General features: G+C 37.0%; 1 non-coding gene across 1 annotated transcript; it reads right to left on the bottom strand.

Annotated features, from left to right (window-relative positions):
• Window positions 1-159,480: 159,480 nt before the first annotated feature.
• TRNAC-ACA (transfer RNA cysteine (anticodon ACA)) lies at window positions 159,481-159,553 on the bottom strand. The gene has a single exon. It is a non-coding gene; the product is annotated as a tRNA-Cys (tRNA).
• Between the last annotated feature and the right edge of the window lie 417,163 nt (window positions 159,554-576,716).

Raw genomic sequence — 576,716 nt, 5'->3', positions numbered from 1 at the left:
CAACTTTTCATGTCCCCATGGACTATACAGTCATGGAGTTCTCCAGACCAGAATACTGGAGTGGGTAGCCTTTTCCCTCTCCAGGGGATCTTCCCCACCCAGGGATCAAACCCAGGCCTCCCGCATTGCAGGTGAATTTTTTATCAGCCACAAGGGAAGCCCAAGAATACTGGAGTGGATAGCCTAACCCTTCTCCAGCAGATCTTCCTGACCCAAGAATTAAACTGGGGTTTCCAGCATTGCAGGCAGATTCTTTACTGACTGAGCTATCAGAGAAGACATTAAAGGTAAATCAGTACCAATAAACTAATATGAAAAAAAGAGAGAAAAAAAGTTGACAGAAATTATTCAAACCTAAGAAACTCCAGGGAATAAAACACAAATTATACCATTCTAATGAGGAATAGTGGAAGGCAGAGAAACAAAATAGGTAGAAATATATTTTAGAGTATAAAAATGTAAAAGTTGCAATTTTTCCAAAGATTAAAAAAATGTGTTGGTTCAAGAACCTTCTTCTAAACAGGATGCATATGAATAAATTTGTGGTTTATACAAAATAAAGTGATTCAGTTCAGTTGCTCAGTCGTGTCCGACTCTTTGCGACCCCATAAATCACAGCAAGCCAGGCCTCCCTGTCCATCACCAACTCCCAGAGTTCACTCAGACTCACGAACATCGAGTCCGTGATGCCATCCAGCCATCTCATCCTCGGTCGTCCCCTTCTCCTCCTGCCCCCAATCCCTTGCAGCATCAGACTCTTTTCCAAGGAGTCAACTCTTCGCATGAGGTGGCCAAAGTACTGGAGTTTCAGCTTTAGCATCATTCCATCCAAAGAAATCCCAGAATTGATCTCCTTCAGAATGGACTGGTTGGATCTCCTTGCAGTCCAAGGGACCCTCAAGAGTCTTCTCCAACACCACAGTTCAAAAGCATCAATTCTTCGGTGCTCAGGCTTCTTCACAGTCTAACTCTCACATCCATACATGACCACAGGAAAAACCATAGCCTTGACTAGACAGACCTTAGTCGGCAAAGTAATGTCTCTGCCTTTGAATATACTATCTAGGTTGGTCATAACTTGTCTTTCAAGGAGTAAGCATCTTTTAATTTCATGGCTGCAGTCAACATCTGCAGTAATTTTGGAGCCCCCAAAAATAAAGTCTGACAGTTTCCACTGTTTCCCATCTATTTCCCATGAAGTGATGGGACCAGATGCCATGATCTTCGTTTCCTGAATGTTGAGCTTTAAGCCAACTTTTTCACTCTCCTCTGTCACTTTCATCAAGAGGATTTTTAGCTCCTCTTCACTTTCTGCCATAAGGGTGGTGTCATCTGCATATCTGAGGTTATTGATACTTCTCCCAGAAATCTTGATTCCAGCTTGTGTTTCTTCCAGTCCAGCGTTTCTCATGATGTACTCTGCATATAAGTTAAATAAGCAGGGTGACAATATACAGACTTGACGTACTCCTTTTCCTATTTGGAACCAGTCTGTTGTTCTATGTCCAGTTCTAACTGTTACTTCCTGACCTGCATACAGATTTTTCAAGAGGCAGTTTAGGTGGTCTGGTATTCACATCTCTTTCAGAACGTTCCACAGTTTATTGTGATCCACACAGTCAAAGGCTTTGGCATGGTCAATAAAGCAGAAATAGACGTTTTTCTGGAACTGTCTTGCTTTTTCCATGATCCAGCAGATGTTGGCAATTTGCTCTCTGGTTCCTCTGCCTTTTCTAAAACCAGCTTGAACATCAGGGAGTTCACGGTTCACATACTGCTGAAGCCTGGCTTGGAGAATTTTGAGCATTCCTTTACTAGCATGTGAGATGAGTGCAATTGTGCGGTAGTTTGAGCATTCTTTGGCATTGCCTTTCTTTGGAATTGGAATGAAAACTGACCTTTTCCAGACCTGTGGCCACTGCTGAGTTTTCCAAATGTGCTGGCATATTGAGTGCAACACTTTCACAGCATCATCTTTCAGGATTTGAAATAGCTCTATTGGATTTCCATCACCTCCACTAGCTTTGTTCGTAGTGATACTTTCTAAGGCCCACTTGATTTCACATTCCAAGATGACTGGCTCTAGATTAGTGATCACACCATCATGATTATCTGGGTCGTGAAGATCTTTTTGTACAGTTCTTCTGTGTATTCTTGCCAGCTCTTCTTAATATTTTCTGCTTCTGTTAGGTCCAGACCATTTCTGTCCTTTATCGAGCCCATCTTTGCATGAAATGTTCCCTTGGTATCTCTAATTTTCTTGAAGAGATCTCCAGTCTTTCCCATTCTGTTCTTTTCCTCTATTTCTTTGCACTGATGGCTGAAGAAGGCTTTCTTATCTTTTCTTGCTATTATTTGGAACTCTACATTTAGATGCCTATATCTTTCCTTTTCTCCTTTGCTATTCACCTCTTCTTTTCACAGCTATTTGTAAGGCCTCCCCAGACAGCCATTTTGCTTTTTTGCATTTCTTTTCCATGGGGATGGTCTTGATCCCTGTTCCTGTACAATGTCACGAAACTCATTCCATAGTTTATCAGGCACTCTATCTATCAGATCTAGGCCCTGAAATCTATTTCTCACTTCCCCTGTATAATCATAAGGAATTTGATTTAGGTCATACCTGAATGGTCTAGTGGTGTTCCCTATTTTCTTCAATTTGAGTCTGAATTTAGTAATAAGGAGTTCATGATCTGAGCCACAGCCAGCTCCAGGTCTTGTTTTTGTTGACTGTATAGAGCTTCTTCATCTTTGGCTGCAAATAATATAATCAATCTGATTTTGATGTTGACCATCTGGTGATGTCCATGTGTAGAGTCTTCTCTTGTGTTGCTGGAAGAGGGTGTTTGCTATGACCAGTGCATTTTCTTGGAAAAACTCTATTAGTCTTTGCCCTGCTTCATTCTGCATTCCAAAGCCCAATTTGCCTGTTACTCCAGGTGTTTCTTGACTTCCTACTCTTGCATTCCACTCCCCTATAATGAAAAGGACATCTTTTGGGGGTGTTAGTTCTAAAAGGTCTTGTAGGTCTTCATAAAACCATTCAAATTCAGTTTCTTCAGTGTTACTGGTTGGGGCATAGACTTGGATAACTGTGATATTGAATGGTTTGCCTTGGAGACGAACAGAGATCATTCTGTCGTTTTGAGATTGCATCCAAGTACTGCATTCCGGACTCTTCTGTTGACCATGATGACTACTCCATTTCTTCTGAGGGATTCCTGCCCACAATAGTAGATATAATGGTCATCTGAGTTAAATTCACCCATTCCAGTCCATTTTAGTTCACTGATTCCTAGAATGTCGAAGTTCACCATTGCCGTCTCTTGTTTGACCACTTCTAATTTGCCTTGATTCATGGACCTGACATTCCAGGTTCCTATGCAATATTGCTTTTTACAGCATCGGATCTTGCTTCTGTCACCAGTCAAATCCACAACTGGGTATTGTTTTTGCTTTGGCAATGGCCTAGAGTGCCAGGCTGGGATGGCGCAGGAACAGCCGAGAGAAACTGCCCTGCGTCTGAGGTCAGGGGCGGTGGCTGAGAGGAGCTACCCTGAGTCCAAGCTCAGTGGCAGCTGGGAAGAGCTACCCAGCGTCCGAGGTCAGGGGTGGCAGCCGGGAGGAGACACCCCATGTCAGAGGTCAGGGGCAACAGGGAGAAGCCACCTAGCGCTCGAGGTCAGGGGCGGCAGCTGGGAGGAGCTACCCACGCCCGAGGCTAGGGCCGGTGGCCAGGAGGAGCAACCTGAGGAGTGGTGGCTGAGCAGCCACAGGAGGATCTAGAGGAGCTATCCCATGTTGAAGGTCAGGAACAGTGGCGGTAAGGAGATGCTCCTCGTCCAAGGTAAGGAACAGTGGCTGTGCCTTGCTGGAGTAGCCATGAAGAGATACCTCATACCCAAGGTAAGAGAAACCCAAGTAAGATGGTAGGTGTTGCAAGAGGGCATCAGAGGGCAGACACACTGAAACCATAGTCACAGAAAACTAGTAAATCTAATCACACTAGGACCACAGCAACCCAAGGGGCAACCCAAGATGGGCGGGTCATGGTGGAGAGGTCTGACAGAATGTGGTCCACTGGAGAAGGGAATGGCAAGCCACTTCAGTATTCTTGCCTTGAGAGCCCCATGAACAGTATTAAAAGGCAAAATGAGAGTATACCAAAAGAGGAACTCCCCAGGTCATTAGGTGCCCAATATGCTACTGGAGATCAGTGGAGAAATAACTCCAGAAAGAATGAAGGGATGGAGCGAAAGCAAATAAAGTGGTGAAAACTAAATATTTATTTATTTTTATTTTTTTTTATTTTTAGTTTTTTATTTTTTAAATCTTAAAATCTTTAATTCTTACATGCATTCCCAAACATGAACCCCCCTCCCACCTCCCTCCCCATAACATCTTTCTGGGTCATCCCCATGCACCAGCCCCAAGCATGCTGCATCCTGCGTCAGACACAGACTGGCGATTCAATTCACATGATAGTATACATGTTAGAATGTCATTCTCCCAAATCATCCCACCCTCTCCCTCTCCCTCTGAGTCCAAAAGTCCGTTATACACATCTGTGTCTCTTTCCCTGTCTTGCATACAGGGTCGTCACTGCCATCTTCCTAAATTCCATATATATGTGTTAGTATACTGTATTGGTGTTTTTCTTTCTGGCTTACTTCACTCTGTATAATCGGCTCCAGTTTCATCCATCTCATCAGAACTGATTCAAATGAATTCTTTTTAATGGCTGAGTAATACTCCATTGTGTATATGTACCACTGCTTTCTTATCCATTCATCTGCTGATGGACATCTAGGTTGTTTCCATGTCCTGGCTATTATAAACAGTGCTGCGATGAACATTGGGGTACATGTGTCTCTTTCAATTCTGGTTTCCTCGGTGTGTATGCCCAGCAGTGGGATGGCTGGGTCATAAGGTAGTTCTATTTGCAATTTTTTAAGGAATCTCCACACTGTTCTCCATAGTGGCTGTACTAGTTTGCATTCCCACCAACAGTGTAGGAGGGTTCCCTTTTCTCCACACCCTCTCCAGCATTTATTGCTTGCAGATTTTTGGATCGCAGCCATTCTGACTGGTGTGAAGTGGTACCTCATTGTGGTTTTGATTTGCATTTCTCTAATAATGAGTGATGTTGAGCATCTTTTCATGTGTTTGTTAGCCATCCGTATGTCTTCTTTGGAGAATCAATATAGTGAAAATGAGTATACTACCCAAAGCAATTTACAAATTCAATGCAATCCCTATCAAGCTACCAGCCACATTTTTCACAGAACTAGAACAAATAATTTCAAGATTTGTATGGAAATACAAAAAACCTCGAATAGCCAAAGCAATCTTGAGAAAGAAGAATGGAACTGGAGGAATCAACTTGCCTGACTTCAGGCTCTACTACAAAGCCACAGTCATCAAGACAGTATGGTACTGGCACAAAGACAGACATATAGATCAATGGAACAAAATAGAAAGCCCAGAGATAAATCCACACACATATGGACACCTTATCTTTGACAAAGGAGGCAAGAATATACAATGGAGTAAAGACAATCTCTTTAACAAGTGGTGCTGGGAAAACTGGTCAACCACTTGTAAAAGAATGAAACTAGATCACTTTCTAACACCGCACACAAAAATAAACTCAAAATGGATTAAAGATCTAAATGTAAGATCAGAAACTATAAAACTCCTAGAGGAGAACATAGGCAAAACACTCTCAGACATAAATCACAGCAGGATCCTCTATGATCCACCTCCCAGAATTCTGGAAATAAAAGCAAAAATAAACAAATGGGATCTAATTAAAATTAAAAGCTTCTGCACAACAAAGGAAAATATAAGCAAGGTGAAAAGACAGCCTTCTGAATGGGAGAAAATAATAGCAAATGAAGCAACTGACAAACAACTAATCTCAAAAATATACAAGCAACTTCTGCAGCTCAACTCCAGAAAAATAAATATTTAATATAAAGGGAAAATCTTTAAAACAACCAGACAGAAAAAAGTGAAAGAAAACATATAGGGGAACAATAACTTGTTTGACTATTGACATCTAATCAGGAAATATGAAGACCAGAATTTTCTAAAATGCTAGAGGGAAAGTCAGCTAATTATTCTATATCCTGTGAAAGTACATGCTAAGTCGCTTCAGTCATGTCTAACTCTATGTGACCACATGGACTGTAGCCCACCAGGCTCCTCTATTCATGGAATTTTCCAGGAAAGAACGTTGGAGTGAGTTGCCATCTCCTTCTCCACCTGTAAAAATTGTCCTCGATAATAAAGACAAACTTAAGCCATTTTCACATAAAATAATGATGAAAGAAGGGGTCATCAGCAAACCCATACACAAGAGATATGAAAGGAGATTCCCACGGCTGAAGAGAGATGATAACATGAGTAACTTTGATTACCAGGAAAGAGAGAAATGAAGAAAGAGAAGATAGGAAGGAAGGATGAAAATAAAGAAAGAGAGAGAAAAAGGTAATGATTAAAGCCAATCTTTCCTGGATCAGGAAGATCCCCTGGAGAAAGAAATGGCAACCCATTCCAGTATTCTTGCCTGGAGAATCCCATGGACTGAGGAGCCTGCTAGGCTACAATCCACGGGGCCTCAAAGAGTTGAACACGACTGAGTGACTTCACTTCACTTCAAAGACAATACATCAGGAAGACATAACAATTGTAAATGTGTGTGTATACTCATGCATGAAGCACAACTTGATTAAATTAATGAAAAATCAATTTTAAGATCATAGTTTTAGGCATTTAAATCTATCTTTGAAAATATAATAGGACAAACATATTTAAAAATTGGTATCACTATCAACATACTGACCCAATTGATATTTATAGAACACTAATTACTACATCTGCAACATTAAAATTTGCAAATCCCACATAGTGCCTTAGCCAATATAGACCATACACTTATTCATAAAATGAGTCTCAACACATTTCAAAGGACTGCACTAACTTCTAGATAATATAAGAGTAAAAAAAAAATCTCTGGCAAACATAGAAGATATGTCAAATTTCATAATGATGAAAAAATTGTTTCCAAATATATGACTATATAGAAATTCCCCAAACATTTATAGCCTAAATAAGACAATTATAAATAATCTACAGATCAAGAGAAGAAACCAAAAGTGACCTTATAAAATACTTTGAACTGAAGGAAAGCAAAAATACACGTCAAAAGCTGTTCATATAGCTGTTAGATTAGTTAGACAAGGAGGTCATTAGATTGAGGGCTCTGAGCCTATATAAGTGAACCAAAACTTGAGCCAAAGTAAAGTCTTATAAATATGCTCAATTAAATTCAGGGACAGACAGTCATGAACAGACAATCAGACTTTCCCAAATAACTCAACTATTTAAGTTGTATGGAATAAAATGATGTCTTTGCATTACTTCTGCATCTGCTCTATAAAAGCCTTCCCCAGCTCCTGTAGAAGAAAAGCTCCTAACCACTTTCAGCTGGATGCGTTCCCGTGAGAACTGATGTTTGCTCAAATTTTGAAAATTTTAATGTGCCTCAGTTTATCAGTAAGAGCTAAAGCAGTCCTTGGTATTTTTATGGCACTAAATACCTGAATAAGAAAAGAAGGAAGATCTCAAAACAAATGACTTCAGGTTCCATCTTAAGAAACAAGGGAAATATTAGAGTCATAGTGTTAATAATTAGAATATTTTAAAAATAAAGCCCAGGCTGAAAGCCAATGAAAATATGAAATGAAAGCAATAGAGAAAATCTGTGAAATCCAAAGGTGGCTCTTTGAGAAGACCAATAAAGTTAATAAAATTCTTGACAAGGAATTAAAAGAAAATGGCACAGATTAACTACCTCTGGTGTGAGAAGGGTTATATCAGTCTTGATTCTACAAATATTAAAAGGATGTAAAGGGGATATTGGGCTTCCCTGGTAGCTCAGCTAGTAAAGATCTACCTGCAATGCAGGAGACCCTGGTTCAATTCCTGGGTCAAGAAGATCCCCTGGAGAATGGATAGGTTACCCGCTCCAGTATCCTTAGGCTTCCCCTGATGGCTCAGCTAGTAAAGAATTTGTCTGCAATGTGAGAGACCTGGGTTTGACCCCTGGGTTTGGAAGATCCCCTGGAGAAGGGAAGGGCTATCCACTCCATTATTTTTGCCTGGAGAATTCCATGGACAGAAGAGCCTGGCAGGTTACAGTCCATGCAGTTGCAAAGAGTCAGACACAATTGAGCAATTTTCACTTTCCACAAAGGAGATGTTAATGTTTTGACCAATACATGTGACAGCTTGAATTAAACAAACAAGTTTATTTAAAGACACAACTACCACGGCTCACTGAAGAAGTAATAGAAAATCTGAATAGCCCTGTATCTATTAATAAAATTGACTATGTATTGAAAATATTAACCCTTAAAGAAACGCCCAACCTAGTAATTTCTATCAAATATTTACAGAAGAATTAATAACAATTCTAAAGAAACTGAGAGATAATTTGAGAGAAGGTAACAAGTTTCCATTTATATTATGGGACCAGAATTATAATGACATCAAAACCAGTCAAATATATTTCAGTTAAACTACAGACCAAATACCATAAGAATATAAATGCAAAAATAACAAGCAAAATTTTAGCAAATCAATCCCCACAAATAAAGACAATGTGTTAAAATCAAGTAAGTTTTACCCCAGGAATGTGAGGTTGATTTAACACTTAAAAGTCAACTGATGTAATTTAATACATTAACAAATGAAAATAACTATGAGTATCTTCATAAACAAAAATCTTCTGATAATATCAAAGATACATCCTAATAAAAACCCTCTCTAACTAGGAATAGAAGAATACTTCCTCAACCTAATAAAGAGCATTTTTATTAGTTTTTCTCATCAATATTTTGCCATTTTAAATGTACTGATATTTCATATATATATTTAATTATCACCATCATTTCATATGTTTGATGTTCCAACAAACTTGGAAACTTTCTGGCACCCAGAACCTTTCTGGGAATTTTAATAATCCTTTAAATTGTTCTGGGGTTCTAGAAACTTTCTGGGAATAAGATATGTATATTCTTTAAAGGTTATTTGGGTTGGAGCACTATACACAAGGGGGTGGAGCTTAAACCCGAGAGTGACTTATCCAAGGCGCTCAGTGGTGATGAGAGGAGAAGTGAATTCAAAGTGTTCAGTGGGTATCTCACCTGGGCATTTCATTGTTCCGTACGACATCAGCAGTCAACTTAGGAGCCCATTCCTCATAACAAAACCTGTTATAAAGTGCTTGTGTTCTTAGTTGCTCAGTCATGTCCAACTCTTTGCGACCCCATGGACTGTAGTCTGCCAAGCTCCTCTGTCCATGGGATTTTCCAGGCAAGATACTGGAGTGGGTTGCCATGTCCTCCTCCAGGGGAGCTTCCCAACCCAGGGATTGAACTAGGGTCTCCCACTTTGCAGGTGGATTCTTTAATGTCTAAGCTACCAGGGGTTAAATAAGACAATTTGAGTGATACAAAGAAAAATGTTTAATACCTCCTGAACAATCTCCATTCAGAAACCTGCAAATTAGGTAGCTTTTATGGGATGAAGTATCTAGAAGAGAAAAACAGAAAAATATCTGACTGGCTGGAGCTGTATAATCCACCTTATTTAGGGGAAGAAGGGACAAAGAAATTAGTATAGAGCCCAAAGGTGGCTTGGTGATTGCAGACTGGCTGAAGGATACCCTGAGTTTCATGTCTAGCAGAGCATCTATAAGGACATGAGAGTTATCTAAGTTTCCGTCAGCTAACATGGTACCCTGGGCAGGAGTGACTCCATCTTGAGCTTAGAAATTTCTGTTAACACTTCCAAGGATAATGTGTACTTGCAGCCATCCAACTGGAAAGAAGAGAAGTTTGCTGATTTTCCTGGAATATAGGTGGTTCAGTGTCAACAGGTAAGCAGGAAGCAACTCTTCAGGGTGCACGTGAACTGCAAGGGTGTGAGTATGCACCTGAATGGAAAGTGGGAAATCGCGTGATACAGCACTGTCAGGAGGTCCTGACAGGCATTACTCAATGAACAGTCGCCAAAGGAATTAGCTGTAATACAAATTTACACTCCTCAATTTAGTCCATAAATATCTATGGGGAATACAGTATGTCACAAACACTAATTTAGGTCTTGGGCTGCTACAACAGTGAACAAAATAGAAAAATACCTGTTTTTTGTTTGTTTGTTTGTTTTTGTGGAGCTTAGATTCTTGTTGTGGAAATAGCACAAATAAGTAAGCAAAATAAGTATGTCAGACAGTGGCAATATTATGTGAGAAGGAGGGTCAAGAAAGGTGGTATTGTTATTTCAAATAGGTTGCTTTGGGAGACATCATTAAAAGGTAGACATTTTAATAAAAGCCTGAAGATAGAAAGCAACCATTCACATATCTGAAGAAAAATAGCTCCAAGCTGAATAAACAGTAACTATGTATGTGGAAGGGTTTCCCTGGTAGCTCAGCTGGTAAAGAATCAGCCTGCAGTGTGGGAGACCTCAATCCCTGGGTTGGGAAGATCTCCTGGAGGAGGACATGGCAACCCACTCTAGTATTCTTGCCTGGAGAATCCCCATCGATAGAGGTGGCTGGCAGGCTACAGTCCACTGGGTTGCAAAGAGTCAGACATGACTGAGCAACTAAGCATAGGACAGCACAGAATGTATGTAGAAGCATAGTTAACATGTTCAAGGATTAGAAGGGAGGCCAGTGTGGACACAGCAGAGTCAGCAAAGAAACAGGCAAGAGATCAGGCCAGAGACACATCGGAAGGAAGTCTCTATAGAACACTGCGGACCATTGTAAATAAATTGTATAATACTCTAAATAAAATAGAAGTCCATTGGAAAATTTTTGGCAGAGAAGTAAAAAGATATATATTATGTTTTAAAAGGATCAATTTAGTGGCTATATTAACATTGGACCTTTGTGGTATAAAAGCAAGAACAAAGGCTGGGAACCATTTGGGTGGTCAATAGACATAGTCAACGAAGAAATAAAAGACAAGGAGGGTAACAGGAAACAGTGGAATGTGGCCAGATTCTGGGTACCTTTTCAAAGTAAAAATGATAAATTTACAGATATACTGGGTGTGGAGTGTGAGAAAGTGAGGAATCAAAAGTAAAGGGTTTTTTCTTGAGCAACTGAAATAATAATGATGTAATTTATTTTATTTTTTTAATTATGCATTTTTTTGTCCATACAAGGTGGCTTGCAGGATCTTTGTTCCCCATCCAGCAGTTGAACCCGAGCCATCACAGTGAAAGCACCAAGGCCTAACAACTAGACCACCAGGAATTTCCCTGTAATTTCTTAAGATAGAGAAGGTCAGGAGAGGTACATTAAGATAGGATGATGGATTTTATCTTTCTCTTCAATTACAGTTTAATAATTCATAGATAACTATATAGCATTCAATGAAAGACTTGCTTTGTATTTTCTACTAGATTCTTAAAATTAATATGCCATCACCCTTGAAATAAAATTTTTATTTCTAACTCTTGGCTTTTATGTGTTTGATTTTTATACTATCTGTCTATCTGTCTATATCCTGGAGAAGGAAATGGCAATGCACTCCAGTATTCTTGCCTGGAGAAATCCATGGACAGAAGAGCCTGATGGGCTACAGTCCATGGGGGTCACAAAGAGTCAGACATGACTGAATGACTCCTAAACCATGTTTTGTTTGAAAATTTGGACTTTCATTCTTTGACCATGCTGTCAGTGAGCAAAATTTCAGTTTTTGCCATGTCATCTTTCTTTATAAAGTAGTGTTTGTGCAATTAATATGATTTTTTTGAATTTTCTCTTAATTTATATAAATTACTAGCAAATGAAAAATTAAAGTGCTAATACCAGTCATACAAAGATGTCTCATGAACATAATGCAATTGTGACAAAGATGAAATCCATTAAGAATGTGGAGTGAAGCAACTCTTTACTTTCAGTTCAATATCATCAGTCTTATCTGACAGTCTCTGTGTGAACTGTAATGGGCAAAAGTATAAAATTCAAGGACACATGTAGGATGCTAGTATATACTGTTGTACTTTAAGAGCTCTGCAGGAGAGCACAATTGATGCAATGCCACCCTTTTGTTCAACTTGAAAATATATTTAGGTTTCACAGTTAGAATTAGGCATGTAATGACTAATTCAAATGTCATGCTTTACATTTTATAGACTTCTGTTCATTAATTTAAACATTAGGCTTTCTGTAAGAAATAAATCTCAAGTGGTTGTACCAACATATTCCTAGATCATGTCTGAACAACAACAACAAAAAATTGTTAGCTTAATCATTCAGTCAAATGATAGATGAATCAACAGAAAATATATTAGCTAGGTTATTGGGAGAACTGATAGAATTAATATGGTCAAGTTGCTTATATACATACCAAAGATATACTTGCAAAATTAAAAAATTGTTCTATCAATTAGCACAAAAATGTTATCTAAATTAGCATACCATCAATTAATTGACAAATACCAAGTTATTAACATCATAGTATAGAAACATTATATGTCCTAGAAAATTTTCTCTCTGAATTTTAGACATCCTGTAATTAACATGCTTCTATCATTAAATACTTTATATTTCACTGTTGATATCTAAATATTCCTAAGTTTATTCTAACTTTATTTTATAAAAAACTTGAAATTTGGAATAATTTTAGTTTTGCTTATATGGTTTTCCCACCTTATAGCATGCATAAAGGCAAATTCCCAGAGGCCTTAATGTTTGAATATAAAAATAAGTACAATTAAATTCCCAGTAGTAAATACAAGAGAAAGGCACAGTACCCAGCAAGAGAAGAATGAGGCTATGGTGTGAAACAACACTGACTCCATGGACTACATGGGGAAAACAAAGTTTTTAAAGTGAAAGGTCAACCATTCAAGAGTTCTACAAGACGGATAGAGGATCTTTACAGCAAATTAAATAGATAAGGACTTTTTTAAATAAATAAGATAAAGATGAAATGCTTAATAGAAAAGTAAGCTAAGCAAGAAAACAAATTTAACAATATAGAATATGTGAAAATCAAGCTTCAATGTGGAATATGTGAAAATCAAGCTTCAATGTGATAAATAGATAAAGAAAATGTGGTATATGTATATATATGTGTGCATATATAAAATAAAATTTTATTGAGCCTTTAGGTAAAAAGAAGGAAAATCTATAATATGTGACAGATGGATAAAATTTGAGAGCACTATGCTTAGTGAAATGAGCCAGGCCCAGAGAAACTGCAGAAATACTGCATGATTCCACTTATATGTGGTATCTACTATAGCCAAACTCAGAGTAATAATGTGGTTGCCAGCTACTGAGCAAAGAGGAAATGAGGAGATACTAATAAACAGGCGTTAAGTTTCAGTCAAGTCTGAATAAACTCTAGATATCTGCGATACCACATTGTATCTCTAGTCAACAAAAAATATACAGTGCACATAAAAATTTGGTACAAGGGGAGACCTCACGTTAAGTGTTTTTCCATGATAACTGTTTTTGAAAAACATCACGCCTTACCCTGATAATCAGATAACAGGAACATATTTAGGACTGCCTTCCCAAGTGGCTCAGTAGTAAAGAATCCAGCTGCCAATTTAGGAGACACAAGAGAGACCCTTTCAATCCTTTGGTCGGGAAGATCCCCTGGAGTAGGAACAGGCAACCCACTCCAGTATTTTTGCCTGGAAAATTACATGGACAAAGGAGCCTGGTAGGTACAGTTCATAGGGTCACAAAGAGTTGAACACACTGAGCACACACACACACATAGTTTAGGCCATCAGACAACCAAAATTTGACATGAATCATAATGTTATATGATGATAAAGTTTCAGAATATGTCTCAGCAACCCATGGCACATATTTGGTTTTAAAACTTAATTGTAAAATTTTCTTTAAGTTTTTTAGCAATGGGACTATATTAAATATATATTTTAAAAAGACTGAAAGGTGTGTGAAAATTTTTAAGATTAAAAATATTTATGAAAAATTTAAAGATTATGAGCAGTTGGAAAACTGCGGAAAACAGAATATAGCATAAAGTATAAACTGGCACATTTCGAGAGAAACAATTTATCAGTGCATAGGTCTTTTTCACATTATTCAGGCCAACAATCACATGAGCAGTTCAGTTCAGTTCAGTCGCTCAGTCGTGTCCGACTCTCTGCAACCCCATGAATCACAGCACGCCAGGCCTCCCTGTCCACCACCAACTCCCGGAGTTCACTCAGACTCACATCCATCGAGTCAGTGATGCCATCCAGCCATCTCATCCTCTGTCGTCCCCTTCTCCTCCTGCCCCCAATCCCTCCCAGCATCAGAGTCTTTTCCAATGAGTCAACTCTTCGCATGAGGTGGCCAAAGTACTGGAGTTTCAGCTTTAGCATCCTTCCTTCCAAAGTAATCCCAGGGCTGATCTCCTTCAGAATGGACTGATTGGATCTCCTTGCAGTCCAGGGGACTCTCAAGAGTCTTCTCCAACACCACAGTTCAAAAGCATCAATTCTTCGATATGTGTGTGTATGTATATATGTGTGTGTGTGTGTGTGTGTGTGTGTGTGTGTCTGTGTGTGTGCGCATGCTAAGTCACTTTAGCCGTGTCCAACTCTTTGTGACCCTATGGACTATAGCCTGCCAGGCTCTTCTATCTACGGGATTCTCCCAGCAAGAATACTGGAGTGAGTTGCTGTGTCCTCCTCCAGGAGATCTTCCTGACCCAGGGACTGAACCCTTGTCTCTTACATCTCCTGCACTGACAGGAGGATTCTTTACCACTAGTGCAACCAGGGAAGCCCATACATATACATATATTTAACTATTTTTCAAATTTTAGCTACAGTAAATATAGCATGGTTTATAATGTTAAAAATGAATGTCTAAAAGAAATAAATGAATATAATTTAAGATAACTGTTGCAGCTTAAAATATTGCTACATGTATTTTAAATATCTTTTAGCTACATATTTATTAATGTAAAAGGTATTTAATACAATGTTTAAGTAAAAACCATGGTGGTGGTCCTTTAGTCACTAAGTTGTGTCTGACTCTTGCATACCCGTGAACTGTAGCCTGCCAGTCTCCCCTGTCCATGGGACTTCCCAGGCAAGAGTGTTGGAGTGGATTGCCATTTTCTTTACCAAGAGATCTTCCCGACCTTCATCAAGGATCAAACCTGCATCTCCTGCATTGCAGGCAATTATTTACCACTGAGCCACCAGGGAAGCCCCAATAAAAACCATGCTACACATTAAATGTAAAACTCTATTTTATAATAGTATAGATTTTCATATATTTATATTAGATATAAGTATCTCTTTATAATGCTATATATATAGCTATCTTAAGTATGATTTTTATAGATTTATAGAAATTCTATAGCTTGAAAGCCCAGCAATCCTTCCATTTGCCATATCTCAATCACATCCTTCAAAATTCCCCCCACAATCCTGCCTTTTGTGCAGTTATTTTCTTGTGTATTTTTACTTTTTCATTATCTAAATATGTATTTCTATACACTGTAATTTAGTATTACCCATTTTCCTAAAATTTAATGTGTCTCTTAAGCTTTTTAACTTACAGGTGCAAATTCTTTTTTTTTTTTTTTCCCTTATACCATATCAAATTGAAAATCACCATCCATTTAAATTGCAAATTTTCCTTGTCTGGATTTGCTGATTACATGCCAATTTTGCAATTCATATTTTTCACTGCCCTCTGGAATTTTCTGCAACTTGGAAGAAAATAGACTTAGCTTAGTTTTATTTATTTATTTATTTATTTATTTTAGCGAGATTATACATGATTTGGGTTTTCTAGTTTGTCTTTCTCTTTTGGGTTAATTCCTCTGTTCATTAATCCATTGAGAGCTGAATTATCATTTCTTTTTAAGTTATTACCTAGGGTAGTTCTACAAAGTTTCACTTTCCCTCATCTGTAAATTATTATTTTTTGATACTTGTTATATTAATAAAGTATTAGTTCTCTTTTTCTACTTATTACTTAATATTAAAATATTTTAAAAGTAACACTCAAAATAGAAACAAGATAAATCCCTGATTTTTCCCCTTATTTTATAGACTTACACCTAATTTGTTTCTTCTCACCCTCTAGAGTAACTATTAGATTGAGTATCATTAGGAACTCATGTATTTAAACATACTTGATGGATTTCACTTCTTTCATATGGATTCAACTCATTTTGAAGCTCAAATTATCTAATTTTTAGTTATAGCTCCTCTTCACATTGAATCCTGTCTCCTTTTAATGTGATCTACTACGAGATATTCTGGACTTATTTCATGTCATTTTCAGCCTCAGAACTGGAATCAGTCACTCCTCCAAGAGGTCCTCCTTGTCTTTAGTGGAAAAGGTATTTTAAATCTACAATCTGGATGTTCAGTTCAGTTCAGTCGCTCAGTCGTGTCCGACTGTTTGCGACCCCATGAATCTCAGCACGCCAGGCCTCCCTGTCCATCACCAACTCCCGGAGTTCACTCACACTCACGTCCATCAAGTCGGTGATGCCATCCAGCCATCTCATCCTCTGTTGTCCCCTTCTTCTCCTGCCCCCAATCCCTCCCAGCGTCAGTCTTTTCCAATGAGTCAACTCTTCGCATGAGGTGGCCGAAGTACTGGAGTTTCAACTTTAGCATCATTCCTTCCAAAGAAATCCCAGGGTTGATCTCCTTCAGAATGGACTGGTTGGATCTCCTTGCAGTTCAAGGGACTCTCAAGAGTCTTCTCCAACACCACAGTTCAAAAGCATCAATTCTTCGGCGCTCAGCCTTCTTCACAGTCCAACTCTCACATCCATACATGACCACTGGAAAAACCATAGCCTTGACTAGACGGACCTTAGTTGGCAAAGTAATATCTCTGCTTTTGTTAGGGATGGTCATTTTTACCTGATTTCTTTCTATTTGGTTTTGTGGGTGAATTTATAGGAAATAAACATTGTTAGAACAACGACCTGGCAATGGATGAATAAAATTCCTAATGAGTTTACACTAATTTTCTAGCTTAAGAGTGTAGGACCACTCAGCCTCCTCTACTTTACACCTACTCCTCTTTCACCTTTAGAATTCAATTCTAAAGAAGGAATGATAAAGTTACAGTTTTCAATAACTATCCATTTGCCTTATTCCACATCATAGTCACATCGGCTTCCACGTAACAATATAAATATTTCCAAAAATAATATGATTGTTGAACACATGTAAAAGATTTGCAAATACATTCTTTATGCCCTCAGTTATTTTTAATAGTACTGAATCTACTTTGTCTAGACAAAAAGTAATTATATTCTATCTCCCCTCCTCATTTAATCTTAGTTCCTTATAATTAGCTATAATCCAAGGCTTATTTTCATATGAAAATTTGAAATTTTAAAAGGCAGCTTTTTTCAAAATATCTTCTGTAACTTCACAGAGCTCTCACAACTTTTTTTAAATTGCTATTAGTATTTAAAAATACAGGTTTCTTCCAGTTTAGTTTCACTCTCCCACTTTTATCTGACCTTTTCTTTTGTATTGGACTTGTCCTGATGAGTTTGAGGTCAGTAGTTCAATTCTCAGGTTTTTATTTGTTTCATTGTTTTCCTTTAGTGTGGAACTTAGTTCTGGGTTTTGCTGCTGCTGCTGCTGCTGCTGCTGCTAAGTCGCTTCAGTCATGTCCAACTCTGTGCGACCCCATAGATGGCAGCCCACCAGGCTCCCCCATCCCTGGGATTCTCCAGGCAAGAACACTGGAGTGGGTTGCCATTGCCTTCTCCAATGCATGAAAGTGAAAAGTGAAAGTGAAGTTGCTCAGTCGTGCCTGACTCTCAGCAACCCCATGGACTGCAGCCTTCCAGGCTCTTCCATCTATGGGATTTTCCAGGCAAGAGTACTGGAGTGGGGTGCCACTGCCTTCTGGGTGTTGGTCATGCTTAATCAATTTAAAAATTCAAAGGAGCTAAATGGTTCCAGCCCTGTCAGACCTTCCTACAAACAGTTACACTGACCAACTGTGGATTAAGCAAAATCCCTCCTGATTTTAGTTGCTGTTTCCAAAATGGTTCCTGGTGAATATCCTGTTTTCAGTTCTTAAAATGTCTGATGGTCTCTCCACGCTTCTGTCAACTAGGAGCTGGCTAGTTGCCATGGGTGCATGCCGTCTGCCTCCACGAGGATTAAGTCATGTGTTGCTGCTGCTGCTGACCCTCAACACCCCGGAAGGGGATCAGGGTGGCGAGTTGAAATGAGGCACTCTGTGCTTCCAGAACACTGGCAGGACAGGTCTTCAGAAAGGTATTCTAAGGAGATCGTTTTATGAGCTCATTTCTTGTATCTCCTCATATCTAGGAAAGTACTAAAACCCTTCATGGTGATGACTGCTTCTTGTGACTAGCAATAGCTTCACAAGGCAAGCAGAAACTTTCTACGAAAAAAGAAAAATATATGTGCTTGATTTTATGTTCTCCCCCTTTACCAAAATCACATGTATACTCTCCTTTCCTGCTACCTTTTTGGAGTAGTTTTTTAGAACTATCTGAGGTATACTGTCACCTTGCTTATTTAACTTATATGCAGAGTACATCATGAGAAACGCTGGGCTGGAAGAAGCACAAGCTGGAATTAAGATTACTGGGAGAAATATCAATAACCTCAGATATGCAGATGACATCACCCTTATGGCAGAAAATGAAGAGGAACTAAAAAGCCTCTTGATGAAAGTGAAAGAGGAGAATGAAAAAGTTGGCGTAAAGCTTAACATTCAGAAAATGAAGATCATGGCATCTGGTCCCATCACTTCATGGGAAATAAATGGGGAAACAGCGTCAGACTTTATTTTTTTGGGCTCCAAAATTACTGCAGATGGTGATTTTAGCCATGGGTTAAAAGACGCTTACTCCTTGTAAGAAAAGTTATGATCAACCTAGATAGCATATTGAAAAGCAGAGACATTACTTTGCCAACAAAGGTCTGTCTAGTCAAGGCTATGGTTTTTCCAGTGGTCATGTATGGATGTGAGAGTTGGACTGCGAAGAAAGCTGAGCATCGAAGAATTGATGTTTTTGAACTGTGGTGTTGGAGAAGACTCTTGAGAGTCCCTTGGACTGCAAGGAGATCCAACCAGTCCATTCTAAAGGAGATCAGCCCTGGGTGTTCTTTGGAAGGAATGATGCTACAGCTGAAACTCCAGTACTTTGGCCACCTCATACGAAGAGTTGACTCATTGGAAAAGACTCTGATGCTGGGAGGGATTGAGGGCAGGAGGAAAAGGGCACAACAGAGGATGAGATGGCTGGATGGCATCACCGACTTGATGTTCATGAGTTTGAGTGAACTCTGGGAGCTGGTAATGGACAGGGACGCCTGGCATGCTGTGATTCATGGGGTCACAAAGAGTTAGACATGACTGAGCAACTGAACTGACTGACTGACTGACTGAGGTGCTATCTCCCAGGCTGCAGTTTTCATTTTACCCCCAATAAAACTTAGCCCCCATCTCTCACACTGTGTGCTTTTTTAAAGTTGACCCTTCTATCTGTAGAAAGGCTGAGACAGCACAGGGCTTGTAGCCATCAAGTTTTCTCCTAATCCCTTGTCTTTGGGATTGGTGGAGATACCTTGTAATTTAATTTTGTTTTAAATGGGGTTCATTGGTTTTAGCTTACTATTTAATTGTTCTGTCTGCTTTTATAAAGGTATTTGAGGAGATTAAATATTATGCTCCTGTCATTTTCCCGGAGCCCCTTGTTCTTACACTGAAACTTGTTTTTCATAATGGAGGAATGTGTCCTTAAATACAAATAACTTTCTCTCCTTTTAATGTTCATATTTCAAGGTATTAGAAATATACTATAACTGTATTTTATGTATAAAATGCAACACTATTTAGCAGAACCTATGCCAACCAATTAAATTAAAGTAAAATCATAAACCAGAGCTAAACACAGTGCACCAAAAATTGTGTTAATTCCAGGCAAGTATCTTTTGACTCTTTCCACAAAAGTCTGCCCTGTAGGCAAATGGCTACAAACAAGATTGACAGTTATTCAGTGTCGGTCTGTTTAGCTTCATTTGGAGAGCCAAAGCCTGTTATTTCTTTTCAGCAACAAAAGTAGTTGTGATAGTCAAATCCTTTTTGTCTAATGCAGTTTTGTATCATTTTTTAAAAATTACTAAATATTAGCTGAGAAATCAGTCTGCAATTATTCCTGACACCCATGTCCTTTGGCTTCACTGCTTCTATCAAAGAGTTTGTCTTTGGGGATATAAACATATGGAGTATTTTGCACAAATTTATTCCATTGCTTATAAAATCATATTGTATTAACCATGGTTACATTTATTTTGTGCTCATGCTCAGTCACTCAGTTGTGTCTGACCTTTTGTGATCCCATGGACTGTAGCCCACCAGGCTCGTCTGTTCATGGGGTTCTCCAAGCAAGTATTCTGGAGTGGGTTGCCATTTCCTCCTCCAGGGGATCTTCTTGACCCAGGGATCAAACCTGTGTCTCCTGCATTGGTGGGCAGATTCTTTACCACTGAGCCATTTAGGAAGCCCCCTATATTTACTTAACTCTAGGCTATTGCATAAGAGGAAACTGTATATAACAATCCTCTAGTTTGAAAATTTCAACTCTTAAGCAATTTTTAAAAAATTTAGCATAGAATGCAAAACTGTTCCTATTTGGATTTGATAAACTTTCTAGGAAATCCTAGTTAGAATAAGATTTTCATCAGTTTTTACACATACCTAAAAATGTATTATTGTCTACTGGATTTTATTATTTGAACATAATGTAGTTTAGAAAGATTGTACTGCACAGGAGAACACATGTGTTTTGAGGCCTACAGACCTAAGTCTTCAATTTCCTTTTGCTGTGTACTAGATAGCTGACCTTGAAGAATCGCTTATCCTATATATGCCTCAGCTTCCTTTCCCAAGCGTGAGAATAATAATAATAATCCTAAATTTATGAGGTTGCTATGATAATTGAATGATACAATAAATACAAACCAACTTTTACTCTGCTTGGTATGTAGTCATAAAAGTTTAAACATTAAAAGCATTACAAATTTCACTTGTCCAAAATAAATCATTTTTTCTCCAATATCCAACATCTTTCCCATAGCTCTTCACATGATTCATTCCCTTTTCTCCCTTACATCTTTGTTTGAAAATGATGTGAATATACGTGTGGGATGAAGTTCCTTTATCAATGGTGCCATAGCAGAATAAGCTCATTCTTTAGTACTCTACAGTGGCTTTAAACAAATGTATGTACAAAAAAGAATACTAAGTGTCTAATTACTTAATCTAATTATTTTTAAATGCTAGCAATCTTAAAAATGGACTTCTGAATTTATATTGCAGCTTCATTTTATAATAACAAACTATATTATTTTCAAATGTTCTATTTTCTTTTATATAAGCATGTACTCACTTGTAGATTAATATTTTATTAACATTTGAAAATAGCCCTTTTACCAAACTCCCTATTATCTTTGGAACAAAAATATCAACTTGTTCAGCTTTTTCTAATGAATAAAACATAAGTGCAGGAAAGAATTCTTTGTGTTTGATGTATTCCATTACTTGTTGAAAATAATTGCAATTTATACTGAATCTATTTACTTTAATAATAATAATGGTTGTTTAGATATATATTTCCAAATAGAAGTTTGGAAGCACTGACTTGATGAGAACATTTCAATATTCAGAACAGGTAGAAGAGTCAAAATTCCACCTACTGTAACCACTTTGGTGTGATTTAAGAGGCCAAAGTCCTTGAAATATAGAAAGTCAGAGGAGAATAATGGGCAATGAAGAAATGTTTGCAATCCACAAAGAGTCTTATGTACTGTTTGCACATAAATTTCTTGATATGCTAAAGTTTACATGTGTGAGTTTTAATTGTTGCAATATAATCAGAAAAGATACAAGTTATTTTTTACATTGACATTTCCTCACTGCTTTTAGTTTTAGGTTTGCTGCTGCTGCTGCTAAGTCGCTTCAGTCGTGTCTGACTCTGTGCGACCCCATAGATGGCAGCCCACCAGGCTCCCCGGTCCCTGGGATTCTCCAGGCAAGAACACTGGAGTGGGTTGCCATTTCCTTCTCCAAGGCACTACTACAAAATCTAAAAAGATGGTTAGGTTGTGGTCTTCTTTGTTTCAGTTAATGTTTATATTTTAAGGCCTAAAGGAATCTTTGCCTTCACAAAACGTCTTCGGAGAAGGCATTGGCACCCCACTCCAGGACTCCTGCCTGGAGAATCTTATGGACGGAGGAGCCTGGTGGGCTGCAGTCCCTGGGTCGCTAAGAGTCGGTCATGACTGAGCGACTTCACTTTTCACTTTCATGAGTTGGAGAAAGAAATGACAACCCACTCCAGTGTTCTTGCCTGGAGAATCCCAGGGATGGGGGAGCCTGGTGGGCTGCCATTTCTGGGGTCGCACAGAGTTGGACATGACTGACGCGACTTAGCAGCAGCAGCAGCATTTTCCTTACAAAGGTCAGAGTGTACTAAGAGAAGAGAAAAAGTGTGCATTTAGTGTTGTGTCAATGATTTGATTTATTTTTATTTTGTTTATGTAAATATTAGGACATCATTTAAGGACTAAGCCTCAGTGTCGTCTTCATTTTCTGTTTACACACTCTGGTGGGCTTGCTAACAGATCTTAGAGCTTTGCCATTCTTCATCTACCTAACAATGGTTGTCGATATCTTTGAAACTGGAGCAAATATCGATGTAGCCATTTTTGGCAAGTGTTCTGTGATTTAGTTCTCCTTTGAACTGTCTCCATGAAGAAAGTCCCAGTGATGAAAATATGCCTCCTTTTGGCCCCAGACATTCTCTTACTTCATATCAATACTTTGTCCAGAGCTTTAAAGGTATTGACTAAGTGATACAATGTAAAGACATTTTTATATAAAGTGATTCTAAATAATAACATCAAGATATCCAGATGATATTGTTAATTCTAAATTTAAGACATGTTTATGAAATATGGTTAAGTAGAAATTATTTGGACAAATATAATGTTATTCTTTGAGTAGTTTGTCAGATTGGGTTCAGTGAAAGAGCCAGAGATTATTAAGAATTTCTGTAAATTTTGTGTCTGTATTTGTAAGTTATACAACAGAAATTTAGATATGAGGTTTTTATATTTATCGATTAAGCATGCCTGGTGGCTCAGTGGTAAAGAATCTGCCTGCAATTTAGGAGACCACCTGAAAAACAGTAGATGAGGGTTTGATCCCTGGGTCAGGAAGATTCCCTGGAGAAGGAAATGGCAACCTCTCCTATATTCTTGCCTGGGAAATCCCATGGACAGAGGAGCCTAGCAGGCAACAGTCCATTGGTTTGCAAGAGTCGGACATGATTAAACCACCACCACCAGTATAATAATATTCATATGTCAAGATAACTGTTACAACATTCATTTAAAATGCAGTGAAAAATTATGGAGTTTATTCAGGTGAGTTATGGAATATGATACTATTGTTGAAAGATAATTTAAGAATACTTTAAGTCATGGAAAGAATTAGAAGGGGATAATTAAGGAGGTTCATTAAGAGGCTGTTATAGTAACAACAATAAAAGATAAATGTAACATTTGACCATGGAAGTGATATATCATTCTATTTAAAATGTATTTTTGACCTATGAAAGATGTAGGGAAGTGTCAAAAAATGACTTCCACCTGTATACCCAGAGCAGCTGCATGGAGATGGTGACACTCCCCAAGATGGAATGACTATCAAGGAGTATTGGTGGGAAATTTCTTGTGACACTTGTTACATGAAAAGCTATTAAATAGGCATTTGTACCTAGATGTTCAGAGCTCAGAAATATATCTTAGTATGAGAAATATATTTATGAATGATTATTTTTTAAGGGTGAGAGTGTGCAAAGTAAAAGGCAGTCATTATGTTGGTTGTTATATAATGGATAAAATGATTAATTAGTTATGCATTTTCACTAAAATATATGTTAAGGACTAGATATCATTAGCTTTTCTATGGTGCTCTTGTCATAGGTGATATCAACAGAAAAGATGTTTTCAGTTACTGAAGTGTTTTGGGAAGAAAAAAAAAAAATCCATGATCCCTCACTGAAAACGTAATCAAGGTATAATCTAAGTGATCAGGAGGGAGGTTGCAGTAAATCCAGATTTGGAAGCTGTGGTGTTAGAGAACTGATGGTGAAAAATGAAGCCAGTAAAACATGAAGTTAAGACAAAGCATGCATAGAAATGATTAAAATAAAATAAACCAAGTAGTAAATGTCCCCTGAGAAATGATGTACAAATAAGTTCAATTTGTAATATGGTATTGAAAATTCTTTTCATAGCAAAAGATCAGGGATACTTGAGGAGGGAGTGACTATATTTTTATTTTTATTTTTTTTTAAATTTTTTAAATTTTAAAATCTTTAATTCTTACATGCATTCCCAAACATGAACCCCCCTCCCACCTCCCTCCCCATAACATCTTTCTGGGTCATCCCCATGCACTAGCCCCAAGCATGCTGCATCCTGCGTCAGACATAGACTGGCGATTCAATTCACATGATAGTATACATGTTAGAATGTCATTCTCCCAAATCATTCCACCCTCTCCCTCTCCCTCTGAGTCCAAAAGTCCGTTATACACATCTGTGTCTCTTTCCCTGTCTTGCATACAGGGTCGTCATTGCCATCTTCCTAAATTCCATATATATGTGTTAGTATACTGTATTGGTGTTTTTCTTTCTGGCTTACTTCACTCTGTATAATCGGCTCCAGTTTCATCCATCTCAACAGAACTGATTCAAATGAATTCTTTTTAACTGCTGAGTAATACTCCATTGTGTATATGTACCACAGCTTTCTTATCCATTCATCTGCTGATGGACATCTAGGTTGTTTCCATGTCCTGGCTATTATAAACAGTGCTGCGATGAACATTGGGGTACATGTGTCTCTTTCAATTCTGGTTTCCTCGGTGTGTATGCCCAGAAGTGGGATTGCTGGGTCATAAGGTAGAATTCAGGCTTATATGGTTGCTGGGATTTGAACAGGGAAACATGGGAGAGAAATGATTAGGTGATTCACGACGACCAGCAAGACAGGTACACTAACTGGAGTAAGTAAGGCATTTGCATCTTGTACCTGAGAGGACCGGGTGTATCAAGTGGAGCATGGGTGACTCAGCAGGACCCCTACATCACACCAAACTGGATGGGCCTTCAAATTTATATATCATCTCACTGCCACTAATGGGTAATCATTCTTTACAAGTATAACCCAATAGGTTCATATTATTCAAATGGAAGTTCGTGGTTCATATACTGTTGAAGCCTGGTTTGGAGAATTTTGAGCCTTACTTTACTAGCATGTGAGATGAGTGCAGTTGTGTGGGAGTTTGAGCATTCTTTGGCATTGCCTTTCTTTGGGATTGGAATGAAAACTGCCCGTTTCTAGTCATGTGGCCACTGGTGGTTTTCAAATTTGCTGGCATTTGAGTGTAGCACTTCCACGTAGTCATCTTTTAGGATTTGAAATAGCTCAACTGAAATTCCATCACCTCCACTAGCTTTAACACATAGATTAACTTAAAATATTTTCTTCGGAGAGAGGGAAAGATGGCGGAGGAATAGGACGGGAAGATCACGTTCTCCCTCACAAATTCCTCAAAAGAACATTTCAACGCCGAGCAAACTCCGCAAAACAACTTCTGTAGGCTGGCAGAGGACATCAGGCAACCAGAAAAGCAGACCATTGTCTTCAAAATCAGATTTTTAATCTTTGTTGTCAATTTTGTACATTTAAAAACCCAAACTTCACTACCCAAGTTTACCTGAGAGCAAGATTACTGGCTTGTCCACTCTCTCCTCCTCTGGCCTCTCCTTTTTCTCCACCAGGTGGCCTCTGTCTCCTTTCTCCCCCATCTCTTCTCTATCCAACTCTGTGAATCTCTGTGTGTTCCAGACGGTAGAGAACACCTAAGGAACTGGTTACTGGCAGGATTTGTCTCTCTCCTACTCATTCCTCTCTCTTATCCTCCTGGTCACCTCTGTCTACTTCCTCCCTCTCCTCTTCCCCGTATAACTCTGTAAATACCTCTGAGTGGTCCAGACTATAGAGCGCACATAAGGAAGTGACTACTGGCTAGCTTGCTCTCTCCTCTCTTGATCTCACCACATCTCATTCCAGTTACCTCTAACTACCCCTCCATCTTCTCTTCTCCTTGTAACTCAGTGAACCTCTCTGAGTGTCCCTCAAGGTGGAGAAACTTTTCATCTTTAACCTAGATGTTTTATCATCGGTGCTGTATAGATGGAGAAGTCTAGAGGCTACTGTGAAAATAAAACTGAAAACCAGAAGCAGGAAGCTTAAACCCAAAGCCTGAAAACATTAGAGAACTCTTGAATTCAGGGAACATTAAGCAATAGGAGCTCATCAAAAGCCTTCATACCTACACTGAAACCAAGCTCCACCCAAGGGCCAACAAGTTCCAAAACAAGACATACCACGCAAATTCTCCAGCAACACAGGAACACTCCCCTGAGCCTCAATATACAGGCAGCTCAAAATTATCCCAATACCTTTGATGTCTCATAACCCATTACGGGTCACTCCACTGCACTCCAGAGAGAAGAAACCCAGCTCCACCCACCAAAACTCCAACACAAGCCTCCCTAACCAGGAAACCTTGACAAGCCACTGATAGAACCCCACCCAAAGTGAGGAAGCTCCATAATAAAGAGAACTCCACAAATTATCAGTATATAAAAGGCCACCCCAAACGCAGCAATATAACCAAGATGAAGAGACAGAGGAATACTCAGCAGGTAAAGGAACAGGAGAGTTGCCCACCAAATCAAACAAAAGAGGAAGAAGTAGGGAATCTACCGGAGAAGGAATTCCGAATATTGATAGTGAAAATGATCCAAAATCTTGAAATCAAAATGGAAACACAGATAAATAGCCTAGAGACAAGGATTGAGAAGATGCAAGAAAGGTTTAACAAGGACCTAGAAGAAATAAAAAAGAGTCAAAATATAATGAATAACACAATAAATGAGATCAGAAACACTCTGGAGGCAACAAATAGCAGAATAACAGAGGCAGAAGATAGGATTAGTGAAATAGAAGATAGAATGGTAGAAATAAATGAATCAGAGAGGAAACAAGAAAAACGAATTAAAAGAAACGAGGACAATCTCAGAGACCTCCAGGATAATATGAAACGCTCCAACATTCGAATTATAGGAGTCCCAGAAGAAGAAGACAGAAAGAAAGATCATGAGAAAATCCTTGAGGAGATAATAGTTGAAAACTTCCCTAAAATGGGGAAGGAAATAATCACCCAAGTCCAAGAAACACAGAGAGTCCCAAATAGGATAAACCCAAGGCGAAACACCCCAAGACACATATTAATCAAATTAACAAAGATCAAACACAAAGAACAAATATTAAAAGCAGCAAGGGAAAAACAACAAATAACACACAAGGGGATTCCCATAAGGATAACAGCTGATCTGTCAATAGAAACTCTTCAGGCCAGGAGGGAATGGCAAGACATACTTAAAGTGATGAAAAACAATAACCTACAGCCCAGATTACTGTACCCAGCAAGGATCTCATTCAAATACGAAGGAGAAATCAAAAGCTTTACAGACAAGCAAAAGCTGAGAGAATTCAGCACCACCAAACCAGCTCTCCAACAAATTCTAAAGGATATCCTCTAGACAGGAAACACGAAAGGGTGTATAAACCCGAACCCAAAACAATAAAGTAAATGGCAACGGGATCATACTTATCAATAATTACCTTAAACGTAAATGGGTTGAACGCCCCAACCAAAAGACAAAGACTGGCCGAATGGATACAAAAACAAGACCCCTCTATATGCTGCTTACAAGAGACCCACCTCAAAACAAGGGACACATACAGACTGAAAGTGAAGGGCTGGAAAAGATATTCCACGCAAATAGAGACCAAAAGAAAGCAGGAATGGCAATACTCATATCCGATAAAATAGACTTTAAAACAAAGGCTGTGAAAAGAGACAAAGAAGGCCACTACATAATGATCAAAGGAACAATCCAAGAAGAAGATATAACAATTATAAATATATATGCACCCAATATAGGAGCACCGCAATATGTAAGACAAATGCTAACAAGTATGAAAGGGGAAATCAACAATAACACAATAATAGTGGGAGACTTTAATACCCCACTCACACCTATGGACAGATCAACTAAACAGAAAATTAACAAAGAAACGCAAACTTTAAATGATACATTAGATCAGTTAGACCTAATTGATATCTATAGGACATTTCACCCCAAAACAACGAATTTCACCTTTTTTCAAGTGCTCATGGAACCTTCTCCAGGATAGATCACATCCTGGGCCATAAATCTAAACTTGATAAATTCAAAAAATCGAAATCATTCCAAGCATCTTTTCTGACCATAATGCATTAAGATTAGATCTCAATTACAGGAGAAAAACTATTAAAAATTCCAACATATGGAGGTTGAACAACACACTTCTGAATAACCAACAAATCACAGAAGAAATCAAAAAGAAATCAAAATATGCATAGAAACTAATGAAAATGAAAACACAACAACCCAAAACCTGTGGGACACTATAAAAGCAGTGCTAAGAGGAAAGTTCATAGCAATACAGGCATACCTCAAGAAACAAGAAAAAGTCAAATAAATAACCTAACTCTACAACTAAAGCAACTAGAAAAGGAAGAGTTGGAGAACCCCAGAGTTAGTAGAAGGAAAGAAATCTTAAAAATTAGGGCAGAAATAAATGCAAAAGAAACAAAAGAGACCATAGCAAAAATCAACAAAGCCAAAAGCTGGTTCTTTGAAAGGATAAATAAAATTGACAAACCATTAGCCAGACTCATCAAGAAGCAAAGAGAGAAAAATCAAATCAATAAAATTAGAAATGAAAATGGAGAGATCACAACAGACAACACAGAAATACAAAGGATCATAAGAGACTACTATCAGCAGTTGTATGCCAATAAAATGGACAACGTGGAAGAAATGGACAAATTCTTAGAAAAGTACAATTTTCCAAAACTGAACCAGGAAGAAATCGAAAATCTTAACAGACCCATCACAAGCACGGAAATTGATACTGTAATCAGAAATCTTCCAGCAAACAAAAGCCCAGGTCCAGATGGCTTCACAGCTGAATTCTACCAAAAATTTCGAGAAGAGCTAACACCTATCCTCCTCAAACTCTTCCAGAAAATTGCAGAGGAAGGTAAACTTCCAAACTCATTCTATGAGGCCACCATCACCCTAATACCAAAACCTGACAAAGATGTCACAAAAAAAGAAAACTACAGGCCAATATCTCTGATGAACATAGATGCAAAAATCCTCAACAAAATTCTAGCAATCAGAATCCAACAACACATTAAAAAGATCATACACCATGACCAAGTGGGCTTTATCCCAGGGATGCAAGGATTCTTCAACATCCGCAAATCAATCAATGTAATTCACCACATTAACAAATTGAAAAATAAAAACCATATGATTATCTCAATAGATGCAGAGAAGGCCTTTGACAAAATTCAACATCCATTTATGATAAAAACTCTCCAGAAAGCAGGAATAGAAGGAACATACCTCAACATAATAAAAGCTATCTATGACAAACCCACAGCAAACATTATCCTCAATGGTGAAAAATTGAAAGCATTTCCCTAAAGTCAGGAACAAGACAAGGGTGTCCACTTTCACCGCTACTATTCAACATAGTTCTGGAAGTTTTGGCCACAGCAATCAGAGCAGAAAAACAAATAAAAGGAATCCAAATTGGAAAAGAAGAAGTAAAACTCTCACTGTTTGCAGATGACATGATCCTCTACATGGAAAACCCTAAAGACTCCACCAGAAAATTACTAGAGATCATCAATGAATATAGTAAAGTTGCAGGATATAAAATCAACACACAGAAATCCCTTGCATTCCTATACACGAATAATGAGAAAGTAGAAAAAGAAATTAAGGAAACAATTCCATTCACCATTGCAACGAAAAGAATAAAATACTTAGGAATGTATCTACCTAAAGAAACTAAAGACCTATATATAGAAAACTATAAAACACTGATGAAAGAAATCAAAGAGGACACTAATAGATGGAGAAATATACCATGTTCATGGATTGGAAGAATCAATATAGTGAAAATGAGTATACTACCCAAAGCAATTTACAAATTCAATGCAATCCCTATCAAGCTACCAGCCACATTTTTCACAGAACTAGAACAAATAATTTCAAGATTTGTATGGAAATACAAAAAACCTCGAATAGCCAAAGCAATCTTGAGAAAGAAGAATGGAACTGGAGGAATCAACTTGCCTGACTTCAGGCTCTACTACAAAGCCACAGTCATCAAGACAGTATGGTACTGGCACAAAGACAGACATATAGATCAATGGAACAAAATAGAAAGCCCAGAGATAAATCCACACACATATGGACACCTTATCTTTGACAAAGGAGGCAAGAATATACAATGGAGTAAAGACAATCTCTTTAACAAGTGGTGCTGGGAAAACTGGTCAACCACTTGTAAAAGAATGAAACTAGATCACTTTCTAACACCGCACACAAAAATAAACTCAAAATGGATTAAAGATCTAAATGTAAGATCAGAAACTATAAAACTCCTAGAGGAGAACATAGGCAAAACACTCTCAGACATAAATCACAGCAGGATCCTCTATGATCCACCTCCCAGAATGCTGGAAATAAAAGCAAAAATAAACAAATGGGATCTAATTAAAATTAAAAGCTTCTGCACAACAAAGGAAAATATAAGCAAGGTGAAAAGACAGCCTTCGGAATGGGAGAAAATAATAGCAAATGAAGCAACTGACAAACAACTAATTTCAAAAATATACAAGCAACTTCTGCAGCTCAACTCCAGAAAAATAAACGACCCAATCAAAAAATGGGCCAAAGAACTAAATAGACATTTCTCCAAAGAAGACATACGGATGGCTAACAAACACATGAAAAGATGCTCAACATCACTCATTATTAGAGAAATGCAAATCAAAACCACAATGAGGTACCACTTCACACCAGTCAGAATGGCTGCGATCCAAAAATCTGCAAGCAATAAATGCTGGCGAGGGTGTGGAGAAAAGGGAACCCTCCTACACTGTTGGTGGGAATGCAAACTAGTACAGCCACTATGGAGAACAGTGTGGAGATTCCTTAAAAATTGCAAATAGAACTACCTTATGACCCAGCAATCCCACTGCTGGGCATACACACCGAGGAAACCAGAATTGAAAGAGACACATGTACCCCAATGTTCATCGCAGCACTGTTTATAATAGCCAGGACATGGAAACAACCTAGATGTCCATCAGCAGATGAATGGATAAGAAAGCTGTGGTACATATACACAATGGAGTATTACTCAGCCGTTAAAAAGAATTCATTTGAATCAGTTCTGATGAGATGGATGAAACTGGAGCCGATTATACAGAGTGAAGTAAGCCAGAAAGAAAAACACCAATACAGTATACTAACACATATATATGGACTTTAGGAAGATGGCAATGACGACCCTGTATGCAAGACAGGGAAAGAGACACAGATGTGTATAACGGACTTTTGGACTCAGAGGGAGAGGGAGAGGGTGGAATGATTTGGGAGAATGACATTCTAACATGTATACTATCATGTGAATTGAATCGCCAGTCTATGTCTGACGCAGGATGCAGCATGCTTGGGGCTGGTGCATGGGGATGACCCAGAAAGATGTTATGGGGAGGGAGGTGGGAGGGAGGTTCATGTTTGGGAATGCATGTAAGATTTAAAGATTTTAAAATTTAAAAAATAAAAACTAAAAAAAAAAAAAAAAAAAATATTTTCTTCGAAAAGGTTTGGTTAGCAAATTATTTGGAATAGGAAATGGCAACCCACTCCAGTATTCTTGCCTGGAACATTCCATGGAGAAAGCAGTCTGTGGGACTACAGTCCATGGGGTCATAAAGAGACAGACAAGCCTGAGCATGCTTGCACTCACACTCAATAAATTAATAGACACAAAGGATTTTGACACATTTACAGTGTGATGTATGCTGCACATGAATATGGAATCTGAGAATAAGTATGATTTTAGAGATCTTTTACTTATTTTGGTCTCATGCTTGCAACTAGTGTTAATATTAGATTCCTAAACACACAAGTAAAATAATTCAATAACTGAGTTAAAATTATTTGTTTCTAAGTCGTCATAATTTTTAAAAAAGTAGCTGTATGTTTAGCGGATTTTCCACAGTTCTTTTATTTCTCAGTCTAATCAAGTACTTCCTCTTTGGCATTTTGCTCTTTTCTTACATGTCATACAATGGCAGCACAGGCTGTATAAATTATTATAAGCACATAGTCACAAATCATCTATAGGAAATTTAACAAAGCTAATGGATGTGAGTCTGAATGAACTCTGGGAGTTGGTGATGGACAGGGAGGCCTGGCGTGCTGTGATTCATGGGGTCGCAAAGAGTCAGACATGACTGAGCGACTGAACTGAACTGAACTGAATGAAAAGCAGGCAGAAAAGACAGTACAGATAGCAAGCAAGACGATGATTATAAAGAGCTGCTTGCATTGGTCTTTCCATATTCTCACTATCTACAGTTAATATATTCTACTTTTTGTTCTTTAAAATTGAACTCAGATATCTGTCTGATGTTCAAGCTGGTTTTAGAAAAGGCAGAGGAACCAGGGATCAAATTGCCAACATCTGCTGGATCATGGAAAAAGCAAGAGAGTTCCAGAAAAACATCTGTTTCTGCTTTATTGACTATGCCAAACCTTTGACTGTGTGGATCACAATAAACTGTGGAAAATTCTGAAAGAGATGGGAATACCAGACCACCTAACCTGTCTCTTGAGAAATCTGTATGCAGGTCACGAAGCAACAGTTAGAACTGGACATGGAACAACAGACTGAGTCCAAGTAGGAAAAGGACTATGTCAAGGCTGTATATTGTCACCCTGCTTACTTAATTTATATGCAGAGTACATCATGAGAAACGTTGGACTGGAAGAAACATAAGCTGGAATCAAGATTACCAGGAGAAATATCAACAACCTCATATATGCAGATGACACCACCTTTATGGCAGAAAGTGAAGAGGAGCTAAAAAGCCTCTTGATGAGAGTGAAAGAGGAGAGTGAAAAAGTTGGCTTAAAGCTCAACATTCAGAAAACGAAGATCATGGCATCTGGTCCCATCACTTCATGGGAAATAGATGGGGAAACAGTGGAAACGTGTCAGACTTTATTTTTTTTGGGCTCCAAAATCACTGCAGATGGTGACTGCAGCCATGAAATTAAAAGATGCTTACTCCTTGGAAGAAAAATAATGACCAACCTAGATAGTATATTCAAAAGCAGAGACATTACTTTGCCTACTAAGGTCTGTCTAGTCAAGGCTATGGTTTTTCCTGTGGTCATGTATGGATGTGAGAGTTAGACTGTGAAGAAGGCTGAGAGCCGAAGAATTGATGCTTTTGAACTGTGGTGTTGGAGAAGACTCTTGAGAGTCCCTTGGACTGCAAGGAGATCCAACCAGTCCATTCTGAAGGAGATCAACCCTGGGATTTCTTTGGAAGGGAATGATGCTAAAGCTGAAGCTCCAGTACTTTGGCCACCTCATGCAAAGAATTGACTCATTGGAAAAGACTCTGATTCTGGGAGGGATTGGGGGCAGGAGGAGGAGGGGACGACCGAGGATGAGATGGCTGGATGGCATCACTGACTCGATGTTTGTGAGTCTGAGTGAACTCTGGGAGATGGTGATGGACCGGGAGGCCTGGCGTGCCGCGATTCATGGGGTCGCAGAGTCGGACATGACTGAGCGACTGAATTGAACTGATTTGTCTCTTTTCTTTTCTTCCAGAATGTGAGATAGAGTGAAGTTGTTATTTTTGCTCAGTTGCTAAATTGTGTCTGACTCTTTGCAAACCCATGGACTGTAGCATGCCAGGTTCCCCTGTCCTCTATTATCTCCTAGAGTTTCCTCACATTTATGTCCATTGAGTCAGTGATGCTTACCTAACCATCTCATCTTCTGTCCTCATCTTCTCCTTCTTCCTTCAATCTTTCCCAGCATCGGAATCTTTTCCAATGAGTCAGAGCTTCCCATCAGGGAACCAAATATTGGAGTTTTTGCTTCAGCATCAGTTTTTCCAGTGAATACTGAGGGTTGATTTCTTTTAGGACTAACTGGCTTGATCTCCTTGCAGTCCAAGGGACTTTTCAAGGGTCTTTTCCAGCATCACAATTCAAAATCTTCAATTCTTAGGCCCTCAGCCTTCTTTATGTTCCAGCTCTCAAATCTGTAATTGACAACTGGAAAAATCAAAGCTTTGACTATACAGACCTTTGTTGGCAAAGTGATGTCTGTGAATTTTAATATGCTGTCTCAGTTTGTCATAGTTTTCCTTTCAAGCAGCAAGCGTCTTTTAATTCCATGGATGCAGTCATCATCCTCATTGATTTTGGAGCCCAAGAAAATAAAACCTGTCACTGCTTCTAGTTTTCCCCTTCTACTTGCCATGAAATTATGGGGCTGTATGCTATGATCTTAGTTTTTTGAATGTTGAATTTTAAGCCAGATTTATCATTCTTCTCTTTCACCCTCATCAATAGGCTCTTTAGTTCCTCTTCATATTCTGAACATCTAAGGTTGTTAATATTTATCCCAGCAACATTGATTCCAGCTTGCAATTCATCAGCCTCACCTTTCACATGATGTACTCTGCATATTAGTTAATAAGCAGGATGACAATATTCAGCCTTCTTATACTCCTTTCTAATGTTAAACCAGACTATTGTTCCATGTCCAGTTCTAACTGTTGCTTCTTGACTCACATATAGGAGATCATCCATGTTCAATAGTGCTGCAATTTTTTAAGAATTGAGAAATATTGGGTTTAATCCCATGGTGGTCATTGGTGGCCTTGACAAGGAGAGTTTCTGTGTTTTGGATGTAGAATAATGTCATTGAAGTTGCTTTAAGGAAAAAAAAAAAGTCAGAGGACAAAGATTGAAGAGTAGCAGCATTTATACTACAATGTGAAAATAGTATAATAATAATTCTAAACTGTTTACATATCTCACCACATTAGATCTTCATAGAAATTCCTGAGGCAGGGCATATCCCTCTCCACTAAGGACAGAGCAGTATACATGTAAGAATTAAAGTTTTTAAAATTTAAAAAATAAAAAACTAAAAAAAAAATAAAAATAAATTTACAACGTAAAGAGTGCATGACTTAGACACAAATGAGATTTATGTGACATTAGATTTCAAGTGTGTAAAGTGTGCAAGATGGCAAAGTGTTTGTCAGAGGAGGCATTACAAATAGCAGAGGAAAGAAGAGAAGTGAAAAGCAAGGGAGAAAGGGAAAGATATATCCAACTGAATGCAGAGTTCCAGAGAATAGCAAGGAGAGATAAAAAAAAAAAAAGGCCTTTTTAAATGAACAATGGCAAGAAATAGAGGAAAAGAATAGAATGGGAAAGACTAGAGATCTCTTCAAGAAAATTGGAGATATCAAGGGAACATTTCCTGCAGGGATGGGGATGATAAAGGACACAAACAGTAAGGACCTAACAGAAGCAGAAGAGATTAAGAAGAGGTGGCGATTCACAGTGTTGCAGTGGATTCTGGGGTTAAGAATTTTATATTCTCACTTATAAAATGGGGATTATATGCCCACATGTACCATGTACACTTAAAAGTGGTGTTTCTCAATCAATAAAGTGAAATAAGATAGAAAAAAAAAACACACATAAATGGTGTAATTAACCAAAAAAATGAAAGACTCAAGCTACCGAAGTATAGTAGAATAAAAGCTTAGCACCCAAAAAGTGATGACTTAGCCAGCTTCCATAGAAAATAATCCAAAGATATATATTTCAACTTTTGTTCTAAATTAGAGGATTCTCAAAGCAAAACTTCCAAAACACCCATATTATTTGGGAGACATGTTAAGAGATAAAGTTTTTAAGATCTTTTGATAAAAATTCTATGTACATCTAATTTAGTTTAATTTTGTCAGCAAATATTTCTTCAAGTCATGGATCAGAAAGAGATATCCCCCCCGACTCAGGCATAAATAATTAATCACCATGTTTGCATGTTTATCTTAAAGACAGCAAAAAGCTCTATCTAGGAAAACCATTTTAACTCATCTAGTTTAACAAATATCTTTAGTCTATTTATTGTTTTCCAAGAATATTTAATTTAAACAATTTATTCAATAGTAGTAACCAATGTAAAGTTTTCTGTTCGGAAGTCTCTTCCCTTCACTCCTGTAGTTTAGCTCAATAAACACTAAAAATAAAATTTCAAGTAATAGTAGATATACACTGAGTTACTCCTAAATAATAATTCAGAACTCAACAGACCTCGCAGTAAATCTGAATGTAGGAATGATCCCCTACAGATGGCAGAGACCTACCATGGCCTCTGTGTTATTAGTTACACCAGGAAGCCTTGTCAAAACGCATGACTGCTGAACCTGGAAACACTCCGAAATGTCAGACAGAATCTTCATTGTTATACAGACTCTACAAAGACCTGTAAAAATATTTTAAGTTGGACTGACATTTATGTTTCTTGAAAAACTTTAACTTTCAAGAAGCTCATATTCTCTGGCTCTATAGTTTATTTTTTCTTGTGTTGTATGTTATTATCTCTGGGTTCAGTTCAGTTCAGTTCAGTTCATTCACTCAGTCGTGTCCGACTCTTTGCGACCCCATGAATCTCAGCACACCAGGCCTCCCTGTCCATCACCAACTCCCGAAGTTCACCCAGACTCACATCCATCGAGTCAGTGATGCCATGCAGCCATCTCATCCTCAGTCGTCCCCTTCTCCTCTTGCCCCCAATCCCTCCCAGCATCAAAGTCTTTTCCAATGAGTCAACTCTTCTCATGAGGTGGCCAAAGTACTGGAGCTTCAGCTTTAGCATGATTCCTTCCAAAGAAATCCCAGGGCCGATCTCCTTCAGAATGGACTGGTTGGATCTCCTTGCAGTCCAAGGGACTTTCAAGAGTCTTCTCCAACACCATAGTTCAAAAGCATCAATTCTTCAGTGCTCAGCCTTATTCACAGTCCAACTCTCACATCCATACATGACCACAGGAAAAACCATAGCCTTGACTTAGTCAGCAAAGTAATGTCTCTCTTTTGAATATGCTATCTAACATACGCTCTCTAGGTTGGTCATAACTTTTCTTTCAAGGAGTAAGCATCTTTTAATTTCATGGCTGCAGTCACCATCTGCACTGATTTTAGAGCCCCCCAAAAATAAAGTCTGACAGTTTCCACTGTTTCCCATCTATTTCCCATGAAGTGATGGGACCAGATGCCATGATCTTCGTTTCCTGAATGTTGAGCTTTAAGCCAACTTTTTCACTCTCCACTTTCACTTTCATCAAGAGGCTTTTTAGTTCCTCTTCACTTTCTGCCATAAGGGTGATGCCATCTGCATATCTGAGGTCATTGATATTTCTCCCAGCAATCCTGATTCCAGATTTTGATTCTTCCAGCCCAGCATTTCTCATGATGTACTCTGCATATAAGTTAAATAAACACGGTGACGGTATACAGCCTTGATGTACTCCTTTTCCTATTTGGAACCAGTCTGTTGTTCCATGTCCAGTTCTAACTGTTGCTTCCTGACCTGCATACAGATTTCTCAAGAGACAGATCAGATGATCTGGTATTCCCATCTCTTGAAGAATGTTCCACAGTTTATTGTGATCCACACAGTCAAAGGCTTTGGCATGGTCAATAAAGCAGAAATAGATGTTTTTCTGGAACTCTCTTGCTTTTTCCATGATCCAGCAGATGTTGGCAATTTGATCTCTGGTTCCTCTGCCTTTTCTAAAACCAGCTTGAACATCAGGAAGTTCACAGTTCACGTATTGCTGAAGCCTGGCTTGGAGAATTTTGAGCATTCCTTTACTAGCATGTGAGATGAGTGGAATTGTGTGGTAGTTATCTCTGAGAAACCAACCTAGATAGCATATTCAAAAGTAGAGACGTTACTTTGCCAACTAAGGTCTGTCTAGTCAAGGCTATGGTCATGTATGGATGTGAGAGTTGGACTGTGAAGAAGGCTGAGCACCGAAGAATTGATGCTTTTGAACTGTGGTGTTGGAGAAGACTCTTGAGAGTCCCTTGGACTGCACTGAGTGACTGAACTGAACTGAACACTCTTAAATAGCAACTATAAATTGTGTTTAGTTCAAGGAGTTTATGTAGTACATATGAATATATGGTTTTTAGTATATACATAAATTATGTAGATATTGAACAACTTAAAAGTCTTTCTATTTTTTAAGATGCTTAAAACATGCTCAGATCCTAAGTACTACCTAAAAGAAATAGTTTAATTTTTAAATAGGTATTTAATGAAAATTTCACTAAAATGCAAAACTACAAAAATATTTTAAAGGCTAAAAATCTTTATTCTCTAGGGCTCCAAAATCGCTGTGGACAGTGACTGCTGCTGTGAAATTAAAAGATGCTTGCTCCTTGGAAAGAAAGCTATGACAAACCTGGACAGCATATTAAAAAGCAGACACATCATTTGGCTGGCAAAGGTCCATCTAGTCAAAGCTATGGTTTTGCAGTAGTCATGTATGGATGTAACAGCTGAACCATAAAGAAGATAGAACACCAAAGAACTAATGCTTTCAAACTGTGGTGCTGGAGAAGACTCTTGAGAGTCTCTCGGACTGCAAGGAGATCAAACCAGTCAATCCTAAAGGAAATCAGCCCTGAATATTCATTAGAAGGACTGATGCTAAACCTGAAGCTCTAGCGCTTTGGCCACTTGATGCAAAGAGATGACTCACTGAAAAAGATCTTGATGCTGGGAGAGATTGAAGGCAGGAAGAAAAGGGGGCCATAGAGGATTAACTAGTTGGATGGCATCATTGGTTCAGTGGACAGGAGTTTGAGCAAGCTCTGGGAGATAGTGAAGGACAGAGAACCCTGGCATGATGCAGTTCATGGGATCTCAAAGAGTCAGCCATGACTAAATGACTAAACAACAACAACAACGAACTTTAAAGTTAGATTTTTGAAAATGTTTGGATTGTCATGGTTTTCTTGCTACTTTATTGTGTTTTAGAAATTACACTGTACTGTAAAACAATTTCATGGGAGGCACGGCTACTCAGATCAGATCCTTTTGGTGCAGGATAAAGGAAAATGTTAATATTTGTCCATTAGCATTCTATTTTAACTGGCATTATAATGTAAGTTTTTTCATGGGGTATGTGGGGAACCTCTTTTTGAAACTGCTGTCCTCAAGATATACGTGTTGACAATCCATATCCTGACTTGATAGAGCCGCTTAATACAGTATCTGTTTAACCTGCGGAATGTATGCACCCAGGCCACTTCTCCATTTTCCTCCCTCCTTACCATGCTGGTTATGGCCCATCCCTTAAACCACCAGTCTTCAAAGTTCGTGAGAAATAAAATGGCCCCGAAGTCTGAGAGTATCTGTAAATATATTCCCCGCTGAGGAGAAACATTGATTTTGCAAGAACTGAACACCCTCCAGTGGCTGTTCTGGGATGAGTCTAAGGGTCTCTGCAGCTTTTGAAATAGTCAATCAGAGATGATCGATGCCAACTCCCCCTTTGGTAAATACCTCAAGCTCTCTGAGACTGAGCTCCCCTCAGTTAGCCTAGTGAGACACATGAAGCACTAACAAACTCATTTGCTCCCTCCAAAGCTCTCCTTTTCTGCTTATATGGCATGGCTAGTGTGAGTAATGGTGAAATGCTAGTTTGCCTGCCTTTAGCTTTTAACAGGAATTCCCCAGTGGTTCAGTGGTAAAGAATCTGCCTGCCAATTCAAGAGACCCAGGAGACACGAGTTCAGTACTGGAGTTCGGAAGATCCCCTGGAAAAGAGCATGGCAACCGACTTTAGTATTCTTGCCTGGAGAATCCCATGGACAGAGGAGCCTAGTGGGTACAGTCCATGGGATTGCAAAGAGTTGGACATGGCTAAGCACACACCGTTTAACAAATATGTGAAGTCCAACGCAGGAGAGGGGTGGAGTGGAACTCTAGCAGCTTTAAAATTGTTCTATAATGTAGATAGCCTTGTCTATAGTTCTCAAAATTTAAAAAAAAAAGAGAAGAAAAAGAAATAAGGGCCATTTTATGTACTCTAATGGATCTCACCTAGTCTACTCACAAAATTAGAACTTTCCTATAATACAAGAGTGAAAAAGGGTGGGAGCTGCAAAGAAAAAACACTACAGAAATTACAAGAGAACAAAACCATTCCTCTAGGGAATTCCCTGGGGATCCAGTGGTTAGGATTCTGTGCTTCCACTGCCAGGAGCCTGGGAATTAAAATCCTGCAAGCCGTGTAATGCAGTCAAAAACAAACAAACAAAAAATTTCCTCAAAGGTGTGTGCAAGTTTCTATCCTATGAATATACAGCCACAAAGTGGTGTGCTAATATAAATATAAAATTGAGGATCAATTTTGTGTGACTGTGTGGATAAACTCTAAGCTTTGATAGTCATCATATATTAGCTATGAATAAAAACTCACTGCTCCTAGGCTTTTATGAACACATCACTTTATTATGTGGTACCCATGTGAATGTCTACAAATATATGTTTCACTGAACAGTACACAATTTCCCCTTCATTTTCCCTGTCCTTCACCAAAGAAGCACCTTTGTGGTTTCAGTGTAGAGTTAAAACAAAAATTATATAAGGTGGAAGAGTAATTTTTTAAGAATTTATTACGTACAGAATAACCTATTAAGAAATTAACTGTCTAGATTTCTTCTTCCATGGCAAAACAAAATGGTTAAAATGTTATTCTGTTTGTATTCCCTTTGTAGTAGGAAACTTTGCCTTTGTGTCTTTAATTCCAGATTTTTAAAAATTTTCTGGGTAAGGGGGCAAAGGAAAGTCTTTTGGGTGTTTGTGGGTGATGGAGTAGTTGACAGGCAGGATATAAAAACAATATGCTTTAAAAAGTGTCAACCTGTTTATTTAACTTATATACAGAGTACATCATGAGAAATGCCAGGTTGCTTGAGTCACAAGCTGGAATCAAGATTGCCAAGAGAAACACTGACAACCTCAGATATGAAGATGATACCACTCTAATAGCAGAAAGTGAAGAGGTTATAAAGAGTCTCTTGATGAGGGTGAAAAAGGAGAGTGAAAAAGCTGGTTTAAAACTCAGCATTCAGAAAACTAAGATCATGGCATCCAGTCCCATCACTTCATGGGAAAAAGCAGCAGAAAAACTAGAAGCAGTGACAGATTTTATTAGCATTGTGGACAGTGACTGCAGTCATGAAATTAAAAGATCCTTACTCCTTGGAGAGAAAGCTATGACAAACTTAGACAGCATATTAAAAAGCAGAAACATTGCCAACAAAGGTCCATATAGTCAAAGCTATGGGTTTTCCAGTAGTCATATATGGATGTGAGAGCTGGGCCATAAAAAGGCTGAGTGCCAAAGAATTGATGCTTTCAAATTGTGGTTCTGGAGAAGACTCTTGAGTCCCTTGGGCAGCAGGAAGATCAAACCAGTTAATTCTAATGGAAATCAACACTTAATATTCATTGTAAGGACTGATGCTGAAACTGAAGCTCTAGTACTTTGGCCACCTGATGTGAAAGAGCTGACTGATTGGAAAAGGCCCTGATGCCGGGAAAGATCAAAGGCGAAAAGAAAAGAGGGCAGCAGAGGGTGAGATGGTTGGATGGCATCACCAACTCAATGGACATGAATCGTAGTGAACTCCAGAAGATAGTGAAGGACAGAGAAGCCTGGAGAGCGGCAGTCCATAGGGTTGCAAACTTTCAGATAGGACTTAGTGACTGAATAACAACAAATGTTATAAAAAGTAAAATCTCCTATGTTTCTCTTCAGCCATTCCATTTTTGGACTATACTTAGCTTCCATGGATGACACAGACTGAAGCATCTAGTGCTCTGATGCTCAGAAGTCTGCAGTTTTTGAAGAACCTTTTGATTCTTTAATCTCTCTATTGGTGACTTTTGTTGATTTTGATAATTTCAAGCTTTCTAGGCTTTCCCTCATTTAATTCCCTTAGGAAAAAAGACATACACATTGCCTTTTCAAGCACATTTTCAAGGCAGTTAAGGAGATGTGGAAAATTCTGCTTTGTTTTATTGGTCATAAGAACAAATTAAAAATGAGAACATGGCAGCAGTGGTTAAAACTAAAAACATGTATTGATTACTTAGAAAATTAGAAACAGTGAGCCACAAAATTTCCTGATGCAAAGAGGCTAAAAGAAGGTAATAAATTTCATAACATGTAAATGATTAATGCTTTTACATTGTCAGTAGTTTTAGGGATGTTATAAAACATTATGAATGGGCTTATATTTGGAATCTGAAAATTCACAAGATGCAAATATGTAAAGTGTGAAAATTCGAATTACTTACAAAACACAAGGCAATGTATTCTCTCTTGGGGTTGTCTATTAACCTTGCTTTTTATAAAAAGTCAGATTGAAAGTGCAGGTCATGGAAAGGGTAATGCTGTTTCTCAGTTAGTACATAAATCTGAGGCTAATAGAGTTGAGTACTTTTGTTGAGATGACAATTTTGTTTACTTTCAACATCATTAATTTAGCAAATGATTTATAGCAATAAAACTATATCTATCAAATTGCTTTGCTTTCTTGAGGAATTCCTGGAAAATTAAGTTGATATAAATGCATATAATTTTTAAATATTCTAAAATGTGTATAGAAAACAACTTAGAAGGTTTTTAATCTAACTAGTGGGAAATTTAAACTTCTTTAACAGTAAGTTAAATTTATCATTTAGCTTGTTTTAGGATCTCTTAAAAAAAACAGCTTGTTTTATATTTAGATTTAAGACATAAATATCTGAGATGAATATAGCTAATAGTGAAATCTAAAGACTTTCTCATCTTCTAGATGAAAATGTTAAAAATTTATATTATAATGTTGTACAATATAAATGTTGTACATTTATATGAATTATAAGCCAATAAAATCTCTATTCATGAGACTTGAAAGTTTGCTAAAAGATAGTGAAGATGAAGAGCTAAATATTCGCTCATATTTGTTTATGTAACCATTCAATGTAATGTTGGGTGTTTCACTATATACCATATTTCTCTCCATAACCACTAGCAAGTTTATGGAGTAAACACACTATGATGTAATGTATCAAATACTTTTTCCTTACACACCAGTGTCTGCTTTTGTCCTGTGTTAGGACAGTGCTGCCATTTATGAATGTGTGGGTGTCTTTGTGCCTGAATGACAAAACAGTCCACTTGAAGTCTAGGGAAGGGACTATTAGTTGTATTGCATGTTATGTCAATTCAATGAACATTTCAAAACTAAAAACTCATGGAAAAAGTGAGTAAGATGTTATGAGTGCTCAGTGGCTTCAGTCCTGTCTGAATATCTGTGAAGCTATGGACTGTAGACCCTCAGGCTCCACTGTCCAAGGGATTCTGCAGGCAAGAATACTGGATAGGGTTGCCTTGCTCTCCTCTAGGAGATCTTCCCAACCAAGGGATTGAAACCACGTCTCCTGTGTCTCCACTATTGCTGGCGGATTCTTTAGCACTGAGCTATTGGGGTTATAGGCAAAGCCTTTATTAGCATTAGGTATGGTAATAAAATCATCAAAAAAGCAAGGGAGTTCCAGAAAAATATGTATTTATGTTTTATTGACTATGCCAAAGCCTTTGACTGTGTGGATCATAACAAACTGTGGAACATTCTGAAAGACATGGGAATACCAGACCACCTGACCTGCCTCTTGAGAAATCTGTATGCAGGTCAGGAAGCTACAGTTTGAACTGGACATGGAACAACTGATTGGTTCCAAATAGGAAAAGGAGTACATCAAGGCTGTATATTGTCACCCTGCTTATTTAACTTATATGCAGAGTACACCATGAGAAATGCTGGGCTGGATGAAGCACAAGCTGAAATCAAGATTGCCAGGAGAAATATCAGTAATCTCAGATATACAATAACCCTTATGGCAGAAAGTGAAGAACTAAAGAGCCTCTTGATGAGCTGCAGTCCATGGTGTCACAAAGAGTCAGACCCAGCAGAGCAACTGAACTGAACTGATGGTAAGAAGAAAATCTAAATTCTGTGTTAAATAATATGCTTTCTCCAGAATTTGTTAGTCATGGTATTTTTCAATAAGTTCATAAATAAGCCTGACTAAAGTAACTTTCTGGAAAGAATAATGCTTATCTCATTTGCTCTCTAAAAGCCCAGAGTTTTAAATACAAATTCCAGAAAGACCCAACTGGTATACATAACATATACCCTTCAGTTCAGTTCGGTTCAGCTGGACTCTTTGCAACCCCATGCACTGCAGCACGCCAGGCTTCCCTGTCCATCACCAACTCCTGGAGCTTGCTCAAACTCATGTCCATCGAGTCAGTGATGACATCCAACTATCTCATCCTCTATTGTACCCTTCTCCTCCCACCTTCAAACTTCCCCAGCATCAGGGTCTTTTCCAATGAGTCAGTTCTTTGCATCAGGTAGCCAAAATATTGGAGTTTCAGTTTCAGCATCAGTCCTTCCAATGAACATTCAGGACTGATTTCCTTTAGGATGGACTGGTTGGATCTCCTCACAGTCCAAGGGATTCTCAAGAGTCTTTTCCAAGACCACAGCTCAAAAGCATCACTTCTTCAATGCTCAGCTTTCTTTATAGTCCAACTCTCACATCTATACATGACTACTGGAAAAACCATAGCTTTGACTAGATGGAGCTTTGTTGGCAAAGTAATTTCTCTGCTTTTTAATATGCTGTCTAGGTTGGTCTTCCTTGGTGGCTCAGACGATAAAGCGTCTGTCTACCATGTGGGAGACCTGGGTTCGATCCCTGGATCAGGAAGATTCCCTGGAGAAGGCAATGGCAACCCACTCCATTACTCTTGCCTGGAAAATCCCATGGATGGAGGAGCTTGGTGCAGGCTACTGTCCATGGGGTCGCAAAGAGTTGGGCACGACTGAGCGACTTCACTTTCACTTTCATTTTCTAGGTTGGTCATAGCTTTTCTTCCAAGGAGTAAGCCTCTTTTATTTCATGGCTACAGTCATTCTCTGCAGTGATTTTGGAGCCCCCCAAAATAAATTCTCTCATTGTTTCCATTGTTTCATTTGCCATGAAGTGATGAGACCCGATGCCATGATGCCATGATGTTAGTTTTTTGAATGTTGAGTTTTAACCCAACTTTTTCACTCTCCTCTTTCACTTTCACTAAGATGCTCTTTAGTTCTTTGCTTTCTGCCGTAAGGGTGGTGTCATCTGCATATCTGAGGTTATTGATATTTCTCTTGACAATCTTGATTCCAGCTTGTGCTCCAAACAGCCTGGCATTTCGCATGATGTACTATGTATATAAGTTAAATAAGCAGGGTGACAATATATATCCTTGACGTACTCCTTTCCTGATTTGAAACCAGTCTGCTTTTCTATTTCCAGTTCTTACTGTTGCTTCTTGACCTGCATATAGATTTCTCAAGAGGCAGGTAAGATGGTATGCTATTCCCGTCTCTTTACGAATATCCCTTATAGAGTCGGACATGACTGAGTGACTTCACTCACTTATATTAGCTAAATGGACTTCCTAAATTAAGAAAATTTTGAGATTGTTTTATTATTTCTTATTTGTACACATTCTCTCTTTCTATATATATGTATTTAATAGATGTCACATATTGGTAATAGACAGAAAAAACACTCATGAATCTACCACCCAACTTCAAAAGCCAACACTGCAAATTACTACTCTCTATGTGCTTCCTTCCAACTATTGGAAACCACTGTTGTGAATTATGAGATTATTCTCTTGTTTTTTAAAAATATAATTTTACCACATATTATGAAAAAATAAAATGTTTTAAAAAGTGTTAAATACCTGTTTTTGTTGTTGTTTAGTCACTAAGTCATATCCAACTCCTCTGCAACTCCGTGGACTGTAGCCCCCAGGCTCCTCTCTCCATGGGATTTTCTAGGCAAGAATACTGAAGCCCCCAGGCTCCTCTGTCCATGGGATTCTCCAGTCAAGAATACTGCAATGGGTTGCCATTTCCTTCTCCAGGCGATTTTCCTGACCCAGGAATCGAACCTGTAACTCCTGCATTGGCAGGTGATTTTTTACCACTGAGTCACCTGGGAAGCCCTCGCTAAATACGTATAGCAACAGTAAAATTCGATAGAGTTGGATTCATATTGTTTTTATTTGTTTTCACTTTAGTTTGTGTTATGGTTATTTGGCTTCATATCATCTCTTTATCTTTCACATTTTATTCTTAAAAACAACTAAATAAAAAGGTGTGGAAGATATTGTTAATACCTTCCTTATAAAGTTTCATGAAGATTAAATGAAGCTGAGAAAGTTAAAATGAAGCTGCAGTGCTCAAGGGCTTCCCTGGTGGCTCAGAGAGTAAACAATCCGCCTGCAATGCAGGAGACCCAGGTTCCATCCCTAGGTCAGGAAGATGCCCTGGAGAAGGAAATGGCAACCCACTGCAGTATTCTTGACTGGAGAATCCCATGGACAGAGGAGCCTCGGGGCTACAGTCCATGGGGTCGCAGAGTCAAACACAACTGAGCAAATAACACTTTCACTTTTAAAGTGCTGAAAGCAATGTTTGGCGCATTCTAAATGTACTTATCACTATCATTATTATTATTACTATTATTATCATTATTTTCTGTTGCTGTATATATGTGATTCTTGTTTTTAATTTAATAGTTGTTTAGTAAACCAACATGTTTCAATCCAAAGCCTTGACTGAGTTCTCAGATAATATTTTTGCTGTTATACATGTTACTCTTTTAATTAAATTGTTTCTTCAATGCTTATTAAGCAGATAATTATGCAAAACATAATTCTACATTAACTCATAGTCTGTACCCTCATGCTCCTATAGACAGTCAAAGTAAACAGAATGCCAAGGAAAACTGCCTCAGAGCACACTCTGTTCCTGTCCAAACCAACCACATCCTACTCCAGTGTCTATATTAAGTGAAACATGCTTGTACTCAACCTTTCAACACTTTTTAAAAGTTTCAATAACTTACATTTCATCACTTCATTTTTGTGAGGAAGGGAAAAAAATCTCTTATTATTATAAGTGTGATTCTACAGATAATATTTGTATATTGTAAATATTAGATATTTTATATTAAAAAACACAATGTAGCTTTCAAATGCATAATTAATAGGTATGTAATAATGCTAAATATATAGATGTATAGATTTCGTTTGACTTTGTATGTCCTAGTAATGCTTTACTATATGTGTTATGTGGAAAAGAAAAATTATATCATTTTGATAATTTCTTATTCTCCTCAAGTACTTGCTTAGTAGAGCAGATGCCATCTTTTTTTCTGTTCTTTTTGTCAAGTGTAATGTTAAAAGATACAGTGCTTGTAATGGCTTTGAAGAAATTATTGCCCTGAAGAATTCTACTGTATTATTAACATGTTACTCAAAAGGTACTTTTAAAACAAGCTTACTAAAATAGGCACTATCATTTCCTCTATAATTTTTCTCCATTATGTGATAAAAAGAAAAATATATAAAGGAACAAGTAAATTGTTTTATTTATTTAATATCCACTCTCCAGTTAAGATAGAAGCAAACACAAATGAGCAAATTTAAGATGATGCCCTAATAACATCATACTTCAGTTCAGTCACTCAGTCGTGTCCCACTCCTTGCAATCCCATGGACTGCAGCATGCCAGGCCTCCCTGTCCATTATCAACTCCTGGAGGTTACTCAAACTTATGTCCATTGAGTCAGTGATATCATCTAAACATCTCATCCTCTGTCATTCCATTCTCCTCCCACCTTCAATCACTCCCAGCATCAGAGTCTTTTCAAATGAATCAGTTCTTTGCTTCAGGTGGCCAAAGTATTGGCATTTCAGCTTCAGCATCAGTCCTTCCAATGAACATTCAGGACTGATTTCCTTTAGGATGGACTGGTTGGATCTCCTCACAGTCCAAGGGACTCTCAAGAGTCTTCTCCAACATCACAGTTCAAAAGCATCAATTCCTCAGTGCTCAGGTTTCTTCATAATCCAACTCTCACATCCATACATGACTACTGGAAAAACCATAGCCTTGCTAGACAGAACTTTGCTGGCAAAGTAATGGCTCTCCTTTTTAATATGTTGTCTAGTTTGGCCATAACTTTTCTTCCAAGAAGCAATGTCTTAATTTCATGGCTGCAGTCATCATCTGCAGTGATTTTGGCTCCCAAAATAAAGTCTCTCACTGTTTCCACTGTTTCTCCATCCATTTGCCATGAAGTGATGGGACCAGATACCATGATCTTAGTTTTCTGAATGCCAACTTTTTCACTCTCCTCTTTTACTTTCATCAAGAGGCTCTATAGTTATTCTTTGCCTTCTGCCATAACAGTGGTGTCATCTGCATATCTGAGGTTATTGATATTTCTTCCAGCAATCTTGATTCCATCATAATTAGCTTCTGTATAATACTAACCATATTATATACTGTAAAGGTATAAATAAAATACTTAAAATAGAGGAATTTTCTGAACTTGAAAGCAATAGAAGGTGTTCCAAAAGAGACTGTTTCATAGATTTACAACATAAAATATCACAACTTCAAGTGTATGAAAGCCACAATTAAAAACAAAATAGCTATGATTCAGAATATTTAAGATAAACATTATTTATATCATTAAAGTTTAGATGCCTCAGAGGAATCAGTAAGAAAATACTAATATTATAGGTAAATGAACACACTGTGAATTGACAATTTACAAAAGAAGAGAGCAATTATAATAGTATCAGCCACCAATTTTCAGAGCCCATTTGAACATGAAACAGTTGATGAAATTAAAATATTATTTTAAAAAAACCACTTTTGTTCCCAATTCACTAATATAATCCTTTGGGAAAGATGTAAACTCTGAGGTTCACAATTTTGTGGTCATATCCTAGTAGCCCTTTAAAAATTTAGACTCTGCACTATAACAAAATCTGATTTTTTCTCCACTCTGTTTGCCTGTTGCCCTTTATGATCTTTTTATGCTCTGTCTTTCAATGGTGTCCTTAGAATATCTTTTTCTTGGATTTCAGTGTGACCTTACCATCTCTGCTATTAATTAACCTTTCTTCCTCTGAACTGGTTACACATTCAGTGTGCATGTTTGGCTTTCTTTATTCAATCTGAACTGTCTATGAATGTAGCAGAGGAACCAAGGCTCTCTCAGCAAAAGGGCACCACCTCTTTTCATAGTCTACTCCTGGTTCATGGATTCTCAGCAGTCAGTTTGAGACCATAATTGTGTTCATATGTCACAACAGACTACTCACAGGGGCCTGCCCTCAATTCTTTATTCCCTTACAGAATCCTAAATACCATTCTTAGTTCCTTGACTGTTTACGCTTTTAACGAAACAACTTCAAGACAATTCTCAGGGGGAACACGGGGGGAAACAGTGTGGTTGAAAACTACCTTCTGTTGTGTGTATATTCAGATAAGCAGCAACGAAACTGCAGAGAGTGAGTTCCCTGATCCTCCAGTAACACTTTTCTGAAAGAATGTTGGGACACATGACTGTCATAAGCCCAGCAAGTCACGGGGTTTATTATTTTTCACTCAAAGCAGATGCAATGTGGCACTTGGTCAATTAGTGCATACGAAGACTCTTTAGAATCCCTTGGACTGCAAGGAGATCCAACCAGTCCATTCTGAAGGAGATCGGCCCTGGGATTTCTTTGGAAGGAATGATGCTAAAGCTGAAACTCCAGTACTTTGGCCACCTCATGTGAAGAGCTGACTCATTGGAAAAGACTCTGATGCTGGGAGGGATTGAGGGCAGGAGGAGAAGGGGACGACCAAGGATGAGATGGCTGATGGCATCACTGACTTGATGGACGCGAGTCTGAGTGAACTCCGGGAGATGGTGATGGACAGGGAGGCCTGGTGTGCTGTGATTCATGGGGTCGCAAAGAGTCGGACATGACTGAGCGACTGAACTGAACTGAAAACATTTAACATTCTACAGAAAAACATCACTGTTACCTTTTGTCTAAAAACTACTTCTGTGTTCTGGGTAATTTTTTGAAAACCAACAACTATGTTATTTAAATACAGGCAGTTCTTAAAGTTAATTCTATCATTCTATCTGTATAGGCTGAACTTTCATTTAAAAATAATTTGAGTAGTAAAGATAAGAGACCAACTGTATTCTCATTTCACATGACCCTGGGTCAGGATACTATGCCTTTGAATTTCAAACTTCTAACTGAGAGGAAGGATTAACTGGACTTGACCAGGCAAATATGACTGAGAACAATTGAAGAAAATGTGTTGGAAGCAACTTCTCTGTCAGTTAAAAGCTGAGAGTCATGGAAATATGTTCGTGCTGCAGGGTGAAGCAGAACACTGGGTGGGAATTAGACTCTAAAAGACTCGTCAGAGATGAAAGATCCTTCACCACTCATTAAGTAAAATAGCGTGGCAGGAGCTGTAACACTAACCTTAAGAATGGATTCCTTCCAGTCATGGATCATTCTGATATGGAATTTCAAAGGCAGCATCCACATTTCTTGGAGGCAGAGTGGCATTCTACCTCACAGAGTTTGTGGAAACTTTTTGAACATCCCAGAATAGTCTGTCACCATAAGCTAAATCACTAAAGAAATAGGAAAATTTCAGCTCACACTGAAAAAGGCATAATCAAACAAATAGTCCTAGCCTGAGTCAATTTGAGAGATCTTTTAATGAGACCTAGAGGCTGAAATTTTCAAAACAATTACAGTAAGCAACCCAAATCTGCTATCTTTTTCTCCTAAAAAGATTTATAACAGTTCATCAAAAATATACTTTGTAGAGAAGTGTTTTTGTTTTGTTTTGTTTTGTTTTGTTTACCTACTTGTAAAGGTAAGTTTCTAGCTGCTGAGAGGTTGACCAAATGGACCTCCCAGTCTGTTCCTGTTTCAGACATCTCTGATCTCTGACCTCTGAATTATAATGCCAGGATTGACTTTGAGCCTCTTCAGTGCAACCAAGAAAGGACATGAGAGGATGATGGAATAAACTGACATAGAGGTTTTTCCTTACCACAAATTTTATTATGAGTCTTGTTGTGTAGATTTTTCAGAAATAGAAAGCTGATATTCAAAATGCTTCCTGATCATACAGCCCTTAGATAATCTTAATTTATGATACAAATATACCTCAAAGGTTGGAAAGTCAGGGTAGAGGTGTCCATAAAGTTGAACAAATCAGGAAAGAAGGATAGTCAGAATCAGGGACTGGTGTCTAGAGTCTTGGAGGTTGCCTTAATGATGCCTACGAGGGACTGAGGGTTTGAGTTTATGTAATATGATTAGGGACTTTCCCCATGGCCCAGTGGTAAAGAATCTGCCCACAATGCAGGAGACTGAGAAACACAGGTTCAATCCCTGGGTTGGGGAGTTCCCTGGAGTAGGAAATAGCAGCCCATTTCAGTAAATTTGCCTGAGCAATCCCGTGGACAGTGGAGCCTGGTGGCTATAGTCTATAGGGCCACAAAAGAGTCAGACACAACTTGGTGACTAAACAACAACAAATATGATTAAACAAGAAATTTTAAAAAATTATCCTGTCATCAGACATAAAGATTGTATTTCAATGTTGATGTACAGGGCCACTTTGGTTACAACTGAATACTTGCTAAAAAAGAGAAACAGTAAAATGGGCCTACTTTTTATACTGCACTTAAAAGAAAAATGCAGCTGCCTGCATGTATACATCTGAAGAAGGTCTGCAATGCTACGGATTATACACCAGGATCAATGCACCTCTTTCTGAAAACAGACATCCTATGTGAATGAAGAGAGAGCACATAACATCTGTAAAGATAGACACTTTTCTTTGTTTAGAGATCGTGTTAGATTGCTTTTATTTTTCTATGTAAGGAATTGAGAAAAACCTTTTTCTTCTTTTCCAATGAGATCTGAAATTTATGACTTGAGGACACACTTCTGCTCTGAAAAATTAATGAGTGTCAAAACACTTCCCTCCACTGTTGGTAAGTTTGACTGGTTAAATTCACAGATATTTGGCTTTAGCAGTGGATTTCTGTTGGACTCCTTCTCTAAGTGAGCCATGCTTCTTTCTCTCAGTCACAAGGCTGGTGCAACACTTACAAAAGCTGAGAGCAGTGAGGTAGTACTTATACTCTGCTTGTCTGTATATTTAGTAGATAAGAAGGAAATCATGTCTTTCAGTGTCCTGCCATTAATTTTTAATGTAGATTCAAGGGATAAAAGTAGCATCTAGCCATCTAGAGTGACAAGAGTCCCAGTTTTAGTGGGAGGAACCTATAGATAACTGTTCATTTTAAATTTTATAAATAGAACAAATATCCATAAGAAAGCCAAATATACAATGTTTGTCTTCAGAATATATTTTGCCCTTTTAATGCTTTTTGGAAGGGAATAATCAGCACTTGGTTATCTCACCCAAACCATGCTTTCCCAAAGTATGATACTCAGAACCCTGATTTGAGAAGCTGCTTAAAAGGAATCAAATGCTAGAAAGACTTCTGTAATCAAACACATTTAAGTATCATATAGCTAACCAAATTTAAATGAGTTTCTTCTCTTCATGTCTTAGAACACTGGATATGCAAATATGTCTTAGAATCTGTTATAATATGCAGATTTTCCACATATATTTGAACATAGCACTTTTTTTTTTAATTGTGGCAAGATAAAGGTATTTAATAGAATTAATGTCACATGAAACATGGCTTGCAAAGTACTTCCATAAATGAACCATACTTATTTTTCCATTTCTTCCAAATGCTTTCCTTTTTTTCTTTAAATAAAAATGTTCTGCTTCCATTCTTTTGTTCTTGTTTGTTCAGTTTTCTGACCTTACTAAGCACCCACTGAGCATAGCATAGCAGGAGGTAGAAACTATATATTGCTTTGACAGACTGTGTAACCTGAGAGGGTAAGGGCATAAGAAGGGATAAAAAGATGTTATTCTTTTAAAAAATCAATTTTTTTCTGATCTACTACATGCCTTGTAGACCCACTTCATTATAATATAAATGATTACATAGAATGTCAACCTAAAGTACATCTTGGCCCCAAAGCACTTTTGGGCAGCCACATAAACTATTCAGGGATTTCATAAGCCTCTACACTGTCATTATCCACATACTTGAGATTAAGTAAAATATAATATCTTCTTAAAAAAATCACAAAAGAGGCTAAAAGTGCCATGAAACATCACTATAGTTAATGGCAAATGGACTTTCTTTCATCAATATCCTCCTGCTCACTTATTGAATAACCATTATGTTAGATTAATAATTCAGTGATTATGTCTTCAGTTAGCTTCAGTTCATAATAAGAAAGTTCACCGGTAAGTCATAATGGATAATTATCCTGAAATGATTTGTTTAAATATTCAGCCTGGTATTCCATATGACTCATTTATATCATAGAATTAATAAGTGACATTTCCACAATTCAGTATTTATAATAAATGAGATTGTTCTGATATGAAACAACTTCCCGTAAGTAGGTTAATTATTTAAGCTAAACCACAGTATCCTACAATGACCTTTTCCTCTCTAAACTTCTATTACTGTAAATCAAGCTAAATCACAGTATGTGATATATTTTATATATCTTCTGAGATCTATAAGGATTCTGAATCCTTAACTAGTTTTCCCTCCTAGCCAAATCTCTACGGTAAGATACGCAGAAGGTACAGGGCAGACAATTATGCAAGGCTTTGACCTCAGGCTCACATGTGGAGCATATAGTTATGGTGACTTGGGTGGGATAACTTTTGAGTCATCATTATTCCTTTGGTGCTATGGCCCAAAGTCTTAACATTTTAACTACTCCTTTCTTTCTTTCTTTATTTATGCCTATCTATGTTTGCATCTTTTCACATTTTTTCTGTTGCTTCCAAAACCTTTAGCATATTGGTTTTTGTTTTACTTTACTCAGTTTTTTTCTTTCTTTTTTTTTTTTTTTTTGTAGGGGAGAGACTTACCTTATTTGTTTATTGATAATTGTTATCAGGTAATTATATACTTTTCTTATAAAAACATATTAATTTTTAAAATATCCAATTATATTGACATAATATAATTGAATATCTTATATTGAAAATTATAATATAAAACTCACTTCAGTATTTTTCCCTGGAAAATTTCATGGACAGAGGAGCCAGGTGCATCACAGTCCATGGTGTCACAAAGAGTTGGACACAGCTGAGCGACTGAACACGAGCACGCACATCTAATTTTATGTCAATAAAGTTTCACAAAATTACTTTAAAATTTTTCTTTCTTCTTCATTTCCAAATAAGTGATTAATTTTTCCAAAATAAATTTCTTATGACAGATTAGAATGAGATCTCTAGTCCACTTTATATAGACAAAAAATCACTATTATTTTACAGATTAGATAACTGAAATTTTAAAAAGTTGTTTTCCAATGACATTTACCTAGTTAATGGTAAAGACAAAACTATCTTAAAACTAAGCTACATGTTAGCCATAACATTGAATGAAGACATATTAAAAGCAAGTGTATTTCCTTGGTCTTTAGGGGGATGCCAAATCCTAGTGTACCAAAAGAACTGTATTATTTTTTCTGGTTTTATTTATGGTTTAAATCTCTGCTTGATTGGGTCTTCATTTGTGAAAACTGGATTTATTAACATGCATCTGAACATTTTCATAGCTTAGTAATTTACCAAATAAATTATCTGCTCAGAACCAATCACATATTAACTATCCCGCAACTGTGACTTAAGCTGGCCTTAGAGTTAGCATCTGATTTCCCCAGTACTCATGCTTTCCAGATGGTTATTTGGCAAACTGGAACATATCTGGGTCCCTAGGAGATAAAGAATATTTCTAACTCTTATCAAATCTATTTTGGAAATGTGAGCTCTTGATAAAATTTCATTTTGGCTCTTTGTTCTATTACTTTACATGTCAATTGCATAGTCCTGCAGAGTTACAGAATAAATTCCTTGCTGAATAGAGTAAGTGATGCTTTTTCTCTTAATTCTCTGCTCAATTATTAGTCAGTGTTCTCACAGGACTCTGATCTAGTGAAAAAAATTATTAGTTTCAAGAGCCAAAGAAAGCATGTGACTGAATTGTAATCAAATGCTTGATAATGCAAACTAGAAATGCACAGGAAGAACTGGAGGATCTAAGTGCAATATTTTTCTGCAATATTTCAAAAAATCACATTGTCTGAATCAACATTGCTGTATAAAGATAACGAAAATGATCCTTTTTACTAACAGTTCTAACAAACACTCCCCTGCCCTTCCATGTGCTAGTCCAATTTACTCTAAGAAATGGCATTGTTCAATAAACCTGGAGCCAATGGTTGTCTATAACACTGTGCTTATTTACAAATCTAAATCCCAAGCAATAGTCTCCTTCTCCTCTGTCACATTTCTCAAAGAGGCCATATCTATATGGCCCTCTACTTCACATGAATCATAGAGGCTTGATAAATTCTCGAATTTCTATTGTCCAGATAACAGTCCACAAAATGCACCTGTCATCTTAGACATAAGCATGCTGCACAGAGAGAGAGGAGATAAAGCACAGTAAAGATTTAATTTTAACGCCAATTTTTTAAGGAAATATTTTATGATAGTCATTAAACTGAATAAATATAATATATTTTATATGATTCTTCATAAATTTTAAACTCTTCATTTTTCACTGTGCTATTTTTGAGTTTAACAAGAACCAAAGATGTACACAGTGCATAAGTAATGATATTCTCATTTTACATATAATATTAACACATTTATACAGCATCTCATACATTCCTGTTTAGTATGTGTTTAGTATTTGCCTGTTTGGAGTGTGCTATAATGATGAATTCATTTAGTCCCTAAAACTTCAACTCTGAGAAAGTTCTATTATTACCCCCTTTACATTTAATGAGGAAACCAAGCCACGGAAAGTAGATAACTTCTCAACACCCCACAGCTAGAATGCTGGAATTGAGGAACAACCTAAGTAAACTGACTCCACAGATGTTCATTTTAACCCTTACATTATACTGAATTTCACATAACAAGTAAATAAACTAGGGCCTCATGAAAGTGTGATTTTTTTTTTTTTTTGCATTGCTATGTAAGCAGTAATATCACGTGTTTAGTCTAGAGTTTTTGTCCTTTGATTCTTATTAGGAGAGATTACAAAATTTAAAAAGCATAATGCAGAGGGAGGTTCAGGATGGGGAATACGTGTATACTGGTGGTGGATTCATGTTGATGTATGGCAGAACCAATACAGTATTGTGAAGTAATTAATCTCCAATTAAAATAAATAAATTTATATTTTAAAAAAGCATATTGCAAAGTTCTTAATAAAAAATCTGTCTGTTTTTCTCAAGTCAAAACAAGTGTTTTAATTTTTATATGGATGTCATTCTTTTGATCAAGGAAATGACATTTAGGAAACTGGGACCCAAACAGCAAAATTTTTGCGATTATAGAGTATGCATTTGTGCATGATATGTTCTAAAGTAAACTACAAAGGCTAACTGAGTAAAACTACACAGGCTAAATCCTAGTTAAGAGGACTAAATTGATTCACTTTTTAACAAAGATTTACCGAAGTCCTACTTATACTAAGCATACTTCTTTGAGGTTGCACTATGTTAGTGAACTGCCTTTGTGTAAGTCTATAGACAAGAAAATGGAGGGATATAATAAAGCAAAATAAAACAAAACTACAGTAAATAATATAATTGTAAGGCAGTAGGGATTATAGAAAAAAGAAAAATGCCAAGTATCATAATAAGGAATCTGAAATTCAACATGGTTGATGATAATGGAATAGCTGTAGTTTTTACCAGGGTATTAAGATTAGGTTTATCAGCTGTGGTGATAAAGGCAGTCATACAGTTTTCTAGGGGAGCAATGCTTGAGAAAATGGGAACAATTTATCAAAAGCAGTGGTAATGACTGGCATATTCAAGAAATACCAAAATGACCAGCAAGGCCAGTTATATAATCTATGTAAAATTAAAGTGCTAAGAATTTGAAGGTGGTTACAAGGGAGAATTACAGTGTGGGGTCCCTTTGAGCAAACAGTCCTATGTAATGACATAAACTGTATGTCCATGAAGCTGGCATTGGTGGCCACATGAGTGACTGGGAGACGAGATTAGAAGGATAAAGAAAGGCCAGATCTTATAGTAATCATACTATTAGGATCATAAAGACAGTGTTTGCTTTTACTCTGAGTGAAGTGTGGAGCTACTGGATGGTTTGAGTTAAAGAGAAATATGGTTTGATTTAAAGTTTTAGAAAGACTTCTGCCACTGCTGTTTTGAGAGTAGAATGTAGATCAGTCAGAGTAGAGGCAGAAAAAAGTTGCATTAACAACTAATAGTTGTTTGGGTTGGAAGAAACTAGATATTTCTTTGTGATAAACTTAATAGCTCCAACATATATATATGTGTGAATGTATATATAGTGGTATTAATGTATATTAATAGGTCTGGTTCAGATTAAAAGAGAAATGTTTGGTTTTATGTACATTGATTGCAAGAGATAAAAATAAAGTTAGTTATGGAAGAAGGTTAAATATCTGATGGGATGGCATTATATTTAGTGTAAACTTTCAGATATGGAAATGTCAGATTTTAGTTTTGTCTGTAATATGAATACACATTTTTTGTTGTTGAGTTGCTAAGCTGTGTCTGGCTCTCTGTGACCTCAGAAACTGTAGCACACCAGGCTCCCCATCTTTCACCATCTCCCAGAGTTTGCTCAAGCTCATGTCCATTGAGTCGGTGATGCCATCCAACCACCTCATTCTCTGTTGTCTCCTTCTCTTGCCCTCAATCTTTCCCAGCATCAGAGTCTTTTCCAATTTAAAAATATATAATAAATGAGAGCATATGCATTGTCACTGAAAGTAATTGTAAACAAGATACTTATAGTTGAAAAGATTTTTGGAGATTGCATCCTATGAAAGTGTGTGTGTGTGTGTGTGTGTGTGTGTGTGTGTGTGACTCTTAAAGGTATTGCTGAGCATTAACACTTGCCTTAGTCCCTGTTTCATGCATTATGAATGATACATCTGTAATAACAATTTGATTATGCTAGCTTCACAGTTAAACTAAGAACTTTTGTGTATATGCATAAATTCTGGATACATATACAAAGTTTAGATTTACAGAAGGTCAAATGGTAAAATGCCAAAAACATAAATAATTTATCCTTTAAATTTTTTGGAAATTTAATATGCATTGGATGTTGAAATTCTATTATTGTAAAGTGATAAAAATGTTCAGAGTTAATTACAGTAAGTGCTTCTTCAAATAAAACTGGAAGAATTTATTACTTTCAAAAGCAATAAACAGGTGGCTGTATACAAACAGCCCACCATCTCTGAGAACTTCTTACCAAAAATAGGGCAAGTTGGGATCCTGGAAACATTGATGCAATAATTGAACATTTGGTGACTCTCCTCCAATCTCCTAATTTAAAAGAAATTAACTGACCAATCAAACAACCAAAAGAAAAACAAACAAACAAACCCCACCAATGTTGTAAAGTAATTAACCTCCAATTAAAATAAATAAATTTATGTTAAAAAAATAAAACCAACGAGGACCTACTTTAAAAAAAAATTAAAAATAAAGAAAAAAAGACTTTTGTGTCTGGTTAACAACAACAACAAATCCCCACCCCACTCCTACCAAACATTAATACAGAAAAACTGGAAACCCCAAAGAAAATACCTATCTAAAAATCTAGTGATGGTATGGTTTCAGGAACTCAAAAATATATGTGTGGAGTCAAATCTATAAGACTCACATGAAATCAGAAACTGCAGGAAAGAACCTAAAGAGAAAACTCTTACAGCTCTGGGGAATCCACAAACCACATACCACAAACCACAAAAGATATTCATTCACTTCCAAGTGTCCCAGTTCAAACTGAGAAGAGCATCCAAAACTGAGAGGGAGTTTTCAGGCCTAAGTTTATGAGTGATTGAAAGGAGGCTGTTGGAAGAAAGGACTGAAGCTGTCTGAGGCCTGTGAAATTTAAGAAGCAAACAAAAGCAAAAAAATTGTAAAAAACCAAAGCTTACATCAGGATAAGACCCTATACTGAGGAAAAAGTGTTGAAGTGTGATCAAAATGAAGACAAAGAAGGTGCAGACAAAAAGTGGAAGATACCTCCAAAATGCATGTGAACATGTTTGAGTATTTTGTGAAAATAACAGAAGAAAAAAAAATCTCTAGAGTGATAGAGGTAATATCCACATGAATATTCACAAATAGTGTCTAAAAAACACAGGAACACTAATCTCACTTAAAAATGAGCAACTGATAAATACTTTTGGTTGATTTCCATAGAGATTGCTGTTGCTTACTTGCTAAGTTGTGTCCAACTCTTTTGCAAACCGGAGGACTATAGACCCCCAGGCTCCTCTGTCCACAGGATTTCCCAGGCAAGAATACCAGTGTGGGTTGCCATTTCTGTCTCCCGGGGATCTTTCCGACCCAGACATCAAATCTGTGTCTGCTGTATCGGCAGACAGATTCTTTACCACTGAGCCACCAGGGAAGCCCCCTATTAGTACAGAGAAATAAAAGAATAATAAAAATCAGAATAATATCCCTAAAAAAATTGAAGGTCTAACAGAAAGTCCTGCTCAATAAACAGTTTTTACATTTCTTAATATTTCAAGTGGTGTTAAAATTAATACAAAAATAATATAAACTCTGAAAGAACAATGTAAGTCATAAATAAAATAAAATAAAAAATATACTTGAACAAATATATGAAAGGTATATAACAGGAAATACATAGAAAAAATTTAGAAAGTCATCTCAGAAATGAAGCCTGAATTGAAACAGAAATAATCATGAATAATGCCATAAGAAATACAAAATGCTGAAAATGGACATTTAACATTTTTAAATAATATAAAAATAAATAAAATGGATTTGAGAAAAATCATTCGATTTAGAGGATAATCTCCTTGAGTTTGTTCAAACTCATGCTCATTGAGTCAATGATGTCATCCAACCATCTCATCCTCGGTCACCCCCTTCTCCTCCTGTCCTTAATCTTTCCCAGCATCAGGGTCTTTTCCAATGAGTCAGCTCTTGGCATCAGGTGGCCAAAATATTGGAGCTTCAGCTTCAGCATCAACTTTTACAATGAATATTCAGGACTGATTTCCTTTAAGGTTGACTGATCGGATATCCTTGCAGTCCAAGCGACTCTCAAGAGTCTTCCACAGCACCACAGTACAAAAGCATCAGTTCTTTGGTGCTCAGCCTCCTTTATGGTTTAGCTCTCACATCCATACATGGCTACTGGGGAAAACATAGCTGTGACTATATGGACTTTTGTTGGCAAAGTATATGTTTCTTTTTTTAATATGCTGTCTAGGCTTGTCATACATTTTCTTCCAAGAAGCAAGCAAAATTGTTACAGTATTTGGATTTCTTGATACATTTAAATAGTGCTTTAAGACAGAACTCCACAATGAAATAAACATGTTATTTGCAACTATTTAAAGTTTATAAAAATATTATCTGTCTTCCTAAAATGTACGAGAGTAGATATTTATTTAATAAATATTTAATTATGTGAATTTTTTCTTGAAAATCATTGTTCATAAGAGCTTGGGGCAGTAGATTAAATAATTCAACATAGTTAATATAGAAGGAAGTTGAAATTTACTCTGTTACAATTATTTATGTAGAAGATAATGGTGTCAGTGTTCCTGGAAACTCTGATAGACATGGAGAAAGATCAAATTATTTTAAAGAAATTATTAGTAGGATTCAGGGCCATACAGAACATAAACATATTTTTAAAAAGAAGAATATGTCAAATATGGCCAAGTTTTCTAGATATGGAATCCAGAAAGTCATATGAAAAAAGCTCATTGACAGAATTGGGTTAGCTGGAAAGCAAATGTATCTTGGTGAACAAAATGGAGGCGTTAAATTTTGCACATAGTGAATTTGAGGTGACAATCAACAAAGCTTGGTGCATATACAAGTAAGAACTTCAGACTATACATATAAATATGAGGTTATTTTTAGAGACATAAATAATGATAACATAAAATTAGGTAAGGCTCCTGAAAGGATAGATGAAAAAAAAATAGAGCAATTTCTAAAATGAAGTAATATCCTTATTTTTAGCCAATTGCAGCTTTTAGGAGTAAAGATTTGCTGAATGATGGGGTGATGTACAGGACATAGATTTGAAATGTGTCTTAGATTACTAAGTGTCTAAGTGAATCATTCTTACCAAATAAAATTTTCATCAAGATTGCTGCAGGCAAATCATATGAATGCCCAGGTCTCAATTATATTTAAACTTCATAGATTATAATAAAGTTATCATAAGATTGTAGGAATGGGAGGAAGAAAATACACCCAAATATGTAACAAGTTCTTTATCTTTGTATATAAAACTAAAATACTAGCTATTTTTTTTTATTGCAGTGTTGTCTATTTTATAAGAAAACAGCCTAAGGCTGTATGAACTCAATGTCAAAACAAATTGAAAAATCCAGTATGAAAACAGTGAAATTGTACACTTATTTTAAGTAACTGCACTAGAATTTTAATATTTTCTCATTCTTGGATGGAATTCTAGTAAGCTAAAATATCTAGTTATTGTATATGTTTTTTAGTATTGTATAAAATTGTGTTATTAATTTCTCTGCACATGTTAAACTTTGCAGTATTTAAACATACTGTGCTGGGTGAGTCCCATACTCAATTTTTTAATTTGAAATTTGAAATATTCATTCATATTATATGATAGCCTATTTTCTATCATAGGCTATGAACAACTCATTTTCAGTTATGAAAATATTATAATCAGTTGGAATGTTTCTATTTTTAAATATTTTTATATTTAAATATTTTAAATATTTTTTATATTTAAATATGTGAGTCATATTACTTGAGAATGTAATCAAAAGGTAGATTGCAAAGTTCCATTCTACAGGGAGGAAGTTCATAAAGCTTTAGTTAGACAGGCCACAGTGTATGTTGGGGATTTCGAGTGAAATGACGCAAAGACAAGACACATACACAAGAGACAGACACCCATCACCCTGGCCGGAGGAAAAATAACTGTGCAAGCAAGCAAGCTTGCAGTTTTATTTTTATATAGCCCCCCTGGGCAGAATTCCAGACTGTATGACTAAGCCTTCTCAGTATAGCGCATGTGCATAAATGTTATTGTACAGCAAAGGGAGTGAAATTCCGGCTTACTGCAGAGTCTGTCCAAAGCCCTTTCTTTCTTCTTATCACAAGAAGGGAATGTTCCCTCGTTTGCAAGGGACCATTAAACACAAAGCTGTGTCCAGACTCCTTGGCAGAACACCTCGTTAGCAAGCATGTTCGGCCGGAGCAGAGAGCCCCGTTTGCAGGCACATCTCCACTTTCCCTCTTGTGGCTGCATTAACCCTTCATCTCCCCTTTTTTAATTTGCTTTAATAAATTGTAGCATGGTCTGGATCTTCTCTGCTTCGCGCTTTAGTTGTTTCCCTTTCTTCCATTGCTGGAAGACTAGAAAAGCAACACAGCATAAAAGTAATATAAGCACAGTGTTCCCAAAGGTAGTCCCAATTAGTGGGGATACATGCCCTAATGGACTTAAGTTATTCAATCCTTCTTGAAGATTTTGCAACAAATCAGACCTCACAATGTCAGGTAAAGTCCTGCTAAAAGTAGACAAAATTTGTCGTTCCAGGTCCACAATCTCCGTAGTGAGATTTTGATGTCCTGTTCAAGATCATTTTACTTTTTCCCATCCCTCACTCATGTTAAATGGTACAGGTGTTATACAAAACTGAGAAGAATTCCAATAGCATTTCAATACACTTTGTGTAGATAAAACAGCTAATTGATCTCCAAGCCAGGAAACGGTGTGTTGAAGATTGAGCACGTTGGCAGCAAGTTGTGCATCCAAATCTCGCTTCGTTGTTGCCATAACAAATGAGAGTCTTTATGCCAGTCCCAAACAAAATCAGCTGCTTGAATTCCTTGGTGTAACGTGAGGCCTGCCACCGCCGCTGTTGCAGTTACTGACGCAACTGCTAGAATCGAAGCAATGACCACACCAAGCATACGTCGAGATCGATGCAGCAAAGTCTGTACAGCGGTTACTAGATGAGAAACAGCAAAAGAATCTGACCATGGCCGAGTCAGATTTATAGGCAACCATACTTCTGTCCGAGCTTTAACAATTACTAACAAAAAATTGGAGTTACAGGCTCATCTTTCAAATTCTTTCCACCAAGACTGATTTACACTTTGAGTTAGATTACAATAATCATATGACACAGACCCCACAGTATCATTCCAGGTCCAATTCCCATATAACAAGCAAAAGGACATTTTACACATGTCATTGTGGAATAAGATTTATTAACGTGTAAATTAACATGAAATGGACCCGAAGAGTCGCCACTATCCAAAGTAGTTTCCTGACCACATAGTGAGATTACCAGAAACTGCCCATAGTTTCCAAATATCTCCTTGAATGTGTGGATATCCTTGCAATTGTAATTGAGGAGGGAAAAGTGCAAATTGCTGCCATGTAACTGTTTCATTACCATTGCCCATCAAAGTGCTATTTGCACGATGCTACCTAAGAGATTTATTTGACCATTTTTCTAAGAATTGCCCATGATCTGGACTCCAATCTACAATGATAGACCCAGAATAATTCATGACTTTAAAGGGTCGATGACCTCGGCAACGTTCCCATTCCAAAGATTCTAGAGAAGGAGCAAAAAAGTTAACATTTTTGAACAAAGGGATCAGCCATTGTTGATTTTGATCAGTCTCGCTGGGGTCCAAAACCTGTGATTATTAACAGAAATGAAAGTATACCCTAGTCCCAGATATATTAATGATGCTGGGATCCAACCTTTCTCTTTATCTTTATACCAAATAGGTGTATTCAAGATCTTCTTGTCTTCTTTTTTACCTTGAAAATGCAACTCTGCTGCTGATAGATTTCCCTTGCTCCAAATATTCAAAAAATTTAGGGTAAGTAAGGTTTTATTCAAAATGTCTTTAGGTTTCATAAATCTCTCCTGTTCCCCCCTTTTGTTTTATTTTTTCAAGATATTCATGCAAGGTACGATTAGCTCTTTCAATGATAGCTTGCCCTTGACTATTATAAGGAATACCAAAAGTATGAGTTATATGATATTGGGATAAAAAGTGAGCTAATTTTGCGGATTGGCAGGCAGGTGCATTATCAGTTTTCAATTCAATTGGTAATTCCATAACTGCAAAACAAGATAACAAATGAGTAATAACAGCATCAGCCTTTTCAGAATGTAATGCAGTGGCCCATTGAACATGTGTGCACGTATCTATAGTATGATGCACATATTTTTGTTGTCCGAAAGAAGAAATGTAAATTACATCCATTTGCCATATCTGATTTGCTTGTAGTCCTCTTACCTTGACACCTGGTGGGGTAAACGGTAAAGCAAAGGGTGCACATATGGAACAAGAATGAACAATATTTTGAGCTTGTTTTTGAGTAATAACATGAGATTTTTGTAACCCTTTGAAATTGGTATGCTGTAAGAGATGTTCTTGTTTTGCTGCTTCTATAGGATAAAGCAAAGCATCAATTGTAGCATTTCCGAATGATAAGGGTCCAGGAAGGGCAGAATGTGTGCGAATGTGAGTAAAGAAAATTAATTCTGAACGCTGCAAGAGCAATTGTTGTACTTGGTAAAACAATTTATCAATAGCTGTTTTAAGGGTCAGTGGAAGGGAGACATGAGGAAGCTGTAGGCAAGAGAGAACAGCATATCGAGAATCTGAAACAATGTTAATAGGAAGTTTGGGAAAATCTTGCGAAACTAAATAGATAGCCCACAATTCAGCGGGCTGTACAGAAGAAAATGAGTGGGGAGAACCTTGGAACTTTCTGGGGTCCAATATCCAGCAGTATTTTTATTTGCATCTGTAAAAATAGTGGGTCCCTTAACTGGAACATCTGAAATTGGGGATTGAGATATCATAGAGTTAGTCCGAAGAAAATCAATCAATTTAGATGATGGATAGTGATTAGAAAACGAACCAGGAAATGAGGCAAGAGAAATTTGCCAGTTTTCATTAAATTGTAAACATCGAGATATTTGAGCAGTTGTTAATTGAGTAACAATCTGGTGTGGTTCATATCCTGACAATTGTAAAATACGATGGCGACCTTTCTGTATAAGGAAGGCTAATTTATCCATATATGTAGTCAATTTTTTGGAAAAGCTGTTAGGTAAGAAAACCCATTCTATTAATCCTTTTTCTTGAGCAATTACACCAGATGGAGAATAAGGGGTATGAAATATTATAAACGAAATAGGTTGAGACGCATGTAAGTAAGTCAAAAAACCGTCATTTAGTCGTTGCTCAACAAATTAAAGTTCCTGTAAAGCCAATGGGGTTAAAGTTCAGGGGCTATCCAGAGCTGTATCTCCTTCTAAAGTAGAAAACAAATGTTGTAATTGATAAGTAGGAATCCCAAGTACTGGGCGTAGCCAATTGATATCTCTCAATAACTTTTGAAAACCATTTAAGGTTTTGAGGTGGTCTCTTCTGATTTGCAACTTTTGTGGCGTTATTCTATGTTGTTCCAATATTGTCCCTAAATATGAAATAGGAAAGTCCTTTGAATTTTTTTTTCCGGGGCTATTTGCAAATTGTATAGTCTTAAAGCCTCCTGTACTTTAAGAAAGAATTCATCACATTCAACAACACTAGGAGCTGCCAATAGGAGATCATCCATATAATGATATAGAATATAATTGGGGTATCCTTGACGGAGGGATTGTAAAGAGCAAGCTACGAATTCTTGGCATAAGGTAGGACAATTTGTCATTCCCTGTGGTAAGACTGTCCGTTGATAACGCTTAACAGGCTGAGCATGATTAAGAACAGGAACTGTAAAAGCAAATTTATCTCTATCTTGCAATTGTAGGGGAATGGTAAAAAAAACAGTCCTTAAGATCTAGCACCATTAAGGACCAGTTCTGAGGAATAAGAGCTGGAGAGAGGAGTCCCAATTGTAATGCTCCCATAGGTTCAATACATTTATTAACTTCTCGTAAATCGGTTAACATTCTCCATTTTCTAGATTTCTTTTTTATAACAAAAACGGGAGAATTCCAGGGGGAGGTAGAGGGCTCTATATGACCAAGTTGGAGTTGTTCTTGTACTAATTGTTCTAACGCCTCGAGCTTCGTTTATGGCAATGGCCACTGCTCAACCCATTTTGGAGTATTAGTTAACCATTTTAATGGGAGTGCTCGAGGAATTTGAGCAGTGGCTACTAGTTTTCCGGTGGAATGGTTACAAAAGCCCCCAAAAGAGAGAGAAGATCTCTTCCCCAAATAGTAATAGGTATGTTTACAATATAAAAGGCAACAGATACTGATCCTCCATTATGGAATTGGCGTCGCAAGGGATGGGTACTCTTCCAGACATCTGCAATGGAGCCCAGTCCTGTCAGCATTAGAGGGCTTTTTTTTCTTTTTTCCAATCTTGGGGCGATTGTTGAGAAGAAATGACTGAAAACATCTGCCCCTGTGTCTATTAGTCCCTCAAAGTTTTTTCCTTGCATAATCAAGGAGAGAACAGGGCAAGAATCCTTGATAAGCATTTCCCAAAATATATGTCGCCCAGTACTTCCAAATCCTCCTGTTCTTTCATTAGGAAGAGCCAAAAAGGGATGATAAGTAGGAGAAGTATTTGAGCAATATGTTCCCCAGCTAACAATGAAAGCGTGGTAGAAGTAGAAACCATAATCAAAATTTCCCCAACATAGGCGGGGTCTATTACCCCAGGGATTATGGTTGGACCTCTCAAAGCTGCACTGCTACGGCCTAATATCAAGCCAAAGGTGCCTTTAGGCAGTGGTCCAAATACATTTGTTTTTAATTTGTAAATGCCTCCTCCTGGCGACAAAAGAACATTCTCAGCTAGTGGCAAATCAGCAGCAGCACTTCCTGAAGTAGCAGACTGTAAGTCTGAAATCATCATTTGAGGTCCTTCTAATGAGGCATTGACTGGTAACTGTTGCCGGAAGGGAACAGGGTTGGGGTAGTTGGGACGGCAGGAGGACAGGGAGGAAAAGTCCCCAGTATTGTTCCTGGGCCCCAAGGACTTAGGCCCGCAAGATAGTTTCCTGGTATCGGGTTGCCCATTTTGTTTGTTTTAGATTTGCATTCATTAGTCCAATGAAGCCCCTTCCTGCATCGACGGCAAGGTCCAGGAGGAGTTTTAGTCCTCCCAGCAAGAGATCTGTCTTTAGGAATTGCACCTTGATCAGCTTTTAATTTCTGACATTCTCTTCTCATATGACCAGGTTTTCCACAATGGAAGCAGTTACCTCCCTTTGTGGTCTCATAGATTTGGCTAAGGCTGTAGAAAAGACATTAGCCTGATGCTCTGTTCTTCCTACTCCCAAGCAGACTCTGATATATTCAGCTATAGATGCACCCTGTCCCTTTAATGGTCCCAGTATATGTTTGCATTCAGTATTTGCATTTTCAAATGATAAAGTTTGTAATAATATCTCTGAAATTTCATCCCTCCCTACAGCTCATTCCATAGCTACCCTCAATCTTGCTAGAAAATCAGTATATGGATCATTGGGGCCTTGCATTGTTTTAACAAAGGAGGGCTGGGCGTGGCCAGTAGGCACCACACGGCACCATGCTCGTAAAAAGACCTGAAGGACTTGTTGTAAGTCCTGATCAGAGTACTAAGCCTGTTCTCTTAAAGTCCGTTAATGGTCCTCTCCCATTAACTTATCCTTGAGAGGACCAGGGGGATTCTGTCCTTCGTTAATCAGAGCCTGCTTTCTAGCTTCTTCTTCCCACCAGCTACAAAGTTGCAACCATTGAGAACCCTCCAAGACAGCTTGGGCAATAGATTCCCAATCTAATGGAATGATTAATTTGCCTTTTCCCAATGATTGCAGCATAGCCAAAACAAAGGGAGATCGAGGACCGTACTGTGCTACTGCAGCCTTAAGATCTTTAAAAAATTTATATTCCAAAGGAGTGTATTGAATATTTATCACGTTGTCATCTTGCTGTCTCTGGATGGGAAATAATTGTGTAGGATCAATAAAACCACTAGGGGGAGCAGGCAAGTCATCATCATGAAGCATAGACAAAGGAAAGGAGAACCGACAATGTTCCCTGCCCACATCCGGCCGATCAACTGCAGTGGGGAAAAGAGAAGCATAAGGAGGAGCAGAAGGCACAGATTTCCTCTCCTCCCTACAGGATCTCTACCATTCCTGGAATAGATGGGTCATTTATTTAATCTCCTTACCCTCCTCTGACGAAACCGAAGAAGCCTCTGAATCTGATTCTGAACTATCAGATGTTTCACCATTTACAGGAGGAGGCTCACCTGTATCCTTGCCTTCAGGCAATGCAGAAGCCCCACCAACGTTTGGCACACCCTCATAAATTGCCTCTTCCTTCATTGAAGCATTAGATTTAGTCTCATTATCAGTAGATAGCAAAGTCAAAGCCTGTGTTATAGCATTACATAAAGTCCATAACTTCAAAGGGATCACATCACCCTTCTGATGTTGCTTTCTCAATTCTTTTTGAATTTTTTTCCATTCCTTCCAATTTAACTGCAACTTAGTTTGATATTGAAACCAATGACAAAATTTCTCCACCAAGCGAAAGAGCTCACTCAATCGACGAGTCAAAGCCTTAATGCCTATGGAGTGGAGAAGTCCTTTGACTAACTCCATGTACTGTGTCCATAATGATGATGAGGAATTCCCCATGATTTTCCGATAGTTCCCCTGCTAGGGTGAGGAATTCCCCATGATTTTCCGAAAGTTCCCCTGCTATGGATTTAACCCCGCCCCCCCCCCCGGGGTTACTCACCCTTTCGGTTTCACTCAAGCCCCATGTTGGGCACCAGATGTTGGAGATTGTGAGTGAAATGACGCAAAGACAAAACACACGAGACACACAAGAGACAGACACCCACCACTCTGGCCAGAGGAAAAAGAACTGCGCAAGCAAGCAAGCTTGTGGTTTTATTTTTATATAGCCCCCCTGGGCAGAATTCCAGACTGTATGACTAAGCCTTCTCAGTATAGCGCATGTGCATAAATGTTATTGTACAGCAAAGGGAGTGAAATTCCGGCTTACTGCAGAGTCTGTCCAAAGCCCTTTCTTTCTTCTCATCACAAATCACAGCAGGATCCTCTATGATCCACCTCCCAGAATGCTGGAAATAAAAGCAAAAATAAACCAATGGGATCTAATTAAAATTAAAAGCTTCTGCACAACAAAGGAAAATATAAGCAAGGTGAAAAGACAGTCATCTGAATGGGAGAAAATAATAGCAAATGAAGCAACTGACAAACAACTAATCTCAAAAATATACAAGCAACTTCTGCAGCTCAATTCCAGAAAATAAACGACCCAATCAAAAATGGGCCAAAGAACTAAATAGACATTTCTCCAAAGAAGACATATGGATGGCTAACAAACACATGAAAAGATGCTCAACATCACTCATTATTAGAGAAATGAAAATCAAAACCACAATGAGGTACCACTTCACACCAGTCAGAATGGCTGCGATCCAAAAATCTGCAAGCAATAAATGCTGGAGAGGATGTGGAGAAAAGGGAACCCTCCTACACTGTTGGTGGGAATGCAAACTAGTACAGCCACTATGGAAAACAGTGTGGAGATTCCTTAAAAATTGCAAATAGAACTACCTTATGACCCAGCAATCCCACTTCTGGCGAAACCAGAATTGAAAGAGACACATGTACCCCAATGTTCATCGCAGCACTGTTTATAATAGCCAGGACATGGAAACAACCTAGATGTCCATCAGCAGATGAATGGATAAGAAAGCTGTGGTACATATACACAATGGAGTATTACTCAGCCGTTAAAAGAATTCATTTGAATCAGTTCTGATGAGATGGATGAAACTGGAGCCGATTATACAGAGTGAAGTAAGCCAGAAAGAAAAACACCAATACAGTATACTAACACATATATATGGAATTTAGGAAGATGGCAATGACGACCCTGTATGCAAGACAGGAAAGAGACACAGATGTGTATAACGGACTTTTGGACTCAGAGGGAGAGGAGAGGGTGGGATGATTTGGGAGAATGACATTCTAACATGTATACTATCATGTGAATTGGGGCTGGTGCATGGGGATGACCCAGAAAGATGTTATGGGGAGGGGAGGTGGGAGGGGGTTCATGTTTGGGAATGCATGTAAGAATTAAAGATTGTAAAATTTAAAAAATAAAAACTAAAAAAAAAAAAAAAAAAGAAGGGAATGTTTCCTCATTTGCAAGGGACCATTAAACACAAGGCTGTGTCCAGACTCCTTGGCAGAACGCCTTGTTTGCAAGCACGTTCGGCCTGAGCAGAGAGCCCCATTTGCAGGCACATCTCCACTTTCCCTATTGTGGCTGCATTAACCCTTCAGTGTAGACCCTAAAATCTTCTTTTCCATTATCAACGTGAAACATAATTTACCAAAATATCAGAAAAAACATGAGCTATCATTTGGTCTAATAACAGGAAATATAAGGAAAATTAACTGTTAACTTCCTCCTAGATGAAGGAACATGATTTGGGTAAATCAAGTCTATGTATCTATCCATCCATCCATCTATCATTTATCTAAAAGTCTATCTGTGTCTCAGTTCAGTTCAGTTCAGTCGCTCAGATGTGTCCATGAATCGCAGCATGCCAGGCCTCCCTGTCTATCACCAACTCCTGGAGTTCACTCAGACTCGCGTCCATAGAGTCCATGATGCCATCCAGCCATCTCATCCTCTGTTGTCCCTTTCTTATCCTGTCCTCAATCCCTCCCAGCATCAAAGTCTTTTCCAATGAGTCAACTCTTGGCGTGAGGTGGCCAAAGTACTGGAGTTTCAGCTTTAGCATCATTCCTTCCAAAGAAATCCCAGGGTTGATCGTCTTCAGAATGGACTGGTTGGATCTCCAGTTTTTTTTTTTTTGCTAAATTGTTTGCTAAACAATTTTCTATCATTTTTGTTACTTTTTCTATTCTTCCACATACCTCAGGATTTTTGTGTTCAGAATTTCCCATTTTGGGAATAGTTTCAGAGACATGTTAACTTATAAGACCCAGTTTCGCTGATAGATGAGATAGACTGTTGTCAAGAACTGGATTTTTCAAGATCAAACTAACTGTTAAGATTATATATAAGGATCTGATGTGGTAAGCTGGAGAAGGGAATGGCAATCCATTCCAGTACTCTTGCCTAGAGAATCCCACGGACAGACGAGCCTGGTGGGCTGCTGTCCATAGGGTTGCACAGAGTCAGACAAAACTGAAGCAACTTAGCATGCATGCATGCATTGGAGAAGGAAATGGCAACCCACGCCAGTATTCTTGCCTGGAGGATCCCAGGGACAGAGGAGCCTGGTGGGCTGCCATTTATGGGGTTGCACAGAGTCAGACACGACTGAAGCGACTTAGCAGCAGCAGCAATGTTGTAAAATTTTCAGATTTCTCAGCAGAAATAGGAAGGCTGAATTTTTTTTTTTTTTAATATGCACTTAGAAACATTTTGTTAAAATTAAATTAAAAAAACAATTGATGTTTTAAAACATAATTGTTAAAATCAAAGAAAATATTTTTAAAAGCATAATTCGCTCCCTTCAGTTGCTCAGTCATGTCTGACTCTTTAAACCCCATGGACCATAGCCCACTAGGCCCCTTTGTTCATGTGGTTTTCCAGGCAAGAACATTGGAGTCGGTTGCCCTTTCCTCCCCCAGGAAATCATTCAGACCCAGGAATCAAGCCTGAGTCTCCTGCATCTCCTGCATTGGCAGGTGGATACTTTACCACTAAGCCACTTGGTATGTATGTATATTTTGCATCTGTATTACAATTTCCACCTACCATCTTAATAGATTTCTCTCTTACTTTGAATGAGGATCTTTAGAGCCAGGAGTTTTTATTGCTATATACAAAAGGAAAAGCAAATATAGCTAAAGAGTCATTTTCCTGCTTTTGGCCATAATGGTATAAATAGTACTGAAATATTAGTCCTCTCAAGGTTAATACCTACAATTTTTGTATATCTTTGCATGGAATTCATATTTGAAGAATGTTGTCACTGAATATACAATTGTGGTTTGACATTTGTTTCCTTTCCATGCTGTAGAAAATGCTATGACAGCATCATAAACAAATACACATTATATAAGATATTAAAGAAAGTTGTTTAGATTGAAGAAATTGAATTTCAGGAAGGAATAAAAAGCACAGGAAATGATCATTATATGGTAAACATAGAATGCTTTATACCTTACACTTTCTTCTCAATGTTTTTCTAATTTAGTCTTTCAAACAATCATTATAACAATGCACTGTGGGTTTCACAATGCATAGAGGAGGTATATATAATAAAAATAACACAATGGAATGGGGGTAAAAGGAACTATATGGTTCATTTGCAGTCTTTCTCACTTATGTGAAGTGGTAAAATATAAACTCTGCTTGTCAATGATAAGTTTAAAACTCATATTATAATCCCTAGATAAGCTAGGAAAAAATCCAAGAGAAAGAAGGAAAGGTGGGGAAAAGATGAGGAAAATCTGGAAAAAAAGGAAATTGTAAAAATAATAAAAGAATTAAATATATTGATAATTTTAACCAAAATAAAAGTAAAGTAAACATCTGCAAATTTCTTTTACTTAAGGATTCTGTATTTGTAATTAAAAGTTCTCCAACCAAGATAACAGCAGCTCAAGTAAATTAACTCTAAACATTTTGAAACAACATTATAAAAGAAATAAAATCATATAAGAATTCCTTCAGAAAACAGAAGAGGAAACATTTTCCAGCTCCTTTTCTGAGGCCAATATAATGGTGTTAAAATTAATCAAGATAGTAAAAGAAATAAAAATTATGATGAGCAAAGGAACTTCATAAATATAAATACAAAAATCCTAAGGAGAATATTAGCATATCAAATCAGTAGCATATAAAATATACCTCATGACTAAGTGGGTTTTCCCCAGAAAAAGTTTATGTATATATAAAACAAATCAAGCAAAGTAATTCACCAGAATAAAGGAAAAGAGAAAATGAAAATTTGAAGAGATACAGAAAAGCATTTGACATATTCAACATTAATTTATAATATAAATTGTCAATAGAGGGAAAAATGTTCTTGGTCTGATAAAGAGCATCTGTAACAAACTTACAGCTAACATCATACTCACAGTGGTTTAGTTGCTAATCATATCCAACTCATGTGACGCCATGGACTGTAGCCCACCAGGCTCCTCTGTCCATAAGAATTTCCAGGCAAGAATACTGGAGGGGGTTGCCATTTGCTTCGCCAGGGGGTCATCCCCAAGGAATCAAACCCTGGTCTCCTGCACTGCAGGTGGATTCCCTACAGACTGAGCTACCAGGGAAGCCCCTCCTACTTATTGGTGACATCAGATATTTCCCCTTAAATTTGAAACAAGGTAAAAATGTCTTTATTACATTGTAATATATGTCCTCGTCTGCATTGAAGAAAGAAAAAAAAGATAAAAGATAACTCTGGAACAGAAGTAACAAAATTGTCCTTAATTTCAGAAATAAAAATTTGTAGGAAGTTCTACAAAATTCATAAAACTACTACTAACACTTAATGCAAATTAGCATGGTTGAATGATAGAAAAAAAAAAAAACCCATCAATTCCAATTCTATACACTAGCTTCAAACAAAGAGAAAATTAGAACTATAAAAGGGGCCACTTAAAAAGCATCTAAAAAGGAGCTATTTAGGAAGATACAACAGATTGCATGTCCTCTACACCAAACACAAGGAAACTATTGAAATAAATGAATGAACACTAAATAAAGTGATACACATGTTCAAGGATGGAAAGATAAGATACTATAAAGATGTCAATTTTCTATAAAACAGTTTATAGACAGTTTAATCTTTTCCCATAGTGACTTTAAATTCAGTTCAGTTGCTCAGTCGTGTCCGACTGTGAACCCATGGACTACAGCACGTCAGGCTTTCCGGTCCATCACCAACTCCTGGAGTTTTCTCAAACTCATGTTCATCAAGTCAGTGACCCCATCCAACCATTTCATCCTCTGTCATCTCCTTCTCCGACCTTCAATCTTTCCCAGCATCAGGGTCTTTTCCAGTGAGTCAGTACTTCACATCAGATGGCCAAAGTATTGGAGTTTCAGCTTCAGCATCAGTCCTTACAATGAATATTCAGGACTGATTTCCTTTAGGATGGACTGGTTGGATCTTCTTGCAGTCTAAGGGACTCTCAAGAGTCTTCTCCAAAACCACAGTTTCAAAGTATCAGTTCTTCAGCTCCCAACTATCTTTATAGTCCAACTCTCACATCTTTACATGACTACTGGAAAAACCATAGCTTCAAATAGATGGACCTTTGTCTTCAAAGTAATGTCTCTGCTTTTTAATATGCTCTCTAGTTTGGTCATAGCTTTTCTTCCAAGAAGCAAGCGTCTTTTAATTTTATGGGTGCAGTCGTCATCCACAGTGATTTTGGAGCGCCCCCCCCCCAAATAAATTTAGTCACTGCTTCCATTGTTTCGCCATCTATTTGCTATGAAGTGATGGGACCAGATGTCATGACCTTAGTTTTCTGAATGCTAAGTTTTTTGAAATATGAGTTTCAATCCAGCTTTTTCACTCTCCTCTTTCACTTTCATCAAGAGGCTCTTTAGTTACTCTTTGCTTTCTGCCACCTCATCTGCATATCTGAGGTTATTGATATTCCTTCCAACAATCTTGATTGCAGCTTGTACTTCATCCAGCCTGGCATTTCACATGATGTACTCTGCGTAGAAATTAAATAAAGCAGGGTGACAATATACAGCCTTGACATGCTCCTTTCCTGATTTGGAACCAGTCTGTTGTTCCATGTCCAGTTCTAACTGATGCTTCTTGACCTGCATACAGATTTCTCAGGAAACAGGTCAGGTGGTGTGGTATTCTCATTTCTTTAAGAATTTTCAAGTTTGTTGTGATCCACACAGTTAAAGGGTTTGGCATAATCAATAAAGCAGAAGTAGACATTTTTCTGGAACTTTTTTTTTTTTTTTTTGATGATCCAACAGATGTTGGCAATTTGATTTCTGGTCCCTCTGCCTTTTCTAAATCCAGCTTGAACATCTGGAAGTTCACGGTTCAAGTACTGCTGAAGCCTGGCTTGGAGAATTTTGAGCATCACTTTGCTAGCATGTGAGATGAGTAGAATTGTGTGGTAGTTTGAACATTCTTTGGCATTGCCAAAGAATTGTGACTTTACTGAGATATAATTGACATACAGTTAAATCCATAGTTCAAAGTGTAGAAATTTGAGGTTCTTACTCTATCCACAGAGTTGGGAACCATACAGAAAATGTAATTTTAGAACATCATTTTCACCTCAGAAGGAAGTCCTATCCCAATAGCAGCCATACCCTCCCACTCACATGCCCCTGACAATTCATAATCTACTTTCTGTCCCTATGTATTTGCTTATTCTGGACATTTCCTGTAAGTGCAGTCAACAATAGGTGGTTATTTGTAAATGCATTCTTTCACTTTGCAAATGTTTCAAAGTACATATTGTACTATGTATAAGTGCTTCATGCTTTCTCACTATCCAGCTTTTTGTTGTGAAGATGAAAATGGCCACAGGGAAAATGACCAGATTTGAGCTCTAGAAGTCCAGATCTCAGCTTCTAAATAGCAATCTCTACTAAAAGGAATTACATTTTAGAGGATGCCTAATTTCTACAGTAAGACAGAGGAATAAAAGAAGTTGAGACAGGGTCCTCACGTTGTGTCGAAAAGAAATGAAATTTCAAGTATCACGGAGACTTTTCAGAAATTAGTGTGATGAGGTTTGCATTGGATAAATCTGGAACAACTCACACATCAAAATAAATATTTATTGAATTTCATCTTACTAAATGCAAGAACAATCCGTCACACTGACTTTAAAATATATGTATACACAAATGAATAGATGCAGAGAAGCAGCATTTCCTCCCAAAATAATGACAGAAAGTTCATAGAGAAAGAATAAAGGAGTTAGAAAATTATCAGTAAGTATTAAAAATAAAAAAAATAAAAAGGATGCTTCTAGTTTTACCATTGACTAGAAAGTTCAGAAGTTTTCATTTTCATCTTTGTCACAGAAAGAGTTGGATAAACTGAAAATCAGCCTTTCTTAGACCTAGAGAAAAGTGACATGACTTGGACATGCTACTACTCCCAAATCTGGAGAAACCGTCAAGTTCAAAGAGATACAGCTAAGATTTGCTTAATTGTATCAGAAGCCATAAATTTGTAGAAATCAACTTGAGAGTTAAAAATTCCTGGAGGCTAGAATTTTAAGAGAGACCCATCACATTAGTTTGATTTACGTACAGGAGCCATGGCTTCCATAACTCAATGAAGTTATGAGCCAGGCTGTGCAGGACCAGCCACCCAAACAGATAGGTCACAGTGGAGAGTTCTGACAAAGTGCAGTCCACTAGAGGAGAGAAGGACACATCACTCCAGTATTCTTGCTGCAAGAACCCCCACAAAGAGTTAGACATGACTTAGTGACTGAAGAAAGACAGGAACCACCCTACATTCTCGCGGTATCCAAGAAAAACCCTCTCCTGACTGTGGGAAGGAGGGGGAGAGTTATTACTGAAATAAATTCAGAATCTTCTCCACAGGAAGGTCTACTGTCTAAAAGGTGGAAATTTGCTTAAAAACTATAGATTTCCCTCTTTCCCATCCTTACTACTAGCTCAGCAGTGGATTACAGGTAGAAATGCAGCAAGGTGTTAATTCAGTCTGAGAGTACTTAGGGAAGTCCTAAATCAAGAGAAGAGACATAATATGGACAAAAATATAATTTGAAACCTCTGGCATCTATTAGTAGAACAAATATTAATGGAGCCCACTACTAATGAAATTCACATAAATCCTCACATAACAGACCAATTTACCTTCAGTTCAATTCAGTTCAGTCACTCAGTCATGTTCGACTCTTTGCAACCCCATGAAGTGCAGCACGCCATGCCTCCCTGTCCATCACCAACTCCTGGAGTTCACCCAAGCTCATGTCCATCGAGTCGGTGATGTCATCCAGCCATCTCAGCCTCTGTCATCCCCTTCTCCTCCTGCCCTCAATCCCTCCCAGCATCAGAGTCTTTCCCAATGAGTCAGCTATTTGCATCAGGTGGCCAAAGTACTGGAGTTTCAGCTTCAGCATCAGTCCTTCTAAAGAACACCCAGGACTGGTCTCCTTTAGAATGGACTGGTTGGATTTCCTTGCAATCCAAGGGACTCTCAAGAGTCCTCTCCAATATCATAGTTTAAAAGCATCAATTCTTCTGTGCTTAGATATCATCACAGTCCAACTCTCACATCCATACATGACCACTGGAAAACCATAGCCTTGACTAGACGGACCTTTGTTGGCAAAGCAATGTCTCTGCTTTTTAATATGCTATCTAGGTTGGTCATAACTTTCCTTCCGAGGAATAAGCATCTTTTAATTTCATGGCTGCAATCACATTAATTGATACATATTTGCCTATCAGGAGAAATTACGAGTTATGCCAAAACACAAAAACAAAACTAATCTGAGACGACAAAGAAATTATCAGAATCAAAATAAAATGTGACACAGACTCATGGAACAACAGACTGGTTCCAATTAGGAAAAGGAGTACTTCAAGGCTGTATATTGTCACCCTTCTTATTTAACTTATATGTAAAGTATATCATAAGAAAACCTGGGTTGGAAGAAGCACAGGCTGGAATAAAGACTGCCGGGAGAAATATCAATAACCTGAGATATGCAGATGACACCACCCTTATGAAGAGGTACTAAAAAGCCTCTTGATGAAAGTGAAAGAGGAGAGTGAAAAAGTTGGCTTAAACCTCAACATTCAGAAAATGAAGATCATGGCATCTGGTCCCATCACTTCATGGGAAATAGATGGGGAAACAGTGGAAACAGTGTCAGACTTTATTTTGGGGGGGCTCCAAAATCACTGCAGATGGTGACTGCAGCCATGAAATTAAAAGACATTTACTCCTTGGAAGGAAAGTTACGACCAACCTAGAGAGCATATTGAAAAGAAGAGACATTACTTTTCTAACAAAGGTCTATCTAGTCAAGGCTATGGTTTTTCCAGTGGTCATGTATGGATGTGAGAGTTGGACTGTGAAGAAAGCTGAGCACCAAAGAATTGATGCTTTTGAACTGTGGTGTTGGAGAAGACTCCTGAGAGTCCCTTGGACTGCAAGGAGATCCAACCAGTCCATTCTAAAGGAGATCAGCCCTGGGTGTTCATTGGAAGGAATGATGCGAAAGGTGAAACTCCAGTACCTTGGCCACCTCATGTGAAGAGTTGACTCATTGGAAAAGACTCTGATGCTGGGAGGGATTGTGGGCAGAAGGAGAAGGGGACGACAGAGGATGAGATGGCTGGGTGGTATCACTGACTCAATGGACGTGAGTCTGAGTGAACTCTGGGAGTTGGTGATGGACAGGGAGGCCTAGTGTGCTGCGATTCATGGGATCGCAAAGAATTGGGCATGACTGAGTGACTGAACTGAACTGAGATAGGTAATTTATTAAGAATTCTAATGGAAAAAGTAGACATGTAAGAGCAAATGAGTAAAGTAGGCAGAGCAAGGAAAAAACAAAAAAGGAATTCACCTAAAATACTACATGTCAAAAATTTTTCTAAAAAATAAATAAATAAAATAAAAAATGCTTATAGCATTATGATGTACTCTACTTAAGCTGATTTGGCAGATTGAGTAAGCATGAGTATAGGTCAGTGAAAACTCTCCAAACAAAAATGCAAGGAGAGAACTTAACAGAGAAAAAAAAAATTAAAATCTAAGATGAGGGGTTAGTTTCACACTTTGTAACATATTTGGAATAGGACTACCAAGAAGGAAAGAAAAATAAAATGGACAAGAACAGATACAAAGCTACATCCAGGAGGTTTGGAGAACACCAAAGAGGAAAATATTAGCCCCCAAGTACCTCCCCAGAATAATTTTAAAAAAATTTAGGCTTATCTTGTTCACATGGAAGAAAAATGAAGACACAGAAAACATTAAATGAAGTGAGAAATGGGAGAAATTTACATACAGAGGAAGACAGATAAAAATGATAGTAGACAAGCAAGAAGAGAATAGAGTGAAATATTTTGTGTTGATAAAAAACAAATACAAATAAAAATATTTTATATACTATTAAATACACCTACAAACAAATTGAAATATATTTAAAAAACTGGAGAGTCTGAATAAAATGTATGTGGGAAGTCCTCCTTATTTGCGTTACTTTCGTAAGTTTAAAATTATATCAAAGATTTTAAAACTAAATCAGTGTAAAAAGCAACCCCCCCCCCAAATCCATCTTTCCAACTCATGACCCCATAGGATTAGACAAAAACAAATGTAGAGAACTCAATTTGGGGGGGAAGATTTCCCCAAAGAAAGGAATATGACCATGTATGTTAAATAATGGTGCACGGGTAAGTCACTGCAGAGGCGAGAAGTACTTCAGCTAGAACTATGGCCAGGTGGAAGAGAGGCTTAAGTTGGGTGTTTGCTTGACAATTATACCTATATTTTTCTTGCCACCAATATATCTGATATTCTGGATATACCCCAGAAGACTCTAAGAACAAAAGAAAAGTAATGCTCCTTTTAAATTCAGATATAGGCACATCTCACTTCATTGTGGTTCAAAGATACCGTGCTTTTAACAAATTGAAGGTTTGTGGCAGTCCTCATTCTTCCAACAGCATTTTTCCAGTTTGTGTCTTTGTGTCATTTTAGTAATTTGTGCAGTATTTCAAAGTTTTTCATTATTATAACATGGTGATCTCTGGTTAGTGGTCTTTGATGTTACTACTACAACTAGCTGAAGGTTAACATTTTCTGGCAATAAAATATTTTAAAATTAAGGTATTTACATTGTAGACAATAGAATGGGAAAGACTAGTGATTGCTTGAGGAAAATTAGAGATACCAAGGGACCATTTCATGCAAACATGGGCTCAATAAAGGACAGACACGGTATGTACTTAACAGAAGAAGAACATACTAAGAGGAGGTGGCAAGAATGCATAGAACTGAACAAAAAAGATCTTCATGACCCAGATAACACGATGGTGTGCTCACTCACCTAGAGCCAGACGTCCTGGAATACGAACTCAAGTGGGCCTTAGGAAGCATCACTACAAACAAAGTTAGTAGAGATGATGGAATTCCAGATGAGCTATCTCAAATCCTGAAAGATGATAATGGTAAAGTGCCACAGTCAATATGCCTACAAATTTGGAAAATTCAGCAGTGGCCACAGGACTGGAAAAGGTAGGTTTTCATTCCAATCCCAAAGAAAGGCAACACCAAAGAATGCTCAAACTACCGTTCAACAGCACTCATCTCACACACTACCGAAGTAAAGCTTATAATTCTCCAAGCCAGGCTTAAACAGTATGTGAATAGTGAAGTTCCAGATGTTCAAGCTGGATTTAGACAAGGCAGAGGAACCAGAAATCAAACTGTTAACATCCATTAGATCATTGAAAAAGCAAGAAAGTTCCAGAAAAACATCTGCTTCTGCTTTATTGACTACATCAAAGTCTTTGAGTGTGTGAATCACAACAAACTGTGGAAAATTCTAAAAGAGATGGGGACACCAGACAACCTGACCTGTTTCCTAAGAAATCTGTATGCGGGTCAGGAAGCAACAGTTAGAACTGGATGAAACAATAGACTGGTTCCAAACAGGGAAAGGACTACATCAAGGCTGTATATTGTCACCTTGCTTATTTAACTTATGTGCAGAGTACATCATGCGAAATGCCGGGCTGGGTAAGCACAAGCTGGAATCAAGATTGCCAGAAAAAATATCAATAATCTCAAATATGCAGACGACACCACTCTTAAGGCAGAAAGTGAAGCAGTATTAAGAGCCTCTTGATGAAAGTGAAAGAGAAGAGTGAAAAAGTTGGCTTAAAATTCATCATTCAGAAAACTAAGACCATGGCATCTGGTATCATCACTTCATGGGAAATAGATGGGGAGACAGTGGAAACAGTGACAGACTTTATTTTCTTGGGCTCCAAATTCACTGCAGATGATGACTGAAGCCATGAAATGAAAAGATGCTTTCTTCTTGGAAGAAAAACTATGACCAACCTAGACAGCATATCAAAAAAGCAGAGACATTACTTTGAAGACACAGGTCTGTCTAGTCAAAGCTATGGTTTTTCCAGTAGTCATGTAAGGATGTGAGAGTTGGACTATAAAGAAAGCTGGAAGCTGAAGAATTGATGCTTTAGAACCGAAGTGTTGGAGAAGGCTCTTGAGAGTCTCTTGGACTGCAAGGAGACCGAACCAGTCCATCTTAATGGAAATCAGTCCTGAATATTCATTGGAAGGACTGATGCTGAAGCTGAAACTCCAATACTTTGGCCACCTGATGCAAAGAACTGACTCATTGGAAAAGACCCTGATGCTGGGAAAGATTGCAGGCAGGAGGAAAAGGGGATGACAGAGGATGAGATGGTTTGATGGCATCATCAACTCAATGGATGAGTTTGAGTAATCCCCGGGAGTTGGTGATGGACAGGGAAGTCTGGTGTGCAGCAGTCCATGGGATTGCAAAGAGTCAGACATGACTGAGGGACTGAATTGACTGACTGATTTATATTTTTCTTTTAGACATAATGTTCTTCCACTCTTAATAGGCTACAGAATAGTTCAAACATACAATTTATATGCACAGAAAGACCAAAATCTTGTGTGACTCACTTTATTATTATGTTCACTTTATTGTCATGGTCTGGAACTGAGCCAACAATGTCCCAGGTAAGCTTGATTCTATTCTGACAAAAGGAAAAAGGGAGAAAAATACGAGGTGTTAGCATGGAAGCTGGAAAGCTTCCCTGAGAATTAGATCACTCAGTGGGCTTTCCAGGTGGTACTAGGGGTAAGGAATCCACCTGCCAATGCAGGCAATGCAAGAGACTTGGGTTTGATCCATTAATTGGGAAGATCCCCTGAAGTAGGAAGTGGCAACCCACTCCAGTATTCTTACCTGGAAAATTCCATGGACAGAGGAGCCTGGTGGTCCATAGGGTCTCAAAGAGCTGGATGTGCAACTGAGCACAGGTCACTCTGTGTAACAAGAGGCACTATCGAAGGGTAAACCTTCATATTTGAGCAAAATATGTTCTTATGTCTACATTCAGCAAGAATGAGATTAATTTACCTAGTCCATAAGCACACAATGAGTAAAAGCTTAAAGGTAAACTTTAAATTATATTGCCACGTTTACTTTATATAACTGGAGCTTTATATACTGTCAAAAGCCAAGTAATAAGAGTGATTTTTAGTCAAAAATAAGTTTCAAACTTCCGAAAATTTAAAGAAAGTTTGCACAAAAGGAAGTTTCTATAAGTGACAATTTCTATTTTCATCTCATTTTGTAAGTGATTATATAATAATAAAACCTGGTGATGTGAGCCAAAGGAACACTTTATTCATGCAACATAATTTATTTCTGAGCCACTCCATGCTTCTTCCTCTGCCATTCCTATTAGAGATAATTGGTATAATTCATGTATTCCCTGGAATCTTGTGAGCCTACAAATAACATTGTAATTATGACTTCAAATTTTCATAAAATGCTATCAAACCTGAAAACCTCCCACAATTCTATACTTGATTCTAACCACAGGTTGATTGTCTTTATCATGATCTCAAAGGAGGAAAATACACTTTGTTGAAAGAATATGATTAATCAGTTAATAAATGATATTTTCCCATTTAATTATTTGTGCATTTATAATTAATTATGAGTATCAATTGAAAATATCAAAATCTCTCAGATCAGATACCATCTCTATGAAGAAATTTGGGTTGCCATTTGTTTATGAAGTGGTAGTGCACTAATGCATATAAATATATTTATACCTTTTCCCTCAAGAAATCCCTTATACTGGACTGTGAACTTTACCCTTAAAGGAGTGATACTTTTACTCATCTTTGTATTTACAGCCTTAAGCACAGCGTCTGACATGGTACCTTTTGCGGACAAAATAACTGAAGGAAAGTAAGAAGGAAAGAAGTGAGAGAAGCAGGTGGGGGGGGGGAAGTGGTTGAGTGGGAGAGTGGGTCTTCTGAAGACGACTAAGCTAAATTTAATTTTTGAAGCAGTATTTTCAATATGAATAGCATAAATATTCTCAGGAACACTTGGTTAGTAGAATCTTTAATTAGGGCAAAACCAAGAACCAAGTGATCTTGAGGTTTATTCATACGTAAGGTAAGTTGAAGAGCAAAATTTTTTGTTTTTGCAGTTAAAGACAACTCTGTGGTAAAAAAGATTTAGGAGCTTCAGGAAGCATGAAGGAGAGGGGCTCCCTCTGCATCACTAGCGAAGTCCCTCCACTTCTGAAGGGTAGAAAATTTTAAGTTGGTGGTCATTTTCTCTCAACAGTCAAATATTTCTCTCCACTTGCTTCATGCTTGCATGGTTTCTGAGGAAAGGGCAGATGTAATTATCCTCTTTGCTTTTCTGTAGGTAAGAGTGTACCGTGTTTTCTTTCTTTAGCTGCTTTCAAACATTTTTTATCTTTTTCTGTAAGTTAAATACAATGTGCCTAATTTCCATATAAAATAGCTATTTTGATATTTATTTTGGTAGTTGTTTTCTGAGCTTTCTGAAACTGTCATTTCAATTTGGGGAAATGTTTAATCATTGTTGCTTCAATTATTTCTTATATTCCTATCTTTCTTCCCCTTCCTTATTCCCATTATATAGACGCTACACTTTTTGTAACTGTCCCAGTATTCTTGGATATTCTGCACCATTTTCTTTTATTTCTTTCTTTCTTTTTTTCTTTTTTTTGCTTTTTTTGTTTTGAACATTTGAAATAACACATCCTCAAACTCAGAGATGTTTTTCTTAGCCAGGTCCAATCTACTATTGAGCCCATTTAAAAGCATTCTTCATTTATGTAATAGTTTTTTTTTTTTTTAAATCCTCAGCATTTCTTTAAATTTTTTTTTAAATTCTATCTCTCCTTGCATTGCCCATCTGTTCTTACACAGTATTTCTTTTACTCATTACAGCCTTCAGCAGTGAATCATAGCTGTTTTAAACTCCCAGTCTGATGATTCCAAAATCCTTGCTATATCTGGTTCTGAGGCTTGCTGTGACTCTTCAAATTGTGTTTTTGCCTTTTGCTATGTCTTGAAACTTTGTTCTAGATAGTTAGACATTAAGTACTGATAAAAGGAACTATCATAAATTGGACTTTAGTGACGGTGGTAAGATGTGGTGGAACTTCATAGAACTCTCCTCACCTGGCCCAACTTGGGTGGGATGGGATGGCTGGAAGAGTGTGGAGCTAGGTATTTACCTTCTCTGCATGGATGCTAGAATTGGTTGGAACTGGCTATTTCCCTGCCTCTAGGTCAGTTAGACTATCTAAAACAAATAAAACCACTGGGATAATCTCTGGTGGCTCAGACAGCAAAGTATCTGCCTGCAATGCAGGAGACCCAGGGTTCAATCCCTGGGTTGGGAAGATCCCTTGGAGAAGGAAATAACAATCCACTCCAGTATTCTTACCTAGAGAATTCCATGGACCCAGGAGCCTGGTGGGCTATAGTCCATAGGGCTGCAGAGTCAGACATGAATGAGTGACTAACACAATCTCTAGTAAAACATTTCAAAATAGTTACTTTTCCCTCCCCTTGCTGGAATCATGAAGGGATTTTTGTCTGATGTTTACATTGAGAACCAGGTCTAGCTCTTAGAGACAAAATGCAAAACCATGGGGGCCTCTCTGAGCAGCTTCCTCTGGAGAGGTTCACCTCACACTTGTCCACAAAGAGCCTCCGGCCGCTTGTCAGTTACAGTGTAGGTTTTCCTACACCAGCCCTGGTTCCCTCAGAGGTTTCTGCTCATGAGTTTGTGCTCCAGCACATGGTGATTCCCTGTATTAATGGCACCCACTCCAGTATTCTTGCCTGGAGAATCCCATGGACAGAGGAGCCTGGTAGGTTACAGTCCTCAGGGTCGCAAAGAGTTGGACACAACAGAGCAACTTCACTTTCACTTTCTCCAATTTTGGGGGCAGTGATTTCAATTGTCTATCAGATCTAACAGTTATGTTCTTTTAATGTATAAAAATATAGTTATTATTTTAATGTGTTATATGTAAATGCATATAATGTATACACACATTACCACTGTGTAGATTTTATTATGTATGTTATGCATATATGTACTTCTAATAAATACACATGTACACTTCTAATTAAGTTTTATGTAATTTTAATGAATATCAGAAAATATAACTCATATATTTTGATCTAGCAATGTTCTAATCTGTTATGTTAGTCATATCACAGTACACAAATCTCTTGGCACCCATAAAAAATTCAACTATTCACCTCATATCTTTGATACTCCTTTGCCTTTGATAGATTCAAATTTTAGAATTCCTCATGGAATACAGATTTCTTTGAAAATTGGAGAGAAAATTTTAAAAAATGAGGGAATAAATTTTGGTATTTTCAAGCCCCAGGGATTACTGAAGCAATATTTGTTAAGATATTATATATTATATTCACTGTTAATCTGTGTTATCCAATAATAGATAACTTTAAGTCCTCCTATGACTGTTTCTACATGTATAAAAAGATGTTCAATTAGAATTCTAATTCAATTAGAATTTATTTTGTATGTTACAGCCACTGCTTCAAAATATAGTGTAATTAAGAAACATTTCTCCTTGTTTTTTTTTAATAGGATCTTTTTCCATTTCTAATCCATAACCACCTAGCTTTTACTTGCCATTTTATACCTATTACAGAGATACAGCAAAAGTTTTTGTGTTTCTGTTTTCAAAGTCTCTGCCCAAATAAATGTACATCCCCAAAGAATGATAAGATAGAGACTTGTGTCTCTCATCTCAACGTTTGCCATATCATTTATTTTCACCCTCTCATGATGAAGTGGTCATCTTAGACCTTGATACATTTTTCTCTTTGAAGGTAAACTGTCTCTTCATGAATTATTCTTTCAGTAGAATACATGTATATACACTTAATTATTCCTGTTTTCAGACTTTGATCATAATCTATGAAAGAGGAATATTTTAGACTATCTGAAAGTAGAGTTGTATTGCAAGTGAATTTTCTAAAATAGAATAGTCTCCCCAAAGACACACCACATTCCTCTTCTTCTGCTCTAGATTATCTTGGGAAATGAATGGCTGATTTCTTTTATCACTATAGTTTTTTCTATTCTTTCCTATAAATTTAATGTATGGCAGGTAAGATTGGAAAAATGAAAATACCAGTCTGAGGAATGGCTATACACCTTAGAAAGACAAAACCATCATAAAAATTTTAAGTGACACAGAAATGAGTTGGGGCTAATAAAAAAATACAGATTAGAAAATTTGACATAACAGTTATTTTTAAGTGTGGTGATTGTTGGCTATCAGTATTAATGGGAGGTAAACATAGCACTAGAAGGGAAAATAAATGCATTTTGTAAACTAACATGGAATAAACTGCAAAGCTCAAGTCAATTGCCATCAATTTAAATGTATTTTTAGCAGTTCTATTTTGTATGCCTTCCCATGTAGCACAGTGATAAAGAGTTCACCTGCCAATGCAGGAGACATAAAAGACTCAGGTTCAATCCCCGGGTCAGGAAGATCCCCTGGAGGAGGGCATGGCAACTCACGTCAAAATTCTTGCCTGGAAAATCTCATCGACAGAGGAACCTGGAGGGCTGCAGTTCATGGGTTGCAAAGAATCGGATAAGAGTGAGCACATAGTACATATGCATTCAGTTAAAAGAACTCAAGATCATCTTTCAGCTCATAGCAAGTACTTTGTTGCAAGGCACAGATAACACTAGTGAACTGGACTACATTGCATATAATAAAATATATATGATGTATCCAAGATTTCAGGCTTCCCAGAAGGTGCTATTTGTAAAGAACCTGCCTGCCAAGGCAGGAGACACGGGAGACAACTGATTGATCCCTGGATCATAAGGAGGGCATGGCAAACTACTCCAGCATCCTTGCCTGGAGAGGTCCATGAAGAGAGAAGCCTGGTGGGCCTACAGTCCATAGGGTCCCACAGAGTTGGACATGACTGAAGTGACTTTGCACGCATGCACACATCCAAGATTTCTATAAGGGTATGGTTTTATTTCAATTTAATTCTTGTCTCTTATTGATGAAAGTAAATAAAAAAAACTTCAAGATACATCAATGAAGTCAATAAACTACATTATCTTAGTTGGTTTTTGTTTTTAATTAAAAAGATCCATCTTTAATTCCTTCCAGTTTAACAGTGGACAGCAAACTTTGAAAATCCAATGTTAAATGTAGGTGATCCAGATTTAAACAAATTCAACACAATTCACTTTGAGCATAGTTTCAAAAGATTACTTATCTCATGATTGAAGCAATAAGCAGTATGAGTTAACAACTCTCTACTCCTAATCCCTGAATAGTGTTCTGCTTTCTAAAGCTTCAAAAGGAAAGAAATATTTATGGGAGATGATCTATATTTTTCCAAAGACATCATCGAGACAGTTTTCAAATAACTTTTAAAATTCCTTCAATGAAATTTTATTGACTGCCTGATTTATACAAAATACAACCTCAATTCTGAGGTTGTATTTGTCCATAAGAAACAGACAAATTTTGTCCATAGTCTCAAGAAACTGAAAGACTAGCAGAAAATGAGTAATCACAATGTGATTTAGTAAATGCTGAAAGACTGTGAATGTAAGATAAGGGTAGGGCAAAAAGTTACCAAGTTGACCTGGGTAGAGTTGCCATTAGTGAAAATGTTACCGGAGATAATTACAGAGCCTGGGATATAGAATAGTATCATGAAGTACAATTGTTTTTGGATTACATATGTAATGGCTAAAAGAGATTTAAGGTGATCTCTTCGCACTTCTTTTCTCTTGAGCCCATGTGTTCTGTTCCTAACACCTTACACGTTACATGTCTGCTCAGGCTTGTTCTACTCTTGCAACCCTATGAACTGTAGCTTCAGGCTCCTCTGCCTATGGGATTCTCCAGGCAGCAATACTGCAGTAGGTGGCCATTTCTTCCTCCAGGGGATCTTTCTGACCCAGGGATTTGAACCCTAGCCTCCTGTGTCTCCCGCATTGGCAGGCAGTTTCTTTTCCACTGCACCTCCTGGCAAGCACTCCCTAGTGCCAGTGGTTATACAAAACACAAAAGCAGTGTATAAAAATCACCCCTATCCTTTCTTTTCCACAGTGAAACTGTTCAGTATATGACATACTGATATTTGTAAAGCCAGATATCAATAAAATGCCCCTCAAAAAACAAAGGGGTATTACTAATTGATTGGCTACACTTCATTTCCCTCTTCATGGATACAGAAAGTTCATAAAAAACATGGCAACACTTATTTCAGGGTGTAAACTCTTCCTTTGGGAGTGTATATAACAGAGGCGGGAGTACACTCACCAAGAATGTTTGATTAATGAGGCAACAGACATCTGAACATTTTAAAGGTAGATTCTAATCATGTATCCTATTTTTTGTTCTAGCTAGGTTAATTAAATTTCAAAGACTGTTTTTTAAACTGATTAGACTATAAATTTATGCCTGGTTTTGCTGAAAAAATTTGTTTTCAGTGAACTAATTTTCTAAGAACTAATTAAAGGGATGAAGATATTTTGGATAATATCATTATTTCCTTGATTACATATTTTTATATAAGTAAATTGCTTGTGAAAACCATGAATTTCTATTTCCAAGACCATAATAAAAACAAAAGTAATTTTTACTGTTAGATAAAGTAAGATATTAATCTATATTGGACTTTTTCAAACTAAGTCTATAAAGGCCTATTAATTAGTGTATGTCTATACATTGTGTAGAATTCAGCCTTTGAAGATTAACTAGTGTCCTTTATCTAATAAATGTCCCTAAACTAAAAGAAAATTGTTTTTCATGAGATTATTTATTCAGTGTGGTTACCTGTAATTTGGAGATTAGAAAAAAGGAGAGCCTTGTTGACATAGATTCTGAGGCACCATCAGAATCTGATTTGGGAGTGGGATTGCTGTAATTAAAGAGCAATTCCACTGACTAAGGAGCCTCTTGATGAAAGTGAAAGAGGAGAGTGAAAAAGTTAACTTAAAGCTCAACATTCAGAAAACTAAGATCATGGGATCTGGTCCCATCACTTCATAGCAAATAGATGGGGAAACAACAAAAACAGTGACAGAATTTATTTTGGGTGGCTTCAAAATCACTGCAGATGGAGACTGCAGCCATGAAATTAAAAGATGCTTGCTCCTTGGGAGAAAATACTTTTGCCACCTGATGCAAAGAACAGACTCATTTGGAAAGACTCTAGTGCTGGTTGTGATCAAAGGCGGGAGGAGAAGGAGATGACAGAGGATGAGATGGTTAGATGGCATCACCAACTTAATGGACATGAGTTTGAGTAAACTCCAGGAGTTGGTGATGGACAGGGAAGCCTGGCATGCTCCAGTTCATGGGGTTGCAAAGAGTCGGACACAACTGAGCAACTGACCTGAACTGAACCACTGACTCAATAAAGAACAGAAGCACCTATTGTGCCATATATTTGCATTTGTTTGTTGAAGTTATATACAACTAAAATTCTGTGATAGGTTGGATTATCATGATTTCAGCAAGTCCTCTGAGCCTTCTTTTACAGTAGAGTTGTTTGCTCTCTAGTTCTAATAGCAATTACTAAAAGTCTTCAAATGCTTAACTCAGTTGTCCCATCTGTATGAAAAGAAACATGAATTCTGCTATCCAAATGATAACTACTTACTCTTTATCCATATAGCATTCATTTTCTTTTTTCTCACACTTGGGATTATTTAACTGCTACTAGTTTAAAAATGACACCATTTAAATTGAAAGTGCCTTTGGATTCTTTTTTCATAATTATGTTTTTGTGTCATTTATCAAGGTCAGTATATGCTGGTAGTTCTTAAGCTTTATTATACATATTAATTACCTGGGAAGTTGTTATAAATGACTAATTCTTGTGCCTCATCCATACTTACTGATTAGACTCACATGGTATGGTCTAGGAATCTGCTTTATAATAAGTTTCATAAGAAATTCCAGTTCAAATTATTGGGAGATTACATGAGGCTGGTTACTAAGATAACCCATTTTGTGCTTTCAGTTGAAAAACACCCATTTAGAAATTTCATAGGTCGCACAAAGAAACATATTTTCAGCATGAATCATCTTGTGCCTTAGTTTAAGGATTTTAAATTTAAATCTTTGTCCTCTCCGGTTGTGAACCCAGTAAGCCACCACCACTTCCATCCGTCTATTTGCTAGCTAGCATCTGTGTGAAAGCTTCTTCCCACACTAGCAGCCTGTATGCCAGGCAGTCACAGGACGACCAAGTTTGGAATGCTATTCTTATATAATTGCTGCCTGTGGAACATGGTACCGCTGTGCAGGATGCTAGTTCATTAGTTATGAGTTAGAATGGAACTTGAGCATTAAAACCAGAAACTCTTCATTTCCTTCAGCTCAACTTGAGCCTCCTCCACTCTCTGTGTAGAAGAGGCTGATTCCAATCACAGAATCAGGTGAGCACACCCACCCAGAGTGCATTTACTCACTAGCAGCAGGCCGTGTTTCTTTCCTCCAACTTAGCACCATGGGACTGCCAGCTGCAGAGCAAATGTAGTGCAGTCCCCTTGAGTGGAAGAACTGATTTGCACTGAGTGGGAAATTGATGAAGAATGTGTGATTCTAGTCAATTTCACTCACAATGGGGAAGAAGTGCCTGTGCACAGGCTGGTACAGCACTTCCAGAGCAGCTGCTGCCTTTCTCCTGAGCTCAGTGAAGATGCAGAAAGGAAGATGGAGCAGATAAGAAACAGGGAGGCAAATGTGCAAACCTGACTTATTTTCTGTCTTTTCTATTTATTTTCTATCTTAGAATTTACTGTATGTCTCATTAAAAGATGAGCATGTGGTCATAGTTTTACCTAAGATAATGCAATTCCCAAATGGTTTCTAAAACTCCGAATGATACAGGCTTTATTTTTAGTATGCTGCACAAGAGGACACAGGTTTGTTTATATTTGGGGATGTTATTTTTTTTAATATATGTGGTTGTTTTCAGAATATTAGACCACTGGCAAACCTGAAGTCTTCATGATGATTGTAGAAAAACATTTACTCAATGCATGCACTTTAAGAAACTGGCCAAACTAAATGTCTAATGTGGCAGTGTCACTTAGAACAAGAAGAATAGTAAAATCATGCAGTATGGTTTCAGTCTCATCACTTCATGGCAAATAGATGGGGAAATAGTGGAAACAGTGGCAGAATTTATGCTTTGGGGGGGGCTCCAAAATCACTGCAGATGGTGACTGCAGCCATGAAGTTAAAAGATGCTTGCTCCTTGAAAGAAAAGTTATGACCAACCTAGATAGCATATTAAAGAGCAGAGACATTGCTTTACCAACAAAGGTCCTTCTAGTCAAAGCTATAGTTTTTCCAGTAGTCATGTATGGATGGTGAGAGTTGGACTATAAAGAAAGCTGAGTGCCAAAGAATTGATGCTTTTGAACTGTGGTGTTAGAGAAGACTCTTGAGAGTCCCTTGGACAGCAATGAGATCCAACCAGTTCATCCTAAAGGAAATCAGTCCTAAATATTGATTGGAAGGACTGATGCTCAAGCTGAAACTCCAAAACTTTGGCCACCTGATGGGAAGAAGTGACTCATTTGGAAAGACTCTGATGCTGGGAATGATCGAAGGCAGGAGGAGAAGGGTATGACAGAGGATGAGATGGTTGGATGTCCTCACTGACTCAATGGACATGGGTTTTAGTAAGCTCCAGGAGTTGGTGATGGACGGGGAAGCCTGGCATGTTGCAGTCCATGGGGTCAAAAAGGGACACAGCTGAGCAACTGAACTGAACTGATGGTTTCTGCAATTCTCTCACAGTTATCTGCCCACAGAACTAACTAATTATCTGAAATCACAGGAATGAAAGTGCCCTTCTAGCCCATTTTTACACCTAGGATTCTGCTATCCCTTCTGCATCTGCATTCTTACTTAGGATAGTAACTCTTCACCCCTAGACTGCAAACGTGCCCAAGTCTTTCTCATGACAACACACACACTCTCACTCACATTTCCCTTTTCAGGTTCAGATATCTTTCCCTAGCTCTTTTAATTTTGCAACTAAATTTCTTCAGTCTATTGGTATGGTATTTTCATGATTTTCCATTCATTTCTTGTTGCACTAACATCTATATGTGCCTACTAAAATTACTCTGAAAAAAACAATTCAACCAACAAATTCTGTTTGTCTAAGAACAACAGACATTCTGTACTTTGTTACTGAATCACTGATTTTTAATATTTTTAGTGTCATTGACCATATATTTCTCCTTAAAATAATTTGCCTGTTGAATTCTGTGATGTCATTTACCTGCTTCATCTTCCATTTAGACACTAGTATTCCCTGGTGGCTCAGACAGTAAAGAATCTGCCTGCAATGCAGGGTTCATCCCTGCAGAAGGGATCCCCTGGAGAAGGGAATAGCAACCTACTCCAGTATTCTTGCCTGGAAAATTCTGTGGACAGAGGAGCCTGGAGGGCTACAGTCCATGGGGCTGCAAAGAGTCAGACAGGACTGAGCTACTAACACTTTCACTTTCATTCCTTCATTTATCTTGTTTCCTCTTTTTCTATTAGTTAAATTCTCATATTTTCTGGAGTGCCTATCTTAGCTCTTTCCTCTCAAGAATCACTCACATAAGTTTATAGACTGTAAATATGCTACAAGTAACACATTCCCAATTCATATTATAGAATATCAACTTGAGCCTATTCCTTCTTTCCCATTTTCACCCCATTTCAAGTGTGGCTTTCTTCTAAATTTTTTTCCCTCTCTCTGGAAATATTAGTGCCAACCATTCAATCACCACACCTAGAAATCCAAGCAGGAATCTTGATTTCTACCTTTCCCTCAACTTTCACATTGAAACAGAAGATCATTTCAATTTTGTCTCAGTATTTTCTTGACTCTCTTGTTCTTTCTTTCTTTTCCTGTTTCCACTATGACCCTTTCAACCCTCATCATCTGTTATATCACCTTGGCACAAGCTCCTTATTGCCAATAGAATTGAATCCAGATTCCTTAACATTGCTTTTTAGAACTTTCATGACAGATCTCCAAATATATCCTTTCGTGCTTATCTCTTGCATGCTTTAGCAAAAGCTCTCCTGTTGTTTTTAGGAAACATCAAGCCTTTCTAACTCCCTTACTATAGTAATTTTTTTCTTCTCTGTTTCCAAACCATCCTTTCTACACAGAAGTCTGTTATTCTTTCTTATTTAGCTAATTCCCAATTTTGCTCAGCTATTCACCTCCAAGAAAATTTCCTGAACCTTAAGGTAAATTGAATTCTGATTCATGACTAAACAAAATACAATGGATAACATTATGGATTTTTTTGCCCCAAGAAACCCAAAATACAAAAATGTTTATATTTATCACTAAATATGCCTGTAGGAGAGAAGTACATATCATCATTAACATTAAAAAATAGTGCTTTTATAGTTATGAAATCTGCCTTCCTTTCTCTAGCTTCTAAGTAGAATTTTATTAATGTAAGATTTTATAAGATTTATCTGAAGCAGAAAAGGAAAATACCTGAGTCTCTATTACTTTTAGCAATCTGGCAAAAGTCACAACACAATAATCTGTATCAATCTTCTGTGGCCAGGATTTGGGCTGTGGATCTGGAAATAAAAATAAACTACAGAAGCCTAAATGCTTTTCAACAATTAGATCTACTTGTTGAAGATATGCAACATATGTCAATTTCGCTTACAACTACAATTAGAGAATCAGTATTCACTGACTGATAAACAACAGTTAAATTAGGAAAATAGTTTTGCAAAATGCTTTTCTTTCAAAAAGAAGATATTTAACTCTTCGTACATCAAAATATTTTCAGTGAAGAGTATTTGGTCACCACTGAATGAGTTCAGTTTGATTTACAACCACATTCTGACCCCCAAAATGGGAACAATTGAAACTCTTTAAAGAGAACTTCCAGTATCAGAGCTGATCTGTAAAGAGCTTGGCAGTCATCACTTCTGTCTTTACAACAAGAAAAAGAAAAAAAACAAAACTAAACTAAAAATCAAGGATTCCACTTGAACCAATCAGAGGGCAAACCACCACACCAAAATCTGTAGAAATGTGCTCATTCAAAGAGACACAGCCAAGATTTGGTTACCTGGAGCAGAAGCTGTTTTGACAAAGAAAGTAAAGAACTCTTAGATGCAAAGCCAAGGTTAAGTTTTCGTGTGTGTCTAACCTTCAGGAAATCACACCAGCTTCTCATAATAAACATGTAAGAAAGATACCCTGTAACTATGTCAGGGTATGCATGTGTGCATGTGTGCTAAGTCACATCTGAGTCTTTGCTCCTCTGTCCATGGGATTTTCTAGGCAAGAACACTGAAGTGGGTACCATTCCCTCCTCCAGGGATCTTCCAAATCCTGGAATCAAACCCACATTTCCTATGTCTCCTGCACTGGCAGGTGGGTTCTTTACCAACAGCACCACTTAGGAAGGCTTCCCTGGTGACTTAGTAAAGAATCTGCCTGCACTGCAGGAGACCTGGGTTCAATCTCTGGGTCAGGAAGATCCCCTGGAGATGGGAATGGTTACCCCTTCCAGTATTCTTGCTTGATGAAGTCCATGGACAGAGGAACCTGGCAGGCTACAGTCAATGGGATTGCAAAGAATTGGACAGGACTGAGGGCCTAACACACACATGCCAGGGGAGGGGAAGAGTAAATCTCTAAAATTAATAACAAACACCAAACCACAGTGCTACAATGCTTGGAAAGCAAGTAGGGTAAAGTTAAACAAAGACAAGGGAAAGAATTCCCTGAGCCATCTCCATAACAAAGTCTTACTCTCCAGGGGAAAAGATTGCTACAGCATTATCCCAGTCAGGGGAAGGGCATTCCTTCCACTTCAGCCTTCTGTAGCCTTTCTGTGTCAGCTAAGGTGGGAAATAATCAATAGGAGTCAGAACATCACTGAAATGGATTGAGAAGAATCATGTCCATGAAAGGTTGAGGTATAGGAGAGAAGGGGAAAAAAATAATAATGTTGGGGAAAAATGTTGGGAAAGTCACAATCCTCTGACAAATGCTATTAAAAAATGAGATTTCATTAGATTTTAGAAATATCTTTATCCATACGTATCTAGCATGACTCCAGTATAATACCAAAGATTATTGCTGAAGGAGACACAAGGAGGAGTTCTTAGAGAAGCCCCAAATGAAGGTGAGACAAAAACAAAGACACCAGAGTAATTTGAAACATTTGGCACTTATAGCTACAGAAAACTTTAAGAAGCACATGATTCCTAGCTAAACTAATGTAGCATTAGCATTAGTCATCCAGTCGTGTATGACTCTTTGTAACCCCATGGACTGTATCCCACCAGGCTCTTTTGTCCATGGGATTCTTCAGGCAAGAATACTGGAGTGGGTTGCCATTCCCTTTTCCACGGTATCTTCCCAACCCACGGCCTGAACCCCGGGTTTCCTGCATTACGGGCAGATTCTTTACCATCTGAGCCACGAGGGAAGCCCTAATGTAGAATCTCTCACTGAAGACCCATTTCCTTTATTGCTATGAGCCACCACTGTTGCCTTTCAACAACAACAACAACAACAACAAAAGTTACAAAAAGTCCTGTAGGCAAGGAAGACTCATTCTGAAAAGTTGAAACAACCATTGCAGCCAAACAAATATGTGACACATATGTTGAAATCATCAAGCAAATAATTTAAAATAACTATGGTTGATTTGTTAAGGACTTTAATGGGAAAAAAGTAGATAGCATGAAAGAACAAACATGAGAAGAGAGATGAAAAATCTAAGAAAGAATAAAGAAAGTGATGTGGGGAAAAACCCAGTATGACATAAGTATAGAATATCTTCTATAAATCTACCAGTAGACTTGACATGGCAGAAGAAGAATCAGTGTTGTGGAAGATAGGTCAGAAGAAACTTCAGAAATTAAAATTCAAAAGAAAAAGAATGAAAACAACACATATATGAAGAACTATGAGGCCATTTCAGAGTATAATATACATATAAATTTAAAACCAGAGCAAAAAAATACGAGAAAACAAAATAGAATAAATATTTGAAAATATAAAACTGAGAAATCTCTAAAATTAATAACAAACACCAAACCACAGTTCTACAGTGCTTGGAAAGCAAGTAGGGTAAAGTTAAACAAAAACAAGCAAACAAAGCAAAAACAAACAGACAAAAATGAATGAAAAAACAATGTGGAATGGAATTGTTTCCCTAATTTCTCTTTCTGTTTTCTCATTGTTAGTGTATAGGAATGCAAGGGGTTTCTGTGTGTTAATTTTATATACTGCAGCTTTACTATATTCATTGATTAGCTCTAGTAATTTTCTGGTGGTGTCTTTAGGGTTTTCTAGGTAAAGGATCATGTCATCTGCAGTGAGAATTTTACTTCTTTTCCAATCTGGATTCCTTTTATTTCCTTTCTTTCTCTGATTGCTGTGGCTAAAACTTCCAGAACTATGTTGAATAGTAGTGGTAAGAGTGGGCACCCTTGTCTTGTTCCTGACTTCAGGGGAAATGCTTTCAATTTTTCACCATTGAGGATAATGTTTGCTGTGGGTTTATTATATATGGTTTTTGTTATGTTGAGGTATGTTCCTTCTATGCCTGCTTTCAGAATGGTGTTTATTATAAATGCATGTTGAATTTTGTCAAAGGCTTTCTCTGTATCTATTGAGATAATCATATGGTTTTTATCTTTTAATTTGTTAATTTGGTGTATCACTCTGATTGATTTGTGGATATTGAAGAATCCTTGCAACCCTGGGATAAAGCCCACTTGGTCATGATGTATGGTCTTTTTAATATGTTGTTGGATTCTGTTTGCTAGAATTTCGTTGAGGATTTTTGCATCTATGTTCATCAGTTATATTGACCTGTAGTTTTCTTTTTTTGTGGCATCTTTGTCTGGTTGTGGTATTAGGGTGATGGTGGCCTCATAGAACGAGTTTGGAAGTTTACCTTCCTCTGCAATTTTCTGGAAGGATTAGGATAGGTGTTAGCTCTTCTCTAAATTTTTGGTAAAATTCACCTGCGAAATCATCTGGCCTTGGGCTTTTGTTTGTTGGAAGATTTTTTATTACAGTTTTGATTTCCATGCTTGTGATGGGTCTGCTAAGATTTTCTATTTCTTCCTGGTTCAGTTTTGAACGGTTATACTTTTCGAAGAATTCTTCCGTTTCTTCTAAGTTGTCCATTTTATTGTCATATAGTTGCTTATAGTAGTCTCTTATGGATTAAATCTCTAAATGTGAGACCAGAAGCTATAAACCTCCTAGAGGAGAACATAGGCAAAACACTCTGTGACATAAATCACAGCAGGGTCCTCTATGGCCCACCTCCCAGAGTAAGGGATATAAAAGCAAAAATAAACAAATGGGACCTAATTAAACTTAAAAGCTTTTGCACAAAGAAGGAAACTACAAGCAAGGTGAAAAGACAGCCTTTAGAATGGCAGGAAATAATAGCAAATGAAGCAACTGACAAAGAATTAATCTCAAGAAGAATTAATCTCAATATACAAGCAGCTCATACAGTTCAATACCTGAAAAGTAAACAGACTCAATAAAAAAATGGACCAATCTCTTTTCTTGAACCTCTATAATGTAAATGTTAATACACTATTGTTCTAGAAATTTCTTAAGTCATCCTTATTTAAAATTTTTTTTCTCTGTTTAGCCTAAGTGATTTCCACTGCTCTGTCTTCAGTTTTGCTGATCCACTTTCTGTGTCATCGAATCTACTCTTGATTTTGTGTTTTTATTTCAGTTATTGAATTCTTCAGCTCTGATTTGTTCTTTTTTATGTTTTCTAACTCTTTGAAGAGGTTCTGACTGAGTTCATCTATTATTCTTGCAAGATTGGGAAGCATCTTTATCAGTACCTTGACTTCATTGGGTAGATTGCTTGTCTCTATTTAACTTAGTCATTTTTCTTATATTTTGTCTTTTCCTTCATTTGAAACGTATTCTTCTGTCTCCTCATTTCGCCTGATCTCTGTGTTTGTTTTATAAATATTAGGCTACTTACATCTCCTGACCTTGGAGCAGTGACTTTATGTAAGAGATGCCCTTCGGATCCCAGCAGCATACTCCCCTCTGCCACCAGAGTTAAGTGCTCCAAGAGTGGCCCCTGTGTGGGCTGTATCTTTCTGTTTGATGGGGTCAGCTACTACTGGTGTGAGGGTAGACAGGGCTGACCCTGGCTCAGCTGGCTGTGCAAGCTGCTTCTTACAGTTGTTGTGGGACCTTTGGTGGGTGGGGCTGGCCCCAGGCACTAATAGGGTAAGAAGGAGGATTCCAAAATGGCATTTGCCAGTGCCATGTCAGCGTGAAAGAATGAGATTTCCAAAATGTTTGCCTCTAGCATCTTAGTTCCCAAGGAGAATTCCAGCTGCCTCTGGCCTTTGTGGGAGAGGCTCCAAGATCAGTAAGTGGGTCTGACACAGACGTCTTTCAAACAACTTCCTTTGTGCCAGGACTCAGAGCATGTGAGACTTTGCATGCAATTTTTTTTTCTTTTTTCTTTTTTTCTTTTTTTAGTTTTTTATTTTTTTAATTTTAAAATCTTTAATTCTTACATGTGTTCCCAAACATGAACCCCCCTCCCACCTCCCTCCCCATAACATCTCTCTGGGTCATCCGCATGCACCAGCCCCAAGCATGCTGTATCCTGCGTCAGACATAGACTGGCGATTCAATTCTTACATGATAGTATACATGTTAGAATGCCATTCTCCCAAATCATCCCACCCTCTCCCTCTCCCTCTGAGTCCAAAAGTCCATTATACACAGCTGTGTCTTTTTTCCTGTCTTGCATACAGGGTCGTCATTGCCATCTTTCTAAATTCCCTATATATGTGTTAGTATACTGTATTGGTGTTTTTCTTTCTGGCTGGAGAGGGTGTGGAAAAAAGGGAACCCTCCTACACTGTTGGTGGGAATGCAAACTAGTATAGCCACTATGGAGAACAGTGTGGAGATTCCTTAAAAATTGCAAATAGAACTACCTTATGACCCAGCAATCCCACTGCTGGGCATACACACCGAGGAAACCAGAATTGAAAGAGACACATGTATCCTAATGTTCATTGCAGCACTGTTTATAATAGCCAGGACATGGAAACAACCTAGATGTCCATCAGCAGATGAATGGATAAGAAAGCAGTGGTACATATACACAATGGAGTATTACTCAGCCGTTAAAAAGAATACATTTGAATCAGTTCTGATGAGATGGATGAAACTGGAGCCGATTATGCATGCAATTTTTAAGCACAAAGTCTCTATTTCCTATAGTTCTCTATTTCTTCCAAATATAAGCCCCAATGGCTTTCAAAGTCTGACTTTCTGGACGCTCTTCTTCCTGTTGCAAGATATTGAGGCTGGTGTGGGACTCTCTCCTTGCTCCTGGGGAAGGACCTCTGTGGCGGTGGCATCCTTCCCACTTATAAGTCACCAATCTGAGGCAGGCCTCTTAACAAGAACATCTTTGTCACTCTTACCCACCTTATTATGGTTCCTTTTATATATTTTTAATCGTGGAAAATGTTTTATGCTTATCTTCAGGTCATTCTCATAGGGAGTTGCTCTGTAAGTAGCTTTAACTTTGATATGCCCATAAGGAGAAGGAGTTCAGGGTTTTTCTACTCTATAAATTCTATCAACTTGTTCCCTTCCTCATTAAGCCAATTCTTTAAGTAAAATAAGAATTATAATTTATATTTCCCAAAGTTGATGATTAAATGTATATGCAGCCTATGGTATTTAATAAAAGTGTTTTAAGAAAACAAAATTATAGGCAGAAAGAATATGGTGGCTATAAGAAAAAGCTAGAAACAAAATGAAATGTTTCTCCTTTTAGTAGTTTCTTTAGGAGCAGGCTCTCTGTTTTCACAAGTATTGGTCTAGTCAAACACAATTTGAAAATCTTTTTCTCTAACAAATTGTGTTTCAACCATAGAAATTTCAGTCATGGAGTACTTGTGAGAACATCAATTTTTGTTGTTTTATTAAGAAAAATATCACAGAAACCCACTGGATCTTGTTTTGTATCAACATTCTTATTGGTAGAAAGTAGTTAGTTCAAGACAATTATACTACAATATAAATTCAAATATCTTTTAACTAAATTTCTTACATAGGAAAGGAGGAAATGGAAAAACAATATAGAAAAATAATGCTGATATTAGTGACTAGTTTTGAATATAAATCCCTTGGGAAAGTATTTTCTATTCTAGTTAATCTTTCCTCAAAAGTACTCATGATCTTCTTTTGCAGAAGACTATATGATTTACCTTGTGAGTAAAAACAAGTTTCTTAAATGAAAATGAAAATACCATATAAAATTTTTATAACTTTTTTTCATTAAAATGTGTGGAAAGAATTGAGAAATGCTGGACTTCTCACGTCAAATATGAAAAATAAGGGAAGTTAGGGATGTAATTATTATAAACCTAAACTAATTTCAGGGCTTCTCCACTGATTTAGCAGCAAAGAATCCGCCTGCCAATGCAGGAGCTGCGTGGTCAATTGCTGGGTTGGGAAGATCCCCTGGATAAAGAAATGGCAGCCAACTGCAGTATTCTTGCTTAGAAAATCCAATGGCCAGAGCAGCATGGTTCAGTTCAGTTCAGTCACTCAGTCAGGTTCAACTCTTTGTGACCCCATGGACTGCAGCACACCAGGTCTCACTGTCCATTACCAACTCCCGGAGTTTACTCAGACTCATGTCCATCAGGTCAGTGATGCCATCTAACCATCTATCCTCTGTTGTCTCCTTCTCCTCCTGCCTTCAATCTTTCCCGGCATCAGGGTCTTTTCAAATAAGTCAGTTCTTCCCATCAGGTGGACAGAGTATTAGAGTTTCAGCTTTAGCATCAGTCCTTCCAATGAACACTCAGGACTGATTTCCTTTAGGATGGACTGCTTGGATCACCTTGCAGTCCAAGGGACTTCCAAGAGTCTTCTCCAACATCACATTTCAAAAGCATCAATTCTTTGGTGTTCAGCTTTCTTTATAGTCCAACTCTCACATCTATACATGACTACTGGAAAAACCATAGGTTTGACTGGACAGACCTTTGCTGGCAAAGTGATGTCTCTCCTTTTTAATATGCTGTCTAGGTTGGTCATAACTTTTTTTCCCAAGGAGTAAATCTTTTAATTTCATGGCTGCAGTCAACATCTGTAGTGACTTTGGAGCCCCAAAAATAAAGTCTGTCACGGTTTCCATTGTTTCCCCATCTATTTGCCATGGAGTGATGGAACCAGTTTGCCATGATCTTAGTTTTTTGAATGTTAAGTTTTAAGCCAGCTTTTCTCTCTCCTCTTTCCATTTTAACAAGAGGCTCTTTAGTTCCTCTTCACTTTGTGCCTTGTGTGGTATCACATGCATATTTGAGGTTACTGATATTTCTCCTGGCAATCTTGATCCCAACTTGTGCTTCATCTAGCCTGGCATTTTGCATGATGTACTCTGCATATAAGTTAAATAATCAGGATGATGATACACAGCCTTGATGTACTCCTTTCCTGATTTGGAACCAGTCTGTTGTTCCCTGTCCAGCTCTAACTCTTGCCTCTTGATCTGCATATAAATTTCTTGCAAGGCAGTTAAGGTGGTCTGGTATTCACATCTTTTAAAGAATTTTCCACAGTTTGTCGTTATCTATGCAGTCAAAGGCTTGGCGTAATCAATAAAGCAGAAGTAGATGTTTTCCTGGAATTCTGTTGCTTTTTTTATGATCCAACAGTTGTTGGCAATTTGATCTCTGGTTCCTCTGCCTTTTCTAAATCCAGCTTGAACATCTGAAAGTTCATGGTTCATGTACTGTGAAGCCTGACTTGGAGAATTTTGTGCGTTACTTTGCTAGCGTGTGAGATCAGTGCAATTGTGTGGGAGTTTGAGCATTCTTTAGCATTGCTTTTCTTTGGGATTGGAATGAAAACCGACCTTTTCTAGTACTGTGGCAACTGCTGAGTTTCTAAATTTGCTGACATATTTTGCAGCACTTTCACAGCATCATTCTTTTAGGTTTTGAAATAGCTCAACTGGAATTCCATCACCTCCTCTAGCTTTGCTCGTAGTGATGCTTTCTAAGGCCCACTTGACTTCACATTCCAGAATGTCTGGCTCTAAGTCAGTGATTACACCATAGTGGTTATCTGGGTCATTAGATCTTTTTTTGTATAGATCTTTGTGTATTCTTGCCACCTCTTCTTAATATCTCCTGCTTCTGTTAGATCCATACCATTTCTGTCCTTTATTGTGCCCATCTTTGCATGAAATGTTCCCTTGATATCAGTAAATGAGGTCATAAAAGAGTCTGGCATGACTTAGCAACTATATAACAACAACAAACTGATTTCAGCAGTATTTCCCTTAGACAGATCTTCTTCTGGATCTTGGAATACACTTATTTTTTTCAGTACTAAGGAAAATGTCTGAAGAATAACTGTTTTGAGCTAAGAAATCATACAATAGTTATTTTGACTGAGGTATTGTAAAGTGAGAATAAAATAGAAGGTTTACTTATTCAATTATATCGTCATAAATAAAAATATTGAATAATACTGTATTATATCTTATTGAATGATAAGATATGAGCTGTAAGCACCTCATGTTATTTCAAATCAGTCAATAATTATTTTGTTCATGACAATGCATTCCACAATTATGAGTATTTTGCCTTACGTATTTAAGAGAAAATGTCTTTTTATATTGAAGTTATAAATAAAAATCACAGTATTCTTGAAGATCTCATGCTTTATTTATAAGTTGTTATTGTTGTTTTAATATATTACACTTTAAAGCTTTCCTGGTGGCTCAGACAGCAAAGAATGAGCCTGCAGTGCAGGCTCAATCCCTGGGTCAGGAAAATACACTGGAGAAGGAAATGGCAACCCATTCCAGTATTCTTGCCTGAAAAATCCCATAGATGGAGGAGCCTGATAGGCTACAGTCCATAGGGCCACAAAGAGTCAGACATGACTGAGCGACTTCACTTCACTTTACTTCACTTCACTTTACTTCACTTCAAACACAGTTGAGGAAGTTAATGAAATTTCCTATAATATCCCCTGCCCTTACTCATGAGGAACTAAAGAGCCTCTTGATGAGGGTAAAAGAGGAGGGTGAAAATGCTGCTTAAAACTCAAAATTCAAAACAGGAAGATCATGGAATCTGGTCCATCACTTCATGGCAAATAAAACGGGGAAAAGTAGAGGCAGTGACAAATTTTATCTTTTGGGCTCAAAATTCATTGTGGATTGTGACTTTAGCCATAAAATTGAAACACACTTGCTCCTTGGAAGGAAAGCTATGCCAAACCTAGACAGCATATTAAAAAGTAGACATCACTTTGCCAACAAAGGTCTATAATCCAAAGCTCTGGTTTTTCCTAGTATCATGCATGGGTATGAGAGTTGGGCCATAAAGAGGGCTGAGCACCAAAGAATTGATGCTTTCCAGCTATAATGTTTGAAAAGACTCTTGAGAGTCTTTTGGACGGCAAGGAGATCAAACCAGTCAATCCTAAAGGAAATCAACACTGAATATTCATTGAAAAGACTGATGCTAAAGCTGAAGTGCCAATACTTTGGCCACCTGATGCTAAGAGCTGACCCATTGTCAAAAAGACCCTGATGCTGAGAAAAACTGAAGGTAAAACGAGAAGAATATGGCGTAGGATGAGATGGTTTGATACAATCACCAGCTCAGTGAACATGAGTTTGAGCAAACTCAGGAAGATAGTGAAGGACAGGGGAGCTGGTGTACTGCAGTCAGTGGGGTCACAAAGAGGAGTCAGACGTGACTTAGTGAGTGAACAACAGCAGCGACAACTTACACATGCATAGCCTACTTCATTATCAGCTTCACAAATAGCTGGTACAACAGAACATCAAAAACAAACAAAAAGCAAACCACAAAAGTATCTGATTAAAAAAATGGGCGGAGGATCTGATTAGGAATTTTTCCAAAGAAGACGTTCAGATGGCCTATAGGTACATGAAAAGATGCTTAACTCTACTAATCATCAGAGAAAAGCAAATCAAAACCACTGCGCACCATCTCCTCACACCTGGTGGAATGGCTAGCATCAAAAAGAACATAAATGACAAATACAGGGGACAATGCAGAGAAAAGGGAACCCTCCTCCACTGCTGGTGGAAATGCAAATTTGCGCAGCCACTATGAAAAACAGTATTGAGATTTCTCAAAAAATAAAAATAGAACTACCATATGGTCCAAGAATTCCACTCCCAGATATAATCTGAAAAAGAAAAAGAACTAAGACTCTAATTTGAAAAGATACCCTTGTCAACGTTTATAGCAGAACTATTTGCAATAGCCGAGATATATCAATCAACAGATGAATAATAAAGAATATACAATATGTAAACAAAATGGGTTTCTTTCTGATGATACGCTGAGTGCCTATGCAACAATGTGTCCATTCATGAACACTTGTATTGATTCCAATTTTTCACTTTTATGAATAAAGTTGCTGTGAACATCCTAATACATATCTTTATGGTATATCAGTACCTCATAGTAAAGAAGAAATCTCACGTGCCTTGTGTGAAACTCTACTATGCCTAGCTCATATTTTGTGCATGAACACACACACATGCACACCCTTACGTGGTACTGCATGCACTCCTGGATTAAGGAATTGGTAAAAAATGCAGAAGAGCACAGCACAGTATAAAGCAGCTCATGCCTATGTATTTGCAAAACAGGTGTTTGCTTACAGGTTAGCATTTGCTCTTCTCACCCCAAGTCGCTTCAACCAGGTTTGTCTTACTTGACGCCACGCATTCTTACTCAGGATTCGTGTATAATGTTCCCACCTGGGGCTTGGACACCCATTTGTTCAAGTTCACATGGCAGCAATGAGCTCACAGAGTCTGCTACCTGTCTGCAACTTAGAAAGATTAAATTAGCATATTGCAGGTAGTGGATGCAATTGGAAGAGTCCTAGTCCTTCCTTTTCAATTAATACATGAAATTAAAGAATTTGCAGTGAAAGTGAAAAGTATCCTCTCAGTACTTAAAGTAATTCATTCGTACAAATTAATGAGATGCCAACATCCTTTTTTTAGTATTTAAAGATTTGCTAAAAAATCTTTCTTAGAATATAAGGAAGATTAAAGAAAATCAAGGTAATTATACTTTACTGCCTTAAAAAAAAATACCTTCCCTATAAAGGTGAATTTACTGGTTTAGAACTTTTACTCTAAATCTATATTTGTATATTGGAAAACTATAATATTTAATTTCATTTATTATCGAATAATATATGGTAATATTTTAAAGGCTAACAATTGATTCAAGTTTCATTATTCTAAGATTTCTATCATTCTAAGAGGGTCATTTTTTTTAAGATCCAAGAATATTTACTGCAATAACTAGTCAAAACAATAGATACAATTTTTATATACTGACTGTATTAGAAACCAACAGAAACATAGCTTTTTAGAGAAAATTTCCCTCACTTTAAACATGGAAAACAGATTATATGATGTGCCCAACATCTCACTGCTAGAAAGCAGTTGGAGATTTTTCATTTCCTCTTAAAACATGATTAGCAAAATCTTTTTGTATAATCCTTGAAATTTATAATGTGTTGTTTACATGTTGAGGCATTTGGGCCTTTTTAAAAAATATATAGTGAAAAGACAACTGTATAGAAGAAATATTCAGAATCCAGTTTGGATCAGCTGTATGTATTCATATAAAAAGCTGACACACACACACACACACACACACACACACACACACACACACACACACATATATATTGTCTTTTCCATTTCCCAATGTCAGATAAGGAAAAAATAATTATAGAGCAAGCTAGAACAAGTTTATTATCTTTCTAGGCTACAAATAAACCATTGAATATCTAATGAACTGTTTGTAAAAAAATGAAAATATATCCATATTTGTGCATAAGGTTCTTTTAAATAGAATATTTTAGTTATTAAGAATCTTGATATAAATTACACTAGTTATACCAAATCTGTTGCTCTAAAAGGACAGAACATTTATTTCTTTCCCAGTCCAAGTTGATATGTCGTTTAAGGGGACAGAAGGATTCATTCTTGAGATGACTCAGGTTTTCTTGCTTAGATTTTTTACTTGCCTCCTGAGTTCAACTTTGTACAAAACACCCACCTTCACGTTACTGCCCACATGAAGTCAGAGAGACATTCAGTAGGGACCATCAGGTTGCTTCTAAGGGTATTACTCAAATATTGCATAAATTGTTTAATTATTAGGTAGAACTTTATCCTGGTCATAACTAGCTGAAAAAGGGCTGGGACATGTTCTCTCTACTCTGCTTTGTACTAAAAAAGGAGGGAATCTATTGCTCAAATGATGAAAATAAAATTTGCAGGCAATTAACAACCCATGTCATATGTGAACTTCATTGTGATGCTAAATATATTATGAAATTTGTGTTATTGTTGCTGTTGGTTTACTTTATAAATCATGAAGATGTTGGTTTTTTTATGTTCATTAGTTTTCAATGTATATTACTTTAAAAATCTTTTTCTTTGAATGTTTAGTTCCTAGGGAATTTCACATTTGTTTACAGGTTTTGGCAACAGGGTAATAAAATATTATTTCAAATATGCTATTATTTCTCATAAATTTTCAGTCCTTATAAAATAGACTTTTAAGGCCATAGACCAGTTTCAATAAAAAATAAATTAGTGAAATTCACATTGATGCATCTTAGTGTTAGCCATCATTGTAAAAGCATAGGGTGGTGAGAGTAAACTTTACTAAAAGACTTTTCATGGTTGCAATGCTAATGCAAGGATGAGGGAAAAAGCAGATGAGGCTGAAAATGTGGGTAAGGCCTTGTGGTTAAAGACTCTAAACGCAATCATGTACCTTCAAACTGCCATCACATAGTTGGGAAATGAGAAGTCTCCAAAACATTTCATTGCATGGATTGACATCTCAATAACAATTATTGAACATATAACCCAAATATATGTACTTAGTATAGACTATGTAGGCATAATATGTGCATTATAAAATATATATGAAATAGATTGTAAAAAACTAAGGAGAAAGAAAACACTTTAAATGTAAAAAAGATTTTTGCTCTCCAATGATAAAGTTTATATTCATATTCTATATATTTATATTCATATTCTCTATATTTATATTCATATTCTGTATATTTATATTCATATTCTGTTATCTTACTGATAATTGAAAGTCATAATAAAAGAAGTTATACATTTCAATTTGAATGTTGTTCAGGGTAAAGTTCAACATTCACAGTAGTTTCACAAAGTTGCAAGCGTGCGTGAGTGTGAAGTCACTGTCATGTCTGACTCTTTGTAGCCCTATGGACTGTTGTTCCCCAGGCTCCTCTGTCCATGGGATTCTCCAGGCAAGGATGCTGGAGTGGGTTGCCATGCCCTCAGTCAGGGGATCTTCCTGACTCAGGGATTGAGCCTGCATCTCTTAAATCTCCTGCATTGGCAAACTGATTCTTTACCATTAGTGCCACCTGGGAAGTCCCACAGTCGCATATGAAATCTCTACTTCATGTAGTTTTCTTGTTAATGATGAAAAAAAGAATTTCTCCCTAGTAAGGGGGAATATTGGAGAAGGCAATGGCACCCCACTCCAGTACTCTTGCCTGGCAAATCCCATGGACAGAGGAGCCTGGTCAGAGTCGGACACAACTGAGCGACTTCCCTTTCACTTTTCACTTTCATGCATTGGAGAAGGAAATGGCAACCCATTCCAGTGTTCCTGCCTGGGGAATCCCAGGGACAGGGGAGCCTGGTGGGCTGCCGTCTATGGGGTCACACAGAGTCGGACATGACTCAAGTGACTTAGCAGCAGCATGAGGGGGAATATAAACCAGAGGGCTGACAGCCATGTATGTTTATTCTCTGCAAAGCCAGTTCCATGAAGAGCAAGAAGAAGAACCCCAACTTTCTGGCAGTTATCCCTTGCTCTCCCAGTCACCAATGTACTTCATTAATGTAAAGACTCCACAGAAAGTCCCACTTTTTCTCAGCTTGTATCATAAATATTAAACAAACCTAAAAACTCACAGCTTTCTTAAAATTTCTTAGCTCTTGTCCCAATGTAGTTCTCTCTGGACAAGAAACACCCTTCACCTTTATCTCCAATATTGAAGTGAAGGTTGCCATTCAAATTCAAATTTAAAAAAGCATTTTGAGTTACTCGTTGTAAGCTCTGATTTGAATTTTCCTTTTTTTTTTTTTTTTAAGCCATGTGATACAGCTGTAAATTACCTCAGGTAAGAAATACGAGACTTACTTGGTATCTTTAAATTATATACCATATACTCTGTTTGTGCTAGTACTAGTGGTATGATTTTTATCTGTCAATCATTAGAATTAATATAGTTTAAAATTAAATCAACTTAACCATATATGAATAAACTTTGAGGGCAGAACTGTCAGTCTTGCCTGTTGTGAAATTCTCACTTTTCTCTTAGGATAACTGAATTGCTTAAATACAGAATGTTTAAAATAAGTAAAGGAACCTTGTAATTTGTATAATATTATCACATCCTGGTATTTTTCTTATTATCTTACAGTTTTTAGTTATAAAAATTAATATGAATAAAAGTGCTAATATTTTCATTCTGGTTGCATGCAAGCTTCTTTGGAAACCACTGCTCTAAGCAAAAGTTGGTGCCTGTTTTTTAAGCATTCAGATTTGCATGAGACTCTGTGATTGAATATTCTAAGTATTAAGAACCTCAACATAAGATATAATAGTTATACCAAACATCTGACTTTTAAAAGATAGAATGTGTAATCTACATCTAACTCTCTTCTAGTTTAACCTAATTTAGCTTTCACCATTTTTGGGAATATAAAATCAAAATGTTAGCGGAAATAAATCCCAAGACACTTAAAGCATGTTATTAACACTAATATCACTCAGGCAAATCAGGAACAAATGGCATCTCATTAAGTAATACCAACTTATATTATTTGACAGGTTTAATGTATACCACCTCATGAACTATCAATAATACATGAGAAAGTGCCTTCCATAGTTTTAACAGAGACATTTAGCATTCCCAAGTACTGATAAAATTCTCAAGCTATGCATTTGCTGGCCCTGGTGAAGGGCATTGCTACCCACTCTAGTATTTTTGCCTGGAGAATTCCATGGACAGAGGAGCCTGGCAGGCTACATCCCTTAGAGTCCCAAGGAGTCAGACACAGCCAAGTGATGAACACTTTCCCTTTCTCCCTTCATACATTTGCAGGGAATGGTTCCGTCATGGACTATTGATGCAGTCGGTAATTCTCATATGAGCCCCTCTTCTCTGTTTCTTGGCTACATCAGCCTCTGATCAACCATCAGAACAGTGCATTTTAGTCACTTCTGTCCACTTGCATCTGTTCCAGGGGATGTCATGCAGAGTAAATTAGTGATCTCAAATACCAATCCGGCACAGGTGTTTGGGTCACAAGCTTTCATTTTGAACAAGTAATTGAAAAACAATCTCTACCTGGCCAGAAGAGAAATGAACTAGAACGTCTGTGCCATCTTTCTTTATTTCAGAGGGAATTCTATCGCCATTTAAGTTATTTTTCTTAAGCCTTTGCTTATAGAATAATTATATAGTTTATTTTGCCCCTAACCTTCTTACTTAGGGGAAAGATAAGAGAAATAAGACAGATTTTATCAAGATGCTTACCACAGTTTAAAAGAAATAAATTCTGTATTCCTGGTTTAGAGAATACGAATACAAGTTGGCATGCAAATTCCTGCTAGAAATTCTATTCAACACTAAATTCAAAATAATTATTTCAAATTAGAAAGTTTCAAACCTCAGTCTTCCTTGCAGATGCCTTATTTTCAATGATTGCACACAAATTTGAAAAATATATCAGTGAAAAATGTCACAACATTTTTTTCTTTGTGAGATGAGCTTCTCAGGATTCATTTCTATACCAAGCATCACTTTAATATCATATCTTCTAGTCTTTCAAAAAGGTTATTGATTTTTCATGGTTTCATCTCTCAATCAAAGCCTAACATGAAAACTTGTTTGTTGACTTGAGCCTTGATGTAAAATTTAGTTTAACTTTTTCTAGTAATATGTTTGTCAGTGGCATAGCAATTTTCTTGTCACTGAAACTAGTGGAGCCTCTAAGTGCCTTGCTCACTAGAGTATAAAATTATCATTTTTTTCATCTTGATTGTTCGTTGACAAATGCTAATTTTAAAAGAAATTTTAAAAAATGTTTCAAAAATACATCACATTCTATATGATTAAAATTGATTCTTCATCTTCTGCCATGCTATTCTTTTCCAATTTTTGAAGCTAAGAGTCTAAAGCAGCTACCAAAAAGAAGCATCGCAAGACTGCTTTACATCTTGGTCCTGGCTTTGCATATTCCACGGGAAACACTAAACTCTGAGCTATTGCCCTGGGAGGTTATGTTTCTCTGCTATTTTTTATGCACCTAATGGAGGAAGTAAAGTGGTGCCATTATCAGGAATAGAACCATTTTTATCCATGAGTTTTTTAAATATGCGATTCCCATCACATTAATTAAAGCTTGGATCCCAGACTTCATGTGACACTGTTAATTAAGGGAAAGACTAACTCTCAGTGAAACAAATCACTTTCTGAAATAAGATTGATGGATACAGATTTTATTAATTTACCAAACTCAGGAACTTCTCTATAAGCAGAATTATCTAATGAAATGACACTTCATAAAACATATACATTTTGTTAATGTTTTCTAAGGATTTAAATGAATGCTTTATGGATTTTAAAACAATATTTGGGGAAGTCATAAATGCAAATTTTATTTGACATATTTTTATTCTTTTACTCTTATATGTACTTCTAAATTTTCCAATGTACCAGTGCAGGAACATGGAAAATAGAGGTTAATTACTAAAAAAGGACCTCTGCTTTCTCATTAGAGAAAAGGACCTCTGCTTTCTCATTCAGTTTTAATTTTATTAGTTTTATATAATATAAGGAACTGAAGCTTTTGTTATAGCACACCTGTTACCTTCTTTTGCCAAAATACCTTTTGATGCTGTATATTGTCCCGTAGAGAGAGTCAGGTGTTCTTCCCCTTCTCTTTCCTCTCAGAATCTTAGTTATAAGAAAGGATTTTTCTTCATACTTGGAATTCTATATAGTTTTGATGTTCAAATGGCTTCTGACACATTTTTTACTGGGCTACCAAAATTTAACAGTTGGTAACCCCAATCATTTCTAGCCAGAGGGAGCCATTAGCTTTAATGAGGCAGCCATCCTCACACAGTTGAATCAGATTGGCAATCAGCTTCCTGGTAATTGGATTAGTAGAATACTAAGTTTCAAGATCCTATGCAATTTGCATATTCATTCACATCCTGCTTCCCTCTGATTTATAACACTTTTATATATATTTACATGACAATCTTTCAATTTGCAAGTGAATGGTCATCCAAAAATGAATGAATGACTCAAGCTAGCTCAAGTTTACATTAAATGCTTAAAATTTATAAAGTTTAGAGAGATTAATAAATTTGCTTTTTTTAAATTTTCATGTATTTATGAAAATAAAGTGTATTCTGTATGCAGACAGAACTCATTATACACCTTTAATTCTATAGTAAATCAGAATATTCTGTTGCAACTTGATATTTTTGATGTTCATATTCCATAAAATTAAATTCCCGTATATCATATAAGAATTTTAAAAGCAAATTCTAGGATTTTCTGTAATAAATTATCAATGTAGCAAATAAAAAAGGCTGTAATCCATTACTTGAAAAGGGTGGTATCTTCCATGTTCAGGGACATACCTCTGAACTCTTCCCTTCTTCAATTGCCAGAGCTCTTCTAATGCAATAGTTTCTTTTAATAACTGACAGAAGCAACTATAATAAAGTGAAAACATTCTAGGATGGGCATACTTAACCTCTGCCATAAGCTTCAGACTCTTCCACAAAAGCATAGCATGACAATTTCCCAGAGGTTACTGAAAGTATTAAAGAGTTGATATGTTGTAAATGTTAGTTATGCTTTTTTATGACTAATACATTTGCTATCTATTGCTACGTAATTAATTATCCCCAACTTAGTTATTTAAACCAACAACAAACACATTTACTATCTCACATAATTTCATGGGGTCAATAATCTGACCTCAGCATCTTAACTGGTGAGCTCTGATGTATTATTTTTCCTGAGGTGGCAGTCAAGATGGCAATGGACTTGTCAGTCCATTTATAAGTCCATTTGACTGAGGTTGCAGTCAGATGTCAAGATGGACTCTTGCCATTTGCAAGCTTTACTGGATTGGAGACTCCACATCCAAGTTCACACACATGGCTTCAGTTCATCAAATGGGTTTCTCCAGAGAGTTGATCATAACCTGGAGCTAGCTTATATTATGGAGCCAGAGAAAGTGATGTGAAAGGCAGTACAACATCAAACTGCCCTTTGTGACTTAGTTTCCAAGTCACACATTAATCAGTTCTGTTTCATTCTTTTCTTTAGAAACTGGCCACTTAGTCCAGCCTACATTTAATGGGACAGGGTCAAACAAGGAAGTGAATATCTGGAGGAAATATCACTGGGAGTCATCTTGGAGACCTTGGAGACTGGCTCCTACAAATAAGGTCTCATTATCTTCTCTGTTTAATACACAGTCACAAGTTGAAACCAATTTAAAATTTTACTTCTGTCTTGTACTTAAGGAATGCACTAAAAGAAAGGAGAAAGGGAGAAAATGAATCAAATTAATTATATATAATGTAATATATAATTTATAATATTAAACATAAATCACATGGTTCATAATAGAAGCTGTATAAAATATTATCAACAATATTGAATATTATTGAATTAAATATAAAATTATATATAAAAAATAAATATACTTAGCATTTAAAATATCTAGTGTAAACCTATTGGTTGTTAACTGGCACCGATGATGAAAATGTTGTCAGTGATGGAAATACATACAGAAAGTGAAAATTAATTTGAGTATAAAAATGAGCAAAGTTAAATAATGGAGGGTGGAAGGCAAAGGAAACTCTAGGCTAAGGTGGCAGTATGAACAAAGTTAGGATGAAAGATTGTGGCTTCTTTAAGTAACTGAAAATTGTTGATCCTAGTGGAATGTACGACAAAACGATGTTCTGAATGGAGTAAGCAAGTAGAGACATGGACAAGGAACCAATCATGGAATATATTTCACAATGTTATTTTAGTTGAAAAAAATTTGGAAAGATTTAAAGCTAATGAGTATGAATGATAAGATAAAACGTTATAAAATGAGAAAGTCATGAGTCATTGGACTGTATTAAGTGTCTACATAACTGATGATAAAGGTTTGGCCAAAAGTATAGCATTAGGATTAAAATTAGAAGATGACAGCAACAAATGTTAAAAAAAAGAGAGACAGAGACATACTTGTGGTTGTGATGGCATAGTTTTAAATGAGACAAATCTCTCTGGGAAGAGATATGACAGCTAGATAAAATTAGCATTTGGAAAGAATCAAAGAACACTGACTAGAAGGTCCAATATCATAAAGAGATGGGAAGGGCATACACAAGAGATCACTATTCTTCATGCCATTTCTTTCTAAGGTATTGGACTATTCTTATGCTGCTGCTAAGTTACTTCAGTCATGTCTGACTCTGTGACCCCATAGATGGCAACCCACCAGGCTCCCCCATCCCTGGGATTCTCCAGGCAAGAACATTGGAGTGGGCTGCCACTTCCTTCTCCAATGCATGAAAGTGAAAAGTGAAAGTGAGGTCACTCAGTCGTGTCCAACCCTCAGCGACCCTGTGGACTGCAGCCTACCAGGCTCCTCGGTCCATGGGAGTTTCTAGGCAGGAGTACTGGAGTGGGGTGCCGTTGCCTTCTCCAATTCTTATGTTACAAGAGCTAAATGTTGAGAGGAGAAGAAAAAGAGGCAGAAAACAGATCAAATAGCTGAACTTTGAGCATGCTGGGGGGATTGGAGAAACAGAACTTGGCTATTTATGGATCTGTAAAGAAGAACCCTGGTGAACACCTTGGGTTTCAGTTAAAAATCATGGCAGGATATAATCTAAGAGTAAGCACTAATAAAAAGTAGGCCAGAAAGGTCTAACTTTGAAGTCACTCATTCACTCATTTCTTGATTAGACCAGCTTGAGCTGCCTCTACATCTAGTACCTTCCAAAAATAAAGTATAGCTTGTCTGCAAAAGGAGTTAAAATCATCACTCTCAGCTGTTACAACATTTATACACAATCCCAGACACTTAATAAAAAAATCACAAAAATAAAAAATCACACCACATCTGACTGTAATGGAAACAACGCTGGATTTAACCTTCTACTTAATACATCTGAGACAAAATAAGAAATAGTTTTCAAGATAATGGACATCAGGCAGTTACAGATGATGATTGCTGAGGATGGAAAACCAACGAGGCAACCCTGAAAATGTCACCAGTTTTTTGTTCTGAGAAAATTTTCAGGCTGCTGCAAAGAGAACAGAGAATGCAGCTGAAGATTGATATACATCTGAAACAGAGATGAGACCAGCTTGGAGTCTCTTTGAGTAGTCATCAAAGAATTGATCCAAGTGCACATGAGAAGAAACTATCTGAACCTAAGAAAAGAACACATAAAAATATTAAAAGGTATAGGACCTGGTAAAGATCTGTATAGTCAAGGCTATAATCTTTCCAGTAGTTATGTAAGGATGTTAGAGTTAGACCATAAAGAAGGTTGAGCCCTGTAGAATTGATGCTTTTGAACCGTGGTGTTGGAGAAGACTCTTGAGAGTCTCTTGGACTGCAAGGAGATGAAACCAGTCCATCCTAAAGGAAATTAACTCTAACGTTCGTTGGAAGGACGGATGCTGAAGCTGAAGTTACAATACTTTGGCTACCTGATGTGAAGAGCTGACTCATTGGAAAAGACCCTGATGCTGGGAAAGGTTGAGGGCAGGAGAAGGGGACAACAGAGGATGAGATGGATGGATGGCATGCATCATCGACTGAATGGACATGAGTTTGAGCAAGATTTGGGAGATAATGAAGTACAGGGAAGCCTGTTGTGCTGCACTCCAAGGGGTTGCAGAGAGTCAGACAAGACTTGGCAACTGAACAGCAACAATTTATACAGAGCTAGGAATAGTGCCATACTCAAAGAAAACTAGTCAGTCTAATCACACTAGGACCATAGCCTTGTCTAACTCAATGAACCAAGCCATGCCTGCAGGGCAACCCAAGATGGGAGGGTCATGGTTGAAAGGTCTGACAGAATGTGGTCCACTGGAGAAGGGAATGGCAAGCCACTTCAGTATTCTTGCCTTGAGAACCCCATGAACAGTATGAAAAGGCAAAATGATAGGATACCGAAAGGGGAACTCCCCAGGTGATTAGGTGCCCAATATGCTACTGGAGATCTGTGGAGAAATAACTCCAGAAAGAATGAAGGGATGGAGCCAAAGCAAAAACAATACCCAGTTGTGGATGTGACTGGTGATAGAAGCAAGATCCGATGCTGTAAAGAGCAATATTGCATAGGAACCTGGAATGTCAGGTCCATGAATCAAGGCAAATTGGAAGTGGTCAAACAAGAGATGGCAAGGGTGAACATCGACATTCTAGGAATCAGCGAACTAAAATGGACTGGAATGGGTGAATTTAACTCAGATGACCATTATATCTACTACTGTGGGCAGGATCCCTCATAAGATGTGGAGTAGCCATCATAGTCAATAGAAGAGTCCGAAATGCAGTCCTTGGATGCAATCTCAAAAATGACAGAATGATCTCTGTTTGTCTCCAAGGCAAACCATTCAATATCGCAGTAATCCAAGTCTATGCCCCAACCAGTAATGCTGAAGAAACTGAAGTTGAATAGTTCTATGAAGCCCTACAAGACCTTCTAGAACTAACACCCCAAAAAGATATCCTTTTCATTACAGGGGACTGGAATGCAAAAGTAGGAAGTCCAGAAACACCTGGAGTAACAGGCAAATTTGGCCTCGGAATGCAAAATGAAGCACGGCAATGACTAATAGAGTTTTGCCAAGAAAATGCACTAGTCATAACAAACATCCTCCTCCAACAACATAAGAGAAGACTCTACACATGGACATTACCAGATGGTCAACACCGAAATCAGACTGATTATATTCTATGCAGTCAAAGTTGGAGAAGCTCTATACAGTCGACAACAACAACAAAAAGACCAGGAGATGACTGTGGCTCAGATCATGAACTCCTTATTACTAAATTCAGACTTAAATTGAAGAAAGTAGGGAAAACTGCTAGACCATTCAGGTATGACCTAAATCAAATCCCTTACGATTATACAGTGGAAGTGAGAAATAGATTTCAGGGCCTAGATCTGATAGATAGAGTGCCTGATGAACTATGGAATGAGGTTCGTGACATTGTACAGGAGACAGGGATCAAGACCATCCCCATGGAAAAGAAATGCAAAAAAGCAAAAGGGCTCTCTAGGGAGGCCTTACAAATAGCTGTGAAAAGAAGAGAGGCAAAAAGGCAAGGAGAAAAGGAAAGATATAAGCATCTGAATGCAGAGTTCCAAAGAATAGCAAGAAGAGATAAGAAAGCTTTCTTCAGCAATCAACACAAAGAAATAGAGGAAAACAAGAGAATGGGAAAGACTAGAGATCTCTTCAAGAAAATTAGAGATACCAAGGGAACATTTCATGCAAAGATGGGCTCAATAAAGGACAGAAATGGTATGGACCTAACAGAAGCAGAAGATATTAAGAAGAGGTGGCAAGAATACACGGAAGAACTGTACAAAAAAGATCTTCACGACCCAGATAATCATGATGATCTGATCACTAATTTTGAGCCAGACATCTTGGAAAGTGAAGTCAAGTGGGCCTTAGAAAGCATCACTACGAACAAAGCTAGTGGAGGTGATGGAATTCCAGTGGAGCTCTTTCAAATCCTTAAAGATGATGCTGTGAAAGTGCTGCACTCAATATGCCAGCAAATTTGGAAAACTCAGCAGTGGCCACAGGACTGGAAAATGTCAGTTTTCATTCCAATCCCAAAGAAAGGCAGTGCTAAAGAATGCTCAAACTACCGCACAATTGCACTCATCTCACATGCTAGTAAAGTAATGCTCAAAATTCTCCAAGCCAGGTTTCAGCAGTGTGTGAACCGTGAACCCCCTGATGTTCAAGCTGGTTTTAGAAAAGACAGAGGAACCAGAGATCAAATTGCCGACATCTGCTGGATCATGGAAAAGCAAGAGAGTTCCAGAAAACATCTATTTCTGCTTACTTGACTATGCCAAAGACTTTAACTGTTTCTTGATCACAAGAAACCGTGGAAAATTCTGAGAGAGATGAGAATACCAGACCACCTAACCTGCCTCTTGAGAAATCTGTATGCAGGTCAGGAAGCAACAGTTAGAACTGGACATGGAACAACAGACTGATTCCAAATAGGAAAAGGAGTACATCAAGGCTGTATATTGTCATCCTGCTTATTTAACTTCTATGCAGAGTACATCATGAGAAACACTGGACTGGAAGAAACACAGCTGGAATCAAGATTGCTGGGAGAAATATCAATAACCTCAGATATGAAGATGACACCACCCTTATGGCAGAAAGTGAAGAGGAGCTAAAAAGCCTCTTGATGAAAGTGAAAGAGGAGAGTGAAAAAGTTGGCTTAAACCTCAACATTCAGAGAACGAAGATCATGGCATCTGGTCCCATCACTTCATCGGAAATAGATGAGGAAACAGTGGAAACAGTGTCCGACTTTACTTTTTTGGGCTCCAAAATCACTGCAGATGGTGACTGCAGCCATGAAATTAAAAGATGCCTACTCCTTGGAAGAAAAGTTATGATCAACCTAGGTAGCATATTCAAAAGCAGAGACATTACTTTGCTGACTAAGGTCCGTCTAGTCAAGGCTATGGTTTTCCCAGTGGTCATGTATGGATGTGAGAGTTGGACTGTAAAGAAGGCTGAGCGCTGAGGAATTGATGCTTTTGAACTGTGTTGTTGGAGAAGACTCTTGAGAGTCCCTTCGACTGCAGGGAGATCCAACCAGTCCATTCTGAAGGAGATCAACCCTACGATTTCTTTGGAGGGAATGATGCTGAAGCTGAAACTCCAGTACTTTGGCCACCTCATGCGAAGAGTTAACTCATTGGAAAAGACTCTGATGCTGGGAGGGATTGGGGGCAGGAGGAGAAGGGAACGACTGAGGATGAGATGGCTGAATGGCATCACTGACTTGATGCACGTGCGTCTGAGTGAACTCCGGGAGATGGTGATGAACAGGGAGGCCTGGCGTGCTGCGATTCCTGGGGTCGCAAAGAGTCAGACACAACTGAGCGGCTGAACGGAACTGAACTGAGGAATGTGCCATTGAAGGCAATAGCACCCCACTCCAGTACTCTTGCCTGGCAAAACCCATGGATGGACGAGCCCAGTAGGCTGCAGTCCATGGGGTCGCAAAAATTAGGACACGACTGAGTGACTTCACTTTCACTTTTCACTTTCATGCATTGGAGAAGGAAGTGGCACCTCACTCCAGTGTTCTTCCCTGGCGAATCCCAGGGACAGGGTAGCCTGGTGGGCTGCCGTCTATGGGGTCACACAAAGTTGGACACGACTGAAGCGACTTAGCAGCAGCAGCAGCAGCAGCAGCAGGAATAGTGCTGTTACCACTAGCCAGATTGGACTATCAGATAATTCATAGGTTATTGAATAAACTATTCAGTAATGTCTTGCCTTGGGGCTTCCCAGACGGCTCAGTGGTAAAGAATCTGCCTGCCAATGCAGGAGTTGAAAGAGAAGTGGCTTTGATCCCTGGGTCCGGAATATCCCCTAGAGGGGGAAATGGCAACCCACTACAGTATTCTTGCCCGGAGAATTCCATGGACAGAGGAGTCTTGTGGGTTATAGGCCATGGGGTCACAGGACTGAGTGACTGAGCATGCATCCAAATTTTCACCCTAATAGTAAGGAATATTTAGCCATAGAAAAAATGCTGCTCTGGCTTGCTTGCTTAGTTGCTCAGTTGTATCTGACTCTTTCAGACTCTGTGGACTGTAGCCCCCTAGGCTCCTCTGTCCATGGGATTCTTCAGGCAGGAATACTGGAGTGGGTAGCCATTTTCTCCTCGAGGGGATCTTCCCGACCCAGGGATTGAAACTGAGCCTCCTGCATCCAGGTGGATTCTTTCCCTGCTGAGCCTTAGTGGAAGCCCAAGTGCTCAGTCACACTAATAAATCTTAAGACTCAAACAGATTAAATGGATTCCATTTAACTTACTTGCAAAATAAATCTCCAGAATATCTATGGAAAAACAAGATTTTTTAACATGTTTAACAAATGAGCTAATTCATTAGTATATAATCTTTGATTAGTATGAATTATTTTAGAATAATTTTAGATAAAAAAATTTGAGCAGATATTAGAGAATGTCCTTAAACTTAAACTTTCTTTGTGCCTCCATAGTTTCCCCCACTATTAATATTTTTCTATTAGGGTGCAACTTTTCATTGCATTTAATAGAAATAGATGCATTATTAGTAGCTAAATTTCATAGTCCACGTTATAGTTCATTCTTTGTGTTAATACACTCCTATGTGCCTTGACATATAGAGACCTAGCAAATATTAGGAGGCCAATAAAATAAGTTGATTTGTATTTTAAAGTCTTTCTACAAAGGAAACATCAGGATCTACATGTAAAACATCTCCTACATTGTAACCAACTTTTTGCGGAAATAATTTACACACAAAAATTCCATGAATGATATGTATAAAATTCAACAAGCTTGACAAATAATAATATAACAACCATCACAATTATGATACAGAACAGTAATTAAAAAAACTTTTGTAACAGATAAGCTGGTACATTATTTAGCTATGCAGGCCATGATTTTGTAAGTACGTATGTAAGACACAAAATAATTTTTCAAAATTTTTAATAAATTCAAATTATAATGATAGTAGAGTACAATGTTTCTGTACTTTGAGCCTTTTAAGGAGAAGAATGAAAAATTTTTGAGGGAAAACATTTCATTAAATTGGCTTTTAAAATTATTGTTCTCACTTATCAAAAATAATTGCAAATATCTATGTGTTAGTACCAGACTTTAATGGGACTTTATGTATTTCACCTTTGACAATGTCTTTCACATAGAAGAGCATTGCCATATACTGATATGAATCTAATATAATTGTAATTATAATCTATTTTAGCATATATTTTAATTAAGCATATTCATGTCAAAACACTCATATACCTTCATTAGATTCTTTGTTTTTGCTTTCCTTTTATCATGTCATTACACTGCAGATGACTCACTTCCAAATGAAGAACAAGGAGAAGATCTTCAGTTGCACAGTTAAATGGATTTTGAATCATGGAAATTTCCTTTGTACTTGCATCATAATGTGAAGAAAGTATTAAAATTACAGCTTGAACACAGAAAATATATCTCCTGCAAATTGGTGGGGCAATAGATATGTCATTTCTTATTTTCATACTTGATACATGAGAAGCAAATAAAATAATTTGATATTATTTGAGATATAGAAGAAAATGAGTTGTCATTGAAATTACTTTTCTGATTATAATTTCTGCATGTAGCCATTATTTTATTTTGTAATTTTAGGTTGACTTAATATGAAGCATGAGATAAAAGCTGGTTTCCAGTTTTTTGTTTTTTGTTTTTTAATCTATTTTCTGGTTGGGTCTCCTTGCTGTCCAAGGGACCTGTGACATCTGGTCCCATCACTTCATGGCAAGTAGATGTGGAAACAATGGGAACAGTAAGATACTTTATTTTGGGGAGCTCCAAAATCACTGCAGATGGTGACTGCAGCCAAAATTAAAAGATACTTGCTCCTTGGAAGAAAAGCTATGACCAACCTAGACAATATATCAAAAAGCAGAGATGTTACTTTGCCCACAAAGGTCAGTCTAGTCGAAGCTATGGTTTTTCCAGTAGTCATGTATGGATGTGAGAGTTGGACTATGAAGAAACCTGAGCACAGAAGAACTGATGCTTTTGATGTTGGAGAAGACTCTTGAGAGTCCCTTGGACAACAAGGAGATCCAAGGAGTCCATCCTAAAGGAAATCAGTCCTGAATATTCATTGGAAGAACTGATTTTGAAGCTGAAACTCCAATACTTTGGCCACCTGATGCAAAGAACTGACTCATTTGAAAAGATCCTTATGCTGGGAAATATTGAGGGCAGGAGAAGAAGGGGACGACAGAGGATGAGATGGTTGGATGGTACCACCGACTCAATGGACATGGGTTTGAGTAAACTCTGGGAGTTGGTGATGGACAGGGAGGGCTGGCGTGCTGCAGTTCATGGGGTCCCAAAGAGTCAGACATGACTGAGCAACTGAACTGAACTGAATTTATTTTCTAAAAATTGTAACTTTCTTCTTAGCTCAAGGATTTTTAGCCAGTTCGTAGGATTTCTGTGTAGTAAGGCATGTTAGCATACCATTCAAAAAATTCAGATAATGCTTAATTCTGAAAGCAAATGAAATTCACTTTTACATTACTGCTTCCACAGTAATATAATAGATTTAAATATTATCATCAAAGTCTCTGTGATGAAAAAATATAATTAATAACTATTTATTTGCAAAAGCTTTACAATTTTTTGTGGTTATTTTTGGTAGGATTACTCTTTATTGCTCAGATTATTCTTTTTTAGTTAATTTTTCTTAGAGTATAATTGCTTAAAAATGTGTTAGTTTTTGCTGGATAACAAAGTGAAAGATGGGCTTGATAAAGGACAGAAATGGCATGGACCTAACAGAAGCAGAAGAAATTAAGAAGAGGTGGCAAGAATACACGGAAGAACTGTACAAAAAAAGATTTTCACGACCCAGATAGTTATGATGATGTGATCACTAATCTAGAGCCAGACATCTTGGAATGTGAAGTCAAGTAGGCCTTAGAAAGCATCACTACGAACAAAGCTAGTGGAGGTGCTGGAATTCCAATTAAGCTATTTCAAATCCTGAACGATGATGCTGTGAAAGTGCTGCACTCAATATGCCAGCAAATTTGGAAAACTCAGCAGTGGCCACAGGACTGGAAAAGGTCAGTTTTCATTCCAATTTCAAGAAAGGCAATGCAAAAGAATGCTCAAACTACCGCACAATTGCACTCACCTCACATGCTAGTAAAGTAATGCTCAAAATTCTCTAAGCCAGGCTTCAGCAATACGTGAACTGTGAACTCCCTGACGTTCAAGCTCGTTTTAGAAAAGGCAGAGAAACCAGAGATCAAATTGCCAGCATTCGCTGGATCATGGAAAAAGCAAGAGAGTTCCAGAAAAACATCTATTTCTGCTTGATTGACAATGCCAAAGACTTTAACAGTATGGATCACAGGAAACTGTGGAAAATTTTGAAAGAGATGGGAATACCAGCCCACCTAACCCGTCTCTTGAGAAATCTGTATGCAGGTCAGGAAGCAACAGTTAGAACTGGACATGGAACAACAGACTGGTTCCAAATAGGAAAAGGAGTACATTAAGGCTGTATATTGTCACCCTGCTTATTTAACTTCTATGCAGAGTACATCATGAGAAGCGCTGGATTGGAAGAAACACAAGCTGGAATCAGGACTGCCGGGAGAAATATCAATAACCTCAGACATGCAGATGATACCACCCTTATGGCAGAAAGTGAAGAGGAGCTAAAAAGCCTCTTGATGAAAGTGAAAGAGGAGAGCAAAAAAGTTGGCCTAAAGCTCAACATTCAGAAAACGAAGATCATGGCATCTGGTCCCATCACTTCATGGGAAATAGATGGGGAAACAGTGGAAACAATGTCAGACTTTTTTTGGGGGGGCTGTAGAATCACTGCAGATGGTGACTGCAGCCATGAAATTAAAAGACGCTTATTCCTTGGAAGAAAAGTTATGACCAACCTAGATAGCATATTCAAAAGCAGAGACATTACTTTGCCAACTAAGGTCTGTCTAGTCAAGGCTATGGTTTTTCCTGTGGTCATGTATGGATGTGAGATTTGGACTGTGAAGAAGGCTGAGCGCCGAAGAATTGATGCTTTTGTACTGTGGTGTTGGAGAAGACTCTTGAGAGTCCCTTGGACTGCATGGAGATCCAACCAGTCCATTCTGAAGGAGATCAGCCCTGGGATTTCTTTGAAAGGAATGATGCTAAAGCTGAAACTCCAGTACTTTGGCCACCTCATGCTCAGAGTTGACTCATTGGAAAAGACTGATGCTGGGAGGGATTGGGGGCAGGAGGAGAAGGGGACGATGGCATCACTGACTCGATGAACCTGAATCTGAGTGAACTCCGGGAGGTGGTGATGGACAGGGAGGCCTGGCGTGCTGCAATTCATGGGGTTGCAAAGAGTCGGACATGACTGAGCGACTGAACTGAACTGAAATGAACTGAACTGAAAGTGAAACAGCTATATGTTTACATATATCCCTTCTTTTTTGAATTTCCTTCCCATTTAGGTCACCATAGAGCATTCAGTAGGTGCTATGCAGCAGGATCTCAGTAGTCGCCTACTTTACATAGTGTCAACAGTGTGTATGTATGTATATATATCTCAATTGTATATATATATATCCCAATCTCTCAATTCATGCCCCCTTCCCCCTGGGTATCCATATATTTGTTGTCTACAAGTGAGTCTCTACTTCTGCTTTTCAAGTAAGATTATACCATTTTTCTAGATTCCACATGTCTGTTAATATGTGATACTTATTTTCCTCTTTCTGACTTACTTCACTCTCTATGACAGTTTCTAGATCCACCTACGTCTCTGCAAATGGCGCAATTTCATTCATTTTATGGCTGAGCAATATTCCATTGTATTAATGTACTAGACATCTTCTTTATTCATTCCTCTGTCAAAGAACATTTATATTGCTTCCATGTCCTTCTGTTGTAAATAGTGTTGCAGTGAACGCTGGGGTACATGTGTTTTTTGAATTGTAGTTTTCCCTGGGTATAAGCCCAGGTACTCACGGATTGCTGAGAAATGTGACAGCTCTATTTTCAGTTTTATAAGGAACCTCCATACTGCTTTCCATAGAAGCTGTATCGATTTACAATCCCACCAACAGTGTAAAAAGGGTTCCCTTTTCTCCACATCTTCTCTAGCATTTACTGTTTGTAGATTTTTTGATAATAGCCTTTCTGATAAGTGCGAGGTGATACTTCACTGTATTTTTTATTTCATTTCTTTAATAATTAGTGACATTGAGCATCTTTTCATTTGTTTGTTGCCTATCTATGTGTCTTCCTTGGGGAAATGTCTATTTAGGCCCTCCACCCATTTGCTGATTGGGTTGTTTTTTTGTTTTTTGTTTTTTGTTTTTTATATTGAGCTGCATGAGCTGTTACAAAAGCTTTGTAATTTTGTCCAAATAAACTTTTTTTCTGCTCTACACATATTTTTTTGAAGTATACTTGATTTACAGTGTTTTGTTTATTTGTACTGTAAAGCAAAGTGATTTAGTTACACACACACACACACACACACACACATATATATATATACACACACACACACACACATATATTTCAGTGCTTCCCAAGTGGCACTAGTGGTAAAGAATCTGCCTGTCAATGCAGGAGATGTAAGAGACACCAGTTCGATCCCTGGGTCTGGATGATCCCCTGAAGGAAGGCAAGGCAACCAGCTCCAGTATTCTTGCCTAGAGAATCCCATGGGCAGACGAGCCTACAATCCGTAGGGTTGCAGAATCAGATGCAACTAAAGCGGCTCAGCATGCATGCATGCATATATATGCACATTCATTTTTCACATTGTTTTCCATTATAGTTTATCACAGGATATTGAATATAGTTCCCTATGCTACAGAGCAGGAACTTGCTGTTTGCTCTACACATACTGTTGCCATGATCCATTGTAACATACCTTAGTAGTTTATACCTCAAGTTGTACTAAATTGTGTCTTCTCAACTTTGAAACTTATCTCCACTCTAGTTGTTCAGGGCAGGCTGTTGACGGAGGTTAATTCTTCAGTCATTTCAAACTTAGCATCATTTCCTTGAATCAACAACTAAGAAAGATTGATATAAATTGTTAACTCATCAAGAGCTAAGAAAAGCCATCTCAAATAACTTCTTTGTTTTTTGACTATACATGTATCTCTCAATGATCTCAAATCTTTAACTGTTTTCCTCAAAAGTTGTCTTAAACAGTTGATTTTTTTCTGAACATGTTTTTTTAGTTGCTGATCAAAGTGATTCAATCAACTCATTATTGATAAATGACTTTTCTTTTGTTTTTTTGATAAATGACTTTTCTTAGTTGACTAATAATTAGAAGTGATGTTAGTTACAGTCTCTCATTTTTGGGGAGGGGGATGAGAAAATTGCTGTGATTTCTACTTTTTCATTGCTTTTTTATTGTGATGGGTGCTGAGTTTAGTAATGTAGATGTGTATTGTATACTTTTGACATAGCTACAGTGACACTGAATAATGAACTCAATACTTTGCCATCTAATTCACTAACAGAATAATACAAAGTCGACTGTGCTTCAAGAAGTCACCAAATTACTCACTATAACATTGCCCTTTCACAATTTTGCAATTTTTAGTGTCAGTTTGGATCAAGCAGCTTTTTTTCCAGAATATTTTCTTTGTAAATTAAGTCAAGTTCTAATGATTCATTGAATGTAGGTCAACCGTGTAAAAAAATTACAGTAAAGGCTCAATTGTTGAAACAAAACAAGATATTCAGGGTAGCAGGAGATAGTTCTTTCCACTGTGTTATAAATCTTTGTTTTCAAGGCCAAAAAGGTTATTTTTCAAGCTGCAGGAAATTTTTTCATTTTATAAATTACTTACATACAGCTATTTTCTCTAATGTAATATAAAAATTGGTGATTAATCCCAATATTCACCAAAGGACTTCAATCTATTAACTATACAATTGAGCAAATATTGAGTGTTTCTAAGTAGTCAATTTATGGCATAGTACATATTCATAAATTTTTGCTTTTTTTTTTTTTTGGCTTTGCATGCTCAGTGTGTCTAACTTGCTGTGACCCCAAGGGCTGTAGTCCACCTGGTATAAATATCAAGATGTAAAAGTACCTTCTTGGCCTGTGTTAATATAATGTCAGTAAGGAAAGAAGAACATAGACAAATACTTACTTATATCTTTGCTGTGTTCATTGGAAATAACTCAATTAACAATTCACATAAACAGATCTTACAAGATTTAGCACTATTTTAAAAATGAAGTCCATATTTCATTTAATTAAAAGTACACATCCAAACAATTAATATGCTTTTGTGGTGTGAGCATGGTGGCTGAGGCCCCACCTATCAGCAGAAAATTGAATTAGAGATTTACTGAGAAAGGCTCCAACCGCCAGAGCAGGGCCTAGCTTATCCCACAGCCAGTCACTCCCCCCAGGAAGCTTCCACAAGCTTCTTATCCTCATCCATCAGAGGGAAGACAGAATGAAAACCATAATCACAGAAAACTAACCAAATAGAACACATGGATCACAAGCTTGTCTAACTCAGTGAAAATATGAGCCATCCTGGGTAGGCCCACACAAGATGGATGGGTCATGATGAGGAGTTACAAAAACGTGGTCCACTGGAGAAGGGGACTTCAGCAAATGACTTCAGTATTCTTGCCTTGAGAACCCCATGAACAGTAGGAAAAGAAAAAAAAAAAGATACGGCACTGGAAGATGAGATCCGCAGGTTGGTAGATGCCCAATATGCCACTCGAGAAGAGCAGAGAAATAGTACCAGAAAAAATGAAGAGGCTGAGCCAAATGGAAATCCCCCAGGTGTGTGGATGTGTCTGGTGGTGCAAGTAAAGTTCAATGCTTCAAAGAACCATATTACATAGAAACCTGTAAAGTTAGGCCCATGAATCAAGGCAAATTGGAAGTGGTCAAACAGGAGATGGCAAGAGTGAGCATTGACATCTAGGAACCAGTGAACTAAAATGGACCAGAATGGGTGAATTTAATTCAGATGACCATAATATCTACTACTGTGAATAAGAATCCCTTAGAAGATATGGAGACGCCATCAGGTCAACAAAAGAGCCTGAAATGCAGTACTTGGATGCAATCTTTAAAGCAATAGAATGATCTCTGTTTGTTTCCAAGGCAAACCATTCAATATCACAGTAATCCAAGTCTATGCCCCAACCTGTAATGCTGAAGAAACTGAAGTTGAATAGTTCTATGAAGCCCTACAAGACCTTCTAGAACTAACACCCCAAAACGATGTCCTTTTCATTATAGGGGACTGGAATGCAAAAGTAGGAAGTCAAGAAATACCTGGAGTAACAGTCAAATTTGGCCTTGGAGTACAGAATGAGGCAGAGCAAAGCTAACAGAGTTTTGCCAAGAGAATGAACTGGTCATAGCAAACACCCTCTTCCAACAATATAAGAGAAAACTCTACACATGGACATCACCAGATGGTCAACACTGAAATCAGACTGATTATATTCTTTGCAGCCAAAGAGGGAGAAGTTCTATAAAGTCAGCAAAAACAAGACCAGGAGCTGACTGTGGCTCAGATCATGAACTCCTTATTGCCAAATTCAGACTTAAATTGAAGAAAGTAGGGAAAAACACTATATCATTCAGGTATGACCTAAATCAAAACCCTTACAATTATACAGTGGAAGTGATGAATAGATTCAAATAATTAGATCTGATAGAGTTCCTGAAGAACTATGGATGGATGTTTGTGACATTGTACAGGAGACAGGGTTCAAGACCATCTCCAAGGAAAAGAAATGCAAAAAGGAAAAAATGGTTGTCTGAGGAGGCCTTACAAATACCTGTGAAGAGAAGAGAAGCAAAAGGAAAAGGAAAAAGGAAAGTACTCATTTGAATGCAGAGTTCCAAAGAATAGCAAGGATAGATAAAAACTCCTTCTTCAGTAATCAATGCAAAGAAATAGAGGAAAACAGTAGAATGTGAAGGACTAGCGATCTCTTCAAGAAAATTAGAGATACCAAGGGAACATTTCATCCAAAGATGGGCACAATAAAGGACAGAAATGGTATGGACCTAACAGAAGCAGAAGATATTAAGAAGAGGCAGCAAGAATACACAGAAGAACTATACAAAAGGGATCTTAATGTCCCAGATAATCACAATGGTGTCATCACTCATCTAGAGCCAGACACCTAGAATGTGAAGTCAAGTGGGCCTTAGAAAGCATCACTATGAACAAAGCTAATAGAGGTGATGGAACTCCACCTGAACTATTTCAAATCTTAAAAGATGTTATGAAAGTGCTGCACTCAATATGTCACAAATTTAGAAAATTCAGCAGTGGCCACAGGACTGGAAAAGGTCCGTTTTCATTCCAATACCAAAGAAAGGCAATGCTAAAGAATGTTCAAACTACCACACAATTGAACTCATTTCACACACTAGTAAAGTAATGCTCATAATTCTTCAAGCCAGGCTTCAATAGTACATGAACCATGAACTTCCAGTTGTTCAAGCTGGATTTAGAAAAAGCAAAGGATCCACAGATCAAATTGCCAACATCCGCTGGATCATCAAAAAAGCAAGAGTTTCAGAAAACATCTATTTCTGCTTTATTGAATTTGCCACAGCCTTTGACTGTGTAGACCACAACAGACTCTGGAAAATTCTTAAAGAGATGGGAATACCAGATCACCTGAACTGTCTCATGAGAAATCTGTACACAGATCAGGAAGCAACAGTTAGAACTGGACATGGAATAACAGACTGGTTCAAAATAGGGAAAAGCTGTATATTTTCACCCTGCTTATTTAACTTATAAGCAGAGTGCATCATGAGAAACACTGGGCTGGATGAAGCACAAGCTGGAATTAAGATTGCTGGGAGAAATATCAATGACCTCAGATATGCAGATGACACCACTCTTATGGTAGAAATTGAAAGAAGAACTACAGAGCCTCTTGATAAAAGTGTAAGAGGAGAGTGAAAAAATTGACTTAAAGTTCAACATTCAGAAAACTAAGATCCTGGCATCCTGTTGCAGCACAAATAGATGGGGAAACAGGGGAACCAGTGACAGACTTTATTCTTTTGGGATCCAAAATCACTGCAGATGGTGACTGCAGCCATGAAATTAAAAGACACTTGCTCCTTTGAAGAAAAGTTATGACCAACTTAGACAGCATATTAAAAACCAGAGACATTACTTTGCCAACAAAGGTCCATCTAGTCAAAGCTCTGGTTTTTCCAGTAGTCATGTATGGATGTGAGAGTTGGACTATAAAGAAAGCTGAGCACTGAAGAACTGATGCTTTCAAACAGTGGTGTTGGAGAAGACTCTTGAGAGTCCCTTGGACAACAAGGAAATCTAACCAGTCCGTACTAAAGGAAATCAGTCATGAATATTCATTGGAATATTTCAGCTAAAGCTAAACTCCAATACTTTGTCCATGTGATGCAAAGAACTGATAAGTTGGAAAACAATCTGAACCTGGGAAAGATTGAAAGTGGGAGGAGAAGGGGATGACAGAGGATGAGATGGTTGGATGGCATCACTGACTCAATGGACATGAGTTTGAGTAAACTCCAGGAGTTGGTGATGGACAGGGAGGCCTGGCATGCTATGCAGTCCGTGGGGTTGCAGAGTCGGACACAACTGAGTGACCGAACTGAACTGAACTGCTCCTTGGAAGTAAAGCTATACCACACCTATACAGCGTATTAAAAAGCTGAGGCCTTACTTTGTCAACAAAGGTTCATATAGTTGAAGCTATGATTTTTCCAGTGGTCATGTATGGACCTGAGAGTTAGACCATAAAGAAAGCTGAGCACTGAAGAATTGATGCTTTTGATCTGTCGTGTTGGAGAAGACTCTTGAGAGTCCCTTGGACTGCAAGAAGATCCAACCAGTCCATTGTCAAGGAGATCAGTCCTGGGTGTTCATTGGAAGGACTGATGCTGGAAGGGAAACTACAATACTTTGGCCACCTCATGCAAAGAGTTGACTCATTGGAAAGGACCCTGATGCTAGGAGGGATTGAAGGCAGGAGGAGAAGGGGACGACACAGGATGAGATGGTTGGATAGTTGGAGGACTCAATGGGCATGAGTTTGAGCAAGCTCCAGGAGATGGTGAAGGACAGGGAAGCCTAACATGCTGCAGTCCATGGGGTCACAAAGAGCTGGACAGGACTGAATGACTGAGCAACAACAGCGTTTATATGCCCATTTCTGCATCCTAACAAGGCATTTACTGTTTTAAAGATTTAATCATATCATGAACACTGCATAGCCCTTCAAGCAAAACAGTTATTGTGCTCATGTACACAGAAATACACATACTTTTTCAATTTCTTCACTGAATAGAAAGAACACCAAGAGAAGTAAAATGGACAAACACCTTTAAATGAACAAAAATATATTTATTTTAGAATTTCAGGTTTCTCTCATTATCTACTTATTTATATCAATTTTCTGAGCCTTAAAATTCTTTCTAATATATGAAAATATATTATTTTCTAAATTTTCTACCTTCTGACAATTTAACTATTTCTTCTCAAGTGAGTAAGGCAACTATCAGAGAACTTAAAAGATGAGAATTATGGAAAAAATGGGAGTTGAAACCACATTATTTTGACACAAAAGTAGCTGATGATGTTATGAATAGAAGGAATGGTCCATTTCTTGATTTTTTTCACCACCAGCATGTACTCTTTCCTCTCCCACTTACAGTGCTCTCAGTTTTTAAAATCTATAACACAAAGTGAGTCTAAAGATTCTTTACCAACTGTAGTTTAACTTAAAAACACCCATGAAAGTCAAATCCTTTTTCATTTTGCAGATAATGAAAGTGGTCAGAGAAATTAAATTCTTTCTCTAAATAAACTGCACGAGTATTGATATTCACAGACATAACATTTGATATACTTTATTAAAAGATGCAGTTTTGGAAAGTAATTTTCAATTGTCATTTTTCTACCTACTAAATAGACTCTAACATATCAATTTCTTAAGCACAAATTTATAATACAAGTGTATTAAAGAGCTCTTCGAGTATCTTCAAAATTTAATTCATATATGCATATGTTTATTCATAGATGAATAACAGCTCATATGTTATGTGGAGATTAGAAAAGAGACAAGTTGCATAATATGCCATGCTATTAAAATATATTAAAACCAAAACAACTGAAAAGTAGTTATGCAAACTGAGCTTTTGATGGGATTATACCACTTAGAATACAGGAAGACTTACACAAACTTTTGAGAGTCAAGTTTTTACCCATAATACAAAGTAGGGAAAAAAATAAAAACAATCTGAGAAATGGAAGCTTTTTTTGTGACACTAAAACCTTATTTGGCTCTCCTTATTTTAGTTCTGAAAATCATCCTTTGTTGCCCCTAGAGAAGCTTTGATTTGGAAAATGGTGATGTTATTATAGAATAACTTTTGTTATGATTCTATAAATCAAGCAATATTTAATTCATTGGATTTACTATATGAGCCATGCAGTGCTCAAAAATAGAAAGAGAGAAATACTAATTATATGGAAGAGATGATTTTAAGTGAATATAGGAGATTTTTATCTCTATGTGTAATTTTGCTTATTCCTTGACTATTGAGCAGGAATGTTGACTTTAGAAAAAGACAGTATTTGTTATAGAAAATAGAGCTATATATTTCCTCATCTGAATAGCACACTAAATATTGAGCACCAACTAGAATAAAAATTTTAAAAATCCTGGAAAGAATAGTATAGACAATGGATTTGATGCAAGAAGAAATTCTAGAATTCTTCTAGAAACCTGTTTCTGTATCACACATAATGCACTTAAAGAGGTTTCAAGGTTGGGCGGTTAATGAAAGATAAAAGACTTGTCAGTTGCATGATGTGGCATGAGAGAAAAAACTTTGTGAAGTAACTGGCAGAAGGTTGAGAAGACCAGATTCTGAGCTCATAGGTAAATGAAGGATGTTCTGATCACAGTTTCTAGGCAAGGTGATATTAGCAGGAAGAGGCTCAAATGGTAAAGATCTGCCTGCAATGCGGGAGACCTGGGCTCCATCCCTGGGTTGGGAAAATCCCCTGGAGAAGGGAATGACAACCCACTCCAGTATTCTTTCCTGGAGAATCTCCATGGACAGGGCAGCCTGGCGGGCTGCAGCCCATGGAGGTGCAGAAAGTTAGACACTACTGAGCAACTAACCACAGCACATGGTATTCGTTAGTGACATTTCACATCGAAAGGATTTACTTTTCTTCTACCAGCTTTGACATTTTATTTCTTTGTTGTTAAACTTACCTTCAATTGCTCTGACATCTTCTAAAAGATAAGCCTTTGACTTCCTGTCTCATATCGGAGGGAGGGTGCACTCATTTAGGAAGCTTTCTTAAAAATTGCTTTTAATTCTCTAACTTGTTTCTGCTAAAGAATTTAAATAATTGATTTGTATTATTTCTTGTTCTTCTGCCCACATACATTTTTATTGAAATATTTAAAATTGTTTGTTAGGATTTGATCATTTACCGAGAGCATTCCTGAAATGGTTTATTTGTTTATGAACTTAAAATGAACTTTTAAGAATGGAACAGACTTTTGTTATCAATGCTGTAAGATGTTATAGCATATCTATAAATGCTATAGATATGTTGTAGAAAGATATATTGATCTGTAGATATATTGTACAAATGTTGTTGAAAGTATATATTTAGTTTGGTGTTGTTCAGTCACTCAGTCATGTGCGATTTTGGGGGATCCCATGGGCTGCAGCATGCCAGGCTTCCCTGTCCTTCACTATCTGCCTGAGTTTGCTCAGACTCATGTTCGTTGAGTCGGTGATGCCATCCAATCATCTTATCCTCTGTCGCCCCCTTCTCTACCCTCAATCTTTCCAAGCATCAGGTTTTTGTTGTTTGTTTTTTTTTTTTTTTTCCAGTGAGTCTACCCTATGCATCAGATGGCCAAAGTATTAGAGCTTCAGCAACAGTCCTTCCAAAGAATATTGAGTTGGTTTCCTTTAAGATTGACTGATATGATCTCCTTACTGTACAAGGGACTCTCAAGATTCTTTTCCAGCACCACAATTTTAAAAGCATCAATGTTCTTCAGCGTTCAGCCTTGTTTATGGTACAACTCTCACATCTGTCCATGACTATTGGAAAAACCATAGCCTTGACTATACAGACCTTTGTTGGCAAAGTGATGTCTCTGCTTCTTAATATGCTGTCTAGGTTTGTCATAGCTTTTCTTCCGAGGTGCAAGTGTCTTTTAAGCTCTTGGCTGCAGTCACCATCAATATTGATTTTGGAGCCCAAATAAATATATGTGTTAGCAAGTTATTTTACTGAAAATTAAAATTTCAAATGCAAACAATATCAAATCAGGCTTGACAGTCTACAATTAAATCATTGGCAATGAAACAAAGTGGTTGAAATATATGTATATAAATCAAGAAGACTAGTATTTGAATTCTGGTTCTGTCAACAGTAACTTTAATTTTTTTTTCTTTTTTTTTTTTAGTTTTTTATTTTTTAAATTTTAAAATCTTTAATTCTTACATGCGTTCCCAAACATGAACCCCCCTCCCACCTCCCTCCCCATAACATCTCTCTGGGTCATCCCCATGCACCAACCCCAAGCATGCTGCATCCTGCGTCAGACATAGACTGGCGATTCGATTCTTACATGATAGTATACATGTTAGACTGTCATTCTCCCAAATCATCCCACCCTCTCCCTCTCCCTCTGAGTCCAAAAGTCCATTATACACATCTGTGTCTCTTTCCCTGTCTTGCATACAGGGTCGTCATTGCCATCTTCCTAAATTCCATATATATGTGTTAGTATACTGTATTGGTGTTTTTCTTTCTGGCTTACTTCACTCTGTATAATCGGCTCCAGTTTCATCCATCTCATCAGAACTGATTCAAATGAATTCTTTTTAATGGCTGAGTAATACTCCATTGTGTATATGTACCACTGCTTTCTTATCCATTCATCTGCTGATGGACATCTAGGCTGTTTCCATGTCCTGGCTATTATAAACAGTGCTGCGATGAACACTGGGGTACATGTGTCTCTTTCCATTCTGGTTTCCTCGGTGTGTATGCCCAGCTGTGGGATTGCTGGGTCATAAGGTAGTTCTATTTGCAATTTTTAAGGAATCTCCACACTGTTCTCCATAGTGGCTGTACTATTTTGCATTCCCACCAACAGTGTAGGAGGGTTCCCTTTTCTCCACACCCTCTCCAGCATTTATTGCTTGCAGATTTTTGGATTGCAGCCATTCTGACTGGTGTGAAGTGGTACCTCATTGTGGTTTTGATTTGCATTTCTCTAATAATGAGTGATGTTGAGCATCTTTTCATGTGTTTGTTAGCCATCCGTAGAGGAGAACATAGGCAAAACACTCTCAGACATAAATCACAGCAGGATCCTCTATGATCCACCTCCCAGAATTCTGGAAATAAAAGCAAAAATAAACAAGTGGGATCTAATTAAAATTAAAAGCTTCTGCACAACAAAGGAAACTATAAGCAAGGTGAAAAGACAGCCTTCTGAATGGGAGAAAATAATAGCAAATGAAGCAACTGACAAACAACTAATCTCAAAAATATACAAGCAACTTATGCAGCTCAATTCCAGAAAAATAAATGACCCAATCAAAAAATGGGCCAAAGAACTAAATAGTAACTTAAATTTTAAGCAATTTTTAAACTTCCCTAGTATTTAGCTTTTTCCATCTGTAGGGTAAGATCATTAATGCTTTTGCTTTAGATTGTGGACAAGTTTAACAATTTCCTAAATGAGTTACAAATCATATGAAAAATATCTTAATAGCTACATTGTTTGGTATTCTAGAGTATTCTATAACATAAAAGATTTTTCATGAATATCCTCGAAGACTTAGGAAATGTGTCGATAATATAGTTTCTCTGGTATAAAAACTTGCAGCTGAGGGAAAGGGCAGAATTGTTGCTTAAATAACCACATTAACATCATGTAATTAATTTTCCCTTTAAATCATAATGTCTTTTTAGAGATCAGAGTGGAGCAAGAATGAAAAGAAAAAATAATTGCAAAAGAGAGGTCGTTTTGTAACATTTTACTTTTCAAACTTCAGACATTTTTCCCAAAGCCAGTCAGACAATAAGAAGCTGGAGAGAGAATAAATTACTTTGGTGATGGCATGGTAAGACACAAGGCAAGTCCAAGAGTTCTAGAGCTAGAGAAATCTGTGTTTATCTACATTCCCAGTTGTAGAACTTTAGGTCATCTCTTTCCTTTTCTAAGCCTCAGTTTCTGTATCTGAAAAATGGGAAGTAAGTGTACCTGTGCTGGATACAATATTTCTAGTATCTACAGAGTACTCAGCTCATGAAAATTTAGCATCACACGGACATGAAGGATCTATCAATGCTAAAATTAATTGAAAGAATTTTGAAAGTATGGGTGCTGGGATTTCCTGTAAGCCACATGCTTAGGTGCCAATATGGGTGAAATATGCATTCAGATGTTCACTTATTAGACAAATTCTAAAATGTTCTCACTTATACACACTAACACACTAGGTATAACTCATTTTTCTGAGATGACTTTTAAGAAAATATTGAGTAACAAAATATATTTATATGCACTAATGTTAAAAAGTTGTTCAGAGTTTTATGTTAGTTACATAGATAATGTTATTTCATGATATATTCATTAAAGCCATGTAGTTATGTAGTTGGGTTTCCCTGGTGGTTCAGTGGCAGAGAATCTGCCTGCAATGCAGGAGACTCAGGAGACATGGATTTGATCCCTGGATTGGGAAGGTTCCTGGGAGAAGGAAATGGCAACCCACTCCAGTATTCTTGCCTGTAGGATCCCATGGACAGAGGAACCTGCTGGGCTACAGTCCAGTTGCAAAGAGTCGGACATGACTGAATACATACACACAGACACAGTCACGTAGTTATATTTGTTTATTTGTTTGTTTGTTTGATTTTACCTTTGTCTTCTTAGATCCTTCTCTAGCGAGGAATTTGAAAATGATTAGTACTAAAATTCATTCCTTTGCTCTTGTTTTTTTTAAAAAATTTAAATTTATTTATTTTTATTGGAGGCTAATTACTTTACAATATTGTATTGGTTTTGCCATACATCAACATGAATCCACCAAGGGTGTGCTTGTTTTTTGTGTTTATCATATTTGGTGGCTTCCCAGATGGTGCCAGTGTGGTTAAGAACTCACCTGCCGATGCATTAGATGAAAGAGACTAGGGATTGATCCCTAGGATGGGAAGATTCCTTGGAGAAGGAAATGACAACCCACTGGAAAATCCTATAGGCAGAGGAGACTGGTGGGCTAAAAAGTGTTGTAGTCCATGGAGTTGAAAAGACTTAGACATGACTGAACTGCACACATACATTTACATTTTTACACATATATTCAGCGGCAGTAGGTTGTATAGGTATGCCTAACTGGGCTTGCATACATATGCCTATTGTAAGAGTATGCATGTAAAAGCTATTAATCATATGAGTAACATGAAAGGTTACCAATACAAATTTTAAACATTGCTTAATTTTAAATGATGAGGGCTACCTCAAAGACTGTGACAATTTAATGAAATTATTTTGTGATGATCACCCAAAGCAAAAGTAAAAAAAAAAAACAAAAACTGTATTTTATGAAAGGAAGAGAGCTAAGTGGAAAACTTGAATTAGTTTGAAATTTTGACTGTCATATTTACCAGCTATTCAGCTTAGAAGAAAAACATTAATTCCACCCTATGAGCCTCATGTACTATTAAAATCAAACTAGTAATACTTGTCCTTCCTTCCATATAACAAGTGTGAAAGCAAATTAAAATAATGTCTTCAAAACTATATTTTATCATGAAGAGTGCATTACAAACATGAATTTTGAAATTACCATAAAAGAGGATAAAGTCATTTCACGATATTCTGGCTCTTTCTGAGTCTTTCATGCATATAAAATAGGGAAGAAATTAACTGTAGAGAAATTAACTCAGAAAGTAAAAAATGGGAAGAGCAAGATTTGGAGTCTTAAAGAATAAGAAACAGTACATTGCATGACTCTCCAGAATTACAGGTAATGCTACTCTGCAACCTAATGATGGATCCATGAGTTTTGAAATGTAATGCCTGTCAGTGTCAAAATAGATTGAAAGTCTGTAAAATAGAACTCTTGCCCTCTGCTATTATTTCTAGTTAAATTTGTAATGAATATAATACTCATCTCAGAATAAAGAAGAGACTAAGAGTCCTGGTTCTTTATGAATTATGGTGATTATCTTGTTTTATCCCCCTGAAGAAGGCACGACACTTGCTACTTTATTAATGTATGCTAGGTGCAAAATAACAAGGAATGCAGAGTTAGCATAGATTTTACTTACAGAATATATAACTAATCCAAAACAGAAGACTGACTCATGAAAGTGGTTAATAAGTAAATTCTATAGTGAAAATCGTACAGGGTTTATTCTTTCCCAATATAATTAAAAACTGAATTCCATAGACATTCACATTGACAGGCGCAGATAATAGTGTCTTTATGTCTGCAATTAATGAGATAGACTCTTACTCCTGAAAAGGTTCCTTATAGTATTAACCTTAATCATTTTTGTCAAAACAGTGATTTCTGTCTGGTGTGGCAGACTTACATAGGATATGATATGCATGAAGTGTATAAGTTTGTTCTATGTCATTAGCCGAGCATCGATAGTCATAGCTAACTCTCGTTGTCAGCTTCTTGTTTTATCTAGTTTGCCCCGTTTACCTTTTCACAATGAGACATACACATGGAAGGATCAAGGTAGAAAATTAAGCTGCATGAGTCTGAAGAAAACACATTATAAGCATTATCTAGTTACTAATTAGACTCTAGCACAGCCTCACTGCAATGATTAATGCACTCTTCACAAAAGAAAAAGTGATTTATCCTGGATATGAAAGCGATTTGGTTAACACTGCAATTAATCTTTCCATTTATGGGAGAAAATTGTTTACTGCAAATTTTACTTGCCTGACAAATTTAGATGAATTATCTTAGATGTCAGTCAAAACCATTTCATGCTATGGTCTCCCTGTGTTCCAGTATTGATTAATTTGATCTAATGTTTTCTTGATATATTGGCTTATTTATGCTCAATTACTGCAGATAGCTAAATCCTTACCACAAATCACTAACATTAGCAGAAAAATCACACAAATACTGTTTCATTTAACAAGTAATACACACTTAAGAGCACAGCTAAGTCATTTTTACAACAAAAAATAGCAAAATAAAAACATGTATTTAAAAAGACATAATTTGTCTTTGTGAACTTAGAAAGAGTGAATTATGGTGATGCTGAATGTGAATACAATCATGATAAATAAGATTAGTTATTATTTACAGTAGCATTTCATCTACTCTAATTAGTTTCCAACTCAATTAATTCTAGATATTGCAACATGAATAATATTCTAGAGATACAAAGAGCTATTGAAACTTTTTATGAAAAGGAAATTTTGTATAAGCTTTAATCAATGAGTAGTTTGTAAGAAATTATTTTAACTGAGCAATAGTACCTGCCATTATTAATGATAAATATCCCCTCAAATGATTTCTGGCACTTAGTACCATTCTCTGAATCATACTCTTCAGAAAAAAAAAAAAAGTTCTTTTAAAGCAAAGATGGCATATTGCATTGAATTGTGAGTATAAACTGTGTTTAAAATACAATGCTTCAATAGAAGACAGTGATACAAATTAACCATTTAAAGAAGAGTGCATTTGAAAAGCTAGTCTCTGATTATGTTATGGCTTTAAGACTGTTGATATAACTTAAGAGCAATTATTTTCCTTTGTAACATGGCAAAAATGTTTTTCTCTAAAATGCATGTTGATGTGTGGCAGAACCAACACAATATTGTAAAGTAATTAGCCTCCAATTAAAATAAATAAATTTAAATTTTAAAAAATCATAATACTGGTAAGCCCACTTTTTGCTAGTAATATAATATTAGAAAGGTATAAATTTAGTTTATATTTTTTTCTCCCCAAATTATTTTTTCTGTACCTATATATGCGGGATACCATTATATAAGTGTATTTAATATAAAGAGCCTAAGTTACTATAGAAAGACAAATTTAAACTTAAATAGTAAGTTGAGGCATGTCCGCCTGATGCATTTAGAATTACATGCTTCCTATTTTGTAAAAGATTTGGGCAAATTTATTGCTCTATTTATTCAATTATTCATTTAACCCTTCTGTTATTGATTCAGCCTTTATTATACAATTACTTTATCCCAAGTGCATAATTACTGGGTTCACAGCCTATCTGGGAACTTGAGAGAATCAAGACTGTAATATTGATACCAAGGAAGTTTGGCCGAAGTTGGGAAAAGCCTGTATGTGGATGAAGAATTTTTCATTGTAGTGGTGGTGGTGGTTTAAGTCATGTCTGACCCTTGTGACTCTGTGAACTGCAGCCTGCCCCAGGGATGGAACTTGAATCTCCTGCATTGAAAGCAGACTCTTTACTGCTGAGCCACCAGGGAAGCCCTTTCCTTGCAGACCCAAATTGAAAATATGCTTGTTTCAAGTGAATGCTCATCAAATAATACCAACTGCAAAAATTTCCCAATAATCAAATGACAGAATTATCTGTTCTGTAGATGTTAGCAAGACTTTTCTTCAACTACCAGCTTAATGGACAAACTGGATGTAGCAAGAATGGAAGCAATACGTGGGTTCACTAATATGTTCCTTTTTCCTTAACCAAGGCTGAATGGGCTACCACTGTGACTCAATATTTGCTTAGAGTTAGGCATCAGAAATCCAGAGCCTTTCACATGTTATCATACCCTGGAGATAACAGCCTGCTTGCCAATGGCAGGTTAATAATATTGAATATATTCCACCATGGAAGGAGTCCTGTTTCCCTCACTGGTATAGGGTTTGATTATGGAGGTGGGTTTTCCTTCCTTGTCCACAGTTCTGGTGCCATTTGCATCCTTGCTGCTGCTGCCAAGTCGCTTCAGTCGTGTCCGACTCTGTGCGACCCCATAGACGGCAGCCCACCAGGCTCCCCTGTCCCTGGGATTCTCCAGGCAAGAACACTGGAGTGGGTTGCCATTTCCTTCTCCAATGCATGAAAGGGAAAAGTGAAAGGAAAGTCTCCCAGTCGTGTCTGACTCTTAGCGACCCCATGGACTACAGCCTACCAGGCTCCTCCATCCATGGGATTTTCCAGGCAAGAGTACTGGAGTGGGGTGCCATTGCCTTCTCCGATTTGCATCCTTACTAATCCTCATTTGCTCATATATCCCACAGAATTTTTCTTTGATAAATAAACTGTCCTTATAGAAAAAGAAGGGAGAAAACAAGCTCATGCTTATCAAGTTATTAGCTTTACCATGTTTATTATCATTCAAAAATGGCTAGCCTGGAAGAATAGTGGAAGGTTCTATAGAATACTCAGTAAAGACGTTAAAAAGGAGATAATACTCTGGGTTTGGAATATGATGTATTAGCTTAGTACATAAGATCATTATGTACTGCTATTTCTCCCAGAGTTTGGAAATATGAACCCAAGGGAACAAGGATTACAAGCTAGAGTAGCAACTTCTAATCAGGATTCCTTTCAAAGTATTGATTTTGTAACATATTACATTAAAGTTCCACTCTTATAGAGGTCTTATACTAGTAGGGAAAGATTGAAAACATTCCAAAAGAGTCCAGATATATTTCTATTGAATTTATAAGCTATGATTGCTAAATGGTTGTACTAGCCAGCTTTTTTTTTTTTTCAGGTAAACAGAATCCATCAAATCTATGTACATATATATATATATATATATATATATATATATATAGTCAATCTACCTGTATCTTTATCCGGGCTTCTTTGGTGAAAGAAGCCAGAGATCGTATGCAATGCAGAAGACCCAGTTTTGATCTCAGGGGCAGGAAGATCACCTGGAGAAGGAAATGGCAACCCATTTCACATTCTATTTTGGGAAGTTCCATGGACAGAGGATCCTGGCCGTCTACAGTCCTTGGGGTCACAGAGTCAGACACAACTTAGAGACTAAGCCACTGCCATATCTTTATCTATTTATCTGCGCACACATGCACACACACACACAGAGAAATTTATTACAGGAATTAGCGCATGTGATATGGAAACCGAGAAATCCTACAGTGTAACAATCTGCTATCTACAATCTCTTCCAGAAATACTTTCATAGACAGACCCAGAAATAAAGTGTCACCTGATACCTGGGCATCTCTTAACTCAATCAAGTGGACACATACAATTAACCATCAAAATTACCATTTGGGACTGCTCAGGTCATTGAGAAAATAGGAACAGAGAGATTAATCTTAAATAATTGTTCCTGATTAACAAAGAACAATACTTTTGGTATAATAAGGTGTAAGCGTAGAAGATCTAAGGCACCAACACAAAATTCTATGTGTTTTGATTAAAGTTAATGCAATATGCATATAGTAGTATTGAAAGTTTCTTAATCTTAAGGGAAGTTTAGCTATCCAACTGATTAGGTAGTCCTGCTCAGGTGAAGTGCTCATTGAATGCAAAGGAAATGTTAAACCAGAAAAAAAGAAAAGCTAGTAAAAATAGTAATTTTGACCTTGTGAAAAGTTGAAGAAACAAAAGTCATAGAAATAAATTAGTTATATTAGTTAATTTTTTTGAAATACTCTTTTACTTTTCATTTAATATACTGTGGTGTTAATTTTATTATGTACACAGTTAAGAGATTATTGAGATATGTCTGTGAGGAAATTACAGAGGAAAGGCCATTAATTAGAAACTCTAGACTCAAAGCTGTGTTCGGTGATGGATAAAACTGGGCTCTTGCCCTTTCAGAAAGGGATAAATCTAATTTGTTTATATGTAGGATGTTGCAATATCTTATGTTGAAAGGTATGTTACTGCTGTTTTGATACTGAACAGTCCAAGGTGGGAATTCTGGTGGATATCTGATCACGAACAGTAATTGTCTCCATAATTTGGTCTCTTGCTTTACCTTTTACTTGGCCTTATTTTACTTGCCCTCCCAATACAGAATCTCCCCAAACCACTCCCTTTTACTTAAAAAGTCATTTTCTTTTCTTTCTACTAAGGCTTAGACATGAAATTTAGATTCCACCGATTTTATGCACCCAAGGGAAATTTTGATTGGATGAATGGAGAACTAAAGTACCACATACGCCTTGTGCTGACACTGATGCCAAGTTCTACAAAGACCTGAAACTGCAGGAATGAATGGTTTGCAGCTTTATGTTCATGGCAGAGGAAATAGCTTTTCTAAGAAGCCACTTCTATGCTCTGGGGTAGAAAGTCAATTCTAGAATCTCTGTCTAAAATTTATTTTCTCAGACAAAATTTCTGTGAAATATCTGTAATTTTAACAACTTCTTTCTACCACAGTTTATATTTTGATAAGAATTCTGACCAATAAGAGTCATATATGTCCGTTTCAAGTTGTCAATTTTTCATTTTTTCCCTACTTTTGAGAAGGTCCAGAGAATAATTTTATGTAAAACCGATAACTTGCAAAGTATGATAAAGTAGGCCTAAAATATAGGACCACAAAGAAAATAATTCAGCTAAAAACCTAACTTTCAAAATTTGTTTTATTGTATCTTTTAATAAAGATTCATGAATATGCTAGGCTTCTCACCTATACTAGTTATATCAGAAGACTTTCTAGAGCAATCAGGACTTAATGAAAGGTTAGAATCCTTAGGAGTATAACAAAGAAAGTGTCTGGAAGGACCATACAGAATTCTTACTCTAGAACATAGTACTAATAGCAGCAAGTTCCAGGAGCCTGAATGATAGGGAAATATGCCTATTCCCTTAGCCTGCTTTTCTGCTCTTGCTCTTTGTAGCCTTTTCTGTGCAGCAATAGTAGAAGGTACTGGGTGTTTTTTACTGTGCCTCTTGGTCTTATGTTTCGAACTCCATTACCACTAAATGGCTGCCTGTATTCACAGCAGACATGGCACTGGCTGCCAACAGTCTAGAGGGTTTTATTGATGACATTAGAATATCAAGGGGAAACGATTACACTAGATTACTAGAGTGCTTTTCCAGATGATCCTTCATAATTAAATGTTTTTGGAGTTGGTAATAAGAGAAATCCCTACCCAGCACATCACCAGTGGAGTATGCCAGATGGTACCTATAGTACAAAGAGGACCCTTAACAGTCCTATGGTTAAACTTGTCAACTTTGATTAAAACTATGAGAGTGAATAAATCATTAATAGAAACAGAACAGGGAATAATTATAATGGATGTGCAACTGATAAGGTAAACTGGAATTGGAAGCCAGAATTAACACATAAAGGCAGTGTCACTTAGGTTGATAACAGAATTGCAGAGGCCCCAGGGACCCTGTGGGCTCCCGAGAACTGTCAGACAGCAACTTTCCAGGCAGAAACTTTGTAACAGCTAATTCACTCTTCCTGTGGACCAAGAAATTCTTTCTCAAATGGGTGTCTCTTTCTTTAGCAATGGTAAGAGAAACAGTATCTGCAAATTTTAGATGTGGTATGGAGCAAAGCAAACAGCAACAGACTAAAAACATTAATTTTTACTTACTCCATTTGAAAAATGATCTTAGGTTGAAGGATTTAACAGTCAGCAATTCTTATCCAAAATGTGTACATTAAAATTTTCTTTTAGGTAATCATAATCGTTCAGAAATTATTGTCTACTTAGGCTAGGAGATTCTGAGCTGAAAACTAAAAGTACAAAATTGAAGCACAAAATTTTCAGTAGTTAAAGTGTACAATAAGCAATTTATTGCTTAGGAAACTATTTCTAGCATGAGAAAATATGTGTAATAATATAATTTGCATTTGTGCATCTATTGCCAAGTTTAAGAAATAAAATAGAATCAAAGTTGCAATTTATTCCTCCCAGAACTCATCTCCAATGTTCCTGCTTACAGATAACCTCTACTCCACATTTGGCATTTAAACTCTTATGCAAATTTTTATATTTTATTTGTATGGAGTTGTATCCAAACAGCATGTAATTTATTCTGCATGCATTAAAATTATATTAAAGGTATTACACTTTATGATCATCTGGAACTTGCTCGTTCAGTCAATATTTTAAAATAAATTATCCATATTATTACAAGAGGCTCTTGTTCTTTCATTTTAGTGAGTATTTACTTCAGTGTTGTGTGACTAAAGCAACTCCTTGATTTATTCTGCTGAATAAATATTCATATTATTTTCAATTTTTCAAAATTACAAAGAAAGCTATCAGGAACATTTTTGTATACGTCTCCTTAGGTACATGTGGGCATCTCTTGGGGAAATGTACTTGCTGAGTATAATACATGCGCATCTTCTACTTCACTAGAGAGTGTGAAATTGTTCTCCAGAGGGGCTGTGCCAATTTACAAATCTCGCAGCAGCGAATGAGAGTTTCCTTTGCCCCACACCTTACCATTAGTTCTTGCTATTTTTTAAATTGTTGCCAATTTAATAGGTGTGAAATTGTAGGTAATTATTATTGTAATTTACATTTTCCTAATTGCTAATGAGTTTCAGCATTTTTTTGTATATTATTGACTTTGTGGGTCCCTTTTTCAGGGATTTGCCTTAATATATCGTCAGCTCATCAAAACCTTTTAAAACTTATTTCACTTTATTGAGAATTTTCAACACTTTTGAGGCAGAAAGGTTTTCAGTATTTTGTTTGAAATATTGCTCTAAAATACTGATGCCTGGTTCTTTCCTTCAGGTATTCTCATTTAGCTATTATGTGGTGCAACCTGGGTGTCAGGGTGTTTATAAAATCCCCAGGTCGTTCTAAGTGCATCAACATGTATTAAGCTAATTCTGTACAGCTAATGTCCCGGAATAAATAAATCAATTGCTGTCTTATTTTCCCACCTGAACAGGTGGTGATTGGCTGGAGGAAAAAGGAAGAGAAATCATTCAAATAGTAAATAAAAGTAAATTACTTTGACTTTATTTCATAAAGTATCCTGTCAACTTTGTCATATACTCAACAAAATAAAACAACTTTTAAAAGATCTTGTTTTCTGCTACGGTAGAAAGAATATTTAGGAAAAGAAAGAAGGATAAAGTGGCCACACTGTTATTGTGAGAATATGAAATATTAACATTGTGTGACCACATGAATATACTTAAATTTGGTATGAAGTATAATCTTTCAATGGGGAAGATAATTCTGAGAAATAGATTTTTCTTTACATAATCCATCATCTAGAGTAATATAAACTGGAACTATTACTGGTAACTAGCACTGCTAGGCAGACATGCCCAGTGCCCAAGTCTCCAGAAAAGTTCCTGTTCAATGTGCAATGCTCAGTGTAGAGTTTGGTGTGTAGTAAATTTATCTATTATGTATTTTAAAGAAACTTGTATCTTTGCAGGTGTCAACTTCAGATGCCAATCACATAGTTTTAGAGAGAACAGTGCTCACTATTAAAACAGTATACAATACTATCAGAAACAGAAATTAAGGAAATGATTCCATTTATAATCACATCAAAATGAATACTTAGGCATAAGCCTACCTAAGGAAGTAAAAGACCTGTACTCAGAAAACTGTAAGGCATTAATGAAATAAATTTAAGATGACACAATTAGATGGAAAGATATACCATGTTCACAGATCAGAAGAATTACTATTGTTGAAATAACCATACTACATAAGGCAATATACAGATTCAGTGCAATTCCCATAAACATACCAAGGGAATTTTTCTCAGAACTAAAACAAATAATTTTAAAATTTATATGAAAACACAAAAGACTGAATAGTCTTAACAATTTTGAGAAAGAACAGAACTGGATGAATGCTCCCTGTTATTAGACCATAATACAAAGCTACAACAATAAAAACAGTATGATATTGCACAAAAAACAGACACATAGATCAATGAAAGAGAATAGGGAGCCCAAAAAGAAATCCATGCACTTACAGTCAATTAATATATGACTGAGGAAAAAGAATCTGCAATGGAGGAAAATCATAGTCTTTTCAACAAGTGGTGCTGGAAAATCTGGAGAGCTACATGTCAAATAATAAAATTAGAATATTTCTCGTACCATAAAATACACTCAAAATGGATTAAAGATCTAAATGTAACACCAGAAACCATGAAATTCCTAGAAAAAATCATAGGTGGAACACTCTGACATAAATCATAGCAATATGTTTTTGCATCTGTCTCCTAAAGCAAAAGAAATAAAATCAAAAATAAAGAAATAGGAACTAATTAAAGTTAAAAGTTTTTTTTAGCAAAGGAGACCATCAATAGAGCAAAATGATAACTTGCTCAATTTTTGTAAATGATATGACCCATAGAAGTTAATATCCAAAATATATAAAAATATTTATATATCCAAAATGTTTATATATCCAAAATATACAAACATCTCATCCAATTCAACATAATAATAATAAACCACAAGATTAAAAAATGGACAGAAGACCTGAATAGTCATTTTCCCAAAGAAGACACATAGATGACCATAAAGCACATGAAAAGATGCTCTACATCATTAATCACGAGAGAAATGTAAATTAAAATTACAATAAGAAACCATCTCATACATGTTATAATGACTATCATCAAAAATTTCACATATAACACATTTTGGTAAAGGTGTGGAAAAAAGGGAATTTTTGTACACTGTGAGTGGGGTTGTGAATTGGTGCAGTCAATCCAAAAAACAATATGGAGGTTTTCCAAAAAGATAAAAATAGAACTACCATATGACCCAGAAATTTCACATCTGAGTGTTTGGCCAATAGAAATAAATAACACTTATTTGAAAAGATACATACACCCCATTGTTCACAGAAGCATTAGTTATAATAACCAAGACATAAAAGAAACCTGTGTCCATCAACAGATGAAAGGATAAAGAAGATGTGGTATCTATAAAAATTTGCCATTGTAGCAACATGGATGGACTTGGAGAGTATTATGTTCAGTGAAATAAGTTTGACAGAGAAAGACAAATATTATATGATGTCGTTTATATGTGAAATCTAAAAAAAATTAAACAAATTAATGAATACAACTGCACAGATACTCAAATCCATAGAGAGTAAATTAGTGGTTACCAGTGTGGAAGGAGAGGAAAGTGGGGAGGGGCAACATGGTTTAGGAGATTAAGAGGTACAAGCTACTATGTATAAAATTTAAAAAGCTACCAGTATATATAGTACAAACAGGGAATATAGCCATGTTTTACAATAACTATAAGTGAAACATAGCCTGTAATAATTATGAACCATTATGTTGTACATCTGAAATTTGTATACCGTTACACATTAACTATAACTCAAAAAATCCTGTATATATAGCCATAACTGCCCAAATAGGTAATGCTATTCTGGCAAAGGGGAAGAAGTGGGCAGGTGAAAGCTTTGCCACTCCCCTTTATTGATTCTCAGAGCTGAGTTTAACTTCTTGCTTTAATTTGCTCATTTCTTTTTTGTCTGTTACTTTAAAATTGTAAATACACTTCACCTTCTTGTCTCACAGTACTAAGTGCCTCATGAGAACTAAAAAAATTAAAATTTTGGTCTGTGTGATTTTATATCATTCGTTGTTGAATACTTTAAAGTAGTACATATTAAACAGTATATTATTTTTCAATATGAGGCTAATAGCAAGCCTACAGAAAAATTGAAAGAACAATACCAAGAGTTCCCTTACATTTGCCATCATGTTTTCCTAAATATTAACAATTTACATGCTCATAGCACAATTATTAAGAACAATTATCATTGCAACTTTATTATGATATTATTAAATAACATGGATCACAATAAACTGTGGAAAATTCTTGAGTAGATGGGAATACCAGACCACCTGATCTGTCTCTTGAGAAACCTGTATGCAGGTCAGGAAGCAACAGTTAGAACTGGACATGGAACAACAGACTGGTTCCAGATAGGAAAAGGAGTACGTCAAGGCTGTATATTGTCACCCTGCTTATTTAACTTATATGCAGAGTACATCATGAGAAGCGCTGGGCTGGAGGAAGCACAAGCTGGAATCAAGCTTTCTGGGAGAAATATCAATAACCTCAGATATGCAGATGACACCACCCTTATGGCAGAAACTGAAGAAACTAAAACACCTCTTGATGAAAGTGAGAGAGGAGAGTGAAAACATTGGCTTAAAGCTCAACATTCAGAAAACGAAGATCATGGCATCCAGTCCCATCACTTCATGGCAAATAGATGGGGAAACAGTGGTTGACTTTATTTTGGGGGGCTCCAAAATCACTGCAGATGGTGACTGCAGCCATGAAATTAAAAGACACTTACTCCTTCGAAGGAAAGTTATGGCCAACCTAGAGAGCATATTAAAAAGCAGAGACATTACTTTGCCAGCAAGGCTTCATCTAGTCAAGGCTATGGTTTTTCCAGTGGTCATGTGTGGATGTGAGAGTTGGGCTATAAAGAAAGCTGAGTATCAAAAAATTGATGCTTTTGAACTGTGGCTTTGGAGAAGACTCTTGAGAGTCCCTTGGACTGCAAGGAGATCCAACCTGTCACATCCTAAAGGAGATCAGTCCTGGGTGTTCATTGGAAGGACTGATGTTGAAGCTAAAACTCCAATACTTTGGCCACCTGATGTGAAGAGTTGACTCATTTGAAGAGACTCTGATTCTGGGAAAGATTGAGGGCAGGAGGAGAAGGGGACGACAGAGGATGAGATGGTTGGATGGCATCACCCACTCAATGGACATGAGTTTGGGTGAACTCCAGGAGTGGGTGAACTCCAGCGAGGCCTGGCGTGCTGCGATTCATGGGGTCAAAAAGAATCAGACATGACTGAGTGAATAACTGACAACAATTCCATCCATAATCAATGCACTAATCCACATCAGTGTCACTCAACATAGAACAAAGGAATGTAAGCAAATTCTTAAAATATTTGTGTCTCAGTTGTTGTGGAAATACGAATCAGACTAAAACTAGTATTTTTTATGCAAGAAATTTCTAGCACCAACTACATGAAACTGTCAGTCTTGAAGCAACACATGAAAACCAGTCATGTAAACTGTGAGGGAAATGACCAGCATGTTTTTGTAACTTAAATGGAAGACTTGACTGAGAATAATATAATGAAAAGTACAATCAAACAAACAAGCAGATTGCTTAAAGCTAAAATTCATATCTATTTCAGAGTTGTATTGGTAGTGGACGCTCATATAATTGAAGAAATTTAGTGATAGTCTGTAATGTAGTTAAAAGTGAACATATTTTAAGTCAAAACCTCAATAGACAAATTAACAAAAAATACTTTCAAATGATATATTTTGCTATATACTTAAATGAATCCTTAATTATTTTAGAAACAGAAATAAAGTTGTTTCCTTTGTTTCATTTTCTTGTTCTCTTATCTGTCTATTCTTTTTCTGTCTTCTTAGCCATTAAATTATATAACTGAATAATTTTGTAATTTTACTGCGCTTTTAAACCTATATATTAACTCTAATTCTTCCTCCATCCATGGAATTCTCCAGGCAAGAGTACTGGAGTGGGTTGCCATTTCCTTCTCCAGACGATCTTCCCGACCCAGGGATCAAATCTGGGTCTCCTGCATTGCAGGCGGATTCTTTACCATCTGAGCTACTAAGGAAGCCACTTTACTGCCCTTTTAAAACTATATATTAACTCTAATTCTATCTTTGTAATCAGTGCCAAATTTTTCCAAATAGGTAAAAAAATTTATGATTCTATTGATTTTCCATACAATTAACATAAAATGATACCCTTTCTATCTTTGAAGAAAAATAACATCAAGCATTGCTTGCAATACAAATAATATGTATTTGTAACTTTACTTGGAGAATAATCATAAGTTGTAAAAATATCTTGTTATTGGCATCCTTTTAGCAGCTGAAAAGTTATCATTTATCATTTTGCTTACCCTTCATAGGCTGTAACATTAGCATGAACTGGTATAATAAAAAACACTTTTGGAAAACATATTTACAAAAGTGAATAAATGTATGACTGTTTTAGTGATAAAAATAACAAATTAAAAGTTCACTAGAAAAGTCAGTTATAAAAATAAAACACATTCAGAGAAAAATAATTTTCTTTGATTTCAGGTAGACCATGAATATTTTGATCATATAAAATATAAAAGTGGCATAGTATTATATATAAAAGTAATTTGTAATATTAGGATTATAGTGTTTCTCCAGCTTTATTGAGATAAAATTGATAAATAAAATTGAAAAAATATTAAAATGTACTATGTAATGGTTTAATATATTTATACATTGTCCAAGTATTTCTCCTATTGAGTTAATACATCTATCACTTCACATATTTAACACTCCTTCCTGTTTTGGTGAGAATACTTAAGTTCTATTTTCCTTAACAAATTTCAGTTATGTAGTTCAGTGTTACCAAATATAGCAAACATGTGATGCATTAGCCTCAGATCTTAGTCAACTATGTCTGAAAGTTTCTATCTTATTACCAGCCTCTCCCTATTTTCCCCATCCTAGCACCTGGCACAGAGAAAGCAATGGTACCCCACTCCAGTACTTTTGCCTGGAAAATCCCATGGACAGAGGAGCCTGGAAGGCTGCAGTCCATGGGGTTGCTGAGGGTCGGACACGACTGAGCGACTTCACTTTCATTTTTCACTTTCATGCATTGGAGAACGAAATGGCAACCCACTCCAGTGTTCTTGCCTGGAGAATCCCAGGGATGGGGGAGCCTGATAGGCTTCCATCTATGGGGTCGCACAGAGTCGGACACGACTGAAGCAATTTACCAGCAGCAGTAGCACCTGGCAACCACTTTTTGCTCTCTGTTTCTGTAAGGGGAACTCTCTTTCTTAAGGATTCTAAATAAAAGTGATATCATGTAGCATTTGTCTTTCCCTGTCTTTTATGTCACTTGGCATGATATTCTCGAGGTTCGTCCTGTCATTGCAAATGAAAAATGTTTCCTTCTTTCTAAAGGCTACATAATATTCCACTGTATATATGTATATCACATTTTCTTTATTCCTCAACAGACACATACGTTGTTTCTATACTTTGGATATTGTGAATGATATTGCAATGAACATGAAAGAAAAGACATCTCTCCCAAATATTGATTTCACTTTCTTTGGATACACATACCCAGTGGTGGTATTTTAGATCATGTGGCAATTTTCTTTTTAATTTTTTGTAGAATCTTCATTCTGTTTTTCATCATGCCTATACTAATTTATATTCCCACCAACAATGCACAAGAGTTCCCTTTTATAAACCTCCTTCTTAGCACTTTTTTTACTCTTTTATCATTTTAATAATAAATATCCCAAACAGGGTGAGAGGATACCTCATTGTGGTTTCTATTTGTATTGCCTCAATGATTAGTGATGTTAAACAACTATGTATTATGTGTGTACCTGTGTACTATTTGAATATCTTCTCTAGAAAAATGTCTCTTAAAGTTCTTTGTCCACTTTCTGATTGGGTTATTTTTTATTTCTCGAGTTATATGAATTCCTTATATGTTTTGAATATAACTCCTTATTGAACGTGTGGTTTGAAAATATTTTCTCCCATTTCAAACATAGCTTTCCTTTCCATCTTATTGAGGATTTTTGCATCTATGTTCATCAGGGCTATTGGCTTATAACTTTCTTTTCTTTTGATATTTTTGTTTGGTTTTTCTATTGGGGTGATGCTGGCCTGGTAAAATAAGTTAGGAAACTTTCTTCCTCTTCAAATTTTGTGATAAGTTTGATAAGGGTGGGCATTTATTCTTCTTTACATGTTTGGTAGAATTCACCAGAAAGCTGGCTTCCCTATGGGCTCAGTTGGTCATGAATTCACCTGCAATGCAGGAAACACAGGTTCGATCCTTGGGTCAGGAAGATCCCCTGGAGAAGGGCATGGCAACCCACTCCAGTATTTTTGCCTAGAGAATCCCATGGACTGAGAAGCCTGGCAAGCTTCTTTGTCCATGGGGTCACTGAGTCGGACACGACTAAAGCAACTGAGCATGTATGCATCAGTAAGCCTATTTAGTTTGAGACTTCTCTTTGTTACGAGGTTTTTGAATACTGATTCAATCTTCTTGCTATTAACTAATCTGTGCAGATATTCTATTTTTTCATGATTCAGTTTCCTATGCTATATGTTTCTAAGAATATATACATTGCTTCTGGGCTTTCCAATTTGTTAGCATATGATTGTTCATTGTAGCTTCCCAGGTGGCTCAGTTGTAAAGAATTCACCTTCCATTGCAGGAGACACAGGAGATGTGAGTTGGATGCCTGGGTCAGAAAGATCCCCTAGAATAGGAAATAGCAACACACTCCTGTATTCTTGCCTGGAAAGTTCTGTGGATAGAGCAGCCTGGCAGGCTACAGTCCATGGGATCACAGAGTCAGACAAGACTGACCACATACCCACAATTGTTCATTGCAGTCTTTTATGATCGTTGCTGGATTCTTAGCATTAGATAAAACCACCATGTCTCCCAGTATTGACAAAGAGGTCTCCTGTAGGAAGTGATTCTCTTCAAGCAGCTCCAAATTGTAAATAAAAACTGACAATTTCATACACAAAGTGCAGATGTCAAGGCCAACCCATTTACAAAATACTAGTAAAGTTTTGTTTGTTTCTAAATTTAAATATAAACATGAATTACAACATTTTCTTAGGCAGATGAGACTCTGATATTACCCACTGGGTGTAAACTCCTGCTGTTTAATTTGGAGGAAGGACAAGTTAAATCCAAACTAAAGTAGAATTAAATTAAAACAAAAATTCTGAGTTGGGAGATCTCATGATGGAGAAATGTTGTCAACTGTTTGGGATGTTTAGACAGAAAAGGAAAGTTTTAGTGACAGTCATTTTCAGTTTGCTCTGCGAAGCAAAGCCGACAGAACGCTGCTCGATAACCTGCCAGAAGCTGAGAAGAGCAAAGAGCAATTTCACACCTCTCTCTGATAAGGCAGTAGGTTAATTAAAGGTAATCAATCTAGCAGCAAATTTAAAAAAATTGCAAAGATTGTTTTAACACAAGAGCTTTTCAGTAATGAATAGATCTTTTCAACTGAAGAAAAGCCTGGAAGCAGAGGAGTCTGTATGCGGGATCTTATGAGGTGGGAGGAATGACTGATGAACCTGCTGTCGTCTTGAGTATGATGTCTCAGTTTCTTGTGCTGTTTTGCATGGTTTTGACCTTAGTGTCTTAATCTCTAAACTGACGGCCTCCTACATGTAATTATCCCTTAGGGTCTATTTCTTTTGTGTACATAGACTCAAAGAAAGTTTTTGAATAAGCTCAGCATTGGAAATACTGACATGATATTTTATTTTACCCAGGTAATTACCTTGGCCAATAAATCCTTTAAAATGGTTATGAGGTTGAATCAGAACTGCCTGAATTTTAATAATAATAGCATGGAATGTTATATTTATATAGTCTCTTTCATTTCTGAAACTCAGATGATTTAAATATACCTCATTAATCACCCAAGCATTCTTGGAGGTATGTAGATGGGTGTTTTTAGCATTATTATCAACAATTAAGCAATACCAAAGAGATCAATCTTATCTTTTACAACATAAAGAAAGTGGAATTTTTTACCTCCAAAAGGCTCATAATGAATAAAGAGAAAGACATTTAAATATAAATATGCCTCTAAACACGGTGTCAAATATCAGTGGGATAATTGTACAAAATGAATTTGAGATTTACAGCAAAGAAACTACTCTCCTTAGAATATATTAGATTTTTGTGAAAACAGCATCAATACTTTTAGGCCTCTAGGATATGATTAGAGGCGTTAGAACAGTAATTTAATTTATTATTGATTCAGGTATAGTCTCTATCTTCTAATGGCTCTCTATATAAAAAGTTTGTAAGAATTAAGTTTTTATTAAAAACAAAAAAATAAAAATGGAAAGATGTCATTAGCTGAATAATCCTTTTTAAGGATAGGCACAATTAGTCATTTATCTGTTGTGTCTAACTGCATAAAGTATTATGAATAAATTCAGGAGATTTTTACCTATTTGGAATTCTTAAAAATAGAGCCACACCTATACTGTAATAGCACAGGAGAAAAACTTAATTTTCTGAAATAACCTAAAATATTCTTAGGGAGAATTTTTCATACAGGAAAAATCTTCATTAGCAACACACTGACACTAGTAAAACTGGTAAGGACATCTGCTTTTGCAATAAAGTTAAAAATAACTAGAAATTTCTCAGGACATTAAGTAATAACACGTGTTTTGTTTTGATCTGAAGATTATCATTCTTAAATTTAAATGTTATCTATTTGGCTACCATCACTCTCCTTTCTGTGCTTTGTAAAATTTAGTTAAATATACTTTTAAAATGTTGTAATAGGGAAAATTTCAATTTCACTACAGAAGTTTTATAAAACTGGTTGACTTAAATAAATAGTGAATCTAACTATCTCAGTATATTTATTTAACCAATCACTTCTGAGATCTGAATATGATTCATCTATAATGTTCAGGGAAATGAATTATTGATAAGTAGTATTTTGTAAGCTTAATTTTAAAATGTTAAAATTCAAAAACTAACTTTTTGACTGTAGTTAAAAATCTTTAAAACACTGACATGCAGTATTAAATGTATTTGAGAAGTATAAAAACTAAAAGTAAAACCACAAATGTGCGGCATAATATCTACCATATATAATTCTAAAGAGTCATTTGTTACTCAACTGTTCCAAAAAGTAAGCTATATTAAATATGACTGTATGACACAATTTTTCACTACAACCTATAGTGGAATTTTCTCTGCAATTTCTATTTCACAACCTTTAGCTTATAAAATATATTTTATATAAAATTGGACTTGCCAGTGTACAGCAGAGATATTTACTAAGAATTTGTCTATAGCCATTGCGTTCTGTGAAACAATCTTTCATTTGTGTGTGTATGTGTGTGTGTGCACATCAACATAAATTTTGCATGAAGAAAACAAGAATCACATTTTAAGACAGAATACTAAATGGAGCCATCTATAGAAATACATGTGCACTTTCACTGGGTATAGGAAGTCACTCATGCTCTTTCCTTTCCCTCCTACAAAGTGGACAATCTATTGTTCATGTCAAGTTGACAGACACATTAAGAATAATTTTGGAGTTTTGGAGGTGGTTGAAGACTTCCATTTATGCTTTGCATTGCACAACACCGTTCAACCAGTAACTAATTTTTTTCTCTTACATCCTACTTAATATGATAATAATAATAATAACTTTAAGCACATTTCCCTAATACATGCATGTTCTTTGCTTATCAACACTATGTCCACACAACTGTAATAAAACTTCATAAACAGAAGTAGATCTAAACTTGTGAGACTAAATAAAGAATAATACAAGTTCTAGTTTTGTGCGTGTGTGTGTGTGTGTGTGTGTGTGTGTGTGTGTGTGTGTGTACTTTTGGAAGTAGACACTGCACTTCAAATATCACTTCTCCAAGACACTAAAATATTCCTATGTTCAATCCAAGAAGTCTCAAATTATATTAGCTCAGCAGCTATCTGCTAATTTTTCATCTAACTGGTTTAATTTTTAAAGACTCCATGCTAGTATATATTAGCAAGCATAGAGAGTAAGTACACTTTCTGTCAAAAGTAATTTCAGAAAAGGAAGGTTAGGAACTGTTACCACATGAAGTTTTTAATATCACTATTTAACACATTTTTTACCTCTGGTTCCCCAAAACATATGAATTTTGTGGCTGCTGAAGGTACGACCTTTGCTGTGTGTTTTCACGCATATATGCACAGTGCGCACTCATTTGCAAAGGTGCTTACAAACACACAAAGATTTTATAAAAGGACTTCAACTGCCTTCAACCTACACTTTTGGTATTTTTCAGGTGATTTGCAGAATTTTTAATCATACCTGCCATTCAAGGATGTGGTTCCAAATATACATTTATTCCATTGAGTCAATTACTATGTTCAATATGCAATTATGAAGATTGGCACCAAGCAGGGTCTCTCCCTCTCTTTCTTTTTCCATTGAATAGAAAATGTAAAAAAAAAAAAAGAAAAGAAAAGAAAATGAACAAGACTCAAGCAATCTGAGAATGAGGGAACAAGGAAGGAGTAGGAAGGCAAGTAGGGCCAGGGGACACGGCCCTAGGCTTAGAATCAGGAGCTTACTTTCACTCTAAGTGGGCGTTTCAAGAGACAAGGGGACTCTACCTCACACTGAAATGAGGATTTCAAATAATTAATGATGATTGAGGTAGATATAGTTAAAATGTAAGACTGCTAACATTTTCTTCTTTAGGAAACTTGAGCAGTCACAAAGGATGCATCAAAGTTGGATGGGTTTCCAATATCATTCCCATCCATAGGAGCGAGTATGGATAATTGACTCAGAGGATTTGATATCTGGCCATGACTCTTTCCATATAAGTATTCTCCCCATTTATTGTAACTGTTAAGATTCTGCATAAATTAAAAGACTAGTCATCATTTGTCTGATTACATTTTGGTTTATTCCAGAGCCTCATCTAAAGACCTCAACTGTTCAAAAACAGGTTCTTACATCTTAGAAGAAAAAATATGAAAACTTAAAGGAATAACTCATAGATTACCTCCTCTCAAATTATATAATACAATATCAAGGATGTCAGTCAATTTAGATCAGGTCTTGGAATTTCATGAATTTTCCAGTGATTTCAGGAGTTCATACCCAATTTTTCTAGTCACTTAATATTTGATTTTGCTTTATTGATAATCCACCAGTTGTATTCCTGGAAAGGATCACAACTGATGCCTTTATGGATGCTATCCCTAACTTCTTATAGTATAACTAATCTTATAGTATAAAATAACACATAAATACCATAGAGGAGAATTATCCAACAAAAATAATTAGAAAGCTTAGATGACTTCTATTCTCATATAATTTGGGACTAAGCTGTTAGCAGTGCAAACCAGATACCTTAAAAAAATTAAAAATAAAGATAATCTCTAAGTGTTATACACATAAATCCTAGATAGCACCACACTTTGTGCCCAGTGCAAAAGCAATATATTGTTGGGGAAAAGAAACAGGGCCATAGATTGTTGGATAGTAATTTGAAATCTTCTAATAATTGTATAAATTTTAGAACAAGTTTAGGAAGTTAAGATAATGATGGCTAAGAATAAAGCAAAAAAAAAAAAAAAGAGAGAGAGAGAGAGAGAGAGAACCATAGAAGTCAGCAGTACCAAACTAGGCAGATGTTCTGTAAACTATATCAAGTTCAATTATGGCCTTAAAAAGCAGATAACACATAACAGAGAGGGAAGAATTCAGGTCAGAGGATCATGAAGATCTCTTAAACAAAGTCAAATACTCATTCTAGAACTTTGACTTTTGCTGTTCTGTAGGTTTGAAGAGTCATGGGGTGGTTGCAGATGAAGAATTTGATGGCTGCTTCACAAGGGCTTCCCATTTATAAGTCAGAGACAGAGGCAATTGCCTTACATTTAATGTCAAGTAAAATCCCAGTTCCTTGCAGAAACCCTGGCTGACCAGTCTCCTTGAGAGATTGTCCTCCACATCTATGTGGTCCTAGCAACTGCTCTCTCTGCCCTTCATGGATGCTTGGTTCTACAACTTGCCATTAACCATCTCACCCTAGTTTTCTTAGAAGCTTCAGGAACACATTCCGTGTTATATTTTCTTACGGTCTGCCTGCTGATAAGCTTTGGATGAGGTGCTCAACAAATACTTATGAAAGGAATATATCAAATTATAGAGCATGTGCAATTGCAAATGTGATTGCCTTAATTGTCATGTCAGTGTGACTCATTGAGCTAAAGGACAAAACTGCACAAGTAAAACAAAATTAGAGAACAGACACATCTTTTGGAGGCTATTCTTCACCCTCACTTGTATTATTCACTTGCCTCTTCTTGGCATAGCTGTCAAAGAGCAGAATCACATTTGGCAGCTGCCGCCTGGAGCCCGACCTCCTAGATGAAAATCCGAAGTCTTCCATTGTCAGACTAGGTGATCTTGAGCCCATCACTTATTACAATCTTGTTTCTCAGAGGTGATAACACTTTCTAGCCTCAAATAGCTGATATGTGAATGAAGAGATGACTATAACGAAAGACTTTGTAAGTACAAAGCAAGCAATCAATAAATAGTAGCTCCTATTATCTGAACCATGGTTAATCATGCATTTCTCTGCCTGTGGGTGTTCAGAGTCTTGGCTTCTCAGGCATTTCATCATTCAGAGCCCTGTCTCTTCATTTCCCACCCGTATTGTGGAGGAGTTATAGATTCCTGAGGACAGCACTTTTTTTAGGCCAATGAGTCTGCAATGAAAGACTCTGTGGGTCCCCAGTGGAGCCATATGTATGTTTCTTGTTCTTTAAAGGCCTTTTGCTGAGAAACCACAAAATCTTACTCGGAGACATGACATTTTTTGTTACTAGATCTTATGCAATCTGAATCATGAAAAACTACCTTCTGGAAACTCCTGTTCTTCATCAAATTCATAAGAGAAAAGAACTTATATTTCTGAAATAGTGTCCTTTAGATATTGCTTCATACTGGCCTCATATATGCATTGCTTCAATATTTCTACAATTTATATATATATATATATATATATATATATATATATCATAGTTTCACATCTTTCCTCATTAGTTATAGTCCCATGTATTTTCTTACAAAGATGGGGAACTAGAAATGAACTAGTGAAAATGATGTCGCTTGGTCATGTCTGACTCTTGGCGACCCCATGGACTGTAGCCTACCACGCCCCTCCGTCCATGGGATTCTCCAGGCAAGAGTACTGGAGTGGGTTGCCATTTCCTTCTCCAGAGGATCTTCCTGACCCAGGGATCGAACCTGGGCCTCCTGCATTGTAAGCAGATGCTTTACCATCTGAGCCACCAGGGAAGTCCTATCATTTAATTCCTATAACCAATATTTTAAAGTAATGAAACTATTAGTTTTAATTCTACTTTTATTTTGATGGTAAATTATTTTAGTTGGGAAGCTTTGGGGTGCCAGGGAGAGAAACTAAGTCTAATTAGCTCCAGTAAAAAGGCAATAATAATAATAATACAGTGGTGTCTTACAGAATCCTACATAGCATCTATACAGGTATCAGGGATTACTGAAATCACAAAGAAGACCCTAGGAATGTGATCTTTTATTTCCTTCTATATATGTGCTTTGTGCTGTTTCTAGATGGAAGGGCATTATCTGATACAGATTCCACACAGACATAAGGATCTTACAGTCTTAAAATCTAATATGCATCATTATTTATAGTATTTTAAACCTCTTTTTTAATTTTTTTTGCTAATGTGCAGTGGTTTGAATATATCAGCTACCTTGCATTCATGGCATAGACAAGTTGAGAAGGGATGTTGATATATCAAATATTTACTTTCTGATTGCAAATAGCCAAATCTTAATTTTATTAAAAACTGACAAGGATTACTAAATTGAAAAACTTGCAATGATGGATCTATGTATGTGTACATCAGTTCAGTTCTGTCGCTCAGTCATGTCTGACTCTTTGTGACTCCATGGACTGCAGCACACCAGGCCTCCCTGTCCATCATCAACTCCTGGAGTTTACCTAAACTCATGTCCATTGAGTCAGTGATGCCATCGAACCAGCTCATCCTCTGTTGTCCCCTTCTCCTCCTGCCTTCAATCTTTTCCAGCATCAGGGTCTTTCCATTACATGTGCTTACCTAAACATGAAAATATCAATATACACTTGGAGCATAACAAGTGAGGAAATTATTCTAAGTACAATACCTCCAAATTTCAAAATGAAAAAAAAAATTAGATGGTGTGAGAATAATGGTTAGCCAATTTCATCTCATAAGTAATACTATTAAAATAATGGTTGGATTATTAATGAGGGAAGAGTTTATGTTTTATTTCTTTTCAGGGCTGAGTACAAAATCTATCACATGTAATGCTAATTTCTCTAACAAATTCTAGCTTTGTTAAATATGTTATAGGCAAAGGAAAAAATGACAGAAGCAATAATTTTAGGCAACCACAACCTAGTCAACCATAAGGACATGCAATTTTGAGCACAAGACATTACGGAGTTTAAATCCTAAAGGAATGACAAATACAAAAGTCCTAGAGAGTACTTCAGAGAAGGCAATGGCACCCCACTCCAGCAGGTGGGCTGCCGTCTATGGGGTCGCACAGAGTCGGACACGACTGAAGCGGCTTAGCAGCAGCAGAAGTAGCAGCAGAGAGTACTGATATGATCTATACTTAAAGGTTGAAATAGTAAATTCAAGATTAAGAGAGATGTGATTGCCTCTAAGCAGTACTTAAACTTCATAAATTCCATATTTGCGTTAGTGTCCATTTTCTAAACAGAGCTTACAGTTTAGAGTTTTAAAACAAATGCTAGACTGTCACTCAAAAACCTCCTATTGTTACCTGTTTATTGTTCAGTGCGAGTTTTAATATAAAGCTGTTTCAATCACTGTTAAACAAAAGAAGATGGTGTATAAGAAATAAGGATAACATTTTGTATCAATTAAATCTTAGATCACAAATTTTCTGTAATTAGTCACTGTAATCACAAAGGATTACCATTATAAACATCGATGTGACTGTAAGTAGAGGCATGCGTAAAACATATAAGTGGAAGAATCAAGAGAAAAATATAGATAATTTAATGCCAATGAATAGTTTTCTTAAAAAATAGAATTTAATGGAATTGTCACACATGTATAAAAATGAAATTACTAAGTAGATTAGTAAAGCAACCCTTTACACCTTTTCCTAACAAATAGAAATCAGGACCACATGCTTTTTATCAAATCTTAAAGAAAGAGATAATGTATATTTTTCCAACAAACTTAATGAGGCTAGTATACACTTATTTCTAAAGTGGTCAAAGGGAGTACAATAAAATAAAATAAATTATTTTTACTTGTCAGCATATATGCAAAAATCTTCAAATAACCACATTTAGATCATTAATATGTAGTGCTTATCCCTGGACTATCCCTGGACTATCCCTGGCAAAGGAGGAAGAGAAAAATATAAAACTGAGCAGAGGTACAGAGAATAGCACGGAGAGATAAGAAAGCCTTCATAAGTGAACAATGCAAAGAAATTGAGGAAAGCAATAGGAGGAGAAAGAATAGAGATCTCTTCAAGAAAATTGGAGATGTCAAGGGAACATTACATGTAAAGATGGGTTCAATAAAGGACAGGAGTGGCATGGACCTAACAGAAGCGGAAGAGATTAAGAAGAGGTGGCAAGAATACACAGAACTATACAAAAAGATCTTAATGACTGGGATAGCCACAATGATGTGGTTATTCAACTAGAGCCAGACATCCTGGGCTTTAGGAAGCATTACTACAAACAAAGTTAGTGGAGGTGATGGAATTCCACCTGAGCTACTTCAAATCCTAAAAGATGATGATTTTAAAGTGCTGCACCCAATATGTCAGCAAATTTGGAAAATTCAGCAATGGCCACAAGACTGAAAAAGGTAAGTTTTCATTCCAATCCCAAAGAAGGGTAATGCCAAAGAATGTTCTAACTACAACACAATTGCACTCATTTCACATGCTAGCAAGGTTATGCTCAAAATCCTACAAGCTAAGCTTCAACAGTACATGAACCAAGTATTCCAGATGTACAAGTTGGATTTAGAAAAGGCAGAGGAACCAGAAATCAAATTGCCAACATCCACTGTATCATAGAAAAAGCAAGGGAATTACAGGAAAAATAATCTATTTTCCTTCATTGATTATGCTAAAACCTTGGACTATGTGGATCAGAACAAACTGTGGCAAATTCTTAAAGAGATGGGAATACCAGACCATCTTACCTGCCTCCTGAGATACCTATAGGCAGGACAAGAAGCAACGGATAGAACTGGACATGGAACAAAGGACTGGTTTCAAATTGGAAAAGGAGTACGACAAGGCTATATATTGTTACTCTGTTTATTATCTTTCATGAAGAGTACATCATGAGAAATGCCAGACTGGATGAAACATACTCTGGAATCAAGATTGCTAGGAGAAATAGCAACAACCTCAGATATGTAGATGACACTACCCTAATGCCAAGATCTGATAGATAGACTGCCTGAAGAACTATGGAATGAGGTTCATGACATTGTACAGGAGACAGGGATCAAGACCATCCCCATGGAAAAGAAATGCGAAAAAGCAAAATGGCTGTCTGGGGAGGCCTTACAAATAGCTGTGAAAGAAGAGAGGCAAAAAGCAAAGGAGAAAAGGAAAGATATAAGCATCTGAATGCAGAGTTCCAGAGAATAGGAAGAAGAGATAAGAATGCCTTCTTGAGTGATCAATGCAAAGAAAGAGAGGAAAAGAACAGAATGGGAAAGACTAGAGATCTCTTCAAGAAAATTAGAGATACCAAGGGAACATTTCATGCAAAGATGGGCTAAATAAAGGACAGAAATGGTATGGACCTAACAGAAGCAGAAGATATTATGAAGAGGTGGCAAGAATACACAGAAGAACTGTTCAAAATAGATCTTCACGACCAAGATAATCATGATGGTGTGATCACTAATCTAGAGCCAGACATTTTGGAATGTGAGGTCAAGCGGGCCTTAGAAACCATCACTATGAACAAAGCTAGTGGAGGTGATGGAATTCCAGTTGAGTTATTTCAAATCCTTAAAGATGATGCTGTGAAAGTGGTGCACTCAATATGCCAGCACATTTGGAAAACTCAGCAGTGGCCACAGGACTGGAAAAGGTCAGTTTTCATTCCAATTCCAAAGAAAGGCAATGCCAAAGAATGCTCAAACTACTGCACAATTGCACTCATCTCACATGCTAGTAAAGTAATGCTCAAAATTCTCCAAGCCAGGCTTCAGCAATACGGGAACCATGAACTCCCTAATGTTCAAGCTCGTTTTAGACAAGGCAGAGGAACCGGAGATCAAATTGCCAACATTCGCTGAATGATGGAAAAATCAAGAGAGTTCCAGAAAAACATCTATTTCTGCTTGATTGACTATGTCAAAGCCTTTGACTGTGTGGATCACAATAAACTGTGGAAAATTCTGAAAGAGTTGGTAATACCAGACCACCTGACCTGTCTCTTGAGAAATCTGTATGCAGGTCAGGAAGCAACAGTTAGAACTGGACATGGAACAACAGACTGGTTCCAAATAGGAAAAGGAGTATGTCAAGGCTGTATATTGTCACCCTGCTTATTTAACTTCTATGCAGAATACATCATGAGAAATGCTGGACTGGAAGAAACACAAGCTGGAATCAAGATTCCTGGGAGAAATATCAATAACCTCAGATATGCAGATGAAACCACCCTTATGGCAGAAAGTGAAGAGGAGCTAAAAAGCCTCCTGATGAAAGTGGAAGTGGAGAGTGAAAATGTTGGCCTAAAGTTCACATTCAGAAAACGAAGATCATGGCATCCGGTTCCATCACTTCATGGGAAATAGATGGGGAAACAGGGGAAATAGTGTCACATTTTATTTTATTTTTTTTTTTGGGGGGGGGCTTCAGAATCACTAAGGATGGTGACTGCAGCCATGAAATTATTTTTTTTTAATTTATTTTTTTTTAATTTTAAAATCTTTAATTCTTACATGCGTTCCCAAACATGAACCCCCTCCCACCTCCCTCCCCACAACATCTCTCTGGGTCATCCCCATGCACCAGCCCCAAGCATGCTGCACCCTATGTCAGACATGGACTGGTGATTCAATTCTTACATGATAGTATACATGTTAGAATTCCCATTCTCCCAAATCATCCCACCCTCTCCCTCTCCCTCTGAGTCCAAAAGTCCGTTATACACATCTGTGTCTTTTTTCCTGACTTGCATACAGGGTCGTCATTGCCATCTTCCTAAATTCCATATATATGTGTTAGTATACTGTATTGGTGTTTTTCTTTCTGGCTTACTTCACTCTGTATAATTGGCTCCAGTTTCATCCATCTCATCAGAACTGATTCAAATGAATTCTTTTTAACAGCTGAGTAATACTCCATTGTGTATATGTACCACAGCTTTCTTATCCATTCATCTGCTGATGGACATCTAGGTTGTTTCCATGTCCTGGCTATTATAAACAGTGCTGCGATGAACATTGGGGTACATGTGTCTCTTTCAATTCTGGTTTCCTCGGTGTGTATGCCCAGAAGTGGGATTGCTGGGTCATAAGGGAGTTCTATTTGCAATTTTTAAGGAATCTCCACACTGTTCTCCATAGTGGCTGTACTAGTTTGCATTCCCACGAACAGTGTAGGAGGGTTCCCTTTTCTCCACACCCTCTCCAGCATTTATTGCTTGCAGATTTTTGGATCGCAGCCATTCTGACTGGTGTGAAGTGGTACCTCATTGTGGTTTTGATTTGCATTTCTCTAATAATGAGTGATGTTGAGCATCTTTTCATGTGTTTGTTAGCCATCCATATGGACACCTTATCTTTGACAAAGGAGGCAAGAATATACAATGGAGTAAAGACAATCTCTTTAACAAGTGGTGCTGGGAAAACTGGTCAACCCCTTGTAAAAGAATGAAACTAGATCACTTTCTAACACCGTACACAAAAATAAACTCAAAATGGATTAAAGATCTAAATGTAAGATCAGAAACTATAAAACTCCTAGAGGAGAATATAGGCAAAACACTCTCAGAAATAAACCACAGCAGGATCCTCTATGATCCACCTCCCAGAATTCTGGAAATAAAAGCAAAAATAAACAAATGGGATCTAATTAAAATTAAAAGCTTCTGCACAACAAAGGAAACTATAAGCAAGGTGAAAAGACAGCCTTCTGAATGGGAGAAAATAATAACGAATGAAGCCACTGACAAACAACTAATCTCAAAAATATACAAGCAACTTATGCAGCTCAACTCCAGAAAAATAAATGATCCAATCAAAAATGGGCCAAAGAACTAAATAGACATTTCTCCAAAGAAGACATATGGATAGCCATGAAATTAAAAGACGCTTACTCCTTGGAAGAAAAGTTATGACCAACCTAGATAGTATATTCAAAAGCAGAGACATTACTTTGCCGACTAAGAAGACTCTTGAGCATCCCTTGAACTGCAAGGAGATCCAACCAGTCCATTCTGAAGATCAGCCCCAGGATTTCTTTGGAAGGAATGATGCTGAAGCTCTAACTCCAGTACTTTGGCCACCTCGTGTGAAGAGTTGACTCATTGGAAAAGACTTTGATGCTGGGAGGGATTGGGGGCAGGAGGAGAAGGGGACGACAGAGGATGAGATGGCTGGATGGCATCACTGACTCGGTGGATGCGAGTCTGAGTGAACTCCGGGACTTGATGATGGACAGGGAGGCCTGGCGTGCTGTGATTCATGGGGTCACAAAGAGTCGGACACGACTGAGCGACTGAACTGAACTGAACTGAATGGCAGAAAATGAAGAGGTACTAAAGAGCTTCTTGATGAAAGTCAAAAAGGAGAGTGAACAAGCTGGCTTAACATTCAACATTCAAAATAATAAGTATTGGGCTTTCTGGTCCCAACACTTCATGGCAAATAAATTGAAAATGGAAACAGTGGCAGATTTTATTTTCTTGGCCTCCAAAATCATTATGGATGGTGACTGAAACCACGAAATTAAAAGACACTTACTCCTTAGAATAAAAGCTATGATAAACCTAAACAATGTATTAAAAAGCAAAAACATCACTTAGTCAACAAGATCCTTACTGTCAAAGTTATGGTTTTCCCAGTAGTGATGTACACATGTGAGAATTGGACCATGATGAAGGCTGAGCACTAAAGAACTGGTGCTTTGGAATTATAGTGTTGGAAAGACTCTTGACAGTCCCTTGGGCAGCAAGGACATCAAACCAGTCAATCCTAAATGAAATCAACCTTGATAGTCATTGGAAGGACTTATGCTGAAGCTGAAACTCCAATACTTTTGCCACCTGATGTGAAGAGCTGACTCATTGGAAATGACCCTGATGCTGGGAAAGATTGAGGGCAGCAGGAGACGGGTCAACAGAGGATGAGATGGTTAGATGGCATCACCGACTCAATGGACATGAGTTTGAGCAAGCTCCGGGAGATAGTGAAGGACAGAGAAGCCTGGCATGTTGCAGTCCATGGGGTCCCAAAGAGTCAGACACGACTGTGTGAGAGAACAAAAATAATAATCCCTACCTAGAATCCAAGGCTGCTTTACTTTGGAAATTTATCTAAATTTACTGACACATTAACATAAAGCAAAGAAGAATTTATATGATTATCTCAATAGATCCAGTAAGTTCTTTAATATTATTGGGAAAAATATTAGTAGGAACTTTTACCACTTGAATTTTCCTCTGGAGCCCCAAAGTTGAAGACAATATTTTTAAGGTAGTCTCATTTTCTAAAGAAAGACAAGGTATCAGAGAATTTTGTCTCATCACATAAATGGAGTTTGAGTCCTCTATACCAAACCAGAACTCCACGACTTTCCTTTCTATTGTGGAAGCTACCATAAATATGACAAATTTAATTTTAATTATTTTGAATAAAAGACAATTTACAATTCTGTGTGCAGTAACTTGTGCATTTCGATTTCAAGTGCTATGGAGCTATGTGTGGAGCTAAGCATTGTGCTTGGACAGCACAATGATCATTTATGTGAGGCAGAAAATGTTACTGGTCACTGGTTAGAAAATGTTACAGAAAAGGTTGCTTCTCTGAGCATGAGGAGGAAGACATGATTGGGGAAGATATTTGATAGAGAATATTTCTTTGAAGGGATTTGTGGAGTGCTGTTTAATCCTTCTCCCATTTTCCATTATCCATTTAACTTGGAATATTGGGACTCTTAGTCATCATCACAAGCCAAGTAAGTGGTTATTTAAAATAAATACAGACAACCTGCAGGATGGTTTTCAGGCAGAAAGACTGACCCCACACCTGGCTTTAGCCACCAAGAAGGCTGTTCCAGAGTGTTATAATAGAAACGCACGGTGCTTTCACACCCCTGAGGGGGAATCAAATGTCCCTCTATTATGAGTTTGAAAAACAAACTGCACCTCAATAAGGGAACAGTGCAGCATCTGACCACGTGTTAGTCCAGGGGAAGCCAGTACTAAGTGTCATGTACATTAGGCAAGTAGGAATTTTTCCATGCCAGACATCTTCTCTTTCTCTGCTTGTCCACAGCAAGCTTCAGATAGCCAGAGGGAGCATGATGAACTGGAGAGTCGATATGGAAGAGCATGGAACAAAACCTCTAAGAAGATTGTGCACCAAGCCTTTGCAACATGTCACACAGCTGTCTCACATCAGAGGACAAAGTAGATTTTTAAAATTTGTCTTTCAGGAGTGAAAAAGAGGATGGGAGGTAGACTTCTGTAGTTAATATGAAAACAGGCTTCCCTGATAGTTCAGTTGGTAAAGAAACTGCCTGCAGTGCAGGAGACCTGGGTTTGATCCCTGATTTGGGAAGATCCCCTGAAGTAGGAAATGGCAACCCACTTTTGTATTCTTGCCTGGAGAATTACAGGGACAGAGGAGCCTGGCGGGCTCCAGTCCATGGAGTCACAAGAGTCAGACACGACTTGGTGACTAAACTTGAATTTGGAGATGTATTTATATAATTGCATTTATATTTATATTTATATATAACTTTTATTTATGATAGCCAGAGCCTCAGCAAAAGACAAAAATAGTAAATTAACTATTCATTTTTTTGATAGTAAAAAGTCAGTCAATGTCCTTCCCTTTCCCATGTCTTTATACCTACTTTAGTCTAGATTTGGTGCCTAAAATGATAAAATATTTCCTTTAAAGTAGCAATACTATTAAAATGATAGAAATTAAGACATTATTAAGGCTGTAAAAATTAACAATTAGCAGCAATGGAACAAAATAGAAAGACTAGATACAAGATAAACAGTCTAAAGAAACTTAGTAGACATTATGGGAAATAGTACAAATAAATGAAGAGATATCTAACTTACTGAACAGAATTTGAATCAATAAAAATTATCCATTAAGCAGCACTTATTACCTCCATGGGAGGAGTCCCATAACATGGAACACAGCAAATAGCATAATAATGCCTACACCAGGCAGAGTAGTTTCAGATGTCAACCACTCCATGGTGTGTAGGAATCAGGTCTCCAAGAAAGATATAACACACAGGCACTGGTTGGAACAATGCTTTACTCACATCAGTTTAGTTCAGTTCATTCACTCAGGCGTGTCCGACTCTGCGATTCCATGAACAGCAGCACGCCAGGCCTCCCTGTCCATCACCAACTCCTGGGGTTCACTCAAACTCATGTCCATTGAGTCGGTGATACCATCCAACCATCTCATCCTCTGTCATCCCCTTCTCCTCCTGCCTTCAATCTTTACCAACATCAGGGTCTTTTCAAATGAGTCAGCTCTTCTCATCAGGTGGCCAAAATATTGGAGTTTCAACTTCAACATCAGTCCTTCCAATGAACACTCAGGACTGATTTCCTTTAGGATGGACTTGTTGGATCTCCTTGCAGTCCAAGGGACTCTAAAGAGTCTTCTCCAACACCACAGTTCAAAAGCATCAATTCTTCGGTGCTCAGCTTTCTTCACAGTCCAACTCTCACATCCACACATGACTACTGGAAAAACCATAGCCTTAACTAGACAGATCTTTGTTGACAAAGTAATGTTTCTGCTTTTTAATATGCTGTCTAGGTTGGTGATAACTTTCCTTCCTAGGAGCAGGCATCTTTTAATTTTATGGCTGCAGTCACCATCTGCAGTGATTTTGGAGTCCCTCAAAATAAAGTCTATAACTATTTCCACTATTTCCCATCTATATGCCATGAAGTGATGGGACCGGATGCCATGATCTTAGTTTTCTGAATGTTGAGCTTTAATCCAACTTTTTCACTTTCTTCTTTCACTTTCATTAAGCAGCTCTTTAGCTCTTCTTCACTTTGTGCCATAAGGATGGTGTCGTCTGTATATCTGAGGTTATTGATATTTGTCCCAGCAATCTTGATTCCAGTTTGTGCTTCCTCCAGTCCAGCATTTCTCATGATGTACTCCGCGAAAAAGTTAAATAAGCATGGTGACAACATGTACCCTTGATGTACTCGTTTTCCTATTTGGAACCAGTCTGTTGTTCCATGTCCAGTTCTAACTGTTGCTTCCTGACCTGCACACAGGTTTCTCAAGAGGCAGGTCAGATGGTATGGTATTCCCTTCTTTTTTCCATCTTTACTCACATAGAGCTAGGAGATCAGCAACAGCTGAGTGTTTATCTCCCTTGAGCAGAGGGTCTCTTCCCACCGCCTAGCAAACAGGTTTGCATGCACCCCTCTGCTTTGGAAACAGTTATAGCTGTGGGGCTGACTGAGTGCCATATGATACACACATAAAGAGAACAAAAAAGCACACTTCAAATCCATAAGAGAGAAGTATATTCCCAAAGACATGCCCAGCACAGGCTATGAGGTTCTTTATTTCTTTGTAAGGAAATGTTCCTGTCCCAAACTACATTATTATGTGACCAAGCAGGGGTCCAGGCACTGTGCTTACTTGACTGCCTCTCCCACCAAATATCCATTGGAAAAAAGCATAAGTAAGGATTCCTACTTTGCAAAAAGAAAATAACTTACTATCAGCTAGTAAAACAGGAAAAATTTATAATGTTTAAACTTTCATGAAGAAAATATGGAATATACAAAATAAGATGTAGAAAGTACAACATATAATGAATTAAAATATTCATTACTTTATAACTGCATGTTTTACTCAGAAAAAGGGAAGATAAGCCAAAAGAAAATGAGCCAGACTTGAAAATATATTTTAAACACACATGATATAGAATTAGCATTAGCATACAACATCTTGAAAACCTAACTAAAAAACAAATATGTTCTTTAAAAAGTAAAATAATTTGTCAAAAACCCTCAGGACCATCTTAAAATAGAAATATTCTTTAACACTAATTAATCAATTTGGAAAAACTATTTAAGCCAGAAACAATGTCAAGTTGATTGTATATATATATATATGTATATTTGTATATATATGTGTATATATTATATTTAGATCAATGGAACAAAATAGAAAGCCCAGAGATAAATCCACACACATATGGACACCTTATCTTTGACAAAGGAGGCAAGAATATACAATGGAGTAAAGACAATCTCTTTAACAAGTGGTGCTGGGAAAACTGGTCAACCACTTGTAAAAGAATGAAACTAGATCACTTTCTAACACCACACACAAAAATAAACTCAAAATGGATTAAAGATCTAAACGTAAGACCAGAAACTATAAAACTCCTAGAGGAGAACATAGGCAAAACACTCTCAGACATACATCACAGCAGGATCCTCTATGATCCACTTCCCAGAATACTGGAAATAAAAACCAAAATAAACAAATGGGATCTAATTAAACCTAAAAGCTTCTGCACAACAAAGGAAAATATAAGCAAGGTGAAAAGACAGCCTTCTGAATGGGAGAAAATAATAGGAAATGAAGCAACTGACAAACAACTAATCTCAAAAATATACAAGCAACTTCTGCAGCTCAATTCCAGAAAAATAAATGACCCAATCAAAAAATGGGCCAAAGAGCTAAATAGACATTTCTCCAAAGAAGGCATACAGATGGCTGACAAACACATGGAAAGATGCTCAACATCACTCATTATTAGAGAAATGCAAATCAAGACCACAATGAGGTACCACATCACACCAATCAGAATGGCTGTGATCCAAAAGTCTACAAGAAATAAATGCTGGAGAGGGTGTGGAGAAAAGGGAACCCTCCTACACTGTTGGTGGGAATGCAAACTAGTACAACCACTATGGAGAACAGTGTGGAGATTCCTTAAAAAATTGCAAATAGAACTGCCTTATGACCCAGACATACACACCGAGGAAACCAGAATAGAAAGAGACACGTACCCCAGTGTTCATCGCAGCACTGTTTATAATCGCCAGGACATTGAAACAACATAGATGTCCATCAGCAGATGAATGGATAAGAAAGCAGTGGTACATATACACAATGGAGTATTACTCAGCCATTAAAAAGAATACATTTGAATCAGTTCTAATGAGATGGATGAAACTGGAGCCAATTATACAGAGTGAAGTAAGCCAGAAAGAAAAACACCAATTCAGTATACTAACACATATATATGGAATATAGAAAGATGGTAATGATGACCCTGTATGTGAGACAGCAAAAGAGACACAGATGTGTAGAGCGGACTTTTGGACTCTGAGGGAGAGGGAGAGGGAGAGGGAGAGGGTGGGATGATTTGGGAGACTGGCATTGAAACATGTATGCTATCGTGTAACAAATGAATCACCAGTCTATGTTTGATGTAGGATACAGGATGCTTGGGGCTGGTGCACGGGAATGATCCAGAGAGATGATATAGGGTGGGAGGTGGGAGGGGGGTTCATGTTTGGGAACTCATGTACACCTGTGGTGGAATCATATCAATGTATGGCAAAACCAATGCAGTATTGTAAAGTAAAATAAAGTAAAAATAAAAATAAAAAAAAGCATGATTAAAACAAAATGAAAATCTTTATATATAACTAAGAATGTAACAGGCATGCATTATTATTCCTTACTGTGACAGAATAAACAAACATTATTTTGAAAAGCACTTGGAGAATTAGTATGTTTATTGTCAAAATTTCATAGATTTTCACATAGTAATTCTACTTTGAGTATTCTAAAATGTAATTAATAGCAAGTGGTGAAGAAATATTATAATCATTAAGGCCTCTTTCAAGGTAAAAAAATTTTTGAAGAAATATATTGACTGATAAAAGACTACTACTTAAGTAATGTCCTAACCACTTGTGGAAACATATTCTTTAAAAGTTGAATATATATATAATAAGTTAAATTCAAATATTGATTTTTTGTTTAACATCAAACCTAGATGTGAAATGCTTAATTTTCAAAAACCTTGTAGAATTAGTTATAAAAGTTTCAGTAAAAACAAACAAAACAACAACAACAAAAACCCAGTTTTTCTCAGTGTACTTTATTGAATTAACATCAGTTGTTCATAGAAAGAGTCAAACTGGTTCTGTGTATGTATCCTGATGAAACATATTTAATACACCTTCAATTCACAATTACTGTGTCATTGATCTTAATTGTCTATCTCTAAAAGTGATATAATTTACACTTTAATAGATATTTTGATGTAATTATTTTTCTCTAGTAGCATTTTGAGAAACAAATGTATTTAGAACAAAGTTAGAGAAAAAAATGAAATGAAATAGGCCAAAAATATGTTTATTATCTTTCTTTTAATCCTTCCACTGATTGTTGTAAAATTTTTCTATTTCAGTTGTTTCTTTTCAATAATCATAAATTAGTCAATTTTAAACTAATACCTAAAATGCTATTTTTCTCATGAATATATTTTAAAAGTAAGAAAATGTTTCATTTGTTAATATTGCTTCTCTAAATAGGTAATATAGTGGTATTACAATGAAAAGGAAATAAAACTGTAGTTAAAAATCCTTCCATAAAGAATATGTGTAGTTTTCTTTTATTGATTGACTAGTATAGAGAGACAGAGCAAATATCTGATATTTATTTTATTGTTGTATGACATAGCCTAATCATTTGCTTTTCATTTTATTTTACTCAATATATTTCAGCAGCATTTGAAAAAAGAAATTCTAAAATTTAGCAATTATGCCCTTTATATAATGGAATGAGTATTGCTGACTAGTTTCAAAATGTAAATTGGACATTTACAAATTCGAGTCTTATTTGCCTTGGTTCCATTACCAGAGGGAAAATATAAACAGGAAGTTTGCCTTAGCATTCATATCTATGAGGAACTGCTGACCTTCAGATAGTGCTATTAAAATTTTTAAAAATAATTATTTTATTCAAGTGAATGGTTCTGGAAAGAATTTGTTTTAAAAGGATGATACTGTCTTAATTAAAAGTGCATTCATGTGTAAAAACATAAGGTCAAAGGCATTTCTGCCTTACATAGTATCCAGAAGCATGAACAAAAGTTGTAAATTATTATATCATACTTATTATATTTTTTAAATTGCAATTTTATTTTATATCTATGAGGCTTCAGCTCCTCTTTTCAAATTAATAAAGAAAATAAACCTCAGTATTTTTAACTGATCTAAGTGAATATAAAGAAGGAAATGGCAACCCACTCCAGTATTCTTGCCTGAAGAATCCCATGGACAGAGGAGCCTGGTAGACTACAATCCATTGGATTGCAAAGAGTTGGAAACAACTGAAGTGACTAAGTAAGTGAATATAACTCATTTTAAAGAAAATTGCTTCTGTATTAACAAAAATGAAATTAATTTACAAAACATTTTAGAACTTATGAAAAGAATCTATTCAATTGTATACTGAGTTTATAATGAAGATGGTTGTATAAGTGATTTAGAAGATATTCTTACTGCTCACTCATTTCCAACCAAATTCTCATTAATAATTAAACAATAATAACATCCTCAAATCCCCAAAATGTATTTTAGTTTGATTAATTCTGAAATGAGAGCTCAATTAACCAATTACACAATATTTTACATATTGAGTTTCTTGCATTGCAGAATATATAAATACAAGACCTATATCAGTATGAAAATATTTTTAAACACAAAGTTTATATATGAATTTAATTAAGAATCACATTTGATTTGCTAAGGAATTTTATCACATAATTATCAAATTTATCTTCTATAATCCACATAGCAAAGTGAGCTTTTTTAAATTCATAAACATTGTCTTCTCATCTCTGTGTAAAATTTGATTCCTTGATGATTATGCCATGTCTTCTCCTAAACAAACATTATAGGAGTAAGACTTGGAGGAAAAAAGGCATTTAAGAGTGCTGGAGCAATGAGACCTTTCATCTGCCATATATGTGCTTGTCATGTTTTGCAGATAATAAACTGTTCATGTCTTCAAAGTGTTATAAGCAGTAACAGCTGATAGGAAGGTGACCCCAGGAAAAATTTTACTTCATTTATTTATTCTCTGTCTAAACATTATTCATGATGTTCATGGGGTTCCTGAGGCAAGAATACTGAAGTAGTTTGCCATTCTCTTTTACAGTGGACCACATTTTGTCAGAACTCCCCACCATGTCCCATCTGCTCAAGTGGCCCTGCACAGCATAGCTCATAGCTTCATTGAGTTATACAAGGCTGTGATCATGTGATTATACTGGTTAGCTTTCTTTGAAGTCTGTGGGATATAGTTCTTGCTTCTTCTGTCTGCCCTCTGATGGATAAGGATAAGAGGCAAGCTTCCTGATGCGAGGGACTGGTGTTGGGGAAAACTGGGTTTTGCTCTGGTGGGCAGGACCATGCTCAGTATACCTTTAATACAATTTTCTGCTGATGGGTGGTGCAGTGCTCCCTCTCTGTTAGTTGTTTGGCCTGAGGCAACCCAGTCCTCGAGTCTAAAGGCTCTATGGTAAGGCTACTGCAGACCTCTACAAGGACTTATGCCAACCAGCCGTTTCCAGCGCTGTTGCTTCCAGCGCCTCTGTCCTTGAAGCAGGCCACTGCCATCCCGCACATCTGCAGGAGACCCTCAAACACTCACAAACATAAAAGTTATGGCAAACTTAGACAGCATGTTAAAAGGCAGGGATCACTTTGCCAACAAAGATCCGTATAGTCAAAGCTATGGTTTTTCAGTAATCACATACGGATGTGAGAGCTGGAACACCAACTTTCTTTGGTTGAGCACCAAAGAACTGATGCTTTTGAACTGTGGCACTGGAGAACACTCTTAAAAGTCCCTTGGACAGCAAGGAGATAAACCAGTCAATCCTAAAGGAAACCAATGCGTAATATTCATTGGAAGGACTGATCTTGAAGCTGAAGCTCCAATACTTTGGCCACCTGATGAGAAGAGCCAACTCATTGGAAAAAAGCCTGATGCTGGGAAAGATTGAGGGTGGGAGGAGAAGGGGCAATAGAGGATGAAATGATTGGATGGCATCACCAGCTCAATGGACATGAGTTTGAGCAAACTTCAGGAGATAGTGAAGGACAGGGAAACCTGGTGTGCTGCAGTCCATGGGATCACAAAGAGTCAGACATGTTCAGTTAGCAGCTGAACAACAGCAATCTAACCATTTAATTCATCCATAGATTCAGCAAATCAGTGAACATCACATAATTATATATTTAATATATACAGCTGGTCAGTATATGTGTATTCTGATATGTATGTCGTAGAACACAAATCAGGGAAAAAAATCAAGCATAACTAATTATAATGATCATGTGCTCAGTCACTTAGTCATGTCTAACTCTTTGCAACCCCATGGACTGTAGCCCACTAGGCTTCTCTGTCCATAGGATTCTCCAGGCAAGAGTACTGGAGTGGGTTGTCATTCCCTTCTCCATTAACGATCATAATAAGTCCTAGAAGGAAATTTGTACTGTATTAAGAACAAAGAGAAAATTATTATTTGACAAAAGGCTGTAAGTCTTTTGGCAGTTAATAAAGCTCTAGCTCTATCCCCAAATCCTCTGGGAGTGCAGACTAATGGCAAAAGTCCCAGTTTGAGGGCAGGGGAAAGCCTAATGGGCAGTTCATTGGTGAAACAGAGAGAAAAAAATGATAATTCCCTCTTCCCTTGCATTTTTGTTCTACTCAGCTCCTCAACAGAGTACACTGTGGATGGCACTTTGTTCTACTCAGTCTACTGACTCAAAGGATAGTAACCTGACTGAATGGCTAAATCAGTGAGGCTAATCCAAGAGTCTCTGTTCAAAAGATACATAAGTTCAGTTAAGTTCAGTTCAGTCGCTCAGTCGTGTCTGACTCTTTGCGACCCCATGAATCGCAGCACGCCAGGCCTCCCTGTCCATCACCAACTCCCGGAGTTCACTCAGACTCATGTCCATCGATTCCATGATGCCATCCAGCCATCTCATCCTTGGCCGTCCCCTTCTCCTCCTGCCCCCAATCCCTCCTAGCATCAGACTCTTTTCCAGGGAGTCAATTCTTCGCATGAGGTGGCCAAAGTACTGGAGCTTCAGCTTTAGCATCATTCCTTCCAAAGAAATCCCAGGGCTGATCTCCCTCAGAATGGACTGGTTGGATCTCCTTGCAGTCCAAGGGACTCTCAAGAGTCTTCTCCAACACCACAGTTCAAAAGCATCAATTCCTCGGTGCTCAGCCTTCTTCACATTCCAAATCTCACATCCATACATGACCACTGGGAAAACCATAGCCTTGACTAGACGGACGGACTTTAGTCGGCAAAGTAATGTCTCTGCTTTTGAATATACTATCTAGGTTGGTCATTACTTTTCTTCCAAGGAATAAGCGTCTTTTAATTTCATGGCTGCAGTCACCATCTGCAGTGATTTTTGAGCCCCCCAAAATAAAGTCTGACACTGTTTCCACTGTTTCCCTATCTATTTCCCATGAAGTGATGGGACTGGATGCCATGATCTTCATTTTCTGAATGTTGAGCTTTAAGCCAAATTTTTCACTCTCCTCTTTCACTTTCATCAAGACGCTTTTTAGCTCCTCTTCACTTTCTGCCATAAGGGTGGTTGTCATCTGCATATCTGAGGGTATTGGTATTTCTCCCGGCAGTCTTGATTCCAGCTTGTGTTTCTTCAGGTCCAGCGTTTCTCATGATGTACTCTGCATATAAGTCAAATAAGCAGGGTGACAATATACAGCCTTGACGTACTCCTTTTCTTATTTGGAACCAGTCTGTTGTTCCATGTCCAGTTCTAACTGTTGCTTCCTGACCCGCATACAGATTTCTCAAGAGACAGGTTAGGTGGTCTGTTATTCCCATCTCTTTCAGAATTTTCCACAGTTTATTGTGATTCACATAGTCAAAGGCTTTGGCACAGTCATAAAGCAGAAATAGATGTTTTTCTGGAACTCTGTTGCTTTTTCAATGATCCAGCGGATGTCGGCAATTTGATCTCTGGTTCCTCTGCCTTGTCTAAAACCAACTTGAACTTCAGTGAGTTCACGGTTCACGTATTGCTGAAGCCTGGCTTGGAGAATTTTGAGCATTACTTTACTAGCATGTGAGATGAGTGCAATTGTGCAGTAGTTTGAGCATTCTTTGGCATTGCCTTTCTTTGGAATTGGAATGAAAACTGACCTTTTCCAGTCCTGTGGCCACTGCTGAGTTTTCCAAATGTGCTGGCATATTGAGTGCAGCACTTTCACAGCATCATCTTTAAGGATTTGAAAAAGCTCCACTGGAATTCCATCACCTCCACTAGCTTTGTTCATAGTGATGCTTTCCAAGGCCCACTTGACTTCAAATTCCAAGATGTCTGGCTCTAGATTAGTGATCACATTATCATGATTATCTGGGTCATGAAGATCTTTTTGGTACAGTTCTTCCATGTATTCTTGCCACCTCTTCTTAATATCTTCTGCTTCTGTTAGGTCCATACCATTTCTGTCCTTTATCGAGCCCATCTTTGCATGAAATGTTCCCTTGGTATCTCTAATTTTCTTGAAGAGATCTCTAGTCTTTCCTTTTCTGTTCTTTTCCTCTCTTTCTTTGCATTGATCGCTCAAGAAGGCTTTCTTATCTCTTCTTGCTATTCTTTGGAACTCTGCATTCAGATGCTTATATCTCCTTTTCTCCTTGCCTTTTTGCCTCTCTTCTTTTCACAGCTATTTGTAAGGCCTCCCCAGACAGCCATTTTGCTTTTTTGCATTTCTTTTCTATGGGGATGGTCTTGATCCCTGCCTCCTGCACAATGTCACGAACTTCATTCCATAGTTCATCAGGCACTCTATCTATCAGATCTAGGCCCTTAAATCTATTTCTCACTTCCACTGTATAATCATAAGGGATTTGATTTAGGTCATACCTGAAAAGCGGTTTTCCCTATTTTCTTCAAGTTGAGTCTGAATTTGGTAGTAAGTGGTTCATGATCTGAGCCACAGTCAGCTCCTGGTCTTGTTTTTGTTGAATATAACGAGCTTCTCCATCTTTGGCTGGAAAGAATATAATCAGTCTGATTTCGGTGTTGACCATCTGGTGATGTCCATGTGTAGAGTCTTCTCTTGTGTTGTTTGAAGAGGGTGTTTGCTATGACTAGTGCATTTTCTTGGCAAAACTCTATTAGTCTTTGCCCGGCTTCATTCCGCATTCCGAGGCCAAATTTACCTGTTACTCCAGGTGTTTCTTGACTTCCTACTTTTGCATTCCAGTCCCCTATAATGAAAAGCACACCTTTTTTGGGTGTTAGTTCTAAAAGGTCTACAAACTTTCAGTTTCCCAAAGTGGCAAAATAATTTTTGTATTTGTTAAATGTGGGAAGGATAAAAACTGTGGGAGAATAATAGTGTTTTCAACCAAAAACTAAGCAAATTAAAAAGAATAGAGAAATGTAAATATCCAAGACCAGAGGAAGACACATCAATCACATATACTTGTTTGTCCTTTAATAAAAGTTGATCTTAATCAATGAAGTATTAGCAGAATTTTCAAAAAATGTACTTACATACTTTCAAATGGACATGCACATAGCAATATTAAATGCAGTTCACTATAAATGATGGAGAAATATATAATATTCCTGAAATTTTTCTATGAGATAATTGGGGATTGACAATAAAATGTTTCATAGTATATTTTTCTTTTAGACTTCCAAAGTTAGGTTATTTTTATTTTTATTTTTTTATCTTTTTTTAAATTATTTTTTTAAATTTTAAAATCTTTAATTCTTACATGTGTTCCCAAACATGAACCCCCCTCCCACCTCCCTCCCCATAACATCTCTGTGGGTCATCCCCATGCACCAGCCCCAAACATAGGTTATTTTTAGAGGTGTTTGATCATGTACATTCTTAAAAGCCATTCATAAAATCTACACATATTATTTTTGAAAATAAAGTCATAGAATTTTATTATAAGACAATTCATTATTAGTAGGATTGACTATTCTAGAATTCTAATACAAAATTACCATTTGCAAATGTTTTGTCTTTTACGTTTCATTTAACAAAAATTATAGATAAATATACTTATTATATATCTCTCCTTAAAAATGGTGTCTATGAGCAACTCACTGTAAAGTGAAGTTGCTCAGTCGTGCCTGACTCTTTGCGACCCCATGGATAGTAGCCTGCACCATGCTCCTCCATCCATGGGATTTTCAAGGCAATAGTACTGGAGTGGGTTGCCACTTCCTTCCCCAGGGAATCTTCCCAACCCAGTGATCGAACCCAGGTCTCTCATATTGTAGACAGACGCTTTACCGTCTGAGCCACCAAAGCCTACTACAAAATTATACTAATTCTTTTATAGTTTCAAACATGTTTCCACAATTTATTTCATGTTATAATGCGATAACAGGTGCTAGAGATCATGCATTTCACCCCTCTCAAGGCCATCTGTTTCTGCTAGCAGATGTACAACATTTGGTAGATATTAGTAAAAAATCCATGCATCATAAAGGGATGAATATCATCCGAATTTAGTACAGCTCATGGAAGATGTTGGTGGGAGAAACAGTTCTATACTTATATTTTTGTTAGTGAGCTAAATATTAAATGAGGAGAAATGAATGAAAATGACTGAATATTATGTTTGCAGAAAAATTGCCCTGAAAACATGTATTTATAGAGTGATGAAACTTAAATGCATCACTTATTTTACTCCTCAGTCTAACATATTCTGATAATAAATACTCCAAATGACAAAAATACAGTCAGCCCTCTTTATATACAGGTTCCACATCTGTGGATTCAACAAATGGCAGATCAAAAATATTAAAAAAAATACTTCAGAAATTTATGAAAAGCAAAACTTGAATTTGCCGCATACACAACTATTTGCATAAGCATTTGCATTGTACCAGGCATTATAAGAAATCTATAGATAGTTGTGGTCTTCCCAGGTGGAACAGTTGTGAAGAACCTGCTTGCCAAAGCAGGAGGTGCAGGAGACACAGTTTTGATCCCTGGGCCAGGAAGATCTCCTGGAATAGGAAATGGCAACCCACTTCAGTATTCTTGCCTGGAGAATCCTATGGATCCTATTGATCTCCAGAGGGGCCTGGTCCATGGGGTCACAAAGAGTCAGATGTCACTTAGCAACTGAGTACACACGTAGAGATGATTTCAAGTAGATGAGAGATTGTATGTAGGTTCTAGGCAAATGTTGTGCCATTTTACATACGGGACTTGAGCATCCAGTGGATTTTAGTATTTGTGGGAGTGTCCTGGAACTGGGTCCCTGTGGCCATGAAGAGATGACACTATCCTTGGCTCATGAGTATTTCTAAAGTTGGAAAGGTTCCATGTTTGGTGATTTTTTTTTAAATTGCATGATTATAACAGACATTGCTCCAAAAAGGCATTTTCTTTTTTTCTGTTGCAAGTATTTCCCACTACAAATCTTGAACAAATCTGTTAGTCCCTCAGTTGTGTCTGCCTATTTGTGACCCCAGGAATTGTAGCCCTCCAGTCTCATCTGTCCATAGAATTCTTCAAGCAAGAAGACTGAAGTGGGGAATCATCCCCTCTTCCAGGGATTTTCCCAATTCAGGGATTGAACCCAGGTCTCCTGCACTGCAGGCAATTCTTTACTGTCTGAGCCACCAGGGAAGCCCTTCAGTTCAGTTCAGTTCAGTCACTCAGTTGTGTCCAACTCTTTGCGACCCCATGAATCACAGCACGCCAGGCCTCTCTGTCCATCACCAACTCCTGGAGTTCATTCAAACTTAAGTCTATCGAGTTGGTGATGCAATCCAGCCATCTCATCCTCTGTCATCCCCTTTTCTTCCTTCCCTCAATCCCTCCCAGCATCAGAATCTTTTCCAATGAGTCAACTCTTCCCATGAGGTGGCCAAAGTACTGGAGTTTCAGCTTTAGCATCACTCCTTCCAAAGAAATCCCAGGGCTGATCTCCTTTATAATGGACTTGTTTGGTCTCCTTGCAGTCCAAGGGACTCTCAAGAGTCTTCTCCAACACCACAGTTCAAAAGCATCAATTCTTCGGCATTCAGCTTTCTTCACAGTCCAACTCTCACATACATATATGACCACAGGAAAAACCATAGCCTTGACTAGACAGACCTTTGTTGGCAAAGTAATGTCTCTGCTTTTGAATATGCTATTTAGGTTGGTCATAACTTTCCTTTTAAGGAGTAAGCGTCTTTTAATTTCATGGCTGCAATCACCATCTGCAGTGATTTTGGAAGCCCTTAGACATCCTTAAAATACATTTCAGCAGATTTTTCAAACAGATAGGTCATATGAACTGAAGGTGTGATTAGAGATTGTCCCTGATAGCTTTTCCTATTGTCTCCCCTCTAGCTAAGGTTGAAACAGGCATTGATCTCTTCTATCACCCTGCCTCTACATGGCGAGTTTTTCCTAACTTACCTACTGAGGAGGCTGGCTTTTTCTGAGAAATCCATAATCTAACTTCCCTTATCACCAAGGCTACCTGACTCTGGGATAAAAGCTGGCCTTAGTGCTCTCTGGCTTCTCTGAAATCCCTTTATCTCATACTATGAAAGTTTCCTTTAAGTTCCTGAAAAGTCAGTCAAGCATCAAAACAACAATAAAAAAAAAAAAAAAAGCTTTCTTCTCTCACCTAATGCTCTCATACACCGATTTTTAGATGTTCTTAACTGGAAAATTATTTCTGGTCATCTGATTTGAAGATACAAATGTGACCGGGCACAAAGGCTTGGACTCTGCACTTCCAATGCAGGGGTCCTAGATTCTATCCCTGGTCAGGAAACTAGATCCCACATGCCACAACTAAGAGTTCACCTGCTGGGGCAAAGATCAAAATCCCACCTGCCACAACCAAGACTAAGTTCAGTTCAGTTCAGTCGTTCAGTCATGTCCGACTCTTTGTGACCCTATGGACTGCAGCACTCCAGGCTTCCCTATCCATCAATAAATCCCGGAAATTCCTCAAACTCAAGTCCATTGAGTCCATGATGCCATCTGAACATCTCATCCTCTGTCATCCCCTTCTCCTCCTGCCTTCAATCTTTCCTAGCATCAGGATATTTTCCAGTGAGTCCGTTCTTTACATCAGGTGGCCAAAGTATTGGAGTTTCAGATTCAGCATCAGTCCTTCAAAGGAATATTCAGGATTGATTTCTTTTAGGATTGACTAGTTGGATCTCCTTATAGTCCAAGGACTCTCAAGAGTCTTCTCCAACACCACAGCTCAAAAGCATCACTTCTCACCTTGCTTATATTCCTTTGTTGTGCAGAAGCAAGGTGAAAAGACAGCCTTCTGAATGGGAGAAAATAATAGCAAATGAGGCAACTGACAAACAACTAATCTCAAAAATATACAAGCAACACATGCAGCTCAATTCCAGAAAAATAAACGACCCAATCAAAAAATGGGCCAAAGAACTAAATAGACATTTCTCCAAAGAAGACATACGGATGGCTAACAAACACATGAAAAGATGCTCAACATCACTCATTATCAGAGAAATGCAAATCAAAACCACAATGAGGTACCACTTCACACCAGTCAGAATGGCTGCGATCCAAAAATCTGCAAGCAATAAATGCTGGAGAGGGTGTGGAGAAAAGGGAACCCTCTTACACTGTTGCAAACTAGTACAGCCACTTTGGAGAACAGTGTGGAGATTCCTTAAAAAATTGCAAATAGAACTACCTTATGACCCAGCAATCCCACTGCTGGGCATACACACCGAGGAAACCAGAATTGAAAGAGACACATGTACCCCAATGTTCATTGCAGCACTGTTTATAATAGCCAGGACATGGAAACAACCTAGATGTCCATCAGCAGATGAATGGATAAGAAAGCAATGGTACATATACACAATGGAGTATTACTCGGCCGTTAAAAAGAATACATTTTAATCAGTTCTGATGAGATGGATGAAACTGGAGCTGATTATACAGAGTGAAGTAAGCCAGAAAGAAAAACACCAATACAGTATACTAACACATATCTATGGAATTTAGAAAGATGGCAATGACGACCTTGTATGCAAGACAACAAAAAAGACACAGATGTGTATAACGGACTTTTGGACTCAGAGGGAGAGGGAGAGGGTGGAATGATTTGGGAGAATGGCATTGTAACATGTATACTATCATGTAAGAATCGAATCGACAGTCTAAGTCCGACGCAGGATACAGCATGCTTGGGGCTGGTGCATAGTGATGACCCAGAGAGATGTTATGGGGAGGGAGGTGGGAGGGGGTTCATGTTTGGGAACGCATATATACCCGTGCTGGATTCCTGTCAGTGTATGGCAAAACCAATACAGTAAAATAAATAAATAAATTAATTAATTTTAAAAAAAAGCATCACTTCTTCGGCACTCAGCTTTCTTTATAGTTCAACTCTCATATCCATACATGACTACTGGAAAAACCATAGCTTTAACTAGATGGATCTTTGTTGGCAAAATAATGTCTCTGGTTTTTAAATATGCTGTCTAGGTTGGTCATGACTTTTCTTCCAAGGAGCAAGCATCTTCTAATTTCATGGCTGCAGTCACTACAGTGACTTTGGAGTCCCCCATTGTTTCCACTGTTTCCCCATCTATTTGCCATCAAGTAATGGGACCAGATGCCATGATGCTGAGTTTTAAGCCAACTTTTTAACTTTCCTCTTTCAGTTTCATCAAGAAACTCTTTAGTTCTTTGTTTTCTGCCATAAGGGTGATGCCAAATAAATACATAAAAATAAATATCAAAAAATATAGATATAAAACAGTCTTCCCCAGTGGCTCAGTGGTAAAAAATCTGCCTGTAATGAAGGAATTTCAGGAAGCATAGGTTTGATCCCTGGGTCAAGAAAATCCCCTGGAGAAGGAAATGTCAACCTACTCCAGTGTTATTGCCTGGAGAATCCCATGGACAGATGAGCTTGATGGGCTACAGTCCATAGGGTCAAAAGAAGTTGGACATAGCTGAAGCAACTGAGCAAGATAAACATATAAAACACCTTTTCTTATCTTTGTCCCTTCAGAGAGAGAAACAACAACAAGAACAAATGATGAGAAAAGGAGGAAGATGCTTAACATGCCCTGGAGGGCATGCTGGAGTGTGTCCTTAATACAAGTAAATCAGGGTATGTTGGGTCATAACTTATTCTACTCTCACTGTCAGTGCGTGTGTGGGTGGGGGGAGTTATAAATTCTAGATTCTTTAATAAGGAAATATATTGGGAAACTAGGCTTTGAATTCAAAGACATCACTTGAGTACAAGCGTCCTCACTGGATGAATGTCATAGAAATGAGAAGTACAGGAAGAGCAAAGCATGTCCATACACTGTGCAGTTGTAGACCTAAGAAGGGAAATCAGACATCGCCCAAGTCAGTTTAAGTAGAGGCAAGAGAAAGCCAAATGTATGCCTCTAGCTAAGATGAAGGACGAAGACAGTTTATAAAAGACAACTTAAAAACAAATGAAATATGTCAGTTGTTTAACTGGGTGCTTGACAGAGCATGTGCTTGATAAATAGCAACTTTCATTGTCTTCCTTTTCCTCTCACATAACTTTCCTCATTACTTCTTAAAATATCCAGAACATTCTGGGAATTCACCATATTCTAAATTCAGATTTTCATATTTACAAGTTTGGTTTCTTGGGTTCTTCAGTTTCTAGGAACAGGTTGATCTATAAAGCAGAATGGAAAATAGCTAATTTATGGTGATTTTTCAATAAGATATTAGTCCCCCCCCCCACCCAAATACATGAGCTTTAAGTTTTCCTTGCTGATATTAGGACAGTTTGAAAATACTCCTTCTTCTCCCAATAAAGAATAGCAATAATAATAAGAAATAATTCAGAGAGTATAAGAAGATGCTGCTTTTTTCTATTGAATATAACATTTACTTGTAGGAGTTAAGTGATCTAGGCTTCTACTTGTCTATGACTTCTGCTTATAGTCTTAACAATACAGAAGCTCCTTCCTAGACTTAGAGAAAGCCCCAGGTTTAGTTTCTAGGTATTGGTGGCTGTATAGTCACTTGTACCAGTGGCTCATGTATTCATTGTATCAATTAATATTAGGTTCAGCTGCAGAACAAAAAAACCTGAAGTAACAGTGACACAAATAAGATAGAAGTTTATATTTTATCATGTATATGTCCAGGTACTGGAGACATTGCTCTCCAGTGTCTCAGAGACCCTGCTTCTTCTGTCCATTTGCATATGTGATTTTTACCTTAGGTCCCCAGGTACTTTGTTTTGCAAACTATGTAGCAAAAATAAAGCAAAACAGTAGAAAGTGACAAGGAACACAGTACAGTATCTCTTAAAGACTCCTAGACTTGACTGAAGGCACTGTTTTTATAATTCATTAATCAAACTTAGATGTATAGTCTGTATTTATCTTTAAAACATCTGAGTAATGGTCACTTTGACCTGTGTCCAACTGAACATTTGGGTTTCTATTACTATGAAATGAGAAAATGGATATTATAGTTAAGCCCACTTGTCCATACTCACTGATTTGGCATAAGCCCATTGTGTTTATTGTATTGCTGTGGCTCTTTCCTTTTATTTTCTGTGAGATCAGCTATGTTTTAAAAAAATGTGTTTATTATGTATCTAGTGTCTGCTAGGAAGGAAGTAGAGGTCCTGTCAATTTATTCAGTCAGCTATATGGAAGAAAATAGAAAACAAATTTTTCTTTATCTGAGTGCATGTGTTTTTAATTAGGATATGGGTTTCCTTTACTCAGCCAAATTGTGGTTATGAATTTCAGATTTTGGCTTTGAGCAGGGAAAATCAGAACAGAGCCTGAAGACTGCTGAGGCATGTATGGTGTTTCCTTGTAGAACAACAACAACAAAAAAATCAGACAATGCTACTCTGATGCTCTTGATACAATACTACCAAGATGAGGCCAAGTCAAAAGAAAATCAATCCATAATTATTTCAACAATGATAAAAATAACAATATTGTCAAACAACAGTGGCCAAATATGTCCCTCCCAGCTAACACAAGTGAGTGCTACTTTGTTTAGAATTAACACTTTTAGCTCCTTCTCAACCTCTAGACAAAATTACTAAGATAATCAATCAATCACCTTTTCTTTTTCTGGCAATATCTAATCCAGAAGAAGACTATGTTTTCTTGCACTCTCTTCAAATCACTTAAAAAAGTTCAAATTCTGTAAGAAAGTCCTAACATTATTAATGAGACTTCTCATACCGCCCCCACCCCCATTTCATGCCTTGCTCATTTCCTCATTTCAGAGAGCAAATAAAATCACCTTTGTTCAGCTGCAATGAGCTCTGCTCTTTTTGAACAGGGTGGAATCACCATACATTTTTTATTTTGGAACATACCCAGTTCATTAAAGTTTATTTTGATAATTTCTGTTATCAAATCTGTGGGTTTTGCCATTTTATTTCACACAAATAATTGATATCTAGTATTTAGGAGATCTAAATAGTAGCTGTACATGTCCATAACCACATTTTTATAGTAGCTTTCTATGGACAATATTTCATATACATATATGTTTTATTAACTAAAGTAAATGATGTTACCATTTGATATTAGTTGATATAATTTGGAACTCTTTGGCCCCATATAAGAGAAAAACAATGGGGGCACATTGAAACCAAAGGATAGAATTTATAAGTATCCATTGCACCTATAGACAACCACATTTCACATCACAGCTGGCTTTCAGAAAAGAATTAGAATTAGAATCTGCATCACCCTACTTTTTCTTTTTTCTATATACCTCTTTCACTGTTTGTTTCGTTTTGTTTAACAATAGATTTTTCTACTCCTTCTTTTAAGTATCAGGCTAGTAATGGCCACTTTATAGCTCCCAACTTTATAAATCAGCCAAGACAACTCTTCAAGTAAATTAAATTATTTGAGTCTAGTTATGAAACCACAGAAGTATATCTGCTTTTCCCAGTTGAGTCCAACCAATGGTGACAGGGTGAGTGGCTCACATTATAAAAGACAGATTATTGGGACTATTCATGGAGAAACCATCACTTTCACAGAAACCACTGAAAGATTGACTTTTAGTCTTGAATATTTCAAATGATGGCAAGTCACCTTTTTATTGTGGTGGGTTAAATATGTATTTATTTATTTTACATTAATTGTGGAAAATTTGAGAAAAAGATATTTTGTCCTTCTGTTTTCTAAGATACAGTCAGCTTTCTGCTGCTGCTGCTATTAAGGCTAACTATATCTTAGAAAACAGAAGGATAAAATATTTTTTTTTCAAATTTTCCACAATTTGAAGTGACTTGAAGAAGTCACTTCACTCAGGAAAAGAGGAAACAAAATGGCAAAAATTGACAGGAAAGAAAATGAGACTTATCCCTTATTTACAGACAGGAATTTAGAGAGATTATTCATGACTCTTGTTTGCCACTGGGAATTTTATACTAAGAGATGGGGCTCTGAAAACAATGATAAGGGAGAAGAGAGCCATTTATGAGTGGTTCTAACAGGTTGCTGACCAACAGATAACATAGGATAAAACTCAAGTGCTGCCAGATTAGCAGATGGAGAAAAGGTTGAGTCTCTAACATGAACCAAAGGGAAGGACTTAAACCGTTTTCTGGATACCATGTAAACTTCCCAGATTCTTGCATTAATTTTAATAACCAGAGCCCAACAAACAATGAAAGATAATTGTCTGTCAACTTGTCAAGCTGTATTCTTTTTAAATGATATTTTTAATGAAGCATAGCAAAGGATTACACAAATCATTTATTTCATAAATCACCAAACACAAAAAATCAGCACTTCTTGGGTTTCAAGTCAACCAGGTTTTGGACTGGAACTTATATCATTGGCTTTCCTGGGTCCCCAGCTTGTTGACTGTAGATGGATCTCAAGACTTAAGTCTCTACAATTGCATGATTATGTGAGTAAATTTCTCATAATAAATCCCAATATCTCTGTATCGATATATAGAGAGATATGCAGATAAATATAGATATATTAGTGTCTACCATATCCCTTATTGGTTCAGTTTCTCTGGACACCCCGGACCAATATATTGAGTCAGCTAATGTGTGCTTCCACAGGTCACAGCTTCTTTACTTGTCCATGAACTCACTTTGGCTGATTGAAGTCACGTACACAGGGCAGTTCTGTCCACCACCCCACCCCCCATTTTTGACCATCAGCCCATGATTAACTGACACATTGATATCAGTAGCTAGACCACTTGCCTCACAGGAGGCCAGTTTGATGTGCATCTATGTTTCATGTCATCCTAGTGGGACCAGGTTAAGGCTGGTTTCCACCAGAGATCATATTCTATCTTTGCTTTTGGCCTCCATCCAGTCTCACTTTTATCATTCTTCTTCCTTCTAAATAAACAACTGAAAAAAAAAAACCCTTCCTCAGGCTTTTTCCTCTAAAGATTTAAGAGAAGCTGTTCTAAGAAGCATATTGTGCAGATACAATTCTAGAGATGCGAGTGGAATGAAATTCACTAGCTGGTACAAGTCTTGGGCAATTGAGAGGTATAAAAAACACGCTGATTACAAAGACAGCGGAGTTGGAATGACTGAGTCACTGAAGAGAGAAAATTACAAGTTTAGGTGTGTTAATCAATATTTTAAAACAAAGAAGAAAAAATCAAAAAGCCTTATAGGGAACATTTAAAGATATCCTCATTATACACAGCCAGTGGTCACAAATAGTTAAATGTCAGGCAAGGAACTTAATTTTACAAGCAGGAAAAATTCAAGGAAGGATAAATTCTAAAGCTAAATACTTTTGTTATGTGAATTTTAGGGCCCTCATAGGGTGGAAGTGGGCTGTTAGACTTGGGATAGAGATATATTGATAGGCTCATTTGAAAACCTTGAATCCTCAGATTTACCTGAACAGCCACATTTATTTTTAATTTTTGTTCAATATCAACATATAATTATCTGAAGTTCAGTTTCTAGTGTCTGCCAATTTCTTTTGCATTTTGTTCTTTTTTATGAGTGATAATTTGTAAGTAAATGGTCATGACATTATATATGACCAATTATAGAGCTAATGCTATATTTTGTATTATCTGACTTTTCTCTATAGAAGGTTTACCTTTGCTTCCTAGGGGATGTGCTAATATACGATTGGCCTGTTTAGTAAGAGAAGTCTCAAGCAAACAAGAGAGTAAAAAGAAAAAAATGATTTCATCATTTTCATTTGTGTAGGAAAACCAATTGGTCCTCAGATAAAATATTTCCCTCCTTGTAAAAATGGAGGCTTATGACAAACTCTAAGTTATACATAAATATTCATAAAAGCATAAAGCTTTGTACCTTCCCCAGATATATTTTAAGGAATTTCTGAAAGATGAGGCAAACATAATTTAGACGTTTGCAGCTGAACTTGTTTAAGAATACTCTAGTAACTAAAGAGTTTGCGTGTATAGACCAAGAGGTAAAGTATAAGCCAGGAGAAATTGAAGCAAAATATTCTATCACAGTCTTGTTGGGGTGATTTTGATCAACAGATCAAGAGGAGCAGCTAACAAAGCCACAAAATAGCCTCTATAAAAACACAATAAAGAGGCTTTTGTAAAGGTATTCCTCATAACAATGAAAAAAGAAGTCTGCTTGTGAGCAAAGTGAATGTTGAGGTCCGAAGAAAATTACCAAATGCCTAAACTAGTCATTGCAGGGTCTGGGAAGAACTATTGGAATTGGATGATTGCAAAAAAAAAAATAGTAATTTTGTGGTTGGTGATAGCAGTGAATAGCTGATAACTGCAATTCTATGAAGACTTTGTAGAGCCACCCCAAACCGCAAACACAATCACAGGCTATATAGGAAGTGACATGACAAATTTCATCTCAACAATGCAAGCAGGTACTAAGTATATGGTTTGTTGTCTGTCACAGTGGGGAATGGAGTTAAAGATAGTTCTGCCAAGCCTCCCTCATTATAGTGATGGTCACTTTGCTGAGATTAATCTAAAAAACATTTTTTTAAAAAGGGATTCTATTCTTACACTGAAGAGATTTGCTGTCTGTTTCCTGAAGCCAAGAAAAATTTTGTTGATCCTTGTTTTCTACTTACTTTTTCCTGTTGCCTTTATTAGACAATCGTGAGTCAAATAATAAAATAAAATAATAGTATTTAAGACAATATGTATGTATGTATGGTACCAATATGATCATGAATTCCTATCTTATTATACATACAGAATATGAATATCTATATGCATAGTATGGGTTTTACATGTATATTTCTGAGTATATATGTGTGATCTTACAATGCATGTTATAGCTTCCCCACTTAACATGAAATTATTTTGCCCAAAATTTGAGACTGAGAAATGCATAGACAAACCATAACTAAACATTATTCCCTTTCTGCTATAATTTTAATAGGGGTATCAGGCAACAATTGCTAATTGAGTGTCTATGGTACATATACAGTGTCCTTTAAATGAGGATAGAAGAAGCACCATCCCAAATCAAATAACAACTCCTTTCAAATAATGCCACATTGCTACCATCCCAAATACATTGGCAATAATTAAATTTCTGGTTATTTCTGATGTTAATGATATTCCTTGGAAGAGCGAGATGAATGACTTATAAAACTATATACAGAGGCCCTGATAGGATGACAAACCCAACCCCGTTTTCCCAGGATATCCCCAATTTTAGCCCTAAAACCCCCACATCCAGAAAACAGTCCCAGGGAAACCAGTGTGACTGGTAATCCTATCAGAAATAAAACTTTTGTCTTTAAAGACCTTACATTTAAATTTCGAAAAACAAACAACAAAATCTAGATGGTTATATACCCTTTCATTTAAGCATAAGTAAATGATAAATGAAGTGAAAAAGAATGGGATCCAGGATGGTAAAGATTTTGGTAGAAGTAGCAAAGAATGTAACTTTGAGATTAAGAGAAAAAAATAATTAAATTTTAAATATATGTTCAAGCTTATACAAACAGCCAACTCATAGGAAAAGACTCTGATGCTGGGAAAGATTGAAGGCAGAAGGAGAAGAGGATGAAAGAGGATGAGATGGTTAGATGGTATCACTGATCAATGGACATGAACTTGGCAAACACCAAGAGATGGTGAGGGGCAGGGAAGCCTGGTGTGCTGCAGTCCATGGGGTCTCAAAGAGTTGGACCTGACTTGGTGACTGAACAACAGCAACAAAAATATATGTCCAAAAAATAAATATCTAAACTGGTCCCTCAGTTCAGCCTCAGAAATGTACTCAAGACAACTGTTTTATTCTCAGATTGTCAATAATTAGTTGTGTGACCCTAAAAAGACACAAGTTTTCTGAGCCTGAATTTCTTCACCTACAAGTTAAGAAAAATTGGACAATTTATTCCCTGTAGTTCCACGGAGGTCTAAAATTTAGAATAGGAACTTTCCAATCAAGATTTAAATTATTATATTTAAATGTTATATCCTTAAATATAATAGACATCATGTCACCTATTTCCATCCAAACAGTTAAGAAGTAGAAAATAATTGTCTTTTTGAACAATGTTATTTGTTGTTTCTTCAGAAGTTACATGGGGAATAGACATTTATTGTTGTGTCACATTTTACCTGCTGGGAAGGGATAGCAGCTAATAATGGAACTGTTTACAGCAAAATGCATTTGTACAAAAGAATCTGTCTTCTGTGAGAAGCTGATGAGGGATTTTGAGCTAGTTCATTTCCTCCTCATGAATTCTGAAAACTTTCCACGTGCTGGGCAATCATTTTAAAAAGAGCAAGGAGAAGTTTATAGTGTTATATTCCTTGTGGCATATACAAAGAAGACAAAGAACTTCTCAATGGTGGGATGTTTAAAACCATTTTAGAGTGCAGTCATCATAAGCAATTATCTCCCTCAGTGACCATTCTTCCAGGGCTATTTTCCCTATACAGACTTTTTAAGCCCATGTGCCTTAGAATCCAATGATCTGGTTTGCAACTAGCTCAGTTATTAGTTATAACATTGTAGACAGAACCGACACAATGGACGTGAGTCTGAGTAAACTCTGGGAGTTGGTGATGGACAAGGAAGCCTGGTGTGCTGCAATCCATGGGGTCGCAAAGAGTCGGAGGGACTGAGAGACTGAATTGAACTGTAGACAGATTAATTGCCTTCTTTTGTAAAACAGAGATAATATTTTCTTTATTATAGAGTTGTTTGGAGCTTAAGTATGATAATAAAGTACAGAATACAGTACTTAAAACATATTAACTCCTCAATAAATGTTTCCTAGAATCATGATTATTTCAAAACACAAATCCTCTCCTGGGAACAGGTTATAATAAATCAGTGGTTTACCATGTGGCACTACTGGGTAATCTTTTAATATATATAAACCACTTTTATTATGCCAGTGTATTTGTAAACTTGGTGTATTTCATTGTGGTTAAAGGTTAGACCTTGGATTTCAGAAATTTGATACCATAGATGTCTCTTTTAAGTGTGGTATGGATGGGTGTAATGAAATAACTCTTTTTAGTTGGGAGTAAATGCATACAAGCAAACATTAAATGCACACTGGGACCATGAAATATGTGTTTAACATAAATAGTAGACATGAAATATAAAAAGAGTTTAATCATTTTAAGAAAAAAATAGGACTGTCATAGGTTAAAAGTAAAATCAGTTAGTTTCCTCTGTATTATTTTGTTTTACTTATGAAGACAGTAAAGTTGTTCAGTTTTCTAGAATGAAAATTATTTCACACAGAAAAAAGCAGCTCATTTGAAACAGAACATTTCAAAACCCAAGCTTAAGATTAATGTCTTGATATTTAAAAGAGCTTTGCCCAATATAATGTTGAAAGTTATTATTTTATAGAAACAAATCAGGATTAACTAATGAGAGAGTCAATTCTTAGGCAAGTTGATAAGAAGTCTGGGATCCTCAAGGAGGAGAGAATAATCTGGGGCTCTCAAGGAGGAGATAGTGGTCTGGGATCATCAAGGAAGAAAGGACAAACATCTTTTTTTTTTCTCTCTCTCTCTCTTTCTCTACATTCCTTAGTCTTAGTCAGGTAAAGCATTTTTTTTTTTTTTCTTTAAGCCTAGAACTAATGATTACACAGCAAACAACTCAATCCAAACCCTGTACTAAGAATTATATAACAACAGTATGTCCTGCTTGAGGACAGTTTCTCCTTCCTGAAAACCTTCTGACTAATCCTGTTATCTCTGGGAGTTGGTGATGGACAGGAGGCCTGGTGTGCTGTGGTTCATGGGATCACAAAGAGTTGGACACAGTTGAGTGACTGAAATGAACTGAACCCTGTTATCTTAAAATGTATTCAATGGGAGTGAGTCTGGTAAGATCTTTCTACTGTTAGTTCTAATTCTGTCATCTTAAAATGAAAATTATGGGAATGGGTCTAGTAAGATCTTTACAAACTTGAGACATTCTTTTGATTTATTGTAATAACCCATTCAAAAAGTATATAATCTCCTTGCTAAGACTAGTGAGGGGGCCACTCTCCATCCCCCTTCTGAAGTCTGTGGCAGAAGTTTCTCTGTCCCTTTTCATACTTTAATAAAGCTCTGCTACACAAAAGTTCTTCAGTGATCAAGCCTGGTCCCTGGTCCTGAAACTAAATCTTCTTTGGAGATCAAGAATCTGGTTCACCATAAGCTATCTTCTTGGGGGTCATCCAGAATCTTCAGGACAAGGTAAGAACATTCAGAGCTCTAGCCTCTCTGCTTTCTCAATATACACGTTTTCTGCTTTACTTTACTAACTCTAAGGTGTGCTTCTGTGAATGAATGACACGCCCCGCATGAAGCAAGTGATGAGCCCTGCTCTGCAGTTTCACCAGGCCTCATAGTAACAGAAGTCAGCCCCCAAAAGGGGATCCTGTTGGGGGTTTATACCGCCCTGCCAATGCCAAGAGACAGCCAACATCCCTGTGATGGGAGTGGCCGGAAATGGGCAAAGCATGTGGACTGAACTTTCCTTTCTCGGTCAGCTTTTCTGGTCTCTTTGACCATTTTGTAACTGTATTATGAATTAGAACTACTATCCTAATCTGCATAGACTTTCAGTGAACTTGTAATTCATGCCGCTACTATGTACTTTTACTTAGACCCCATGTACTGAAGTGCCTAGCCGTGGTAGGAGCTGAAAATTATGTGAGTACTTTGGAAGCAAGGCAGAGCTCTAACTTCAAAAACGTCTCAGGCTAGGGATCCCTCTCTCGGCTGCCTGCCTCAGGCCCAGAGACCTGAAAGTGAGTCTTTGTCATGGCTGTGCCTCTGATCTGTGTAGATAGAAATATTGCTGGTGACCGTGAGGTTTTTGAGGACAGAGATCGGGAATTGCAGGATTTGGTCAGATTGGAAGTAGAGGGGGCTTCCTCCTTTGATAGTGCCAGTTCTTAGCCGACCATAGAAAGCTCTCCAGTGGGTTTTGCCTCAACTCCTTAGATACTCTTTTTGTGGAATCTGTGGAAATAAACTTGAAGGACTGGCCCTAGTAGCTCGAGCACAAAAATCACCTTTTCTTCTCTGGGCAACCCTCCACAATCTGTTTTGCTATCACATATATCGGTGTGGTGACACTCAGAAGGGGCATCTTGGTTGTTGTTCACCCTTTTATGACTCACCACTTCTACTGCAGTCAAGACTGTACTCACGAATGTGCTCAGGCACACGTCAAATGGATGCATCTCACAGTAGTCCTAGCTTGGGAAACATTCCAGGAAAGCTACTCTGCTCCACCCCGGGGGGCCTCAGAGAAAACGACAAATCAAACAAAGGTCTTGATGGTAAGGAACTAAGAATCAACCTGGGATGCCGTCAGCTCTACCCTAGTGCATCTCCACCCCACCTTGATGATAGAACTGGGAAGGATGAGTAAGGCCCCTGTGTCAGTAAGAGACAGACTAAGTCCGACCAGAGAAGGAAAGCTTCTGTGGAAAGTCTGTATACACCCCATCTAGAGCAGGGAGGGACACCTCTGGTAGAAAGAAGCCATGGCTGTGGATGCCGTTTTTTCTTTCTTACAGATGGGAGCTAGCAGTTTCCAGAACCACTCTTTTAATTGTATTTTTTTTTATTTTATTTTATTTTTTTAGTTTTTTATTTTTTAAATTTTAAAATCTTTAATTCTTACATGCGTTCCCAAACATGAACCCCCCTCCCACCTCCCTAAAAACTGGGACAAGTTTGATCCCCAGAATTTAAAAAAGACATGCCTGATCTTTCTCTGTGATAATGAATGGCCATAGTATTCTTTGGAATCCCGAGAATACTGGCCAGTTGAAGGGTCTCTTAATTATTATACTGTTCTACAATTAATTAGGTTGGTTCAATAAAAAAAAAACAACAACAAAGGAAATGGGTTGATGTTTCATATGTGTTGCTATTTATCTATCTTAGAGACATGCCAGACTTATGTCTTAAGGGTGCAGATTTGGGTGTGAAACCTTCAACTCCCTCTTGTACTTTCCCCCTCTATGGGGCTCCCAAATGAACATACTGAGGATCAGGGCACCCTTCCAGGAGGGGTTACCTCAGTCTCGGTAGAAATTTAAACTACCAATTACAGTCAAGATTACCTAGAGGATTCAAAAAGTACATAGAAGACTTTACAGGACTAACTTTACTTTATGACATTACTTGGAGAGATGTAATGTATGTCTTGTGACAGACGCTGACGCCTAACTCGGGAACTCAAGTTTTGGGAGAAGCTACTACTTTTGGAGATGAATGGCTTGAACATGAGACAAGGGGAAAGAGGGAACATGAAATAGCCCTTCTCCCTACTGGGAGTCAAGCGGTTCCCATTACAGAGCCAGACTAGGACTATAAGATGGCTAAAAGAAGGTGGGATCAGAACCATTTTGCAAGATGTATTCTCGAAGGACTCAAGCAAACACACACTAAGACTTTAAACTATGCTAAGCTGGCTGATATAGAACAGAGAGCAAAGGAAACTCCTGGTAAATTCCTAGATAGACTTTAGGAGGCTCTCTGCAAGCTTACTGACATTGATTCAGAAAGTTCAGAGGGAGAAACGATCCTTTTTTTTTTTTTAACTTTATTTTACTTTACAATACTGTATTGGTTTTGCCATACATTCACATGAATCCACCACACGTGTACATGCATTCCCAAACATGAACCCCCTCCCACCTCCCTCCCCATAACATCTCTCTGGGTCATCACCGTGCACCAGCCCCAAGCATGCTGTATCCTGCATCAGACATAGACTGGCGATTCGATTCTTACATGATAGTATACATGTTTCAATGCCATTCTCCCAAATCATCCCACCCTCTCCCTCTCCCTCTGAGTCCAAAAGTCCGTTATACACATCTGTCTTTTTTGCTGTCTTGCATACAGGGTCATCATTGCCATCTTTCTAAATTCCATATGTATGTGTTAGTATACTGTATTGGTGTTTTTCTTTTTGGCTTACTTCACTCTGTATAATCGGCTCCAGTTTCATTCATCTCATCAGAACTGATTCAAATGTATTCTTTTTAACGGCTGAGTAATACTCCATTGTATATATGTACCACAGCTTTCTTTCCATTCATCTGCTGATGGACATCTAGGTTGGGGAGAAACGATCTTAAATGATAAATTCCTCACTCAGTTGGCTTCAGATACCTGCCACAAGTTACAAAAACAGGAGTTTGGACTGAATCAGTCTTTAGAAAGACTGTTGCAGCTGGCTCAGATGGTACATTATGGTAGAGAATACAGGAGGAAAACAGGAGGAAGAAAGAACCAGGTGAAAGAATGAAGCCCCAACAATGGCTGTTAGATCTTCTCTAAAATAGCAGAGCAGATGGGTCTGGGGTCCCCCCAGAGGGACCCAGGTGAAAAGGGATAGACTTGTTATTACTGTGGAAAGGAGCGGTATCTTAAGCGGGATTACCCTAAGGCATCTAAGCTGTCCCTGGCCCCAGATATGGTCTGCAAAGGACCACACTGGAGAAGAGACTGCCCTCTGAGGTGTAGGCACCAGGGGTCAGACTCTCAGAACAATCGGAACTGAAAGTGCCTGGAGGTCCCCACATAAGCTCCCGTCTCAATTACACCTGAGGAACCCCAGGTATTAATAACTGTGTGTGTGGGGGGGGGAGGGGCAATCAGTCGATTTCTTTGGACACTGGGGAAACTTTCTCTGTGCTCACTGAAGCCCCTGGTCTGCTTTCCTCCCAATCCACTACTGTAATGGGACTGTCTGGATGAGCCAAACAGTATTGTTTCAGTTATCCTTTAAGCTGCAGCTGGGACTCTGTGCTGTTTCCTCACGAGCTTTTGATCCTGCCATAGTCTCCCTCACCCCTTCTGGGGAAGGATATACTGAATAAGGTCCCTGCCTCTGTTTTCATGAATATGGAGCCTGCTCATTTTAAAGGAACAAAATGTAAATCCTAGAGTGTGGGTTGATGAAAAAACTGTGGGTAGAGCACAAAATGTTGTTTCTGTCATTATCAAGTTCAATGACCCTCACCTAGTTTCACAACAAAAGTGGTATCCATTAAAGCCTGAGGTTAAGGAAGGGTTAAAACCCATCATCGAAAATTTAAAGAAACAAGGGCTATTAATTCCCTATAACAATCCATGCAACACTCCTATTTTGGGTGTAAAAAAAGTCAAATAATAAATGGAGACTAGTTCAAGATATACAAACAAGTGCTAATCCTTATACTTTATTGTTTGAAATTCCTGAACGAGCCAAATATTTTTTCAGTCATTCATTTCAAGGTTTCTTGTTGAAGTGAAAGTGAAGTTGCTCAGTCGTGTTCGACTCTTTGTGACCCGTGGACTGTCCACCAAGCTCCTCCGTCCATGGGATTCTCCAGGCAAGAATACTGGAGTGGGTTGCCATTTCTACCGATGACCCTAAGACAACTGAGAAGATTTTTGGAAATCACAGGCTACTGCCACGTTTGGATTCTGGCCAGAGACTCAAAAGGTTTTTAAGGCTCTTCAAACTGCTCTCTTACAGGCTCCTGCTTTGAGCTTGCCCATAGGATCAGAGTTTAGTTTCTTTGTAACTGAAAATAAAGGCTATGGCTACATTGCTTGAGGGTAATTGCTACTATTGTTTTACTAATGCTTAAAGCTAGTAAATTTACTGATGGGAAAAATCTTACTGTATTGACTTCTCATGATGCAAGTGGGATCTTAAACTCTAAAGTTCAGAGTGACAATGGCTCCATTTTTAAAACCGTTGTAACTCAAGCGGTGTCAAAAACTCTAGGAATAGAATATCACTTACACTGCTCCTGGAAACCCCCATATTCGGAAAACGTTGAAAAAGCTAATAACATTATTAAGAGACATCTGCTTAGGCTAACTCAGGAAACATAATTCAGTTGGTTAAAAGTTTTACCCATCCTTTACTGAGGGCTTTAACTGCCCTCCCCAAAATGGAATTATATCAATGACAGACCATTTTTGTGGACAGATATTGTCATAGATCCTAAAGTCTTAGAATGAACTATGTGACTCAGCTTTCAGCTTTTCAACCTCCTCATCAGTTTGGAGGCTTTGCATGGTGGATTTCTCTGCTTCAAGGCAAAGACTTTCTTCAGCTCTGCAAACGCTTTCACCAATGACAATCATATGTGATGCATTCTCTTGATCTGATGACATCTAGCAACCCTAAGATGGACTGATGTGACTATGGACATAATGTAACTTTTAATTTTGATTATGTTTTGACTTGGTTTAACGACTTTTGCTACACATAAGAAGATGAATGGGTCTAGATCTGGTGGTTTCCTACCCGATGCTTATCAAATATGGGATGAGGTCATATGGCTAACTCATGAAAAACGTTGCCTACTATCTACTCCTCACATAGTCTAGAAACAAATAGGGCCGTCCCCAGATGTTAGCCAACAACTTAATTATAATGATTGGAAACAACTGGGATTTTTGCCCTCCAAAATATGCAGTGTAATCATTCCTGTGTTTTCCAGTCCCAGTTCAGGTCCTCCTTTTTCCTGGCCAGGACTGTATCCCTCAGTGATGCTGGTTTGCTCCAAATGAGAACTACTAGATGTGCGGCTCTTACGTATGGGTGTGGCTTTCCCTGACTGGATAGGGAGATGCAACCGAGGTCTAGCTTTTACTCATGGCTTCATATATTCAGAGCTTCCACTCAGCTCAGTTTAGTCACTCATTTGTGTCTGACTTTTTGCAATCCCATGGACTGCAGCACACCAGGCTTCCCTGTCTATTACCAACTCCTGAAGCTTACTCAAACTCATGTCCATTGAGTCAGTGATGCCATCCAACCATCTCATTCTCTGTCATCCCCTTCTCCTCCTGTCTTTGATCTTTCCCAGCACCAGGGTCTTTCCCAATGAGTCGGTTCTTCACATCGTGTGGCCAAAGTATTGGAGTTTCAGCTTCAACATCAGTCCTTCCAATGACTATTTAGGACTGATTTCCTTCAGGATGGACTGGTTGGATCTCTTTGCAATCCAAGGGACTTTCAAGAGTCTTCTCCTAAATTCCATATATATGTGTTAGTATACTGTATTGGTGTTTTTCTTTCTGGCTTACTTCACTCTGTATAATCGGCTCCAGTTTCATCCATCTCAACAGAACTGATTCAATTGAATTCTTTTTTATGGCTGAGTAATACTCCATTGTGTATATGTACCACAGCTTTCTTATCCATTCATCTGCTGATGGACATCTAGGTTGTTTCCATGTCCTGGCTATTATAAACAGTGCTGCGATGAACATTGGGGTACATGTGTCTCTTTCAATTCTGGTTTCCTTGGTGTGTATGCCCAGAAGTGGGATTGCTGGGTCATAAGGTAGTTCTATTTGCAATTTTTAAGGAATCTCACACTGTTCTCCATAGTGGCTGTACTAGTTTGCATTCCCACCAACAGTGTAGGAGGGTTCCCTTTTCTCCACACCCTCTCCAGCATTTATTGCTTGCAGATTTTTGGATCGCAGCCATTCTGACTGGTGTGAAGTGGTACCTCATTGTGGTTTTGATTTGCATTTCTCTAATAATGAGTGATGTTGAGCATCTTTTCATGTGTTTGTTAGCCATCCGTATGTCTTCTTTGGAGAAATGTCTATTTAGTTCTTTGGCCCATTTTTTGATTGGGTTGTTTATTTTTCTGTAGTTGAGCTGCATAAGTTGCTTGTATATTTTTGAGATGAGTTGTTTGTCAGTTGCTTCATTTGCTATTATTTTCTCCCATTCAGAAGGCTGTCTTTTCACCTTGCTTATATTTTCCTTTGTTGTGCAGAAGCTTTTAATTTTAATTAGATCCCATTTGTTTATTTTTGCTTTTATTTCCAGAATTCTGGGAGGTGGATCATAGAGGATCCTGCTGTGATTTATGTCAGAGAGTGTTTTGCCTATGTTCTCCTCTAGGAGTTTTATAGTTTCTGATCTTACATTTAGATCTTTAATCCATTTTGAGTTTATTTTTGTGTGCGGTGTTAGAAAGTGATCTAGTTTCATTCTTTTACAAGTGGTTGACCAGTTTTCCCAGCACCACTTGTTAAAGAGATTGTCTTTACTCCATTGTATATTCTTGCCTCCTTTGTCAAAGATAAGGTGTCCATATGTGTGTGGATTTATCTCTGGGCTTTCTATTTTGTTCCATTGATCTATATGTCTGTCTTTGTGCCAGTACCATACAGTATACTAACACATATATATGGAATTTAGGAAGATGGCAATGACGACCCTGTATGCAAGACAGGGAAAGAGACACAGATGTGTATAACGGACTTTTGGACTCAGAGGGAGAGGGAGAGGGTGGGATGATTTGGGAGAATGCCATTCTAACATGTATACTATCATGTGAATTGAATCGCCAGTCTATGTCTGACGCAGGATGCAGCATGCTTGGGGCTGGTGCATGGGGATGACCCAGAAAGATGTTATGGGAGGGAGGTGGGAGGGGGTTCATGTTTGGGAATGCATGTAAGAATTAAAGATTTTAAAATTTAAAAAAAAAAAAATAAAAAAAAAATAAAACCTTCACTGATTCAATGTTGAAAAAAAAAAAAAAAGAGTCTTCTCCAACACCACAGTTCAAAAGCATCAATTCTTCAGCACTTAGCTTTCTTTACAGTCTAACTCTCACATCCATAAATGACTCCTGGAAAAAACATAGCTTTGATTAGATGGACATTTGCTGGCAAAATAATGTCTCTTCTTTTTAATATGCTGTCTACATTGGTCATAACTTTTCTTCCAAGGAGCAAGCATCTTTTAATTTCATAGTTGCAGTTACCATCTGCAGTGATTGTGTAGCCGAGAAAAATAAAATCTCTCACTGTTTCCATTGATTCCCCATCTATTTTCCATGGAGTGATGGGACCAGATGCAATATCAGTTTTTTAAATATTGAGTTTTAGCCAAATTTTTCCACTCTCCTCTTTCACTTTCATCAAGAAGCTCTTTACATCTTCTTTTCTATTTGCCATAAGGGTGGCGTCATCTGCATATCTGAGGTTATTGATATTTCTCCTGACAATCTTGATTCCAGCTTATGCTTCCTCCAGCTTGGCATTTCGCATGATGTACTCTGCAAATAAGTTAAATAAGCAGAGTGACAATATACAGCCTTGATGTATTATTTTCCCAATTTGGAACCAGTCTGTTCCATGTCCAGTTCTAACTGATGCTTCTTGACCTGCATACATATTTTTCATGAGGTGGTCAAGTGGTCTCATATTCCCATCTCTTTAAAAATATTCCATGGTTTGTTGTGATCCACACAAAAGAAGGCTTTGGCATATTCAATAAGGCAGAAATAGATGTTTTTCTGGAACTGTCTTGCTTTTCTGATGATCCAACGGATGTTTAATTTGGTCTCTGGTTCCTCTGACTTTTCTAAATCCAATTTGAAAATATGGAAGTCCATGTACTGTTGAAGCCTGGCTTGGAGAACTTTGAGCATTACTTTGCTAGTGTGTGAGATGAGTGCAACTGTGTAGTAGTTTGAGCATTTCTTTGGGACTGGAATGAAAACTGACATGTTTCAGTCTTGTGGCCACTGCTGAGTTTTCCAAATTTGCTGGCATATTGAGTGAAGCACTTTCACAGCATCTTTTTTAGGATCTGAAATAGCTCAACTGGAATTCCATCATCTCTACTAGCTTTGTTCATAGTAATGCTTCCTAAAGCCCACTTGACTTTGCATTCCATTCTGTCTGGCTCTAGGTGAGTGATCACACCATCATCATTATTTGGGTAATGATCATTTTTGTATAGTTCTTCTGTGTATCCTTTACCACCTCTTCTTAATATCTTCTGCTTCTGTTAGGTCCATACCATTTCTGTCCTTTATTGTGCCAATCTTTGCATGAAATGTTTCCTTGGTATCTCTAATTTTCTTGAAGAGATCTCTAGTCCCCATTCTATTGCTTTCCTCTATTTCTTTGCATTGATCACTGAATAAGGCTTTCTTAGTCTATCCTTGCAATTCCTTGGAACTCTGCATTCAAATGGATATTTCTTTCATTTTCTCCTTTTGCCTTTTGCATCTTTTCTTTTCTCTGGTGTTTGTCCAACCTCCTCTGGACAGCTTCCAGAGAAGCTTACTAACCTGCCATAACTTAAAACTCTTTGGTCAAGATATGTATTTCACTGTATGGTTATCTGGCTGCAATATTCGTTCCCTCTGTGGGAACTACATATATTATGCTAAAAATTGATGCTCTGACTACCTTCAGCCCTTAAAGCTGAACAAATACAAATTCGAAAAGTGGTTTTACAAAGTGGGCTTCCCTGGTATCTCATATGGTAAAGGATCTGCCTGCAATGCAGGAGACCAGGGTTCAATCCCTGGGTTAGGAAGATTCCCCTGGTGAAGGGAATGCCAACCCACTCCAGTAATCTTGCCCTGGAGAATTCCATGGATAGAGGACACTGACAGGCTAGAGTTCATGTGGTTACAAAGAGTCAGCTTGACTGAGTGAATAACACTGCTACTTAGATATTCTAATGGCTGCACGAGGATGAACTTGTGCCATTATTCATACCCAATGTTGTACGTGTATATCAGATATGAGTACTAATGTTACTCTCTTTACTAAACACATGAACAAGATGATGCAGGCTCTGGATTCTCCTGAAGTATTGTCACCTCACTTTGGGAAACACTAACAAGCTCCCCATGGTGGAAAACTATCTTAATTGCAATAATTCTAATTGTTCTGTTTTTCTGTTTGTCTCTGCATCTATAACTGTGTAACTGGATTTGTTTGTGTCTGAAAGCTTTTAAGTTACAAATGGTTGTCAAGGCTCCTACAAGTGTCACAGCCTCCTCCAACTATCACTTAGGGCCCATGGATCAGGGACCCTCAATATGAGGGTTAGGAGAAAATGTTGCCCCAACAATTTAGGAGTGATGCCCCTCAAGAGCCGGAAGTAGTTATTGAATGAAAATGATACCATTTTCCCTTGGCCACATAATTCTCCAAAAAGAAAAGGGGAGAGAGTCAATTCCTAAGCAGGTTGATGAGAAGTCCAGTGTTCCCAAGGAGGAGAGAGGGGCTTGGGGCTCTCTAGGAAGAGATAGGGGCCTGGAATTCTCAAGCAGGAGGAGAGGACAAATGTCTTTTTTTAAATCAACATTCCTTAGTTTTAGTCACATAAAACATTTGTTTTTTTCTTTAAGCTGGGAACTAATGATCACACAGCAAGCCCAGCAAGATGGTAGGAGGGGCAAAATTGCATTTAGAATCAAACCCCATACACACCAGAGATACTCGAGGACACAAACATGCCTTGTGCGCACCGCCCATCACAAGACCACCTCCCTCCCCACCCCACCCCCACATTCAGTCTCTTCCATTGGGAAGCTTCCATAAGCCTCTAATCCTTCTCCATCAGAGGGGAGACACTCTGAAAACAACAGTCACAGAAAACTAACCAATCTGATCACATGGAGCACAGGTTTGTCTAACTCAGTGAAACTATGAGCCATGCCATTTAGAGCCACCCAAGATGGATGGGTCATTATGGACAGTTCTGACAAAACGTGATCCACTGGAGAAGGGAATGGCAAACCACTTCAGTATTCTTGCTTTGAGAACCCCATGAACAGTATGCAAAGGCAAAAATATAGGACACTGAATAATGAACTTCCCAGGTAGGGAGGCGCCCAATATGCTACTAGAGAAGGTGGAGAAACAACTCCAGAAAGAATGAAAAGATGGAATCAAATCTAAAACAACACTCATTTATGGATATGACTGGTGATGGAAATAAAGTTCGATGCTGTAAACAGCAATATTGCATAGAAGCCTGGAATGTTAGGTCCATGAATCAAGGCAAATTGGAAGTGGTCAAACAGGAGACGGCAAGAGTGAACATCGACATTTTAGGAAATAGCAAACTAAAATGGACTTGAATGGTTGAATTTAACTCGGATGACCATTATATCTACTGCTGTGGGCAGGAATCCCTTAGAAGAAATGGAGTAGCCATCATAGTCAACAAAAGAGTCAGAAATACATTACTTGGATGCAATCTCTAAAACAATAGAATGATCTCTGTTTGTTTACAAGGCAAACCATTCAATATCACAGTAATCCAAGTCTATGTCCTGATCAATAATGCTGAAGAAGCTGAAGTTGAACAGTTCTATGAAAACTTACAAGACCTTTTATAACTAACACCCAAAAAACATGTCCTTTTCATTATAGGACACTGGAATGCAAAAGTAGTAAGCCAAGAAATACCTGGAGTAACAGGCAAATTTGGACTTGGAGTACAAAATGAAGCAGGACAAAGGCTAATAAAGTTTTGCCAAGAAAATGCCCTGGTCATAGCAAATAAGCTCTTCCAACAACACAAAAGAAGACTCTACACATGGACATCACCAGATGGCCAATACCAAAATCAGAGTGATTATATTATTTGCAGCCAAAGATAGAGAAGCTCTATACAGTCAGCAAAAGTAAGACGAGGAGCTAACTGGCTCAGATCATGAACTCTTTACTTCAAAATTCAGATTTAAATTGAAGAAGGTCGGGAAAACCACTAGACCATTCAGGTATGACCTAAATCAAATTGCTTACAACTATACAATGCAAGTGACAAATGGATTCAAGGGGTTAGATCTGATAGGCAGAGTGCCTGAAGAACTATGGATGGATGTTTGTGACATTGTACAGGAGGCAGTAATCAAGATCATCCCCAAGAAAAAGAAAGGCTAAAAGGCAAAATGGTTGTTTGAGTAGGCCTTACAAACAGCTATGAAAAGAAGAGAAGTGAAAGGCCAAAAAGAAAAGGAAAAACATATCCATTTGAATGCAAAATTCCAAAGAGTAGCAAGGAGAGATGAGAAAACCTTCCTCAGTGATCAATGCGAAGAAATAGAGGAAAATAATAGAATGGGAATGACTAGAGATCTCTTCAAGAATATTAGAGATGCCAAGGGAACTTTTAATGTAAAAATGGGCACAATAAAGGACAGAAATGGTATGGATCTAACAGAAGCAAAATATATTAAGAAGAGGTGGCAAGAATACACAGAAGAACTGTACAAAAAAGATCTTCATGACCCAGGTAATGATGATGGTGTGATCACTCACCTAAGAGCCAGACAGCATGGAATGCAAAGTCAAGTGGGCCTTAGGAAGCATCACTACAAAGTTAACGAAGGTGATAGAATTCCAGTTGAGCTCTTCCAAATCCTAAAAGATGATGCTCTGAAAGTGCTGCACTCAGTATGCCAGTAAATTTGGAAAACTCAGCTATGGAAACTGGACTGGAAAATGTCAGTTTTCATCCCAGTCTCAAAGAAAGACAATGCCAAAGAATGCTCAAACTACCACACAATTACACTTATCTCACACACTAGCAAAGTAATGCTCAAAGTTCTCCAAGCCAGACTTCAACAGTACATGAACCATGAACTTCCAGATGTTCAAAGTGGATTTAGAAAAGGCAGAGGAATCAGAGGTCAAATTGCCAACATTCACTGGATCATCAAAAAAGCAAGAGAGTTCCAGAAAAACATCTATTTCTGCTTTATTGACTATGCCAAAGTGTTTGGATCACAGTCAAAACTGCGGGAAGTTCTTAAAGAGATGGGAGTACCAGATCACCTGACCTGCCTCTTGAGACATCTGTATGCAGGTCAGGAAGCAGCAGTTAAAACTGGACATGGAACAACAGACCAGTTCCAAATAGGGAAAGGAGTATATGAAGGCTGTATATTGTCACCCTGCTTATTTAATTTATATGCAAGTACATCATGAGAAACACTGGGCTGGTTGAAGCACAAGCTGGAATCAAGATTATAGGGAGAAATATCAATAACCTCAGATATGCAGGTGAGACCATCCTTATGGCAGAAAGCAAAGAACTAAAGAGCCTGTTGATGAAAGTGAAAGAGGAGAGTGAAAAAGTTGGCTTAAAATTCAACATTCAGAAAACTAAGATCATGGTATCTAGTCCCATCACTTAATGGCAAATAAATGGTGAAACAGTGGAAATAGTGACAGACTTTATTTTTGCAGATGGTGACTGCAGCCATGAAATTAAAAGATGATTTCTTTTTGAAAGAAAAGTTATTACCAACCTAAACAGCTTATTAAAAAGCAGAGACATTACTTTGAAGACAGAGGTCCATCTAGTCAAGGCTGTGGTTTTTCCAGTATTCATGTGTGGATGTGAGAGTTGGACTATAACGAAAGCTGAGCACTGAGGAATTAATGCTTTTGAACTGTGGTGTTGGAGAAGACTCTTGAGATTTCCTTGGGTTGCAAGGAGATCCAATCTGTCCATCCTAGAGGAGATTAGTCCTGAGTGTTCATTGAAAAGACTGATGTTGAAGCTGAAACTCAAATACTTTGGCCGCCTGATGGAAAGAACTGACTCACTGGAAAAAACCCTGATGCTGTGAAAGTTTGAAGGCAGGAGGAGAAGAGGCCGGATGACATATGATAGATAGTGGGATTGCATCACAGACTCAACGGACATCAGTCTGAAGAAAGTCCGGGAGTTGGTGATGGACAGGGAGGCCTGGTGTGCTGCAGTTCATGGAGTCGCAAAGAGTGGGAGTCCACTGAGCCACTGAAGTGAACTCTGAATGATTACACAACAAACAACTCAGTTCAAGCTCTGTACTATGGATTATATAGCAACTGTGTATCTTGTTTGATGACAGTTTCTCCTTCCTGAAAACCCTGTGACTAATGATGTTATTTTAAAATGTATCTTATTGAAGTGGTCTGGTAGGATCTTTCTATTGTTACTTCTAATCCTGTCATCTTAAAATGTAAATTATGGGAGTGGGTTTTGTAAGATCTTTAGAACTTTGAGACATTATCTTGATTCATTGTAGTAACCAATTTAAAAAAGTATATAATTACCTTGCTAAGGCTGGTGACAGGGGCACTCTCCATCCCGTTTCTGTTGTCTGTATCAGAAGTTTCTCTGTCCCTTTTTATATTTTAATAAAGCCCTAACACAAAAGTTCTTGAGTGATCAAGTCGGGTGCCTGGTCAGAAGGCTTGATCTTCTTCAGAGATCAAGAATCTAACAGCATTTCCCATCAGCTATCCTAACATAAATAAAACAACTGTGCAATTCTTTACCTGTAGAGTAAAATGCACTCATACTGCTTCCTGTTTTATTTTTACTTACAGACTGTATATAGAAGAAAGTGAAATTTTAAAGATTTAATATTTAATTTTGCTGTTTTAAGAGGGAGGATTAGTTCCCTGTGCACAATTCCCATGATCTAATGGGACCTCCCTGAGTCCTCAAACCATCTCTAATCTTTACTATTTCAACAATAAGGGTGAGAAAGCATTCATATTATACTTCTATTACAACAAGTAGGGCATTTTCTGATCACTAAATGCTTCACATCCAGGAAATATATAGAATAGAGAATTTTTTTGAAACTAGATCACCATAAGTCTTAGTTAAAAAAAAAAAAAGAAGTAACATTTAGCAATACAGTGAAAAACTACATAGAGAAATGCTAAAAAAAGAAATTACTTTGATAAATAATTTAAAGTTTTAATAATATGTTTTTTACACACATTGATACTAATAAAAGAGTCTATCCTTTTTTTCTATTCCTCAGAAATTTCAAGTTTTCTGCCCTCCCTCTACTGAAAGCATGTATAAATTAGTATTTCCATTATTTAAAAGATGATGTATTACTTCTTTTTAAGTCTGTCACCAGGTTTAAAGGAAATAATAACAGCTTTCAGGAAAAAAAATGTTTTATTCCTTTTGTGCTTATAATGCCATCAAGTTTTAAAGAATTCTCACTTTTCTCCATAAAAACTCTTTAGACAAAGAATATACATGTGTGAATATCTAGTTTTAACTATTCTTGGAATTTTTTGGTATTTTATACATATGCCTTTGGGGATGGGAGCAGATGCTAGTAATGTTACCACTGGTGCTATAAAACATAGAATTTGATTAAATAATTGAGACAGTACTTGAAAAGGTAAAGTGTTAATATATAAGTGTAAATAATTACCCTGTTATAATGTTGACAACTCATGTCATCTTCTATCTATTTATCCAACTACAGTAATAGAGACAAATAAAAGAAAAAGAAAACTCATGTTTTCAAAAATATCTCAGTTTGAAATATTTCATTAACTACTAAAGTAAATACACATATCAAAAGGCCTTTTATGCTATATATGTGTGTATGATATTCTCTCTCTATATATTCTGCATTTAGATACATTTATCCTATATTTAAATTATTTATTTTGTATATGTTTACTTCAGTTCAGTACAGTTCAGTCACTCACTCATGTCCGACTCTTTGCGACCTCATGGACTACAGCACACCAGGCCTCCCTGTCCATCACCAACTCCCAGAGATTACTCAGACTCATGTTCATTGAGTCAGTGATGTCATCCAACCATCTCATCGTCTGTCAGCCCCTTCTCCTCCTGCCTTCAATCTTTCCCAGCATCAGAGTCTTTTCCAGTGAGTCAGTTCTTTGCATCAGGTGGCCAAAGTACTTGAGTTTCAGCTTCAACGTCAGTCCTTTGAAGGAATATTCAGGACTGATTTCCTTTAGGATGGACTGGTGGGATCTCCTTGAAGTCCAAGGGATTCTCAAGAGTTTTTTCCAAAACCAAGGTTCAAAAACATCAATTCTTCTGCACTCAGCTTTCTTTATAGTCCAACTCTCACATCCATAAATGACTACTGGAAAAACCATAGCCTTGACCAGATGGATCTTTGCTGGCAAAGTAATGTCTCTGCTTTTTAATATGCTGTCTAGGCTGGTCATAACTTTCCTTCCAAGGAGTAAGCATCTTTTAATTTCATGGCTGCAGTTACCATCTGCAGTGATTTTGGAGCCCCCCAAATAAAGTTTTACTTATTTGTGTAATATATAAAATATTTGAGCTTTAAATATTTTAATAGGCTTCTCAGGGTGTGCTAGAACACACCAGCCAGAGACACAGGTTCTATCCCTGGGTCATGAAGATTCCCTGGAGGAGAGCATGGCAATCCACTCAACTATTCTTGCCTAGAGAATCCCATGGACAGAAGAGCCTGGCTGGCTACAGTCCATAAGAGTCTCAAAGAGTCAGGTATAACTAAAGCAAATGCATAATAAATATCACTAATAGTGGATCAATATCATGAGATACATCTCTAATCCACAAACTTTAGTAAGCATATAAGTGAGGCTCAAAGAAAATCAGAGTTTTCTCTCAAAAGTATGCAGTTAGTTAGATTCCCCAAACCATAAAATATGAATCCATCACTGATTGTCAAACTTTTAAGGTCTTTTTTTTTTTTTTTTGATAAATAGAAAATCTTATCCTCATCTTCTGCATTCTGATGCATTTCTTCCACCACAGTATCTCAATTTGCTTTTTTTTTTTAATTTTTGAGATTATTTTCTCCCTGTTGGGAGGTACTGGTATTTTATAAAGGCTAGAAATGTGCTCTTTTTCTTTTAAAAAAAAAAGCGGGGGGGAGGGTTGATGTTATTATGCAATTTATAATAAGAATGGAAAACATTACTTTATATTTCAAATAATAAAGAATTAAGCCATGATATACAAAATCTAGATGGTAGGGATAAATTCTAGACTGTATAATGTCTTTTCTACAGTGGAATGGCAACCCACTCCAGTATTCTTACCTTAAGAAATCCATGGAGAAAAGAACCTGGAGGGCTACAATCCATGAGGTGGCAAAGAGTCAGCCACGACTGAGTGACTGCAGACAAATCAGGCATTCTGTACTTGGACTTCCCAGGTGGTCCTAGTGGTAAAAAAATAAATAAATAAAATAAAAATCGTCTGCCAATGTGGGAGAAGTAAGAGATGTAGGTTTGAACCCTGGATTGGGAGGATCCCCCCAAAAAGGACATGGCAACACATTCCAGTGTTCTTGCCTGGAGAATCCATGGACAGAGGAGCCAGGCAGGTGACCTTAGGGGCGCAGAGTCAGACAGGACTGAAATGACTTAGCAATCATGCATACATTCTGTAATTACCTTGTTTTTGAGGGTGATGGTGCATAGTAGGTGGTGAAAATTATTATAATTGCATCAGTAACTGTGTTTGAATGAAATACTGGGATTTTGTCATTTATGGAGCATTCTCTATATGTTAGAAACATGGCATAGTTATACTCTTCTGATAATCCCGTAACATTGAATGGTACACACTACTATCTTGATGCTTTTTTTGAGATAAGAAAAATGAATTTTAGAAAGTCTAGAAAATTTCCAAGGTACTACTGGAAGAAATATGTGTTCAGTCCAGTCAGTCGCTCAGTTGTGTCCGACTCTTTGCGACCCCATGAACTGTAGCACGCCAGGCCTCTCTACTCATCACCAACTCCCGGAGTCCACCCAAACCCATGTTCACTGAGTTGGTGATGCCATCTAACCATCTCATCCTCTGTGATCCCCATTCTCCTCCTGCCCTAAATCGTTCACAGCATCAGGGTCTTCTCAAATGAGTCAGCTCTTCACATCAGGTAGCCAATTTTACTGGAGTTTCAGCTTCAAAATCAGTCCTATCAATGAACACTCAGGACTGATCTCTTTAGGATGGACTGGTTGGATGTCCTTGCAGTCCAAGAGACTCTCAAGAGTCTTCTCCAACACCACGGCTCAAAAGCATAAATTCTTTGGTGTTCAGCTTTCTTTATAGTCCAACTCATATCCATACATGACTACTGGAAAAAACATAGCCTTGAATAGACAGACCTTTGTTGACAAAGTAATGTCTCTGCTTTTCAATGTGCTGTCTATGTTGGTCATAACATTTATTCCAAGGAGTAAGCGTTTTTTAATTTCATGGGCACAGTCAACATCTGCAGTGATTTTGGAACCCCCAAAAATAAAGTCTGCCACTGTGTCCGCTGTTTCCCCATCTATTTGCCATGAAGTGATGGGACCAGATGCCATGATCTTTATTTTCCAAATGTTGAGCTTTAAGCCAACTTTTCCACTCTCCTCTCTCACTTTCATCAAGAGGCTTTTTAGTTCCTCTTCACATTCTGCCATAAGGGTGGTGTCATCTGCATATCTGAAGTTATTGATATTTCTCCTGACAATCTTGATTCCAGCTTGTGTTTCTTCCAGCCTAGTGTTTCTCATAATGTACCCTGCATAGAAGTTAAATAAGCAGGGTGACAATATACAGCCTTGATGCACTCCTTTTCCTATTTGGAACCAGTCTGTTGTTCCATGTCCAGTTCTAACTGTTGCTTCCTGACCTGCATACAGATTTCTCAAGAGGCAGGTCAGGTGGTCTGTATTCCCATCTCTCTCAGAATTTTCCACAGTTTATTGTGATCCACACAGTCAAAGGCTTTGGCATAGACAATAAAGCAGAAATAGATATTTTTTTCTGGAAGTTCACGGTTCACTTATTGCTGAAGCCTGCTTGGAGCATTTTGAGCATTACTTTACTACCATGTGAGATGAGTGTAATTGTGCAGTAGTTTGATCATTCTTTAGCATTACCTTTCTTTGGGATTGGAATGAAAACTGACCTTTTCCAGTCCCGTGGTCACTGCTGAGTTTTCCAAATGTTCTGGCATATTGAGTGCAGCACTTTCACAGCATCATCTTTCAGGATTTGAAATAGCTCAACTGGAATCCCATCACCTCCACTAGCTTTGTTTGTAGTAATGCTCTCTAAGGCCCACTTGACTTCACATTCCAGGATGTCCGGATCTAGGTGAGTATGAGTGATCACACCTTTGTGATGACCTGGGCCTTGAAGATCTATTTTGTACAGTTCTTCTGTGTACTCTTGCCATCTTTTCTTAATATTTTCTGCTTCTGTTAGGTCCATACCATTTCTGTCCTATATTGAGCCCATCTTTGCATGAAATGTTCCCTTAGTATCTCTAATTTTCTTGAAGAGATCTCTAATCTTTCACATTTTATTATGGTTTTCTTATTTCAAAGCTCTCTACTTTTTGTTATGCTATGCTGTATTATTAAGAATTAAATGGTTACCTTTTGAAGTTTGGTTTATGATACTAGCATGGAGATAGTGATGGGTGGGTCCTTATAAAAATCATCTAGATCGTTATTAAATATGCATAAACTCTTGCACCATTTCAGTTTTAATGAAGAAGAATCTCTGAATGTGGGGTCAATAGAACACACATTTTTAAAATTCTTTCCAGGTTAATGTGATGTACAGGTAAATTTGAAAACTACTTAGTCTTACTTTTTCAAAATCTAATAATATCATTTTATCCATAATTTGACACTTCAATATACATGCAGAGAGTAACACTTTCTTATTCCACATAGATGCACAAAATTCCCAAGTCAGTAGGGGCACTAAAATTGGAGCAATGGTCACAAGATTTATATTTTGTTTACTCAAAATTGCAGTATGTTGAGTAATCAAAAATTTGAAGGAACTTGTTTCATGGTAATGAAAAAAAAAGCAATTTTGAAGAGGAATACTACTGAGGTATCATAAGGCAAGACTCAAATAATCAGGAGTTATTTTATTTTATACTTATTGATCATAGTCTATTAATATTTTCATATTGCAAAGACTATAAAAATTTTAGCCAGAATTAAATTTTCATTAATGAAAAGTAGTCTTTTTCCTTTCAGTAGACGTGCATGTTATTTTAAACCTTTTTTCTTTCTTTTCTTTTCTCACTGCTTCCTTGAAATAATTTTAGATTTACTAAAATGTTACAGAAAAGGTACAAAGAATTTCCATATACCCTTCACCCAACTTTCTCCAATTCAAATAACTTATGTAACTAGAGTAAAACTGCCAAAACTAAAAATTTAGTGTCAGTCCAGTATTATTAACTAAGTTACAACTTAATTTGAATTACAGTAGCTTTTCAATTGTTAGTTTTTTCCAGAATCAAACCTAGATCACACATTTCATTAAGTCCCTTAGTGTTAGCCAATCCAGAATGTGCCATAATGTTTTAAAGTTGTTCTCTTCAATTTTTTTGAAAATTACTGGTCAATTACTTTGTAGAATGTCCTTTGATTTTGGTTTATTTGTGTGTATTTATGGTATATATTTTCTATCCTTTTACTTCTAAGCTATACATGTCCTTATAATTGGTTTATTACATACAGTATGTAGCTGGATCTTATTTAAAAGATAGAACATATTTTTTAACTAATATGTTTTACCTGCTTCTATTTTAACAGTATTCTTATTATTAATAGCCAGTTTAAATCTATCATGTTTTGAATTGTCAGATAGTTTCAACATGTCAGCTCAGAGTCTATTTCTAATATACTGTTTCTTGGAAGATTGTTGTTTTATTTATCCTATCTTTTAGAAGCATTGTTTTGTTTTGTTTTGTTTTGTTTTTAAAACTGAAAGCCAATTTGGCATAATCCAGTTATGACATACTACTGCTGTTTTAAAGAATAAGCTGTATTTTCAAAATATTTAGAAATGAGAAAAATAATATATTTACCTCCACATTTATTATTTCCTGTTTTCTTTATTCTTTTATGTACACCCAGGTTTTTAGCTTGGATCATTTTTCTATCCCTTGAAGAATTAATTTAACACTTGTTTACAATGCTGATCTATTGTCTCTTAACTACTCTTTGTCTTAAATAGTCTTTATTTTATATTTTGTTGATGGATATTTTTTTGAGTATTGATAGTGTTTTATTTATATCACACTCCCATATTTGTAACAATTGCCTGCTGTCATTACTGTAATATCTTTTTTTCTTTAAAAGAAATATGCTTATTTTCATTGAATTTTTGTAACACAAATTGTAGTATAAGGCCTACAGAAACAAATAGCAAAAGTAAATTCTTCCTTATTAGTTATTTAAAGGTTAAATAATATTACCTCTTTGTGTGTGTGTGTGTGTGTGTGTGTGTGTGTGTGTGTGTGTGTGTGTGTTTTGGTCCCAAGGCATGTGGGATATTAGCTCTCTGGCCAGGGATCAAACCTGCACCCCTTCCATTAGAAGCCAAAATCTCAACTGGTGCACCACCAAAGAACTGTGAGATATTACGAATAGAGTTCCAAACCACAGGGGGATAAAGTTGGAAAATTACAGATAATGAATCGAACATAACCCTGAAAGTAGAACCAAGAAAGGACAGAACAACAAAACAATACTAGAGACCAAAATCACTAGAAAATTCAAGAAAATACGGCAAAACATATTTCATAGTTATTTAAATAGTAGTGCCTCTTGACAAGAATTACTTGCTTATCTTTTCAAAGATGCTTTTACATTACAAATGTTACCAATGCAATTCAGTTCATTATCAGTTTCAAGGTGAAGTGCTCTGTCTGCTAGTATAGAAATGACTTCTCTTGTACCAACTCTTTCAGTTAGCAACTATAATCTTTGGGAAAAATACAAGGAGCTTCTTGAAAGTATTGGAAGGTCTTCAAAAGTAAGCAGACCCTAGATGACAGTCTACACTTGGGATAAGGCAACAACACTGACAAATATTGGCTATTAGACACTTTTTTTTTTTTTCCCCCCAGAGAGTAAGCTCAGTCTTACTGACTGGAATAACAAGAGGACAGAGATTGGGGTAAAAGAGCAACTGGAAAGGAAGAAAAGTAAATCAGGAAGAGAGAGCCACACCTCAAACTTTCTAACGGATACCTGCCCAGATCTCAAACTGACTTCTAAATTATGTGTGTGGGGAAGATTTCAAGATGATAAGCTAAGAACCAAATAAATAAACAGAGAAATTCTGTTGTAACCTAGGACAGGGAAGACAAAATTTAGAGTTTGAGTCTAGACAATTTTACCAGCCTTCCTAAAAAGAGAAATTAACATTTTCCAAAGAAATATTGCAGGGAGAGGGACACCTTCCAGGGCTCAAAACTGGTCTCTTGTGTAACACTTGGCAATGAATTTTCTGAGGAGAGACATGTACTAACAAAGCAAGAGATTTTATTGGGAAAGGGCACCCGGGTGGAGAGCAGTATGGTAAGGGAACCCAGGAGAACAGCTCTGCCACATGGCTCGGCTTGCAAATCTCAGGTTTTATGGTGATGGGATTAGTTTCTGAATTGTCTTTAGCCAATCATTCTGACTCACAGTCCTTCCTGGTGGTGCACACCTTGTTCAGCCAAGATGGATGCCAGTGAGGAGGATTCTGGGAGGTGGTCAGACATATGGTGTCTCCTTTTGACCTCTCCTGAACTCTTCTTGTCGGTGGTGGCTTATTAGTTTCGAGTTCCTTACCAGGACCTCCTGTTGTAAAACAACTCATGCAAATGGTTACTATGGTGCCTGGGCAGGGTGGGTGTTCTCAGTCAGTGTGCTCCCCTACCAGAAACATAATGGACTTTAGAGCTTATAGCTATGTGTCATTCATAATATCTAGGATACATTTTAGAATCACTATGTGCGGGAAGAAATAGGAAAATGTGACCAAGATTTAAGAGGAAAGGCTATCAACACAGTCTAATCTCAAAGTGATCCAGATGTTAGAATTAGCAGACAGGGTTTCAGAACAGTTATTTTAACTATGTTCAAAGATACATGAAAAGACAGATTAAAGTTAAATAATGGAGCAATATACATTGTCATGGATTTGAATATTCAATATCATTCTTCTAATTTTATCCAAGTTGATCTGTAGGTTCTATGAAATATCAATCAACATCCTAAATAGGCTTTTTTTTTTTTGATATGTGTGTGGAAATTGACAAGATGGTTCTAAAATTCAGAAGAATTCAAAAAACCTAGAATGTACAAAACATCTCTGAAAAATAAAACAAACTTGGAGAATGTCCACTATCAGATTGCAGCACGTAACTACATAAAGCTTCATCATCCATACATAGAAGCCTTGGTGGGAAGAGAAGAAAATTGATCGAAGATACAGAAAAGAAAGTCCACAAATAGTCTCACACATATATGTTTAATTAAATTCGACAGTTTGCCTGCAGTGTGGGAGACCTAGGTTCAACCCTTGGGTCAGGAAGATCACCTGGAGAAAGAAATGACAATCCACTTCAGTATTCTTGCCTGGAAAATTCCATGTCCAGAGGAACCTGACAGGGCTACAGTCCATGATGTTGCAAAGAGTCAGACACGACTGAATGACTAACACTAAATTTGACAGTGAAGCCAAAAACAATTCAGTAGAAAGAAGATAGTAAAGAAATAATGCTGGAAAAAATAGATAATCTTATGCAAACTACATGGACTTCTGTCCTTAACTAGCAACACATGCCACAGATTGAAACATAAACCTAGGTTATAGACTATATAGTTGGAAATTGCAAGGAAATTAATTATCCCCTAGAACCTGTAGAAAGGATCACAGTCTTACCAGTAGCTTGATTTTAGTCATTGAGGCCTGTTTTAGAATTCTGACCTATGGAAATGTAACACAATAAACTTATGCTTCTTTAAGTTACAAAGTTTGTGTTTTTTTTTTTTAACTGCAGCAACAAAAATTGGATACACAACCTCTAGTGCATATGATCTCCAACAAGTCTACAAGCTCTCTTCTCCTTTTATTTATTTATTTATTTATTTTTGATTCAGTAAGAGAGCGATGAGTAGTAGTGGGCAAAACAAAGTCAGTGAAAAATGCTAAAATCTGTGAATCTCTGTTTTCATAGTCACTTTGCAATCACATTTTTTAGGTGAAATGCTGGAGTTGCTACCTTCACAGATGTGTATGTTATATGTGTAGACTACTGCAAAGACCCATCTAATAACTGTAGTGTAATGATAGAGTATCTCTTTTTCAGCTTAAAAACAGGAAGATGAAATCAATTTCTGTGAAAACATAGTGAGTCCAAGGATAGAGACACAAATCAGGAGTGAGCTAGACTGGACATGGAGGGAAAATAAGGTCAAAGGAGGCAAAAAATATAGTTCAAGACTTGACTGTGTGGGAAAGACAATGAAGGTCCAAATCTAATAGTCTAGAAATATAACTGTGGCTAAAGGACTCTTTTGAGATTGTTCAGAATGGCTAGCTCACCCTTTTCTAGGAGTAAAGAGGTACAACCTTGGCAGTTCAGTTGAGTACACTGAGGTCTAGTAATGACAAGCCATACTTTTTTGCATATTTACTCTGCTGAAATGAAAAGCTGTTCAGTTCAGTTCAGTTCAGTTCAGTCGCTCAGTCATGGCCAACTATTTGCGACCCCATGAACTGCAGGACACTAGGCCTCCCTGTCCATCACCAACCTGGAGTTCACTCAAATTCACGTCCATCGTGTCGGTGATGCCATCCAGCCATCTCATCCTCTGTCATCCCCTTCTCCTCCTGCCCCCAATCCCTCCCAGCATCACAGTCTTTTCCAATGAGTCAACTCTTTGCATGAGGTGGCCAAAGTACCAGAGTTTCAGCTTTAGCATCATTCCTTCCAAAGAATACTCAGGACTTATATTTAGAATGGACTGGGTGGATCTCCTTGCAGTTCAAGGGACTCTCAAGTGTTTTCTCCAACACCACAGTTCAAAAGCATCAATTGTTCTGTGCTCAGCTTTCTTCACAGTTGAACTCTCACATCCATACATGACCACTGGAAAAACCATAGCCTTGACTAAATGGACCTTTGTTGGCAAAGTAAAGTCTCTGCTTTTGAATATGCTATCCAGGTTGGTCATTACTTTCCTTCCAAGGAGTAAGCATCTTTTAATTTCATGGCTGCAATTACCATCTGCAGTGATTTTGGAGCCTCCCAAAATAAAGTCTGACACTGTTTCCACTCTTTCCCATCTATTTCCCATGAAGTCATGGGACCAGATGCCATGATCTTCATTTTCTGAATGTTGAGCTTTAAGCCAACTTTTTCACTCTCCTCTTTCACTCTTATCAAGAGACTTTTTAGTTTCTCTTCACTAGCTGCCATAAGGGTAGTGTCATCTGCATATCTGAGGTTATTGATATTTGTCCCAGCAATCCTGATTCCAGCTTGTGCTTCTTCCAGCCCAGCATTTCTCATGGTTTACTCTGCATATAAGTTAAATAAGCAGGGTGACAATATACAGCCTTGACATACTCCTTTTCCTATTTGGAAGCAGTCTGTTGTTCCATGTCCAGTTCTAACTATTGCTTACTGACCTGCATATAGGTTTCTCAAGAGGCAGGTCAGGATGGCCTTCCTCTTGAGAAACCCACATGCAGATCAAAAAAAGCTGTTAGTGTTCAGTAACAGATCATCATTACTATGAATTTTTTCAGATACAAGGAATATTAAAGTCCCTGGCTCAGATAACCAGGCTGAGATAGTTTAGGTCTAATTATCTGCTCTTTTTACCTATTAAATATTTACTTCCTGGTGTTCAGAGTTTTTAGAGATAGAAGAAAACTTAGAGCTCATCAAGAGGTTCCCTGTGCAACACTGCAACTACCAGGCTCAGTGGCTGCTGCGCACTTGAAATGCGGCCAATCCAAACTGAAATATGCTCTAAGTATAAAATATTCACCGCCTTTCCTAGCCTTAGTATAAAAACAAGAATGTAAAATGCTTCATTTACAACATTTCTCAGAAACTGATCACATGTAGAATGTTAATATCAGACATCCTGAGTTAAACAACATACATAACCTAGGGAGAATCTTTCTTCTTTGTATCCTACTCTTATTTCTCAGATCATCCTCTTGTTTCAGATGGTGACTTTGAGGATGAAATAAATCATACAGTTGAGAGTATATTAAGTGAAAGTTCCCAACATTTTAAAGCTGAGACTGAGGCAAAGGTATCCAGAAATTAAGATATAAGGAAAGATGCTTTTATTTCTCAGGGGCTAGTGTGTATTAATGGGTAATATTGAGACTTGATTAGCAAAATGTCAAAATTGCTAATTTCCCTGCTTAATGCTATGTAACAAATCCAACTAATGTTCTCTATTTTTACAGCTCCTTCTTATGGATCTTTTTCTGTATTATATGTCATTAGAAGCTCTGAACTCAGGCCTCTGAAGATGTTAAAGCCTCTTGTAAACTTTCTAAATCAAAAATGTATTATGCTATCCTCTGGATTAAAATATGTGGAAACGTTTACTTTGTCATGTGACAAATAAACCCCATCAAGAGATAAAATGAAATTCTGACTTAAGCAATACTCAAACTTGATACTAAACTGAAAGTAGATCCCCTTAATATATGCTCATCCATTTCCACTTGCCTGGGATAAAATATAGGGAAGAGGTCTTAGTGAATCATGACAAATGAAAGTTATCAGTAAATTACATCAGATCAAATCAAGGCAAACAGAGCAAGCTAACCCTGAAAAGAAAAATTACAATGAGAATATTTTTTTAATAAATAGAGTGGGTCAGTCAGTTCAGTCATTCAGTCATGTCCAACTCTTTGCGACCTCATGGACTGCAGCATGCCAGGCTTCCCTGTCTATCACCAACTCCTGGAGCTTGTCCATCATATCAGTCATGTGATCCAACCATCTCATCCTCTGTCATCCCCTTCTCCTCCTGCCTTCAATCTTTCCCAGAATCAGGGTCTTTTCAAATGAATCAGATCTTCACATCAGGTGGCCAAAGTATTGCATTTTCAGCTTCAAAATCAGTCCTTCCAATGAATATTCAGGACTGATTTCCTTTAAGATGGACTTGTTGGATCTCCTTGCTGTCCAAGGGACTCTCAAGAGTCTTCTGCAACACCACAGTTCAAAAGCATCAGTTCCTTAGTGCTCAGCTTTCTTTATAGTCCAACTCTCATATCCATACATGACTACTGGAAAAACCATAGCTTTGACTATATGAACATTTGTTGGCAAAGTAATGTCTCTGCTTTTTAATATGCTGTCTAGATTGGTCATAGCTTTTTTCCCAAAGAGCAAGCCTTTTTTACTTTCATGGCTGCAGTCACCATCTGCAGTGATTTTGGAGCCCCCCAAAATAAAATCTCTCACTATTTCCCCATCTATTTAGAGTGGGTAGAATTTATGAATTACATATTTTTATGCTGTAATTTACCATGCAAAAACTTTTCTTTAGCCAAAACTATTTCCTATAGTTCTGGCATTTATTATGGTTAATTATAGGTAAGATGATTTCCCTGGTAGCTCAAAAGGTAAAGTCAGTATGCAATGCAGAAGACCTGGGTTTGATCCCTGGGTCAAGGAAATCTCCCAGAGAAGGAAATAGCAACGGATTCCAGTATTCTTGCCTGGAGAATTTCAAGGACAGAAGAGCCTGGTGGGCCTCAATCCATGGGTTCACAAAGAGTAAGACACACAACTAGTGACTAACACACACACAGGTAAAATGACCAAACCTAGATTTTAAGAGGGTGATTTCAACACAAACACAGCTCCATTCACTTTTATGTTAAATCTTCCCTGAATTTTTGTACTCTGAACTTTTGTTTGATTCTAATAGCAGATGGTGATTGCAGCCATGAAATTAAAAGATGCTTACTCCTTGGGAAAAAAAGTTGTGACCAACCTAGACAGCATATTCAAAAGCAGAGACATTACTTTGCCAACTAAGGTCCGTCTAGTCAAGGCTATGGTTTTTCCAGTAGTCATGTATAGATGTGAGAGTTGGACTGTGAAGAAGGCTGAGCACTGAAGAATTGATGCTTTTGAACTGTGGTGTTGGAGAAGACTCTTGAGAGTCCCTTGGACTGCAAGGAGATCCAACCAGTCCATTCTGAAGGAGATCAGCCCTGGGATTTCTTTGGAAGGAATGATGCTAAAGCTGAAACTCCAGTACTTTGGCCACCTCATGCGAAGAGTTGACTCATTGGAAAAGACTCTGATGCTGGGAGGGATTGGGGGCAGGAGGAGAAGGGGACGACAGAGGATGAGATGGCTGGATGGCATCACTGACTCGATGGACACGAGTCTAAGTGAACTCCAGGAGTTGGTGATGGACAGGGAGGCCTGGCGTGCTGCGATTCATGGGGTCGCAAAGAGTTGGACACGACTGAGCGACTGAACTGAACTGAATAGCTTTTAAATTTTTCCTTAATATTTTCATAACTTTTAATTTGTTTTGATTTTAACTTAGCCCCCAACAAAGGCGAGAGACTTAATTTCCAAAATCACAACTTAACAGGTACTTATGACTTTATGCTTATTTTTGTTCATTTTATAATACATGCATTTGTAATGGACTACATCTTGAACTTCAAGGAGTTCAAGTCAATTCTAAAGGAAATCAACCTTGAATATTCGTTGGAAGGACTGTTGCTGAACTTGAAGCTCCAGTACTTTGACCATTTGATGCAAAGAGCTCTCTCATTGGAAAGACCCTGATGTTGGGAAAGATTGAAGGCAAAAGTAGAAGAGGGCAACAGGGGATGAGATGGTTAGATAACATCATCAACTCATTGGACATGAATCTGAGCAAACTCCAGGAGATAGTGCAGGACAGGGGAGCCTAGTGTGTCCATGGGATCACAAGAGTCAGACATCACTTAGTGACTGAACAACAACAAAATTGAATAGTTATTCTGTTCACTTGAATAAACACTATTAAGAAAAAAAATTAAATTATCCATATTAAAAAAATTAAGCATCTTGTTAAAAGTATCATGTTTATCTTTAAAATTAATAAATCTATACTGTTTCTGATGTCTCAGTGGTAAAGACTCTGGCTGGCAATGCAGGAGACATGGATTAGATCCCTGGGTCATGAAGATGCCCTGGAACAGGAAATGGCAAACCACTCCAGTATTCTTGCCTGTGAAATCTCAAGGATAGAGGAGCCTGGTGGGCTACAGTCCATGGGGTCACAAAGAATTGGACACAACTGAGCCACTGAGCATGTACTACTTTTTCATCCTGTCTCATGTTGCTTTTTGCTGCTTTTTTCAAAATCTAGAAATGTCATGAAACTTATGACTGAGTACTTTCTTTTTTACAATTGAATTGTGAATTCCACAAAGTTACAAAAGTAGCCATTTAAAAAATTTGTATTCCACCATATGTATATTACCTTTTGCTTATAAATCAAATATTATAATATTTTCCAACTACATTTATTAGCTATATATATTAATCTACTTTTTAAACTAAGGACTTTCTTTTTATAGAATATGTAAAATTTTCATTTAGAGAAACAGCAATAATTAAAATAATTATCCAAGATTAAAATAATCTTAAATCTCTTTTTAAATATTTATATAAGATTTTGTATTTGATTTCTGAACTGTTCTGGAACTGTATAGTCAATGCATATAAAAGAAACATTGAATTCTTGCATAAGTCTAATAAAACCTGCAGGTATAATTAAACATTTTAAATTGAAATATATAATTCAAGAAACAGATGGTTCAGTGAAAATATTTACAGAATATGCAAACTGTTTGAAGAATTTGGCCTCTGTTTTAAAGTGTTAGTTTTATCTCACTGAATTAAATATATGACCATAGAATAAGCCTAACCATTAGAAAAATATTTGCAATAAACAAAGATTCATGGAAGATTGATAGGTTCATCAAAGAATGAGAATTCCAGAAACCTTGAACAAAAGGTGAAGAGAAATAGTGTAGAAATGCTACTTGCATCAGTCTAAAACTGGGAACTCCAGTCAAATATGGAGGCTATGTCTTAAACTTGTATTTTTCTTCTACACACTGCTGGATGGAATTGCACTACATTTTTGCAATTTTTGCTCCACACAGCTATCACTGTCAGTAGAGATGGTGTGGACTGGAGCTCCAAGGAGATGGAGAAAAGAGAATCCTGTTGGAATAATGAAAGACAAAGGTTAACGAGACTCCAAATGTTGTAAGCACAAAAAAGGACACTGAAAAAAGAAGACACTGAAAATATCATTGTTGTTGTTCACTTGCTAAGTCACGTCTGACTCTTTGTGACCCCATGGACAGTAGCATGCCAACCTCCTCTGTCCTCCACTATCTTCTGGAGTTTGCCTGGATTGAACATATAGGATAAGTAAAATCCAATAAATGATAGAATGGGTCGAGTCAAGAAAGTGAAAGAGTCTTCTATGATTCTTGGGGCTTTAAACCTCAGAAATGACTATGCTATTAACACTATCCAAAATTTGCAGCAGCAGAAGGCAGGTTTCTGAGAGGAATGCTTTTACTTTCATGTTTATTTTATTTTATTCTAATTGAATTTGAGCAGAGCATCTATCTCTATAATTTGACAATTAAAAAGTTATTTCTGTCTTAATGACTTCAACATACTCTTTAATATTAGAAAATTTCACTTTTAATAAATATCTAGGGAGACATAACATAAAAAGAAAAATATTTCACCTACCATGTCAGCACAATTAGTGTAATTACAAGGGAGATATAAAAACATGATAATAATTAATGATTGCCATTCGAATCTTAATCTTTGTTGGAAATAATATAAGATGCTATGAACATTTTATTTTATTTTTTTCAATTTTTATTTTTACTTTATTTTACTTTACAATACTGTATTGGTTTTGCCATACATTGACATGAATCCACCACAGGTGTACATGAGTTCCCAAACATGAACCCCCTCCCACCTCCCACCACATATCATCTCTCTGGATCATCCCCGTGCACCAGCCCCTAGCATCCTGTATCCTGCATCAAACATAGACTGGCGATTCGTTTCTTACATGATAGTATACATGTTAGAATGCCATTCTCCCAAATCATCCCACCCTCTCCCTCTCCCAGAGTCCAAAAGTCTGCTCTACACATCTGTGTCTCTTTTGCTGTCTCGCATACAGGGTCATCATTACCATCTTTCTATATTCCATATATATGTGTTAGTATACTGTACTGGTGTTTTTCTTTCTGGCTTACTTCACTCTGTATAATTGGCTCCAGTGTCATCCATCTCATTAGAACTGATTCAAATGTATTCTTTTTAATGGCTGAGTAATACTCCATTGTGTATATGTACCACAACTTTCTTATCCATTCATCTGCTGATGGACATCTAAGTTGTTTCCATGTCCTGGTTCTTATAAACAGTGCTGCGATGAACACTGGGGTACGTGTCTCTTTCAATTCTCTTTTCCTTGGTGTGTATGCCCAGCAGTGGGATTGCTGGGTCATAAGGCAGTTCTATTTGCAATTTTTAAAGGAATCTCTACACTGTTCTCCATAGTGGCTGTACTAGTTTGCATTCCCACCAACAGTGTAAGAGGGTTCCCTTTTCTCCACACCCTCTCCAGCATTTATTGCTTGTAGACTTTTGGATCACAGCCATTCTGACTGGTGTGAAGTGGTACCTCATTGTGGTCTTGATTTGCATTTCTCTAATAATTAGTTTTGTTTCAAGATCCAGTAGCCTAATAAAACTACAATACACATGGAAAGAGTAGCCTCCCAAACTGTTTGACATCTGAAGAAAATTGGCATATAAAACATTTATCAGTAAGTATTCTGTATTTTTCTACAGACAAAAATGTTTGTCTTTTCAAACACAGGATATATTTCTTTGACTCCAATTATAGTAAAATCTAAATAAGAGCTTAAATAATCACTTTGAAATAAAATGCAGCTTTTAAGGATATTAAAAGAAGAGACTGATAATGTATTTTTAAAATCTGAAAATAAATGGGAAATTCTTGATTAGTTTTTTCTATTTTTGGCTGCACCATGTGTAGTTCCCTGGACAGGGACTGCACTCCACCTTAACAGTGAAAGCAGAGTCCTAACCATTGGATCAACACTGAATTCCAAGGAATTATTTCTAAAATAAATACTAGTACTTCAGGAAAAAATGGCAAGCAGTGTGATATTTTTTAAAATTTAAAATTAGCATCAATATTTTCTCTTTGGGAGCTGTATCAGATAGCAGTTATTTGCTACTGATTCACCATTTTTAATGTTAGTTACAATTTGGAATTTCTGAAAAGTGTGAATTCCCCCCACACTGTTAAGAATTACAAATCATGAAACATTATATTTTGAGCAACACACTGTGCTATATAGCAGGTCCTCAAGAGCCATCTATCCTAAACACAAAAGTGTGTACATGCCAATCCCAAAATGCTATCTCTGCTCAAAACTGTGTAACAGCCTAGATGAGAGAAGAATTTTGAAGAGAATCAGTTCAGTTCAGTTCAGTTGCTTAGTCGTGTCCGACTCTTTGCGACCCCATGAATCGCAGCACGCCAGGCCTCTCTGTCCATCACCAACTCCCGGAGTTCACTCAGACTCATGTCCATCGAGTCCGTGATGCCATCCAGCCATCTCATCCTCTGTCGTCCCCTTCTTCTCCTGCCCCTAATCCCTCCCAGCATCAGGGACTTTTCCAATGAGTCAACGTTTTGCATGAGGTGGCCAAAGTACTGGAGTTTCAGCTTTAACATCATTCCTTCCAAAGAAATCCCAGGGCTGATCTCCTTCAGAAGGGACTGGTTGGATCTTCTTGCAGTCCAAGGGACTCTCAAGAGTCTTCTCCAACACCGCAGTTCAAGCGCATCAATTCTTCAGCACTCAGCCTTCTTCACAGCCCAACTCTAACACCCATACATGACCACAGGAAAACGATAGCCTTGACTAGACGGACCTTAGTAGGCAAAGTAATGTCTCTGCTTTTGAATATACTATCTAGGTTGTTCATAACTTTTCTTCCAAGGAGTAAGTGTCTTTGAAAAGAATAGATACATATAAATGTATAACTGAATCACTTTGCTGTACAACTGAAGGTAGCACAACATTGTTAACTAACTATACTCAAATATTAAAAAAAAAGAGAAACCCCATATTTTGTAGATTCTCTTGCTGCCAGCATAAAGAAATGACGTAAATTGAGCCAATAACATATCTACAGCTTTCACCCAGGTTTATTGATATGAAGAAATAGAAATCATGTGGTACATTATTTTATAAATGCTGACTGAAACGTGCAATATCAGAGGGTTTAGTCTTGTTTCTTACATTACTCTATATCATATTTTTCAGCTTGTTTTAAAAAAATTCTGAATTGAGTTATATTAATTAAATCAAGGAAATACCATTCTTTCTCCTTTTTCAAATTCAGTATGTTTCAAATATTCGGTTCCAACACTATCTGTATCAGAATTACCTGAATTGTTCATTGAAAATGCTGACAGTTTAACCTCCCCCAGGACAATAATATTAGAATCTCTTGGAGTGAATTTTAGGACTATTCAATTCTAACAGTGACAACAAACATTTCTGAGATACTTCGAAATTTGAGAACATATTGTTTGCAGCCAAAGATGCAGAAGCTCTATACAATCAACAAAAACAAGACCAGGAGTTGACTATGCTTCAGAAAATGAACTCCTTATTGCCAAATTCAGACTTAAAATGAAGAAAGTAGGGAAAACCACTAGACCATTCAGATATGACCGAAATCAATCCCTTATGATTATACAGGGGAAATGAGAAATAGATTTCAGGGACTAGATCTGATAGATAGAGTACCTGATGAACTATGGACTGAGGTTCGTGACATTGTACAGGAGACAGGGATCAAGACCATCCCCATGGAAAAGAAAGGCAAAAAAGCAAAATGGCTGTCTGGGAAAGCCTTACAAATAGCTGTGAAAAGAAGAGAAGCGAAAAGCAAATGAGAAAAGGAAAGATATAAGCATCTGAATGCAGAGTTTCAAAGAATAGCAAGGAGAGATAAGCGAGCTTTTCTTAGCAATAAATGCAAAGAAATAAAGGAAAACAACCGAATGGGAAAGACTAGAGATCACTTCAAGAAAATTAGAGATACAAGGGAACATTTCATGCAAAGATGGGCTCGATAAAGGAAAGAAATGGTATGGACCTAACAGAAGCAGAAGATATTAAGAAGAGATGGCAAGAATACACAGAAGAACTGTGCTAAAAAGATCTTCATGATCAGATAATCATGATGGTGTGATCACTCACCTAGAGCAAGACATCCTGGAATGTGAAGTCAAGTGGGCCTTAGAAAGCAACACTATGAACAAAGCTAGTGGAGGTGATGCAATTCCAGTTGAGCTATTTCAAATCCTAAAAGATGATGCTGTGAAAGGGCTGCACTCAATATGCCAGCACATTTGGAAAACTCAGCAGTGGCCACTGGAAAAGGTCAGTTTTCATTCCAATCCCAAAGACAGGCAATGCCAAAGGATGATCAAACTACTGCACAATTGCACTCATCTCACATGCTAGTAAAGTAATGCTCAAAATGCTCCAAGCCAGGCATCAGAAATATGTGAACAGTGAACTTCCAGATCTTCAAGCTGGTTTTAGAAAAGGCAGAGGATCCAGAGATCAAATTGCCAACATCCCCTGGATCATGGAAAAAGCAAGAGAGTTCCAGAAAAACCTCTATTTCTGCTTTATTGTCTGTGCAAAAGCCTTTGACTGTGTGGATCATAATAAACTGTGGAAAATTCTGAGAGAGATGGGAATACCAGACCACCTGACCTGCCTCTTGAGAAATCTGTATGCAGGTCAGGAAGCAACAGTTAGAACTGAACATGGAACAGCAGACTGGTTCCAAATAGGAAAAGGAGTACATCAAGGTTGTATATTGTCACCCTGCTTATTTAACTTATACGCAGAGTACACCATGAGAAACCCTGGGTTGGAAGAAGCACAAGCTGGAATCAAGATTGCTGGGAGAAATATCACTAACCTCAGATATGCAGATGACACCACCCTTATGGTAGAAAGCGAAGAGAAACTAAAACGCCTCTTGATGAAAGTGAAAGAGGAGACTGAAAAAGTTGGCTTAAAACTCTTCAGAAAACGAAGATCATGGCATCTGGTCCCATCACTTCATGGGAAAAAAATGGGGAAACAGGAGAAACAGTGTCAGACTTTATTTTTGGGGGCTCCAAAATCACTGCAGATGGTGATTGCAGCCATGAAATTAAAAGACACTTACTCCTTGGAAAAAATTTATGATCAACATAGACAGCATATTGAAAAGCAGAGACATTACTTTGGCAACAAAGGTCTGTCTAGTCAAGGCTATGGTTTTTCCAGTGGTCATGTATGGATGTGAGAGTTGGACTGTGAAGAAAGCTGAGCGCCGAAGAATTGATGCTTTTGAACTGTGATGTTGGAGAAGACTCTTGAGAGTCCCTTGGACTGCAAGGAGATCCAACCAGTCCATTCTGAAGGAGATCAGCCCTGGGTGTTCTTTGGAAGGAATGAAGCTAAAGCTGAAACTCCAGTACTGTGGCCACCTCATGCAAAGTGTTGACTCATTGGAAAAGACTGTGATGCTGGGAGGGATTGGGGGCAGGAGGAGAAGGGGACAACAGAGGATGAGATGGCTGGATGGCATCACTGACTCAATGGACGTGAGTCTGAGTGAACTCCAGGAGATGGTGATGGACAGGGAGGCCTGGCGTGCTGCACTTCATGGGGTCACAAAGCCAGACACGACTGAGCGACTGTACTGAACTGAATTGAACTGGTACAGCAATTTAAAAAAAAAATTGTATCATCATTTTTTTATGCTTCTTGATGTTTCTTATAATGTTTGCAGTGTATTTAGGTGTAAATGCATTTATTTCATTTATTTTAATGTTAAAACAACTGAATTCATAGCCTCCTTCACATATAAGAAGAGATTTTGGATATATTTACTGTTTACTTCCCAACATTCCCCTATCAATTTTTGTTTATTTATAACCTTTATTGGTCAAAAAGTTTATTGCTTCTTTCTTTCAGATGGCCTTAGTAGTTCTTAGGACGTAAAAGTGAAAGTCACTAATCATGCCCCTTTCTTTGGGACCCCAAGGACTAGAGCCGCCAGGCTCTTTTGTCTATGGAATTCTCCAGGCATGAATACTAAAGTGAGTAGCCATTCCCTTCTCCTGGGGATCTTCCCAACCCAGGGATTGAACCCAATAAACATTGACCCCTATAAAAATCCCAAAAGCCCTTTTCAATGGGGAAAAAAAAAAAACTGCTAAAAATGTTTTGGCATTATGAAAGACCAAAAGTGTCCACAGAAATCTTCAGAAAGAAGAGCAAATGTGGAGGCATTTTGCTTCTTGATTTTAAATTTTGTTACAAAGCTATAGTAAGCAGAACAACAGGATACTAGCATAAACCATACACATATGCCAATGGAACAGAATAGGGACCCCAGAAATAATCTACCCAGAAATAGGGACCCCACACATATAATGTCAATTAATCTTTCACAAGGATGCCTACACCAGGCAATTGTGTAGGCAATGCTGTCAATGAAAGGTGACAGGAAAACAGAATAGCCACATGCTAAAGGGTGAAACTGGATTCCTAACTTATACCACTTACAAAAATTAACTTGAAATAAATTAAGGACAAATTTAAAACCTAAAGCCATAAAATTCAAAGAAGGAAGCATAAGGAAGAAACTCATTGACACTGGTCTTAATGCTTGTTTTGATATGACACCAACAGAAAAGGCAATACAAAATAAAATTAAACAGTTGAGATTACACCAACTTAAACAAAACAAAACAAAACCAAAGAACTTCTACATAGTAAGCAACTAGAAAAATGGTAAAAAAATTTTTATGAAATAGGAGAAAATATTTGCAAAGGTGATAAGAGATTAACATCCGAAATATTTAAGGAATTCATATGATTCAAAAGAGAAAACCTCCCAACTAACACAATTTAAAAAATGGACATGAATAGACATTTTTCAAAAAAATGGCATACACATGACCAGCAAATGAACAAAAGAGTTTTATTTTGTTCATTCATAAGAGAAATGCAGGTAAACCACAATGTGGTATCATCTTACCAGTTAGAATGGCTATAACTAAAAAAACAAGAGATACTTTTTGGTTAGGATGTGCGGAAATGAGTACCCTTGTAGATTATTGGTAAGTATGTAAGTTGGAACAGCTATTAATAAAAATAGTATGGAGGTTCTCCAAAAAAACACAAAGTGGAACTACCGTGTGTGTACTTTGTCTCTCAGTCATGGTCAACTCTCTGTGACACCCTGAAGCCCACCAGGCTTCTCTGTCCATGGGGGTTTTCCAGGCAAGAATACTGGAGTGGGTTGCTATGCCCTCCTCTAGGGGATCTTCCCAAATCAGGGATCAAACACAGGTCTCCCGCATTGCAGGTGGATTCTTTACCATCTGAGTCCCCAAGGAAGCCCAAGAATACTGGAATGGGTAGCCTATCCCTTCTCCAGCGGATCTCCCTGACCCAGGAATTGAACCAGGTTCTCCTGCATTGTAGGTGGATTCTTTACTAGCTGAGCTACCAGGGAAACCCAGAACTACCATATTATCCCACAAGAAGCCCAAGAATACTGGAGTGGGTAGCCTATCCCTTCTCCAGAGGCTCTTCCTGATTCAGGAATTGAACCGGGGTCTCCTGCATTGCAGGTAGATTCTTTACTAGCTAAGCTACCAGGGAAGCCCAAAATTACCATATTATCCCACAATCCCACTTCTGGTTATATATCTGAGAAAGCAAAATCAATGCCTTTTAGAGATATCTGTATTCCCAAATCCATTTCAGCTTCTTGACAATAATCAATACATTGTAGCAACCTGAGTGTCCATCAAATTGCCAACATCTGTTGGATCATCTTTTTATTGACTATGCCATAGTCTTTGGCTATGTGAATTGTAACAAACTGTGGAAATTCTTAAAGAGAACGGAATACCAGATCACCTGATCTGCCTCTTGAGAAATCTGTATGCAAGTCAGGAAGCAACAGTTAGAACTGGTCATGGAACAACAGACTAGTTCCAAATTGGGAAAGGAGTTCGTCAAGGCTGTATATTGTCACCTTGCTTATTTAACTTAAATGCAGAGTACATCATGAGAAATGCTGGGCTGGATGAAGCACAAGCTGGAATCAAGATTGCTGGGAGAAATATCAATAACATGAGTTTGGGTACATTCCGAGAGTTGGTGATGGACAGGGAGGCCTAGTGTGCTTCAGTCCATGGGGTCACGAAGAGTTGGACATGACTGAGGGACTGAACTGTCTGAGTATCCATCTATGGGTGAATAAATAAAAATATGTTGATACACATACAATGAAATATTATTCAGTTATGAGAAAAAGGAAATCTGTCATTTGCTACAACATGCATGTAACTGGAGGGTGCTATTCTAGATCGAGAAATACTGTATAATATCACTTACATATGGAATCTTAAAGTTGAATTTATAGGAACAGAAAGTAAAATAATGAAACTGATGCTGGGACTAGGGGAAACAGGGAGAGGATTGTCAAAGTGTACAAGTTTTCGGTTACAAGATGAATAAGTTCTGAGGATCTAAAGCTAATAAAACTGTATTGTATGCTTGAAATTTGCAAAAAAAAAGAGATGTTAAATATTCTCACTCTGTAAAAAAGAAAGGTAACTATGTGAAGCGATGGATGTGCTAATTAACTTAATAGTGGTAATCATTTCACAATATATTTGTTTATCTAGTCATCACATTTCAGATTTTATACAATTTTTACTTATCAGTTATGTCTCAAAACATAAATTTTGATGTAACATTGTTATCAAGTCAGATAGCTAAAGATGATTGAACAACATTTAAAAATTTTCTTTAAATCTTATTTTTTTTAAGTGCTGATAATTTTTTTTAATTTATGATAAGAAAGCTTTTCTCCTTAATTATCATATGGCATGAATGTCTGGGTAGTGGAATCTATTATATTAGGTGAAATTCTAAGCTACCATTTAGAATGGGTTGTCAAAACTCATACAAATTAAATTAATATCACCAAAAGTAGCCTTATAATAATTTAATTAAAGACAACCAAGAGGCACAAAAGAAGCAAAAAGAAGCCTAGACACTGAGAGCAACTCCCTCTTTTTCCATAGTAGCCTTGTATCCTTGCGCAGAATGATGGATCAGGTCTGTGAGAGAGTCTGTGGGTCATCTCACATAGCAGCAACATTTTGAACATCTCTACTTTATACCTTAGAGAGTTACAAAACTTATCCTGCCTAATAAATTCATAGATCTGGATATTAACTATAAGTAATCTTTTGCCGGGGTTACCTAGCTAAGAACAGTCTGTAGGCTTTAACTTGTGCAAATATCATTAGTTTATCATCCAGAGTTCTAATTGAGATAGATATTTAGAGCAGGTCACCAGAGAGTTCTCTCTCTTTCTCTCTCTCTCTCTTTTTTTTTTTTCCCTGGGGGGCATATCTCAGTAAAGGGAGTAAACATAGCTATTGCTTTGATCAGCTGCTTGCATTGCTTCCTCTCTAGATTCATTTAGTGATAAAATTATCAAATCTGAAGGAGGATTCATCATAGGATAATCTCCTGTAGAGTCTGCTAAAGTGAAGGCGAAAGTAGCCAGCTTTAAGTTTAAAATAAAGTCTAGCTTACTAATAAACCTCTTAGTACTATCTTTTATACTGAAAATAAAAATAAATAGATAGGCAACCTCAAAATATAAATTGGAAACAGCTGAAAAGAAAATTAAAATGCAGACAAAAATAATAAATACACATGATATTGGTAATCACCCAAAGAATTATATCAACCAAAACATACTAAAATATAATAATGATTATAAGCAAAAGACTTTGACATTCTTTTACAAGTGGTTGACCAGTTTTCCCAGCACCACTTGTTAAAGAGATTGTCTTTACTCCATTGTATATTCTTGCCTCCTTTGTCAAAGATAAGGTGTCCATATGTGTGTGGATTTATCTCTGGGCTTTCTATTTTGTTCCATTGATCTGTATGTCTGTCTTTGTGCCAGTACCATACTGTCTTGATGACTGTGGCTTTGTAGTAGAGCCTGAAGTCAGGCAAGTTGATTCCTCCAGTTCCATTCTTCTTTCTCAAGATTGCTTTGGCTATTCGAGGTTTTTTGTATTTCCATACAAATCTTGAAATTATTTGTTCTAGTTCTGTGAAAAATGTGGCTGGTAGCTTGATAGGGATTGCATTGAATTTGTAAATTGCTTTGGGTAGTATACTCATTTTCACTATATTGATTCTTCCAATCCATGAACATGGTATATTTCTCCATCTATTAGTGTCCTCTTTGATTTCTTTCATCAGTGTTTTATAGTTTTCTATATATAGGTCTTTAGTTTCTTTAGGTAGATATATTCCTAAGTATTTTTAGTGCAACTTTTACTATATTCATTGATTAGCTCTAGTAATTTTCTGGTGGAGTCTTTAGGGTTTTCCATGTAGAGGATCATGTCATCTGCAAACAGTGAGAGTTTACTTCTTCTTTTCCAATTTGGATTCCTTTTATTTCTTTTTCTGCTCTGATTGCTGTGGCCAAAACTTCCAGAACTATGTTGAATAGTAGCGGTGAAAGTGGACACCCTTGTCTTGTTCCTGACTTTAGGGGAAATGAAGGATGTATGGGGAGGGAGGTGGGAGGGGGTTCATGTTTGGGAATGCATGTAAGAATTAAAGTTTTAAAATTTAAAAAATAAAAAAACTAAAAAATAATAAAAAAATAAAAAAAAAAAGAAATAGAAAAAAAAAAAAAGAAAGCTGTGGTACATATACACAATGGAGTATTACTCAGCAGTTAAAAAGAATTCATTTGAATCAGTTCTGATGAGATGGATGAAACTGGAGCCGATTATACAGAGTGAAGTAAGCCAGAAAGAAAAACACCAATACAGTATACTAACACATATATATGGAATTTAGGAAGAAAGCAATGACGACCCTGTATGCAAGACAGGGAAAGAGACACAGATGTGTATAACGGACTTTTGGACTCAGAGGGAGAGGGAGAGGGTGGGATGATTTGGGAGAATGACATTCTAACATGTATACTATCATGTGAATTGAATCGCCAGTCTATGTCTGACGCAGGATGCAGCATGCTTGGGGCTGGTGCATGGGGATGACCCAGAAAGATGTTATGGGGAGGGAGGTGGGAGGGGGTTCATGTTTGGGAATGCATGTAAGAATTAAAGATTTTAAAATTTAAAAATAAAAACTAAAATTAAAAAAAAAAACAACAAAAGACTTTGACAGCTTGACTGCTTCAGTTGGGGTGCATAGAGTGCTAAAAACATTTCCCAAAGGGAAAAGAATGTAGAAGAAATATCTTCTTTCCCTTATAAGCAAGAAAAGTAAGTTGCTTTTATCTTTAAATCCCAGAAACCTATATAGGAGGAATCAATCAATAAAACCTATTTGGAATTTTCCAAGTATTTTAATATTATATTTTCAAATTTTGTCATTCTCATTGTTCTCCATAGTTGGATTTAAGGCAATAGATAACTATATGGAAATATTTAACATTTCTGATTACAGTCTTTTAAAAATATAATCAGCCAACCTGTGACTGTCTTTTGACTGTAATAGCAATAGCAGCTGAGCAGATAATGGATAGTATAAGATATAATGAAAGCATTAGTAGCTCAGTTGTGTCTGACTCTTTGCAACCCCATGGGCTGTAGCCCACCAGCCTCCTCTGTCCATGGGATTCTCAGAGAAGAATACCAGATTGGGTTGCCATTCCTTTCTCCAGGGGATCTTCCTGACGCAGGGATTAAGCTCATGTCTCCTGTATTGCAAGTGGATTCTTTACCATGTAAACCACAAGGGAAGCCATAAAATATAATACTTTTGTTGATTTCTTTTCTGTCTATCTTATAAGGACATGCTCTAAATTATCACATATCTTTTTGAGTGTGAAATGGGAATTTGGTACTAATTTTTGTGAAAATAGAACAGCAAATTAGAGTATCATTTTTATGTTGATGATGATTTGACTTCACAGTTTTTCTAATTTATGAGTTTGATTTTCATTTTATTATAGAATTGGCTTTTTGGTGTTGATAAGAGTAAAGGTAGTACAAAAAGTTGATGTATTTTCTTGACAGAAATATATTTTGAGGTTAATTTAATTGTGTTTATATTTGAGTCTTTACTGATATCTAAAGACATGCAGATTTTCCTTCTAATGTGGACTACTACTTCTAGTAAAGGGTCTTTCCTTCCAGGTACTACAGAAATGAAAATAAAATGGTCTTGTCTGCTTACCTAGGTCATCTAATAGTAAAATTTGAAATTGTTTAATTCCACTCTGTAGGAGGTATTGCATTTTCATTTATTATCTTCTTTTATGACAAAAAAAATTTCAAATGTGAGTACTGCTTTAGTTTTCTCTCAAGAAAATAGTCATGAACATCCAGTGGAATTAAAAATATTTATTAAGATGATATTTCCATAAATAGCATGTCAGGGTATAAATCCTTGCAGTTATAGTTCTTTTACAAGTATAAATTTTTTTTAATTATAAATTATGTAAAAATATCCAAATCAAAATAATAGCAATGATAAAAGGTGACTGATCTTATTGATTTCCTAAAACAACCGATTAAGTTCTATTTTATTCTACTCATGTATTATGACTTTAGTAATATCAGTGACAAAGTGGATATTGAGAGACAATGGTGTTTATATAGTATTAATATCACATCTTTGTTATTCAGTTCAGTTCTGTTCAGTTGCTCAGTCATGGCCAACTCTTTGCAACCCCATGAATCGCAGCACGCCAGGCCTCCCTGTCTATCATCAACTCCCAGAGATCACCCAAGCTCATGTCGATCGAGTCGGTGATGCCATCCAGCCATCTCATCCTCTGTCGTCCCAATCTCATCCTGCCCCCAATCCTTCCCAGCGTCAGAGTATTTTGCGATGAGTGAACTATTCACATGAGGTGGCCAAAGTATTGGATTTTCAGCTTCAAGATCAGTCCTTACAATGAACACCAGCACTGATCTCCTTTAGAATGGACTGGTTGGACCTCCTCGCAGTTAAAGGAACTCTCAAGAGTCTTCTCCAACACCACAGTTCAAAAGCATCAATTATTCTGTGCTCAGCTTTTTTCAAAGTCCAACTCTCACATCCATACATGACCACTGGAAAAACCATAGCCTTGAATAGATGGACCTATGTTAGCAAAGTAATGTCTGCTTTTCAATATGCTATCTAGGTTGGTCATAACTTTCCTTCCAAGGAGTAAGGATCTTTTAATTTCATGGCTGCAGTCACCATCTGCAGTGATTTTTGGAGCCCCCTCCAAAATAGAGTCTGACTCTGTTCCCACTCTTTCCCCATCTATTTCTCATGAAGTGATGGATCAGAGGCCATGATCTTAGGTTTATGAATGTTGAGCTTTAAGCCAACTTTTTCACTTTCCTCTTTCACTTTCATCAAGAGGCTTTTTAGTTCCTCTTCACTTACTACCATAAGGGTGGTGTCATCTGCATATCTGAGGTTATTGATAGTTCTCCTGGCAATCTTGATTCCAGCTTGTGCTTCTTCCAGCCCAGCGTTTCTCATGATGTACTCTGCATATAAGTTAAATAAGCAGGGTGACAATATACAGCCTTGATGTACTCCTTTTCCAATTTGGAACCAGTCTGCTGTTCCATGTCCAGTTCTAACTGTTGCTTCCTGACCTGAATATAGGTTTCTCAAGGGGCTGTGTTTTCCAAATTTGCTGGCATATTGAGTGCAGCACTTTCACAGCATTATCTTTCAGGATTTGAAATAGCTCCACTGGAATTCCATCACCTCCACTAGCTTTGTTCCTACTGATGCTTTCTAAGGCCCACTTGACTTCACATTCCAGGATGTCTTGCTCTAGGTGAGTGATAACACCTTCGTGATTTTCTGGGTCATGAAGATGTTTTTTGTACAGTTCTTCTGTGTATTCTTGCCATCTCTTCTTAATATCTTCTGCTTCTGTTAGGTCCATACCATTTCTTTCCTTTATCTAGCCCATTTTTGCATGAAATGTTCCCTTGGTTTTCTTGAATAGATCTCTAATCTTTCCCATTCTGTTCTTTTCCTCTATTTCTTTGCATTGATCACTAAGGAAGGCTTACTTATCTCCCCTTGCTATTCTTTGGAACTCTGCATTCAGATGCTTATATCTTTCCTTTTCTTGTTTGCTTTTCTCTTCTCTTCTTTTCACAGCTATTTGTAAGGCCTCCCCAGACAGCCATTTTGCTTTTTTTGTATTTCTTTTCCATGGGGATGTTCTTGATCCGTTTCTCCTGAACAATGTCATGAACCTCAGTCCATAGTTCATCAGACAGTCTATCTATCAGATCTAGTCCCTTAAATCTATTTCTCACTTCCACTGTAAAATAATAAGGGATTTGATTTCGGTCATACTTGAATGGTCTAGTGGTTTTCCCTACTTTCTTCAGTTTAAGCCTGAATTTGGTAATAAGGAGTTCATGATCTGAGCCAGAGTCAGCTCCTGGTCTTGTTTTTGCTGACTGTATAGAGCTTCTCCCTCTTCGGCTGCAAAGAATATAAGCACTCCGATTTCAGTGTTGACCATCTGATGATGTCCATGTGTAGAGTCTTCTCTTGTGTTGTTGGAAGAGGGTGTTTGCATTCTCTTGGCAAAACTCTGTTAGCTTTTACCCTGCATCATTTCGTATTCCAAGGCCAAATTTGCCTGTTACCCCAGGTGTTTCTTGACTTCTTACTTTTGCGTTTCAGTCTCCTATAATGAAAAGGACATTTTTTAGGTGTTACTTCTAAAAGGTCTTGTAAGACTTCATAGAATCATTCAACTTCAGATTCTTCAGCGTTACTGGTTGGGGCATAGACTTGGATTACTGTGATATTGAATGGTTTGCCTTAGAAACGAACAGAGACCATTCTGTCACTTTTGAGATTGCATCCAAGTACTGCATTTCGGACTCTTTTGTTGACCATGATGGCTACTCCATTTCTTCTAAGGGATTCCTGCCCACAGTAGTAGATATAATGGTTATCTAAGTTAAATTCACCCATTCCAGTCCATTTTAGTTCGCTGATTCCTAGAATGTCGATGTTCACTCTTGCCATCTCCTGTTTGACTTACCTTGATTCATGGACCTGACATTCCAGGTTCCTATGCAATATTGCTCTTTACAGCATTGGACCTTTCTTCTATCACAAGTCAGGTCCACAGCTGGGTATTGTTTTTTCTTTGGCTCCATCCCTTCATTCTTTCTGGAGTTATTTCTCCACTGATCTCCAGCAGCGTGTTGGGCACCTACCAACCTGGGGAGTTCCCCTTTCAGTATCCTATCATTTTGCCTTTTCATACTGTTCATGGGATTCTCAAGGCAAGAATACTGAAGTGGTTTGCCATTCCCTTCTCCAGTGGACCACATTCTGTAAGACCTCTCCACCATGACCTGCCCATTTTGGGTGGTCCCACACAGTATGGCTTAGTTCCATTGAGTTAGACAAGACTGTGGTCCATGTGATTAGATTGACTAATTTTCTGTGATTATGGTTTCAGTGTGTCTGCCCTTTGATTCTCTCTTGCAACACCTACTGTCTTACTTGGGTTCCTCTTATCTTGGACGTGGGATATCTCTTCACGGCTGCTCCAGCAAAGAGCAGCCACTGCTCCTTACCTTGGGCAAGGGGAATCTCCTCACAGCTGCCCCTCCTGACCTTGATCGTGGAGTAGATCCTCTCAGCCCTCCTGCGTGTGTAGCTAATTAGCCACACACGCAAACAATGAACGACCACAAATATAAATTTTCATTATGTGTCCTCGATTTTTTTATTAGCACTCTTGTCAATGTAAAGCTAAGTTAAGTACCATGCATGTTAAGTTGCTTCAGTCATATATGGCTCTTTGCAACCCTGTGCACTGTAGCCCTCCAGGATCCTCTGTCCATGGGATTCTCCAGGCAAAATATTGGAGTACATTGCCAAGCCCTCCTCCAGGGAATCTTCCTAATCCTGGAATTGAACCTGCATCTCTTATGTCTCCTGCATTTTCTCCACATTTTCGTGATGCTATGGTACTAAGGTGGTGCATTTTGAAAATGTGCAAAGGCCACTTTATATATAAATATTAGTAGACATGGAAAAAATATTAAAGCTTTGAAAGTTTGGACTTGAAAATAGAGTATCTACAATCCACTTATTTAAAACTTTAACAGTATTCTGCACTTTATTTCATGGGTTCTTTAAAGGTAAAAATGCCTGGATGTCATGTGTCATATAATGACTCAAATCTCTTCTCTATTTGAACTTCTGAAAAACCTTGTTCATGCAGTACATTATACTGTAATTTGGGCAAGCACAGAAGAGTTCATTGTAATTAAATATTCTAAAACATTTTCTTTTGGATTGTCATCATAATTAAAGATAATAGAATATGCTTTTTTGTGATTTTTTGGGGGGCTGATACCACATAAATGTAAGTTAAAGAAAACTTGTATTGCACTGTGATGTCTCAAGAATACTTGGAAAAAGGATGGATAAATATAAAAAGAAATATTAGGACCATTTTATATGCTACCTAAGGAACATAAATTCCTGTGTTATTTTTGTTTTTTAAAATATGTATATTTTCCATCAGACTTCACAATATTTAGCACATTGGAATGCTAAAATACTCCCCTCTGCATTAATGCCTTACATATTTTACCATGAAGTCTATTCTAAAAGTGACATACAGCTAGATAATGCCTTTATATTGGTGCTTAAACAGATAATAAGAATGCCTGGAGCAGTCCTGGTACTGGTGAGATCACATTATATAACATGTTAGAAACTAAATATATGCAAAACAATGGAGAAAAGAGAAATTGCAGTGTTACTCTTGCATTTAATAAGCATCATCTTGAAGCTACAGGCAAGCGTTGCCTGTGTTCAAATGATTCCAGCTTAGAATTTCAGTTTTGTGATTTAGAAATGTGATTTTGAGAAATTTTCTTAATCAACCATAAATCAATTTCTATACACATGAAATGTGATAGTAATACTTACTTAATAAAATTATGTTGAAAATTAAAATGGTCACTGTACTTAACATAGGGTTCCATATGATCCAGAGTAGGTATTGAGTAAGGAAATATATTTCACATTATTGGCAACAGAATTAGTAATGGCTTTCTGGTGCAAATTACCATCTAGTTTTATCTTTGATTAATGGGGAAGGGTGATCAAAGTGGGAAGGGGAAATCTGCTTTATCACATTTATAAATAGTTGTTATTCAAAAAGTTTTATATAGTTAATTCCTTGGACCTGGGGAGTAATTTTCCCATGGAAACAATGCTATAAATGGTAGTTAAATCTCAGACAAGCTCACAGAACTCTATTTAGTCCATAATGTAGTTGAAATAATGTGTACTTGCAATGGAAAATAGTAGAAAAATAATACTGTTGCAAGACTACCAATTAGACAAAACAGAGAAAAAATTGAATAAAAATTACTTCTTTTATTGATTCTTGGGTTGACTAAAAACATTTGATTAAAAGAGAATAATCAACTAAGATTTCTGTAGAAATTCTAAAAGGGTCACTTTATAGCATTTCAGAAGCTTTAGAGGAAGATTAGACTACTCATTTAAAAAATCTGACTTCATTTTGTTTTCTTTTTCCTTTCCTTTGGCCACTTCAAATGCAATAAGGAAATAATTAAGATGGACAAAAAAAATAAATATGGAGAAAACATTCTATTGATACTGGAAGAGAGAAGGAGTTCAGAATAGGAGAGAACAAAAAGCAGGTTGTTGGAGAGGAGAGTTGATGTTAATCAAGAAAGGAAAGGGGGGAGAGAGAAAGACTAAATGGAACAAAGAAGGAAGTACCAAGGAAAAGAAGGAGCGAGAAGTGGAATTTTTGGAAAGGTTTTATGCAATATGAGACATGGGAAAGTAAATTGGATCATAGCATCTGATTGCAATATGAAGCAGCCTACTACAAATGTGAAATTTCATTCATATCTTAAATTTTCTAAAAATTTATGAGAAATTTGCATTTTATGAGATAAAAGGTGAATGCACTGGGAATCAATGAATTTTCCTAGGATCCGTCAAATAACTGAGATCGTGGGGCAAATTGTCACTTAGAAATCTGGAATATAGGAGAATAGTGAAAATCACAGTCCAGATCAGCTCACTTGGAGGAATATTTACATGGTCATTTTGACAAATTTGGTTTCCTTCATAGCTCAGTTGGTAAAGAATCCACCTGCAATGCAGGAGATCCGGGTGTGATTCCTGGGTTGGGAAGATCCGCTGGAAAAGTGATAGGCTACTCATTCCAGTATTCTTGGGCTTCCCTGGGAGCTCAACTGGTAAAGAATCTTCCTGAAAAGTGGGAGACCTAGGTTCGATCCCTGGGTTGGGAAGATCCCCTGGAGAAGGGAAAGGCTATCCAACGTAGTATTCTGGCCTGGAGAATTCCATGGACTATATAATCCATGGGATCGCAAAGAGTCAGACACGACTGAGAGACTTTCACTTTTACAAATTGCTGGATGTGTAGTGATAAACCCTGGTGGGCTGTTTTAAAAGACCTCTATACTTTTGTGGGTTTACCTATAAGACTCATTGGGTACTAGTATGATGATCCTAGAGAAGTCCTCTCATGTTTTCTCTTTTGAACAAGTGAGAGCAGGATATAAACTAGAACTAATATATCCCTGCTATAAAAAGGGAACTCTGTTTGATGCTCTGTGGTGACCTGGATTGGAGAAGAATCCAGATGGAAGTGTATTGAGTACACTTTGGGCTCATTCACTTTGCTGTACAGCAGAAACTAGCACAACACTGTGAAGAAACTATAACCAAATAATTTTCTAAAAATACATAAAAATAAATATTACAATTAATTCATGGGTACAGAGAGAGGGCTGATTGTAAAATTAGATGCAGATTTTTGATTGTGTGCTGGTTGGCATCCCAATCCCTGCCATTGTTTAAGGGTCAATTGTAACTGAATAACAAGTGTATCCCTTGGTCTAATCCCTATTATAAAAGGAAAACTAATTTACCAGAGCCTTCTTTAACTGGGAAAAGACATATTAGCCAACTTAAATCCTCTGGCTTCCCTGGTAGCTCAATTGGTAAAGAACCCACATGCAATGCAGGAGACACCAGTTGGATTCCTGGGCTGGGAAGATCCCCTGGAGAAGGGATAGGCTACACACTCCGGTATTCTGGCCTGGAAGTTTCCATGGAATGTATAGTCTATAGGAATGCGAAGAGTGGGGCACAACTCAGTGCCTTTCACTTTTCAGTTTCAATCCTTCTAGCTTTCCTAAGAGGAGGAAAATAAATAAATAAATAAATAAGAAACATTTCTGATCATCACTGTTCCACACACTTAGCTTCAGATGAACATGAAGAGAGGGAAAGAGTTAGACACAGAAATGTATAATGTAGCTCCACTTCCCATGAAGTGTTATTTGAAAATGGACTTAGATTAGTTGTACAGATTCATTAGGTATGCCACAAATTCTAGGACAACCACTGAAAATAATTTAAAAGAATAATAATTGATATCCTAAGGGAGAAGAGAAAATTGAATCTTTTAATGCTCAGTCCTAACCAGAAAGGGCAGACATAAAAGAAGGAAGATTAAAAAAAAACAAAGAAATAACAAACAGAAAACATGTACAATAAATAGAAAACAGAAACATGCTAGATATTAATCATACTGTTTAAACAGTCACTTTAAACATAAATGGCCTAAAGAAAATTATTAAAGGACAGAAAATATCAGAGTAGATTAAAAAAGACCTGGCAATGCATTTTCTATAAGATATCTACTTTAAAAACCAAGCTAGGTTGAAAGTAAAGATATGGAAAAAAAAAAACAAACAAACAACATGATACTAATCAAAAGAAAGGGAATGATTATATTAATTTCAGACAGAGCAGACTTTAGAGCAAGGAAAATTAACAGAGCTAAGAAGAGTCATTCTATAGTGATAATTTGACCAGTTTTCCAAGAAGATAATAACAATCCTTAACATGTGGGCACTGAACAGTGGGAGATCAAATTACATGAGACAAAACTGATAGAACAACCAGGAAGATTAAATTAATCTATTATTATAGTTGAAGATTTCAGGACTTATCCATCTTTCAGTAAAGGCTATAAGGTAGACAGAAAATCAGTAAGGATGTGACTTGAGCAGCATTATTAATCAACGATACCTAACTGACATTTAGAAAATGCTTCATCCAACAACAGTAAAATACATATTAGTCTTGAATTCATGTGGATCATTTACCAAGAAAAATCACATTATGGATCATAAATCACATCTCAACAAACTTAAGACAGGAAATAGTACTCAAAGTGTGTCCTTAAACTACAATGGAATTAAATAGAAATCAATACCAGAAAGATAGCTGCTGCTGCTTCTGCCAAGTCGCTTCAGTTGTGTCCGACTTTGTGCGACCCCATAGATGGCAGCCCACCAGGCTCCCCCGTTCCTGGGATTCTCCAGGCAAGAACACTGGAATGGGTTGCCATTTCCTTCTCCAATGCACGAAAGTGAAAAGTGAAAGTGAAGTTGCTCAGTCATGTCCGACTCTTAGTGACCCCATGGACTGCAGCCTACCAGGCTCATGGATTTTCCAGGCAAGAGTACTGGAGTGGGTTGCCATTGCCTTCTCCGAGAAAGATAGCTAGAAAATGCAAAACTATTTACAGATAAAATCACACATATTTAATAATACATGAGCTAAAGAAATATCAGAAGAAATATAAATATTTAAACTAAATCTAAATGAAAATAAAATATTCCAAAACAATAGAGAAAATTTTATAATACTGAGTGCATATATTAAAAAGAGTAGCTGAAGCTAATTTAACCTTCACCTTAGGAATTTAGAGAAAGAAGAGTAATTTAAGTCTAAACCAAGCAGAAGAAAGGAAAAATGGTGCACAGGGATGATCCAGAGAGATGATATGGGGTGGGAGGTGGGAGGGGGGTTCAGGATTGGGAACTCATGTACACCTGTGGTGGATTCATGTCAATATATGGCAAAACCAGTACAGTTTTGTAAAGCAAAATAAAGTAAAAATAAAAATTAAAAAATAAACAAACAAACAAAAAAGAGTTTATAAACACTTGACACTGAAAACAAACTATATCTCTTATGAAGAAAGATGCAAAAACTCTCAACAAAATGTTAGGAAGTCATAGCCAACAAATATACTCCAAGACTAACGGGGAGGAGATATACTAATTGTACAAAGCTAGTTGACAATTTAAAAAAAAAATCACTTAATATAATTCACAAATAAATAGGCAGGGTAATGGTGAAAAGTCATATAAGCATACCAATTGATACAGAAACAATTAACATGTGACAAAGTCCAATACTCAGTGATGAAAAAAAAAAAAAAACAGCAAATTAAGAATAGAGAAAAACTTCCTCAACTTGATAAACAACATTTTAAAAAAATCTTTTAACTATGACCAACCTAGATAGCATATTCAAAAGCAGAGACATTACTTTGCTGACTAAGGTCTGTCTAGTCAAAGCTATGGTTTTTCCAGTAGTCGTGTATGGATGTGAGAGTTGGACTGTGAAGAAGGCTGAGTACTGAGGAATTGATGCTTTTGAACTGTGGTGCTGAAGACTCTTGAGGGTCCCTTGGACTGCAAGGAGATCCAACCAGTCCATTCTGAAGGAGATCAGCCCTGGGATTTCTTTGGAAGGAAAGATGCTGAAGCTGAAACTGCAGTACTTTGGCCATCTCATGCGAAGAGTTGACTCGTTGGAAAAGACTCTGATGCTGGGAGGGACTGGGGGCAGGAGGAGAAGGGGATGACAGAGGATGAGATGGCTAGGTGGCATCACTGACTCGATGGACATGAATCTGAGTGAACTCCGGAAGTTGGTGATAGACAGGGAGGCCTGGCGTGCTGTGATTCATGGGGTTGCAAAGAGTCCGACACGAATGAGCGACTGAACTGAACTGAACTGAACTAAACATAATAGTTAATGGTGAGAAGTTGGATGCTTTTGTCTTAACACTGTGAACAATGTAAAAATATTTTTTTTTACCATTCATATTCAACATCATACTGGAAGACTCAGCTAATTCAATAATGCAAAGAAAAATTATACACAATTTGGAAAAGGTGAAATAAAATGATCTTCATTTATAAACAGGTTGATAGGCTATGTATAAAATTGTAGTAGTTGACAAACAAAAACTTCTGGAGCTAACATGCAATTATAGTCAGGTCACAAAGTACCAGGTAATCAAACATGTCAATTACTTTCCTTAACAACAGCAAAGAACCATTAAAATTTGAAATTAAAAACACAGGGCCTTTTACATTAGCCCCCACAAATTAAATATTTAAGTAAAAATCTAACAAGACAAATGCAGGATCTATATTTAGAGAAAAATGGAAAATTCTGATGAACTGAAAGAAAAATTAAATGGAGATATAATATTTAATATTCATGAACTGAAAGACTCAACATTTTTAAGATGTCAATTATTCTAACTTGATCAATGTAATCTCAGTCAAATGAAACTGTTATGTAGAGTTCTACAAAACCTGTTAAATTCAAAGATGTAAAATATTCAACACAACATTGAGAAAGTAAAAACTTGATGGTTTTCATTACCCAACTTTAAGAGTCACTTACTATAAAGCTATAGTAACCCAGACAGAATAGTATTAGTGAAAGAATAGGCACATGGTGATCACTGGAACAGAATTAAGTGTAACAGCAGGGTAATAAGAGGGGGCATACACACTGAAAGAACAGCATTGACATATACACAGTACCATGGGTAAAATACATAGCTAGGGTAAAGTTGCTGTATAATGGGGGTGGTGGGAGGGAGGTTCAAGAGGGAGTGGATACACATACTGACAACTGATCCATGCTGTGGTACAGAAAAAACCAACACAACACTGTAAAGCAACTATCCTCCAATTAAAAAGAAATTTAAAACAAAAACCACAGATAAATGGAGTAGTACGTTCAGTTCAGTTCAGTTCAGCGCTCAGTCGTGTCCAACTCTTTGCGACCCCGTAAATCGCAGCACACCAGGCCTCCCTGTCCATCACCAATTCCCGGAGTTCACTCAGACTCATGTCCATCAAGTCAGTGATGCCATCCAGCCATCTCATCCTCCGTCGTCCCCTTCTCCTCCTGCCCCCAATCCCTCCCAGCATCAGGGTCTTTTCCAATGAGTCAACTCTTCGCATGAGATGGCCAAAGTACTGGAGTTTCAGCTTCAGCATCATTCCTTCCAAAGAAATCCCAGGGTTGATCTCCTTCAGAATGGACTGGTTGGATCTCCTTGCAGTCCAAGGGACTCTCAAGAGTCTTCTCCAACACCACAGTTCAAAAACATCGATTTTTCAGTGCCTAGCCTTCTTCACAGTCCAACTCTCACATCCATACATGACCACTGGAAAAACCATAGTCTTGACTACACAGACGTTAGTCGGCAAAGTAATGTCTCTGCTTTTGAATATGCTATCTCGGTTGGTCATAACTTTTCTTCCAAGGAGTAAGCGTCTTTTAATTTCATGGCTGTCCTTACCTACAAGTAAATGATGCCATAAAGAAAAAGAGTTCACAAAAAGATACATAAATATAGCCAGTAAGTCTTTGCTTAAGAAACAAAGGCAATTAAATGGAAAAAAGGATAATTTTTACAATATATAATAAATGATGTTGGAAGAATCTGACATTCATATACCAGACACACACACACACACAGAGTCTAGACACAGACCTTACTATTTTCCCACAATTTAATCTCAAAATGTGTCATAGAACCACTGGTTAAATGCAAACCTATAAAACTACCTACAAAAGTTCGACCCCTGGTTGGAAGGCTAAGATTCCACATGCCTAAGATTCCACAAACCAATAATAAATAATGGAAGTGATATTGTAACAAATTTGATAAAGACTTTAAAAATGGTGCATATCAAGAAAATAATCTTTAAAAAAGAAGATAGGGAAAAAGCTAGGTGATCTTGGGTTTGGAAATGAATATTTTAATACAAAATTACAGAAAAATCACAATCCATGAACTTTAAAAAAATTATCATAACTTGGATTTTGTCAAACTTAAAAACATCTACTCTACAAAAGACACTGTAAGGAGACTAAAAGAGTGATCCACAGACTGAAAGAAAATGTTTTAATTGGGTTGTTTGGGTTTTTCTTTTTGATATAGAGTTATATAAACTACTTATATATTTTGGATATTACCCCCCTTATCTGTCATATCACATATCTGACAAACACCTTGTATCTATCTTTAAAACTCCTGAAACTAACCAGTTAGAAAACAACAATGCAAATTATGAACTAGCAAAAATCTTGACATCTCACCAAAGAAAATATTCAGATAGCAAATAAGCATATGAAAAGGTTTCACATCATTTTTCCCTAGGAAATTACTAATTAAAATAAGATATCACTACCCATCTAGGCAGATGACACGACCCTTATGGCAGAAAGTGAAGAGGAACTAAAAAGCCTCTTGATGAAAGTGAAAGAGGAGAGTGAAAAAGTTGACTTAAAGCTCAACATTCAGAAAACGAAGATCATGGTGTCTGGTCCCATCACTTCATGAGAAATAGATGGGGAAACAGGGGAAAGAGTGTCAGACTTTATTTTGGGGGCCTCCAAAATCACTGCAGATGGTGATTGCAGCCATGAAATTAAAAGACACTTACTCCTTGGGAGGAAAGTTATGACCAACCTAGACAGCATACTAAAAAGCAGAGATATTACTTTGCCAACAAAATTCTGTCTAGTCAAAGCTATGGTTTTTCCAGCGGTCATGTATGGATGTGACAGTTCGACTGTGAAGAAAGCTGAGTGCTGAAAAATTGATGCTTTTGAACTGTGGTGTTGGAGAAGTCCCTTGGACTGCAAGGAGATCCAATCAGTCCATTCTAAAGGAGACCAATCCTGCATCTTCATTGGAAGGACTGATGCTGAAACTCCAGTATTTTGGCCATCTCATGCAACAAATTGACTCATTGGAAAAGACTCTGATGCTGTGAGGGATTGAGGGCAAGAGGAGAAGGGGATGACAGAGGATGAGATGGCTGGATGGCATCACCGACTCGATGGACATGAGTTTGAGTGAACTCTGGGAGTTGGTGATGGACAGGGAGGTCTGGTGTGCCGTGATTCATGGCGTCACAAAGAGTCAGACATGACTAAGCGAATGAACTGAACTGAAGAAAAGATACTGGAGAGATTACCTGAAAGGGAGTTCAAACATTTGAGAACTAAGAGAGAGGGCAGCCATCCTCAAGCAAGAAAAAGAGATTTCACCCTCTGTTCCTCAAAGGAATAGAGACTTTCCTGCAAGCAAGGAAACTGAATAGCTCACATCTTAACTTTAGACTTGTCAGCTTCCAAAACTGTGAGAAAATAAGTTTCTATTATTTACATTACCTAGTCTGTGGTGTTTTTTTATGGTAGGCAGATTAACTAAGGCATTCAGAGTACGCCAAGCAGGAAAGCTTTAAATGGCTAAAAATGTGCTTACTTAAGTTGAGTTTAAAATTGGTACACTTGTGAGATAATGTAACTTATGTTACAATGAAGAAATAACCAACTTCAACAACTGATACAGAGAAAGCATATTTGATTCATTCATAGGACTCTTACAAAGCTAAACATAATCATACCATATGATCAACAATCACACACGTATGTATTTACCTAAATGAGTTAAAAGCATATGTCCACACAAAAATGTGCACATGTTTATAGCAATGGTATTCATAATTGCCAAACACTGTTAGCATCCAAGATGTCTTTCAGCATTTAAATAGATAAACAGTGTTATATATGTACAATGAACTATTATTCAGCAAAGAAAGAAATGAGCTGACAAGTCATGAAACACATGGAAGATCTGAAATGCATATTGTTATCTAAAAGAGCCTAATCCAAAAAAAGCTATATGTTATAGGACTTCAGTTATATGATATTTCGTAAAAGACAAACTAAAACTAAAGATATTAAATATTTATGAGTCCATACTGATAAATCAATGGTTGAAAAAATTAACAAATAGGTGAGAAGTAGAAGTATCTCCTGAAGAGTAGAATTTAAAATAATTAAAAGCTTCTGCACAACAAAGGAAAATATAAGCAAGGTGAAAAGACAGCCTTCTGAATGGGAGAAAATAATAGCAAATGAAGCAACTGACAAACAACTAATCTCAAAATATACAAGCAACTTCTGCAGCTCAACTCCAGAAAATAAACGACCCAATCAAAAATGGGCCAAAGAACTAAATAGACATTTCTCCAAAGAAGACATACGGATGGCTAACAAACACATGAAAAGATGCTCAACATCACTCATTATTAGAGAAATGCAAATCAAAACCACAATGAGGTACCACTTCACACCAGTCAGAATGGCTGCGATCCAAAATCTGCAAGCAATAAATGCTGGAGAGGGTGTGGAGAAAGGAACCCTCCTACACTGTTGGTGGGAATGCAAACTAGTACAGCCACTATGGAGAACAGTGTGGAGATTCCTTAAAAATTGCAAATAGAACTACCTTATGACCCAGCAATCCCACTTCTGGGCATACACACCGAGAAACCAGAATTGAAAGAGACACATGTACCCCAATGTTCATCGCAGCACTGTTTATAATAGCCAGGACATGGAAACAACCTAGATGTCCATCAGCAGATGAATGGATAAGAAAGCTGTGGTACATATACACAATGGAGTATTACTCAGCAGTTAAAAAGAATTCATTTGAATCAGTTCTGATGAGATGGATGAAACTGGAGCCGATTATACAGAGTGAAGTAAGCCAGAAAGAAAAACACCAATACGGTATACTAACACATATATATGGAATTTAGGAAGATGGCAATGACGACCCTGTATGCAAGACAGCAAAAAAGACATAGATGTGTATAACGGACTTTTGGACTCAGAGGGAGAGGAGAGGGTGGGATGATTTGGGAGAATGACATTCTAACATGTATACTATCATGTGAATTGAATCGCCAGTCTATGTCTGACGCAGGATGCAGCATGCTTGGGGCTGGTGCATGGGGATGACCAAGAAAGATGTTATGGGGAGGGAGGTGGGAGGGGGTTCATGTTTGGGAATGCATGTAAGAATTAAAGATTTTAAAATTTAAAAATAAAATAAATAAATAAATAAAATAATTTATGTAGATATTACCCCCTAAAAGACAGGGAGCAAAAATCCCAACTCCTTAAGTATGGGCTGGAGAGAGCCATTTCCAAAGAGTAAAGCATGGAAATGGGAGAGGGGAGAGAAATATAGCTCAACACCAGAGAAACCTGGAAAAGATACCAACAGCCAGGTGACCGCAGTCAATATCATGAGTCAATAGTCCTGATCAACAGTTATCAAGGCCAACAGTCATAAGTCATGTTGATATTATGAAGTGATGAAAATGACAATTAGTTCTGTAATGTTCTCCCAAGTACATAAACCCCGAGTAATCATTAGGAAAAGCATCAAGTTAATTTCAATAGAAGGACATTCTACAATACATATCCATTACTCCTTAAAACTGTCAAGGACACAAACAGAAAGAAAGTCTGGGTAACTCTCATAGCCAGGATAGCCTAAAGAGATATGACAACCCAACATATTTCTGTCTTTCCATGTTGTCTGTTACATTTAAAAGACATAATTGGGACAAGTGTACATGATCACGAGAAATTAGCCTTGGAATGATTTTGAAGAAGAGAATCCCAGGAAAAACAAACATGAAAATACAAAATCTGTAAAATAGGAGCTACTCTTGCCAGTTCCAGGAGTAAGACGGATGCAAGTAAGTCATTGAGAATTGCATATTTGAGGAGCTTCTGAGTGGATAAGCTCAGTGACGTAGCTGATTGTTAGAACACGTGGAACTTTGCACATCACAGAAAAGTGTACAAAGGAGTTCAAGAGAAGACCACTAGACTCCTGTAGAGAGAATGAAAAATATGAGCAGTTCAGACATAGCAACCAAAAAGTGAAGGGTGCTATATATCTTATGAGTAGTTTGGTTTTATTCCATAGAAATTGTAGAGTAGAGATAAATGTTTTTTTGTTTGTTCGTTTGTTTTTTTTTTTTTAATTTTTATTTTTACTCTATTTTACTTTACAATACTGTATTGGTTTTGCCATACATTGACATGAATCCACCACAGGTGTACAATATGTTTTTGAAAGATAACATTTACAAGGGTAATGATAGAAGAAGGTAGAAAGAAAAAAAAAAAGAAGAAGGTAGAAAGACACAATAAAGGGAAACCAAGTAGATTAAAGAAAATAAATTTATTTTCAAACCTCTCTCAAATTTCTTTCCGCTTCTGAAAATTCCATTTTTTTATTCTTCTTATTAAAATATTTCTAGCTTCTTAAGGTTAATCTGTTCTGTTAACTCTAGCTATAAATAACTCCCTCCTTGACATAAAAATACTTTAGCACTGATCTATGCAATTTGAAATTGATTGCTTGCTATTTTACTAATATACATTATGCCTTTCAATTTAGCTGTAACTCATTGAAGGCAAGGTTATTTCTATTTTCCAATATCATCTGCTACATTTAAAAGACATAATTGGGACAAATATGTAATTGCTAATGAATTCCAAATTTAAATTCTTCAATCTGGACTTCTCCTGGGGACTCCATAGCCACACCTTGATTTTTGCAATAGTTCCCTAATTGGTTTTCCTACTTTTTGTTTGCCTACGTTCAATATATTCTTGATATCTCTTAGAATGACACTGTTAAATATAAGTTGAATCCTGTTGCTTTTCTGTTCATTTTAGGGGTTTCTCATCTAAATCAGACTAACAGCAAAGGCTGCATGATTTGCAAAACCTTTTATCACCTGGACCCTGTTATCCCTTGGTGCTAATTTCTGGCTCTTTTCTGCTCACTTTGCTTTTGTCACTTGGACTTCTGACTGTTTCTAGAGTATACAGGATAGTCTTCTTGAACACAGTGTGGTCTTTGCTCTTTATGTATCATGGTTTACTGATTTACCAGCTTCATTTCTTTACTCAAGTGTCAGCCTCTCAGTGGATCGTTTCTAGCAAACCCTCTACAAAAAAAACTAATTCTTTTATTTCTAATAATTTTCCTTTTCATAAATTTATCATTTTCCAAAATATTTTATATTAATGTATTCATCTTTTTATTCATTAGGAGGAAAGCTCTGTAAGGTTTGCAGTACCTTTGTGGTTGTGATTTAGTCACTAAGTCGCGTCCGACTCTTGTGACCCCATGGTATTTACAGTTCCTAAAAGATCCCCTGGCACATAATCAACCCTCAAAGGTCACTTGTTAAGTGAAAGAATAAATGAATCATTGAGGATGGTGTGTTGAGTTTATTTAAAACAGAGTAAATGTGATGTCCTGACATATCTCGTTTCAGTTAATGCGATCCATAAAACTATGGCACTAGCTTAGTCACTAATAAAATACTTTAATGTTAATTATGTAAACTGAATATTTGTTTGAAAGAGAAATCTTTTGTTATAAAAAGCAACTTTCTGTTCAAATTTAAGTAGCTTCAAGTTTCCAAATGATGAGATGTGTCTTTTTCTTGTTTTCTGAACAAAAATCCTTTACTGAAATATATCACAGCAGGAGGATGGATTAGTGCGGTTAAAAGAAAAAAGGAGAAGCTACAAGAGAAACATTCACTTATTTCTTTTTATTGTTGACTCCAACATAGCAGAGTCATTTTTTCTCATTTCCTCTCCTTTCTAGCTTGCCTAATTTGCTGAACCCTCTTCACTTACTGATGTCTTCTCGTCAATCTGACAAACTGGCCCCCTGCCTAGAAAACCTTCACTCTTCACAAGCAATTTTTTTTTTCTTTTTTCTACTGCCACCTGATTTTTTCCTTAACCATAATTCCCTTCCCTGAAGCTTTACAATGTCTAATACATTCTTTGTCACAATTCTCTTCACAATTCAGTCCATACTACACAGTACTTCAATGTAATCTTTGTAAAACTCTCACCTAATAAAACTACTGACCTCTTGGAGAAGTATTTCTCTCTTTTACATGTAAAATATTAAATTTGCTTAGCTTTTAAAAGCCAATTCATATATGACTTCATCTGTATGTTTTTCCCTGACCCATCTAACCATAATTCCCCACCCTGAACTGTTTTGTTACCTATTTTTCCATTATAGTTTATTAATACTTTGATTCAAACATGTCTTATTTTATTACACATATTTATTTCTATTTCTGCCATTATACACACACACACACACACATATATAGATATATATATATGAATACCTTGAATATTCTATGAAAGGACTGATGCTGGAAGAAAGTTGAAGACAGGAGGAGAACGGGACAGGAGAGGAACTGTTGGATTGCATCACTGACCCGATGGACATGAGTTTGAGCAAGCTCTGGGAGTTAGTGATGGACAGGGAAGCCTGCCATGCTGCAGTCCATGGGGTCATAAAGAGTGGGACATGACTGAGTGACTGAAGTGAGCTGAGATATATAGAAAATCTTGAAAGAATACTTTGAGTTGCTTTCATTTTTGTACTGTTTTTGATCATTGGGTAACTACTTAAAAATAAAATATAGTTACATTAGGAGCTTTCAATTTATAAAAAATAATAGATAAGATTAAGATAGAGACACAACATTTTGTACGTGTTAAATGCTAACTGATTAATGCCAGCATAACAGTTAATTTTAAAATTAGGTGTATGCTTGCATTTCAACTTATGTCATCCTTATCCTTAGTTTCCCCATGTGTATAAAAGAAAGAAAAAATTAGGAGAGAAAGAAAAAAAAAAGACAAGAAAGAAGAAAGCAAGGAAAAAAGAGAGAAAAGGAAGAAAGACAGCCAGCGAAGGAAGAAGTGAAAGAGAGAAAAGCAAAATAAATAGCTATTAAATAGACAAAGACTACCTGAAAAAGAACTTTAAAAATTCATAGTTTTGCATTTTACCGAGATGAATTTTCCAATCATTTGCTTTTGTAGTCTCATTGGATTCTTTTGATGTCTGCTCATTTTCTCAAATTTGAGATATCAGCATTTCATTTTATCTTAGCTATAAATTAAAGCAGTTCTTGTTATTTAAGCTTTTGTTAGCTAGCCCCTTTGCCTGCTCTTAACATAGTGAAATGAGAGAGAACAATGGCAGCATTTCCTGGAATACTCTTTCCACATTCTTTGTTCAGGGTAGAGAGGTGAAAAAATACATTCTCACATGGAAAACAAATACAAAAAAGCAAGACCCTCTATGCAATGTTGGTAGTATACTTCCCTCACTCATGCATGAGCACTGTTTGGTAGAAATGGTATAACAGCAATAAACTTTAGAACACAATTGGAAATATTGATCAGAATGACCAAGGTATTTATCAGTATTTCCAGAAGTCTTACATAAGAGGTCTGTCCTATAGATTTATCTGAAATTTTATCACAAGATATAAAATAAATAACATGTACATTAATGACATTGCAACATTTTTGTAATAGGACTGTATTAGAATTAAAACAAGAGCCCATTAATAGGGGAGGGAAGCATTAACTATGATTTTATCTTTGCAATGAAATAAAATGTAAGGAAGACAAAAAGATGACCTATGGAATGGAAGAAAATATTTGCGAATGATACTACAGATAAGGGGGTAATATCCAAAATAAATAAACAGTTCATATAACTCAATATTGAAAACATGCAAACAATTCAATTAATAAATGGGAGAATGCCTAAACAGACATTTTTTCCAAAGCAGACACATATGTGACATATGGCTAACAGGTTAATGAAGAGATGTTCATTACCATTGATCATCAGAGAAATGCAAATTGAATCCATATTAAGATTCCACCTTACACTTGTCAAAATGGCTATCATCAAAAAGTCTACAAATAACAAATGTTGGTGAGGATGTAGAGAAAAGAAGCCCTGGCACACTGTTGGTGGGAATGTGAGTTGGTGAAGCTACTCTGTAAAACAATATGGAGGTTCCTCAAAAAACTAAAAAAAAAAAAAAAAAAAAATGGAACTAGCATGTGCAAGGGTGCTCAGTCACTTAATCTTGCCTGAATCTTTGTTGACTCTGTGAGCCCACCAGGCTCCTCTGTCAATGGAATTTTCCAGGCAAGAATACTGGAAACTGAACTCGAAAGTTGCTCAGTCATGTTTGACTCTTTGTGGCCTCATGGACTATACAGTGTATGAAGTTCTCCAAGCCAGAATATTGGAGTGGGTAGCCTTTCCCTTCTCTAAGGAATCTTCCCAACCCAGGGATCAAACCCATCCATGTCTCTTGCATTGCAGGCAAATTCTTTGCCAGCTGAGTCACAAGGGAAGCCCAAGAATACTGGAGTGGGTAGCCTATCCCTTCTCCAGCGAATCTTCCTGACCCAGGAATTGAACTGGGGTCTCCTGAATTGCAGGTGGATTCTTTACTAGCTGAGCTACTGGAAAAACCAAGAACTACCATATTATCCCACAAGAAGCCCAAGAATACTGGAGTGGGTAGCCTATCCCTTCTCCATGGGATCTTCCCAACCCAGGAATCGAACCAGGGACTCCTGCATTGCAGGCGAATTCTTTACCAAGTGAGCTATCAGGGAAGCTGGAATGGGTTGCAATTTTCTCCTCCAGGGGATCTTCCCACTCAGGGATCAAATCTGTGTCTCTTATATTGCAGGCAGATTCTTTACTAAAGAGCCACCAGGAACCCATCCCCCCCTCCTCCACTCCCAGAACTAGTGTATGAACTAGCATACGATTCAGCAGTTCTACCAATGAGTATATGCATGAAGAAAATGAAAACACTAATTTGAAAAAATAAATATATCCGATATATACAGCAAATTTTTAAATAATGGCCAATATATGGTTGAAATCTTAAGTGTATATCAAGTGTAATGGATAAAGAGTATGGGTTCAGTCATTTCAGTTCAGTTCAATGGCTCAGTCGTGTCCGACTCTTTGCGACCCCATGAATTGCAGCACGCCAGACCTCCCTGTCCATCCCCATCTCCCGGAGTTCACTCAGATTGACGTCCATCGAGTCAGTGATGCCATCCAGCCATTTCATCCTCTGCTGTCCCCTTCTGCTCCTGCCCCTAATCCCTCCCAACATCAGAGTCTTTTCCAATGTGTCAACTCTTCCCATGAGATGGCCGAAGTACTGGAGTTTCAGGTTTAGCATCATTCCTCCCAAAGAAATCCCAGGGCTGATCTCCTTCAGAATGTACTGGTTGGATCTCCTTGAAGTCCAAGGGACTCTCAAGAGTCTTCTCCAACACCACAGTTCAAAAGCATCAATTCTTCGGCTCTCAGCCTTCTTCACAGTCCAACTCTCACATCCATACACGAACACAGGAAAAACCATAGCCTTGACTAGACGGACCTTAGTTGGCAAAGTAATGTCTCTGCTTTAGAATATGCTATCTAAGTTGGTTGTAACTTTTCTTCCAAGGAGTAAGCGTCTTTTCATTTCATGGCTGCAGTCCACCATCTGCAGTGATTTTGGAGCCCAAAAAAGTAAAGTCTGACACTGTTTCCACTGTTTCTGCATGTATTTCCCATGAAGTGATGGGACTGGATGCCATGATCTTCATTTTCTGAATGTTGAGCTTTAAGCCAACTTTTTCACTCTCCTCTTTCACTTTCATCAAGAGGCTTTTTAGTTCTTCTTCACTTTCTGCCATAAGGGTGGTATCACCTGCTTATCTGAGGTTATTGATATTTATCCCGGCAATCTTGATTCCAGTTTGTGATTCCTCCAGTCCAGCATTTCTCATGATGTACTCTGCATAGAAGTTAAATAATCAGGGTGACAATAGACAGCCTTGATGTACTCCTTTTCCTATTTGGAACCAGTCTGTTGTTCCATGTCCAGTTCTAACTGTTGCTTCCTGACCTGCATACAGATGTCTCAAGAGGCAGGTCAGGTGGTCTGGTATTCCCACCTCTCTCAGAATCTTCAACAGTTTATTGTGATCCACACAGTCAAAGGCTTTGGCATAGTCAATAAAGCAGAAATAGATGTTTTTCTGGAACTCTCTTGCTTTTTCCATGATCCAGTGGATGTTGGCCATTTGACCTCTGGTTCCTCTGCCTTTTCTAAAACCAGCTTGAACATCAGGAAGCTCACGGTTCACGTATTGGTGAAGCCTGGCTTGGAGAATTTTGAGCATTACTTTACTAGCATGTGAGGTGAGTGCAACTGTGCGTTAGTTTGAGCATTCCTTGGCAATGAAATATTATTCAGCCATAACAAATGACATTCTGTCATTTGCAATGATGTAGATGGATCTAGAGGATACAATGCTTAGTGAAATAAATCATATAGAGGAACTACTATATTTTATCACTTATATGTGACATCTAATAAATAAAATAAGCAAATGTATAAAACAAAACAGAAACAGACTCACAGACATAGAAAACCATCTAGTGATTGCCACTGGGGAGAGAAAAGCAGGTAGGGACAAGATAGCAGTATGGGATTAAGAGACACTACTGTGAATAAATCAGCAACAAACATATATCATATAGTACTGAGAATTACAGCCATTATCCTGTAATTAAATGGAGTATAATCTAAAAAAATGAATCACTATGTTATATACATGAAACTAAAATAATATTTTAAATCAATTATGCTTTAGTAAAGACATATACTAGCACAGAAATATATTCTAAAAAGATACAAAATAACATAATATGATTTCTTGTAAACAATAAATCACCTATTGAGAGTTAAATAGAAAGTATATGCATGCAGCTTTATTACATTGAATCAAATCAAAACCCTACACCTTAATATATTTTAGATTCACAGAAGTAAATAGGAATTATTCTTCACTTGAAAGCATGCATTATTAAATTTCAGAGCCTAGGTTTCAAAATCAAGTAGAGATGTTGCATGACTGCTTTAGCAAAACATACTAAGTTGTTCTTTTCCCGAGGATATTTATATGGAAACTAGCATGTTTGTCTTCATTTTTATTTATCCAAATAATGATATCAATCTTCTACATTAAAATTCTGAAAGAAATTTGGCTTTGAGGAAAAGAAACCGTTGCATATCAAATTTAAAGATGATCTAATTTTAAAACACAGACCTCAGAATTCTATAATTGTATATGACTTTTAATATGCCTAAACACTTCAATTTTGCAACCATTACAGCAAAATCCACTGACACCACTTTTATTTGTTTCTCCACTTGGCTGCACTCCCGCTCTTCCCATCTTCAGCAGAAAGCCAGTCAGCCAAGGGGAAGCCCTGCCCCAGCTGCAGACTGGTATATGCCTCATCACAGCCTGATGCTGATTCTTCTCTCTGAGGAACTGGAAGCACTCCTTCAAGCTGCTGGTAAGCTTCAGTGGAGAGGAGGTAATTGAACAGACTGTCCTTTAGAACTGGCCAGATTTCAGTGTCCATAATGAAAAACAGACTTCATGAAGGTTTTTATTTTTTGTTTGTTTGTTTTATCCCCTTTACTCTTTAATTGTCTGTTCTTTAAATTGAAAGTTGGCCTATCTGGGTTCCATGGGTCTTATTTTTATTCTAGTTCAAGATGTATAGCCTTAAGCACAATTGCCATCTGACTATGTCTGTAATCTATATTGGGTAGTCATTCACTTCCCAAAAGACATCAGGAAGATATTCTCTTGACAGTTCCCAGGTGGCCTAGTGAGACTCTCTTTATAGAATAGGATGTTGTCCAGTGCCAAGTATTCCTCTGTCTCAGAAAAGGTCAGGCCACTCTGTATCGAAAGGGACAACAATTTAATTCAATTTTCATCTGCTTTTTTGATTAAGTTCTCTGGTGTGCATAAGAAGCAGAGGGAGAGATTTCAGCTTGTTTATGCTTGAGCAACATTGTGAAATGAAGGAAGTACTATACTGGGAGTCAGAAAATTTGCACAATGTTTTTTCATCTGTCTTTTGTTGGCTGATCATGCTCTCACATTGGGCCTCAGTTGCCTCCTTGGTAAAGTGCAGTGATAATAATATTTACCCACCTAAAGTGAGGCTTGTATTACTATATGAGGTTCTTTGCAAATCTAGGTTCTAGTCACAGTTAAAATTAAACAAGCTCACCTGAAAATTCCGGTTCCCAAAAGAGGCCCCTATGCTAATAACAGGTAGAACAAAAATATTCCAAGTAAAATGCTCACCACCCAGAGTAGTGATAGGAACCAATCTGTTGAGTCTTTACTTTTTATCCAGCCCTATGAAGGTGGTGAATGAAATACTGAACAAAATCAGCATCTCTAACCTCATAGAGATTACTGAGAAATAAAGAGTGAAACACTAGGGGTTGTGATTGATTAGAATACCATGTGCTATGCCAAGCTCTTTATGTTTAAGGGTTCTCACCTGTGAACAATTACTTGTTCTATCAACAGTATTAGAATAAGTGGATGGTCTTAGCAAAACTTTCCTGCTGCCTCAGAATTGGCATCAAAAGCTTTATCTAATGGTATGGAGGCATAGAGATTTCTACTTGCATTCCAAGTTCAGAGAACTTCCAGATATACTTTCCAAGTAAAGAGGTACAAAGGAGTAAGAGAGAATGTCAATTAACCAATTTTACAGGAAAAGGGATTCAAATCCTGGGAAAGCACTCTATTCCTGGAAGATCAACTGTTCCTTATTCCTTTCAAATATCTTTTCAGTCTTCATTTCCTTGGGGAGGTTGTAGGCTCTGGACCGCCTTTCTATACTAGACAGCAGTGTACAGAATTCTGTGATGCTAAGGCAAGCTCGCTTCTTAGCTACTGCTCTCCCACCTTCCCTAAGATATGTTACAGCCAACTTCCAGATTCCCCAAACCACCCTCAATGAACTAGTGCCACACCCACTACTCAGATTCAGGAACAAACCTCAGGATGAAAAAGGTCATTAAGCAACTTGTGCTTCTATCTCCTGACAATCTCTTTCAGGCACTAAAACAGTTTTTAGACAAGTGAAAATAACTGGTCTGACTGTACATGCTATCCCTCTCTGCACTTAAGCCCAGAAATAAAATGTCTTCTTCCTCTTTAGAGTTCAACTAGCTCTTTTTGTCTATAGCACAATGACTGTCCTTATTGCAGGCAGAATTCTAAACGTTCAGTCTACTCTCCAGGGAGATTACTCTGCATTATTCAAGCAGAGCCATGCTATCACATTAGCTCTTAGCAGCAGAAGAGAAAGGAACAGGGGTGAGCCAGAGAGATGAAGCAGAACAGAAGGGAGGAGAGTTTTGAAGCTTGAAACAGTCCAGACTCACTGCTGCTGGAAAGAGGTCATGTGGAAAGCACGGGGAAGAAAGTGGACTCTCTATGAGAAAAGACCACTTGTTGACAGCCAGCAAGGAAATGGGGATCTCAGGTATACAGCTACATAGACCTGGACTCTGCCTAAATAAGTCTGGAATTGGATTTACTGGAAGCCAAAGTGTCCAGTAAAGAACGAGCCTTGCCAATATTTTGATTTTAGTCCTATAAGATCCATATAAATGGACCTACAAAAACTGTGAGATAATAAATCTGTGTTGTTTTAAGCTGTTAAATTTTGGATAATCTGTCATGACAACAGTAGAAAACATATATAGGCATTTCCTCCTCCTACTGTAAGGTACATTTGCCTTCCTGTCCCAGAGGGAAAACCGCAGAAGGAATGTAGGAAGCTCAGTCAGCGAAAGGAGCCAACAGAGTGATGGGAGTCAAAATATTATTTATTCCATACTTTTAAACTTGATATTTGTATGATATTCTATAATTAGATTATAAAGGCTTTGCCATACCTTACACACAAAATAATATCTAAAATACATGTGTGTGTATAAGAGAGAAATATTTGGATTAATAGTTCTTCATATATTCATATTCATTTTTGAAGTGTACTGAACTTTATAATGTTAGAATAGGAAAAAGGAGTCCCAAATGGTGGTGACTGAAAGACAAAGAAGGGAAAAGTTTGCAGAAACAGAACAAAGGAAGATCCGAAGACCTGAGGAGTGAGAACCTCAGGTGAAACAAACAGCGCTCCTGGCTAGCCCAATTTACACAGGGCTGGCCCTGGGGGAAAGAGACAAATGCATAAAAGGAGGAAACCTAGAAGGATTGAGGCCTCTCTTCTACTCATCTTTTGGGTCCATCTCACTCCTCGAGGGTGTACTATTCTTTGTTTTTCCTAATAAAACTGAGCTGTAACACCGACTCATCCATCACTTCAAATTTTTGCTGTGGCAAAACAGAACCGAGGAAGTTACAATCTCCCCTGACATCTATAGTGCCATTTCTCAGATTTAACCTGGCTGAAACAACCTCGGCTTGGTCCCTGCGAGACAGAGGCCAAGCACAGCAGAAACCCAATTTGGTGAAAGCTTCCATGGTGGAAGCTGAACATGAAGAAAACCCAGCGCAGGGGAAGTGACAAGAAGCCCACCATGCCGGAAATCGGGACAGCAAAAAACAAACTCGGCAGAAAGCTCACACAGCACAGTCTCAGATTCTAGAAGACCTTTGGTTAAGGTAGGAGTTACTTGCTCATATGGCTGGAAGGACATATGGCTAACAAAATCTTAACTCCTTTATTTACAATCTCATTTCTTGGTTCCTCAAACACTGTGCAAACAGGCGAGCGGCAGTGGGTGTCCCAGGGTGTCCCGAAGGCTCTACTATCTGCTGTGTTTTACTAGCTGTTGCCCAAGTGGGTGGGGGTTTTTCTGCCCTTAATCTTCTTTGTGCCAAGCATCAGGCCAATGAAAATTGTGGGCACAGGTCAGGCATTTAGCAGTTATTCCAGCAGGATACGAGGGGGATTCCTTGGCACATTTTTCCCACTGCTTTTTCCTTCCGTCCTTCAGCTCCTCTCTCCATCTATGCCACTGCTTACAAAGTATTGGGCAGGTCACTATCTTTCCATTTCTGAAAGTTATGTTTGAAACCATTTACCTAAGACTGGGACTCAAACCTGTGTGGCAGGGAATCTGCGCTACACCTAGTCACTCAGTCATATCCAGTTGGGACCTGAGCCTGGTCAAAACCCACAGTGCCAGGTTTTAGGACCTAACAAAGCTCAGGCTCTTGATGGCTCATTGCAAGAAGTTCAGTGAGACACAGTGATAGGTAAGAGGTGGATTTGTTCAGATTTAGAGAGAGGCACACTCTAGATCCAACCAGTCCATTCTAAAGGAGATCGGTCCTGGGTGTTCTTTGGAAGGAATGATGCTAAAGCTGAAACTTCAATACTTTGGCCACCTCATGTGAAGAGTTGACTCATTGGAAAAGACTCTGATGCTGGGAGGGATTGGGGGGCAGGAGGAGAAGGGGCCGACAGAGGATGAGACGGCTGGATGGCATCACCGACTCGATGGGCATGAGTTTGAGTGATCTCTGGGAGTTGGTGATAGACAGGGTGGCCTGGCATGCTGCAATTCATGGGGTCGTAGAGTCATACACAACTGAGCAACTGAACTGAACTGACACTCCATAGGGTGTGGGCCATTGCAGAGCAGTGGCCATGGAATGTGGTGCTAATGTGTGTGAGGATCATTCCAACAATATTTGACTTGTCATCTTGGACCCATTTGATTTTAATAGGTTTATGTTTTGCCCTTGGGCTATGTCATTCTTCCAAAACCCTGCCCCCTTCTCTCCTGTTTCATACTCTTTCCCTGAGCCCCATCCAGGCCCACAATGTTGCCTCTACAACCTTCTGGAGGGACAACCAGAAAATAGCTGGCTCTTGGGAGAGAAATATTGTGTAATATCCAATCTCTCTAGATATTCAGGCCTTCATCTTCCACGTTTCCTGCAACATGTGCATTGGGACATCTCTCAGCGAACCTGCTAGGACAGGTGAGAGACACACAGTGCCTACTAGAAGTCCATCTGGTGGCATCCCTTCAGGAGCCGTTGGGCTACCAAGGATAATGTTTATCACTTTCGGAGTTAGCCCTGCAGGCTGTTTGGGCCCAAACCCTTGCCATTCCTCTCCTAAAGTTGCAATCAAATCAAAGTTGAGATCAAATCTCAACTCTACTTTTATAGAACATCTAGTCTGTTGCCTCTTATCAATTTGTTCTTTAGCCACTTACTAACTCCTGCAAACAGGACCCTGCCCCCTTGTAGGCAATGTCACTCCACCCCACTTATTTTTATTAAAGTACTCCTAAAGCCCCTAGCAGGACCAGATAATCTGCTCCTTTGTCATTGATTTTGTTATTACCTAAAGTGGGTCTATGACAATGAGATGTTTACCAATGGAGACATCCTAAGCTGCTCTTATGAAAGACTAGTGGAGGAAATCAATGACTTGAATTCCCTCAGAACAATAAGAGAATAAGGCTTATGGTTGTTTCACCAGGTTCCCAGTCTCAGGCCACAGGCTTGGACTGCTTTACATCAGGTTATCTATTCCCATCCGCAGTGGACAAACCTGCAATGAGTTAAGATTATGATACCTTAATCCTATCCAGCACTGGTCACAGTGGAGACCTTGGGGATGCCCAGTTCCAGCCTGGGGCCCCAGGTGGTCGACATGCCTCAACCTGCCTAGGGCTCTGGTTCTTGGAAGGTTGTCATGCCTCAACCTGCTTGGAGATCTGCCAGTCCAGGGGTCCCAGGATGTTGACATACCTCGACGTGCTCAGGGATTTGATCTCCAGGAGGCTGTCATGCCTGAGCCTGCTGGGGATCTGCACCCTGGTCTGGGGGCGCCTTGCTTTCAGGTTGCAACAGTACTGGGTAGGATTAGCTTCAGAAAGATTTGCCCCTAAGCAATTCTACCCATGAAAATAGAAGGAAGCCTATTAGCTGCGAAACTATGCCTGGTCTCAGCAATAACTCAGGAGTCCAACTAGAACCCCATTGCCTTTCTAGAAAGGCTAAAAGTCCCTCTAAAAGTTTAGCAATCTGGACTTAGACTCTTATGAGAGACTGGTGGCTTTAAAGGACAAATTCCTATCCCAGTGTGCATCAGACATCAGGATAAAGTTACATCAGCTACTGCAGCAGGATCCTGTTGCCTGTTTAGATGAGATAGTCCAGACAGCCACCAATACCTTTTATAACAGAACAGGAGAGGGAGGCCAAGGCCAAGAAAGGGAGAAAAGGAAAGAGATAATGCATGGCCAAATGCTGGCTGCCCTCCAAGGAAGCCCTATGGCAAATCCCAAGTCCTTGAAGGACAAGGCATGAGATAAACGCCTCATCTGTAGAAAGGTGGGGCATTGGGCCAAAGAGTGTCCAAACCCTGGCAAGTCTCTTAAAATGGCATGCAACAAATGCCATCAATTGGGATATTGGGTGGCACTCTGCCCTTGGGTCCCAAGAGCCTTAAGGTCAAGCACCAAGCCTTTCCTCATGATGGTTCAACAGTACTGAGGTGGCCCACTCCAGCCAGCCCACCTGTCACAGATAACCATCACGGGGCTGGAGCCAAGGGGGCAACTGGATGTGGCAGGTAGATCTGAGAATTTCTTGGCTGACACAAGTGCTACCTACTCTGTTCTGACCTCCTACTCCAGAATCTTCTTCCAAACTTGTAACATTTTGGGTGCTATAGGAAAAATAATGACAAAAGATTCACCTAAGCACTTCTTCATTGCTGGCATGGGCAAATATTTTCCCACCAATTTCTGGTGGCACCTGCAACTCCCTTATTGGGAAAATATCTTTCCTGCCTTCAAAATCTTACAGCTATTGCTGTCCTGATAGAAGATGCCTTAAAACATTCTCTTGGGGCAAATTAACTATTTTTACTAGCCACCAAGTGAAATAACTCCTGAATGGGAGAGGTCATCTATGGATGTCTGATCAAAGAATCCTCAGATATCAAGTAGTGCTGATGGAAAATCCCGGCCTGACTATATCATCTTGTGAGTTTTTTAACCCAGCCACCTCTTGCCTACTCCCAAGGGCTCTCTCCCCTTTCACTCTTGCCTATAAACCTTGGACCACTGGACAAAACCCTGAGAGGGATTGTCAGATCCTCTGACCAATCCTGAGGAAATCTGGTACACTGATGGAAGCAGCTTTGTCTTGGATGGAAAAGAAGAGCCGGATATGAGCTAGTCTCCAATTTTGCGATTGTAGAGGCTAAAGTTTGCCACCAGGTACTTCCGCCCAATTAGCTGAGCTCATAGCCCTGACTTGAGCTTTAGAGTTGGGAAAAGGAAAAAGAGTAGCCATTTACACTGACTCCAAGTATGCCTTTCTGGTGCTACATGCACATGCGGCTATTTGGAAAGAAAGAAGCCACTTGATCAAATATGGTGATCAAATACTTAGGCTCTTGGAGGCAATCCATCTGCCCACTGAGGTTTCAGTCTCCCACTGTAGAGGACATCAAAAAGGGAGCACAGAAGTAGCACAAGGGAACCAAGCAGTTGATCAGACAGCTAAGAGAGCAGCATTACAGAACAATCACCTAACAGGGATTGCCACCTTTGTTCCACAGACAAATTTGCCAGAAACTCCTTCATATACTGAAGATGAGACTCTTAAAGCTAAGAGTGAGGGCTTTCAAGAAGATCATATGGGGTGGTTCCAGAAGGAGGGACTCCTTTTTCTGCCTGGGAACCTCCAATGGAAGTTGGTTAACTCTTTACTTGCCACCACTCATTTAGGGGAAAAGGCGCTCCAAATATTACTAGAAAGGTTCTTCAGAGGAACAGGCCTCCAACGACTATATGGTAAGTGGTCTCCTTTTGTCCTACTTGCCAGTTAAACAACCCCAATGTGCTCAAAGACCCCAGCTGGCCCAGCCCATCCAAAGACATGGGACCAACCCAGGAGAGGACTGGCAGATGGACTTCACCCAGATGCCAGTTTCTCAAGGGTATACATAACTATTAGTCATGATAGACACATTCACAGTATGGATTGAAGGCTTTCCCACCCAGACTGAGAAGGCTAAGGAGGTGGTAAAAAACTACACCATGAAATCATTCTGACACTTGGTCTGCCCAGGTCATTACAAAGTGAAATGGGACATAATTTACTTCTAAGGTCACCCGAGGGGTGTCTAAAGCATTGGACATTACTTATTATTTCCATTGTGCCTGGAGGCTTCAGTCTTCAGGATAGAAAGAGCCAACCAATTCTTAAAATCAGCAATAAGAAAGATAACCCAGGAGACCTCTGTGGGATGGAAGGAGGCTTTACCAATAGCTCTCTTCCACACCCATATTGTTCCTAAGAAACAGGTTGTTCTTAGTCCTTATGAGACCTTGAGACCTTTTGCTTATGTCAGTTACCTCTTCCTTCATCCATAAGCTCAGTCCCTCTTGTCTTATGCCATGGCCTTTGGGCAATTCCAACAGGATATACGCTTGTGGGTTGTCAACCAGGAGACAGGCGATTGTTAAGAGCCATCACTATATGCTCCAGAGACTCAAGTCCTAGCTAAAGTCTGGAAAGATAGGTCCCCAAAGGCTCAACTCCAGCCCACATGGAAGGGCCCTACCCTGTAATACTTTCTACCCCCACAGCAGTCAAGGTACCATGACACAACTCCTGGATTCACTACTCACTAGTCAAATAGTGGGAAAAAAAAAAAAAAAACAAAAAACAAAACAACAACAACAACAACAACAAACAAACAGAAGAGGACACTCAATACACCCGTGAGCCCCTGGGAGATCTCAGATACTTATTCAGGACTACAAATGAGTGTCATTCTAATGAACACCCCCAAAATTAAGTTTCTGAGGAAAAGATTTCTCAGGACAGCTCTAAAGAGCCACCACAGCTTGGCAGGGATTGTACTTCAAAAAAGACAGGTTGTACTTCAAAATAGATCTCCTGATCCCTAAACAAGGAGGGCCTTGAGCTATGTTAAATGAGAGGTGTTGTTTCTGGGTTAAAGAAACAACTAAGTTAAAGAAAGCCTCATGATCTCAAGGAAAACATTTAGATCCTACTGGATCTCAAAGAACGAGCTGGAGAGTTCTCAGGGTGGCTATAATCTTTCTTTGGGGGATCCTTCTCCTGGGTAGGGGAAATTTGGAGTTGGCTAGACATAACTTTGCTGACTAAGGTCTATCTAGTCAAGGCTATGGTTTTTCCAGTAGTCACGTATGGATGTGAGAGTTGGACTGTGAAGAAGGCTGAGTGCCGAAGAATTGATGCTTTTGAACTGTGGTGTTGGAAAAGACTCTTGAGAGTCCCTTGAACTGCAAGAAGATCCAACCAGTCCATTCTAAAGGAGATCAACCCTGGGATTTCTTTGGAAGGAATGATGCTAAAGCTGAAACTCCAGTACTTTGGCCACCTCATGGGAAGAGTTGACTCATTGGAAAAGACTTTGATGCTGGGAGGGATTGGGGCCAGGAGAAGAAGGGAATGACAGAGGATGAGATGGCTGAATGGCATCACTGACTCAGTGGACGCGAGTCTGAGTGAACTCTGGGAGTTGGTGATGGACAGGGAGGCCTGGCATGCTGCGATTCATGGGGTCACAAAGAGTCGGACACGACTGAGTGACTGAAATGAACTGAACTGAACTGAATGCCCCTACTAATCCTTGTTATCACCATATTGATGCTGCTCATGATTGCTCCATGTATTATCTATCATCTAGCCGTTTTTGTCTCTGCTCAGGTCAACAAGCTACAACATGCAGTGCCAGTTTAACAAGGATATATAAAACTACCTCCAACCACAGAAAATATCACTCACCCTTAGATGGACACCTGTATAAGGACTCTGAGGCTTGAGACTAGCAAGTGGGGAAGGCCCAATGCCCCTCACTGTCTCAATTCAGGGGAAAGTAGCCTGAGAGACTTTGATGCCCCTATTCCCAAAGAATTGGGCCTACCATCTCTTGAGGGGGGACTGTTAGGTAGTTTGAATAGGAAAAGGGAGTCCAAAATGGCAGTGGCTAAAAGACAAAGAAGGGAAAAGCCTACAAAAATAGAACAAAGGAAAGTCTGAGGAAAAACAGCCCTCCTGGCTAGCCCAATTTACATAGAGCAGGCTCTGGGAAGGATTGAGGCCTCTCTTCCCTTTATCTTTTGGGTCCACCTGTCCTCACTCCTCCAGGGTGCACTAGCCTTTGTTTTTCATAATACAACTGAGCTGTAACAACAACTCATCCATCGCTTCAAATTTTTGCTGCAGCGAGACAGAACTGAGGAGATTACAAACTCCCCTGACAATATATTCACTATTCTTTCACTCAAACCTCAGTAAAACATCATGAATCCTTATGTGTGAACTATATATAAAGAAACTGAGCCTCAAAAAATTTTAGGGCTCTGCCTAATGTCAATAAAACAAAATTTTGACTACAAAATAGAGCCAACTCTAGGGAAATGAAATGTCTAAAATTATTGAACATGCAAAAATAACCTGAGATCATCAGATCTTGAAAGGGGAAAAAACAAAACAAAACAAAACTAGAAGATAGTTTGGCCAGGTGTAAAAATACCACAAGAGCAGTTTGTGTCTCACATTTGACAAGATAAGAACAGAGGAATTTTCTGTTAATAGACTTAAGTTGTCTTATTATTATTTCAAAATGAGGCATTTCCATAACAAGGATCAAAGTGACAGAATAGAGTGAAGTAGACCACTATAGCATGCACTCAATAAATATTAAGCATAATTATACTGCACAGTCATCAGTTGAACAACTCATCTGAATAGCATTTAAACTTAAAAAAAATTGTTCTTCTTGTAATAATTTTACTAGTTTGGGGTGAGGAGTAAAAACAGGACTAGTCTAGATCTAGTAGGTTTCTTGTACAGGAGGAAGGTCCTATAATACCATCTGTACAATCACACATGTTTCTTCTAAAGGAGCCAAAGAGAAACAAAGGAAAACAATTTAGTATTAGATGAAGAATTATAGCCCCCCACACAACGGGGCCAATAGATTCTGTACCACCAACGTGGAGTTGCCATTTTCAACTCTCTTTTCTGTGCATCTTCTCAACTATAGAGGTAAGTGGAAGAAGAGGTCCAGGGAAAAGATGAGATTTTGTCTCTATCCAACCCAAACTCATGGAAGGAGCTATAAGGCTAAACTAAATCTGAGAAGGAACAGGATTTTGAATCAAACAGTTGATTGAAAATATTTAAAATGATTGAAATTCATGGACTCAAATGAGAAGCAATTATAGTAATCAACTACACAGTGGGAAGGGAGATATCAAAGTTTGTAGCAAGTATTAGAAAAAATAGGAATGTTTTCTACTTGTACTTTAATGATTTTCAATTCATTGGGCAAACTAATCTCATATTACATTGTTTATGTCAATATCTATGTATCTAATACATGTAATTTTAAGTTCAGGACTATCCTAATAAAACAGCTACAAAAAATTTTAAATTTATTGAAATGCTCTTCAGATGAGCCATTAAACTCATGTCTGTGCAGGGCAATAATTAATTTATTGAACACTTACTATGAGTAGGACAGTGTTCTAAATATTTTACATGTAACTTTGATCAAATTATCAAAACTACCTTAATGGCTTTGGTAAAACAAGACAATTGATACACAGCAAGTTTAAATACTGCGCACAGCTCAAAATTGTTAAATACCAGAGCTATGATTTGAACACAAAGTTGAAAGCTGGAGTTTTTGTGCCAAATTTCCTAATTATGGAAAAAAGCACAAAAGGTTCAAAACAGAAATTCACAGTTCACTCCAACCTGTTTCAAAGCTAGGATAAGTCATAGATAGTGAAAGAATTAACCTACTTCCTCAAACAATATTTATTTGACAATTCCTTGATTCAATTTCACTGGCTTGACAAACATAATAAATTAAAAGGATTGCATCTTCATGTCTTTTCCTATTCTGAAAACAATTCATTTTCAAAAATCTCTTTGAGGTTACTTCTTTTTCTTTCTCTCTTTTATTCTTCTAGAAATTTTACTAAATACATGTTGGAGACCTACCTTTGATTTTTTGTGCCTTGATTGCTTTTACTATGCAGTCTGTCTCATTACATTGCCTTCTAGGAGATTATAGTAATATAACAGATACACTGAAATTGATTTATTATGTATTTTGGTACCATGTACTTCAGTTGACATTTTACCCATTTTCATTCACAACAACACTAAGATGCAAAAATTGTTATCATTTCCATTTGAAAGACAGTCCAAGAATAATGGGGAGGTTAAAGAATCAAACCAATTCAGTTTGACCACAAGGCCTGCAGTGTCAGCTCCTGCCTTTATTACTGGTTTCTGTTCATTCATTTTTTTAGCAAGATTTAGCATACTGTTTATCATTCTTATCTAAATTTTTTAAAGTTTAGTTTCAAAGGTGATATTCATCAGTTCCAAGATTTCCATGTGATCTTTTTAATCCCGCTGTACACAAAACACCCTACTTGTTTTTTGAAACTTAACTAAACATCTACATTTTGAGGGTTTAAGTTTTTGTTGTTGTGAAAGTTGCTTAGTTGCGTCTGACTCTGTGCAACCCCATGGGCTGTCACCTTCCAGACTCCTTTGTCCATGAAACTCTGCAGACAAGAATATGGTGTGGGTTGCCATTCCCTTTTCCAGGGAATCTTCCTGACTCAGTGATCAAACCTGGGTCTCCTGCACTGCAGGCAGATTCTTTACCATCTGAGCCACCAGGAAGCCCCAATTAAACCTTTATCTTTTGAGGGTTTAAGGTTACTTATTACAAAATACTGGTAAACAATCATTTGATCTCTATTTCCTGTGATGTAAAGTTTCCTTCCTGTTGGATCTTTCAAATATCAAAAATTCTCTACAGACTGCATCTCACATTCTTTACTAGAGGAATACTTTATCATCAGTTTCAATAGAGCTCTAATAATATAAGAAGCAGGGATCATACTGTTAGGCTCTTTGGCAGACCTTAGCCTCTGCAGATGAGCAGTCTTGACCTTATACTCACATGTAACACAGACCAAATTCTCATCATTTGTGACAGCATTTACTTTTTCCTCTGAATATTCAAAATGGCACACAATGGTTTCATCACAAGTTGAGAGCAAATGTAATTAGCACGCATTGATATTTCCCTAGGTTCCAGAGATCATATAGGAAGCCTGGTCTCCTCGCTTCACTTCACCCCTGTATGTATAAGTAGGTAAGAGCCGCTCAGTCATGCCTGACTCTGTGACACCATGGACTGCAGCCAACCAGGCTCATCTGTCCATGAGATTTTCCAGGCAAGGATACTGCAGTGGGTTGCTTTTTCCTTCTCTAGGGGATCTTCCTGACCCAGGGATTGAACTCAGGTCTCCTGAACAGCAGGCAGACTCCTTACCGACTGAGCTACAAGGGAAACCCAACCCCTGTATAAGTAAGGAGTCATCTATCAGTTCCAAGCTGCTAATAGATTAAATTTTTCTTACTCTTGCTTCTTTGGTATTTCTCTTTCTACTTAGGTCCTTACAATCTCTTATTTCTTTTATTTTTAAGTATATGGTTAACATTTTTCAACACTATGAACCAGAATGAATAAAACACTACTGTTTTTATGGTCACCTGGACCAAAACTGCTTATGTTTTAAAGAAACAAAGTTATAAAAGAAGCATTAAGAATGCAATAGTGGCAATTTATAATATATATATATATATATATATATATATCTTTTCTTCACAGAAAAAATAGAGTAAAATAGCACTCATCTCTCTGAATAAGTTATTTAAGAATTTAATATCACAAAATATTTTTAAATTAAAAGACAAGTGAATTCAACCATATGTTTGATAAAAAACTTTAACAGGAATTTGCCTAACTACAAGAAGATGTTATTTATATGTGATGGAAAATCAAAGTAATTAGAGGTGCATATTTTCAATTTTTCTGTGCCTTGTTATTCAAGAGGGTTTTTTAATTGAAATGAAATAATCTAAATTTTACATTAATTTATTATTTTACCTCAAAAATCTTTCATTTTTGTTTTTTCTGAGAAGATAAGAGAACATAGATTTTGTTTGAACTGGTTATGAATAGTAAATATAAACTTGCTTGTACAGAAATTTAAATACTCAAGGAATATACAGCTATTCAGTTCATAGTGTAATCATTTATTCCTGAATTGTCTTGTTTTTGTTCATTTCTTCCTCTTTCTTTTAGTTTTCTCTTTCATAAGTATTTATTAATATTTGAAACTTCTCCTAATTCTTAAGTACTCTTCAGCCACCACCACAACAAATTTACTCTCTTGGGTGCTTGTGTTAAGAAAAACCCAAAAACATTTTACTTATTGTTTCAAGACTTACTAGCTTCCCAGGTGGCTAAGACAATAAAGAATCCACCTGCAGTGCAGGAAACCTGAGCGCTTAGACTTATGAAAACTGAGTGCTTAGATTGAGTGACTAAGCACAGCAGACAGCAATTATATGACCCTAAGTTGATGATGGACAGGGAGGCCTGGTGTGCTGCGATTCATCGGGTCGCAAAGAGTCGGACACGACTGAGCAACTGAACTGAACTGAAGGACAATGATCACAAAAATAATGCCTAAAAGTACAGAGAAAGCAATGATTTAAGTTTTACTTTGGAGAACTGAAAAACAAAAAAAAACTAAGTTGAAAGAAAGCAAAAAAGATAAATAATAAAAATTAAGCAGAATCAATGAGATTGAAAATAGAAAACTAAAGGAGAAAATTTAAACAAATCAGAAAAATAGATTATTGAAAAACCAACATAATCAATATCTCCTAGCAAAGCTAACTTAGAAAAAAGATACAAGTTAGTAATATCAGAAATGGAAGGAAGGACTTTACAATAGATCACTTGGATATTTAAAAGGATAATCAAGGAATACTATGAACAACCCTATGCCACAAATTAACTAAGTGAAATGTACCAGTTTCTTGAAAGACACGATCTGTCAGTCTCACCCAAGAATAAAGAGATAATCTGAATAGGCCCATAGCTATCAAAGAAACTGAAACAATAATCAGTTTCAGTTCAGGCGCTCACTTAGACTCATGTTCATTGAGTCAGTGATGCCATACAGCCATCTTATCCTCTGTTGTCCCCTTCTCCTCCTGCCCCCAATCCCTCCCAGCATCAGTCTTTCCAACGAGTCAACTCTACTCAGGAGATGGCCAAAGTACTGGAGTTTCAGCTTTAGCATCATTCCCTCCAAAGAAATCTCAGGGCTGATCTCCTTCAGAATGGACTGGGTGAATCTCTTTGCAGTCCAAGGGACTCTCAAGTCTTCTCCAACACCACAGTTCAAAAGCATCAATTCTTTGGCGCTCAGCCTTCTTCACAGTCCAACTCTCACATCCATACATGACTACTGGAAAAACCATAGCCTTGACTAGACGGACCTAAGTCGGCAAAATAATGTCTCTGCTTTAGAATATGCTATCTAGGTTAGTCATAACTTTTCTTCCAAGGAGTAAGCGTCTTTTCATTTCATGGTTACAATCACCATCTGCAGTGATTTTGGAGCCCCCCCCAAATAGTCTGACACTGTTTCCACTGTTTCCCCATGTATTTCCCATGAAGTGATGGGACCGGATGCCATGATCTTCGTTTTATGAATGTTGAGCTTTAAGCCAACTTTTTCACTCTCCACTTTCACTTCCATCAAGAGGCTTTTCAGTTTCTCTTCACTTTCTGCCATAAGGGTGGTGTCATCTGCATATCTGAGGTTATTGATATTTCTCCTGGCAATCTTGGTTCCAGCTTGTGTTTCTTCCAGTCCAGTGTTTCTCATGATGTACTCTGCATATAAGTTAAATAAGCAGGGTGACAATATACAGCCTTAATGTACTCCTTTTCCTATTTGGAGCCAGTCTATTGTTCCATGTCCAGTTCTGACTGTCGCTTCCTGACCTGCCTACAGATTTCTCAAGAGGCAGGTCAGGTGGTGTAATATTCCCATCTCTTTCAGAATTTTCCACAGTTTATTGTGATCCACACAGTCAAAGGCTTTGGCATAGTCAATCAAGCAGAAATAGACGTTTTTCTGGAACTCTTTTGCTTTTTCCATGATCCAGCATATGTTGGCAATTTGATCTCTGGTTCCTATGCCTTTTCTAAAACCAGCTTGAACATCTGGAAGTTCACAGTTCGCATATTGCTGAAACCTGGCTTGGAGCATTTTGAGTATTACTTTACTAGTATGTGAGATGACTGCAATTGTGCAGTAGCTTGAGCATTTTTGGCATTGCCTTTCTTTGGGATTGGAATGAAAACTGACCTTTTCCAGTCCTGTGGCCACTGTTGTTTTCCAAATTTGCTGGCATATTGAGTGCAGCACTTTCATAGCATCATCTTTCAGGATTCAAAATAGCTCAACTGGAATTCCATCACCTCCACTAGCTTTGTTTGTAGTGATGCTTTCTAAGGCCCACTTGATTAAGAATAAAAATAAAATACTGAAAAATCTAGCTAAAGAAATCAGTGAGGAAAGAAAGAAATAAAATGTATACAGATTGGGAAAGAAGAACTAAAAATGTTTTTGTTCACAGATGAAACAATTGTCCTTGTATAAAATCCAAAATGAACAACAAGAAACCTCTTGCAAGCAATATGCAATTATATGAAGACTGAAGGATACAAGGTTAATATATAAAAGTAAATTGCTTTCCTATTTCCCATTATGAACAAATGGAGTTGAAATTTAAAACACAATATTATTTACATTAGTGTCTTTAATTTATATACTTAGGTATAAGTCTAATAAAATACGTAAAAGACATATAGGAAGAATACTACACAATTCTGATGAACAAATCAAATAACTAAGTCAATAAATGGATACATATTCATGGACAGGAAGACTCAATATTGTTAAGACATAAATTCTTCCTGGGCTTCCAGGGTGGAGCTAGTGGTAAATAACATACCTGCCAATGCAGGAAATGTAGGAGATGTGGGTTTGATATCTGGGTCATGAAGGTCCCCTGGAGGAGGGCACAATAATCCACTCAGTATTCCTGCCTGGAGAATCAGGCAAGAGGACCCTGGACAGAGGACCCTGTTGGGCTACAGTCCATAGGATCACACATTCAGACACAGCTGAATTGACTTAGTAGGCCCAAATTCTTCCTAACTTGATCTATGGTTTCATTATATTCTTATCAAAATCCTAGAAAGTTGCTTCGTGGCTAATTTTGCTATAAACCGAAGATTTCTCTAAAAAATAAAGTCTCTTAGAAAATTTAAAGAGGATTAGTGTCAAGGCTTTGTTGAAAAGTTGGAGATTATTTACAGAAGTGAAAATCTATGTGGAAAAAAAACTAATACTACATTCCTATGACACCTAGGAATTATTAATTCAATTCAAATAAACATTTGTTAAAATTCTAATATGAACAGTGTGTAATATGATAAAAACAAATTATTGTTTGCAATAAGAACTAAATATATTCCATAGCTTTTAAATTTAACTTATGAGTTATCTTTCAGCTCTTATTTATTTTGACCAACATGAATTAAAAAAATAATTATAAGATAATTACTTTACAATGTTGTGTTGGTTTATTCTGTGCAACAGTGTGAATCAGTTATGAGTATACAAATATTTCCACCCTCTTGAATCTCCCTCCCACCTCCTCATCCAACCCCTCTAGATCATCACAGAGCAGCAAGATGACCTCCCTGTGCTAGATAGCAGCTTCCGACAAACTATGTATTTAACACACTGCATTGAGTAAACATCAGTGTTTTCTCTTAGTTGTCCCACCCTCTCCTTCCCCTACTGTGTCCACAAGTCCAGTCTCTCTGTCTTCATCTCTCTTCCTGTCCTGGAAATAGGTTCATTGGTATCATTTTCTAGATTTCTTATATATGTGTTAATATATGATATATGTTTTTCTATTTTGGACTTATATCACTCTGTATGACAGACTCTAGATTCACCCATTTCACTACAGTTGACTCAGTTTTGCCCCTCTTTATGTGTGAGTAATATTCCATTGTATTTATAGTACCACCTGTTCTTTAGCCATTTATCTGTTGATAGATAACTAAGTTGCTTCCATGTCGTGGCTATTGTAAATAGTGCTACAACAAACATTGCTGTCCATGTCTTTTAGAATTATGGTTTTATCAGGGTATATACCCATGAGAAAAAGAAATTTAAAAAGGCAAAATGTCTGAAGAGGCTTTACAAATAGCTGAGAAAAGACGAGAAGCTAAAGGCAAAGGAGGAAAGAAAAGATATACCCATTTGAATGCAGACTTCCAAAGAATAGCAAGGAGAGATAAGAAAGCCTTCCTCAGTGATCAAAACAAAGAACTAGAGGAAAACAATAGAATGAGAAGGATTAGAGATCTCTTCAAGAAATTAGAGATACCGAAGGAATATTTCATGCAAAGATGGGCACAATAGGACAGAAACAGTACCTAACAGAAACAGAAGATATTAAGAAGAGGTGGCAAGAATACACAGAACTATACAAAGAAAAGATCTTCATGACCCAGATAACCATAATGGTGTGATCACTCACCTAGAGCCAGACATCTTGGATTGTGAGTCAAGTGGGCCGTAGGAAGCATCACTGCAAACAAAGCTAGTGGAGGTGATAGAATTCCAGCTGAGCTATTTCAAATCCTAAAAGATGATGCTGTGAAAGTGCTGCACTCAATATGCCAGCACATTTGGAAAACTCAGCAGTGGCCACAGGACTGGAAAAGGTCAGTTTTCATTCCAATCTTAAAGAAAGGCAATGCCAAAGAATGCTCAAACTACTGCACAATTGCATTCATCTCACATGCTAGTAAAGTAATGCTCAAAATTCTCCTAGCCAGGCTTCAGCAATACATGAACTGTGAACTTCCAGATCGTCAAGCTGGTTTTAGAAAAGGCAGAGAAACCACAGATCAAATTGGCAACATCTCCTGCATCATCAGAAAAGCAAGAGAGTGCCAGAAAAACATCTATTTTTTCTTTATCGACTACACCAAAGCCTTTGACTGTGTGGATCATAACGAACTGTGGAAAATTCTTAAAGAGAAGGGAATATCACACCACCTGACCTGCCTCCTGAGAAATCTGTATACAGGTCAAGAAGAAACAGTTAGGACTGGACATGGAACAACAGACTGGTTCTAAACAGGAAAAGGAGTAACTCAAGGTTATATATTGTTACCCTGCTTGTTTAACTTATACGCAGAGTACATGATGCAAAATGCCAGGTTGGAAGAAGCACAAGATGGAATCAAGATTTCTGGGAGAAATATCAGTAACTTCAGATACGCAGATGATACCCACCTTTATGGCAGAAAGTGAAGAACTAAAGAGCCTCTTGATGAAAGTGAAAGAGGAGAGTAAAAATGTTGGCTTAAAACTCAACATTCAGAAAATAAAGACCATGGTACCCAGTCCCATCACTTCATGGCAAATAGACGGGGAAACAATGGAAGCAGTCACAGACTTTATTCTTGGGGGGCTCCAAAATCACTGCAGATGGTGACTGCAGCAATGAAATTAAAAGACACTTGCTCCTTGGAAGAAAAGTTATGACCAACCTAGACAGCATATTAAAAAGCAGAGACATTACTTTGCCAACAAAGTTCATCTAGTCAAAGCTATGATTTTATCAGTAGTCATGAATGGATGTGAGATTTGGGCTATAAAGAAAGCTGAGCACAGAAGAATTGATGCTATTGAACTGTGGTGCTGGAGGACTCTTGAGACTCTCCTTGGTTTGCAAGGAGATCCAATCAGTCCATCCGACAGGAAATCAGTCCTGAATATTCAATGGAAGGACTGATGTGAAGCTGAAACTCCAATACATTGTCCACATGATGTGAAGAGCTGACTCATTGGAAAAGGCCCTGATGCTGGGAGAAATTGAAGGCGGGAAGAAAAGGGGATGACAGAGGATGAGATGGTTTCATGACATTACCGATGCGATTGACATGAGTTTGATTAGGCTCTGGGAGTTGGTGATCGACAGGGAAGCCTAGCGTGCTGTAGTCCATGGGGTCACAAAGAGACTGACTGAGCGACTGAACTGAACTTATACCCAGTAATGGGATTGCTGAGTCATATGGTAGTTTTGTTCTTAGTTTTTAAGGAATCTCCATGCTCTTTTTCATTGTGATTGTATCAATTTAAATTCCCACCAATAGTTCAAGATGGTTCATTTTTCTTTCCACACCCTCTCCAGCATTTATTGCTTCCAGATTTTTAAATGATGATCATTTTTATCAATGTAAAGTGATACCTCATTTTAGTTTGATTTGTATTTCTCTAATAATGAGTAATATTGAGCATTTGTAAAATAATGGAATTAGAGCACTTCCTAACACCATACACAAAAATAAACTCAAAATGATTTTTTTTGATAAGAATAATCAATCTCTCTTTACATCATAGTTTGGCTTGTTAAGTGAAATTATATTTTGAGATTATCTAACGTAGTTAAACTAAATATAAATTGTGCAGGCAATTTGATAATCAAATGAAAGACTTCAATGAGAAGAATCTCATGGATGACATATTTTTATGTATTAATCTGTTTGACTTAAAGTTATTTGAAATTGAAATCAATAGATATTTATTGCCACATAGATCCTAGCAAGTTGTCTGGAATAAAGCACAAAGCAAACATGTTTGTTGAATGTTGAGTAATAGTAAGAAAATTTATGTACCTTTCATATTTTATTATTTTTTTCACATGTTCTTTAATTTTTCACAGTTTCTTATTTGTGCTATGCTTTGTCACTCAGTTGTGTCTGAATCTTTGTGACCCCATGGACTGTAGCCTGCCAAGCTCCTCTGTCCATGGGGACTCTCCAGGCAAGAATACTGGAGTAGGTTGCCGTGCCCTCCTCCAGCAGATCTTCCCAACCCAGGGATCGAACCCAGGTCTCCTGCATTGCAGGTGGACTCTTTACCATCTGAACAGTCATCAAATATATAATGATCAGGTACATTATATAGAATCACCTCCAACTTCATTCAATCATTCACATGGCTCATCAATGTTTTAGCATTAGATTGATAACATGTGAAGGAAAGCAACTGGCACAATGAGAGCTCATTATACTTCAAATAATAAACTTATTATATGGATATAATAAAACTTCAATATAAAATAACATGAAAAAATATCAAAAATATTAAAATCTTTGGTGCTTCAATTATTTTCATATAGTTTACCTAACTTATGAGAGTTTGTACTTTGGCTTTTTATTGATAATTGTAACTTTAATACAATATTTACTATTTGAGATTCTTCAACCTGCAGTGATTCACATATCTGTTAATAACCTAATTATTTCTTATTCCATTTAGTAAATTTATTGCATAAAGGAAATCCTACAGTCTGCTCTTGAATAGATGGCAATTATCATAAACTTAAGAATTACTATAAAAGGATATACAATTAATCAGTTCTGTGTTTCACACTACCATGTGCATGCCCTGATGCAATGCTTTCAGCTGTATGGCAGCTGTTCTTTAATGAATTTTTTATATCTCTAAGTAATTCTTTATGATGAATTATGGCATATTCAACCAGAATTAATAATGTACCAAAAGCATGTGTGAAAAAGTAAATTAAATCTTTACTGAAAAATTAAAACTGATTTGAGATTTTAGATTAAAAATAAATATGTAAACAAATTATTTTAAATTTTCAGCTTATGAAAATCCCACCTTGTAAATGTCTTCAGTGACCAAGAATGATACAGTATTTAACTTTAATGAGAAGTAAATGTTCTCTTAATGTAAAATACAGGAATCACCCACTTGTAGTCACAGTAAGAATAAGGTAAGATCTTTGAAAGAACTACTCAAATATTGCTAAATTTGTAATTTTAACTTTGAGATAACCTTACACCATATATATCCTATTACTGATGGACTGGCTTTTCAATCCCTGTCACCAGTGGAAATTGTCCAGTAATTTTACTTTTCTTTCTCTCACCTAAATGAACCCTGCAAGGAGAACCTTGAGATCAGTCACTTGATGTTGTAGTAAGAATTAAGTAAAATCTATTCAATTAGCAAATGTTCTTGGAATGCTGATGATTAATGCTGATGTTAGTAGTCTGTGTCCAATCAAGATAGAAAATCCACACAGTAACTTGAACAAGAAAAGGTCAATGTGAAGAAATAATAGCTATTACAAGGAATTGGTGTAACATGGCATAGGGTTGTAAGAAATAAAGCAACACTAAATAATATAGGTGCAGAAAAGATAAAAATAGCCACACCCTCTATGGCTAGATTGAACACCCAAAGGAAAGGCCCCACAGGGCTGAGGTACAGACCATGTGGGAGGAAAAGCCATGACTAATTGGATGGAAGATAATTCACTTTGGTGCAACAGAGGGAAAAACTTGTTGGAAAACTACCCTCTAGCACTTGCCACATTTTCACTCACTGAGATAATGGGGAAAGTTCTTCACTGAGAGGTATCTCACTGGAGATACTCAGGTACAAAACCACTCTAAGTGGATATGTGGTGATGAATGCTATAGGCTTTGGTGCACTGCAGGAGTTAAGAACTGAAAAGCTGCAGTGTTGGTTGCTGAGTCCTGTCTGACTCTTTGCAACCCCATGGACTGTAGCCCACCAGGCTCCTTTGTCCGTGGAATTATCCAGGCAAGAATACTGAAGTGGGTAGCCTGTCCTTTCTCCAGGGGATCTTCCCAACCCAGAGATCAATGCTGCTTCTCTTGCACCGAAGGCAGATTCTTTGCCATTTGAACCTATAGAACTCAGATGCTGAAGAAAGTGTCCACTCTGCATGAGCCCTCTAGGACCTCCTTCAATGTCTCTCCAACCCCCTCTACTGATAAAGCTGAACACTGTACCAGCTGACAAAGCAAAAATATTTTAAAGGCACAGATTCATCTTTACAGAGCAAGTAAGAATTTTTAGTTAGGAGATGAAAGTCAATAAACAAATAACTAGCAGGGTGGCATAAATGCAAAAAGGCAATTATCTATGATCCTGAGTCAGTTATACTTGAAAATATGATATTCATGCCATGAAAGACACATGACATGAACAGAAGTTGTATGTAAAGTTTAGAGGGAAGAGCATGATCAGAGGAACAGGGGAGGAAATATTGAATAGAAGGAAATGAATGCAAAGTCCCAGTTAGCTGTTATGTATCTATTCAGTTTGATGGACTCTAAATTGTGATAGATTTTACTTACTCGACAATTGGGACAATAAATATATTTTAAGTAAAGGGCTAAGGGATTCAAAATGTTCTCTAGATATATTACTTGTATGTCGTGAACAGGACAGATGAAGTCATTGCAATGTCCCTGGGCTTTATCTCTTATCATGAAATGAATAGTTTTATATCTAAACAAAAGTATGCATAGAAAAGCAGATCAAGGAGAGAATAAATGTATAAACTCGTGCTTGGAAATATGTTGATTTTTAAAATAAGCCTGTAAATTAGTAGCCCTTACTTTGCTCTATACTTGAGAGCAGAGCAGCCATAGTTGAAAGAACACAGGAGTGATTGTAAAAAAAAATGAGCTCACATGGAGCTACAGTGAAGAAGAAAACTATCCTTGACTACTCTGTAACCTTGTACATAACAGTTTAAGAACATATGCTAATTACTCAATTTCAAAAATCATTTATGCTCAATATTCTTCTCTATTAGTTTTAAGTTAATTGTGGTGCTGTTTTATAATCAATATACAGCAAGTAAACTGAACATAGAATCAAAGGATAAGATATGGATTCCAGTCTAGACTGTGTTCTCTATTTTTGATGTAATGTTAGGCAATGAAAATAACCTTTAAAACAGAGGTGTTAATGTAACACATACTTGCCATAGGGATAAAATAAAATAATGTAGGTGAAACATTTTTATTCACTGGAAAGCACTGTATAAATACAATAAATTTATCTTGATTTAAGTCAACTGTGTTGAAGAATGCTAGTATACTAAGTAATGCAAACATCTCTTGAACTATCAATGTTTCACAATTTATTCACGATATCTTTTATTAATGATATCTAGCTCAAGTTCCTTCAGAAAGAAATCTATTTTTCTGCCCTGAACTGAACAACAAAGAACATATTATCAAAGATAAGGCTTTTTGATAGGCATTTAACAATCTAAAGGAATCCTCATGCATGTTTCATATTTAATTTCTAATTACTCTAATTTTTATATTTTTCAAAGTAATATGCTGCAATATTAAAAATGATTATCTGTACCCACTTTTGCTTTTGTATATGGCTACTCATTCAACTGACATTACAAACTTATTCTTAATTTTCCAAGATTCATAATTCTAAATATTTTTGACATATTTTAAATTTAATAAGAATGATATCTGTTTTAAAATATTTATTTTTAGGTTAAGTTTAAATAGGCTTAAAATTTCACTGGTGAGAAACTTACTTAATAAATAAAGTTTAATAAGTAAGTATTTTCTTTTAATATAAATTTATTTATTTTAATTGGAGGCTAATTACTTTACAATATTGTATTGGTTTTGCCATACAGCAACATGAATCTGCCACTGGTGTACACGTGTTCCCAATCCTGAACCCCTCTCCCACCTCCCTCCCCATACCATCCCTCTGGGTCATCCCAGTGCACCAGCCCCAAGTGGTCTTGCCATACATGACATGAATCCGCATTGGGTATACATGTATTCCCCATCCTGAACTCCCCCTCCCACTTCCCTTCCCATCCCATCACTCCAGGTCATCCCAGTGCACCAGCCCCAAACCCTGTCTCTTGCATCAAACCTGGACTGGCACTTAGTTTCACATATGATAATATACATGTTTCAATGTCATTCTCCCAAATCATCCCACCCTCGCCCTCTCCCAAAGAGTCCAAAAGACTGTTCTATACATCTGTGTCTCTTTTGCTATCTCACATACAGGATTATAATTACCATCTTTCTAAATTCATATATATGCATTAGTGTACTGTATCGGTGTTTTTACTTTCTGGCTTGCCTCACTCAGTATAATAGGCGCCAATTTCATCCACTTCATTAGAACTGATTCAAATGTATTGTTTTTAATGGCTGAGTAATACTCCATTGTGTATATGTACCACAACTTTCTTATCCATTCGTCTGCTGATGGACATCTAGGTTGTTTCCATGTCCTGGCTATTATACACAGTGCTGCAATGAACATTGGGGTACATGTGTCTCTTTCAGTTCTGGTTTCCTCGGAGTATATGACCAGCAGTGGGATTGCTGGGTCATATGGCAGTTCTATTTCCAGTTTTTTAAGGAATCTCCACACTGTTCTCCATAGTGGCTGTATTAGTTTGCATTTCCACCAACAGTGTAAGAGAGTTCCCCTTTCTCCACACCCTTTCGAGTATTTATTGCTTGTAGACTTTTGGATAGCAGCCATTCTAACTGGCAAGGGATGGTACCTCATTGTGGTTTTGATTTGCAGTTCTCTGATAATGAGTGATGTTGAGCATCTTTTCATGTGTTTGTTAGCCATCTGTATGTCTTCTTTGGAGAAATGTCTGTTTAGTTCTTTGGCCCATTTTGTGATTGGGTCTTTTATTTTTCTGGAATTGAGCTGCAGATGTTGCTTATATATTCTTGAGATTAATTCTTTGTCAGTTGCTTCATTCGCTATTATTTTCTCCCATTCTGAAGGCTGTCTTTTTACCTTGCTTATAGTTTCCTTCATTGTGTGAAAGCTTTTAAGTTTAATTAGTTTCCATTTGTTTAATTTTGCTATTATTTCCAATACTGTGGGAGATGGGTCATAGAGGACCATGTTATGATTTACGTTGGAGAGTGTTTTGCCTATGTTTTCCTCTAGGAGTTTTATAGTTTCTGGTCTAACGTTTAGATCTTAATCCATTTTGAGTTTATTTCTGTGTATGGTGTTATAAAGTGTTCTAGTTTCATTCTTTTACAAGTGGTTGACTAGTTTTCCAAGCACCACTTGTTTAACAGATTATCTTCTTTCCATTGTATATTCTTGCCTCATTTGTCAAAGATAAGGTGTCCATAGGTGCATGGATTTACCTCCGGGCTTTCTGTTGTGTTCCACTGATTTATATTTCTGTCTTTGTGCCAGTACCATATTGTCTTGATGACTGTGGCTTTGTAGTAGAACCTGAAGTCTGGCAGCTTGATTCCTCCAGTCCCATTCTTCTTTCTCAAGATTGCTTTGGCTATTCGAGGTTTTTTGTACTTCCGTACAAATTGTGAAATAATTTGTTCTAGTTCTATAAAAAATACCATGGGTCGCTTAATAGAGAGTGCATTGAATCTATAGATTGCTTTGGGTAATGTACTCATTTTCCCTATACTGATTCTTCTGATCCATGAACATGGTATATTTCTTCATCTATTTGTGTCCTCTTTGATTTTTTTTTTTCACCAATGTTTTATGATTTTCTACATATAGGCCTTTTTTTTTTCCTTTAGGTAAGATATATATCTAAATATTTTATTCTTTTCATTGCAATGGTAAATGGAATTGTTTTCTTAATTTCTCTTTCTATTTTCTCATTGTTAGTGTATAGGAATGCAAGGGATTTCTCTGTGTTAATTTTATATCCTGCAACTTTACTATATTCATTGATTAATTCTAGTAATTTTCTGGTGAAGTCTTTAGGGTTTTCTATGTAGAGGATCGTGTCATCTGCAAACAGTGAGAGTTTTACTTCTTCTTTTCCAATCTGAATTTCCTTTATTTCTTTTCCTTCTCTGATTGCTGTGGCCCAAACTTCCAAAACTCTGTTGAATAGTAGTGATGAGAGTGGGCACTCTTGTCTTGTTCCTGACTTTAGGGGAAAAGCTTTCCATTTTTCACCATTGAGGATAAGGTTTGCTGTGGATTTCTCATACATGCCTTTTATTATGTTGAGGTATGGTCCTTCTATGCCTGCTTTCTGGAGGGTTTATATCATAAGTGGATGTTGAATTTTGTCAAAGGCTTTTTCTACATCTATTGAGATAATCATATGGTTTTTAATCATTCATTTTGTTAATGTGGTATATCACATTGATTGATTTGTGGATATTGAAGAATCCTTGCATCCCTGGGATAAAGCACACTTGGTCATGATGTATGATCTTTTTAATATGTTGTTGGATTCTCTTTTCTAGAATTTTGTTAAGGATTTTTGCATCTATTTTCATCAGTGATATTGGCCTGTAGTTTTCTTTTTTTGTGGCATTTTTGTATGGTTTTGATATTAGAGTGATGGTGGCCTCATAGAATGAGTTTGGAAGTTTACCTTCCTCTGAAATTTTCTGAAGAGTTTGAGTAGGATAGGTGTTAGCTCATCTCTAAATTTTTCATAGAATTCAGCGGTGAAGCCGTCTGGACCTGGGCTTTTATTTGCTGGAAGATTTCTGATTATAGTTTCAATTTCCATGCTTGTGATAGGTCTGTTAAGATTTTTTATTTCTTCCTGGTTCAGTTTCGGAAAGTTGTACTTTTCTAAGAATTTGTCCATTTCTTCCAAGTTGCCCATTTTGTTGGCATATAGTTGCTTATACTAGTCTCTTATGATCCTTTGTATTTCTGTGTTGTCTATTGTGATCTCTCCATTTTTCATGTCTAATTTTGTTGATTTGATTCTTCTCCCTTTGTTTCTTGATGAGTCTGGCTAATCGTTTGTCAATTTTATTTATCTTCTCAAAGAACCAGCTTTTGGCTTTGTTGATTTTTGCTATGGTCTCTTTGTTTCTTTTGCATTTATTTCTGCCCTGATTTTTAAGATTTCTTTCCTTCTACTAACCCTGGGATTCTTCATTTCTTCTTTTTCTAGTTACTTTAAGTGTAGAGTTGGGTTATTTATTTAACTTTTTTCTTGTTTCTTGAGGTAAACTTGTATTGTTATGAATCTTCCACATAACACTGTTTTTACAGTGTCCCATAGGCTTTGTGTTTTCATTTTATTCATTTCTATGCATATTTTTATTTTTATTTTTTATTTCTTCTGTGATTTGTTGGTTATTCAGCAGCATGTTGTTCAGCCTCCATATGTTGGGATTTTTAATATTTTTCTCCTGTAATTGACATCAAATACTATTGCATTGTGGTCAGAAAAGATGCTTGGAATGATTTCAATTATTTTGAATTTACCAAGGCTAGATTAATGGCCCAGGATGTGATCTATCCTGGAGAAGGTTCCTAGTGCACTTGAGAAAAAGTTGAAATTCATTGTTTTGGGGTGAAATGTCCTATAGATATCAATTAGGTCTAACTTGTCTATTGTCATTTAAAGTTTCTATTTCCTTGTTAATTTTCTATTTAGTTGATCTATCCATAGGTGTGAGTGGTGTGTTAAAGTCTCCCACTATTTTGTTATTGTTAATATCCCCTTTCATATTTGTTAGTTTTTTTTTTTTCTTTTTGTCTTACATATTGTGGTGCTCCTATGTTCAGTTCAGTTCAGCCACTCAGTCGTGTCTGACTCTTTGCGACCCCATGAATCACAGCATGCCAGGACTCCCTAACTAACTCCCAGAGTTCACTCAGACTCACGTCCATCGAGTTAGTGATGCCATCCAGCCATCTCATCCTCTGTTGTCCCCTTCTCCTCCTGTCTCCAATCCCTCCCAGCATCAAAGTCTTTTCCAATGAGTCAACTCTTCACATGAGGTGGCCAAAGTACTGGAGTTTCAGCTTTAGCATCATTCCGTCCAAAGAAATCCCAGGGCTGATCTCCTTCAGAATGGACTGATTGGATCTCCTTGCAGTCCAAGGGACTCTCAAGAGTCTTCTCCAACACCACAGTTCAAAAGTATCAATTCTTCGGCACTCAGCCTTCTTCACAGTACAACTCTCACATCCATACATGACCACTGGAAAAACCATAGCCTTGACTAGACAGACCTTGGGTGCATATATATTTATAATTTTTATATCTTCTTCTTGGATTGATCCTTTGATCATTATGTAGTGTCCTTCTTTGTCTCTTTTCACAGCCTTTGTTTTAAAGTCTATTTTGTCTGATATGAATATTGCTATTCCTGCTTTCTTTTGGTCTCTATTTGCATGGAATCTCTTTTTCCAGACCTTCACTTTCAGTATGTATGTGTCCCTTGTTTTGAGGTGGGTCTCTTGTAGACAACTTATATAGGGTTCTTGCTTTTGTATCCATTTAGCCAGTCTTTTCTTTTGGTTGGGGCATTCAACTCATTTACATTTAAGGTAGTTATTGATAAGTATGATCCCTTTGCCACTTACTTTGTTGTTTTGGGTTTGAGTTTCTACACCCTTTCTGTGTTTTCTGTCTAGAGAAGATCCTTTAGCATTTGTTGCAGAGCTGGTTTGTTGGTGCTGAATTCTCTCAGCTTTTGGTTGTCTATAAAGCTCTTGATTTTTCCTTCATATTTGAATGAGATCCTTGCTGGGTACAGTAATCTGGGCTGTAAGTTCTTCTCTTTCATCATTTTAAGTATGCCCTGCCATTCCCTTCTAGCCTGAAGATTTTCTATTGAAAGATCAGCTGTTGTCTTTATGGGAATCACCTTGTGTGTTCTTTGTTGTTTTTCCTTTGCTGCTTTTAATATTTTTTCTTTGTATTTGATCTTTGATTAATATATGTCTTGGGGTGCTTTGCCTTGGGTTTTTCCTGTTTGGGACTCTCTGGGTTTCTTGGACTTGGGTGACTATTTCCTTCCCCATATTAGGGAAGTTTTCAACTATTATCCCCTCAGGTATTTTCTCATGGACTTTCTTTTTGTCTTCTTCTGGGACTCCTATGATTCGAATGTTGGGGTGTTTAACATTGTCCCAGAGGTCTCTGAGATTGTCCTCATTTCTTTTAATTCTTTTATCCTCTCTGCTTCATTTATTTCTACCATTCTATCTTCTACCTTACTTACCGTATCTTCTGCCTCCATTTTTCTTGTTGGTTCCTTCCAGAGTGGTTTTTTAAATCTCATTTATTGCATTATTCATTATGTATTGACTCTTTTATTTCTTCTAGGTCCTTGTTAAACATTTCTTGCATCTTCTCAATCCTTATCTCCAGGATATCTATCTGTAACTCCATTTTATTTTCAAGATTTTGGATCAGTTTCACTATCATTATTCAGAATTCTTTATCAGGTAGATTCCCTATCTCTTCCTCTTTTTGTTTGGTTTGGTGGGCATTTATCCTGTTCCTTTACCTGCTGAGTATTTCTCTGCCTTTTCATCTTGTTTATATCGCTGTGTTTGGGGTAGCCTTTCCATATTCTGGCTATTTGTGGTTCCTCTTTATTATTGAAGTTCCTTGCTATGGGTGGGGTTGGACAGGTGGCCTGTCATTGTTCCCTGGTTAAGGAAGCTTGTGTCAGTATTCTGGTGTTTTCTTCTCTCTGGAGTGCAATGAAGTGTCCAGGAGTGAGTTTTGAGATGTCTATGGGTTTGGTATGACTTTGGGCAGCCTGTATATTGAAGCTCAGGGCTATATTCCTCTGTTGCTGGAGAATTTGTGTGGTATGTCTTGCTCTGGAACTTGTTGGCCCTTGGGTGATGCTTGGTTTCAGTGTAGGTATGGAGGCTTTTGATGAACTCCTGTCGATTAATGTTCCCTGGAGTCAGGAGTTCACTGGTGTTCTCAGGATTTGGACTTAAGACTCCTGCCTCTGGTTTTCAGTCTTAAAGTAGCCTCAAGACTTCTCCATATACACAGCACCAATGATAAAATATCTAGGTTAATGATGTGAAAGTTTCTCTACAGTGAGGGACACCTGAAGAGGTTCACAGGGTTACATGGAGAAGAGAAGAGGGAGGAGGGAGATAGAGATGACCAGGAGGAGAAGGAGGGAATCAAAAGGGGAGAGAGCAAGCTAGCCAGTAATCACTTCCTTATGTGCTCTCCACAGTCTGGATCCCTCAGAGATGTTCATGGAGTTACAGAGAGAAGAGAAGAGGGAGGAAGGAGACAGAGGTGGCCAGGAGGATAAAGAGGGGAATCAAAAGAAGAGAGATAGATACAGCGAGTAATCAGTTCCCTAAGTGTTCTCCACAGCCCAGAACACACAAAGAGATTCACTGAGTTAAGTAGAGAAGAGAAGGGGGAGGGAGGAGATAGAGGTGACTGGTTGGAGAAAAAAGAGTGTCAAAAGGGGGAGAGAGCAATCAAGTCAGTAATCTCACTCCCAAGTAAATGAGTACTGAAGATTGGGTTGTTAAAGGTACACAATTGATAACAAATACCAGAAGGCAAAGATTAAAAATCTAGAGTAGAGGTTAGATTTTAAAAAATACAATATTTTAAAAAAGACACAAAAATTATAATATATATATATTAATTTTGCTTTAAAAATAGCATATTTTTGCAAGGTAATAGTAGGTTATAGAAATGAAAATTAAAGGTGTAATAGAGGACTTAAAAATTAAAAAATTAAAAATTAAAAAATGATAATAGTAAAATATATATCTAGGACTTTCTCTGGAGCTCTTGCGGACAGTGTAGGGTCAGTTCATTTTCAGATAGTTTCTTGATCCCATTTATACTTCTCAAGATCTATAGGCCCCTTCCTATATAGTTGGTGCTAACTACAGGATTTTAATATATTGCACCTGTCACTTCCAAAGCGGTTCCCTCTGTTTATGTTAGCTTCTTCTGTTTGCTGGTCTCTTCAGGGTCTAATTTCTGCCCTGACACAGGGGGGTAATGATAGTCACTTATTTAGTCTCACTTGTTCAGTAGTGCTGTGGGGAGGGAGGAACACTGAAAACAAATATTACTGGCGTGTGTGGGGAGTGCTCACAGTGTATCGGCCACACTGGGTTTGCCCCCACTCATGGCGTGTGTGCTTTCCTGGTATATCTCAGGCTCTAGGTTGCTCTGTTGGAAACTGTCTGAAGTGAGCCCTGGGTTGCATGCCCTTCCCAGGTCTAAGCCGCTGAGGTTCAGATTCTCAGGTACTCCACAAAGGTGCAGACTCAGTTGGGCCTGTGTTTTGTGCCCTTCCCAGGTCCGAGCAGCTCAAGTGACCAGGTGTTTGGTGAGCACAGTCTCCCCCAGTTGGAGGGTGCATCTTATCACCCTCCCCATCCCAGCCAATCAGTTTTCTGGGTGTACAACAGACGTGGATTCTCAGGTGTGCCGTGTATCTCTTCTGGGTAGCTATTCTGTTCTGCGACCCTCCCAGTGGATGTCAACGGTCCAGAATCCGAAGAAGTCTTGGTTAGCAATGAAGCCTGATTGCAGCTTGGTAGAGGATGCCTATCTGAAGCCGGGATTGACCCTTCCAGCTCTGGATGCCCTTGCCTGCTTGTCTCCAGTGGGGGATGGGCCAGTCTGCAGCCAGGCATGGAAGTGTATTCAGTTCAGATCAGTTCAGTTCAGTCGCTTAGTCATGTCTGACTCTTTGTGACCCCATGTATCGCAGCACACCAGGCCTCCCTGTCCATCACCAACTCCTGGAGTTCACTCAGACTCACGTCCATTGAGTCAGTGATGCATCCAGGCATCTCATCCTCTGTCATCCCCTTCACCTCCTGCCCTTAAACCCTCCCAGCATCAGAGTCTTTTCCAATGAGTCAGCCCTTCACATGAGATGGCCAAAGTACTGGAGTTTCAGCTTTAGCATCATTCCTTCCAAAGAAATCCCAGGGCTGATCTTCTTCAGAATGGACTGCTTGGATTTCCTTGCAGTCCACGGGAATTTCAAGAGTCTTCTCCAATACCACAGTTCAAAAGTATCAATTCTTCGGCACTCAGCCTTCTTCACAATCCAACTCTCACATCCATACATGACCACTGGAAAAACCATAGCCTTGACTAGACGGACCTTAGTCGGCAAAGTAATGTCTCTGCTTTTGAATATGCTATCTAGGTTGGTCATAATTTTCCTTCCAAGGAGTAAGCGTCTTTTAATTTCATGGCTGCAGTCACCATCTGCAGTGATTTTGGAGCCCCCCAAAATAAAGTCTGACACTGTTTCCATTGTTTCCCTGTCTATTTCCCATAAAGTGATGGGACCGGATGCCATGATCTTCGTTTTCTGAATGTTGACCTTTAGGCCAACTTTTTCACTCTCCTCCTTCACTTTCATCAAGAGGCTTTTTAGTTCCTCTTCACTTTCTGCCATAAGGGTGGTGTCATCTGCATATATGAGGTTATTGAGATTTTCCCCCAGCAATCTTGATTCCAGCTTGTGTTTCTTCCAACCCAGCGTTTCTCATGATGTACTCTGCATAGAAGTTAAATAAGCAGGGTGAAAATATACAGCCTTGACATACTCCTTTTCCTATTTGAAACCAGTCTGTTGTTCCATGTCCAGTTCTAACTATTGCTTCCTGACCTGCATACAGATGTCTCAAGAGGCAGGTCAGGTGGTCTGGTATTCCCATCTCTTTCAGAATTTTCCACAGTTTAGTGTGATCCACACAATCAAAGGCTTTGGCATAGTCAATCAAGCAGAAATAGATGTTTTTCTGGAACTTTCTTGGTTTTTCCATGATCCAGCGGATGTTGGCAATTTGATCTCTGGATCCTCTGTCTTTTCTAAAACCAGCTTGAACATCAGGAAATTCATGGTTCACGTATTGCTGAAGCCTGGCTTGGAGAATTTTAAGCATTACTTTACTAGTGTGTGAGATGAGTGCAATTGTGCGGTAGTTTGATCATCCTTTGGCTTTGCCTTTCTCTGGGATTGGAATGAAAACTGACCTTTTCCAGTCCTGTGGCCACTGCTGAGTTTTCCAAATGTGCTGTCATATTGAGTGCAGCACTTTCACAGCATCATCTTTCAGGATTTGAAAGAGCTCAACTGGAATTCCATCACCTCCACTAGCTTTGTTCATAGTGATGCTTTCTAAGGCCCACTTGATTTCACATTCCATGATGTTGGGCTCTAGATGAGTGATCACACCATCGTGATTATCTCGATTGTGAAGATCTATTTTGCACAGTTCTTCTGTGTATTCTTCCCACCTCTTCTTTATATATTCTGCTCCTATTAGGTCGATAACATTTCTGTCCTTTAGGGTTTTTCATGAGATAGCTATCCCACAGTCTGGGTTGCTATCTCAAGTTAGTTCCCTTAGGGACATTCAGGCCTGGTCCTTATCCTAAGCAATGCAGCCCGTGCCTCCCTATCCAGCCCCTGCTTGCTAATGGTGGATGTGAGTGTCTTGGCTGCTTCTCCACTGGGAGTTGCATTAGACATGTAATCTTGGGTTTTAATTATTTATTTATTTATTTATCCTCCCAGTTATGTTGCCCTCTGAGGTTCCAAGGCTCCTCACAGAGTCAGCAGTGAGAGTGTTTCCTGGTGTTTGGAAACTTCTCTATTTTTCAAGACTTCCTTCCCAGATGGATCTCTTTCCCTACCTCTTTTGTCTCTCTTTTTATCTTTTATATTTTGTCCTACCTCCTTTTGAAGACAATCGGCCACATTTCTTGGTGCCTGACTTCCTTTGCCAGCATTCAGAAGTTGTTCTGTGGAATTGGCTCAGCATTCAAATGTTCTTTTGATAAATTTGTGAGGGAGAAAGTGGTCTACCTGTCCTATTCCTCTGCCATGTTATGACCGCCCCTAACAAGTAAGTGTTACTTTTCAGAAAATTGTTTTATATGGGTCATGTATCTCAAGTAATATAAATTTATGGCTAATTTTTATTTTCATTAATCATATATATATTAATATAGTAATGATAATATATTAATATTATATATTATATAGTATTTGCCTTTGATGGAAGAATTCTCATTGTTCCAGATTATGCCATACCAAGATGAAATAAGCCTTAAAGTGCAGCCCCAAATTGGCGTTTGTCACAGTGGTTGAAAGAGAATTTTGTCAGGATAAAAGTAATAACATGAGGCTTGATACTTGAACCTTATCAAATTTTATACAGCATGTCTTCTCTGCAGAATAAAAAATATTAAAACTAAACTATCAATAAGGGGGCCATGGATAAAATGCAAATAAGAGCCTGAAGTATAAAACTAGAAATCTGCTTATATTTATCCAGAATAAAGAAAGCATTCACCATATGTTTGAGTTTATTTGAAGTAAGCCTAAATGTTACATGATAAAGGATGATTCTGAAATAGAATGACCTAGTCAAATATCATCAAAAAGCAAAAGTCACCAATACATAACTGTGAGAAGATAAAATGCAAATATCAGTGTTTAATGCCATTTAAAAATATTTTATTTGATCTCAAGATGGTAATTAGCTTAATAATGTTTAGGTCACAGAAACTATTGAACTATTAAATAGACTTAGAAATTTAAAAAGCTATTGATTTATTCAAGTGATGTGTATCTTTACCTCATTATACACTATAATGATTTTACCTACACAGCAGAACATGAGCCTTATTATTAATTACAAAAACTGCATGTGTCACGAAACAGTGTGCTTTTATTTTTTAGACATTCTTTAAATTTAGTTATCTAACTAAAATGTTAAAATGTTTTTTTAATTGAGAGTTACTGTTGATTATCCCTTCTCACTTTTTTAACAGGACTGAAAACTAAATTTAGATGATTTCATTTTCTGGGTATAGTGGAATAGCTTATATCAGACAAACTCTCTCAACAAGAGTAAATACAAAATTGAAATAAAAATGAAAACTGTTTGAAGACATTGGAAATCAACTCAGGAAATCAGGACTGGAATCAAGATTGCCAGGAGAAATATCAATAACCTCATATATGCAGATGACACTGCCCTTATGGCAGAAAGTGAAGAAGAACTAAAGAGACTCTTGATGAAAGTGAAAGAGGAGAGTGAAAAAGTTGGCTTAAAGGTCAACATTCAGAAAACGAAGATCATGGCATCCGGTCCCATCACTTCATAGCAAATAGATGAGGAACAGTGGAAACAGTGGCTGATTTTATTTTTCTGGGCTTCAAAAACACTGCAGATGGTGATTACAGCCATGAAATTAAAAGACACTTGCTCCTTGGAAGGAAAGTTATGACCAATCTAGACAGCATATTAAAAAGCAGAGACATTACTTTGCCAACAAATGTCCATCTAGTCAAGGCTATGGTTTTTCCAGTGGCCATGTATGGATGTGAGAGTTGGACTCTGAAGAAAGCTGAGCACTGAAGAATTTGATGCTTTTGAACTGTGGTGTTGGAGAAGACTCTTGAGAGTCCCTTGGACTGCAAGGAGATCCAACCAGTCCATCCTAAAGGAGATCAGTTCTGGGTGATCATTGGAGGGACTGATGTTGAAGCTGAAACTCCAATACTTTGGCCACCTAATGTGGAGAGCTGACTCATTTGAAAAGACCCTGATGCTTGGAAAGATTGAGGGCAGGAGGAGAAGGGGACGACAGAGGATGAGATGGTTGGATGGAACGATCGACTCAATGGACATGAGTTTGGGTGGACTCTGGGAGTTGGTGGTGGACAGGGAGGCCTGGTGTGCTGCAGTTCATGGGGTTGCAAGAAGTCAGACACAACTGAGCGACTGAACTGAACTGAAGAGCCCAAAATTCCCAAGAGAAGAAAAACACACAGAAAAGTCTCCAATACTGTTTGTCTGCCACTTCTCTTCTTAATATATTTGTAAACTTGTCATCTACACCGGGCTGTTGCTGTCAAAAATGGATCTCAGAGATTTCTGAAGTAACACAAATTGGCAAAAACAAAAATTAGAATTCAGAGCTATCACAGTAGCTTGGAATTTAAAGACCAAAATCTCAAAGCTACTGCAGTAATGAAGAGGTGATCATAAAATTAAGTGACTCTGCCTGTATTGTACTTTCCAAATTTTTATTCTGCAGAGAAAGAGGCTGAGTAAGCAAGAGTAATCTCTGCCCAAAAGGGAAGAAAAAGGGCTGTTCAGCTCCTGACTAGGAGGAAATTCTCAGGAAAAGTACTCCAGGTTTTTAATAGAGATACAGCTGAATAAAGTATTAGATAAGTCAATAGAAAATATTGGTTCATATCAAAGTGAATATGAATTAAAATGTAAAAAAGTGTCATATATATATGTAAAAAAATAAAAATTAAAAATTGTAGACCTGTAACTGGAATCCTAGAAAGAGAAGAGAGAAAAAAAGGTGGTAAGTTTTGTTTGAAGAGACACTATAATGACTTTTCTAAAACTGATTTAAAACAAAAAAGACATAATGTTACAGAGACAAGAATGATAAATATTATAAATATTAAATTATAATATCTAATAATATAATTATATTATATATTATATATAATTATATTATATAATATATAAAATATATTTATATATAAATATATAAAATATATATTTATATTATATAAATATAATCTACTATATGATATATTATAATTATAATTATATTATATTTAATAAAATATTAAACATTATACATTATAAATACTAAATAATATATATTATATTATAAATACTAATATTATAAATATTAAAACTGGTGATGTAAAGATAGTAATATCAAGAATTATGAAGAATAAAAATCCTGACAAAGGAAGTACTAAGCGTGGGAATGAGTCAGCCCTAGACAAACTATAAGAAATCACCAAAATTCGTTCAGAAATACAAAACTGTTAAAAGCAGTCAGAGAAAACTAAATCATTGCCTTCAAATAAGAAGCAATAATAACAGCATTCAATTTTTAAACATAAATGGTAAAAAAGAAGAGTACAACAGGTGATATATTTTAAATTACTGAAAATAAATAAATGGTAAGCTATAATTAAATATTCACATAAAGTATGTTGAAAACAAGTTGAATTTTACCTAAGACTCTTCCTACCTACAGAAGAATAATCTACATTAACAGAAATAACAAAAAAATTCTTGAAGCGAAAGAAAAGTTATCTCAATTGCGTTTTCAATAATAAATGAAGACATAAGAACACTGAAAAGGTAAAGGTATGGCAAATTTAAAGAAAACTGGTGACGTAAAGATAGTAATATCAAGAATTATGAAGAATAAAAATACCTGACAAAGGAAGTACAAAGTGTGGGAAGGAATAAATATACTTAATATTTTAATAGGAATTTCATGCACATGCCAAAAAGGACATGAAAACAATCTCAAGTTGAATTAATAACACTTTTTCTCCTAAAAAAATGGCTGCATTTTTCTGACATTTAATATTCATTCAAATATATATTTTTATGTGTCATGTACCAAGATCTATATTAGACCTTGGATATACACATAAGAATATGAAACATTCCTTGTTGTCAAGAATATTAAATATAGTTTAAGCAAATTTTCTCTAGTCTCAGATTCACCATTGATTTAATTCAAATTAGAAGGGAAGAATCACTTCTAAAATACACACTTAAGGAAAAACAAAACAAAAACAGAACTGAAAACAAGACATTCATCCTGCCGTTTGAATCAAAATTTGAATCCAAGATTTCTGCAATTTGAAACTTAATTATCTTGAATTCTTTAGTTATCAGTAAGAATTTATGCCATCATTATTATATTATCCTCTTTATAAAATCTGTCTTACTTTACTCCTTTTGAACTTTTGGAATTGATAGTTTCATATGTGGCTAATTTTTATTTCATTTCTTGCTTATCTAAAATTGTAGTAGTGTTTACATATGTATAAAGTAGCATCTTGTAAAATATTTTATCTTATTTTACTTTGGTGCTTCAGTGATATTCCTTCTTGATTTATGAACTAGTTATATCTAAGTTGCCTGGCTCTGAAAATTGTAATATTTATTTAAAGAGGTTTGGCATTTTATTTAACATCAATTGCTTTCCTAGCAACAGGATAATGTTCTAAGCACATAATGATCATAAATCATCTTTTTAAAAATAATTTACTATAAGTAGAAATTCAAATTATATTAGGAGTATATCTCATACAGTGACATAGATTAAAATAATTCAAGTGATATAATAATCGGATTCGTGGAATATTTTAGCAAGACAAATTAAGCCAGCTAAGCCAAAGTAGATAGCATATTCAAAAGCAGAGACATTACTTTGCCAACTAAGGTCCGTCTAGTCAAGGCTATGGTTTTTCCTGTGGTCATGTATGGATGTGAGAGTTGGACTGTGAAGAAGGCTGAGGCCGAAGAATTGATGCTTTTGAACTGTGGTGTTGGAGAAGACTCTTGAGCGTCCCTTGGACTGCAAGGAGATCCAACCAGTCCATTCTGAAGGAGATCAGACCTGAGATTTCTTTGGAAGGAATGATGCTGAAGCTGAAACTCCAGTACTTTGACCATACAACTCATGCGAAGAGTTGACTGATTGGAAAAGACTCTGATGCTGGGAGGGATTGGGGGCAGGAGGAGAAGGGGACGACAGAGGATGAGATGGCTGGATGGCATCACTGACTCGATGGACATGAGTCTGAGTGAACTCCGGGAGATGGTGATGGACAGGAGGCCTGGTGTGCTGCGATTCATGGCGTCACAGAGTTGGACATGACTGAGCGACTGAACTGAAATGAACTGGACTAAACTGAACTGAAGTCAATGACAGAGGATCAAATAAAGTCCCACTTGCTTAATATGATGAAAGTTATTTTTTTCTAGTTATTATTATAGGGCATATTTCAATAATTCAATTAGAGGAAGGTTAAAATATAAATGAGAATTGATGAAATATCATCATTACAAGGCAATAAACAACACAGAAATGAAATTGTAAATACAAAGCATTGTGAGGCACAGAAGAGTGGTGCTAGTACTTATTAATGAACATTTCTCTTCCATTTCTGAAAACATTTTCTTCAGTATTACTTTTATTCATATTTAAAGATAAAAATGGCTTCCCTGATGACTCAGAGGGTAAAGCTTCTGCCTGCAATATGGGAGCCCTGGGTTCACACCCTGGATCAGGAAGATAAATAAGCAAAAGGTCTAATTAACTCATTTCTGACATTAGCTTCCTCAGTGTTCAGAGCTATCCCTTATTATGATAAGCAGACAATGACATCAGCCATGGAATTAAAAGACATGTTCCTTGGAAAGAAAGCTCTGATAAACCTAGACATAGTATTAAAAAGCAAAGACATCAGGTTGCTGACAAATATCTGCATAGTCAAAGTTGTGGTTTTTCCAGTAGTCATGTATGGAAGTGAGAGTCAGACCATAAAGAAGGATGAGTGCTGAAGAATTCAGTCCATTCAGTCACTCCATCATGTCCAACTCTTAGCAACCCCATGGACTGCAGCACACCAGGCCTCCCTGTCCATCACCAACTCCCGGGGCTTGCTCAAACTCATGTCCAAGGAATTGGTGATACCATGCAACCATCTCATCCTCTGTCATTCCCTTCTCCTCCCGCCTTCATATTTCCCAGCATCAGGGTCTTTTCTAATGAGTCAGTTCTTTGCATAGGTGCCAAAGTATTGGAGCTTCAGCTGCAGCATCAGTTCTTCCAATGAATATTCAGGATTGATTTCCTTCATTGACTAATTTGATCTCCTTGCAAACCAAGGGACTCTCAAGATTCTTCTCCAACACCACAGTTCAAAAGTATCAATCCTGTGGTGCTCAGGTTTCTTTATGTTCCAACTCTTACATGCATACACGACTATTGGAAAAACCATAGCTTTGAATATGTGGGTCTTTGTCGGCACAGTAATGTATCTGATTTTTAATACGCTGTCTAGGATTGTCATAGCTTTGTGACATTATCATGTCAAACTGTTTCCATTGTTTCCCCATCTATTTCCATGAAGTTTGGGACCAGATGCCATGATTTTCACTTTTTGAATGTTGAATTTTAAGTCAGCTTTTTCACTCTCCTGCTTCACCTTCATCAAGAGGCTTTTTAGTTCCTCTTCACTTTCTGCCATAAGGGTGTTGTCATCTGCATATCTGAGGTAATTGATATTTCTCCCAGAAATCTTGATTCCAGATTGTGCTTCATCCAGCCCAGCGTTTTGCATCTTGTACTCTGCATATAAGTTAAACAAGCAGGGTAACTATATACAACCTTGACACATTCCTTTCCTGGTTTGGAACCAGGCCATTGTTCCATGTCCAGTTCTAACTATTTCTTCTTGACCTGCATGCGGATTTCTCAGGAGGCAGGTCAGGTGGTCTGATATTCCCAGAACATCTTGTTAAGAATTTTTCAAAGTTTTTTGTGATCCACACAGTCAAAATATTTAGCACAGTCAATTAAGCATAAGTAGATGTTTTTCTGGAATTCTCTTGCATTTTCTATGATCCAGTGGTTGTTGGCAATTTGATCTCTGGTTTCTTTGACTTTTCTAAATCCAGCTTGAACATCTGGAACTTCACAGTTCACGTACTATTGAAGCAAGGCTTGGAGAAGTTTGAGCATTACTTTACTACCGTGTGAGAAGAGTGCAATTGTGCAGTAGTTTGAGCATTCTTTGGCATTGCCTTTCTTTGGAACTGGAATGAAGACTGATCTTTTCCAGCCCTGTGGCTACTGATGAGTTTTCCAAACTTGTTGACATTTTGAATGTGGCACTTTCACAGCATCATCTTTTAGGATTTGAAATAGTTCAGCTAGAATTCCATCATCTGCTCTAGCTTTATTCTTAGTAATGTTTTCTAGGTCTCACTTGACTTCACATTCCAGGATATCTGGCTCTAGGTGTGTGATCACACCATCGTGGTTATCTGGGTTGTGATGATCTTTTTTTTTTTTTTTAATAGTTCTTCTGTGTATTCTTGTCACCTCTTCTTAATATCTTCTGCTTCTGTTAGATAGATACCATTTCTGCCCTTTATTGTACCCATCTTTGCATGTAATATTCCCTTGGTATCTCTAATTTTCTTGAGGAGATCTCTAGTCTTGCCCATTCTACTGTTTTCCTCTATTTATTTGCATTGATCACTGAGGAAGGCTTTCTTATCTCTCCTTGCTATTCTATAGAACTCTGCATTCAGATGGGTATATCTTTCCTTTTATCCTTTGCCTTTCACTTCTCTTTTTTTCTCCACTATTTGTAAGCCTTCCTCAGGCAACCATTTTGTCTTTTTGCATTTCCTTTTTGGGGGGATTGTTTTGATGACAACCCCCTGTACAATGTTATGGACCTCCCTCCGTATTTCTGCAGACACTCTGTCTATCATATCTAATCCCTTGAATCTGTCACTTCCACTGTATAATTGTAAGGGATTTGATTTAGGTCATACCTGAAAGGTCTAGTGGTTTTTCCCTACTTTCTTTAATTTAAGTCTGAATTTTGCAATAAGGAGTACATAATCTGAGCCAATGTCAGCTCCTGGTGCTGTTTTTGATGACTGTACACAGCTTCTCTATCTTTGGCTCTAAAGAATGTAATCAATCTTATTTCCATATTGACCATCTGATGACATCCATTTGTAGAGTCTTCTCTTGTGTTGTTGGAAGAGGGTGTTTGTTATGACCAGTGCGTTCTCTTGGCAAGGCTCTGTGAGTCTTTTACTCTGCTTCATTTTGTACTCCAAGGCCAAACTTGCCTGTTACTCCAGGTATTTCTTGACTTCCTACTTTTGCATTCCATTCCCTGGAATCAAAGGGATTGTATCTGAATCATCTGAATCATCAGATGCTCCCTATGATGAAGAGAACATCTTCTTTTGGTGTTCTTCTAGAATGACTTTTAGGTCATCATAGAACGGTAGAATTGAAGCCAAAAAAATTGTGCCTTCAAATTGTGGTTCTGGAGATGACTCTTGAGAGTCTGTTAGGTTGCCAGATCAAACCAGTCAATCCTATGGTTAATCATCCCTGAATATTCAGTGGAAGGACTGAATCCAAAGCTCCAATACTTTTGCCTGATGCGAAGAGATGACTCTTTGGAAAAGTACCTGATGCTAGGAAAGAATCAAGCTAAAAGGAGAAGAGGGTGGTAGAGGATGAGATGGTTAGATAGCATCACTGACTGAATGGACATGAATCTGAGCAAATCCCAGGAGATATTGAAGGACAGGTAAGCCTGGTGTCCTGCAGTCCATGCGGTCACAAAGAATCAGACAGAGCTTAGCAACTGAACAACAACACCAACAAACAAAAACTATTCATACCATGTGACTGAAGGCAAAAAAAAAAAAAAAAAAGTGAAAAAAAGTGTTTGTCTTATCCTTAACAGAATTCAGGTAAGATTTGAAACCTTCCATTACCATGCTAATTATATGCTTATCATCAGTTGTCAATATTTTTAGATAAAGATACTTATCTAAATACAATGGAAAACTAGTGAACATCTGGCATAGTTTAATTCTTTCTTCAAATTAGAGCTGGAACAAGTTACCACACACCAAAAAATTTCTCTTAGCCTTTTTACATACTTTTGAAACCCAAGGAACTTGATTTCAAATATACAGAGGGTAATATCTCTATATTAAAGTAAAGATGTTCATAGGCCAGATTACCTTTACAACTTTTTTTTAATACAGTGGCTCAGATGATAAAGAATCTGCCTGCAATAGCACACTGCTCACAAACTATTCTGCTAGTCTGGAAATGATCACCATGTAGATAGGCCCTCTGATTAGGTATTCATGTTGTATCTCAGACTGTAAAGAACCTGCATACAATGTAGGAGACGGGAGTCTGACCTCTGCATCAGGAAGATCCCCTGGAGAAGAGATTGGGAAACCATTCCAGTATTCTTGCCTGAAGAATTCCATAGACAGAGAGACCTGGTGGGCTACAGTCCTTGAGGTTGCAAAAAGTCGGATGTGATGAACCAGCGTGACTAGCATAAGCACCTTTTATTTTTAAGTCAATGCTGCTGCTGCTGCTGCTAAGTCGCTTCAGTCGTGTCCGACTCTGCGATCCCATAGACGGCAGCCCACCAGGCTCCCCCATCCCTGGGATTCTCCAGGCAAGAGTACTGGAATGGGTTTCCATTTCCTTTTCCATTTTAAGTCAATATATTTTATAAAATAATGTTAGGAGAATGTTCATGTAAGACAGTTACTGAAGTTTCTCAGTATTCTTGTAAAATGCTAAAGTCATGATCGTTTTCTCAGTGCTCCTTAAACAGGTCACAAAATGCTTATTTCGTAAATGAGTATAATGAACACAAAAAATAAATTGTAATAATAGAGTGTAAAAAACTAGTAAGATGTATTGAAAAGATGTGTTCTTCCTAACTAAGTAAAGTAAGTAAAGTCGCTCAGTCGTGTCCGACTCTTTGCGACCTCGTGGACTGTAGCCTACCAGGCTCCTCCCTCCATGGGATTCTCCAGGCAAGAGAACTGCAGTGGGTTGCTATTGCCTTCTCCAAGGGATCTTCCCGACCCAGGGATCGAACCTGGGTCTCCTGCATTCCCAGGTCTCCTGCATTCCAGGCAGACGCTTTAACCTCTGAGCCACCAGGGGAGCCCGTTCTTCCTAATAAGAATATAAAAATTGAGGATATGCTTTATAATGGAAGTATCTTTTGTGGGCAATTTGAACATATGTGAATGAGGCGCATGGGTATCCAAATGAAACTGGCATTATATTATTAGAAAAGAGTGTATACTGATAGACTTCTGAGAGTGCCTGTTTCTGTAATCTTATTTATTTTCCATCAAAAAAATGATGAAATTGTGCAATCTGTAGAATCCAGGTCAGTTCTGAGAATGAGATTATATACCGCCTGAAAATAATTTGAGCTTGTATTCAGATATGAGTCAAATTTCATATCATAAATAATACAGAAAACAATAGCCTTGGCTGTAAATGGCTCAATCCTGGGAATTGTATCTGTGGCTATGATAGTAAAATGTTTCATTATAATTCGATTTCCTTTTCATCAGAATAAGTGATAGTTCTGAACACTGAGTAAGCTAATGTCAGAAATGAGTTAATTAGACTTCTTGCTTTTTAAATTGTTTACATCAGTTCTAAAAGACTCTTGTATTTCAAAGTAGCAGAAATGCAATTTCATGGTATGCTGCTTAAGTGACTTAGAGATATACACTAACTACCTAAAGTTTGATTATTTTAATGATTTTAAGTCTCCCAAACAACAAATAGAAATTTGTGATTTTTCTAACCAATATACTCGGTCTAGAATGAAGACTCTAATCTGAACACTAAATTATAAATTTGCTCATCAAAACTAATAGGCAGATCACAGAAAAGATAATCTTAGTAAAAGGAACTAAAAATCTGTAAAAGTTTTGTACATAACTTATAACAGGCATAGAATAAACTATCACGGAACCTAAACATAATTATGAAATAACCCAAGGTTATTGGTAAAGCTAATCTAGACTGTTAATCAAAAATTCACCAAAATGAATTTAGATTGTTGACAGAATAATTAGTCAATTAAATTTTTTTTTTGTAAACTGGCTTTTTGTTATTATATTCATGCAATAGTTTGAGACCTTGATAGATACTGGATTTGAGTAAAATATTTAAAACTGTCTACTATTTGCATTAAGTTAGTAGAATGATGCATTCATTACCTATGAACAATCTAAAGAGTTATGTTTAGAAACATCCTCTGCTTTAGATTAATTTATTTACTCATTACACATGATAAAGATTTTTCCACATTATGACTAATAAGCAATATAAACACATTTTGCAAAGGCAAATACAGTGTCATCTACTTCATAAATAGCATTTCTTATTTGTTTAATCAATGTCTATATTTTATACCTTTGAGTTGCAAACTATTTTAGGAATGATAATAGTGATGTTGTGATGGTTATTTTTATTGTGGTAGTCCATTATATACTACAAATTATATACTGCCCAAATAGCACATCTTCTTACTTAATTTTCAGTTGTAGATTGGTAAGTGGATACTGGAAACTTTCCAGTAGACAGTTCATGTAAATAAATTCATACATATCTACAAATATACATACCACATGAATTTATAAGAGTGTAAAAGTGTACAGATTATGTATATTCATTAACATACATGTATATGTATCTATATATATGCACAGATTTACAGACTTCCCTGTTTGCTCAGCAGTAAAGAATCTGCCCACAATGCAGATGTGGTTTCAATCCCTGGGTTGGGAAGATCCCCTGGAGATGGAAATGACAGCCCACTCCAGTATTCATGGAATCTCATGGACAAGGGGTTGCAAGAGAGTTGGACATGATTTAGTGACTAAACAATAGCAGCAAATGTACAGATTTATATTTAAAAGTGTCTAAGAAATTCTATAGCACTAAAAATAAATTGATAAGACTATGTAGATGTTCAAATATTGATTCTGGTTCCCACCCTTATGAATATTAAGTAATTCAGATAGCTTTTTCAGGGAGAATAATTAAAAGAGCTGCACAAATATGATGCATTAACTTCACTTCACTTCAAGGTAGCTAGAATAAAGTAAAAATTTTTGTGATATGTGAAGAAGAGCTAAGAGCATGGGAGTGAGAATGAGATTTGGAAATTTTACACTTGTGGGTGTTTTATGATTTGTTAGTGTGACTGAGAAGCTGAGTTGCAGATATTTTCACATGATTTTTCATGAGAATTTTAAAGAGAGGTAACAAAATAGGTAATTGTTCTATCTAGTAAACGTGATAGATGTAATCATGTACACACTCAGAAAAATGCCCAAGATTAATAGCATCAGATATTGTCTGAAAGTTTAAGCAAAAGAATGCTTTTAATAGTAGAGTAGTACCCACTACTCAGCATCAGTTTGTACTGAGCCAATAACTTGCTTAGGGCAGATTATTGCTAATATGGCCAAGGTCACAAGCTTTTTGACTTGAAGGCCATTTATTTTACTCTGCACCTTGACTCTTGATTGTACCATAGGGCAGTGGTCTTGCTTGAGAAATTACATGAGTAGAGGGGAAAAAAAAGTTTCATTTTAAAAAACAGACATCTTTGAAAATATAATTTTCCTCTTTTGGAAATTAAGTTGTTACTAGAATGTAAGAAGCTAGAGAAAATAATAGAAGTTAAGGGCTAGAGAGAAAGTTATTAACGTTTCAATCAGAGTTAGCATTGCAGATCTGGTTATTTCTGGGTCATGTATTTATGTATGCTACTTGGAGACCCGAATTTGATCCCTGGGTTGGAAAGATTCCCTGGGGAAGGAAAAGGCTACCCACTCCAGTATTCTGGCCTGGAGAATTCCATGGACTGTATAGTCCATAGGGTCACAAAGAGTTGGACATGACTGAGCAACTTTCACTTTTGCTTTCACTAGGTTACCTTAGAGATATTTGGTTTTGATTTCAGACCACTGCAACAAAGTGAGTCACATAAAATTTTTGGTTGTGCTGGCAGAAATGAAATATCATTGTATATCTCCATCAGAACTCTTGGGGTATTGTACATTAGCAGTAATATTTTTAAAGAATTTTTTTTTCCTGAGTAGCCAGTCTCAACAGCAGATTAACATTTTCAATAAACCATATCATAAGCCGATGCACTGTCATAGAGGCTATGTTGTTTTAGGTATAGAGCATAGTAAAGGAATAAAGCAATTTGTAGTTTGTAATATACTATCTCACTTAAACCATAGTGCAGCATTTCAATATAAGAATTATTAGGCCCATTGTACAAATAAGAAAATTGAATATTGAGAAGAAAAATAAATTTTCACAAATTTTGTACTAGGAATACCCACCAGATTGATAACATGCTTGAATGAGCTTATATCACCTTATGGAAACCAATTGTTAAATGTTGCAGGGATGTTTTTAAAATACTAGCATTTTTAAAATAGTCACGAGGCAAGTATTTTATACCACAGAGATAGGCAAATGCTACAAGTCAGAGCTCCTTCTTTTCAGAGATCTGCTTTCAGTTCAGTTGCTCAGTCGTGTCCGACTCCTTGCGACCTCATGAACCACAGCATGCCAGACCTCCTTGTCCATCACCAACTCCCGGAGTACACCCAAACCCATGTCCATTGAGTCAGTAATGCAATCCAACCATCTCATCCTTTGTTGTTCCCTTCTCCTCTGGCCCTAAATCTTTCCCAGTATCAGGGTCTTTTCAAATGAGTCAGCTCTCCGCATCAGGTAGCCAAAGTATTAGAGTTTCACCTTCAACATCTGTCCCTCCAATGAACACCCAGGACTGATCTCCACTAGGATGGACTGGTTGGATCTCCTTGCAGTCCAACGGACTCTCAAGAGTCTTCTCCAGCACCAAAGTTCAAAAGCATCAATTCTTCCACACTCAGCTTTCTTTATAGTTCAACTCTCACATCCATACATGACTATTGAAAAAACCATAGCCTTGACTAGACAGACCTTTGTTGGCAAAGTAATGTCTCTGCTTTTTAATATGCTGTCTAGGTTGATCACAACTTTCTTTCCAAGGAGTAAGCATCTTTTAATTTCATGACTGCAATCACCATCTGCAGTGATTTTGGAGCCCAGAAAAATAAAGTCAGCCACTGTTTCCACTGTCTCCCCATGTATTTCTCATGAAGTGATGGGACCTAATGTCATGATCTTAGTTTTCTGAATGTTGAGCTTTAAGCCAACTTTTTCAATCTCTTCTTTCATTTTCATCAAGAGGGTCTTTACTTCTTCACTTTCTGTCATAAGGGTGGTGTCATCTGCATATCTGTGGTTATTGATATTTCTCCTGGCAATCTTGATTCCAGCTTGTGCTTTATCCAGTCCAGCGTTTCTCATGATGTACTCTGCATATAAGTTAAATAAGCAGGGTGACAATAGACAGCCTTGACATATTCCTCTTCCAATTTGGAACCAGTCTTTTGTTCCATGTCCAATTCTAACTGTTGCTTCCTGACCTGTATACAGGTTTCTCAAGAGGCAGGTCAGGTGGTCTGGTATTCCCATCTCTTTCAGAATTTTCCACAGTGTATTGTGATCCACACTAAGGGTTGGTATAGTCAATAAAGCAGAAATAAATGTTTTTCTGGAACTCTCTTGCTTTTTTGATAATCCAGTGGATATCGGCAACTTGATCTCTGGTTCCTCTGCCTTTTCTAAAACCAGCTTGAACATCTGGAAGTTCACAGTTCACATATTGCTAAAGCCTGGCTTGGAGAATTTTGAGCATTACTTTACTAGCGTGTGAGATGAGTGCAATTGTGCGGTAGTTTGAGCATTCTTTGTCATTACCTTTCTTCGGGACTGGAATGAAAACTGACCTTTTCCAGTCCTGTGGCCATTGTTGAATTTTCCAAATTTGCTGGCATATTGAGTGCAGCACTTTCACAGCATCATCTTTTAGGATTTTAAACAGCTCAACTATAATTCCATCACCTCTGTTAGCTTTGTTCGTAGTGATACTACCTAAGGCCCACTTTACTTCACATTCCAGGATGTCCGGCTCTAACTGAGCATGAGTGATCACACCTTTGTGATTATCTGGGTCATAAAGACTTTTTTGTACAGTTCTGTGTATTCTTGCCACCTCTTCCTAATATCTTCTGCTTCTGTTAGGTCCATACTATTTCTGTCCTGTATTGAGCTCATCTTTGCATGAAATGTTCCCTTGGTATCTCTAAGTTTCTTGAAGAGATTTCTAGTCTTTCCCATTCTATTGTTTTCCTCTATTCCTCTGCATTGATCACTGCGAAAAGCTTTCTTATCTCTCCTTGCTATTCTTTGCAACTCTGCATTCAGATGCTGATATCTTTCCTTTTCTCCATTGTTTTTCACTGCTCTTCTTTTCACAGCTATTTCTAAGGCTTCCTCGGATCGACATTTTGCTTTTTTGCATTTCTTTTTCTTGGGGATGGTCTTGATCCCTGTCTCCTGTACAGTGTCATGAACCTCCATCCATAGTTCATCAGGCACTCTGCCTATTAGATCTGGTCCCTGAAATCTATTTCTCACTTCCACTGTGTAGTCATAAGAGATTTTATTTAGGTCATACTTGAATGGTCTAATGCTTTTCCTCACTTTCTTTAATTTAAGTCTGAATTTGGCAATAAGGAGTTCATGATCTGAGCCACAGTTAATTCCTGATCTTGTTTTTGCTGACTATATAGAGCTTCTCCATCTTTGGCTGCAAAGGATATAATCAATCTGATTTCAGTGTTGACCGTCTGGTGATGTCCATGTGTAGAGTCTTCTCTTGTCTTGTAGGGAGAGGGTGTTTGCTATGACCATTGCGTTCTCTTGGCAGGACTCTATTAGCCTTAGCCCTGCTTCATTCTGTACTCCAAGGCCAAATTTGCCTGTTACTCCAGGTGTTACTTGACTTTCTACTGTTTCTTTCCAGTCCCCTTTAATGAAAAGGACACCTTTTGGGGGTGTTAGTTCTATAAGATCTTGTAAGTTTTCATAGAAACGTTCGACTTCAGGTTCTTCAGTGTTACTGGTCAGGGCATAGACTTGGATTACTGTGATATTGAATGGTTTACCTTGGAAATGAACAGAGATCATTCTGTCGTTTTTGAGATTGCTTCCAAGTACTGCATTTCGGACTCTTTTGTTGACCGTGATGGCTACTCCATTTCTTCTAAAGGATTCCTACCCAAGTAGTAGATACAATGGTCAGCTGAGTTAAAGTCATCCATTCAAGTCCATCTTAGTTGCTGATTCCTAGAATGTCAACGTTCACTCTTGCCATCTCCTGTTTGACCACTTCCAATTTACCTTGATTCATGGACCTAACATTCCAGATTCCTATGCAATATTGCTCTTTACAGCATCAAATCTTGCTGTTATCACCAGTCCCTTCCACAACTGGGTGTTATTTTTGCTTTGGCTCCATCTCTTCATTCTTTCTGGAGTTACTTCTCCACTGATCTCCAGTAGCATATTGGGCACCTACTCACCTGAGGAGTTCATCTTTTAGTGTCATATCTTTTGCCTTTTCATACTGTTCATGGGGTTCTCAAGGCAAGAATACTGAAGTGGTTTGCCATTCCCTTCTCCAGTGGACCACATTCTGTCAGAGATCTGGTTTACCAGTACATAAGTCAGCTAATTTTTCTAGAGCTAGGATTTATGTTCTTCCTTGCTTTGTTATAGACCCCATGGTTTTATCTTTGTGTAATATGGTTTTTGAATGACATTGTCACTTTTCTTAGATTTATCATGTATTAGGATAGCATTAGTAAGGTTACTAAATCTTAAAATTATAGTTTATAGTGCTTAATAGTAAATCATGCTTACACTGATTAAATTAGTGATCCTTGAATGTCAAACTAGAGAATGAGTCCTTTAACAGCTAAGGGGGATGTTTCAGGTAGGGGCAGGGACATTAAAAGAGATATGATAAGCTTAGCACAATCTCAGACAGTAGGGTGAAAAGTAGCGTTCATTTTAGAAGAGACTAGAGGTAAGCAACCCAAAGGCTAATTTAAATAGTCTCTGTGAAAGATAACAAGGTGGTCACTAACACAGTAGTGGCAAGTGTGGCTCCTGAATTTTATTGTTACTACGGGAGGACATCTGCATACCATAATAAAGTGCCATATGGGAACTTAGCTTTGGTGAGTCAGTACAAAATGTGCTCCTGCACACGATTTAGTTTGCATGAACTGATACTATTTTACCTGAGTGTCTCCCTTTAAACAGTTGTTCTCTCCCAGAGAGCACTGTGCCGTCTCTAATTATTTCATGAGAGCAATGAAGTGGATTCATCTTCACATTTTAGAGGCTTATGCATATATGCCTGACTGAAGCCATTTTTGTCCTAGGAGTATCCACTCTTTTCATGTTGAATTTTCTTCCATCTGTCCAAACATTCAGAATGTGAAGAATATATTTGATCATATCCAAATTGCTCTTTCTCTTTTTTATTTTGCTAAGTGGATTCCTCTAAAGAAAGACCTCTCTACATTTTATAAGATTTTAATCTGTCTTGGAAACATAGTAACAATGAGCCCCTTTTGTTTAAGTGCTTTTAAAATGCTATTAATTCTTATTTTTAAACAGGAAAGAACTGATCACTTCTAACATCATAAGTAGAAAGAGGAACAAATGTATACTTAAGGGGTTTTATCACTAGATATTTATGTGAAATTTGTACAGTTGATAGTTTGTAATTTGATGAATTAATTTAGCCATGAATAATCCGTAACTTTAAAAAATACATAAAGCTAAAAATCTCAGTTTATAAACTCTATTGTGAAAGGAAAAAGGAATTACTTATTTTTAGTAACTTTATTAAGTTTTTACATTGAGCTCCCATCCTCTTAGTATTGAGCTCAGTAATTGTTATATCCTCCTTTCTCATTTGCCCTGGTTCCAAGAGCCTATGCATTACCAGTCCACTGGCATAAATGGTTCTGGCTTCTAGTTATCTATTTCCAACGGTCACCAAACATCTTGCACTTATATTCGGTTTAGGTCTGGTGGCTCACTGTCATTCCGGTAAAATTATTTGTAAATGGAAATTTCTGTTGCATTTTGAAGCTCTACACCTAGGGCCTGAAGTAACTTGTAATCATTTCTCTGTATAATCTTGGTGCCCATGTTCCCAGATGACTGCCCACAGCTCTGTTATGAAGCAAATTCTGGTTTCTTATTCCTGTAGACCTGAAGACCTTTCCCTGGTTTCTCTTCTGAGGCCAAGGAAGTCTCCATATAATGGGAAAAAAAATCCTTCTTCCATCCCGTTTCATAATCATCTGCTTTCATCTGAAACTTTTCTTATACTCCTTTAGATAAGTCTCTAAGTTCTCCTAAGAGTGCAAGCTACTGAAAGGGAGCCAGTTCTTCTGTGTACCCCTCCAAGTGCTTCCCTTGGAGCTATGAAATATAGATGATACTGCCTGAAGGAGATTGATGCCATGGTCAAACTTTCAGGAGAATCGTCCACTCACGTAAATACTACAGTTGCATACACAATTAAATGTTTCCATAAGATATTGATTATGAGGACTTACTGACTCAATATAAATATACTTATGCTTATTTGTAAATGAAGATAATGTAGGTTGCCAGGGAAAGTATTACTATACAAAATATACATCTATGCTTTATCAGAAGAATCTGTAATTAATACTGCTATTCACTTGAAATTCAGTAATATCATCCTTGGAAGAAAGGATATGGTTAGGACATGTATCAAATCTCTGACCATGATACAGCAAAACTAAGCTGACCCACAGAGTGAATGATGGTCTAGCCCTGATGACCCTGATGCTCTAAAAAGCTGTTTTAGTTACAAAACATCAAATTTTAACAACATACATACAAAGCAGCAGCAGTTCACTACTTGTCCTAATTTTCATGTATCACAGATTCAGAAGAATAAGTAAAATTAATTTTTTGTGTGTTTGATTCCCTTATCCCTATGTATTTGCTTGAAGCATAAAAAGTTAAATTAGTCTAAAGTGGAAGTGAAAGTGAAGTTGCTCAGTTGTGTCCGACTCTTTGCGACCCCATGGACACCAGGCTCTTCCGCCCATGGGATTTTCTAGGCAAGAGTGGGTTGCCATTTCCTTCTCCAGGGAATCTTCCTAACCCAGGGATCGAACCCAGGTCTCCTGCACTGTAGACAGACGCTTTACTGTCTAAGCCACCAGGGAAGTCCTAAAACAAAGTAGTCTAAATTAGTCTAAAGACAGAGACTAAACTACCTTTGCAGTTTAGTTTGTCTGTACACCTTCAGAATCCTATTAGTGGGAGGGAGGGGGGAATCACAGTTTTTCAAACAATAGAATCAAATTTATATCAACAAAGATAAATCTAAAAACAACAATAGTGTCATTAAATCTTTGTCTTAATTTTTCTGTTTCTCATCATAAATCCAGATTACCTTGTGTCAGCATGGCTTACTGATCACTCAAGGATTGAATAGAAATTGTCCTCGGACTCCTTGTATCCCTAAGGCTTCCACTCTGTGTGACAGAACTGGGAATATGGTATGGAACGTTTTCAAGCCTGCCTTAGCTTTTACTTTCTGATCCAGCTCAGACTTCTCTGAGCATGCATACTTTTTTCCAGTCAGCCAAGAATGTATGAGGAGCTTGGTTTTCAAGGATCTTTCATTTACAAAGATCTCCCCTCGAAGGTCCAGCTTGATCACCACTTTTCCCAGTCAGTCTACAACATCAGGCTAGCAGAGATTTGATTGTACACCCTTGCTTCCTATTCAATTTGTTACTTTTAATCAACTACACTGGTGGGGTATGGTTTTCCACTCTGTTCAAAATCAATCAAGGTAGCTTCCTTCATCAGCAAAGATATTAGTTCCCTTGGTCATCTACACCTTAATTAAACTATTATGCTGATAACACTGAGAGTGAAGTGTGGGATTGGGGGGCAGAAAAAGGAACAGTTCCAGGTCAGGAGACTATAGAATCTCACTGCTTTTAACAGAAATTCTAGCCGTTTTTCTAGATAAATATTTCACAGTTTGCTTTTTGCTTTTGATCAGCTTTCAGTGTCCTGACATGGTTGTCTTCAACAATATTGTACAATTTTATACTTGCTTTTTTAGAAGAAGATTTTCCAACATCTTCTATCAATCACTGCTGGAAATCCTGCTTTATTCTTTGCATTGTTGAGAAATTATGCAATGATCTCATTTTATCATCACACTCTAGAATTAATGCTTTTATATTATAATCTTATAGGAACAGAATCTATGAACAATGGATTCAGAAGTGTGAGCAGGAGTAGTGTCTACATATGCTCAAAGGTATATAATTGGATTGCTCCAGAAAACTCATTTATACCAAAGTGATAGAAAATCATTCTTGACATTAATACATAATGGAAAACAAAACAGAACCATGGCGCTTCATAAATAAACACACACATTCACACATAAAGTCCTTCACCTTCATAACTGAGAACAAAATGATCTCTTTCCACTACCCCTACATCACTTTTCCTCCCATACAATATCCAATTCTTTTCAGTATTGTAATATATTAACTGACTTTCTTAAGTGTAATGAATGCATCTGAAATTAGGAGCATACTTAGGTTCCAAAGAAAAGCTGGAAACTGCTTATTTATGCAACGTGCAACAAAAACACAGCTCCATTAGGAATAACACTTTAAAACACAGCATAAAGTGATAAATTATTTTAGCATCTAACAATCACTTTAATTAAGTATTCCAATTCTATCATTGTGGTTGGATACATATCTTCATAAAATGTTTCCCACATTTTCATTCAGTCTTTCCTTAAAGCACTTAGTTTTGTGATAAAAACATAGCTTGTTTTTAACGTGGAAATTCTGGGTAGTCCAAATAGTAGGCTTTACAAATTCTGACAGTGAAGCTAAGTGCTATTAAGAGATAATATGAAACAAACAATTCTAAATTCATATCACCTTTTCAGTTTAATTGAAAAGATACATGCAATATCTCAATTTTAATTTGTATTTTGATATTTAGTTTTGCTGAGTATATGATGCAATAGTGTAGCTTAGATTTAGCTCAGAATGTTGCTTTAGCCATCTTCAGTTCAGTTCAGTTCAGTTCAGTTCAGCTGCTCAGTCATGTCTGACTTTTTGTGACCCCATGGACTGCAGCATGCCAGGCCTCCCTGTAGGTCACCAACTCCCAGAGTTCACTCAAACTCATGCCCAATGAGTCAATGATGCCATCCAACCATCTCATCCTCTGTCATCCCCTTCTCCTCCTGCCCTCAATATTTCCCAGCATCAGGGTCTTTTCAAATGAGTCAGCTCTTCACATCATGTGGCCAAAGTATTGGAGTTTCACCTTCAACATCAGTCCCTCCAATGAACACCCAGAACTGATCTTCTTTAGGATGGACTGGTTGGATCTCCTTGCAGTCCAAGGGACTCTCAAGAGTCTTCCCCAACACCACAGTTCAAAAGCATCAATTCTTTTGCACTCAGCTTTCTTTAGAGTCCAACTCTCACATCCATACATGACTACTGGAAAAACCATAGGCTTGACTAGACAGACCTTTGTTGGCAAAGTAATGTCTCTGCTTTTCAATATGCTGTTTAGTCATAGCATTTCTTCCAAGGAGTAAGTCTTTTCATTTCATGGTTGCAGTCACCATCTGCAGTGATTTTGGAGCCCCCCCCACCCCAAAATAAGGTCATCAATGTTTCCTCTGTTTTCCCATCTATTTCTCATGAAGTGATGGGACCAGATGCCATGATCTTCGTTTTCTGAATGTTGAGCTTAAATCCAACTTTTTCACTCTCTTCTTTCATTTTCATCAAGAGGCTCTTTAGTTCTTCTTTGCTTTTTGCCATAAGGATAGTGTCATCTGCATATCTGAGGTTATTGATTTTTTTCCTGGCAATCTTGATTCCAGCTTATGCTTCTTCCAGCCCAGCATTTCATGATGTACTCTGCATATAAGTTAAATAAGCAGGGCAAAAATATATAGCCTTGATGTACTCCTTTCCCTACTTGGAACAACTCTGTTGTTCCATGTTCAATTCTAACTGTTGCTTCCTGACCTGCATATGGATTTCTCAAGAGGCAGGTCAGGTGGTCTGTATTCCCATCTCTTAAAGAATTTTCCAGTTTGTGGTAATCCACACTGTCAAAGCCTTTGGCACAGTCAATAAAGCAGAAATAAATGTTTTTCTGGAACTCTCTTGCTTTTTCAGTAAACCAATGGATGTTGGCAATTTGATCTCTGGTTCCTCTGCCTTTTCTAAATACAGCTTGAACATCTCTAAGTTCATTGTTCATGTACTATTGAAGCCTGGCTTGGAGAATTTTGAGCATCACTTTACTAGCATGTGAGATGAGTGCAGTTGTATGGTACTCTGAGCATTCTTTGGCATTGTCTTTCTTTGGGATTGGAATGAAAATTGACCTTTTCCAGTCCTTTGGCCACTGCTGAGTTTTCCAAATGTGCTGGCATATTGAGTACAGCACTTTCACAGTATCATCTTTTAAGATTTGAAATAGCTCAACTGGAATTTCATCATGACCATGACTACTTTTTCTCCTAGTAAAAATTTAATATTTAATATAAAACAGTTTACATGGAGGTAGTAACTATTAAACACATCATATGATATTCTTGGAGGTTCCTCTCTGCTGTTTTTGTCATTATAATATATAATCCATTTACCAATTTCATAAATACACAGTGATAAATTTATCTTAACTCTGCTTCTTCGTTCTTATCTTTTCAAAAGATAACAAAGGGGAAAGATGAGAGGTTTTTGAGCACTAGGTAAAATAAATACATAGCGTGAATCCAAAGTGATATAGCAGTGATAATTGAAAATTGTGATAAAAATATTTTATGTCCAACTACAAATGTTTTTTTTAAAATACACACTATAAATCTAGTTTGAAACAGAGCTTATACTTTGATATCAGTTTTTCCTGTTTTACAACTTTTTAAAATTGTGTCACCCTCCCTCAATTTGTTAAAACTATATATTTTGGAGAAAGCCATCATTCAGTATTGTTTTTTACAATTTAACTGTTATCATCTTTGGAAGCACTGTAGCCTTCTTTGCTTGAGGGTTTTTGTGACATTCCAAATCATTATACACAAATTTTTAGCTGGCATTCCAGGCCCTCCACCCTATGATATAGATGGAACACTATCCTTCCTTCTCTTCACTCATCCTCGCTGGCCATGTCTCATATTGTTCCACTTGCCAGGGAGACTGAATTAAATACTACCTGCTGAACAATTCTAAATCACTTTCACATCTGTGCAATTTCTCATGCTGTCCTTTTCCAGGAATAAAACACTCGCACATATAAAAACACATATGGAAGATGTATATATATATATATATATATATATATATATATATATATATAAGGGCATAATTCACTTTTTACATTTCTGAATTTTCCTAAGCACTCTTGTGACTTCATTGAACCTCCAATCATATTTCATAACTAAATTTGAAGACAAATCTTTTAAGTGTTTTGAAATCAGATGAAACAAACCAGAATCACACAAAGGACCATTCTTTTCATATTCCATGAAAATATATTGTTAAAGGCATTTTCATTATGTAGTCAAAGCTTTTAAATTAAAAAAGATGTAAGATACTTTTAAAAAATGTTCTATATATTCTGTTTTTCTTGGTCATAAAATGATAATTGTGTGGTAATTATTTTTGTTCCTTCAAGTTAGCTAGCTTGGAAGTAAATTTAATATTCAATTGTAGTACTTTTATACAAATATTAACGCTCAGGGGGAGTTTGCTTATTCATAAGATGTGGTGCATAGGAGAACCATAGATCCAAGAAATGCCATACTCAAGAATTCAAATCCTATGCTAGTACTCAGTGAATTAAAATCCTAAGCATACAGATGTTTAGAGATTTTGATCTATGGGTGCATGTTAAAAACTGTTTTGGGAGAAAAGGAAAGGTACACTGAAATATTATAATAGCAAAGCAAACATTATAACACATTCTATCTGATCACGGTGAGGAACTATAAGAATAAAGCTGACAGAAATGAGGCAAGAATTCATTCTGTGGTCAGCTGGTCGGCTGTGTAGCCAAGAGGTCATTCAACCCTAATACAAGAGAAAACGAACTCAGACCTTGTTTTGAAACTGACACACTACTCATGTCCTAGAGTACTGATGAGAAAAAAAAAACAAAAGCCCTGCTCTCATGACAAATACATTCTTATATAGAGTCACAGAAAATAAACAAACACACTATTATTTCAGAGAGTGATAATAGTCAAAAGGCTAAATAAATGTGGACAGAATGTGGTCCACTGGAGAAGGGAATGGCAAGCCACTTCAGTATTCTTCCCTTGAGAACCCCATGAACAGTATGAAAGGCAAAATGATAGGATACCAAAGAGGAACTCCCCAGGTCATTAGGTGCCCAATATGCTACTGGAGACCAGTGGAGAAATAACTCCAGAAAGAATGAAAGGATGGAGCCAAAGCAAAAACAATACCCAGTTGTGGATGGGACTGGTGATAACAGCAAGATTTGATGCTGTAAAGAGCAATATTGCATAGGAACCTGGAATGTTAGGTCCATGAATCAAGGAAAATTGGAAGCGGTCAAACGAGATGGCAAGAATGAACACCAACATTCTAGGAATCAGCGAACTAAAATGGACTGGAATGGGTGAATTTAACTCAGATGACCATTATATCTACTACTGCAGGCAGGAATCTCTCAGAAGAAATGGAGCAGCCATCATGGTCAACAAAAGAGTCCAAAATGCAGTACTTGGATGCAGTCTCAAAAATGACAATGATCTCTGTTCATCTCCAAGGCACACCATTCAATATCACAGTTATCCAAGTCTATGCCCCAACCAGTAACGCTGAAGAAACTGAAGTTGAACGGTTTTATGAAGACCTACAAGACCTTTTAGAACTAACACCCCCAAAAGATGTCCTTTTCATTATAGGGGACTGGAATGCAAAAGTAGGAAGTCAAGAAACACCTGGAGTAACAGGCAAATTTGGCCTTGGAATGTGGAATGAAGCAGGGCAAAGACTAATAGAGTTTTGCCAAGAAAATGCACTGGTCATAGCAAACGCCCTCTTCCAACAACACAAGAGAAGACTTTACACATGAACACCACCAGATGGTCAACACCAAAATCAGATTGATTATATTCTTTGCAGCCAAAGATGGAGAAGCTGGGTACAGTCAACAAAAACAAGACCGGGAGCTGACTGTGGCTCAGATCATAAATTCCTTATTGCTAAATTCAGACTTAAATTGAAGAAAGTAGGGAAAACTGCTAGACCATTCAGGTATGACCTAAATCAAATCCCTTATGATTATACAGGGGAAGTGAGAAATAGATTTCAGGGCCTAGATCTGATAGATAGAGTGCCTGGTGAACTATGGAATGAGGTTCGTGACATTGTGCAGGAGACAGGGATCAAGACCATCCCCATGGAAAAGAAATGCAAAAAAACAAATGGCTGTCTGGGGAGGCCTTACAAATAGCTGTGAAAAGAAGAGAGGCAAAAAGCAAAGGAGAAAAGGAAAGATATACCCATTTGAATGCAGAGTTCCAAAGAATAGCAAGAGATAAGAAAGCCTTCTTCAGTGATCAGTGCAAAGAAATAGAGGAAAACAACAGAATGGGAAAGACTAGAGATCTCTTCAAGAAATTTAGAGATACCAAGGGAATATTTCATGTAAAGATGGGCTCGATAAAGGACAGAAATGGTCTGGACCTAACAGGAGCAGGAGATATTAAGAAGAGGTGGCAAGAATACACAGAAAAACTGTACAAAAAAGATCTTCATGACCAAGATAATCATGATGATGTGATCACTAACACTGAGCCAGACATCTTGGAATGTGAAGTCAAGTGGGCCTTAGAAAGCATCACTATGAACAAAGCTAGTGGAGGTGATGGAATTCCAGTGGAGCTGTTTCAAATCCTGAAAGAGGATGCTGTGAAAGTGCTGCACTCAATACGCCAGCAAATTTGGAAAACTCAGCAGTGGCCACACGACTGGAAAATGTCAGTTTTCATTCCAACTCCAAAGAAAGGCAGTGCAAAAGAATGCTCAAACTACTGCACAATTGCACTCATTTCACATGCTAGTAAAGTAATGCTCAAAATTCTCCAAGCCAGGCTTTAGCAATACGTGAACCGCAAAATTCCTGATGTTCAAGCTGGTTTTAGAAAACGCAGAGGAACCAGAGATCAAATTGCCAACATCTGCTGGATCATGGAAAAAGCAAGAGAGTTGCAGAAAAACATCTATTTTTGCTTTATTGACCATGACCAAAGCCTTTGACTGTGTGGATCACAATAAACTGTGGAAAATTCTGAAAGAGATGGGAATACCACACCACCTGACCTGCCTCTTGAGAAATCTGTATGCAGCCCAGGAAGCAACATTTCGAACTGGACATGGAACAACAGACTGGTTCCAAATAGGAAAAGGAGGAAGTCAAGGCTGTATATTGTCACCCTGTTTATTTAACTTCTATGCAGAGTGCATCATGAGAAATGCTGGGTTGGAGGAAACACAAGCTGGAATCAAGATTGCCGGGAGAAATCTCAATAACCACAGATATGCAGATGACACCACCCTTATGGCAGAAAGTGAAGAGGAACTAAAATGCCTCTTGATGAAAGTGAAAGAGGAGAGCGAAAAAGTGGCTTAAAGCTCAACATTCAGAAAACGAAGATCATGGCATCTGGTCCCATCACTTCATGGGAAATACATGAGGAAACAGTGGAAACAGTGTCAGACTTTATTTTTGGTCTCCAAAATCACTGCGGATGGTGACTGCAGCCATGAAATTCAAAGACGCTTACTCCTTGGAAGAAAAGTTATGGCCAACCTAGATAGTATATTCAAAACCAGAAACATTACTTTGCCGACTAAGATCCATCTAGTCAAGGCTATGGTTTTTCCTGTGGTCATGTATTGATGTGAGAGTTGGACTGTGAAGAAGGCTGAGCACGGAAGAATTGACGCTTTTGAACTGCGGTGTTGGAGAAGACTCTTGAGAGTCCCTTGGAATGCAAGGACATCCAACCAGTCCATTCTGAAGGAGATCAACCCTGGGATTTCTCTGGAAGGAATGATGCTGAAGCTGAAACTCCAGTACTTTGGCCACCTCATGCGAAGAGTTGACTCATTGGAAAAGACTCTGATGCTGGGGAGGGATTGGGGGCAGGACGAGAAGGGGACAGCCGAGGATGAGATGGCTGGATGGCATCACGGACTCGATGGACGTGAGTCTGAGTGAACTCCGGGAGATGGTGATGGACAGGGAGGCCTGGTGTGCTGCTATTCATGGAGTCGCAAAGAGTCGGACACGACTGAGCTACTGAACTGAACTGAACTGAACTGAACTGAAAAAAAAAAAAAAGAAAAATAGTCAAGACCTTTCAAATCAGGTGAAATATGACCAGGGCCTGTATAAAATATTGGAGGAGCTATAAAAATTCCTGAGTATTGTACATTTGAGGCAGCCACCTCTCTAGTAAGAATTTACTTGGTTTGAAGACCAGCTAGATAGAAATGGTGATTAGGATGAAGTGGAAAAGGAGAGTGGCAATTTGTAGATAAGGATTTTTAAAAATATTTTAATGAATATTATAAAAGTTAAATAAAGTATTATATCCATTTATAAACAGTAGTAGAATTTTTAAAAATGTTAGAGATTTAAATTAGGAATGATTATCGCCTATCTATCTATATCCACCCCAGTGCAGTCGCCTCATTGTTAAACTTAGAGTGAATGACAACAATTTAGCTCATATTTCTTGATATTTTGTGAACTGTAAGGGTTCTTGTAGTACCTAGAATTTATTTGTACACTGACAAGTATAAAAAGTACTTAAGAAAGTTATCATCATGTTTCTTCTCTAATACAAGTTCCTGGAAACAGTTCATGTCTGGTAAGCTTATTTTGACTCTCTAACTTTTTGTAGTTTAATACAGCAAGATTTTTTATTATGAGATAACAATGCTGGGATAAAAATACATTCTTATAAAATAATTCAATTTTTTGTTTCTTCTAACTACAGGAGATATACAGTTCATCAAAAACAGTATAGTAGGAAAGTATGAGGAATATTTTTATCTATTTTTCAAGAAAATTTAAGAATGAGATCATTTATCCTTATTTTTATCCATAAGATTGAAGGAATTTGGCATATCCTCACTCCTGGGAGAATCTCATTAGCAGGACTTATAGTATTTGGATATAATCTAGGACAGTTGAGCTTTTCTATATATAACTGTGACTGATTTGACAGCAATTATTAGTATTAAAAGTTGAAATAAGCCAGAAAGATGACTATAATACTTTGGTTATAAATAATGAAAAATGTACATTTTTATTACTAGCTTGTTAATAAGTACTGCTTATTTAAGAAGTACAGATGGATATATATATATATATATATATATATATATGATGAGTATGAAGACAGATGACATGATATATACTGCTGAGGGTTATATTACAGTCTATAACCTATAACATTCACTCTGTGTCTGATTCAAACCTTATCCATTTTTGCCACTAAAACAATTATATGCTCACAAAAATAGATTTCCATTCTTGTGTAAGTGGTCAGCACAATCTAGACTCCATGCCCCATTCTTGGTAATGTCAGACTAGGTAAATCTAGACTCCATCCTACTGTGAATAACCAGGGGAAAATGGTTAAAATATGACAACAAATGTGCTTTAAAGCACTGAAAATCTAACAAGATCCTAAAAACATATAGTTCTAAGATCTGAGAAGAAAAGTAACTGAGGTCAGTGAGTAGCGTTTGGGAGCTGCTTTTGCAATAAGAACAGTATCAGTTCTGGAAGAGATGACTTTGAGGATTAGAAACCTTGAAGAGCTAAGGAAATCAATCTAAGAGTACAGGGTCCATCAAGGAGAAGACACGCCTGAGAATTTTACACATACATGGTGGGGTGATCTGTAGAGCCTAACTGTAGGGTTCACAATAGAGAAGATAAATGTTGGCCAGGAATGAATCCCAGTTTTAAAATGTGACAACTTCTGATTGAATGAGGTGATCTAGCATTGTCAGGGTCATGTTATCTGCTACCCCTAATGATTAAAGTAGCTGCTGCTGCTGCTAAGTCACTTCAGTCATGTCCGAATCTGTGCGACCCCATAGACAGCAGCCCACCAGGCTCCCCCGTCCCTGGGATCCCCCAGGCAAGAGCACTGGAGTGCATTGCCACTTCCTTCTCCAATGCATGAAAGTGAAAAGTGAAAGTGAAGTCACTCAGTTGTATCCAACTCTTAGCGACCCCATGGGCTGCAGCCTACCAGGCTCCTCCATCCATAGGATTTTCCTGGCAAGAGTACTGGAGTGGGGTGTCATTGCCTTCTCCTGATTAGAGTGGCATTCAGGCTCAAATAATATGTATAATGCACCATGTAAAATTCCTGGAACTCAGCAATACAATCAGGTAAATGAGCAGATAAGACAGTATCATTGAAATCTGTGTGGAACCACAGCTCCCAGAAGTGTCTCTTACTGGGAATCCTGGAAAATGTAGCCCATAGCATCTCTTCTGTGATGTAGGGGGAGGGCCCTGATAAGAAACACCTTAGTAATGGAGAGTTGACAGTGAACCTGCCTCACAGTGGGACAGATCTGAACATGGTTAAACTTCAGTTAACACATATAGACTGCTGCACCTAATTAGAGTAATTCATATTTTAAAAATCAGTTTGTAAGAATTGTACATGTGAACCAAAAAGGAGGTCTCAAGCAATTTTAAAGAACTGAAATCATATGAGTAACTTCACTATTGAGAGAGTGAAAAATAAGACAATTAGCAAATAATAGTTTATGTTCCGGAGAAGGCACTGGTGACCCACTCCTGTACTCTGGCCTGGAAAATCCCATGACGGAGGAGCCTCGTAGGCTGCAGGCCAGGGGGTCGCTAAGAGCAACTTCACTTTCACTTTTCATTTTCATGCATTGGAGAAGGAAATGGCAACCCACTCCAGTGTTCTTGGCTGGAGAATCCCAGGGACAGAAGAGCCTGGTGGGTTGCCATCTATGGGGTCACACAGAGTTAGATACGACTGACACAACTTAGCAGCAGCAGCAGCAGTTTATGTTCATGAAAAATAATTAGTAAATGAGTACTAGCAATATTGCCAGACACAAAGTCAGTGTGTAAAATCTAGATACATTTCTACATGCAAAGGTCAGAAAAATAAATTTTAAATGATATTATTCATGAGCTGCAGGGTCTTCCCTGTAGTTCAGAAAGTAAAGAATCTGCCTGCAATGCCTGAGACCCAGGTTCCATCCCTGGGTTGGGAAGATACCCTGGAGAAGGGAATGGTAACCCACTTCAGTATTCTTGCCTGGAGAATTCCATGGACAGAGGAGTCTGGTGGGCTACAGTTCATGGGGTAGCGAAGAGTTGGACATGACTGAGTGACTGACACTTTCACTTTCATACATGATAGCAATATACACATATACTAACACATATGGGAATAAAGTTAATAAGTATCAGAATTCCAACAAAACTTTAAAACATTTTAAGAGCTATTTGATGTTATAAATAAATCAAATAATATTCCATTTGCAAGATATTTCAAAGATATTTCAAATAGCATTTAATGCAATTCCAATAAAAAGTTCAACAGGTTTGTGTGTGTGTGAGTGTGTACATGTGCAAATTAAACTGTGATTATTAAATTTGTACAAAAAATGTGAAGGGTTTAGAATAGTCAAATCACTCATGAAAATGATAGTCAAATCATTCATTGAACTAGGATAAAGGACTATACCCTGTGAGGTTCCTCTGTCCACTGAATTCCAGGTAAGAATACCGGAGTGGGTAACCATTCCCTTCTCTAAAAATCTTGGGTAACCATTCCCTTCTCCAGGGGATCTTCTAGATCCAAAGATCAAACCCAGGTTTCCTGTATTGCATGCAGATACTTTATAATCTGAGCCATCAGGGAAGTACATGATAAAGGACAATGTTTTTAATAAAAGACAAGAAAAATTTATCTGTATAAAAATATGAAACTTGAATATACTTTGTTATATTTAAATATAAATACCAAGAACACTACAGATTTAATTATAAATGCCAAAATAAAGTGGTACAGATACATACATACATACAGCATCTAGATTGTAGTATAGTAAAATAGATTCACAATTTTGTGATACCGAGCAACTAACTAGGACTAAAACATATCATTGAAAATAAAGAAAAATATTTATAGGTTGCACTACATGACTGGAGAAGGCAATGGTAACCCACTCCAGTACTCTTGCCTGGAGAATCCCATGGACAGAAGAGTCTGGTGGGCTGCAGTCCATGGGGTCACTAAGAATCAGACACGACTGAATGACTTCTCTTTCACTTTTCACTTTCATGCATTGGAGAAGGAAATGGCCACCCACTCTAGTGTTCTTGCCTGGAGAATCCCAGGGACGGAAGAGTCTGGTGGGCTGCCGTCTATGGGGTCGCACAGAGTCAAACACAACTGAAGAAACTTAGCAACAGCAGCACTACATCAAAATTAAAAGCCATTAAATTAGAAAGAAAGTAACTCTAGCAGTGAGAAAATACTCTTGCGATACATGTAACCAACAAAGAGAGCATAGTCACTGCATATGAATGAGTTATAAATAACTCGTTATTACCAATAAGAAAATGATGAACAATCTACCAGGAACAAATTGTCAAAGCCACAGTCAAATACTTTATAAATCAGCTCAACTGGCTCATAAACATAGAAAAAAGTGTTTAAAACTTATTTGATCAGAGAAATAAATACCAATTGATATCACAATAAAATACCGCTGCATATGTACTAAACTGTTAAAAAAAAAAAAAGTATAGAGTTAAGTATTAGGAAAGGTAAGGGACAAAAGGCCCACTTAAACAGTGCTAAGACTGTTAATTCATATAATCTCCAATATAGTAATATATTATGACTCAATAATTCCATTCCTAGGCCTATTTTCAATAAAACTATACATATAAAAAGTTTATTTAAGATTGTTCTAAGCAGTATTATTATGAACGAATATACTAAAAATAACCCAAATGTTCATCAACAGAAGAATAGATAGATAATATTGTTTAGCACATTCATAAAATGTAATCTACCCCAAAATGAAAATAAATGAAATACAGCTTCATGACACAACATGGATAGATTTTACAAGCACAATAGTGAGTAAAAGAACACACAAAATTTATATAATTCATGATTGTCAGTTGAGGACAAAAGCAGGCTAATCTTTATGATTATTAAAGTTAGGATATTGGTCATCTTGAGTAAGATAGAGAGGGTAATAATTGGTTAGAGTCAAGAGATGATTTGTAATGTGCTGATAGCATTCTCTATTCAGACCTGGGTGGTAGTTGCATAAATTTTCAGTTTTTTGTCTTACAATGGGTTTCACATTTATTTTCTTGTACATTTTTGCTGTACATGTGTTTTACTTCAATTTCTAGTGTTAATTTTTTTCTGTTTTTATTTTTTTATATTTTTTAAATTTTATTTTATGTTTTACTTTATTTTACTTTACAATACTGTATTGGTTTTGCCATACATCAATATGAACCCGCCACGGGTGTACATGAGTTCCCAATCCTGAACCCCCATTCCCTCTCCCTCTAGGTCATCCGAGTGCACCAGCCCCAAGCATCCTGTATCCTGAATCAAACCTAGACTGGCGATTCATTTCTTACATGATATTATACATGTTTCAATGCCATTCTCCCAAATCATCCTACCCTCTCCCTCTCCCACAGAGTCCAAAAGTCTGTTCTATACATCTCTGTCTTTTTTGCTGTCTCACAAGAAATTTATAAACATAGCAATGTTTCTAAAGTTGCCAACTTTAGCCATATATCCAAGAAAACAAGGAATTGTGGCTAATGTAAAGGGGTTTTTCTCTGTCTTTTGCTTCGGAACACAAAGGTTGTTACAACAAGTGATTATAGAGCTAGACATGTAATCCAATGGATGAGATATAATTAAGGACTCAACAGGGGATCAAAAAAAAAAAAAAAAAAGAGAGAGAGAGAGAGAGAAAGAAAAGTTTCTTCAGAAAATCAACACATTACTGGCAGCCAGATAGTGCTATGCAGAAAAACATGCAAGTTCAAAATCAAACCACCAATAACCATGACTTTTTATTGCATGATTTGCAGTCAAATAAATTTAAATTTAAATATTTTATAGTTATGTGATCTTGATCATGTCATGTTTCAATAGATTTGAGCCTCAATTTCCTCAACTGTAAAAACGTCATGTTGTATTACATAGGTGTTGTCAGAAATCAATATAAACATATAAGAATTAGTTTAGTGTAATATATAATACATAGTGTTTCAAGTGGTTGTGAATATTTCTGGTAAGATAATCAGAGGTTATTCTCATTGTCTTGAGCATCAAATTCTTTGAGGTGCGTGCATGCATGTTAAGTTGCTTCAGTTGTGTCTGACTATTTGCAACCCTATGGACTGTAGCCTTTCAGGCTCCTCTCTTCATGAGACTCTCCAGGCAAGAATATTGGAGTGGGTTGCCATGCCCTTCTCCAGGGGCTCTTCCTGACCCATGGATCAAATCCAAGTTTCCTGAGTCTCGTGCATTGCAGGTGGATTCTTTACTAGCACCACCTGGGAAGCCTCTATTAGGTGACACTTGCTTAATATAATGATAAAGTGGAGATTTCTGCTTATAGTTCCTAATCTTCCTTTACAGGGTAACTACATGTAAACACAATTTCTCTAAATACAACCACAACCCTTGAAATATCTTCATCTTGGTCTTCTGAATATCTATGCTAAAATTTGTATAGTTACTCAGATGGTAAAGAGACGCTTGCAGTGCCAGAGACCTAGGTTGATTCCTGGGTCAGGAAGCTCCCCTGGAGAAGTGGAACTACCTGCTGTAGTATTCTTGCCTGGAGAATCCTATGGACAGAAGAGCCTGACGGATTATAGTCCATGGGGTTGCCAAGAGTCTAACAAGACTGAATGATTAAGCACACACTCCTTCACCAGCATTCTCTCAGTTCTCTGCCTAATTACTTCTTCTATTATGTGTAATTGATATTAAAGAAAATCTTACATTTTTGTTAGATATAAGTCTAACTCTTCTTTATAGAAATGGGTACTTTTTATGCTAATAGGGGACCATCTTTCGCATGAAATAATCTCCCAAGCAGCGCTGCTGCTGCTAAGTCGCTTCAGTTGTGCAACTCCGACTCTGTGCAACCCCATAGATGGCAGCCCACCAGGCTTCTCTGTCCCTGGGATTCTCCAGACAAGAACACTGGAGTGGATTGCCATTTCCTTCTCCAATGCATGAAAGTGAAAAGTGAAAGTGAAGTCACTCTGTTGTGTCCGACTCTTAGCGACCCCATGGACTATAGCCCACCGGGCTCCTCTGTCCATGGGGTTTTCCAGACAAGAGTACTGGAGTGGAGTGCCATTGCCTTCTCCTACATTCAAGCAGACTAGACCACAAAAGTGGCTTTGTGGCTGACCTCTCCTAACATCTCTAGTTTCATTTTAAATTACTCTTTCTCACTGTGCTTTGATATATGAGACATCCGGGAAACCAAAAGCATTTCTTTTTTTTTTTTTTTTAAGTTTACCAACTAAGCCTTGGACTCCAGGAGGTAACTTTACCAAGACCAGCAGAAGGTTAAGAGAAAACCTTTTAATCTAACCTTTATCTATTTTATTATTGTTATTTTTACTTTACAATATTGTATTGGTTTTGCCACACACCCATGGTGGATTCATGTTGATGTGTGGCATACCCTTTATCTAGTATAAAACCTTTTCATACTGATGATTTATCTTATGCCCATTATTATAAGAATGGGAGAATTTAATTCAGATGGCCATTATATCTACCACCGTGGGCAAGAATCCCATAGAAGAAATGGAATAGCACTTATAGTTGACAAAAGAGTATGAAATGCAGTATTTGAGTGCCTCAAAAAAGAATGATCTCAATTCATTTCCAAGGCAAACCATTCAACATCCCAGTAATCCAACACTATGCCCCAACCTATGATGCCAAAGAAACCAAAGTTGATTGGTTCTATGAAGACCTACAATATCTTCTAGAACTAATGCCAAAAAAGATGCCATTTTCATCATAGGGGATTGGAATGCAAATATGCAAAGTCAAGAGATACCCAAAGTAACAGGCAAGTTTGGCCTTGGGGTACAAAATAAAGAAGGCCAAAAGCTAACAGAGTTTTGTTAAGAGAACACATTGGTAATCACAGAAATACTTTCCCAATAACACAAGCGATGACTCTACATATGGACATCACCAAATGGTCAATACAGAAATCAGATTGATTAGGTTCTTTACAGTCAAAATTGGAGAAGTTCTATACAGTCAGCAAAAACAAGAAGTAGCACTAACTCTGGCTCAGATCATGAGCTCCTTATTGCAAAGTTGACACTTAAATTGAAGAAAGTAGAGAAAACCATTAGGCCATTCAAGTATGAGCTACACATTGAGAATAAATTAAATCCCTTATACAGTGAAGGTGAGGAATAGATTCAAGGGATTTGTTCTGGTAGACACAGTGCCTGAAGAAGTATGGACAGAGGTTCATAACATTGTACAGGATGCAGTGACCAAAATTATCCCAAAGAAAAATGCAAGAAGACAAAGTAGTTGTCTGAGGAGGCTATACAAATAGGTAAAGAAAAGAGAAGGGAAAGGCAGCAGAGAAAGGGAAAGATACACTCAACTGAATGCAAAGTTCCAGAGAACAGCAAGGAGACATAAGAAGGCCTTCTAAATGAACAATGCAAAGAATTAGAAGAAAACAATAGAATGGGAAAGACTAGAGGTCTCTTCAAGAAAAGTCAAGATATCAAGGGATCATTTCATGTAGGGATGTGTATTAGCCACTCAGTCATGTCTGACTATTTGTGACACCATGAACTGGAGCCCTCCTTTGTCCATGGGATTCTCCGGGCAAGAATATTGATAGACACAATAAAAGACAGAGATGGTAGGCAATGAATAAAAGCAGAAGAGATTAAGAGGTGGCAAGAATACATAGAAGAACTATGAAAGAAAGGCCTTAATCACTCAGATACAACAATGATATGGTTGCTCACCTAGAGCTGGACATCCTGGAATGTGAAGTCAAGTGGGCCTTAGGAAGCATTACTAAGAACAAAGCTAGTGGAAATGATGAAATTCGAGCTGAGCTATTTCAAATCCTAAAATATGATGCTGTGAAAGTGCTGCACTCAATATGCCAGCAAATTTTGAAAACTCAGCAGTGGCCACAGGACTAGGAAAAGTTAATTTTCATTCCAATTGCAAAGAAAGGCAATGTCAAAGAATGTTCAAACTATTATACAATTGCACTAATTTCACATGTTCGCAAGGTAATGCTCAAAATCCTTTAAGTTAGGCGTCAACAGTACCTGAACCAAGAACTTCCAGATGTACGGACTGGATTTAGAAAAGGTAGAGGAACCAGAGATCAAATTGCCAATATCTGTTGGATTACAGAAAAAAACAAAGGAATTCCAGAAAAACACCCAATTCTGCTTCAATTGACTATGCTAAAGCCTTTGACTTTGTGGATCACAGCAAGCTGTGGAAAATTCTTAAACAGGTGAGAATACCAGACCACCTTACTTGCCTCAGGAGAAATCTGTATACAAGTCAAAAAGTGACAGTTAGACCCAAATGTGGAACAATGGACTGATTCCAAATTGGGAAGGGAGTATTTCAAGGCTATATATTGTCACCTTGTTTATTTAACTTTCATGCAGAATACATCATGAGAAATGCTGGCCTGGATGAATCACAGCTGGAATCAAGATTGATGGAGAAGATCAATAACCTCAGATATGCAGATAACACAATGTTAATGGCAGAAGGTGAAGAAGAACTAAAGAGCCTCTTGATGAGGTGAAAGAGGAGAGTGAAAAAGCTGGTTTGAAACTCAACATTCAAAAAACTAAAATCACAGTAACCAGTCTCATCACTTCATTACAAATAGATAAGGAAACAGTGGAAGCACTGACAGGTTTTATTTTCTTGGGCTCCAGAATCACTGCTTGTGGTGACTACTTTCATGAAATTAAAAAATGCTTGTTCCTTGAAAGAAAAACCATAAAAAAAACTAGATAGCATATTAAAAACATAGACATCTCTTTGCCAACAAAGTTCCGTATAGTCAAAGCAATGGTTTTTCCAATAGTCGTATATGGATGTGAGAGTGAAACCATAAAGAAGACTGAGCACTGAAGAATTGATGCTTTTGAACTGTGGTGTTGGAGAAGACTCTTGAGAATCCCCTGGACTGCAAGGAGATACAACCAGTCAATTCTAAAGGAAATCAACCCTGAATATTCTTTGGAAGGACTGATGCTGATTCTGAAGCTCCAATACTTTGACCACCTGATGCAAACAGCTGACTCCTTGGAAAAGACCCTGATGCTGGGAAAGATTGAAGGCAAAAGAGAAGGGGGTGACAGAGGATGGATGGATAGGCAGTATAACTGGCTCAATGAACATGAATTTGAGAAGACTCAAATTGATAGAGAAGAACAGAGGAGGCTGGGTTACTCAAATCTGGGTCACAAACAGTTGGACACGACGTGGTGAATGAACAGCAACAACAACAATATTACAAGATTGAAGACAGGGATGCAGTTTGCTGTTCACCCCTTGACTATGTATTGGTGATTTTTTTTTTTTTAAAGTGGAAGAGTTCTCAAAAACAAGACTGAGATAGTTTGTGTGAATCAAATTCAAATTGAAAGCTATTTGGTTTAAGGAATTTCCTGAATAAGTGAAGTAAATCACAAGAACATGATTTTCATAACTGACCATTTAAAATATATTTAAAGTAAAAATATTTTTTCTCATATTTAAGTTGCATCAATTTTATGGTAGTTCCGAATGATAGAGCATTTCTCAGTGGATCCCAACATCCATCCTTAATCCAAAAATGTTTGATTTTATGAAGACTATATAATTCTATTTACATAATGAAATGAGCATATACATTAAGAAAGAACTGGAACAACTGTGTTATTGCCAATTCAATTCATCAATTGATATTGTGCATGTACACAGCTAAGATCCCCTCGTATTTTTTAGAAAGGTGTATTTAAAAATTATTTAAAAGTGGTAAAGATTAAGATTAATCTCCCTTCCAAACTTGAAAATGTGGCTTTTCAAGCTATAATTTCAAGGGAAAAAGAGTAACTTCTAGGCATATGCTTATCATGTTTTGTGTAGAGAATGTCAAGGAAAAACCTTAAAGTGAATTTTTGCCTTGAAATGCATATAAAGAATCATAGAACTGATGGAAATTTAAATAAAGAGCTTTAATATATATTGAGGAGCATTCAATGTAACAAGAAAACTCATGAGTCTTGAATGCACTTGATCTACCTGGGTTTCAGTTCTCTACTCTTTAACTTGGAAGAGACTGATTAATATCTTTCCAACTTTAAAATCATATACGATTTCATTGAAATTAGACAGAAAAGAAGACTTTCAAAAAGTTCTTAAATCCATTGTCTTTTTGCTTTAAAAATTGACTTTTGTTGTTTAATATCTCAGACCAAAAGAATAAAAGTGATAAATATTTTATCTAATAAAAAAGCTTATGGTGTAGAGTCACTGTTATCCTAAGTTGGTCAGCTTATATCAATCAAGTATTTCACTGTGAATATTTGAAAATTTTCCAGAACTTCTATTTTCAAGTATATTGTCTCATGTTTTCAGAAATTAAGAAAGTGATGTGTCCCAAGTGTTCATTGAAAAATACAATCACTAAGCTTTTAAAATATATAATAAATATGATATTACATATGTAGAATATTAAGTAATTTTGATCCTAAATATATATTACATATAAAATATAGTAAATGTGTATGCTGCCACCCGTACTATAAACTGATAAAAGACATAATGTAAAAGCACAACAAGTCTCAATAAAATATATTTTAGAGAAGTTTAGGGAAATTTTTGTAGACAGGAAATGCTGCCAAATAAACTAGAAACTTATTCTGAAAACTAGTTGACTCCAGTAAACCTTCTTAAAAGAGTTTCTAGAGGATGTATGAATAACAGAAAACATCACTATATAAATGAATGCTTTCATCAGGTTCTATATATTACATATATTACATGTCTATTATAGGTTTTGATTTCATTTTATCACTCCACATAATCATTCAGTTCTCCCCTGAGTCCCGTGTTTTCCTTTCTAACTTGTCCATCAGATGGTTCCTGGCTTATGACAGCTGACAAGGTAAAAATAAAATCCTAGTCACAAATGTCTCTTCTACCTAATTCCTAGGTGAGTTCTTAAATTTAACAGACTTAAGAATTACCAAGAGGGCTAGTGAAAGCATCCATCCCCAGACACTCCCGTTCAACGCATTTGGAATGGTACTGGAAAGTGTCCATTTCTAACAAGCTCCCAAGTGATGCTGATCCTGAAGTTCTGTGAACCACTTCAGAAGTACTGTTGTAGGTGATTTAGATGCTCACTTAAATCTATTAGAAGTTTAAATTTTAGCCAAGCCTGTTTCTTCCATTTCTAAAATATTAGAAGCTCATTATATAAAGTATTTATAAGCAATCATTTATTTTCTATTTTTTATAATAAACAAACTGAATAACTGCTGATTTCACCAAAGAGGCACTATCTGTTTGGCCAAATCAAGCAACTTAATAATGACCAACATTCTGACAGTTCCAACCAACTGCATTAGATAAGAATCATGAATTTTAAAAGTGTTTCCAAAAGTTGTTTATTCTAACTGGCTCTCACACTTTTACAAATTGAACATAATAGTGTTTTTCTTTCCTTTGTATATAATTTATGTGTTTTTTAATGTGTTTATTTTGTTTTAGGTAAAATGGAAAAAGCAAAATCTTTCTTTAAAGAGAGACAATTCCTCTTTGATGTTAATTAGCACAATTGAGGGGTCAATATCTCAGATATTTTTTTTTTGGTTTCATCTTCCTCCTAACCCCTGCCACTCTAGATAAAGCAGTTCACTCTAAAATAAGAGGCTAACAATCCAGACTTCCAACTTCCTTCTATTACCAAGGAAAAAAATGTACATACTGATGTCCACAAATCTATAACTTTGAAAACTGAAGTTACAAGTTTAAAACACAAGTTAACTTTTCTGATCGTTACATTTATGATCACAATACAGGGAAGATGCAGAAGGGCCAGCTTCTCACCCTGGATTGCATTAAAACTTCTCAAACAAACCCTTTCTGGATAGCCCATTCTTAGAAACTAGATATTTCCATGTTGTAACAGTCTTGAAGGAGATTCATGCCCTGGCACTCTAAGGATAATAGAATACTGGTGACATTTGTCATAATGATGACATTATATTATATCAGTTACTAAGAGAACCAAGTAAAGCCTCTACTGGGGGAAAAAAAAAGAGTGAAGATTGTTACCTATGATTAAATGCCACTATCAAACAAAGAAAGATGAATTATACACTAAAGGAGCTTGTTTTACAAGAACATACTATCACTAGAGTCAATCAGATATGACTTCAAAAAATTTTGTCATGGATGTATGATACAAAGTATGTTTCTAAAGAAATAAAGCATTATTAATGATTTTAATACATTTGGTTATTTCATTAAATGTTTGACTCATTCAGCAAAAACTGGGCTTTAGTAGGTAGTTTTCTAATTCTATATGAGAACAATGATTTCTTAACTGAAAAAATTTTGAAAATATTTTTAGGTATCTAGATATTGCATAAGATCTAGCAATACTGGGAATTTTTTTATCCCTAGATATATCAGTATGACTTTATAGTATGATATAAATTTTGCCTCTGTATTTTACTCTTATAAAATGCATAGGTATACATGTTTGTTTGAATATCTACAAGCCAGTATTAGAGTGTATAATTTGTAGGATTTTGGAAAAATAGGGGTGTGGAGATTGTGTAAAACAAACCATAAACAGAAAGAAAAAAAAACATTAAAATCCATGACATGCTTATAAGCCAAGGGAAGCCCAACATGTTTTGCATCTCTTAAATATCCACTCTTAGAAATGATTTTAGTATGTTCAAGAAAGCCACTGTGATATTATCATTCAAAGATAGTCTTCTTATTTCTAGCTGTGCTGTGCCCCTGGGAAAATTCAGTCATTGAAAAACAATTTAGAATAAGGGAAAAAGAAAACAAATAAATAAAAAGGCTAGATATGATTCCAGAATCCACCCATTAAGGACATGGAAGCTTGAAGAAAATATTCAACTTCTCCAAGCTTTAGTTTTCATCTCAGGAACCACATAAACTTGTCAGCATTTTTTTTTTTTTTTGGTGTGTGTGGTCACTTTATGTTTTGTGTAGCACTGGAAAAATTATTTTTTAAAGTGCCTAGTTCTAAGATTAAAAGGGGAACAGTACAAGAATCTATGGAGTGAGGCTATACAGAAACATGTAATTTAAAAGATAAAAACTTAAGATGTTAGCTTGTAAAGAACAGTGAACACAAAGTTTTCAGTGACTTCAAGTTTTTATTAAAGATAGCTACGGTTCAAATTTCTACCTATTATGAAGACCCGTTTACATGTTAAAGAACTTATGAAAGTTAACAGCTTTAGAAATCAGTAGAAAGGAAGATTTTTGTTTGCTTGTTTGTTTAATTTAGAAGCTTTTATGAAATATATTTCTATATTTTTAAACAAATACATTCATTCTGAAAAGAACTAGAAAAATACCTATGAAAAGAAACCAGACATGTTAGCTAATGTCTTAGAAAATAATTTTAAAATGCAGAATCAAAGGGGCTATTGCTTTACTTACACTGCTGAAATGTCTAGGAAAAAGAAACCAATAAAATTCATATAATTTAAATTGATTATAAATTAGAGAGCAGTTGTAATTTTACTAAGGGATGAGTAAATACAGAGTACACCAAATTCACACATTCCTCAAGGTGTTCCAGAGATAACTCCACAATTACATCCTCACATGTGGATCAGTACAACTCCTTTCCTTGCAGTTCAGATATTACTTGTGGCTTGGAACCAGGGACCAGGAATGGAAAAAGGATAATTTGATCTTTTCATCATTTTGCCAATTTCTTCTTACAGTCTACCTTTTCTATTCACTATACTGCCTTTGGTTCTTTCAAAATCAAGGTATAGAAACTGGGTATAACTTTTTAAAAACAAGGAAAATAATATCATTCATGAGTTTCTCTTGGTTGTTCATTGTGATAGCAAACAAAAGCTGTGTGTTTCATGAGAAGACCACTCTTCAAAGGGAAATTCTGCTTTGAACTCATTCTGAAAGATTGATCATTAATATCATATATATTTGTCCTTCCAAATTGACTGGAACTTGCTTCTTTTTTCACTGCCATGGAAGTTGGTCTAGCTAGTGACACTAGACTTCAATATTCTTAGGATAAGATATGGGCACAAATATTATACCTATTTTCACAAGTCTCCACAGTGCTGCGACTCCCACGTTCTAGCAGAACTCTCTCATGGTCTCTTTAGTGGTAGCATGGGACAACCCTACAAGTTTTGCATCATAGCACATGTCCTTCACAGAGTCCAGCTTTCTTGGAGACATCAGAAATATCTTTGTGTTTCTCTTACTGACATCTACAAATTTGGGTGTGAAAGAAGTGTATGCTTAGGTTTTAAACATTTCAGCATCCTGGATTCCTATAAAATCTCTTTGATTAATCAAAATTCTTCTAATGAATCTGCAATTTTTATAAGCAATATGGATTGTACAGTGGAGGTGATGAATAGATTCATGGCATTAGATCAGATAGACAGAGTGCCTGAAGAACTATGGACAGATGTTCACGACATTGTATAGGAGGTGGTAACCAAAACCATCCCCCAAAAAAAGAAATGAAAGAAACCAAGTGGTTGTCTGAGGAGGCCTTACAAATAGCTAAGAAAAAGAAGAGAGGCAAAAGACAAAGAAGAAAGAGAAAGATATATCCAACTGGTACAGAACTCCAGAGAATAACAAGGAGAGATAAGAAAGCCTTATTAAGTTAATATTGCAAACAAATAGAGAAAAACATTGATTACACTAAAGACCTTGACTATGTGGTCACAAAGACTCTGTGGAAAATTTTTCAAGAGATGGCAATATCAGATCATCTTACCTACATTCTGAGAAACCTGTATGTAAGTCAAGAAGCAACAGTTAGAATCAGACATGGAACAATGGGCTGGTTCATAATTGGGAAAGGAGTATGTCAAGGCTGTATATGGTCACCCTGCTTATTTAACTTGTATGTAGAGTACACCATGCAAAATGCTAGGGTGGATGAATCACAAGCTGGAATCAATCAAGATTGCCAGGATAAACATAAATAACCTCAGATATGCAGATGATACCACCCTAATAGAAGAAAGTGAAGAGAAACTAAAGAGCCTCTTGATAAATGTGAAATAAGAGAGTCAAAAAGCTGGCTTAAAACTCAACATTCAAAAAACTAAGATCATGGCATCCAGTACCATCACTTCATGGCAAATATATGGAAAAACAATGAAAACAATGACAGACTTTATTTCCATGGGCACCAAAATCACTGCAAATTGTGACTGCTGCCATGAAAAAAAAAAAAAAAAACCAAAACCAAAAACAAAAACAAAACAAAACACTTGCTCCTTGGAAGAAAAGCTATGACAAACCTAGATAGCATTTTAAAAAGCAGAGATATCACTTTGCTGACAAAGGTCTGTATAGTCAAACCTATGTTTTTTCCAGTAGTAATGTATGGATGTGAGATTTGACCCATAAAGACGGCTGAGTGCCAAAGAATTAGTGCTTTCAAATTATAGTGTTGCTATTTACAATAGCTAGAACATGGAAGTAACCTAGATGGTCATCGACAGATGAATGGGTGAAGAAGCTGTGGTACGTATATACAGTGGAATACTACTCAGCCATAAAAAGGAACACATTTGAGTCAGTTATAATGAGGTAGACAAATCAGGAGCCTATTATACAGAATGAAATAAGTCAGAAAGAGAAATATGAATATTGTATACTGATGCATATACATGGAATTTATAAAGATGGTTTTGATGAATTTATTTTCAGGACAGCATGGAAAAACAGACATAGAGAACAGACCAACAGGCATGGGGAGGAGAGATAGGGTGAGATGTATGGAGAGAGTAAAATGGAAACGTACAATACCATTTGTAAAATAGATAGCCATTGGGAATTTGCTGTATGACTCAAGGAACACAAACGGGGGCTCTGTGACAGTCTAGAAAGGTGGGGTGGGGAGGGAAATGGAAGGGAGGTTTGGTTCGGGAGGGAGGGGATATGGATGTACCTATGGCTGATTTTTTGTTGACACCTGATAGAAAACCACAAAATTCTGTAAAGCAATTATCCTTCAACCAAAAATATAAATAAAATGGCAAAAAAAAAAAAAAATTGTGGTGTAGCAGAAGACTCTTGAGAGTATGTTGGACAGCAAAGAGAACAAACCAGTCAATCCTAAAGGAAATTAACCCTGAATACTCTTTGGAAGAACTGATGCTGAAGCTGAAGCTCCAATACTTTGGCCACCTAATGCAGAGATGACTCATTGGAAAAGACCCTGATGCTGGGGATAGATTGAGGGCAGAAGGAGAAGGGGGCAAAAGAAGATCAGATGGTTGGATGGCATCATTGGCTCAACAGACATGAATTTGAATAAATTCTGGGAGATAGTGAAGGACAGGGAAGCCTGGCATGCTGCAGTCCATGAGGTCACAAATAGATATGACTGAGCAGCTGAACAATATATGGAGTTATATGCACTGCACTGCTTTTATTGCCTCTCATTATGCCCTGCAAAGTTTTGTCTGCTCTGCAACTGCTCTGGAAAATGTATATGCAATTCTACCCATTATCTTCAGGTTTGGCTCCCCTGGTAAAAATTCAGAGACAACATGAAAATACCCTTGTGAGACTTTGTTCCCATTAAAAAGCTGAACAATAGGAAAATATTGATTCAATGAGCAAAAGTAGGGGGTGAAAGGAAGAAGTAGAGGTAAAAGGAGTGAAAGTATATTAATAGCCTTTTAAAGCCTAAATGTATAGCCTGGAAAATAGAATTTTAGTTGTATGATAAATCAGTAGTTACAGAAAAGGATATTTGAAATCTATTATCATTGGTTGCCTTTGGAATTTACCCAGGGAACTGGGAATTAAGAAGGCTTTTAATATTATGTCATCTTCTATATCTTGAAAGAATGATGGTTGTGCCCCTGTTCAGAATGCCCTCCGTTTCTGTGTGTGTCAGTGTGCATGTATGCATATGTGAATCAGAACAGTTGACTGACTGACTAATATTCTTATATAGTGGGTAATTTCCTGCTCTAATCAGATATTAGGTCAATTTTCCTCAAATACAGAGAGTGGACTTAAGTATACATAAAGGATATTATTTTTGTCTCAAATATACCAACAGAGTACTTAGTAGAAGAGATATATTATTATTCATCTTATTAAACAGTCTTTTAAAATTGCTTCTTGTTTGTTGGACAGTAAAGTTATAAAGGTTATTAAGATATACTCTCTATATTTCAAGAAAATATAATATACAAGAGAGTGGAATGTTTTTAACAAAGTTTTCATGGTTAAGTTTAGACAATTTCTTTAACATATAGTAACTGTTTCACTGAGAATGTTGAATAAGTAGTTTAAGTCTTTTCCAAGTTTCTTCAGGAAAAATAAATTAAATGATTTACTAGATGTACTAGATTTAGATTTATTAGATTTAGCTTCTTTTTTTAAAAAGTCTCATAAAAATTCATGTTAGCATCAGAATTGATTAAATTCTCATCATATATACTTGCACACTAAACTTAAGGGAAAATATTTTTGAAAAATAGTTTCATGAATTACTTTTTAAAGTGATTAAAACCACTGCTGTCCATCCATGACTAATAAGAACAGATTTTGAAGCTTTAGGGCTATCAACTTCCTTGATCCTGGTCTGTACATGATTTTTCTAGCAAAACTCAGATACTGCAGTTAAAATGTCTAAGCTGTCCCTTCTCCTAGGGACAGAGAGATGTCTGATTAAAATACTTCTGCCTTCTGCCCATTCCTACCTTCCAATGAGAATAACCACCTATTGTATTTAACTACTCCCTTCAGACAACCTGTCTGCATTTGGCCACTAATGTAATCTCTTATTTAACATTGCATGCAAGCAATATTCTGATTTGATATTTCTGATAACTCAAGGGAGAACTTTATAGCATTTTTTTTGCCAGTTCCAAGTAAAGATAAATATCTCTGTGAACAGTATCCCTGATTCCATTATTGCTTTACTTCTCATCAGAATATAAACATAAGAGCTTCTTATTTATACACTGCACTTCCATGTTACATTTTTTTGCTACCAATATGAAGATTTCCATACAACATAACATTGCTTAAGTATATATGTTTAAAATAGAATTAATACCTATTTTTAAGCAAATCAAAAAATTCAAAATGTATGAAGGGTGGAATTTTGCTAAGTTTCTAAAATTATTAACTTAGTCCATTCATTTCAAGAATGTTTAGCAAGTGGATCCAGTGTGCCAAGGATTCTTCTAGTCATTTGGGTGTATCTGTGTATAAAAGAGAATAGATTCCTATCTTCATGGAGCTTATATTTTAACAAGGAGAGACAGACAATAAAACTGATGTAGCAAATGCATTTTCTACCATTTATAAGTATGAAGATTGAAAAAAGCTTGTCAATATATAGAGATCAAGAGTGTCAGGGGCTGGGCAACATGAGGGTACTATTAAATAGGGTGATAAGACAATTCTCCTTGAAATGATACAGTTTGAGTAAAGATTTAAGAATGTAAGTTGTTTAGTCATATGGATTTCTAGATTTATTCCAGGAGAAACAAATAGCACATATACAATCTTTACAGGGCTTTCCTGGTGGCTCAGTGGTAAAGAATCTGCCTGCAATGCAGGAAACCCTGGTTCTACCCCTGTTTGGAAGATCCCCTGGAGGAGAGCACGGCAACCTACTCCAGTATTCTTGCCTGGAGAATCCCGAGGACAGAAGAGGCTGGTGGGCTACAGTCCATAGGATAGCAAAGAGTTGGGCACGACTGAAGTGACTGAGCACACACCATCTTCATGGGATTTTTTCCTATAGCTCAGATAGTAAAGAATCTGCCTACAATGCAGGAGATCCAGGTTTGATCCCTGGGTTGGGAAGATCCCCTCAAAAAGGGAATGGCAACCCACTCCAGTATTCTTACCCGCAGAATCACATGGACAGAAAGGAGTCTGGTGGGCTACAGTCCATTGGATTGCAAAGAGTCAGTCATGACTGAGCACTCAGGCATGCACTCTTTACAGTGGAACCAAAAACGCCAGTGTGGCCAGAATATTTGATTCGGGGTAAGGACAGGAAAAATAGAAAATGAAGTCATAGAGTTAAGGAGGAGTTGGAGGGGTAAGATTAGATACAGCTTCATAGACTGCATAACGGTTGTGACTTTTACTCTGAATGAACTCGGAAGCTATCACAGTTCGGAGGTGACACGCTCTGACTTTGGCTTAGAGTGATACCTCTCATTCTAGTGGCTTCTGTATATTGACCGTATTGGACTAAGGGTAGAAGTGAAAGTCCAGTTAGGTAGCTATTGAAGTAATCTCAGTTAGAAGAGAAGATGAAGACTTGTTTGAGGGAGGTACCAGCAGATCAGGTAAGATTCAAGATTCTAGAGAAGACAATATTGCCAGGAAGTGGAGAGGAGAGTCAAGGAGGAATCCAGAAATTTTGGTGCTAAGCAACTGAAAGGATGCATTTAGGTATAAGTGGGTTTGGGAGGAGAAAAAACAAGGGTCAGTAATGCACATATTCTGTTTAAAGGTCAAAAGGAATAACAAACGAAGCATATAAATGGAGGACCATTGGCAACTATATTGTACTTGAAGTTATTAGGCTGCACAAACTCACCAAGAGGGGTAGTTCCAGAAGAGGAAAAGACAAAACTCTGAACCTTTAAATGAGTTTAGAATATAAGGATAAACAGCCAGCATTAATAAGGAACAGCTGTGATGTATAGTGGGCTTCCCTGGTGGCTCAGACACTAAAAGCATCTGCCTGCAATGCAGGAGACCTGAGTTAGATCTCTGGGTTAGGAAGATCCTCTGGAGAAGGAAATGGCAACCCACTCCAGTACTCTTGCGTAGATGCAGCAACATACAGTAGTATCTTGGAGAAGAAGTGATGAAATATATCAGAGGAGAGAATGAACGTCTGTGTGAAGAGCTGTTAACAGATCCAATAAAATGGGGCCATGAAATAATAATTGGATTTAAGGGTATGGACGGCACCAGTGAATTGGACAAGAGCAGCAATATAAGAAGTAAGAAAACAAAAGTCAGACTATAGAGGGATCTAAGAAAAGTGAAAAGAGAGAATTAAAGAAATGTAATATGCCGAATTCTTCCAAGGAGATACATTACAAAAGAAAGGAGTCTTTCAACATAAGAGTCATTAGGATTTTATAGATGAGAAGAACAAAACTGATAGACTACAGAAGTACAAAGTCAAACAGTTTGTAAGGGATAGAAACGGATTCAAATCCAAACCTACCTGTCTCTTTTTGTTGTACTCTGCTATTTCCACAAATAGCCAAAGAAATTGGAGAGTGATCAATTAATTCTTACATTATGTGATTCTGTGAGAAGTGATTTATTTATACAAATTGTATGGCATAAAATCAAGCAAATTATAGGTGAGAAATACAGGCTAGATTTCTTCTCCTAATGTTCCCTACTCCTGTTTACTGTCTGAAATATACAGAGTCATTGGGAAATGTAAAGCAAGTGTTTATTGCTTATGAACCATATGATAAAATCAAACATTTAACTGGCTACTAAAAGAACATATGATATTTGCAAGTTACGTTTCTTTTTATAACAGAGGGATACAAGAAATGTATTTTTGTTCACATTTTGTCACTAGAAAAAAAGGAATATTAGATCCTATCCAGGCTTCCCTGGGGGATCAATTGATAAAAAATCTGCCTGTTATGCTGGAGACCAGGGTTTGATCCCTGGGTCAGGAAGATCGTCTGGAGAAGGGAATGGCAATTCACTCCAGTGTTCTTGCCTGGAGAATTCCATAGATAGAGGAGCCTGGTGGGTTACAGTCTAAACAAACTTACATTACTCTAAAAAATAGCTATTCATCTATGTAAGGAAGAAAGTTAGAATCTCCTATCAGTTTGTCTCTAATATTATTTAAAGTATATTTTCTCTTCTAAATTTTTTTGTTTAATGACAGGACAATTTTGAAAATGAACAACATGTGGTTTGGAAATATTCACATTATTTAGATAATTATTTCGGTTACTGAACAGAAGTATAAAAATTAATCTAAATATGTATAAAATGATATTTAAGGATTAGTGAGCATACATGATTATTTATATTTCAACACCTTAGAAAAATAGTACTTTGAAAATGCATGCATATGGTCAAAGTTTTAGATGTATTTAGGAAATAGTAACTGGTCTTGTTTTGTTGGAACTTAGACAAACAGATGAAATATAGAGATACATAGTTGTATATGTTTGCATAGGTATGGATAAGAAAATAATATCAGAATAGGCCTTTAAGAATTGTAAGCTTTGCAGATCCTTTCCAATACAGATTCAGTTCAGTTCAGTTCAGTCACTCAGTCACGTCCGACTCTTTGCGACCCCATGAATCGCAGCATGCCAGGCCTCCCTGTCCATCACCAACTCCTGGAGTTCACTCAGACTCACGTCCATCGAGTCCATGATGCCATCCAGCCATCTCATCCTCTGTTGTCCCCTTCTCTTCCTGCCCCCAATCCCTCCCAGCATCAGTCTTTTCCAATGAGTCAACTCTTCGCATGAGGTGGGCAAAGTACTAGAGTTTCAGCTTTAGCAACATTCCTTCCAAAGAACACCCAGGGCTGATCTCCTTCAGAATGGACTGGTTGGATCTCCTTGCAGTCCAAGGGACTCTCAAGAGTCTTCTCCAACACCACAGTTCAAAAGCATCAATTCTTCGGCCCTCAGCCTTCTTCGCAGTCCAACTCTCACATCCATACATGACCACAGGAAAAACCATAGCCTTGACTAGACGGACCTTAGTTGGCAAAGTAATGTCTCTGCTTTTGAATATACTGTCTAAGTTGGTCATAACTTTTCTTCCAAGGAGTAAGCGTCTTTTAATTTCATGACTGCAATCACCATCTGCAGTGATTTTGGAGCCCCCAAAACTAAAGTCTGGCGCTGTTTTCGCTGTTTCCCCATCTATTTCCCATGAAGTGATAGGACCAGATGCCATGATCTTCGTTTTCTGAATGTTGAGGTTTAGGCCAACTTTAGTAATGTTAAAATACTGTTTTCTTCAAAATTACATCCTACCTTAGGGGTGAGGATTGGAAAGAGACAATAAATATGCAAATAAATAAGTCATTCATGGATGTTGGGGATTTGGGATGCTTACTTGAGTTACATTATCAGGAAATAACTCTCTTAGGGAATATTTAACCTTAGAGTAAACTGACAAGAAGAAGGTAGTCATGCAGGTATTTTGAACAAAGCTTTCTAAGTAAGAGTTAAAGCAAGTATAAAGACCTTAAAGATATCACAGTATCATTCTGAAATTTATAAATCAGAAAAAAGGAGCTCTCTATGCAAAATACAGTAAGAATATTAGAAAATCATGGGAGAGATTATTGGAGAAGTTGGCCAGACAGATTGCACAGGACCTGGTATGCCAGAGTAAGAGTATGCACTTCATTGCAATGGTGATGGGAGCCTTTAGGAAACTGGTAAGTTGTAGGATGAGGTGATTTAATAAAGGCTTTACAAATCCTCTGGCTGATGTATGCAGAATGGATCAGAGCACTTATAAAAGCCTATTATTAGAAGGCTGTCAATGGAGTTAAGACGACTGACAAGGTGATGTGAACTATGACCTTAGCAGAGAAGACAAAATATACCAGCTAGATATCATAATTACTGGTTCAGCCAAAAATTTATTCAAGTCTTTCCATAAGATATGAAAAACCAAATGGAATTTTTTTACCAATCCAATAAAACAGATGAACTAAATTACCTATCTGTTTTGTAAAATGTGGCATTGTGTGAAAGGGAAGAGAAAAAAAAAAAAAACAAAAAACTTTCACTGATTGGGTACACCTCAGTTTAAAGAGAGTTTGAGAGACTAGCAGTAGAATTCGGAAAGACACTGAAAACCAAGATTAAAATTTATTGTAAAGAGAGAGTCAGTCTTGCAGTTTGGGGCAACATCAGCCTAGAGAAATCATTAAACTATTAGAAAGATTGGCCTTTCCCTAGCACAAGGGTTTGGGGCCTTTGTAGAACACTTCCCTTTTATGATGCAAAGCCTCTAAACTGAAGTGGGAAAGAGAAAGTTTTAGATTCTATTATGAAAAGAAATTTGTCCGTGGGATTCTCCAGGCAAGAATACTGGAGTGGGTTGCCATTTCCTTCTCCAAAAAGGCTGATGAAAAGTGTGTAAAATCAAGATGATAACTGTACTTAGCAGCACAGTCGCAATAAAGCATCCCTGAGATCTGAGGAAGTATTATCTTCTTAGGAATTCCTGCTTTGGACTGAGTTAGCTTGAGACAGTGAATTACTCCAGTGTCCTAAATCCATCAACAGGAACACAGATGCTCTATTTGTCATAAATATCTATTAAACTTTTTACACTGACAGCTAAGCCATGCCGAATTAAGAAGAATCTGGGCCCACATTTTCCTTCTCTCCTGTTATAATCACAGCTGCTCAGGGCTGGCCCCCAGCCCGCCAGGCCTGTCTGCGTGACCTGGCCTCCTGGTAGGGCTCCTGGACGGGGAGACTCGCGGCCCCTACAGGCAGCAGGCCCGCAGTGGTGAGGACCCCCGATGTCAGACGGCACAGGCAAGCGGGGGCTGCTGGCGCCCCAGCAGCACTTATCGGACTCGGAGGGTGGCTGCTCGGCCGGGAAAGAGAGGAAGCGTATTCTTGCCTGGGGAATCCCACGGACAAAGGAGCCTGGTGGGCTATAGTCCATGGGGTCACAAAGAGTCGGACACGACTGAGCGACTAACACATGAAAGGAAGAAAGTAATGAGAAAGGGAGACTCCAATTTCCTGTTTCTCATCAGTGGGATTCCGTGGTGTCTCAGCTGGTAAAGAATCCACCTGCAATGTGGAAGACCTGGGTTCGATCCCTGGATTGGGAGGATCCCCTGGAGAAGTGAAAGGCTACCCACTCCAGTATTCTTCCCTGGAGAATTCCATGGGGTGGCAGAGTCAGACAAGACTGAGAGACCCATCAGAGCCTTTTCTTTTATGGGAAGATCCAGACACATTACTATGTTCCCATAACATAAATGGTGTATTTATTGATGCAACTTAATCTTTAGAAGAGTACATGAAAATGTGCATACTGCCCTCAATAAGGTTATAATTCAATTGTGAAGCAAAAGCAATTGCCTTCTTGCTTTTATTTCAAAATTCACAATTATGCAATATTTCAGAGGAAAGTTGCATAGCTTAGTCCTAAATGGAATTTTTACTTTCTCACTTTACATGGCTTTTCTTAACCAGCTTCTCTTTGTGCTAAACCCCTCTGTGACTGATAACTCTCCATTCATCCCTCTCAATCCTATCATATTTTATAACTCTCCATCCATCCCTCTCAATCTTACCATATTTTAAATCATCTTGATTTGTTCCCTTTTATATCTCTACACGACTGTAAACAAATTCAGAGTTTTTGGCCTCTTTGAATTTTTCAGTCTACATTTTACTGGGATCCAACAGGAGACCAGCAGGACAGTTGATCAAACAAATGCTCTTCCATAGAAGGGGTATGTCTATGTGTATGTATTGTTGTTGTTGGGAATAAGGGGCTACAAATACTTCTATAGTAATTATTTTTTGTCCCTGAGAGATGAGATATCATTTTTTAGAATTTTTTAAATACACACAAAATGTGTGAAGAATCTTCTCACAAAAGATATATATTCTGAAATCATGAAGTAGCTAAATTTTCCATCCACAGTTTTAAATTCTTAAGTATACTAAGCCAATAATCAGAAACTCACACACTTTCAAAAAAGGATAGAAAAACAATTAGTCTTTATCTTAATTAAGTGATGAAGCAATTCAACCAACTCAGCTTTTAAATTTAATCACAATTAATCTAAATAGGTATACAGTGCTGTAGCATTTAGTGGTTCAATAAGACAGTAGGCATCTGGCAGAATCATTCCAACTCTATAGGTTGCTTCATTTATTCAAAAAGTGATAACAAGGCAGAAAATCATTAAGAAGCTTTTTGTTGTGATGACAGTGCATTTTTCAAAGTTTGTCTTGAGATACACTAAAAGATGTAAACCGTATATACATTTAGAGTGAAAAAATTCTTGGATCTGATATCAAAAGCATGAACCACAAAAAGAAAAAAATGAAATCATACCTCATAAAATATTTTGCCTTGCAAAATGCTATGTAAAATAACAATACAATAACTAGAGCTATAATGAAGGCTTCATTTTTTTACATATGTCAATCACTTACTTAATTTAATGTTCTTATGTAGACTTATATAAAGTTCCAACATAATAGCTGTGTTGTACTGAGAGCAATTTGAGATAAAATATGATGAGTATTCTCATTGTTTTCATCAGATTATTTGGTTCAACTTACTTAGTTTACCATTACTGAAGGCAGAAGTTTTCAATTCAATTTTCAAAGTATCATTTCATTCTCCACGTCTAAAATAGTAAATATTTTCTGCAAAAGACATATCGTCATAATGGATTAAGAAGGCATTTTCTTATATTATTGTTAGATGATAATTTGGACAGATAAAGAGAGAGAAAGAGAGGAGAGCTGTTTATAGGTATAATGCATGTATAGAATCTAGGTAAACATAAACTCTTGATTTGAGCATGGTGACTCAAAAAGAGACAACAAATATGAAAAAATTTACATAAGTTATTCATTATTCTATTTATTATGTTTCTTCATTTATTGTTTTTTAAAAAATGATGACATAAGTGTAAAGCTTTTGGTGATACATTGCCAAGCTATAAATTAGGTTAAATAAATAAAACAAAAGTTAAATAGGGAAAGGCTATGCTTGAAAACCTGAGCATCATCAAGAAGCAGAATTATCTAAACAACAGAATTCTTTGTGATTATGTATCTCAAAATGAAGAAGAGAAATTGTGCCTGATGAAGAGTCCAAATTATTACATATATTTTCAAATATATGGATGAGTTAACACTGATGCTACTATAATAATTTTTGAATATTTATAAATTAACATTAACCTCATGATGAACATTTGGATTTACTTTTACTCAGCAATGAATTACTTATAATCAAAGGACTTTTCAACAACCAGTTCTGGAGAATGTACATAGGCAAAAAACACAAAACTAAGCTAAACTAAGCAAATCACAGACCTATATAGGGAATATAAGGTATAAGTATTCTCATATTTTTGAGGATATACTGACTGATAATGAGAACATGGCTTCGTACTTGGTGGGCCCTTGCCCATCAATATAGTTTCCAATATTATCATAACTACTGAAAACAGAGCTACCTCCTCCTTAGCAGAAGAGAAACTGTAGAATTTCTTACAGAGAATAGATGTTCTTCTGCAGTGGATAAGCAGATTAAATCTTATGAAAGATAATGAGATAGTCTGCAATTTAAAAAATGTTTTCTACTCATGTATTTATATTATTTTTTAAGTTAATAGACAAAATTAATTGATAGGTTTAATTTGAACATATTTAATAGGAACATATTGAGTGGTTAGTTGAGAAGGCAAGTGTGAAATGCAGAAGAAATATGATACCAGCAGAAGAAAGTTGATGCCAAGATAAATTATCAGTAGGTAGATGGGATTACAAGATGTATGGATGAGTAAGATCATCCTTCATGGGATATAAATATGGGGTCAGGGCAGAACCCTGTGTAGTGGCTATAATCTAAAGACTAAAAGCAAAATCAAGGAGAAAAATGTAACCAGATATTCAGCAAATATTTGAATAAAATCTAAAAGGAAAAGTTAAATGTTGAATATACAAAAACTAATCTCAAATGTTATTTTCCTCAAATTGCATTTCCCATCTTTTTATTCATTATATATGAGAATACTGAGCATCATTTACCTTACTGAGTGTACACATAGAATATAAAATACTGACAATTTGAAGAAAGGCTGATTCATATTTCTAATCTTTTTTTCTTTGCTATTATTACATACTTATTTTAACAACACTTTAAAAATGTTTAAATTTAAAAAGTAAAGAAAGATTGGGATTAAAAAATTCTATAGCAAATCATTACCTATAGCATTTCAATAATGACATTAAAATTTTCTCTGATTTCAAATGAATTTTATTCCCCCTCAGTTGAATCACATCATAGATTTCAGTAGTTCACGATTTTTTTTTAAATTTGAGGATTATTTGTGATATTACTGAAAATTGTGAAGCCTTTCTAATGAAAGGCTGTTGCTGCTGCTGCTAAGTCACTTCAGTCGTGTTCGACTCTGTGCGACCCCATAGACGGCAGCCCACCAAGCTCCCCTGGTCCCTGGGATTCTCTAGACAAGAACACTGGAGTGGGTTGCCATTGCCTTCTCCAATGCATGAAAGTGAAAAGTGAAAGTGAAGTCGCTCAGTCGTGTCTGACTCTTAGCGACCCCATGGACTGCAGCCTTCCAGGCTCCTCCATCCATAGGATTTTCCAGGCAAGAGTACTGGATTGGGGTGCCATTGCTAGATAGTCAAAATTGCTCTTGAATTTTTCTCAAAAGATCTGATTAAGAATTCATCTGTATACAGGGATATGCATTATTAAATTAATTGCACTCAGAACTAGAAAATATATCATTTAACTGAGAAATTATATTCCAAATTAAATCATTTAAGGGCTTAACCACTTAACATTTCAGTAATTTACTAAATCACTACTAACTTATCTGCAATTGAATATTTTGTTTAAATTTAAAGGCATTAAAGATTTCACTTACATTGGTAAAAGAGAAATTGCTAATTTCTGACAAGTAGAGGCAAAAAGGGGCTTTCTTGGTGGCTCAGATGATAAAGAATCTGCCTGCAATGCAGGAAACCTAGGTTCTATCCCTGGGTTGAGAAGATCCCCTGGAGAAGGAAATGGCAACCCACTCCAGTATTCTTGCCTGGAGAATCCCATGGACAGAAGAGCCTGGTGGGCTACAGTCTGTTGTGTTGCAGAGTCGAACATGACTAACACACACGCATGCACACACACACACACACACACACACACACACAGAGGCAAAACAGTTATCCAAATTACCACTGATAGCCACTTAACAATCAAGTACTTATAAGTGTCAAGACTCTGAGTGCCTAGTAGAAAGTAAATATAAATACCAGCTATGAGCACATGATCCTTGCAATTTGAAGTCTGTATGAGTTGAGTATTTTCCCTTTACCTTAAAAGTTCTATGTATGTATCTATTATAATCAATTTTGTTTCTTCCTGTCTCCCAGGCCCCTACCATTTAGCATAGTATGTATTCATTGTTTTGGACCTTACATTTCAGTGTTTAAGTTATAAAATATGAAAATAGAAGTTTGACAAAGTTAAAAGAAAAGTAAACAGTATCCAAAGATGGAATAAAAGAGTTGTATCCTCTTTTGATTAGCAGTTTTCAATTGTGCAACAGACATACTTATCCTCTTCAGTTCAGTTCAGTTCAGTCACTCAGTCATGTCCGACTCCTTGTGACCCCATGAATCGCAGCATGCGAGGCCTCCCTGTCCATCACCATCTCCCAGAGTTCACTCAGACTCATGTCCATCGAGCCCATGATGCCATCCAGCCACCTCATCCTCTGTTGTCCCCTTCTCCTCCTGCCCCCAATCCCTCCCAGCATCAGAGTCTTTTCCAATTAGTCAACTCTTCACATGAGGTGGTCAAAGTACTGGAGTTTCAGCTTCAGCATCATTCCCTCCAAAGAAATCCCAGGGTTGATCTCCTTCAGAATGGACTGGTTGGATCTCCTTGCAGCCCAAGGGACTCTCAAGAGTCTTCTCCAACACCACAGTTCAAAAGCATCAATTCTTCGGCCCTCAGCCTTCTTCACAGTCCAACTCTCACATCCATACATGACTGCAGGAAAAACCATAGCCTTGAATAGATGAACCTTAGTCGGCAAAGTAATGTCTCTGCTTTTGAATATACTATCTAGGTTGGTCATAACTTTTCTTGCAAGGAGTAAGCGTCTTTTAATCTCATGGCTGCAGTCACCATCTGCAGTGATTTTGGAGCCAAAAAAAAAAAGTAAATTCTGACACCATTTCCACTGTTTCCCCATCTATTTCCCATGAAGTGATGGGACCAGATGCCATGATCTTCGTTTTCTCTTAGCAGAAGAATGGGCTTGCTATTGTTTTTATTTGTAATATATTCTAGTTAAGTGGAGAAGGAAATGGCAACCCACTCCAGTGTTCTTGCCTGGAGAATCCCAGGGATGGGGGAGCCTGGTGGGCTTCCTTCTATGGGGTCTTGCAGATTCGGACACAACAAATGACTTAGCAGCAGCAGCAGCATTCTAGTTAAGAGAGATGAGAATGAATGTCAAATCGATGAGAAACAGAGTGTGACTTTATACTGGGGCACTTTAGGAAAGTTGGAATTCTGTTTCCTGGACTCTTCCAGGAAAACGGAAGCACTAAGATAAATTAATGTTTGTGAGATATGGAAAATGTAAGTGAAGCAGCAGCCATATTTTCCTCCTCTGACAGTTGGTGCAGGGTAATTGTTGGTCTTCTTGCAAACTGTATTGGTGTGGAGCAGCATCACACCTGCAACTTCCAGCCTCTGCCCAATCTCCTTCTTCAGCTTTCCCAAGTCTTTAGTCAAATGTACGTGCAACCCCATGGTGAAGAGAACTGGTTTCTCTCTCAGAGATTGGAAGTGGTGAAAAACAGATGCAAGTGCTGGTTTTCTCTCATATGTCCTAGTTGTCTTCAGAGATTTCAGTTTGTTCATGTTCTGTCCATGTCAGTTTTCTTTCCCCATTGCTGAACTGACTAACCTATAGCAAATTTGACCAGATATATAACATAGAAAACATCCATGCACAGATACCTTCACCAACTTCACAGCTATGTAAGGGCTGATTTTTACAACATCTGTATCATTTATAGTGTCTCTATTTCTCTTAATGAACCCTGAGTTAAATAATAGAGAATACAAATAATGACACTGGAAGAAGCTGTATCAAAAAGTGATATTTCAATACATGCATTGGTCTATATTATCTATATTACATAAGAAAGTAGCTTATGTAAGTTCCAAAATTTGAGTACAAAAACAAGAAAACAAACAGACAAAAATGAGATAGGAAAATAAAAAATAAAAATAAAATAGGGCACATATTTTTCTAAAGTCTCTTTGTGAAACAAATTAAAAATTAAAACAGGCCCTCAAATCATCTGATTTAATAACAATAAAAAATTTCATGATGTAACAGCTTCATGACCCATTATTTAAATGGTATAGAAAAAATGTGACTCTAGAGTAACATCACCTTTGAAATGACTTAATCTAAAGTCCATAAATATTTCTGTTTTAATATAGTATATAGTAGCCTGTCTTTAAAAGGGACTAAAGAACAAATTAAAATAATGACTATATAGTTATACTTTTAAAAATATGTGTTTTTTGCTTGGCACAATTGCAATTATTTATTGTGTGTTTGCTTGCACCACGAACTAAATACTACACTAATATTTTATATTCATTTATTTTTTGTTACAATTCCTTATCAATTATATTTGTATCATAGTTTATAAATGGAGAAAGAAACACAGGAAAATTAAGTAGTCTCCCTGAAGAGATACATCTAGTAAAGAGTACCAAATGTTGAACTTAATTTATCTGACCTCAGAGTGTAGATAGATGTTCACTTCTTTGACATTCTCATTAAAATTTTATTTGAAAAATATAAAAATATGAATCAACACCAACAAAATGTTGGGTTCATTATTTCAATCTGAGGAATCATCTTTTTAAAATCATCATTTTATTAGGTTACTTGAGGAGATGAGGTTGAGGAGATGGAAAGAAGGGTTAGATAAGAAAGGAAGGCTAAATGTCTATACCTGTGTATAAGTATATATACATATATATGCATATCAATATACACATATATGTGAATATGTGTATCAAATGGGTAGGATTAGATAGTTGATAATGAAACACTGAAGCACTTTCAAATACTTTCAGTAATTTTAGATAGTTTTTCCTCTATCTGAAGTTCCATTACTAAATTCTTACTTTTGCTTCAATATATTGTTTCAATTTTAGATGTTGTATAGCAATCTCCTACTATGGAAGATACTTTAGACCTCCTTTGTTGCATTAAAACAAAATATTTCCCTTGCCTCATTCTCTCAATGATTTTGAATCACAGCTTTTTGTTAAGTAAATACTTGGTTTACATTATCACGATCATATAAATATTGGTCACATTTGACCTCTATAATGTTCTATATTCACATAATTTGAGAGGGGCTTAAATATTGGTATTATCTGGGTAGAAAAATTATCATATCTTTGGTTTTTCTCTTTTTTTCTATTCCCATCCTTAATTCTTCCCCAGGCCCTAAAACTATATTTGGTCTAGTCAACCATATTTAATCTCTAATTTAAAAAAGAACTTAATTTGAAATCATCTCTCATGGATCTCTCCCTCTGCCTCCTCCTGGGTTGTTCGATCACTACCATGGAAAGAAAGCTTATTAGAAGTGGGTACGTGTGAACTCATGCTTTATCAAGGGATGATACAACAATACATTGGTCTCTGTATTAAAAGTCCCCTAAAATTCAGGGAGTATTTTCTTTTGAGTATGCCACTTAATTCTGCTGTTTCTAGGCAGCATTTCATCTTTGGCCTCAATGGGAACAAATATCACCAGAACACAATCATATTTTTTTTTCAGAATTGGATATGAATGGCTACAGGCAAACACTTAAGCAGTTGAGATCTGTTTCTTACTGACCCTTTCACAATAATATGTTAACCCACACTTCTGATTTCAGCTTCAAGATCACATCTCACTACATTCAAATGTACCTGGTGCCTTCAGTCCTGGAGTTTCTCCAGAGTTTCTTCAAGTTTAAAGTCAGCTTTCTGTGGATTATTATGTCAGTATTTAATTTTCCATAGCTCTGCAGGTGGTTTTTACTTTCCCCATTATACTATTCTTGTGACTGTTAATTTTTTATTCTTTTATTTGCACTATTAAATACTTAACTCTAGAAGACTTAACTATGTATATTATATAATCATAGTAAACTAGAAGAATGTTTCTGTTATTTTAATTTAGCAGTCAATATGTATTTTTCTGTATAGCTTGGATGGTATGATTTGTAATAAAAATGATCAGAAATTAGAAATCAAGCCTGAAAATTTCAACAAATACCTTGACTGCAATCAAATTATGAAGCCAATTTATTGACTTACCTGTTGTTTCTAAATAACTTATTTATCTAAATGTAATCTTACTATACCTGAGCTTAGTATAGTATTATAAAGAAGAGTCAATCTGAATAATTAAGGTGGGAGATGATGTAAATTAAATTCAATTTCCACAGCAACATAGAGACTGTTCACACGAGAAGAAACTTATATGCAAATATGATATTGAGCTTATAACTTTTGTGAATTCCTTTGATAAATTAAATGTTGATTAATCATCAAGTTTTGAGATAATATAAGAAGTACCAGAAACAAACTTCCAGCTTGGAAAAGAAAACATTTGGAATTAGAAGAAAGGGTCATGTTGCGTAGGCTCCTGTCTAGTGTTTTGGTTTTGTTTTCGGTTTCTGGGGTAGGGGAGTAAGGATGGAAGTTTCAGCACATATTTTGAACTCTTCTCCCGACTCCTTGGCACACTAACTCAGCCATAAAAATTACCTCAATTAACTGTCTTTGCCTACTATTAAAAAAAATCTCCCAAGTACCTCTCATTTTTCATTAATTCTCCACTGCCCAACAGACTCTGACAGCCTGATCTTCTCAGGCATTTATGTTTCTCATACCAGCCAAGTGAAGTGAAGTTGCTCAGTCCTGTCTGACTCTTTGTGACCCCGCAGACTGTAGCCTACCAGGCTCCTCTATCCATGGGATTTTCCAGGCAATATTACTGTAGTGGATTTCCATTTCCTTCTCCAGGGGATCTTCCCAACCCAAGGCTTCAACCTGAGTCTCCTGCATTGTAGAGAGACGCTTTACCGTCTGAGTTTCTACTTCCTGTGTGACATAGCAAAGACCATGCTGAATAAATACCACCATGGTAAATAAATAAAAGTTAAGAAAATTTTAACCAAAATATATGTGGCCCCTTGAGAATATACAAGTAGAGTAATTCCTAAGAAAGTACCAGAGGGGAAAATAGACACCATGGGGCACAATGATCCATTAAGCAGATAGACAAGCCACTGTCAGTGGTAAATGAGGAAGCTGGGTTTGGAGCTCTGTCCGTGAGCAGAAGACTAAACTTCTTCCCAAGAGTTTTAAACACTGTAATGGACAAAAGGATAGTAAATTTTCTTAGGGTCCCTTTAACTATTTAGTCTAAATCTAATGAAGCAGAAGGACCTGGGTCTGGCTGGGACTGACATTGGTTAGACAGCCAGTTTCAGATAACACAAGTATGGTTAGAAAAGGGAGGGATGGACAAACAGTACTTACTGAATAATTTAAAACTTAAATACTCCCATATTCCCTCAATAAAATACTGAATTTTATTAATATAACTTACACTACAATCAAGAGAAAACTTTTCCAGTAAATCTTATATAATGATGTTTCTATATGTTCAATATAGAGTGTTGAATAATACAAATGAGTTTCCTTGTACACTTTCTGTGATATATAAATAATCTATTGAATATAATTTTGTGATATAAAGATATAGGAATTAAAGAATATCAAAGAAAGTGATAAAGAGAAAGACAAGCTTTATGGGAGCACCGCTGCAGTCTGTAAAGATGAGATCTCTGCTAATAGCAAGTTACCAGAGTCCTAGGCACTCAAGAATCTCAGGTCTGCAAGATTGTGACTTGTGTAATACTGGAAAGCATTTTGCCTAGTTTTATTTACTGAAAATTTGTAAAATCCAGAATCATATAATGGCTGTATACAAAAAAAATGTAGACACCAGAAGTGAGATAGTTCTTAGTTAAGGGAAAATAACAATAGAAGTTATAAAAGCTCTCCGATTTTCATCTGAGCAGGTGACATTTTGTTATCTGGGCTTCTTAGTGAGAGAGTCAATGTAGGGCAGCAGCAATCAGCAGCTCATAAGGCAAGTCTGGTACCTTAGCATCAAAGTCCTAAGTCAATATTCAACAATAGTTTTCTTAATTAGACTAAGTTCTCATGTGGGATTTCTTGGTGACTCAAAAGGTCAAAAAAAATCTGCCTGCAATATGGGAAACTTGGGTTTAATCCTTGGGTTGGGAAGATCCCCTGGAGAAGAGAATGGCTATCCACTCCAGTATTCTTGCCTGGTGAATTCCATGGACAGAGGAGACTGGCAAGTCTGGCAAAGCTACAGTCCATGAGACTGGCAAGCTACAGTCCATGAGAATGCAAAGAGTCAGACATGGACTGAGTGAACTAACACTTTCTCATGTAGTGAAAGTTGAATGTACAAATTGATATTTAAAATGGAAGAACAAATCTGTAGACATTTAGTGAAAATGAAGTCACTCAGTCGTGCCCGACTCTTTAAGACCCCATGGACAGTAGCCTGCACCAAGCTCCTCCGTCCATGGGATTTTCAAGGCAAGAGCACTGGAGTGGGTTTCCATTTCCTTCTCCAAGGAATCTTTCCAACCCAGGGATCGAACCCAGGTCTCTCACACTGGAGACAGACGCTTTACCATCTGAGCCACCAGGGAAGTCCATAGACATTTAGTAAACTTTATTCAATCAATAAGTTTGAGTTCTTGATTTATTTTGTCATGATTTCTAGACAGAGCAGAATTTTGCTTAAGTCCCTGACTGCCTGAGTTTGAATCCTGGCTCTAAAACCCACTGCTGCTGCTGCTGCTGCTGCGTCACTTCAGCCATGTCCAAATCTGTGTGACCCCATAGACAAGAGCCCACAAGGCTCCTCTGTCCCTGGGATTCTCCAGGTGAGAATACTGGAGTGGGTTGTGAAGTCCTTCTCTGCTAAAACCCATTAGGTCCATGGATTTGGGTAACTTACTCAACTTCTGTGTCTCAGTTACTTCATGTATGAAAAGGAAATAATAGTATAAACTATCTCATGAGGTTGCTATGAAGCAACCAACTCAAAAATTAGTTAGTGTGTATGAATTGCTTAGGATAATACCTAGCAAATATGCCATTATTATTATCATTGTCATTATTTTGAGATATTTTATAAATTTCACTTTGTACCAGGCACTGTCAAAAATTTCTTAGCTCATCCTAATACCAACTTCTTCTCATCCTGAAAAAAGATAATATTGAATTTTGCATCTAACATTATAATCAAATATAAATGCTCTTGGATAGAAAAATAAGTGCTCTTAATAAATGCTATCAAAAATGACCAGAGTAAGTGTGTGATGTCAGTATGTGGTAGCAAAAGTAGGACTATGGTTAAAATTCTCAAAGTTGTCAAAGTTAGGTTGATGTTTAGTTCCCTGTGATCCCTGTTACTGTGTGTGTGTGTGTGTGTGTGTGTGTGTGTTTACTTTTTGCTGGTATTATTGTCTTCTAAGATTGATGCTCTGTGTTCCATATGGGGTCCTTATCTAGATACAAAAGAAATAATCTAAGTAATTAATAGTTAGTGATTCATTGACTTTAACTTGGCCTTTTCAAACAGTATAATTAAGGGATTTTCAATGACCAGAGGCACCCAATAGCATTAAAAGATAATTTATAGTATATTATCGGAGAAGGCAATGGCACCCCACTCCAGTACTCTTGCCTGGAAAATGTCATGGATGGAGGAGCCTGGTAGGCTGCAGTCCATGGGGTTGTGAAGAATCAGACATAACTGACTGACTTCACTTTCACTTTTCACTTTCATGCATTGGAGAAGGAAATGGCAACCCACTTCAGTATTCTTTCCTGGAGAATCCCAGGGATGGGGGAGCCAGGTGAACTGCCGTCTATGGGGTCACACAGAGTCAGATGCTGGGGTCCTGCTCCGGTTGGATCCAGGGTATCCGAAGTGTGACGGTGTCAGCGAATGAATGAATGAATGAATGAGAGAGTAAAGAATAGAAGCTGTTATTCCTTGGTTTACACAGAAAGCCAATAAAGCCCCAGACAAGGGACTTGCTCTGTTCAGGGAGGCCACAGGCGCCCTCTCGCTGGAGTGAAGACCCAGACCGCCTTCTCCACTGGGTCTTAGAAGTCCAGGCAGGAAAGTGAACGCAGAGAGCCTCTGTGTTCCAAGGGTCAGCCTGAAAAAGAGAGGGAGGGAGAGGGAGAAAGGGAGTAAGAGAAAAAAAGAATGATTGACACAGGGTGACCAAGCTTCCATGAGCGAGGCCCATAACTTTATTTTCAAAAGAAACTTTTATACCTTGACTTGTACATAGAGGGAAATGAAAGATGCAGTGTCATACAGAGTTAGCCCAAACATTACACCTATTTGTCTTTATAGAAACCAGGATTTTTTCTGCATACCCTTCCAATAAACAATGTTGTGTAGATTATCTTCTGGCCTTGGAGACCTGTGGACATTTTATGACCCTCTTTTGATAAAGGCTGCTCAACCGGAAAACTTATTTTCCCTTGAAATGTTTTTTCTTTATATTTTTAAGCTATGTCAGACTCAGAAATTATTAAACAGAGTTACATTCTCATGGAGCAAAGGTGCAATGATTTACAACAAAGAAAGAACTAATTAGCTCAAAGGTCTGATATGGTTAATTCCAAGGCTATTGCTTGTTTTTCTTAGGATCCAACTACATTAACTATTGTACTCCCAGGTGCACAGTGGATAAGAGATATGGGAACTTAGCAGCAAGCATTGGCTCAACAGTGAAATCCTACACCAGCACTACTCTAATAGTTTTTAACTCTTCAAAAGGCTCTATATTTTTAGAATGTTTTAGGCTCCCCATGCCTCTAACAGTTGGGAGGCTGTGAATAATCACATACGTTGCTGCAAGAGTCTGGATAAACCTGTCAGGCAAGCTAGAATGCTAACAGGGGGGTTTGAATTGAAATACTCCTTTCATGCCCAAGAGACTTATTAGCTAGAGCCCTAAGCTGATTTCCTCCAGAGAAAGGTGGCCGGGGATAGCCCCCTGCTAATGTCAAACGAGTTGCTGAAAGGCATAAAATAGTAAGACAGACAGATTCTGGTTTCAGGGTAGATGCTCAAGCAGGTCCAGGGGATCCCTCGAGTCCTGAAGCCTTGCTTATCAGGTCTCTTCCACATGACATTGTCATGGGTGGGATCTCCTGTGCTGGCTCCAGGCAACTGATAACAATCAGCCCATCAGTCCTGCAGTTTAAAAGATACCAGTTTTCCTGATATGCTTCTAAAACAGATTTTTTCAAAAAGTCATTTTTCCAGTAATGTTACAAGTGGAAATATTAATATAAGGGAAACATTTTTATGCACAACCATCACTAGAATTGAATAGGCTTTTAATTATATACTTAAAGTTTCTTCTTGCAAAGCATTATGAAGTAAAAATAGATTTGACACAATATTCTAATTCTTCATTCTTTTTCCAGACAATTGGTAACTAGCCTTATATATTTACTGATCATAATAACAGGCCACAACATATATTCCCATGCCATGTACTGTTAGCAATCACATAGCAGGCTCTTCAGCTGAGTAGATGAGACACAGCAGACTCTGGAGACACTAACCAATGAAAGTGAAAATGAAGTCGCCCAGTCCTGTCTGACTGTAGCCCACCAGGCTCCTCCATCCATGGGATTTCCCACGTGAGAAAACTAGAGTGGGTTGGCATTTCCTTCTCCAGAGGGTCTTCCCAATTTAAGGATCAAACCCAGGTTTCCCATATTGCAGGCAGGCTCTTTACCATCTGATCCACCAGGGAAGCCCAAGTTTATTGAATCTGCTAGCAGGTAGATTATTTTCAAACTTGAACCTGCAGGGATTTGGTTTCTGAAGCATCTGTTGGATGTTTTTGCTATATATTTTGTAGCACTGAATTTCACACTAGTACACACTCTCAAGAAATTCTGACACAGAGAAGAGGGAATTGCTCATAGTCAGGGAGCATACAGTTAACACTGGAGAAATAAAGATGGACAATTGAAATTATGTGGTTGCAGCAAACCAAACTTGGGAGCCTATTTTCAATATTTGGACTTGCTTGCTTGCTAAGTCACTTCAGTCGTGTCCAACTCTGTGTTATCCTATGGACTATAGCCCACCAACCTCCTCTGTCCATAAGATTCTTCAGGTGGGAATACTGGAATGGACTGCTGTGCCCTCCTCACCCATATCTCGTATGAATCCTGCATTGGCAGGCAGGTTCTTTACCACTACTGCCAAGTGGGAAGTGGTGTGACTTGATATAAAACAACTTCACATACAATAAAGTGATATATTAAGTAGATACTACAAAATAATGAAGAAGAAGAGTAACTAACTAAATGCTTCTTCTCACTCAAAATTTCTTAAGCAATGTTGAGTCTGAGAAATAGCATTTTGTGATTATTGTAGCCAGTAGCTACATATTCCTTAGTGTCATGTGCATTATTTCTAATCCTCACAAGAATCTATCTCGGTAGTCATATTTTATTTTATATATGAGAAAAAATGAGTCTAAGTTAATTTAAGTATCTTTTCCACAGCTAATGTTTTCATGACATTATAAAATGGCTTATGAAACAGAAAATTCAACTGCATTTGAATTAAATAATAAAGAATTTGTTGGCTCTGACTAGAAGACGCAGAGGAAGAGTTTGACCTAGAAGCTTAATATGAAAATCAAAGACCCTATTTCCTGTTATTTCTCCATTGTATCACCCACAATTTTGTCTTGGTCCAAGGCTGCTGCAAACATAAGATAGATCCCAGCAACAACCAATGTACATAGGCTTCCTCATTATGTCCACTGTTAATGACAGAGAACCTTAATATACAATCAACAAAGAAAAGTTTGAGCTTCACATTAAACAAATCTGAAAACCAATAATATGCACTGATTGCTAAGACATTTGTACATGTCACCCTGACACAGGGAATGGAATTTAAGATCCTACTCGTGAACAAGGACAATGACCTAAAGTGAGGAAAATTTTTGTATTTTTTAAAGAAATTTCTTAAATGACAATGAGAAATGCCAATTAACACTGTGAGAAAAAACAAGAGCAGTAAACATTGAGGCTGGAGGGATTGACATGAGCTAAATTATATAAAATCTCATAGACTATACTAAAGATTTTGGATTTTGTTCTAAATTTAATGAGTAAGTATTCACAGATTCTACATTAAAAAGGTGTATGATGTCAACTAGGTTTCAAAGTGATTAATCTGGCTTTTGTGTGTGAATATGATGATGAAATTGAAGAATGGATGCTTTTGAACTGTGGTGTTGGAGAAGACTCTTGAGAGTCCCTCGGACTGCAAGGCGATCCAACCAGTCCATCCTAAAGGATATCAGTTCTGGGCGTTCATTGGAAGAACTAATGTTGAAGCTGAAACTCCAATACTTTGGCCACCTGATGCAAAGAACTGACTCAATGGAAAAGACCCTGATGCTGGGAAAGATTGAAGGCAGGAGGAGAAGGGGATGATAGAGGATGAGATTGTTAGATGGCAGCACCGACTCAATGGACATGAGTTTGGATAGACTCCAGGAGTTGGTGATGGACAGGGAGGCCTGGCATGCTGTGGTCCATGGGGTTGCAAAGAGCCAGACATGACTGAACTGAAATGAACTGATGATGGTGCAGTGGTAAAGAATCTGCCTGCCAATGCTGTTGGTTCCATTCCTGGGTCAATAAAATTCCCTGGAGGAGAAATGGTAACCCACGCCAGTATTCTTGCTTGGGAAATTCCATGGACAGAGGAGCTTGGCAGGTTATGGTCCATGGGGTCACAAAGAGTTGGACAAGATTAAGCAACTGAGCACACAGCACATGATATCTATGGTATAAAAGCAGGAAGTCTAGTTTGTATTAGTAGTCTAGGAAAGAGATAGTGGTCCCAGGGACCAAAATTGTATCAGTGCATATAGGGATTGGTAAATTGACATAAGATATATTTTATAGAGAGAATCAATAGGACATGCAGATGTAATTAGTGATATATTATTAGGTACATTTCTATCCAACAGTATTATGGGTTTCAAAGATTGTCTTTTAAAATAGATAAAAATGCCCTTCAGATAACTATGGTTAGGAAAACAAACAATTCAGTGAAAAAATGAGGTTTGGTAAGAAATATTAATACGACTACTGTGTAAATAAGTGCTATACACAAAAGTGGAAATACAGAGAAGAAACAAAGTTAGTCCTAACAGGCCTGAGGGTTTGAGAGGAAAAAAATACTAGAACACAGAAAATAAATTATTTGTATAGGTAAAAATAATCACAATTCTCATGTTTATCATCAATGCAAATTTGTCAAAGGCATGCTTCAGCAATATGAAATCTTAAAATATAATCTATCATCTCTTTTTTTTTTTTAACAAGGAACAGAACCTTTAACTCAGTGTTCCACTTGATGATCACAGTCTATTTGTATAAACAAACTTGTTGGCTGTGGATGTAAACACAAAGTCCAAAATTGCTTTTAATACATTTCAGGCTGACATTTATTGAACGCTATAACTTAAAGCTAAGGTAAGTGTATTTCAGCCTCAATAAAAACACAATTTATTGCAAATCATCTCTCAATAAGTCACTGTTAGGCTGTCATGCAGTCATTGAACTAGTATTTACAAAATACTTAGTGTGTGGGTCAGGCACTCATGACAAACACTAACGATACAATAAATATTTTAAGGAAAATGCATTCATACAAAACAGACGAATTCTGTGAACTGAGGGAGACAAAGGAAAATGTAATCGCACAGAGGGGACAGCACATGTAAAGTTATATACTAAGAGAAGACATGGCGAATATGAGGGGCTGAAAGAAAGCCACTGTGGCTGCTGTTAGGGAGAATATTATATAGAGGAGTTTGGAAGTGAGGTGTGTGCCAAAACATACAGAGTATTTACACATCGATGTATGTTGTCTCCACTGTAAAAACAAGGAGAAGCCACTGAAAGGCTTTATGTATGGAATCACACATTTTTATTTGATCGCATAAAAGATTGCTCTGGGTCCAAAAAAAAAAGGGGGGGGGTAAATATGTGTTGTCAGACTAGACTAGAGAAGAAATGATGGTAACTTGGACTAAGGGAGACAGATGTGTTCAAACTTGTGAGATTTTTAACAGGTTAAATCAGTAGACTTTTCCAGGACTGGATATCAGAAACAAGGCAGAGGCAGGTGTCATAAACAATTTCTCAGTTTCTGGCTTACATAACCTGGTGGGTTATGCAGCCATTTGTAAAGTAAAAGGATAGTAAAGAACTAGGTATGGTGATAAAGATTATAAGTTTAGTTTCTGTCTTTATTGTGTAACAGGGTCTTTGAAATATCCAAGGATTTATTTCAATTAAGTAGTTAAATATTATCAGGAGCTAAAAGGAAATTTTGACCAGAGATATCATTTTTTGAGTAACCTAACTAATGTAATAATGGCAGTCATACATGTGAATGAATTTGCCTAAGGGTATAGTCTAGCTTGTGATGACTTATGATCCTGGGACTAAGATTTGACAAATCTAATATTTCACTGTAGATTGTAAAAATGAGAAGTAGGAGTAAAAATATGGATAATTAAAAAATAAAATCTAAATAGAAAGTTTTGAGAAATATGTAGTGTTTGGCAATAATCTAAAGACACGCCCCCTCACCCACCCACCTGACTCTGGGGGCAGAGGAAGGGGTGGGAAGAAGACTAATCTCCTGACACTGGAAGTAATAAGTGAACTTGGAAGAATTTCAGTAATAGACAGATGAAGACCGATTGGTATTGCAATGAGTAGAGAGAGAAAGAAAAGAAGGAAAGAAGAAAGGAAGGGAGAGAAAGAAAGAAGGAAGGAAGGGAGAAAAAAGAAAGGAAATAAAGTGAAGTGTGAAGCCTTTTGAGAGTTTTGTGCAGAATGAGAATGAAGACTGAATCTGAGGAGGCAGGTAAGACTTGGCTGCTTTCCTTTTCTTTTTTCATTTCTCGTAGGATATACTTGAACTGCTTTAACAAGACAATGAGTTCCAAGTCACTTCAGTTGTGTTCAATTCTTTGTGACCCTATGGATACCAAGCCCCTTAGTCCATGGGATTCTCCAGGCAAGAATACTGGAGGGATTTGCCATGCCCTCCTCCAGGGGATCTTCCTGATCCAGGGATTGAACCCACATCTGCAGCTCATACATTCTTTATCTCTGAGCCACTGGGGAAGCCCTTACAAGCCAATGGAGTAATGCAATTGTGAGTAAACTCTGAAAGGCAAAATAAGAATAGCCGATATATATTGTAATAAGAAAGCAGATGAGATGAAATCCACAGTAGAGATGAATTATCTTCAAACAGGAGGATGAATTTTGTTGTAATATAAGAAAGAAGGAGAGAATGGGAGCAAATGATGCTAATAATCATAAAACATTAATAACTGGAGCTAACCTTCAAAAACCATACATATGGAAAACAATAAGGCACAAGAAATTTCATTTTTCCCAAGGTTATCATTTTAAAGATAGTAGAAAGAAGTTAAAACTTGGATATTTGAGTACCATAGAATAAAGTTGAATAAAACAATAATAATGTTGAAGAGATGCAGGAGAGGCAGTGAGTTGACCAAACATGGAATAGGATTGCAGAATAGTGTTGGTGACTTGCATTAAGACAGTGGTTAAGAATTTATAGTGAAAATATTCTGTTCTGTTATATGAACATTTCATGCAGTAATTATGAGACTCAAAATTACAAAATTTTGCAATATGTGTGTGACAAAAATTCTGAGAAGAGACATTTATATATACCAAACATACTCTTGATAGAAATCATTATGAAATCAATTAAGTTGAACAAAAAAGGAAATGAAAGTGAAAAAAAGTGTAAGTCGCTCAAGCGTTTTCAACTCTTTGTGACCCCATGGACTGTATAGTCCATGGAGTTCTCCATGCCAGAATACTGGATTGGGTAGCCTTTCCTTTCTCCAGGGGATCTTCCCAACCCTGGAAAGAACTCAGGCCTCCTGCATTGCAGGCAGATTCTTTACCAGCTGAGCCACAAAGATTTTCCATCAGCTCACACTCTAGGATATACATTTTGTTCCTTTAAAAAGAGCTGTTTCCATATTCATGAAAATAGAGGCCTGGACTTTGTTCAGTATATCCCTCCCCAGATGGGGTGAGGGAGACTCTGGCACGTTTAGAAACTCCTGAGAAAACAGCAGAGAGTCCCTGTTACCACTTAAAGGATGACTGATAATAATGTTTGGTTCATCCAGACAGTCCCATTACGGTAGTGGATTGGGAAGAAAGTGGGCCAGGGGCTTCAGTGAGCACAGAGAAAGTCGCTGCAGTGTCCAAAAGAAATTGACTGGTTGGCCCCACACAGTTATTAATACACTGGGTTCCTCAGGTATAATTAGAATGGGAGCCAACTTAGACAGCATATTAAAAAGCAGAGACATTACTTTGCCAACAAAGGTCCGTCTAGTCAAGGCTATGGTTTTCCAGTAGTCATGTACGGGTGTGAGTGCTGGAATATAAATAAAGAAAGCTGAGCGCTGAAGAATTGATGCTTTTGAACTGTGGTGTTTGAGAAGAACTCTTGAAAGTCCCTTGGACTGCAAGGAGATCCAACCAGTCCATCCTAAAGGAAATAGTCCTGAATATTCATTGGAAGGACTGATGTTGAAGCTGAAACTCCAATCAATCACTTGATCACCTGATGCGAAGAGCTGACTCATTTGAAAAGACCTTGTTACTGGGAAAGATTGAGGGCAGGAGGAAAAGGGGACGACAGAGGATGAGATGGTTGGATGGCATCACTGACTCAATGGACATGAGTTTGGGTGAACTCCGGGAGTTGATGATGGACAGGGAGGCCTGACGTGCTGCAGGGGGTCTCAAAGAGTTGGACACGATTGAGTGACTAAACTGAACTTGTGTGGGGACCCCTGGGCACCTTCAGTCCAGATTGTCCTGAGAGCCTGACCCCTGGGGCCTACACCTCGGAAATGAAGGAACTATCTAATAAATTTGTAGAGAGCAGACATTTCAAGTAACTAGAAATCCTGATAAAATATAATATATGAAATAGTAAATGATGAAAACAGCAGAATAAGCCATAAAGAAAGGAGGCATGGCATGAAGTGGGATTATTGGATCAGTAATTTTTGAAAACTGATCAGATTCAGGGTATGAAAAGACTCAAGGGATGACCATGGAAGTGGACAACCTAAGTGGAAAAGATAAAGAAGCTCTTTGAGTATCAGAAATTTTAAAACCTAAGGAGTTCTAGAACTGGAAACAGCATGCATGTATGAATGTGAACGTTATATGAAGTGGGGACTTGGGATAAACAGAACATCTAAATTGGGTAACAAAATCTTTGAGAAGTGGTAGAACCAAACCAGAACCTCCACAGATAACAGTGTTAGAGAGAGTGATACGGCAGAAACACTTAATCCTTAATGCCTTTGTTCTGAAAAAAGAATGAAGTACTCATAGTCAGTCTGGAATTGCTAATGTAGAAGAAGAACAAAATATGTGAATTTGAAGGGGGAAAAAACAAACAAACAAACACGAAAAGGCATCAATCAAACACCCTATAAGGTGAATGGCATTCTCAGAGTGAGGTCTGCTTACCAAAGAAAGCAAGCAAAAAGAGTGACACAAAAGAAGACAAGGAAGGTTTATACATATGGCAGGGAAAGTCCAGTAGAAAATTTAAGGTTAATATTCACAGATCAATAGAAAGATGGAAAGCTTAACAACTTAATTTCAGCAAACCCTTTGAGAGACAAGCAGGAATATATCTTATTTGGCCAGAGTGATATAGACCCTATTGTAAATTCAATATTGAAATACAGTGGGGAATATCAAAGTATTTAGTGTGTCACAATCCAGTATTAGTGAAAGAAAAATATACATATGCATATATATATATATGCATTATCTATCAAATTACTATATTGGCTTGGTACCAAATGAGTAGAAGCATAACAGTAAAGAAAGGGAATCACTGAGTGGGCCAAGGGAGATGTCTTAATCTGGCTTTTTTTGTTTGTTTGTTTGTTTTGTTTTGTTTTAAATTCTTCCAGCTTTATTGAGATATAATTGACATATAACATTGGGTTACACTTGTCTTAACACTTGTAAGGAGTACAGTTTGATGATTCTATATACAAATATATTGTGAAATGTTTACCACAATAAAGTTAATTAACACATCCTTTACCTTATATACTTACTGTTTTGTTGTTATGGTGATAAAATTAAAGCTTCATTTTCATAGGAACTTTTCATTTTATAATACTATATTGTTAACTGTGGCTATCATGCTGTACTTTGGATTCCCCAGAACTTATTCATCTTATAACTGAAAGTTTGTACCATTTGACGAGTTCAGTTCAGTCACTCAGTTGTGTCCAACTCTTTGCAACCCCAGGGACTGGAGCATGCCAGGCCTCCCGGTCCATCACCAACTCCCGGAGTTTACTCAAACTCATGTCCATCAAGTCGGTGATACAATCCAACCATCTCATCCTCTGTCGTCCCCTGCTCCTCCTGCCCTCAATCTTTCCCAGCATCAGTGTCTTTTCAAATGAGACAGCTCTTCACATCAGGTGGCTAAAATATTGGAGTTTCAGCTTCAGCATAAGTCTTTCCAATGAATATTCAGGATTGATTTCCTTTACGATGGACAGGTTGGATCTCCTTGCAGTCCAAGGGACTCTCAAGAATCTTCTCCAACCTCACAGCTCAAAAGCATCAGTTTGTCAGTGCTCAACTTTCTTTATAATACAACTCTCACATCCATACATGACTACTGGAGAAACTATAGCTTGGACTAGATGGAGCGTTATTGACAAAGTAATGTCTCTGCTTTTTTGTTTATTTGTTTGTTTTTGTCTCTTTTTAAAAATTTTTATTTTTACTTTAGTTTACTTTACAATACTGTATTGGTTTTGCCTTACATTGACATGAATCCACCACTGGTGTACATGTAATCCCAAACATGACCCCCCCCCTCTTCCCTCCCCACAACATCCCTCTGGGTCATCCTCATGCACCAGCCCCAAGCATGCCGTATCCTGCATCGGACATAGACTGGTGATTTGATTCTTACATGATAGTATACATGTTTCAATGCCATTCTTCCAAATCATCCCACCCCCTTCCTCTCCCTCTGAGTCCAAAAGTCCGCTATACACATCTGTGTCTTTTTTGCTGTTTTGCATACAGGGTCATCATTGCCATCTTTCTAAATTCCATATATATGTGTTAGTATACTGTACTGGTGTTTTTCTTTCTGGCTTACTTCACTCTGTATAATCGGCTCCAGTTTCATTCATCTCATCAGAACTGATTCAAATGTATTCTTTTTAATGGCTGAGTAATACTCCATTGTGTATATGTACGACAGCTTTCTTATCCATTCATCTGCTGATGGACATCTAGGTTGTTTCCATGTCCTGGCTATTATAAACAGTGCTACGATGAACATTGGGGTACATGTGTCTCTTTTGATTCTGGTTTCCTCGGTGTGTATGCCCAGCAGTGGGATTGCTGGGTCATATGGCAATTGTATTTGCAATTTTTTAAGGAATCTCCACACTGTTTTCCATAGTGGTTGTACTAGTTTGCATTCCCACCAACGATGTAGGAGGGTTCCCTTTTCTCCACACCCTCTCCAGCATTTATTGCTTGCAGATTTTTGGATCGCAGAAATTTTGACTGGTGTGAAGTGGTACCTCATTGTGGTTTTGATTTGCATTTCTCTAATAATGAGTGATGTTGAGCATCTTTTCATGTGTTTGTTAGCCATCTGTATGTCAGATGGCTTTGTTTTGAAAGTTATCAAGTATATCCTTTGTCTTAAAGACAATGTGCTGTTGTTGCCTAGCTGCTAAGTCATAGATGACTCTTTTGTGACTCCATGGATTGTAGCCCACCAGGGTTCACTGTCCACGGGATTTCTCAGGCAAGAATATTGAAGTGGGTTGCCATTTCCTTCTCCAGGGGATTTTCTTGTCTCAGGGATCCAAACCACGTTTCCTGCTTTGGCAGGCAGATTTTCTACCACTGAGTCACTATTTCAGTTCAGTCCAGTTCAATCGCTCAGTCGTGTCCGACTCTTTGCGACCCTATTAATTGCAGCATGCCAGGCCTCCCTGTCCACCACCGCTTCCCTGTCCATCACCATCTCCCGGAGTTCACTCAGACTCATGTCCAGAGCCCCTTAAAGACAATGGAGGAGTGTAAAAAGAATATATTTAAATAATGCCTGAAGATCAGACTTGAATTTTTAGTAAAATCACTCTGGGAATAAAATATAGGATAGATTGAAAGATGAACTGGAAGATTAAAATTCCAGTTATAAGAGAGTTGAATAGTCCATTCATTTCCTATCTTTACTGAATTCCCACTTGTGTAATAGCTCTGGGCGTCCTAATGAGGGATTCTACACTTTAGTAATATCTGATTCATTCCATTCAGGAAAGCATAGTTTCATGTTAGATTGGGAACAGTGATGGGGGAAGGATGCTTACTGCAATACAGAGTGATCAGTGAATTCCTCTAGCAACATGTCATGTGCTTCTTCAAGATACTGTTTGAGATTTTGAAAAATAATTCTGTTATATAATCAATATATTCAGTTATTGTTCCAGTATTTGATTCCTCCCTGGAATGGGATTTCATAGCTCTGCCGATTGACTTGCAATTCTTATTCTCACCAGAAGAACTTTAATACTTAATACATCTTCATCACTACTGACTGAGTTTGACCATATGACACTTTTTGACCAATACAAAACTAGAATCAGCCTGTTCTAAGCTAAGAATTCAAAAACTACTGTGGGTTTCCATTTCATATTCTTGATCAGCTTTCCTCTGTCCTGAGAACAATATATCTAAAATAGTGAATGCTCCTTCTGGCTAAGTCCTCAAATGAAAAGGTATGTGAATCAGATTTGATTGTGACCTTGAGCCAGGCCCAACTGAGCCCAACCGAGCCCAACCAAACTCATTCAAGCCTGGCAGAATCCAACAGGTCCCAGAAGGACCCAGCAGAACTGCAGTTGAGAAACAGTTTTTTTTGATGTAAACCACTGTTTTATTACTATTTGTTATGCGTTATTGTTGATGCAAAAATTGAATATTACATATTATTTTTCCCTTTGAGATTACATACATATAAATATAATGTGTATATTTATGTACTTATGCATGTACATCTGAAAATTGTGATACAGTGGATTGCAATGTTTTATAAAATAGCTAAATAAATACTCTTTAAATATCAAAACATATTTATGCATCTTTTAATCTCTTTCTTTTACTTTTAAAATATTTTTCTACAAATATAGATTTCCTTTCTCTTCCTTTTTATTTAAAACTTTTTAAAGGGGGGCGGTCCTAAGATGGTGGAGGAAAAGGACGGGGAGACCACTTTCTCCCCCACAAATTCATCAAAAGAATATTTGAACGCTGAGTAAATTCCACAAAACAACTTCTGAATCCAGCAGAGGACATCAGGCACCCAGAAAAGCATCCCATTGTCTTTGAAAGGAGGTAGGAAAAAATATAAAAGATAAAAAGAGAGACAAAAGAGGTAGGGATGGAGCTCCATCCTGGCGTGGAAGGGAAGGGAGTCTTAAAAAAGAGAGAAGTTTTCAAATGCCAGGAAACACTATCACTGCCGAGTCTGTGGCAAGCCTTGGAACCACAGAGGGCAACGTAACCAGGAGGAAAAATAAATAAATGATTAAACCCCACAGATTACATGCCCAATGGTAAATACCCCAGCGGAGAAGCAGTGCAGAAGCCTGCATCCGAAACTAGCAAGCGGGGGTTGGGCAGGGAGGTGAGGGCTGCATTGCTTAGAGTAAGGACCAGGCCTGAATGCCCCAAGGGCAATCTGAGGGAACTAACTTAGGATAGCAAACCAGACTGAGGGATAGCTACCACGTGGAAAGCCCTAACCTGAGACACCGCCAGGCCCACTCACAGAACAAAGGACTGACTGCTGCTGCTGCTGCTGCTAAACCGCTTGAGTCGTGTCTGACTCTGTGCGACCCCATAGACGGCAGCCCACCAGGCTCCTCCGTCCCTGGGATTCTCCAGGCAAGAACACTGGAGTGGGCTGCCATTTCCTTCTCCAATGCATGAAGGTGAAAAGAGAAAGTGAAGTCACTTAGTCGTGTCTGACTCTTTGTGACCCCATGGACTGCAGCCTACCAGGCTCCTCCATCCATGTGATTTTCCAGGCAAGAGTATCGGAGTGGGGTGCCATTGTCTTCTCCAAAAGGACTGACTAGAGCTATGTAAAAAGTCCAAACCTAAGACACCATCAGGCCCATTCACAGAACAAAGGACTGGGCAGAGCTAGCCCGGCCCATCCCCCTGCTTGGTGACAGGCAGGCAAGGACAGCCAGGGCCAGAAGGGGGCAATTGCAGCTCCAAAGAATCATTATCTACCAAACTGCAAGCAGGCTTCGTTGCTAATCAAGACTTCTTAGGATTCTGGACGGTCAACATCCACCTGAGAAGGTGCGCTGGTTGTACACCCAGAAAACCAAGCAGCAGGGATGGGGAGGCAATAAATCGCAGTGACCACACTCGCCAAACAGCTGGTCACCTGAGCTGCTCAGACACAAAACACAGGCCCAACCGAGTCTACACCTCTGGGGACTACCCTAGTGCCTGAACCTGAGCAGCTTAGACCTGGAAGGTGCATGCAGCCCAGGGCCGGCCTCAGTTGATTCCTGGCAGAGCAACCTAGAGCCTGAGCAGTGTGGGCAGAGAGCGCACACACGCTGTGAGTGGGGGTAGGCCCAGTGTGGCTGAGACACTGCGAGCACACGCCAGTGTTATTCGTTTGCAGCGTCCCTCCTCCCCTATAGCACGACTGAACAAGTGAGCCTAAAAAGTGTCCACCACCGCCCCCTTGTGTCAGGGTGGAAATTAGACACTGAAGAGACCAGCAAACTGAAGCTAAAACAGAGGGAACCTCTTTGGAAGTGACAGGTGCAATAGATTAAAACCCTGTAGTTAGTACTGACTACATAGGAAGGGGCCTATAGATCTTGAGAAATACAAGCCAGATTAAGGAACTATCCGAAAATGAACTGACCTCACACTGCCCACAACAACACCAGAGAAAGTCCTAGATATATTTTTACTAGTTTTACTATCATACTTTGTTTTTTAAATTTTTAAATCCTCTATTGCTCCTTTAATTTTCATTTCTATAAGCTACTATTACTTTGCAAAACAAAAAAAAAAGAGAGAGAGAGAGAGAACCTATTAAAAAATAGGGAAAAAAAAAGCAAACTTCAAATATATATATATATATATATATATATCTCTTCTGACTTTTTTTTCTTTTCTTTTTTTCTTTAATACTGTATCTTTGAAAATCCAACCTCTACTCTAGATTTTTAATCTTTGATTTTGGCATTTCTAATCAATTTTGTACCTTTAAGAACCCAATCTTCAGTATCCATTTACTTGGGAATGAGATCACTGGCCTGATTGCTCTCTCTGCCTTTGGACTCTCCTTTTTCTCCACCAGATCACCTCTATATCCCCTCTCCCCCTTCTCTTCTTTACTCAAATCTGTGAATCTCTTTGTGTGTTCTGGACAGTGGAGAACACTTAGGGAACTGATTACTGGCTGGATCTGTCTCTCTCCTTTTGATTCCCCCATTTTATCCTCCTGGCCACCTCTGTCTCCTTCCTCCCTCTTCTCTTCTCTGTGTAACTCTGTGAATATCTCTAAGGGATCCAGACTGTGGAGAACACAGAGGTAAGTGATTACTGGCTAGCATGCTCTCTCCTCTTTTGATTCCATGTCATCTCATCCTGATCACCTCTATCTCCCCCCCCCCCCGCCCCCTTCTCTTCTCCATGTAACTCTGTGTACTTCTCCTGGTGTCCCTCACTGTGGAAAAACTTTTCATCATTAACCTAGATGTTTTATCATCAATGCTGTATATATGGAAAAGCCTTGAGACTACTGTAAAAACAGACTGAAAACCAGAAGTAGGAGGCTTAAGTCCAAATCCTGAGAACAGCAGAGAACTCCTGACTCCAGGGAACATTAATTGACAGGAGTTCATCAAACGCTTCCATACCTACACTGAAACCAAGCACCACCCAAGAGATAACAAGTTCCAGAGCAAAACATACCATGCAAATTCTCTAGCAACACAGGAACACAGCCCTGAGCTCCAATATACAGGCTGCCCAAAGTTACTCCAAAACCATAGACATCTCATAACTCATCACTGGACACTTCATTGCACTCCAGAGAGAAGAAATCCAGGTCTACCCACCAGAACACCAACACAAGCTTCCCTAACCAGGAAACTTTGACAAGCCACCCATAGAACCCCACCCACAGTGAGGAAACACCACAATAAAGGGAACTCCACAAACTGCCAGAATACAGAAAGGCCACCCCAAACACAGCAATATAAACAAGATGAAGAGACAGAGGAATACCCAGTAGGTAAAAGAACAGGATAAATTCCCAACAAACCAAACAAAAGAGGAAAAGATAGGGAATCTACCTGATAAAGAATTCTGAATAATGATAGTGAAAATGATCCAAAATATTGAAAACAAAATGGAACCACAGATAAACAGCCTGGAGACAAGGATTGAGAATATGCAAGAAAGGTTTAACAAGGACCTAGAAGAAATAAAAATAAGTCAATATAAAATAAAAAATTCAGTAAATGATATCAAAAACACTCTAAAGGGAACCAACAGTAGAATAACAGAGGCAGAAGATAGGATTAGTGAAATAGAAGATAGAATGGTAGAAATAAATGAGTCAAAGAGGAAAAAAGAAAAATGAATTAAAAGAAATGAGGACAATCTCAGATACCTCCAGGACAATATGAAACACTCCAACATTCGAATTATAGGAGTCCCAGAAGAAGAAGACAAAAAGAAAGACCATGAGAAAATACTTGAGGAGATAATAGTTGAAAACTTCCCTAAAATGGGGAAGGAAATAATCACCCAAGTCCAAGAAATCCAGAGAGTTCCAAACAGGAAAAAACCAAGGCAAAACACCCCAAGACATATATTAGTCAAATTAACAAAGATCAAACACAAATACCAAATATTAAAAGCAGCAAGGGAAAAACAACAAATAACACACAGGGGGATTCCCATAAGGATAACAGGTGATCTTTCAATAGAAACTCTTCAGGCCAGAAGGGAATGGCAAAACATACTTAAAGTGATGAAAGGAAATAACCTACAGCCCAGATTACTGTACCCAGCAAGGATATCATTCAAATATGAAGGAGAAATCAAAAGCTGAGAGAATTCAGCACCAACAAACCAGCCCTCCAACAAATGATAAAGGATCTTCTCTGGACAGGTAACACAAAAAATGGTGTATAAACTAGAACCCAAACCAATAAAGTAAATGGCAATGGGATCATACTTTTCAATAATTCCCTTAAACGTAAATGGTTTGAATGCCCCAACCAAAAGACAAAGACTGGCTGAACGGATACAAAAAAAAAAAAAAAAGACCCCTATATATGTTGTTTACAAGAGATCCACCTCAAAACAAGGGACACATACAGACTGACAGTGAAAGGCCGGAAAAAGATATTCCTTATAAATAGAGACCAAAAGAAAGCAGGAATAGCAATACTCATATCAGATAAAATAGACTTTAAAACAAAGGCTGTGAAAAGAGACAAAGAAGGACACTACATAATGATCAAATGATCAATCCAAGAAGAAGATGTAAAAATTATACATATATATGCACCCAACTTAGAAGCACTGCAATATGTAAGAAAAATGCTAACAAGTATGAAAGGGGAAATTAACAATAACAAAATAATACTGGGAGACTTTAATACACCACTCACACCTATGGATAGATCAAATGAACAGAAAATTAACAAGGAAACACAAACTTTAAAGGATACAATAGATCAGTTAGACCTAATTGATATCTGTAGGAGATTTCACCCCAAAACAATGAACTTCACCTTTTTCTCCAGTGCAGTAGGAACCTTCTCCAGGATAGATCACATCCTGGGCCATTAATCTATCCTGGGTATATTCAAAATAATTGAAATCATTCCAACTTCTTTTCTGACCACAATGCAGTAAGATTAGATGTCAATTACAGGAGAAAAACTTAAAAATTCCAGGATATGCAGGCTGAACAACACGCTGCTGAATAACAAATCACAGAAAAAATAAAAAAAAAAATCAAAATGTGGATAGAAAAGAATGAAAATGAAAACATAACAACCCAAAACCTGTGGGACACTAGAAAAGCAGTGCTAAGGGGAAGGTTCATAGAAATACAGGTATACCTCAAGAAACAAGAAAAAATTAAAATAAATAACCCAACTCTACACATACAACAACTAGAAAAAGAGGAAATGAAGAACCCCAGGGTTAGTAGAAGGAAAGAAATCTTATAAATTAGGGCAGAAATAAAGGCAAAAGAAACAAAAGAGACCATAGCAAAAATCAACAAAGCCAAAAGCTGGTTCTTTGAAAGGATAAATAAAATTGACAAACCATTAGCCAGACCCATCCAGAAAACACAGGAGAAAAATCAAACCAATAAAATTAGAAATGAAAATGGAGAGATCACAACAGACAACACAGAAATACAAAGGATCATAAAAGACTACTATCAGCAATTATATGCCAATAAAATGGACAACTTGGAAGAAATGGACAAATTCTTAGAAAAGTACAACTTTCCAAAACTGAACCAAGACGCAGTAGAAAATCTTAACACACCCATCACAAGCACGGAACTTGAAACTGTAATCAGAAATCTTCCAGCAAACAAAAGCCCAAGCCCAGACAGCTTCACAGCTGAATTCTACCAAAACTCTAGAGAAGAGCTAACACCTATCCTACTCAAACTCTTCCAGAAAATTGCAGAGGAAGGGAAACTTCCAAACTCATTCTATGAGGCCACCATCACCCTAATACCAAAACCTGACAAAGATGCCACAAAAAAAGAAAACTACAGGCCAATATCACTGACGAACATAGATGCAAAAGTCCTTAACAAAATTCTAGCAATCAGAATCCAACAACACATTAAAAAGATCATACACCATGACCAAGTGGGCTTTATCCCAGGGATGCAAGGATTCTTCAATATCTGCAAATCAGTCAATGTAATACACCACATTAACAAATTGAAAAATAAAAGCCATATGCTTATCTCAATAGATGCAGAGAAAGCCTTTAACAAAATTCAACATCCATTAGTGATAAAAACTCTCCAGAAAGCAGGAATAGAAGGAACATACCTCAACATAATAAAAGCTATATATGACAAACCCACAGCAAACATTATCCTCAATGGTGAAAAATTGAAGCATTTCCCCTAAAGTTGGGAACATGATAAGGGTGCCTATTTTCACCACTACTATTCAACATAGTTTTGGAAGTTTTGGCCACAGCAATCAGAGCAGAAATAGAAATAAAAAGAATCCAAATTGGAAAAGAAGTAAAACTCCCACTGTTTGCAGACGACATGATCCTCTACATATAAAACACTAAAGACTCCAACAGAAAATTACTAGAGCTAATCAATGAATGCTCAAACTACCGCACAATTGCACTCATCTCACACACTAGTAAAGTAATGCTCAAAATTATCCAAGCCAGGCTTCAGTAACACATGAACCGTAAACTTCCTGATGTTCAAACTGGTTTTAGAAAAGGCAGAGGAACGAGAGATCAAATTGCCAAAATCCTCTGGATCATCAAAAACCAAGAGAGTTCCAGAAAAAAAAAACAAAAACAAAAACAAAAACATCTATTTCTGCTTTATTGACTATGCCAAAGCCTTTGGCTGTGTGGATCACAAGAAACTGTGGAAAATTCTGAAAGAGATGGGAATACAGATCACCTGACCTGCCTCTTGAGAAACTATATGCAGGTCAGGAAGCAACAGTTCGAACTGGACGTGGAACAACAGACTGGTTCCAAATAGGAAAAGGAGTACGTCAAGGCTGTATATTGTCACCCTGCTTATTTAACTTCTATGCAGAGTACATCATGAGAAACACTGGGCTGGAAGAAGCACAAGCTGGAATTAAGATTGCCGGGAGAAATATCAATAACCTTAGATATGCAGATGACACCACCCTTATGGCAGACAGTGAAGAGGAACTAAAAAGCCTCTTGATGAAAGTGAAAGTGGAGAGTGAAAACGTTGGCTTAAAACTCAACATTCAGAAAACTAAGATCATGACATCTAGTCCCATCACTTCATGGGAAATAGATGGGGAAACAATGGAAACAGTCTCAGACTTTATTTTTGGGGGCTCCAAAATCACTGTAGATGGTGATTACAGCCATGATATTAAAAGACGTTTATTTCTTGGAAGGAAGGTTATGACCAACCTAGATAGCATATTGAAAAGCAGAGACATTGCTTTGGCAATGAAGGTCCATCTAGTCAAGGCTATAATTTTTCCAGTGGTCACATATGGATGTGAGAGTTGGACTATGAGGAAAGTTGAGCACAGAATAATTGATTCTTTTGAACTGTGGTGTTGGAAAAGACTTTTGAGAGTCCCTTGGACTGCAAGGAGAGCCAACCAATCCATTCTGAAGGAGATCAGTCCTGGGTGTTCTTTGGAAGGAATGATGCTAAAGCTGAAACTCCAGTACTTTGGCCACCTCATGTGAAGAGTTGACTCATTGGAAAATACTGATGCTGGGATGGATTGGGGGCAGGAGGAGAAGGGCACAAGAGAGGATGAGATGGCTGGATGGCATCACCAACTCGATGGACGTGAGTTTGAGTGAACTCTGGGAGTTAGTGATGGACAGGGAGGCTTGGCGTGCTGCAATTCATGGAGTCGCAAAGAGTCAGACATGACTGAGTGACTGTACTGAACTGAATCAATGAATATAATAAAGTTTCATGGTGTAAAATCAACACACAGAAATCCCTTGCATTCCTATACACTAATAATGAGAAAATAGAAAGAGAAATTAAGGAAATGATTCCATTCACCATTGCAATGAAAAGACTAAAATACTTAGGAATATATCTACCTAAAGAAACAAAAGACCTCTCTATACAGAAAACCATAAAACACTGGTGAAAGGAATCAAAGAGGACGCTAATAGATGGAGGAATATACCGTGTTCTTGGATCAGAAGAATCAATATAGTGAAAATGAGCAAACTACCCAAGCAATCTATAGATTCAATGCAATCCCTATCAAGCTACCAGCCATATTTTTCACAGAACTAGAACAAATAATTTCAAGATTTGTATGGAAATACCAAAAACCTCGAATAGCCAAAGCAATCTTGAGAATAAAGAATGAAAGTGGAGGAATCAACCTGTCTGACTTCAGGCTCTACTAGAAAGCCACAGTCATCAAGACAGTGTGGTACTGGCACAAATACAGACATATAGATCAATGGAACAAAATAGAAAGCCCAGAGATAAACGCATGCACCTATGGACACCTTATCTTTGACAAAAAAGGCAAGAATATACAATGGAGAAAAGACAATCTCTTCAACAAGTGGTGCTGGTCAACTATTTGTAAAAGAATGAAACTAGAACACTTTCTAACACCATACACAAAAATAAACTCAACATGGTTTAAAGATCTAAACGTAAGACCAGAAACTATAAAACTCCTAGAGGAGAACCTAGGCAAAACACTCTCTGACATAAATCACAGCAGGATCCTCTATGACCCACCTCCCAGAATACTGGAAATAAAAGCAAAAATAAACAAATGGGACTTAATTAAAATTAAAAGCTTCTGCACAACAAAGGTAACTATAAGCAAGGTGAAAAGATGGCCTTCAGAATGGGAGAAAATAATAGCAAAGGAAGCAACTGACAAAAGGATTAATCTCAAAAATATACAGGCAACTCCTGCAGCTCAAGAAACGACCCAATCAAAAAATGGGCCAAAGAACTAAACAGAAATTTCTCCAAAGACATACAGATGGCTAACAAACACATGAAAAGGTCACTCATTATCACTTCTTCCCTGATAGCTCAGAGGTTAAAGCATCTGCCTGGAATTCAGCAGACCCAGGTTCGATCCCTGGGTCGGGAAGATCCCCTGGAGAAGGGAATGGCAATCCACTCCAGTACTCTTGCCTGGAGAATCCCATGGTCAGAGGAGCCTGGTAGGCTACAGTCTGTGGGGTCACAAAGAGTCAGACTCATTATCAGAGAAATGCAAATAAAAACCACAATGAGGTACCATTTCATGCCAGTCAGAATGGCTTCTATCCAAAAGTCTACAAGAAATAAATGCTGGAGAGGGTGTGGAGAAAAGGCAGCCCTCTTACACTGTTGGTGGGAATGCAAACTAGTAAAGCCACTATGGAGAACAGTGTGGAGATTCCTTAAAAAACTGGAAATAAAACTGCCATATGACCCAGCAATCCCACTGCTGGGCATACACACCGAGGAAACCAGAATTGAAAGAGACACGTGTACCCCAATATTCATCGCAGCACTGTTTATAATAACCAGGACATGGAAGTAACCTAGATGTCCATCAGCAGATGAATGGATAAGAAAGCAGTGGTACGTATACACAGTGGAGTATTACTTAGCCATTAAAAAGTACATTTGAATCAGTTCTAATGAGGTGGATGAAACTGGAGCCTATTATACAGAGTGAAGTAAGCCATAAAGAAAAACACCAACACAGTATACTAAGATATATATGGCATTTAGAAAGATAGTAATGATAACCCTGTATGTGAGACAGCATAAGAAACAGAGATGTATAGAACAGTCTTTTGGACTCTATGGGAGAGAGCAAGGGTTTGATGATTTGGGAGAATGGCATTGAAACATGTAAAGTATCATATGTGAAATGAATCACCAGACCAGGTTTGATGCATGATACAGGATGTTTGGGGCTGGTGTACTGGGATGACCCAGAGGGATGGTATGGGGAGAGAGGTGGGAGGGGGATTCAAGATGGGGAACATGGGTACACCTGTGGCAGATTCATGTTGATATATGGCAAAATCAATACAATATTGTAAAGAAATTAGCCTCCAATTAAAATAAATAAATTCATATTAAACAAAAAAAGAAGCACAGATCAATGGCCCAACAACAACCAAAAAACAAAACAAAACCTTTTTCAAAACTCAGTATCAGTAAGTAAGTTTTCTTCCACTCTAAATCTCCATAAGCCTACTCTGTGTTGACAGTCTAAACTAAATAATTGATACTGGCTAGTTAGATACTTCTGTCAACAATGACTTTTCTGGAGCAAAGAAATCACAATGTTTGTATCCTTGACAAGTGTGGATTTCCAAATCATGGAGAATGAAATGAACCATTTTGCCTAACATTTGCAGTTCCCTAAATTATTGAATCAGAGTTTACTTTAATACTTAATCTTCTTTCCAATTCATTAAATAGGAGACTGTTAATATGTTCTAAGTTAAGATAAGGAAAATATTAGCTCTACTTTTACATAAAATGATCACTTCCCTTTTCCGTAATATCCTTCTCATTTGATCCATATTCACGGTGTTCGTCCACTTGAACTTCATTGCTAGCAGTAAGAAATTATTTCTGTTGCATTTGATGGAGTCTGACTACAAGTCACTCAGTTTTCTAACACAGAAGTGACTGGAATGGATTAAAGGAAAACTTCAGACTATAAGAAATGTTTCACAATTGCTTCTTTCTGACCTGAAGACATTGATATATGACTTCTTAGATGAAAGAAATTTCCTGTTCTCTCTACCCATGGACTTGATGCTTTTTTATTTGGAAGTATGAGTGGTTAATGTTAGTCTTCCAAAGCTTTGACACCTTATTTGAGGTTAGTGATGGTCAAAACTTTGGATATGTGTTCTCTAAACTTTCAATTGCCTAACCTTTTCTAAAAAATACTATATACTTATTTCTTTCTTTCATAACCATATGTGACTTTACAAAAAAGAAAAGATTTTGGCCTTTCAATGTATTATAATAATCACAGGGAAAATATTGATAAAGCTTCCTTGAAATTATACTGTGAATAAAGAGCTTTGACAACATTATATTAAATATAAAGTATGGAAGAACTATGTTTACACTGATATGAGGGTCCTTACACCAATATGTGGGTGCTTACACCTTATATTTTAGAGTTTTTAGTCAATGTGAAGGAAATACTAAAGACTATTTGGGCAAACATTTTAACAGGAAAAGCAATGACATAAAAAGTAAGTGATTTTAACTCTTAGAAGATTCTCATATACTTGTACTTTTCCAAGAGAGAAGGAAGTATCAGAAGATTACATTGTTTTATCGTCATTTTCTAGAGTTAATATTGCTTATAAACCAATTGTGTTTGTGGGACTGATCATTTGAGTTGAAAGAGCTGATCTGCCCTGGTAAGTGAATCATTTCTTTCTCTTTCAACATTTCACATTTTTATTTCTTGAATATGTACACTTCTTCTAAGAGACTGGTTCTGGGCAGATAAGCCTATATTTTCTCAAGATAAACAAAATTGCAATCCTCATTTTAAGAACCAAAACAAAATTTTAAAATTGATCTATTTTATACAAAGGCAAAGTTATTAATTATTTAGGGTGTTGTTAAACAGTAAATTAATATTATTGTAGTAAAATCTGTTTGGAAGTATAAGATACAGTTCTATCTCTCCCCATATGGTTTCTGGTAAAATGAAATCAATTAATTATGCTGTTAATAATCCTTCTGAGACTCAAAAAGACGATCTGTTCTATAAAATCCCTTTATATACAGAGTTGATAAAGGGACCTTACAGAAAAATAGTTTAAAACTGAAGACATATTAGATTGGTCTCTTATCTCATTAGGGTGCAATATTTTATAGTTAGGTTAACCCCAGGCACTATGACAAACAAACTAAAAACAGGTGGAAACTTGATATAATATAGTGTTATTTTATGTTCATGTAATAGTCCAAACATCCAGGAATTCCTAGATGACAGGAGACATTTTATGCTGTGAATCAAATATTTGAGCTCATTTAACATTATGGCTCCATAATCTCTTAGAAATACATGGTAATCTTCTTCTGTTTTGTGGGAGAGCTTGTGTTTGCAGTGGTGATAGGGGCACACATGTATCTCAAAAATCTTGGCTCAAAAATTGGCACATCAAATATTGGTGCATATCTACTGCTAAAGTACAGTCAAGTTTCCCATTTAATTATAAGGGAAGATAGGTATTATTATAGGCTAGGATTTTACCATAGAAGAAAATAATTTTTAATGAAGAGTTAATAATACCAACTATAATGTGGAATCCTCATCTCTTTATCTATTTGATGATTTCTTTCATCATATAGAATGTCCTCAAATCCTCATGCAAGGAAGACAACCTTTTACAACCATCTAGTAACTACATCCAGCTCCAAGTCTACTATCCGTTAGGGATACATATTACAGATATATATGGTACAAGAACATAGATACTTTACAATATATCCTCTGTGCACTCAAGATAAAATAATGAAGCACTGCTAAAATAACTGCAGTAAAGTTTCTATTCAAAAAAAGAAGAGAAGAAAGGAAATAAGTAATTATGTATTTCATGGCAATTATGCTATTCCACTGGTCAGATAATATGAAGACCCCTATGGAATAGCTAAGAAGAAGAGTCATTGATTAAAACTTTAGTCTTCCCTTCAGGAAAAATCTCTTGCACCATTACTCTTGTTACGTTAGAAAATGTGAAGGCCCTAAGATTTTACCCCACTTTCCTGGTAACAGGTCAGTCTGACACAGTATTCTGACAGAATGTCATAGGACTCTTGGACCAGCCAGTCAAAAACTGCATTCATAGCAGCAGTTTTCATTGGTTTTTCATGGCCCAAATCTAATAGGCAATACAATGTGTGTCAGATGTGACCTGCACAGATGGTGTTCAACAGAGGACAGGGAAACCAGTTTTTAAGAGATACTTAGCTTTTATGGAGCTGTCAGCACATCACCCACTATCACTTTGAAAGAGAGCACTTACTTACCCTAGAATGTAAACACCTCTCTGGGAGGGAAGCAAAAGGCTTTATCTTTACTATGTGGGAATATCTTTTGGAAGGGTAAATCACTAATTCTTTTGAAAGATATACTATCTCTACCTTCTAAGGCTGTTTTCCTTCAAACATGCCCATTTTACTAAGTCCCAGGCCTTGCAAAACACAATCTCCAACAATTCACCATGGAAACTTTTGAAATAGGTATTGGAATTAACTTCCCATTATACTGTAAAGCTTTTGTATTATATTTCCTATTATACCAGTTTAATACTTTAGGATATTAAAGTTGGTGCATTCAAAAATACTTTAGTTTCAATTCATGGTTTCTTTGGATGCAGAATCCTCTAAAATATTTAGTAGTCATCCAAGAGATCCAACCACTTCAACTTAAAGAAAACCAGTCCTGAATATTCATTGGAAGGACTGATCCTGAAGCTGAAACTCCAATGCTTCGGCCACCTGATGCGAAGAACTGACTCATTGGAAAAGACACTGATACTGGGAAAGATTGAAGGTGGGAGGAGAAGGGGACAACAGAAGATGAGATGTTTGGATGGCATCACCAACTCAATAGATATGAGTTTGAATAAACTCCAGGAGTTGGTGATGAACAGGTAAGCCTGGTGTGCTGCACTCCATGGGATCGCAATGAGTTGGACATGACTGAGTGACTGAACTGAACTGAACTGAATGTGTTTGCTTCTAGTTAATTCTTTTGGCCTATAACCACACCCATTGTTATGTCTTACATTTAACTTTCCATCCGACTCTATTTTCTCACTTACTGTATCCTTGGCACTCCTTTACTGGTAAACTACATTAAGCCATGGAGAACAACAGTATGTGATGTCCAGCTAATTACCCATAAATTGATTTTGACTAAATCTTAATAGGCCCTTGTCTCAAAGACTTTGTCAGTTATATTTCTTACTTTGTAGGTACTGAAACAGTTGTCACAAAATTGTAGATTCTTAATACCTTTAATATTTCTTTTATTTCAGCTTATAGGCAGTTCAGTTCTGCTTCTGCTGATCTTCTTCTTATAATGTCTTACTATAAAGTGCAAAGAACAAGTAACCTGTTGTAAGAAACAAAGTCTGTTTAACATTTTGCCTGGAGTTACAGTCTATAAACTAAAAACAGAAACATGTAGGCTACTTCAGGTGACAAAGAATGTGTTTATAAGAATTGTCTCTTCTAGATGGAGAACGAAATGGCAACCCACTCCAGTGTTCTTGCCTGGAGAGTCCCAGGGACGGGGGAACTTGTGGGCTGCCGTCTGTGGGGTCACAGAGAGTCAGACACGACTGAAGTGACTTAGCAGCAGCAGTCCCCTCTAGAGAATGTATAGTATTGTAGGCAATAAAATCTGTCTTCAAAGTCCTGAAAGTGAAAATAAGAGTCTATCATTTGTGTCCAACTCTTTGGGACATCATGGACTCTAGTCCACCAGGCCACTTTATCCATGGAATTCTCCAGGAAGGAATATTGGAATGAGTAGCCATTCCCTTCTCCAGGGGATCTTTCTGACCCAGGGATCAAACCTGGATCTCTTGCATTGCAGGCAGACTTTCACCATCTGAGCAACAAACAATTATCTATATGAGTAATTTTGCTATTTCTAGAATGTTTGCTCGATAATGGTAATATATATCTTACCAATTTGTAATTGTTTTTATATTTTACATTACTTATGCTTCTGATATTGTCTTTCTAGCTCATTACTGTATTCCCAATACCCAGCAATGTATTCATCACCTAGAATGAAATAGTAAGTACCTGATGAATTAAGGCATAAATGTAGGTAATAATGTCAACAATCTTGCAACATAATGTGCATTTCAAAAGTTTATAGATAAAGAAATTGGGAAATACAATATTAATTGATTGTTTAAAGTGAAACGGGTATTTTAAACAGTAAAGTCTAACATGTTAATGAAAACTTCGTGTAATTGCTTATAGAAATATGATGATATTTGAGATAGAGTTTACAGAATATGGATATAGACATGCTTAAACATTCTAAATATAACTAAATAGGCAACCTGCCTATTATTAAGGAAAAAAACATACATATATTGTACTTAGAATTATGGAGTAGAAAAAGATTCTAAGATGACATTTGGTCTACCTACTTCATCTTAAGAAATGAACAGAAATTATAAACAAATATGCTTATAAACTTGTAACTAGACTATATGTGTGTGTGTACATATATGTATATATATATATATATATATATGTATATATATATATAATTACTGTGTTTATCCTTAGCAAGTTTAACGATTATAACTGTTCTATCCAAGTGCAGTATCACTCTCATAGAGCAAGTGGCATCCCCAGGTAGAGCAAGCAAGCTCAAGGCACACATGCCAGTGACACTGACACTTGTTTTTGACATTCTTGTACTCAGGTTGCACAAAATTCATCTTCAATAAAATGATGTGACTGGATTAGTTGTTTCAAAGAGAGTGAAAATCATTCTATTGTATCGTATTCTTTGTGACCTCGTGGACTATACAGTCCATGGAATTCTCCAGGCCAGAATACTGGAGTGGGTAGCCTTCCCCTTCTCCAAGGGATCTTTCCAACCCAAGGATTGAACCAAGATCTCCCACATTGCAGGCAGAGTCTTTACCAGCTGAGCCACAAAGGAGTTGTTTAAAAAGTCTATGCAAATTTTAAAATTCTGTTTCTCCTTGGAAATAATAGCGGCATACATGTCTTTATGGTTCATAGGTTGGATCCATGTTTAACAAAGTAAAATGTAGAAGTATTTCAAAGATTTGTTAAGTGGATGGACTTCTAACAGTACTATACATGGAAATAATCACAAACTCTTTGAAACTAGAAATTGAAAAAAAAAATCTGTGCTGTCAGGTTGTGTGACAAGAATAAGTATTTATTACCCCTGTAAGGACACTTAGAATGTTAATAGAAAGGCAACTGAATATTATCATATTCTGTTGCTCCCATGTGTAATTTACTAGCAACTGAATTTATCAGGAATAAAAATAACCAACTGGATTACTAACAAAATTGAAGCAGATGCTATGTTTTAAGTCTTATGTTGCAACAAAATTTTTGAAATATTCATTTCTTTTATTTTTGTCTATACATTTTCACTTTACCAAATGAAAGAAACAACAAATAATTTCTTAAGGCAACATTTTATGAAGATAATGGAAATACCAGTATAGGAGCAATTTAATAACTTATAAAAATAACATTTCTAAGCCAGGCCTGAAGCCTGTACCTATGACATGACTACATATTATATCCTTTTTCTGATTATACAAATCAATCTTCCACTGAAATAAGAAGCTACCTCTAGTTACTTTTTTTTTTTCCTTCATAAATGCATTTGGAGTAATTTTAAACTCTCCAATGGAATCACCATCATTCATAATGATGGCAAATATAATTTTTATAAAGCAACATACCAATGTATAAGTTTTATGCCTCTAATAGTGAAATCATCTTGAGGGCTCCTTTGAGGCAGTATCCAGTGCATTTTTTACAATAAGAATGCCATATTGTTCTTCATCAATATGCCTTTTAAGCTGCATTTATATTAATTTGATATTAGTGAAATATTATTAAAGAAATGCAAGAAAATAAAATTTTATTAATGAAATATAGTTTATTCTCTTAATGCAGAAAAGTGACATTAAAAGATGTCATCTAAGAGCACAGACCTTGAGCAAGTTTGCCAAGGTTCAATACTGACAAGTACTTATCATATAAAAATAGTCAGGGCTTTATATCACTTTGTATTTCAGATTTCCATATATACAAAATGAGGACTGTTTATATAAAATGTACTACTTTATAGAATTGCAATGGTTATGTGATTTAAAATAATGCTTAGTATATAGTAAATATTGATACTTCAGAAATGTTAGCTGACACAAGTAGTATGTCTAGAAAATTACAAAAATAGTATTTCTGGGATAGTTTCACAAATCTGTGCTTGCATGCTAAGTCACTTCAGTTAGGTCGGACTCTGTAACCAATGGACTGTAGTATAGCAGGGTCCTCAGTCCATGGGATTCTTTAGGCAAAAATACTGGAATAGATATTGTCATGCCTTCCTCTTCATAAATCTGTAACCTTTTTTTGTTTTCAGCAGTTTGAATTCATAGGGAAAAATAGATATTGTTCCTTTAAAACAATTGCCTTATATTTGGAAAGTATTTAACCCATAGAAAAATTGATCTACTTTATGTAGTGATGAATCTTAAAATGATTAAAGGAATTTGCAAAGACAAAATTTTATTTGATATTAACTTTTAATAGTGTCACATGAGTTATGCTCCTCAGTTCTGTCTCATCACAACAAAGATTTGGAGCGAGGGACATTAAAGCCCTTGGCGCAGCACAGCTCTCGGGTCTTGGACAAACTGTGTTATAGTTCTTAGACAAAACAATGTTACAGCTCTATTTTACTGAGAAGATAGCAGGAGAATCCATCCTCGAAGTGTGAGGGCATGCCAATCCAAAGACACGAAGAGAAGAGAGTGGAAGAGCATGCCAGCACGCGGGGGAGGGAGAGAGAGAGAGAAAGAAAGAGAGAGAAAGAGAAAGAGCACACGCATGTGGGAGAGAGAGAGAGAGAAAGAGTGCAGGCATGCAGGGGGAGAGAGAGAGAATGAGTGAGAGAGAGAAAGAATGCATGAGGGGGGAGAGAGGGAGAGAAACAACGTCCTTTGGCTCCTCCTTTTATATGTTTTTTTCCTCCCCCCTGGGCCTGCCCTATGCAAATTGGGCTTAGCTAGGAGTGCTGTTTGTTCTTCCTGAGGTCTTCACTCTGGTCCTCAGACCTTCCTTTGACCTTCTTTTGTTCTATTTTCATGGGTTTTTCCTTTCCCTGTCTTTCAGCCACCGCCATTTTGGACTCCTTTTCCCTATTCTAACTACCTAACATTCCCGCCTCAAGAGATGGGAGGCTCAATTATTTGGTAATAGAGATGCTGAGGTCTTTCTGACTACTTCCTGCTGAACTGGGATGGTGAGGGGCACTGGGCCTCCCCCACTTTCAAGTCTCAGGCCTCAGAGTCCTCATAGTAGTGTCCATCTGAGGGTGAGTGATATTTTCCATGGTCGGCTGTAGTTTTGTACCTTTGTTGAACTAGAACCGCCGCATTGTAGCTTGTTGACCTGAGCAGAGACAAACAGGTTAGACAATTGATCATGCATGGAACAATCATAAGCAGCATCAGTATGGCGTAAAAAGGACTAGTAGGGGCATTCAGTTCAGTTCAGTTGCTCAGTCATGTCCGACTCTTTGCGATCCCATGAATTGCAGCACGCCAGGCCTCCCTGTCCATCACCAACTCCCAGAGTTCACTCAGATTCATGTCCATCGAGTCCGTGATGCCATCCAGCCATCTCATCCTCTGTCGTCCCTTCTCCTCCTGCCCCCAATCCCTCCCAGCATCAGAGTCTTTCGCATGAGGTGGCCAAAGTACTGGAGTTTCAGCTTCAGTATCACTCCCTCCAAAGAAATCCCAGGGCTGATCTTCAGAGTGGACTGGTTGGATCTCCTTGCAGTCCAAGGGACTCTCAAGAGTCTTCTCCAACACCACAGTTCAAAAGCAGCAATTATTCAGCACTCAGCTTTCTTCACAGTCCAACTCTCACATGCATACATGACCACTGGAAAAACCCTAGCCTTGTCTAGACGGACCTTTGTTGGCAAAGTAACGTCTCTGCTTTTCTTTCTTTTTTTAAAAAATTAATTATTATTATTATTATTATTATTTACTTTACAATATTGTATTGGTTTTGCCACACCTCAACATGAATTGTGTCTGCTTTTGAATATGCTATCTAGGTTGGTCATAACTTTTCTTCCAAGGAGTAAGCGTCTTTTAATTTCATGGCTGCAGTCACCATCTGCAATAATTTTGGAGCCCCAAAATATAAACTGTTTCTACTAACTGTGTCCCTGTTTCCACTGTTTCCCATCTATTTCCCATGAAGTGATGGGACCAGATGCCATGATCTTCGTTTTCTGAATTTTGAGTTTTAAGCCAACATTTTCACTCTCCTCTTTCACTTTCATCAAGAGGCTTTTTAGTTCCTCTTCACTTTCTGCCATAAGGGTGGTGTCATCTGCATATCTGAGGTTACTGATATTTCTCTGGGCAATCTTGATTCCAGCTTGTGCTTCTTCCAGCCCAGCATTTCTCATGATGTACTCTGCATATGAGTTAAATAAGCAGGGTGACAATATAAAGCCTTGACGTACTCCTTTTCCTATTTGGAACCAGTCTGTTGTTCCATATCCAGTTCTAACTGTTGCTTCCTGACCTGCATATAGGTTTCTCAAGAGGCAGGTCAGGTGGTCTGTATTCTCATCTCTTTCAGAATTTTCCACAGTTTCTTGTGATCCACACAGTCAAAGGCTTTGGCATAGTCAATCAAGCAGAAATAGATGTTTTTCTGGAACTCTCTTGCTTTTTCCATGATCCAGCGGATGTTGGCAATTTGATATCTGGTTCCTCTGCCTTTTCTAAAACCAGCTTGAACATCTGGAAGTTCACGGTTCACGTACTGCTGAAGTTTGGCTTGGAGAATTTTGAGCATTACTTTACTAGCATGTGAGACAAGTGCAATTGTGTAGTAGTTTGAGCATTATTTGGCACTGCCTTTCTTTGGGATTGGAATGAAAACTGACCTTTTCCAGTCTTGTGGCCACTGCTGAGCTTTCCAAACTTGCTGGCATATTGAGTGCAGCACTTTCATAGCATCATCTTTCAGGATTTGAAACAGCTCAACCGGGATTTCATCACCTCCACTAGCTTTGTTCATAGTGATGTTTTCTAAGGTCCACTTGACTTCGCTTTCCAGGATGTCTGGCTCTAGGTGAGTTAGCCAATTCTAAATTCCCATTGTCAGGATGGCTCAAGTCCCTCCTTGTTCAGGGATCAGATTTATCTCCTGCCTGTTTTGGAGTATCTGTTTTGGAGCTCTACCAAGCTATGTTGGCTCTTTACAGCTATCCTGAGAAATCTTGTCTCCAGAAACCAGATTTTAGGGGTGATCATTAGAATGGCACTCATTTGTAGTTCTGAATAGGTATCTGAGATCTCCCAGGGGCTCACAGGTGTATTACTCAATACTTATTACTCCTCTTCTGCTTTATTCCACAGCTTGACTTGTGAGTAGTGAATACAGGAGTCATGTCCTGGTACCTTGAGTGCTGTGGGGGTAAAAATTATTACAGGGTAGGGGCCCTTCCATGTGGCTGGAGTTGAGCCTTTGGGGACCCATCTTTCCAAACTTTAATTAGGACTTGAGTTCCTGGAACATATAGTGATGACTCCTTAGAATCTTTTGGGTCCTGTTTCACACCCCCACAAGCGTATATCCTGTTGGAATTGTCCAATGGCCATGGTATAAGATGGGATGGTCTGAACCTCTGGATCTAGGAAAAGGTCATTGACATAAATAAAAGGTCTCCCATATAGCATCTCATAAGGACTAAGAGCAACTTGTTCCTTAGGGGCAATATGGGTGCAGAGGAGAGCTATTGATAAAGCTTCCTTCCATCCCAGGGAGCTCTCCTGGATTATTTTTTTATCACTGATTTTAAGAATTGGTTGGCTCTTTCTACTTTTCCTGAAGATTGAGACCTCCAGGCACAATGGAGATAATATGTAATGCCCAATGCCTTAGAGACCCCTTGGGTGACCTTAGAAGTAAACGATGTCCCATTGTCACTTTGTAATGACTTGGGTAGACCAAATCTTTGAATGATTTCATGGAGGAGATTTTTTTTTTACCACTTCCTCACCCTTCTCAGTCTGGGTGGGAAAGCTTTCAATCCATACTGTGAATGTATCTATCATGACTAATAGGTATTTATACACTTGAGAAGCTGGCATCTGGGTGAAGTCCATCTGCCCGTCCTCTCCTGGGTAGGTGCCATGTCGTTGGATGAGCTGGGCCAACTGGGGTCTTCAAGTTCCTTGCGGGTTGTTTAATTGGCAAGTGGGACAAGAGGAGACCATTTGCCTTATAGTTGTTTGGAGGCCCTGTTCCTCTGAAGGGCCTTTCTAGTAATTTTTGGAGGCCTTTTCCCTAAAATGAGTGGTTGCATGTAAGGAGTTAACCAACTTCCATTGGAGGCTCCCAAGCAGAAAAAGGAGTCCCTCCTTTTGGAACGACCCTATATGATCTTCTTTAAAGCCCTCACTCCTAGCTTTAAGAGTCTCACCTTCAGTATGTGAATGAGTTTCTTGCAAATTAGTCTGTGGAACTGAGGTGGAAACCCGTATTAGGTCATGGGTCTGTAATGTTCTCTTAGCTGTCTGATCAGCTGCTTGGTTCCCTCGTGTCACTTCTGTGCTCCCTGTATGGTGTCCTTTACAGTGGAAGACTGAAACTTCAGTGGGCAGATGGACTGCCTCCAAGAGCCTAAGAATTTGATCACCATATTTCCTTTGGGACCCTCGGGTGGTCAAGTGGTCCCTTTCTTTCCAAATAGCCACATGTGCATGTAGCGCCAGAAAGACATACTTGGAGTTAGTGTAAACAACTATTCTTTTTCTTTTCCCAGCTCTAAAGCTTGAGTCAGGGCTATGAGCTCAGCTAATTGGGCTGAGGTACCTGGTGGCAGAGGCTTAGCCACCAGGAGACTACTGCATACCTGGCCCTTCTTTTTCTACCTAAGACAAAGCTGCTTCCATCAGTGCACCAGATTTGTTCAGGATTGGTCAGAGGATCTTCTGACAATTCCTCTTGGGGTTTTGTCCTGTGGTCCAAGATTTCTAGACAAGAGTGAAAGGAGAGAGAGCCCTCAGGGGTAGGCAGGAGGGTGGTTGGGTTAAGAACCTCACAAGGGAATATAGTGAGGCCTGGATTTTCCATCAGCATTACTTGATATCTGAGGATTCTTTGATCAGACATCCAAAATGGCCTCTCCCATTTAGAAGCTGCTTTACATTGTGGCTGGTAAAAATAGTTATTTTGCCTCCAAAAGAGAGTTTTAAAGCATCTTCTATCATGATTGTAATAGCTGCAAGATTTCAAAGGCAGGGGGTCCAGCCTCAGGCAGTTGGATTGAGTCTCTTGGATAAGTAAGCTACAGGCTGGGGCTCAGATCCCAACCTTTGAATTAACACTCCCAAGGCTATTCCCTCTCTTTCATGGACATAAAATTGGAATGCTTTTTCTGGGTCTGCAACCTCAAGATAGGTGCCTGAGTAAAGGCCTGTTTTAGTGTAGCCTCTGCCTTTTTTTGAGGAGTTTCCCACATCAGTGTGATTGAATCATCTCGTCCCTTTAAGCTTTCATATAAGGGCTGGTCGATTAGACCATAGTTGGATATCCAGATTCTACAATACCCAGTTAGCCCCAGGAAAGCTTGCAATTGTTTTCATGTCATGGGGGAGGGCAACTGAGGATTCCTTGTACCCAATCAGAGGACAGCCTCCTGGACCTGTGTGTAATCTGAACCCCAGGTAAGTGACTTTTGTCTTGACCATTTGTACCTTAGCATGGGAGACTTTATATCCCCTTTCTCCAAAAAGTTTAGAACCTGAATTGCATGTTGTTAGGCACTTTTCTCATCTGGAGGACAGATTAGTAGGTCATCTACATATTATAATATTTTCCCATTAGGTCCCAAGTCCAGATCTAGGAGATCCTAGCTAAGGGCCTGTCCAAACAGGTGTGGGCTATCTCTGAACCCATGAGGTAATACTGTCCAAGTCATATGTTGGTGTTTTTCTCCTGGGGTCTCCCACTCAAAAGCAAAAAGATATTGGGATTCTTTAGCCAATAGTATGAAAAAAAAAAAAAAAAAGCATCTTTGAGATCCAAGACTGTAGTACTTGGCACTGGGTGGGATTTCTCCCAAGATTACATAGGGATTGGGTACTGTGGGATGGAGGGGGGCCACTGCTTCATTTATGATCCAGATATCTTGAGCCATTCACTAAGTTCCATCTTGTTTCTTTACTGAGAGGATTGGGGTGTTACATAGAGAACTGGTGGGGACCAATAGCCCACAAGCAAGGAATTTATTTATGAAAGGCTGTAGTCCCTCCCGAGCCTCTCTTTTGAGGAGGTATTGTTTCCAGTTAGGAAACTGAGTTGGATCTCGGAGGACAATGATGACTGGTTCAGCTTGGTGGGCTCATCCAGGAATCTCCTGGTCCCGTACTTGGGGGGTTAATTTTGCCCTCCCATGGATTTTGGCCCCTCTCTATTGAAGAGGGTGTAATGCATTCTTTAGTAGTAACCAGGAGCTATAGAGATCTAGAGGCTGAAAAACTTCTCATCAAAAGGGTGGTCCCCAATTTAGTGAGTATATCTCTTCCCAATAAGGGAGTAGGACACTCAAGGACAACCAGAAACTGGTGGGAAAATATTTGTCCATGCCAGCAATAAAGAAATGCTTGGGTGAATCATTAAGTAGTTTCTTTTCCTGTAGCACCCAAAATGGTACAGGTTTAGGAGGAGAAGGCTCCGGAGTAGGAGATCAAGACAGAGTAGGTAGCCCCTGTGTCAACCAAGAAATTCTCAGACCTACCTGCTACATCCAGTTGCACCCTTGGCTCCAGCCCCATGATGGTTATCTGTAACAGGTGGGCTGGCTGGAGCAGGCCACTTCAGTCCTGTTGAATCATTGTGAGGAAAGGCTTGGTGCTTGACCTTGAGGCTCTTGGGTCCCCAGGGCAGAGTTGATGGCATTTGTGGCAAACTGTTCTAGGAGACTTGTCAGGGTTTGGACACTCTTTGGCCCAGTGCCCCACCTGTCTACAGATTAGGCATTTGCCTAGTGCCTTGTCCTTCAAGGACTCGGGATTTGCCATAGGGCTTCTCTGGAGGGTGGCCAGCATCTGGGCATGCCTTGTGTCTTTCCTTCTCTCCCTCTTCTGGGCCTTGTCCTCCTTCTCCTGTTCTCTGTTATAAAAGGTATTTGTACCTGTCTGGACCATCTCATTTAAAGAGGGAGCAGGGTCTAAATCCAGATTAGTAAACATTTGGAGGGCCTCTTTTAACCTTTCCAGAAAAGCAATGGGGTTCTCATTGGGCTCCCGAGTTATTGTTGAGACTGGGCACAGTCCCATAACTAATAGGCTTCCTTCTATTTTCATGGGTGGACTTCCTTATGGGTGAGTCTTTCTGAAGCTTATCCTACCCAGTATACTGTTGCAACCTGAGATCCAGGCATCCCAGGTCAGGGTGGAGATCGCCAGGCAGGCTGAGGCATGACAGCCTTCTAGAGATCGAATCCCTGGGCAGGTCGAGGCATGATGGCCTCCTGAAAATTGGGTCCCTGGGCAGGTCAAGGCATACCAATCTCCTGGGACCCCTGGGACTGGGGGTATCCCCAAGCAGGTTGAGGTGTGACAACTTTTGAGGATTAGATCCCTAGGCAGGTTAAGGCAGGTTGACCTCCTGGGACCCCCAGACTAGAGTTTGGGCATCCCCAAGGTCTCCAGTGTGACCAGTGCTGGGTAGGATTAAGGGGTTGGATATTACACAGTATTTCCCTCTCAAGGCCAGCTGTTTTCTGGTTGTCCCTCCAGAAGATTGTAGAGGCAACATTGTGGGCCTGGATGGGGCTGGGGAAAGGAGCATGAAACAGTAGAGAAGGAGGCAGAGCACAACCTTTGAAAGAATGACATAGCACAAGGGCATAATGTAAACCAATTAAAATCAACTGAGTCCAACATGACAAGTCAAATTCAAGTAAACCTTAATCCCCAATCTGTAAGCCAAAAGATACATCCAGAGGTGGCAGGACAGCTCTAAGGCACTGTCAAAAGACAGAGGAGCGGGTGGTTTCCCAATGGCTGGGATGATCCTCCCATTCATTAGCATATGAATTCACCCCACTGGCTAAACCTAGCCAGGCCACATTCCATGGCCTGAGCCCTTGCCCTCAGCAAAGGCCCACACCATAAAGCATGGCTTCTCTCTGAAAGCTAACAAATTTGCCTCTTACTCTTTGGCCGGGCTCGAGTCCAGGGATAGAGCTGAAGGACAGGAGGCAAAAGCAGTGGGAAAAACGTGCCAAGGAATCCCCTTCATAGCCTGCTGGAAAATTTGCTAAATATCTGACCGGTGCTCACAGTTTTCATTGGCCTGATTCTTGGCACAGAGAAGATTAAGGACAGAAGAATTCCCACCGGCTTGGGTAACAGCTACTGGGGCCCAGCAGATAGTGCCTTTGGGGCATACCAAAGAGTAGCCTCTCCAGAGTCCCTCAGTTGCACCCCTGTTAAGGGGGGTTCAAGGAAACAAGAAACAAGAGATTGTAAAGGAATTAAGATTTTGTTAGGCATGTCCCTCCTGCCATAGGAGAGAGGACCTCCTACCTTAACCGGAGGTCTTATGGAATCTGAGACTGAGCATTGTGAGCTTTCTGCTGAGTTCGTTTTTCACTGTCCTGCTTTCCAGCATGATGGGCCTTCCCCTGTGCTAGGTTTTCTTCCCATTCCGCTTCTACCATGGGAGCTTCACTGAGTTGGGCTCCTGCTGTGCTTGGCCTCTTCTGTGAGGAGGTTGTTTCAGCCAGGTTAAACCTGAGTCATGGCACCATGACGCGAGTGTATGCTCCTCGGTTCTGTCTTGTCACAACAAAGATTTGGAGAGAGGGACATTAAAACCCTCGGCGCATCACAGCGCTCGGGTCTTGAACAAACCGTGTTATAGCTCTTAGACAAATCAGTGTTACAGCTCTATTTAGAAGATAGCAGGAGAATCCATCCTTGAAGTGTGAGGGCATGCCAACCCAAAGACGTGAAGAAAAGAGAGTGGAGGAATGTGCCAGTGCGCGGGGGTGGGAGAGAGAAGGAGAGAGAGAGAGAGAGAGAGAGGGTACACATGCAGGGGAGAGAGAGAGAGTGCGAACACACGGGGGTGGGGGGGAGGGGGGAAGGGCAGAGAGAGAAAGAGTGTGCTTTGGCTCCTCCTTTTATGTTTTTTTCCTCCCCCTGGGCCTACTCTATGCAAATTGGGCTTAGCCAGGAGTGCTGTTTGTTCTTCCTGAGATCTTCACTCCAATCCTCAGACCTTCCTTTGTTTTATTTTCATGGGCTTTTCCATTCCCTGTCTTTCAGCCACTGCCATTTTGGACTCCTTTTCCCTATTCTAACTACCTAACAATAGCACGTAGGATCATTTCAAGACCATGGGCATCCAATATTGTATTACTATAGCATCTAATCAAGCTTGATAGTTATAAAGACAATTACATATATGACAGAGCAGAATTGTTAGCAAAATTGAGTGATGGGGTAGACTGCACTACCTTATTTACAGTTGTGTTTAGAAGGAACAATTGGAATCAGCCAGGCTATGAAAAGGGGAAAAATTATAGAATATTCCAGGCAAAAAAAAAAAAAAAAATCTTTACACTATTACAAGGTAGGATGTGCAGAGAATTTTATGATATTTGATTACTGTGAAAAGTCAGGAGAAGGTGGCAGAGTTTTGAAGGTATTGAATGTTGTGCTAGAGAAATTGGGCATGGCAACATGAGAGAACTTGTTTGAAGGACTGGTATGCCTTTTGGCATAGGACTTAATCAGAAACAACTCTTCGCAGTTTTATCTTCATCTTTTTACGTATTATTTCCTGAAAATCATCTTGGAGATTCACCAGCATTCAGCTCAGTCCAGACTTGCTTGATAAATATGTCCTAACTAATACAGTATTAACACATTAAAAAAAAAAAAAAAACACAACTTAAAACTGATTAGATATATGTTGCACTAAGTCACTTCAGTCATGTCCTAAAAGGCATTCCTATGGTCTATAGCCCTCCACGCTCCTCTGTCCATGGGATTCACCAGGCAAGAATACTGGAGTGGGTCACCATTCCCTCCTCCAGGGGAATATTACTATTCAGAAATTCTCAGACTAATTGACAAAAATGCGTTAGCTAATACTTCAAAATAAAATTATATTAATAAAAATGTCTAAAACTCATAGTTCTCTAAGAAAACACACTTAATGGAATTTTGCATCCATGAATGGAAAAAATAAAATAATTAAAATTTAATTGCAATTTTGAATGAGAACAGTACTTTTAATAATGGCATATATATATATTTTAGTTTAAAGATTATTATTTTATGTGTCAGGTTTGTCAGAGTATAACTGACAAATAAAAATGTCTCTATTTAAGACATACAAAGTGATTTGTTATAAATAGAAAATGTGTAATGATTAACATAACCAAGCTAATCATCACAGCCATCACCTCACATAGTTACTATGGTGTGTGTGTGTGTGTGTGTGTGCAGTGAGAACACTTAAGATCTGCTCTTGTAAGTTTCAAGTATAAGATATAGTTTTATTAATTATAATCACCATACTGAATATTAACCTTGTAATTATTCATTTATAAGTAAAAGTTTGTACCCTTTGATGAACATTTCCTCATTTCTTCCACTTCTCAGTCCATCACAACCACCATTCTAATCTGTTTCTGTGAGTTAGACTCTTTTAGATTCCATATATACATAAGTTCATGCAATATTTGTCTTGCTGTGTCTGGTTTATTTCACTTATTAAAGTGTCTTCAGATTCATTCATGGTGCCACAAATGGCAGTATTTTCTTCTTTATCTATGGCTGAACTTATATATATATATATACACATATATATACATATATAAATCATATATTATATATACATGTACAAATAATAATACATACATATATACACATATTAAAATTCCAAAGTTATTTTTCACAGGAAAAAAAAAGAGAGAATCTTAAAAATCCACAGGGAATCACAAAAGATCCTAAATGGCCAAAGTAATATTAAGAAAGAAGAACAAAGCTGGAGACATTCTACTTCCTTTTTTAAAATTATGTTACAAAGCTATAGTAATCAAAACATCATAGTACTGACATAAAACCAAACTCATAGACTAGTGAAACATAATAGAGTTCAGAGGTAAACCACCCTTTCATGGTCAGCTTAATTTTTGAATAGTTTGTTTTCAGTGTATAAAAATTCAAGAGACAATTTTACATTTTGATTTGAATCCTGTAACTTTGTTGAATTTGTTTATTAGTTTTACCAGTTTTGTTTATTAGTTCTACCAGTTTTGGAATTTTTATGCTTTTTTTTTTTTTTTTTTTTGTGGAGTAATCAGATAAACAATGTCGTATAAACCATGTCATCTGTAAATAAAGACAATTTGATTTCTTCCTTTATGACTTTTATGGCTTTTATTTTTCCTCTTGCCTTGATGCTCTGGCTAGACTTCCTGTACTATGTTGGATAAAAGAGGCAAAAATGGGCATCCTTATCTTGTTCCTGATTCTAGAGTAAAAGATTTCAGCTTCTCACCATGGATTGTGATGCTACCTGCAAACCTGGAATGTATGGTCTTTATTATGCTCAGGTACATTCCTGCTACACTAATATGTTGAGATTTTATGATAAATGGATGGTGAATTTTGTCAAATTCTTTCTTCGAATCTATTTTAAAAGTCATTTAATTTTTTTCTTCATTCTGCTAACATTATGCATCAGATCCTATTTGCATATGTTGAACCACCCAGGGATAAATTTCATTTTATGGTGTATTATTTGGAGCTTCCCTGATAGTGATTTGGTTAAAACGAACAAACAAACAAACAAACAAACAAAAAAACAAAAAAAAAAACACCGCCTGCAGTATAGGAGGCTCTGGTTCGATCCCTGGGTTGGGAAGATTCTTGGGAGAAGGGATAGGTTATCCATTCCAGCATTCTGGTCTGGAGAATTCCATGGAATATAGGGACTATATGGACTATACAGTCCATGGGGTCTCAAAGAGTTGGACACAACTGAGCAATTTGCACATCTTTTTAATGTATCATTGAATTAAATTTTCTAGCAGGGATATTGCAAAAAATATTTAATATGGATACTGGTTTGTATTTTTCTTGTTTTGTCTTTATTTGGGTTTGTTATGAAGATAATGCTGACTTTATAAAATGAGTTGGAAGTGTTTATTTTTCAATTCTTAGGAAGAATTTGAGGGTTTGTATTAATCCTCAAATGCTTATTAGAAACCACAAGTGAAGACGTGCGGTCCTGAGTTTTTTCCTCTTAAAAAACTTTTATTTCTTCATTTTTGGCCACACTGGGTCTTTGTTGCTGCTCTCAGACTGTCTTTTGTTGCCGCACGTGGGGCTTCTCTTCATTATGGTGCGGGGCTTTGCATTTCAGTGGCTTCTATTGTTGCAGAGCAGAGACTCTAGCATGTGGGCTTCAGTAGTTGTAGCAAGCGAGCTCAGTACTGGCAGCTCACTGGCTCTAGACAGCTTAGTTGCCCCTTGGCATGTGGAATCTCTCCAGACCAGGGATTGAACTCATGTCCCTTACATTGGCAGGCAGATTCTGAACCACTAGACCACAAGGGATGTCTGGTCCTGAGATTCTTCTGTTGATGGATTTTTGATTGCTGACACAACCTATTTACTCCATATTGGTATGTTCATATTTTCTATTTCATGATTCAGTCTTGGTAAGTTATGTGTTCTAGTAATTGGTTAATTTCTTTTAAGTTAACCAATTTATAGGCATATAATCATTGACAGTAGTCACTTAATCCTTTGTACTTGTGGTATCAGTTGTAATGTCTTCACTTTTATTTATAATTTTATTTATTAGAAACATTTTTTTTTCTTTTTAGTCTAGCTAGCGTTTTCCAATTTGGTTTTTATTTATCTATTTTTTAAAGCAACTTAGTATCATTGATTTCTCTACTGTCTGTCTAGTCTCTATTTTATTTATTTCCTAAATTTCATCATTTTATTTTTGTGCTATGCTTGGGTTTAGTTTGTTCTTTTTCAAGTACTTGTGTTATAAAGTTAGGTTGTGTATTTGATTTTTCTTTTTATTAATATAGACATTTATTTCTATAAACTTTCCTCTTAGAACTGCTTGCTCTGTCTTGTAAATTTTGGTATATTTTATTTCTATTTTGGGTTGTTTCAAGATACTTTTTTGATTTCCATTGCTTTATCATCTGATGCATTTGTTGTTCATAAGTGTACTGCTTGATTTCCACATATTTGTCAGTTTTGCTTCTGTCACTAGTTTATAGTTTCATGCCATTATGGTAGGAAATGATAATTATTTGATGGAGTAATGTTTGCCTAATTCTTCATAATCTATATATCCTTGCATTGGTATCTGTGCATTTGAGGGAGTAATTGTCATTTCCATTCTTTACAGACTGATTTCAGCGGGTAAAGAAATACCTTCTCTTGCTGGTTTCCCTGAGCCAGCAATCCCTAATGTAATCCAATTAGGGATTGCCTCTGCAATCACAGTCCATTTGTGTTAAGGTAAGCTCCTGTGGCTGCTGCTGGGTATTTACTAGTTTGGCAAGACTGTGACCAGTGCTTGGGCACATACGGATCCTGTCTGGTCCCTGGGCAAACTGGACTGCTTCTAGGTCCATGATCAGCAGGGCTGGTGCTGAGACAAAGGTCTTCTTCAGGTCTACTAGGTGTGGTAATGGATGCGGCTCCACCTGGCCTCTGGATAGGCTCTCACGGGATCACTGTGAGGGTCCCTTGGCAAGGTAGGATTGGAGATGATTTGTGGCTGAGAGAGGCAGAAATCAAGTCAATGAATTACTTTAGGTTCTGGAGGTGGGGCTGTGGTTTGTAGGCCTTCTGGGGACACGAATGGGCATGTCTCCTGCAAGTTTCCTGAGCAAGCAGGATTGTCCCCAGACCATAGCTCAGATGGGTTGAAGTTGAATCATAGGACTGCTTCAGGATCTCCAGGTGGACCAAGATTAGTGGGCTGATATCTTGGGCAAGGATGGGGTGTCTCCTGCTGGGCCCCTTAGGCAGGCAGGATCACGCCTGAATTGAGGCAGCTGAGGTGCTGGAGCTGGGTCTTGGACTGCTTCAGGGTACACGGCTGAGACCAAAGTTGGTAGGCCTGTTACTTGAGACTCAGGTAGGTGTGACTCCTCCTGGGGGGCTTGGCAGACAGTGCTGGCAGCAGAAGCAATACAGGGCTGTAGCAAAATGCACACAGAGATGGTGTTGTTTCCAGGTCTGTAGCTGGGACCACAGTTGGCAAACTTGTTACCTGGACATGAGTCTGCCTTCTCAAAACTGCCCTCCTTGGTCTTGAGTTTCAACAAGGTTTTGCAACCTTCCTGCCTGAATCCCAAAGCTCCCATAAAGGCATGCTTATCTATAGAGGACTGCCACATTATTGTTGCTGTATGGGGGATTAGCATCAGAGGATCTTTTATCCTGCCATTTTACTGACATCACTGCTAATATTTGAATATGCAAATTTGATTGAGGTCATTGAATTAATGCGTTAGAAGGTAGTTTGTCACTTTAGACAAATTTCTTATTATAAGGCAGAAATTTAAAAAAAATGGCATTCTTTCCATAGTATGGTCTGTGAATTAAGTATAAGATTCATTAATATTTATAAAGAATATTTCTATACTCAGTTAAAGCTATTATTTTCAGTGCATTTTTAGCAGGTGTTTGTATCTCTTCATTAAAGAATATTATCAACTAAAGCATATTCTCACAGAAGCTTTGATATATAAAATCCATTGGTACCAAATTACCTGTAATGCTTAACTGTCAAGGTTAATTACCTAAATATACCTTTTCTTACAACAACTTTTGTAAGAAACAAATTGACTCAGCTGAGGTAATTAACATTTTAACAACATCATCGAATACACAATAAACAAACCAAAAAAAATTCCCTGAAATCATACTTTTTAGTTTCAAAATTATTATGCCAAAACAGGTAAAAAACTGAGATGTATTTAATGTGACCTGTGACATATTACATTCAGTCCTATTATTAGACATTTAAAAATTAACTTTATTATCCAGAGAACAAACAGATCCACATTCTCTAAAACTTTGTTTAATATTTAGGAGATAGGATAACTTCATTAAGTCTCCTTTCTTCTAAAGACTTCACGATTTTATTCTTTAATTTTATTTTATTTTGCTTTTTCATTATTTTTCCATTCCTACATTCACACACTGCTTAAAGAGCTTACTGACAAAGGTTTTCATTTTTTCTTGGCATTTTCAGGGTTCCTATACACTTTCCTACATTCATTTTGTTCTTGTAAATATCATTGAGTCTGTAAACTGAAAGAATTCCTTAAGGTCATTGACGTAGCAGCTAACTTACAGCATTCTTAAATTTGTTCTGTGCAGTACTTGCCAGTGTATGGTGAAGTAACTAGTTTTATATAAACTCATTGCAACTTTCCATCTTTCTTCTTTTGCTTACAATAGTTATCTAACTCACGATTGTTTCATTCAATGTGCTTCACTTCAGGGTGGTTTTTTCTGAAAAGTATCTAATGTATCTATGTCTACATGGCCAAGTAGCAAAATTATTTAGTATTCTATTTCTTCTTCCAGGTGCTATTAATTCCAGATTCAGATGGAAAACTTCCTTTATTGAACCACATGAGAGCATTCATTTTATTTTATTTTATTTTATTTATTTTTTTACTTTTTTTTTTTATTTTTTAAATTTTAAAATCTTTAATTCTTACCTGCGTTCCCAAATATGAACCCCCTCCCACCTCCCTCCCCACAACATCTCTCTGGGTCATCCCCATGCACCAGCCCCCAAGCATGCTGCACCCTGCGTCAGACATAGACTGGCGATTCAATTCTTACATGATAGTATACATGTTAGAATGCCATTCTCCCAAATCATCCCACCCTCTCCCTCTCCCTCTGAGTCCAAAAGTCCGTTATACACATCTGTGTCTTTTTCCTGTCTTGCATATAGGGTCGTCATTGCCATCTTCCTAAATTCCATATATATGTTCATTTTATAACAACTTTTCTTTTTAAGGCTTAATTTCATTTTATATATTTGTCAATGAAAATTCTGTCCTCAAAAGTCTTTAGTTTATATTATTTAACTGTTTAGGCTTTGTTAACTTGAATCTATGTTAAAAATGTGTCTTCTTTTTTTTTTTACAAAGTGATATAATTCTAACTCTATTTAAATGATCATATTTTGATTTTTTTTATAATGAAAAATGAGAAATGAGACATAGAAGTGTCTGGGTAATGAACTGAATATCAGTTTAGTCCTTCAATAGGCAGTGAATTAATAAGAGGATATATGTTTAACATAGTTTATACTTTAGAATACTCATTATTATCCCCTTTTTAAAAATTCTAACTAAACAAAAGAAATTATATTGCCATAACTTTTTAAACTTTAAATCCCGTTACAATTTTGATTCCAGTCCACCTTAAATAAATTGTATGTTAAAAAGGTGTGGTTGATTTTAGCTGCAGTTTCTATCAGCTTAGCAAAGAGATGGGAGTAACAAGAGGTGAATAAGACAGTTTTTGGTGTAGGAGACAGATTTACAAAAGGTGCAACCAGGGTAGTAAACCTATCTTAGATGGAAAGGTTAGTGAAAAGCGTAACATATCTAAGATAATGGGATCAACCAAAAAAGATCCTCAAAATTCAAGCACACAGTTATTGGTATGAATAATCCCGGGAAAAATACCTGAATCAAAGCTAGTAGATAATAGAAGAGCCGTGCCGGAGGCAATCTGGAATAGGTATGGGGAAAGTGCAACAAATTATCTATAGTGTTGTTCCTAATCCTCTTTGCCTTAGGCTCTGGTCTTTGCTGATACCTGCATATTAGAAGGAGGCTAGCAAATAAAATTAAATAAATATAGAAGAAAACATGTTGGTGCTACATTACTCAAAACATGATATTCAACACTGGCATAATGCAATATGTAGTCAAAACACTGTATCCTACCACTGCTGGGTCTGGAGGAAATCCTTCTCATTTCTTGCCACCATGTCTGAATTCCAAGAAGATTTGTTGATTGTTCCTCTGTTGCCATAGGAAAGAGACAGAGTTTAATTAAGAGGAAAGACAAATTAATAAATCTGACAAATTTTTATTAAGTTGCATGAATATAATACATTCCTGCAAAATAAATTTTTATAAAAATTGACTAATTTGAAGTAATTATAAAAATTTAAATTCAATGTAGTGCTGAAGAAGTGATGCTGTAGAACTGCGGTGCTAGAGAAGACTCTTGAGAATCTCTTGGATTTCAAAGAAGTCAAGTCAGTCAATCCTAAAGAAAATCAATTCTGAATATTCATTGGAAAGACTGATGGTGAAGCTGAAGCTCCAATACTTTGGCCACCTGATGTGAAGAGCTGACTCACTGATACTGGGAAAGACTGAGGGTAGGAGAAGAGGGAGACAGAGGATGAGATGGTTGGATGGCATCATTAACTCAATTGACATGAGTTTGAGAAAACTCTGGGAGATAGCGAGGGACAGGGAAACCAGATGTGCTGCAGTCCATGGGGTCACAAAGAGTTGGACATGACTTAGTGACTGAACAACAAGTTGACTAAAGTAAAGAAATAATGACTGGAGTAGCATTACAGTATTCCCAGAAAACCTGAATGAGAAGAAAACATTTTTATGATAATGAAAAAGAATCATTTCCAAAAACTGATTTATATTCAGACAACTTTCTGGCCATTATCAATCAAGGTAAATTTTTGATTTTTTTTAAAATTGAATAAATAAATTGATTTATTTCCTGATTTCTTTATAATACTGTAGCTTCAAAAAATGTAAAAATTCAAAAACTATTGCATGAATTTATACACTGCATGAGCTAAGTAATAAAATTACAATAACAAAATGAAAGTATTTTAATAGCCGTGTGATGATAGTAGTTTATTACATGAGTTCTTTATAATCATTGAATATTTTATCTGTGGTTAATGCCTGAATCTTAGAATTTCTTAATGAATTCTATTGATAATTCCAGTTTTTCCTGTTTCAACAAAGTGTCTCCAACTTGAATTTATTAAGACTCTCAGATTTCAGGGAGACAGGAAACATTTTGCATTACTGTCAGTTAAACACAAATTATGTTAGAATATAAAATGTAATAATTTAATGTGCTGTATCTTAAATATCAATACATTTATAAATATTTATAATTTATGCTTATCTTATTACTTATTCAGACATCTTGGCTCATCAAAGAATACTAACACATGAACAATAATATTTAAATATAGTTACATCTGATAGTTTGCTGACTTTCAGTGATAAATATAGTTTTGCATGGATTGCTCAATTTTGTCTTATAGAAGTGTACTTTTCAAGGTAAGAGGATAGATGACATATAATTTAACAACTTATTTGCTTCATTCATAACTTGCATGTGAGTCTGTATCAGTACCTGCCCAAGTAATCTCTTTTGTTAGAAGCTTTTCAAAAAATATATTTACTTTTCTCTTGGTCATTCTTTTTATAATCTTTTTTCTGTTATGAAAACAACAACCAAAATTAAATGTTTTAGAGATTTAATCATAGTTTGCATATTCATGTTTTTTCTCTTATCTGCTTTATCAATTTTCACTTTCATATAAACTCACATCCTATTATGTTCCTTTTGACTCTGTGAGTAAACTGGCTCTATTTTTTAAATCAAATACATATGAATTACAAAAGAATTGCTGTATCTTATTTAAATTAATTGAAGCAAAATTATATAAATTATAAAAGTTATGTACACTGAATAAATAATACAATCTTTCTAAAAATAGTACAAATTTATGAAATAAAAATGGAGTTTGATAATTTGGAGTTTTAACCCTGATCAAATACAGGTTTTTGTTTTTTTTTTTATTTTTTTCCCCAAGTCAAACCAGTTATTTAGGGTATGCAGATGACTGCGAAAGATTTGAAGAAAAATTTTGATATAGTGACATTGCTGCTACTGCTAAGTCACTCCAGTCGTGTCCAACTCTATGCGACCCCTGAGACGGCAGCCCACCAGGCTCCCCCATCCCTGGGATTCTCCGGGCAAGAACACTGGAGTGGGTTGCCATTTCCTTCTCCAATGCGTGAAAGTGAAAAGTGAAAGTGAAGTCGTTCAGTCGTGTCCAACTCCTAGCGACCCCATGGACTGCAGCCTACGAGGCTCCTCCATCCATGGGATTTTCCAGGCAAGAGTACTGGAGTGGGTTGCCATTGCCTTCTCCAATAGTGACATTAAGTATACCTGAATGTGGCTTTCCTGTAGTTCAGTTGGTAAAGAATCTGCCTGCAGTGCAGGAGATCCTGGTTTGATCCCTGGGCTGCGAAGATCCCTTGGAGAAGGAAATGCAACACACTCCAGTATTCTTGCCTGGAAAATCTCATGGACGGAAGAGCCTGGAGGTTACAGTCCATGGGGTCACAAGAGTTGGCATGACTTAGCAACTAAATTACCATATCTGTATATATCAGCACATAAAATCAGAGATAATCTTTCTGGGAGTAAAATGTAGTATAGAGTACATCTACAATGACAACTTGAACTGTGGCAACTTTCATTTTCTTCTGATGAACAATGCAATAGTTAGAAATAATTTAATAATAATAATAATGATAGGAGGTAATATTTACTTCTGCCTTACATATGAAATCTCTAAACTCAAATTTAAAATGTTCACCAATTTAAACTGAAAATGTATTTTTCAGAATACTTTAAGAAAATGCCGTTAGTGCAACATACATACACTGTCAAGCCTGTGTGTGCTAAGTTGCTTTAGTCGTGTCCGACTCTATGGGACCCTATGGACTGTAGCCCACCAGGCTCCCCTGTCCATGGCATTCTCCAGGCAAGAATTCTGAAGGTGGGTTGCCATTTCCTCCTCCAGACACTTTAAAGTAATGACCACAAATTTTAAAGTTTGCAGTGAATTATCACTCAAATTCTAAAACTTTGATATTGAATCCAGGAATGGCTTTCCAAACTTGAGTTTCAAGTTGTAATCAGTAAACAACCACTAATTCTCTAAAAATTAAAACAAGAACATTGTTATCATTCAAGCATTTAATTAGAGCTTCAAAAATAGATTAATTGTAATTGAATAAGTAATAAAATATAGCTTGGCTTTTTTTTAGAGAAATCTAAATTAACAAGGTTAATTAAATCACTTTATTTTTTGCTTTGTCAGTAAACTTAGTCCTTCTCATGTCCTTAGAGCTGAAAAGCAAATAATCTGTAAAAATAAATGATCTTCTTTTTTAAATTTTAACCTCACTGAAATTGCAAAGTCTATTAAAGCAGGTTTTACTGTTTATAATAACTGCATTTTAAAATGAACTTTTATATCTTATATGTTTTTCTTTCTTTTGCCTACCAGAGATATTTCATTATATAGCATCATTTTTCTCCATCCTTCTTATCTTGATAAACAGACTAGAGAAAATCTTATATCAATATAACTGTATTAATCTCAAAGTTAATGCCAAAATTAATGTGAATGATAGAATACATATATGTAACATGACCCAAATGATTTCTTGCTTAATATATATTTTGGCCAATAGCTGCTAACTCAGCTGCTCCTAATTTTAATTCATACAAAAAAAAAGTATCAGTTCTTTACTATATTCTAAGCCCTGTAATAAGTATAGGACACAATAAGACAAACTTTGTTTCTGAACTAAGGAATACACATTTTGTTCTGGAAGCAGTGGATGAACTATAAGCCAGAAAAAATCACACACAAAACAAATCAGTATCATAAAAGGATACATGTTTGGCTGAAAATATGAGACTACCCGTGATATTAAGTAAAAGAGGTTCAGTTTAGTTCAGTCATTTAATCATGTCCCACTTTGTAAGTATATTTAAATTGCCTGAAGGAGACTTGGTAGGAGGAGTGATTTTAGATAAAGCTAAAATAGTAAGATTGTAATCGCTTACAGTTCTGTGGGAGTATTGCAAGCAAAGGGACAGAAAATACAAATGCTCTCAGTTATCTGAAAGAAAATCAATTATATTGGTAGTAACTAAGGGACAGAGATATGCAGATGACACCACCCTTATGGTAGAAAGTGAAGAGGAACTAAAAGCCTCTTGATGAAAGTGAAAGAGGAGAGAGAAAAAGTTGGCTTACAGCTCAACATTCAGAAAACGAAGATCATGGCATCCGGTCCCATCACTTCATGGGAAATAGATGGGGAAACAGCGGAAACAGTGCCAGACTTTATTTTTTGGGGTTCCAAAATCACTGCAGATGGTGATTGCAGCCATGAAATTAAAAGACACTTACTCTTTGGAAGGAAAATTATGACCAACCTAGACAGCATATTCAAAAGCAGAGACATTACTTTGCCAACAAATGTCCATCTACTCAAGGCTATGGTTTTTCCTGTGGTCATGTATGGATGTGAGAGTTGGACTGTGACAAAAGCTGAGAGCCAAAGAATTGCTGCTTTTGGACTGTGGTGTTGGAGAAGACTCTTGAAAGTCCCTTGGACTGCAAGGAGATCCAACCAGTCTACTCTAAAGGAGATCAGTCCTGGGTGTTCTTTGGAAGGACATATGCTAAAGCTGAAGCTCCAATACTTTGGCCACCTTATGTGAAGAGTTGACTCATTGGAAAAGACTCATGCTGCTGGGAGGGATTGTGGGAAGGAGGAGAAGGGGACGACAGAGGATGAGTTGGCTGGATGGCATCATTGACTCAATGGACGTGAGTTTGGGTGAACTCTGGGAGTTGATGATGGATAGGGAGGCCTGGCATGCTGTGTTTCTTGGGGTCGCAAAGAGTTGGACATGACTGAGTGACTGAACTGAACTGAACTGATGGGGCAGAGGTCAGGTCAAGATCATAGGTATTCATTTGTGGCTTCCCTCATAGCTCAGTTAGTAAAGAATCTGCCTACAATGTGACAGACCTGGGTTCGATCCCTGGGTCAGGAAGATCCCCTGGAGAAGGAAATGGTAACCCACTCTGGTATTCTTGTCTGGAGAATGCCATGGGCAGAGAAGCCTGGCAGGTTATATAGTTCATGGGGTCGCAAAAAGCCGGACACCACTTAGCGACTAAACCACCAAGGAGCAGAAGCAAACTAAGGGTTTATGAGCCATTGCAGGGAATTTACATGTTATAATATGTGTGGAGAAAAAGTACTAGAAGTTTTAAACACTGGCATTCAAGTTTTACTCTTGAATGTCAGCAATTTCCAATATTTACTCTGATACGTGCTTGGGGAATAAATAGAGAAGGGTGACTATCTAGGGACCAGAAACAAGGCTCTTGGCACATTTGTGTAGTCTGGTCTAGAGATAATCACCATCATGCTGAAGACGTTAGAGGTACAGTGGGAGAGAAGGAAAATTATTTATGATATATTTTAGAGTTGGGGCTGAAAATATTTGCTGAAAGAAGAAAAAAAGTCAGCAAAGATTCTCATGCTTTCGGTTTAAGCAGTTGATTAGTGTTTGTGCCATTCACTAAGGAAAGGAAGCATCAAATAGAACACATTCATGGGACAAAACCAAAAGCTCCATTGGGATATCCTGAATTGGACATGCATGCTGTAAGTGAGATATCCAATAAGGATAAAGGATTAGATAGATAGATAGACAGATAGCTATATAATTTACATGAAGGAAAACAAAGCATATTTGCATGTTGATGAAAAAAATTGGAGAGAGAATATTTATGAAGGTGACAGAGAAGATTACAAGAAAAAGTAGTTTAGCTAGAGATAGGTAGAAGTAGATTACAGTGGTTGTAAATATTTAGAAAAGAGGCTGAGGACATAGGGGAGCCTTGACAACAGAATGTATATTCCTGACAGCTCAAGTGAAAGAATTTGGGATGATGAAGAAGAATGTAAGACTGGATTAGATTTAATGATGTGCAGGGCAGTTTGGAGATAAAAATCTGGTTAGTAATGATGACCCTGGAGGCATAAACATGATTTTTGACCCAAGAAATCAGGAATAGGAAACAGAATACTAGTAGTGCCAGATCTCTCAGATAGTACTTCTCCAACTATGTGTGGTAAAAGACTATTTTTCCCCTCTGCATCAGAGAAGAATATTTACTAATGTAGAAATAAATTTATGGGGAAAAGATTACATGTTTTGATACTACAGCAATATTTCTGTAAATACTTAATTTCTATGTTATTTCTTTGTATATCAGTAAAAAATTTTCCAAGTGACACCAACTTGAAAAATACACTTTCAGAATTCCTTAGGTCAGTGTGAGAAACAGATAAAGCTCTACTTAAGAACAGCATTTATTTGTGTGTGTGTGAAGCTGACAAGAGTAAAATCTGGCAAACTGTAAAATGTTTATTTAGTTAGGTATTTTATTTTTACTTTAAAATCATATACACACTACTGATTATTATATATTACATTATAAGTATAATGCATAATATATTACATATAGCATGTTTTGTATATTAAATAATAACAATGAAATAAAAGGGACAAGGTGTTCACTTAAAAAGTACACATGAAATCATTGATGAAAAGATAAAAACTCATAATTGTACTTAAAAGGTTATCAGAACATAATGCAAAAAATTGGCACCAACGAAAAGGGATATGGATCTGTGTTGAGAAAAATTTTCCTCAGGCTTAACATTATGGCATATCCGAGCTTTATTTATAAAGTACTGTTTTGATTATGTTAATACTAAGCTTTTCATATCACTACTAATAATCATTACCTGACTCAGTATATGTGGATTCCAGAAACTGAGTAATAATACTTCCTCAGTTCTGAATACTATTACACCTGTCATAGTTCTGCATTTGGACTGATATTTCACAACACAGAGAAGAACTGGGAAACAGTGGACTATGAAGAAAAGCCAATGGCAATTGGGAGGAGTTGTTGGGTATTGGTAAGAATTCATGCTTTTAGAGTATTGACATGAATAAAGTTTAGAAGGATATGTGGAAACATAAAAATCCAGTTATAGATGAATCCTACTGGAAATTTAATGTATTTTCTCCCATGAATTATATTTATTCAGAATTACACAGAAAAAAATTTTTGAGATAGGATGAAGATTGTTCTCCAGTAGGGAACTGATTCAAAAGTCTAAATTCTATTAAAAATGAGGAATTGATTTGAGTCTTTATATATAACCTTGTCCTCTATCTATAGAACTAAGACTGTGACTCCCATTTCTGTAGAACTAAAAGTCACTAGTCAAAGCTATGTTTTTTTCCACTAGTCATGTATGGATGTGAGAGTTGGACTACAAAGAAAGCTGAGTGCTGAAGAATTAATGCTTTTGAATGTGGTGTTGGAAAAGACTCTTGGGAGTCTCTTGGACTTCAAGGAGATCCAAGCAATCCATTTTAAAGGAAATCAGTCCTGAATATTCATTGGAAGAACTGATGCTGAAGCTGAAACTCCCATACTTCGGCTATGTGATGCAAAGAACTGACTCATTTGAAAAGAGCCTGATGCTGGGAAAGATTAAGGGTGGAATGAGAAGGGGACGATAGAGGATGAGATGGTTGGATGACATCGCTGACTTGATGGACATGAGGTTGAGCAAGCTCTGGGAGTTGGTGATGGATAGGGAAGCCTGACATGCTGCAGTCCATGGGGTCACAGAGTCAGACACAACTGAGCTACTGAACTGAACTGAATTGAAAAGTCACAAAGAGTTACTACTATGTGGTCAAGGAAAAAATGAAAAGACAAATGCTCACTTCCTCCACTATAGATTTCAAAGCATAACTCATGCTGAAAATAAGTAGGAAAGAAATTCTAAATTGGATGAGAGATCTGCTTGTTTATACTAGCATGGACAGAAGTTTATTTAATGACTGTAGGCTGAGATATCTGCTATTATATGTGGATGACTGGCAAAGCTATGGAATAGATTTGAGACTGTATGCCTGTGTGAAGAATGATCTTACCAGATTTCAGAGGGCAGCATTGCATAATAATGTTTATTTCTAAGGATTTCCAACTAAGCCCATTTCATCCTGGCTTACATATTGACGGACCACACAATGCCTTGTTTGAGAGTTTTTCATAGACTTCTACCAGATAATCAAACTAATTTCCTGTTCTTTGGCACAGGAATGGTCTCAGTTATCAGGCTTATGCAGAGTGAGATGTATCCATGTAGCTGTGTTCCAACAAATAGCATAAGAGCGGTAATTATGTGCTTCATTTCCAGCAACATAAGGTCAATTAAAACTTTTTATGCACTCTATTCTTCATTCTTTATTCTTCTATCAGGCACATGATGAGGACAAAAATGCTCCAGGTACTGGTAGAGAAATACAGAATAGGAACCTGGGTCATTGAATAAACTAATGAAGGAGAAATGATCTATCTTCCCGTGCATTTGTCAGCTATGATTTTGAGGGTAAAATAAAAATTCTATTGTGTTAAGTAATTTTTTTGTGGGGGTTCTTTTTCTATAGCACTTAGCCTATCTTAACTAGTAGAAAGAATGATATCCATAGCACAAAAAGAGATGTAAAACTTTTTCTATATTGTTGTTCAGCCACTCAGTCATGTCGAACACTTAGAAACCCCATGGACTGCAACACACCAGCTTCCCTGTCCTTAACCATATCCCACAGCTTGCTCAAACTCCATTGTCCATTGAGCAAACTCAAATGTCCATTAAGTTGGTGATGCCATTCAACCATCTCATCCTCTGTCCCCTTCTCCTCCTGCCTTTGATCTTTCCCAGCATCAGGGTCTTTTCTAATCAGGCTCTTTGTATCAGGTGGCCAAAGTATTAGATCTTCAGCTTCAGCGTCAGTCCCTTTCTATATTAAAGGAAGTGTACTAATGTCTACAAGATTCACAAGAAGAAAATACTTCTGAAATTATATAATACAAGATCCAAAGGACAAATTTAGAGGCTGCATTCATCCTAAATGAATTGTAAGAAATTTTCCCTCATACATGAGTAAAACAAAGTCATAAGAAATGAGACAGAAGAGATTAGAAGGTAAGGAGATAACTGAAAGATGAGAGTAAAAATGATAAAAAGTCTACAATGTAGGAAAGGAAGAGAGAATTTGACACTGCAGAAAGTCAAATCACTAGCCTGAAAGACAAATATGAGGAGTTCCCCTAGAATGCATGGAATAAAAGGTAAGGGACTTAAAATGTTGATATGGAAGAAGGATAAAGCCAAGGTTAGGTAATAAAATGAAAAGATACCAATATTTTTTTCTTCCCAGAAGCAAATATATATATTGAAATATATATATGAAAATATATAATGAAGATCTCAAATATATAATGAAAAATCTGAAGCTGAAGAGATGAATGATTTTATGGTTTGCTCAGGAATTATCAACAATAAGGAGTTATTGTGATACAGTTTTGAACTACAAACATAAGAGAAACAGAAACTACGCAATGAGGAATGGAGAAAGAGACAGATGCGCAAGCGCGCATGAATACCATCAAAAGAAGAAAAATTGGTGATCAGCAAGCATATGGTCCTGTCCAAAATGTCCACTGAAAAGTTTGATCCTTGAAATTTGGTCCTATCAAAAATATCCACGCTTAGAAAACAACCCTGACATCAAATATCCCATAACTTTTATATATACTTTTAGGTTACAGGATTAATCCATAGAAAAACACTATCATGCTTTACTAGCCCAATAATTGTGTTGTGGCCATATTGCCAGTAATAATAATTCTTGACTAGCAGGAATGACAGAAGAGCAGGATTTAAATTTACTATGTGTACTGAGAGAAGCTTCTATAGTTAGAGAAATGAACAAAAAGTCCAGGATGGAATCTCTAGATACATGGGGAACTAATATGTCACTGGGCATATATTTGGATATGACTGGGCCATTAAATACGGGGGAGTATGAAAGGAGGAGCTTGGTCAGATCACTACATAAAAAGAACAGTAAACGAGTTGACACAAACAATTTACAAAACATCTTGCGTGTTTGGGAGGAGTGAGAAAGCATATGACTCTCTTATTACACAGGGTTCATGTGTAATAACTGTCATGAGGAGGATGCTGGGCACTTAATTAACCCCCTGCTACAACTATCCCATCTCCCAAGGTTATGAGTGATGTTTCTCTTGAGTCAGCGTCCTATAGATGTATGATCACAGTAGACTGCAAGAAGCATCTGCTGCTATTTGGAGAGATTTTATTAGTGTGACTCTCACACAGCTCTTGGCTGGTACCTACCTCCTCGCTGATCCAGCTTAGCTGAACAAGGTGTTGAATCCCTAAGATGTTAGCAGGGTTTTCCCTACCAAAAAACCAGTGAGCATTTTGTCAGATGGTTAAAAAAAAAAAATAATAACACTTCTGTTGCTTGGCAATATGGCATCTTTATTTGAAAATTCTCAGTAGAATATGGCAGAAACAGTGTACTCACAAAAAGAAAAGCCAATGCTACCTTAATGATTCTTATTATCATTTCCATTTTTTAAAAAATAATTTATTTATTTCAATTGGAGGCTAATTACTTTACAATACTGTAGTGGTTTTTGCCAAACATTGACATGAATTAACCATGGATGAACACATGTTCCCCATCTTGAACACCTCCCACCCCATCCCATCCCTCAGGGTCATCCCAGTGCACTGGTCCTGAATGCCCTGTCTCATGCATCTAAATTGGACTTGTGTTTCATTTCACATACGACAATATACATGTTTCAATGCTATTCTCTCAAATCACCCCACCCTCACCTTCTCCCACAGAGTCCAAAAGTCTGTTCTTTATCTCTGTGTCTCTTTTTCTGTCTTGTGTGTAGGGTCATTGTTATCATCTTTTTAAATTCCATATATATGCATTAATACACTGTACTGGTGTTTTTCTTTCTGACTTACTTCATTGTGTATAATAGGCTCCAGTTTCATCCACCTCTTTAGAACTGATTCAAATGCATTCTTTTTAATAGCTGAGTAATATTCCATTGTGTATATGTACCACAGCTTTCTTATCCATTCATCTGCCAATGGACATCTAAGTTGCTTCCATGTCCTAGCAGTTGTAAACAGTGCTTCGATGAATATTGGGATACAAGTGTCTCTTTCAATTCTGGTTTCCTTGGTGTGTATGCCCAGTAGTGGGATTGCTGGGTCATATGACAGTTCTATTTCCATTTTTTTAGGAATCTCCGCACTGTTCTCCATAGTGGCTGTACTAGTTTGCATTCCCACCAACAGTGTAAGATAGTTTCCTTACTCCACACCCTCTCTAGCATTTATAAGATCAGAGAAAAAGATATTTGCACTGTGAAGAGAGGGGAATCTATAGTTGCCAAAGTACAACTAGTCAAGATTTGGATAATGTTACAATCGTTCAACATGGGACAGAAAGACATCAGCACAAAGTTAGTGTTTGGGGGAAATAAGGAAAACCCTGAATATGTTAAAATGATACACAGAAGAACCAAATGCAAGATCATCAAGGTACTTCAAAGAACTCTCCATGACATTCATTATGAAGAAGTACTGTTAATACTATTAGAAATAAACTCACTGAAGAGGCAAGAAAATGGAATTCAAAACAGATATCAACCTCTAAACCCACTTTTACTGCATGGAGTTGAAATTCCCGAGGAGTACTGAGTGAAGAGACATGAAGAATCATCTCATGTGGTTCTGGTGCTCAAGATGACAAAAAAATTCTTATTTATACAACTATCAGAAGACTTGATAGTTAAATGCCACTTATGCCTTATTTGTTAGAGAAGGAAATGGCAACACACTCCAGTACTCTTGCCTGGAAAATCCTATGGACGGAGGAGTCTGGTAGGCTACAATCAATGGGGTCGCAAAGAGTCAGACATGACTGAAGCAGCTTAGCAGCAGCAGTGGCTTATTTGAAGGAGAAGAGGGCAACAGAGGATGAAAAGCGTGTCAGAGGATGAGATGGCTAGACAGCATCACCAATGCAATGAACATGAACTTGGGCAAACTCTGGGCGATGGTAAGGGACAGGGAAGCCTTGTGTGCTGCAATCCGTGGGATTGCAAATCTGACATGACTGGGCAACTGAATAATAAGAACAAAAGCTGTACTGTTAAAGGATGACACCTTCAAGATGGCACCAGTACACTTCACTCACTTATTTACTATGTACAGTATAGTATTGGGTTATACTATGCAAGTGGTTTATTAACTAAAAATGAAAAGCTGAGAACACACACACACACACATATGAAAAAATACTTGCATTTCATGGAAAAAATTTCAGCATTAATCCTTCATTGTGTATAATGTGTTTTGAGATTGTAAATGTGAATGTGATTTGATGACTCCTACCAAATGCACAAATAAAAGGATGCTTTTCACTTTCCATAATCACTATGACAAAAACAATATCTTCTCTGAGTCTTACATGTAAGTAAAAGACAAGAGAAATAACACATAAATGTGCATCCATGTTGTTTTAACTTCCATTTGTGCCTCTGAAAGATGTAAATGAAATTTTGAGTATAATACAGAGAACACAGAAGAAGATTTAGATGAGCTCATGTACTATGTTTAAAGAGTGTATTTCCATGGAAGACATGGCTGAGGCAGAAGATCAGAAGATCCATGATTTCCATCCTGTATTTGAGATGTTTATATATCAGTGTTTAACAGGTATCACAAAACAAACAATGCAGTGGAAAGCTGACAGAGCAAATTACCAAAGCTGATGGTAACGTATCACCCTTCAATATGGTGATTTGTTGAAATGTTAAAAGATGAACAGCAAAGGAATAAAGAAGATGTCACCCAAATTATGATGGTCTCATTCCAATATTCTCACCAGCTTCACAATACCGACAAAATCAAACTTATGTAACTAAAATTGTTAACAGACAGAAGGAATACAAAGCTAAAAATCAGGTCAGTATATACTTGAGAGAAACTGTTCATCGACTTGAGTAACCCTGCCAAACTTCATGATGGAGAACAAAATAAATGTAAAATTAAAATTCATCATGAATTACAATAAAAAATAACAGTTTAAACAAAGTTCAATGTCCGTATTATTTAACAAATCATGGGTCAAATATCTCAAAGGACATGTTGGACAGGCCCAAAATTTAAGGACCTTTTTCATGTAGATCAAATTTCAATAACTTTGGCAATGACACGTTTGTATTATTTAACAAATCATGGAAGAAATGTCTCAATGAACATTTTGGACAGGACCAATTCTCAAGGGTTGTTTCAGCATGAACCAAATGTCTCACTCAGGAGCAAATTTCATAAAACTTCTGGCAAATTTAAATGTTTGTATCATTTAACAAGTCATAGAACAAACATCTCAATGAATGCTTTGGACAGCACCAAATTTCAATGACATTTTTCCCATGGACAACACATCAGTGGACTTTAGGACAGTACCAATATTAAGAAACTTTTGGTGTGGACCAAATACACCAGTGGATGTTTTGAACAGAAACAAATATCCTCCTACTGCTACTGTTGCTAAGTCGATTCAGTCGTGTCCGACTCTGTGCGACCCCAGAGACGGGAGCCCACCAGGCTCCACCATCCCTGGGATTCTCCAGGTAAGAACACTGGAGTGGGTTGCCATTTCCTTCTCCAATGCATTAAAGTGAAAAGTGAAAGTAAAGTCGCTCAGTCATGCCCGACTCTTAGCGACCCTATGGACTGCAGCCCACCAGGCTCCTTCATCATGGGATTTTCCAGGCAAGAGTACTGGAGTGGGTTGCCATTATCTTCTCCGAAATATACTCCAAACACAGTTAATTGTTCTTTGATATTACAGAAACCAAAAAACCAGAGGTACAGATTTCAAAATATTGAGTAGAAAGAGACATGACCTCATAATGCTAAATTGCGTGGTCTTTCATTCTTAAACTTAAAAAACAAAGAAAAAAAAGAAAAAAGAAAATATTCTCAGGTATGCATGTTAAAAACTAAGTCTTTTGTATATTTTCTTTCTAAAATGGAGCATATATATCTCATGAAGAAGAAAAAACCAAAGGTAAGAATTAAATAAGGCAATTATAAACAATTAAAAGTGTGTTAAAAATTAATAGCAAAAATCTGTGGTTATTTTTGTCAATCAGTAAAAAAATGGCTATGTTAAATATTTCATGAAATAATGAAGAATCATCTATATTTGATGCAACAGATCTTGGAGTTCTTCAAATGGATGAGATACAGAAAAATGAACTGCATTAAATAATTTTATTAACATAAGTTATTTAAAATAATTTTAACAATTTTATCAACTAGTAAAGTGTAGACTAAAGACACCTTAAAGAATTAAAAATATACATAAGACTTGAGAAGATTTACAAGTATACACAGAGCAACATATATATGTACATATAAGGAAAGATATACCTATTTGAATACAGAGTTCCAAAGAATAGCAAGGAGAGATAAGAAAGTCGTCCTCAGTGGTCAATGCAAAGAAAAAGAGGAAAACAATAGAATGGGAAAGACTAGATATCTCTTCAAGAAAACTAGAGATACCAAGGGAATATTTCATGCAAAGATGGGCTCAATGAAGGACAGAAATGGTATGCCCTAACAGAAGCAGAAGACATTAAGAAGAGGTGGCAAGAATACACAGACGAACAGTACAAAAAAGATCTTCAGGACTCAGATAATCCGAATGGTGTGATCACTCACCTAGAGCCAGACATCCTGGAATGCAAAGCCAAGTTGGCCTTAAGAAGCTTCACTATGAACAAAGCTAGTGGTGGTGATGGAATTCTAGTTGAGCTATTTCAAATCTTAAAATATGATGCTGTGAAAGTGTTGCATTCAATATGCCAGCAAATCTGGAAAACTCAGCAGTGGCCACAGGACCGGAAAAGTTCAATTTTCATTCCAATCCCAATGAAAGGCAACGCAAAAAGCAATGCAAAAAAAACTACATAATTGCACTCATCTCATAGGCTAGACAAGTAATCCTCAAAATTCTCCAAGCTAGGCTTCAACAGTATGTGAACCGTGAGCTTCCATGTGTTCAAACTGGATTTAGAAACAGCAAAGGAACCAGAGATCAAATTGTCATCATCCGTTGGATCATCAACAAAACAAGAGAGTTGCAGAAAAACATCTATTGCTGCTTAACTGACTATGCCAAAGCCTTAGACAGCATGGATCACAAGAAATTGCGGAAAATTCTTAACCTGATGGGAATACTAGACCACTTGACCTGCCTCCTGAGAAATCTGTATGCAGGCCAAGACTGGATGTGGAACAACAAACTGGTTCCAAATCGGGAAAGGAGTACATCAAGGCTATATATTGTCACCCTGTTTAATTACATATGTTTATTTACATACTTATTAACATATGCAGGGTACATCATGAGAAATGCTGGACTGGATGAAGCATAAGCTGGAATCAAGATTGCAGGAGAAATATCAACAACCTCAGATATGCAGATGACACCACCCTTATGGCAGAAACTGAAGAGGAACTAAAAAGCCTCTTGATGAAAATGAAAGAGGAGAGTGAAACTGGAGCCTATTATACAGGGTGAAGTAAGCCAGAAATAAAAACACCAATACAGTATACTAACACATATATATGGAATTTAGAAAGATGGTAACGATAACCCTGTATGCGAGACAGCAAAAGAGACACAGATGTATAGAACAGTCTTTTGGACTCTGTGGAAGGAGGGGGTGGGATGATTTGGGAGAATGGCATTGAAACATGCATAATATCATAAACGAAATGAATCACCAGTCCAGGTTCGATGCATGATACTGGATGCTTGGGGCTGGTGCACTGGGATGACCCAGAGGGATGGTACGGGGAGGGAGGAGGGAGGGGGGTTCAGGATGGGGAACACGTGTATACCTGTGGTGGATTCATGTTGATGTATGGCAAAACAAATACAATATTGTAAAGTAATTAACCTCCAATTAAAATAAATAAATTTATATTAAAAAAAGAAAGACAAAGCTGGCTTGAAACTCAACATTCAGAAAACGAAGATCATGGCAGTCAGTCCCATCACTTCATGGCAAATAGATGGGAAACAATGGAAACAGTGGCAGACTTTATTTTCTAGGGCTCCAAAATCACTGCAGATGGTGATAGCATCTATGAAATTAAAAGATGCTTGCTCCTTGGAAGAAAAGCTACCACCAACCTAGACAGCATATTAAAAAGCAGAGACATTACTTTGCCAGCAAAGTCCATCTACCCAAAGCTATGGTTTTTCCAGTGGTGATGTATGGATGTAAGAGTTGGACTCTGAAGAAAGCTGAGTGCTGAAGAATTGATGCTTTTGAACTGTGGTGTTGGAGAAGACTCTTGAAAGCCCCTTGGACTGCAAGAAGATCCAACTAGTCCATTCTAAAGGAAATCAGTCGTGAATATTCATTGGAAGGACTGATGTTGACGCTGAAACTCCAATACTTCGGCCACCTGATGTGAAGAACTGGCTCATTTGAAAAGACCCTGATGCTGGGAAAGATTGAAGGTAGAAGGAGAAGGGGACGACAGGGGATGAAATGTTTGGTGGCGACTGAGCGACTGAATTGAACTGATATATAAAATGCAGACACTAAGAAAATTAAAAAATCAAAGTATAAATAAGATGATAAAATATATAAAAGACAGATTTTATCCATTTACACATTAAATTGAAAGAATTTAACTGTCAAAATAGAATTCTCCCTACATGAGAAAACTAAAATCTGCATGATGTTTCAGTTCAGTTGCTCAGTCGTGTCCGACTCTTTGTGACCCCATGGACTGCAGCACAGGCCAGGCTTCCCTGTCCATCGCCAAGTCCCGGAGTTTACTTAAACTCATGACTATTGAGTTGGTGATGCCATCCAACCATCTCATCCTCTGTCGTCCCCTTCTTCTCCTGTATTCAATCTTTCCCAGCATCAGGGGCTTTTCCAATGAGTCAGTTCTTTGCATCAGGTGGCCAAAGTATTGGAGTTTCAGCTTCAGCATCAGTCCTTCCAATGAATATTCATGACTGATTTCCTTTACGTTTGACTGGTTTGGTCTCCTTGCTGTATAAGAGACTCTCAAGATTCTTCTCCCACACCACAGTTCAAAAGCATTACTTCTTCGGTGCTTAGCTTCCTTTATGGTTTAATTCTCACATCTGTACGTGACTCCTGGAAAAAAATATAGCTTTGAATAGACAGACTTTTGTTGACAAAGTAATGTCTCTGCTTTTTAATATGCTGTCCAAGTTGGTCATAGCTTTTCTTCCAAAGAGCAAGCATCTTTTAATTTCATGACTGCAGTCACCATCTTCAGTGATTTTGGGACCAAGAAAATAGAGTCTGTCACTGTTTTCCTGTGTATTTGCCATGCAGTTATGGCACTGGATGACATGATCTTCTTTTTCTGAATGTTGAGTTTTAAGCCAGCTTTTTTACTCTCCTCTTTTACTTTTATCAAGAGGCTTTTTAGTTCCTCTTTGCTTTCTGCCATAAGCATTGTGTTATCTGCATATCTGAGGTTATTGATATTTCTCCCTACAAACTTGATTCCAGTTTGTGCTTCATCCAGTCTGATAATTTGCATGAAGCAGTATGCATATAAGTTAAATAAGTGAGGTGACAATATACAGCCTGAGGTACTCCTTTCCCAATTTTGAACCATGGTTAAAATAGACTTAAATCTAAGTGACATTAAAAATAATATGATAACATATATGTTGAGCAAACAAACAGGTGACCACTTTACCAAATAAAATAAATGATATTTTCTCTTGACAGTCTTCTTAAAGAATTTAATCCCTGCTTCATTTGAGTTTGTATACTGTACTAGAGACTTTTATATAATTTTATGATATTAACTATTATATTTTTCTAAATTATCCTGTGAATTAAGTACAATGTGATCTTTATTCTAAACATACATAAAGTAAGGTAGTTTATTAATATTCTCCAAGATCATACACTTTGAAAATTATGGAGGTGAGATTGAAATACAGGGCAGCTGAGTTCAAAGCCCAAGATTCTATTTTTACTATGTTTCTATGAAGATAAAATTGTCATAAAATGTATGCCCCCTGATTATACTGCACTTGGTTATAATTTGTAAGTAAGAAAAAACAGAAGAAAACAAGCATACCTCTTTCAGACATGAAAGAGGCATGTGTTATATCTAAAAACACATTTAGAAAACTGTAAACTATAATCATAAATAATAATTCAAATACTGTCAGTGGCACTTACAATTAAATAGATTAGTGAAAACTGTTCTGTTTTAATCCGTGTTTTACATACTTTACAAATGTATTTTATAATCACAGCAATTTTTGCTGTAAGAAAAATAAAGCCCAAACCTGAGATAGAAAGTAAGTAGTTGAAAGTCTGTAGTATTTATGCTGAAGCCAGTATTTGTATACAGAACTATTCTACTCCAAACCCCTTTACGTGAAACTATATTATGTTCTAATAAAATGACAAGGTGGATTTTAAGATTTTTAAATTTAAAAATTTTTTGTGACTTTATTGAGATATTATTGACATATAACATATGTATGTTTAAGGTACACAAGATTATATGGTACACAAATTGTGAAATGATAAGAAAAAGATTTGTGAACACCTCTATCTCTTTACATAATTACCTTTTTCTGTGTGTGGTGAGAAAAAATAAAAATAAATGTAATAAGGATTAAACTTAGAAAATTGGAAAAAAGATAATAAAAAGAAGTGTGTGAAGCTATGTTAAAGCTAAAAATCTATTAAATTGATGATGAAACAAAAATTGACAAATATATAAAATAAATATTTATCTGATTGATGAATAAAAGAAATAAATGTCCAGTAAAAGTGAACAAGATAATTTTATAAAAGAAAACAAATATAGAGGAAAGAGAATTTACAACAGGCATTTAACCTCAGAAAAAAATTATTTAGAAATTGTAAAAATATATATATATAGTAATAATGCATGTAGTTCTATTCAGAAAATAAAAATTTAATAAAGGGAACAATTTTGGAGAAGAACATTATGTTTTCACTTTGACTATAGCATAAGTTAAATGTTTAAAAATAATTTATTATTTAGAGATAAATGAATAAGTAAAAGTAATTGAAGTATTATTCCACCAAAGATGTTCTTGAAGAACCGGGTTCGAGCTTGGATCTATCACAAAGTGTATAATATTTTTGTCCTTAGAAAAGGAGAAAAGTGAAAGTGAAGTAGCTCAGTCATGTCCGACTCTTTGCAATCCTGTGGACTGTAGCCTACCAGGCTCCTCCCTCCATGGGATTCAGGGAAAAATACAAACAATCTTTCATTTCCTGGAGTAAGTAAAAATCTGACACAAACAATAATGAAGGTATTAATACCAGGAAAATAACAAGTATATTGCCAAACCAAACCACCATTCCAGAAGGTGGTGGAATTCCAGTTGAGGTATTTCAAATCCTAAAAGATGATACTGTTAAAGTGCTGCACACAATATGCCAGCAAATTGGGAAAACTCAGCAGTGGTCACAGGACTGGAAAAGGTCAGTTTTCATTATAATCCCAAAGAAAGGCAATGCCAAAGAATGTTCAAACTACCTCAAAACTGCATCATCTCACACTCTATTTAAGTAGTGCTCATAATTCTCCAAGCTAAGCTTCAATAGTATGTGAATTGAGAACTTACAGATGTTCAAGCTGGATTTAGAAAAGGCAGAAGAACCGAGATCAAATTACAAACAACTTTTGGGTCATTGGAAAAGCAAGAGAATTCCAGAAAAAAACATCTACTTCTGCTTTACTGACTACAGTAAAGCCCTTGACTGTATGGATCACAGCAAACTGGAAAATTCTTAAAGAGATGGGAATACCAGACCACCTTGCCTGCATCCTGAGAAATCTGCATGCAGGTCAGGAAGAAACAGTTAGAACTGGACATGGAACAACAGATGGTTGTTGTGGTTCCAAATTGGGAAAGGAATATGTCAAGGCTGTATACTGTCACCTTGCTTATTTAACTTAAATGCAGAGTATATCATGTGAAATGTCAGACTGGATGAAGCACAAGCTGGAATCAAGATTTCAGGAAAATATCAGTAACCTCAGATATGAAGATGACACTCTTATGGCAGAAAGCAAAGAGGAAATAAAGAAATTCTTGATGAGTATGAAAGAGGAAAGTGAAGAAGTTTGCTTAAAAGTCAGCATATAAAAAAGAAGATCATGCCATCTGGTCCCATCATTGCATGGCAAATAGATGGGGAAACAGTGGAAATGGTGAGAGACTTTATATTTCGAGCTCCAAAATTACTGCAGATGGTGATTTCAGCAATGAAATTAAAAGACGATTTCAGCAATGAAATTAAAAGACACTAGTTTCTTGGAGGAAAAGCTATGACCAACCTAGACAGCACATTGAAAAGGCAGAGACATTACTTTACTATCAAAGCCCTGCATAGTCAAAGCTATGGTTTTTCCAGTAGTCACGTGTGGATGTGCAAGTTGGACCATAAAGAAAGCTGAGTGCCAAAGAATGGATGCTTTTGAACTGTGGTGTTGGAGAAGAATCTTGAGTGTCCCTTAGACTGCAAGAATATCCAACCAGTCAATCCTGAATATTTATTGGAAGGACTGGTGCTGAAGCTAAAGTTCCAATACTTTCACCACCTGATGCGAAGAACTGTCTAATTGGACATGACCCTTGATGCTGGGAAAGTTTGAAGGCAGGACAAGAAGGGGATGACAGAGGATGCAATGGTTGGATGGCATCACCAACTAGATGGACATAAGTTTGAGCAAGCTCCAGGTGTTGGTGATAGACAGGGAAGCCTGGCATACTGCAGTCCATGGGGTCACAAAGAGCCAGACAGGACTGAGTGAGTCAACTGAACTGAACTGAACTGATACTGCCAAACACCAAAATCTTTGCCATCACTCCCACCACTACCAAATTTGCATACTTTGTGTTTTGCAACTAGAACCATGAGATAATTATTAGTTTGAATTTCAAATATTTAATAATAGTTCTTACAGGTATATGTATAATGCCTAATTACTTATTTCTGAAACACCCCGTAGAAAATCCTCCGATAGTTGGTTCAGTTTCTTTTCTTTTCTGGTAAGGGTTAGAATCACTGAACACTAAAATATCCAAGTCTCATTTAACATTTACTATCATATGCAATATGATCACTTAGGCCATTTCTTGAAATGTTAGATCCAAATATTAGATTTAATATTCAATATCTACAGTTAAAAACAAATTCTTAATTGTCTTCTTTTGATGCAAAATCAGACAACAGGTAAAACCCAGTCATCTTTGTATGTGTATGCTCAGTTCCTCAATCATATCTGACTCTTTGCACACCTGTGGGCTATAGTCCTCCTCGCTCCTCTTGTCCATGTAATTTTTCAGGCAGGAATACTCAAGTGGGTTGCCATTTTCCTCCTCCAAGGGATCTTCCTACCCAAGGATTGGACCTGCATCTCTTTCATCTCCTGCAGTAGCCAGTAGACTCTTTACCACTAGCACCACCTGAAAAACTCTGATAATTTTCTTTAATTGTTCTCTTGTGTCCGAATATCTGCAACTCAGTGAACAGCAGCATGCCAGGTTTCCCTGTCCTTTGCTATCTCCCTGAATTTGCTCAAAATCAGTGGCGACCCACTCCAGTACTCTTGCCTGGAAAATCCCATGGGTGGAGGAGCCTGATAGGCTGTGGTCCATGGGGTCACTAAGAGTCGGACACGACTGACTGACTTCACTTTCACTCTTCACTTTCATGCATTGAAGAAGGACATGGCAACCCACTCCAGTGTTCTTGCCTGGAGAATCCCAAGGACGGAGGAGCCTGGTGGGCTGCCGTCTCTGGGGTCGCACAGAGTCGGATACGACTGAAGCGACTTAGCAGCAGCAGCAGCAGCAGCAGCATGTCCACTGAGTCAGTGATGCCATCCAAGCATCTCATCCTCTGTCACTCCCTTCTCTCCTTGCCCTCAGGCTTTCCCAGCATCAGTGTCCTTACCAATGAGTTGGCTTTTCACATCAGGTGGCCAAAGTATTGGAGCTTCACCTTCAGCATCAGTCCTTCCAATGAATATTCTGGGTTGATTTCCACTGTGTGATTAAGAATAGATATATTCTAAAAGTAGAAAAATTGGGCTTCCCTGATAGTTCCGTGGGTAAAGAATCCACCTGCAATGAAGGAGACCCTGGTTCAATTCAGGTCAGGAAGATCCCCTGGAGATGGGATAGGCTACCCATGATAGATGATAAAGAATCCCCTGACATTCAGGAGATCTGGGTTCAATATCTGGATTGGCAAGGTCTCCTAAAGGGCATGGCAACCCATTCCATTATTCTTGCCTGGAGAATCCCCATGGACAGAGGAACCCAACAGGCTACAGTCCATAGGGTCATGAAGAGTCAGACATGACTGAGTGACTAAGTACAGCACACAGCACAGTAAAAGTAGAAAAATAATTGAACTATACTTTGGCATGTTTGTTCAATGAAAGGATATGCTAACAGTTATTTATGGCAATAACCACCCTTATGACAGAAAGTCAAGAACAACTAAAGAGCCTCTTGATGAAAGTGAAAGAGGAGAATGAAAAAGCTGGCTTGAAATTCAACATTCAGAAAACAAAGATTGTCGCATTCAGTCCCGCTACTTCATTGGAAATAGATGGGGAAACTGAAAACAAAATTACTGCAGCTGGTGACTGCAATGAAAATAAAAGATGCTTGCTCCTCTGGAAAAAAGCTATGACCAACCTAGACAGCATATTAAAAAGCAGAGACATTACTTTGCCAGAAAATATCCATCTATCCAAAGCTATGGTTTTTCCAGTAGTCATGTATGGATATGAGAGTTGGACTACAAAGAAAGCTGGGCACTGAAGAATTGATGCTTTTGAACTGTGGTGTTGGAGAAGACTCTTGAGAGTCCTTTGGTTTGCAAGGAGATCCAACCAGTCCATCCTAAAGGAAATCAGTCCTGAATATTCATTGGAAGGACTGATGATGAAGCTGAAACTCCAATATTTTGGCCACCTGATGTGAAGAACTGACTCATTTGAAAAGACCCTGATGTTGGGCAAGATTGATGGCAGAAGGAGAAGGGGGCCACAGAGGATGAGATGGTTGGATGGCATCACTGACTTGATGGCATGAGTTTGAGTAAGCTCTGGGAGTTGGTGATGGACAGGGGAGATTGCATGCTGCAGTCCATGGGTCTCAAAGAGTCAGATCAGACTGAGTGACTGAACTGAACTGAATAATAATAATGTAAAAATCTATATGCCAAGCATATTTTTAAACTCTTTGCATATATTATACCTCATCTAATCCTTATGGCAACTCTATGTAGTAGTTTCCCAGATATAGGAACCAATGCCCAGAGAGGTTTAGTAACTTTTTCTGAGAACACAGCTAATAAGTACATGGATATACACACACTGTTACTCTGGATGTGTATGGGTCGTGCTTGCAACCACAAAGCATAAAATATTAACAGTAGAAAGTTAAAGTAGAAATTATTATTTGCAAACTAGAAAACCATCTAGAGGAGCAAGTGCTCTTAGCAATATCACACCTTCTCTAGCCCTAACTCATCCTGTTCTGAAACTTACAAAGTTCTGTCTTCCTTTGTCACTATTCCCCTTAATGGTGAAAGTGAAAGTGTTAGTCACTCAGTCCTGTTGGACTATTTTCAACCCCATGGACTGTAGCCTGCCAGGCTTCTCTGTCCATGGGGATTCTCCAGGCAAGAATACTGGAGTGGGTTGCCATTCCCTTCTCCAGGGCATCTTTACTACCCAGGAATTGAACCTGGGTCTCCCACATTGCAGGACGATGCTTCACTGTCTGAGCCACCAGGGACCCATGTAGCCCCAAACAAGATTTATGGAGATCTGTAGAGCATCTCACGCTCTTGCTAAGACTGCCCCTCTTTGGCCTGCAGTTAGTCAGCTTACAAACTGTTCTAACAGATTAATTCTGATAAGGAAGCTATAATTAGAATTGATCACCTAATTTCCCCTAAGAAACCATCAGTACTAATTTATTTCTAGCCTTGTTTACTTCAGAAACAACTAAATCCTAAATTTTCACAACCACCCATATGACTCTATACATCCCCTAATTGGACCCAATGTCCTACCATTTCCTGACTCTCCACAGTCACTGTACTGTTAATAGAAAGTCCTTTATATCTTTACAAGTTCTTTCTTAGTGTTTGAATATAATTCTTACTCTTTCAAATTCTATAAGTCCTCCTCAGCCCCTGCTTTTGCCCTGCAGCATTTTCAAATGTGTCTGCATTTTTGCTTATATTCTTTTTCTTTTCATGGTGCTCCTTCTATAATCCCTGTACACAGGTCTGGACCAAAGGGAGGGAATTCATTCATCCTCTGCCTAGCCACATCACTGTTTCTCCTCTCTCAGCAATTCAGTCACTCTCCTTAGTTGACACCATCCACCCCATCTTATTCATGTAATGAAAAGTCTATACACATTCCTGCTTTAACTCCTTCATTCATTGAAGATTTAATACCAAGCTCATCATCTTTTTATCACCATGGAAAATTGCAATATTTATATATACACAGCCATTCAAATGTCTGTTTCTCATTATTGGAAGTCCTATTTCCATAATCAGTTTGACTTTCAGTGGCATTTTCTCCTAAACTGCATTGTTTCCCATTCTTACTGGTAATAAGTAACATTGAAAATGGGTCCTATCTAAAACAAGTTCTAAAAACTATGTATCAATGCTCATTGTTTGTTCGCTCATTATATTGTTTCACTTATATTTTTCTTTTTGATTATATATTTTTGTTGGGAAAAGTCTTTTTTTTTAATTTTTTTATTTGTTTAGCTGCACTGGATCTTAGTTGCAGCATGGCATGTGGAATCTTTAGTTGCAGAATGTGGGGTCTAGTTCCCTGACCAGGGATCAAACTGGGCCCCCTGCATTGGGAACAAGGTGTCTTAGTTACTGGACCACCACTTTACCACTGGGAAGTCCCTCCACTTACATTCTATTACCTTTTTCTATCTCACTTAGGCTACTAACCCATTTTCAGCAAAACCTAAACAGTTAGGGACCTCCATATCTTTGTGGTGGTTTGGTTGCTAAGTCATATCTGACCTTGCAACCCTGTGGACTGTAGCCCACAAGGCTCCTCTGTCCATGGGATTTTTCAGGCAAGAGTACTGGCGTGGGTTGCCACTTCCTTCTCCAGGGGATTTTCTTGACCCAGGAATTGAGGTACCTCCATATATTTGGCGTTTCTTGCCAGCTGTGGCTCACTACTTAAAAAAAAAAAATCCCCCTTGTTTTACAAAGTATATGCCATGAAACATTACTAGAATAACACTTTTGAACATACTGTCCACCATACTGCTTCATCTTCTCTCCATCCCATTCAAGCTTCACGAGTGTATCTGATCCTCCTTGTACCCTGGGTCTAGGATGGTTTTATAGCTTCCCAGGTGACACTAATGGTAAAGAACCCACCAGCCAATGTAGGAAGCATAAGAGATGTGGGTTTGATCATTGGGTCAGAAAGATCCCCCTGGAGGAGGGCTTGGGAACTTGCTACAGTATTTTTGCCTGGAGAATTTCATGGACAGAGGAGTCTGATGGGCTACCATCCATAGGGTCACAAAGAGTTCAACACAACTGATTTGGCACATATGCAGGAGACTTTTACAACCCGTTTGAATTGACCAACTGTGACTAATGAAGTAGGAATAGAAGTGGTAAATGCCACATTTTAGTACAAATATTAGAGAACCAGTGTGTGATTCTTCATGTTTTCTCAGTTTTACTGAGACAGACACAGAGCTACATGTTAGTATGGAGGTACCTGATATCAGAGTGACACAGAATACTGAATTAATATAAGGTAGACAGTTGCCCTGGAGAGTTTCATGGATCCTCATCGGCCTTTGTATTAATTATGTTTCTGTTCTTTTATGCCAATAAGATAGTGGAATCAACTGGACTGGTACCTGGAAAATCCCTAACCTAGTTAATCTCAACTCAGTGTATTTGTGCTTCTAGCTGAGAAGCTAAAACATGACAGGAAAAAAAAAAAATCACAAACTTGCTGACTGGTTTTATTTTAAATTGTGACCACACATCTTAGTTGCTCTTCCTATATTTCCTACTATCTTATCTCCACAATTGTTTAAGATAACCATTCATAATTTTCCCTCTCTCCCAAATCATCCAATCTACCCTATTCTCAGTGTACAGCCTGTGTTCTTATTTTATGAGTATTTAGAAGCTGTAATAAAGTAAATATCAGATTCCTTCACTCCCAATGCCAAATCTACCTATCTACCTAAATGAATACCTATATATTCTGTTTTCAATCATGTTAAAGTAGAACAGCTAATCTTGCTCCCCTCTACGAAAATCACCTATAATTACCTGGATCATTGACTCTTCTTTCTCCTGTTGAAAGGCTTTGCTTCTGAAATTATCTCCTCTATTTACATAAATATAATTTCCTTTTATTGCCTCTTTTCTGGCAACATACAGATATGTAATACATATTGCTTAAAAAATAAAAATTTGACCACCTATTTATTCCCTTTTTACTATCCTATAATAGTTCTAAAATAATTTACACCTTCACTCCACTGTGACATTTCTATTCAAGCTCACAAGGGAATTACATCTTACCAAAAAAATGGTTGATTTCAGTCCTCAACTCACCCAACTAGCCAAATTCTTAATTAGATTTTATATATTTGCTCACTCCCTCCAGAACCATTTTTTTTTAAACTTATATTCAGGGACATAATGACCTTAGTCTTACTTCCAAATTGCTGTTTCTTCTCAGTTTCTGTAGATTCCTCTTTCTTCGCTTGAACTCTAAACATTAGAATAGTATAAGACTTAATTAAAGACCTTCTCCTGTTTTCTCTTCTTCATGTACATGCACTCTTTAGATGATCTTATTCAATCCTGTGCTTTTAATACATCTATAAAATACCAATTGCTAAATTTGCATTTCTACCCTGAACACTTCCCATGAGTTTCTGAATCAGATACGAATTTCCTGTTATATTTCTACATTCAGGTGCCCAATAAATATTTCAGATTTAATGTGTCCAAACCACTTTTCACTTATCCTATGTATTCCTAAGTATTCATGTCTGTGAAAGGGGCCACTGGTTACATCACTGCTCAGACCAAAATCTGGAAGTCATCCTGATTTCTCTAATTCTCCTTGGACCAGCAGGCAAACCAAAATATGCTCTGACAATCGCAGTGATGGAAGAAAAAAAGTGCAAACTTATGATGCTTCCTAAGGACGAAGCTTGCAATTGGTATTCTGTTACTTCTGCCTACATACCCACCCAATTGTTTTTGGCCAAAAAACACTGATAAGCTCATAGTTAAGGAGTCACAATTTGGGCCAACAATTTAACCTTCCAAGGAATATATCAACCATTGGTTAGATTGTTTCTGAGTTAAAATATTATTAGAATTATTAGAATTCTAAACAATAATAGACAATTTTTTGTGGGGAGAAGTTTTTAAGGATGTAAAACATTTTCACATGCATTGCACAGTTATCCATATTATCTCATTTTATCTTCAGGCAACACTGTAACACAATTTTACTAATGAGATACTAAGGATCATATACGTAAAATGCAACTTCCCAAATCACAGTTACATAAAAGCAGTAGAATCTACTACTTACATGTTTAGATTTTAACCATCTCTCCCCTCTTTCTCCACTGCATCATAGTGCCTCCATAACTTATTAAAACAGAACAAATTTGGGGTATAACATATAAATTGCCTGCTGCTGCTGTTGCTGCTGCTGCTGCTGCTAAGTCGCTTCAGTCATGTCCGAGTCTGTGCAACCCCACAGACGGCAGCCCACCAGGCTCCCCACCCATGGGATTCTCCAGGCAAGAACACTGGAGTGGGTTGCCATTTCCTTCTCCAATGCATGAAAGTGAAAAGTGAAAGTGAAGTCGCTCAGTTGCAACCTCATGGACTGCAACCCACCAGGCTCTTCCGTCCATGGGAGTTTCATTAGAGCAAATGGCTGCTACTAGTGACAAGTATGTATTCATGTTACCAATAAAACTCATCTTGCAAGTTTCACAGTGATTCTTATAGTTCACTTTGATGGATGAGGCTGTTATTATTGCATTCAAACCTTTGACAACACTGCTGGAAAATCAATATCCTTTCCAATAATAGATCATGTAAGAAGTCTGAGAAAGACTGCAAAATAAAAACACTCCATACTTTCAGAATATTATCATGATGATACCTGTGTCTAGAAAATACACAGTAAAACGGGATGTGTGTGTGTGTGTGTGTGTGTGTGTGTGTGTGTGTGGATAGACAGATGGCATGTCAAAAGATTAGACTTTGGTTTGCAAAACAAAGTTCTATTGTTATTCTGGTTTTGTCTTAGCAATTATTTAGCAAAATTTACTGGGCTCTTTTTTTTTTTTTTCATCACTTGAGGAAGATATATGACAGAATTTTTCCATAAAGGTCATCATTTTCTAAAATAGTGAAAAATGGGAAGGTTGTCATGTTTTAACCATAAAGAAATATCTGTATTTATCATCAAGTCTGCAGTATCATGAAGAAGAGAAAAGGGATCTCTTATCAGCATACATATACTAGAGGGACCCAATTGGCTTTCTCCCCAGATCTTCACCTGAACTTTTTGTTTCAGTTCAGCTATGCCAGCTATCAAGGGTGTTGACCAGGACCTAAAGACAACTTACAACTGTGGCTAGAGACACAAAGGTTGGAGGCTTAAAAATTTGCATCAAATATTCAGTTTCTTATTTTAAAGTTTTGCTTTCTCTTTTGTTTAAAGCAAACTTCATTCATCATGCCACAACCTTAGCTCTACTCCAAAATGCAATGCACAAAGTTTCTTGAAAATTATTTTTAAGTGTAGTCAAATCCTTGATTTGAAGTTTCAGTCATGTTCTGTTTCCTATTATTTTCTCATACCTACAAAGTTTCTGACACCTGGTAAGCAACCATAAATGTTTAATGAATTAAATCAATTAACTTGTGTTAAGTTTTCATAAGGAATAAGAAATGAGCACAAATGTTGCATAAATTATTAAGCTTTTATGAAAAAGATTATAAAGGAATATAATAATTTAAGGTTTCAACATCTCTCTTAGATATCATGCATTACAAAAGTTAGAATTCTCAAATATATAAAAGAAATAAACAGTTTCCTTGAAGGGAAAATGTAAACTTATGAAACTTGGAAAAAGATATAAAATATATAACTCTCATAGCACTGTTGTATAAGATGACTCTACCAGGAAAAAAGAAAACCCAGAAGAAGGAAAAAAAAAATCATAGATCTATTTTATAACAAAATCAATAATAAAGAAAAATGTCTGTAAAAGCAAAGAAAACCGTTTTGAGAGTTGAGTCAATTCATAACAAATGGGGAAAAGTTGAAGGAAGCATCAACTTTTCACAGAAAGATATATATGTGTGGATTTACATCTCACACAGATAAAATATGTTGTTTTTATAAAGAAATGAGTACTCAATACTTGAAAACTAAGGCTTGGATCCTATATCAGACACTGTTTGATTCAATAATTTATGACATATCCTCTAAAAATCATGAGCTAGACTTTTCTCATATAGAAAATAAGAGTGAAGCAATTAATTTCTAACCAAGATTATACAACTATAAAAACCCTTAAACAGATATGTCTTCAAATTTACTTTCTCATTTGAAGATTTCTACTCAAGATTATAATTTGCAGGTGAGATAATAAATTTAAAAGTGTATTAAAATACCAGAAGTAGTTTCACAGACACAATGTAGCTTTGTTATTTTGTTATTACATAAGAATATTTTAACCTCCATATTTTCAAAGAAAGAAGGTGAGCTTTGTTTCAAGAAGCAGTACTATTATCACGGAGTTAAAAGAATAGTTGTCAATGGCTTCTGATTATTCTTTCTATAGAACCTAAACTCCCTGCCTAATTTACAGATTCTTACATAATCAGACCCTGATTTCTCTATTTTCCAATTTATAATGAGTCTCTGTTGCTCTATACCTTCTAGAAAAACTAGCCTTCTCCAGGGAGTCTAAATTATACTGAACTTATTCCTACTTTGGGAACTTGCTTTAGTGTTTCTTTTACCTTTGATGGCTGACTCCTACTCATCACATCATCCCTGGAGAAAGGCATGACAACTCACTCTATTCTTGCCTGGAGAACTCCATGGACAGAGGAGCCTGACAGACTACAGTCCATGAGGTTGCAAAGAGTTGGACAAGACTGAGCAATTAACACATGCACACAATCACCTCCTTTGAAGCACCACGCAACAAATCTATCAAGTCATCTTACTTCAATCTTTTGTAGAAGACACATCACCACTTGAAATTTTTCTGTCTTCATTTATTTATTTATTTTTCTTATTTATTGTTAACTATCTTCTATGATTTATGTTAGGAAACTTACCTTTGTTCTTTTTTTTGTTTGTTTGTTTGTTTGTTTGTTTTACTTTACTTTACAATACTGTATTGGTTTTGCCATACATCAACATGAATCCGCCACGGGTGTACATGAGTTCCCAATCCTGAACCCCCCTCCCACCTCCCTCCCCATATCATCTCTCTGCGTCATCCCAGTGCACCAGCCCCAACCTTCCTGTATCCTGCATCGAACCTAGACTGGCGATTCATTTCTTACATGATGTTATACATGTTTCAATGCCATTCTCCCAAATCATCCCACCCTCTCCCTCTCCCTCAGACTCCAAAAGTCTGTTCTATATATCTGTGTCTCTTTTGCTGTCTCGCATACAGGTTTATCATTGCCATCTTACTAAATTCCATATATATGTGTTAGTACACTGTATTTTTGTTTTCCTTTCTGGCTTACTTCACTCTGTATAATTGGCTCCAGTTTCATCCACCTCATTAGAACTGATTCAAATGGATTCTTTTTAATGGCTGAGTAATACTCCACTGTGTATATGTACCTACCACAGCTTCCTTATGCATTCGTCTGCTGATGGACATCAAGGTTGCTTCCATGTCCTGGCTATTATAAACAGTGCTGCGATGAACATTGGGGTACAAGTGTCTCTTTCAATTCTGGTTTCCTCAGTGTGTAGAGCTAGTCAATGAATATAGTAAAGTTGCAGGATATAAAATCAACACACAGAAATCCCTTGCATTCCTATACACTAATAATGAGAAAGTAGAAAAGGAAATTAAGGAAACAATTCCATTCACCATTGCAATGAAAAGAATAAAATACTTAGGAATATATCTACCTAAAGAAACTAAAGACATATATATGGAAAGCTATAAAACACTGGTGAAAGGAATCAAAGAGGACACTATTAGATAGAGAAATATACCATGTTCATGAATCAATATAGTGAAAATGAGGATACTACCCAAAGCAATCTACAGATTCAATGTCATCCCTATCAAGCTACCAGCGGTATTTTTCACAGAGCTAGAACAAATAATTTCACAATTTGTATGGAAATACAAAAAACCTTGAATAGCCAAAGCAATCTTGAGAAAAAAGAATGGAACTGGATGAATCAATCTGCCTGACTTCAGGCTCTACTACAAAGCCACAGTCATCAAGACAGTATGGTACTGGCACAAAGAAAGAAATACAGATCAATCGAACAAAATAGAAAGCCCAGAGACAAATCCACACACCTATGGACACCTTATCTTCGACAAAGGAGGCGAGAATATACAATGGAGAAAAGACAATCTCTTTAAAAAGTGGTGCTGGGAAAACTGGTCAAACACTTGTAAAAGAATGAAACTAGAACACTTTCTAACACCATACACAAAAATAAACTCAAAATGGATTAAAGATCTGAATGTAAAACCAGAAACTATAAAACTCCTAGAGGAGAACATAGGCAAAACACTCTCCGACATAAGTCACAGCAGGATCCTCTATGGCCCATCTCCCAGAATAGTGGAAATAAAAGCAAAAATAAACAAATGGAATCTAATTAAAATTAAAAGCTTCTGCACAACAAAGTAAACTATAAGAAAGGTGAAAAGACAGCCTTCGGAATGGGAGAAGATAATAGCAAATGAAGCAACTGACAAAGAACTAATCTCAAAAATATGCAAGCAACTCCTGCAGCTCAAGTCCAGAAAAATAAACGACCCAATCAAAAAATGGGCCAAAGAACTAAACAGACATTTCTCCAAAGAAGACATACAGATGGCTAACAAACACATAAAAAGATGCTCAACATCACTCATTATCAGAGAAATGCAAATCAAGACCTTTGTTCTTTATCACAGATAACTGTATTTAGAGCGGTATCTGGCAGAGTTGGTTTTCAACAGATATTTTAAAATAATCATAGAAAACTTCCAAAATGAACACTACTATTGATAGTTTGGACTAGAGTTCCAGAGGTGCACTCTTTGTCCAGATACACAGCCAGTTTCCTGGATCTGGGTTCTATGACCTGTCTACTTGACCATGCTAATCAGCACTAATTAACACTTATTGGTTTTCTTGCCACAATGCTATGTTCAAATTTACAACAAGCAGCATAAAGCACGACATTTCTATAAAGTTGAGAAATATTTCCAGTGTTCTAAGAAAAGAGCAGGTGTCCTGCTGACCAAATAAAAAGGAATACTGACAAGTTGATCTGGATCAATCATCACCTCAAGTAACAGATGCAAAAAGTATGTGTATAAAAGAAGTGCCAACAGACAGAAGAACCCAAATGGCACCCAAAATTCCACATGGGGAAGTGACATCAGACTTAAATCAAAAGGTTTATTGATTTTTATGATTCCAAAGTGTTGTTTCCAGTAGTTTCAACATAGAAATTTAAAAAGTGAACAAAGAATGTCCACAGTTTCTGACGGATATTTAAAGGCAAGGTTAAAGTCTATATGAAAAAGATATTGGCTAAATAGTTTAAGGAAAGCAGTCATCTCACATAAGGAAGAACCAAAAACAGAGGTACTTATTCATTCACCTTGAATATGAAGGATAAAAGGGAAGGTTAACAATCACTAAAATATTTTAAGTCTATAAGAGTATCAAGCTCTTTCATAACATTTAATAATTTATAAAACCAAATAATTATTTTCATTTTCAAGTTTTATACTTAATCTTTTACAAGTGGTATTTTTATTTCTCTTTTAAAAGATGAAGTTAGTCACTTCAGCTCTGATATATAAAGTTTGGACATTACCACTCCTGTCCTTATAACAAGAAAAAGCTAGTCAATAATAATAACAATAATAATAATAACTATTCTTGGACCCATCAGAGAGCTAAAGTCATAGAACAAAGAGCAACCATGAAACCTGAAGAGAGAGGCACATCCAGAGAGCTCTAAGATCCAAGATTCGCTCATATTGGACAGAATTTGCTGGGCACCACAAGCTGAGCGGAACAGTGGACAAGCACTTAATTAATGAGTTTGACGAATTCTTGGAAACTGGGTATAGATCAGTGTGCAATTATGCAAATCCTGGGGCAACAATCACAGCGGGGCTGCACACTTTCATTAGTTTACCCTCAGGGAAACCAGTAGATTCTCACAGCCAGGATTCAAGGATGATCATGCTCGTGGCCCTGAGAGTGGGAAGAGGAGGAGCCAGTGTGACAGCCTCCCGGTTTTCCTCCCTAGTAAAGGCTTACCTTTCAGGGGAAAGATGTCACCAGTGGGCGATACTGGAAACCCACCCTACTTAGGGTAAAGAGACTCCAGCACTCTCTAACCTGCTACAGTCTTCCTAACTCAACTAAGAGGAAAAAGCCATAATCAGCAATGGAGAGAGATTAAAGTAAATGGGTTAGGAATATTGCAGCTAAGAGAGGAGTGATGGGAAGGGGGTAGCAAAGCTAGACTCCTGCGGTGGTGGTTTAGTTGCTAAGTCATGGCTGGCTCTTTTGACCCCAAGTACTATAACCTGCCAGGCTCCTCTGTCCATGGGATTCTCCAGGCAAGCATACTGGAGTGGGTTGTGCCATTTTCTTCTCCAGGGCATCTTCCTGAGGGAGATCACACCCGGGTCTCCTCCATTGCAAGCAGATTCTTTATCAACTGAGCTATGAGGGAAGCCAAAGAAACAGTTATGAAGGCTAAATTCCTGAAAACATTCCTTTCAAGAGATTGTGATTTAATCAGAAATTTTAGAAATTTAATTTTAGAAAACTCCTCCTCCCTACACTTCACTACCACATTAACAGTGACATGTTTGAATGATGGTAATTGATCTCTAAAATAGTAACAGTTCTACTTTTAATAACCTAAGGACTAAATTATAATATTAAATTACAATGGCAATGTTTATATTAATAAGAAAAAAAGGGAAGAGGCAGAGGGAGCAGGAAGAAGATGAAGATGACAAAGAAGAAGACAGTAAATATATAAACTAAAATTATCAAGCAAAGAAAATATATTCATAGCAGCTAAATGTCTCATTTCTGTAACTTGCCATAAAGACATGGTTTATATTTATCTTTTCATTCTTCTAGTACTCATATGCCCTCTGTCAGAACTTCTGTTGGTCAGTATCTTTACCTCTGTAGTGATACGTATATACCGTTATTACAGGAGGTTTTGAATACTCAGTAGTTTTGATGTTTTCTGCAACTTTTAATATTTGATATAGAAGTACCCTGCATTTCAAATCTTATCTTTCCTTCTACAACATTTCAAGTGGGTGAGGAGGAGATACACATTCAATTAGTTGGAATTTTTAATTTTAAAAAAATTGCTTTTTTATTTTTTGTGTTCTTATCTTGTTCTATAGTTACAAATTTAAGGTTAAAGAAAGCAAAAACACTTTAAAAAACTAATTAATAACAAATGATATCAAAGGAAAAATAATCCAGTAGAAATCCTTCCTCTATCTAATCAAACACAGTAACCTCTTCTCTTATATTGATTGAAATGCTACTTGCTTACAAAACTGAAAGCTTTTTGCACATTTTTTACTTATATTCCAGAAAAGTGAGCATAAAATTGCTGACATAATCTTTTTATTTTTGTTTTTCTTCCTTTAAACATGCTCTTATGTGACAGGTCAAGACTATGGGTTATAGAACAAAATTCCAAAGAAATTAAAAAAAAATGAACTATATGCAATTTCAGTGACCTCTAAAGGCTTTTCAGAATTAAGGTCAACCCCCAAATCCCCTCTGTACTTATTACCTCCATCACCGATTTTTAAAACAAGCTTACAATCTTTTTTCTCTTCTTTCTGGCCTAGAGAGATTGCTTTCACTACACTTTCTAGTCCCTTTCTCATAGCATTATGCCTTTGAGGTCCAAAAAGGAGATGATTTACACCCTTCAACATCCTAGAGAATCACAACAAGCTTTTCTATTGGAACCAGTCTCACAGAACAAATGTCCATCTTGTGTTCTACTGGTCATTCCTACTCTATGCAGCAATCAATTGCCATAAAAAAGAAGAGTAACATCTCCAAAGAGTGACCATAGCAACATGCAGGGGAAAGCAAAGTAAAATACACCCAAGGGCAGAAATTAACTACATAAATTTTTGACCTTACATTTTCTAAATGCCTGGTGAGGTGCCTTATAAAATATATTGGTTTAACAATAGTTGTTGATAAGAATTAAGTTGAAATACTGTACAGTTCAGTTAAGTTCAGTCGCTCAGTTGTATCCGATTCTTTGTGACCCCATGAATTGCAGCACGCCAGGACTCCCTGTCCATCATCATCTCCCAGAGTTCACGCAGACTCACGTCCATTGAGTCAGTGATGCCATTCAGCCATCTCATCCTGGGTCGTCCCTTCTCCTCCTGCCCCTAATCTCTTCCAGCATCAGAGTCTTTTCCAATGAGTCAACTCTTTGCATGAGGTGGCCAAAGTACTGGAGCTTCTGCTTTAGCATAATTCCTTCCAAAGAAATCCCAGGGATGATCTCCTTCAGAATGGACTGGTTGGATCTCCTCGCAGTCCAAAGGACTCTCAAGAGTCTTCTCCAACACCACAATTCAAACGCATCAATTCTTCGGCACTCAGCCTTCTTCACAGTCCAACTCTCACATCCATACATGACTACTGGAAAAACCATTGACTAGACAGACCTTAGTCGGCAAAATAATGTCTCTGCTTTTGAATATGCTATCTAGGTTGGTCATAACTTTTCTTCCAAGGAGTAAGCGTCTTTTAATTTCATGGCTGCAGTCACCATCTGCAGTGATTTTGGAGCCCAAAAAAATAAAGTCTGCCACTGTTTCCACTGTTTCCCCATCTATTTCCCATGAAGTGATGGGACCAGATACCATGATCTTCGTTTTGTGAATGTTGAGCTTTAAGCCAACTTTTTCTCTCTCCTCTTTCACTTTCATCAAGAGGCTTTTTAGCTCCTCTTCACTTTCTGCCATAAGGGTGGTGTCATCTGCATATCTGAGGTTATTGAGATTTCTCCCAGCAATCTTGATTCCAGCTTGGGTTTCTTCCAGTCCAGCGTTTCTCATGATGTACTCTGCATATAAGTTAAATAAGCAGGGTGACAATATACAGCCTTGATGTACTACTTTTCCTATTTGGAACCAGTCTGTTGTTCCATGTCCAGTTAAAACTGTTGCTTCCTGACCTGCATACCGATATCTCAAGAGGCAGGTTAGGTGGTCTGGTATACCCATCTCTTTCGGAATTTTCCACATTTTAATGTGATCCACACAGTCAAAGGGTTTGGCATAGTCAATAAAGCAGAAATAGATGTCTTTCTGGAACTCTCTTGCTTTTTCAATGATCCAGTGGATGTTGGCAATTTGATCTCTGGTTCCTCTGTGTTTGAACATCAGGGAATTCACGGTTCACGTATTGCTAGAGCCTGGCTTGGAGAATTTTGAGCATTACTTTACTAGCATGTGAAATGAGTGCAATTGTGCAGTAGTTTGAGCATTCTTTTGCATTATCTTTCTTTGGGATTGGAATGAAAACTGACCTTTTCCAGTCCTGTGGCCACTGCTGAGTTTTCCAAACTTGCTGGCATATTGAGTGCAGCACTTTCACAGCAACATCTTTCAGGATTTGAAAGAGCTCCACTGGAATTCCATCACCTCCACTAGCTTTGTTTGTAGTGATGCTTTCTAAGGCACACTTAACTTCACATTCCAAGATGTCTAGCTCTAGATTAGTGATCACATCATCATGATCATCTGGGTCATGAAGATCTTTTTTGTACAGTTCTTCCATGTATTCTTGCCCCCTTTTCTTAATATCTTCTGCTCTGTTAGTTCCAGACCATTTTTGTCCTTTATCAAGCCCATCTTTGCATGAAATGTCCCCTTGGTATCTCTAATTCTCTTGAAGAGATCTCTAGTCTTTCCCATTCTATTGTTTTCACCTATTTCTTTGCATTGATCTCTGAAGAAGGCTTTCTTATCTCTTCTTGCTATTCTTTGGAACTCTGCATTCAGATGCTTTATCTTTCCTTTTCTCCTTTGCTTTTTGCCTCTCTTCTTTTCACAGCTAGTTGTAAGGCCTCCCCTGACAGCCATTTTGCTTTTTTGCATTTCCTTTCCATGGGGATGGTCTTGATCCCTGTCTCCTCTATAATGCCATGAACCTCATTCCATAGTTCATCAGGCACTCTATCTATCAGATCAAGACCCTCAAGTCTATTTCTCATTTCCACTGTATAATCATAAGAGATTTGATTTAGGTCATACCTGAATGGTCTAGCAGTTTTCCCTATTTTCTTCAATTTAAGTCTGAATTTGGCAATAAGGAGTTCATGATCTGAGCCACAGTCAGCTCCTGGTCTTGTTTTTGTTGACTGTATAGAGCTTCTCCATCTTTGGCTGCAAAGAATATAATCAATCTTTTTTCTAATAATCTATTTCTTTTATAAGCAGTGGGTAAGGAGGAAGGAAAAGTTGAACAATAAAATCATGTAATTCTTTGATAGTCACACTTAAATTCACATAATTCAATCCCTTCAAATTATGGCTGTGTTTCAACATACTCTGTATTTTGCATATTTGATATGTCATATAAAAAGATTTATAAAAAATGTGTACCTTTTATCTAGGGCTGAATTTTCAAAATTACTTCAAATAAAACATATACCTAGTGATATCAGCTTAAGTCCATGATGAAGAAAACATTCAGACATTCATAAACAGTTTGATTTTTTGAATGCAAGTTGATAATCTTATATAGAGTGAATATTCATATATTTCTCATAAAACCTTTAGATGATAACAGCTGTGAGTTGACTGCCCTAAGAATAAGAAGGGTGAAAGGAGTTAAGGAAACACATTAATTACTTTTTTTAATTTTTATTTTCTTAGATAATCTGAATGAAGACCCTCTTTCAAGAAATTTACTCCAATTAGTGGGAAAAATGTGCATATTACTGATGTATCAAGAGAGCCACTTCTTTTGTTTTTCTTAAGGAAATATTTGATAAAATTATGGAGATGTACTCATGATATGTCTCAGCACTACCAATGTTATGCCTTTCTAACTAGGTGCTTTCTTTAATTTCTAGGAATAAATATTGACCCGTCTGCTTTTTGAATCTTCCATAAACATTCAAAAAAGGTGATCTTTTTTAAGGGTCTTTTAAATTAAGATTGTTCACAACTTTAAACAGTAATCATTATTGCTTTTCACAAAAAAAATTGCTGGTTCACCTTCTGAGCCGATAGTAGAATTGAACTTTACTGTTCTCAGTGTCATAGAACAAAAGTGATTCATGTCACTGCTGTGTAGGGACTTTAAGAATGCATGCATGGATATGTGGTTTTAAACTTTCCTTTCCTGAGATGCAGTCTCTTGTTACCTGGATCTGTTCATGGTACAGTTGACCCTTGAGCAACATGGGTTTGAACTGTATGAGTCCACTGATATCTAATATTTTTTTCCCCAGTGGTAAATATTACAATATTACACAATCTTTGGTTGGTTAAATCTATGGGGTTGGGACCTGGGATTTAAGGAAAAGCAGATATGGAGGGCTGACTATAAATTATACTTAAATTCTTAACAACAAAGGGGATAGTGCCTCTAACCTCTAAGTTATTCAAAGATTAACTGTATAGACAGTAGAACTTACTGCCACTTATTTTGGGAACATAAATTAAGAGGAAATAAATTTTGATTGTATTAAGCAACAAAAATTTAGAGGCTTTATATTTCCAAAATATAGCCTAATCTATTTCAACAGGCATACGTAAAAATCCAATTTGCTTGTTTTCTTTGGAAAATGTTGAAATAAAATGGCAGTTGACCATTTTCTGCACCATATGTTTTGCATTTTGGTTAAAAATGAAGGGACAGGAAGTTGAAATAAGATGAAAGATGGGAGAGATATTGGAGCCAATAGAGAAGCATATTCAATATATTATGTAACATCTGTGTTCTAGTTAGTAAGAGCTGATGTGATCTACTGTGATTGTGATGACTAGAAAAGCCTGACAAAACATTCAGTCATCAATTCTAACCCCCTTCCTCCCCTTCCTTTTTTCTTCTATGGCTGTTTCCACTGTGCATGCTTTTTGAACATGTTTAAATCTTTCCATCTTAATGACAGTGATAATTTGATCCAGAAGCACTTTGTAATATACATCTCAGGTCTCCAAACAAAAGACAGTGTTGATAAGGTTACTAGACATGGAGAATGCAATGTCTTCTCAGGACAAATGACTCATGTTTCTTTTGGATGCTTATACCAGCTTCCATTCTCCTGCAGGGAAAGAAAGGGAGAATTTGCTAGATTATAAATATATTAAAGCAATACCCAGTAGGAGAATAAAAGTCAAATTGGAAAGAAGTCTTTGCTGAAGCTGAATCCAGCATAGATTTGATAGATTTACAAAACGGGGAACTAGCAATAAAATAGCCAAAGGATTCTAAAGAATTTTACATATGGTAATCTCTTTATTGCAGCAGGATTCCACCCACATCCCTCATTTTCTCCCTGTTGGATTTCTGTTTCTCAAATCTGCCACTGCTGAAAGGACACAGCAATAGCTGTTCTTGTATAGATTTTCCACCTCCCAAATTTAATCATTGCCATTTGTTTACAGTGTGCCTAGTAAGTATATTTACTTTCTAATTCTTTCCCTTAAGATATTGTTCTTAGATTTTAGCTCACTGAGTAAATGTTAACTTATTGATTGAAATAAACACTAAGCAATATTATTTTAAGCTGAAAAGCAGTGAATTATAAAGGTCAAAAGAGCAGTCTCTTTTGTGTTAAAATTGTAGTTGAATGCCTGTCTTAACAATTTAAAACCCTGTACTTTTCACAAGGACTTAAACTTTTTAAGTTTTAATAATGAATTATCTTTAGGATGATGTTGAAAATGATAATGATGTTACTAATATGTACCTCAGTTTTTGATAATAATAAGTGAGGTGTCACACATATGACTAGAGTTGTTAATTCTTCCCATCTGTTTCTCTGCTTATATATTTGCTCTTTGTATTTCACTTAGAGGTTATCTTCTTTATTTAATACTGTCTGTGGCAGATCAACTTCCAAAGTGACCCTCATGACCCTCCCTCCTCACGTTCCTGTCCTTGTATGATTCCCTAACCTTGGATGTGATGGGATCCATGACTTGCTTCTCATCAACAGAGTACGGCAAAGATGACAAGATATATGTGATAGTGTGATTGATTAATATTATGTAAGACTGCAATGCCCACTTTACAGGAATCTCTCTCCCTTGCTGGCTTTGAGGGATATGTTGAGGGTGCTCACATTCCAAGGAATTGTGGGCAGTTTCTAGGAGCTAGGAATACTCTCCAGTCAGCAGCCATTAAGAAAGTAAAAACCTCAGCCTTAAAACCACAAGAAGCTTTATTCTGTCAAGGGTCTCAGGCACTCTTCCCTGGCTCTCCCTCATTAAGGCATCAGATGAGACTGTAGTCCTGGCCAGTACCTTAAATTGCAGCCTTGTGAATTCTAAAGACTCTCCCCCAGAAAAGTAATAAGTAAACATAAAGAAGACCCAGACAAGCTATGCTCAGATTCCTGACCCACAGAAACAGTGAAATAGTAAATGTGTTTTGTGTAAAGTCACTAAATTTGTGGTAATTGTCATTCAGCAGAAATAGATAACTAATTGTTACATTCCAATTTCTTTCCTTGTTGTCTCTCTGAAAAGACCGTATTTGAATTTTCATTGATTGATTTACTTTGTGTTTGGCTATGCTGGGTCCTGATTGCTGCACGGGCTTTTCCCTGGTTGAGGCGCAGGGTCTTCTAACTGCGTGGCTTCTCTTGCACAGAGCACAAGTTCTGGAGTGCACAGCCTTCAGTAGTTGTGGTTCCTGGGCCCTAGAGCACGTGGGCTCCATAGTTGTGACCCATAGGCTTAATTGCTCGGTGGAATGTAGGATCTTCACAGATCAGAAATCAGACCCATGTCTCTTGCATTGGCAAGCAGAGTCTTCATCACTGAGCCTCCAGGGAAGCCCTGAAAAGACCAGATTTGAATGCTAACACTTGAATGCCTTGGTGAAGTTTTGTGTTAAATAAGGAATTAACTCTGCCTTTGCTCTTAGATGACATTTGACATACATTATTTTAGTGTTTGTTCATTTGTATTGGTTTTCGTGTTCACATTATTTTATTTAATCTATAAAACAGGGATTCTAGCATTTATTTTGCTGAATGCAGTGAGTTATGTATATCTAACATTGCCTGGCAACCAATAAATGGCAATGTGTTTCTGTATATTAATATGACTTCCTTGAGGATGTGGACTTCTGGTATATCCAACTTTGTATTCTCAGCTCATGGCACATATTAGATAGTCAAAGTGTACTGCTGATGCTACTGCTAAGTCACTTCAGTCAGGTCCGACTCTGTGCGATCCCATAGATGGCAGCCCACCAGGTTCCCCCATCCCTGGGATTCTCCAGACAAGAACACTGGAGTAGGTTGCCACTTGCTTCTCCAATGCATGAAAGTGAAAAGTGGAAGTGAAGTTGCTCAGTCGTGTCCAACTCTTCACAACCCCATGGACTGCAGCCTACCAGGCTCCTCTGTTCATGGGATTTTCCAGGCAAGAGTACTGGAGTGGGGTGCCATTGCTTTCTCCACAAAGTGTACTATTTAATGAGAATATATTCCTCTAGATCTCATTGGTTAATACTTGGTAAGTTTATAAAATGTGGTTAGATTTTTTTCCCAAAGATTTTCACAACTTTCCTAGCCATGAATCTTTTAACCATAAATATGGACACACATTGGAGGGAGGGGAGATTTACAAAATGCACTGTAAACTCCATATCTTTGGTTATACTATAAATATATTTCATTAATATTTATATCAAATTAAATAAAACAACATATGACTTTATATTGTATGCTAAGAAACTTTCCTCATATTGCTATACACATTAATGAAGAGTAAAATACTTAACCATCTTTGAGTTTTTGCAAGTTTGAACCAGAACAAAATACATCAGTGGAAAGGAGGTGGGTAAAAGCAGAATGCTTTCCAAACTTGTTTCTTTCTGTTACTTTCTTGACTTAATTCATTTCATCTATTAAATTACCTAGGCACCAAATATGAATACATTTTAGTTAGAGGTTATTTTCGAATTTACAGCTTTTACTTGTGGAAAAACATTAGGGAAAATGTTAAAAATAGAATAAGAGACTGATAAGGATTAAATAGCAAGTATTGCAATATACCAAGTATGCAAAACTTGTAGAGGCTCCAACTACAATATGAATGACTATCCAAGTTATAAAATAAAATAAAAATTGATGTTGTTACCATTATTAAATATATTATCAGTAACATGACTTAGAAGTGTATTTTAGGTCTCTAGTTAGCAATCTAGTTTCCAATGTCTAGAAACATTACTATTTTTAATGAACAAGACTTTAATAAATACAGTGATGACACTATACTTTAACAGGTGGTTTGGGATAGCAAACTTGAGTGAGGTAGTAGCTTATCTCTACTGTTGTTTTTCTTAGTTGATTCTTTTTAAAAATGAGCAACAGTATTTGTACACATTTTGATCACCTCTTTTCTTTTCCTTCAATGCAATCATCAAATAGATTTTGTGTACTGTCATTCCAGTTTTATTAGGCTCATTTTGTATGGCTCTTACTTTTTGGCTCAAATTCTTTTATTGAAACCAGCAGCTTTATCATTTCACTTCACTCAAGAAGAGAAAAACCATCATTTTACAGAGTTGGCGGCTTTTTTGCTTCAGAGATTCTGTAATTTAGTTGGCTACTCTAATAGGATTATATTTCATGTATACTGAATACACCCTTTATGCTTGTGTTACTCCTTAGAGAACTCACAGACAAAATAAAGCAGTTTATTGCATAAGAGATAGTAATTGCATTGACCATTAACCTCAATAACTTACAAAGTCTGTAAAGAAGCTTATAAAACACTTTGTAGTCAAATTTAAAGTGGTACAAGATGTTTGTTCAAATCAAGGCACTGATAAATAAAGGAATTCTCTCTCCCAGTGAGCAGACCTATCATTTGAAACATAAGTGTATTTTGTAGGTGTTTATAGGAATTTTGACTAGTTTTTCTAAAGAATTTCAGCTTACATACTTACTTGCAGTGTATGTGAAAAATATTTATTCCCAGGGCACAGTATTGTGTCAGATTTTCAGAGTTCTAATTAATAATGAAAATAAATTTTACATAAATAGTAAATTACCTCTGTTAAGTTTTAAGGCAACTACATTAAAAATACACAAATGTATACATTCTTTATATAACTGGAAAATCAGATAATTATCACCAAATAAATATATCATTTATACTTATTCAGCATAAAATAAGAAACCATTTAAACTATACTTTTCTTTAGATTAATAATGCCTATTTAATTTCTACTTTGCAAGCAAAGGCACATATTATGTTCCAATTGTTTCATATGAAAAAATTTAAAATTATAATTTTTAAAAAATTACACACTTTTCTGAGTATAGTATGTTTGATACTAACAGCATTTACTTTTAGAGCTATGTTAGAATAGCTTTAATACAGAACTTAAATAAGACTTTAAATACTGATTAATAAAATAAACCATTAGCAGAAGCAGATTTAATAGGAAGTTAATTTGTTAGTGGAGACGTGTTGGCCAAAAGAAAATGAAAACCACATACTTTCAAATGTGCATTATATAGTATCATTATATTTTAGTTTATAAATTAGTTTATGTCCCCATAAATAGAAACTTAGTAACTTGAGAGCTTTCTAAACAGCATTCTGATTAGCTTTGGTTAGAAGTCACAAAATCATTCATATAATAGAAACTTTATACCATTCTTTTTAGAAGAAAATTTTGAAGTTGGTAATAAGATATAAAGGTACAGAAGGGTATATAAGTAAATCAATATTGTATATATTATTCTAATGTATAATTGTCAAATCTTAATGTCCTCAGAAATGTGATTAAAATGTGACATATAACAAAGAGGGAGCAAGAAACCAAAATGAAAACATAATGTATAGCCACCTTTAGGATACTTTTAAAAGAAACTTGATTTTTAAAAGCTGCTGTGAAGAAAAAAATGCCTTGGTTTTTAAAGGCTGCTTTGTGAATAAAAGACAAGACTTTGAAACCAAGAAAGGTTTTAAGTCAAAATTTGGAACTCAACATAGTTAATTTGTTCAAAGGTCTCTCTATCATTGATGAATGAGTGTACCATAAGATCTCCTCAACTTGAAAGAAGATGACAAGAAAACTGTCTGTTCCAGGGTTACCAGTAAATGGGTAAAAGAAAGTTCCTTTGAGATATAATCCTCCTTTATGTGACTTTGAAGGTTTCATGAATACTCTCAGTATTGTAAAAGGAAATCCCAAGCAAAAGAAATAATTCAACATATTTTCATATCCATTGAAAAGTAAGCTCTACAATGACCAGATTTTTTGATGTTGTGGTTACTGACATTTATTGATACATCCCTACAATATAAAACATTCTCTGCCACATGGAAGATGCTCAATAAGTATTTGATGGATAAATGAATGAATTTAGTCCTAAGTTAAGAAGACAAGCACTGGAAAACTGAATGTATTTTTAAAAGAACACGAGCTTTAAAAATCTTTTATTCTCACAGAGGAAGCATCAACACATCTATTTTTAAGTCCAAATTTATTTTAAATGTAAGTAAAATTGCCAGTATTCAGGATTAAAACATCTGATGACAGAGTTATTAGATAATAACAAAATCTGCATGATTGAAATGTTTAAAATAATGAAAGTTAAATTCAAAATATAAGAAAGAAATACACAAACAAAAGAAAATTAGAAAATATCTTCTAGAAACAAAAAAAAATTATCATAATTAAAACTGGAAAAATATCATGGAATGGTCATTTCGAAAAATACTGCTCAGACAAGGAGGCAAGCTTGATAGAAGACTAAAACTTAACAATAAGAAGGCATTGTAGATTTAACAAGTCAGCAAAATGTTAAATTTCACTTCAAGCAGACATGCAACTTGCTTAGAACTCATCATTCCCATTTTTACAAGAAAAAGCAGAAATATTGAAAATTGATTACTTTTATTGGATGCACCATTCTATAGGAGTCTTAGTGAAAATAACCACCCTGAAATCCCTAGAAGGAAGGGAAATTGAGTCATAGTGGAGACTGCTTAAGTACGAAAGAAACCAATGGAGCAATCAAACTAGGAAGGAAGATAGGAACTAGATAGGAAGTTAACTGGTAACTTGACAGACCTTTGGAGGCTGCGTATGCACTAGCATGAGACTGGGGACTCCTGGAGCTTTAATTTTTGCTGTGGGGAAGACAAAGGTTTTTCCATTTTACCTCCAGGAATCTTACCATAGTCTCATGATGAGCATAAAGCAAAGATTTCCTCTTAACAGGAAACGGGAAGAGTAACCACTAGGAGATATACCCAAACATCTCCAAAAGAAAACTTAGTATTCAGGGTTAAAGATTTCAGAAAGTCAACTCCTGTCTAGGGGAGGATAATTTCTCCCACTCCTGACCTCTCTAGACTTTCTATGGCACTTAGCGTAGGGCAAGGTGGAACTATAAAACCCTTGTGAAAATCATAGCCCAGGGACACAGGCCCACTAAAATATAAGATTCACTCAGAAGATTAAATGCTTGCCTTCCCACATGGTTTACCACCACTCTAATATGGCTCCAGTAACAGAAATGAATTACAGCTGAAAGCCTCAAGGCACAAACTGAGGAAGAAGACCAACATGTCAACCGGAGAGATAATAACATTATCCTCGAAAATTGTATACCTATGGTTCTTCAGTTCAGTCATTCAGTTGTGTCTGACTCTTTGTAACCCCACGGACTGCAGCACACCAGGCTTCCCTGTCCATCACCAACTCTCAGACTCATGGTGATGCCATCCAAACATCTCATCGTCTGTCGTCCCCTTCTCCTCCTCCTCAGCTACAGCAAACATTAAATGTAATCCAATTCCTAGTCAGATTAAAACAAATCATCACCTACTTGAAACAGAAGTTTATTCTTTCACAGTTCAGGAGGCCAGATGTTCAAAATCAGGGTTTGGGAGTATTGATTCCTTTTTGGAAACTTGGAGGAAGAAACCATTCCATGCCTCTCTCTTAGGTTCTGCTGGTTGCCGGAAATCCTCGGTGTTCCTTAGACTGTAGGCGTGTGCCTTGAATCTTTGCCTCAATCTCTACATGGTCTTATTCTCTGTGTATCCGTGTGTGTCTTTTTCTCTCACTTACCAGTGTGTTCTTATTGTTTACCAGTAGATATACTAATAAATACTGCAAATAACGCAAAGGTCAATATTAAATATTTGTATTCATATATAAATCATAGATTATAGGATGGGGAAAAATATAGTTATTAGACTACTACATTCATCACATAAGGACAGGCAGTGTCCCTTTCTTATTCAAACTGAAAGTCATGAAGCTCCTATAGTAAGACATCTATGATTCAAATCAGTCCATTTATCTTATTGTCAAATTCTTTAGATTTAGTTTAAACTATTTCTAATATATAGGAAAGGACTAACTTTGGTAATTAGATAAATTTTCCTTAAGATTGAAGAAAATAAACAGCAACTTCCATTTTGTTAAAACAATTTTGTGCAAATTGTAAGCTTTGTAATAACATAAGTTTATATTTTACTTCTTTCTACTGAAATTAATCTTTTGGGGTACCTATATTTAAAGCTTGGGATAAACTTCTTTAACACACATACGGAATTTTAAACCAGTACAAATTAAGAGACATACAGTTTTAACCTATTTGTTTGAGTAGTAGTAAATCAGTGTTGATGAAAGCATTTTTTATGATTATGTACATATATATAACAACTGGCTTGTACCTATTAGTGTGACTGTGAACCCTTTGAGAGGAGATGCACTGGTCATTAACATTTTAAGGACTGTTAAGTCTAACAATACTAATTGAGAATTTTCCTGTAACAAATTGTTAGAAAATGCTTATTTTCTACTCTAGTTTGGAGATAAATATATTTCTTTCACTAATTTTTAATTAATATGTCTTTTCTTCAAAAAATATAACAAAAAGGGAAAATGTGTTATGTTCCCCTAAAATTCTAAGGTGGGATATATTTGTATAGCCAACATGCTATGCAATGCTATGCTAAGTAGCTTCAGTCATGTGCAACTCTGTGAACTCTAGCCCACCAGGCTCCTCTGTCCATGGGATTCTCTAGGCAAGAATGTTGGAGTTGGTTGCCATGCCCACTTCCAGGGCATCTCCCTAACCCAGGGATCAAACCCAGGTCTCTTATGTTTCCTGCATTGAAAGGCAGGTTCTTTACCACTTGAGCCACCAGGGAAGCCCATAACCTATATATATATAAATATATATAAAACATATAAATATATTTTATATATTATAAATATATATATTTAATTTACAAGTATGTTTGGTATATGTTTTTAAGTCTAGCATGGATATGGCTTTCTCAAGAAAACCTTCTTCTGAAGCTTAAATTAAATTGCTTATAATTTAATTTAAATTCAATTTTATATATATTATTGGTTTTATATATAAAGCCAATGAAAAAGCAAAACAAGATTCCAGTGATTTTTTTAGACATTAATAAAACTGTCACATTTTGCTAGAGTAAAGCTCATATTTTATTGGTGGTAGAATGTATTTATTGGAAAAACAAACAAAAATAAAACTTCTAACTCCATGTACATCAACATGCGGAGCCCTTAGCCATCTTTTTATTCTTTTTTATCAATTATTTTATCAGTTATTAGCACCGAAAAATTTATGCTTTAGAATTGTGGTGCTGGAGAAGACTCTTGAGAATCCCTTGGACTGCAAGGAGATCAAACCAGTCAATAATAAAGGAAATCAATTCTGAATATTCATTGGAAGCACTGATGCTGTAGCTGAAGCTCCAGTACTTTGGCCACCTGATGTGAACAGAAGAATCATTGAAAAAGACCCTGATGCTGGGCAAGACTGAAGGCAAAAGGAGAAGGGGGTGGAAGAGATGAGATGAGTAGATAGCATCACTGACTATGGACATGAATTTGAGCAAACTGCAGGAGATGGAAGACAGAGGAGCCTGGCATGCTACAGTTCAAGGGGCCACAAACAGTCAGACACAGCTTAGCAACTGAACAATAACAACAATCACCATTAAATGTTATCATATATAATCTTCCCTTATTTGTTGCACTAATTACCTTTCAGCAGAGTAATTTTGCTGTTTTATATATTATTCAAAATATTAATCAGTGCTGTCAGATTTCTGGACCTTAATATTAAAAATGAGATCATGTCCACTGGTATGAATCTTTTCTCCTGTAAACCTATTTCCTTTAAACACAGATTATCCAAATTCATCCAGTGTCCTCCTAATTTAGTGTAAATATCAAAATGCTATTACATTTCTAGGAACCATTTTTTAAGTTTTATTTTCTTTTAAGATCCTTCATATATAAAAGCTGCACAGTCTCTATTACAGAATTAAACTCAAAGAAAGGCACTGAACTATTTACCAGGTCTCTGTGTATTTACCACATCCCCACTGTAAGCCACTGAGCTTACCTTGTGGCTCAGACAGTGAAGAGCACACCTGCACTGTGGGAGACCAGGGTTTGATTCCTGGGCCCAGCAGATCTTCTGGAGAAAGGCATGGCAACTCACTCACATCTTCTTGCCTTGGAAATACCATGGACAGAGGAGCCTGGCATGCTACAATCCTTGGGTTGGCAAAGAGCCGGGCATGACAGAAACCAACACTTTCTTTCATTTTTCCACTGCGGGCATTCTTATATTACGATCATCTATATATTTTTAATAATTTTTTCTTCTGACTTGATTTAAAAATGGCATATATTGTTCAGTCCAGTGCACTGATGTTGCCTAATTTCAATATTAGTTAATAATTCAAGAATATAGAAGTTAGATAAGCATTATAACATGTCCATATTAAATTTCTGTGCTATGATTTAATATGAACATTAATAGACTTTAGAAAAACAAAATTTTGTATATGTTTGACTAATTGAAAATGAAGAAAACAATGCAAAATATCATCTAAACTCTCTGTAGTATTAAAAATGAAGTGAGATATTCTATGCAGTGGGCTTAGAGCAGGAAAGATTTTGCAATTTCACCCACAGTGGGGGATATATATATATATATATATATATACACTATATAATACATATGTCCATATTTATTTATTTATTTTTTATTAAATTTTTATTTTTACTTTATTTTACTTTACAATACTGTATTGGTTTTGCCATACATTGACATGAATCCACCACGCGTAATATATATTTATATAATAATGTTTGCACACAAATATATAATCATTTAAATATGTCTATACATATGAATATGGGTATATAATACATAGACAGTAAGGATTAACTTTTTGTAATCACACATCAGACTGAAAAAAATTTAAAGTTAATTTTTAATGTATTAAGATTTCAAAAAATTCTATTCAAAATCAGTATCTATTCTATTACTAGAATAGTCATATAAAATTTTAAGTCTATATAAAATTATACTCTAGCTGCGAGTGCTGTTGCATATGGTGGAATAGTTTCAGTAAAAGTCATACATTTAACTCAAGTAAGGGCATTAATATTTTCTTCAAACACCAAGTTGTGTCGCACACAAATACATTTATACAGACAAATACAAGTTGCCACCTACAGAGAATGGTCATTTTAAGTATTTCAATAAGGTTATATATGTGGTCTGGGCTTGTTTAGGCACCCTTATTAAAAAATGGAGGCAATATAAAGAAGATGAATCTTTGATTGTGGCTTGTTTCTAATGGAAGACAATTTATGTTTAAATTGTGAAATGATATCTATTCTGGTTATAATTTTAAAACTTTTAAAAGTTACTTAAGACTAAAGTAAAAAAAAAAAAAAAACAATCTGTTTGGTAAGGCCGACAGCTGTATCAATTTGATAAGCACCAAAAAAGAGAAATCACAACACAGACATCTTACTGTTTTTGCCTTAATACTCCAAGTGGAGAAATTCATTTTGTGGCAATAGGCAGTGCAGAAAACTTACTCAGTTTCTCTGCCAATATGACAATTTGCATAACATTACCCACAATGCTTCACATTGTGATTTTGCTTTGAAAACAGTTTTAATTGAGTCTTGCTGAGCTGCATTAATGTGTCTGTTTAAATTGAACAAACCTAATTATCTCACATGAAAGTTATGCCACCTCTGGTGTGGCAAAGCTGATGCAGTTAAAGTCAGCCAGATGTATTAATTGAGTATTGTAAACACTCAGTGTATCTGGTAAAGAACCGTTCATTATACATTAGTACTGGACAATTTGTAACATATCCACACCAACTATAATACACCTCTCCAATGCAATATTATCCTTGGAGTAAAATCCATAAACACCAGAATGTGAAGAACACCATGACTTAGAAATAAATGCTTGTGTAGATTTAAGATTTTCTATCTCACACATTTTAGTTCCATACTTTGAAAACTGAATTTTCTGAAGCATTAGTCTTTACTTCTTCGTATTCTTTTAAAAAATCAAATCAGAAGAAACTATGATTTTGTATTTCTGCTCCAAAGGTAAGGATCTTAAAAGTTACCACTCTATCCTAACAAGGAAGAAGTTAAACTGATGAAAATCAACAACTTTTATAGGATTTATTAAAACCTTGGACAACTGCTGCCCCAAGGTTTGAAAAGTAGACATATGAATACAAGAAGTAAATTTACAGAAGCAGAGACTCAACATTGGGAATCATTGTGGGAACAAGTGCCAGGATAGAGGAAAATCTGAACTGTAGTCAATCAATTGCTGGAGGTGCAATATGGATAAATATGAGTTAAATACTCCAGAGACACCCAATCTGGGAGGTGATGGTGGTGGTTTAGTTGCTAACTTGTGTCTGACTCTTGCTCCATAGATTGGAGCCTGACAGGCTCCTCTGTCCTTGAGATTTTCCAGGCAAGAATACTGGAGTGGGTTGCTATTTCCTTCTCCAGGAGATCTTCCCCCACAATTTTCTGATGTTTAACTCAAGGAGATCAACCATGCCCTCACAGTAAGTTATCTGAGAATAATTCCCTTCTGCCTGGGTAAGGTGAGGATAGAGAGGAGTCCTTTTGACATGTACCATTCCACTCTATTCTTGTTAGCAAGAGATGTCCTCAGGAGGAAATTGTTAACTAGTGTCTTGCCTTTTGGGGTCTTATCAGAGCCTAATACACCTGGAAGAAGAGATCTATTCAACTCCAGCTATCTCTAATCATCATACCCCATCTAAAAGAAGAGGAAAAATAGGGTAACGCCTATAAAGTTCACAGTCCAGATGGCAGGCTTAGTAAAAAGGCCGAAACCTAATCATAGGGATATAGAACAATTCTTTTCCCTCAATACCTCACTCTGACATTACTAAAGATCTGTTACAGTTCCTTTTACTTGGTAGACCATGTTAAATTTTCAAGAAAAATGTTGCAAAGTATACCTGAGTCCCAAAACAACAATTTGAAGAGACAGTACAAACATCTGAACCAGACATGACAGAGATGTTGAAACTAGGGTGGAAATTTAAGACAACTATTATTAACATGCTAAGAACTCTAAACAATAAAGTAAACAGCATACAATAAGAAATAACAATGTAAGCAAAGAGATGAACATCCTACAACAGACCCAAAAATAAATGCTAGAGATAAGAAACACTATAATAAAACTGCAGAATGTCCTTAATGTGTTTATTAGTAGACTGATCACAGTGAATGAAAGAAACTCTGAGCTTAAAGATATCTCAATTGGAACTTCCAGAACTGAAAAAAAAGTGAACAAAGGATAACAATAAAAACAGATGGCCTGTGGAATAACTATAAAATATGTGCACACTATAGGAATACAAGGAGAAGAAAAAGGAAAAAAAAAAAAAGAAGGAATATTTAAAATATAGGAATAAAGTTCTCCCAAACTGATGTCAGACAACAAACTGCAAGTCTAGGAAGTTAAAAGAACACTAACCAGAATAAGTGCTAAAAAGCTACATGTGGGCATATCACTTTCTACAGATTGTAGAAAGTCCAGAAGGTCCCCAAAACTACAGAAAACTGAAGGTCCAGAAAAAAAATCCAAAAAAAAAGAAAGAAAAGAAAGAATACATTATCTAGAATAAATATAAGATTGCATCTGACTTCTACTCAGAAATTTTTCAATCAGGAGGAAACAAGTGAAATATTTAAAGTGCTGAGAGAAAAGCAAACACACAAAATTATCCTGTAAAATTATCCTTCAAAAGTAAAGGAGAGATAAAGAGCAAAATTGAACTTAACAACACCATCCAACAACTGGATATAACTGGCATCCATAGAATACTTCTGGAGAAGGAAATGGCAACCCACTCCAGTATTATTGCCTGGAAAATCTCATGGACAGAGGAGCCTGGCAAGCTACAGTCAATGGAGTTAACAAGAATCAGACACGACTTAGCAATTAAACTGTTCCATAGAGTAATTCATCCAATAACAGGAGAATACATAATCTTCCTAAGCTCAAATGGAATATTCAGCAATCCATAAACTTAAGAATGATAGGCTATTAAAAAACACTCTTTCAGGAAATTTTAAAGAATAGAGATCATACAATGTCTGTTTTAAGTTTAAAATGGAATTAAACTAGAAACCAATATCAGAAAGATAACTTGAATATTCCAAAATACATGGAAATTAACAACATAATTTCAAATAACATGAGTCAAAGAAATAAATCTCAAGATAAATTTAGAAATATTTTGAACTAAATAAAAATGAAAGCACATAAAAAATGTTTGGGATGCAATGAAAAATTGTAACACTGAAAGCAAATAGTAGAAAAAAGATAGGTCTGAAATCAACAATCAAATCTAACCTTACAAAACTAGAAAAAGAAGATTAAGTTAAATGAAAAGAATATGCGGAAGAAAAGAATAAGAACTAAAGCAGAAATCAATAAAATTGAAAATAGGCAATCAATAGAGAATATCAATAAAGCCAGAAGCTGTTTCCTTGAAAAGATTAATAATATCAATAAGCCTCTATCCAGGCTAAATAAGAAAAAGAAACAATGCAAATTACAAATATCAAGTATGAGATAAGGGCATCACTATGTATCCCATGGAGGTTAAAGGGATAAAAAGTACTATGAATAACTAACTGTATGCCCACAGACTTGATAACCTGGATGAAACAGGTCAATTCCTTGAAAGAAACAGTTGCCAAAACTCACACAAGAAAAATTAAGCTAAATGAATAGGCCTATATCAATTTAAGAAATTAATAATCTTCCAAAACAAAAAGTACTAAGTCCAGATGGCTTCACAGTAAATATATTCTTTCTAATATAGGAGAAAACCAAGCTGACCTTAGATATGGTGATAACTATTTAGATATAACTCTAATGGCATGACCCATGAAAGAAAAAATAGATAAACTGCACTTTATTAAAACTAAAAACTGCTGTCCTGTAAAAGGCAATGTCAAGAGAATGTGATGACTGTGAAAATTTACTTTTAAAAGGCATATCTGATTAAAGATTTTTATCCAAATTGTATAAAGAAATCCTAAAATTAAAGAAAAATAGTAAACTGAGAAAACAGAGAAAAGAAAATTTAAATAACAATGTATACTTATTCACCCTTTATCTGTTGTCAGATTTAATACATCTGGCAATATCAAATGTTTCTCCAGATGTGGGAAAGTTATTAGGCACTTTCTCCTCCAAATAATATTTAGGAAAAAGTATGATGTATTCCATTTAGGGGCAGTAAGGCAATATATAATTCTATTTAAAATGTGCCTCATTATACAGCAACTTGGCATTTGGAATATAAAGAGAAACATTTGGACCATGGCTTTGCAGTATATTTATCATGTATTGTTTGAAAGAGCAAAAGTGAGTAACAAAAAAATATCCTTTAGTAGAACTGGTCAATAAAGCAGAGTATACATGCACTATGGAATGTTAAATGAAGTTGATATATCAACATGGTTATATCTCCAAAGCATAATGTGGAACTAAGAAAAATATCAGACAATGTGTCCATACATTAATGAAAATCAATATTAAATATAAACATAATAGGTTCAAGGTAGAAGAATTCACCACAAACTCATGAGTTAGCTTCTATAAAAAAGTACCAATAGGTGTGTGAATGGCTGGGGAACCTCCAACTACATGAGCAAATGCAGTACTCTACTTGTCAAAAAGCACTTGGTTTTCAGGCATAAGGAAGATATTATGCATATATTCCTCGGCCAATTTTTTAGAATAGACTATTGATAAGAAAATGATCAGATGAATGGATGTTAAACTATTTAACCCCATGGACTATACAGTCCATGGAATTCTCCAGGCCAGAATACTGGAGTGGGTAGACTTTCCCTTCTCCAAGGGATCTTCCCAACCCAGGAATGGATCCCAGGTCTCCGGTTACTGCAGGCAGATTCTTTAACAGGTAAGACAACAGGGAAGCCCAAGAATACTGATATGCGTAGCTGATCCCATCTCCAGCAGAACTATTAACGGTTGTAGATGGGGGAAATTCATGACTATAAAGTGCTTCCCTGGTGGCTCAGAGGTTAAAGCGTCTGCCTGGAATGCAGGAGACCCGGGTTTGATCTCCAAGTCGGGAAGATCCCCTGGAAAAGGAAAGGGCAACCCACTCCAGTACTCTTGTTTGGAGAATCCCACTGGGGAAGAGACTGGTGGGCTACAGTCCATGGGGTCGCAAAGAGTCGGACACGACTGAGCAACTTCACTCAATCTATTTTATTTCTAATATATTCAAAACTTTCATTTATATATATTCTGAACTAGATATATATGAATTAAATTCTAAAAATTCTGAAGTTTTATTTACATTTTAAAAAATGTTTATTTTTCTGTTTGGCTGCACCAGGTATTAGTTGCGGCACAAGGGGTCTGCAGTACTCATTGCAGCAGGCAGGATCTTTAGCTGTGGCATGTGGGATCTAGTTCCCTGATCAGGGGCAGAACCCAGCCCTCCTGCATTGAGAGCATGGAGTCTTAGTCCCCGAACCAGCAGGGAGGTTCTGAGCTTTACATTTTTAACACCTAAAGATCAACCAACAATTTTTAGAATAAAATTTAAATGTAACATATTTATAACTGGAGTTATTAATTTTGAAGGAAATTGAAGTGTAGAGTAAATGGAAATGTCCCTCTTTACTGCACGCACCTCTGTATTATTTCTAAAATGAGAGAGGGTTTATATATAATACATAAAATTAAAATACAATTAAACTATATAATAAAGAAGAAAAACCACTTAAATTATGTCAGAAATGTACAACAAAGACAGAAATATCTAGTGCTTCTAGAAATGAAGATAATGCTGCTTGACATAATTTTATACATATTTACTTTGGGAAAGCTCTATTTTTAGCAATGTGAATTTTAAAAAGATAAGGAAATCAACTCTATAACTAAAAATGCCTAATAAGCTAGACACTTTCTCTAAAGTGTCTAAAACCAATAACTAATAAGCTAAAACCAAATTCAATTGCTTATGATTACATCTTTTCTTTGTTAAAAAAAAAAAACTGAATTAAAAATAACTTTGGAAGCATCCTCATAAAGAGAACTATTTGCTTTGTACTGGAAGTCTGCACCTAACAAACATTTCATTGGTAGTTGAAAGTCATTGATTTTGAAGACGTGAAAGTGAATGAATGACTTAACTTTCACAAAATCCTGTATGAATATTAAAGCAGTTGTAAGGAGTACTAATCAGATGCCTTCTCAAGATAAAATACATGTGGATAAATCAATAACAGGTACTATATTTGATCAATGCTTCTTTCTACAGGTTTCAAGATAAATGGATATACTTTATGATAAATAAATAAATGAGTCTAAGTGATATAAATGGAATATAATTGTATCATATCTACACAAAATAATCGATTTTGCCTTAGAAATGATAATTTATAGTCTGTTATGTGGACAATAATTACACATCAAGTCCATCTGATTATTCAATCTATTGTTAAAATGGATAAAAACTACTACTTACAAATAAAGATTATTTGTCTTCCTCTATTCCACAGCAAAATGAGTTTCAAGTTATGACAAGTGGTAGCTTATTAAAGATTTTTTCCAATGTGGAATGCGAAAGCATAGCCATGAAATTTCCATAGTCTATTCTGCTATATTTTATATTTAGAATAGGCCAGGTATTGATGCATGGCTTTGTGTCTTGATGCTTTGTATTTTTGAAAATATCGATATACTGTTACACAAATATCACAAAGATAGAGGCATTTCTTATCAAACACTATTGGTTATTTTCCTTGAAATTACAGGCTATCGTTATTCACTTTAGAGAAAGTGTCTACCAAATACTCTGCCTGAATAACCACAGTGTGTCTGTTGATCTCTTTTTCTTTTTACTAAAATTATGTTGCATGCATAAAGCAGCTAGTCAGCTTATAATATAAAAAAACTGTGTAAGTGATTTTTATCAAGACAAACATGGTGGTGTGGTACTTTTAAGACCTGCTTTCCATACATTTTCTATTTTTAGCACAGAATATTACATGTAGATTCAAGGGATGAGTTTTAACAAAATTATATTTTTAATGCTTCATCAAGGACATTTTAAAGGCAAGGCAGTTTTTTTTTTTTAATTGTGAGTGTATAGCAGTAAAAATAGGACTAAGTACTAGTACCGCTATGTTGATTCCCACCAGAGCCAGTAGTTTTACTTACTATGGCTTTTCTACCATCAGTGCAAATGCCAACTCAGAGAAAGAGGTAATTAATATCTTAGTATTACTATGAGAATAATTTTAACTCCATGAACCTCTTGAAAGTGTTTCAGAGGACGCAAATATTCCGCAGATCACTCTTTGAGAAATCATTTCAGGGGGCAGCCACAGTTAAGCTCCAGAAACTTGCTGCCTTGAGGTAACGCAGGCAAAAAATGGCTAGAAATTTAGCTTATAGCACAATTGGGATTTTAACAAAAGTAACGACACTTCTACAATACTATTGGCAACTAATTGAACTTAATAGGAGGTGTGAGTTCAGCAGCTGCAAGATGAGTAGATCTTCTGCACCTGCCTGCCATGTGACCCTGGACAGCATCTTATATATAGAGGCATAACTTTAAACTTTTATATGGAGGCATGAACTGGGTTCAGTCAAGTATTTGGTCTAGATGGGCTAGACCACACCTTGCTGACTCAAGGCAATGTCCTTAAAACACCTCCAGCTGTGGAAATGTTGGGCAGAAGGGAGAATCCAAAGATGGAGAGATCCAGCTGATAGTCACGGTCTCTTGTAGACCTCCTCCTACAAAATAAAATGCATCACTGTAAAACAGGTCAGAATATTTGAATCAGATTTGAATTAGTGCCCCTGCTGGCACCTATTAGCATTTGCATTTTTTAGGTAAGTTGCTAATCCTTGTATGCCTTGATTGCTCCACCTGTGAAATGGAAAATGGGCCATAGAACAAGGAAAATTAGTAAACTGCAATAGTACTTTTCTTTTTTAAATTCTTCCACCATTCTTACAGCATTTACGCTTTTCATCAATTCTTACATTAAGAAATGATGGTGTGTGTGTGCTAAGTCACTTTAGTAGAGTCCAACTCTAGGTGACCCTATGGACTGTAGCCTGCCAGGCTTCTCTGTCCAGTGAAATTCTCTAGGCAAGAATACTGGAGTGGGATTCCATGCCCTTCTCCAGAGGATTTTCCCAACCCAGAGACTGAAGCTACATCTCATGTCTCCTGTACCAGTAGGCAGGTTCTTTACCACTAGGACCACCTGGTAAGACCAAGAAATGATGGTACAGAATTTAAATCAGAATTTTTAAGTGGCAGAGTCAAACCTAGCTTTGAAATTTATCAGAGTTTGCCTCATTTCAGTTCAGATCATTCGCTCAGTTATGTTTGACTCTTTGCAAGCCCATAGACTGCAGCATGCCAGGCCTCCCTGCCCATTACCAACTCCTGGAGCCTACTCAAACTCATGATCATTGAGTTGGTGATGCCATCCAACCATCTCATCTTCTGTCATCCCTGTCTCCTCCTGCCTTTACTCTTTCCCAGCATTAGGGTCTTTTCCAATGAGTCGGTTCTTCACATCAGGTGACCAAGGTATTGGAAGTTCAGCTTCAGCATCAGTTTTTCCAATGAATATTCAGGACTGAGTTCTCTTAGGATTGGCTGGTTGGATCTCCTTGCAGTCTAAGGGACTCTCAAGAGTTTTCTCCAGCACCACCCTTTGAAAGCATCAATTCTTCGATGCTCAGCTTTCTTTATAGTCCAACTATGACATTCATACATGACTACTGGAAAAAACATAGCTTTAACTAGATGGACTTCTGTTGATAAAGTAATGTCTCTGATTTCTGCCTTAAGGATGATGCCATCTGCATACCTGATGTTATTTATATTTCTCCCAGCAATCTTGATTCCAGCTGTGCTTCATCCAAACCAGCATTTTACATGATATATTCTGCATTTAAGTTAAATAAGCAGGGTGACAATATACAGCCTTGATGTACTCCTTTCCTGATTTGGAAAAGTCTGTTGTTCCATGTCCAGTTCTAACTGTTGCTTCTTGACTGGCATACAGATTTCTCAGGAGGCAGGTAATGTGGTATTTCCATCTCTCAAATAATTTTCCACAGTTTCTTGTGACCCAAACAGTCAAAGACTTTAGTGTAGTCAATAAAGCAGAAGTAGATGTTTTTCTGGAACTCTCTTGCTTTTTAAATAATCCAACAGATGTTGGTGATTTGATCTCTGGTTCCTCTGCCTTTTCTAAATCCAGTGTGAACATCTAGAAGTTCATGGTTCATGTACTGTTGAAGCCTGCCTTGAAGAATTTTGAGCAGTACCTTGCTGGTATGTGAGATGAGTGCAGTTATGTAGCAATTTGAACATTGGCATTGCCTTTCATTAGGACTGGAATTAAAACTGACCCATTTCAGCCACTGCTGAGTTTTCCAAATTTGCTGGCATGTTGAGTGCAGCACTTTAACAGCATCATCTTTTAGGATTTGAAATGGCTAAACTGGAATTCCTTCACCTCCACTAGCTTTGTTTGTAGTGATGCTTCCTAAGGCCCACTTGACTTCTCATTCCAGGATGTCTGGCTTTAAGTAAGTGATCACACCATCATGGTTATCTGAACATGAATATCTTTTTTGTATAGTTCTTCTGTGTATCCTTGTCACCTCTTCTTAATATTTTCTGCTTGTGTTAGGTTCATGCCATTTCTGTTCTTTATTGTGCCCATCTTTGCATGAAATGTTCCCTTGTTATCTCTAACTTTCTTGAAGTGATCTCTAGTTTTTCCCATTCTATTGTTTTCCTCTATTTCTTTGCATTGATATCCAAGGGAGGCTTTCTTATCTATCATTGCTATTCTTTGTGACTCTGCATTCAGATGGTTCATTGTTAGTTTTTTCCTTTGCTTTTAGCTTCTCTTCTTTTCTCAGCTATTTGTAAGGCCTCCTCAGAGAAACATTTTTCCTTTTTACATTTCTTTTTCTTGGGGATGGTTTTGATAACCTCATCCTGTGCAATGTCACGAACCTCTGTCCATAGTTTTTCAGGCACTCTGTCTATCATATCTAATCCCTTATCTCTTTGTCACATCCACTGTATAATCATAAGGGATTTGATTTAGGTCATACCTGAATGGTCTAGTGTTTTCCCCTACTTTCTTAAAGTCTGAATTTGCCAATAAAGGTTTCATCATTTGAGCCACAGTCAGCTCCTGGTCTTCTTTTTGCTGACTGTATAGAGCTTCTCAATCTTTGGCTACAAATAATATAATCAATCTGATTTCAGCATTGACTATCTGGTGATGTCCATGTGTAGTCTTTTCTATGTATGAAATCTAGAATTTGCCTAAAATTATATAAATGAAAATCAGAGTAATGGATGTTAGAAGTAGGCATATACTGTATTTCCTTTGCTGTGGGTTTATGCCAGAGGTAGGTATTTCCTTAGTTTAAAGGAAATATTTCTTGAATATTTCCTTAGTTGAATGTTTTTCTAGCTAAACTTGGTACACAGTTTCTCAGAAAAATTCTCATAGCTGGAGTTACTGTCCTTGAAATATGCTCTTTGGTATAAGCACAGCTCCCTTTGATCACAAAAAAACAATTTTATCATGATTATTTTCAAAGTGTTTCATTGTGTTTCAAATTACTTTTTGGAGACCTTTTGCAGAAACAAAGATGAATGAAAAGTGGCAATATCTTTGTTCAGTTGCATTCATGATCATTTACCAAGTCAAAACAAACAAATCCTAAACTAAACTACAAATAATCCTTTCTTTCAATATTTTCTTACTTCCAAAATCATCAGAAACTTTTATGACATTTAGGCATCAGAATATATGGGAAAAAAAGAGGATTTTTCTTCAATATATTTCATCTTTTAGTCACAGTGTGTGAATATGTGACACTCTCCTGAATCACCTTAATTATTTGCTCATTATCTTATGCTAAGACAGGCTCAATGAAGGACAGAAATGGTATGGACCTAACAGAAGCAGAAGATAGTAAGAGGAGGTGGCGAGAATACACAGAAGAACTAACAAAAAAAAGATTTTCTTGACCCAGATAATCACGATTGTGTGATCACTCACCTAGAGCCAGACATCCTGCAATGTGAAGTCAAGTGGGCCTTAGGAAGCATCACTATGAACAAAGCTAGTGGAGATGATGAAATTCCAGCTGAGCTGTTTCAAATCCTAAGAGATGATGCTGTTAAAGTGCTGCATTCAATATGTCAGCAAATCTGGAAAACTCGGCAGTGGCCACAAGACTGGAAAAGGTCAGTTTTCATACCAATCCCAAAGAAAGGCAATGGCAAAGAATGCTCAAACTACCACACAATTGCACTCATCTCACACGCTAGCAAATTAATGCTCAAAATTCTCCAAGCCAGGCTTCAATGGTACATTAATCGTGAACTTCCAGATGTTCAAGCTTGATGGGAAAGGTAGAGGAACTAGAGGTCAAATTGGCAACATCTCCTGCATGATCGAAAAAGCAAGAGGGTTCCAGAAAAAATCTACTTTTTCTCTATTGACTATGCCAAAGCCTTTGACCCTGTGGATCACAACAAACTGTGGAAAATTTTTAAGGTTATGGGAAACCAGACCTCCTGACTTGCCTCCTGAGAAATCTGTATGCAAGTCAGGAACCAGCAGTTAGAACTGGACATGGAATAACAGACTGGTTCCAAATAGGAAAAGGAGTACGTTAAGGCTGTATATTGTCACCCTGCTTATTTAACTTACATGCAAAGTACATCATGAAAAATGATTGGCTGGATGAAGCACAAGCTGGAATCAAGATTGCGGGGAGAAATATCAATAACCTCAGATATACAGATGACACCACCCTTATGGCAGGAAGCAAAGAATAACTAAAGAGCCTCTTGATGAAAAGTATGAGGAGAGTGAAAAAGCTGGCTTAAAACTCAACATTCAGAAAACCAAGATCACGGCATGTGGCCCATCACTTCATAGCAAATATATGGGGAAACAGTGGCTGATTTTATTTTATGGGGCTTCAAAATCACTGCAGATGGTGACTGCAGCCATGAAATTAAAAGACACTTCCTCCTTGGAAGGAAAGTTATGACCAACCTAGACAGCATATTAAAACACAGAGACATTACTTGGCCAACAAAGTTCTGTTTAGTTAAGGCTATGGTTTTTCCAGTAGTCACGTATGGATATGAGAGTTGAAGTATAAAGAAAGCTGAGCACTGAAGAATTGATGCTTTTGAACAGTGGTGTTGGAGAAAATTCTTGAGAGTCCCTTCGATGGCAGAGAGGTCCAACCAGTCCATCCTACAGGTGGACAGTCCTGGGTGTTCATTGGAAAGACTGATGTTAAAGCTGAAACTCCAATACTTTGGCCACCTGATGTGAAGAGTTGGCTCATTTGAAAATATCCTGTTGCTGGAAAAGATTGAGGGCAGGAGGAGAAAGGGACGACAGAGGGTGAGATGGTTGGATGGCATCACCGACTCAATGAACATGAGTTTGGGTAAACTCTGGGAGTTGGTGATGGACAGGGATCCCTGGCGTGCTGTGGTCCATGGGGTCGCAAAGAGTTGGACACAACTGTGCTACTGAACTAACTGAATCTTACTTCAGTAGTTTCCAGTTTTTTTCAACATTTCTTTATACCTTTAAAAGTCATTGAAGACCCTGAAGAGTTTTTGTCCACATGGATTATATCTTTCAGTATTTATTGCATTGGAAATTAAAACTCAGAATATTTAAATATACTTATTTATTAAACAGTGATCAGACATATTTAAATGAAAATTAATGTCTTTAACATTATTTTACATTTTAAAAATCATTGTTTTATACTTTTGCAAATCTCTTTACTACACGGATTATTAGAAGTCATCAGGATTCTTATGTATTCTTGTATCTACTCCTGTATTAATCTGTGGTGATACATGTTAAGTAGTCTGGAAAATCCCACTGTGTATTTTTTTAAAGAATAAGGGTGAAAAAAGACAAATCACATCTTTGTCTCATTTTAATGGATTTATTGAGATACAATCTATATACAATAAGAATAATCTATTTGAAGTGTACAATTCAATGTTGTATATTTTCAAAATTACATAAGTCAATGTAAAATAATTGCAGCAGGACCTTGTCATCATTGCAAAAGAAACCCTATAATCATTGTCTATCCCTCTCCATTTTCCTCTCCACAGTACATTGCAATCACTAATTTTATCTCCATCTCTATAAAATTGCCTATTCTGGACATTTCATATAAATATCATCTTAATAGATATGGCTCTTTTGGTGATCAACTTCTTTTCATTTATCATATTGTGTAAGAGGTTCATCCATGCAACATGTACCAGTACTTCATTCCTTTTTACTGCTAAATAATATTCCATCTATACTACATTGTTTATCTATTCCTTATTTGAAAGGTATTAGAATTTTCTGCTATTATAAATAGCTTTGCTGTGAATATTACGGCACAAGATTTCTTTGGACATTCGTTTTTCCCTTGCTTAAGATACCTAGATGTGGAATTGCTGGGTCCTTCAGTTCAGCTCAATTCACTTGCTCAGTTGTGTCCGACTATTTGCGACCCCATGAATCACAGCATGCCAGGCCTCCCTGTCCATCACCATCTCCCAGAGTTCACGCAGACTCACGTCCATCGAGTCTGTGATGCCATCCAGCCATCTCATCCTCTGTCGTCCCCTTCTCCTCCTGCCCCCAACCCCTCCCAGCATCAGAGTCTTTTCTACTGAGTCAACTCTTCGCAGGAGATGGCCAAAGTACTGGAGTTTCAGCTTTAGCATCATTCTTCCAAAGAAATCCGAGTTGATCTCCTTCAGAATGGACTGGTTGGACCTCCTTGCAGTCCAAGGGACTCTCAAGAGTCTTCTCCAACACCACAGTTCAAAAGCATCAATTCTTTGGCGCTCAGCCTTCTTCACAGTCCAACTCTCACATCCATACATGACCACAGGAAAAACCAGAGCCTTGACTAGACGGACCTTAGTCAGCAAAGTAATCTCTCTGCTTTTGAATATGCTATCTAGGTTTGTCATAACTTTTCTTCCAAGGAGTAAGCGTCTTTTAATTTCATGGGTGCTGTCACCATCTGCAGTGATTTTGGAGCCCCCCAAAAATAAAGTCTGACACTGTTTCCACTGTTTCCCCATCTATTTCCCATGAAGTGATGGGACCGGATGCCATGATCTTCGTTTTCTGAATGTTGAGCTTTAAGCCAAATTTTTGGCTCTCTTTTTTCACTTTCATCAAGAGGCTTGTTAGCTCCTCTTCACTTTCTGCCATAAGGGTGGTGTCATCAGCATATCTGAGGTTATTGATATTTCTCCCGGCAATCTTGATTCCAGCTTGTGTTTCTTCCAGTCCAGCGTTTCTCATGATGTACTCTGCATAGAAGTTAAATAAGCTGGGTCCTTGGTAAACGTAAATAACATTTTGAAATGTTGCCAAGCTGTTTTTCATAGTAGCTCTACCATTTTTCATTCCCATTATCAATGTACAAAGACTAGTTTATCCGTATTCTCAACAACACTGGTATTATCTATTTTTATTTTGGCCAGTCCAATGTGTAATTTTAATTTATATTTTCACAATGACTAATTATGTTGATCATCTTTTCATGTATGTATTGTCTATTCATATACCTTCTTTAGAGAAATGCATGTCTCAACTCTTTAAAACCATTTTTAGTTGAGCTATTTGCCCTTTTGCTATTGAGTTGTAGGAGTTCTTTATATATTCTGGATACAAGTCCCTAGGATGGCTATTTTAATGTGTTATTTAGGCTTGGGTCACCATGCCCAGATGTGGTCAAACATTATTCTAGGTGAAGATGTTTAATTAGATGATATTAACATTGAATTGGTGAACTTTAAGTTAAGATTACTCTTCATAATATGAATGCACCTCATTCAATTGGATAAAGTATGTAATAGAACAAGGATTGATCTCTCTTAAGCAAGAAATAATTCTGTCTCAGATTGTCTTTTGGACTCACTGCAACTCTTCACTGGGCCTCCATCCATCAAGCCTTCCCTTCAGATTTTGAAGGTACCAAACATTCACAATCACAAAGGCCATCTCTTTAAAATATATATCTCTCTGTGTATACAAATCCTGTTGTTTCTGTATCTCTGGAGAACCCTGGCTAATACAGTATTTTATCAGATACATGATTTACAAATATTTTCTGTCTCTAGGTTTTCTTTCCATTTTTCTTAAATGGTGCCCTTTAAAGCACACATTTTTAATATTTTGTTTAAATTCAGCTTATGAATCTACTCTTTTATTTTTTTTTAATTTTAGTTTTTTATTTTTTAAATTTTAAAATCTTTAATTCTTACATGCATTCCCAAACATGAACCCCCCTCCCACCTCCCTCCCCATAACAACTTTCTGGGTCATCCCCATGCACCAGCCCCAAGCATGCTGCATCCTGCGTCAGACATAGACTGGCGTGAATCTACTCTTTTATTGTTCACGCTTTTCGTGCTACATCTAAGACCTCTTTGCCTAAGCTAAGTTCATCTAGATTTACTCTTCTATTTTAAGGTTAGCTCTTACATTTAAGTCTATTATCTACAAAAAGTTAATCTTTGTATATGAACAGAGGTAGGTGTTCAAATTTGTAATTGTTCCTGTGTTATTATCTCAGGTATATTTTTTGAACTTACTATTATTTTGAAAATATATTTCCTTCTACTAACACACAGAAAGGGTCCCTGAACCACTCTTTGAGAACTTCTAAGTATCATCACACTCCGACTATCACTTAAATGAAAATCTAGCATTTCTAATCTACTGTAGCATGTATTTGGTCAGTCTTATGCAATATTTATCCTATATTATCATGGGAAAGAAAATTTAGAATAATAACCATGTGTAATGTCTTCTGACAGAGAAGTGAATCTTTATGAATTACCTAAATACAAGTTGAATTTCAATTTAATTTGTTTCCCTCCCCCCACCCCTTGGTCTTTACATCAGAAATAACATTGACATTTTCTTGAGACATCATTGTTTTGAAAAAAATTCCTTTTCCCTCTAAATGTCTATGGACTTCTAACTTTGTAGTTATATAATTATGGTAACATTATAGTTTACTGCCTATTGCATTGTAGTTACTGCCTATTGCAATTTTTATAAAGTAATACCTGTGAAAAATAGCTTCCTATGAGACTCCTTAGGGTCATGGGCTTACCTGGTGGCTCAGACGGTAAAGTGTCTTGCCTGCAGTGCGGGAGACCCAGGTTCGACTCCTGAGTCGGGAAGATCCCCTGGAGAATGAAATGGCAATCCACTCCAGTAATCTTGCCTGGAAAATCCCATGGATCCAGAGGAGCCTGACAGGCTACAGTCCATGGGGTCGCAAAGAGTTGGACACGACTGAGCGACTTCACTATCACTAGGGTCATGTAAACTGTGATCTAATTTTAGGCTACAAGACAACAGAAAACTCCTAAAAGGGCAAGAATAAAGCCACTAATCTTAAATGCTTACCTGACATACCAAGCACTGAGGTAGGTATTAAGATATACATTATTTTAATTAAACTCGAGAATAAGCTGTGTAACTATTATTTTCCTCTTTTAAAAATAAAAGGGCTTTACATTATCATTTCTAGAAAGCTATTGTACTAAAACTAAAATATTGAACAGAGAATATTTCGAACTAAAGAAAGCCCCAAAGTGAAAGAAGTACACTGAGAAAGAAATGAAAAGAGATAAGACCCATTAATATGCTTCGTTTCAAGTAAATATATCTAAAATTGTGTTAAATGAGATAGGCTTTGCCACTGTATATCAGAAAAGCATTTTCTGAGGTAGGGAAAGTTAGAACACTTGGAAACCATAATGTTTTACATTTTCATGAATTTCCTTCCCTATCACTGCTGATTACAAAGATATTTGCATGTAAATAGGAATTTTCTACTCTGTAATCAGCAGGCTGTTTCTTCAGTTTGCTGTGCATACTCTCACCATGTGTCCTTTTTTTTTTTTTTTTTCCCTTTCCTCAGTAATCAATTCAAATACCACAGACACTGGGCTGTGAAATCATCAAATAATCCAAGATTAGAAACACTTATAAGATCAAAAGGGGGAAAACACTTTTTGGACAATAGCCTCAAAACTCTACAAAGAATGGTCACTCTAAAGTAAGAAAAATTTTAATAGTTTAATAATGCTTAATCCACCATAAGATGTGCAATCAAAATATTGATATAAATGTCAATATGTGGATTTGATGACTACCCAAGTCCAATAACTTCAGTGCTAATCTCAATGAATAGTTTATTTACATTTACCCTTTATCTTCAGACCTCTTATAGAATTTAACTGCACTTTCATATAGAATTTCTCCCTTTGGAGGAATATATGTGTCAACCCACACTAGTCGGATAATTCATTTCAGTTCAGTTCAGTTCAGTCGCTCAGTCGTGTCCGACTCTTTGCGACCCCATGATTTGCAGCACGCCAGGCCTCTCTGTCCATCACCATCTCCCGGAGTTCACTCAAATTCACATGGATTGAGTCGATAATGCCATCCAGCCATCTCATCTTCTGTCGTCCCCTTTCCTTCTGGCCCCAGTCCCTCCCAGCATCCGTCTTTTCCAATGAGTCAACTCTTCACATGAGATGGCCAAAGTACTGGAATTTCAGCTTTAGCATCATTCCTTCCGAAGAACACCCAGGGCTGATCTCCTTTAGAATGGATTGGTTGCATCTCCTTGAGTCCAAGGGACTCTCCAGGGTCTTCTCCAACACCACAGTGCAAAAGCATCAATTCTTCGGCACTCAGGATTCTTCACAGTCCAAATCTCACATCCATACATGACCACAGGAAAAACCATAGCCTTGACTAGATGGACCTTTTTTGGCAAAGTAATGTCTCTGCTTTTGAATATACTATCTAGGTTGGTCATAACTTTTCTTCCAAGAAGTAAGCGTCTTTTAATTTCATGGCTGCAGTCATCATCTGCAGTAATTTTGGAGCCCCCAAAAATAAAGTTTGACACTGTTTCCACTGTTTCCCCATCTATTTGCCTTGAAGTGAGACCAGATGCTATGATCTTCATTTTCTGAATGTTGAGCTTTCAGCCAACTTTTTCAGTCTCCTCTTTCACTTTCATCAAGAGGCTTTTTAGTTCCTCTTCACTTTCTGCCATAAGGGTGGCGTCATCTACATATCTGAGGTTACTGATATTTCTCCCAGCAATCTTGATTCCACCTTGTGATTCTTCCAGTCCAGTGTTTCTCATAGTGTACTCTGCATATATGTTATATAAGCAGGGTGACAACATACAGCCTTGATGTACTCCTTTTCCTATTTGGAACCAGCTGTTGCTCCATGGCATTCTAACTCTCACTTTCTGACCTGCGTACAGATTTCTCAAGAGGCAGGTCAGGTGGTCTGGGATTCCCATCTCTTTCAGAATTTTCCAGTTTATTGTGATCCACACAGTCAAAGGCTTTGACATAGTCAATAGAGCAGAAGTAGATGTTATTCTGGAACTTTCTTGCTTTTTTGATGATCCAGACGATGTTGGCAGTTTGATCTCTGGTTCCTCTGCCTTTTCTATAACCAGCTTGAACATCTGAAATTTCATGGTTTACGTATTTCTGAAGCCTGGCTTGGAGAATTTTAAGCATTACTTTACTAGTGTGTGAGATGAGTGCAATTATGTGGTAGTTTGAGAAGTCTTTGGCATTGCCTTTCTTTGGGATTGGAATGAAAACTGACATTTCCCAGTCCTGTGGCCACTAGTGAGTTTTCCAAATTTGCTGGCATATTGAGTGCAGCACTTTCACAGCATTATCTTTCAGGATTTAAAGAGCTCAACTGGAATTCCATCACCTCCACTAGCTTTGTTCATAGTGATGCTTTCAAAGGCCCACTTGACTTCACATTCCAGGATGTCTGGCTCTAGGTGAGTGATCACACCATCATGATTATCTCGGTCATGAAGATCTTTTTTTGCACAGTTCTTCTGTGTATTCTTGCCACCTCTCTTAATATCTTCTGCTTTTGTTAGGTCCATACCATTTCTGTCCTTTATTGAGCCCGTTTTTGCGTGAAATTTTCCCTTGGTATCTCTAATTCTCTTGAAGAGACCTTTAGTCTTTCTTATTCTGTAGTTTTCCTCTACTTCTTTCATTTATCACTGAGGAAGGTTTTCTTATCTCTCCTTGCTATTCTTTGGAACTCTGCATTCAGATGCTTGTATCTTTCCTTTTCTCCTTTGCTTTTCACTTCTCTTCTTTTCACAGCTATTTGTAAGTCCTCCCTAGACAGCCATTTTGCTTTTTTTTGCATTTCTTTTCCATTTGGATGGTCTTGATCCCTATCTGTATACAATGTCATGAACCTCCATCCATAGTTCATCAAGCAATCTATCTATCAGATCTAGGCCCTTAAATCTATTTCTCACTTCCACTGTATAATCATAAGGGATTTGATTTAGGTCATACCTGAATGGTCTAGTGGTTTTTTCTACTTTCTTCAAGTTAAGTCTGAATTTGGCAATAAGGAGCCCATGATCTGAGCCACAGTCAGCTCCCAGTCTTGTTTTTGCTGACTGTATAGAGCTTCTCCATTTTTGCCTGCAAAGAATTATAATCAAACTGAGTTCAATGTTGACCATATGGTGATGTTCATGTGTAGAGTCTTCTCTTGTGTTGTTGGAAGAGGGTATTTGCTATGACCAGTGCATTCTCTTGGCAAAATTCTATTAGCCTTTGCCTTGCTTCATTCCATATTCCAAGGCCAAATTTGCCTGTTACTCCAGGTGTTTTTTGACTTCCTACTTTTGCATTCCAGTCCCCTATAATGAAAAGGACATCTTTTGGGGGTGTTAGTTCTAAAAGGTCTTGTAGGTCTTCATAGAACTGTTCAACTTCAGCTTCTTCAGCATTACTGGTTGGAGCATAGACTTGGATTACTGTTATATTGAATGGTTTGCCTTGGAAATGAACAGAGATCATTCTGTCATTTTTGAGATTGCATCCAAGTACTGCATTTCGGACTCTTTTGTTGACCATGATAGCTACTCTATTTCTTTTATGGGATTCCTGCCTGCAGTAGTAGATATATTGGTCATCTGAGTTAAATTCACCCATTCCAGTCCATGTTAGTTCTCTGATTCCTAGAATGTTGACGTTCACTCTTGCCATCTACTGTTTGACCACTCCCAACTTGCCTTGATTCATGGAACTGACATTCCAGGTACTATGCAATAATGGTCTTTACAGCATCGGACCTTGCTTCTATCACCCATCACATCCACAACTATTGGGTATTGTTTTCACTTTGGCTCCATCCCTTCATTCTTTCTGGAGTTATTTCTCCACTAATCTCCAGTAGCATATTGGGCACCTACCGACCTGGGGAGTTCCTCTTTCAGTATCCCATCATTTTGCCTTTTCATACTGTTCATGGGGTTCTCAAGGCAAGAATACTGAAGTGGTTTGCAATTCGCTTCTCCAGTGGACCACATTCTGTCAGACCTCTCCAGGGCATGGCTTAGTTTCATTGAGTTAGACAAGGCTGTGGTTCTAGTGTGATTAAATTGACTAGTTTTCTGTGAGTATGGTTTCAGTGTGTCTGCCTTCTGATGCCCTTTTGCAATACCTACCGACTTCTTGGGTTTCTCTTACCTTGGACGTGGGGTATCTTTTCATGGCTACTCCAGCAAATTGCAGCTGCTGCTCCTTACCTTGGAAGAGGGTTATCTCCTCACCGTCATAATATTACATGTTATGAATATATAATAGGCACTTCAAATAAAATGATCCTCTCCCAAAACAGAATTCATGACATGTTCCCATACTTGTGTTAGGTAGTTAGAAAAAGAAAAAAAGAGTCCAGAATGGTGGTGGCTAAAAATAAGGAAGATAAAAACCCGCAAAAATAGAACAAAGGAAGGTCCAAGGACCAGAGTGAGAACCTCAGGTAAAACAAACAGCACTCCTGGCTAGCCCAATTTACATAGGATAGGCCCAGGGGGAGTAGGAAAAAAAAAATCATATAAAAAGAGGAGCCAAAATTAAGCCAAGGGCTTCTCTTCTCTTCGTGTCTTTCTGGTCAGCCTGCCCTCACGCCTCAAGGATGTATTTTCCTTTACTTTCTAAATGAAACTGAGCTGTAACACGGGGTTGTAACTCTGGGCTGTCTGAGGGCTGTAACGCTGTCCATCACTTCAAATTTTTATTGCTACGAGACAGAACCGAGTAAATTACACTTTCCTGACACGTTTTTCCTCCTAAGGAGTAACTATCATCAAAAGCTCAGCTGGTCATACCAAAAAAACTTAAGAGCTATTGTTGATTCTTGCCCTACCTTTCATTTCTAATTCATTATACACATGTACATATATGTATACATATATTGTGATTCTATCCACTTATCTGTTTCTACATTCACCCTTTAATCAAAGCAACATAATCCTGAGAGTTTCCTCTTTTGAAACATTTTGGGTAATCTTAGATTTCTTTTCATTTGTGTGTTATAAATTTCACAAAATGATTAATAATTTTAGTGAAATTTATATTAAAATAAGTTATGCCACTAGAAAAAAATACACAGATGCATAACAGAAAAAGATATTTGCAAATGCACATGTGAGTAGGCATCACGTTTTTGTAGAGCGTGTCACTGGCTATAGAGAAGCAGTTTGAATTTTAAAATAATTCACTTTGAGTAGTCTATGTGGATGGAGGGCTGTGAGAGAAGCATCTTCAGATTTTTTTAAATAACTTCTTTATATGTCTTTTATTAAACACACTTATGTTGATTGCTGTGCAATTTACATGGCAAAAGGAAATGATTCATAGTCTTCATGACTGCCTGAATTCATTTTTTTAAATGTTAATTGTAAACAGAATTGGGGATTTTTGCAGCTGGCTCTTAGTCCTATGATGGTAGACACTTCACCTAAAGCAAAACCAAGGTTTTGAGATCAGAAAAGCATGAAGACAAATTCAACTATTGGGCAATATGTCTGTATGTCTGTCTGTCTTTCTGTCTCCTTTCCCATTTTATTCCCTTCCTTTTTTTTTTAATTCCTTCTTTCTTTTTGTATAAACAAGTATTGGCCTCATTATGTAATAAGACTTTTGCTAGGAACCAAATAAAAAGAGACAAATAAACACGTTCTCAACGTCCTCAAAGATTTCTAGTTTAGCAGGAAAATCAGATAGTTAGAGGAATTTTAAACATATCATGAGATAAATAAGATTAACTTTTCTTATAAAATGTCAGAGAAAGTTTCAAAAGAAGAGGAAGTATTTGAGCTCAATTTGACCCATCAAAAGAGGTTATCTCCCTGGTATATATGATAGGATTTCATGAATATTTTTTCTTAATTATTATTTTTCCTCTCTAAGTAACATATTATCCTGGGAGATTTTCAATATTTCTTTCATGAAAGTCAGGTTTCAAATTAAATCTAAGAAAATCATGTTTTAGCAACTTAATTCAGCACATATTCCTGTATCTACACTTTAAGGTAATGAGGGTTATGCAAAGACTGACTACATGTGCCCAGCAATCTTTCCCGGGTGGCTCAGATGGGAAAGAATCTGCCTGCAATATGAAAGACCTGGGCTCGATCCCTGGATTGGGAGGACCCTCTGGACGAGGGCAGGGCAACCCACTCCAGTATTCTTGTCTGGAGAATCCCCATGGACAGAGGAGCCTGGTGGGCTATAGTCTGTAGTGTCACAAAGAGTTAGACATGACTGAGCAACTAACCAGCACCAGGAACAATCCAAAAACTTGCAGTTTAAGTTCAGTTCAGTCGCTCAGTCGTGTCCCATGCTTTACGACCCCATGAACCACAGCACGCCAGGCCTCCCTGTCCATCATCAACTCCTGGAGTTTACCCAAACTCATGTCCATTGAGTTGGTGATGCCATCCAGCCATCTCATCCTCTGTCGTCCCCTTCTCCTCCTGCCCTTAATCCCTCCCAGCATCATGGTTTTTTCCAGTCAGTCAACTCTTCACATGAGGTGGCCAAAGTATTGGAGTTTAAGCTTCAGCATCACTACTTCCAATGAACATCCAGGACTGACCTCCTTAAGAATGGACTGGTTGGATCTCCTTGCAGTCCAAGGGACTCTTAAAAGTCTTCTCCAACACCACAGTTCAAAAGCATCAATTCTTGGCACTCAGCTTTCTTCACAGTCCAACTGTCACATCCATACACAACCGCTGGAAAAACCATAGCCTTGACTAGACAGACCTTCGTTGGCAAAGTAATGTCTCTGCTTTTGAATATGCTCTCTAGGTTGGTCATAAATTTTCTTCCAAAGAGTAAGCGTCTTTTAATTTCATGGTTGGAAACACCATCTGCGGTGATTTTGGAACCTAAAAAAATAAAGTCAGCCACTGTTTCCCCATCTATTTACCATGAAGTTATGGGACCGGATGCCATGATCTTAGTTTTCTGAATGTTGAGCTTTAAGCCAACTTTTTAACTCTCCTCTTTCACTTTCATCAAGAGGCTCTTCAGTTCTTCTTTGCTTTCTGCCATAAAGGTGGTGTCATCTGACTATCTGAGGTTATTGACATTTCTCCTGGCAATCTTGATTCCAGCTTGTGCTTCCTCCAGCCCAACATTTCATGATGTACTCTGCATATAAGTTAAATAGGCAGGGTAACAATATACAGCCTTGACATACACTTTTTCCTATTAGGAATCAGTCTGTTGGTCCATGTCCAGTTCTAACTGTTGCTGACCTGCATATGGGTTTCTCAAGAGGCAGGTCAGGTGGTCTGTTATTCCTATCTCTTTCAGAATTTTCCACAGTTTATTGTGATCCACACAGTCAAAGGCGTTGGCATAGTCAATAAAGTAGAAAAAGATGTTTTTCTGGAACTCTCCTGTTATTTTGATGATCCAGCAGATATTGGCAACTTGATCTCTGGTTCCTCTGCCTTTTCTAAAACCAGCTTGAACATCTGGAATTTCATGGCTCACGTATTGCTGAAGCCTGGCTTGGAGAATTTTGAGCATTACTTTACTAGCATGTGTTCAGTTCAGTTCACTTGCTCAGTCATGTCGGACTCTTTGCAACCCCATGAATTGCAGCACGCCAGGGCTCCCTGTCCATCACTAACTCCTGGAGTTCACTCAGATTCATGTCCATCAAGTCAGTGATGCCATCCAGCCATCTCATCCTCTGCCATCCCCTTCTCCTCCTGCCCTCAATCCCTCTCAGCATCAGAGTCTTTTCCAATGAGTCAACTCTTTGCGTGAGGTGGCCAAAGTACTGGAGTTTCAGCTTTAGCATCACTCCTCCCAAAGAAATCCCAGGGCTGATCTCCTTCAGAATGGACTGGTTGGATCTCCTTGCAGTCCAAGGGACTTTCAAGAGATGAGTGCAATTGTGCAGTAGTTTGAGCATTCTTTGACATTGCCTTTCTTTGGGATTAGAATTAAAACTGACCTTTTCCAGTCCTGTGGCCACTGCTGAGTTTTCCAAATGTGCTGGTATACTGAGTGCAGCACTTTCATAGTATTATCTTTCAGGATTTGACGTAGCTCAACTGGAATTCCATTACCTCCACTAGCTTTGTTCCTAGTGATGCCCTCTAAGGACCACTTGACTTCACATTCCAGGATGTTTGGCTGTAGGTGAGTGACCACACAATCGTGATTATCCGGGTCGAGAAGATCTTTTTTGTACAGTTCTTCTGTGTGTTCTTGCCAGCTCTTTTTAATATCTTCTGCTTCTGTTAGGTCTATAATATTTCTGTCCTTTATCAGATAGAGGTAATGTAAATTGAATATAGCCATGGATACTTGAAAGTGGGGCAAAGAAGAAGAGGAAAACTGAATCCAGTTTGGGGGAGTCTCGTGCTTATAAAACCAGGAAAGGAATCCTAAGATAAAACAAAATTAAGCTTACAAATATTAATTAGGTATGAATGTGAATTTTTCTTTAGAATAAGAAGAAATTTGCTATATATTTTATATATATTACTTACAATATAAATAATTACAATATACAATTGTTAAGAATATATAATTGTTATATATAATATATAATTGTTATGTATGTTATATATACAATATATAAATAACTGATGAATATCACTTTTAAAGGAAAATTACACTGGACCCTTATTAAAGGAAAAGGAAGACTTTTTTTCAAGACCACTGCATTTGGAGAGAGCAATTTGTCACTCTGGAGAACAAAAGGCAGGGAGATGATTAAATTCTGAGGTGAGCTGGTGAAAAAGTGGGGGAAAGTTGGTCAGTGTGATAGTTCAATGTATTTCCTAAGTGTTGCTTTGGAAAGTTAGGCTCCTACATTCCCAGAGTGATTGGGAGACAGGAACTCTATCTTTCTTGACTTTTATGTTCCAAATAAATAACACTTATTTCACTTTTAGAAAGACATTTCTAGATGCAGAAGATTTCTAACTCAAAGAGGTAGAGAAAGAATTAACAATTTCAAGTTTTCCAAAGTAAATGCTCTAAGAAAAGGGAGACAGAAAGAAACCTGTGTAAAATATAGTCAAACTGAGGAAATGGTAGTCTATTCTGTTCACTACCAAAATTATCAAATCCTGAGAAATATTTGTTCTAAATTTCTTACACATTTATATGTTAGCTTTCTTTTCTGTAATCATTAGATACATTATATTTGATTATACCTTCATATAGCAACAATATTGATATCATTTCTTATAGAAAAATTCCATTTTCTCTTCAGTACGTTTGGCTAAAATAAATTTAAAGAAGTTTATCTCAGATTTACTACTTATGATTAATAGTATCAAGAAAATTTTAGGATGGTTGCCATATTTAAAGAAATTACTGCCAGATTTGTTTCATACGTGTGCTCTTAAATTTCATAGAATTGCACATTTTTTTGTTCAATAATCATAAATACTCTCTGAACTAATCACATCCATCCACCAATCTGCCAGAAATTTCCTTGCTGTAGTTGTATATTTTGTTTACATTATTTTTGCCAGTGTTATTATTTCATGTCAAATAAATAAAAAGTTAGGAAATATTCTGAATAGTATGATTAGGTAAGGCAAACTCAGGTATGTGGAATAGGCATGAGCAAGGTCTGGTCTGGTAGAACTCACTTTGACTATTGTTTGGTGTGTTACCTGAGCACCAGTTTGCAGAACACTAGTGAAGCATTAGGAAAACTGGGCAGACAGGGTCAGGCATGGTTGGTTCATGACAAAAATGTATATATTATGTTCACAAAGCTAAACGTAAAATCCCCTCTATTTTCTTTCTTTCTTTTTCTTTTTTTTGTAGGGTCATATCATAGAGCATGTAGAATTTTAGTTCTCCAACCAAGGATGGAACCCATTCTCCCTGAAGTTGGAGCACAGCCTTAACCACCAGACTGCAAGGGATGTCCCCCCTCTACCTATGAAGTCTAAATGGTGGAACCAAATATCCTTTGGCTATTTTGGTAAAGACAGTGATTTCTTTCTTTCTTTCTTTTTTTTTTTTTCAAACAGAATATAAATAAATTGCCCGATGAAAATTATAAAACTGGAAAATTTTTGTTAGAATGACAAATTTTATAACTGAGATTTTTGTTTGTTTGTTTAAATTTCATCAAATAAATTGTTGCAGTTATATGGAGGGTAGATAATGCTCTTGCCTTGCTGAGCAAATGGAAGAGAAAGAATCAAACAGAAGAGAAAGTTAATTTAAAGCTGATCTAAGAGTTAACTTGAACCGAATCCAATTACCAGCTCTATAACTATGCCTTTGCTTATATATAGGGAAAATTTTTCAAGGACAGTATAAAGCAAAATGTGCATTACATGCCATCTAAAGTAAGTTCCATTTCTGTACTTGATTGGATAAAATGCTGCAAAATGAACACAGCTTGAAAAGACCTACTGAGAGACTGGAAATAATATTTTAAAAGGCCTTCAATGTCACAGAGGTAATTACTTTTCATATGAAAAAAGTGCTATCCTATGTTAGTAAAAGGAAAAGATGACACTGTTTGTCTTGTTCATTGCTGCAATATGATTTATCACAGGTCGTTTCTGAGAGCCTCATATTTCCTTGTCATATTTCGATTATGATTTTTCAGGAAAATAATATTTTCACTTTTCAATTTAAATTTAGTGTACAATCATTGTTGTCTGAAAATATATTGACAATCACAACAACAACCCTGGAAAAATTAGAGTTCAGTTCAGCTTTCCTTTTTTACTTTAATGAAACTACACAAGAGAAAAGAAGTGAAGACTGAAACAACCTCACATTTGTCTGGAAAAGTTGAACACATTTCTAAAAAGGATGACAGTGTTATAACCATATCAAGTTCATAGTAGTCTGATTTTCAAAATCAATGTGGCTTATAATTATATACTTTTAGTGTCATCTGGAAAATTAAAATAATTCTTTCCAAATTATTCTTTGGAGAATTCTTTCTACATTCTCTCCACTATGTTTATACATAAAAGAAATTGCATTTCTAAATCAAATAAGGAATAATTTCCTCAGATATATAAAAATAAGGTGACATTAGTTTAGTATACACCCTTTGAACTCACTGACTTGTCCAGCCTTCATGTATATTCTTTCACAGTTTGAAGTTGTTTATAAGTTTATTCAGGAAGGTTTTAGTGTCATTTCTGTGTTACACTTTAAAGTACATTTTCTTTTGAAGTGGACAAAGACTAGAATGTCATATTTTGCAAGCTAAGATGATTTATAATTACATCACTAGTTGCATTAAAAAAAACCTTTAATCATAAAATAAAATTTATCCAAGCCCTTCCTAACAAGAATTAATACAATCAAGTATGAATAGTACCATTGTGTCTATTAGTTGGTAAAGCCTTAGTGGAGGGACAATTTCGATCCACATCTAATCAATTAAAATGTACTTACTTGTATGCCAGCAATTTCATTTCTATGAGTTTATAACAAGGCAATAATTCTCTCCATTTCAACATTTTAAAGATATCAAACTATTTGATGAAACCAAAATTTTAAACAATGGTGAACCTTTCAAATTTGGTCTTACTTGGCAATAATTAAAAATGATATTGGTGATATGTATAGAAAATATGTTCATAATAATTCAAGTGATTGTTCTATAAGTCATTAAGTCATGCTTGACACTTTGTGACCCCATAGACTGCAGCTCACCAGGTTCCTCTGTCCATGGGATTTCCCAGGCAAGAAAACTGGAGTAGGTTGCAATTTCCTTCAAGGGATCTTCCTACCCAGGGATCAAATTCAGGTCTCCTGCTTCAGCAGATCGATCTTTTACCATTGAGCCACCAGGAAATCCATTTAAAGATAGGTATATGTAAATTATCAACATTATATTTCATTATTTAACTTTTTGAATGTGGTTTAAATGTACATAGAAGTTTTGGGAAAGGACAGAAACCAAAATATCCACCAATGATTGATATCTTATTTAATAGTAAAACTCAAAATTCATTCCCAATTATTTGCACTGAAAAATGTTTGTGACTAAATGAATTAAGTCAATGAACACCATCAATTAAGGAAAATAAAAAATAATAATTTGAATAATAATATTATAAAAAATTATATATGGATGTATATTCTCACCCATTATGTTAAACATTTTTCAATGACATACTTGGAAATGCAGTAAGGGAAAAATCACTGTAAAAAAATTAACAAAAATTAGAAAGAAGAAAAAGAAAACTATAATTATTTGCAAATGATAGCATTTTATACAGAGAAAACACAAGAGAATTAATTAAAAACTTAAAACTGTATATATTTTAAAGAGTGTGACTAGAATTAAATCCAAATACTACATACAGCAATAAAAGAAAATTAATGAAAAAAAAGATGCCTACACTCAAAGTGGAAATAAAATATATAATGAAATGCCTGGAAATACATTTTACAAGTTGAATCTATGAGCATATGTAATTGTAACTACATAATTTTTTACAATATATAAAAGAAAATGAATAAGTTAGGCTATTTATCCTTTACTATAAATGAGAAGACAATATTTAAATATACCAATTCTTAAGCTGATCAAAATATTTAAAGCAATCATAACATTTTCAATGGTGACATTTTTGGACTTGAACATGAGGTCAATATGAAGTAACCAAGTCAAAAAAAAGGAATAGAAATAAAATGAATGGGACCAGAAACAAGTAGACAATTTGCTACATTATACAGCAAACCCAAAATTATTTTTAAAGCATAGTGCAAATTCAAGAGCAGGCAGATATATGAAAACACATATACAGAGAACATATAAAGATACAATTAATATATAATGTGGTATGTAACAAAGTTTGCATTTTTATATGAGAGATGATGGATTATTCAGTAAATGAAGATGAGGTAGTGATTTTTAAAGTATGAGGTTGAATTATTCCACATCTTATATCAAAGAAATTCCAAATGGATGAATAGCAATATTTAAAAAATTCAGAGAGACCAAAACAAAGCTAGAAAAAATATGTAAATGAATAATACACATACTATTGAAACCAACACAAACCATTTTACCATTTTATCATAACAAAAGAGGTTAATATATATATAATACACATTATTATATATATTATATATACATTTATTATGTATATATACATCTATACACATCATATATATTATTATTGTGTATTATTATATGTATAATCTATATACATATAATATATATACATATATACATATGATATACATTTATTATGTATATCATATGTATATATAATAAAAAGATTAGAAGGGGAGAGGAAGAGAAAGATTGACTTTTTAAATGTTAAAATATTTATGCCATTATCGCATAGTAGAATTCATTGTCTTTTTTAATTTATAGAAGAAAACAGCAGTAGATTTCTGTATTTTCTAAATATATATAATTTGCATTATAAGAACAAGAAATAACTAATTTCACTTTTTAAAAATGCATATTTGTTCTATCAGTTTTATTTCTGACCAAGTGCACCTTAAATAACTTGTCAAGAGATATGAGAATATTATGTATGTATACATCATATTTTTTCAGGAGCAATCATTCCAGCTGTATTTATAATAATAAACTGTTCATGCAATATGAATTTAACACACTCAGGCATTCATTGTTATGGAAAAACATTCACACTTTGTACAATGAGGCAGATAATGAAATAAATATATTTATCTGAAAATATTTAATTGGTCTTAACGTCACTTAACCACAAAGTATGCATGTTTTTCCATAGCAATAAGTGCCTGACTGTCTTTCTTGTGTTCATTTCACAGTGGATTCAGATATACCCTACCTCCAATCCCTACTATATTTAGCTCAATATTTTCCAGGCAATGTGTCTTTTAACACAAACACTTTAGTTTTGGGATATCATTTGGCATCTTACTATGAAAAATGAAAGTTTAGTTTTCTTACCTCCTCTATACACAGAGATACACAATACACAGAACCCAGAAACATGCTTTCCATTAGCCCGTTCTATCAATATTGTCAGATTTGGCTAGACAAATATTCAGTATTTATATTCTTGGAACTGTATTAATTATTTTCCACTCAGTCATGTAATATACTCCAATTGGGTTTCATTTACATAATAGTTTTTAATCAATAAATAATTTCAATAGTTATAGATTTTAAAATAGTTATTCAGCAATGTGTAAGAAGTAGTTATTTCTACTTATTTCTCTTATACACTTATAAGCATTTTTCTATTGCCTTGTTTTTAAATGATTGCAAAAACATATGCATTTGTAATAAATATTTATGTAAAATAAACTTTAAGAATAAATCTATAAAAACGCAGTGCTAAAAGAGAGTACATACTGATCTATGACTTAAGTAGAATGAACACAGAGTAATGAAAATAATTTTTAAAATTATTGAAAACCTACAATACAATACTAATTTTAAAAACAAAGAAGAAAATTCTAACACTAGTGTAACAATTTATATTATGTTGCCATCTGTTTTATTTTCTTATCCACAGACATACATAAACATGATAATGGTGTTATTATTATAGTTGTTTTATTCACTACTTATTGATCTTTACTTTTCTAGGTCTCCAGCTATAAATTTTATGTGCATCCTGTGACTTAAGCCTTGTGACATGTTGTAGGCTATATTAATTTTACATTTTATAGAACAAAATATTTGATATTAAAAAAGCTGTTTTCTTGTAATTAAACTGTATTCCATTCTTTTACAAGTGGTTGACCAGTTTTCCCAGCACCACTTGTTAAAGAGATTGTCTTTACTCCATTGTATATTCTTGCCTCCTTTGTCAAAGATAAGGTGTCCATATGTGTGTGGATTTATCTCTGGGCTTTCTATTTTGTTCCATTGATCTATATGTCTGTCTTTGTGCCAGTACCATACTGTCTTGATGACTGTGGCTTTGTAGTAGAGCCTGAAGTCAGGCAAGTTGATTCCTCCAGTTCCATTCTTCTTTCTCAAGATTGCTTTGGCTATTCGAGGTTTTTTGTATTTCCATACAAATCTTGAAATTATTTGTTCTAGTTCTGTGAAAAATGTGGCTGGTAGCTTGATAGGGATTGCATTGAATTTGTAAATTGCTTTGGGTAGTATACTCATTTTCAGTATATTGATTCTTCCAATCCATGAACATGGTATATTTCTCCATCTATTAGTGTCCTCTTTGATTTCTTTCATCAGTGTTTTATAGTTTTCTATATATAGGTCTTTAGTTTCTTTAGGAAGATATATTCCTAAGTATTTTATTCTTTTCGTTGCAATGGTGAATGGAATTGTTTCCTTAATTTCTTTTTCTACTTTCTCATTATTAGTGTATAGGAATGCAAGGGATTTCTGTGTGTTGATTTTATATCCTGCAACTTTACTATATTCATTGATGAGCTCTAGCAATTTTCTGGTGGAGTCTTTAGGTTTTTCCATGTAGAGGATCATGTCATCTGCAAACAGTGAGAGTTTTACTTCTTCTTTTCCAATTTGGATTCCTTTTATTTCATTTTCTGCTCTGATTGCTGTGGCCAAAACTTCCAGAACTCTGTTGAATAGTAGCGGTGAAAGTGGACACCCTTGTCTTGTTCCTGACTTTAGGGGAAATGCTTTCAATTTTTCACCATTGAGGATAATGTTTGCTGTGGGTTTGTCATAGATAGCTTTTATTATGTTGAGGTATGTTCCTTCTATTCCTGCTTTCTGGAGAGTTTTTATCATAAATGGATGTTGAATTTTGTCAAAGGCCTTCTCTGCATCTATTGAGATAATCATATGGTTTTTATTTTTCAATTTGTTAATGTGGTGAATTACATTGATTGATTTGCGGATATTGAAGAATCCTTGCATCCCTGGGATAAAGCCCACTTGGTCATGGTGCATGATCTTTTTAATGTGTTGTTGGATTCTGATTGCCACTTTCTAACACCGCACACAAAAATAAACTCAAAATGGATTAAAGATCTAAATGTAAGATCAGAAACTATAAAACTCCTAGAGGAGAACATAGGCAAAACACTCTCAGACATAAATCACAGCAGGATCCTCTATGATCCACCTCCCAGAATTCTGGAAATAAAAGCAAAAATAAACAAATGGGATCTAATTAAAATTAAAAGCTTCTGCACAACAAAGGAAAATATAAGCAAGGTGAAAAGACAGCCTTCTGAATGGGAGAAAATAATAGCAAATGAAGCAACTGACAAACAACTAATCTCAAAAATATACAAGCAACTTATGCAGCTCAACTCCAGAAAAATAAACGACCCAATCAAAAAATGGGCCAAAGAACTAAATAGACATTTCTCCAAAGAAGACATACGGATGGCTAACAAACACATGAAAAGATGCTCAACATCACTCATTATTAGAGAAATGCAAATCAAAACCACAATGAGGTACCACTTCACACCAGTCAGAATGGCTGCGATCCAAAAATCTGCAAGCAATAAATGCTGGAGAGGGTGTGGAGGAAAGGGAACCCTCCTACACTGTTGGTGGGAATGCAAACTAGTACAGCCACTATGGAGAACAGTGTGGAGATTCCTTAAAAAATTGCAAATAGAACTACCTTATGACCCAGCAATCCCTCTGCTGGGCATACACACCGAGGAAACCAGAATCGAAAGAGACACATGTACCCCAATGTTCATCGCAGCACTGTTTATAATAGCCAGGACATGGAAACAACCTAGATGTCCATCAGCAGATGAATGGATAAGAAAGCAGTGGTACATATACACAATGGAGTATTACTCAGCCGTTAAAAACAATTCATTTGAATCAGTTCTGATGAGATGGATGAAACTGGAGCCGATTATACAGAGTGAAGTAAGCCAGAAAGAAAAACACCAATACAGTATACTAACACATATATATGGAATTTAGGAAGATGGCAATGACGACCCTGTATGCAAGACAGGGAAAGAGACACAGATGTGTATAACGGACTTTTGGACTCAGAGGGAGAGGGAGAGGGTGGGATGATTTGGGAGAATGCCATTCTAACATGTATACTATCATGTGAATTGAATCGCCAGTCTATGTCTGACGCAGGATGCAGCATGCTTGGGGCTGGTGCATGGGGATGACCCAGAAAGATGTTATGGGGAGGGAGGTGGGAGGGGGGTTCATGTTTGGGAATGCATGTAAGAATTAAAGATTTTAAAATAAAAAAAAAATAGAAATTAAAAAAAATAAACTGTATTCCATTAAGTCTAATTACTGTATTATTGGGCTTCCCAGGTGTCTCAGTGGTAAAGATGCCACCTGCCAATGCAGGGAGATGTCAGAAATGACAGTTCAATCCCTGGGTCCGGAAGATCCCATGGTGAAGGAAATGGCAATGCACTCCAGTATTCTTGTCTGAAAAACTCCATGGGTGGAAGAGCCTGGAGTGCTACAGTCCATGGGGGTTCTCAAAGAGTTGGACACAAGTTGAGTGACTGAGCACACATCATTATGTCATCATTAAAATTTTCTTAACCCATTTAGTTATGTAATAATTTGCAGTCTTTGTTTGTCTAGGCTCAAAGTCTTCACCTTTACCCCAAACCTGCTTCCCCTACCTCTGTCATGAGCAAAGTCCATTACGACACCCCAGGATACGAAAATGGAATCTGGGTAATGAAATAACACTAACCGTTTTTTGGTTTTTTTTTTGTGTGTGTGTTTTTCCCTTTGTGCGTCATCTAGTTTGACTTGGTCCTAGAGTGCTACGCGCAGATGTCTGATTCCAGGCACTTCAGACCAGAGTCCCAAGTGCAAAAAGGGCTGCGACCTCTAACGGCTGAAGCTGAGCATGCTTGAGCTCTGCCAGCCATGTGCAGCTGGCAACTCAAAGTGGCAACTCAACTCCCTGTGCAGAGACGCTACACTAAGTACACTTCGCCTGGCATTGTCATCCTGAGCCGAGCAGCACAGTTGCCTAGGACCCACAAGAATCCTGACCTCTTCTGACCGACAAGAAACTAATGAAGCAGCCTGTTGTGGAGACAGTGTAGACTAGAGCGACTGGAGCAGGAGCTCGCACCTTTCCCAGCTCTAATCAATCAAGCTTTACTTGCTTCCTGAACTGTACTCTGTCTATTGCTGCACCAACTCAGGAGGGTAGGTAATGCCTCCTGAATCTGTTATCCTCAGTTAATGCCAATGAATATTTGTAATTGCTCAAGCAAAAATCCTGAAGTCACTTTTTACTTATTTCCACTCATACATCAATCTTGCTGCTGCTACTCTCAAAATATATTCTCTATCTAACCAGGGTCTCAATATTCCCCTAAACCACAGGAGTCCATTCACCGGAATCTCTTGAATGAATCTGAATTCAAATGCACTGACCTGTTTTCTAATAAGCACTGTGCTTTATTTTGTTGAAGGAGGCCGTGAAGACTATGTGAGCTCTGGCTGAACTGCCAGCTGGAAGGAGAAGTTTGAGGTGCCTCTTGCTTTCCCTTTGTCCCTGGACTGCATGACCCATGTATTCTTTCTGAGTGAGGAGCTTTTCCAAGGATGCAGCCTTGAGAGAGTAAGGCAGTGTTGAGATCATCTACACTGAATACACAATTAAAACCGAGTTAAAACCTTTACATAAGCTTTTAAGATCCTCACCGGCTGGTGTGCAGGCTGCACGAGACAAGTCTCTTATGTAAGTTCCATTGTTTATTTATTTATTTTTATTTTAAATTCCTTTCAAGACACAAAGCCATATCATCACCACAAAGCTTTCTCATTTGGTAGTTTGGGAACTTCACCCACTTTCCTCCCATTACTACTGCTCCTGACCCTTTTGTATCGGGTAGACGCTGAACTGAGTCCCTTCCCTACCAGGTGCTGCTCCCACTAATATAGAGAGAGTAGGTTCAGCAGAGCAGGACAGGAAAATTACCTGCTGATTAAGGTATGGGGAAGGGAGTGCTCCAGCTCTAAAGACCCCTTCTCCCAGACGGAGGGAAGTGGGACACTTTTAAGGGGTAAGAGTTAGAATGGGTCATCAGAACTGAGGAACGGGGGATGATTTCCAGCAACAGCCAGAGCATGAGCAGTCCTTCTGGTTCGCTTGCAGAGGGGCTAATTGGGCCTAGCAAAGTGCAAGTACCACTTTGGGCAGCGATCCTAGCATGGTAATGAAGCAAAGGCAACTTTCAGACACTTTGGGTGCTATCTCTGCAGGCACTGCTCACCTGGTCAGGTTGGAACCGGTTCTGGGTGGTTGACAGTCTCCATCTTGGGCCTCTCTGGCTCGGGCTCGTTCTGGGGTCTTATTTACACGGCAGCTACTTTAGTCTTGGTTTCTGTTAAGCAAGCACAGCTGTGGGATTGGGCTAAGATTTGGTGTGAAAATCAAAGGAAAGTAGGTGGAGCTCTGGGTGTAAGTCCTTTCCTAGTGACATTGCCTTCCCCTTAACCCTGGCGACGATGAATGGGTTCTCTATTCCCATACTTTTATTTCAAAAATATTATATAAATGATATCATACAACACGTAACCATTAGAATTTACGTTTTTTCCATGCAAAATAATTCCCTGGAGACTATCCAAGTTGTGTGTAGCAATAGTTTGTTTCTTTTCATTGCTGAGTAGTATTCTATGACATGTATGTACCATAAATTTGCTTAACTATTCACCCATTGAAGGGGTTCTGAGTTGGTTTTGGTTATTGGGAATAACTCTTCTTTGAATATCTGTGTATAGGTTTTTTATATGTTTTCATTATTTTGAAATAAATGAATACCCAAGAGTGCAATTCATGGGTGGCATGAAGGTTGCATATTTAGTTTTATTGAGAAATTGCCAAAGTGAGGATGCTGTACCAGTTTACATTTTCTCCAGGAGTGTATGTTTAATTCCTGCATCATTATTAGCATTTGGTAGCATTTTATATTTTAGCCATTCTCATAACTATGTGATGATATTATGGTTTTAATTTACATTTCCCTTATGGCTAATGATGTTCTCTTTTGCCATCTGTATATTATTTTCAGTGAAATGTCTATGCTGCTGCTAATTCACTTCAGTTGTGTCCAACTCTGTGCGACCCCATAGACGGCCTCCTACCAGGCTTCTCTGTCCCTGGGATTCTCCAGGCAAGGACACTGTAGTGGGTTGCCATTTCCTTCTCCAATGCATGAAAGTGAAAAGTGATGAAAGTGAAAAGTGAAAGTGAAGTCGCTCAGTCGTGTCCAACTCTTAGTGACCTCATGGACTGCAACCTACGAGGCTCCTCCATCCATGGAATTTTCTAGGCAAGAGTACTGGATTGGGGTGCCATTGCCTTCTGCAAACCTCTTTTTACATTTTCTCATTGAATTCCTTGCTTTTTTTGTTGTTTGTTTGTTTTACTATTGAGTTTGAGAGTTTCTTTTATATTCTAAATACTAGTCTTTTGTCAGCTATGTGGCTTGCAAATATTGTCATCATATCTACAGCTTGACTTTTCTTTATCAAAATAGTGTCTTTCATGAACATCTTAAAACCTTTCCCCCAGTTTTATTGAGATACATGTGATATACGACATTAGTAAATTTCAGGTGTAAAAATGCGAAAAAACTTTTTTCATGTATATTTATGGGGGATGATTTTTTAACTTTGATGAGGTTTAACTTCTCTGTTTAATTTTTTCCCTAAATGGATCATGCTTTTGATGTTATGTCCAAGAGCTCATTGCTTAACCTCTGGTCAAGAGGACTGTCATCTAAATTTTTTATAGTTTTACATTTTACATCTATATCTACGGCACAATTTGAGTTAACTTCATATGTACTATGAAGTGTAGCTTGAGGTTCATTTTTGGGCATATGTATATCCAATTGATTCAAGATTGTTTGTTGATCACTGTTTTTTCTCCATTGATTTGCCTTTGCAACCACAACAAAAATCATATAGCCATTTTTTGGGGTGGGGTCTAGTTTTGAATTCTCTATTCAGATCTGTGTCCATCCTCCCATCAATACGATTACACATTACTTCTATTACTGTAGCTATTATAGTTAGTCATAAAACTGTTAAACATGATTCTCTCAGTTTATTCTTCTTTTTCAAAATTGATTTAGATATCCTAAGTGCTTAGACTGTTTCAAATAAATTTTAGAATCAAATTTTCTGTATCTGAAAAAAAAAAAAAAAGAAAAGAAAACTTGCTGCAGTTTTGACTGGAATTTGATTAATTCTGATTAGGGAAGAACTGACCATTGTTAATACATATACAAACTAGCATTTTACTGATTTGCTTGCATTTACATAAGAATAAATGCATACAATTCAGTTCAGTTCAGTCGCTCAGTCGTGTCCGACTCTTTGTGACCCCATGAATCACAGCATGCCAGGCCTCCCTGTCCATCACCAACTCCCAGAGTTCATTCAGACTCATGTCCATCGAGTCCATGATGCCATCCAGCCATCTCATCCTCTGTCGTCCCCGGCTCCTCCTGCCCCCAACCCCTCCCAGCATCAAAGTGTTTTCCAATGAGTCAACTCTTCACATGAGGTGGCCAAAGTACTGGAGTCTCAGCTTTAGCATCATTCCTTCCAAAGAAATCCCAGGGTTGATCTCCTTTAGAATAGACTGGTTGGATCTCCTTGCAGTCCAAGGGACTCTCAAGAGTCTTCTCCAACACCACAGTTCAAAAGCATCAATTCTTCGGTGCTCAGCCTTCTTCACAATCCAACTCTCACATCCATACATGACCACAGGAAAAGCCATAGCCTTGACTAGACGGACCTTAGTCGGCAAAGTAATGTCCCTTGTTTTGAATATGCTATCTAGGTTGGTCATAACATTTCTTCCAAGGAGTAAGCGTCTTTTAATTTCATGGGTGCAGTCACCATCTGCAGTAATTTTGGAGCCCCAAAAAATGCAGTTTGACACTGTTTCCACTGTTTACCCATCTGTTTCCCATGAAGTGATGGGACCGGATGCCATGATCTTTGTTTTCTGAATGTTGAGCTTTAGGCCAACTTTTTCACTCTCCTCTTTCACTTTCATCAAGAGGCTTTTTAGTTTCCCTTCACTTTCTGCCATAAGGGTGGTGTCATCAGCATATCTGAGGTTATTGATATTTCTCCTGGCAATCTTGATTCTAGCTTGTGTTTCTTCCAGCCCAGCATTTCTCATAATGTACTCTGCATAGAAGTTAAATATGCAGGATGACAATATACAGCCTTGATGTACTCTTTTTCCTATTTGGAACCAGTCTGTTTTTCCATGTCCAGTTCTAACTGTTGCTTCCTGGCCTGCATACAGATTTCTCAAGAGGCAGGTCAGGTGGTCTGGTATTCCCATCTCTTTCAGAATTTTCCATAGTTTATTGTGAGCCACATAGTCAAAGGCTTTGGCATAGTCAATAAAGCAGAAATAAATGTTTTTCTGGGACTCTCTTGCTTTTTCAATGATCCAGTGGATGTTGGCAATTTGATCTCTGGTTCCTCTGCCTTTTCTAAAACCAGCTTGAACATCAGGAAGTTCACAGTTCACTTATTAAAGAATGTCAATTCTCATTAGCTTGTGAAATCTTCTGCCTACCAATCTGGAGTTATCTGCCTGTTTCTTTGATTTAACTGTTCTTCATGTATGTGGACCAGGTCTGAATTTCACCAGGTGAATACCTGTGGTTGGGAACCAACAAGTCCTTCTTTACTCTAATTTTCTATCTCAAAGTAGATGCCAAGTTTTTATTTGCCCCTTCCTTTCCTAGTTACCCTTCAGTCTTATCTGCTACTATATTTTTCTTTGCCTATTCTAAATAACATAATTGGCTTAATGAATGAATGAAACATTGAGATTATTTTAATTCAATTTGTAATAATTTAATAAGCATTAAATATTTAGTTTTATATTTCTTTTTAGTAGTGAAGTTCAGTATTTTTAGTGATATACATGTTCATGCTTTCTTCTGAGAAATATCTGCATATGGTCTTTTTTGTCTGTTAGAAGCTGGATAAATATCTTGCCATTTGTTGAAATTCACTTTTTAATAAATAGCTCTTTGTCCTATTTCTGTTTTGCTTTTAATTTTAAATTTTGACCTTGTTTTCAGGAGTTTTGTTTTTTGACTAGAATATTACTTGAAAGTTTTTGTCTTTTGGGTGGACTTTAATATAAAAAATTACTTCAAATAGAGTCCAAAGTCCATTTCTACTAGAGCAATTAAAATTTATGTCTCTTTTAGAAAAATATTTAGAAAAAGTATGGAAAACTTTTGTCTATATACTATGAGGTATGAATCTGAACGTGTGTCTTTTCAATTTGTATTATTTTGCCACCAACTTTTTAAAAATTTTACCTATATCATCATATTGGTGTGTTGAATTTCTGTGAGTATATGTGAACTTGCCTGTAAATAATAAAGGTTTTTGTTTTAGACTATTCCTATAAATATTACCAATTACTTTTTAATGTATGTATCTATTTCCCTTCGTATCAAATATAATTAACATATTATCTAAAATTTTAATACTTGGTAGAGAATAATTAGTGTGCCATTTTGAAATATCTTGTTTTTACATATTTTCTTTTCTGGATAAATTTATGATCCTGCTGAAATTTTGATTTAAATTACTTAGCACTGGAATTTTAATTGAAAATTAATTTGCAGAGAGTTTTAAAATTCCTGCTATTAAGTTTTCTAAAGAAGAACAATTGATGGCCTTCATACTATTCAAGTTTTTATTTTTTAAATTAGTGATTCTGAATACATCATTAAATATTTTATTTTTTATGAAAATAAGATTTATTACTGTCATATTTTATTGTATTTGCAATCACAATTGATTTTTCAGGATAATTCTTTTATTTATTCAAAGATGGATATATATTTATCAAATAAATATTTATTTTGCTCAGACTACATATTAGTCACTGTTCTTAATATTGATGATATTGCATCCCATTTGGGGACAGATGAAAGATACAATGAATAAACATCATGGTATCAGATAATAATAATGGTAGCAAGAAAATGAAGATGGTTATGAAGAAGATGATTTCAATTAGGGGTATTATGAATACAGTGATCAAGGAACAACACTCAGAGGTTTTCACAGTTTGAATTTCATTTCTAATATTTTCATTGGAATTATTTATAGTTTTAATCTCTTTTTCCTAGTTAATGGGCTTCCTTACTGGCTCAGATGGTAAAGAATCCTGATGCAATGCAGGAGACCTGGGTTCAGTCCCTGAGTCAGGAAAATCCTCTGAAGAAGGGAATGGCTACCCACCCCAGTATTCTTGCCTAGCACTTCCCATGAAAAGATCTATCATCCTACATTTAAAGTAATTTTTATATCACTTTAATTCAAAGCTCAACCCTGCTCAAACACAGGATAAAGCTTAGAGGTTTTTGTGGTTTGTTTTCATTTTTGTTTTTGATACTGGACTATGATTATCATCTTTATGTTTGGTTAATATGCTGATATAATTAATGATCTTCATCTCATTTCAATCACCTGTTGCTCTTTTACATGATCCAGATTATTTCAGCCTAGTGTGATTTTTAGTAGTTAATTTACCACCTATCCCTAAAGTGAAGCAGGATTCTTAAATTATGCTGCTCTTTTTTCTGAACTTCTACCTTTGACAATTTTTCTTAAAATTCTACCACTTTATTGTACTAAAGATGTACTAAAATGATAATAGTATCTACCAATGATAATTTATGTGTTTGTTAGACATACTTTTGCGTGTCCTACCTACTTTTTAAATCATGTAACCCATGAAATAGATTAATGGATGACATCATTATTCCAGATTTACACATGAGGAACTCAGTCACAGAAAAGTGAAGTAATTTAAGATAGTGTCACAGCTTCTACACTATTGTGGATTTTACATGTTAAATGAAGTATTAACACCTGAGAACATTATTTTTAGCTTTACTCTATACTTCCTTTAAAAATACAGACTATTTGAAAATATAATATTTTTAGGACTTCTGATTTGAGTCTGGAAACAAGATACTTACACAATCTAACATTCACTTAAATAATTGTTAAGACAGAGTGAAATTAAGGAAATGAAAATAAGATAAATAATGAGCTCAACAATAGTAAAAATGAGGAAGAAAGAATCCAAGAAAATACCTGGTAACTGTAAAACCAACCAAACTACTAAGAACAGTATACCCATTTTGCTTTTTGACAGTATTAAATTTCACCTTATAAAATGAATTCTCCTAACAATGTTTTTTTAAAGGTTAGGAGAGGAACGAAGCACTCTTCACACCCCTAACTTAAAAACTAATTACTCAAAACAAACAGAAAGTTAGCTTTTCTAACTTTTCTAAGTAGCTGTTCCTCACTGTGTGGCTGTAATATTTTGATCCATGTGAAGCCTTCCTCTTTTCTGTATCTTTCTGCATCTATTTATGTTTTTAATTGCCAGAAAACAATGGCATAAAATGGAAGTAGATAGAATGACTGGCATGATGTATTACATCCTGGGAAGAGTTCCAGGTAGATTGCATGTTCTAGGAAGGTAGAATTTTTGTCTGCTTTATTGACTTGTAAATCCCCATTATTTGTAATGTGGAAGACACTAACTAAAATTTTGAATTAAAGGTATAAAGCAGTGTAGGTCATGTTGGAAACATGTCAACTGTAGATACTAGAGATTTCAGATTTCTTTATTCTGCACTGGAATATAAAGCCAGCAGCAGTAGAAGCCTTCATTCTTGTACAGCAGAAAAGGAAAACAGTCTGGGAGCCTATACCCAACACCTCTCCATATTTAAATTATGATACAATTTTTATTTCTTTCAACTCTGCCAATTCTCATATCCATTTGTACAGACCAACTGTGTGGCTAGTTCACTGATCAAGGTCAAGTATCTAATATTAAATGCTAGACATAGTCAACAAATGAGCTGTGAAAAAAATAAAAAGAGAAAGCTATGTTGAAAACTCAGAAGACCATGCATATTGAGTTATATGAATTAAAATAAGTTTTTTTTTCATATTTTAATATTTCTTTAATTTATTAACTGAAGGATAATTGCTTTACAGAATTTTGTTGTTTTCTGTCAAACCTCAACATGATTCAGCCATATCCCCTCCCTGTTGAACCTCCCCATCCCACCCCCTAGGTTGATACAGAGCACCTGTTTGAGTTTCCTGAGATATACAGCAAATGCCCACTGGCTATCTATTTTACATATGGTAATATAAGTTTCCATGTTACTCTTTCCATACATCTCACCCTCTTCTCCCCTCTCCTCATGTCCATAAGTCTATTCTATATGTCTGTTTCTCCATTCCTGACCTGTAAATAAAGTCTTCACTGATGTTTTTCTAGATTCCATATATATGTGTTAGAATATGATATTTATCTTTCTCTTTCTGACTTACTTCACTCTGTATAATAGGCTCTAGGTTCATCCACCTCATTGGAACTGACTCAAAGGCACTCCTTTCTATGTCTGAGTAATATTCCATTGTGTATATGTACCACAACTTCTTTATCCATTCATCTGTCCATGGACATCTAGATTGCTTCCACATTCTAGCTATTATAAATAGTGTTGCAATGAACAAAGGGGTGCACATGTCTTTTTCAATTTCTGTTTCCTCAGAGTATATGCCTAGGAGTGGGATTGCTGTGTCATATGGTGGTTTTGTTCTTAGTTTTTTGAGGAATCTCCATACCATCTTCCATAGTGGCTGTATCAATTTATATTCCCACCAACAGTACAAGAGGGTTCCCTTTGCTCTGCACCTTCTTCAGCATTCATTGGTTGTAAACTTTTTGATGATGGTCATTCTGACTGGTATGAGGTGATATCTCATTGTAGTTTTGATCTGCATTTCTCTAATGATGAGTGATGTTGAATATCTTTTCATGTGTTTGTTAGCCATCTGTATGTCTTTGGAGAAATGTCTGTTTAGGTCTTTTTCCCACTTTTTGATTGGGTTGTTTGTTTTTCTGGTATTGAGTTGTATGAGCTGCTTGTATATTTTGAAAATTAACCTCTTGTCAGTTGCTTCATTTGCTATTACTTTTCCCATTCTGAGGGTTGTATTTTTACCTTGGTTATAGATTCCTTTCCTGTGCAAAAGCTTTTAAATTTAATCAGGTCCCATTTGTTTACTTTTGTTTTTATTTCCGTTACTCTAGAAGGTGGATCACAGAGGATCTTGCTTTGATTTTTGTCATCTAGTGTTCTGCCTATGTTTTCCTCTAAGAGTTTTATAGCTTCTGGTCTTACATTTAGGTCTTTAATTCATTTTGAGTTTATCTTTATGTATGGTGTTAGGAAGTGTTCTAATTTTACCCTTTTACATGTAGCTGTCCAGTTTTCCCAGCACTATTTATTGAAGAGGCTGTCTTTTCTCCTTGGATATTCTTTCCTCCATTGTCAAAAATAAGGTATCCATAGGTGCATGCATTTATTTCTGGCCTTTCTATCTTGTTCCATTGGTCTATATTTCTGTTTTTGTGCCAGAAGCATACTGTCTTGATGACTGTAGCTTTGTAGTATAATCTGAAGACAGGAAGATTAATTCTTCCAGCTCCATTATTCTTTCTCAAGACTACTTTGGCTATTCAGGGTATTTTGTGTTTCCATATGAATTGTGAAATTTTTTGTTCTAGTTCTGTGAAAAATACTGTTGGTAATTGATAGACATCACATTGAATCTGTAGATTGCACTTGCTATGATAGCCACTTTTACAATATTGATTCTTCCTACCCAGGAACTTGGAAAGCTCTCCATCTTTGATATCTTTCATCAGTGTCTCATAATTTTCTGTGTATTCTATCCTTGGATATGTTTATTCCTAGGTATTTAATTATTTTTGTTGAAATGGTGAATGGGATTGATTCCTTAATTTCTCTTTCTGATTTTTCATTGTTAGTATATAGAAATGCAAGTGATTTCTGTGTATTGATTTTGTATCCTGCAACTTTACTAAATTCACAGATCAGCTCTAGTAATTTTCTGATTCTATCTTTAGGGTTTTGAACAGTATTATGTCATCTGCAAACAGTGAGAGCTTTACTTCTTTTCTGACCTGGATTCCTTCTATTTCTTTTTCTTCTATGATCGCTGTATCTAGGACTTCCAAAACTATGTTGAATAATAGTTGTGAAAGTGGACACCCTTGTCTTGTTCCTGATCTTAGGAGGAATGTTTTCCATTTCACATTGAGAATAATGTTTGCTGCAAGCTTATCATATATGGTCTTTACTATGTTGAAGTAGGTTTCTTCTGTGCCCATTTTTTCAAAGCATAAGTGGGTGCTGAATTTTGTCAAAGTCTTTTCCTGCATCTACTGAGATTATCATATGGTTTTTATCTTTCAATTTGTTATTACAGTGTATCACATTGATTGATTTGCATATATTGAAGAATCCTTGCATCCCTGGAATAAACCTAACTTGATCGTGGTGTATGAGCTTTTTGATGTGTTGCTGAATTCTGTTTGCTAAAATTTTGTTGAGGATTTTTGCATCTATGTTCATCAGTGATATTGGCCTGTAGTTTTCTCTTTTTGTGCTGTCTTTGGTTTTGGCATCAAGGTGATGGTGACCTCATAGAATGATTTTGCAATTGTTCCTTCCTCTGCAAATTTTGAAACAAATTTAGGAGGATAGACATTAACTCTTCTCTAAATGTTTGATAGAATTCTCCTGTGAAGCCATCTCGTCTTGGGCTTTTGTTTTTAGGGAGATTGTTTAATCACAGCTTCAGTTTCGGGCTTCCCTGGTGGCTCAGAGGTTAAAGCATCTGCCTGCAATGTGGGAGACCTGAGTTCGATCCCTGGGTTGGGAAGATCCCCTGGAGAAGGAAATGGCAACTCACTCCAGTATTCTTGCCTGGTGAATCCCATGGACGGAGGAACCTGGTGGGCTACAGTCCACGGGGTTGCAAAGAGTCAGACATGACTGAGCGACTTCACTTCACTTTTTCAGTTTCAGAGCTTGTAATTGGGTTTTTAATAATTTCTGTTTCTATTTCTTCTCTATCCTGGAGAATGTTCCATGTGCACTTGAGAAGGTGTATTCTTCTGCATTTGTATGCAATGTCCTGAAGATATCATTGAGATCCATCTCATCTAATGTATCATTTAAGACGTGTTTCCTTATTAATTTTCTGTTTCGATGATCTATCCATTGGTGTGAGTGGAGTGTTAAAGTCTCCTACTGTCATTATGTTACTGTCAATTTCTCCTTTTATATCTGTTAGTGTTTGTCTTATATATTGAAGTGTGCCAGGAGCCAGCATGGGGAATCTCGCCCATGGCAAAGGTCATGAGGAAGGCGACCTGATAAAACGCAAAGGTGGGATCAGGCCTCAGGGGTCCCCCCTGGATTTTCTCGAGCATCTACCCCCAGAACCAAAATCTGTCTGCTTTACTATATTATGCCTTTCACCAACTCCTCTGACATTAACAGGGGGCTATCCCCCACCACCTTTTTCTGGAAAAAGTTAACTTAGATCTCCAGTTAACAGTCTCCTACATATAAAAGGATTGTCTCTGCTCAGACCCCTCTGGTAGTTTTCTAACTTGCCTGACAAGTCTGTCTGGACCTTTTACAACTGCGCATGTGATTGCTCACAGCCTCGCGACCACGAGAGGCATGGGAAGCTTAAAACATCCTAGGAATGTAGGGGCTTCCGAGAAGTCAAAATCATTAGAACAGGACTGATTAAGGGTTTTATTGTTGAGCTAATACTTGCTGCCAAGTTTTCATATCTTTTGTTTGTTGATATAGTTGGTATATAGAATAAACAAGCAGCAACATAGATCTTTAAGTACCTTCCTTGTTATAACCCACTGCACCTTTGTTCTACAGGGATGTAACTTTATTTAGTGCTTTGAGGGTGATGCAGATTAAAGGAAAAATACATCAGGGAAAATGAGATCAACATTCATTAAGGAAGAGAGCCATAAAGTGTTAACAGGCCTTTTGGCCAGAAGATAATGTAAATCACCTGAGACCTTTTGTACACGGAAAGATAAGCAGAAACAAAGCCTGGTATCGATAAGAGTCAGGACTGCTGCCCCAGCATGACTCTGTATCTTATATTATGTAAAACTTATGGTATATAAGGACCTTTTGAAAATAAAGTTAAGGGTTTTTTTGCACAAGCTTGGCCTCCCTCGTGTTGACTCTCTCTCTCTTTCTCCCTCTTCCTCCCTCTCTTTTTCAGGCTGATCCCTTGGAACACAGAGGCTCTCCGTGTCTACTTATTTGCCCAGGCTTCTAAGACCCACGTGAGAGGGAGCCCAAGGCGGGGCACCCTCAGCTATTCAAGCGGGTGCCTGTGGCCTAATGTAGATGGTGCAAGTTTCTTGTATTGAGAGTTTATTAGCTTTCTGTGTAAACCAAGGAATATCAGTCTCTTTTCTCCTCTATTTTTTCACTACATTATTCTCTTCTAATCTCTCTTTAAATTTCTAATTAATGTCTCTTCGTCGACTCTGTCCCTGCTTCGAATTCCTTGGATCCACCAGGGCTGGACCCCGGCAGAAGTGCTTCTGTGTTTGGTGCATAGATATTTACAATTGCTATGTATTCCTCTTGGCTTGATCCCTTGATCATTATGTAGTGTCCTTCCTTATCTCTTGTAATCTTCTTTATTTTAAAGTTTATTTTGTCTGATATGAGGATTGCTGCTACAGCTTTCTTTTGCTCCCCATTTGCATGGAGTATATATTTCCATCCTGTCATTTTTAGTCTATATGTATCTTTACATCTGAAGTGGGTCTCTTGTAGACAGCTTGTACATGGGTCTTGTTTTTGTATCCATTCAGCCAGTCTGTGTCTTTTGGTTGGAGCATTTAACCCCTTTACATTTCAAGTAATTATTGATATATATGTTTCTATTGCCATTTTCTTAATTGTTTTGGGTTGATTTTGTAGATCTTTTTTCTTCTGTTGTATTTCTTGACTACATAAGTCCATTTAACATTTGTTGAGAAGCAGGTTTGGTGGTACTGTATTCTGTTAACTTTTGCTTGTCTGAAAAGCTTTTTGTTTCTCCATCAATTTTGAATGACATCCTTCCTGGGTACAGTAATCTTGGTTGTAGATTTTTCCTTTTCAGTACTTTAAGTATATCCTACCATTCCCTGTGGTCTGCAGAGTTTCTGCTGAAAGATCAGCTGTTAAGTGTATGAGTTTTCCCTTGTATATTGCTTGTTGCTTTTCCCTTGTTGCTTTTAATATTCTTTCTTTGTATTTAGTCTTCATCAGCTTGATTAATATGTGTCTTGATATGTTTCTCCTTGGGTTTATCCTATATGGGACTTTTAGCACCTTTTGGACTTAACTGACTATTTTCTTTTCCATGTTGGGGAAATTTTCAACTATAATCTCTCCAAAAATTTCCTCATGCCCATTCTTTTTTCTCTTCTTCTTCTAGAGCCCTGAAATTTCAGTGTTGGTGTGTTTGATATTGTCCCAGAAGTCTTTGAGACTATCCTCAGTTCTTTTCATTCTTTTTACTTTATTCTTCTCTTCAGAGGTTACTTCCACCATCTTATCTTCCAGCTCACTGATTCGTTCTTCTGCTTCAGATATTATGCTATTGATTCCTTCTAGAGTATTTTTAATTTCAGTAATTATGTTGTTTGTATGTTTATTCTTTAATTCTTCTCAATCTTTGTCAATTGATTCTTGCATTTTCTCCGTTCTGTTTTCAAGGTTTTTGACCATTTTTGCTATCATTATTCTGAATTCTTTTTCAGGTAGTTTGCCTATTTCCTCTTCATTTATTTGGACGTCTATGTTTCTAGTTTTTTTCTTCATTTGTGTAGTATTTCTCTGCCTTTTCATTTTTTTTTAACACAGTGTTTGAGGTGTCCTTTTCCAAGTCTTCAAGGTTGAATTTTTTCTTTCTTTTGGTTTCTGCCCTCCTAAGGTTGCTTATTTAACTTACATTCAGAGTACATCATGAGAAACGCTGGACTAGAAGAAACACAAGCTGGAATCAAGATTGCCGGGAGAAATATCAGTAACCTCAGATATGCAGATGACACCACCCTTATGGCAGAAAGTGAAGGGAAACTAAAAAGCCTCTTGATGAAAGTGAAAGAGGAGAGTGAAAAAGTTGGCTTAAAGCTCAACATTCAGAAAACAAAGATCATGGCATCTGGTCCCTACACTTTATGGGAAATAGATGGGGAAACAGTGGAAACAGTGTCAGACTTTATTTTTGGGGGCTCGAAAATCACTGCAGATGGTGACTGCAGCCATGAAATTAAAAGACGCTTACTCCTTGGAAGAAAAGTTATGACCAACCTAGATAGCATATTCAAAGGCAGAGACATTACTTTGCTGACTAAGGTCCATCTAGTCAAGGCTATGTTTTTTCCTGTGGTCATGTATGGATGTGAGAGTTGGACTATGAAGAAGGCTGAGTGCCAAAGAATTGATGCTTTTGAACTGTGATGTTGGAGAAGACTCTTGAGAGTCCCTTGGACTGCAAGGAGATCCAACCAGTCCATTTTGAAGGAGATCAGCCCTGGGATTTCTTTGGGAGGAATGATGCTAAAGCTGAAACTCCAGTACTTTGGCCACCTCATGCAAAGAGTTGACTCATTGGAAAAGACTCTGATGCTGGGAGGTGTTGGGGGCAGGAGGAGCCGGGGACGACAGAGGATGAGATGGCTGGATGGCATCACTGACTCAATGGATGTGAGTCTGAGTGGACTCCAGGAGTTGGTGATGTACAGGGAGGCCTGGCGTGCTGCGATTCATGGGGTCGCAGAGTCGGACATGACCGAGCAACTGAACTGAACTGAAGTGAACTGAACTGAGCTGAAAGTTGGTCCAGTGGTTTGTGTAAGCTTTGTATAGGGTGAGATTTGTTCTGAATTTTTGTTTTTGTTTTTCCTCTGATGGACAAGGCTGAGTGAGGTGGTGATCCTGTCTCCTGATGATTGCATTTGTATTTTTGTTTTGTTCATTGTTTAGATGAGGCGTCCTGAACAGGATGCTACTGGTGGTTGGGTGATGCTGGGTCTTGTATTCAAGTGGTTTCCTCTGTGTGAGTGCTCACTATTTGATACTCCCTAGGGTTAGTTCTTTACTAATCCAAGGTCTTGAAGTCAGTGCTCCCACTCCAAAGGCTCAGGGCTTGATCTTCCATAGTGGGAACTGATAGGTTCCTCAAGCTGAGCAGGGAGCATGTGGAGGCAGCTTGATGACTGTAGCAGCTCCTGAGATCAGCATTTGAGGAGCAGTGGGCAGAGAGTGGCTGGTATTTAAGTGCTTCCTCCTGACAAAGTTGAGCTTGAAGTGGAGAAAGTACTGGCTATGAGATGTCAATACCCATGATGCTTCACACATCACAAGAAAGCAGTTCACCTTTTCTCCTTTTTATGCAGAAGCCTTGCACTGTTCATTTCAGTGCAAAACAGCTGTGCAGAAATCTCAGCTTGGGACCATGTCAATTTTTTTTCTTTAAAATATTGTTGTCTTCTCTCAAACAGAAGCAGGTAATTATAAGAGAAATTCAATCAAAATAGTGGGGAACTAAAAATGCATTGCAGAATTAAAACCACTTTAGAAGTAGCAAAGCATCAAGTTGGCAAACTGGCAATTTGAAATAGTTCTAAAAAGATCTTATAGAACATACTAAAACATAAAAATGAAAGTACTTCATAAAAAGTGAACAAAATAATAAATTTAGAGACTATGGTTGAAACTGAGGATACTCGCTAAACTTATTTATATGTGCTGTCTAGGGAACTAATTTTTCTGCATATTGAATTTGCTAGCTCTCAAGTAAGTTCATTTCCTCATGTGGTTAGTAGACTTTGCTCATGATCTTTTCTTTACTATGGTTGATTGCATGCCTATATGTGTATGTATGTGCTTTCTTGGGAGTGTTTGTGAGTATGTATTTTTGCAGGAGTTGCCAGCTGAAAATGAAGTTTTCATTTACTTCTTAGGCATTAGGCTTTGTACATATTCTAGCCAACTTTTAAATTAATTCCTTGATTTACCTAGAACAATACATGTAGAAACATGGTATAAATTCAGACTTTATGTGACACCTTTTCATGACACAGAAAAAGGGTAATCAATGGTATTGTCAGGTCAGTTTATTTCTCTCCTTTTGTTCTTTTCTCATCACAACAAAGATTTGGAATGAAACTAAAGGGTTTAAAACAACAGAGAAGTTACAGCTCAAACAGAAAGAACTTTTTTTAAACATACACTCTCGAAACATGGGATCAGGCTGACCTCAAAGAAGCTGTGACAATTCCTCTTGGCTTACCCTTTTTATTCTTCCCATCTCCTCTTGGTTCTGTCCTGTAAAAAATAGGGCTTGTACATTCCATTAATCAGGAAGAATAATGCAAATAAACATACTCTCAAAGCCAATGGACAGTTGCAAGTTACATAATAGGGTTTATTGCATGTCTTCCCATAATTCAGTCAGTTATATTCAGGAGTATGTGTGCATAGAGCATTTATGACCCCAAATATTAATAACCTCAGAAATGCAGATGACACCACCTTAATAGCAGAAAGTGAAGAGGAACTAAAAAGCCTCTTGATGAAAGTGAAAGAGGAGAGTGAAAAAGTTGGCTTAAAGCTCAATATTCAGAAAACGAAGATCATGGCATCTGGTTCCATCACTTCATGGCATCTGGTTCCATCACTTCATGGCAAATAGATGGGGAAACAGTGGAAACAGTATCAAACTTTATTTTGAGGGGCTCCAAAATCACTGCAGATGGTGATTGCAGTCATGAAATTAAAAGACACTTACTCCTTGGAGGAAAGTTATGACCAACCTAGATAGCATATTCAAAAGCAGAGATATTACATTGCCAACAAATGTCCGTCTAATCAAGGCTATAGTTTTCCAGTAGTCATGTATGGATGTGAGAGTTGGACTGTAAAGAAAGCTGAGCGCCGAAGAATTGACGCTTTTGAACTGTGGTGTTGGAGAAGACTCTTGAGAGTCCCTTGCACTGCAAGAAGATCCAACTAGTCCATTCTAAAGGAGATCAGTCTTGGGTGTTTTTTGGAAGGAATGATGCTGAAGCTGAAACTCCAGTACTTTGGCCACCTCATGCGAAGAGTTGACTCATTGGAAAAGACTCTGATGCTGGGAGGGATTGGGGGCAGGTGGAGAAGGGGATGACAGAGGATGGAATGGCTGGATAACATCACTGACTCGATAGACATGAGTCTGAGTGAACTCCAGGAGTTGGTGATGGACAGGGAGGCCTGTCGTGCTGCAGTTCATGGGGTCGGAAAGAGTCAGACATGACTGAGCAACTGAACTGAACTGAACTAAATGGGCTCTTAGCTGCCTAAGGTTACTTGAGGAAACCCATGTTGTTAGTTTGTATCCACTGTGAGCCTAGGGCACATGTGTAGGATTTAGAGGAGTCTTCCATGGGGTCGTGAAGAGTTGACTGAGTGACTTCACTTTCACTTTTCACTTTCATGCATTGGAGAAGGAAATGGCAACCCACTCCAGTGTTCTTGCCTAGAGAATCCCAGGGATGGAGGATCTTGGTGGACTGCCATCTTCGGGGTCACACAGAGCCAGACAGGACTGAAGTTACTTAGTAGTAGCAGCAGTTGTGGTTATTTTGAAGCATATTTGTGAGCTCTTCCTGGCATGTTTGGGATGGGATTAAGAGATCAGCCTGCATCCTTTTCAGCTGGGCCACTTTTCATCACTCATGCCTAACAGCATTAATTAAATTTCTAATACAGAATGGGCTCTCAATTTTCTATGATGATCGTATATTTTATTTATAATGAGTTTAATAAAAAATATTATTTTGAAATATATCAACTTACCTAAGATTTTATAAATATTTTCAAAAAGCATATAAGAAGTAGTCATTTCTGGTAGTATGGCTAGAAATTATCTAGTGCATTTGTCATCAATTCCAAATCTATGCATATACTTCAATGATATATTTGAAAATTGTGCCAAGAATTGATTCATTCAGCAAATATTTATTGAGATTTATTAAATGGTGACCACTGTGATAGTAGTTGAGATACAGAGGTAAAGAGGTGACACAAAATTCTTATTCTCATAAGATTCTGAAATGGTGGCATAAAAAGATAATGGATGCAAATAAGTATTCAATTTAGGTGTATAACATAGTGCTAAATAATTAGGTCCCTGTCTCATCTATACTTTCTTTCAGGATGTCATTTAAACTGACACTTAGTGTATGAATAGGATTTTACCAGGAAAAGTCAAGTGGTCTAAGTTCTATTTTAAACTATTCCTTTTCTTTTTGAGTAAGTTACCTAAAGTTCTAAAGTCTCTAAAGTTCTGTGTCCTAATCTGTACCAAGGCCTCACAGATATGGAGGAACTGACAATTATAAACACTTCAAAATCACTTTTTCTTATTATTATTTCTGTGGTATTAGGGCTCCACCCTTATGACCTCTTTTAACACTAATCCTTAAGGTTTAGGACCCCCTTAAAGGTCAAATCCAATAAAGTCACATGACAGATTAGGAGTCCAACATATGAATTTTGGGGCAATATAATTCAATAGTGATCACATTTTCTTTTAACTAATAGATTGGAGAAGATTGTGTAAGATTTTTGAAAGTTTTAGCTACTATTTGAGCTGTTGGTAGTTAGGATAGTCCCAGTGGAGGTGTTGCTATATATAGCCAGAACAATGTATGTAAATGTCCTATGGTGGAAAAGAGTTTGGCAAATGTAATTGAAAAATGGTGAAAATGGGTATGTCACTTAAGAGAATGGAGAGGCAATTAGGGGCCAGTTCAGGAAGTACCTGGTAGGACCTGAAAAGATTTTGAAGTGTTTACAATGATCAGTTCTTCCATATCTGTGAGGGATTGGTTAGAGGACTGAAAGTGTACACCAAAACCCAGGATGCTCAGGTCCCATAGTCACCCCTGTATCACATTCAACAAATGGCAGATCTTGCAGTACAGAAGTACTCATTTGAAAAACTCATTCATTTGAAAAACTCCACATATGTGTGGGTCCACCTAACTCAAACTTGGTTAATTTAATGGTCAAATATCAATGGTCAAATCTTGTGGAAAATAGCAATTAGGGAAGGAACAGAATCAAGACTGAATTAGAGGATGACTAACTAGATTTAGGAAATGTTGAATGCGGGGGAAGCATATATCCCATAGGGCAAAATATAAGGGTAACAATGAGGATTTAGGATAACCAGGGAGGAAATGAGGCATTCCTATGCTGAAAGAGACAATTTAAAGTTTAGCCATTAAGGAATGGCTTTATCAATCTTACTATATCCAATTTTAACATTTTAATATTTATATTGGTATTTTAAATATTATTTTAGTAGTATTTTAAAATAAGTGAAAGCAGAAAAATTTTCACAAAGCCATGTCAAGTTGAAGAGATTTAAAATAATGATTTAAGTTCTTAAATGTCTTCATACATATACAAATGCTACAAGTGCATAGATACATGTAAATTATAAATATATATTAATAGTATAGCATACTTAAAATGAATAAAATATCAATATAAAATATTGCACATTTGATATTAGCTCTTAATTACTAATTCTTATTTTTGGAAAGACTATAATAATATTTATTGTTTCTGTGCATCTCTAAATGTTTCATGATATATTATTTTAAATTTTTATGATGTTTATGCATTATATGTCTAAACAGAAAAATGGTACAAATTTGATACATAAGGTTAGAAATTTCAGATTGAAAGATGAAATAGCCTGTTCAGTAACCATGAATGTTATAAATAATATTATTTTTCTTATTTTTAGAATGAAATAATTGTTAAAATTTTTATTTTGATGCACAGTATGAGTAAATAACTCAAGTCAACAATTTTATAGAAAATGAAAGAGCAAATAAATTAGACCCATGTTCAAATATAGAAGTGAAGTGAAGCGAAGTGAAGTCGCTCAGTTGTGTCCGACTCTTTGGACCCCATGGACTGCAGCCTACCAAGCTCCTCCATCCCTGGGATTCTCCAGGCAGGAATACTGGTGTGGATTGCCATTTCCTTCTCCAGGAGATCTTCCCAACCAAGGGATCGAACCTGGGTCTCCCATATTGCAGGCAGACGCTTTACCATCTGAGCCACCAGGGAAGTCTCAATATATAAGTTCAAATATAAGGTCAATTCAATGTCCAAACTTAAGGATATAATAGCCACAGATAAACTTCAGTTCTATATCCTTCTTCAGGAAGTCAAAGTCTTTCAAACACAACTTTACTATGATCTTTACATACTATATATTACTATATATTACACATATTGTATGGGATTCCACCTGCAATGCAGGAGATGTGGGTTTGATCCTTGGGTCAGAAAGATCCCCTGTAGAAGGAAATGGCAACCCACTCCAGTATTCTTGCCTGGGAAATCCCATGGATAGAGGAACCTTGGCAGGCTTCAGTTCATGGCATTGCAAAAGAGTTGGAAACTTTTGTACACAACTAAACAACAACACACCTGTTGTATATCTATTTTGCTTTTATGGTCTTGATGAGACTAATGAATTTTAAAAGTGAAAGAAACAGTAATGCAAACAATAATTTATCTTAAATTGTGATTTTTACATTTTTACCCTTGATTACATTATTGAAATCCTGAAGCTATGAATATCTCACAAAGGTAAAAATAAAGCCAAATCCTTTATATCTTTCAGAAATAAGGCAGGATATATAAGTGCTATATATAAATGTGGTGAAAAAGAAGCTCAAGGTTTAAAATGAAAACAATTTTAATTGATTCTAAATGTTCTACTAGATAGGCTAGCAGATGGGATTTTTACCAGATTTATTAAGCCTCATTTTCATGATCAGAAAATAAATGAGACAGTAAGCCCCAAACTACCTACTGCATGTAGGTGTTGTATGGAAGATGTAAAATAATGTGTGAAAGTTATTTGAAAATTGTCTAAAATTCCTTGTTTTGACAATGAAGTTAATAATCACAGGAAAACAAAGAAAACAATAAATAAGTTATATTGAAAACTTGAAAGATTGTATTCAAAATTTGAAACAAATAAGCAGTGTATGAGGAAAGGCAAACACTAAATAATTTTCTTTGGGGTTAACTAATATCTCAAATTCATGTAGGTTTAATAATCACTAACAAATTAGTTAACTTTCTCCCTAATGACTTGAAAAACACAGGCCATTTGATCAAGGACTTCATTAGTAGATTTTAAATTACTTTTATTGTAGCACAGTATATTATCAACTCAGTGTAAGTAGGCCAGAAATAAACTAAATCTACTCAGCTTAGATCTTAATCACACCCATAGTTATTCATAATTAATAAAATTCATTTTATTAATAGTATGCTAAATCTATGCAAATATAATGTGTACAATTATAGTGGATATAACAGATGAAAAGAACAGTTTAAAAATTTATGATAAGGAAAGGGCATGTAAGTAACATTTATCTTTTAGTCTCTTGATATTTGGAGCAAAGTTTAAAAATTAATTAGTATCATGCATTTTCTGTTGTTAATGACAGTCATGTGTGGCTTTAAATTGGTCTCTTCAAGTCTCTCATATTCATACAATGTTCTGCCAGACTTCTGAAAATATATATATGTAAACTCTTGGATTTCTCTTTCTGCTAAGTATATTTAAGAATGACAGAACATTGTCTTTGTAAACTCATAGGACAGATCAGTAGTGTAGAAAAAAAAGAAAAAAAAAAAGGCACGTCTTGTTTTTGCATCTTTTGCTGTCTTGCTTGGCAAGGTCTTGTCTTATCCTTGATCTTAGTTTACTTGTTAATCTTTCTGGGCCTAGCCTAGCCCAAAACTCCTTCAGAGGCGTCAAAATGACTTTGGCAAGGGACCGTTTATTCTCTGTAGCCTATTTCAGACTTAATAGCCCTAGTGTTTTTGAGAGGCCTAAAGTAGTTTCTTTAATTTGTTCATGGTCAATCAGGCACAAATCTATACATGGTTCATTTTCTGCATAATGAACAGCATCAGATTAAGATGTCTAAATGCTATAAGGATTGAAAAAATACAGATCCCTTTTTTGTGTGACATTAGAAAATAAACACCTCCAAAATGAATTTGAAGAAATACCATATCATGTCTTTCATATATTACTTACCTCATTTTGAAATATCAACTATCAAATTCTTTTTTTTTTAATTTTTATTTTATTTTACTTTGCAATATTGTATTGGTTTTGCCATACATTGACATGAATCCAGCACGGGTGTACATGCGATCCCAAACATGAACCCGCCTCCCACCTCCCTCCCCACAACATCCCTCTGGATCATCCCCGTGCACCAGCCCCAAGCATGCTGTATCCTGCATCGGACATAGACTGGCAATTCGATTCTTACATGATAGTATACATGTTTCAATGCCATTCTCCCAAATCATCCCACCCTCTCCCTCTCCCTCTGAGTCCTAAAGTCCACTATACACATCTGTGTCTTTTTTGCTGTTTTGCATACACGGTCATCATTGCCATCTTTCTAAATTCCATATATATGGGTTAGTATACTGTATTGGTGGTTTTCTTTCTGGCTTACTTCACTCTGTATAATCGGCTCCAGTTTCATCCATCTCAACAGAACTGATTCAAATGCATTCTTTTGAATGGCTGAGTAATACTCCACTGTGTATATGTACCACAGCTTTCTTATCCATTCATCTGCTGATGGACATCTAGGTTCTTTCCATGTCCTGGCTATTATAAACAGTGATGCGATGAACATTGTTGTACATGTGTATCTTTCAATACTGGTTTCCTTGGTGTGTATGCCCAGAAGTGGGATTGCTGGGTCATATGGCCGTTCTATTTGCAATTTTTTAAGGAATCTCCACACTGTTTTCCAGAGTGGCTGTACTAGTTTGCATTCCCACCAACAGTATAGGAGGGTTCCCTTTTCTCCACACCCTCTCCAGTATTTATTGCTTGCAGACTTTTGGATCGCAGCCATTCTGACTGGTGTGAAATAGTACCTCACTGTGGTTTTGATTTGCATTTCTCTAATAATAAGTGATGTTGAGCATCTTCTCATGTGTTTGTTAGCCATCCGTATGTCTTCTTTGGAGAAATGTCTATTTAGTTCTTTGGCCCATTTTTTGATTGGGTCGTTTATTTTTCTGGAATTGAGTTGCATGAGTTGCTTGTATATTTTTGAGATTAGTTGTTTGTCAGTTGCTTCATTTGCTATTATTTTCTCCCATTCAGAAGGCTGTCTTTTCACCTTGCTTATATTTTCCATTGTTGTGCAGAAGCTTTTAACTTTAATTAGATACCATTTGTTTATTTTTGCTTTTATTTCCATAATTCTGGGAGGTGGATCATAGAGGATCCTGCTGTGATTTATGTCGGAGAGTGTTTTGCCTATGTTCTCCTCTAGAAGTTTTATAGTTTCTGGTCTTATGTTTAGAACATTAATCCATTTTGAGTTTATTTTCGTGTGTGGTGTTAGAAAGTGATCTAATTTCATTCTTTTACAAGTGGTTAACCAGTTTTCCCAGCACCACTTGTTAAAGAGATTGTCTTTACTCCATTGTATATTCTTGCTTCCTTTGTCAAAGATAAGGTGTCCATATGTGTGTGGATTTATCTCTGGGCTTTCTATTTTGTTCCGTTGATCTATATTTCTCTCTTTGTGCCAGTACCATACTGTCTTGATAACTGTGGCTTTGTAGTAGAGCCTGAAGTCAGGCAAGTTGATTACTCCAGTTCCATTCTTCTTTCTCAAGATTGCTTTGGCTATTCAAGGCTTTTTGTAATTCCATACAAATCTTGAAATTATTTGTTCTAGTTCTGTGAAAAATCCCGCTGGTAGCTTGATAGGGATTGCATTGAGTCTGTAGATTGCTTTGGGTAGTATACTCATTTTCACTATATTGATTCTTCCGATCCATGAACATGGTATATTTCTCCATCTATTAGTGTCCTCTAAATAGACATTTCTCCAAAGAAGACATACGGATGGCTAACAAACACATGAAAAGATGCTCAACATTACTCATTATCAGAGAAATGCAAATCAAGGCCACAATGAGGAACCATTTCACACCAGTCAGAATGGCTGCGATCCAAAAGTCTGCAAGCAATAAATGCTGGAGAGGGTGTGGAGAAAAGGGAACCCTCTTACACTGTTGGTGGGAATGCAAACTAGTACAGCCACTATGGAGAACAGTGTGGAGATTCCTTAAAAAATTGCAAATAGAACTGCCATATGACCCAGCAATCCCACTGCTGGGCATACACACTGAGAAAACCAGAATTGAAAGACACACATGTACCCCAATGTTCATTGCAGCACTGCTTATAATAGCCAGGACATGGAAGCAACCTAGATGTCCATCAGCAGATGAATGGATAAGAAAGCAGTGGTACATATACACAATGGAGTATTACCCAGCCATCAAAAAGAATACATTTCAATCAGTTCTGTTGAGATGGATGAAACTGGATTTGATTATACAGAGTGAAGTAAGCCAGAAAGAAAAACACCAATACAATATACTAACACATATATATGGAATTTAGAAAGATAGTAATGATAACCCTGTATGTGAGACAGCAAAAGAGACACAGATGTATAGAATGGACTTTAGGACTCAGAGGGAAAGGGAGAGGGTGGGATGATTTGGGAAAATGGCACTGAAACATGTATACTATCATGTAAGAAACGAATCGCCCATCTATGTTCGATACAGGATACAGGATGCTTGGGTCTGCTGCACGGGGATGATCCAGAGAGATGATATGGGGTGAGAGGTGGGAGGAGTGTGCAGGATTGGGAACGCATGTATACGGATTCATATCAATGTATGGCAAAACCAATACAGTATTGTAAAGTAAAATAAAGTAAAAATTAAAATTAAAAATAGAGTATGATTATCTCTTTCATAGATTGCATCAGTTCTAATAGTCAGATATTTTATAATTCTATCCTAAACATGCTGTAGCTTCTGACCCTGTATAGATCCCAGTTGCATCTAATATCATCTTATCTTTATATGTTTCATTGTGTACTTTCCTGATAATTATTCTTATTATTTTCTTATTTTATTTCTCTGTCATTCATTTGGAATATATTTCTTTATTACATGTATGCCTTTTTATGTCCATGCTTTTAGCCTGTCTAAATATTTACATAAAAATGCATATCTGATGTCTTGAAATATATTTTTCCCTAAGCTATAATAGAGTCACATGATTCTGGGGTTGAAAGAGTATAGAGATATTTACTCTACCTCATTTTATAAGTTGTTGTTCTTGTGATTTAGTTGTTAATTCATATTCAACTCTTTCACAACCCCATAGACTGTAACCCAACAGACTCCTCTGTCCATGGGGTTTCCCAGGCAAGAATACTAAAGTGGATTGCCATTATAATAAGTACATTGTTGCCAAAAGGTGGTTCTAGCAATGTTAGGATTAAAAAAAAAAAAGAAAGAAAGAAAAAAAGAAAAGCTCCTGATATGCCCAATAATGACCAAATTTTGGCTATCTTTCAATTTTATATTTTCTATTTCTAGACTATCACAAATTTTAACATCATGTATCCAAATATATGGTACCTATATCCTACAAATTCATCAGTCTTATCTCTTTCACTTAAGTTATCTCTATGATAGTTCTGTTTTTGACCAGGACTCCCCTATCTTTCCACATAGACAAACTTCATGAAGTGCTGAGGTGAGGCTGTGTCCTCAATGTTTTATTTATTAGTATAATTTCATGAGCCAGGCTTAGAAGATTACAACACTTTTTAGGAAAGGTGGACAGAGATATGGTAATAAAGATGGATACAGAATTCACCTTGATTGTAATTAATACATGATGAAACGAAAATGAAATAACTTTGACTCTCCAAAGGAGTGTGTTGTTGATCTTAGGAAAGCTTGTATATCAGATAGCAGTTATATATTTCATCTGATCATCTTTACTACCTCTGTTTAAGAGCTATTTGCCTCATTTGATAGGCTTTGATGTCTATTCCCCAGTCCCTTAATAATTTCCAGTCAGTGATCATACTTTTGCTTTGCATACAAAGAATGTTAAGCTTCTTTTGCGTATTTCTTATTAACAAAAATATTTTACCTTTAAACAGTGAGCTTATAACATGGCAATACACACAGCATATAAGTCTGATAAAAATATGGCCATTGAGGAAGAAGGAAGGAATTTTTTCCATTCCTCTGCTTTAATCAGATTTTTTTTTTTTTTTTTGGCACAGATTATCACATTGGTTTAGGAAGTCAGACCATTTCCAACAATCACAATTCCAGAGTCATTCCCTATAGAAAAACCTGAGAAAGACATTTAATGTGAATATATACCATAAAAATATAAACATCCTCCTAAGTTTATCTCATTGCCTCTATTCTTGTATAGCATCTAGTCTGCTCATGTACTATAGAGCTAGATTCTAAAAAAATTGATTCTAAAAATTTGATTCTAAAAAATCAAATTCAATCATTTTTTTCTACCTTTAAGATTATTTCATAATAAAAATGAAAATCATATCTTTAAATCCAAGGAATTTCATGATCTGAACCCTTTTAATAAGTCTCGCATCATTTTTCAATAATCACACTCCCTGAACTCTGTAACTTTGCCAGCTTCAATGGGTATTAGAAGTTCTTGCATGGTGTTTGTAACAATTTCCCAATCCTGACTACTCATGGTTATGCTTTATTCATTTTCTGTACTCAAGTGTGGCATCCCCTTCACAAATCATTCCCTGAAATGATATGAGCAGCTTAGTTCTTTTATTTTGAAACAAAACACCTTCTATTACACAAATGTACTTCAGCTGTTATTGAGGGCAGAGTTCATAAAATAGCTATTTATTGTTTTTAATTACTTTTAGAGAGAAAAATTTACATTTAAACTTTTCAAAGATATTCTTATTTCTAGTAGCATAATCATCCTGCACATAATAATTTGAATGATAACTTTTAGGTATTCATATGTAAGAAGTGTAGACTAGACTGACATTAAGTCAGAAGGTTTGCCCTGGCTTAATGGTAAAGAATTCTCCTGCTAATTCAAGGAGATACATGTTTGATCCCTGGGTTAGGAATATCCCCTGGAGTAGGAAATGGCAACACATTTCATTAGTCTTGCCTTGAAATCCCATGGTCAGAGGAGCCTGGCAGGCTACTACAAGCAGTCCATGGCATCACAAAGAGTTGGACACGATTTAGTGACTAGACAACAATAAATGTTTTTATGAGTTAGGGCCTGTGCCCCAAGAGTAGTTTACTAATTTTGATATTGCACTGGCATTGGAGCCTCCGTTCTTCTAGAGGAAGCTGGATTGGGGAAACCTGCCCTCTATTCTTCCTTATTATTGAAGAATTTTAGAATCACTGGGATGAGGTGGCCCAATCTGTGTAGGGTTCAATGAGTGCCCTGGGAGGAAATGTTACAAGAATTTCACTATACCACTGTTGAGATCTGGTTTCATTAGAACATAACCTGGTACATTGATATGATCTGGCCCAGGAACATCTAAAGGGGAATTTACCATAAAAGAGAAAGGAAGCATAGAAGGTTGCTAAGAGCCAGGCATTCTGGAACTATAACTAATTATGTTGTAAAGAACATGGCGGAATGTGTCAAAATGTAAAAACTGAGAACGTTGTATCACTAAAATAAGATACCTTGGAATCTCAGGGCAATTCGTTAAAGTGCAAATAGCAGTCAATTGCTCCTATGCAATCTTTCAAACTATATGTAAACTAGATTTAAAATAAAAATATGTGGAATAAGTACAATCAGAATCGATTCTTTAAATAGGGTATATAGAAATATAATACTCAAATATAAAAGTCTCTAGTTTGGGTGACAATGATACTTTTCTCTACCACAGTGAACAGATATAATTTTTGTCTTATCAACTGTTACATATCTAGTGCCTACACAGAGTCTAGATCTGAGTACATACTGAATAAATACCTGTGAACACAATGAATGGTGTAATATATTTTCTGGAATCTAAGATGCCTTAAAATTTTTAAGAGGACTATAATTAAACTATAGCATTGATGAAAACAAAACTAAATACTGTCACATAAGATGTAGTTACAAATTGTATATATTCCCTTTGAAAAAAAAATATATGTCATTGACAATTAAGAAAATATGCTAAGTAATTTAACTAAAGTAAAAATTTCTGGCATGTGGAATAAATGACCCAAAAATGCAAGTCTGGTAACAACTGTTTTAGAACTGAAGTATGATCTGTCACTTATAAGTTTTATAAATGTTTAAAATCCCATTTGCATCATCTCATTTCAGTTTATAAACTAGATAAAGAAAAATGAGACTCAGGGGCCTATTTTATGAAGCTTGTACATTTATCTAGGTATATATGGAAGTGAAAATATGGTCTCTTTCAGTTGAGTAATTTCTGAATTCCCCAATTGTTTCATAGAACAGACAGATTTTTTTCAAAATAAATTTATGCTTAACTTTTTAAATATATAAAATAGTTTAGAAATTATACTCAGAGACCTCAAGAACACTGGAGATGGGTGTTTTCTCTCCATGTTTGTGGAGATGAAAGATGCTCTTCTCCATATCTTGCAAAAATTTCATGCAGAAATTATTAGAGCCCATGTGCTAGAGTACCTCAGAGCATCTACCCATCAATTTATATCATCATTGCCTACCTATGATGTAATTTGCTAAGAAAATATCATTGCTTATTATGTAACAGAAAGATAAATTAGACAAAGCTCATGCTTGCAAGAAGTATAGTAGACTAAATATTGATTAAAAATGTTGTTTTAATGGAGATGTGCCATCAGCAAGATGGGAGAGTATGAGTTTTCTACTGCCATTTCCTCTCAGAACATTGATTTTCACTACCACCCACAAACAAGAGTACCTCGGTGGGAGTCCGGGAGTTTGGAAGAAAAGTTCCACCACATTGATGGGGCGAAAAAGTCAGAGAATAGACACATTGAAAAGGGCCAGAAGAATGGTTTCCCTTTACTCATGTCATCCGTCCTTCAAAACAGCACAATTCAGTGTCGAGAGTGTGCTTTCTCCCATGCGGGAAAGTGACAGAGGAGCCAGTTAAAGCTCAGCATCCCAGACACATGGGGTTCTGTTCAAGAGGTCATGTTTTTCTTTCCTCAACAAAAATAATGAAGTGAGGCTTCCCTGGTGGTTCAATAGTAAAGAATCCATCAGGCAGTATGTATGAGACAATGGTCCATGAAGATCCCACATTCCAGGGAACAACTAATCCCATGTGTCACAATTACTAAGTCTGTGCTCTTGAGCTCAGGAACCACAACAGCTGAGCCTACATACCACAGCTACTGAAGCCAGCATGTCACAAAGCCTGTGCTCCACAACAAGACAAGCCACCCTTGTGAAAAGCAGTGAAGAGTAGCCCATGCTCACAGCAACTAGAGAAAGTCCTGCACAACAACGAAGACCCAGCACAGTGAAAATAAATAAATAGATAAATGACCCCCCCCCCAAAAAAAAAGATTAATGAGGTAAGCCATGAATAGCATGTCTGTGAACTGAAAGAGGCTAGGAGAACCAGGCTTAGATAACATCTCTGGATCCTACTAAACACATCATCAACCCAGTCGGGGAGCTTAACCACAAACTGCTTGCCTGTGGACCCCACTATTATACTGTAGAAACCCTAAATGCTATGAGTGTTTCACCCACCATTCCACCTCCCACCCATGGAAGACTGATCTACCACTGTGGATATGTTGAGTCTTGGCAGATGGCTCCTGAATATATGCAGAAAGCCAGCCCACTCTGTGGGATCGGTGAAGCCACAAAAAAATAAGAATTTAAAGGCATTACCCCAGCAAAAGCAAAAGCCTCTGGACCTAGCCTGGCCTTGGGAAATTGAGAAAAAACATACACTATTAAGAATTCTCCCAGAGGATGTTAGTGTTGTGAGATGAGTGAATCCATAGAAGAGGCCCAAGAGATGGTCACAATCTCTAGCTAGACTGATAGGTAAAGGTAATTTTTCTCCCAAGGGAAAATCAGTAAGACTGGAAGAGATGACTGTTTCTTTAATTGTGAAGACAGCAACCTAAGATTTCAAGGACCAGGAAATATGAAGAAAATATGACATCACCAAGAGAACATAATAATTTCCGAATAATGGGTCTAAAGTAATGGAGACCTATAACCTGACAAAGAATTCAAAACCGTTATTTTAAGGAATCTCAGCAAGCTCCAAAAGAACACAAGTAGGTACTGAAAATAAATCAGAAAAACAAAACAAGGACAAAATGAGAATTTCAATGAAAAGATAGAAATCATAAAAAGAATGAAACAAATTCTGGAGTTGAAGAATACAATGAATGAAATGAAAAATACAATGAAGTATATCAATAACAGATTTGATCAAGCAGTAGAAAGAATCTATGATTGTAAATGCAAATTACTTAAAATTATAACATCAGAGGAGAATTAGGCAAACAAAGAAATAAGATTCATCCAATTCAGAAAGGAAGAAATAAAATCATCTCTTTGTAGATGGCATGATCTTATACATAGGAAAGCTTAAAGACTCCAAAATATGCTGGAACTAATTAATAAATTCAGTAAATTTGTGGGATACAAATTTAACTTACAAAAATCTGTTGCATTTCTGTATACTATAAACAAAAGTTAAATTGCTTATAGTTACTGACATCACAATTTATTTTGCCATCTTTCCAAAGAATTTTTCAAAACCTAGATATTTCCTGAATTCAATAGTGACCTATTAAAAACATTTGTATTCTCTTTCTTCTTTTTCCTCTCTGTCTCAGACACACACATACAAACACACTTAAACACATCTCCATTACTTTTGACATTCAGAATCTAGTATGCCAAAGATAAGTCAGTATAGTTACACCTAATACCAATGAAGTTGAGCTTGGGTTTCCAGAATCTGGTTGCTACCCTTGAGTATACTGTGTGGAGTATGGACACATACAGCTTTTATTTGAGTGTTGAGCTTAGCTTTCTTCCACCAAAAACGAAAGGACATTAGAAAAGTTAATGAATTGTACCATCAAAAGCTGAAAGTTCTTAGGGAAATGGTGACAACGTATATGTTTTGTGTAACACAATGAAAATGAAATTTAATTGGATAAGCCAGAATAAAACACCCAGAAAATAATGCACTGTTTGAATATGAAGTAAATTAAGATATGAAATAATTGTAACATTTTCAGTAAATGTGGCTTATGACTTTTATTTTCTGATAGATAACCTGTTATATAGTGAGCACTTGATAAATACATGTAAAAGTACTTAATTAATTACTTCAGTTCAGTACAGTCGCTCAGTCGTGTCCGACTCTTTGCCACCCCATGAATCGCAGCACGCCAGGCCTCCCTGTACATCATCAACTCCTGGAGTTCACTCAGACTCATGACCATCGAGTCAGTGATGCCATCCATCCATCTTATCCTCTGTCTTCCCCTTCTCCTCCTGCTCCCAATCCCTCCCAGTATCAGAGTCTTTTCCAATGAGTCAACTCTTCACATGAGGCGGCCAAAGTACTGGAGCTTCAGCTTTAGCATCATTCCTTCCAAAGAAATCCCAGGGTTGATCTCCTTCAGAATGGACTGGTTGGATCTCCTTGCAGTCCAAGGGACTCTCAAGAGTCTTCTCCAACACCACAGTTCAAAAGCATCAATTCTTCGGCGGTCACCCTTCTTTGCAGTCCAACTCTCACATCCATACATGACCACAGGAAAAACCAGAGCCTTGACAAGACGGACCTTAGTCGGCAAAGTAATGTCTCTGCTTTTGAATATGCTATCTAGGTTGGTCATAACATTTCTTCCAAGGAGTAAGCGTCTTTTAATTTCATGGCTGCAGTGATTTTGGAGCCCCCCAAATAAAGTCTAACACTGTTTCCACTGTTTCCCATCTATTTCCCATGAAGTGATGGAACCAGATGCCATGATCTTCATTTTCTGAATGTTGAGCTTTAAGCTTTTTCACTCTCCTCTTTCACTTTCATCAAGAGGCTTTTTAGTTCCTCTTCACTTTCAGCCATAAGGGTGGTGTTATTTGCATATCTGAGGTTATTGATATTTCTCCCAACAATCTTGATTCCAGCTTGTGTTTCTTCCAGTCCAGGGTTTCTCATGATGTACTCTGCATAGAAGTTTATATTTACATAAATTCATTTGACATTGAGCATATATATATATATATAGTTGAAGAGACTTTCTGCTACTCTAGAGATGGGATTCCTGTTTTAACAGTGAATCACGTTCACATTTTCAAAGCATTATAAATAATGTGTATTTTGGGGCTTCCAGTTTTTACACAATGATCCATAGACAAGACATAAAGTATTGTATTAGAATTATAGAGTTGATTGTAAATGTTTTAAATTTATCAGTAATGTAAATGTGAAAGAATGGAAATTTAAAATTCTATTAATAAAACTACAGCTGTTTCTTACTTTTTTGTAAACTTATGGGCTGATGCTCAGAGCAGGAGAGAGAAGTACAGAAGAGGAATTCGAAGACCCTGGTTTCCTCTTCTCATATACAGGCACATCAAGCAATGCAATACATAATTGATCAGCCTTGATACACAGGTATGTACACATTATAGAAAAAAAGTATACAATGTTTTGTTTGTGTGTGTATGTATGGTTTCTTGTTTGTTTCCTTGTTTGTTGTTTTTTTGTTTTTTTGTTTTTTTTTTTTGTTTGTTTGTTTTTGTTTTTGCTTTAGCAAAGTATTACAAACTTAGTGGCTTACAGTAGCACAGGTTTATTCATTTGAAGTTCTGTAGGTCAGAGTCTAGAATGAATTCCATAATGCTAAAATCAAGGTTGGCAGCAGGGTTATATTGCTTTCTGGAAACTCTAGGGAAAGAACTGACTTTTTTATTTATTCAGATTGCTGGCAGATACAAACTGTTGTATTCCTTGATTTGTGGTCCCATTCCTTCATTTTCAAATCCAGCAATGGTGCATTGAGTTCCACTCACATTACATTGGCAGGAGGATTGTTTACCCACTGCTGCCATCTGTGAACCAACTACTTCAACAAAAATTCATTTAAAAATAAATAATTGTTTTTCCTCTTTTTTAGTGTCATCTCTCTGACTGAAACTTTGTTCTACTTTTAAAAGTCAGAATCACATTTAATCTACCCAGATTATCCAGGATAACTTTCCAATTCATGGCCCATAAACTTAATCCTATCTTCAAAATTCTTCTTGTCATGTAACTTAACATATACAGACATAACATCAAGACTAGTATGAGAATATCTTTGGGTGTCTCACAGGAGATTTCAGTTCAAAAAAGTGCAGCATGATTAAGCAGCTGCTGTGAATAATTGATTTTGTTGTTGTTGTTAGGAGATGAGCAGAGGTATCTACCTCATCTGAGGAAACAGTCATCATGTTTCTAGCATCTAGTCCCCAGAATTCTAGGCAAATACCCAACCACAGTACCCACATGTGTTTGCTAGAAAAGTACAGGTATCTGTTTTGAGCATAGCTTTTTCATGGTCTCTGAACTGAGTTATCCCCTGCCATACTAATGCTTCATAACCATCAACTCCCAGATTCTCATTTATTGTTCTCTCTTGTTTTGAGGGTTCTGCTGAGGTAGAACTGCTTTAGGCTAGGCCATCAATTTTCAGTCTTAGATCTCCTCTACAAATTTCTCATTTGAAAATCCAGAGTTAAGGAACAACAGCTAACTGGGTATGCTCTTTTCATAATGATTAGTAGAAGTACCAACAGGCTGGAAGAGAATGTGTGTCAGTTTGTTTTGATCTTTATTTTAATTTCTATTTTTTTAAAACCAAAACCTTGAATAATACAAAGGATATATTAAGTGATTGAAATAATTTTCATTGAATGTTTTTGGAACAAACTATAAATGCTTCTTATAGGTTATTCCAGTTGAAAAGAGTAATCCATGGGAGATATTGCTAAGTCAGATACTATTTGAAGAAGAAGCAATTTGAAGATATGTTTTAAGTATGATCTTAGAATCCCTTTCCTCAGAATAACATGTGATAATGATTTTTGCTTATTTTAATTAATTTATTGGAGTCGGGGCTTCATACATGGCAGCAGTGGTAAAGAATCCTCCTGTCAAAACAAGAGACACAAGAGACCCAGGTTCAACCACTGAGTTGGGAAGATCCTCTGAAGTAGGAAATGGCAACTCACTCTAGTATTCTCGCTTGGAAAATTCCATGGACAGAGGAGCCTGGCAGGATACAGTCCATGGGGTCACAAAACACTGGACATGACTGAGAACACACAGACACAAACACACACACACAGTTGATTTACAGTGTTATGTTGCTTTCTGCTGTACAGTAAATTGAATCAGTTATACATACGTTCACTCTTTTTTAGATTTCATTCCCATATAGGTCATTAAGATTATTGAGTAGAGTTCTCTATGCTATACAGTAGGTTCTTACTAGTTATGTATTTTATATATAGCAGTGTGTATATGTCAATCCCAATCTGCCAATTTATCTCTTTCCCCTTGGAAACCATAAATTTGTTTTTGACATCTGTGACTCTATTTCTGTTTGTGAATAGGTTCATTTGTACCATTTTTCAGTTCAGTTCAGTCCCTCAGTCATGTCCAACTCTTTGTGACCCAATGGTCTGAAGCACACAAGACTTCTCTGTCCTTCACCAATGCCCAGAGCTTGCTCAAACTGATGTCCATCAAGTTGGCAATGCCATCCAACCATCTCATCATCTGCTATCCCCTATTTCTCCTGTCTTCAAACTTTCCCAGCATCAAATGAGTCAGCTCTTTGCATCAGGTCATCAAAGTATTGGACTTTCAGCTTCAGCATCAGTCCTTCCAATGACTATTCAGGACTGATTTCTTTTAGGATAGACTGGTTTGATCTCCTTGCTGCCCAAGGGATTCTCAAGAGTCTTCTCCAACACCACAGCTCAAAAGCATCAATTCTTTGGCGCTCAGCTTTCTTCATAGCCCAACTCTCACATCCATACATGACTACTGGAAAAACCATAGCTTTGACAAATTAGTTTCTCAATATCAATTTCCATTCAGCCTTTAACAACTCTTCATAGCTTTGGCTAGATGGACCTTTGTTGGCAAAGCGATGTCTCTGTTTTTTTATTATGCTGTCTAGGTTGGTCATAGCCTTTCTTCCAAGAAGAAAACGTCTTTTAATTTCATGGCTGCAGTCACCATCTACAGTGATTTTGGAGCCCCCGCAAAATAAAGTCTCTCACTGTTTCCATTGTTTCCCCATCAATTTGCCATGAAGTGATGGGACTGGATGCCATGATCTTCATTTTCTGAATGTTGAGCTTTAAGCCAACTTTTTCAGTCTCCTCCTTTCACTTTCATCAAGAGACTCTTTAGTTATTCTTTGCTTTCTGTCATAAGGGTGGTGTCATCTGCATATCTGAGGTTATTATTATTTCTCCAGGCAGTCTTGATTCCAGCTTGTGCTTCCTCCAGCCCAGGATTTCTCATGATGTACTCTGAATATAAGTTAAATTAATAGGGTGACAGTATTCAGCCTTGACGTAATCTTTTCCTGATAATTTAACCATTTTGTTTTTCCATGTGCAGTTCTATAACTGTTGCTTTTTGACCTGCATACAGATTTTTCAGGAGGCAGGTCTGGTGGTCTGGTAATCCCATCACTTGAAGAATTTCCCACAGTTTATTGTGATCTACACAGTCAAAAGCTTTGGTGTAGTCAATAAAGAAGAAGTAGATGCTTTTCTGGAACTCTCTTGCTCTTTTGATGATCCAACGGTGATGTTCGCCATTTACTCTCTGGTTCCTCTGTCTTTTCGAAATCCAGTTTGAACATCTGGAAGTTCACAGTTCATATACTGTTGAATCCTGGCTTCGAAAATTTTGAGCATTACTTTGCTAGCATGTAAAATGAGTGCCATTGTTCGGTAGTTTGACCATTCTTTGTCATTGCTTTTCTTTGGGATTGTAATGAAAACTGACCTTTTCCTATCCTGTGGCCAAAATGGTCCTGTAACATTTTTAATAGTTATTGTTTAAAAATAATCACCAAAAAGCCTTTTTTGCCCTATTGGAAATCTCCTTTATAAGATTATGTTTTTGCTATGTCTGTGATTCTGATTTCAGATTAGTTTCTCAATGTCAATTTCCATGCAGCCTTTAACTACTCTTCAACTAATATGAATTTAATTAATAAGTTACATCATTGATTTCTGTTAATGAAAACAATTGGTTCCTAATCTTCTAACAAAATCTTTTTTAAGCCTTACTATTCTTCATTCTTCAGTCATAGCAGATTATTTTAGATCATTCTAAAGTTTTCAATATGTATTCATATATTTGATCTCATGTTCTCTACTCACAACAGTCCTCTGTATTAGGCAGAGTAAAGAATAGTGGATCTATGTTTTTCTACTTTAAATCTCAAAACCAACTATCAACTATAATGCCCAGATTCTTTAGAAAAGAAGGTAAATTCTTAAGCTCTCCTTCAAAACACAGTACTTAACTTTAAAAGTACCTAATAATTTTTCTTTGAAAATTGTTTTTATAATGGAGTTTAATTAATATTTAATCTAATTTAGGTGGTAAGTTATAATATGTAACAGAGAGATGCTTGCCTCTTTATAAAAAAATATCTTTGAAATTGCTATGATGCTGTAGTGGTTACATGCAGGCTAAACATTGGCTTAAATCCCAACTACTTTAACTCACTAGCTATAGGGATTTACTTGATTCTTAAAATTTATCCTTTTTTCATCAAAGGAGATTAAAATAACTATAATATTTTAAGAATTACTCGACAACATTCATGTAAGCATTTAGCACATATTCCAGCCTCTCAACTATTATTCCTGTAGCTCTGACATTTTTTTCCCATTAGTGACATAATATGCCATTTAGCCTGAATGGCTAAAAATACTTTTGATATTAAAAAAATAATAATAATAGTTAAAATCTGTGTATCTGAGTTCAGTTCCATGCTTCAATCTAGATTTTAAAGGTGGTATAGTATATTGCTTCATACTGTGCATCCCAGAATCAGAGTTTCTTGTTGAATTTTTTACTTTTCAACCAAGGGGATACTAAAGTAGTCACTTAATTTTTTTATTCCTTGGTTTCTGCATATGTAAAATTAAAGTGGTAATAGCATAAATTAATTTGCAAGGTTATAAATCTTACATAAATCTATGTAAATCCTCAGGATCATGTCTTATTTAAGTAAGTTGTTCATGTTAAAGTGTTTCACATTTTATAAAATTTGTATGAGGGAAGTATTTACTTTTGTGTGATGTCAACATTGGATATAATGCTGTTGTTTTGCCCTGCAGAGATTGAAGATATACGAAAGTGCTACAAAAAAATCTTATTAAATATGCCTTGTATATAAATGATTTTATGTCACTGACAAACATATTTTGAATATACAATTATGCTTATGATTTATGAACCCTCTGAGACAATATTATTGCTATAATTTTATTTTGCATTTGCATAGCCCTTTAAAGTTTAGAAAGTTGATCCATGTGCAAAATTGTGTTTACTATTTACAAGAGTAATGTGTGAGGTTTACTTTAACAGGATTACTGATAAGAAAACTTATGCTCAGAAACTTTAAATAATTTGATGAAAGTTAAGCAAATTGAAAGTATAAGAATTTGAATTTAAATTCTGGTCTTCTGACATTCATAAGAGTGAGTTTCTCCTTTGAATCTAACAGAAAATATTTTATTCAGGGATAAGTGCTACCTCACCTTTTAAGACAGGAGTAGAATCTCACCATGCTATTTTTATGTAAGCGAAAAAAATAAATAAACAAAAAAATTCCCCCAAAGAAACTGAATAAACAGCAATTATGTCCTAAAGTGAAGCTATGCAGTCTCCAGAAAATTAAGCCAGTTCCTTCGTGATTTTTTTTAAGCTGGTTTTTCCCCTTGAGACGAAAAATATTTACACTTATAGCCAGAAAAACTTACTTGTAATTTTCACTAGTGCCACCTGGGAAATTCTTCACTTTCATAAAAACATGGGCCATGTAGCCCATTTGGCTCTGTGATGAAACCTCAGATTCATGTAAGTTACTTACTTTATAGATATTCAAAACAAGTTTTATTTACTTATGTCATGGATGAGAAATCTAGCCTGTCACATTTAGGGAAAATATAAAAGAGATCTGGAAATATCAATGAATAATCCATGTTAAGAAATATATTACAGTATTTAAAACAATTCAAAAACAGAGGTACCAGGCACATTTGCTGTTGATAAAATAAAATTTCTTCCTAAAAAAAAATGTGTATGTATCTTCTCTTTTTACAAGCATATATATATATATATATATATACACACACACATATAAGTATATGTATATGCATGTATGTATATGTATATATATATGTATGTACATACATATGAACATGTGTGTGTATATGCATATATCTTTTTCTCTAGAAGAGGTCAAACTACAGTCAATATATGGTGAAATTAATCAAGCATCTCATTTATTGTGTGTGATTGAATTTTAATGGAACTGATAATCCAATTTGACAACTTGTTGAATTGTTATCAAATATAACAAAACCTCTCTTCTCATTATGTATGACAGATAGTTAAGTGCAATAAATTATGGGGTTCTGTAGGAGTAGGCTGTGTTATGAAGCTAAATGACAAGCACTTCTGGAGAGGGAGGAACTGTTCTTAAGTGACCTCTGATAATAAATCACAAAGAGCATTCACAGGCAATTCTACACAGCTCTTTTATTCTAGTCAGAATAACAGTTTCTTACTTCAATGAGAAACAAGTAGATAGGTGGATAGATAGGTGATGGATAGGTAGATCTCTTGAAAATAAGGCAATAGAAACTTCCTAAGTTGAAATGAACAGAAGGAATGAAAAACAGATAAATAAATGGACGCAACATCCAAGAACTATGGGACTATTTCAAAAGTAAGGCATATGCATAATTGGAAAATTAGAATGAGAAGATAGAGAAACAAAATGAAAGTTCTGGATAGGATATTTGTAGCTAAATAGAGAATTTTCTAAAATTAATGACAGACCCCAAACCATCTCAGGGAACATAAAAAAGGCACTTCCAATAAAACAAAATAAACAGTTGACCCTCTGTGTATCTTATCAAACTTCAGGAAACCAAATTTATAAAAAAGAAACAAACTTAAAACTGGAGGAAAAACAGATTTCCTCTAATCAAGAAAGTCTAAGAGCACAAATGGACTTCTTGTCAGAAACAACCCAAGCAGAGATGAGAGTGAAATACTGAATATGCTGGAAGAAAAAAATGAAGAAACTTAGAATTGTATATACAACAAATCATCCTTGAAAAGTAAATGATATCATCTTTCTAAATTCCATATATATGTGTTAGTATACTGTATTGGTGTTTTTCTTTATGGCTTACTTCACTCTGTATAATAGGTTCCAGTTTCATCCACCTCATTAGAACTGATTCAAATGTATTTATGTAAGACAGCAAAAGAGACACCGATGTATAGAACAGTGTTTTGGACTCTGTGGGAGAAGGAGAGGGTGGGATGATTTGGGAGAATGCCATTGAAACACGTATAATATCATATATGAAACGAGTCACCAGCCCAGCTTCAATGCATGATACTGGATGCTTGGGGCTGGTGCACTGGGACGACCCAGAGGGATGGTATGCGGAGGGAGGAGGGAGGGGGATTCAGGATGGGGAACACGTGTATACCTGTGGCAGATACATGTTAATGTATGGCAACACCAATACTATATTGTAAAGTAACTAACCTCCAATTAAAATAAAATAAATTTATATTTTAATAAAGTAAATGATAAATAAAGACTTTCTCTTGAAATGAAAATAAAACTGACAGATCTTGTGACTAGTAGAGAAATGTAAAAATAAGTTCTTTGGACAGACAAAAGCAAGCTTGGATTTATATAAAGAAAATTAAAGACGTTAGAAAAGGAAAGAAAATGAATGTAAATTAAATATTGGTGTAAAATAATACTGTGTAAAGAGATAGCAATAAAAATTCATTGGTTGATGATGACATATGTTTAAGTTAAATGAATGACAGAAATAGCAAGGGAATGAAAATGAAGAATTGGAAATAATGTTAAAGGCTCCCTGCATCATATATGAAATAGTATGCTACTATTTGAAGTCAATGAAGGGCAATGACTAAGAAAATTACATTAAAAAGTCTCAAAAGAAATTTAAAATATTGAACTAAATAAAAATAAAATGCAACACTATAATGTGTGAGATGTAGTTAGAGCAGTGCTTTAGAAGGGAGATTTATAACATCAAATAATATATGTTTTTGGAAAGAAGAAATACCTAAAATCAATACTAAACTTTCTCCTTAGGAAAATGAGAGATGCACATGCTTAAATCAAGTGGAGGAAAATAAATAAAAACCTCAGCAGAAATCAATGGAGTTGAGAAAAGAAAAACAATTGAGAAAATTGATCTAACAAAATGCTTGTTCTTTTGAAACAAAAAAAAAATCAGTAAAACTAACAAACTTTTAGAAAACCAAGAAAAAAGCAAAGATATACAGATTACCAATCTCAGAGGACTCATCACTACTGATGTCATGGATATTAAAATAAAACTATGAACAACTTTTTGATAATAAATGGAATAACTTAAATGAAACAGGGCACTTTTTGTACGACACAAAATATCAAAACTCATACAAAGAAGAGTGGTTAATACAATTTAAGTTAGAAATTACTATTTAGTTCTTTGGCCCATGTTTTGATTGGGTCATTTATTTTTCTGGAATTGAGCTCCATAAGTTGCTTATATATTTTTGAGATTAGTTGTTTGTCAGTTGCTTCATTTGCTATTATTTTCTCCCATTCAGAAAGCTGTCTTTTCACCTTGCTTATAGTTTCCTTTGTTGTGCAGAAGCTTTTAATTTTAATTAGATCCCATTTGTTTATTTTTGCTTTTATTTACAGAATTCTGGGAGGTAGATCATAGAGGATCCTGCTATGATTTATGTCGGAGAGTGTTATGCCTATGTTCTCCTTTAGGAGTTGTATAGTTTCTGGTCTTAAGTTTAGATCTTTAATCCATTTTGAGTTTATTTTTGTGTGTGGTGTTAGAAAGTGATCTAGTTTCATTCTTTTACAAGTGTTTGACCAGTTTTCCCAGCACCACTTGTTAAAGAGATTGTCTTTACTCCATTGTATATTCTTGCCTCCTTTGTCAAAGATAAGGTGTCCATATATGTGTGGATTTATCTCTGGGCTTTCTATTTTGTTCCATTAATCTATATTTCTGTCTTTGTGCCAGTACCATACTGTCTTGATGACTGGCTTTGTAGTAGAGCCTGAAGTCAGGTAAGTTGATTCCTCCAGTTCCATTCTTCTTTCTCAAGATTGCTTTGGCTATTCGAGGGTTTTTTTAAATTTCCATACAAATCTTGAAATTATTTGTTCTAGTTCTGTGAAAAATACCGTTGGTAGCTTGATAGGGATTGCATTGAATCTGTAGATTGCTTTGGGTATTATACTCATCTTCACTATATTGATTCTTCTGATCCATGAACATGGTATATTTCTCCATCTATTAGTGTCCTCTTTGATTTCTTTCATCCGTGTTTTATAGTTTTCTATATAAGGTCTTTAGTTTCTTTAGGTAGATATATTCCTAAGTATTTTATTCTTTTCATTGCAATGGTGAATGGAATTGTTTCCTTAATTTCTTTTTCTACTTTCTTATTATTAGTGTATAGGAATACAAGGGATTTCTGTGTGTTGATTTTATATCCTGCAACTTTACTATGTTCATTGATTAGCTCTAGTAATTTTCTGTTGGAGTCTTTAGTGTTTTCTATGTAGAGGATCATGTCATCTGCAAACAGTGGGAGTATTACTTCTTCTTTTCCATTTTGGATTCCTTTTCTTTCCTTTTCTGCTCTGATTGCTGTGGCCAAAACTTCCAGAACTATGTTGAATAGTAGCGGTGAAAGTGGGCACTCTTGTCTTGTTCCTGACTTTAGGGGAAATGCTTTCAATTTTTCACCATTGAGGATAATGTTTGCTGTGCGTTTGTCATATAAAGCCTTTATTATGTTGAGGTATGTTCCTTCTATTCCTGCTTTCTGGAGAGTTTTTATCATAAATGGATGTTTAATTTTGTCAAAGGCCTTCTCTGCATCTATTGAGATAATCATATGGCTTTTAATTTTCAATTTGTTAATGTGGTGAATTACATTGATTGATTTGTGGATATTGAAGAATCCTTGCATCCCTGGGATAAAGCCCAGTTGGTCATGGTGTATGATCTTTTTAATGTGTTGTTGGATTCTGATTGCTAGAATTTTGTTAAGGATCTTTGCACCTATGTTCATCAGTGATATTGGCCTGTAGTTTTCTTTTTTTTGTAGCATCTTTGTCAGGTTTTGGTATTTGGGTGATGGTGGCCTCATAGAATGAGTTTGAAAGTTTACCTTCTTCTGCAATTTTCTGGAAGAGTTTGAGTAGGATAGGTGTTAGCTCTTCTCTAAAGTTTTGGTAGAATTCAGCTGTGAAGCCATGTGGACTTGGGCTTTTGTTTGCTGGAAGATTTCTGATTACAGTTTCAATTTCCGTGCTTGTGATGGGTCTATTAAGATTTTCTATTGCTTCCTGGTTCAGTTTTGGAAAGTTGTACTTTCCTAAGAATTTGTCCATTTCTTCCACATTGTCCATTTTATTGGCATATAATTGCTGATAGTAGTCTCTTATGATCCTTTGTATTTCTGTGTTGTCTGTTGTGATCTCCCCATTTTCATTTCTTATTTTATTGATTTGAATTTTTTTTCTTCGTTTCTTGATGAGTCTGGCTAATGGTTTGTCAATTTTATTTATCCTTTCAAAAAACCAGCTTTTGGCTTTGTTGATTTTTGCTATGGTCACTTTTGTTTCTTTTGCATTTATTTATGCCCTAATTTTTAAGATTTCTTTCCTTCTACTAACTCTGGGGTTCTCCACTTCTTCCTTTTCTAGTTGCTTTAGGTGAAGAGTTAGGTTATTTATTTTACTTTTTTGTTGTTCCTTCAGGTATGCCTGTATTGCTATGAACTTTCCTCTAAGCACTGATTTTATAGTGTCCCATAGGTTTTGGGTTGTTGTGTTTTCATTTTCATTAGTTTCTATGCATATTTTGATTTCTTTTTTGATTTCTTCTGTGATTTGTTGATTATTCAGAAGTGTGTTGTTGAGCCTCCATATGTTGGAATTTTTAATAGTTTTTCTCCTGTAATTGAGATCTAATCTTAATGCATTATGGTCAGAAAAAATGCTTGGAATGATTTCGATTTTTTTAATTTATCAAGGTTAGATTTATGGCCCAGGATGTGATCTATCCTGGAGAAGGTTCTGTGCACACTTGAGAAAAAGGTGAAATTCATTGTTTTGGGGTGAAATGTCCTATAGATATCAATTAGGTCTAACTGGTCTATTGTATCATTTAAAGTTTGCGTTTCTTTGTTAATTTTCTGTTTAGTTGATCTGTCCATAGGTGTGAGTGGGGTATTAAAGACTCCTGCTGTTATTGTGTTATTGTTAATTTCCCCTTTCATACTTGTTAGCATTTGTCTTACGTTGGGTGCATATATAGTTATAATTGTTATATCTCTTCTTGGATTGATCCTTTGATCATTTTGTAGTGGCCTTGTCTCTTTTCACAGCCTTTGTTTTAAAGTCTATTTTACCTGAGATGAGTATTGCTACTCCTGCTTTCTTTTCGTTTCTATTTGCATGGAATATCTTTTTCCAGCCCTTCACTTTCAGTCTGTATGTGTCCATTGTTTTGAGGTGGGTTTCTTGTAAGCAGCATATAGAGGGGTCTTGTTTTTGTATCCATTCATCCAGTCTTTGCCTTTTGGTTGGGGCATTCAACCCATGTTTTTATTTTAAATCTCACACATAAGAGTATCTTGCTTAGATTCAGAATTTTGAGGTAGCAATTTTATCCTTCACAATTATGTAAATTCTGATTAATTCTAAAGGTCGTGTGTGTGCTCGGTCACTCAGTCGTGTCTGACTCTGAGATCCCAGGGACAGTAGCCCACCAGGCTCCTCTGTCCATGGGGTTTTCTAGTCAAAAATACGGGAGCAGGTTGCCATTTCCTACTTCAGGAGATCTTCCAACCCTGGGATCAAACCAGTGCCTCCTCACCTCCTGCCTTGGCAGATGAATTTTTACTGCTGAGCCACCTGTGGTATTGGTGGCTCAATTGGTACAGAATTTGGGTAGCTCCAAATTCTAAAGGTTAGAAAGCAAAAAAAGAAAAAAAAATCTGGTCTTAACTAATATTAAAAAATAATAATAGTGCTTTGTGATTATTGTCTCTATATCAAATGCTAGAAAAATGTTTAACCTGAAGTAAAAAGGATTTTAGTATTATGACCATATTTTCCCTGCTATTTTTTGTAAACTATTAGCCCTCTGATGTGTATACCCACATGAAATTATTTTTTTTCTTCATCATATTGTCATTTCATTGTGTACCACAGAAATCTTTTCCTAAGTAAATTAATAAGAATGAAGTAAATTTCATCAAATTAAATCTGACAAGGGTGATGATACACTGCTTCTTTAAATTATGGTTAATAGATGTATGTTGATTGCATGATAAGTAATTACAAAGTATAGAACACTAAATATTAAACAATTTAATATTGACTATAATAAATTTATGTAATTACAGTAGTCATTTAAATGAGACTCTTATGTTTACATTGCTATAAGCTAACCATAGATTTTAGAATATAGATAGAAGTGGTTGTTTACATAATAAATATTTCTTAATGCAAATAAGACTTTATTTTATTAATAGATTATTTCTTTAAAATGTCCAAATCTATGTAGGGAAAAAATGAAGTACTTCTTTCCTTTTATAGTGTTTTGAACAAATAAATATTAGACTTTAACTTGCCACTACCTACTACCACTACATACATGTGAACACACACACACACACACACACACACACACACACACACACACAAACATCTTTTAAGCACTCAAGTCTATTTCACTAAAATTTTAAGTCTTGTTTAAGCCAGTAATGAAAAATGCCTACATTGAGGCAAAATGAATCATACTGAGAGATACATGTAAAATTTCCATAACTGTTAGTGGCAGAGAAACCCACTTGGCTTCTGCACTAGCTAACACTTTTAATGAGGCACAGCTAAACCATCAAATGGGCAGGTTGGGATTATTCTATCTAAAAGTACATACTAAGAAATGAGTGTCTTTATTAATGTGTTCTCAACCATGCAACTAGTGTCAGAAACATCAAATTATTTTTCTTTTACAAGAGTGCTTACATTCTGAAATTAGAACTTAATAAACCCTATACACCTCACCTTATTTAACTGGACTATTACCGTAACACTGATCAGATCCACTCAGAATTAGATGCTAAATTAAATTTGTTCTTTGCCCTTTCACAGTAAGTATTTAAATGACAAAAGACAATTGTCAGGAAGTGTGGAAAATTCAATCTAGAAATTTATAGTGATATTTATATGCTTCAGTAAAAATGGTAAGGCACTAATGGATTTTGTTCTAAATTATTATATTAATGCAATCAACAGAATTTGTCTAACAAGTATTCCTTTTCTTAGAAACTTTGAATATCAGTAGCTGTTCTAGTCTTCAGTTTTGAACATTTTGAAATCTGGCAGCAGAATTCTGGTGCAGAAAAGAAAGCTCAACAGGGAGATTCACTGAAAATATTGATAAAAGAATGATCCAAATATTAAAATAACAAGTTAATCTTCAAAATAAAATCTAACAAATTATGGGAATGAATTGTAACTTGAGAAACCCCTAACTGAATGTCTGGTTTTCTAGTCAACTACAGTGACCTCATTGGTTCTATTCTGTGCACTTACTCTACACAAAATATTTAGCTAACTTAAGTTTGCAAAATCCATTGCCAGTTTCACAGGCCCAACGTACTCATTAGAGCCTCAAAGAAATATTAAAACCATGTCAAGGTATGGTTTTAGGTATTTTCAATACCTCCTTAGTATCCTATGGTATGATCAAGATAATAGACTCATCCCAAACACAATGCCTGTTATATTTTTGACATATAAATAAAACATATTGTGTGTATGTAATTCTCCTAGGAAAAAAATGAAGCAAGTTGATTTTGAATAAATTTTTATTTGAAATATGTGTTACTATATAATCAATTATACTTTATAACAAATATAATACAAATAAATGGAAATTTAAATCAACAAAATATAGATCACCACCAACCAGTATATATATATTTTTTCTGTATATAGGCAAGGACTCTGACACAAACCAGTTTGTGTTCAAATTCTAATTTTGCTGAGTAATAAGGTGTATAACCTTATTTTCTCTAAGTGAAGAGACAGTAGTATATTCATAATTATTTTCTGAAATAATTTTGTTTCTTAGAATAGTGAGAAAAGAAAATCATAATTATTTTGAAATGTGCTTTTCCATTTAACACAGCATGAATTAATTTCCATACCATAAACATACACCAATGTTTCTAGTTTATTGAGATAAAACTGATAAGATACTCTATTAGTTTTAGATATAAAATGTGATAATGTGATACAGATATATATTGTGAAATGATTACCATAGGAAGTTTAGCTAACATCATTCACCTCACATAGTTACACATTATTTTCTTATGATAAGAACTTTTAAGATCTACTCTTCTAGCAACTTTCAAATATACCATAGAATATTGTTATCTTTTGTCACGAAGCTATGCACTATATCTCCAGAACTTATTTATCTTATAAGAAGTTTGTACCTTTTGACCTAAGTTATTTTAATGGCATTATATCATACAAGAGTATCATGCTTTAGTTTTCAAATGTGTTTTTAGCAAATTTACTATTTATCACTAATTCACTGCATTTAGGTAAGATTTGGTTGGTTGTTTATTCTTGGATAATTGCTGAAACTTTAATAAATAACCATTTTAATAAATATTATATATGTGGTAGAAAGATAAGTATACTTTATTTGGCAAAAGGAAAATCTTATTTTTTAATATTTTTTCAGCTTTATTAACATATAAGTGATATATTGTTGTTATTGTTCAGTCACTAAGTTGTGTCCACCTCTTTGCAACCTCAAGGACTGCAGCACTCCAGGCTTCCCTGTCCTTGTCTATCTCTTGGAGCTTGCCCATACTCAGCTTCAGCATCAGTCCTTCCAGTGAGTATTCAGGATAGATTTCCTTTAGGATGGAATAGTTTGATCTTGCTGTCTAAGGATAGTATGCACATTTTAACAATACTAATTATTCAAATCTATTTAACATGAGACATCTTTCTATTAATTGATATATTCTTCAGTTTCTTTCACCAATGACTTATAAATTCCTGTGCATAGATTATCCAAGTCTTTCATTAAGTTTTTTCTTAAGTGTTTTTAGTTTATGATACCATTGTAAATCAAATTATTTTATTTCTTTTCAAATAGTTCCTTGTTAATATACAGAAATGTAACTGATTTTTGCATGTTGATTTTGTAGCATGTATCAGTGCTAAATTCATTCATTAGTTCTAACAGTTTTTTGGTCCAGTCTTTAGAATTTTCTATACATAAGATCCTATCACCTGCAAGCAGAGACAATTTTACTTCTTCCTTTCTGATTTGGATGCCTTTTAAAAAATTTTCTTGCCTAATTTCTCTAATTAGAACTTCTGCTGCTGCTGCTGCTGCTGCTAAGTCCCTTCAGTCCTGTCCGACTCTCTGCGACCCCATAGACGGCAGCCCACCAGGCTCCCCCATCCCTGGGATTCTCCAGGCAAGAACACTGGAGTGGGCTGCCAGTGCTTTCTCCAACTAGAACTTCTAGTTATGTTGAATAGGGGTGATATAGTTGAGCAGCCTTGTTTGGACCTGATATGCCTTTGGATGTTTGATGTGTTCAGTTACTAAGTTGTGTCCCCATCGACTGCCCCACCAGGCCCCTCTCTCCATGGAATCTCCAGGCAAGAATATTGGAATGGGTTGCCATTTCTTTCTGCATGGAATCTTCCCAACCCAGGGATCAAACCTGTGTCTCTTAGTCTCCTGTGTTAGCCGGCAGATTCTTACCACTGGGCCACAGAAGCCTTTGGAGATTTCTATTAAATTCTTCAGTTCAGTCACTATATTCTTCAAATCTAGAACTTTTGCTTTTAAAAAATTATTTTTCTTTTCAAAATTTTCATGTTCTTTATGCATTTTTAATGTTGTTTAGTTCTAGTTAGTCTTTTTTTCTTTTGTAGTTCGCTTAATTTAATAGTGTTACCTTGCATTATTTATCAGTTCATAGATACTCATTTCCTTTTGATGATTTTGCCTGAGAAATCACATGGACAGAGCCTGGCAGGCTACAGTCCTTGGGGTCATAAAGAGTTGGACATGACTGAGTAACTAACACTTGAATGACTGTCTGTGACCATTTATTGAAACTTTATTAATTTCCTATGGTGGCATTATGTATATCAGATTTTTTGTGATCTTTGTATTTTTGCATTGATATTGGTACATTTGAGGATTCAGTGTCCTCTTCTACAGTTTACACAAGTTCACCTTGGCAAGGAAAGATCTTCATCATTCAGCCTAGCTTGGGATTCTGAATGAGTTAGCTGGTAATATCCACAGGCAAGACAGTACTGCTGCCAGATTCTCTAGTTAGGTGGCATCATTGCTCACACTCTGAGGTTGGGGGTGTCACTGTTTTGGCCTCATGGTTTGATAGGCCTGCCAACTATATTCTGTGTTCAAGTGGGACTGCCAGGCATTCTCTGTGGTCAGGTGTGGACACAAGTGGGGCTCTGCAATTATTTTTGTTCCTATGGGGCTGCAAGCTGCCTTACCCTGCAGGGTAGTGCCATGAGTTGGACTCCATGATTGGCCAAGTCTTTAATCTGTGTTCCTGTTCAGGTGAGACCTCCATATTCCAGATGGTGGTGCTGCTTGGAAGCAGAACTACAGCCTTTGCTCTGAATTTAGCAAGGCTACTGCAGTTGAGCAAATTTCTGTCTTTGCTCTGCTGTTTGGCAAAGTCATTGACTGGGTTTCTGGTTTAGGTGGGACTTTCAGCTGTACCCCACAGTTGGATGGGGCTTCATCTGCTTCTAGTTGGACTGGGTAGCTGTCCAGGTTGTGTGGGACTGTAGGCTATCCTCTGTGATTGGGAAGCATCTTTGGCTGAATTTCTTGCCTGGGCAAGGATGCAGACGGCACTCAGAATTGAGCCTGCTATAGGCTGCACTCTGTGTCTGGTCAGTATAATTGGCTGGACTCTGAGACTATCTGAGGTCACTGTTCAGGTTCTCTGATCAGTGAGCCAGAGGTCAACCTCAACAGATGGGCCTGGGATGGTTGTAGGGTGGGCTTCACTGCTACCTGGCTCCTATGGCCAGGCTTCCTGATTGGGCAGTGCTGAAGGGCATGTTCAGCAATTAAGCAGGGCTGTGAATTTGCTTTCCTGCCTGGGTGGGCTGAAGGATGTACTTGAGGCTGCCCAGGGTCTCAGAGCAGACTTCCTGCTTAAGCAGACCTGGGAGCTATATTCATCAGTTTGTCAGGGCTGCTGATTTATTTCTCTACTCGGATGGGCTATAATGTGTGCTCTTAGGTTGCTAGGAATCTGAGGCCAGGCTTCTTGGAGGGTGAGGGTGAAAGGCATGTTCAGCAGCTGGTCCAGGCTCTGAATCTGTTTCCATGCCCAGGCAGGGTTGTAAAATCAGCTACCCAGGATGACTGGTCCGTAGGCTGGGGAACCAAGCCAATCAGAATGCCAACTGAGCTCCCTGTCCAAATAAGATCATCAGCTCCCATCTTAAAAAGAATAGAGCTGTTAGCTGGCATCTCTTCACAGGAGCCACTGCCTGTATAAATGACTCCAAAACTTGAGTGCTGGTTGCTATAAGCCCCACCACCTTATCCATCTCAGCACTTGTTGCGTGTATGTATGCTAAGGTACTTCAGTTCTGTCCAACTCTTTGTGACTCTTTGGACTGTAGCCCACCAGGCTTCTCTGTCCATGGAATTTTCCAAGCAAGTATACTGGAGTAGGTTGCTATGCCCTCCTCCAGGGGATCTTCCCCACCTAGAGATCAAACCTGCGTCTCAGTGTCTCTTGTATTGGAGGGTGTGTTCTTCACCACTAGGAAGTTTCCCTTAGTGATTCCCGTATAGTAAGACCCAACAGGGCCTCTCAGGAAGTGTCCCACTATGCTGCAGAAACTAGATGTCCATGTTGGCTCTCCTTTCCTACTGGAGAAACAGTATGATCAGGAGGAGTCTCTCAGTACAGTACCGTGCTGACCTATGGGAGCAGTGATGTGCTAAACGTGAATCCACTCTTCTTACCCTTCTTCTCTGTTCCTTCTAGGTCTCTGTGGTCCAGGTGTGTGCTTCAGCCTCATCTCTAGATTCTGAGATTTTCACAAAAATGTCTTGTCTATGTCAGTTTCCAACAAGGGTCCTCCTGCCCAGTGTCATTCTAGCCAATAGTATAAGACCAAGTTCAATTCTGAAGCAAAGAAAATCTTTGTTGTTAGATTAAAGAATGGAGAGAATCAAACTGTGTGCTCTAGAATATGGCATCTCTGAAACAGGCCAGTGGCAGGGCTGCTTTCTAGGGATGTAGTCAGCGGGGAGAGAGTAGAGTCCTCAGGGATGACAGGCAGCTGTGCAGCTCATGCCCCAGATCTTGCAGTGTCACATGCAGCTTCTCTGCACGTGGTCTGCAGCCGCCATGTTGAATTCCATGTGCTGTGTGAATCTTCTGTGAATGACCCACTAAGGTGAAGCATCAGTTTAGCCATTGGAGGTAGCAAGCATTTTGCAGTGGGAACTCTGGTTTGAAGTACCTGGGACAAGACCTCTGCACGTGGCACCCTATGAACAAGTGGAACTAGACAAAGCACAATGGGGAAAAAAAAAAAAAAAGGTTGCACTTTATTTTATACCCAGATTCTATTTGTATTTCTTGGGAATTGTCAATGAGGTTTCTGGTTACATATAGATAGAGTTGTCTATATTGAGCCTCCAGTAATTTGTCAGTTCCAGTTACAGTCTTCCTACCCTGGCACTGGTTCCTGCAGAGGTTTCTGCTTATAAATCTCTGCTCTAATAAGCCGAGACTCCATATAATTGCCTGTCTCTCTCTCTAGTCTTAGAGGGAGCAGGTTGTCTTGAGTCTTCCCATCCCATCTCTTATGGATCCAGAACAAGTTGTTGATTTTTCAGTCTTTTGGCTTTTTATTTGTTTTTAAGGAGGCAGTGGCAAATTCCAAGCTCTTGACATGCAGAAGTGAAAGCCAGAAGTACCTCTTCAAAAACATGTACATGTTAATATACACTGAAGTCTAATTAGCACCCTCCCTACTCCCAATCTGGAGAAGGCAATGGCACCCTACTCCAGTACTCTTGCCTGGAAAAACCCATGGACAGAGGAGCCTGGTGAGCCACAGTCCATGGGGTCGGTGAGGGTCAGACACGTCTGAGCAATTTCACTTTCACTTTTCATTTTGATGCATTGGAGACGGAAATGGCAACCCACTCCAGTGTTCTTGCCTGGAGAATCCCAGGGACTGGAGAGCCTGGTGAGCTGCCGTCTATGGGGTCGCACAGAGTCGGACAGCAGCAGTTGCAGCAGCAGCAGCTACTCCCATTCTGCATAGACATACTCTATTCTTTGTTTTCAAGATGTTTGCTCTTCACCTTTCTCAAACCTCCTATTTGCTAATCATATCTGTTACCTTTACAAAACTACAATATTGTTCCTATCTCCACTGTTAGCATAGCTCATTTCCACTGCTTTTCTCTCCTCTCAGTGTTATCCTGCTTGTTTTGCATATCTACATTTTTTGAAAAGCTGATCTTTTGTAGATAGTGGAAATTAACCATAACATGACAGGATAAAGAAGTGGTTGAGAGCCAGACTTTGGAGTGAGTCAGAGAGAGATTGTAAAACTTCCACCACCGAGACAATCAACAATTATGATCAAATTATTTAGTTTCTCCATTCTATAAGCTAATAAAATATAGCCCTTACCTCTGGAGTTTTCACTGAGACTGTATTTGTAAAATACTAAGCAGTTAGTCTCTCTGAAGTGTGAATAATCAGCTCCTTGCCTCAGCAGCACCCAGCACCTAGTTGAATGTTTCTAACACTTTTCTCAGAGAAGGCAATGACACCCCACTCCAGCACTCTTGCCTGGAAAATCCCATGGATGGAGGAGCCTGGAGGGCCGCAGTCCATGGGGTCACTAAGAGTCAGGCATGACTGAGCTACTTCCCTTTCACTTTTCACTTTCATGCATTGGAGAAGGACGTGGCAACCCACTCCAGTCTTCTTGCCTGGAGAATCCCAGGGATGGGGAAACTCATGGGCTGCCGTCTATGGGGTCGCACAGAGTCGACAGGACTGAATTGACTTAACATCAGCAGAAGCAGCAGCAACATTTTTCTAAGCACTTCCTTGTGCTCTTTCTCTAAGTGTTGAGGAGTCCCCGCTCAATAATTGTATGGGGAAGTTCTTGAGAAATGGGGAATGAGAGCTATTATAGAAAAGCTTCCATTTCCAATTTCTTCAGTAAAGCTCTTTTATAAGAGCTGCTTCTAAGCTCAAGGCAGAACTGGCACCATTCACTCCCAGTAATCATCTTTTCATTAGATTTACATCTTCCCATTTTGGTACCATTCATTCTCTTTGAACATTCACTTTTCCTCCCTGTGGAACATTTTATACACACAATCTGAATATTATTTTGGAGTCTCTATTATTTTGTGAGTGTGTGTCTCTGTGTTTTCCATTGATATATCAGTGATGTACTTCTCTTTATAGTGGAAGTATTTGGGGAAAGTTACATTCAGTAAGTCTTCCCAAAAGTCTGAGAATTCTAGGAAACTGAATTATAAACTAAAAATTTACCATTCAACCAGTTGATAATAAAAATTCAATTCCAAAAGTCTTTTCCTACAGTTTTGTAATTCAGTAGATTAACTACTTTTATTTTTTCCCCCTTGAGCTCCTGAATGTAGAATATAATTTTGCATTAGAGTATATTTTGTCAATATTCACTATACAGAAAACTAATCATACAGTAACACACGATTCCAGAACACACTAGTAGCTGCTAGAATATAACAGTTCTATAATTTGCAAATTTTTATCAGTGGGCTAGAATATAGCAGTTACATAATTTGCAAATTTTTATCAGTGGACTCATATTGCTCTAATCAGTGATGTGACAAACTATTATTGTTTTATTTTGCATTTCTTAAATACATTTATATGTCTGAAAAAGGCCAATACCTCAGGAGTCAAGTAATGAAAGCAGTTGCATATGGACATAAAACTCATGATTAAGTGAAAAATTCATGACAAAGAACATAATTATTTCTTTTAAATCCATATTTACCACAAAATATTTAATAATATTAACATCATTTTAATATATTAATATGGTATCATACTCAATGATATTGTAATGCAATTATTCAATCATAAGGATTAATTATTTAAATATGATGGAGATTGACATTATCAGTAGAAGATAGTCAATAAAATTAGTAATTAGTTTGAGAGGTGATAGTGATACACTATAATACAAAAAATCAGGCATGTAATGTGTGTTTTTCCTGTGTAGTACATATTATATTAGGGCTTCCCTGGTTGCTCAGTGGTAAAGAACCTGTCTGTAATACAGGAGACTTGGGTTCAATCCCTGGGTCAAGAAGATCCCCTGGAAAAAGAAATGGCAACCCACTCCAGTATTCTTTCCTGGGAAATCCCATGGACAGAGGAGCTGAGTGGACTACAGTCCATGAGGTTGCAAGAGTCAGACATGACTTGGCAATGATACCACCACCACCACACGTTACATCTGTGATAAATGTGTAATGCAAAACAACACATTGCACGTCTACTTTTTGTTTTGTGGTTAGCTGTTTTGTACTTCTCAACCTTATTTTTAATTTAAAACAACAGCACAAAACAAATCATGTCATCTTCAGTAGCAAATAAAATTCTTATGACCAAAAGTTTCCTCAAATGTTGAAAAGAATTTTTTTAAATCTTTCCCTTTATCAATTTAATGTTCTTTCATCTTTGTTTTGAGGAACAAAGTAAATATAAGTAATTTTTGAAAAGAGAAGCTTTTAAATTAACCATATTTAAAAGCCCATGGTGCCCAAATACTTTAATTTATGATGAATAACTGTTATTATCCTAAGCTTGCAAATACAATAAATATACTGTGTAAGCAGGTTTTCCATACTGAGCATCAAGTTGTCCACTAATTTGTCTTTGAAATACATCTCGGCAAGATGTGCTCTGGAAATTGTCTAAATTAATTAAGCTTCTTTATTGTGCAGATGAAAATGCCTTTAGAGTGTATTCAAAGTATATTACATTAAAGACATTGAATAATCCTAGATTCTCAGCCCTTGTGATGACTGTTATCTTGCAATTTATTAATATAATATAAAGGTAATGATTAAACTTAATGCCTCAGCCTTCCATATCCAAGTCTCTAGAAGTATCATCCATCCAGTTGCTCAAACCAAAATGATTCAGTATTCCTTGATGAAATTCCTAATATGATAAAGCACTTAATTCATGGAGTTTTCAGTGAATGTTCTTTGGTTATTCTCTTTTCCCCAAACTCTAACAATCTGCGATCAAGTACTATTGACTCATTCAGAAAAAATCTACTGTACCTTTCCAACTTCACTGCTACAATCTCAGCAGCTTTCACTGGAATGACGAAAATACCCTCCTAACTTGTCTCCCAGCTTCCATTATTAATGTCCAACAGAGCAGTTGAAATTATTTATTTATATTTAAGCCATAATTTGATTGCTTCTAATTTTATAGTTTAATATGCTCTGATTGCAGTAAGAATAAGTGTAAACTCTTATTTTTTGTTTTAATTTCATTTATTTTTCTCTCATGCTACCCTGCATCTTATTAGCTACAGGATAACATCTACTGGCCTTTTTTCTATTCCTTGAACCTGACTAATTTAACCCTCTTAGTGATTTATCCCACTGATCTTCAAATGGGTATTTTCTTTTATTCATATATCCGTTTATTCCTGGCTATAGAAGGCTATCACAACTTTTGAATGAATAAATCTAGTATATAATGCAATATTGCATAACAAACCTTTTGGTGGCACAGGAAAGAAAAAGATAAGAAAATTAGGCATCAGCAGTAACTATACAATCAATATCATATATTCTTATAAATTCTTATAAATTACAATTGTTATTTTTTTCTCTCCTGCTAATATAAACTGATGTATGCAGAGAACATAATCCTATTGATAATAGTGGTATAGTAAATTAAGATAATAATAAACATAAGTAAAAGTAACCCATGTGATAAAACATACAACGACAGTTGACCACGTGAAAGGCACTGTCTTGGTCCCTAAGGACAAATTAGCTTTGTAACAATGGCCAAAATGAGGACAAATTAATTTTTTTCTTAATGTGCGACAAATGGCCAAAATGATTAGTTTTTTTTTTTTTCTTTTAGCATCAGAATTTTAATTCTTTGTGATGATTTTAATGGCCCATAGGAAAATCCCATGGACGGAGGAGCCTGGTAGGCTGCAGTCCATGGGGTCGCTGAGTCGGACACGACTGAACGACTTCACTTTGACTTTTCACTTTCATGCATTGGAGAAGCAAATGGCAACCCACTCCAGTATTCTTGCCTAGAGAATCCCAGGGATGGGGGAGCCCGATGGGCTGCCGTCTATGTGGTCGCACAGAGTCGGACACGGGTCTAGAATTTGTCTTTCTTTCTTTCAAATTTATTTAAACAAAAAGATGAAAATGCCTGGTAAAAATATAGTAAAAATGTTTAGACAAAATTTATTCTTGAAAAAAATGTTTTTGTTTATCTATATTTAAATCCACACGTCTATTTTAAAAATTTTGTTGTTTTATTTTACTGTCCCTTCTCATGTATTATTATGAATCAAAATTATTTTATTAGCCAAAATCAAGAAAAAACTTTAAGAAAGAATAATTAATAATAATAGCAAAAGAGAAAAAACAATAAATTTTAGAGTTACCTTTGAAATTAAAACCGAGAAGTCTTCATTTCATCTTTAACAAAACCAAATAGTTCCAGATTTATGTAAACTCACCTCCTTCCCCACTAGAAATATTGTGTCCATCTGCATAATTTGGGGGATAGTATGATTTACCCTGAAAAAAGCGAGTAAATTTCTATTAGTAAAGTATGAAATATAAATTAATTGACTTAATAAGTTTCTCAGCAAATGTTTCTTAACTACACCATGCGTTCCAGACATTAGGCTATGTATACAGAGCAATTACCAAGAGATTGAAAACATGAGAGAATACACAGGATATTATTTTAAGCAACAGAATGTGATATTTCAAACATTCTTTCCACTTATGTTATCTTGCCTTATTCATTTCACCACTCATAATGCCATAGATTTCTGGTTGAAAGCAGCTAGCATTTATCTTTTCTTTCTTTCTTTCTTTCTTTTTTTTTTTTTTTAGTGAATCTAAGCTTATAGTTTCTTATGTAATCAGCCACTTAATTGAACTACATTGCAAAATCGTCTCCACAGACAGTCCCATCTAAAGTATTTTTAGAACCTCTAATAAAAAATAATGCCCTCAAAGGATTAGAAACTTAAATTGAGGACAGAAGTGTCTATTCTATTCCAATTGAATAGTCTAAATAATCGTCTGAAATCATTATTTTAAAGTCTAAGCATGACCTCTTCCATGCAATATTGTAGATTTTAAACATCAGTATTATTAATATCATTAGATACTCTGTCTAGTACAAACAAACAACAATGAATGACTTTATTGTTTCATTCCAGTGCTTTCTGGTTGAGGAAAATGAGGTGGATATAGGCTGGTAATATTCACACGGCTGTAAAGAATTCTGTTTAGATCACCTTGATTTCTACATGAAAGTTTTGAATGTTAATCAAATTATAGCATTTTCAATTTACAAAACATAATTGTAATGTCTATAGCACACTCATTATGAATAAAGAGGCTTATATGCACATGGGTATATTAAGAACTTTCAAATAGAAGTTTACCAATAATAATTCGAAAACACATTGTGTCTCTATGGTAAAGATTATAAACTGTTTTATCTATAAAATATTGGTATAACTATATAAATAAATGCAGCTTTAATGTGGTATTATGTAAATGGTTATTTCCATTTGTTTGTTTGTTTGTTTGTTTGTTTTTACCTCAGAAGCTGAAAACTTATATTTAGATGCATGAAGGGTCTTATATGATGTGTTCTCTAAAATCTAGAAATAGATTTTTCTTTGAACTACTCTTTTCTCTTAATAATAAACTTTGTGAGAGTAGCTGTATATTTCAAAACATATTTTCAGTGTATTCTTTGTGATGAGGATGTACAAAGTCATTAGAGACAGATGCTTCCGTTGTAACCATGATAACAAGCTGAGGAAGCTAACATAGCAGATATTTTTCAACACATAAGAGAGTTAAAGAGGCAAAGAACCTTGAATTAACTACATTTCAGAAAGTGATGTATTTTCTTAGAAATTTTTCACAGCTGCCTTCATCTCTAGTAGAGACAGGGAAATTAAGGGACTGTTCCACTTAAGTTACAAGAAGAAACCTGCCAAGTTTTGAGTGAACTTTTGATCTCAGTGCTATGATAATGTTCTTTAAAAGATACAGGTCCTGAGCATCGTGGACATAAAGCATGTCACCAGTGTTTTCCCACAGGGCTTATCTAGTTCATAGGAATAGTGTACAGATGGCATCACCGGCTCAATTCACATGAGTTTGAGCAATCTCTGGGAGATGGTGAAGGACAGGGAAGCTTGTCGTGCTGCAGTTCATGGGGTCACAAAGAGTCAAACGTGATTGAGAGACTGAATAATAAAAATGTACAGAGAGTTGGGGCCCATCAGGAGAACTTCAACTTGAGGGCCTTATCCTAGTGCAAGACAGAAGTCTTCCAAATGTTGAGTGCATCTACGAAAATATCATCTGCTAATAAACATTGTACTAGCAGTTTAGATTAAAACTAACCCCAATTAGATAAAAACTAACCCCAATAATTCCATTCTCACAGCTTCTATTCTACTTTTTTTTTTTCCTGGAATCGTAGCTGGTACAATAGGAATGATAAAATTAGTACAATATGTAAAAGCTAAAAAAAAGAGGAAATAGTAAAACTTTATTTCTTTTCCAGATGTTGTTATTAGCTGTTTAAAAACACAAGTAATTCCTGTATGTTGATTTTGTATCCTGCAACTTCTCTGAATCTGTTAATTAGTTCTGACAGTTTTTGCATGACATCTTTAGGTTTTTCTGTGGGGTTTCCCCATGGCTCAGTGCTAAAGAATCCAGCTGCAATGCAGGAGATGCAGGAGACATGGGTTTAATCCCTGGGTCAGGAAGATCCTCTTGAGGAGGGTATGGTAACCCACTCTAGTGCTCTTGCCTAGAGAATCGCATGAGCAGAGGAGCCTGGCAGGTTGCAGTCCATGGGATCAAAAGAGTCAGATACAACTGAGGTGACTGAGGAGTTTCTATAGGCATACCTTGGAGATAGCACAGGTTTGGTTCCAGACCACTACAATAAAGTGAATATGACAATAAAGCAAATCACACATTTTTTTGTTGTTTTCTCAGTGTATATAAAAACTATATTTACACTACACTGTAATCTACTAAGAGTGCAAAATCATTACATCTAAAAAATGTATATAACATAATTTAAAAAACACAGTCTTGCTAAAACACCATACCATCATCAAGGCTTTCAGTGAATCATAATCTTTTTGCCAATGGAGGGTTTGAAGTATTGTGAGAATTAGCAAAATTGAAGGAGGTCTCTGGGGGCTCAGATGGTAAAGAATCTTCCTGCAATGCAGAAGACCTTGGTTCAATCCCTAGGTCAGGAAGATCCCCTGGAGAAGACCATGGCAATCCACAAAAGCATTCTTGCCTGGAGAATCCCATGGACAAAGGAGCCTGGCAGGCTATAGTCCATAGGGTCACACAGAGTCAGACATGACTGAAACGACTTAGCATGCAGCAAAATGTGGCAGAGACAAAAAGTGAACAAAAGCTGTTGGAAAAATAGTGCCAGTAGACTTGCTCAGTGCATGGTTGCCACAGACTTTCAAGTTGTAAAAAGGTAATACCTGCAAAGAGTGGTAAGGCATAGTAAAAAATGAGGTACATTTTATACATTTTTGAAAGATCTTGTCATTCACAAGCAATTTTTCTTCTGTATTTTCAGTTTGGATGCCTTTAATTTTTTGCCTTGTCTGTCTGCTCTAGGTAGGACTTTCAGTAATATGTTAAATAAGAGTGGTGGGACTGGGCACTCTTGTCGTTTTCCTGAAATTAGAGGAGAAATTTGCAACGTTTCTCCATTGAGTATGATGTTAGTTGTGGGTTTATCATATATGGTCTTTACTATGTTCAGGTATGTTCTTTCTACACCCAATTTGTCAGTTGTGTCCGACTCTTTGTGACCCCATGGACTGTAACCTGGCTCCTCTGTCCATGGGATTTTCCAGGCAATAGTACTGGAGTGGATTGCCATTTCCTTCTCCAGGGGATCTTCCTGACCCAGGGATTGAACCCAGGTCTCCTGCATTGTAGACAGATGCTTTACTGTCTGAGCCACCGGGGAAGCTGAGCATTTTGTCCAGATTGTTTATTATAAAAGAAAGCTGTATTTTGTCAAATGCTTTTTTCTGCATCTATTGAGATGATCACATGATTTTTATCTTATTTTTAGGAAGTTATTTTTACCTTTTATTCTGTTAATTCTATCTATTAATGTGGCCTATCACAATTACTATATATTAAAGCATCCTTGCTTTCCCAGGATAAGTCCCTTTTGATCACAATATAAGATTCTTTCAATATTTATTGAATTTGCTTTACCTTTTTTTAAAATATTTATTTATCTTTATAACCACTATTTGGCTGAAGTTTTCTTTTCATCCTGCTGCACTTAGTTGCTCACTTGTGTCCAACTCTGCAGTCCCATGAACTGTAGCCCACCAGGCTCCTCTGTTCAAGGGGATTCTCCAGTCATAAATACTGGAGTGGGTTGCCATGTCCTCTTCCAAGGAATCCACCCAATCCAGGGATGGAAAACAGGTCTTACGCATTGCAGGCAGATTCTTTACCATCTGAGCCACCATGGAAACCCTTTCAGGTACCAGTATCCTTAATTGACTTTGGTGTCAGGGTAATACTGACCTCATAAAATAGACTTGGGATAATTCCCTCTTCTTCAATTTTTTGGAAGAGTTTGTGAAGGGTTGGCATTAATTCTTCTTTAAATATTTGTTAGAATTCACTAGTGAAACCATCTGGTCTGGGCTTTTCTTTGTTGCAGCGTATTTGATTACTGATTCACTCTCTTTATTCATTATTGGTTTGTTTATATTTTCTATTTTTTCATGATCCAATATTAGAAATTTTGTTGTTCTAATAATTTATCCATTATTCTTTATTATCTGTTGACATATAAATGTTCAGAGTAGTTTCTTATGATCCTGTGCTTTTCTATAGTATCAGTTGTATGTTTCCTCTGTCATTTCAGATTTGTTTAAATTTTATTTTGTATTGGCATATAGCTGATTAATAAAGTTGTGATAGTTTCAGGTGAACACTGAAGGGACTTGGCCATGCATATGCAAGTATCCATTTTTCTCCAAACTCCCCTCCCATCCAGGCTGCCATGTAACACTGAACTGAGTTCCATGTGCTATATACAGTAGGTCTTTGTTGGTTATCCATTTTAAATATAACATTGCTTACATGACCATCCCTAATTCCCTGTCATTTCTGATTTTATTTATTTAAATCTTATTTTTCCTTAACTGGATTAGCTAAAGGTTTGTCAATTTTATCTTTATAGAAAATTAGTTTTTAGTTTAATTGATCTGGATAACTCTTTGGCTATTTCTATTAAAATTGAATATATACATCTTCTTAACCCAGCAATTTCACTTCCAAATATGTTTAAAAAAAAAGTGATGTAGTGATGGTAGCACAACCTTAGGAAGGTATTTGATATCATTCAATTGTATTTATACAATGGCTAAAATGTTAACTTCATATGTATTTCACCACCAAAAAAAAAAAAATGGAGAAAAGAGCATAAAGGAATATCTACAAAATGCAATGTTGGATCTTTTTTGAAACCTGACTTGAACAAATCAACTGTAAAAGGCCATTTTTGAGGTAATTCAGGAATTTTGAATTTTGAGTGGCAATTAGATGATGTTAAAGGATTATAGTTTCAGATTATCCACATGAACCCCATAGTTAAGGATAAGAACATTGATTTCATCATTAATTTTGATTGCTCAAATTTTATGCTACTCAAATGTCCATCAACATTATAATGATGACAAATAGAATATAGCAACAAACATGAACAATGGGTAAAGCTCACACACACAAAGCAGAGCTAAAGAAATCACAGAGAAAAATATTCATAATAAACTAATTTCATTTAACATAAAGTTTATCTTTTTGAAAGCCAAACTAACTTATGTTGTTAGAATTAAGGAGAAGAGACCTTATTTTAAAATGTACAATTTACAAAAAAGAAATACAGGGTGCCAAGGTAAATTTAAATTTTAGGTAAACAATGAAAATCTGTTTACTATATACTGAATATTGCATTTTGTGTTTTACCAACAGTACTCCAAGGAAACTGTAGATGATGTAGATAAGGAAGGGGTTTGAGAGGGACTTGCTTGATGCTAAAACATTTTTTTGTTATTAGAGCATGTTACATGTGATTCACTTTTTAATGATGCACTGAGCTTTAGCATATGAGCTATGCATTTATATTTTATACAGTTTCACTAATGTATGTTTTACTTCATGAAAACAACTATTCATGTTTAAATGCAACATGTTCACTGGAAATAGCCAAAATAAAAATGGATTTTTCAGGTAAATTAAAGAGAGGGTTCAAACATCAGATGATCATAGAATTTGAGGAAATAAAAAGTCCATTTTAGTGCCAAGAATCTATGCCCCATGATTTCTTACAAATGTTTGTAATAGAGAAATTCTAGTAAACTTTGGCTGTGATTTTTCTGTAACTCACCAGAAGTACTAGGGTATTCTGTCTCAGGAACAAACTAACTTAAGAATTTACTTCTTTTGACAAATGAATTTTAAATATATTAACATATCTTGTAATAAGACTGTATTGTTTCTCAGTCAATATTACATCTTAGCAAATTTTAGTAAGCTTGACAAGTCAGTTCTCTGTTCTATAGAAGTAACTAACTAATCAGAAAGTGCTATACCTAATTACACTTAACTAATTAGTTCACATAATACCTGTGAGGTAGGAAAGTAAACATTTTACTTCCAATTTTACAAATGAAGAAACAGATATAAACGTATTAGACCATTTTCCTGAGGTCTTTCAGCAAATCAATTGGAGAAACAATATTTAAATTGTTTCATTTCTTTTACTAATTTTCTATTGACTTGTTCTTGTCAGGCTGTTTTCAACACATAAAAGCTAAAAGTCAAAATTAGTTTGTAGTATAAAAAGCATTCTGTATTCACATGAACAATTAAAATATTCAAAAATTATTCAGGCAAAACCAGAAAGCATTTTCATGTTTATACATACGAATGAATGCTCATTTTCTTATATAATTTCTGAATCAAGATGAATATGAAGGTAAGATGTCATTATAGATTTCACTGCAAATTATATTTAAAGCACTGGATTTATAATTTAGTATAGCAGACTGGGTTCTGGTCACTCCTCTGGCAGTTTCAAAGGGTTTTGAATTAGGCAATTATTTAATCACACAGAGTTTTAATTTTACCATTTCTAAAAAAAATTAGAAATGGGAACAACTGAAATGTTTATTTTGCTAGTTATCATGAAGATTAAAGAAAAAAGTTTTTATACTTATATGAAAGTACTGTAAAATGGATATCTTTGTATTTTTCAGTAATTTAGCAAGAATTTTTAGAAAAAGAAAAAAAAATACCTAAAAATAATCAGTAGGAAAAACAACTTCTGTAGTCATTTTCCTTTGTGCATTTATCTAAACTACCTTAATGTTCTAATGAATCTGTTTTCAAGTATATTTTTGTAAAGTTACAATACTTTTGGGCTAGAGCTTACCAGGTGATGCTAGTGTTAAAGAGCCCACCTGCAATGCAGGAGACTCAGATTCTACCCCCAGGTCGGGAAGATCCCCTGGAGAATGAAATGGCAACCCACTCCAGTATTCTTGCCTGGAGAATCCAATCTACAGAGGAGCCTGGTGTGCTACAGTCCTTAGGGTCATAGACTCAAACATGACTGAAATGATTTAGCATGAACAAATGTTTTAAATGATGAAAAGTAGAACTTTATATATATGAAATGTTAATCTAGGCACTTATTTTTTTTTCAGACTATTTAAAATACTTGACAAAGCAGCTGAATTGTTGTCATAGCTGGAGTTTACTGAGTACACACTATTTTAAGATATTTTTGTCTCTTTTATCATTTGACCATCTCCACATCACTATTTCATACAAAGATAAAGATGGGCACAATAAAGGACAGAAATGGTGTGGACCTAACAGAAGCAGATGATATTAGGAAGAGGTGGCAAAAGTACACAGAAGAACTATACAAGAAAGATCTTCATGACCCAGATAATCATGATAGTGTGATCACTCACCTAGAGCCAGACATCTTGGAATGTAAAGTCAACATGGCCTTAGGAAGCATCACTACGAACAAAGCTAGTGGAGGCGATGGAATTCCAGTTGAGCTATTTCAAATCCTAAAAGATGATGCTCTGAAAGACCTGCACTCAACGTGCCGGCAAATTTGGAAAACTCAGCATGGCCACAGGACTGGAAAAGGTCAGTTTTCATTCCAGTTGAGAGGGTAACAAGCAGGAAGGCCAGGGGTCTCCAAAAGGAGGAAATAGGCTGCAAGTGTCAGACATTTTTATCTCTTTTAAGTGTCAGGAGGAAACAAACTAGCGATATTTTTTTCTTTTCTATACAAATTTAAAAGGAGGTTTCTCTTAAAATACTGTGTTGCCATAATGACACCTGGTTTCACCTGAAGTTAACTATTCTCAAACCATGAGTTAACCAATGCATTTTTCTTATGGAAATGTTTGTCTTAAGCTATGTTAATGTACTATGTATTTACCCCAAACTCTGTCTTTAAGTCCGTTTGCCTAATGGCTTAGAACCTACTTGACAAACCAGTATGTTATACTCAGATATTGTTTCCCTAATCTATGTAAACAAAACTATTTGTATGGTCATCTGCCCTTCTACAAGATTCAAGTCAATCACTTTTTGGCCGGGGATGAATCATCTGGTGCCAAGATTATCCCAAAATGCATCTTATGGATGAGGTGCCTGGTGCCATTCTGAGTTTTAAGACATTCCTTTCTTTCATTAACAGACTGCTAGTGACTATGTAACATCCAGCTGAAGACTAACAGGGGGGTACTCTTTCTGCCCCCTTCTGATGCCTATGTCAGAAGCTTTATCTCCTTTACACTTTAATAAAATGTTATTACACAAAAGCCCTGAGTGATCAAGCCTCATCTCTGGCCCCGGATTGATTTCTTCTCCTCCAGAGGCCAAAAACCCTGGCGTCTTTTCGTTCAACACCAACCTTTCACAATCCCAAAGAAAGGTAATACCAAAGAATATTCAAACTACTGCACAATTGCACTCATCTCACAAGCTAGCAAAGTAACGCTCAAAATTCTCCAAGCCAGGTTTCAACAGTAAGTGAACCATGAACTTCCTAATGTTCAAGCTGGATTTAGAAAAGGCAGAGGAATCAGAGATCAAACTGCCAACATCACTGGATCTTTGAAAAGGCTAGAATTTAAGAAAAACATCTACTTCTGCTTTATTGACTATGCCAAAGCCTTTGACTCTGTGGAAACTGTGGACAGTTCTTAAAGAGATGGAAGTAACAGACCACATTTTCTGGCTGCAGAGAAATCTGTATCTAGGTCAAGAAGCAACAGTTAGAACTTGACATGGAACAACAGATTGGTTCCAAATCGGGAAAGGAATACGTCAAGTCTATATATTGTCACCCTGCTTATTTAACTTATATGGAGAACGTGAAGTGAAGTAAAGTCGCTCAGTTGTGTCTGACTCTTTGTGACCCTATGGACTGTAACCCACCAGGTTCCTTCATCCATGGGATTGTCCAGGCAAGAATACTGGAGTGGGTTACCATTTCTTTCTCCAGGGGATATTCATGACCCAATGATTGAACCCAGGTCTCCCACATTGCAGGCAGATGCTTTAACCTCTGAGCCACCAGGGAAGCCCTAATGCATCATGCAAAATGCCAAGGTTGGATGAAGCACAGATGGAATTGAGATTGCTGGGAGCAATATCAATAACCTCAGACATTCAGATGACACCGCCCTTATCGCAAAAAGTGAAGAACTAAAGAGTCTATTGATGAAAGGGAAAAAGGAGAGTGGAAAAAGTTGGCTTAAAGCTCAACATTCAGAAAACTAAGATAATGGCATCTGGTCCCATTACTTCATGCCAAATAGTTGGGGAAAAAATGGAAACAGTGAGAGACTTTATCTTATGGGGGGGCTCCAAAATCACTGCAGATAGTGATTGCAGCCATGAAATTAAAAGATGCTTGCTCCTTGGAAGCAAAGCTATGACCAACCTAGACAGCATGCTAAAAAGCAAAGACATTACTTTTCCAACGAAGATCCGTCTAGTCAAAGCTATGGTTTTTCTTGTAGTCGTGTATGGATGTGAGAGTTGAACTATAAAGAAAGGTGAGCACTGAAGAATTGATGCTTTTGAACTGGGGTGTTGGAGAAGACTCTTGAGAGTCCTTTGGACTGCAAGGAGATCCAAACCATCAATCCTAAAAGAAATCAATCCTGAATATCCATTGGAAGGACTGATGCTAAAGGTGAAGCTCCAATACTTTGGCTACCTCATGCAAAGAACTGCCTCATTAGAAAAGACCCTGATGCAGGGAAAGATTGAAGGAAGAAGGAGAAGGGGATGATAGAGGATGAGATAGTTGGATGGCATCACTGACACGATAGACATGAGTTTGAGTAGGCTCTGGGAGCTGGTGATGAATAGGGAAGCCTGGAGTGATGCAGTCCATGGGGTCACAAAGAGTTGGACGTGACTGAGTAACTGAACTGACATCACTATTAGTGTTACTATTGTTTTCTCCATTGTACTTATGAAAACATTGAGGCTAGGAAATTTAATGCTTACTTTTAATCCTCTGATTCAGTACTTAGCAGCTGAGTAATATAAGCCAGTTTTTATGTCTCAGGTCCTCCTTTGTATACCTGGAGTAATATTTTACATTATGTAAAGTGTTTGCTTTTAATTATTTAAGACTTTTAAACAATTGATATTTTCTTTTGAAGTAGCATGTCATCAAATAATATGAGCTATTGTTATGCTGTGTAACATACAAAACAAAATCCTCTTAATGAGATGTATTTTTTGCAATTCAAATTTATTGTGACCCAGAGAAGATATTTATTTTATTTTATAATGTTGGGATGGTCATCCAATGTCAATTTCTCACTCTCCATTAACAGAACCTCAGATTTGCATAGTGCAAGAATGTTCTGCAACCCCATGGTGGATTCATGTCAATGTACGGCAAAAACAACACAATATTGTAAAGTAAGAAAAATAAAAATAAAATAAAAAGAATATTCTGAGCCCAAGTGCTATCTTTTTAATAGTTACTTAGCTAGGGGATGAATATGACACACTTCTGACGAATGTAATGTAATCTGAGGATTTCTAGCAAGTTTTTTTCCCCCAATATGGGTTCAGTACTTATTTGCCCTTTTTTATCTTTTTTTTTTTTTTTTCTACCTGTATCTTCAGTGCAGGATTTAGAACAGCAACAGCTATCTGGAGACCATTACACATAAACATAGGAATAGAAGTTAAAACACTGATGAAAGAAATCAAAGAGGACACTAATAGATGGAGAAATATACCATGTTCATGGATTGGAAGAATCAATATAGTGAAAATGAGTATACTACCCAAAGCAATTTACAAATTCAATGCAATCCCTATCAAGCTACCAGCCACATTTTTCACAGAACTAGAACAAATAATTTCAAGATTTGTATGGAAATACAAAAAACCTCGAATAGCCAAAGCAATCTTGAGAAAGAAGAATGGAACTGGAGGAATCAACTTGCCTGACTTCAGGCTCTACTACAAAGCCACAGTCATCAAGACAGTATGGTACTGGCACAAAGACAGACATATAGATCAATGGAACAAAATAGAAAGCCCAGAGATAAATCCACACACATATGGACACCTTATCTTTGACAAAGGAGGCAAGAATATACAATGGAGTAAAGACAATCTCTTTAACAAGTGGTGCTGGGAAAACTGGTCAACCACTTGTAAAAGAATGAAACTAGATCACTTTCTAACACCGCACACAAAAATAAACTCAAAATGGATTAAAGATCTAAATGTAAGATCAGAAACTATAAAACTCCTAGAGGAGAACATAGGCAAAACACTCTCAGACATAAATCACAGCAGGATCCTCTATGATCCACCTCCCAGAATTCTGGAAATAAAAGCAAAAATAAACAAATGGGATCTAATTAAAATTAAAAGCTTCTGCACAACAAAGGAAAATATAAGCAAGGTGAAAAGACAGCCTTCTGAATGGGAGAAAATAATAGCAAATGAAGCAACTGACAAACAACTAATCTCAAAAATATACAAGCAACTTATGCAGCTCAACTCCAGAAAAATAAACGACACAATCAAAAAATGGGCCAAAGAACTAAATAGACATTTCTCCAAAGAAGACATACGGATGGCTAACAAACACATGAAAAGATGCTCAACATCACTCATTATTAGAGAAATGCAAATCAAAACCACAATGAGGTACCACTTCACACCAGTCAGAATGGCTGCGATCCAAAAATCTGCAAGCAATAAATGCTGGAGAGGGTGTGGAGAAAAGGGAACCCTCCTACACTGTTGGTGGGAATGCAAACTAGTACAGCCACTATGGAGAACAGTGTGGAGATTCCTTAAAAATTGCAAATAGAACTACCTTATGACCCAGCAATCCCACTTCTGGGCATACACACCGAGGAAACCAGAATTGAAAGAGACACATGTACCTCAATGTTCATCGCAGCACTGTTTATAATAGCCAGGACATGGAAACAACCTAGATGTCCATCAGCAGATGAATGGATAAGAAAGCTGTGGTACATATACACAATGGAGTATTACTCAGCCGTTAAAAAGAATTCATTTGAATCAGTTCTGATGAGATGGATGAAACTGGAGCCGATTATACAGAGTGAAGTAAGCCAGAAAGAAAAACACCAATACAGTATACTAACACATATATATGGAATTTAGGAAGATGGCAATGACGACCCTGTATGCAAGACAGGGAAAGAGACACAGATGTGTATGACGGACTTTTGGACTCAGAGGGAGAGGGACAGGGTGGGATGATTTGGGAGAATGACATTCTAACATGTATACTATCATGTGAATTGAATCGGCAGTCTATGTCTGACGCAGGATGCAGCATGCTTGGGGCTGGTGCATGGGGATGACCCAGAAAGATGTTATGGGGAGGGAGGTGGAGGGGGGTTCATGTTTGAGAATGCATGTAAGAATTAAAGATTTTAAAATTTAAAAAAGAAAAAAAAAAGAAAAAAATAAATAAATAAAATAAAATTTAAAAAAAAAGAAAAAAAAAAGAAATTATCATGAACACTAAAAAAAAAAAAAAAGAAGTTTGCACACTATTGAAAAAAAAAAAGAAAATATTAGGGGTCCCATTTGTATCAGGGAGCTGCACAATATAACTGCTGGACTCTGTGTCTCCTGACTTCTTTTTGGTGATTCATATAAACTTCCACATTCTATTATTTCTGGCTGAACACATAGTAACTGCTTCACTGAGTATACTAGCTAATGACTTAAGAATCACGAAGCTATATTATTAAACTTTTCCTTTCCCTTAATAGATACCCATAGGTAAATCTGCAATCATATTTAAGTTAAAATAATGACTGATGATATGATTTGGGAGCAGTTCAAGTAATTAATAGATTAACTGTGGGTGCACGATTAGTAATTAAATTACTCAAGGGAAGTTATCCTCATCTGGAGAATTCCCATTTAGAAATCAGCACTGTCATCTGCTACAAATGGAAGCATATGATCCCTTATTTAATAAGGATATTAGAATTCTGTGAGCAACACGTGACATACAAATTGCAAGTGCACAATCACTTGGCCTCTTTGCCAATTTCATGACAATATTATCCTGATAGCCAAACTCATTCACCTCTGAAGCTTTAAAATTAATTCTAAGAAAATAATAGCCATTTTTGAATCAGTGTTATTCAGAAAAAAATAATTTTATAAAGAAACATTTATTAAAATTATAGTCTTCCAAGGAAGCTGTCCCCAAATCAGAGTACTAAATACTCTATGAATTACTTTCTACAAGGTTGTAAGTACAAAGAAATTCATCTTCCTAAGTTGAAAATCAAACAACGTTTTAATATATATTTTGGAGTGAAATTACTGCTATTATATTTTCACCATGTGAAAATGCATGTATGAAGGTAAAAACTTTCTTTAACCCACTGATTTTTTTTTTTCTGTGCTTTCTACCAACATTTCATTCAAAAGGAGTTTTGTTTCGTTTTGTTTTTAGTTTTAAAATTTTGGGACCAATGTAGCAATATCTGTATGTCCAATCATATTTAAACTATTTTAACCGTTTTAACCATATTTATATTTGTTTAAGACCTCATTTTGTTAAAATAATACAGATAGAGTTGTAACTGCCATATATACCACTATCTGAACATATTTTATATAATTTCATTTGTTTTTTTATCCTAAATTCAGAAGTGAAGTTTCTGAAGCAAAAGATATTTACTTATAGCCAATAATTGTACTGTTTTCCTTTTGTCCCAATTATTATACTTCAAGTGATACAATGAGAACCAGATGCCATCTTAAATGTAAGAGGGTCTACAGTAGGCAAGAAAATGCAAAAAAAAATCCTTGATGGTTACACAGGAGAGAGAGAGGTTGCTGTTACCCTCAGCTTCTTAGGAAACACCCTTGAAAACATAACAAGAATAATCCTGGGTCCTATATACATCTTAGAAAGTATTTGTGTGCTTAGTCTCTCAGTCTTGTCCAATTGCTTGTGACCCCATGGACTGTAACCCACCAGGCTCCTCTGTCCATGGAATTCTCCAGGCAAGAATACAGGAGTGGGTAACCATTCCTTTCTCCAGAAATGTATAGGTGCATAGGGCTTTTGTACATTAAAGGTGAATTACAAATACTTAAAAATATCTTCCTTGATATTTTACAACAATCTATTGTTGTTGGAGCTTTAGAGTGAAAAATTCATGGCAATTAGAAATACTGAAGACTGAGGTCAGTACAAATGAGAAAAAGACAAAGAGAGCAGTTTTTCTCTTTACATCACAAATGTCTCTTTTCCTCTTACTCCTTCTTTTCCTTCTCTTTTTTTTTTTAAATTTTCTTTTCCTTTCCTCTTCTGTCCTTTCTTTTCTCCTACTTACTTCATCTTTATCTTTTTCATCTTACTTCTTAGATAATGAATTACTTTTGACACTGTCATGCTTGAAGTAATTCATATTTATTACCTAGAACTAATGTACTAATGAATCATATGACACTCATATTGAATAAAAATGAAGACACTATTTAAATTTTTTTAATGAAAAAATCTAGACCCAAGTCAGGGACAAAAAAAAAAAAAAACCTTTTATGTTATTTTAGTAATTGTTCCAGGAACTGGGGTTTCCTTGTGAACATGATACAGATTCTATCACAGGAGCTTATAAAATAGTGACAAAAGATAGACATTCCTACATATTATGCTAAATTAAATAAGGAAGAATTGATTACAAGTAAAGTGCAGTTGGTGCCACCTCAGGGGCACAGTGGTAAAGAATCTGTCTGCAATTCAGGAGCTGTAGGAAACGTGGGTTTGATCCCTGGGTTGAGAAGATCCCCTGTTGGAGGGCATGACAACCCACTCCAGTACTCTTGCCTGGGAAATCGGGGACAGAGGAGACTGGTGGGCTATAATCCATAGGGTCACAACGAGTTGAACATGACTGAGGCGACTTAGCCCACAGGCATTCAGGCACACGTAAAACACAGTGGAACGGTACTTTTTTGAAGTTTTGTTTCTAAAAGAAATGCTAGTCAACAATGTATAAGCTAAGACATGAATGATGCATTGTGAAGAGATAAACGATGTGGGAGTATGAAGAGGAAAGAGAGCTTTTCACATAGAGTAAATGGCACTCATTTATTCATGCATTCAGGCATGAATGCATTCATTCAATAACAATTTATTTTCAGTGCCTACTATGTCCTAAGTATTGTTCTGGGCATTAGGGATCTAAAGTTTGAGGAGAAATACTATCAAGTCCCTGCCATTACAGAGCTTATAACTTTGTAGCAGATTATAAAAGAATCAAAGTGATGTATGTATAACTGTATCTGTACTATGTACATTGTGCTATTAACAAACATAAATATGAGCAAAAATTTAAGGATGGGATTTGATAGGCAAATGCTCTGATTGTTGCAGTGGTGGTACAGGAAGTAGTGTGAGGAGTATGGCACATCATATTCAGATGTGTTGCAGTGGAAGTGCAAGTCAGGGATATATTTTTGCTTCCAAAAAGATTGAGTCTATAAGAAGGCAATATAATTGGAAAAGATCCTATGCTGGTTATTGCAGAGAGATTACTGCAATAATTTTGTAATGGTACTATGAAAGTTATACAAATATAGTTGAAAAGAAAGAAAATATTTAGAAAATGCTCAAGTGTTAAAAATCACCAAGACTGGTCATTAATTTACCAAAATCAAACCTATATTGTAATCCAGAAATTAGAATCACAGATAAATTCAACAGAAATATATGTAAATATGGGCATGAAAAAGACAAAATATGTTAACACTAGACTCAGTTAAACAGCCAAAAATTTTGAAATTAATGAAACAGACATCAAAAGAATAATGGATAATTAAATTTTGTATATTCATACAATGGGATAATATGCAGAAATGAAAAAAATCATGAACCCCTGCTGTAGACAAAAATACGGATGGATGAATGTCCAAACATAATATTGAATCCAAAAAGAAACATACAAGTATATAATGTATGAATCCATTTTATAAAGTTCAAAATTACTCAAAAATAATGCATGGTATTAGAAATCAGGATAGTATTTTATTTGAAGGGATCATAGAGGGACAGTAAGTAGGAAGAGGCATGAATAGATTTTTTCCAGTGCTATTATCCTATTAATTGTAGGATAATTTACTGAGCTATATACTGATGATTTGTATTATTATATTTATATGCATTGTACTTTAAAATAAAAGTTTTAAATAATTAATTAAACATAAATAGTTTGCATAAAGAAAGGGAGTAAAGTGGAGCTGAGGAAGGTACTGGTGTTCTAGAATTATATATATATATTTATGGCATTAATTTAGAGGGTATCAGAGGAAGCCTGAGTTCAGGCAAAAAAGAAGTGATTATTTTTAGTTTTGATATTTGGATCTCAGTGTGCTTTTTTCACATTTGAGGGGAAATGTAAAGGAGGCAGGAAACAAGGTATAAGTTTCACAGATCATATAGTTCTCAGCTAGAGAAACACATTTGTAGTTTCATGTGCATATAGGTATCCAAATCATGTGAACACCTAGGATTGGCAAGTGAGCAAATTTAGAGAACAAAAGTAATGAATATGGAGTTAGTGAGAGATGTGTATATAGACTTAATTTTTCAGCAAAGTGTGTCTTGATGGAGAAAAGTAAGTTAAAAGTGTCTGGAATAGAATAGAGAGAAGGTGAGTGGTAAGAATTGTGATCAGGTTTGTTATTGGTAGGACCTCATTTAAAACCATGGTATTGCACAAAGGGAAGCGAAAAAAAGAAGGGGAAAAATGCTAGATGACAGACTCTGGGGCAATCTATCATTTAGAAGTCTGCACTGAACATATCTCAGGTAAGACAAAAACCAGTCAGTTCTGATATATAGAAGAAGGCAAGAAATACTATGTCCCTGTCATTCAGAGGTTGAATATATTAAAACCAAAGGAAAAATTGTTTAAAAAAGAAGGAATAATTAATAGTGGAGCATTTTTCAAATGCTTGGAATAGATTGTTTCTAAAGCACACAGGAAGAGAGAGGCTTTCCCTATGAGGCAGGACAGTGAATAAAAGAAGATAGTAAAAGATGCATGCTTGTAGGTAGGTTTTTAATTCTGCTTTTGGAAAAAATAAGGAAACTCACTTTTAATTTCTACTATTGTTGGGAATGTGTTGTGGTAGTCAAACTTAAAAGTAACAGCAATTTGAGACTAAAATAAACCAATATAGCTGAAGTCTGGGTTTCCCTGGTAGCTTAGGTGGTAAAGAATTTGCCTGCAATGTGGCAGCCCTGGGTTCCATCCCTGGGTTGGGAAGATCCCCTGGAGGAGGGCATGGCAACCCACTCCACAGCTACTCAGCCTTCGTGCCACCACTACTGGAGTCTGCACACCCTAGAGCCAACCAGTCACAACTACCGAGCCTGCGTGCTGCAACTGCAGAAACACACACACCTAGAGTTTGTGCTCGACAGAAAAGGAGCCATCACAATGAGAAGCCCACGCACTACAAGAGGAGTGTGGCTCACTGCCACTGAACAACGCCTTCATGCAGCAATGAAGCGAAAACAAAAAGTAAATACATCTTTAAAAAAAGAGTATAAGTGAATATAAGCTGCTAATTAGAAAATTGATATTTTTCATCTCTAATTGGTATGTGTCAGTTGAAAAAAAAGCTAATATATTCAATTCCTATATGAGAAAGAACTAAAAGCCAATATAATACATGTTAATAAATATATATAGAGAGAACAAAAATGCACATCCCAATATCATAGGGCGCACTGATAAAAAGAGATAATCTTCAGAAGTAATTCTGATAAAAAATTGAACAACCAAAAAGTGAAGAATTGCTGATTGTGTCAGCTACATATTTGCAGTTCTGGAGTCAAGATACTCAGGTATATTACTATTCTCTCTCTCTTTCTTCTCTTATCTTCCTGTCTTCTTTCTCTTTCTTAAAATCTTGTTTGTTTGCCTGACTAATTAAGAAGCAAAAAATGGGGGAAAAATAAAATACTTCTCATAAACAATTTTTTTGAGGAAATGTGGAAAACATATACTAAAAATATGCAAGCATCTAAATACCATGACTAAGTCCCTGTTAATGAAAAGTAGCAGAAATAGTAAAGAGCTCTAACAAACCAAAATATGTTTCATTATGGGAAATATCAGACATAACTTACTTAAAATAATGCCGTACCACATACAAAGAAAAGTTTTTAAAACCTCTGGTAAGGACTAAACTTTTTCCAAAAGTTGTCCTTCTATTTGAGGAAAATAACAGCTTTCTACAAATATATGTGTCTAATAATTAAAATAAGAATCTCCAATGAATTTAATATCAGATTAGACAGTAACACAAGAAAAGGAAAGTGGGAGTCTAGAAAATTGATCAAAGAACTTTTATAGATTGAACATATAAAAATGAAAAGATTAAAAGTAAAAGAAAGAGGTAAGAACTAGGGATTATATAAGATCTAACATATATCTAATTGGGTTTTCAAAAATAAGGAGAGGAAGAATGGGTAGGTTTAATATTTACAGAGAATGAACTTTTTTTTTTCTTTTTTCTTTTTTCCTTTAAAATATTGTATTGATTTTGCCATACATCAACATGCATCTGCCATGGGTGTTTATACGTGTTCCCTATTCTGAACCCCCCTCCCACCTCCCTCTGGGTCATCCCAATGCACCTGCCCCAAGCATCATGTGTCCTGCATCAAACCTGGAATGGCGATTCATTTTTTATATGATATTATAAATGTATCAATGCCATTCTCCCAAATCATCCCACCCTCTCCCTCTCCCAAGAGTCCAAAAGATTGTTCTATACATTTGTGTCTCTTTTTCTGTCTCACATACAGGGTTATCATTACCATCTTTCTAAATTCCATATATATGCATTGTGAAGCTTGCTCAGTCATGTCTGACTTTTTGCGACCCCATGGACTGTATCCTACCATGCTCCTCCGTCCGTGGGATTCTCCAGTCAAGAATACTGGAGTGGGTTACCATTTCCTTCTCCAGGAGATCTTCCCAACCCAGGGATCAAAACTGGGTCTCCCACATTGTAGGCAGAGGCTTTACCATCTGAGCCACCAGGGAAGCATTAGTATACGGTATTGGTGTTTTTCTTTCTGGCTTACATCACTCTGCATTATAGGCTCCAGTGTCATCCACCTCATTAGAACTGATTCAAATGTATTCTTTTTGATGGCTGAGTAATACTCCATTGTGTATACGTACCACAGCTTTCTTATCCATTCATCTGCTGATGGACATCTAGGTTGCTTCCATGTCCTGGCTATTATAAACAGTGCTGCAATGAACATTGGAGTACACGTGTCTCTTTCAATCCTGGGTTTCTCTGTGTGTATGCCCAGCAGTGGAATTGCTGGGTCATAAGGCAGTTCTATTACTAATTTTTTAAGGAATCACCATACTGTTCTCCATAGTGGCTGTACTAGTTTGCATTCCCATCAACAGTGTAAGAGGGTTCCCTTTTCTCCACACCCTCTCTAACATTTATTGCCTGTTGACTTTTGGATCGCAGCCATTCTGACTGGTGTGAAATGGTACCTCATTGTGGATTTGATTTGCATTTCTCTGATAATGAGGGATGTTGAACAGCTTTTCATGTGTTTGTTAGCCATCTGTATGGCTTCTTTGGAGAAATGTCTGTGTAGTTCTTTGGCCCATTTTTTGACTGGGTCATTTATTTTTCTGGAATTGAGCTGTAGGAGTTGCTTGTATATTTTTGAGATTAGCCCTTGTCAATTGCTTCATTTGCTATTATTTTTTCCCATTCTGAAGGCTGTCTTTTCACCTTGCTTATAGTTTGCTTTGTTGTGCAGAAGCTTTTAATTTTAATTAGGTCCCATTTGTTTATTTTTGCTTTTATTTCCAGAATTCTGGGGGATGGGTCATAGAGGATCCTGCTGTGATTTATGTCGGAGAGTGTTTTGCCTATGTTTTCCTCTAGAAGTTTTATAGTTTCTGGTCTTACATTTAGATCTTTAATCCATTTTTAGTTTATCTTTGTGTATGGTGTTAGAAAATGTTTTAGTTTCATTCTTTTACAAGTGGTTGACCAGTTTTCCCAGCACCACTTGTTAAAGAGATTGTCTTTACTCCATTGTATATTCTTACCTCCTTTGTCAAAGATAAGGTGTCCATAGGAGCATGGGTTTATCTCTTGGCTTTCTAATTTGCTCTATTGATGTATATTTCTGTTTTTGTGCCAGTACCATACTGTCTTGATGGCTGTGGTTTTGTAGTAGAGCCTGAAGTTAGGCAGGTTGATTCCTCCAGTTCCATTCTTCTTTCTTAAGATTGCCTTGGCTATTTGAGGTTTTTTGAATATTCATACAAATTGTGAAATTATTTGTTCTAGCTCTGTGAAAAATACCATTGGTAGCTTGATAGTGTCGGCGATGGAATGACACACCAACACTGCAGAGTGGTTTAAATCTTTATATTTTAACACTTGCTTCTTACAGCTGCTTAATTTTTATATCTTTTGCACAACCCCCTACAGGGCAAGCTGCCAAGCACTATGATGCAATGCAATGTTCTTTTCCCACGGGAACAAACAGGATTTTAGCTGAGCATCTCGTTAGCAAGTTCTACACTGGAATGTCCAGCCCTGGTTGAGAGCGTTTTGAGAACATCTCGTTTTGCAAGAATGTTCAGCCCTGGTTGAGATAGGGATTGCATTGCATCTATAGATTGCTTGGGTAGTATATTCATTTTCACTATATTGATTCTTCTGATCCATGAACATGGTATATTTCTCCATCTATTAGTGTCCTCTTTGATTTCTTTCACCAGTGTTTTATAGTTATATATATATATATATATATATATATATATATATATATATAGGTCTTTAGTTTCTTTAGGTAGATATATTCCTAAATATTTTATTCTTTTTGTTGCAATGGTGAATGGAATTGTTTCCTTAATATCTCTATTTTCTCATTATTAGTGTATAGGAATGCAAGGGATTTATGCATGTTGATTTTATATCCTGCAACTTTACTATATTCATTGATTAGTTCTATTAATTTTCTGGTGGAGTCTTTAGGATTTTCTATGTAGAGGATCATGTCATCTGCAAACAGTGAGAGTTTTACTTCTTCTTTTCCAATTTGGATTCCTTTTATTCATTTTTCTGCTCTGATTTCTGTGGCCAAAACTTCCAAAACTATGTTGAATTGTAATAGTGAGAGTGGGCACCCTTGTCTTGTTCCTGACTTTAGGGGAAATGCTTTCAACTTTTCATCACTGAAGATAATGTTTGCTGTAGGTTTGTCATATATAGCTTTTATTATGTTGAGGTATGTTCCTTCTATTCCTGCTTTCTGGAGAGTTTTTATCATAAATGGATGTTGAATTTCATCAAAGGCTTTCTCTGCATCTATTGAGATGATCATATGGCTTTGAATGAACTTTTAAAATTTTCTGGATTTGGGAAAAACAACCCGTAAATTCAAGATGATCAACAAATCACAAAAATAATACATACAAAATACCTTCAGACTCCCGAAAGAGAGCTTGGAAGCCACCACTCTTTTCCTAACAAGTAGAAAGCTGAACAAATGGAAAAATCAACACTTTATCTTAGCTCTACCAGAGAAATGATGTCACAGGACATATCATTGCCTCCAAAATTGAAGAGACAGGGGGATACACAGAATCACAGCTTGGCTGAGAAGAAACCTACAGCCTGAAATCGCCCCTGAAAGCAATGCTTGTGTAGCAAAATCTGAACTATAACTGATGAATTGCTGGAGGCTCAGTGTGACAGTGTGAGAGTAAAAATCTTGGAGAAGAGCCCACAATTTTGTGAGCAAACCCTCGTGTTCTATCAGGTTGTTACAGAGAATGCCAAGAGAAAAATCCATTCTGGCTTCTATCAGAAGGAGGGCAAAAAATTACCATTTTGTAATAGCCATAGCATTCTGTTCTTAAAAAGACCTGCCCTCAAGAGAAACTACTTTACCAGAGCTTAACCTATTAAAATTTACCAGACTCTAATGTTCTTGGTGAAAGAGAACTGTCTAACTCCAGCCACACCCAACCATCTTGCCCACCCAAAGCAAGAGAAAAGTACTAAGATGCACTTGTGAAATTCATAGCCTTGGGACACAGGCTCACTAATAGATTGAGACCTAATCATACTACAATAATGTCCCTCTCTCACATGCCTTACCACTACATTATTAAAGGCCTGTTTTCCTGAGTTAATTTTACCTACAACAGAACGTCCACCCTTCACTGCCAAAATTACAAGACATACTAAAAGACAAGGAAACAAACTGGTTGGAAGTGAGAGAACAGGAATCAGAACTAGACTTAGATATAGTAGAGCATTTGAAAATGTCAGACTGTCAAAGCAAAACAAAAACTATGGTTAATATGCTAAGGACCCTAATGGAAAAAATAGACAACCTTTAAGAGCAGATTGGTAATGAGAATTCTAAGAAAATATATATATATAATGATATTTTTAAAACTACTTTATAACCAAAAATAAAAAGAATGTTTAACAGGCTCATTAACAGATCATACATGGCTGAGGAAAGAATCTCTGAGAATAAGGGTTTGTCAATAGAAACTTCTAAAACTGAAATGCAATTAAGAAAAAAAAAAAAAGATGGAAAAGAAAAAAGAACAGAATATCCAAGAACTGTGGGATTACTATGAAAGGCATATCATATGCGTAATGGCAATAGCAGAAGAAGAGAAGAGAACAGAACAGAAGAAACATTTGAGGAAGTAGTGACTTAGGAATTTCTGAAAATTAATGTTACAAACAAAAGCACAGATCCAAAAAGTTAAGAAAACACTACACAGGATAAATGCTGAATAAACTATACTTAGGAGTATCATATGCTAACTACAGAAAATCAAAGATAAAAAAATCTGAAAATGGGAAAAGGAGGTGGTGAGGTGGGCCTTATGTATAGAGGAGCAAAGATATAAATAACTAACTTCTCTCAATAAACTGTGCAAGCAAAAAAGAAATGAGTGAAATATTTAGTGCTCAGGAACAACAACAACAACAACACAGAATTCTTCAAAATCATCCTTCAAAAGTAAAGGAGAAATAGACTTTCTCAGACAAACAAAATTGATGGGATTTGTTACCAGTAGATCTGCTTTGCATGAATGTTAAAAGAAGTTTTTCAGTGGGAAAGAAAATGATATAGGTCAGAAACTTGGATCTACATTAAAAAAAAAAAAAGAACATCATTGAAGAAGGAATAAGTGAAAGTAAAATAAAAATTTGAATTTTCTAATTATCAATTGATCCAACAGACAATAATCTGTTTAAAATAATAATAACAACAATGTATCAGATGACTATAAATTATGTATGAGGGAAATGAGTGTCAACAATGATACAATGGATGGGGGGAACTAAAGACTGTTATTATAAGGTAACTGCACTACCTGTGAAATGGCATAGATTTACATATGTTATCTGATAAAAAGGCTTATGTAAAATATGCTAATAATTCTTAAATCTCAATAATAAGAAAACCCAATTGAAAAATGGGCAAAATATCTAAACAGATGCTTCACCAAAGAATATATATAGCAAATAAGCACATGGAAAGTTACTCCATATCATATATCATTTGAAAGATGCAAGTTGAAAGCATGAGATATTACTATGCACCTATTGCAATCATTGTCACTCAGAACACTGAAAATACCCAATGCTAATGAGAATGTGGAAGTGAAGGAACCCTCATGAACTGCTGGTAGTAATGCAAAATGGTACAGCAAATTTGGAAGACAGTTCCTTGTTTTCTTAGAAAGCTAAACATACTGCTGCCATTTTAATCCAGTTTATTTTATCCATTTTATTTCACTCCTTTGTATGTACTCAAAGGAGCTGAAAATGTATGTTCTTACAAAGATCTGACCATGGATGTTTATAGCAGATTTATTCAGTATGGTTTTGAAAATTCTATCCATGGCAATCAGAGGAGAAAAAGAAATTAAGTCCAAATTGGAAAAGAAGAAGCAAAATTGTCACTTTTTGCAGATGACATAATATTATACATAGAAAATATGAAAGATGTTAGCACAGCTCAAAAGTAAATTTGGTAAAGTTTCAAGATACAAAATTAATACACAGAAATCTCTTGCATTTCTATACAATAACAATGAAAGATCATAAAGAGAATTTAAAGAAACTATCCCATTTACTATTGCATCAAAAAGAATAAAATACCAAACAAGAAACCTACCTAAGGAGGTAAAAGACTTGTATTCCAAAAATTATAAGAAAGTAATCAAATGTGACACAAAGAGATGAAAAGATATAACATGTTCTTGGATTGGGAAAATCAATATTGTCAAAATGATCACAATACACAAGGCAATCTACGGATTCAGTGCAATCCCTATCAAACTGCCAATGGAATTCTTTGCAGATCTAAAGCAAAAAGTCTTAAAGCATGAATGTAAACACAAAAAAGTCCTAATAGCCAAAGGAATCTCTAGAAGGAAAAACAGAGCTGAAATCAAAGTATACTATAAAGTTCCAGAAATTAAACCAGTATGGTACTGGCACAAAGACAGACTTATAGATTGATAGAAAGTACAGAAAGCCCAAAAATAAATCCATACATTTATGGTCAGTTAATCTAAAAAAAAGGAGGCAAGAATATACAATAGAGAAAAGACTATCTCTTCAATAATTGATGTTTGGAAAACTAGAGAGCTAAGGGTAAAAATTGAAATTATAATATTTTCTAACACCATACACAAAAATAAATTCCAGAGGATTAAAGACCTAAATGTAAGATCAGATACTATAAAATTATTAGAGGAAAAGAAAGAAAGGCAGAACATTATCTGACAAATCACAGCAATATCTTTTTGGACCTACTTCCTAGAGTAATGAAAATAAAAGGAAAAAAACGAACAAATGGGACCTACTTAAACTTAAAAAATTCTGTCTAGCAAAGGAAACCATAAACAAACAAATAAAAAAAAATACAACTCATGGAACTGGAGAAAATATTTGCAACAACTCAATCCAAAAAAATAAGATCATGGCATCCAGTCCCATCACTTCATGGGAAATATATGGGGAAGCAATGGAAACAATGAGAGACATTATTTGGAGGAGCTTCAAAATCACTGCAGATGGTGACTGCAGCCATGAAATTAAAAGACACTTGCTCCTTGGAAGAAAACTTACGACCAACCTAGACAGCATATTAAAAAGCAGAGACATTACTTTGTCAACAAATGTCCATCTAGTCAAAGCTATGGTTTTTCTAGTGATCATGTATGGATGTGAGAGTTGGACTGTAAAGGAAACTGAGCACCAAAGAATTGATGTTTTTGAACTGTAGTGTTGGAGAAGACTCTTGAGAATCCCCTGGACTACAAGGAGATCCAACCAATCCATTCTAAAGGATATCAGTCCTGAGTGTTCATTGGAAGGACTGATGCTGAAGCTGAAACTCCAATACATTGGCTACTTGATGCGAAGAACTGACTCATTGGAAAAGACTCTGATGCTGGGAAAGATTGAAGGGGCGGGGGGCGCAAAAGAGGATGACAGAGGAAGAGATGGTTGGATGGCATCACCGACTCAATGGACATGAGTTTGGGTAAACTCTGGAAGTAGGTGCTGGACTGGGAGGCCTGGCATGCTGTAGTCCATGAGGTCGAAAAGAGTCAGACACAACTGAGCGACTGAACTGAACTGAACTGAATCCAAAAAAAATTTTCAGAAGTCCTAAATAGACATTTCTCCAAAGAAGACATATCAGTTCAGTTCAGTTCAGTTCAGTCACTCAGTCGTGTCCGACTCTTTGTGACCCCATAAATCACAGCATGCCAGGCCTCCCTGTCCATCACCAACTCCCGGAGTTCACTCAGACTCAGGTCCATCGAGTCAGTGATGCCATCCAGCCATCTCATCCTCTGTCGTCCCCTTCTCCTCCTGTCCCCAATCCCTCCCAGGATCAGAGTCTTTTCCAATGAGTCAACTCTTGGCATGAGGTGGCCAAAGTACTGGAGTTTCACCTTTAGCATCATTCCTTCCAAAGAAATCCTAGGGCTGATCTCCTTCAGAATGGACTGGTTGGATCACTTGCAGTCCAAGGGACTCTCAAGGGTCTTCCCCAACATCACAGTTCAAAAGCATCAATTCTTCGGCACTCAGCCTTCTTCACAGTCCAACTCTCACATCCATGACCACTGGAAAAACCATAGCCTTGACTAGATGGACCTTAGTTGGCAAAGTAATGTCTCTGCTTTTGCATACGCTATCTAGGTTGGTCATAACTTTTCTTCCAAGGAGTAAGCGTCTTTTAATTTCATGGCTGCAGTCACCATCTGCAGTCATTTTGGAGCCCCTAAAAATAAAGTCTGACACTGTTTCCACTGTTTTCCCATCTTTTTCCCATAAAGTGATGGGATCGGATGCCATGATCTTTGTTTTCTGAATGTTGAGCTTTAGGCCAACTTTTTCACTCTCCTCTTTCACTTTCATCAAGAGGCTTTTTAGCTCCTCTTCACTTTCTGCCATAACGGTGGTGTCATCTGCGTATCCGAGGTTATTGATATTTCTCCCGGAAATCTTGATTCCAGCTTGTATTTCTTCCAGTCCAGCGTTTGTCATGATGTACTCTGCATAGAAGTTAAATAAGCAGGGTGACAATATACAGCCTTGACGTACTCCTTTTCCTATTTGGAACCAGTCTGTTTTTCCATGTCCAGTTCTAACTGATGCTTCCTGACCTGCATACAGATTTCTCAAGAGAAATATAGATGGTCAAAAAGTTCTTGAAAGGACACTCAAAGTTATTAATTATTAGATAAATCTAAGTCAAATCTACAATGAGATACCTCATACCAATCAAAATAGCCATCATCAAAATGTCTACAAAAAATAAATCCTGTAAAGGGCCTAGCAAAAACGGAATCCTCTTACACTGTTGGTAGGAATGTAAACTGATAAAGCCACTGTATTCAAAAGCAGAGACATCACTTTGTTAATAAATGTCCATATAGTCAATGGTATGATTTTTCCATTAGTAATGAACAGATGTGAGAGGTGTAACCTAAAGAAGGTGAGCACCAAAGAATTGATGCTTTCAAACTGTGGTGCTTCTGAAGACTCTTGAGAGTCCCTTGGACTGAAAGGAGATCAAACCAATCAATATTAAATAAAATCAACCTTCAATATTCATTGGAAAGTCGGATGCTGAAGCTGAAGCTTCAATGCTTTGGCCAGCTGATGAGAAGTGCTCACTCACTGGAAAAGACCCTGATGCTGGGGAAAGATTGAAGGCAAGAGAAGAAGGGAATAACAGAGGATGAAATTATTGGATGGTGTCATTGACTCAATGGACATGAATTTGAACAAACTCTGGGAGATTGTGAAGGACAGGGAAGCCTGGTGTGCTGCAGTCCATGGGGTCATGAACAGTCTAATAGGACTTAGCAACTGAACAGCAACAATAACAACAGCCACTGGAAACATTGTGGAGTTTCCTTATAAAAACTAAAAGTAGAGCTACTATATGATCCAGAAATCCCACTCTGGGAATATATCTGAAGGAAGCAATAATTTGAAAAAGTGCACTCATCCCAGTGTTCATTGTAGCACAGTTTACAATAACCAGAACATGGAGGCAGTCAGAATGCCTATTGACAGGTTAATAAAGAAAACTTAAATATATTGTGAGTGCATGCAAGCCTAGTCATTTCTGACTCTTTGCAACCCCATGAACTGTAGCCAGCTAGACTCTCCATCCATGAAATTCCCCAGGCAAGAATACTGGTGTGGGTTGCCATTTCCTACTTTAGGGTATCTTCCTGATCCAGGGATCAAACCACATCTCCTGTGTCTCCTGCGTTCACAGATGGATTCTTTACCACTGTGTCACCTGGGAAGCCAGATAGGTGGACCACAAATTCAGGGTTTCTGAAGATGGACATTTGAGGTAGAACTCACAAATGCTAACCTTGAACAGCTCCCTGAGTAAGATTATTAATCCATGGACTACACTTTTAAGACTACTGCTCCATACAAAATTCATACTCACTCTGTATGGCCCCCTCCTGCCCCTGCAAAAATACACATTCACACACATATACCTGTACATTTCATTGTTGTTTACTAAAGCTGGAAATGATACAAAATGAGTAAATAAATTCTAGTACAGTAATAAAATGGAATTCTATACAGTAATAGAAATGAAGTAATCACAGTTGCATGCAACAACTCAGATAAATATTTTTAAAAATCTAGAAAATGTTATTCTGAGTGAAGTAAGGCAGAAATGAGAAATATAATATGACAACTTTTATATGTGGACTATAAAAAGAAATGATACAAATTAACTTGTTTACAAAAAGAGGTACAGACTCAATGACTTAGAGAAGGAACTTACAGTTGCCAGAGGGATACTTATGGGCCAAGGGATAGTTAGGGAGTTTGAGATCGACATGTACACACTGCTGTATTTAAAATGGATAACCAATAAGGACCTATTGTATAGTGCATGGAACTCTGTTCTTTGTGGTAGCCTGGATAGGAGAGAAATTTGGGGGAGAATGACGACACGTATTGTTGTTGTTGTTCAGTTGCTAAGTTATGTCCAACAGACTCTTTGTGCTCTATGGACTGCAGCACACCAGACTTCCCTGTCTCTTCACTATCTCCCAGAGTTTGCTCAAATTCAGGTCATATGAGTAAATGATGCCATCCAACCCTCCCATCTTCTTTTATCCTCTTCTGTTCTTGCCTGAAATCTTTCCCAGCATCAGGGTCTTTTCCAGTGCGTTGACTCTTCACATCAGGTGACCAAAGTATTGGAACGTCAGCTTCCATATCAGTCCTTCCAATGAATATTCAGGGCTGATATCCTTTAGGATTGACTGATTTGATCTCTTTGCTGTCCAAGAAACTCTCAAGAGTCTTCTTTAGCACCACAATTCAAAAGTATCCATTCTTTGACACTCAGCCTTTTTTATGTTCCACCTCTTACATCTGTACATGACTACTGGAAAAAATCATAGCTTTTGACTACACAGACCTTTCTCATCAAAGTGATGTCTTTGTATTTTAATACGCTGTCTAGGTCTGTCATAGCTTGTCGTACACACATATATATGGCTGAGTCCCTTTGCTGTCTACCTGAAGTGTCACAACACTGTTAATTAGCTGAACTCCAATATAACTTAAAAAGCTTAAAGAAAATCTAAACTAGATTATGAATGAATGCATGATGGGAGTAAATTATTCTAAAGAATTAAAGCTGGTTATCACAAACATCATAATATTGGTTAATGTAGAGAAAGGGAAGTTCTCATAAGAGGCTTCTAAGAGGTTAACAGTGTCCCATTTCTTAACCTGAGTCATATAGTTCACAGACTTTCACATTATAACTAACCTTTAAATTACATATATCTATTTCATTTCTTTTTCTTTTTGAGCTATGTATAAAATAGAAATAAAACAGATGAACAGCACAGATAGTCTCTATAGTGAGACATCTAGAGAAAAGTTTAATTCCAATATAAAACCTCTGTTACCTCCTACCGCAACTATTAGTACTCTTATTAAGTTTGCAACAGTCACTTCTCAGAAATTGCTTCTCTCCTAAAGAGAATGTTAACCCCAGTCAGGTATTTCATGGATCCATGGGTAGCTGAACTTTTCCTGCTTTCTAGAAGACATTGGAATCTGATATAAAACTTTTATAAAGCCATAAATTTTTCTCTACACTATTTCCAGTGGAAATTCTCACAGCACAACATTCCCCTACTAATTCAACATTAGATTAAGTAGACTTGTATATTTGTTGGTTATTTCAGAGTAATTTCAAATAATCATCTTTTAAGTTAGTATATCAAACTCACTACTCATTTTTATTTAGAAAGGTTAAAATGTGTTTAATTTTACACTTTTTTTTTTTTCCTGCATCACACAGCTTGTGGGATTTTAGTTCCCCAACCAAGGATCAAAACTGGGCTATTTGTAGGAAGCTCAAGGTAACATAACCACTAGGGAATTTGCCAAAACTGCTTAATTTTAAAGAATTCCCTGTAAAGTCCCTGGTAGCTCAGTTGGTTAAAAATCTGTCTGCCGTGCACAAGATCTGGATTTGATCCCTCAGTTGGGAAGATATGCTGGAGAAGGGAGTGGCTACCCACTTCAATATTCTTGCCTGGAAAATTCCATGAATAGAGGAGCCTACAGGCTACAGTCTATGGGGTGGCAAAGAGTAGGTCAGGATAAAACAACTTTCACTTTCTCTGTAAAGTAGCTATATTTTCACCATATCTTTGTGCTCCTCCTCCTTTTTCAGTTCATTCAGTCACAAATGTTTCTACTAAAATGTGTGATTAAATGTGTAGGAAAATATATGTATAAAAAGATAACATGCAGCCCTTTAGAATGTATACTCAACAAGTTAACATAACTTATGGCAATGAAAGCAGGTCATTTCTTTAACATAAATGAATGTTTATTCACTTATGAATGTATTGGAGCTTTGTGGGAGCTAATAATTTCTCCAGCACATTGTGAATAAAATACCTATCAGATTTATTATACAAATGCAAACAAGCCATAGCACATGGACTCGTTCCTTAAAAAGATTATCAACAACATGTAAATCATGTTCTGCACTTCTTTGATGGGATTAAATTGTTAGGATGGGACAGCTTGAGGTATTTATTTACTTATTTCTGACATCACTTGCTTCATGTTGCACTGCTTCCCATAGGAATTGCTGCTGGCTGCCACATTCATTTGGACCTCTTTGCATGACAAAAAAGCTAGGCTCCATTAAAGTATCATTTGCAATGAATTTACATTCTTCCTCAGGGATAAATCTTGCTGTTAGACATTGTGCAGAAAGACTGACTTTTATAAAAGACTACTATTCTACGAACTCCAAGCTGGATTCAAAAATAGTCAAGGATAAAACAGAAATATTTCACAGAGAAAATGAGATAAATTAACTTTCACAAGATCTTGAGAAGCCACTTTCAAATTCCAGTTAAAATACGAGAGAAAGAGGCGATCCTAAGATGGTGGAGGAATAGGACGGGGAGACCACTTTCTCCCTCACAAATTCTTCAAAAGAACATTTCGACGCTGAGCAAACTCCACAAAACAACTTCTGAATACTGGCAGAGGACATCAGGCACCCAGAAAAGGAGATCACTGTCTTCAAAAACAGATTACAAGCCCAACAGTAACTCCCCCAGAAGAAAAGCAGCACAGACGCCTGCATCCACCACTAATAAGTGGAGGCAGGGCAGGGAGGTGCGGGAGGCGCGGGCTGCAGTGCTTTGTAAGAACTGGGCAGGAACGCCCCACGTGTAACCAGAATGAACTAACTTGGGCTAGCAAAGCAGACTGTGGGATAGCTACCATGCGAAAAGCTCGAACATAAGACACCATCCAGACTACGCACAGAACAAAGGATGGAACGGAAATAGCCGGCTGCAGACCATCCCCCGATGGGGACAGGCAGCCAGAGCTGTAAGGGCTGGAAAGGGTCAATCACAGCCCTGGAGAGACTACCTACCAAACTGCAAGTAGGCTCCTTTGCTAAGACTTCTGGGGGTGCTGGACAGTCACCATCTGCCTCACAAGGGGCGCCAGCGGTACACCCAGAAAACTGAGCAACAGAGACGGGAAAGGCAATAAGTTGCAGAGACCGTGCTCGCCAAACTCCTGAGCTACTTGGTCCTGGGAAGGGCACAAAACGCAGGCCCAACTGAATCTGCGCCTCTGAGGGCTACCTGAGCGCCGAACCTGAGCGGCTTAGACCAGGGAGCTGCACACAGCCTAGGGCCAGCCTCAGACGGTTCCCAGCTGAGCATCATAGAGCCAGAGCGGTTTGTGCACCACGAGCAGGGACAGGCCCAGCGGGAGAGACACTGTGTGCACACAACAGTGTTATTTGTTTGTAGCATCCCTCCCTCCCCACAGCGCGACTCAACAGTGAGCCTAACCAAAAAAAAAAAAACCAAAAAACTGTCCACCACCGCCCTCCCTGTGTCAAGACTGAAATCAGACACTGAAGAGACCAGCAAACAGAAGAAGTTAAACAAAGGGAATGCCTTGGAAGTGATCCCACACTGCCCACAACCAGAGAAAGGGCCAGATATATCTTTACTATTTTTACAATCATTCCTTTTCTTTCTTTCTTTTTTTTCTTTTGGTTCTTGTTTTTTGTTGATGCTGTTGGGTTGTTTTTTCTCTTTTCTTTCTCTTCTTTTTTTATTCCCCCTAACTTTTTAAAATGTTAAGTCCTATATTTCTCCTCTAATTTTTATTTCTATAACCTACTATTACTTTTCAAAAAAAAAAAGACTCTATTTTTTAAAGCAAACACCATATATAGTCTTTGTGTGGTTGTTGTTGGTGTTTTTTTAATAATTCTTGTGACTTTGTTTTTTTTTTGTTGTTGTTGTTTTCTTGTTTTGTTTTGTTTTGTTTTCTTTTCTTTTCTCCTTCTTCTTCTTCTCTTCAGTATTGTATTTTTGAAAATCCAAACTCTACTCTAGATTTTTAATCTTTGCTTTTTGGTTTTTGTTGTCAATTTTCTACATTTAAAAACCCAAACTTCACTACTCAATTTTACCTGAGAGCGAGACTATTGGCTTGACCACTCTCTCCTCCTTTGGACTCTCCTTTTTCTCCACCAGGTCTTCCCTCCCCCTTCTCTTCTTTATCCAACTCTGTGAATCTCTGGGTGTTCCAGACGGTGGAGAACACCTAAGGAACTGGTTACTGGCAGGATCTGTCTCTCTCCTTTTCATTTCCCTCTTTTATCCTCCTGGCCACTTCTGTCTACTTCCTCCCTTTCCTCTTCCCTGCATAACTCTGTGAATACTTCTGAGCGGTCCAGACTGAGGAGCACATATAAGGAAGTGATTACTGGCTAGTTTGCTCTCTCCTCTTTTGATCCCACCTCATCTCATTCCAGTCACTTCTAACT

This window comes from Ovis aries, chromosome 3, assembly GCF_016772045.2.
Source record: "Ovis aries strain OAR_USU_Benz2616 breed Rambouillet chromosome 3, ARS-UI_Ramb_v3.0, whole genome shotgun sequence".
Classification (NCBI taxonomy): Eukaryota; Metazoa; Chordata; class Mammalia; order Artiodactyla; family Bovidae; genus Ovis; species Ovis aries.
Note: the sequence above shows the minus strand (reverse complement) of the source record. Positions and strands in the feature narration are given on the sequence as shown.